At 41.1% G+C, this 552944-nt stretch overlaps 2 protein-coding genes across 23 annotated transcripts; both read left to right on the forward strand.

Annotated features, from left to right (window-relative positions):
• The first annotated feature begins 2611 nt into the window (after window positions 1–2611).
• On the forward strand, window positions 2612–217966 carry PLEKHG1 (pleckstrin homology and RhoGEF domain containing G1). Of its 10 annotated transcripts, none has more exons than XM_073337638.1 (21): window positions 63397–63473; window positions 110557–110617; window positions 113019–113387; window positions 113779–113921; window positions 133114–133649; window positions 160655–160755; window positions 167589–167658; window positions 187820–187866; window positions 188293–188443; window positions 190469–190600; window positions 193611–193793; window positions 193890–193985; window positions 194216–194302; window positions 198444–198477; window positions 199706–199801; window positions 202275–202313; window positions 203504–203526; window positions 204414–204632; window positions 206161–206277; window positions 207534–209220; window positions 211576–217966. In XM_073337638.1, the coding sequence occupies exons 5-21, from the start codon at window positions 133230–133232 to the stop codon at window positions 212676–212678; spliced, it is 4605 nt and encodes a 1534-aa protein (XP_073193739.1). In that variant the 5' UTR covers window positions 63397–63473; window positions 110557–110617; window positions 113019–113387; window positions 113779–113921; window positions 133114–133229; the 3' UTR covers window positions 212679–217966. The 10 variants fall into 10 exon arrangements, with proteins under 10 accessions (XP_073193736.1, XP_073193737.1, XP_073193735.1 ...); XM_073337639.1 differs by lacking the exon at window positions 63397–63473 and adding an exon at window positions 76580–76603; XM_073337635.1 differs by lacking the exons at window positions 110557–110617; window positions 113019–113387; window positions 113779–113921 and adding exons at window positions 2612–2860; window positions 43413–43517 and having other exon boundaries at window positions 63399–63473.
• Window positions 217967–223631: 5665 nt separating this feature from the next.
• Window positions 223632–471541, forward strand: MTHFD1L (methylenetetrahydrofolate dehydrogenase (NADP+ dependent) 1 like). 13 transcript variants are annotated; one of them, XM_073337644.1, is made up of 28 exons: window positions 223638–223942; window positions 225616–225700; window positions 227038–227088; window positions 227173–227226; window positions 233106–233230; window positions 234254–234354; window positions 235702–235841; window positions 248698–248809; window positions 255857–255945; window positions 259110–259207; window positions 267874–268047; window positions 294777–294913; window positions 295654–295700; window positions 298016–298123; window positions 298926–299000; window positions 301760–301862; window positions 310546–310622; window positions 318582–318722; window positions 324180–324248; window positions 341499–341610; window positions 380048–380187; window positions 384231–384272; window positions 388878–388978; window positions 389690–389867; window positions 406836–406943; window positions 409380–409532; window positions 464001–464109; window positions 469785–471541. In XM_073337644.1, exons 1-27 carry the CDS (start codon window positions 223755–223757, stop codon window positions 464088–464090), a joined length of 2898 nt encoding a protein of 965 aa, XP_073193745.1. In that variant the 5' UTR covers window positions 223638–223754; the 3' UTR covers window positions 464091–464109; window positions 469785–471541. The 13 variants fall into 13 exon arrangements, 11 of the variants coding, with proteins under 11 accessions (XP_073193754.1, XP_073193755.1, XP_073193745.1 ...); XM_073337645.1 differs by having other exon boundaries at window positions 235705–235841; XM_073337646.1 differs by lacking the exon at window positions 223638–223942 and having other exon boundaries at window positions 225653–225700; window positions 227038–228535.
• The last annotated feature ends 81403 nt before the right edge of the window (window positions 471542–552944 follow it).

Genomic DNA, 552944 nt, shown 5'->3' on the forward strand with positions numbered 1-552944 from the left:
TGGAGAACCATAGAGAAATACCCCTTCTGATTAATGTACTCAGAAGCTAGGTGGGCTGGTGCCAGAATTGGAATATGTGTGCCATCTATTGTCCCTCCGCAGTTAGGGAAACCCATTTGTGCAAAGCCAGCCACAATGTCATGCACCCTACCCAGAGTCTTGGTTCTTCTGAGCAGGATGCGATTAATGGCCCTGCAAACTTGCATCAACACGATTCCAAAGGTCGACTTCCCCACTCCAAACTGGTTAGCAACCGATCGGTAGCTGTCTGGAGTTACCAGCTTCCAGATTGCAATAGCCACCCACTTCTCCACCATCAGGGCAGCTCTCAATCTTTTGTCTTTGCGCCACAGGATGGGGGCGAGCTCCTCACACAGTCCCATGAAAGTGGCTTTTCTCATCTGAAAGTTCTGCAGCCACTGCTCGTCATCCCAGACTTGCATGACGGTGTGATCCCACCACTCAGTGCTTGTTTCCCAAGCCCAAAAGCGGTGTTCCACGGTGGTGAGCATGTCTATGAATGCCACAAGCAAACTCGTGTGATATGCGTTACTCTAGTCAATATCATCATCGGAGCCCTCACTGTTACTTTGGATCATAAAGAATAACTTGACTGCCAAACGTGACGTGCTGATGAGACTCGTCAGCATACTCCTCAGCATTTTGGGCTCCGTTCCCGCAGACCGAAAGGGAAGACAGAGCGCGCAGTACAAAAAACATTGAAAGATGGCGCCAAATGTGGACGGAAGCACAGGAATTGCTGGGATGCAAACCAATGCATCACGGGGCATTGGGACAGGACCCAGAATGACCCGCATCTCCTGCCCCCTTCCTACAAGCCACATCACCAGAATGGGAAGGGATGCTCTGTGGGATAGCTGCCCATCATGCACCGCTCCCAGTGCTGTTGCAAGTGCTGTAAATGTGGCCGCGCCAGTGCACTTGTTTCTGTCAGTGTGGACAGACTGCAGCACTTTCCCTATTGCGGGTTTAACGCAAAGCACTCTACATCTGCAAGTATAGCCATGCCCTAAGGCTATGGCTACACTACAGAGCTTTCAGCTGCACCGCTGTAGCGCGGCTAGTGCACACGCTCTAAGTAGCTGAGACTCTTGTTGATTTAATTACTCTAGCCCCCCATTAGTGGTAATAGCTATGTTGGTAGGAGAAGCTCTCCCACCAACATAGCGCTGTCCACACTAGCACTTAGGTCACTGTAACTTACTTCAGTGTTTGAAAATATGAATCTTAAAAGCTGAAAAACCAGAAGCAAATACAAATAAGACAAAGTTTATTATTATTTTTAAAAATCTCATGAATTTTAAGTCACTTGGGTTTTTGACCCCTTGATGGTGTCAAGGCTGAGAAATCGGATAGCAAAATTGACTAGCTAAGGGTTACAAAAAGTGAACCAGGCTAGCATTCAAGTAGGCCACATAAGAAGTGAAACTGACTAATTATCCAAGCTGAGAGAGATACAAAGAGTGAACAAATAGCACAGGTGGAAAGTATATCACCCTTCAGCCTGAAAATTATTTACCTGCTATGTTTATAATAGCAAAGATGGTATAAATGGAAAACGATTAGAAGAAAAGAAATATATCTATTTATTTCAGTTTAACAACTTTGTGCATTTGACTGCAATGGTGCATAGTCAGTTTTAATTTTTCTCTGTGTGGTCAGTTAGAATATCCCGATGTAGGATCGGGGCCTGAGAGCTTGATCCCTGGCCTTCAGTGAGGCTGCTTGGCCACAGAGTCTCATCCTGATGCAGGATTGGGGCTTTAGGTTACACTTTTGTTGGCAGTTTCCTCTGTTTGATTGGATCTTTCCTAAAGCAACACAAAACAAAAAAACATGTTTAAAATCAGGAAGATGTGATTGTAAAGCCACAAAACTGCCAAGGAGACTCAGGGGGCAGGTGTAGTATGCAAAGCCACTTTGAACTTTTTTTTTAATTGATTAGATTTCAAGTTGACATTGTCTCTTTCCCTTGTTAATGGCCCAAACTTTAAATCACAAGAGAGGCAATTACTTCATTAATCACCGTCTTATAATGTTTTAAAGGGACACGGTCTGGTCTATCACCTTGCAACATCAAGGGGTGTGTCTCCACTCTCCAGTATGTGAGTTTCCTCTTGGGATGTAGACACTAGTAGCGTGATTTAAAGTGTAAGAAGGTAGTCACTCCCCCCATGGGGGGCGTTTAATAAAAACAAAAAGCCAAAAAAACCCAAAACAAACAAAAACAACAAGGGAAAGGCTGTAAGTTTAGCCCAGGCCAGGAAGGAAGCCCCCGGAAAGTAGTGGAGTGCTTGCTCTTGTGTGTGTGAAAACAGTAGCTGAGGTTTTTTCCAGCGGGCTGTAATTTGACTGTTCTCTTTGGCTTCACTCCAGAGCCAAGTCCAAGTGGTTAATCTCTCCATCCCCCCGCTTCTCCCACCCGTGGGGGGAAGTCAGCTGCAGCCCGAGGCCGAGCCGAGCCGGGCCTCCCTCGGGAGGGGCTGAGCCTGCAGGCAGAGCTGCGACTGGAGGAGGGGAAGGGGGAGTTTTCCAAGCCGCCCCGGCCGCACGGGAGGAGCAGGAAGTTTGGAGACTTTAAGCTGCTGCCCTAGAGCCTGAGCGGAGCGGCAGGAGCCGCCAGAGGACTTGGCGCTGCGGAATGGGCACCTAGCGCCGGCGAGCCTCGACGCGACTGCAGGAGACCAGCGCTCACCGCCCCCCCTCCGGATTTAAACACTCAGGGGGTGTGCGGGGCTGGCTGGGGGACGCCTGTCAGGAGCCGCCGCCGGCATCCCGGGGAGAGCGAGCGCTTTGTCCTGCGGAGCAGGTTTCCTCCTCCGCTGATGCAAACCCTCAGGTAGCGCCTTCTCCTGCCCGTTCCCGGGGCTGCAGCTTCTCCCGCTCTCCCCGGGGAGCCCCGCGCTCTCCCCTCCGGGGCGGTGCGAATAGGTCTCCTCCCCCAGGGGGCGCAGGGGAGAAGAGGGCTGCCGGGAGCCGGCTGGGTCCCCCCCACCCCGTCCCAGAGGCGGCGGCGGCGGCTGCTGGGGGGGAAGAACTATTGTCGGAGCAGGCAGCGGCGGGGCTAGGCTGTGGGGAGAGGCGGCCGGGAAGAAGGGCGGCCTGAGTCCGCTGGAGCGGGAAGGGGCGTGTGTGGGAGCTGCTTCGCACCCGCCGGGGTACGGCAGGGCTAAGCCGCCGCCCGCCCGCCCGCCCGCGGGGCCATTTGCCCTGCTGGTCGCTGCGGGCAGGGACCGAAACGGGCGCCGCTTCAGAAGCGCAGCGCTGGGGCGGAGAGAAAGGTGAGGCCGCGCCGCTCCCCGCCCCTGCGCGAGCCGGGCGGAAAAACGGGGTTCAGGTTCCCGGGGGATTCGCCGCGCGTTTGCTACCTGAAGAGAGAGGCGGGGCAGCCACGCGTTGGCTGGCCTGGCGGGGGGGGGGGGGCGGCTCGCGTCACGGATAGTCTCAAATCCTCTTGTGTCCCGGCACGCCTCTAATGCGGGGTCGGTGTGGCCCGCAGTCCTGTGTCGCTCGTGTGGAAAGGGGGACGCGGTTCCCTTGCACGGCTGCGTGTTTTGCTGGTGAGCACGAGCCTTTAGGTTATAACACGGGGGAAGGCAGCAAGCGTGGCTGGGGCTGGAGGGAAACACCTGGCGTGTTTCAACTTCGTTAAACTCTGGCGTCTGAGGCACCGGACTATTGCTTTAGTACTCACCTTCCTAGGAAGATCTCTCCTGCCTGGGTAGTCACTGAGAAGTGTAAGCCAGTGGAAGAGCCATTGTACCTATAACCTTTCTGAAACTGGGGGGTTTAGACTCCAGCCCATTCCTTCAGTTATGTGTGCTTTGAATGAGGAAAATCCATCCATTTAGAAGTTGTTGGGACTACCCTCCTTCTTTATGTGGCCCCTCTCTTTCTACTCCAGCACTGCAAAAATTGGTAGTGTAAATAATGCACTGCAGGCATATCACATCAGGTAGTAAAGCATCCTGTGTGTAATATATTTATGAAGGGTACAAGCAATATTCAGCTGTTTTTGTCCACAAAAGTACTTTTGTGTTTGGCTACAATTCAGTGTGATCTTAAAATCTGAGCAAGGGAGATATTTTGTACACACAGCACCAGAAGTAGTTTTCATTAATGTTTAACATACTACATTATCAAATCTCTGAAAATTTAATACAGGTTGTATATAATGCCTCTGTTTTGGACCACATGTTGTTAAAGCCAAAACAGATGGTGTTAATTATTTGGAATTAAACTCTACAAATTATAATGTATTTTTATTAAACCTGACTCTTTTAAAATAAATGTAGCTAGTGTAAATTTGGTTCTGGTGTCTGTTCCCTAAAGCATTTAAAAATGTGACCAATCATATTCATATATATTTTCTCTTTTGGGTGAGGTGGTAGTCTTCCTGTTTCCCTTTTGGAGCCCTGACAATTTCCCTGTTCCCTGTCCTTGGTTTCTTTTCCTGACTGTGAAGGCCTTATGTCACAACTGTTGTCCTTCTGGATGGACAGAATGGGAGCCCTCCAGAACCCATCAACTCCAATCCTTAAATCAGCCAAAGGGTCATTGTTGAATAAGATTCACTTCATTTCCCCTTTTCTTTGCAAGCCCACAGCACTCCCAGCATGAGGCACAAGGGGCCTCGAACAAAACACAATTTAAACATTGGGCTGGCTCTTGGTATCTTTTTTTCCTCTTAACTGGTAATTGGGGTACTGATACAGTTGTGATTTAACTTATTTCTTGCCCTTCCAATCCTAATGCTGTTTGTATCAAAAGTGTGAGCAAATAATGACATGAAACTGCCTACATAAATCACAATGAATGGGTGATTTAAAAATAATAATTAATACTATATATTAGTAGTAGTCTTCTTTGCCTCTCTGTTTCCTTCTTGGATGGAACTGCCTAACACTTGTGGTTTAGATTTCCACAAGTGTTTATTGCTCAGGTCTCTAGCTAAATTTATAAAGGAATCCTGTTAGCGTGTACAAAGCTAAATTTGGCTGTAGCAACCACTGGATGTATAACTTATTGTGGTTAGAAAGGTACATATGTAACTGTCTTAAGCTTCTGATTTTTTTGGCATGCAGTTGTCTTAATTCTGAGAACTTCTAAAGATGCACATGGATGCTTTGGCTGACAGTATACACAAAATATGAATAAATAAAGTTAAATCTCATTAACTTCACAGATGCTTCTTTTAGAATAGTAGAGGGGGGAAGCAGAAGTTCTTGCCCCTAGAGGGCATTAAATGGTTCCCTTATACATCCAAATATTCAGTTCTTTAACTTTAGCTCTCCTCTCCCTGACAAAGTTGACAACCTGGAAACTATGCACAATGCTCTGAGAATGTTTCAGTAGTTTCAATATTAAATGTTTGTCATATTACCATGGTGTTAGCATATTATTGGATATTTCTAAATGTTTGAACAGTGTAGAGTGGGCTGTTGGTGGATTTATATATGTTATAATGTTTAGAACTTCTATAACTAAATTTGTTAGTCTCTAAGGTGCCACAAGTACTCCTCGTTGTTATAATTTCTCTGTCATTAATATACTAGTGTTTGTTCTTACTGATACTAGTGTTTGTTCTTACTGGTATTTAATTTACCATAATTCTTTGGTCTTTTTAAAGAGGGAAAGCTCTGTTAAAATTATGGCACAGAGTATACCTTTCAAACTGGCTTAAGTTTGAGGTCAAATATTTCTCCTTTTGAAAATCCTGTGCAACTCTTTGAAAGCTTTTCACAAATTGTCCTTATTTTAATAGATGGTGCAACAAGATTTCTTAACTAGAATGCTTTTTAATTGTTAGAATCACATCTAGAGAGAGAAGTTTAGAAATGTAGCTTCTAAAGGGTTAATCTCTGTCCAGATTGTTAGTGCTTTGTGGAACAGAGGGAGAGGATTTATTTAACTTGCATATTTACGTGCACCTTTGAAGTGAAGCCCAGGTGGAAGATGATTTAATACATGGCTTTTGAGATCTTTTCAGTGGAGGACCTCTGCTTCCATTAAACTTTATTTATAGAAATCACAAAGAAGTAACCTCACTTGCTGTGAGTCATCTTCAGCTTTTTACTTTCCTTGAACAGTATGTAAGGGTGGGATCTGTGAAAGGATTTAGGCCTGGTCTACACTAAAACGTTAGGTGGACCCATCTACATTGCTTGGGGATGCGAAAAATCCATGGGGGCGAGGAAAGAATTCTTCCATCAGCCTAGCTACCGCCTCTTGGGGAGGTGGATTACCTACATTGATGGGAGGACCCCTCCCGTTGGTATAGGTAGTGTTTTACATTGAAGTGGTATAGTGGCGCAGCTGCAGCTTAGTGTTTCGAGTGTAGACAAGGCCTTATGTGTTGCAGTGCTGCGCATCACAGCACCTAGAAAATCACAGGAACAATGCTGCAATTCACAAAGCTGAATTAGGCACCTAGGATCCCTATATGGTGAATGGGGAAAGATAAGTATCTAGAAATGTGATGCACAAAAGCCAGCATGCTAGGCAGAGAGCTAGATAAGCTAGCCAATGGGAGATGCTGATGAGAGGCATGTGTCTTAAGCCCTGCCCCTCTCACAGAGGTAGATGCCTTCCAGGAGCCTAGACTTAGGCCAGCGTTTCTCAAATGCGGCCACCAGGGGGCTTTTCTTGTGGCCACAGCCAACCTGGGTGGTGACTGGGGGTGGGGCAAAGTGGCAGCCCCTCCCTCAGGACTTCCAGCAAATGCTGGTCCATGCCGCCTCCTGGAGCCACAAACACTGTAAGAGCAGGTGACCGGTGTGAATTCCCCACCTTCCCAGGGGCGGTGGTGCTTGGGTGTCAGCCCTGGGGTGGTGGGGGGCAGGCTTTGGCCCCCAGCCATAGGGCTTTGGGCTCTGGCCCTGGATGTCCAGTCACAGGCTCACCCCCCCCACATGTCACTGCTGACCCTTCCAGCCCCCACATCACCCCTGGTCCCCCCCATCTCCTTACCTGCCTCCCCATCCAATTTGTCGCCCAGCTTGCTGGGGCTGAGTAAGTATGCTGTGAAAACTGATATTAACAAATATCATTTTCGCAGTAGCAAACTTACTAACTAGCAAGTCTAAAAAAAAAAAAAATCAACCAAAAAAGCAAAACATGAAAAGCACCTTATTTGTATTTCTATTCTGTTAAGGTCCAGTAAATAATGGAGACAACTGTACATTATTTTTATTATTGAGTCTGCAATGAATAAATTACAATGACTTGGACACATATATGTGCATATTTATTTGTTTTTCCTAAAGTTAATTAAATATTTTAGGAAAAATTGTCAGTGTGGCCACCAGCAAGTGCAGCCACCAAAAATTTTGTTGTGAGAACCCCTGATTTAGGCGCCTATCTCAGTTTAGCAGTCTGTGAACAAGAGCCCATCACCTGGAGTCAGGCTTCTAAGATGTTTCTTGCAGGAATGAGTTAGGCATCTCCTTTGCTCCACACAAATCCGAAGAGGAGGGGGAGGTGGTGTTAGCGTCCACCTTATAACTTTTAGTCCAGTGGTTAGGGTACTTGCTGGTCACAGGGGGAGAAAGGATGTGAACGTGGATCTCCCACCTCTCAGGAGAATGCTCTAACTACTAGGCTGTGGGATGTTCTGATGTCAGGATCCCTTAGTCTATCCTACTGCAGCTGTTCCTTGGTGGATAAATAATCAAAGAGTGATTGGAGCAGGGGGGAGTGGACATGGGGTCTCCCACCATTCTGTCTCTCTCTCTCTCTCTCTCTCTGGCTGTTCCACGGTGGATAAATACTTGCTTAGTCATTGAGGGAGAGAGAGAGAGAGTGACTCTGTATCCCAGTGTTAGGGCACTGCTGGGTGGAAGATACCTATTCAGGAAGGGTGTTTAAGCCCTATTGAAATAAACTGGATATAATATAAGCATGTTTTCCTGATTTTTGGGCTTTAGACTGTAAACACTCCAGTGCAAGGATATTGTCTTTTCTGTATTTGTACAGTACTCAGCACAACAGGGCTCTGATCCTGATTGAGGTCTTCATATACTATCATAATCTATGACTAATGTTCTGAATGGACTCAGATGAGACAGTGGTAACAATGCTGGTACCCTGCCTATAGTAACTCACCCATCATCAGCATTACTGGTGGGTCTGCATCAGTGTAGACACAGCCTCTATCTATCTATTTATATATATAGGCTTAAATAGAGACTGGGAGTGGCTAAGTCATTATGCAAGGTAGCCTATTTCCCCTTTTTTCCCCCCCACCCCCACAGACGTTCTGGTTAAACTTGGATTTATGCTGGAAATGGCCCACCTTGATTATCATACACATTGTAAGGAGAGTGGTCAGTTTGGATGAGCTATTACCAGCAGGAGAGTGAGTTTGTGTGTGTGTGGTGGGGGGGGGGGGGGCTGGTGAGAGAACCTGGATTTGTGCTGGAAATGGCCCACCTTGATTTTCATATACATTGTAAGGAGAGTGGTCAGTTTGGATGAGCTATTACCAGCAGGAGAGTGGGGTGGGAGGAGGTATTGTTTCATGGTCTCTGTGTATATAATGTCTTCTGCAGTTTCCACAGTATGCATCCGATGAAGTGAGCTGTAGCTCAAGAAAGCTTATGCTCAAATAAATTGGTTAGTCTCTAAGGTGCCACAAGTACTCCTTTTCTTTTTGCGAATACAGACTAACATGGCTGTTACTCTGAAATCTCTATCTATATAGTAGCTTCATCTGCAGCCTATGGTTAGGAAAACTGTTGAAGTCTAACTAAAGATATAATAAACTGGGGGAGCGGGACACAAATATAAACTCTTATTAGTGTTTTAAAAGAATACTGTAATAGATTAAACACAGCACTCCAAAAACGACAAATTGAAATTAGTTTGTATATTGATAGACGTCTGATCTGTAAGACTTAAGTGTGCAACACTGGATTTTGTGTTTTTAAAAAACAAACAAAACATTCAGAATGGGTATTATAAAATGTGTAATAAACCCCAACTCATGAACACAACTTTTAAAAAATAGCCTGAAATATGGAATTCATGTTTTCTTTTTTTAAAGACTCAAATCAAAGCATTTGATAAGATAAAGGAAACATTTGCAGAATTCCTCCTAGGAAAGTGTTTCTCAGATTTAATCTATAAATCAACATTTAAAATTCTAAGTTAGTTTAAAGGAATCTGTCCTCTGTATACAAAGCAAAATATAAACAGGAACCTACAAAAGAATAATTTTCTAGGTGAGTATTAGAGAAATACATCTTATCTGAATACAGTAGAAATTAAATTGCCCTAGGCTTCTTGGAAATGCATTAATAAAAATACATTATAAATATGTAAAATAGCAGCAACCATTAGTGTACTGTAAACATGAGACACATCTGAAGTGTGGTATTACTCTAAAAAGTAATGGTAGAATATGGCACTCTGTTATGCAAGAGATCTACTCACTGATTCTTCAGAGTCTTCATACCTGCTCATGTTAATAACAAAAATAACATTTTACAACTTTTTATTCCCACCATATGTTCTGCAATTTTAAGAGACGGTGAGTGGGAGTCACTCCAGCCCTGTACCAAATTTGAAGAAAATAGGACTGTAGGAGTGTCACTGAATTCTTAGTTTGGCATGGAGAACCTATGGTGGTGATGAACGTGGACTGAATTTTCAGGCCAGTTGGAAAAGATACTGTTTTACTTGCAGAGTGAGAACATCTGACATAGAAATCACTGAGAGAAGACCAACAAGGATCCCTATAATACCATTTAACTTATTTTCTTACAAAGATGTTCTTCAGAGAAGAACTAGACTTAAAACTTTTTTTTTAACAGATTCTTTTGTTCTGGGGGGGCCAGAGAAACTAGCCGAGCTCCTTTGTGTAGCTGTAACAGTATTGCCGACTGAAAACATTAAAAACAAAAAAAAATCACAGGTCAGGCGCATAGCTTAAAAATTGTGAGATTTTTTTACTCTCCCCCCCCTTTTTTTTTTTTTGTTTTTTGAGCCCTGGGGATGGTATGTTTTCCAGCTTTTTTCTGCAATTATAATTAATAGGATTTTTTTAAAAAAGAAACCTTAGATTCCCATGTAATAATGACGTGACGCCAGGACTTGGGTTTTGAGTTACATAGAGCTGTGTAGCTTGAAAGCTTGTCTCTTTCACCAACAGAAGTTGGTTCAATGAGAGAGATTATCTCACTTTATCTCTCTCATATCCTGGGAACAACACCATTGAAAAAGTTAATTAAATATATCACTTGAACAGTAACAAAGATATTGAAACAGTGTTTCTTCTGCTGATTTGAGCTTCCCAGGCTCAGGCTCTGGGGCGGCTTCATTGCAATGTAGACTTCTGGGCTGTGCCATCCCACCTCACAGTCCTAGAGTCCCGGCTCCAGCCTTAACCTGAAAGTCTACACAGCAATGAAACAGCCCCACAGCCCAAGCCCTGTGAGCCTGAGTCAGCTGGCATAGGCGTCTAGTTGCTGTGTAGACATACCCTAGAAATCTTCAGAAAAATCTGCTGGTGGCTAATTTCATTAATCAGTTACAAGGTCTTATGCAGATTGCCAGCAGCTTGACCCCATCACAACTGGCAGCTGCTGAAGACTTCTTGGTGTTGGCCGTCAGGGCTAAGTAACCAGAGCACAACCCTTTTTGGCACTTATTTGTGTCACTCAAGAGCGTGAGGTGACTGTATGTTTGGGATTGATAGTCCAGAAAAAAGATGACTTCTGTTTTTAATGGTACTCCAGTATTTGACTCTGTCAGGCTTGTCAGCATCTCTTTATTACCTTATTGATTTGTATAAGGTAGCCTAAACTCTAATGCATTTTTAAAATGTGCTATTAACAGTCACTACATGTGAATTTTTACTTTAGAGCTCAATGCAAATTAATGAGCCTGCATTGTTGCTCTCTGGCTAATGTCCGTTCACACTTATGTAAGTAACATTGGGGTATTTAAAATATCAAGGTGCACATATTGTCTTAGGAAAACTATTAGTATTTTATTAAATTATTTTAAAAAACCCACTGCATTAGATTCTTACCCTCAAGGTTTTTTGTGGAGTGCGCAAATGAACCAAACGTGCTCTGTGTTGTCTGGATATGAGACTTAGTTGGGGATCATATGGGAGTATGGGTTAACAGACTGATTTGATGGACTGGCATTCCATTTGTAGGAGTGTTTTGAAATCTGAATAAATTATTTGTAAGACTGTGGAATACCATTTGTATTGGGTCAAAAGTGAGACAGGTGGTCTCGGTTTGGGTTCCTCTTTTGTTCACCACAGCAGAGTAGAGAGAAATCTCTGCTTTTAAAATATATTTATTGTGTTGAGACAACTTCTATGCTTTGGGAAAATCTTTTGAGAACATCCAATATTTCACTCAGCGCCATAATTCTGGCCCATTTGTGTGCTCCAATGATGAGTTAAGTGCAACTTCAGAATGCTGCCATAGGCAAATTTGGAAATGAGGATGATTTCAAAGACTAGTGTGAGAATAGTATATAGCACCTGTCGTCTTAATACTGGAAATCATTTTGGCTGACTTCCATCCAGAATATGTTCTGGAAAGAAAACTTTGTCCTGACATGTTTTTGAGAATGATGCAGTTTTCAAATTTGTGTGTGGTTGTTTTCTGTGAAGTGCTCCAAGCTGCCAAAGTGTTTTACATAGAAGAACGTTGTCATTACTGGATAAGGTTTAGTTAACTTTATATATAAAGTGTCTACATTTTGCTTTCTTTAGTGGGTTTTGTTTAACTTGGTCCTGTATAAGGCTTCTCTTTAGGTCTGAAATACTCCTAGTTAGATCTATGGGATACTCACACATTCTAGAGATATCTGTTGTTAATGTCTTCTAAATGCGGTATGTTTTCTAAGAGTAAGTTTAGTTTGCAGTGTTTTTATTAGTTGTAGTGAATTTCCAGAATAACTATTTTATAAATCACAGTATCAAATCCTTATGTACTAGATAGCTAACTGGTTTAAGGAGACAACCTGCCTCCTAAATTTTCTGCACAACAGTGAAGAAAGAATGGCTTTTATGTTAGTGTATGAGAAGAACTTTATACCTGTTGACAACCTAGCTATTGCTAGGATGCCTGAATAATCTCATTCCTCTAGAATTTAAAGAGAGTCCCTTGTTTACTGGAAGTCTTTAGAACAAGAGAAACATATGAACTAAATGGAAAAATAGGAGAGAAAGTATACAGGCCATTTCTCATCTTGATTTTACTTTAATTACAGCCATAATGCAACCAGGTACCTGGACACGTGTGCAATTAGAATATAATCAAAGAGTAAACCTTGTGAAGTTACTTTTACATAATTGTTTCCAAATTCTGAGAAACTTTACTGGCAGTTATTCGACATATTTAAGTAGAGTAGAAAGCTGACTCAAAGTCTTCAGGAGTACATTAAAAGAATATATTTTTTTTCTCTTCAGGTAATTTTTTACGGAGAAAAATATGGAAACAAGACTGCTTTCTTGAGTGACATGAACAGTTATCTCTGTTCTGAAGGTCTATTACAGTTTTCAGCATTGTTACCCTGTAAGTTTAGTAATTACGTGGTGAATATTTTTTTATTAGTTCCTCCTAACTAATGTATCTAAGTTGGTGTAGTTTGGTGGCTATTTTTGTGTTTGTGTTTTTTTTTTTTTTTTTGCTTAAACAGAGAATCTGTTTTGATGGGCATCATATCTCTTTGGTAAGAGTGCATATAAAGCAATACTGAATAATACAATTCATTCGGGTAGGGTCATTTTTTTTTTTTTAAGATGTAGAACTTTGCCTGTTTATGGTTTGGTTCCCCCTAAACCAAAGTAGTTTGGAAACTCAGCAGGGATTCTATTTATTCTGGCATAGGAATAAGCATCAGGCCGAGCTTTCTGGTCTCAAGAACTGGTAATGGTAGGAGGCCTCTGTAATATTGCCAGCCAGCTAAATGCCTGCAGTATTTTGCCATACAGGAAATCAATTGCAGCTGAATGTGCACAGTTTCCACTCCAAGTATATAAACATACCTTCCAGTGATTTTTTTTTAAAAATCTGTTTTTTATCTAGAGTCTTAACTTTAATAGTTACTTGAAAGTTCAGAGTCAGAACACTTGATATTTTGTTTCCAAGGCATCTACCCACTCTCTGGTATCTTGGCATTAGATCATGGTGGGATAGAAGTATGAAACAAAAAACACAAATACTTAAGGAGTGATGATATCACTGGATCATGAAATCCTGAAAAGCAGGCAAACTTCAACCAGTGGCTTACTGAGACCTCATTAATAAAAGGAGGTACGTTTACTATACTGGTTCTAGAGTAGCAGCCGTGTTAGTCTGTATCTGCAAAAAGAAAAGGCGTGCTTGTGGCACCTTAGAGACTAACACATTTGTTAGTCTCTAAGGTGCTACAAGTACTCCTTTTCTTTATACTCGTTCTGTTCCTGATTGTATAACTGCATGGAATCTGGAAATGAGCAAAGATGGAGGAGTTGCTGAATATGGATATACTTGAAGAACTGCTATTGGAGAATCTATTTTCTCCATGAAGTCCACAATTCTACATTCTTCGGGGTTTGAGATCAGTTAAGCAAAATTTGTTAGAATAGGCTGCAGCACCATTCTACCAAAATAGACACCTGATCTGGCTTCTGACAACAAACCAGAGTGTGTTGGTATTGATGTGCACCTTACTTTGAGTGGCTCCCTTAAAATATCCAGCTTAGATGTGGTTACCAGTTAAAACAAGTTTTTGAATCCTAATGTGGCTCTAGTGGCTTTGAGGCCTTTTTTAACACACAGCTGCTTATATCAAGAACAGATGTGTGGACTATCCATTTTGGATAGATCCTGATTCCCTTTAGACTTGTCTCCATAGGTGACAAAAATATCTTGAGTCATAGAGAGGAAGCATTAAGCTAAGGTGATAGCCTGGAACTCAGGAGATCAGCTTCAATTTCTTGCTTCACCACAGGCATAGTATGTGACCTAGGGTAAGTTATTTAGGGTCAGTTTTTTTTAAAGGTATTTAGGTACTGAAAGATGCAGCTAGGTGCCTATTGGGATTTCCAGAAGTGTCTATGTGTCTAGTTCCTGTTTACAATGGGAGTTAGGCACCTAAGCATTTTTGAAAATCCCACTAGGTGCCAACTGCATTTTTAGGTGCCTAAATATCTTTTTTTTTTTTTTTTTTTTTTAAGCTGACTCTGGATGGGGCAGAGATACTATCTAGAAATAGAGGTACTTTCCAGCCTCATGGGGTAAATACTTTAAAGATGGTGAAGAGGTAGGGAACTACAGCAATGGCAGGCATGTAGCTACCTAAAGATAATTGCTATGGATACACTAGAGAGCGTATAGTGACACAGCTGCACTTATGCAGCTGTGCCGCTGGAAGCTCTCTAGTGTGGCCAGTGTGAACCGACAGGGGGAGGGCTCTTCCATCGACTTAATTAATTCACCCCCAATGAGCGGTAGCAGCTATTTCAGCAGGAGAAGCTTTCCTGCTAACACGGCACTTTCCACACCGGCACTCTAGGTTGGTGTAACTTACGTCATTCGTGAGTGGCTTATTCACACCCCTGCATGACATACATTATATAAATGGTATATTAATGGTAGTGTAGACATAGCTAATGTAACATCTAAAGGGCTAATGTGTTAGGACAGTATTTGTTAGGCCCTGCCCACTCTAGGACAATAATTAATTGCAACAACACACACTGTTGGCCAACCCTAAACGTTCAAATATCCAAGTAGGACCTCCCATCCTCCTACCACCCCACCCCAAATCATGCGGCAGGTTTAAAAATCTAAAACAAAAAGAACTCAAATGGGGTTTTGTTTTATATGTCTTCTGGGTCTTGAGCCTTTAGGGAGCATTGAAGTAATGTCTTTTAAGTTTTTTTTCTCCAGATCCGTGAGTGTAGCTAGTAGCTTAGTGTAAGAAAAGAGCTAGAATCTTCAGATGAGATCTTAGCTCTTTTTTTGCTTAAGTTTTGACATGGCACCAGAAGTTTTAAGAAATACCAGTATCACAGGAGTTGGCAACACTGCAACCTTTTTTGTGTTAAATTTGGTTGGACAGTGTGAATGAGACCAAACTACATTTTAGCCGGGTTAAAAACCATATGATGATGTATCAATGAGTATTGGCGTGACCAAAATGTGATGTAACCTGGTTGAGTCACAACAGAGTTTAGCCACCATTGTTAAACTAAGCTGTCTTCCTGTGCAGATAGGACCAGGGTGATCATATGTATTCTGAGTGATGAGAGTTGAGCTCAGGGAGATACACCAAGAAAGATTTCAAGCATAGATAGTGTGATTGAATCTGCTCATATGAATATGAGCCTAATTGAATTGAATATTGAATATGTGCCTAATGCAAAGATGTATGTTTACTAATATTCCTCTGTCTTAGAAATATAACGGATAAAAACAGAATGAAAAGGAAGTGCATTTTCTTACCAAGGAATGGTCTTGTGTTCCTAGCTCTGCCTGAGATTTCCTGTGCGAATGTCATACCATTTCAAGAACAAACTGGTAGTTTTCCTCCAGGCTTATGTTGTCATAGACCTAGAGGTTCTATATCCTGTGGTAGAATCCTGATTATCTGAAGATCTTGGGAGACCTCAGCTCCTTTGGATAATAGGAAAAGCTGACTCAACAACGTCTGAATCTGTATGACCAGAACAGACAACTTGTTCCCCCCAACTATCCAAAAGGTTCTGGTGTTCCTGAGGCCTTTAGATTAATAAGGATGGAGATTCTACAGTAGGTTTATTATACATGGCAACTGGGCATAGAAATGATTTCACTCCAACTCACAAATCTGACTGACTGACTTCCAACAAAAAAGGAGCCTTTGGAAGATTGTCTTGGAAGAAAGTGTGTATTCAGTGAACAGCCTTGTGGGTAACTCCAAGGGCACTGAAGAGGCAAAATACTTGGAGAAACCCAGTTACTTGCAAATAACCTGATTTTATTTCTTCCAGATGGAGTTTCTAAAGCTGAAACCAATGCGGTGTGTATGTATGTATAACTTTAATAGCACACCCTGTTTGTAATGCAGAGTTCTGAAAATCAGAGTTGCAAATTAAAAAGAAAAAAAAAAGTTACCTAAGATGGTGGGGTTAGAACATTAATTTTAATAATATCTTTCGTTACTAACTGATGCCAGGGTTTAGAACATATTTCTGTGCTTTGCCTTAGCAATCCAAATGCATTTGAGAGCGTAACCAATTCTTGGTAAGCAGCATTTCCTGGCAGAGCTAGTATATTGAAGAGGAAACGAGGGTCTGCTGTGTTTTTGATTGTATAGTATTTAATTAAAATGAAATTCTTTCCATAACTTGCATCTGATGAGAATGAGAGGCCTTACGCTCTGTTGGATCAGAAGAATAACTATCACTTTAATTATCAAAATATTTCATGGAGGCCCAAGAAGAACTAGCAGAAATTCTTTGTCAGTATTTTACTAAAATAGCGATGCTTAGTATGCATATTTTAATACACAATTAAAAAATGTTATGGTCTAAATTGAATACATTTGTTGCTATGTTATTTGCTAAAAGTCAATTACAAAGAGATTTATTTGACCACAAATGTTGTGTATGTACATTTATAAACTGTACAAAATAAAGCATTTTATTAGTGTTCAGTATGATATACACACATGCAAAAATGCACATTGAGCTTTTGCTCTGGATCTGGAAAGTTATTGATTTTCATAAATTGTTCATCAACTCAAAGTACCCATTCCAATTCAATCTAACTTAAATCTACTTAAATCTAACCTTTTCAAATTTTGATGAGTTTAATATGTTCCGATGATGAACAAGGAATAAAACTGATTAAAATACTAACAAGGGCTCTCAGGTATTCCCATCTTCACTGCCCGCTGAAATAGCAGTGTTCAAAGAAGCAAAAGGATTTCTAGAGTTCTTTGGGAAATATGACAGGGACATTATGCAGGTTGTCAATGAAGCACATCGGCAAGCATTGTATTGAAAAACCTGGAGTGTAGGAATATGCCTTAGAACAGGCTGTAAAGCAGAGAGACTGGGGGAAAACATGAAGTTTAAAGATCTAAAAAAGAATTAATGTCTTGTGAATGTGGGAAGAGAGAGCTGAAATATGATGCATTGATCTTGCTTTTCTGTAAAAGCTCAGTTCAGTGGTTGGGTCTGATATTGGCCCTTTGTGGCTTTACTTTTAATTATATAAAGAGCTACCAAATACTGGCTAGCGAATGTGCCACACCCATAATTCTGATGTTTCCGATGACATTTCCTCTGTAAAAGATTTTGAAGAGGAAAAAAAAAGGTTGGCTGTGTGAAGTTTATATTTGTTCTGATACATCCTAATTCAACAATTACATCAGCACTGTGGTTTCTCTCCCTCCCCCCCCCCCCGCCCTTTTTTTTTTTTCCTGATTGGTTTCTAAGCTTGATTCCTTTAAAAATAACATTAAGACACAGCCGGCCTGATTTTTTTTGAGCAGAATTAATGGGAGCTGCTGGTGCTCAGCACCTCTGAAAATCATGCCCTCTGTGTAATGGAGAAGGAAATATCAGATCTATGCGATTGCTCCAGGAATTCAGAGGCTGTATTTAATATGCAAAGTGTGTTTTCTTAAAAGGCCAATGCACTTTTTAAAAAATGTTCACTGCTCATCTGAGCATCATTGTATTCTTTGTTTAGGCCAGATCTAAGCTTTGTTTTTCATGCCCCAAAATCAAATGCCTAAGAGCTAGAAAGATGCATAGGAAGGGAAGGGCACTGTACAGCTATATGGAAATTGGTTCCTTAAAGATCTTTTCTGTCATTAGTGTGTGAAGAAGGCGCATAGAATGAGCAAAAAGGGTTCCAGCTGTGGTGATGTCATTTTGTGATGTGGAGACTTTATTTATTTATTTATTTTAAACTGGTAAAGTAAGTAGTGAGTTGTTAATACAACGACCCTGCTAAATTTATAACCCACTCCAGTGGATTCTGTCTGACGTTCTCCAGCAGGAGGGCAAGAGAGATCATGCACAAATAAAACCTAATGTTCCCGTGTGATATTTAGACTCAATGTACTAGACCAGGGGTGGGCAAACTTTTTGGCCTGAGGGCCACATCTGGGTATGGAAATTGTATGGTGGGCCATAAATACTCACGAAATTGGGGTTTGGCTGCAGGAGAGGGTGAGGGCTGGGCGTGCAGGCTTTGGGGTGGGGCCAGAAATGAGGAGTTCAGGGTGTGGGAGGGGCTCCAGACTGGGGTAGGGGGTTCTGGTGAGGGCTCTGGCTGAAGGTGCAGGCTCTGGGGTGGGGTTTGGGATGCAGGAGGGTGCTCTGGGCTGGGATCAAGGGGTGCAGGAGGGTGGGAGAGGGATCAGGGCTGGGGTAGGGGGTAGGGGCACAGGTTGGGGTGGGGGGAAGAGCTCCGGCTGGGAGCGCGGGCTCTGGGGTGGGGCTCAGGATGAGAGGTTTGGGGTACAGGAGGGTGCTCCAGGCTGGGACCGAGGGTTTCAGAGGGTGGGAGGGGAATCAGGGCTGGGCAGAGGGTTGGGGCACAGGAGGGGGTCGGGGTGCAGGCTTCGGGTGGTGCTTACCTCAAGCAGTTCCTGGAAGAAGCGGCATGTCCCCACTCTGGCTCCTACACAGAGGCACGGCCAGGTGGGTCTGTGCACTGCCCTGTCCGCAGGTGCTGCCCCTGCAGCTCCCATTGGCCGCAGTTCCCGGCCAATGGGAGCTGCAGGGGTGGCTCTTGGGGCGGTATGTGGAGCACCCTGGCTGTCACTACGCATAGGAGCCGGGTGTGTGTGTGGGGGGGTGCTGCTGCTTCTGGGAGCTGCAAGGAGCCCTGACCACGCCCCAGGTCTGGAGAGCCGGACCTGGAAATCCCCTGAATCATAGAATATCAGGGTTGGAAGGGACCTCAGGAGGTCATCTAGTCCAACCCCGTGCTCAAAGCAGGACCAATCTCCCCAATTAAATCATCCCAGCCAGGGCTTTGTCAAGCCTGACCTTAAAAACTTCTAAGGAAGGAGATTCCACCACCTCCCTAGGCAACGCATTCCAGTGTTTCACCACCCTCCTAGTGAAAAAGTTTTTCCTAATATCCAACCTAAACCTCCCCCACTGCAACTTGAGACCATTACTCCTTGTCCTGTCCTCTTCTACCACTGAGAATAGTCTAGATCCATCCTCTCTGGAACCACCTCTCAGGTAGTTGAAAGCAGCTATCAAATCCCCCCTCATTCTTCTCTTCTGTAGACTAAACAATCCCAGTTCCCTCAGCCTCTCCTCATAAGTCATGTGTTCCAGACCCCTAATCATTTTTGTTGCCCTTCGCTGGACTCTTTCCAATTTATCCACATCCTTCTTGTAGTGTGGGGCCCAAAACTGGACACAGTACTCCAGATGAGGCCTCACCAATGTCGAATAGAGGGGGACGATCACGTCCCTTGATCTGCTCGCTATGCCCCTACTTATACATCCCAAAATGCCATTGGCCTTCTTGGCAACAAGGGCACACTGTTGACTCATATCCAGCTTCTCGTCCACTGTCACCCCTAGGTCCTTTTCCGCAGAACTGCTGCCTAGCCATTCAGTCCCTAGTCTGTAGCGGTGCATTGGATTCTTCCATCCTAAGTGCAGGACTCTGCACTTATCCTTATTGAACCTCATCAGATTTCTTTTGGCCCAATCCTCCAATTTGTCCAGGTCCCTCTGTATCCTATCCCTGCCCTCCAGCGTATCTACCACTCCTCCCAGTTTAGTATCATCCGCAAATTTGCTGAGAGTGCAATCCACACCATCCTCCAGATCATTTATGAAGATATTGAACAAAACTGGCCCCAGGACCGACCCCTGGGGCACTCCACTTGACACCGGCTGCCAACTAGACATGGAGCCATTGATCACTACCCATTGAGCCCGACAATCTAGCCAACTTTCTATCCACCTTATAGTGCATTCATCCAGCCCGTACTTCTTTAACTTGCTGACAAGAATACTATGGGAGACCGTGTCAAAAGCTTTGCTAAAGTCAAGAAACAATACATCCACTGCTTTCCCTTCATCCACAGAACCAGTAATCTCATCATAGAAGGCGATTAGATTAGTCAGGCATGACCTTCCCTTGGTGAATCCATGCTGACTGTTCCTGATCACTTTACTCTCATGTAAGTGCTTCAGGATTGATTCTTTGAGGACCTGCTCCATGATTTTTCTGGGGACTGAAGTGAGGTCCCTGAGCCTGCTCCCTGGCAGGAGCTCAAGGACCGGATTAAGAGGTTGTCTGGGCTGTAGTTTGTCCACTCCTGTACTAGATCCACCTACACCAGAATGGCACTCTTTCATTTTAAAAAGGTGACCATTCAACATGACCCTTTAACCAAAGTGTCCATTTACATGGCTGGAGTTCTAAAGAGACTAATACAATGAGAAATGTAATGATCAGATAAATATTTATGCACACTTGTCTTAGCAGCATCTTCTTATTTTAAGGTTTGGCATGTATACAGTAGCATTTTAAAGACCATGTTTGTTTGTCTACATTACAAAATCTGTTGTAGTTCTGAGGCATCCATATTTATTATATATATTGTCAATTTTAATGAAAACATTTTCTGCCCTTTTTTTCCCCCCCAAGTAAATTCAGCAAAACAGTGTGGACCTAATGCTACCTCCATTGTTGGATTAAGCCTTGTATGTTTTATGGTGAAAAAGATATTTTGCCAAGAAATTCTTGCACATTAAAATGTCAAACAAAATGAATTAAAACAAAATGGCAAGACACATGCTCTACTTCCCGGCATATATACAAGCAAGTAGACAGCACTTTCCCTCTGACATTTTCTATTGTTACAGTCAAATGATCAGGGAAAAGTATACACTTCCTTTTGTGTCCAGCAGATAGGAATTCTTAATTGGTGACATTACTTTTTTTTCTCAAAAGGAAATGAATAGGCTACAGTTGATGATTGCACATCTGTTGTTTTGTGTAAAGCATCCTGTACAGCAGTGAAACTGTCCTGAAGATTTTTTTTTCTTTTTAACAGGAGGGATATTAGTTACATCTGATTACATTGTTTCATAGACACAGGTGTAGCCAGAACATAGGAAAACAAAATGTAAGCTGGAGGGTGACTTTGCTTATACTTTTCCAAACAAATACGTTTTAAAAAAAAAAAAATCTTGCAAAGACTTCAAGGGTATACTGAGTTGTTTGTGTGTCATTGTGGGGTGAGTCATGTCCTTGCAGTGTGATTAGGGTGACCAGATGTCCTGATTTTTATAGGGACAGTCCTGATTTTGGGATCTTTTTCTTACATAGGCTCCTATTACCCCCCCCCCCCCCGTCCCGATTTTTCACATTGTATGTACAATGCTTCAAATCACAAACTGACCAGGGCTTCCACTTTGGAAAGGAGAGACAAATATATTATGTTGTATGTTAATACGGAAGTGTTACATAACTTTTATTACATAAGATTTCAAGAAAGTTATTTTTAAACTTGCCAGACCCTTGATCCCTACATTTTACTGTGAAATTTGTTTTTTTGTTTGACAGTTATAAAATGTTTTAAAGTCTCTCTCTTTAAAAGTTAGTGGCCAAATACTCCTGTGGCTTGTGCATATGTAGTGCCGCTAGCAAATTTCAAAACTCTCTGAAAAGAGCTTAGGCAAAAATCATTAGAGTAAGCCCCATGACACTGTCTTTTGAAAACTGTGCAAATAATAGTGTGGAATCAGTTGCAGTGGTGGAGGCAATGTGAAAAGTGGGAGAACTGTTACAAAACAAGAATAGCTATATTGTACTTTCCACATACATGGAAAAATAGCTTTTTAAAGTCGTCATAAACAACTTGTGCTACAGTTAACACAGAATTGTTTTGTATGTCCTTGCTGTTCCATCAAAACAGGGATCAAATGTAGCTGCAGGTAGGAAAACCAGAGCAGAGCAGGAGAGACTTGTGCAGACAGTGCTCTGGAAAGTCTAGTACAGTGCAGCATAATGCTTCGATTTTATTTATTTATATTATATATATTTTTACAACTATGAAACACGGATCACTGTGTAAAAAATTTCAACATTTGCCAAGAGTTATGGAATAGTGGCATCTGGCGTTACTGCATTCCCCTTCACCGTCTCTCCCCCCCTTGCCCCCCGTAAGTTTATATTCAATATTAATGGTACTGTGTGTTATCAATTTGCAAATATTGACTTTTTGTAGTGGCTTCTCCTGTTAAAAATTCATACTCGTATCTTGGGGAAGGCATAGAAATTGTGTATACATATGCACAAATCTTCGGCCACCTGTGAATTCATGTTATTGCCCACTATTACTTCAAAGGCAGGGCTCAAAAGAATGAAATGTCACTAGCAAACGTGATTCTGTCCATCTTTGTATGAAGTTTATTCCCTTCTGAACACTTCACTTGCTTTTGTGTAGCTCTTGAACTTCAATTTCCTGATTTTGTGGTGGAAGAAAACAAAACAAATAAATAAACAAACAACTGTGGCATCACACCAGAAGTTTACCCATCTCTCTCTTGCTATTCACTTCTAAACAGTGGCCTGACTCTTTCCCCCCCACAATATAAAATTACAGCCAATACAAAATAATTACTAGCATAAATGAAGTCTGTTATCTTGACCTCTTGCTCCTACATATGTGAATTATTATTATTTCAGAAACATTACTGTGTCATTTACAGTCAAATGCATACAAATAACTGGATGAAGTGTGGATGAAATATTAAGATCAAGCTTCATAAAAGGGGTAGTTCTCATATCCCAGGAAAAAAAGAAGCAGCAAAAAATGTGGACGTTTCTATTTTACTAGTAGTAAAGCTGGCCCAATTTTCTGTAAACTAAATTGTCCAAGAGTAGTTTAAACAATTAAGTAGTCCCCTTGCTTTCTGAATGCGAGTTGTAGACTCTCTATTCATGCCTCACAACTGTCATGCCTTTTAAACATTTAGCTTATCCCCACAGGATTTCAGACTTATCTTGCATCTGTTGGCAAGCCTTACATTGTAGCTAAATATTAGTCATGGCACCAGTCAAGTAATACAGGATAAACCCATAGAATTAATTGATATCTATTTGTACAACTTACAAGTGTTTGTAAATTCCATTTCAACAGTCCCTTAAAGAGACACTGTTACACCGTACATTTTTATATTTATATCACATCTTAAAACATATTGGAGTTAGTTTTTAAAACTTGAGAGAGACATTTGTGTCTCAAATATTATACTAGTATAACTTTTACGTATATGTATAGAGTAATGGCCCTAATAATTAAAAAAAATTAATCTTGATGAATTGCATGTTTAATGACACTGTTAAACAATAATAGAACAACATATTTTTGGATATTTTCTACATTTTCATATGTAGTGATTTCAATTAAAACACAGAATATAAAGTGTACAGTGCTCACTTTATATTTTTATTACAAATATTTGCACTGTAAAAAACAAAAGAAATAGTATTTTTCAATTAATCTAATACAAGTACTGTAGTGCAATCTCTTTATCATGGAAGTTGAACTTACAAATGTAGAATTATGTACAAAAAATAACTGCGTTTAAAAAATAAAACAATGTAAAACTTGAGAGCCTACAAGTCCACGCAGTCCTACTTCAGCCAATTGCTCAGACAAACAAGTTTGGTTACAATTTAAAGGAGATACTGCTGCCTGCTTTTTGTTTACAATGTCACCTGAAAGTGAGAACAGGTGTTCACATGGGCACTGTTGTAGCCGACATCACAAGATATTTATGTTCCAGATGCACTAAAGATTCATATGTCCCTTCATGCTTCAACCATCACTCCAGAGAACATGTGTCCATGCTGATGATGCATTCTGCTTGATAATGATTCAAAGCAGAGCGGACTGACACATGTTCATTTTCATCATCTGACTCAGATGCCATCAGCGGAAGGTTGATTTTCTTTTTTGGTGCTTTGGGTGATGTAGTTTCCGCATTGGAGTGTTGCTCTTTTAAGAGTTCTGAAAGCATGTTCCACACCTCGTCCCCCCTCAGATTTTGGATGGCACTTCAGTTTCTTAAAGCTTGGGTCGAGTGCTGTAGCTATTTTTAGAAATCTCACATTGGTACCTTCTTTGTGTTTTGTCAAATCTGCTGTGAAAGTGTTCTTAAAATAAACTTGTGCTGAGTCATCATCCGAGACTGCTATAACATGAAATATATGGCAGAATGTGGGTAAAACAGAACAGGAGACATACTATTCTCCCCCAAGGAGTTCAGTCACAAATTTAATGAACACATTATTAATGAGCATCATCAGCATAGAAGCATGTCCTCCGGAATGGTGGCTGAAGCATGAAGGGGCATACAAATGTTTAGCATATCTGACACGTAAATACCTTGCAATGCCGGCTACAAAGGTGCCAGGCGAACACCTGTTCTCATTTTCAGGTCACATTGTAAACAAAAAGCAGGCAGCAGTATCTCCTGTAAATTGTAACCAAACTTGTTTGTCTGAGCAATTGGCTGAAGTAGGGACTGAGTGGACTTGTAGGCTCTCAAGTTTCACATTGTTTTGTTTTTGAGTGCAGTTATGTAACAAAAAAATCTACATTTGTAAATTACACTTGCATGATAAAGAGATTGCATTATGGTACTTGTATGAGATTAATTGAAAAATACTATTTCTTTTATCATTTTACAGTACAAATATTTATAATAAAAAGCGAGCACTGTACACTTTGTATTCTCTGTTGTAATAGAAATCAATATATTTGAAAATGTAGAAAAAGTCCAAAAATATTTAATTTACGTTAGTATTCTATTGTTTAACAGTGCGATTAATCGTGATTGATTTTTTTAATATCAATTAATTTTTTGAGTTAATCATGTGAGTTAACTGCAATTAATTGACAGCCCTGCTAATAATATTTTACATGTTCAAACTCCAGTACAGACACTAGCTAAAATGCCCTTACTGTTATGGTATCCTGACTTTGGAAGCAAATGTAAACTTTCCTAATATATTTTAAAATAAATAAATTTAAAAATGCATCTTGTAGCAGTAATTTGTATCCTTATACCAAGCGTGATTAAAATAAAGCATTTTAAACTGACCTTGGATGTATGTATTTACTACGTGTGTATATAATAAAACACGTTTGTTTTTTGAAGTAACCTCAACAGAACACTTTTAACAAAATCTTGTGGTATGTATCTCTAGGGTAAAGAAGCTGTAAGGAGCACATCTTAAAAACAGAGGTTAATCTCTTTCTATATCAATAGCAGTTCAGTTTGCAGAAGAAATTAAACAATTTCCTTCTGGGAAACATATTTTCTTCTCTTGAACTTTACTAAAAATAAATATTTTTTTATTCTGTTTTGGAGGACTTTTCAGAAAGTATTTTATACGTGGAAAAATAAGGCCTCTCTGTACATATCTATGTAACTGCATAGCTGCAGTACATCAGAGGTTTGTTATGGTTTTGGTTTTGTTCCTGTTCCTCTGTTGTAATTCAGAATTGTGCCAGCATGGAACGTGACGGGAGCAATAACTAGTGTGTCCCTCAGGAGAGGATAATTTCTCCCTCCATCCCCTTAAACATTATAATGATGAATTTAGCCTTAGGTGCTTTCCCCAAGCTATTGTGATAATCTATAATTCAAGCCAGTGTGTATTGTATATAATTTAGATATGTGAAGTCACTTAGTAAGAGAAACTAATATTCTGTGTTGCTTTGCAATCTAAATGTACAAGAACTTTATGGAAAACTGATCTCTAACCCTGTTTTCAAAGCAGATCTGAGACCATATAAATACTTTAAAAAACAAAAAAACCCTACACATTACCAGGTATATTTTCAAGTTTTCTTCCAGTATAGACAAATTTTAACCCTCAAAAAAAAAAAAAAAAAAAGAGCAAGAGTACTTGTGGCACCTTAGAGACTAACAAATTTGTTAGAGCATAAGCTTTTGTGGGCTGCTCACGAAAGCTTATGCTCAACAAATTTGTTAGTCTCTAAGGTGCCACAAGTACTCCTGTTCTTTCTGCAGATACAGATTAACACGGCTGCTACTCTGAAACCCTCCAAAAGTATTTTCAGGTTTCAAACATGTTGAAGTATAGGGCTGCAGTGAAAAGTCTCTTCTGTACATATGGAGAGTAGATTTTAACATTATGATTGGTTTATAACTTTGGTATGTGTGTATTTAAACTAAGGAAATGTGTTGGTCTTTGAAATGTTACATTTAAAGAATGAATTGAACAGTTTCTTTAAACAAATATCAATGCATAATTAGTCAGAAGAATTTTTGTTTTTCTTTACTGTGAATTCTTCCTATTCCTTTTTGAGTTTAGAAGAGGCTCCCCCCCCCTTTTTTTTTTTGCACAAAGAAAATATTCCTTTATTAAACTTTTTTGTTTAAAATGCACTTTGACGTCCATACATTTTTTTTCAGTGATGATCCATCAAAGAAATTAAGGATCTGGTTTAAATTCCATTAAAGTTAGACTGGACTTTTAAAGGGGGATTTGTTTAAAAAAGTTATGTTGTGTCTAAACTGTATTGTACATCGTTCTCCATTGCCAGCAACAAATAATGGAGAGAAATAAGCTGATGCCTTTCAAAAGGATCTCTGCACTATTTATGATTGTGGAACAGAGAACTTTTTGAACGTTTCGTGTACAGGATCATTGTTGAAATATGATACAATTCTATTTAAAATGTGGAATAAAAACTTAGTCAGATTTTTCTGCGTGTTTGCATGAGAAACAGGTTCACAGTTTAATGTCTGGCTTGTATAACAATATTTATCAGCAGTTACATTATACCTGCTTTTAAACAATGCAATATAATGTTTGATTCTATTGTGTCTTCTAATAGCCTAACAGATGTGCCTCAATTTGGATAAGACAATGACTTCTTTATAAAATGAGGATTAGTCCATTTAATTTAGTTTGCTACTGAATTAATTATGAATAAGGGTGGATTTATTATAGTAGTGACCATCTGTTGTGCCCAGAAATGTCCAGCAGACTTTGAGAAGCAGAGATGACTTCAATCACAAGTCAGTACTGAACATAATATACACACTGTCATCATCATAGGGCAAGGAAATAAAAGATGGATGAATAGATAAATGTAAGATGTAAATAATTGTTTTATGAAAGCATTATCTTCCTCATCCCTTCCACATTTTTCTGGACCAATAACCATTTAGCTGTTCATATATATCAGTGTACATTAGTGAGGTGTGGAGTGCCTCCTGCAAAGGGCAACATTAGATATTGTCCATTGCTGTTTGCAGTGTTGTTGTAGCCGTGTTGGCCCGAGGATATTAGAGAGAGACAAGGTGGGTGAGGTAATATCTTTTATTGGATCAACTTCTGTTGGTGAAAGTGCCAAGCTTTTGAGCTTGCCTGATTTCGAGCTCGGTGTCAGCTCGAAATCAGGCAAGCTCAAAAGCTTTTCACTTTCACGAACAGAAGTTGATCTAATAAAAGAAATTACCTCACCCATCTTTTCTTATGCAAAGGGGTAATTCCTTCTGCTCCCACTGGAGTAAATGGAAATTGAGGGCACTCAGCACCCTGTAAGAGGAGTCCAGAATCCCACAGGATCAGGCTCTCCTGCCCATTCTTTCCATCACTCCACCTCCTTCCTCACAGCATCTGGCTGTGATGCAACCCCACGGGCCTATCTAAGTTATTGCTGTAAAGTCATTTTGTCTATATTCTTCATTATGCAAAATGGAGTTTGTTACTGTATATTGTCAAATCATATTTTGTGTCTCAGTGATCTCATGTCAGGAGATTGTATATAAAAATGATTACTGTGATGTACGTAGTTATATAATGGTAGGAAAGATATGATTACAGTAGAACCTCAGAGTTACAAACACCTTGTATATGGAGGTAGTTCGTAACTCTGAACAAAATGTTATGGTTGTTCTTTCAAAAGTTTACAACTGAACATTGACTTAATACAGCTTTGAAACTTTACTACTCAGAACAAAAATACTGCTTTTAACCATCTTAATTTAAATGAAACAAGCACAGAAACAGTTTCTTTACCTTGTAAAATCTTTTTTAAAAGTTCCCTTTATTTTTTTAGCACTTTACATTTAACACAGTACTGTGCTGTATTTGCCTTTTTTTTTTTTTTTTTTTTTGTCTCTGCTGCTGCCTGATTGTATATTTCCGGTTCCAAATAAGGTGTGTGGTTGACTGGTCAGTCCGTAACTCTAACTTTCTACTGAATATTTTTTGTACTCTAGCTTTAAGTGTATGGAGTTTCCTTTCCCATGTGCTGGGATGGGGGCTGTAGAAGATATCCTCTACAGAGCAATAAACACATTGCTTGCATTGAGACTTTGTGGGTTGTTTCCTTAATGAAATAACCACTCCAGACTGAAGTACATGTTTTAGTCTTTCTATATGAAAAATAGAATGCTTACCTATAATGACATCTTCAATCATTAAAAGTGAAATAATTTTAAAAATCTGATTTTACTTTCTACAATTTGTACTGTTTAACTTTTTGCACTTCCTTCAGCTTGAATGATTAAAATAAGAGAGCCAATTTCACTTGCAAGTTCTCATGCACAACCCCATTGTTGCAATAAATGGATTGCTAAAATGCTATTTAAGCAGATATTTTTAAGGTGTCAATGGTCATCTTATCTGGACTCCATAGTAGGAATAAGAATAGACAAAATTCCCAAAGGAGTGTATTCTGTACTCTGCACAACATGTTGATATTACTCAGTGTGTTTAATTTTTGCTGGTGAAGTATTTGTTTTTCTTAGAAATGACATTCTAGAATGGTAGGCTCAGTCATGCAGCTAGGATATTTTGATAACTGAAGATACTTTTCAGAAATGTTGCATCTTGAGGATGGAGAAAGGAAAATACAGAAGTATTTTAATTGGCTTTGATTTATTTGTTCAGCTTTGCCTGAACTTCAAAGAATTTTAGAGTAGTAATGTCTTGTGTTGTGATTACTTAAACCTGCTGACATTTTGTGGTGAACTTTGGTGGGGTGGGGAGAAGCAGAATTGTCTAACTGGAACATCACATGTTTTATATTTCTCTGCTCTTTAAATTGTTGTGGATGTTTAGCTGAAACCAGAATTGTCCAACTCCCCCCCCCCCCCGTCTCTGCTTTTTTGTTTTTTTGATGAGAAATCTCAACTTAGTGGAGTTTTTCCAATATTTTTGTCAGGTTTTCCGCAGTTTCATTCTTTTGGACTTGTATGCTGCTATGTATGACCATATATAATATGTTTATACTGTGAACAGAATTGCCAATCCCCAAAGTTGAAAAATCATGAAATTGGTCCCAAAATCTTTCCTAGGAAGTAGAGAAATGAGAGTGGCAACCAAACAGAGCTTCTTGGTTTCTGAATAGAGTAGTGCATTACAGGTGACATTGTCACATTTGTCCTGTACTATAGATAAGGTGTGGTTAGAAAAAGCATGTTCACAGAACTTTTAGAATGCACATTCTGCTTTTATATGGCACTTTTGAGACTTTACTAGATGAAAAGTGCTTTACAAACTGCGGTACATATGTACAGATTCTGTAAAATGTTTAACCCCTGTGTGAAGGGGAGCAACCATGTGGATAATTGCTGCATAGTATGTTGAACAATAGTGGGGATGGAAGATAACACAAATCTCTGTTAAGAAAATTGCTATGGATTCATTAGTGTCCATGAAGAAAAGACAGGACATCTTCTCAAGTTCTAATAAAAGAAACCAAACTGTATGTGGCAAGGTACAATAAATTTTGTAGATCTCAGGCATAACCTGCACTTCTGGAAAACTTTGGATCCAAATCTGAACTGTACATGCATGAACTCATGTTCCTTATAATGCCTGGAAGGATAAAGTGATAAGTTATCCCTGCTGGGTTTTAAGCTTCTAGTTGTAGGTTATATAGTTATTTCAAACCTCCTAACCTAAATGAATTGTCACCCTAAATGAATTGTCCATTTGAACATTCCAGGTTTAAATTTGTAGTGCTCTTTCATGTCCTCCATATTTTTTAATTCATACATTCTTTTTTCAGTTGAAACGATAAAAACAATATTTCAATTGGTATGTTTCCAGTAACCTAGCAGCATATGATGTAAATGAGTTTTGTGGGTGCACTAATGGATCAGTTACTCTAAATCAGGGGTGGGCAAACTACGGCCCGGGGGCTGCATCTGGCCCTTCAGACGTTTTTAATCTGGCCCTCAAGCTCCTGCCAGGGAACAGGGTTGGGGGCTTGCTCCACGCGGCTCCTGGAAGCAGAGGCACTTTCCCCCCTCCGGCTCCTACATGTAGGGGTAGCCAGGGGGCTCTGCACGCTGCCCCCCCTCCCCCCCCAAGTGCCGCCCCTGCAGCTCCCATTGGCCAGCAAATGGGGCCAATGGGAGCTGCGGGGATGGCGTCTGCGGATGGGGCAGTGTGCAGAGACAGGCTGTGCCTCTGCGTAGGAGGCAGAGTAGGGACATGCTGCTGCTTCCAGGAGCTGCTTGAAGTAAGCGCCACCCGGAGCCTGCACCCCAGATCCCCTCCTGCGCCCCAACCCCTCGCCCCAGCCCTGATACCTCTCCTGCCCTCCAAATGCCTTGGTCCCATCCTCCTGCACCCCAGAGCGTGCACCCCTACCCCAGACCGGAGACCCCTCCCACACCCTGAATGCCTCATTTCTGGCCCCCACCTCAGAGCCCTCACCCCCCTACCCACCCGAACCCCCAATTTCATGAGCATTCGTGGCCCACCATACAATTTCCATACCCAGATGTGGCCCTCGGGCCAGAAAGTTTGCTCACCCCTGCTCTAGATGTTTGAGAGAATCACTTTGGGGGGAGGAGACTGAAGTGGAAACAACACTTTGTTCTGATGACATTTAAATATTGTTGAGATGTAACAAAACAGGTGGTTTAAAGTAATATAAATCAGCGAACAGCTTCTTATTCATATGACTGTGTAGCCAGGTCTCTGAAATGTGGAGTCACAGTATTGTATTTCCAGAAAAGTCTACTGAATCATTAAACTAGGATACAGATTTATAGAGAATTTGGTTTGGTTTCTGGGGAAGCGATGATTATTATGGGAAAATGTTCTGAGTGGTGCTATTAATTTAAAAACAACTGACTTAGACAAATGGTTTCAGTTATTAGCTAGATTAATCCAGAACAACGTCTGTCTGTCCAGCTTGTCCACAGTTTACTTTTAAAAATACAATAGCTTAAACACATCTTATAGCTAAGCAAACATAAAACTTAATTATCATATGATTAATATAATCTGTAAATCAAATCTGTGTCTTAATTTTTTTCACACCATGCATTCTTCTCAAATAAAGCTAAGTCATAAGAACAATTTAACAGAAGCAATGTATTGTATTGATTTATACATTAGGTCAATTTTTAAACTTTTTTTTACAAAACTTTAAAAGTGACTAGTAATTTTGGGTGTCCAACGTGAGACATCTGAAAGGGGCGATTTTAAGAAAGTGCTGAACGTCCACCCTCAGCAAGGTATCTCAAATCGGGCATTCAAAATTGCTAGTAACTTTTTCAAAAAACTTGGCCTTGATTCCTTGTTAGAATTGTGATGCATTTTAGTATGTACATATGCACCCTTGAGGGAGGGTCTGATCCTTAATGGTTCTGTCAATGGGAATTGAGAAACGCTGAGCATCTCTAAGGATGACTACCATTTTTGCAGCCCAGAGCAGTGTTCTGAATATTCACATGTTGAGAAGATTTCTCTCCCCAGCTCACCATATACAAACTGCCAACTGTTTGAAAATAGGATGTAACTGACATTTCTGAAATTGACATATCTGAACCTATTCGCTGCTGGTGTTTAGCTGAAAAGAAAACTTTTGTGACATTGGCAGTGTGGGTGGCCATTGAAGAGACTGCAAACTAATTCATACCTTCCTCTAGGAATTTATCAGTCAGAACAACTTCATTGTTAAAAAGCTGTGTCACAGGGTTCTGAACTACATCTTAAAGGAATTATTTATGGTGCTGACCTTTGCTACTTTCAAGAGCCTCGCCTACACTTGAGAATTGCACTGTCAAGAATAAATAAAACTGTTTTTTAAATTGTGTTACTGCAGAGGCTCAGGGCTCTAGTTATGGACGAGGACCTCTGTGTGCTAGGTGGTGTACAAATGCAGAACAAAAAGACTGTCTCTGCCTGAAGGCGCTATAATCTTTAACTGAACCTTTAATGGTATCATGTGGCTACAGCAGCCATTTTGGCTAGCATTAAATCTGCCTGACATATCCACAAACAGCATTTTCTCTGATTCTTGCACTCCCAATGGATTGTGGATACCTACAGTTCCCAACCTGGGTCCTCAAAGCAGGGACTTGTGGCTGTGATAATCTAGAGTTGAAGAGATGCTGTAACAAGGTTCTTTTGGTTTTTTTTCCCCAAATAAGACCTCTATAGGGAGGACCAACTGCATATTGCTTTTTCCCTGCAGGAGCCACTGCATTGGTGCAGAGTGACCCAATCTGGTGCAAGTGTAATTACAACAGTTCTGGCAACAGTTGTGCATCATTCAGGCTCCTTTTGTGCAAGAACACAAGTTGTGTTAAGAGCATGGCAGGTGCTCGCAACAAAGCTTGCAATCTTAATGCTCAATCTTAAACTTGGCAATGTGTGACACCAGCATTCTAAATTTGTGACAGATGGCTCAAATATGGAACTCATGTATTTTGCTGCATTTCATACCACGACTGAATGATTAGAATGGTTTTTAATTTTAAACAGTGTTTTGTCACTGTGTGAATTAAAGAAAACATTTAAAAAAAACTGCACAAATTCATTCACATGTAAACATAAAGACCTCTTACATAGATCATCAGAAGGATTATCCCCAACCCAGACCTCTGCTGGAATAATTGTTATCCTTCATGTGCACCAGCTACTGAAGTTAAATTAGACAGGTATTTAGCTGGGGGTTACACAACTATTTACCAAACAGCAGTAGAATGCTGGGGATTAGGAAACCTGACCTCCGATCCGTGGCTCTGGGAGATGAGTGAGGTTCAGGGATTAGAAACAGGATAACCAGTGCCTGTCTCGTTGACACACACCTTCCAGAAGTGTGGTTAATTAGATTGGATTTGTCTGTGGGTTCTATTCCCAGTCCTGCCTGAAATGATCTTGTGCAACCTCTCTCAGCCTCCTTTCCCAAATTTTACAAATAAATCAGTATTTGACTGCCTTCTAGGGTTGGTGCATAGGGTCTTGCTCATTAATGAGGGCTGTGAAATGCATGGAAAGAGTCAGCAGTTAGATTTGAACTTGGGTCCCTGAGGCCAGGGGGTGTTTTTGCAGTGTAGTAGAACAGGCAAACTGATTCAGCCAAAATCTGGTATATTTGAGGAGTCTGTTTGCAATACCAAAATTCTCTAGTGCAGAAAAGACTCTGTGGTGTTGTAGTTTGGACTACATAACCATAAGGCTGGCTGACTCCCCCTCCGGCCCCTTCCAAACCTGATGTTTAATTTATTCTTTCAGATAGAAATATCATGAAGTAAACATAACTTTTAGCAATGTGGGCCAGGATTACCACAGATGTAAATACCAATGGAAGGGTTTATGCTGTCTCAGCAGTCCCAAGTTGGCAGCCTTTGCTTTTGTCCGCAAAAATAGCGGCAAAACCCTATAAAGAGTTCAGTGCATTACTGTGCAGTGAAAAATGGGTGGTATGCACTGAAAAGAGGGGTGTGACTTGGACAGCTGGAGCATGTGCCTCTTCAGTGGCTCTCTTCAGAGCCTCCTGCCAGCAGGATCCTCCCTGTGAAGTCCCGGCAGAAGTTAAATGTGATTGCCTGCATGCAGATAGACGCTCCCCAGCAAAACCTCTGCTTCTAGATTGAAATACTGCCTGCCGTGGACAGGGCTGAGTCCCTCCTCAGCCATGATAGGCTTTGCAGGAGCACAGTGCATCGTGGAATAGACTTTATGCTTTCCTCGGCGGTAGCTTTGCTGAAATTGGCTCAGAGTCCATTAATTTGTCTCCCTCCTTCACTTTCACCTATACTTAATTCTTAAGCATAGATACTGTAACATTTTTAATAGTGCTTCATGATGAGTTTAATAGCTTTTTTTAAAAAATTTAAAACTGTACTGGAATGTATTGGTTTGAGTTAAAATTCTCTTTTATAAATTCCATTGCCTTTGGGAGGCTAAAGGGCCCCTGTTTAAATTTGATACGTTAGGGCTCTCTAGATTATTTGTAAAGGCTTTGGTGGGGGTTGAACTTCAAAATTGTACATCTTGTTGAGGTACCATTTGAGAAATGTCTTGCCATCATTGCACTAAAAAGGAGCTGGGCAGTATTATTTATACTGTGCCTTGTGGCACTTTACAATCTAACACAAGAAAAGGAAACACCAACAAAGCTTTACATAAGAGTTCAAATCTTGGTCAGAAAGTTTTCCAAATGGAGAGTTAGAAAATGTTTCTGTTAACATGAGACGTGACTCATTTCAAAGGCTGTTCTTGAAATACCTTGAGTCCAATAACTGTACGCACAGGGAGAGAGAGCCGTTTAGTGGAATACAGGTAGGCTAGTGCACATAGCCTTCTGCATTTGAGAGACCATGAATATCTTCCTGTTTTTGTTTTTAAAGAAGGTTCCTGAGCTGGTTTAATTTTGTGAAACTGATTAGGCCAAGGGGTAAAAAAGAGTTCATTTTTCTGCAGTTTGCCTCCCCAGTGAGGGAGGGGGGAAGGGCCAGGGTAAGAAAAAGTAAGGAAAATGAGGAGCTTGTGACTGATGTGACACTTGTTAAATTAGCATGCCTTATTGGGTCAGCACTGAACAGGCAAAGAGAACTTCAGTAAGGCAACATATGATACATCAGCCCACTGATACCATGGGAAGTACTACAATGGATGTGGAGATAGTAATGGAGAGAAGGCTGAGATGGGAATATAGAAAAAGTGAAAGGAAACATGCAGTAATCCTGCAGAAACAGCCATGAAGTTGAATCTAATGAAAGCAAATGCTTCTTTCTTTTTCCTTTCCTTTCCTGAGGACCCAGAAAGCTCCCATATTTTAAGAAAGCTGTAACACCTCATATTCAGACTCTGCCTGATGAGACAAGACACCTGAAACTACAGTTAAATAACTGGCTCTCTGTGTGTTTGAAATTTTAAGGGTGTGGTGGTTCTTTGTTTTTTGTTTTTGTTCAGATGAATATACTGATGTGATCTCACAACTGCTAGATGACTCTGTGGTCTCCCTGTGTAGTTCAGCCAGGGTTGTCCTTCGGATTTATGGGGCCCTATGCAGTATTATTAAATTGGTGCCCCTATGGCTGATGGCAGCACGGGCTCACAGGCCGCGGGAGGGGGGAGGGACAAGGCAGCAAAGGATACAGAGATGCCCGGCCCACCTCATGGCAGAAGAGAGTCGCTGTTTCCCACAGCGAACCCCTTTATCCTCTCCCTCATGCAGAATGTGTGGCGCCTTTGGCTCTGTGAATACAGCCCCTGTCTAAGGAGACTGCAGTGCGTGCTGGGTGTGTGGGAGCCGACCCGCTCTTACCTGCTGTCATGGGCGGTGGGTGAAGCTGCTGCTTGGGGAGGCTAGCTCCCTAGCCCACCTCTTCTGCCTGTGGCCCTGCCCATACTCCACTCCTGCTCTGCCCCAGGCCCCACCCCACTCCGCCCATGCCCCGCTGTCGCCCCGCTGTCTCCCTCCTCTGTTCCGTCCCCTACCCCACTCGTCCCCTTCCAGCCAAATCCCTGAACCCAAATGAAGCAAATGACATTTGAAAACACTCTTCTGCAATTTCTTTCTAAAGAAAATGGAGCATGTTTCCCGCTGCAGGCCAGATGGTGACGACTGGACATGCAGAAGATACCTAATTAAAAGCACTAAATTTGGGGAAAAAAAATGCCAGTCACAGGTTTTTTGATATGCCCTGAAGTTTGTCAGATTTATTTGCAAAAACTTTGCAGTAAGGGTGAGTCAGCTAGCTGTCTTGCTGAATACAACATTAAATATTGTGGAATACATGATGCAGCTCTTCTCTGTTTACATTTTCTTAATCAGTATTTTAGAACTGATTTTATAAGATTACTACATATTTAACTCATGAAACAAAGACTTATTTTAAATTAATCAGTCACAGGTTTAGTGCGTTCATAACAATGTTCATTGCCCTTAGAAAAAGGGAACACGATATATCAACACTACGAAGTTAGGTCGAATTTATAGAAGTCAGTTTTTATATAGTCGATTGTGTGTGTCCCCACACAAAATGCTCTAAGTGCATTAACTCGGCGGAGTGCTTCCACAGTATTGAGGCTAGCATCAACTTCTGGAGCGTTGCACTGTGGGTAGCTATCCCGCAGTCTCCGCCGCCCATTGGAATTCTGGGTTGAGATCCCAATGCCTAATGGGGCAAAAACATTGTCATGGGTGGTTCTGGGTACATGTCGTCAGGCCTTCCCTCGCTCCCTCCGTGAAAGCAACGGCAGACAATCGTTTCGCACCTTTTTTCCTGAGTTACCTGTGCAGACATCGTACCATGGCAAGCATGGAGCCCGCTCAGCTCACTGTCACTGTACTTCTCCTAGGTGCTGGCAGACACAGTACTGCATTGCTACCCAGCAGCAACCCATTGCCTTGTGGTAGACGGTGCAATAGGCCTGATAGCCATTGTCATCATGTCTGAGGTGCTCCTCGCCGCCTCAGTAAGGTCGGTCAGGAGCGCCTGAGCAGATATGGGCGCAGGGACTAAAATAGGGGTGACTCGACTGGGTCATTCTCTTTAGTCCTGCTGGCAGTCCTATTGTACTGTCTTATGGCAAGCGGGCAGGAGATAAGGATGGCTAGCAGTCCTACTGCACTGTCTGCTGCCAGCCAAAGATGTAAAAGATAGATGGAGTGGATCAAAACAAGAAATACACCAGATTTGTTTTGTATTAATTTGCTCCCCCCTCCCTCCGTGAAATCAACGGCTGACAATCGTTTCGGTGAGGGCTGTCAGGGGCACCTTGAAAAGTTTAATGGAGATTCAGTTGTGCCTGAAATACCAGGGGGAGGGATAGCTCATTGGGTTGAGCATTGGTCTGCTAAACCCAGGGTTTTGAGTTCAATCCTTGAGGGGGCCATTCTGTGTGTCAGTTGTTCTTGTTTCTCCTTGATGTGAAGTCACCCCCTTTGTTGATTTTAATTCCCTGTAAGCCAACCCTGTAAGCCATGTCGTCAGTCGCCCCTCCCTCCATCAGAGCAACGGCAGACAATCGTTCTGCCCCTTTTTTCTGTGCAGATGCCATACCACGGCAAGCATGGAGCCCGCTCAGATCACTTTGACAATTAGGAGCACATTAAACACCACACATATTATCCAGCAGTATATGCAGCGCCAGAACCTGGCAAAGCGAAACTGGGCGAGTAGGCGACGTCAGCGCGGTGGCAAGAGTGATGAGGACATGGACAAAGACTTCTCTCAAAGCATGGGCCCTGGCAATGTGGGCATCATGGTGCTAATGGGGCAGGTTCATGTGGTGGAACGCCAATTCTGGGCCCAGGAAACAAGCACAGACTGGTGGGACCGCATAGTGTTGCAGGTCTGGGACGATTCCCAGTGGCTGCAAAACTTTCGCACTTTCATGGAACTTTGTGACTAGCTTTTCCCTGCCCTCAGGCACAAGAATACCAAGATGAGAGCAGCCCTCACAGTTGAGAAGCAAGTGGCAATAGCCTTGTGGAATTTGCAACTCCAGACAGCTAGCGGTCAGCCGGGAATCAATTTGGCGTGGGCAAATCTACTGTGGGGGCTGCTGTGATGCAAATAGCCAACGTAATCAAAGATCTGCTGATATCAAGGGTGGTGACCCTGGGAAATGTGCAGGTCATAGTGGATGGCTTTGCTGCAATGGGATTCCCTAACTGTGGTGGGGCCATAGATGGAACCCATATCCCTATCTTGGCACCAGAGCACCAAGCCGGCGAGTACATAAATCGCAAGGGGTACTTTTCAATAGTGCTGCAAGCACTGGTGGATCACAAGGGACATTTCACCAACATCAACGTGGGATGGCCGGGAAAGGTACATGACGCTCGCATCTTCAGGGACTCTGGTCTGTTTCAAAAGCTGCAGGAAGGGACTCCCAGACCAGAAAATAGCCGTTGGGGATGTTGAAATGCTTATAGTTATCCTTGGGGACCCAGCCTACCCCTTAATGCCATGGCTCATGAAGCCGTACACAAGCAGCCTGGACAGTAGTCAGGAGCTGTTCAACTACAGGCTGAGCAAGTGCAGAATGGTGGTAGATTGTGCATTTGGACGTTTAAAAGCGCGCTGGCGCAGTTTACTGACTCGCTTAGACCTCAGCAAAACCAATATTCCCACTGTTATTACTGCTTGCTGTGCGCTCCACAATATCTGTGAGAGTAAGGGGGAGACGTTTACGGTGGGGTGGGACGTTGAGGCACATCACCTGGTTGCTGGTTATGCGCAGCCAGACACCAGGGCGGTTAGAAGAGCACAGGAGGGTGCGGTACGCATCAGAGAAGCTTTGAAAACCAGTTTCATGACTGGCCAGGCTACAGTGTGAAAGTTCTGTTTGTTTCTCCTTGATGAAACCCCTGCCCCCACCCACCCCCTGGTTCACTCTACTTCCCTGTAAGATAACCACCCTCCCCTCTTCCCTTCAATCACCGCTTGCAGAGGCAATAAAGTCATTGTTGCTTCACATTCATGCATTCTTTATTAATTCATCACACAAACAGGGGGATAACTGCCAAGGTAGCCCGGGAGGGGTGGTGGAGGAGGGAAGGACAAGGCCACACAGCACTTTAAAAGTTTAAAACTTTAAAACTTATTGAATGCCAGCCTTCTGTTGCTTGGGCAATCCTCTGGGGTGGAGTGGCTGGGTGGCCTGAGGCTACTGTGTTCTTGGGCATCTGGGTGAGGAGGCTATGGAACTTGGGGAGGAGGGCGGTTGGTTACACACGGGCTGTAGTGGCGATCTGTGCTCCTGCTGCCTTTTCTGCAACTCAACCATATGCTGGAGCATATTAGTTTGATCCTCCAGCAGCCTCAGCATTGAATCCTGCCCCCTCTCATCACGCTGACGCCACCTTTCAGCTTCAGCCCTCTCTTCAGCCTGCCACCTCTCCTCCCTGTCATTTTGTGCTTTCCTGCACTCTAACATTGTCTGCCTCCACGCATTCCTCTGTGCTCTGTCAGCGTGGGAGGACAGCGTGAGCTCAGAGAATACTTCATCACGAGTGCATTTTTTTTCACCTTCTAATCTTTGCTAGCCTCTGGGAAGGAGAAGATCCTGTGATCCTTGAAACACATGCAGCTGATGGAGGAAAAAAAAAGGACTGTGGTATTTAAAAAGACACATTTTGTAGAACAATGGGTACACTCTTTCACGGTAAACCTTGCTGTTAACATTACATACATAGTACATGTGCTTTGGTTCTAAGGTCGCAGTTTGCCTCCCCCCACCACGTGGCTAACCCCACCCCCCTCCTCATGGCTAACAGCGGGGAACATTTCTGTTCAGCCAAAGGCAAACAGCCCAGCAGGAATGGGCACCTCTGAATGTCCCCTTAAGAAAAGCACCCTATTTCAACCAGGTGACCATGAATGATATCATTCTCCTGAGGATAACACAGAGAGATAAAGAACGGATGTTGTTTGAATGCCTGCAAACATACACTGCAATGCTTTGTTCTGCAATGATTCCTGACTACGTGCTACTGGCCTGGCGTGGTAAAGTGTTCTACCATGGTGGATGGAATAAGGCTGCCCTCCCCAGAAACCTTTTGCAAAGGCTTTGGGAGTACATCCAGGAGAGCTTTATGGAGATGTCCCTGGAGGATTTCCACTCCATCCCCAGACGCGTTAACAGACTTTTCCAGTAGCTGTACTGGCCGCAAATGCCAGGGCAAATTAATCATTAAACATGCTTGCTTTTAAACCATGTATACTATTTAAAAAGGTACACTCACCAGAGGTCCCTTCTCCACCTGGCAGGTCCAGGAGGCAGCCTTGGGTGGGTTGGGGGGTACTGGCTCCAGGTCCAGGGTGAGAAACAGTTCCTGGCTGTCGGGAAAACTGTTTTCTCCGCTTGCTTCCTGTGAGCTATCTACAACCTCATCATCATCATCTTCCTTGTCCCCAAAACCTGATTCCGTGTTGCCTCCATCTCCACTGAAGGAGTCAAACAACACGGTTGGGGTAGTGTTGGCTGAACCTCCTAAAATGGCATGCAGCTCATCATGGAAGCGGCATGTTTTGGGCTCTGACCCAGAGCGGCCGTTTGCCTCTCTGGTTTTCTGGTAGGCTTGCCTCAGCTCCTTAAGTTTCACGCGGCACTGCTTCGGGTCACTGTTATGGCCTCTGTCCTTCATGCCCTGGGAGATTTTGACAAATGTTTTGGCAGTTCGAAAACTGGAATGGATAGCATGGATTCCTCTCCCCATACAGAGATCAGATCCCGTACCTCCCGTCTGGTCCATGCTGGAGCTCTTTTGCAATTCTGGGACTCCATTATGGTCATCTTTGCTGATGAGCTCTGCACTCACCTGCAGCTTGCCACACTGGCCAACCAGGAAATGAAATTCAAAAGTTCGCGGGCCTTTTCATGTCTACCTGGCCAGTGCATCTGAGTTGAGAGTGCTGTCCAGAGTGGACACAATGGAGCACTCTGGGATAGCTCCTGGAGGCCAATACTATCTAATTGCATCCACAGTAACCCAAATTCGACCCAGGAAGGCCGATTTCAGCGCTAATCCCCTTGTTGGGGGTGGAGTAAGGAAATAGATTTTAAGAGCCCTTTAAGTCGAAAAAAAGGGCTTTGTCATGTGGATGGGTGCAGGGTTAAATCAATTTAACGCTGCTAAATTCGACCTCAACTCCTAGTGTAGACCAGGGCTAATTTACTTTGTGTGATCTCCATAACAATAGATGTGTGTGAAATTTCACCAACTTTCAAAAATGTTTCCAAAGATTTTAGGCATAACAAAGGATTTTATATCTTACTAGGTACTGATTTTGCTGGAGCGTTCTCTTAAAACTAGTTCATCAGCTAGAGGTAAAGAAAAGGAAACTCTTTGTCCAGCTATCTGGAAGGACAGGGGTGTTGTTCCTTTATGGGCTCTCTTCAACAGGTGTTGGTAGTGGGGAAGAGGGTGAAGGGAGAAAGGACAGGAAGACTTTGGAAGCATGTTTTTTTGTACTATAGTAATTAAAATTAAAATGTGTATTTTAGATAAGGGTGGTCTTTTGAAGGATTTATTTACAACACTATATGTCTGAAGATCCAAGCATTTAAGGCTAAAGATGATTATGCATCTAAAAATCTATGCAAGGATTTTTTAGAGATGTGATTTTTTTTTTTTTTATAATCTTCACCAACTCACTAATGAAATGTTTTTAAAGCACATTTTAAACTAAGGTCCTGTAGACTAACCTGTTCTGAGTAAATATTACAGTAATGCACAACTGTTTTGCTCAGTAAATTCAGAGACTGACAGTATATACTGGGGATTGGCAAATGCCTGTTAAATGGCTTCATTACCACTCAATGGCTCTTTAACAGTTTCAGTGTTGTGCTAATAGGTCTGGCAGGCTTTTTCACTTTTAAGTTATTAGATTCCCTCTGGAGTAAGAGTCGCCAGGCTGCAGCAGCCAGCTGTGAAAGCCTGCAGGAAGGGTCAGAACTGGGCTAGGAAGAGCCAGGAGGGTAGACACTAAGATCCAGTGGTGCCCCAAATTTTCAGGTGGCTTATGCAGCCGCGTATGCCTAAGGACGGCCCTGAATTCAGCTCTGCCTTCCACTGATTAATTTAATTGAAAGTTAGTGTCAGTATTATGTACTGTATGTGCCAAAATTCTTTTATAGTATGAACTGTGGAATAGATCAGAAAAATTAGAAATTATTAGGCTTTCTTATATACCAACAATGGGATTACATAACTGGAAGCATTACTGGAATTCCATTATGGTTTTACTTAATAAATCAGTACTTTGATTAAACTTTAATGTCTTAATAAACCAGACAAATATATAAATACAGTTATGTAAAATTAATATTTAATTACTACCATAGTTAGGTTGTGGTTTGTTTGGGTTTTTTTATTCATTTCTTCATTACTAATTTTGGGTGGCTACTCTGGAAAGGTTTCACTTAAGTTGCTTGTACCCTGAAAAATGGAAGAAGAGATACTTTAATCTGAATTCACTGGGTTTAACTGTGGGATACTAATGCTTCTGTGACTAACTAAGATCAATCCCTTCATAATGAGTTGGGAAACATTGTCTTAAATATTTACTTTTCTCGACTCATAGTTCTGTTTTTTCCACTTCTACTGTATTTCCAGCACTAGATCATATCACTGAGTAAGATCTAAAGCATGTTCTCCTTGGGGAAGGTGCTTCAAGTGTTGTTCAATCTGAACCTTGCAGTCTAATTCTGTATCTACATACATTTAAAAAAAACTTGATAGAATGCGTTTTACATCCAGCCCTGTGGTATGGCATTGTGCTGCCAAGTAGAAAATGTAGAGTTAATTTACTGACTCTAGTTCAGCTTTTTTCAAATGTGGTCACCAGGGGCTTTCCTTCTAGCCACAGCCTTCTCTGGTGCTCCTGCATACACTGCCTTGGGTGTTGGTTGCTAGGAGTGCCAACAAGGGTTGGGCCCTGCCCCCTCTGGAGACACCTGGGGCACAACACTGGAGGAGCAGGCAGCCAGGCTCCCCATCTTCCCAGGGATGGTGGGACTCAGGCTTTGGGCTTCAGCCCTGGGGTGGTAGGGCGGCAGGCTCTGGCTGCAGGGCTTCAGGCTCCGGCCCCAGGCTCCAGCTGTGTGTCTTTGGGCTCTGTCCTCTGGCCACAGGGCCTTGGGCTCCAGCCCCCTTCTGCCTCCCCCGATACCCGATCCAGGGCTTAATTTGTCCCCAAACTTGCCAGGGCTGAGTAAGTCTACTGTGAAAAGTGATACTTGTATGTTTTGTTAATATCTCTTTTCACAACAGATTTACTAGCTAGCAATAAATAAAATACTCTGATTTGGACATGTATATGTGCATATTTATTTGTGCATATTTTTGTTTTTCCTAAAGCTAATTAAGTATTTTAGGAAAAAGTGTGAGAGCGGCCACCAGCAAGAGTTGGTGGCCGCAAATAATTTGGCTGAGAACCCCTGCTCTAGTTGTCTTTGGCACTGGGCCTATGGAAATGTATATGTTATGAAAAATGACCTTTTTGGCCTTTGAAAGACGCATGCCAGATGGTTGCTTGTACATGTCTGGCTCTAGAGCAGGGTTCAACAACCTTTGAGAAGTGGCATGCCAAGTCTTCATTAATTTAAGGTTTCCTGTGCCAGTAATAAATTTTACATTTATAGGGGTCCCCAACGGAACCCCAGACTGGCAACAGACTGAGCGGAGCCAGCAGCCAGGACCCCGGCTGGCATGGACCCGGATGGCTGGAAACCCAGACCAGCAGCGAGGTGAGTGGGGCTGGTGGCTGGTATCCCAGGCCGGCAGCAGGCTGAGTGGGGCTGGGACTCCGGCTGGGACCCCGGATGGCAAGGGGCCAGAAGCCAGGACCCCAGACTGTCAGCGAGCTGAGCGGGGTGGCAGACAGAACCCCAGACTGGCAGCGGCTCACCCGCTGCTGGTCTGGGGTTCCACCAGCTCCTGCCAGCCGGGGTCCTGGCCTCCGGCCCCGCTCAGCCTGCTGCCGGCTAGGGGTTCTGTTCACCCAGGCTGGCAGCAGGCTGAATGGGGCTGGGGCTCCGGCTGGCAAGGGGCTGGTAGACGGAACCCCAGACAGGGAGCAGGCTTAGCAGGTTCGGCGGACAGAACCCCAGACCAGCGGTGGGCTGAGCAGCTCATCCCGTCACCGGTCTGGGGTTCTGTCCACCGGTTCCTGCCAGCCGGAGTCCCAGCCGCTGGACCCGCTCAGCCCGCTGCTGGCCAGAGGGTTTCATTCACCTAATTGTTGTTGCCTAATTGGGAAACAGATTATTTTTCATGATGCTTTGCTTGCCGTTAGCCTTTCTCCTGTATTTTTCAAGACCTAAATTAATGGCCTGTTTTCAAAGTAGAATCATAGAATATCAGGGTTGGAAGGGACCCCAGAAGGTCATCTAGTCCAACCCCCTGCTCAAAGCAGGACCAATTCCCAGTTAAATCATCCCAGCCAGGGCTTTGTCAAGCCTGACCTTAAAAACCTCTAAGGAAGGAGATTCTACCACCTCCCTAGGTAACTCATTCCAGTGTTTCACCACCCTCTTAGTGAAAAAGTTTTTCCTAATATCCAATCTAAACCTCCCCCACTGCAACTTGAGACCATTACTCCTCGTTCTGTCATCTGCTACCATTGAGAACAGTCTAGAGCCATCCTCTTTGGAACCCCCTTTCAGGTAGTTGAAAGCAGCTATCAAATCCCCCCTCATTCTTCTCTTCTGCAGGCTAAACAATCCCAGCTCCCTCAGCCTCTCCTCATAAGTCATGTGTTCCAGTCCCCTAATCATTTTCGTTGCCCTTCGCTGGACTCTCTCTCCAATTTATCCACATCCTTCTTGAAGTGTGGGGCCCAAAACTGGACACAGTACTCCAGATGAGGCCTCACCAATGTCGAATAGAGGGGAACGATCACGTCCCTCGATCTGCTCGCTATGCCCCTACTTATACATCCCAAAATGCCATTGGCCTTCTTGGCAACAAGGGCACACTGCTGACTCATATCCAGCTTCTCGTCCACTGTCACCCCTAGGTCCTTTTCTGCAGAACTGCTGCCTAGCCATTCGGTCCCTAGTCTGTAGCTGTGCATTGGGTTCTTCCGTCCTAAGTGCAGGACCCTGCACTTATCCTTATTGAACCTCATCAGATTCCTTTTGGCCCAATCTTCCAATTGGTCTAGGTCCTTCTGTATCCTATCCCTCCCCTCCAGCGTATCTACCACTCCTCCCAGTTTAGTATCATCCGCAAATTTGCTGAGAGTGCAATCCACACCATCCTCCAGATCATTTATGAAGATATTGAATAAAACCGGCCCCAGGACCGACCCTTGGGGCACTCCACTTGATACCGGCTGCCAACTAGACATGGAGCCATTGATCACTACCCGTTGAGCCCGACAATCTAGCCAGCTTTCTACCCACCTTATAGTGCATTCATCCAGCCCATACTTCCTTGGTGACAAGAATACTATGGGAGACCGTGTCAAAAGCTTTGCTAAAGTCAAGAAACAATACATCCACTGCTTTCCCTTCATCCACAGAACCAGTAATCTCATCATAAAAGGCGATTAGATTAGTCAGGCATGACCTTCCCTTGGTGAATCCATGCTGGCTGTTCCTGATCACTTTCCTCTCATGCAAGTGCTTCAGGATTGATTCTTTGAGTAATTGAATACACACAGCTTAGTTGATGACAATGATTTGTGCATGCTTGGCACTTCTTCAGATTAGTTCCCAACTGCATACACTCTGGAATAAGTGACTGTAATGAGCCATATGGAAAACTTAAGATGTGACATGTTTTGAAAATGGTAGGCAAAGGAAAAGGCAAGGCATCCTTATTCAATGGCCATTCCAATCAAAGCAGCAAAATTCCATTCAATGCCATTCCAATCAAAGCAGCAAAATTTAGTACAAGGGTTGTCTCTGGACTGGTCAGGTAAAAGGAGACTGGGTGCAACTCTCAAGAAGGTGAAAAGGGAATTTGAATAAAACTGACATGCATACAGATTGGTGCAGACAAGAAAAAAATTGTTTTGGGGTTAAAGATAGAACAAGGAAAATTGGTCTTGTTATCCGTGTATGAAGTGAAGAATATCTGTTAGCAAGTAGAAGTCAGAACAGACTGGAGAAACTAAAAGCATTCCAAAATTATAAGGTGAGACAAGTAAAGATGCTTTGTTACTGTCACCCAGCAATACATCCACAAAACCTAGATAATTCTGTAGTGAATTATCAAATCATTGTGCAGAAAGATTTCTTTGGATTGGCTGAATATGGATTTAAATATCATGATTACTAGATTTTTGATGTTCCCTACCCTGTTAAAAGCCACCTAGCATACAGCTCCACCAAAGTATTTTATTTAGCTTTTTAATACAGTTGTTACAAAAGTTAAATTATTAACTATTAGTTTCAAGAACTTGAAGGAAATGATGAAACCCAAAAGATCTCCTAAAATATTTCCAAACTGTGGTTGGTCTTGTATACTGTCCATATCAATTGGAATAAATAAAAGACACTTTTAGTTTGAACTCTGAATTTCCGTGTTTTTGTAGTTTAAGGCACAGCCTTTATGATCTCATTTATTTTAAGCTCCTAAAAAGTTAAATGAAACCTTGTCAATATGCACAGTGCATCTAACTCCATGGTGTGTTTGATAGTTAATTTTAAACAACTAATATATTCAATCATGGTTGTGTTTTTGTTTTTTGTTTTTTTAAACTGATGTGGAGAAGAGAAAAGGGCATTCAGCTAAAGGAAATTACCTTCCCAAATATAACATTTTTAAATGATGTAATCCCTCTTCTCCCCTCCCCCCCATATGTTTTTTTGAATAGAACTAGTGTTCTCATACAGGGCAAGTAATAAGCTGGGTTTTAGCCATACAATGTTGAGCAATAACTCTAGATTTTCTAGGTAAGCATATTGAAATAAGAAACTTCATTTACGGAATGACAGAGATTGTGCTCCCCCCCCTTTGGCTGGAGAACACTATTTTAAACTTAATTCAGTTTTTACTCAATTGCTTTTTCATTAGTCAAATTTATTCTCTGACATCCAGTTTCTGTTGAGATTATTTTTATTCAACTCCCACAAGGTATGTGGTTTTAGTTTTACATACAGTGGTCTTTAAAACTGCTTAACATAGAATCTAGAACGATGGAACCATGTCTCTCATCTTTGTGATCAATATGAAACACTTCCAGGATCACATTCATTGTAATGGCAGCTGAGAAAAGCTCTGATTTAGCAAAGCACTTAAACATGTGCTTATATTCCTCCCCATTTAGCAAAATACTTTAGTATGTGCTGAAGTACTTTGCTAAATTGGGGACTCAAGACCTGGGTTTTTAATTGAGTGTAGATGTCCACTGTATGTGAAACTAACGTGTGGAGGGAGATTTGGCTTCCCCAAGAAAATCAGTCAGTGAGGTCTGTAGATAATTGCAAACTTCAGTTTCAGGAAATATATTATTTACAAACCACACTTCAACAGTTGCACTTTTGTTGGAGTAGTTTGATAAATAACATGTTGCTTTTACAGGAAATGTCTCAGTTTAAATTGAGGCCATTGATTCAGGCAGATTAGAAGTTAGTATGCAGTGTGTTATTAGTCTGTTTTTTATTTCCTCCTCTTTTAATGTATATCCAAAATATCTTGGTGGGGGAGAAGACATGAACTTGTGCACCAGTGAACTGCCCAGATCGAATCTGGGAGGCAAACAGAATCGGCGTTTGGACATATGGAGCTTGTCTGAAGTTTTAACCCATGACTGTTCTATGTTCTCTGCTGTGTACAGTTTCTGATTGCATATGGTCTGTGATCATCAGTGATACAACAAAAGCCCATAAATCATTGAACATGATCAAAAGGATGGATAGTTTTATTTTTTCCTTCAATCTTTTATAGAAACTAATTTGTCTTTGTGCATCTGCCCAAATATCAATATCTGACTCTCTTTTTTTCCTTTAACTTAGTTGGTCTCCACTGTTGTTCTTTGGAGAATAACTCAAACCATTATTTCTGAAAAAGCCTGTTTTGAGTACTACATGAGTTTGTATAAGTGAGGAGCTCTTATATAAGCCTTTTACTGCAGTAGTTTGTAACTGTTCTTAATAATACAAATCCATTGCAATTATATAAAACACACCAGCCAGGCTGGTGTATCAGCAGTTTCCCTGCAGTTTGCTTATTAAGTCAAAACTCTGTGCATTTCCTACCTTGATCATTATGTTGGGAAGAGTGAGTCAGTGGAGTACGTGAGAGTAAAGTGATAGTTATCCATTATTATGGTTTTAAACAGGAGTTTTTTGGGTCATGAATAACCGTCAGCAGTGCCAAACCAAACATTCCTTTGCATCCTTTTTCTCTTGCTTTCCAAAACAATTTACAGTTGTAGAAAGAAAATCTGTCCTGTCTGTTACTCACTCTGCAACTAATTTGTTTAGGAAATTTTTTAATGGAGTAAATGGGCCTTCTAGACAACACTAACTTTTTGGCATTTATTGGCAGGAGTCAACGTCTGCTGGAGGTTCCATAATTTTTCTAATGCAATAGCTGTAAAGTTTAAAGGAGGAGAAGAAAAAGAAAAAACCCTCAAACAACTCTCAAACATTTTAGATAGAAGAGATAATCAAAACCTGTTGAGTGCATAGCTTTAGAATGCTGAATGTAAAATAGATTGCATTTGGGTATTTGATATATAGTATATTTTATATTGGTTTGATGGACAGCATTATTTTTGTTACTAGCCAAACTACTTTAAAATTCTAAACATAGTGCATAGGTACATTCCTTTAAAGTCTCTGTGTATTCACAATTTGCATTTGGTGCCAAGAAGAGTTTATTCTGCAGTTAATTCATTTTATAGATATTTCTTTAAATGGCTGGAATTTAATTCATAATGTTTTATCTTGTAAAAGTAGCATACTCAATCCTGAGGGATTGTTGTTCTATTAAAAGCAATGGGGCTGATTCAGCATAAGTGAGGCTCTGTAAAGGAGTCCTGACTCTTTCTGTCGCGAAGTGGTAATGGCTTTAATACAAGATGTTGATTTATTGAATCAGGTATGTGAACTAGGAAGACTTATAGGGTTGTAAAAGGCTTTCTCCCCTATCTCAGTATTTCTGGCTTGAGGCATTTTAAAACCTTGAGTCAGATACCCAAAATCAAGAGATTGGTTTTAAAATCATGAGCTTTAGTTCCCTCCCTTCTCCCGCTCCTTCAAAATTGAGATTTTATTTGTCTTCTAGATTTTTTTAGGGCCCTTATGGTATGTTTCCAAGCTTAACACAGTTGTTTCGCTGAAACCATGAGGGCTAGAAACTTATTTTAAACAATCCAGATGAAAAGATGGGGGAGGTATTTGGACAAAGAAATTTATCTGGATTAGTGGGCCCTTTTACATGGGAAAAGGGATATACATCTTCAATTTGTGGAGCTCATAAAGGAATTTTTTAAATAAATGTCTGTATAGACAGCATTTGTCTCCAGTTAAGATCATCATATTTTTGCTACTAGGGAAGTGCTCTGTTGGAGGGGTAAGGGAAACATGTGACAGTTATGTCTGGGAATAGATGGTTTGGGGAAGAAATTATTAAAGAGATTAATTTTATGGGGTGCCAGCATCCTCGAGATCTGCTTACTTAATGTTGGGGTAAAGCATCTACCTTTTTAAACAGAATGACAAATGTATTCCTTATTGTTAGCAGCTAGATTTTATATACACTTTACTAGAAAAATGTGACTCTGCCTTTGGAACTGTAATATAGTAAAATATGGACTGTCCTTGTTGTGCAAACTTTTCATTACAAACACCTACACAAGAGAAGTGCAAAAAAGTGGATAGGTGTTTAGAAATTTAGTTAGCCTTTTTAATCTACTCAGAGGAGGAGGGCTGCCCAGGCAGAAAACCAGAATCTTCAGCTAGGATTTTGAATATTAACCTGAATAGGTAATGTACAATGTAGTATTTGATCATTTTATTGTAACTTTGCCTTAATAAAGAATAAAAAACAAAATGTTTCTCATGTAATCCCATGATTTTCTAGAAGAGAAACACTGCAAGACTCACAATAAAATCACAAAAGTTGGTAACACTTCTATCTGCTTCACTACATCAAATAAGTATGTAGCAGTCTTAACACTCTGTAGTTTGCAGGCTAGGAACCTTCAGTGACAGAGTAGAAGTCTGAAGTACAAGTGGCCGATGCAGTGTTAGCAAGTGATTACATTCATGTATAAACATTTTTCACCAATATGGGGAAATCCTTCCTATATATTCTATCTCAGTGTTTTATACTGCCATATATCACTGGAGCATTTGAGAGCCTATATATTGGACTCAAATGCATTTAACATTCATATATATTTCTGTTACCTGTGTTTGTTGCCAGTTTCCAAAGTTCTTTGTGTTTAAACAAAGCCTTTGTTTCTTTGCATCCTATCTTTTTCCTACTACTTAATCCTGTGGTGAAGTCATCTAGCTGAGTTTGTGACACTACAGTCCCTTTCAAAACAATGAGTTGTGATATCCTAAGCACAGGCTGAAACAAAAGGAGAAGCTTCTGTATTAAACACTCCCACACAGCTCCAATAATAGAAAAATAATCAGCAGAAACCTAATATGCCTTAGAAGTAAATCTCAGGGGTTTTCTTCCTCACATTCAACCTCACAGAAGTCTGGGACTTCTCTCTCTTTAGAGCCATTTCCTTTAGATTACTGGGCAACTGCTAGCCATTTGTACAGACAGTGTCTCTAACCCAGGATTTGCCCTTGCTGATGATCCCAACTCCTGACTCTGCTTGTGCCATCAGAGTAGCGGCAGCAGCCGCTTCTGACTAAAATCTGGAATCTGTGGTGCAGGTGCTGGGAATTAGAGAACCAAATTTAAAAAAATTAATTCTAAAAGGGAAATGAGCATGTTTAGGTGTCTTTTAGCCACATCAGAGTTATAGGAACAGTTTTATGTTTTTTGAAAAGTAGTTCTGGTGTTTGACACCAGTGGGACCCATATTTCTTTAAGGTTTCTTTCCTTATGTGAGTGCACAAGAAAGGCATTCATTAGTGCTGAAGGAAATGGCTTCGTACATACTGAAAGACTTTTGTTATAAGCTAGCGTTACTGGTCAAATGGTGGTGTTGTGCTATAATTAGTGGTACATTGTCAGTCAATATGGATTTATATGCACCACACTTATTAGTGTTAAATCTCTTTGCAGTCAAGATTAAATATATCTAATCGTTCTCCTTGTAGTTCTGTCTGTCTTTCATGCAAGAAGATAAGATGCTGAAGATCAATAAATACCCAAACCATGCGTTTCAACTTGAGGAGGGGGGGGGGAGTGTGTGTGTGTGTGAGAGAGAGGAACTATTACTCTGCCATTGTGTGTGTATATCTGATCTTGACTCCCTCTAGTGACTGAGTTCAGTGGCTATACAGCTAATTATGATATTGCAGAGCTCAACAAAAACAGGCTTGTGCTTTTGGTGTTCAAAGTCACAGGTTTGGTTCCAGACAATTGTCGTGTGTGTCCGTGTGTCCAAAGCTCTTTACACAGCAAGAAGAGAATGTCACTGTTAGTTCAAGGAGAAGAAAGCTAGGAACTACAGTGCAGAAAAGATCCAAGTAGTTTTGAATACAATCTATTTAGGCTGAGAATAGATTGAAGTGTGTTACAAAGCCCGTCCAGTCTAAAACTGCTAATGACTCTTGAAAATGTCAGACCATTGTGTGCTAATTCTTGCCAGTACTCTGTCCTTTGAATGGGTTTGTAGATTAGATTTTTAAATCTGATTTTCCTTATGTAGGCCTAGATAGCATCGAGCAGTAAAACTTACTTTTTGTAAAAAGCAAATCCTATAGAACATAATGCTATAGAAATCCGGTTACTGTTTATCTTGAAAACTGTGCCCTAGCAAATGTTTATAATGAAAACCACATTGTTTAGATGTTATTGTGGAAAAGTGAATCTGATGCAATGCATTATACCTGGTGCTATGCCTTAAATCAGGGTGGGCAAACTTTTTGGCCCAAGGGCCACATCTGGGTATGGAAATTGTATGGTGACCCATGAATGCTCATGGAATTGGGGGTTGGGGTGCAGGGAGCATGCAGGGGCTCTGGCTGGGGGTGAGGGCTCTGGGGTGGGTCTGGGGATGAGGGATTGGAGGTGCAGGAGGGTGCTCCGCATTAGGACTGAGGGATTCAGAGAGCAGGAGGGGGATCAGGGCTGGGGCAGGGGTTTGGGGCATGGAAGTGGGTTGGGGTGCAGGCTCCAGGTGGCGCTTACCTTAAGGAGCTCCCGGAAGCAGCGGCATGTCTCCCCTCCAGCTCCTACACAGAGGCACGGCCAGGCAGCTTTGTGTACTGCCCTGTCTGCAGGAGCTGCCCCTTCAGCTCCCATTGGCAATGGTTCCCAGCCAATAGGAGCTGCGGGGGTGGCTCTTGGGCCAGGGGCAGCGTGCGGAGCCCTTGGCTACCTCTATGCATAGGAGCCGGAGGGGGAACATGCCACTGCTTCCTGGAGCCATGAGCAGGGCAAGCCCCCGACCCTGCTCCCTGGCTGGAGCACTGGAGTGGCTCGAGCCCCAGACCTCACTCCCCGGCAGGAGCTTGAGGGCTGGATTAAAATGTCTGAAGCGCTGGATGCAGCCCCCAGGCCGCAGTTTACCCATCCCTACCTTAAATCCACTGAAATCAAGCTAACACAGAACACATTACCTGCTTGCTGACCAGTATATTGCTTTGTGAACACATGTCAGTAGTGTTCTGTGATCTGCACTGGCTGCTGTATGCGTTCCTGATGGAGTTTGTGTTGACTTTTACCTATAAATCATGAAAGAGCTCGGGACCAGATTGCTTCTTTATTAGTATGATACTGCCATAAAGTGTATTCCAGGAAGGGCGTAGGCTAGGCCAGCCACCTTGCCCTGGCTCTTTGAAATAGCCCAAATTTGTTGAACTTCAGGACAAGTTACAAAGTCTCTCAATATTCCTTATGCTTTGAGGGATCAAGGGTGTGTTCAGGACTAGTACGTGTAGATGAGGTGGGGTACCGTTTGGGTTAGTTTTACCTTTTTTCTAGTTATTGTCTGACTTTGGGGGAGTGGGGGATTGAAGAGAGGCTACTGGCTTTATTTGCACCTGTACAGTCGTGCATATATGTATATGTAAGGTGGATATATATATATATATATAACTTTAAAGTCCATAGAGCTTTGCATAGGAGCTTCCACACTTTTTTATATTGGTGTTATAAATCAAAGTAAATGAAATAAGGGTAGTAAATGGTTTGGTTCAGAAACTGCCTAGACACTGAAAGCCAAAAACCATATAGAATTATCCTGCCAGTTTGGGGCTGATCTGTAGCAATTGACTAAAGCTACTAAAGCCTGGGTATCATCCACAAATTACAAAGAAACACAATGTTGCATTCTCAGGAAGTAGCCAGTGCCACCTGCAGGAACTATGTTACTGCATGTTGTGTCTGTAGTTCAGTGTACAGCAACTTTAAAACCCATATGAGATAGAAGTAACACATTCAAATATGATCATATCCGAGGATGTTGTATTCCATTTTTTTACTGTATAGATAGCATCATGATGATACACAGTTTAGGATAAATTGTTTGGTTAAATAATCCCCAAACAGCAACACTAACTAAACCACAGAAGTATGGGATGATATGGACACCACCTTGCTTACACTAGGAAATAACCATTGGAAGTTGTCGACTTGTAGACCCTTTCTTTTTTCCTGGAAATCTCGTGAAAAGTATTACTGTACAAGTACAGATATTACTTAAACTGGGTAAAGGATGAGCAAACCTATGTGTGATGGAGATCAGAGGTAAGTATTATTCCTGGACTACTGTTGAGTTTATAAATCACGCAGTGACTCCTGCATTGGTTTACATCACACGACTACTTCATAAATATATATATAAATACCTGTTTCACTGTTCAAAACCAGTGTTTGTTCATCTATGATATCGATACCCATCACTGACTACTTGAACATCTGCCAGATTAATAGATTGGTGTAACATGGTTCCTAGTATATGTTTGAAGTTTCATTTTTCTTTCTCCTCCTCATCTTCTCTGGTTATGGAAAACTCTGTCTGGGGTAGGTTTTCTTTTTCTTTTTTCCCTTGGAGGATTGGGGGCAGTAGTTGTAAAATGGAAGGTCTTGGAACATGACTGTAAATTGGTCAAATTCTGGATTAGTCTGATGTCCTCAAGATGTTCATTTGGCATCCCTTGGTGGAGAATGCCTTATCTCTGGCTCTTGCACACTTTATCCTGGATTTCATGATCTGCATTGCCCCAGAAAAACATGCTGTCTTGGTTCACAGATGGAGATGCCATCTCTAATGTAGCTGGGACCTGATCCAGTAATGGGTTTGGAGATCATTACCAAGGTCTTGAGCTGGCATTGAAAGTGGATTGGTAGCCTGTTATGAGCACATTGGCTAACTCATGGAGAAAGCAGACTGCCACATTCTGCACAAACTGGAATTTTTGCATTGTTTTCAGATTACATAAATCAGTGACAGTAATTCAGTCCAGAGGTGACAAATGCATGGAACACTGTGACCGGGTCTTCATTTGTGAGGAAGGGCTGAAGTTTCCTAGAAAGCTGGAGAAGGCAGGAGGTGTGTGTTATGTCACTGATGCTACTGGGACTGTTCGGTTCAGTGATTGTTCACATAGGGTCTTGAGGCTTTGCATCATTTTTTTGGAAATGGAGTGGTGTGGTGATGGTGCTGGTGCATGCCTTCATTTGACAGGGAGGACAGCATCTCTGCTAGCTCCTCAAAATGCTCCCCTTCACACCAAAATAATGTAGATCTTGCCTGGACTGAGTTGGAGCCAGCTGCTCTTTACTCAGGAACTGGTCTCTTGTAGGTGTTGTGACATCTTAATAACAGTAATATTGATTGCAACTATGGGGAAAAGAGATAGAACTGAGTGCTGTCAGTGTGGTGTTGACAGTGGAATTCATGGCATCTTGCTTTAACTCTCAAGTGGTCTTTTGTATATTGTGATATGCAAGGAAGATAGCACAGACCTCTGTGAGACTCTGCGGGGCCCTTGGGAAGAAGAGCAGTTACTCATCAACACTCTGGTTTCTGCTGGACAGAAATGAATGGAGCCATTGTGGTGCTGTGCCGTGTACTCTATATGGGAACTTCCAAGGTGAAGATATCGCCAACTTAATATTTATCATAGACAAGAACTTAACTTTCAAGAAAGAGGTCTTAAGCTGCTGGAAACATATTAAAAGAATTAAGGCCTTTGGACATGCTTAACTCTGAATTTTCAGGATTTCTATTCTTTTATCCCCTCTTGTCTTTATTTAGAATTTTTCTGGGTTTTCAATGTATTTGAGTGGACTTGATTTTAAAGAATGTTCTTGTCTATTACCTTTATTATTACCATAATGACAGCATGGTGGAGATGTTTTGTCTGAGGGTGTTCACCCAACCAGTGACAGTGTGGCTTATGTAGAATCCGTGACACCAAGAGGAAAGGTAGAGGGCCAGTGGACCAGCACTCCATGTTAGTGTGGAATATAGATCCAGAAGATTAGATACTATGTTCCCTTCCAAAGTCCTAGGGTGAAATCCCCATTCCCTGGAAGTGAGTGGCAAAACTTTTGGAGACAGGATGTAACCCTTGGCAATGCAAAAGGAAATCTCAGCTTTTCAATAGAAAGTATTTGATCTATACATAATAAATCTATATACATAATAAATATACTATATTGTCCGTGATTCAGAAAAGCACTTAAGCATGTGATTAACTTTAGGCAAGTGCTGAAGTCTGATTTGGGTTAAGCAAATGATTTATGTGTTGTCTTGAATAGGGATGCTTTCCTGAACTGAGGCCAATCCATGCAGTTGTTGCTGCTGGTGTCCTACAGGGAGATGTTTTGCTTGTCTCTCAAGAATTTGGCTGTGTCTACACTACAGACCTTACAGTGTCACAGCTGTACTGCTGCAGCTGCAAGGTCTCCCCTGTAGCCGCTCGGGTGCACGCACGTGCGCTCGCTCTCTCTCTCTCTCTCACTCATATATAATTGGGGATGGTTTAATGAGTGGTGGTAGCTATGTCAGTGGGAGACCATCTCCCACCGACAGCACTGTCCACACAGGTGCTTTTGTCGGTGAAACTTATGAGGGCCGGGGGGGGGGTGTTTCTTTCACTGATTTGTTTAGTTCAAATAAGAATCCAAACACTGGGAGGTGTTTATTTCAAACTGCTGACCCTTTTTGGAATACAATTAGTGATTGCTGCTTCTATTAAGGCTCAATTTAGGAGAGCTATGCTATTTCACTGTGCTATTTCCTTATGTAATACAAACAAATTGCATTTATGTTGTGTTCCTTTTTAAATACCTTTTAATTACTGATATGTTAATCACTATACATTATTTTGAACATTGCAATGAATGGAAATATCTGTCATTTTTGTTCTGTTTTTTGGAGCACTTCATTTTTGTAATATTAAATTTGACTTCTTTTTTGCTTTTTCTGTAACTCCTGAAGTATTTGCAGCAGTTCTGGGTTTTGAGAGGAAAACTGATCTACCATTAGAGAGTTGAAGAAATTTTTGCTCTGAGACCTCCCACTGGGCCCATTTGGGTGGCCCTGGCTGATTATGGCATGTAAAAATGCATGGCCACGGATCTGCATGCTTTTGGTTACTGTTAGAGCCTTGCTTATTTTACTTGAGAAACATAAACAGTATAGTTGTATGTATTCATAATATCACAGATAAATGCATATTGCATTTCAAGCTTCCTAACTGGGTAATAATAATACAGAGCTCTTATGTAGCACTTTTCAATGTTCCTGCAAAAAATAGTGCCCAAACATATACAGTAATTAGAATCACAAATACTGTAACTTTTGTAAATAGTGATGGACCCAGGAATTTTAAGTGTCATGTGGCCTAACAGTTGAAGCCACAAAGGACAGGAATAATACTGGCTTTGTCAATAATTGCAGCTCAGATAAAAACATTCAAAAGTGTCCTGTAAGATTATTTTTCTTGAGGTCCCTTGTATAATTGAACTCACAACTGTTTGTAACCCAGAGGTTCACAGTAGGATTGTTGTATACATTGAGTTATTTGGATTAGAAGGTAAGCGGGGTTGCATTCTTTTATCTCTTATCTATCTATCATCTACAAGAATATGGCCATTGCAAAAGGAAAGGATCCCTCCCTTAATTTGAAAAGATGGCTTTATACCAACTGCTATTGGTATACCCCAAATGATCAGAATTCACGTTAACATCCCCTTTCAAACAACAAAGAAACATGAGAAAGGTTGAAGATGTCGCTGTCAATCCGATATTGGATGCCAATCCCCTGTGGTAGACGATCTTGAATTAGTGTTTTCATAGCTGCTAAGAAAATGGAGAAAAGGGTGGGTGCCAGTACACAACCTTGTTTTATGCCAGTTTGGATGACACAGGGGTCGGAGGTAGAGCTGCTGCACAGGGTGGAGGCAGTCATCCGGTCATGGAGGAGTCTTACAATGGTGATATATTTGCTTGTGCAGCCAAACTTTAACATGATTTTCCACAGATCCTCATGGTTGACCAGAGTTGAAGGCTTTGGTCAGATCGATAAAGGCCATATACAGCTCCTGGTGGTGGTGGTGGTATTTTTTCTGAATCTACCTGGCTGCAAAAGTCATGTTGGTGGTGCCTCATGATGGTCTGAAGCCAAATGGACTCTGGAAATACTTCCTCTGCAAGAGGGAGCAGACGATTCAGTCAGATTCTAGCAAGAATCTTCCCAGCGATAGAGATAAGGGCAATGCCTCGATAGTTACCACAGTTGGCCTTGACTCCTTTTTTGAAAATGGAGATGATGATAGCATTACGTAAGACATCATATATCATAAGACACAAAAAAAAATAGTGTTAGTTGGAGCACTGTGTCTACCTTCCTTGGAAAATGTTTAATTTATGTCAAAGTTCAGAATGTGTATTGATCATGGTTTTACTGTACTTATATTAAAGTCCTATCCTGCAAGTGCTTATGTATGTGAGTAACTATACTCAAAGTCCCATCGAGATCGATCTGTCTGAACAATACAGAATTCGGGGTCAAGGCCTCAGTTTCTAACTTGAAAATAAATCTTGCTGTTGCACGCCTCTCCTTCTTCCCCCAGCCTTGCCGTTCCTCTAATCAAAAACACAAAACTAAAAAACGTTTTTCTGAATTCTGTTTACCTAAATATCCAAAGTGGAAGCTGTTATCTTGACAATTTGGTGATGTGAGTTGGAAAGAAAGAACTGCCTTTCTTCATCATCAAACTGGACTCCTGCATTTTAAGTATAATTTAAAATTGTAGCCTTCACTTAGTCCTGGTCAGTGCTGCTCAGAATAGATCTAGACAACACTGGCTTAGAAAGCTCAGGTGTAAGCTGATGCTGCCACTGTTCCTAAGGCTGGGGGAGCTCTGCTAGTACTAGAGTGATGATGGTAAACTTTAAATTGTCAGTGTAGAAAAATCTAGGATAATCAGTATGATTAGGTTTACTGGTTTTATGAAACTGTGAACGAGTATTTCTAAGCAATGTTTTGAAAATTTCTTTTTCTAGAGCAAATGGGCCTTTTAAACTTATTGCATATTTATTTAGGTGAATAACAATTTGAACATTGTAGTAAATCACAAACTTTAGCAGCACTGTATTATACTTACATATAGTAAACTGGTAAATAGTGAAAATCCATCAATGGAATGATGGTGTTGAAATTCATTTGGATTATCCAAATGAGTTCTTCTCACAGACAGCCATTAAAGCTGTTGAAAGTATGAATCGGTTCAGTAAACACCATGTCTTGTGTGGGGTATTTGAAAATAACTCTTTCAATTTAGAACTCCATTATGAAAAATGTCAAGGTCATTCAAATGCCAGCTTGAATCTTGTTTGTTTTTTGTGCAGCAAACAATAGGGCATGCTCAGTGAAGAGTTGGACACATGCATGTCATTAGAGTCCTAAGATGTGAAAATTGGCAGGTGTCTCATTTTAAATGTAATGTTCTCTGGTAACAGATTGGGGTGTCACAAAGGCAAGGTTATGACTTCTTTTTAAGATCAAGCAGAAGGGAATGATTTATAATGTGAAGGGGAAGTGGTCTGAATTAAAAAAATAAAGTTTACCTAAATAAAGTTTACCTAATAGAAACAGAGGGAAGACAGAAAATGAGTGTCCAAGAAAATAGTTTTATGTGTAAATGTTTTCTTGCTTCTTATTTAGCCCCAGTACAAAGTTCCCCTTAAAAAAACCCATAGATTTGTGAAGGAGATTAGGAATTTCATTAAATTGTCATTGGCATTTTAGTGATTTATTACCACTTAAATGTTTGTTAATTCCATGTTGCTCAAAATGAAGAGACACTGATATCCATGTTTTATTCTTTATTGTTAAAAAACATGGAGAAGTCTGCATTTGTAATATGAAAACTGTTTTTTAAAAAACCTACAGGTTATAGAAACAGTTCTCTGGAATTCTAAATGGGATGATAGAATTAAATACTGCATTTACTTATGTTCTTTCAGTCAAACATATAGAGTAATTGATTAGTACCTATAGGCCTTACTGAATAAGCAGCATTTGACTTTATATATTGGCTAAATATTCACAAACAATATGCATCATTGAATCCAAAGTGATGGCAGTGAGCTTGCCAAGACTGTAGAATTAGTGTCTGTGTATTTATTCCAGCCAACTGTTTCATGATGATAAGCATATGTAATTAATTTCTAGCAATCTGTTTGAAAAGCAGATGGAGATGAAAAATTAAACTCTGCTGGAGAGCGGCTACAACTTGTGTTTCTATTTTATTATAGATTTGATTTTTTTTAAAGGATTTTTAGAGAACTTTTCTTAAATCATGTGTCAAGGCCATGCTTGTTTAAATGGTGTGGGAGGTTGTACAACTGCCCTTTATATAACTACATGGATGGTAATATTCAATTGGATAAATGTTGTATAAACTTATAACCAGTGAATTCATGGTGGTGGGGAATTCAGAAATTATAATCAACTACTTCATAATAAGTAGTAGTCTAATTATTTGTGGGTGAAATTTACCTGCTAGGTACCAAATCTTGCAGATCTTACTCAGGCAAAACTCTTTCTGAAGTCAATGGAAATTTTGCCTGTGTAAAGACTGTGTAGGATTTGGTTTTTATGTGAGATGAACAGAACTCTTCTGTAAAATCTCTTCGTTAACAGAGCTTCTGATGCTTTCTAAATAGGCATCAACAGGTTTCCTATATTCTTATGTTGAATTCCACCCTGAAACTTGTAAGACTATGCCTATCATTTATAAGATTTGTATGTATTTTTAAAATTGTGAATGCCTCCATAACACTGGACAGCTATGTCTGGTATAAATATAAATAAATATGCCTGAGAAATCAGAAATAAATTGTATTGTTGTATTTTATATATACAGATTATTTGATAAAGGTCAGTGCTGAAATGTTTATTTTTGTTCTAGGGATGGCAGTAGGGATTTGAACAAACCATATCTGATACACAGGGGCATAATGGTTTGAAAAAATCTGAAGCCCCTTATTTGATTAACAGACGCTCTATTCCCTAAGTCACCTTATACCAAAGCTAAGATGCAGAAGTCTTCCAAAATGCTGTATTTGGTGACCTTGTAGACCATCCTCTGAATTCCAGGGCATATCCATACATGTAAACCAACTCCCTTGTGTGAGGAAGCTGTTAAGGACAGAAAAGTTGACTGATTTTTTTTTGTATGCCTTTTAAGCTTCTAATGCCATAAACTGGGCTACTATTACTTAATACAAAAATATCTAGTGCCATAAACTGCATTGCACTTAATAAATCATCACCAGACATGTTCCATTCCCCAATGAGTGCTCTCTGTTTCTCTGGTTGGAATGCAAGCTCCTTGGGGCAGAGGACTGTCTTCCTCTGTTTCATAAACTTGCTGTAAGAGCTTAACTAATAGTAAGGAATGTATTTTTAACCAGTAATGGGAAAATGTTAAAATTTGCAGAGGCTTAAAAGTAGGACTTGAAAAATGTTTGATACATACTAGCTATAAGCCAGTACAAAAGATGATCCATTAGCATAAACCAGTGGCAAAATCTTGTTGTGAAGTTCATTCAAGTTGAGAAACAGATTGGGAGTTGAAAAAGCAGCAAGGCTTGTTTTTGTTTTCCAATCTATAAATAAAAGCTAGACATGAGAGAATGACACCTACCAGTTCTAAAATCTTGAAGGATATGGTGATAGTGAATTGAACTGATTGTCTTGTAACTACAGATAATACTTCCTTTGTTTAATAAATCAGTTAGTTTTAAATACAAACATGTTTTGATAAACGTAAGAAATTATGTATCCAGAATATTTTAGGTAGCCTTATTTAACAAATGAAAAAACATTTTTAAAATGCTGTTTTTGTGCATTTTAATTGAATTCCAATATCCATCCAAACACACCTTGCCACAAAGTTTAAAAAAAAACCATAGTGAATAAGAAATGCATCATTTTCCATATTATAACATTGTAAAAATGTAAGAATCTGAATAAATGTATGTTAAGCTATGCAATTGTTTAAATAAATGTAGATTGACAGACATAGTGTATCCTCCTGATTTGCAAAAGAAGTACAAACTATAGTGTAAAGACTGTACTTAATTGTGAAATCAACATGTTTTAAAGGTTACTAACCAATGAGAATCAACCTTTTTGTTTAGGAAAATAACAAACAAACAAAGTACAAATGCAAAACAAGATTAAAATCAATTCTTTTTAAAGCAAGGTTTCCTGCTTGCTGATTTTTAAATCATGATTCAAATAGATATTTTAAATCACTTTGATTCAAAACCATTCCATCATGTTAGACACTCTTGAACAGGATGAAATGACTATTGAAGAAAGGTTGAAAGAATTAAATGTGTGTGGTATTGCTAAGAGATGATATCAAGCATAGGGTGTGACTGGGAAGCGGTGGTGGTGATCTACAAATGTTTGAAGCGTTTAAACTAGAGGAAAGTCAAAGGTATAAGGCTGGTGCAAACCAGCCAGGCTTAGTGGGATGCCACTGAGAGGGAAAAGTCAGGATGAATTTCAGGAAATACCTCCTGACAGTTGGTTCCATTAGGCTGTGGAATATTCTCCCAAGGGAAGTGATTAAAATCCCCGTTGAAGGGAAACACCCCAAAATAGGCTGGACAATACACTAATAAATACTGTGTACTGTTATGAAGGGCCTGTTTCCCAAAGGTGTTAACATAATCCAGAAAATGCCCAGTATTAAACAAGGGCTGGGGCCTGTTTAATACCATGGTGAACACATCATTAAAAATCCTTTTAACCTTCTATTAAAGATAAGGAAAAGAAGGAAAGCCATTAAAGCATTTGAAATATAAAGTATTGAATAAGGCTTTCATTTTAACATCATGCCTTGTTCCCTTTTCATTAGCTAGAGAGAGCTTTTAGAAGGAAAAACTGCCTTGTTTAACAGTCTGTTAGATGGTAATAACTGTCATTTGGGGGAAGAGAGAAGAAGTTAACTGAGATTGGCTGCAGCTGTTGCTGCTGCTGTTAGTCTGATCCTGTTTCATCCCAGGTGGTGGTTTGGGGTTCAGATGGAGCTGGTAAAGGTGGCGATTCAAAAGGAATGGTGGGTGGAGTAGCCTATTCCCTCATCATTTTGTCTACCATCTTTCCAACACACCAATTTTCATTCACTGATTTCTGGTTCTGCATTTTACGTGTTTACTGAGCATGATCTTAACAGCCCTTAAGTTATATCAGTAGGCTTTTTTTGTTTGGACTAATTCAGTTTGTCTCTCTTTTGTACCATTTCTCACTTGTTGCTCTAGGTTACTGTGACATCTTGTGAACTTTTATATACTTTTCATAGTTGAGGGTAAATGTCACAATTGTCACAACAGGCCCTGCAGTGGCAGGGAGAGGAGTGACCTAAAAGATCTTTTCTCTCTCTAAATTCTATGATTCTTTTTTAAGACTGACATCACTAACCACAATACAGTGATATTTTAAATAAGCAAACACTATTTTTCCCAACAGACTTAAGTAAAAACATTATTTTTTTAAAAAGCTTAAGATATCTACTTTGTAGTCTTTCCCAATGATGTTACTCTCAAAGTAAGAATTTTGTTACTGTTTTGTTTTGTTACTGTTTTGTTACTTTTTGTTACATTGGTTAACATGTGGCTATGAATAACCCTTCTACTGAATGGTTGCTGCAGAGGTTTTTGATTGTGAATTCACTTTAAAAAAAATTGCAACACTGAGACAAAAAACAAAACAAAAACATACAAAACCATTTCTACTTTGCCTTGATCCTCTAAAGTTATTGCACATATCTGTCAGGTTCACTGCTACATCCAACTGTGTTTATAAAGCCTTAGCACTACATTTATTAATCTGAGATTCATATTATCGTGTTGAACAACACTTGCTGAAATGAATGGCATTCTTTTTTGGAGTGTGAGAGTGATCTAGGCTGAAATTGTATCCCTAACCTGGGGAAGGAAAGGTGTCCTTCAGCTGGAATGTACTGGCTTTGCTTTAGAATACTTTCCTTTCTTTCTCCCTCAGGTTTCACTAAACTGGTCTCAGCTGAGATGCCAGATAAAACACCAGGGGGTTCAGAAGCCATCCCCAGGAATGAAGGTTAGTATTGTTTTCTTCTTGAGAAATCTCTCATTTTCTCTGACTAAATATTGCAGGCAAGAAACCTTAAAACTTTTTGTGACTTCAGCCTGTGAAAAACTTTAAAATTAATAAAGAGAGAGAGAGAGAATTGGCTTTTTCAAAGATATGACTTATAGGAGAATAGGAAAGCTTTCCTATATTGCCTAATTCAAAACATTTATTCCTCAAGACAGATTTGTTCAATATTGATTATTTTTCACTTATTTGTGAATAGCCTCTTTTCTATAATCTTTATTTCTTGATGGTATTTAAATGCATAATATTTGAAAATATTGAGCTGTTCAATGACCTAATAATTTTTCACCTTTTGGAGAGGGTGACTAGTCTTCTTCAGTAAGAATAATGAGAATACTCTTATTGCCTAAGACTAATACTTTCAAATGTGGGACGCTTAAGTTAGCCACCCAGATCTGTATTTAGTCACTTAAATAAGTGGCTTAAATTTTCACAGGAGCTGAACTTGTCTTGTTCCCATTGAACTTCAAATGCTCAGCTTCTCTGAAAATCAAGCCACTGTTTTTTTTTTAGATGCATTTAAAACCTTTGAATGTGGTTACTAGTGAAAATTTGTCATTGCAAATATATCACATGCTCTTGTATGTTGAATGGTCTCCTCTTAGAATAGTCCCAGGACTAGAAATAGAAGGGTTTTCCAGATCAGCACTGAGGTAATTTGACAGAGCTTTGTGGGGGAAGCTTGCAGAGCTTGTGCCTGTCCCTGTGATCTTTAGCACACTTATCCTCACTTTCATAATTACTGTATTCCCTTAGTCTTTTTAAATATAATTTGTTATGAAGGTAATTTGCAATTCAGGTTGCTTTACCGTACTCTCCATATTGATTTTTTTAAAAGAAGTATACAGCTTAGAATTGGGATTTTTAAAATATCTATAAAGTATCTTTCTTGACACGTAGCCAGTGATATCTAGACCTTACTTGTCACTTTGACATATGAAAGATATTTTGAAACACTTTTTATAAACAATGGCAGACAACTAATTCCTTTTCCTTTGAAAACTTGATGTGTTTGTTTACAAAGAGCCTCTTAAGTTCTTGTTGATTAATTTACTATGTGGTTCAGTAGGCATTGCTAAGGGCATCTAAATGCAAGATTGAGACACATGCAAATTTACACCGAACCTTCAAATGACTGCTCTCAGTACAAACCCTACACACATTTTTATTTGCCTATGAATGATATATCTTGTGCAGTAAAAGCGTTGTGATTAAAGTACACTTAGAACTGATGTTTGTATTCTTCTGTTAGAAATTTTATTTGGAGCAGATTGTTGCATACCTTGTTGGTTGTATTTCTTAAAGCAAATTTCAAAAACATGTTTATGGTTGTCTCTGTAGTAGCATTAATAAAGCATGAGTGAGTTTTTATGATGTAAAATTACCATAAATTCCTTGTGGAAATATTAGATTACAATTTCTGAAATGTGAATTCATTTACAATTTGTGTATGCAGGTGATAAGTCATTCACTAATCCTTTGCTTCCCAGAGAAGAACTGGGATAAACTAGCACTTGGATATAGAAACAATTCAAAACTTTCACTGCAAGTTTGGAAGAAAACTACTTCTGTGAAAGATAATTTTTTTTGTTACTATAATACATTTTAATTCACCACTTCAGTGTGGACCAATATTCTAGTAAATGGGTCTTGTTTGTAAGGTGTTTTTTTCTTTTTACTTTTCGTCAGGAAGGAAACAGGGACAGGGATTTAAAGGGACTCAGAAAGAACAGAGAGAGAGGAGATTTCAGTAAACCTCCTCTCTAAAGCTGGAAAGGTAATAGAGATCTCTTTGATGCCACACCTCCTGGCTGGACAGTAGGTCTATCTTTTATTCCCAGCTTTCTACCAGGTCTTGTTTTCTTTCTTTGTTCTTGCTGCAAAACCAGTTGGCTATTATTGCTCTTTTGGGTTTCTATCAAAGTTTTACACTCCTCAGACATCCCACCACCACCAGCGTTTCCTCCAATTAACCTTAAACACAGTGCTTTAGATTATTCAGAACACAGCTAAACATGCGGATTGTCCAAAATGTTGTCTGTCTAGAAATTTGCATTAGTATTTGTCATAAGGTGGCTCCTGCTTGGGACGCCCTCCTGCATCAGGCCGCAGCACAACAAATGGTGCCTACCCCAGTTTCCACTCAAGTGGTCCCCAGAAATAGTCTCAACAGTCTTTGAGTATAATTAGGGGATAACTTATTACAGAAGAAAACCCTGTGTGTATAAACTATAACAAACCAAGTTCCCAGCTATCCAGCAATGTACAGCCCTGGCGTGTCTCACTGTATGCAGCTCTAAGGTATGACTCGGGCATCTCTCATCATGCATCACCCCAGACTTTACTCCTTTCTGGCTCTCCAGCTTCAGCTTTATGGCTCAGAGAGACAAACAAGCATCTCCCTCTATTGATCTCAGCCTTCAGCCCCCTCTAGCCTTCTCTGGCTGGGGCTCTCTGGTGGTTTCCTAACAATTCCTTTCTCCTTACAGGGATGGACTGTGCTCTCTAGAGTGTTCCTCTAAGCAATTCTGTACTGCTCCTTCTGTCGCTCTCCTGTGCTCAGGAGTTCTCACATGCCCTTCTCCCTCCTCTGTACTCTAGGGAAGCTCTGACTCACCAGGTCTTTCTGCCCTCTGAGGCCCAGATGCCCTCTTTTAAGCTTCAGCTGGAGAGGGTCAGATGACTAAGAAGGAAGAGACCAGTGTACTGTCATAAACGCCAGTGGCACCAGTTGGCAATGCTGGAACTGAATTTATACTAAGTTTAAACACAGGTTGCTAACACAGGAAGAAAAACAAGCAGAGGTGGATCCTGTAGAAGCAGCAGTGCAGGGAAGTGATAGGAGGACACGGGAGAGGTGCAAACTGTGTATATCCCATTAGGGGGAAGTGACAGAAAAGAGAGACAAGGTTTACTCTAATAAACACTCTAAAAAAGGCAGTGTCCAGAGGCAGGGTAGGAGGGGTCTTCAGACAGAGGCCCCAAACCATTTACCCAATAATACCAGCCCTAACTGTAACTTATAATGCTGATACTAGGTAAATGTGTATTTGTAAGAGGGTTTTTTAATGATGAGAATATACCATTTAGTATATGGTTTCAATTGATTTTGTGAAAGAGGATGTAGTTTCCTTTCTCCATAGCTACCCACACGTGAAGAAATTTTCCAGAAACACTTCAATTAAGCCAGGATCTAGGGACTGCCAAGAGGATCCTCATCAGTTTCTAGTGAATTTTGGTTTCAGAGTAACAGCCGTGTTAGTCTGTATTCGCAAAAAGAAAAGGAGTACTTGTGGCACCTTAGAGACTAACCAATTTATTTGAGCATGAGCTTTCGTGAGCTACAGCTCACTTCATCGGATGCATGCCGTGGAAACTGCAGCAGACTTTATTTATACACAGAGAATATGAAAAAATACCTCCTCCCACCCCACTGTCCTGCTGGTAATAGCTTATCTAAAGTGATCATCAGGTGGGCCATTTCCAGCACAAATCCAGGCTTTCTCACCCCCCCCCCCCACAAATTCATTCTCCTGCTGGTGATAGCCCATCCAAAGTGACAACTCTTTACACAATGTGCATGATAATAAAGTTGGGCCTTTATTATAACTGTATTATCATGCACATTGTGTAAAGAGTTGTCACTTTGGATGGGCTATCACCAGCAGGAGAGTGAATTTGTGTGTGGGGGGGTGGAGGGTGAGAGAGCCTGGATTTGTGCTGGAAATGGCCCACCTGATGATCACTTTAGATAAGCTATTACCAGCAGGACAGTGGGGTGGGAGGAGGTATTTTTTCATATTCTCTGTGTATAAATAAAGTCTGCTGCAGTTTCCACGGCATGCATCCGATGAAGTGAGCTGTAGCTCACGAAAGCTCATGCTCAAATAAATTGGTTAGTCTCTAAGGTGCCACAAGTACTCCTTTTCTTTTAGTGAATTTTGGGTTATTGCTTCTTAGAATGGTGAGAGGTGAAGGAAAAATAACCTGAAATTTGAAGAATGCAAACACAATTCTTAAGTGGCCTCTGGACTTCCAGTTTATTTGAAAAATTCTTCTGAATGCATGGTTTCTCAATGTCCCCATGGCTCATAAAGTGACCAACGGACACTGGGAAGGAAAACATTTTACAGGGCATCATGAGTGGTTGTGATTTAAAAAGGAGAAAGTTAGAGAGGAGGAACTGTGATTTCCCTTTCCTCTCAAGGTTATGCATCTTAATTTTAGTGTGCAGGCAAAAGTCAAAATTCTCCCTTATAATGTTGGCATTTTGTGCTACTCACTCATGGTAGCTAAAGTATGCAAAAAACTAATTTTTTTGTTTTGTTCAAAAGTTCTGTGCAAATAGGTTTGCTGCCATGTACATCAGAGCTGAAACTTTAAATCTTTAAAAAAAAAGAATTTCAGAAGCTGATTCTTTTTATATTTATATTTTCCCATAACACTCTATTATCTAAAAGAACTCTTCATAAAGAGATCCATTCAAAGCGCTGTTCATACTGTTGTACTCTTATAAACGGTTGTCTAAACAATTTTGTTTTAAGAAGGATGTTTTGTTTTCTTTCAAGGATGTTACCCCTCCAAATCAGGGAGTTAAGAGTAGTAATTTTGTTGAATTCAGATATCCAACATCCAGCAGGGATATCTGAATATTATCCAGGGGCAAGTGTGTTCTGTTAACCCTAGGAGTTGTTGTGATGCTGTCAGATGAAATCCACTCCCAATACAACAGCACTAGAAATATTAGTCACCACAACAAAAGTCCATTTAGTGTTTAGAGAGCCCAAATTAGGAGGGAGCTGGATTTCTCTTGTTTTCTGTGGTGGCTGATAATTAATAGTCACCAATTTAACTCCTACATACAAATTTATTTCCCTTTCAGCAGTGGATGTTCACATGGATCAGACATATTTTAGCTCCTGAGTCCAACGTGCATTATCAACTTCTTCTTCCCTGGTGTTGCTTCCCTCTGCTTGGGCAATTCAGTCTCAAATGGGCATTGTGACATTGCCTGCAAATGTCCTATGGCCTGGGACCCACTCGTGAAACAGTATCTCTCTCCTGACCCATTTCATGAAGTGTGGCTTCTGGTATAAAGGAGGCTCCCTGAGGCTGAGAATTAACTGCTGATACCTTTAAGGAAACCCCAGTTTCTCCTTCCAGATTTTGAACTTTGCATATAATTTGGTCCATAGGTTTATCCATTATGTTATCTTCCTTCACCAGCAGGTTAAAAAGTTCCCCTGCTAAACCATTTAGAAATTAATTTTTCACATGGGATTCTCTAATGACCACTGTGCATATGCCTCTCTCTGCATGGCTAGTTCCAGATTCAGCACAGTAGATTCTGTTTCACTTGAGCCATCTCCTGGACAGGGTTCATGATAGGGCTTTCCATGTACCTATCTCCTTAATGTACACATATAACTATCTCCTCCTGGCTTCCATTCCTTCATAATATTTCGAAAGGGCCAATTCCCCCCTCATATCAGGTGTACAAATGCTTGCAGAACAGTCTCTAAAATACACAATCAGTCCTGGGGAACTGCTGTTAAAATGCTGGCATCACCATCCAAAACACTGCAGCAGATGGTCACTGCAGTTTTTGTCAATTGTTATGGCACATCGTCATATATTAGAAATAACCCTGCGAATTCCGGAAAACGGAATAATTATGAACAATGTGGGTTTTATCTGGATTGGAGTAGCAGATTCTAAGGTGCTTGCATCTGATTATGGAGTTGCTAGTTACTTTTTATGTGGCAACACTGGAAGATGTGATTAGTTAAACCTGTGAAATACTGCACGACATACCTGAGTATTTTGATAGGATTAACACCTGTGCAGTTCTCTAAAATACTGTAATTTTTGCTAAGCAATCTGTGTTTTAAGTCTATATTTTAATATCACCTATGCAAGATATAGATTAAACTGAATGTCTAATTGTTTTAATTTTTCAAACTTTAAAAAAATTCATTTTAGTAATTTTCATTTTCTTCCATGTATGTTTAAAAAATGAATTCCCATACAAAAACATTGTTAGCATAAGTAAAGGTTGCAACAATGAATAAAAGAAACCCCTACACAATATAAACATCAATAACACTGCAAGTAAAAAACAAACAAACAAAAACCCTAGAATTGTGGAAATGATCACTTAAATTTTCACAAATATTCCACTATCCTTACAGGACTTATGTAACCCTTCTGCCCGTCAGAGTTGGCAGCAACAAGGGCTGGGTTCAATATGTAGGGGATCCATTCCAATAACACAATGCAAACCAGCTCGAGCCCCCACCCAGTGACCTGGGACAAATATATACCACCCCCGCTGGGCGCCTCTAAGAGGCAATACTTTCCCTCTCGCAAGCACATAGTCTGAGTGTAGCAAAAAGCCTTTTAATAACAGAGAGAAACAATGTGGCATTATGTTGGGGAAACACCACCAACAGGATTCATAACACAACCCATGAGCAAAAAACCCACCCCAAGCAAATTGGGGCATGCCTCTTTCCCTTTGGTTCTTGAGTCCAGCAACCCCAAATCACCCAAAGTCCCAAAAGTCCAATGACCCAAAAGTCTCTGTCCCTGGTCATGGCAGCCCCAGAGTTCGAAAGTTTATCTGCGGAGCTTTACCTCCCAACCTGGGTGGAGATGGGACGGGGGTAAGAGGCACCTTACATGATCTGAAGCTGACCGCCCCACAGCTCCATAGGCCTTCGCTTTGCTCCGCCAGCCACCCCACGAACTCCTCCACCAGCCGGTCCACAAACTGCTCCGCGTCCCATCAGCAGCTCCCGCCGTCCTATGAACTGCTCCACCAGCCTGTCCACAAGGCACTCCAGCCGTCCCGCAAACTGCTCCACAATGTATCTTCAGGCTCCCCCACTACTTAACACAACGCTCAGTGATTTCAGCTCTTAGTCAGTTCAGCTCTTTGGTGAATTCAGCTTGTAGTAGGGGAGCCTCAGTGCTGGTGCACCATTAGCCCAAAGTGAGCTCAGCAGCCTGTAACTAGACTCCTAATGGAATCAAAATTAGCTCTGATATTCCACAGTGGAGAGAGGAGGAAGTGCAATTAGCATATAAGGCCCTCACCGAGGGGCCCATGCCACCAAGTATTATTACTTGTCCCCAGCCTCTCTCAATTCAGAGTTTTAAAACCCATGACCCTTGCCTAGCGAGTGCTACTTAGTTGATGGTGAGTCCCTCCATCATAACAAAAGGTCAAGAACAGTTCCAAGCACAGTTCCCATAATCAGGGTAATAACAATTTATTCTTCCTGGCCCAATAACAGAGACACTGGGGATCCCACAGCAGCCAAAGTGACCATTTGGGCAGCTATGGCCTCATTCTAGGCGGAGTGGGTGTGCCTATGCAAATGAGATCGGCCCCTGAAGTTCTTTTCCACAACTTGCCACACCTCAGCACCAGATGTCAGGGTGGAGCTCATCCTGACACTGCTTACACATATATACATCTTACAATATTTAATTATGAAAAAATGTACATATGTCAATAACAGCTTTAATGTTGACTCACCACACCATATATAATCTTTTATCATCTACATCTCTAATTATATTTATTTAGAAAGTATGTGGTTAAAGATGTATCTTATTTATACCTCCAGTGTCTTATTGGTGTAAGAGTAAGGCTTATAAATCAGAATTAAGGTTGTTTGAATGTGTGTTTTTTCATGTTAAAATATTATTAACTGAATGTATGAACTATAAAGGAAAAAGAATGTTTTTGAGAATTTTCTTTACTGATTACTTACAGACTTTTTAATGTTGCATTTTTTCCCAAGTAATATTCTCAGAACAGTCCTTATTTTATAGAGGGTTTACATCTTTTAACCAAGCCTTTTGTGTGAGGGTAAAGGGTAGGAGTTTCAGCAGTGTATCAGTAAGATGCTAACTGAATTTTTAGAACTTTGCTTATCTAAGAATTTTAGTATGACCCCCCCAGTAGTTAAACTGAACAATGTACAGAAGCAGACAAGTGAGAAATGAGTTTCCTGTAATTAGTTTACTGGAACTTGGTCCTTGACTTGAGGGCCTCTGATGTTTGCTTCTCTATTGCCTGCTCTGTCAAGCCCTTTAGAATCAACAAATAAACCTATAAATGCCACTGTTTGCTTTAAACCAGAGAAAAGCTAGAGGTACTGTAGCTGGATATTATGAGTATGTTTACCACGTATATGTGAAATATTTCTCAGGAAGTCTGTGTGTGTAACAATGAGTAGTAGATAGACTCCATATTAAAAAAGAATCTACCATGATCCATTTATATACATTTTTCTACAGGAAAGCTTTTATATTTCAGTTACAATAGATGCATCTCGAACAATGAGCTGTATCAATATAAGGAAGTGGACAGGAAAGATTTCTGTGTTTTAGCTTGCAAAAGGTAATAAGCATTTGTTCTGTGTTATGAAAGCAAATCTTATATTTGCTGAAATGTCACTCTGTAAACCTGTGGCACACATTTCATTTTTAGTATAGACCATGGCAGCAGAATTCACCCACTATGTACATTTTCTCTCAAATATGAAGAGCAGCAGGTCTGGTTCATGAACAGTGCTTTATTGGAGCTAGGGAATTATTTGCAACATTTTTTTCCAGATCCTGTAGCCCTTTTTCAGTTGGTGAATTATACACTAGCAGATGTAGATTAAGAAATGGTTGCACCCAATTTTTGGATGATTGACTTATGCAGCCATACGGTATTTTATACAGTGTGGTGTTGGTGAGTTGTTGGGTGAATAACTGACTCTTTTGGTTTGCCCAAAACAAAACAAAAAAATCAGTTTGGGTCAAACTGAATCTGAAAATTCCAAAAAAATGTTGACAAATTTCATTTGAGATCATTTGTTTCTTGACTTTAGCAAAGCTTTTGACACGGTCTCCCACAGTATTCTTGTCAGCAAGTTAAGGAAGTATGGGCTGGATGAATGCACTATAAGGTGGGTAGAAAGCTGGCTAGATTGTCGGGCTCAACGGGTAGTGATCAATGGCTCCATGTCTAGTTGGCAGCCGGTGTCAAGTGGAGTGCCCCAGGGGTCGGTCCTGGGGCCGGTTTTGTTCAATATCTTCATAAATGATCTGGAGGATGGTGTGGATTGCACTCTCAGCAAATTTGCGGATGATACTAAACTGGGAGGAGTGGTAGATACGCTGGAGGGCAGGGATAGGATACAGAAGGACCTAGATAAATTGGAGGATTGGGCCAAAAGAAATCTGATGAGGTTCAATAAGGATAAGTGCAGGGTCCTGCACTTAGGACGGAAGAACCCAATGCACCGCTACAGACTAGGGGCCAAATGGCTAGGCAGCAGTTCTGCGGAAAAGGACCTAGGGGTGACAGTGGATGAGAAGCTGGATATGAGTCAGCAGTGTGCCCTTGTTGCCAAGAAGGCCAATGGCATTTTGGGATGTATAAGTAGGGGTATAGCGAGCAGATCGAGGGACGTGATCGTCCCCCTCTATTCGACATTGGTAAGGCCTCATCTGGAGTACTGTGTCCAGTTTTGGGCCCCACACTACAAGAAGGATGTGGATAAATTGGAGAGAGTCCAGCGAAGGGCAACAAAAATGATTAGGGGTCTGGAACACATGACTTATGAGGAGAGGCTGAGGGAACTGGGATTGTTTAGTCTGCAGAAGAGAAGAATGAGGGGGGATTTGATAGCTGCTTTCAACTACCTGAGAGGTGGTTCCAGAGAGGATGGTTCTAGACTATTCTCAGTAGTAGAAGAGGACAGGACAAGGAGTAATGGTCTCAAGTTGCAGTGGGGGAGGTTTAGGTTGGATATTAGGAAAAACTTTTTCACTAGGAGGGTGGTGAAACACTGGAATGCGTTACCTAGGGAGGTGGTAGAATCTCCTTCCTTAGAAGTTTTTAAGGTCAGGCTTGACAAAGCCCTGGCTGGGATGATTTAGCTGGGAATTGGCCCTGCTTTGAGCAGGGGGTTGGACTAGATGACCTTCTGGGGTCCCTTCCAACCCTGATATTCTATGATTCTATGAAATGTTTTGGTCAATCTGAAATGAACTGGTTTGTTTAGTTTGTGGGCACGTTTTCACAAATAAGCACAGGAAATGAAGGCTAGATTCAAGTGGCTGGAGGAGGAGGTGTCAGTGCTGTCCTTAGAACTTCAAGCCCAACGCTCATATGAGACTGGGGCTTTCGAGCCCCCTGATGTGGAGAAGGAATGTGAATTTAGGTCTCCCATTCCTCGGGAAAGCGACCTAACTGCTAGGCTATGGGATATTCTGGTGTGGATCTCTGTTGGTCTCTCCTGTTGAAACTGTTCCACTGTGTATAAAATACTGAAATAGTCACTGGACCAGAGAGAGAAAGTGAGAGTAACTCTGTCGTGGTAGTTAGGGCACTTACTGCTGCTGTTTTATGAGTTGTGCCTAAGTCCTGTTCCCCTCCCCCAGCTTCCCCCCCCCCCATTTTTTTTTATGAGAACTGTTTGGCAAATTTGTGTTTAAATTTGCTAATAGTTTCAGATAGACTGAAACTGCAGTTTTTGATGGTTCTAGTTATCATGATTGCTTCAGATGACTTGTTCATAATTAGTTGTTTGGTCACAAAAATCACATAGCATTTGTCTCCGATTCCTAATTGAAAGGTTCCCAGAGTCTCACTGTTTTTGAGATCCCTGCCAAACATGACCTCTGGAAATACCTATGTGCAAAAAAACATTTACCAGTAATCTAATAGCTGCAGCCTTCATTATGTTTCTCCAATCAATTTGCTGACAGACCTTGCAGTTTTCCTCAGTGTCGTGGAAGGAGAATTTCTAAAAAGATGGGTGGAAGGAGTTCAACATAAAAAGGCAACAAAATTAAGAGACCTTTTGGGAAGCATCAGTTTCCCATACTAGGAACCCTCCCCACTGGTTGTTTGTTGTACACTAGTGTACCAAAGTAAACTGCAGTTTCACTGTGCTCTGCAAACAGGCAGTGACAGGACACAGGCAAGAACAGGGGGGATTACAGACTTACAAAATATCCAAAATAGTAATAATATTTTCCCATGTACAGAGCATGCCCGCACTTCCACAATCACATTATAAATTTTGTTATTCATAGTAAGACTCGGAAATTAAAATCTAGAATTCTACAAGTAGCAAACTACCACCTTCTGACAGATAGAGGGTTTGCATCACACATGCATAATCACCCACAAAAATTAAGTGCTATACATTAAAATTTCCCTGATTGACAGTAATGGTGTCATTCTTCTCACCACACACATAGTGTATTGTTTCCCCCAGTTTCTACCAGAGACAATTTCTCCATAGCTGTAGTCCCAATGTAGGCTGGCCTGTTGATTTTTGTACAGCAGCGTGCAGACTTTGAGAATACATAGCAATTTCTTGCTATATAGCATATATGATGCATATATTATATTGATATTGATGCTAGTTTGCATTCAGTCTCTGTTTCTTTCTATGTGTTTCTTCCAGTCCCCGGCTTATTAACTGAAGTAAGATGGTCTCCGCAAAGGCAGCATGTGCTCTGTTTCAAAGAAATGCACTGGCAGGTTTTTTGCATGGAGTATATATTAGTGCTCAAAGACTGCCTCCACGCTATGCTCCTGCTCTGTATAGCTTTTCCCTACTGCTACTAGTAGCCCCATTCTGCGTCAGCCTATACTCCCACAAAAACCGTGATTCAGAGAAATATTGAATGGACATGGATAATAATAAAATCCAGTTATAATAGTTAATGGTAAAAAGAGATTTGAGGGGATATTAAACCTCATATTTCAGGGTTTAAAACAATCTCAAACTATTTGGGATTAGCATAACACATTCATGGGGGAAGATTATCCCATGTCTGCCTACCTGTGGAGTTCTTACATCTACCTCTGAAGCTGGTCACTGTCACAGATGGACCATGGGTCTCATCCTGTATAGCAGTGGTCACCAACCGGTCCACCATGATCGACTAGTTGATCCTAGAGGATCTCCCAGTCAATCCCATGATCTCCAGAGGTGCAGTGTGGCTGCCGCTAAGTGTGGCTGCCTATCCTTGCCCCACGCCACTCCCAGAAGCAGTGAGCGTAGCCCCAGGGACCGGGGGACAGGGGTTTCCCTCCGCATGCTGCTCCTGCCTGCAAGCACCGCCCCCGCAGCTCCCATTGGCTGGTACTTGTAGAGAGGGGCATCAAGCAGAGCAACATGTCACCCACCTCCCACCCAGGGGCTGCAGGGGTGCATTGGCCCTTTCTGGGAGCAGTGTGGGGCCGGGGTAGGCAGGGAGCCTGTCTTAGCCTTGCTGTGCCCACCGCCAACTGGGAGCCGCTGGAGGTAAGTGCTGCCCAGCGGGAGGCCGCACCCTAACCCCCATCCCTGAGTCCCCTCACAGAGCCAGCACCCCATGCCCCCCAGTACCCTGAACCCCCAGCACCCTGAGCCCCCTCCAGCCAGCACACCCCGAGCCCCCTCCTGCATTCCACCCCCCTCCTCCATCCCTGATCCCCCTCCTGCACCCAAACTCCCTTCTAGAGCTTGCACCCCTCACCCCTTCTGCACCCCAACCCACTGCCCCAGGCTCAGCCTAGAGCCCCCTCCCACACTGCTCCAGCCCAGAGCCCACAGCTCAACCCCCCTGCCCCAGCCCAGTGAAAGTGAGTGAGGGTGGGGGAGAGCAAGCGACAGAGAGGTAGATCCTCTGTTGCCCTTAGGTTCAAAAAGTGATCTTGGGCATAAAAAGGTTGGAGACCACTGCTGTATAGCAACTCCTGTGTTTTAGTAAGTTGCATCTCGTCCCATGTCCTCCATCTTTATGTTGTCTGTCTAGACTTTTTTAAAAATTATTTTGTCTATTTAGGCCCTAAACTTGTTGGGCAAGGGCCATGTCCTCTTACTTGCCAATAATAATAATAATAATTAATAATTAACAATAATTATAATTAATAAAGTGTGGAATGATGGCTTCCAAAAGAATTATCCCTTCTCCTTCCTCCTTTGTCCATCCAGAGCAGAGAAGTCATGGGTAATCCTCAGAGAAGGAAGGGGAAGGCCCACCATCCTCATGATGAAAGAAACTTTGTAAGAGTGGTTTTTATTATATTGGGGCATACCGGTGGGGTTCTGCTTTATCTCTTGCAGCTGCATGGGGCTGCTGGCCAGCTAGACTTATGAACTTTCACAGAGGAAGTAAGGCAAAAGATTGAGGAGTAGGAGGTGATAGCTGTTCTGCTTCCGGGACAAAGGAGAGTGAAGAGAGACAGCAGGTTGATCTGGCTATCGTGAAATGCTGCACAAAACTACAGCACATACAAGAGCTGATGCATCTCACGTACTATGACATCATGGTACTAAATCATAGTTTAAGTAAGTTATTTTAAGAGCTGAGGAGAATATTAGCTGCTAGAATATTTTGTTCTTCAAGAGCACAATAGTGTCCATAGAGCTCTATCTGGGTTGTGTCTAATCAGAGTTCAGTATCCCAGTCATCTATGAACTAATACTCCTTTAATCAGACCTGGAAAACTCACATGGCTTGAACTGTTTAAAATTGAGGCTTGGAAAACTGAAGACTTTTTTTTTTCTTTTAGCATTGAACCAGAAGTGTTTTTTTTATTGCTGCTTGCTTCCCCCTCAAATAAGTTAAAGTATTCCTAGCTCTCAAGCAATTAGAGAGAACTAGGTGTGCTTAACCAAGTGTAGTACTTTCATTAAGAAATAATTCCTCTTGTATGCATAAGTGACGCACATAATAATAAATAGTAGACAATTATTAAATAACTGAAAAGACAAATTATAAAATGGGGAAGCCCAGACCAGCTTGCGTAAAACAATCAATTGTGAAGCAGCTAATCATAGTGAAAAATACCTAATGTCTACTGTGTTTTTTTTTTAAGCACTTGTGAATGATGGAAATTTCAAATCAGTCCTAACTTTTTCCAAACTAATGCTTTTCCCCCCAGCTAACTTGAAACTTCCAATGAAAGTCAAACATTTTAGAGAAGTGAAGAATTCTGGTTAGAGCAAAGAACCAGAAGCCAAGACTGACACACTGATTTATTGTGTCTGTCATTGGGCAAATCATGTGACCCCCTTCTCCTTGTACTGCACCCTTCTCAACCTGACTTCAAATGATTAAAGCTGGACATCACTGGAAAAATGGCGAACAGTGACTTTTATTTGCTGACATTCAGCAACAGTCTCCCCTTCTGCTGCTAAACTGCACTGCAAGCCAGGTTTATCTCGCTAGCCTGAAAAAAAAATTGGGGAAAAAAGGAAGGGTTTATGATATGAAGCACACAACATTCATTGTAATCATATTTATTCTTCAAAGAAAAAGGGCCAAACTCTCCTCTAAAACTTACATAGAGTCCAAAACGAGAAGCTTGTAATTCTGTATGTAAGATGCAAGGATACCATAATCGAGTCCCCAGTCACTTGCTCTCAAATCAGAATGCAAGTGTTAATATGGACTGGAATAAATTATTATACAAGGTGCTGCACAACAGTGAATTGGGCTTAAGTGATGTGGTCTGTGTGGTAAAAAAAGGCAGGAACCAATCCTGAATCCTTATCGTCTTTTGTGCTGTACTGGCTGGCAGGCGCTGCCTGCTTATGCGTTGGGACCTCTTCCAACCTGAGAGCTTGAATCTCAAGGATTGTTTTTAATCCTCCTTTGATAGCCAAAAAAACCCCAAAACCCTGCATCATTAGGTAAATACTTTTCTACTCTAGTTTCTGGTTAGGATAGGTGAAGCTTTACCCGACTTTTACACATTCTCAGATGTCACCTGAAATGATTGATGATAGCAGTATTCCTTGTCATTAATCGTAAAAACAATCTATCCTACTAGAACTATTCTTTGGTTTTGTGCTCTAGTATTATGTCAAGTGTAAATGTTAAATATAGAGAGAGCACTTGTTTGTACAGAACACTCAGGATTGCATGCACCAGCATACTTTATGTATGACTTCAGCATAGGCATAGCTACTGGTAAAAGGTGCTTATAAAAATATTTGCTTCAAAGTAATGTTGATAAATGTAAAGTAATGCACATGGGGAAAAAATAACCCCAACTATACATACAATATGATGAGGGCTAATTTAGCGACAAATAATCAGGAGAAAGATCTTGGAGTCATTGTGGATAGTTCTCTGAAGATCTCCACGCAATGTGCAGCGGCAGTCAAAAAAAACAAATGGGATGTTAGGAATCATTAAAAAAGGGATAGAGAATAAGATGGAGAATATCTTATTGCTCTTATATAAATCCATGGTATGCCCACATCTTAAATACTGCATGCAGATGTGGTCCCCTCATCTCAAAAAAGATATACTGGCATTAGAAAAGGTTCAGAAAAGGGCAACTAAAATGATTGGGGGTTTGGAACAGGTCCCATATGAGGAGAGATTAAAGAGGCTAGGACTTTTCATCTTGGAAAAGAGGAGACTAAGGGGGGATATGATAGAGGTATATAAAATCATGAGTGGTGTGGAGAAAGTGAATAAGGAAAAGTTATTTTACTTGTACCCATAATATAAGAAGTGGGGCCACCAAATGAAATTAATGGGAAACGGGTTTAAAACAAATAAAAGGAAGTTCTTCTTCACACAGCACACAGTCAACCTTGCCTGAGGAGGTTGTGAAGGCTAGGACTATAACAGGGTTTAAAAGAGAACTGGGTAAATTCATGGAAGTTAAGTCCATTAATGGCTGTTAGCCAGGATGGGTAAAGAATGGTGTCCCTAGCCTCTGTTTGTCAGAGGGTGGAGATGGATGGCAGGAGAGAGATCACTTTATCATTACCAGTTAGGTTCACTCCCTCTGGGGCACCTGGCATTGGCCACTGTCGGTAGACAGGATGCTGGTCTGGATGGACCTTTGGAATGACCCAGTATGGCCGTTCTTGTGTTCTGAGTATCTTTTAAAATTAGTATAATTTATTTTTCTATGTTTACCCTCCTTAGCAGCTTGAAAATAAGCTTAGATCTGTGTGCTCCTGCTTCTAGACAAGCCAAGGCTCTTATCAGTTCACAGTATTTGGTTCAAAGTTGCTTAGGTACAACGAGTGCCACACAAGATCCTAGATAGAGTGAATTCAAAAACACAGATATTCTAAACCTGCAGTTTAAAACTGTCAAATCTGGGGGTTAAACTACTTGACAGGGTCCCTTTAAACCACTCTAAATGACAATAAATAGCAAGCTTCTTCTTTCTATAGGTCAGGAATGATTTTCAAGTATGTTAGCTGCATCTTTTGAAATTTCTGCTCCAAACCAGTTATTTTCTTGGAGGCAATTACTATCACATAACTATTTTAAGGGACTCAGTCATATTGAAGTCTTGTCAGCTCAAAAAATAAGTATAGGTACACATCTTCCCCCTGCCAATTCCTGTGATTTTGTAATCATGTTTCCCTTTTTATGTTTGTATTTCTCGTGTTGGTTGGTGGCAAATCTCACATAAACAGAAAGAATGGACTGTTTACAAAGTGCTGTCAACTGTATTATAAAAACAAACTAAAAAGTAGGAGAAATTTTTTCTCTGATCTTTGAGTTATATTAATATAAGGTCTTACTTTGTACCAAAAATGTGTAACATAGCTAAAAATAGAACTGATTTTTTTAAAAAGTCAACAGTGATCCCTTTCATGTAGTTCAACTTTTGATCTGCAAAACTTGCTCTGATGGATTTCTTTTTGAAAACTTTCTCAGAATTTTAGCTTGCATCCTTAGTCAAATAATATACTATTTATTCCCTGCTTTATTGATTTTTTTTATTTTTTCTTCTGAGAAATAGCCATATTTCTTACAAAGCAACTTGAAGGGCATGGAAGGATTAAAGAAAAGTATTGATTGAATGCTATCTTTTTAAAGTGTGTTATCTCTTTCAAGGTAAATTAGAGTCCAAAAGTCACTAGTTTAAAAATATCTCTAGTCTTTTGGTGAACATATCCTTTTAAACTAGCAGATTTTTGATGATTTCAAAGTACTGAAAAATAGCTACAGATGCCCAGAAATTGTACTTTTAGCCCTTTAACAAAAGGGAAGGGGACCATGTAGCATGAATTGCTCTCTGTTAGGTAGCAGCTTCCCCTGAAACATCTCACAGCAAGACCAGAATTAGGTTGCAGATTCAATTGTTTTGGGTTTTTTCCTTTCTAATATTATTTTCAGGTAATAGTTCTATTTAACTCACTTCAATCTCCTAGCTATACAACTAGCCATTACCTCAAACTCTACCGATTACATTAGAATGAGACTGCGATAAGTCCTAAACTTAGAAAGATTAATATAGAGGAAATCTTGGTTATTAATCTTCACTTTTTTTAATTGGTTCCCTGTAGTTTAATTTTAAAAAGGGGAAATTACTGCTTGCTGACAGACCAGGAAGATAAGCATCTTTGATGTTTCATGAGTAATAAAATATTTATAGAAACAATTGTATTTTGTACAGAGATGTGTCAAACTACTAAAATATACTTTTGGAGGAGTCAGCAAACCGGAATCCTGGGTAGAATGGTTACAGCACTATCAAAGTACTTTCTAACCACAGGGGGAAGAAGGTAGCAATTTGGTTGGATCAGTCTATATTCAGATACATTAACGTTATTGGCAAAAAGCTGCACACTGGATTTAGCTCCAGCTAGGCTCTCTTTCTTAATTTAAAAGCAACATTACTTCATGATAGCTACTTACAATCCTTTTGTCAGAACATACTGTTGAACTGATTTAGCAATTTAAAACATAAACATATCATTTTCATAGTTACAGTGCCACAAGTACTCCAGTTCTCTTCGTTGCGAACTCTGTGGGGAAATATTTAACATGGATCCCATTATGTTAATTTTGGCAGTAATCCCACAAAATGTATCTCATGATGTAATGCAAACATTGAGACAACCTCTTGGTACAATGCAGAATAAAATGGGCTGTGTCCCTCTTCTCTTCCCTCCCACCCTCCTCCACTGCATGAGCTCATATGCTGGAAGGATTAAGAAATTGTTCAAGGTGGCAAGAATCCATATATAAAAGCATTATATCTCTAGTGCATATATACAGAAGACGGCAAAATGAAGGTGAGGAAGATGCTCCTTTGTTAAAGAGATTAATGTGATAGTGATAACAAATGTTTGTTTAACTCCCGATCCCAAATCTTTGCATATAGTTGAATGCAAGAGCAACAAGCAAGCAAGCCAACCAACCTTACCCCCACTCTGCACAATCCTGCAATTACAGCCCCAGTTCTACAATCGGATCCATTTGTGTAGACTGTTACACCCACATGGGACTGCAGTAGGGTGCAGGTATCCACCCACAGAAATTTCATTGCAGGATTGAGGCTTCTGGGTGCAAGTTAAGATAGGTGTTAGGATATATAACTGTTATAACTTGGCCAGGCTGCATGTCATTCATTTTATGTTATGCGTTTGTTGACAAAATATAATATTTTAAATGACACATTTCATAAGAAAAACGTGGAAAGAAAATAGTACATATGTTGAAATGTCTAAGTCTATTGTTTTGGAATATGTGCTCTTGTGTTTCTTAACCTCTTGTAAGTTTCACTGTGGAACCTTAATAGTTTCACCATTTTTTGTTTGCAGTGTTGTCGTAGCTGTGTTAGTCCTAAATTATTAGAGAGACAAGGTGGGTGAGGTAATATATTTTATTGGACCAACTTCTGTTGGTAAAAGATATGAGCTCTTCTTCGGGTAGATCTGAAGAAGTGCTGTGTGGTTGAAAGCTTGTCTCCTTCACCAGCAGAAGTTGGTTCAGTAAAAGACATAACTTCACCCACTTTGTCTTAAAGGAAAAAAGTGAAAGTTGGCTAGTGAGTGAAGAAAAATCTAGAGCTATAATTTCTAATTTTCATGGCTATAACTATGGTAATGTGGATTTCATAACTTTGACCAGTTCCTCAAATGCTGTTTCTGCCTCATTTCTCTGATGGTGAGGTTTATGTGCTCAATAGCGTTGCGAATTTTTGCATGTTTATTGAGAGTAATGAGTCTTTGGCCTTTGCTATAGGAGTTCCCAATGATGTGAAAAGCTTTAGCCTTAATTTGATTTTTAGAAAAGCAAGAATCTGAGCACAAGATACCCTGTAGACTTGGGGAAAGTGCACTAAACTACTAGCCCAGAGACTGAGTTCTTGCCCCAGTTGTCTCTCTGATAACTATTAACTCTAAATATTTCTGTGCCCTTCTCAACCATTATCATGAATCTCATAGTGTAATGTTGGTGAGGTGGGGGTGGTAATGTTATCCATCTGCTTCACTGATAAGATAACTGAGAGCTTTGTACATCATTTCAAGCAGATGAGATAATGGAACCCAACTGTACAATAAAACAAAGTCAAGTCTAATCCACTTTGCCACACTGTTCTCTAGAGGAATGTGGCAAATTAGATACTTGTGTAACCCACACTAACACAGTGCGACTCTGTGGCATTCTAGCAACTAGGTTATTAATAAAGGTTTAGGACTCTGTTATTATTTACATTCTAGATAATCTGGTTCTTTTGCTCATATGATATAGGATCATACTTTTACATCTAGAGATCCCAGGCTCAGTCCCCACAAATGGGTGTTGTTACTTTTGGCTACGCTGTCTGTAACCACTAGACCACAATCTGATTCCCAACCTGTGCAGTGCTTAATTTGTAATGAAAGAGGTGCCAGGGCTCAAGCTGTTTTTATACATTCATAACTGATGCAGCAAGCCCAGAGGTGCAGGGGTTATGAACTGCCAAGCCTAGAGGTGCGGGGGCTCAGCCCTGGCAGAAATTAGGCACTGGATTTGGGATTAGAAACCAAGAATCCTGATGTCCCCTATTCCGCTGCTCTCTCTCAAATACTTTGTGTAACTCGCTGACAATGTGTGTGTTGTGTCTCCGAGTAGGGACTGATCCACATATTAAATAACATACTGTGTCTTTATTGTATGCTTATAGCTGAAATGAAAGAGATCTGTGCTGTGGATCTGAAGACTGTGGGTTCAAACTGTGCTGATGATCTGTGTGGGGATGGAAATAATAAATATTGTGTAAAAGGACCCTGGAATAATTCTTGGAAATTTGAATGATTTTACATTGCAGAAAATTGTATTGAGAAGTGAATTTGGATATTGTGTTAATAATAGTTTAACTATTATTTTTATGGTTGATATTTTGGTTCATGGGAAATGTCCCTTTTTGAGACCAGGGTATGATGTGCCAGAGGGTGAAAGATCCCTAAGGTCAGCACTTTATTTAATAAAAATTTACCTTTTCAGAAAGCAAGCTTCCTTCTCAAATGTGTAACATGAACACTTATGATGCACTGCATATATCAGGGCCTATAGGTCACCGGCTTGAATCCTGTCCAGCTCAGCAAAGAGTTAAGTTGTTCCCATCTACTGGTTGCTAGGTATCCCCCTTGTGATTTTATCACAAATCTCATTATATTTGTGGAGCTTTTTGTTTAAAGACCCCCAACTTCTGGTGTCATGTGATTGTGAGAATTTCTGCTTGCCTCTTTTTTTTAAATGAAAGCTTCTCGTCTTTTTGCTTGTGGAGGAAAGCTATTACCTGGGCATACCCTAAAGGCTCAAAAACCACAATATAGAAGAAAAAGGAGCCAACATTTATTTTTTAAATTCTCATTAGTTGGGGGAGAGGAGCCTGACTTGTAACTTTTGAACACTTGGGGTTCACAGTACTGAACATGGGGTGAGTATGCATTCCAGTTCCACCTACATCACAAAGTCCTCACTATGCTTTGCATTAGATTTTAAGGTCTTCTGGTCAGGGACTCTCTTATTATGCAGTTGTACAGAATTTAGTACAACTGGGCTGTTATCTTCGTTGTGTCTTGTAACAGGAACTCCTACAGTTTGAGCCAAAATCACCTTATTCACTATAAATTTGCAAGAGTTGGAAACACTATAATTGTCACATACAGATTGGAGGTGCACAGTGGGAATTCAAAAAAAAAAATCTAAAGACAGACCAAAAATGTATAATTTCAACTTTTTAAAATCTCTTTGAGTTCTGACTCATGATATTTTAACTCTGTCAGGAAGTGGCAGTCCTGCCCTCCTGGCAAGTGGCTCCTGATTCAGTTTCCCTCTTCTGGGGTCCCCAATAACTCTGCACAAGGTTTCTGAATATAAATAGCTGTTGCAGTGTTAATTTATTACACAAGTCCCACAATCATGAACCAGAATTGCCCAGCGCAGTCCATATAGTACATTCAATCCTTCAAGTCCCAATAGTCCATCAACACACCAGGTACTGCTCCAGCATCTCTGACTCCGCTTAAACTCTCAGGTAGGCATCTGGTGTGTCACACCACGCTCACCTCTCAGCCATGGCATCTCTCACCACTTCTCGCCCCAGCCCTTCTAGCTGTGCTCTGTTTTATGCTCTGGTTTGACTCTAGCTCTTGCTTTGAGATATCGGTAGGTTCACGACTCCATCATTCCCCAGCCTTCACCACTTTCTGACTTAAGCGTTTTGGCTCAGAGAGGCAGCAGGCATCTCCCTCTGCTGCTTTCAGCCTCTGGCCATGGCTCTCTGCCCTGGGGAAGTTTGCAGGTGAGCTCCTGATTGCCTTCCTACCTGCTGCTTTCACCAGGTGCCTGATCTGGTTCTACTGCTCAATCAGAGAATTCTTGCTGCTTCTCTCCTGCAGGGGCATCCCCCCCTGAAGCACTCAACCCAGCTCTGCTCCTCTTCTGAGCTTTCTGTGCTCTCAGGACTCGGAGTTCTGAACTCTTTTGCCTTGAGCTGTCTCCCATTTAGAGCTCCCAGCAACCTCCCCATCCTCCTCATCCTACCAAACTAGGTCACACTTGGACTGAAACAGGAGAGCTGGGCTCAATTTCATTGAAGAGGCCAGCTGCCCTGTTACAAGCCCATATTTGAACCTCTGCATTCCTGAGAGATCGCATTGCGTACATATTCCTAGTGAGATGGGGAACTCAGGGGCAGTGCTGGAGAATAAAAGATGAGTGTGCAAACTTTAAAGTTGGAGAATTTGAAAAACATGGAATTATTGCTGTGACTGAAGTGTATTATATCCATAACAAGCTTGCATGAAGTAGTTTGCATTTAACCACAGTGGGAAAATGTCACTGTATTGTTGTTTGTTCTAACAACAGACAAATAACCACCCTTTTTGTAATCTAAGTTTATATAGGGTTGCTTGTTTTACAGTTACTTTTAAAGCTATCACACCCTCTCCTTTATGTGGAGGAAAGAATTGGGAAGGGCACACTGATGATGTCATACCAGGGCATTTTTAATGTGGACTAAGAAAAAGGAAATTCTGCAATACAATCATCTTGTAGGTAAAGAGATAGAAGAGGCAGCATGGTCCTAGGTTGCTTCTCTTTAAGTGTCTTATTTCAGTGTTTTGTCTTTTTTAATGAGTTGGGAGTGAAACAATATTATGTAGGTTGCTTTTCACATGACTCCCATAAGGGCAAATGTAAGTAAACTTTCCAGACAGTGCCTCTCCTAAGCCTTCCATCTCTGATGCTTTTAATTCTTGTAGAGATGAGTATAAACAAAAACATTAGCATCTGCTTGTATATGACATGAGTGAAGAGTTCAACATTCTCTGCTATGTATTGACTATACTAGAAGGTGCTTATTTTGCTACTGAATTTGCAAATTCTGCCAAGTTTCATCATTTCTGAATGTATTTAACTATTGTATTTGACAGAATTTGTTTGTTACATTGGATAATTTAGGATCCCAGTTCAAAGATTCAACCCCAATGGGTTTTTCTTGCAGTCTGCAAAGAAGCACAGCTCATTGATGTCACAATGTATAAGCTGAATAACCTATTTCTGATGATATATTATGCATGTGGAGATATGATTGGGAGCCTCATTCCAAAAATGTAAGAGTGTCCAAAAACTGACATCTTGGTTTCGGTTGGACCATATTGTAACAGATTTGACTTCTGCAAAATATGAGACAAGGTAATTCATTCTGAACCTCTTCTATCCTTATTCAAAAGCAACCAATTTTTCTGAGTCTTAGATTAAAGTGTTCTAAAGTTTAACACTTGGACTGTTTATCTTAACTATCTTTTTAATTTAAATCTGAAATTTCAGTGTTGTAACTGTAGGGATCCTAACTCAAAAAAGGAGTTGTGGGGAGGTTGCAAGATTATTTGCGGGGGGGCAGGGGGGTGGGTTTGCGGTTCTGCTACCCTTACTTCTGCACTGCTGCTGGCGGCGGTACTGTTTTCAGAGCTGGGCGGCTGGAGAGCAGTGGCTGCTAGCTGGGAACCTAGCTCTGAAGGCAGAACCACAAGGGTGGCATGGTATAGTATTGCCACCCTTACTTCTGTGCTGCTGCCTGCAGAGCTGGGCCCTCAGTCAGCAGCCCCCACTCTCCAGTGGCCCTAAATACTGCGGCCCCCCCCCAAAATAATCTTGCTACCCCCTTGCAACTCCCTTTTGGGTCAGGACCCCCAATTTGAGAAACACTGATATCCCCTGTGAAATCAGTATAGCATAAGGTAAAAACACACAAAAGACTAGATTTCATGGTGGGAGACCAGATTTCATGGTTCATTACGTGTTTTTCATGTCCGTGAATTTGGTAGGGCTCTAGTAATAATGTACTTAGTCAATTCTTGTTTTTCTGCTTTCAAACTTTCATCCTAGCATCTTGTATCTCCCAGAAAGTCTAGAAGAGCTCCTCTTTCTTTCTCTTCCCTCCTCTTCCAAAAGATAGTCTAAAGATGATTCACACCTTTCCACCTGCTTTTTTTAGAACCTCCTTCAAGTTTTTTGTGATCTAGCTTTAGCTATGGAAGACTGGATGCACTTCTTGTCAGAGACAATAACTGCCAATCCTTCAGTCAGCCAGAGGGGTCACTCATAGATAATAGTGCCAGAACAGATTATTATGATCAACCAGTTTGACCTCTTGCATAACACAGGCCACAGAATTGCACCCAGTAGTTTCTGCATCAATCCCCTAACTTCTGTGTGAGCTACAGCGTATCTTTTAGAAAGATATCCAGACTTCATGTGATAGGTAATCTACCAGATCCTTAGGTAACTTATTCTAATGGTTAATTGTTCTCACTTTCTAAAATATTTGTATCCTAATTCTAGCCTGAACTTGTCTAACTTCAGCTTCCAACCATTGGATCTCATTTTTATTCTGCTAGATTAAAAAGACTTTTACTATCAGAAATTTCTTCCTCAATCAGGTACTTGTGGACTGTGATCAAGTCCCCACTTCGCCATCTCTTGGCTAAGATAAATGGATTGAGCCTTATAAGTGTCTTTCTCTAAGGTACTTTTCCAGACATTGAATCATTCTTGTTGCTCCTTTCTGAATGCTTTCCAATTTTTCAACATCCTTTTTCAACTGTGGACACCAGAAGCGGCCACAGAATTCCAGTAATGGTCTCTCTAGTGCTGTATACAGATGTTACATCACTTCTCAACTCCTGCTTGGTATTTCTCTGCTTTTACATTCAAGGATTGTGTTAGCTCTTTTAGCTTCATCTATCATTATCCCTAAATTCTTTATTACATTACAGAAGAATGTAAAGCATTTTCTGCCAGCCCAGCAATTGAGTGACCCTGGATTTAGAAAATATCCCAGTGGGTGGTGACAATACCATACCAGCATAGACTAATGGACCGTGTGTGTAAATCCAGTATCCTGTTCATTGTTCTCCATGTTGGATGCTTTAAAAAAATGTCCACTATGCTATAATTTGGGTGAAATCCTGGTCTCACTGAAATTAATGGCAAAACTCCCATTGACTTAAATGGAGCCCGGATTTTCCTCCTAATTTTGTAATATTAACCACGTGAAAAATGTCTTTTGGACCCCAGCTGTTATGTCTTATATTTCAAAACATTATATCTGACTAGTCCTTATAATTTTTACTGTCTAAATTCTTCCTTGGCAGAGAGTACATAATTTAAACAACACAATAAGACCCCATACTGTGTTGATAGTAGTTTGTTTGAAGCCAGACAAAGATTAAAGTAAATATATGAGCCAATATATATAACATTTAGATTTTGCTTGTGATCAAGGGGGAAAAAAGCCACTTAACCATCAGAATTATGCAGTGCAGGCAATAAATTCCATGAGGTTAAATATTACTGTGTTCATAAAATAATCCTGAGAGGTTTCTAAACAAAAGGCACTGTCCCTTTAGCAGATTACACAGTGTCAGATACAGATTCCCAAGTAATATAAGTTTTTACATCAGATTCAGTTGGAATGACCTATTCTGTCTCCTTACCTGATTGATGTAAATGATGGGAAATGTTTTATGTAGATGTAGGATAAAGGCTGATCTGGGTGAATCAGTAATTTATTTTATATACATAGAATATATGTATCCACATACTTAAAAAAAAGTTTGGGAGCAATCCATGGTCTAAAGCTCCAAACCAGTCTAATAGCCAGTTTAAAAGTTCAGAATAGAGTTCAGATTACAGGGTAAAATTACTAACAACATAGGCTTTACAGCAGCATATGGTGGTATTCAACTCTTGAACACTGAGTGTTTTTTGTTAGAAAAGTTGTTGTAGCAGTTCCTAGGCAAACTGATTTATTACATTATAAATAGACCTATAACATCCCTAGGGATTTTAAAAGGAAAAAATATGGAAAATTAATAAAATACGTTGTCCAAGCCTTGGGCTCAGACAGTTATCTTGAACTTTAAACATTGCTGCAGTAGCGCAGTAATCTGCAAACGGATATTTTAGCCAAACTGCCACCTGCAGCTATGAATGTCAGAACATGAAGTCATCCAAATATTATTATTATTATTTATTATTATTTATTTATTATACAGGAGATCAGACTGGATGTTCAAAATGGTCCCTTCTGGCTTTGGAATCTATGAATGTCTGAGAAACAACCCACCAAATTAATGGTTTAAAAAAACCTTTAAAATGCCAATCTTACAATATTATTTTGTTCCTTAACTCACCCAGTTGTACCTGTTGGAGGGTATAAATGTTAAACTTCTTTTCTGAGATCTCTGCAATACCTTAGCACAATGGGAGGAGCAAATAATGGTCTCTTTATGCTAATTATATCTGGATTTCTTTGCTTTTGTTGGTTTCATTAAGATTCCCAGTCAGAAATTTTGTACACTGATGTTTCCATCTTCCATCAAGTTATCAATCTTAGTTTCTTTTATACATCTCATTGAGATCTGGTTAGTAAATGAATCTTGAAAAACAATGTAGAAGCTTGAAAGTCAGGAGTGTTTAAATCAGGGTATTTTATACATACAGAGTAGTAGTTTGCTATTGTAACACTAACAGAATGTGGCTTTTTGTACCTTTGTTGAGGTTGGAGGGCTGAGACTGCAGTTTCCTTAAGTTAATGTATCTGACCCTGCCGCTCAAGCAGTAGAGGGTCATGCTTTTAGATCCATAGATTTTAGGTTCAGTCCCTACATATGACCCATGCAGGAATGTCATAATTTTTTCTTGTTGGAGAATATTCAGACAGTGGCCCACTCTAGTTTTAAAGCAACCAAAAATCTTAAGTCATTCCAGAGTTTTTTGGAGAATTAGGTTCCAAAGATCTCAGTTAAGGAGGATGGGGTTTCTGAAGCATAAAGTGAAAGAATTCCCATAAAGGAAATTTAAAAAATTCCATAAGGCTGAATAGCTGCATAATTTTAAGCATATGAGTAATCCTCTCCCTGTTCATCAGCAAAGCACTTGCATACTTGACTTTATCAGGCTTTTCTCAACAAAAATATATCAAAATGTTCTTCAGAGAACTGCAAGATACCTCAGATAAATTATTTGATTACTATTATATGACCAGCTCTAATTATTATAACGTAATCCAAAATGTTTCATATATCAAGTAACAAATAAAAAAAAATAGACCTGCTATTATACTAAAAGTTCTCTTGTAACCTTTTTGATTCTTTCACTATAGAATTGACTCAGTTCATATATCTGTGGTATTTAAATATTTAGCAAACTTCTTTGGTCTCCAAGTAATATGTCAAGTATATTTAGTCTAAGTAGTGGTGGCTAACACACACACCTCTGTCTTCGCCAAGAGTCCAACATTTCTAAGAAAACATGCATTACAACAAAAAGCTTGCAGTTTGATCTTCTTAATGCACTCTGTGCATGTATTTATGTAGGCCCTGATCCTGCAATGTGTATGGGTTGCCCCTTAAACTCATGGAAGACAATTGACTTTAATGGGCCTCTATATAGATGAAGAGGCCTGCTCACGTGTATCAGGTTCAAGATTAGGGCCATAACTAGTCATTTAGTATTTTTAAAATCATATGTGGTTCTTACATTTGCCTTTCTCTTTTCTTCAGTTTATCCCCATTAGCCTTTCATCTATATGTGGTAATGGGCTTCAGTGACACTGGGCCAAATTCTAATTGCCAACACCAAATTTAAGAGAAATACTGAATTTATTTCTAAAGCGCAGGACTGGGACTCAGGAGATTAATGTTTTATTCCTGGCTCTACCACAAACTTCTTGTGACCGTGGCAAGTCACTTAATAGCTCTGTGTCTGTGTTTTTATGCAGAAAACATTGTTCATGGATAACCATTATCTACCTAAGAGGAGTCTTGTGAGGACTATTTAGTGTTTTCACAATGGTTTGAGATCTCAGGCAAAAGGTGCTGTAGAAATACAAAGGATATATATAAGATGCAGGAACAAAACACAGGAAGACCTATGAGCTATAACAAGACTGAAAGGAAAATAAAAGAAAATTGAAAGAGAGAAAAGGTTTGTTAATATCCCCTTTAAGTCCTACCTTGACTTCAAATTTGTTCAAAAGAGGAGAAGTCAGTACTACCACAGATAACACGCACATTTTGAATATACCTATGGAAAGTAAGTAGTATTTCCATTTTATAGACTGAGAACTGAGGTAATGAGAGATTGCTAATAAATACTTAGTTCTGCCTCGGTGAAGGGGACTGGACTAGATGATGTGCTGACATCCATTCCAGTTCTCCATTTCTGTGGTTCTATGACTTGCCTAAAATTGCACAGCAAATCCATGTCATAGCCAAGAATAAATTTCATCTCTCCGAAGTCCCAGGCTAGTACTTAAACCAGAGGACCATCTATCTTCTTGTATAACCTCTTGATCATGTTTAACAAACACTCTCTAGAATAGTTCTCATTCTGTTTACAACAAAAGTTAAATAAAACCTGTAGTTATAACCTGTACTTCCCAAATCCTAATTCTCTGAAAAATCACTTAAAACATAGCAAACAGAAACTCTAATTTAAGATGTATTCCAGGTTTTACTGAGGCAATTTTAATTGTGTTTGCTCAGTAGTCACCATAGTTCCATTAAAAAGTTTTTGCTTTCTTGAGCATGTTCTGTCTTGTTGACAGTGCCTTATCACACTTTTATAACAGAGGAATTTACTTAATCTTACTGAAATCCAACAAGGTTCTGAGTTCCAACCTAGGCTAATTTTATTTTCTTTGTCATTCTGTTACCATTTCACTCTGAGCAAACAGGTAGCACTTTTGACAGCTATTCTATAGCTAACAATCACACTGAAAGCATGTGAAACCAATTTTTATACAGAATAAACATTCTGTGGTTAGCAGGGTTTAATGACTGTCGGTGTATGTCCTTATCTTGAAAGCAGTATCTACTGACTAATCCTTTATTTTTATTGAACTTTGGAATTTCCCTTGCAATGCCTGTTTGTAACCTTTCGAAAGATAAATGAGAAATAAACTGAATGTCAAATAAGTGGGGAGACTTGCAGATAAACAAATTAATAAAATACATAAATATAAGTATGTGTAAATGAGGAGTAGACTGGTAGAGGTTTTGATTCTCCTGAAAGAGATCAGTAGTACAGTATTTTATTCCTAAAATAAGGGCATTACTTCTCTTATTGCTTCATTTAAATAAAATCTTTTTGAGGTGTTAGTGTTAATGCACATGGGGACTGAATTACCATAGTTAACAGAATTTCTAGGCTATGTCTTCAATGCAAGAAGAGGATTTAAAACTGAGATAGCCATCTGAATGTAAAATCCTAGTGGAGATAAGGCACAAGTAGATTTTTATCTTTGCAACTAGTAGAGGTCAACGCTATACTCTCCAACTGGGGTTTACCTTTAGTGTTATATTGAGGTGAAAACTACAGTAGCTTGTCTCCAAGAGGATTTTACACTGAGATAGTGAACTCCAGTAAGCTATCTCAATGTGAGAACATCTTTCTTTTTGCAATGAAAACAGGCTAATTTTGAACAGTCATGCAAACCATCTCAATCCAGATGGTTCAGAACAGATAGGTTGTTTTATACTCACCCCTCCTAAGTGGCTAAGTACATGACTATAGCACATTCTGTTGTGCTCGCTGTGATTTCTTAGATTTCCATTTTCTGTTGCTATATCATTGTCGACAAGAGTGTTGCCTCACAAAGTAAAAGAATCACAAAAGTGGCCAAGCTCATTAAATATTGTGTGTCAAGAGATGTAAATATATTACTATTTCTTTTCTTCAATGTTTTGAATCTTAAAGCATGTGAAATGGGTTGACCTATCAAAAATAAGGCCCCCTCAGGTGAAGGAGGGGCCACAAGACCAGAAATCAAGTGATTTACATGAGGCAAAGAAAGAGAAAAAACCAGAAACGAGTGTGAGTCAAAGGCAGGGGTGAAAGTAAGTTGAGTGACTTACCAGTACGCTGGGTCCAGCCCGGAAGGGGCAGGGCCTAGGGCGGAAGGGGTGGGGCTGAGGGGGTCGGGGAGCCAGCCCCAGCCCACCCTGTAAGGTAAGTGCCCCCTTCTCCCCCTCTTCCCCCCTCCCCCACCAGGGTAGCAGCAGCCCGGGGCTCTGGGAGCTATTTGAAGGGCCCGGGCCCCCCTGCTTCTACTGTCCCGGTCCTTTAATTAGCCACCGGAGCCCTGGGGAAGCGGTGGGGGTCCAGCAGCTATTTAAAGGACCGGGGCGGCAGAGGCAGCTGGAGTCAAATATATCTATATTGTAATATATTTTAAGTATGTTACTTTAACAAATGAAATAATGTTTTATTTACTTGCAATTACCACATTGTACTCTAGAACACAGTAGAACCTCAGAGTTATGAACACCAGAGTTATGAGCTGACCAGTCAATCACACTGCATTTGGAACTGGAAGTACATAGGCAGCAGCAAAGACCAAAAAAGAAAAAAAAAGTAGGTACAGTACAGTACTGTGTTAAACAAAAACTACTAAAAAAAGGGGGAAGCAGCATTTTTCCTCTGCATGGTGAAGTGTCAAAGCTGTATTAAGTCAATGTTCAGTTGTAAACTTTTGAAAGAACCACCATAACATTTTGTTCAACTTCCATTCCCCAGGTGCTCATAACTCTGAGGTTCTACTGCAGGGGTCAGCAACCTTTCAGAAGTGGTGTGCGGAGTCTTCATTTATTCACTCTAATTTAAGGTTTCGCGTGCCAGTAATACATTTTAACATTTTTAGAAGGTCTCTTTCTATAAGTCTTTAATATATAACTAAACTATTGTTGTATGTAAAATAAATAAGGTTTTTAAAATGTTTAAGAAGCTTCATTTAAAATTAAATTAAAATGCAGAGCCCCCCGGACCAGTGGCCAGGACCTGGGCAGTGTGAGTGCCACTGAAAATCAGCTCGCATGCTGCAGGTTGCCTACCTCTCTTCTACTGTATATTGGAATTGAGGGACTTACGTGTATATTAGTCCACTCTAAAGGCCTTAAGTTAGAGCCCAGTGCAATACCCACTGTCTTCAAGGATTTTCACAGATCTGTGGAAAATATATGGCCGTTATTGGATATTGCAATTGCAGCAGTTTGGCTGGAAGTGATCATGTGAGTTCCCAGCTGGCAGATAGTGTATCTAAGTGAAACAGAAATGCCCTTTTAAGCCTGTTTAAAACAAAAGCTCATGAAACCATTATTCTATTGTGTGATTAATCTTAAAAGTAGAAGTGGTATAACTGAGGATTTATGTTAAGATTTCTCTAGAACAGAGAGGGGCCTGAGCCACAGATCACATACACAAATAGGTTGACACAAGGTGGATTACTTTAATGTAACTTTGTAGTGTAATCCAAGACTCATTCAAATTTTGAACATCGCAATGTTTTCTTTTTTAGGGTGGCAGAAGCCAGAGTGTTGAATTTGGGTCCAATTCTTGTTTAAGGCCTCAAAAATTGCGGTGGAGGGGAGGGGGAAGAGAAACTGTATTCAGGGAAAATCCTGGAAGTGTGGTATTTCAATTCCCTTTAGAGTGGAGCCAGTAGTCTTTGGATTTAAACACAAAGCAGGTCATAACCTCCTCCCACAATTTTTTTCCTCGTTTCTGGCACAGGAAACCTGTGGAGAGGAAGAAAGAATTGATAAGCTCCTTTTATTATTTTATTTCACTGCACCTCAGTAATCAGAAGTATTTCTTAATTTAAAAATTTGGGAACATAGAATCAAGCCTGAAGACATCTCTTTGGGGTCTACCTCGAAAGACTTATGTGCATGCTTAATTTTAATTTTAGTCCCATTGGGTCTAGTCCTCTGCTTAAAGATAAGCGTGTGGGTAAATCTGCAGGGTTGGGGCTTCCACTCTATCATTGTCTATTATCACTTAATTACTAAATACTTAGATGACCTCACATGGTACAGTTTATCTGATATAAGTATTTTAATATGTATTTGTAAATTACATTTATAATCTTACTCTGGACAGGAAATCTATGTACCATGTAACTTTGTGTGAAATTTGTGCCTTTAAAGGCAACTTATCCTATAATTTGACAGTAAGTTGGAGGCAGTTTCCATTAAGTATAATAAGTAAAATAAAAACATAAAAAAGCCCTCAGAGCTTTTGATTGCAGCGGCTATAAAAATCACTGTAGCATTTGAAAAAATCATCCAGTCTAAATATTGATATTTGGATATGTTCCATACATGAGACGTTCACATTTGAAACAGTTTATTTGCCTTATATATTTATTTTGGTATATAAAGCACACATATAAGAGCATTGTGTTAGAGCATGAGAATACTTAGAAATAATAAACAATATCATCAATTGGTTCAATGTCAATAGGACTCAGTTCCTCCTCCATTTTATGAAGACCCCCCAGAACTCTTTCAATGTAACTTCCGGTAAAAACAATTATACATAAATAAAGCTATTGGTTCCACAAAAAGAATATAGATGGAAACATTTATGAATGCATGGAGTTTGAAACTGATAAATATATACTTGACTATTACAAGAATAAAATTAAGTAAGAAAAATATCATGACACTAGATGTGTATATAAAGATGTAAGAAAAAATGTGTGGTATTTGAATAACTTACTGTTTCTCAAATACTATATAATGAAATTGTATCATCATGCAATCTCACAAGGCAGTAGAATTATGGTAGGGAGTGCCACATGACCTTAATTTTGGTATTTCCTACTTTTGGGTGCATGCCCGTGCAACCTTAATGATAGATGAACGTCATTTGAGTATGTGTGTGTTGAAAACACTCATTCTCTCTTTTCAGAGCTTATTCTGAGGATCCTTTTTTTTGCTTCTCTTTCCAATTTCAATCTCTAAAAATCCCATGCTCATTTTAAATTTAAAGTAAAAAGGGACCATATTTTTATTCTGTGTTTATATGATACCAAGCACATTGGAGCCCTGATCACTCACTGGGGTCCCTAGACACAACCACAATAAATAAATAAATGTAACTAGTCTTTGGGCTACAGAAACATGGTGGCAGCTTCTAGAATTGGGTGACATTTTTGGCAAATGGACATCCCTGAAAAATGCATTTTGGAGGTCACCGAACTTATTAGTGTATTCAGAGTAAAATACTTTCATCTGGAAAACAGGAGATTTATTTTTGGAAAAAGTTGAAATGGTTCATTTTATTTAGTTTCACTGTGATAATTAAAAAAAAAACCAAAAACCAAACAAACCACACACAGGTTTCAGAGTAACAGCCGTGTTAGTCTGTATTCGCAAAAAGAAAAGGAGTACTTGTGGCACCTTAGGGACTAACCAATTTATTTGAGCATAAGCTTTAAAGCTTATGCTCAAATAAATTGGTTAGTCCCTAAGGTGCCACAAGTACTCCTTTTCTTTTTGCGAAACCACACACACACACACACACACACACACACACACACACACACAAATTACCTTGGGGAGGAGAAATGTTTCAGGTTGAATGAAATATTGTGTTCAACATCAAACAAAAATAAAATAATAATTTGAGTCCAACAAAACTTTTTTTCATCACAAAATATTTTTCCTGTTTTCCTTCCCTCCTCCTCCTCCCCCCCCCCCCCATTTTTGGCAAGAAAACCTGAAAACATATTTTGGTTTAAACCAAACCAGATATTTGGGAGGATTTTCAATTTGGCCCCTGAATCAAAATATCAGTTTGCTGAGCTCTAGTGGTTTCTGTTAGAAATAGCATAATAAAAGTGTCACAAACAAACCAAGAGTACTAAACGAATAGGAAGATAGCTTCTAATCAAATATATGTGATGTATGTGTCGCAGTAAATCACAGGAACTGAGTTTAAAAAAAAGAAAAAAAAATCATGAGTCCCTGATCTGCAAACATTCTCATGCTTTCCCCATGCAAATAAAGTTAAGCACAGGCGCACACATTTGCAGAATTGGGACCATGGTCATTGTCATTGATATTTTAACGCATTAGGCCCAATTCAGGGCTGCAATAAATGGGTACAACTCCATTGACGTAGTGGAATTGTGCCACGGCAGAATGTAATTCATTAAGTGTTGCCTCTTCCTTTTTAATACACGGTAACCTAAATAGATATCTTGTACACATCACATTCATATGCAGGTTTTCAAAAACACTAGAAAATCTTTCAATATGTGGCATATCTAAAATAATTGTGCTCACATTTTTCTTTGAAACACAACTCCTCACCCTTAAATGTAAATAAAAGCAATGAGAATGAATCTGCTAATCGTTACATAGCAAAAAGGCATATTAAAATTCAAACCATGTATTTGCTTCCTAATTCAGGTTCAGGGAAATGTTAGCTCATCTGCTTAGTACTACGTGCAGTACATCTGCTTTCAGCATCAGGAGAATAGCTAAATTATTTTTCTGTTTGTTTGTATTATGGCTTGGAAGTGTATCACTGTCAGCCTTCTTGTCATTTTTGTTCCAAGTAGTATACAGGATTGATGAGAAGGTAATGGTTACCATGTTTGTAGTGGGAAGTAAGCCTGGCCTTCTTTTCTTCACCTCATGCTTTATTCCTTCCTCCCCCACCCCTTCCCTATAATAATAATAATTAATAACTTAAAAAACATCCTTCAATAATTTCTTTGTATGTGAATTTATGGAAATATTGCCAGCAGTCCAAAGCTGCCAATGTTAATTAAACATCAGGATTTGTCATCTCTTTTATTAACTTAAAATGGAGCTTTGTAAAGATTATCTACAGCCGTGACTTCCATTATCTCTCTCGGGGCACTGGCTTATTTAATTTCTTTAATAGTATTTCTGGGGAGTAAATTCATTATATCTTTCGTAATTTACAGCTCCTAAATTTTTGGAACAGTAAACGAAATAGCTACACGAATTAGTCTTTTGCCATTGCCAATTTTTCTTGAAACAATCTGTGATCATAATTTTTAAAGGAGGAATCAATAAGAATCAATTATATGTATAAAGATAAATTTGAGTTTTTTCACCAGATAGTGAATTCTTTTGGATTTCTGCAGGGTTGGTTGGTTTGTTGTTGTTTTTTAAAGGATGATTAGGATAGTACATGGAGGCATGAGATTTAATGTTTCATTTTGCTTGATGATGACTTCCTTTGTTTGGGGGGCATGATGATGCACTTTCTCTGCCTTTGGAGATTTTTGGTGGTACATGTTGATTTTGGATTTTAAAAGTGACATTGCTCGCCAGTTCATTGCATTTTCTAGTAGCTTTCTCTTGAACTTAGCATTAAAGAAACATGAACAGATGATAGGAAAATAGGAATTGCCATACTGAAACAGACCAAAAACAACAAGGAGTCCTTGTGGCACCTTAGAGACTAACAAATTTATTTGGGCATAAGCTTTCATGGGCTAGAACCTGCTTCGTCAGACTGGTAATCTAAAGACCTAGACTAGTGATCTCTTGTAGTAGCTAACACCAGCTATTTTAGAGAAAAGGTACAAACAAAGGCTCTGTTACATTAGGCCACAGTTCACATCTAGCCAGACAGGAACTCCGGTCCACCAAAAGAACTGAACTGGAAATCTGAATCAGAAGCAGGATCCAGTTGTTGAATGTAGATTCCTTTTTCTGTGTCACAGGAATATCAGATGATCTGGCAGAGAGCAGATTTGGGACCGTGAAGTCTAAATAGCTGAACTGATGGTTTGATGTGCTGATTTGCTGGTTTGCTTATTTTCTTTGCACTCTTGTAATGGAGTTCGCTGTAGGGAATCTGGCAGTGTGCTTTTGGATGGTGTCCTACAAACTGGAATGTGTGTTTTGGCAACAGCTGCAGGACATATACAAGTGCTGATAAGACTGATGCAGCTGGTTGTCCGCAGCACAGTTACATTTGTCACTTTTGTCATCTTTGTCCGGCTTGTCCTTGTCCATCCCCCATGAATGCAAGTTGACACCACATCTTTCTATTTTGTTGTGAGCACATTCTTTCCATTTCTGGCCAAAGAATTTTGTCATGGGATCTGCCCAGTGGTCGCTTTTGATCTCTGGGGATCCAGTCACTGATGTGGGTTGCCCACCCATTGTCTTGTCTGCGGACTACATGACCTGCCCATCTTCGCTTTGCATCATACGCTGCCTGCACTACATTGGTCACCTCTGTACAGCTTCTGATCTCCTCCTTCGATATATAGTCACAGAGCGATATCTTGCACATTCGCCTTTCCATTGCTCTCTGGGTGACTGAGTTTTTCTTCATCCGCTTTTGTCGTCAACCAGCTTTTTGCTGTATATATTTGTGACTCCATTTAATTTCTTTGTCTTAAGGGGAGTTTGATTGCTTGAGTCAGAGTGCCTTTTTATGGGTGTCTTTAGAAATGCAGAATTTTTCTTCATTAATCTCTTTTTCCTTGTTAAGTTTGTGCTGTTCCCTCTGATTTGCTATGTGGTCCAGGAACTTCTGACCCATGATCAGAAAGTTACAACCTTGTTCTGTTTCCTAGTTTTCAATGCTCCTTTTCAGTTCTTTTCCCAACTTTAACAGCTTGTGGATCTTTGACCACTTTCTCTCTTCTTTCAATAGAGTGCCACATAGACACACAGATGAACATAATTTGTTGGGGAAGAGTCAACATGGCTTTTGTAAAGGGAAATCATGCCTCACCAATCTTCTAGAATTCTTTGAGGGGGTCAACAAGCACATGGACAAGAGGGATCCAGTGGATATAGTGTACTTAGATTTTCAGAAAGCCTTTGACAAGGTCCCTCACCAAAGGCTCTTAAGCAAGGTAAGCTGTCATTAGATAAGAGGGAAGGTCCTCTCATGGATTGGTAACTGGTTAAAAGATAGGAAACAATGGGTAGGAATAAATGATCAGTTTTCAGAATGGAGAGAGGTAAATAGTGATGTCCCCCAGGGGTCTGTACTGGGCCCAGTCCTATTCAACATATTCATAAGGAATCTGGAAAAATGGTTAAACAGTGAGGTGGCAAAATGTGCAGATGATACAAAACTACTCAAGATAGTTATGTCCCAGGCAGACTGAGAAGAGCTACAAAAGGATCTCTCAAAACTGGGTGACTGGGCAACAAAATGGCAGATGAAATTCAATGTTGATAAATGCAAAGTAATGCACATTGGAAAACATAATCCCAGTTATACATATAAAATGATGAGGTCTAAATTAGCTGTTACCACTCAAGAAAGAGATCTTGGAATCATTGTGGATAGTTCTCTGGAATCCACTCCATGTGCAGCGGCTGTCAAAAAAGTGAACAGAATGTTGGGAATCATTAAGAAAGGGATAGATAAGAAGACAGAAAATATCATATTGCCTCTATGTAAATCCATGGTACACCCACACCTTGAATACTGTGTGCAGATGTGGTCGTCCCATCTCAAAAAAGATGTATTGGAATTGGAAAAGGTTCAGAAAAGGGCAACAAAATGTATAAGGAGTATGGGATGGCTTCTATATGAGGAGAGATTAATAAGACTGGGACTTTTCGTCTTGGAAAAAGAGACGATTAAGGGGGGATATGATAGAGGTCTATAAAATCATGACTGCTGTGGAGAAAGTAAATGTCTATCTTTTAGTCTCAGTGATAAATGGGGGAACTCCATGCTGAAAGATAATTGTATTGTCTAAAAATGTAATTTCTCTTTATCCGTTTATAAATTTATTATTCAGCTTAATTGAAGGTCCTCATGCTCTTATATTGAGAAGATAAATAGGAGTGTCCAATTTTCCTTTTTACACCATTCATTTTTGTGTGATTCTCTGTTATATTCCTTTGTTTTTTTTCATCTCATCTCTAAATTAAACAATAGCAATCTTTTCAATCTCTGTTCATATAGAATATTTCCCCTGCCTTGATCCAGTTTTGTTAATTGTCCCTGAACCCCCTCTATTTGTTACAGCTTTTTGAGATAGTGTGAAGGAGTGTCATCAATGTATACATTTGTATTGCATTTCAGACATCATTTGTATCCCATTCTTTAAACATCCCAACTTTTCCTTTTTATTGCCACTATGCACTGAGCTGTTCCTTATAACACCCATATCTCTTTCCTTGGTATAGTTAATGTAGAACTCCAGTAACGTACGTGTGTGTGTGTGTAGTTCAGATAAATTATTCCAATATGCATCATTCTTTGTCAGCTGTGATTATCATCTGCCATCATGCTCCCATTCACCTAGCTTTGTTAGGTCATTTTTAGTTTTGACTAAGGTAGGCTCTCTTGTCTTGGATAGAACTGGGCAACATTTTTCAGTTGAATAGGAAATTCACGAGGAATGCAGTTTTGGGGTGACTGAAACTATCATGAATTTTTGTAAAATTTTGGTAAATACTTTCAGATGTATTAAAAATTAGGGGAATTTTTTTTAAAAAGGTGAAATAGTTCATTTTGACATTTTGAAGATGTTTTGACATTTCATTTTGAAACAAACCATTTAATTTCAAAATGTCATTTCAAAACAAAACACTCTACAATTTATTAGAGCAGCTGCCAGTAAAATGACTTCATCTGTGTCCCTTACAGCCTATGGTGTTTTTCTGGAATCTGACAGTGGTTTCATATTTGTTTAAGAAAATGGAAGGAAGATGCAGCAGCCTTGGTTAATTGCAGGAACAGATTCCATTTAAGAAAGTTCAGCATGAAATCTGTTAGCAGGGAAGCAGTGCAAAAGTAGATATTAAATAATGTTGAAAAAATATAAGCTGTGTATGTGACAAAGGAGCAATTAATTTAGTTCCAAAATGAGTCCATTTGTAGTCAACTGAAGACTAATGCTGTAGTTTTTGAAATGTTCGAGTATTTACATATTTTTAAAAAACTACATGGATTTTTTTTTCAGGTTTAATGGTGCTTTAAGTGATTTGAGCAAAATTGAATGAAGGATTAAGTAAATGTTGCCATTGCTCTTGTCATATAGCAACATTTAACATATAATGAAATTCAGACAAATATCAAGCAAATTCATCAGAATAAGATTATGCTGAAAAAAATTGTTGCATTGCTGTGAAATTTAAAATTTGTGTTTGTAGCTTGATCATTTGCAAGGCTATGATGACTTCACTTCTGAATGCTAGCTTGTTCCTGCTCACATTGAAACAATGGCCCTTCTTCTGTTAACTGAGAGCAGGAACCAAGACCTCTCTATCGTTAGAACTTGGCACTTCTATAGCATCTTTGAGACAAGGATCAAAAAGTGTTGTACAAATATTTGTTAAATAAGCCTCGCAACATCCCGGTGAGGTAGGAAAATATTACTGAATCCATGTTACACAGGGGGAAACAGAGATACAGATTAAGTAACCTTCATACTGTTATACAGCAAGTCATAGACAAGCCAGGAATAGAGCTCAGGAATAAAATTCCCCAAGCTAGACATATTGTTCCCTGTTTTAACCACTATACCATCATGCCTCGTTATAATGATAGATTCAAAGATTCCAAGGCCAGAAGGGACCATTGTGATCATCTAGTCTGACCTGCTGTATAACACAGGCCCGCGAACTTCCCCAAAATAATTCCTACAACATTCCTTCTTCAAGTGAGGGTCTCTAGATGTATTCCAACCATAGGTGCGCATGGGTGTCTTGTGCCGGAACTGTAAGTTTTTCAGTAACAGTGTCTATTGACCTGCATGGTCGTCTTTTGTCGCCACATGCTCCATGCAAGGTTATAAGCAGCCATGCAGGGCGATGCACCCTCAGTTCTCTCTTACCACATGGTCAGAGTTGGAATTTTCTTTTTACACTCATAACCTCTATGAAAACAACAGTCAGTTGTAGGTAGGTAGATCTGCTTCTTTCTTCTTACCTCTGTAAATAAGTTAGTTGGTGTATATAGCAGCCCCGTATGGGGCCGAGCCCTTCAGGAGATTTGCCCTGCATCCTGGGGTTCATGAATTGTGCCTCATGCCCTGGCTCATTCTCCGTCAGCGACAAGCATATGCATTGTCTCTACTGCTTGGGCGAGATGTACCTTGTTGCATGTTGCGATATCTGCAAGTCCTTCCCATCAAGGACAAGTGACGCTTGAATTCTGCATCTCTGCAAGTTGCCCGTAGTGGAGGCACTCCAGCCTTGTGTGGAGTCTGATCCCAGACCATTGGTGCTGATGGTGCACCGCCCCTCACCGGTGGTGAGCACTCCGCCCTTGGCTTCATGCCCAGATCCACTGGCACCACTGAGATGTGAGAAGGCACACGAGGAGAGCCACAAGCGCTCTCACAAACATTGCAGCAGGTCTCCATCATGCACCACTGCAATGCATTGCATTCCCTGCTTGAGCCAGGTTCGGTCAGGTGAAACATTGCGCAATGACCCACAGGGCCACCCCCTAAGGCAGGGGCAAGGTGAAGCAAAAGCGAGACCCACCGGCACCACTGGCTCCCATGATGACCGAGGGTCACAATAGCCCATTGGTGCATGCTCCTCAGCCATGGCAGGATTCTTTGGACTCTGCTCTGCATACCCCTCCTCGGTCTGGCAGACAATGGTGATGTGCCCTGGACACTATGCCGGACCGATCCCCACATCCCACCTTGAACTGCTGTACCCATCCTCATGACTTCTCTCAGCCCCATGTGTACCTACACCAGCTGATGAGCCGCTCCTCCTCAGTCACGACCTGCCTCCAACAGTTGCAGTACCACCCACACCGATGGCTCTGCCACTTCCAGAGGCTTCTTGAGACTCAGCGGGCTTCTCAGCAGAAGAGTTTGGCTTCTCCCTGGTCTCCCAGCACAGTGGGGACTCCCGGGCATGCCCACCTTTTTCCGATGCACTACACTCCGGGCCTGCCTGGGTGGGTCCCCATCCTTGGGGCTCACAGTACCATTAGGACCCAGCCTTGTGGCACCCACTGTTGGTGGCCTCATACCAGCCCACCCAAACCCCTCTGCCAGCACCGATCGACTTGGACCCAGAGGAAGTTCTGGAGTTTGAACTTGCACTGCTGGTTCCAACAGCAGCCGCATCCTCTCCAGATGAGGCCTTCATCCCACTGACCTTCTCACCTCCTGACATCCATCACAAATTCCAGGAGCTGCTACAGACGGTGGTCCTCAACTTGGGCATTCTCCTGGAGGAGGTCCAGTTGCTGAACGTTCTCCAGCCTCGGGGACTGACGTGTATAACTCTTTTTTGCTCACGACTCCATTCTGCAACTCACACACGTGGTGTGGCACACACTGGCGTCCTGCACCCCTACGCTCAAGAGGGCGGAACGCAGGTACTTCATGCTGGCTGGGGGGCTGACTTTCTGTTCTCCCACCCCACCCCACCCCAGTCGCATGCGGCCAGAGGATGGGCACACCAGCACTCTCCACCTCCACCCTCCAACCCCCCTCACCTCCCTGATAAGGCAGTGAAGCGCCCGGACCTCATGGGCTGCAAAGTCTGTTCCTCACTGGCCCTCCAATTCTGCATCTCCAATTATCAAGCTCTGCTGGCGAAGTATGATTTTAATAATTATGCCAAGTTGTCAGACTTCTTGGAGGATGTCCCACAGGACAAATGCCAGCAGTTCCAGGCCCTGCTGGATGTGGGCTGCCTGACAGCCGAGGTCGGCCTCTAGGCTGCGATAGATGTGGTGGCACGTCCTCCCACTTCCTGACCACGAGGGTGGCAATGAGAAATGTGGCTCCAGTCCGGTTTTCAATGGGAAGTCAATATACCATCCAGGACCTTCTCTTCAATGAGAACAAGCTGTTTTACACAAAAATGGATGAAGCCCTGCATTCACTGAAGGACTCATGAGCAATCCTCCAAACCCTTGGGTTCTACACCCTCGCCCCTCACCACTGGCCACCTAAGCCAGAGTTCTGGCTGGGCCCCTACCTGCTGTACCAACCCACCTACACCATGTACTGAGAGCTGCCCTTTGGCATCCCCGATCCCAGTGCTCATGGCCATCGGCCACAGACACCTCCACCACCACGCCTCGCCACCCGCAGAATGCCCAATTTTGATGTGATGGCTGGGAGCTGTGAAGCCCCACCGCCCCCCGCATCATTGACTGCGGCCCCCAGTGCCACCTTCGGGGGACATCTTGCCCTATTCGCACACCACTGGGGTGAGATCACCATGGATCACTGGGTATTGGTGATCGTACGACACGGCTTCTCAGTAGAATTCCTCACCTTCCCATCTCACCAGGCACCCCCCGGTTCTATCTGGAGAGCCCTGCTCTCAACACCCTCCTACAACTCAGGAAGGGTGCTACGGAACCCGTGCCCATCCCCTTCATCAGCAGGAACTTCTACTCCCTGTATTTTCTCATCCTGAAGGAGGACGTCCCCACAGCCACCCTCACCATAGACTCCTCCCTGGCGGGGTGGGACGCACACTTGGTCAGCTGTGCTGTTCAGGGGAAGTGGAGTCACGGGGAGGCGTGCATGCACATGGACACACTGGAGTTGCACGCGGTCCGCTGGGCCTGCCACGTGTTCCTGCCTCTGCTCTGTGACCAGCATATCCCGATCCTCTTGGACAATATCACTAACATGATGTACATACACAGACAGGGTGGCATCAGATTATGGTCACTCTGCACAAAAACCATCTGCCTCTGGAACTGGTGTCTCTGCCACAACATCGTGCCCCATGTGACATACCTCCTGGGGGTACGGAACTCCCTGATCGACACACTCAGCAGGACCCGGTACCTCAACCACGAGTGGCAACTCCACAACCCCATGCTCCATTTTATCTGCTGGGCCTGGGGCACCTCCCTTTGGGACCTCTTTTGCCACCCATGCAAACTGCAAGTTCCCTCTCTATGACTGCGGGGAGCAAGGGATTAGGACTCCAAGAATAACACCCTCCTTCTTCCATGGTGCGACAACCTTCAGAAACAGAGTGCTGTTTCTTTCCATCCCCACGTCCTCTGCAAGTTACGCTGAGACTGAGCCAGGGTCATCATGCTAGCCCTGACAGTTCTCGTTTCCTGATCTGTTCAGATTGTCAGCCCACCCACTGATCAGCCTCCCCACCCCGCCAGACCTTCTCACCGAGAACAATGGCAGGGTTTGGTACCCCAACACAGGCTAACTCCTAGTGATGGCCTGGTTTTTGGGTGGGGCTCATGCATAGACAACACCCATTCATCACCTGTCCACTGTATTCTTACACACAGTGGGCATGCTACACCACGAAATGAAAGCCCTTCACCTCCTGGACACAACCCTCAATGCTGTCCCCATGCCCTTTGTCCTAGACTACCTCCTGGAGCTCAAGAACTTGGGCCTCACGCTCAGGTTGATCTGTGTCCACCTCGTGGCACTCAGCACCTTCCTCTGTCACATGGATGGTCGGTGTTTACCTACCCTACAACCACCTGGTTTCTGAGGGGCCTGATTAACTCCTTCCCACTGGTCCTTACCGGTATTCCTCCCGCTCCACCCTACCCCCCCAGCTGGGACCTCAGCCTCATGCTGTCTGCCCTTACCTGGTCTCCATTCAAATCACTGGCCACATGCTTCCTTGCCCACCTATCCATGAAGGTCCTCTTTCTGGTGGCCATCACTACTGCCCAGCGGGTCAGAGAATTGGCGGCCATGATGGCTGACCTCTCCATATGCCAGTAGTTCTCAACCAGGGGTCCGGGGCCTCCTGGGGGGGCTGCAAGCAGGTTTTAGGGGCGCTGCCAAGCAGGGCCAACATTAGACTCACTGGGGCCCGGGGCAGAAAGCCAAAGCCCTGCCATGCAGGCTGGAGCCCGAGGCCGCACCACTCGAGGCTGAAGCCAAAATCTGAGCAACTTAGCTTCACTGGGCCCTGTGTGGTGTAGGGCCCCGAGCAATTCCTCTGCTTGCTGCCACCTAATGCCGGCCCTGGCTTTTATATGCAGAAAAACAGTTGTGGCACAGGTGGGCTGTGGAGTTTTTATAGCATGTGGGGGAGGGGGGAATGGTTTTTATAGCATGTGGGCGGCTTCAGAAAGAAAAAGGTTGAGAACCCCTGCCATATACAGTTTTCCGTAAGACAAGGTCTCCTTGCGCCTTCACCCTAAGTTCCTCCCAAAGGTTGTCTCCGAGTTTCATCTCAACCAGCCCGTCCATCTCCCGGTCTTCCATCCTAAACCGTGCGTCATTCTCGGGGACAGGATGCAATGCTCCCTGGAAGTCTGTGAAAATATAAACTCTCTTAAGTGGAACAATCTGATGAATGTCTAGCTTCTTTCTGCCCAACCCTCCCTACCAGCTTCCACCAAAAGTATAATGAACAGTTGTCTCACGTTGTAGCTAGATAAATGACTGCCTCAAACGTTAAACCAGCTCTTCTCTTGGTGCCCACACATGGAGACACTCACCTCTCATCTTTCTTGTCAAAATCCTGAATCATGTTTGCATACACATCTATCACTTCTAGGCTGCTAACCCCTAACCATATCTTCACACTTCCTTTAGTTGTAATGTGTACATTAGCCCCCAGGCACCAGTATATGTTATTATAGCAACAGTTAGGTTTTAGCAACATCTGCTGGCTGTGCTATAATTTAGCTGAGATAGTATGGTCATTTCCATTTAAAACCTCATTTTTTTTTCAGGGGTTTATAACTCTTAGTTCCTGCCTGAGGCTCAGCAGCATAGGCAGCTTCAGTTCAAAAGAGCACCTTTGTACAAACTTTCTTCATTAAAAAACAAAAAGCCAATCTGTCTCGTTGCTTTGGGTCTGTGTAGCTGTACTATAGCAGTGTGTTTTCTTTTTTATGTTTATAAATTTTGGATTTCTTCTCTTCGATTCTGAAAATGGATCACTTACAAAAATGTTATATTAAAATATATATAATTCATTTGCAATGTATGCACATATATGTGTGTGTGTGTGTGTGTATTGGTTATAAAACTTGTGTATTTTGTGTATATTAAGGGCTTGATCCTGCGTGAGGTTCCTAGCACCCTAAACTCCTAGTGACTCTAAACTAGACAGATTCTGATAGCAAGGTATTCTTCAGTATATTTCGATGTGAGCTACTACAGAATCAGTGGGGGCACTTATGTAGTAAGGTGCTACTCAGCAAAAGTAAGGATACCTGTATCTGACCCTGGGGGAATTTCCATAAGTGCTGTAATAACTAGTTAGGGTGGGGAAAACTTATCAGTCTATTTATTTGTAGGTATTTTTTTATTTTAGGTGATTTTATATGGCCCCCAATACTGGGATATCCAAGCATCTGATAATCTTAATGGATTTATCCTCACAACACCCTTGTGAAGTAGGGCAGTGCTATTATTTTGGTGGGCACCGCTGTGGAACTGAGTCATGGAGAGACTAACAGCTTGTCCAGATGGAGACTTGGCAGCAAGCCAGCGTGTAAATCTTCAGTATTCTAGCCTGCCGCCCACCAAGTCACTGTGTGCAGTATTGCCATCCTAATGAGTCTGACTCCGCCCTCCAAATCATAAGATTGGCTCAAATAATCATAACGTTTAAAAAAGATTATATTGGTGTTTTTTGGTCTCCTTTGATTTTTGAACTTCCCCTACCCATCTTGTGTTGTCCACTCTCCCAAATATATTGGAGAAGGTGATTTTGGCCCCTGCTGTGGAAGCTCTCACCCCCCGCATCTGCCTGTCCCTTGATCTTCATTAATCCTGTCTCCCAGGCTCACCTCTGCTCCTCTGGGGGTTCTTCTCTCCCAGGTGGGGGAAACTATCCCTCTCCCTCTTCCTAGGCTTGGGAAGGCAGCTCCAGAGGATCTTAACTCCCCTCGGCCCCTGCTTCCCAGGCTATAGATGCTATGGGAGGGAGGGAGGGAGAGGAGCAGATGTACTATCCTGTCTCTCTTTCTGACAGGAGGGGGATGACAGAGCAGGATTGCACTAAACTGCTGGGCTCTTTGCTCCTCCTCCTCTCAGCAGGGGAGAGATTCTGCTGGCTTCCAGCAGGACTAAACTTTCCGAGAGGTCTGGAGCTTCTCCAGCACCGTCTCCAATCCCATCACTTGTGGAAAAAATCATGAGAGTTGGCAACTCTGGTAAACCCTGCTACTGCCCATTAAAAGTTCTGTAGAGTGCTTGAACAGCAGCATGTAAAAGTGCACTGTGGAACTTTTACTCCATGATAGCAGGGTTTGCACACTCAGATCAGTGCTGTAGCCTGCCATGCACTTATGTTTACACCTCGGCTTGCAGTGCACTAACTGACCGGGTAGACAAGCCCCAAGTTATATGCTCAAGATCCCACAGGAAGCCTGTGGTAGAGCAGGGAGTTGAATCTTGATGTCTCAGGTCCCAGGCTACCTCCTAACCATGGGGCCATCCTTTCCCGCTGTGGCCTAGAGAATGCGATGACGGGCACTTGAGAGAGACCTAAAAATAAGCATTTGGTGGCTTATGTTATATGAATCAATGTCAAAGTCTGACATTATTCTGCTTAATTTTTAATTTTTCTAATCTTAAAAGAAAAGGAAAAAGGAAATGGATACATAAAGGGGATACATGAATACACTCAGAAAGTTTGGCTTTATTGTTTTTAAATCCTCATATGACATATATGGTCATAAAATATTTAATTAGTTCTTTCATTTCCTGAGGGGAGAAAATAAGATTTTGCTTCAGCTTTTCTCTCTCCTCCCTCCCCCCATTTTGCCTTACTTCACTTCTAATTTCAAGATAAACTAGTGATGGCAGTATGCAAAATATCTGAAGAAATGAGATTGTAGTTCATGTCTGTGTCAGTATTTTAAGCAGTCGTCTTCCTCTGTCGTTTCTGCAGTGTATACAGGGAATTCAAGTTAATACCTCAGGCAAATAATTTGACAATTGGCAGTTCCTTGACAGAAAGCTCATGAAAAGAAAGGCATGAGGATTCTTCAATTTTTTTTTTTTTTAATTTAATATGTGTTTTTAGATTTCTAAAGTTTTCTGGCATGGGGGAATGTGAAACAGGCATTGGAATAAACATGCATACCTTGAGAATATTGAGGATGCTGTGGAGCAGCAGACTTGAAAGACATTCTTTTGGGAAAATTCTTCCCTTTTTAAGCTCTTTACCACTTTGAAGCCTGCAGTGGTGGCAAGTTGCCAGGTATGGTATCAAAACTGCAGTTTTAAAATGGGAATCAGAGGATCGCTCTTAGTCACTTGTTAATATTGTGTTAAACACCTCTGAGACAGTAACCAGTTATACTGCTTCTTGGAGAATGAATTAATAATCACAGGAGTGCACTCTCTGATCTGTGCACATTTAGCTCACTTTGCAGATGTATTTCTGGCAACAGCGTGATGCATTTCTATATGTAAAATGCTTGAAAGCAGTCTTAAGCCAATTGCCATTTGGAAAATGAATAATTGATTTATTGGAGTAATTGTAATTTATAGGTTTATGAGTCCAGACTGAAAAATGAATGTGTTTTTTGCAGTAGAAAGGAGCCTTTTTAGGGTAAGCATTTATTTTCTTTCTCTTGTCTTATTTTCGACTGCCTCTCCTACCCACTTACACTTAGAATAAACCATGCTACTAAGTTTCAGTTTTATAAAATCCTGTAATGGAGCATCTTGAAACGTTTTGTTAAAAATGTATAATGTATTGATATGTCAGTTTATTATTAACATAGCCTTAATCTTATTACATTTTAAGTGGTTTTGGTTTCTATATCTTACACCATTAATTGAAATGACATTTAATAAACATAAATATATAAATATAAAAAATAATTAAAAAAACTTCAGAGCCATTAAAAATAAATAGGGAATGTACTATACCTTTTATTTTAATTTCTAAATATTGCAGAACTGAATATTAAGAGAAAACAGCCAAAGCAGTATTCTGTATTTTGCTGCCAAAAGTTTGAAGAGGAGTATTTACTACCCAAAAATCAGCATTGTAGCATTCTAAAATATGGAATTATCATGCTCCAATGAGCTCATTGCACCATGCTTATTTAGATATCAGTTATATGACTATGCTGTACACTGCTAAGATCTCAATCATTTGTCATGATTTCTTCAATTTACAACTTGAGTTGAGAATATTAAATGTGATGTTATGTTGATTATTATGTTAACTAAGTTGTGTACATACTTTACACAAAACAGTTTTGCACCTCAGTGCTTGCACTGAAGGGATGAGCATACTGGTGGGTATTACTCTAGAAATTAGGGGGATTAAGGGAGAGGGGGATGGCTGAGAGGGAGAGTTATACCACTATTTTCAAATACTTCAAGTACTGCTTTAGGCTGAATAGTTCAGTGACTTGCACCTGAAGGTTTTCTCAAAAGATAAGTGTGTTTATAATTTTGACAGAATAAAACAGATGGCATATGAAGCCCTGGAAGTGAAGTACATTTTTTATTATCTTTCTGCATTAGTGTAACAAATGTTTTGTTCTTTGTGTGTGCACGTGAGTGGATAGATACAGATAGGTAGTAGACCAGGGGTTCTCAAACTGGGTGTCAGGACCCCTCAGGGGGTCACAAAGTTATTACATGGGGGGTCGTGAGCTGTTAGTCTCCACCCCAAGCCCTGCTTTGCTTCCAGCATTTATAATGGTATTAAATATGTAAAAAAGTGTTTTTAATTTATAAGGAGGGAGAGGGGGTGTCGCACACAGAGGCTTGCTATGTGATAGAGATCACCAGTACAAAAGTTTGAGAACCACTGTAGTAGGCCCTTCATAGTTAGTCAGAATCAGCATCTGTTATAAAGTATTATTTTAGTCCACCTATAACTTTTGGAAAATACATTTGGCCTGAATGTTGCCAAATTTACTTTGCAGGTGAAGTTTCTGGCAATGTAAAGGGAGAATGTTTCTGCAAAGATTTAAGAAAATGAGTCAACCATTTCTGAATTACAAGTCATTAAACAAGTGTCCTGAAAATGTCTTTTGTCTATCATTTCTTTGTCTCCCTCTAACTTAAAAATAGCTTGTTTGTATACTTTAAACCTTCCATATAGCTCCTAAAATTTTTTTGCATTTGATATATTAAGAGAAAATAGCTTGTAATTAAACAGTTATTCGTGATTTTTTGTTGCGGGTACTTTTAGACACAGTCCTACTATCATTAATTTCAGTGGGAGTTACATCCACTGAAGTCAGTACAAGTTTCCTTGCAATTGACTTATGTACGGATGTGCTTTGGCCCTAAGTCAGCAACCACTAAACACATCCATATCTTTAAGTAAGTCAGTTATTCCAGTGAAATCAATTGGAGTACTCCTGGTTAGTTATGCATGTAATTAAATGCTTTACTGGATTGTGTGTATGTGTATATGTGAGCATGTATCTTTCTAATAGCTGGTAATAGTTTACAAAGAACATAAGCATCCATTGGTGGTGGGTAGCTGTTCCTGTAGTTATAATGTTAGATACCGGAGATTTTGGAGCTATGAGGCCAGGGCTCTAGTCTGAAGTCTGGTTTGTTAGTGTAGTTGATTGATCCTTCTTATAACTCCAGATTTAAAAAAACCCTAATTCTTTTAAGTTTTTATATGCAAGTCTAAGTAAAAAGTAATTTGTTTTTTAAATAAAATGAGTAAACTTGTTTTGAGATTAAACAACTTTAAAATGTCTCCTTTTTAATTTTTTCCCTAAAATGTCATACCTTTATTTCCTCTACCTGTCCAGTGAAATTATGTTATACCACAAAATTAAGATATATAGGTATATTTTGCTCACTATCCAGCACAAGGCTTATACCTGTTTTTTAATCCATATACAACTACTATGGGGAACACTTTATAATTCTAGATAGATAGATGTTGCCATTGGCTTATGTAAAAGGAAGTTTTCAAAGATAGGCATAGTAAAATGTTTAAGGATTTGCTATTTTTTTTTTTAAAGATGTGATGCTGGATCCTTTGAAGCTGACAAAGAACAGAAGCCGATGGAGAATGTATACTATGACCGCCCTTGTTGTTGATTAATTCTGTGAATTACAAAAGCAAAGATACAGGGATGATCTGTTACTTGTACACAGTGTGCTCATTCAGTCAAGTGCTGTCCAAGACCCTTACAAACATACTTGCGTGATGCATTAGCTTCTGATAATGCATTTCACTGTAGACAGGGCATTTGAACAACAATTTTAAGGCTTCTAGAGGAATACAGATGTTGATTCTCCAGTCATTATCTTGGCAAGATCTGCTCGTTCTTTTAATTTTATGACCTGGTGACCCTCCATCTCATCTCTAAAAAGAAGAAAAAGTTAAGGTGCTAACTGACAAATGTAACTGTCACATCATTTCCAAAATACAAGTGCTTGAAACAAATAACTGAACAGTTATGGGCCTCATAAATCTGGCTGCCCACATAATAAATGTTACAAAAACTTTTATAACAGAACAACCTTAACTCTGCCCCATGATTTATTTTTAATGTACTGTATTTATTATTTTGGTGTCAAATAACTACTATTTAAAATGTTCTTTTTATACATAATAGGAGAGAGACACTTTGAGTGGGTATATATTTTTAGATGCTTTTACTTTTCAAATTGAAGGGATATCATCCAGTTTTCTCAAACCCAGACCATTTGTTTAACTATTGCCATGTTTATTTTTAGGCTGATTGTAATTCTCCCTTCCCCTCCCCTCATTTAAAGCAACACAAACCATTTGTTTTCAATGTGTTTATCCCCTTTGGACTGGGGAGCTGAGATGATGTCTTCTGCTCTTGCACAACTGGAGGGAATCTCTCTCTTCTCTTCTTGACCTTGGTGTTCCTGATGGCGGATGTAAGTACACGGTAAGGACTACAGAAAGGAACATCATCTGTGAATGATGGGAGTGTAAATCTAGCATAGCATAACACGATATGGTACACTTACAAAAATCTACTTATGAGACAACCCTTCCCTCCCTCATCCAGTTGAACAGTGATTTGCCACAATAACAAAGGGCATCCTGCACATATTTCTTGAGATGCCTTATAAATTAATCAATCACAATTAAACCATTGACTTTCCCCCCATATTTTACAATGAAGACTCTAAGCTGTCTAAAGATTATTTTCTGGTTTCGTGGGAAGCTTTGAGGGGGATAGTCACCAAGAAAAATCAAAGCAACTGACTTCCATAGGGAGACACTGAAACACCTTGAACGTTTGAATAAGCAGTTTAATTCAAAAGTTCAGACATTCACAAAGGAATCAATTACTGAAACTGTATACTCCCTTGTATTTTAATGGCACGGTATTTTTTGCCCCAAACTCTATACCTTTAAAGCCAAGCTGTTAAACGGATTCCCAGATCACTGGTGCATGTACTTCTCTTTGTTGCTAAAATAAAAAAAATAGCTTCATCAGTCCTCTCTGTCCTAGGGTTTTCTATTCATCAAAGCAATTAGATCTTTTTGTAGGCGTCTGCAATTTAACACCCATCCTACTCTTATCACACCTGGAGCCCTTTAACCTTGAAAGTACAACATTATAGCAACACTACTTAACCTTTTCAACACCTCCCATTATAAATGTCAGTTTTGTAACAGCTGGGCACGATGACAGATTAATTTTTCATCCAGCAGCCTTTAACTACAAAGCAAGATACCATCAGGTTGTAACAACCTGTAGTGTTAGTATTTAGGATCAGCAGGGGTAAACATGTAAAAAGATCTTGGAAGATAGTAACAGTTTACTACTTCCCCCATGCTTGTATTCATGAAAACACGACTGTCTCCTCATATAGAAACTTCTTTCAAAGTATTTACCAATATTATTTTAGCCTTACACTCCCATAGAATTTATAAACTCCTACTGCTGCAGGAAGAGAAGCTGTAGCACCACAGAGATTAAAGATTCTTTCTAGGTGCCCAACTTGAGATACTTAGAGTAAATTGTCATAGTTATGAGGTTATGAAAATTTGTACTAGCTGAAGATCTGCTCCCAGGGCCTAATTTTTCAGAGGTGCTGAGAAAACTCAGCTCCTCTGGACTGCAACTGTAGTTATGAGTGCCCAACACTGTTGACTAGCAGGTATCCCAAGTCTGGCACCCAAAATCAAAATGTGAAAATGTGCGTCTAATATTTTGACCAAGGTCATACAGGAAGTCCGTGTTATAGCAGGGAAAAGAAATCAGGAGGCTGAATTGAAATCTTGAACCTAAACTTTCACCTTCAGTGTCCTGTTTTATTCCTAACATCGTTTATATTAAATGGCTTCCCTTTTAAAGTGGTATTTAACCAGAAAATCCATGTGGCTGCTACTAGTCAATATGTTTCCATGTCTACAGTACACACAGCTACATTTTGATCCTGAATCATCTGTGATCTTGTGTGCCAACTTATGGAGGAAAAAAAATCATGTTTATTTTTTCTTTCAGTCTTTCTTTTACAGTCTCCCAACTAATCCTGCTTATGGGATAAACTCCAAAATATTAGTTGTAATCATCACTCAAATCTCATTTTTAATCAAATTAAATGTTTTACAGTGGAGAAGAAAGAAATAGTAAGGAACAAAGTTTTACTAGTTATACATGGAAAAAAATAATCAAATCAAGTTCATTTTTATGGCAGGGTAGAATATAGTCTCCCTTAGAGGATTTGGTTTTTATTTTATTTTTATTTATCTAGTTTTAAATAATTAAAAAGATGGGTATCCAAGGCCCGGTCACATCATTAGTAATACTGTAGAATCCCAACAGCAAAGCAGAGTTTGCCACTAAGTGAATACAAAAGATACTTTTGAATTTGTAACCATGAGAAACTTTTTTTTAATTATTTCCAGTTCATGGTTAAATATGTTAGAAATACTTCATTAGGCTTAGTCAGGGAAAAGTCTGATAACTAGACATAGTAGAAATATACTAGAGACATTGTCATGTTCTATGGACATTTTTCTAATCTAATTTCTGTGGATATTTTTGGCAAATCTGAAAGCATTTTTAAGCAAAACCTACTCATATGGGAGTGTGAAATTTTCTAGTAAATTGTTTTTATTACTTGCTAGTTTTGAATAAAACTATTATTATTTCACCCATTGTTGTCTTTATAATAAAGGAAGGTGGGGGGATAGGATATGATCATCATCATAATACTGTCAGTGAGTGAAAATTATGAGAATAGAAGATTCTGCTGTCACCTTCTGGGGTCTGAAGGGATGGCTAGTTAAATGGGTAGTTTAGAGGAATATTAGTTTCAAATCAGGCTATCAGTGCTCTCAGACATGAGGTCTAGTGATGCATGATGCACTGTTGCTGAGTCTCATACCTCTTTAAAATATCAATATCTATATATATATGTGGTTAAAGTGGACTGGGGGGAGGGGGGAAATGCTGGCCTCTAATGTAATAGGATTGGGGCATACATCATGATTGTTTGTTTAAGTTTCATATTGAACTTCTTTATTTTTAAAATACATCCTGCCATGGGAAAATAAGGTTCGCACTGGAATATCCAAAGTCCCACAGTGCCCTACTCAAGGCAGAGACCTGATAATAAATAACCAATAGTCACTCCATTAAGAGTTCTAACAAATCAGTTTCTGATTTTGCTTCAATTCCTGGATGGCTATTATGCTAGTAAGTGACTACTAAAAGAATCCTACATATAGAAAAATCAGAACTCAAAATCCTGAAGACTAACATCATAGTAGTGATTTGATAGGCCAGTTTACTTGCTAACCTCCATAATTCTTTCAAGTCCTTTTAACTTGACACACTTCCACCCATGCAGTGTTCTTCCAAAACTGAACTGTTGGCAAATGGAAAAACACTAGCAACAGAATATCCCTCATGTCAAGAACTTCTCTTTAATGTTTTGTTAATGTTGAATACTTTGTTCTCACTAGACACCAGTACTGGTTTTAAAATAAAACAAGATAAGTAAAAAAGTCAATATGCATTTATGGTAGTGATTAAATTTAGAGTAGGGTATATACTTGTTTTTGGTGAGAAAGACAGATATGTCAGGGGCACAGCTTATTTTCTCACTCTTCTTTCACTCCTAAAATGTATTTATGTAGCTCAATGGTTCCCAAACTTGTTCCACCACTTGTGCAGGGAAAGCCCCTGGTGGGCCGGGCAGGTTTGTTTACCTGCCACGTCTGCAAGTTCGGCTGATCGCGGCTCCCAGTGGCCGCGGTTCACTGCTCCAGGCCAATCAGAGCTGCTGGAAGCGGCACGGGCCAAGGGAGCTGCAATCGGCCGAACCTGCGGACGCGGCAGGTAAACAAACCGGCCTGGCCCACCAGGGGCTTTCCCTGCACAAGCAGCGGAACAAGTTTGGGAACCACTGATCTCGCTAATCTGGTGGGGCTGATGCAGTTATTCAGGTAAATATGAGCAATAATGTAGAACATATTCTTTATACTTGTAGGGACAAATCCAGTCCCAGCAGCCAATCTCAGTTTCTCAGTTGAGGAAATTTGGGGATGGGGATCCTCCCACTAATGCAGCAGAACCCTTCAGCAGAGGTTGAAATGACCTCCCTGGCCCTAGTGCAGCCCTCTCCTAGAAGAATCCATAGATCAGTGGCTTGTCCTGCTCGGAGACAGCTCGTGTGCATTGTTGTAAGGCAGCTTCATCAGAGCCAGGTGGTGAAGGGCATAGGGATATCTTGTGCAGCTTCCGAAGCTTTCCATTGCCCTGTTGCACCAGTCCCGCTCCATAGAAGCCCTCCACAATTGTGGAGTTATGGGTGGGATTTGCCCCTCTGGTAATATTTGTAATGTCACTATAATAATGCTGTTAGTCTTACAATAATAACTCTACTATGTCTGGTAGCAGATTTTGTTCTTTAATGTAAAACACAAATGTTACAATTTGTCCATTCAGCACTTAGGCTTTTTCAGAGCAGAGCAACAATTTCCATAGTAATAGCAACAATGTGACCATGGTCAACTTGGCTTTCCTTGTTGTATGTTCAAGCTATTTGTGCTTGTAAGCCTTTGCTGTTGATGATGTTTTAAAATAATTCTGCTGTAGTTACAGGAAATGAAAGCTACCCAAAAACATTTTTAGTCTTGAAAATATCCTGCAATTAATTTATAATTGGCATGTTCAATTCATACTTAAAATGTCTTGAGTCCTGTACTTTGGATTAGTAAATTTGGGGTGGGGGATGGAGAGGGGAGTTAGACAGCTGAAAGAGCTTCGCAGTTGAAACTAGAGGAACTATGAATGCAAGATCAGATTATATTGGCCAAAAACACAAGTAAAATGAAGCAATTATTCTTTCTTAGGAATATTTGTATTTAAGAGAAAATATGGCCATATTGCTATAATTTATTTTATTAGCTGATTAATGGAGTCTGATTGCAAAAATACCATTATTAAATATTGGGCACATCTATTGATTCATGTAAAATGTAATGGAAAGAAAAAAAGGCAACTAGGGGAAAAAACCATTAGACTATTTTTTTTTATTTTAAAAAAACAGGTTCTATCAAATAGGATAACACTTTTAAAAATTGTAATGAGTTTAATTAAGAGATTATTTAGAACTGCTAATTCCAAATCAGTGAATGTATTTAAATATCTGGTAAAAATAGTCATAGTTGATAATCTCTCTCCTTTGTTACTGATTTAAATGTTGGAGCTTTTGCTAAGACTTTTAAAGTATATATATTTCTTAAAATGGATGCATATTCTGTACATTTACTGTAAAAAAGGGACCTTTTTAAGGAGAACTTGAATATATTTTTAAAGCAAAAGAAGAGGAATAGGGGAAACCTTAGCCACTACTTTTAACATGTGGCTCTTTGTAATAAAATAATGGTAGTCAGGGTTTCCAGAGAGATTGGGATTTGAAAAGTGAGCATGCCAGCTAATAGCTGTGGTAACAGGCTGTACTCTGTGAAATAATACCAATATAGTGGCCTCCTAGAGATTCACTGTGCTTCAGAGCTCAATAGTGAATGTGCAGCATTGTTCAGCAATGAAAAGTCCGATAGCTATAAGTATGTCTGGACAGAGCAAGAGAAACTGATTTTAAACTTGTAGCCTCATTATAACTGGGCTTTGAGGAAGTGTGGGGTAGAAAGTAGGAGGGAGGGAGGAGGATTTTTCTGTTCATGCTATACCATCTGAGACAGGTTGCCTTACCAGTCTCTCAGTGGTCGTATCCCCTGGGGAAGTTTTTCAGCTCAGCCCTTAACCTATTGCAGAAGGAAAGAGAATGTGGAAGGATTTCTTTATTTTCTTTCCAGTTCATGAGCTCCATGGTGGGATATTAAGTGGAAGCTTGTCTCAGGATAAGTTAGGAAACTCCATTTGAAATGAAGGAAAGGCATGAAAAAGACAGGAGAAGCTTCATTGAGGATTTGCAGCTTAAAGTTCTTATTTTGATCACAGGATCTCGGAAAAAAAAATGTTGCTTTATTGGCCTTCCTTTTAAGGAACAATGCCTACAGGTAAGTGGCAAGAGTGCTTCTTAAATGGCATGCCAGACATTGAATTTACTAAGAATTCATACTTATGTAGGATGGAGAGTTGGGTGACTTTTAATTAATTATTTAAAAACTTACCTGAAACAAAAGATGTCCTCCAACTTTCAGTTAGTTTAGCAATTCCTAAAATTACTACAGTAAAGGTTTAAAATCTCTGTCATATTTAACAAAGATTAGCCTGTACTATAAGGTTTGCATCCAGAACTGAACTTCCCCAGAGCTTGGCGGAGGAGAATGGGTTGCTGGATCTGGGCTTTTGGTTTGGTTCCCATCTCTAATATTTAAAGATTAGGAGACTTACAAACCCCGTTACCACAGAAAAACAAACAACCCCTCCCTTTCTCCCTCGGCATACCACCCCCTCCCACACCAGAGTTAAACCTCGTTTTTTGAACAGGCAGAGAAAAATGCCCCATGTGAAAGAGGAGATCCCAGAAAATAAATCCACATTAAGGTACTTGTTAACAAGAGGGATTTCAGTAGGAACTTAAACTGAAGTTGCTCAGCACGCTAACAAATTGAATCCTTGTATGCTTTTTGACAGCTTGCTTACTGAATACTCTTAGCTATAAATTCAGTTATTCACACTGTATGGACAAACTTGAATATTGTTCACATACACTTGAATGCTTGGGCTACCTGGACCAGTGTATACCTTCTAATTTAGAATACATGTTTGTATTATGTTTGGGTAACGTGACTGAAAAGTAGCATGATGTAGACTATAATTAGCATTGGAGTAAATGAAGCAGAGAGAAGACAGTTTCATGCACTTGTCACGTGACACATTTCCTCAACATTTTAACTGGCTTTTCCCATATCTGATACTGTCCCGTAACTTGGGGCAGTACATTTTTATGAACAAGATAATTTCAGGGTTTTCTTGTTCCTTTCTAAATTCTGATTTTTTGTTCAGTTGGTTTTTCTGATTGAAAAATATTATTAAAAAAAATCAGATTGCCACTAGAACTTTAAGATACCCCTTTGCTAAGTTTCCATATAGCACAGTGAGGAAAAAATGTGTGGTATGCATCTAATACAAGGTTCTATTAAAATGTGTGCCCTTTTTCATAGGATCATGGAAGTTAGAGAATGAAATCTTTTAAGACCCATAAAATTATTGCATGTAGCTGTCAGCAAAGGAGAAATGCAGTTCCTGCACAGAAGGTGTATTTGATATTGAGTTGAGTTGCTTGATCTTAGCCAGAAAGCTCATTGTTTTTGTAAGAAGAAAGTTCAGAGGAACACTCTTGGCAGAAGGAATCAACTAAGTAGTTCCTGAGTTTTACATCAAATGCTCAATTTAATGAAATCTAGGATTCGAATCTGTTTACTTGCTGCCCTGTAATATTTTACCTTGTAGTGTGAATTCTGGAGTAGTTAATCTTAGATATTGAAAGGAGCATGGGTTTCTGTAAGTATTTGTGTAATCTGCACATAAATGCTGTGGCACTGATCTTCTAAGATCATCTTTCTTGCTCTTGTTTATTAGTTAGAACAGATGAGTGCAAAGTTGTGACGAAATTATTGTTTATGCCCTGAGCATTGTTGTTTTCAATGATTTGCCTGCAAGAAATAATAATAGTGGTAAAAATAATACCAAGCCTGCTGTATTAAACATTATAGAAGTTTTCAAAGCAACTCCCTCAAACTTTCTTACCTCTTTGAACACACCTCTGTGATGCTGATCTATTATTTTTTTTCTCCACGAAACAGATTTAACGGGGACGTGTTAAGCTCAGTAACAACACAGTGGAAGACTACCAAGGTTTTAAGGGGAAGGTCAGGGTGTTAGATGGACTTTCTAGGATCAACAACAAAGTGGAAGTGAGGGTTGGCTTCTGACTGAAAAATACAGATGATTAACAAGCTGCAGCTCTCTTGTGTGTTAGTACTGAGAGCAGATTGACCTTCTGGTATGGCCGACTACTTTGCTGCAGTTCAGTTGTTAGACTTTTGGACAAAGTTTGTAAAAGTACTCACATGCACATTGTGGAAGAGGAGGAATAGAGGGCCACTGTGTTGCTTAGAAACTGTTCCTGCAAAGTTTTCTTTTTTAAAAATGGTTTGCAGAATACTTGCCCAGACATTTCTTCCAGTTAAAATTACACATAACAATTAATTGGGGAAACTCTACTTTTATCTTACTTGCAGTATTTCTTATTGGCAAAACCTGACAATTTTTTATTCTTTGCTATAACAATTCATAATAATACTTTGAAATTTTATATCACCTTCCATTCTAAAAATCTCATGCTCATTTGGAAACATTTACTAAAGGCCTCGCTTATTTATCAGTCATTGGAAAAACTCTATCTGACTTCAGTGGGCTTTGGAACAGGCCCTAATTAAGCCCGGCAAGCTAAGAATACATTATCTCCTTTCAGTAGATTAGGCCTAGAGAAGATAAGTGATTTACCTAAGGTAACAGTCTGTGATTGAGAGGGAAGGAAACGGAGCCCATATTTCCTGACTCCCACTCCTGTGACTTAAGAACAGGGCCATCCTTCCTCCCAAACAAATAAAAGTGCAAGCTGTTTTTGTTTTCTTGTCCAAGTTGCACTAAGGCCTGGTCTACATTGGGGGAGTGGCGGGGGGGGGGGGGGTCGATCTAAGTTGCGCAACTTCAGCTACGTGAATAACTTAGCTGAAGTCAATGTACTTATATCTACTCACTGAAGTGTCTTCACTGTGGTGAGTCGACTGCTGTCGCTCCCCCATCGACTCTGCCTGCGCCTCTTGCGGAGCTGGAGTACAGGAGTCGATGAGAGAGCATTCAGGGGTCGATTTATCGCGTCTAGATTAGACATGATAAATCAACCCCTGCTGGATCGATCGCTGCCCGCTGATCCAGCGGGTAGCATAGTCATAATGCTTAGACAGGAAGTTCAAAGGCAAGAATTTTTACTGTTACTAGTGACTCAGTTTTATTACTTCAGTATTATTTCAATCACCAAGCGTTCTGAGATGCAAAGGCTTCTAGAACAGGGGGGGGCAAACTACAGCCTGGGGGCCACATCCACCCCTTCAGACAATTTAATCCAGCCCTTGAGCTCCTGCTCCGGCTGGGGAGCGGGGTCGGGGGTTTGCCCCACTCCGTGTGTGCTGTGGCTCCATATGGCTCCCGAAAGCAGCAGCATGTCCGCTCTCTGGCTCTTATGCGTAGGGGCAGCCAGGGGGCCCCGCTCCACACACTGCCCCTGTGCCAAGCACGGCCCCTGCAGCTCCCGTTTGCCGGGAACCGCATAGGAGCCAGAGGGCGGACATGCCGCTGCTTCTGGGAGCTGCTTAAGGTAAGCACTGCCTGGAGTTTGCACCCCTGACTCCCTCCCATGCCCCAGCCCTGATCCCCCTCCAAACTCCTCAGTCCCAGCCCAGAACACTGGGAGCCCAGATCCCCCTCCCACAACCCCTCATCCCCAGCTCCACCCCCTTCCCCAGCCCAGAGCCCCCTTCCACACCCTGAACTCCTCATTTCTAGCCCCACACCAGAACCTGCACCCCCAGCGGGAGCCCTCACCCCCTCCCACACTCCAACCCCCAATTTCGTGAGCATTCATGGCCCGCCATAAAATTTCCATACCCAGATGTGGCCCTCAGGCCAAAAAGTTTGCCCACCCCGTTCTAGAAAGTGCTTCCAATTCAAAACAAATTAGTTAAATAATTTAGCTGGAAGTGGAAGGTGAGACCAACTTTAATTCCACTGAAACTCACCCCTGTCCAAATCTAACTTTCAAGAAAGGCAGCTATTCCAAAGAACGGGCTTTTGCAAAATGCATTTGTTTAGGGATTGTTGTGTCTTTTTAGCGGAAGAGCTTAAAGTTGACATTTTTAAAATGCTTTTTAATGGTAGTAATATCTGTTATGTTAAATGTTTTGAGTTGTGAATTCCTTGAAGTTACAACGTAAGAGATGAGTTCTAGAGAGAGGCCATTTTCTTGGTGGCATAATTGAGATTATCTTACTAAATATAACTATACTGCTTAAGAATTATTTGTTGAAGCTGCACAGTGCAGTTATTGAAAAGGTGATGCCTTTTTAGAGTGCATTTGTTATTTGACATCTAAAGTTCTGAAATGCCTGTTTATAGCCAAAAATTAATTTAATCTCAGAAAACAATAGGCAGAATAAAGGAACCAAGTGTGTTGTGTTCATGCGTGGAGAGACAAGTAAGAATTCCTGTGCCCTAATGCTACTATGGTTGAACTTGAAAGGTTGTGAACTTCAGCAACATTTTAGCCTGGTTGAAATGAGGCTGAATATGCAGATAACCCATGCTTTATCAGCATGGTAGGGGATTTGCTTAAAACAGTAGACTGAACAAGGGACGGGCAAATGAAAGAAATAAGTTATGTCCAGTCATGGTTACAAAGATGTAATGTAGACTAGGAAGGTGTGTCTTCTAACATAGCAACTGTGCATTTTCCTCTGTAGTACTGGGCACAGGAAAGAGACTGTGAATAAAGAAGAATTACCATTAATGTAATTGGATAAAAGTTTTGAAATGTACATACTTGTTAAGAATTCAAGCAGCATCCTGTCAGACATTTTACCTTCTGCATTGAATGCCACTTGGGGAAGAAAGGAATATAAAAGCTTGCTAACTGTACTGTAATCTCATTTAGAGAGAATAGTGTATTTACTCCTATGTATGTACCTGTATGACAATGGTTTAGTTTAAACTAGGCTGCATAGGTACTAACAATAATGAGACAGTTTTTATTTTTCCAAAATAAATTCACAATGAGAATGAGCCATATTTTTGAAAGTCCTGTAAATGGACGGTTAGCTGCGTACATTTTACTTGTGTTGCAATGCATCAGCAGCACATGATACGTGTCTTTTGTTAGAAATCTCTGCAGTGCTGTATACAGATTAAATAGCTACTGCATTGCAGAGAGTTATTAATACATTACACTGCACTTTCAGTGAGGGCGTCAGAGTGTCCTACAGAAGAACTGGAGCCTGTGTGCGCACTCTTACTGTTGAATTATGGGTTGTTTTTTTTAATGTTGCTGAAGGGAACCTATTTTTTTCAGTAAGTTCTTAACTAATCACGATGAATGATAGAATGACATCACCCCAGCCTCTCTAAACTCAGTTTGCTGATTAAGTTTAGAAAGATAAGGCTTTGTTTTTAAATGAAAAAATTTAATATTTTTACTACACTTGATGATTTATTAACAGTTTTTATAGCAGTCAAACCCAAAGACCTCTGAATACTTCATAGAAAAAACCCCTGTAACCCTCAGAAAAACAACAGCCAAAAACCAAATGAAATGGAACATGGACTAGTATAAAAATTACTTCCTACCCCATTATCACAGCTACCCTTCTTCTCTACCACTTTTATGAACTTTATTAGTGTCATAAATATTTTAATAACATGGTGTGAACTCTGGGCCAGATTCTGGAGGTCAAGTTTATTTATGAAGTGCAAAGTGAATTTAAAGTGTCCAAAGATTCCTACTGGAGAATCCCCTATGTAGCTGAATCTCCCCTACTTTCCCTTATGCCAGGCAGTGGGTGTTTCAGGAGCACCAAGGTAAATGGATGTGTGCAGGAGGTACAAGAGGGATGACACTGCTGGGATCTGCTGCACCCAGTTCTTTGCTGGTGTTGGGTACCTGATGGACCTTATGCCAGCAGCATAAATTAAAGCTGTAAGGAGGCAGATTTAATTTATGCCTGAGCCAAATGACTGGGAATCAAGGAGCTTCTATTGGCACCTTGTCAACCCCCACTGTGCACAAATCAAGCCATAAGGTTTTTGTAGGTAAAAGTTAAAGAACTTAGCAGCCTTTTCACTTCATGAGTATATTATTTCGTTAATTTGTATGACCATCGCTCCTAATGGCACCAACTGATGGCCTCATTGTGCTAAGCAGCATACAAGCACAGCAAGAGATAATCCATGCCCCAAAGTGTTTACAACCCAAATAGATAAGATGGGGAAAAGGAGTGGGCTCCAAGCATCCAAAAAATCATGAGATTGTCACATAAATAATGAGATTTTTAAAAAGTGGGGTTCTCTTTATATGTCTTCTGATTTTTGAGCATTTGGGTTCACGCATCTTTGTACTGATAGAGCCTGGCTGGTATCCTCATGGCTCAGAAGCAGCTGATCTACCCCATTAGACAAAAGGGACCCTCACCCTGGCAGAGCAGTAGGTGAAGATGAAAATTATCAATGGCCTTAGAGTACAAATTTAAATGGAGACCAAGGTCATTTGATGCTCAAGGAATGGGAGGGAATTCTGAGCATAAGGAATGGCTTCAAAGATGGTGTAAAAGCTACATCCTATGCAGAACAGAGTTGGGCCTGCTACCGTAGATGCATTCTCCGTTGCCTGTTCTGAGAATTAGGTGCCACCAGCTGAAAACCCAGCTGATTTCTGCTGAGCCTCAAGACTGTGGCATCAAATAACATCTCCTCTCATAGGAGATGGGAGAAAAAGTCCCCTTCCTGGCTATTCAGTTTTGCAGCTTTTCTTCACTCTCCCTCCTAGGCCAAGACCAAACTAATCTATTATTACAGCGTTTAAATGCTCTTTCTAGTGCTAGTTATCCAGTACAGGCAGAACTAGAGAGAGTGGCACTGAAGAACTCACAGGCAATTTGAGAACAGGTGAAAGCCTCCAATGACCCTGCAGCGAGAACACTAAATCCCGCAAAGGTGAAGAGCCAGGAATAGGGTACCCAGACTTGCAGTATGGAAAATCTGGGACCCATGTCAGGGTGGAACTAAGGCAGGAGACCATTCTAGCCACAGGAAGTTATGCACTGGAGGAAGAGAAAAGTGGTGCCCACATTCTTCCTCTTCTCCTTCTCAGCCAGGCAACACCAACCCCTTCTTCCCGCTCCCATTTCAGATTAAAATCTAGACATGACACAGTAAAGGGCAACAGCAGGGATAATAGGATGTATCCAGCAGTGCTCCCTCTAATGCTTTCTACTTCTGCCAGCTCACTGTGTTTTGTACCCTCTGTTAATTTGTATGGCCAAAAAATATTCCCATCTTATTTCTTGTTCTGAGTCGCATCTTATTCCTTGTTCTTCTCCACTTGTAACTCTGCTTCTCCTCCTCCTAAGTGTGTTTTTCTTTTGTTTTTATATTTTCTATTCTTTTACCTTTTTTAAAGGTCCTTACTTTCTTTCATCTCTTTCCTCCCCCCCTCCCCCCGCCCCCGCATGCTTTTTTCTTGTCTGTTTCCCGATCCCCTAACCAGGCTCCTTTCTGTCCTGCCCTGCATCATCACAATCCAGTGGTGACTGATCAATGTGTGGGTTTAATATTGTTTTCTAAAAATCTCTTATTTTTTAACTTTAAAAATATAATGATTTTACAAACTCACTTGAAAAGTTTTTCCGGACCTGCTGTAGAGTCAGCATAAGGTCCAAAATGATCCCATTTAACTAGCAGCACAAATTCACATGGAATTTCTAGCATTAAGGGATTTCACAGTACCATTAAGTTGATTTATTTACTTTGCATGCTCATCAATATCTTCTAGTGAATCAAGGGGTGAAGCATAAAATATGCTGTGGAAGTGTGGGTTGTATTTGATATTTTTACAGTCTTGTGCCTGAAAGAATAGAAGTTCCAGGGTGTTGCTCAGTGAAGTGTGCATTTTAAAGTTACCCACAGTGGTGTCTATTGTCCTGTCCCTGAATTGAATGATGTCATGTTTCATTTAAGGCTCTTAGCGATGCTGAAGACTGTGGTGGGTACACTGGGAAAAAGGCAGTGGGAAAGTTGTGAATCAGGTTTCTGTGAAGCCTTTGTGTATAGGGTTTTTATATAAAAAAGCTGACTCATGCAATGTTTCTACCGAAGGAGTTGTACAGACTAGTAAGAGCTTCTCATTTTACCTAAGTGCTCAGTGAGGTAATTCTGGAGCCGCTGAAGGCAGAAGATGCATTTATTCTCTGTTACACAGGTAGGTTGTGAGTTGTTCACAGAGCATTTGAGATACAGAGAGGAACTTGTTCATTCACTGTGTAAGGAGCAAGATACATTCCACAGTGGTGAGATACTGTCGCAGAGGATTTTCCCTCACAACACTGTTCTGGGACATTAGTGTGATCTGATATGACAGAAGGCTATTCTACTTTAAATATAGAACAGTGGGGAGATTAATTTATGGAGGCAAGCTAGTTGATGGATTTTGTTCCTCCCCTTTTCTTGTGATCTCTAATAAATGGGATTTTTGTTGCTCAAAGTTCAGTTAAAGTACTTGGATAGCTGTTGTACATGAGGGTTACGAGTGAATCCACAAAATTATGTGCTCTAATGCTGCAAGTACTGTCTTTCCAATGCAATTTTGTACACAGAGACTGTTCAGTTGCAGATGATGCTATGTTCATGTACATTTATATTAAGGGTTCAGTAATGAAGTAAAAGCTAAAAGTTGAGTTTTCTAAACTTGAATACTTTATAGGAAGGCCAGTTGTTGTGTGGCTTTTTATTTTATTTTTCACAAATGACTGTTCTTCACTTCACTAATATTCATAGTAGAGAATGCCTTCATCAGAGGAATGTATTTATGTAAATAGTAACGTAGCGGCATCATTGCATGCATTTTAATGTAACTTTTATTTTATTTTATTTTTTTTCAAACAGGAAACTTCTCTCTCTCTCATTTAATTTCAGATAAGGCTATCCTTTAATTTCAAATATAATATATTTAGCAGGTTGGTTTAGTAAAACTTCTACGAAATGCATATACAGCATGGACCAATGCCTTTTTATTATTAAAAGCTTTAAACAAAACTATAACTAAGGATTGAAAGACATACTATAGTTATTACTTTTATTCAGCTAAACTTTCAGAGCATCTGAAGTAAAGACTGATTTCTGCAAACAGTGATCATGTAGATTATGACTTAAACTTAATTTTCGTATGTGAAGAAAGGTAATGCAAATTCTGAATAGTAAAATTTAAGTTGCTGGTCATGTGTATGTAATATATCTGTAAAATTACATGCACTAAACATGGAGGAAAAAAATAATACTCTAAGGCTTACTTCTTGTTTCTATCTCAAATTGCATCATACTATTGTATATATTATATAGTGGGAGGTTTTCAGAACAGACGAAAATGTGGCTTATGGTATTTGAAATAATAGACAAAAATCATGGTTATTGTGAATACATCTATTAAAACATGTAGAGGATTATGTATTAAAGAAATGCAGCAGGTGATAGTTGATATATCTGAGCAAGAAATTTTTGATAAATGCACGTTGAAAGCATTAGTCATGCTAAGATGTTTGCTTTATCTGTAGTCTTACTAAGCATTATAATGAGCATCCCAGTTGCATGTTAGTGTGGAATGAATGTATTTTTCACCTTGCACTGCTATAGAATATGCACGTCATTGCTTTTATTAGTTAAAATTCTCCTATTGGGGAGGTGCAAGTGGGTTGCATGTTGTTTCACTGGGAGTCAGACTGACTGATTGGGAAGCCTAACTAAGGGTATGTCTTCACTAGCACCATTAAAGTGCTGCTGGGGCGGCACTTTAACGTGGCTGTGTAGTTGTGGCACCAGCGCTGGGAGAGAGCCCTTCCAGCACTGTGAAAAAACCACCCCCACGAGGGGAATAGCTCCCAGTGCTGGGAGCGCGGCTACTACACTGCCCCTTTACAGCGCTGAAACTTGCAGCGCTCGGGGTGGGAGAGGTTCACACCCCTGAGCGAGAAAGTTGCAGCGCTGTAAAGTGGCAGTGTAGACATGGCCTAGATTAATGGAAAGCCATGAACAAGAAAGATTTTGGTGCGGAAGCACATTTCCTCGTGAGTGTGGACAAACATGTAATTATCCTCATCTCTGTGCTGAACTAACAAGTAATTATTGTTATTCATTAATTAAAGTATGCAAATTTCAGGTTGATAGCTTTTCGGAACACAAGTTAAATACCATTATTCAACCCTTCCAAAAGATCTGTTGTTTTTTACTTGTTGTTGCAAAAGTTTCAGTAAACAACAAAACACGTAACAGGTAATACTGTGGGTCAAATGTAGATCAAAGAATACAGCACTTATGTAAGTATATACTTCTCATTATGTAAGCAAAAGATTAGAGTCTTTTTTGCTCCAGAAGTACGGCACACCCACACAATGGCCAGATTATGTCATTGGCAACTGTGGGTGCTCAGCAACTTTGTAAGACAGCCCCGCAATGTGTTTGAAAAATGAATTTGCTCATTATGAAGAGAAGTTTATGAGGGAAACAGGATTTTGAGGGAAGTTTCAGTGTTCTTTGAGGCGTTCACAGTAAAAGAAGTTAAATCATTGGGATCATAATATTAGACAAATCTTTATTAGGGATGGTGATTTTTTCCATTGTTAACACCTTTGAGATTATTTTGCCAGTCAGGCAGTAGACAATTTGGGCAATCTATTGAAGAGAGATTTACAATGGAGATGGGCTCAAAAACCGAAAGCAGAAATCTGAACTTCACCAAGGGAGGAAGAATGGGCTTGTAGTTATGCTTCTGGAGTGCATTCAGTTCTTGGGCTTTTCCAACAGATTGTTCATGTGCCCTTGGACAAATATGTTAATCTATCTGTTCCTTATTTCCCCATCTGTAAAATGGGGATAATACTTTCCCACCTCACAACGGTTTTGTGGGGATAACTTGCGGAAAAGTCAGATATGATGGTGATGGGGGCTGTTAGAAGAACCTATAGGTAGAACAGAAGTTCAGTGGCATTCAGATCCAGTTTTTATTCGGGCTAGTCTCTAGGCTTATATTAAGCAAAACTTAAAAACAATTGTAGCTGTGCAAAATGTTTGTAATATAAAACAAAAACACTGGAAACAAATCTGCTTTCTGGTTTTGTTTTAAGCTCAGAACTCCAATCAAGCATGTCATACAATTTTGCTGAGATTCACAAATTTTTTGTAGAATCTGAACCCATTTTAAACAACCTGGGGTGACTTGTAGTTCTTGCATTGAGATCATGCAGAACCGTTGAGTTTTTTATGGGTTCAGCATGAAGTTTTGAGAGGTGAATCTGTAGGATCACTTACCTATTGACTTTAAAAAAAAAAAAAAAGTTTCTCATAAGCTGCTGTGAAGCCAAACTGCAGAGTTACACATGACTGTAAAAGTACTAAGAATTTTAATTAAGGAAAAAACTAGTTTCAGGGGAGCAGGAAGAAGGATAAAACAGAACAAGATCTTTAAGGGGGTAAATGGTTTGCCTGGTGTACTTCGTGTACCATTCAGTAGCATACTTTTACATGGTGCTGCATGTTTACCTTTAATGACTTTTATGAAAACAGATGATCCTTCGTCAAATGTGTCCTATATACAGGTGCCCTGAACTCTGTTGTGTTTGCCAAGGTCATGCTTCTGTAGGCTTTTAAGAGGAAGTGCATTTTAACTACTGCAACTAATCCTTGTTGTTTCATAGGCCATTAAACTGTTGTAAAGCAAGCAAGGAGAACATTATGGAAGGTTTAAAAGGCCATGCTAAATTTTACTTATACCTTGTGTCTGTAAATATATTTATTTGAAAAACTTCTATTAACATTTCTTAGAACTTCAATTTTACTGACCCAAATTATTGTTTTTTTTATATTAATGATCACACAAATATTTGTGGAGCAAACATTACTTAGTAATACCTTCATGTTATCTAAAACCAGACAACATATCAGTGAAACAGGAAGATGGAGTATGAAGTAATTGAATGAAACAGGAACCTTTTATGTTCCAACCAAATGCAACTAATTATGTGATCTTTGTCATGTACTTTAGTAATATATTTTATGATAAGTTAGTGTAAGGGTATCCCCGTTACCTTATTTATCCTGTGCAGTTTTCAAGAGCCTCTAACTCTGCACTGCTAGCCTCTAATTTCTAACTTAACTTGTAAGGTGATTTCACACTGATAACAAAAATGCATACTTTTTTTCTTATCAAAATCAATAAGGATGTGAACATTTTTGCTGCCAACTTGGGGAAAAATAAACTTCAGTTTCAATATTTTGCTGCAAAAAATATATTTCCGTTATATTGTTCCTTTTGGAGTTTGCACTTGCTATCCGAGCTTATTCAAGAAAATGTTACATGCAAGAAGAAGAAAGGGAAAGGTAGAAGGTAGCATAGTCTTAAGATCTGGTCCTTCTCTTCCTTACAAGCATAAAACAGGGCATGGTGTTAAGCCAGTGTAAATGAGGACAATCAATTTAAGCCTCTAATGGCCAAATTGTGTCCTCTGATACATACTTGACAGTACCCATCAATGTTGATGTACACATATGCATCAGAGGGCAGAATATATTATAGACAAGACAGAGAAACCCACTTTTATTTATGTATTTTTAAAAGAGTTTGCTGCTTGTTTGCAAAAGTTGTCAGTCTTGCATTCTCTGGAGAATGAGGTTCTGGCTATCCACAGACCAAGTGTAGCATAAGTCATGGCAGTGCGAGTTTCCCATACCACCAATATGCCTCAATTCTGACCTGGAGGGGCCAGTTACAAGAGTAGGAAGTTTCAGTTCACAAGCTCATTCATTTCTTGGCTTCTCTACTGAGACAGACAGCTTGGTTTCTCAACTGTGGACAGCTACCCATTGAATTAAGTCTAGGGCAGAGTGAAATTCAGCATGTCCATCCCATGGGAAATTTGGACATTTCAGCATTTGTTTTCATCCGAAATTGGAATGAAAATGTGAAGTTTCAAAAACTTTACTGAAATGGAAATTCTAAAAAAAATTGATTCAGAAATTAATTGTTTCAATATTTTTGATCAAAACAATTAAACATTCCCCCCCAAAATTAAACATTCCAAAAATTTGTTTTGATTTGTTGAAATGACATGAAACACTTAATTTTGAGCCACTTTTATGTTATACTGCATTTTCTTCTCAGTGCATTTCCTCATGGGAATTCGTAGTTTGAGACCCAATGGGCGAGGCTCCCTCCAATGGGCGAGGCTCCCTGGCCAGTCTGACTCTCTCACATCATGCACCGCACAGAGCTAGGCCGGAGGGAAATTTGTATTGCATTATCAATGATGATGTCCTCCAGAGAACTCAGTCCATAGGAAAGAATGGAGGCCCAATGCACTGATAGGCAAAAACAGCTTAATGTTTTATTGAACTGATTACAAATTAAAAGTTTGGGGTCAGATCAACAAAACTAAATATTCTATTTGAGTCGAACTGACCCAAACTGAAATATTTCATTTAAATTTTCCTAATGGAAAATTCAGTTTTCACCAAAATCAAGATTCTTCCTGTGGGAAATTTTTGATTTTGTGGAAACTGCATTTTCTTGCCTAATTGGACCACCAAATTGTTTTCTCGCAGGCCACCAAACTACTGTTGGATGACTATAATGATTAGCCACATTGACCTAGTGGTGAAAGGCATTAGATTGTATTACAGTGACCACCACTGAGCCTTCCAAAGCCTTCTGTTTCAGCCGTCTGTGGAAAAACAGATTTGCGTTTGTTTTGTGTGTACGTGGTTTTAGATGACTGTTGGCTAATTTGTATTATGAGATATTGTAACTGTGAAACACTTCCTTATTTTTCAGATGATTACCATTTGCCTCTCGATGTCTTACCGGCTGTGACCGAGGGTCCTGGCCCCAGATCAACAAAGGAAGATGTGTGCAGGGGGAACAGACCTCGCTACTGTGGAATAAATACCATGGAACTGTCAGACAGCGACCGCCCTGTCAGCTTTAGTTCCACATCCTCCTCTGTCTCCTCCAGGGATAGCCACTGTTCCTTTGGCAGCAGAATGACCTTAGTTTCAAACAGCCATTTGGGTTTGTTTAACCAGGATAAGGAAGCAGGGGCCATAAAACTAGAGCTGATTCCAGCCCGGCGATTTTCCAGCAACGAGTTACAAAGATATAACCCCACAGAGCAACAGAACACCAAGGAAAGCCCTGAAAAAAGGCCAAATATGCCAAGGAAAGCTGAATCTAAGGGAACAAACAAAAACTGTGCCATGTCCCTGGTCACAGAGCCCACAAGTCCAAAGCTCCTGTATGTTGACAGAGTTGTCCAAGAAATTCTGGAGACCGAGAGGACATACGTGCAGGATTTAAAGAGCATTGTAAAGGTAGGAGGCTTGGTTAGAACTGCCTAATTTGGTAAATTGTATCACATGAGAGTTCTACAAGGGAGATGCACACAGAAAAGGACCCATAAAATATGTAATCTTCTAACCGGGGCACTTAAACTTTGCAGTACTGTAGGCAGCACTGGCAACTTGCCAGGAGCTGCATATAAACTTACTACAATGCTTTTATAAATGGATGCAATGTTGTTGTACCTGTGTTGGTCCCAAGGTATTCAAGAGACAACAGGGAATGAAGGGTGGGGACAAGGTAGTATCTTTTATTGGACCAGCTTCCGTTGGTGAGAGAGACAAGTTTTTGAGCTTGTACAGAGCTCCTCTTCTTTATAAATGAACACATACAACACCATAATTCCTGCTAGCATTCGTAGCTTCTTTGGTAGGTTAACATAAATTGATGCTCATTTTAATTAATTAGTAATAAAAACAACAAAAAACCCTTAGTATTTAATATTTTTACCCCTTGTAACCCAAGTGGTTAGCCAATATATTCAGGGTCTTATGGGTTGTTTCCATTAGGAAGAAAAACTGGTGGTGGAGTCCTGTAGTTCTTTGATGCTATCCTGTTGATTTACAAAGAATGTACATGAAGTCCTGTTTCCCTGAGCACAGTAAGAATCATAGACAACAGGAGGCCGTATCTTTGTTCACAGTTCCAAGCCTCTTTCCAGACAACACTTTACACAAAAGCTCTCAGCTTTTTCTCAGGATCACATTACAAATCTTTCTCTGGCTGTCCTTGCCTTTTTGCTGCCTTTCCTGTCTTTTCTGTGGCATTTCTATTTTGTGCATGCACACACAAATGTGCAGCTACTGTTCAGTCAATCTCCCATCCCCGCATTTTTGTATCAGACCCTTTGGCCCGTATGGCTCAGCTTCTCCTCCAGCCTGTGGCCCATATTTTGGGCAGAAACAATTATTGTTTCAGCTATCTATTCTATAAAGGAGCTTAAAGGTGACTGTTACACCCAACAACTTCAAAAAGATTTCGCCAGGTCCCCAGCCAAAAAAAAATGCTCCGCTGTCACTTTTCAGCTATAGGGAAAGGATCACAGTGGCCTGCCTTTTAGGGCTCTGTATGTAATTCTGTCTAGGTTCTTATACCATGTCCATCACTATTGTACCTGCACACATTACCTACTTATTAAAATGACTCCTACGTTTCTTTGACCTCCTGCCCTGTGTGTATAGGTTTACTACAACAACAGGATGATTTCATAGGAGGTGAATGTCTAGTCTGGTAACTTTATAGTATGTAGCTTTAGGCAGCTATATGTGTTAAATACATTACTAATCTGGAAAAGAAAAGGTGGTCTGTTACTGACAAAAAGCAAAAGGATTTAGAAGAGTGAAGGGGGAAAATGATTACTGTGGCTTTGATAATACCAATGCATGTCTTTAAAAAAAAAAACACACACAAGTCTTTTCCGGCAGAATTACAGTATTTTCTATGACTGATGGGATTACACTAATATCAGTTATTCAGATTTCATTTTTGGAAGGGTTTAAAGCAAGATTGTAATACAATGTTAAAACAAGTCATTCTGTGTACAGTCATTATTCAGTATATACAGGATTGATCCAGTAAACCTGGCCTACTCTTCACTTTTACCCCCCTATTCCTCTCTGCACATGTTTATACAGACACATACAATAAATTATACAACACTAAGTACTGGAATCTAAAATAAAGATAATCTTGAAATAAATTATCCAATTAAATTTAGAATGGCCAATAAATCCCTGCTAGAAACAGCTTAAGTATCATCAAATGCTGAGTAAATGAGACAAATCATCTTGAAATTATGGAAGTGCTGTAACTTGCTCTTCAGGAGAGCATTTGTGAAACTGTTAAAGCATTTAGAACATCTTATTAAAAAAAGTCTTCACAGCCTTGTGGCAGATTAATTGAAAGTCAAAATACTAGGCAAGGGAATTTTTGGTTTAGCTTTAAAGGATAGGGTCCCATCGTAGCAAAGAAATCTCTTTCCAAGTAATAAGGATCATTGGACAAGAGTGGGACCCCATATCCCTCACTGTGTATGTAGTGTTTGGGTTTTTAACCCACTGTACATGACCCTGTCCCTGATCCCCTTTTTTCCCCCATTCACAGGACCTCAGTGATGCCATACGAATTTACCTAATAGCCCAAGCATCACAAAGAGAAAAAAGGGCAGAATCCTTGAAGATTTGCTTATTTGTATGAGCATTCCAAACTCTGAGTTCATTGGCTCCTAGCCACACAGTGAAGCAATGAGCCTCTTAGCCGTGGCCTTCCATAAGTGGCCCATACAAGTTTCGAGCCAGTTGACTTGAGGAGAAACAGCTAATGCATACTACCACATAAATACGTGTCGGGATTTGGTCCTTTGTCGGGAAACAGGGAGAGAAGGAGGAAAGAAAAGCTAAGGAAGAGGCAAAGGACAACAATCAGAGTGTGTGAAGTCTGGGTTATGAAGATATAACTGGAGGGAGGAAGGTGTTAGGAAAGGTGGACAAACTAACCAGTGCAAAGTTGGAGGGAAATAAGAGTAAATCACAGAACAAAAAAACAGAGAAGGAAATGAAAGAAAATACAGAAGGAGCAGAGTAAGAAATAAAGGAGAAACTGGAGCACAGGTTAATGGGGAAGCAAGGGGAGTAAAAAGGAGCAGGAGGGTGGGAGGGGGACCCTATTTGGACAGGTAGAAAGTACACTGAATTGGGTGGCCTAGGAAAAAAAGATACCAGAATATGGACAGATTAAAGGGCTATACAATTGTGGGAGGAGGAGGGGAGAAAACAGAAACATTTTCCAGTTTATCTGTTTGAAAATAGGAGACTGATGGCTCAAAGATAGTGGTGTGAGTACAAATTCAGTCTGTTCTTTCATGTCAATATATGAAATAGTGGGGATTTCATCAAATTCTGAAACTCTGTATTCTCTAATATGAGATGGAAATATGCTTAAAGGAAACTCTTTCCCAAACTTTGTTTCCAAAACTTTTTGAAATATGTGTGCCAGACACAGAGCTGTGAAAGTTTGACTCTCTTGCATGTGACTGCACTGTATGAATCTGTCATGTGAAACTATGTATGCTTTGCCAGTGAAATATGTTTCTGAGGACCTTTCTAATAGGTAACCATCCCTAATGTAGCTGTGATTCTGTTCCTGAAAAGAAATACATAAAAATATTGGTGGGTTACATCTCAAAAGATTGACTCTGGGCTGTAAACTAAAATGAAAAATAAGACCAGCTTAGAGCTATGAAAATGGTTAACACTGGCTGGCTGAAGTTCCACATAAGAACACGGGGATGGCTAGACATGGGATAAGACTGACGAGTGTAATATTTCCGGCAGTATCCCTCTCTGCCCCTGTTGTTTTTTACAGCATTTAAGAAAGTTGCAGTTAGCATTCTCAAGTTGGAGAGATGATAGGTGGGTGAGAAAAGTAAAATTTCACTTTGGGGCGGGGGTGTCAATTATTTAAATATGGAATTTTGGTAGCATTACTTTAGTCTTCAAAAAGCAGGGTGGTCTTGATGCTAACAGCACCAAACTGTTGGACAGAGGCAAAAAGTTCTTTCATAGCAAATGGCTGTTGTGATTTTTAACTGATATTAGAGGCTTGCTGAGGTTCCCCAGCTTTCTTGCAAATTTGTATGCAGAAGTATTTAGACAGTTAATGAATGACCGGAGTTAGCACAGGGTTTTCACTACGTGATCCTCTTTCTGTAGGGCACACTTTTAAAAACAAAGACTACTCAAGGAAACTGTTTTGTATGTTGTCTAGAAATGTAGTTGAATTATTATTGTTTTGAGGAATGACTTTGTGATTCTTAGGCATGGGATATACAGAGGACAGACATAGCAATAGGGTTAGAACAAGCTTTTTTTCTGCTGTTGGGTATGTTTAATCAGGTGACACTTATGGGGTAATTATAATTTTGAGTAGTACAGCTTGAAGCCTACTTTGGGAAACTAGTGATACCAAACCAGATTAGCTGGGCTTTCTGCTTGCCTCACTTTTAGAGCAGGCACACTGGTCCACAGCAAGGCTTCAGTGTCTGCAACATAGGTCTGCAGTGAGTCCTTACAACGCAGGGAAGCAGAAAAGCAAAAATGTAATTTTTAAATGTAATTTCTCAAAACTTGGTTCAGTGAAAAAAAAATACATAAGACAAACAGAAATTCACTCATCATGATTAACTAGTGCTCTGAAAATATTTGGAAAACTGAAAAATGTGATGGTTTTGTTGTTCTACAAGTTGCTACTAATGACTTATTCATAAACATTTATATTGTGATGATAGCTAGAAGACAGAACCCCATTGTGCTAGGTGCAGTGTGACTTTATTATTATGCACACATGCACACAAAACTATGCTTGGACCATTATTAAGGTTGCAAACTCAAGCACTAAAGAGTTAGCAGATGGCAGAATTGAAGTGGCCTGAGCAGCCTAAATTTGACACTCTTATGCATATGCATTATGATACAGTAGTTGCTACACCTCCTCCAGCTTCTGCAACAACTGAAGCAAGGATTCTACATGCAGCTGTCTCCTTCACTACACAATCCTAATTAATCCCCAGCAGATCCATTCTGTGCCCTGAATAAGACAAGGGTCCGGAGGGAAAAATAGTATTATATACTGTATGTAATTAAATACTGTATCGTAACGCATAGGCACAAGAGGGTCAAATTAAGGTTGCACAGACCACCTTAATTCTGGCATTTCCTAGGATTTGATTCTGATTTTGCAATATTAATAACCTTTTAACATCATTTTTTGTGGCCAATTTTCTAGTAAACTGAAAAAACAGAAGTTCTATCATGTGGCATCATGTTGCCATCAGCATGAGTCATCAGTAGGGTTGGAGCTTTAGATCCAGGAGCTAACAGAGTAATTGGTAGCAATAGTAGGTTACCATCCTCTGTGTGGACCAGCTCTAAAGGGGGACATGACACTTTTCCAGTGGGTTTCACAGATAGTGATAATTTCACAGATTAACTCTTTTAATCTTGATAAATTTTTGTGAGTTAATTGCGTGAATTAACTGCGATTAATTGACAGCCCTAGTAACAAGCCTTGTGGATAGGGAGGAAATGGTAGATGTGATACATCTTGACTTCAGTAAGGCTTTTGATATTGTCACATGACCTTCTTATAAATAAACTAGAGAAATATAGCCTACATGAACCTACTATGAGGTGGGGGCACAACTGGTTACAAAAGTGTACTCAAAGTAGTTATCAATGTTTCATGATAAAGCTGTCAGGGTATATCGAGTAGGGTCCCTCAAGGATTTGTTCTGGGTCTGGGTCTGTTCAGTGTCTTCATCAGTGACTTAGATAATGGCATAGAGAGTATACTTGTGAAGTTTGTGGATGATACCATGCTGGGCGGGGTTGCAAACGCTTTGGAGGACAGGATTAGAATTCAAAATTATCTTGACAAAACAGAGAAATGGCCTGAAATAACTAGGATAAAATTGAATAATGACAAATGCAAAGTATTACACTTAGGAAGGAACAATCAATTGCACAAATACAAAATGTACAATGACCACCTAGGAAGAAGTACTGCAGAAAAGTATCTGGGTTATTATGGATCACAAATTAAATATCAGTCAATAATGTAATATTGTTGCAAGAAAAGCAAATGTATTTCTGGAATGTATTAGCAGGAGTTGTAAGACACAAGAAGTAATTCTTCCATTCTACTCAGCACTGATAAATCCTCATCTGGAGTATTGTGTTTAGTTCTGGGTACCACATTTCAGGGAAAGATGTGGACCAACTGGAGAAAGTCCAGAGAAGATCAACAAAAATGATTAAAGGTTTAAAACACATGACCTATGATGGAGAATTGAAAAAACTGGGTTTGTTTAGTCTGGAGAAGACTGAGGAGGGACATGATGATAGTCTTCAAGTATATAAAAGGTTATTACAAAAGAGGAGGATGATAAATTGTTCTCTTTAACCAATGAGGACAGGACAAGAAGGAATGGCCTTTAAATTGCAGCAAGGAAGGTTTAGGCTAGACATTAGGAAAAACTTCCTAAGTGTAAGATAAGCACTGGAACAAATTGCCTAGGGAAGTTGTGGAATCTCCATCACTGGAGGTTTTGAAGAACAGGTTAGACAAACGCCTGTCAGGGATTGTCTAGATAATACCTATTCCTGCCTCAGTGCAGGGGACTGGACTAAATGACCTATTGAGGTCCCTTCCAGTCCTACATTTCTTACCTAGCCAGTCTCCACTCCTCAGGATTCTCATCCAAGTACTACCAAGTCCTAGTCTCACCCTTCTAGACTCTCTGACTCAGTTCCCCTTTTGCTGGTAAAATCTAAGACATTTCTACTGAGTACGTGCAACTGCAATTTTTCAAAGGCTTTTAACTTGGCCAGATCTGGGCAGATTTTCACAGGGATGGGAAAATGCGCATCCCCAACGCATAGGGACCTGCCAAATTTCAAGTCCCTGCTCCAAAGCACAGGAGAACTAGAGCTTTTGAAACAAAAGTTTGCCAGAATTTAATGTGGCCAAAACAATGTATTTTTCACTAGAACTTTTCTCATAGGTGGCTAAACTGCTTTGGCTGAAAACTTCCAGAACAATTCAGCCAGAGACAGATACCTAGGATTTAACATTTCAGCCCAAATTATTAAACTTTGGCAAAATTTTGTGAGCAATTGAAAACGGGGTTTCATAATGGGAAGTTTGAGGTACCCTTAACAATACCTGCGCTACTAGCCTGGGCTATAATAAATGGAATCTCTGCGCGTCTAGAGTATGAAAACTACATTACTCTTAATAGAATATGTGTTGCCACATTTATGCAAATTTAAAGACATAGGCTTCTTCTGTTCCCATTGTCTTTCCCTCTCCAACTATCATTTTCACTACTAAGTTTGGTGCTTGATGTTTCCTGCGTAATTATATGTGGAAATTTGTGTTGAAAATGGGAATAACTGGTAGTTTTTTCCATTTAAGAATACAAACTCTGGTACCCATCAAAAAAGAAATGGGTTGTCTTATAGCAAATGCCCTTCTCTAAAGAATGCTAAGAACATTCCAGAGGCTGCTCAGTGGAAAGTTATTTGAACATAGCTGAGAAGATAGCTGAGATGCTAAACGTCTTTACTGGGCCCCCCGAAGACAGGCATAAATCCATTGCGCTTTGTGACAGTGCTGTAATCAGCAAATAGTAATAATTATACCGATAACATTCTTCTTAGTGTTTTGAGATCACCTGGTATGGGAGGGGCTGCTATTGTGAACCTGACATCCAATCTCACAATCTGTATTTTCTTGAACACATTAAACCCAAAAGACTAGGTATGCACGAGCACAATGATGCCTGTAAAGCTGCAGGGCGATACCACAGCTTCAGGGATAGGCATTACTGTTTGGCAAGGGAATATAATCCTCAGAAAGATTGCTGACAGAGTTTATTTATTTATTTTAAATCTCCTGCACAAAAGAGAGAATGCAGGTGATAGGTGTGTGGCGTTCAAGCAGTTCACTTTAATTTTCTCCTGGAACAGTGTGACACTTTAGAAACAGGCTTTTCCCTCTTCGGGAGGCCAGTTAAAGACTTTTACATTGCCTGCCCCTGACTGAGAGAGAAGCCATTCAGTTTAGATTTAAAGCAGAATAATAAAATTCATACTGAGATATCTTGCTTCTTAGTGACACTTTCCCATTTTAGTAAGATAAATTCCAAGTAAAGGTAAGACTTTTTAAAAAGTAGTTATAAGCAGATTAGTTTTCCATTAGCTCATTCGCCTTTCTTGCTAACCAGAAATAACTCTGTAGGTCTTTAAAAGGTTTGGATGAGCAATTTAAATTACCTTCAAATACAATTTGTTCATGGCTATTAAAAATATTTATACTGATGAGATTTTTCTAACTGTGGATGGTATTAGATACACAGGTCTTTTATTCTGGTGAACTTTCTCACTGCTGGCACACTCAGACATGAAGGAAAAATTGTCAGATTTTGTTTTCATTTATACCTGTGCAGTCTCACTGATTTCCCTGAGGATAAATGGCTGCAAAGGCAGAGAGAATTTTGACTAATTATATTCATATGTGAAAGTTGAAGTTAAATTTGTCTCTGTTACCCCAATGTAAATTCAGAGTAACTTCCTGAAGTCAATGGAGTTTCTTTGGATTTATACCAATATAAATTAGAACAGAATTCTGATATATTAACCTAATTTGTGTTCCTTGCTATGGAAAATGGTTTCTGTAAAATAACCAATAAGGAGCTTGCTGTTTCTTTTAAATGTTTATATAATCAATGTTTTCTGTTTATTTCTATTTTTGGTGTTTTAAAAGTATGTTATTGTAATCCATATTTAAGATTATTGGAGGGTGAGATGTCTAGTTCAGAAACATACCTGGTCTTGTTACATGTGTAAACAGTTGTTCTTGCTTCCTGTAAGAATCAGCTAATGTAACTCAAACCTTTGCCTCCTGAGGCAAAATCTTATTGCTTTAATGGGCCCTTTCAGTTTTGCACATGGTATTTTTGCTTTTTGGACATAGGCCATATTAAATATCCTAAAGCCAGAGTGAGTGAGCTGGTGTGCATATTCTGTTCTTTACTATATGTTTGTCTTACATTGTTTCAGATTAAGATTTTACTATACTCCAATTTACCCTATACAATTAAAATCTTATAAGTATGTATACTTTTATGACTCCTACAGCCTGCACCATGGTCAAAAGGTTCTTTCTTGATATAAGAAAAGGAGTACTCATGGTAAGGTGCCACGAGTACTCCTTTTCTTTTTGCGGATACAGACTAACACGGCTGCTACTCTGAAACCTTTCTTGATATAGTCATTCTGCCCGGTGAAGGGGTTTATTACAGTATGAATAAAGTATATTGTAAACAAAGGATATCTTTCTAAACCAACAGAGCGGAGCTTAAAATGGAGATACTATGTGCAAATTAAGGGACGTATTAGGATCGGTTCTAGGCTAACCTCATACGAAATAGATAAAGCCTTGACTAAATGTGATTGGCTCATACTTTCATTTCTAATAGATATTATAATTGCCTTATCTCATTTCTCACAGTAAAGGCTGTTCCTATCCTTTGCTCGGTATGTCCCTAGTAGCTGGAAAACTCTGATGTAAAAAATAATAATCCCCTTGGGCTTTTCCCTATCTGTTTGTTTTATCCACCTATTGTCTGTCATCTTAGAATGTAAATTTGTTGGGGCAGGGACCATCTCTTTGTCTACCCAAAATGTGACTTGGACCCTATGCACTACCACAACACAAATGAATAATAATAATTAACAACTTAAAGCTGACTTTAAAAACCCACTGTTTTTTGGTCAGTATGAAATGGTAAACTATGCTACAGTAATAAGTAAGGCTTTTACAAATCCACTGTTAATCTTTGTAAAGCTTTCAGTGGAAGATAAGTGGCCAAGATAGCTGCTACTGCTGCTCCAATGAACTATCGAATTGCTGAAAAGACTTATTGCTATTGTGTTCACTTTATTTGCAGCAATGGATAAATCACTTAACCATGCTGTCTGTTTACAGCCCAGTAAATGCTGTTCTAAATGCAAATCAAAGTAGATAAAAGGGTGAGAGTTAATCTATCTCTGCTCTGGAAAGCTTTGATTCTTTTCTTTTGAGGGGATGGGGGGAAAGTGTAGTTATATGTGGAATGCACCATTTAGGAGTGCTTGTCATCCTCAAGAGATTCTGAGGGTGAAATGTTGTCTCTCTAACTAAAGTGAGGTTGGACCGTGGGGTTGTGTTACCATTTAGTGAGATGCATAGAACTTCTTTGTCATTTAGAAAGCCATAGATAATACATCTGCTAACCCCTGCCCTCTGGCTCTGATTTACTCCCTGGTAGCAGATGGGTAACTTTTGGTGTTATGTACATTTCTATGAACCCCAGCAATGCTGGGAAGGTAAGTTTTCAGTGATAATTTTAAGGTTTGCAATAGCTTTTGAACATGACGACAGATCCAAGTAAAATGATTGTAATTTCCGTTCTTTCCCTCTTCCACCCCAACAACAAAAAACCCCAAACCAACAAAATCACGCAAAAGGTAATTTTGGTTATGTAACCAGTTAAAAAGCAAAGCAAAGTGAGTTCCCAATCAGGTCATAGCTTCTCAGAATTTTTTGTTTTTTATAATGAGGAAGCTATCATGACTATGTTCTCTGGAATATATAAATAATTGACTGTTGATCTTTAAACTTGCATTATTATTATATATAAATTCTGTCAGTAACTGTGTTATCTTTGTTAGCCAGAGAATACCTCTGACCTTTACACCTGAATAGGTGATAAAGCAAAGTATGTCTTTGAGTCGAGAGAGTGCTGTCTTGCAGTTTATTTTTTGGGTTTGTTTGGGGGAGGTGGGAAGAGTTGCCATATTTGTGGTTTCACAAGAAAACCCTTTGCAAACAAAAGAAACTTTTTTTTCCTTCAGTAACAAACCATCCACTGGCATGTCCTGCTTCAGCATTGTAACTTATCACTCACCCTGAAATGGTAGTAATTAAATCCCCTGCTAAATTTTTGGCCATGTGGCTAGCGAAGAAAGCATATGTGTTTGTCTTCATTATACTTGGTTTTAAGTTCGTTTTTGTTTTTCCTTGGAAAATAGACTCACCAGACTTCCTATCTGTATTTTAAAATAAATGTAATTTTTCTTCTAGAATGTCTAATGTAAAGTGATTCAGAAGGTGTTTTAGAATGCCTTTAAAGATTTTTAGTGCTCAGTCATGCCATAAATTAGTCATAAAAGGAAGGCTCTTTGAACAGAGTAGGGGTCTAGGATTTGGGACTTTGGGGTTCTCTGACTGGCAATGCCACTTTTTCATTGTGTGACTATATCAAATACCTTAAGTTCTCTGTGCCTTGCTTTATCCATCTATAAAAAGGTTACCTACCAATTCCCATTGTGATGATTAATCTATAAGATGTGTCAACAACTTTGAGACTTTTAGATGAAAGGTGCTTTATAAAAACAAAGTATCTGTGCAATACCTTTATTTGCATGCAGAAAAGTGTAATGGAATATATCATTAAAAACAATGTTCTGTCTGAAGAATCATGCAATGTGTAAGCCAGTTGTTCTACTTCTAAATGCATCTGATAGGTTTTTTTAAAAAAAATTCTAGGCTATGGGACAGAGGTGGGCAAGCTACGGTCCGCGGGCCACATCCGGCCTGCGGGACCCTCCTGCCTGGCCCCTCAGCTCCTGGCCTGGGAGGCTAGCCTCTGGCCCTCCCCTGCTGTTCCTACTCCCCCGTAGCCTCAGCTCACTGTGCTGCTGGCGCAATGCTCTGGGCGGCGGGGCTGCGAGCTCTTGCCGGGCAGCGCAGCTGCAGAGCCACGGCCTGACCCGGTACTCTGTGCTGCGCAGTGGCATGGCTGGCTCCAGGCAGGCGGCACGGCTGCCTGCTCTGGTGCTTTGAGCAGCACGGCTGTAGTGCAACCAGCCACCGGTGCTCCAGGCAGCGCAGTAAGGGGGCAGGGGTTGGATAGAGGGCAGGGGAGTTCAGGGTGGTGGTCAGAGGGTGGGGATGTGGATAGGGGTTGGGGCAGTCAGAGGGCGGGGAACGGGGGGTTGAATGGGGACACGGGTCCTGGGGGAGCAGTCAGGAAGGAGAGGAAAGGAGAGGAACAAGAGGGGGCTTGGATGGGGCAGTGGGGGGCAGTCAGGGGTAGGGGTTCCGGGGGCAGTCAGGGAGAAGGGGTGGTTGGATGGGGCAGGGGTACTGGGGGGGGGCGCAAAAAGTGTGGGGGGGTCGGATACAGGGCGGGGCCAGGCCATGCCTGGCTGTTTGGGGAGGCACAGCCTCCCCGAACTGGTCCTCCGTACAATTTCGGAAACCCGATGTCGCCCTCAGGCCAAAAAGTTTGCCCACCCCGCTATAGGATGATAATGATAGTTTCTATTGATACTACCCAGTGTAGGTTGCAGCTTTAGCTTTAGGAACTTCGGGAGAGATTATTATATCTGTTCAGTGACCAGACACTATTTGACACACTAATTGCTGGGCCTTACTGTTTAATGTTTCCATTTAGTGTCCTAATTACTGAACAAATGGCTTCTTTTGTCTTGTGTACTTTTCTCTTAAGAGTCCCTGGAAAGTTTGATGGATGGTGACCTCACAAAGCCCGTCAGTAGAATGTCAGTAAAAGGCTTAAAGATCTGGGTTTTTTCCCCAAGATTTCCATTCCTAATGTCTAAATTTACCTGCTACCCACGCTCCTGTGAGTAAAGATACCAAACACCAGTCTGTGGCTGCAGCCATGACTTGATAATCTTCTTAGCATATGTACAACATGCTTCAGGCGGCATGTGACCAGAATTAATCACCGAGTTTGGTCTGCTGGCTAGATCGTTAGCTTCCCCAGCTTGTGCCGGTACTGATGAGGAGTGCAACATGAACGCTGATCCATGTAATATCCTGGAACAGGCAGAGAGAAGATCATAGTGATGAACTAGGTGTCCCAAGAATTAGACTGGTTTTTGTCTAGGGTCCATTTGGCTAGTCCTGTCATTGCTAAGATGGCCCATCATTGGCTTGGCACAGCTTTGACGAACAAATGGTATGACCAGTTCAGCACTTCAGTAGTTTAATTTTGTGCTAGGGTGGACAATATTGTCAGAGTTTTGTAAATGTTTCTGTTGCATGATATTCTGTCAGTCCTGAGATACCTTTCATTTACTAATGCAATACTTTAGAATTTTGATGTCCTGATAACATTGCTGTAGATACTACAGCTTGCATCTATAGAGCCATGTATGAGCATCTCTAAATATCACAGGGACTTTCTTAAAGCACTGAAAGAGTTGATTTTAAATGGAGACTACTGCAACTTTTCACATTTAGTATTAGGATATTTGACATTAGGGTGACCAGATGTCCCGATGATACCTAGGGGCTTTGTTTTATATATGTAACTATACCCCTTCCCCTGGAAAAAAAAGTCCTGATTTTTCACACTTGCTATCTGGTGACCCTGTTTGACACTAGTACATTGGTATTCATGCCATTTGAAAAAAATGTCGATATAGAAGTTTGTAGTACAGATTCACCTGTCTGTATGAAGTGATCTAGAGCTTCTTTATGCTGAATAGTCTGGCCTTCAAATTTTAAAGCTATCTTTCTTGGCAGTGTAAACTTCAATTTATGACCAATGACAAGTCTATCTTTGTTTTTTAGTATGTTCTTAAAATCTTTTAAAAAGAGATTTTATTATTTTTGAAAATAATAGTTTTTAGTTGTGCAGTTCCATTAAAGGCAAAAGTAGCACCACCTTTGAATATAGTGGGCTGCAGTGATTGATATATTTAATGTGTAGGTTCAAAGGTTGCTATGAACTTATATCTTTAGTCAGATATTTTGGAGTAAAAGGCATGGATAAAAGGAGAGGGTTAATCCTGATTAATTTCTGGCACCTTTTAAACATATTTGAAAAGTCCAGTCTTTGTTCCTCAGTATTTTTTCCATAGAGCTATATAGACAGGTTTTACCAAAAAAATGATCAAATTTAAACTCTTGGGACAGATTTGACTCTGAAAACTTGATAATGTACAACCAAGTCTCCTGATTAAGCCATGCTGTTGCCGTTGTACGCCATGGAAGATTTCTAAACAATAAGTAACCACAAGCTGCTTACTGCATATAAGTCAGCTTTCAAAGACTGGCACTATTTTGTCCATATATCTAAGATGTGAAGAAAGGCATGTCTTAGCCCCGTCTATACTGGGGGATTGATCTACGTTACACAACTTCAGCTAAGTGAATATCGTAGCTGAAGTCGACGTACTTAAATCGACTTACCGTGGTGTCTCCACTGCGGTAAGTTGACTGCTGCGGCTCCCCCGTCTACTCTGCCCGCACCTCTTGCAGCGCTGGAGTGCAGGAGTCGATGGGAGAGCACTCGGGGGTCGATTTATCTAGTCTAGACTAGACACAATAAATCGATCCCCCCTGGATCGATTGTTGCCTGCCGATCCGACGTGTAGTGAAGACATACCCTGAGTGGTCTAAGCACAGGGCTCGGGGGTAGGAATTCCTGACTGCTAATCTTGGCTAGGATACCAAATTCCTCTATGGCCTTATATAAGTGCAGATGAAGTCAATGGCCGTTTCCAGATCTCCGCACTTCTGGTCCTTAACATCTGTCTATTTCCCTCTCTAAAATGAGGACAGTATTAGTTCTCTCTCAAATGAGTGTTGTGAGGAAGTCACCATGGGTATGGAGGAATTTTTCATTGTTAGATATGGGGATATCTTTCTCAGTTTCGTTGTAAGTGAAAGGTAAGGATAAAAATTCAGCTTGTTCTGCAATTATGGACAGCGTATGGGGAGATCTGTCATGACCTCCTTACTCTGACATGCTGAACTTAAAAAATATCCTTCTCTATATATAGCCTTTCTTCCTATCATATTCTCATCAAATGCCTTCACCATCAATCTTTGCCCTTTCTACATAGAGCAAGTAAATAGAGGATCCTTTTACTGTATCATGATGCCCACTTGTATTGCTCAGCTATCTATGAAGAATTATCTATCTTTAATATGTAAGCTAATCAGTCCAGCACAAACTGTGGAAATTAGCCATAGACCAAGTGAGAATGCCTGTTAACTGGTATTTATTCTTGCCACAAACCCAAGTGATGCAGTAGTAAGTAAAGAAAAAAGGAACCTATGGAACACATCCTTTGCTACATCCTTTGGAATCAGAAAACTGCAGTATTCTGCACCTAAATCACAGGTAAAACTTGCTGATTACAAACGAAGTGAAAAGAAAAGGTTTATATGAGGTATTTGGAAGATTGTTGCCGACCCCACCGAAGGGTATTGCTGAAAGTGTGGTGGTACCGCAGTCCTTCTAGCTGTCTGACAGTGTGATCTGTGTACCATGAGCTTGGAGGCAAGGCCTGTAGGCGTTCCCAAGCACAGAGGCTCTATTGGCTGTCACCTTCAGTAGGTTCCCTTACACACTCATGTTTTGAGTAATGGATTGTTCCTGTACGAGGGCCACTGGAAACTAAAATCCTGGGCACAATTGCTTTGTTATAGTACCAGTGACGATCAGTTCCTAACGCAGACCCCAAGGGCAGTCCAGTACAGGAGTATACGGTTAACAGCATAATTGTAACTTCTCTTCACCATCCTATGTGCATTCAGGCTGCTCTCCTCTAGCCTCCTGCTGCAGCTACTGCTGATGCCCTGCCAATAACAGGATGTGACTCTGCCTGGCTCTCAGCCTTCCTGTCCCAGGGCCCAAATTGCCCAGACTTCTTTCAGCAGCCAGCTCTCATGTCGTTGCCTCTGGCTGGGGCTCCTGCTCTAATGCTGGTTCTGGAGCACTCTCAAGCCTACTGCCTTCTGACCTCAGGATATTGCTTCCTATTCCAATGTACTATGGGATTATGGAACCCTCTTCTGGCTTCATGTCATACTAAGCAGCACAATGCCCTGGCTAGATTCCCATCCTTCCAAATTAGCTGGAGTTGGAGGGAAGGTTCCCAGTGGGTTCCTTACACAGTCACTTTGTGTGCAAAGACTGGGAAAGTTGCACCATCCCCTCTCGATCAGGTTTTATTTGTTTGGGGTATCCTACATGTTCTGCAATTGTCCATAGTCTTGAAGAAAAACAGGATAAACAAGACATGAGTTTATGAACAAGGATAAATACAGGATGAGGAAAAGATTTCACTTCAGTTAAGTGGCTTATAAAAAGTGCATGTTCTGTAGACCAAGAACTTTTCCCTTTTTATAAAATTGTGTGTTTCAGGGGCACATCAAAATCATTTAACCATTCTTTTAGTATAATGATTTAATTACATGATTTTTGAGTTACTGCTTTAAAAATGCATCAGAAAAGGGTGGGGTCATATAAAATCTTTTTTTTTGTGGTTTTATGTGAAATGAGCAACCTAAGGATTTAATTATCTGGCAAATGAGTGACAGGTTTATACTGAGTCTGTTTAGTATTGCCTGGAAAATATGCTTCTAGACTCACTGTTTAATTGTAGAGAAATCATGTGTCACTGAAAATCATTTGCTTTGAATTCCTTTTTTCTCCCCAGTCCTGTGGATACAGATACCATCTTTCTTTTTTGATGGCAAAAAGCACTAAGAATGTTCAGACATTTGGTTTATTAGTATCTTATGTTAAATTAACATACATTGTATGTAATAGAAGAAAACTATGGATCAGACATCTATGGCAATCAGACTATACATATGTAAATATACATACGTTTACATATTGGTAAAACATTTAAATATTTGTTACTTTACTATATACTATCAGAATATATAGTTCACAGTTCATTTGGGTAGGGTAGTGAAATATTCATAAAAACATATGAGATGATTAAATTGCTTAATCAAAATAAATCGTAGCAAACAAAACTGCCAACAAATTTTATGGAAAGCTCTGATTTTTTTTAAAAAAATTTTGGTGGTGGGAGGAGGGGTATCTGAAGTAAAGCTCTTATAAAATTGAAGGAAAAAAGTTAATCACAATATCACAATAGTTCGGCAACTGCATCACTAGCAATGTAAAATGCTAATATAACAGAGAAGCTATCCTAATAAGTATTTATTTGGGTAACTGAATTTAGTAGAAAACAGCCATAAATTGCGTGTCTGGAGAGGTTGTGTATAACTGAGATGGTGTAGTAGTGCCGGTTTTATCCTTGTCATCTTTACTGAATGCTTGGAGTCATCATTACAATGAGAGACTGAGTTGGAAGAACTCAATAGCTTGCGTATGTGACATTGTGCATGTGTGCTTTGTGTGTGCCTATAAGTTGTGCATTGTTTGATTCAGATAACACAAAGATGTATTTAAAGTTTAACAAAATGTATGTTTTGACTCCAGCCCTTCAGTAGAACAAAAATTTCCAGCTTAATTTCATATATTTTATGTGAAGAAACTTACATTACATTAGTCCTTTTTGTCTCAATAAAGAAGCAGTAAAGGATTAGGATGAAATATCTCCTTTGGGATAATTATTGATGTGAAAAATTTGGTCCATAAAGAATATATGAAATTAACTTGGATGTTCTTGTCTATTGAATTGCTGGTCTTAAAAGTAGGACTGTCAATTAATCGCAGTTAACTCACGGGATTAACTAAAAACAAATTAACTTGAATAAAAAAATTAATTGCGATCAATCACAGTTTTAATCACACTGTTAAACAATAATAGAATACCAATTTAAATTTATTATACATATGTTTGGATGTTTTTCTATCTTTTCAAATATATTGATTTCAGTTACAACACAAAATACAAAGTGTACAGTGCTCACTTCATATTATTATTTTTGAAAGCAAATATTTGTACCATAAAAAAGATAAAGAAAATAAATAGTATTTTTCAGTTCACCTCATACAAGTAGTGCAATCTCTTTATCATGAAAGTGCAGGTTACAATGTAGAATTACTTGTTGTATATAACTGCACTCAAAAACAAAACAGTGTAAACCTTCAGAGCAGGGGTGGGCAAACTACGGCTCATGGGCCACATCCAGCCCATCAGACCATTTACCAGGGAGCAGGGTCGAGGATTTGCCCCGCTCCGGTGCTCCAGCCAGAGAGCAGGGTCGGGGGCTTGTCCCACTCCGTGCAGCTCCCAGGAAGCAGCCGGTATGACCCCCCTCCGGCTCCTACGTAGTACGCAGAGGCGTGGCCAGGTGGCTCCGCACGCTGCCCCATCCACAGGTGCCGTCCCCTCAGCTCCCATGGCCTGGCCGCACCTTAGAGCCAGAGCGGGGGACGTGCTTCCGGAGCTGCTTCTGGTAAGCGCTGCCCGGAGCTTGCACCCCAGAACCCCCCACACCCTAATCCCCTGCCACAGCCCTGATCCCCCTCCTGCCCTCTGAACCCCTCAATCCAAGCCCAGAGCCTCCTCCCCTCCCCATGCCCCAACAGCGTGGCCCATCCCCGATACCCCTCCCACCCTCTGAACCCATTGGTCCCAGCCTGGAGCACCCTCCTTCACCCCAAACCCCTCATCCCTGGCCCCACCCCAGAGCCCTGACACACACACCCCCGCTCCCCAACCTGGATCCTCCTCCCACACCCTGAACTCCTTGTTTCTGGCCCCACCCCAGAGCCCGCATCCCCAGCCAGAGCCCTCACCCGCTCCCGCACCTCTACCCCCAATTTCATGAGCATTCATGGCTTGCCATACAATTTCCATATCCAGATGTGGCCCTCAGGCCAAAAAGTTTGCCCACCCCTGCTTTAGAGTGTACATGTCCACTTAGTCCTACTTTTTGTTCAGCCAATCACTCAGACAAATGAGTTTGTTTACATTTATGGGAGATAATGCTGCCTGCTTCTTATTTACAATGTCACTTGAAAGTGAGAACAGGCATTCACATGGCATTGTTGTAGCTGGCATTGCATTCATATGCCCCTTCATGCTTCAACTTTATCTTTTTGATTAATCACAATTAATTTTTTTAATCTTGTTATTCATTGCAATTAATTTTTTATCTACTTAAAACCATACAATGAACCAGCATTTCAAGTCACTTTCTGATTAATTTCAAATTGACTTGCTGCCTTAGTCATGGGTGTTGTACCTGCACTTACAGCATATATATTGTGTGGAGCTAGAAATACTTTCTATTAGATAGCACTCCTTCACCATCTGTCTAATAGTAACATTTTCACGTGGACTGAAAGATGTCCTCTCTCTGCAGAGCATTTAAAAAATTTCCCTGTGAATATGATACCAAAAGAGCCAATTCAAATAATATATTGAAGTACAGCTGTGGCTGCTAACACAGATGACTTTTAGATGTGGCTGTTTAAAGTAGCTAATTGTCTTGACACTTATGGATCGCAGCCTTCCCTGTGAGGACAGGTCAGCGTTTCTGGTGCAGATTTAAAATTGCAGTGGCAGAAAGCTGAGAGATTTGAAATAATTTGAGCAAGTGTGTGCCATTGGAGGAGTGATAGGAATGATCATCTAAGTCAAAGTGAGGCTGTAATGGTATTCATAGTTTTGCTGTCACTAGTGAATGCTTGCACTGGGGAAGGGGTGGAAGCAATCAGAATAATCTGCTAAGTGTGGTCATAGGACATTTTCCAGCAATTTAAATGGATATCCCAAATAAAAAACATAGTAAGAGGACCAGAAAAGTGCCACTGGGGCTAAACAACAGTTAAGAGGCAAAAAGGCATTATTTAAAAAGTGGAAGTTTAAACCTTATTGAGGAAAATAGAAAGGAGCATAAACTCTGGCAAGTGAAGTGTAAAAATAAAATTAGGTAGGCCAAAAAAGAATTTGAAGAACAGCTAGCAAAGGACTCAAAAAGTAACAGCAAAAAAAATTTAAGTACATCAGAAGCAGAAAGCCTGCTAAACAACCAGTAGACGATCAAGATGCTAAAGGAGCACTCAAGGAAGATAAGGCCATTGTGGAGAAACTAAATGAATTCTTTGCATCAGTCTTCGCAGCTGAGGCTGTTCAGGAATTTCCCAAACCTGAGCCATTCTTTTTAGGTGACAGATCTGAGGAACTGTCCCAGATTGAGGTGTCGGTACAGGAGGTTTTGGAACAAATTGATAAATTAAACAGTAATAAACCACCAGGACCAGATGATATTCACCCAAGAGTTCTGAAGGAACACAAATGTAAAATTGTAGAACTACTAACTATAGTCTGTAACCTATCATTTAAATCTGCTTCTGTACCAAATGACTGAAGGATAGCTAATGTGACGCCAATTTTAAAAAAAAGACTCCAGAGGCCATCTCAGCAATTACAGGCCAATAAGCCTGACTTCAGTACCAGGCAAACTGGTTGAAACTATAGTAAAGAACAGAATTATCAGACACCTAGATGAACATGATTTGTTGGGGAAAAGTCAACATGGTTTTTGTAAAGGGAAATCATGCCTCACCAATCTCCTAGAATTCTTTGAGGGGGTTCAACAAGCATGTGGACAAAGGTAATCTAATGGATAAAGTGTACTTAGATTTTCAGAAAGCCTTTGCTTAAGAGCCTTTGGTGAGGGACCTTGTCAAAATAATCTGTCATGGGATAAGAGAGAAGGTCCTCTCATGGATTGGTAACTGGTTAAAAGATAGGAAACAAAGGGTAGGAATAAATGGTCAGTTTTCAGAATGGAGAGAAGTAAATAGTGGTGTCCCCCAGGGATCTGGACTGGGCCCAGTCCTATTCAACATATTCATAAATGATCTGGAAAAATCGGTGAATAGTGAGGTGGCAAAATGTGCAGATGATGCCAAACGATTCAAGACCGTTAAGCCCAAAGCAGACTGCGAAGAGTTACAAAGGGGATCTCACAAAACTGAATGATGGGGCAACAAAATGGCAGATGAAGTTTCATGTTGATAAATGCAAAGTAATGCACATTGGAAAACATAATCCCAATTATACATACAAAATGGTGGGGTCTAAATTAGCTGTTACCACTCAAGAGAGAGATCTTGGAATCATTGTGGATAGTTCTCTGAAAACATCCACTCAATATGCAGCAGCAGTCAAAAAAGCGATCAATGTTGGGAATCATTAGGAAAGGGATAGATAATAGGACAGAAAATATCATATTGCCTCTATATAAATCCACGGTACGTCCACATCTCAAATACTGCATGCAGATCTGGATATATCTAAAAAGATATACTGGAATTGGAAAAGGTATAGACAAGGGCAACAAAAATTATTAGGGATATGGAACAGCTTCCGTATAAGGAGAGACTAATAAGACTTGGATTTTTCAGCTTGGAAAACAGACTTCTAAGATGGGATATGACAGGGGTCTATAAAATCATGACTAGTGTGGAGCAAGTAAATAAGGAAGTTTTATTTACTCCTTCTCATGACACAAGAACTAGGGGTCACCAAATGAAATTAATAGGCAGTGGGTTTAAAACAAACAAAAGGAAGTATTTCGTTACACAATGCAGTCAACCTATGGAACTCTTTGCCAGAGGATGTTGTGAAGGCCAAGACTATAATAGGGTTCAAAAAAGAACTAGATAAGTTCATGGAGAATAGGTCCATCAATGACTATTATTTAGGATGGGCAGGGATGCAAAACCATGCTCTGACATATCCCAGCCTCTATTAGTCAGACGCTGGGAATGGGTGACAGGGGATGGATCCCTTGATGGTTACCTGTGCTTCAGAGGGAATGAACAGAACCTGCACTGGCCACTGTTGGAAGACAGGAACCCTGGGCTAGATGGACCATTGGTCTGACCCAGTATGACTGTTCTTATATAGCAGGTGTATTCATTAACAACTACAGAATAAGCGAGAGCTGTTTTAAAATAGTGACATGTCTTCTGCCAGTGTAAGTGAGTATATTACAGAGAGACTTCCTTTGTTCGAGAAGTCCTAGCTAAATAGTTTTGGTTTTTGAAAGGAGTGGATTGATTTAAACAATTTATAAAATTAACCCTTAGACTGATTCCTGTAGTCAAGCAAATAGGATATATTAACAAGGAGCAAACCTGTGAATTACTTACAACTGCATTTTCACTGTACTTTATATTAATTGTAATGAGCTGCTCTCATATGAATCCAGCATTTAGCTGTCTTATTCTGCCTGCTTGATGTGACCAACATATTTGTCAATATTGTTTTTAATCTTTGTATGGTATCCAGAAGCTGTGGCATTGGATGCCAGATAAATATGTAGATAAAATATACACATAAAAGAAGCAGCTGGTGCAGATGGCAGTTGCCCACTTGCTTGGCAGTATTAGTCACAGGAAGCATGTTATAACAATTCTCCAAAGGCTGCACTGGCTTTCCACTTGCTTTCAGCTAAATTCAAGATATTGACATATGGTTTAAGTCTTGGCTATCTTCCTACATGCTGCTACAACACTTGAAGTCAGCTGAGGCATTCTTGCTAAATCTCTAGATATGAGCATGTTGGGGGCTGGAGGAGAGTGTTTGCAGTGAAGGGTCCTCAATTGTTGAATAAGACACTAAGACATTGAAGGCAAAATGTAGGGTCAGTCTGCTTTTTCCCACCTCAGGCCTTTGTCTGAAGAGGATGACTGTGAATTTGATATCTGGTTTTATTTTGTGGGTAAGAATCGTTTTAATGTTGATATTGATCAACACGTGTCATATTTTATGTGCTTGCCTTTTCGCAAAGGAGAATGTCTACATTGTTAGTTTGTTTTAAGCAGTTTTACCCATTGACCTGTGTCTTTTGTATCCTCTTCTTTAAAGATGTTCAGTCCCATCCTGTAAATGGATAACTGGGAGCTTCTCTAACATTCATATAATGTCTTGCAGAGCTGAATAAATCTTACAAGACAAAGGCATAAGACCTTGTCTTTTCTATGCAGTGTGTTTTGGTAATGTAGTTCCTACCCTCTATGCTAGTGGTTTTCAACCTTTTTTCATTTGCGGAACACTAAATAATTTCAAATGGTGGTGCGGACCCCTATGGAAATCTTTGACATAGTGTCCACAGACCACAGATTGAAAACCACTACTCCTTGCCATAGGTATTCCCATATTTTAGTCTGCAATCTGAGCAATCTATTCTAAGGCTAACTTTTTAAGTGGAATACCTCCACATGCAAAAAATTCATAGGTGATTAGTTTGGTAAAAGTGCTACCAGTGAATTTGCGCTTAGTTCCCTGAGGCTAGGACTTCAAAAACTTGGTTTACTCAACATGTGAATCTGCACAAAACTCTCTTCTTACAAATTGACAGTTTATTCCATTTCCTAATTGCGGATCATTTACTGGATAACCTGAAGTTAGTTTCCATCTCCTTTTCATAGCCCTGTAGGGTCATTCTCACATGATTATGGAGGAGACCAATGGAAGGGTGAGATAAGAGCTTGTAGGAGATTTTTTTCCTCCATAGATTTGAAGGGTGATGAAAGATAAACTGAGAAAATGTCAAACCCAACAAGGGAGGCCAAGCAATCCTTAGAGGGAATCTGGCATGACTCTTCCAGGTGTGGAAAGGTTTGAAGAAATAGGACTAGAAAATTGTGTGATGTCATTAAAGCAATCCTTGCACCGTACATCAATTTGAGGAGGGTTCTTTTTTTCATAAAGTGAGGTTATGTGTTTTGCTGGGCCTTCTGGCAGGCAATAAAACAGCAATAAAGGCAAAGGTTATAAACAAATCCCTCGGCGCAGGCAGTGGGGGCCAGGAGTGCTGACAAGAAACAAATACAATTATTAAGCCTTGTGCTCAGTCCTAATAAAGTTTGTTGGTTTCTGCACTGTATCATTACGTTGGCAGCCTGGCCTGTCATCTGAGAGCTTCAAACCTTTCATTCATGATTACAGTTGTTAATACGCAATATGCGGCAGTAGATTTCAGTAACTGACTTGGGGTTAAAGTATCGTACTCTAAAGAGGTCATTAAAATTAGGGGGAAAATCATGACTGTAAACCTTTGATCTGCTTTCATCATTGACCCACTGAAGGTTTGCATCCTAATACCACGTCTACTTCCTGAATGAGTTTATGAAGCCTTAAAGATAGCACATATGATGTTATAAAGCTGATATAAATTAAGGGGATAATATTTCCTTACGGTGCACTCTGTCTACTAATGCAAGTGCTGTCCTGTACTTTGTGCCCGGCCTTTGTCAAAGCCGCTTTGTGAAGATTGCTCAAAATTAATCTCTTCCATTAGGCATAAAGAAAGCTGCCAGAAAAAGGGCTAGGCAGGTGGTGAGTTGTGACAACTGCTCCTGATTGGCTCAGAACTGCATACATCCTATTTTTGTTGCCCTTTCACCTTTATCCCCCACCCTGACCCCAGCCTGCCTATTTGCTTCATCCACCTGTTGTTATAACTTGTCCTGTTTAGACTGACAGCTCTTTCGGGCAGGGACTACCTACTGCTATATGTTTGTATAGCACTGACTTGGTTGGCCCCAGGGTACTACTGAAATATAAATGCTGCTGTTAATATAGCCCACAAGCTTTCCCCAGATGTCCTGTTCTGACCTATAACATGTGCGTGTCTGGCTTAAAAAAAAAAAAAAGTTTGAGAATTTTCTTTCCTTTCTTCTCTCAAGTTTCTTTCAGACAAATGGAAAAAAAGAAAATAAGTGTTTTTTGTTTTTGTTTTTTTAATTGGGAAAAATAAATGTCATCCCCCTAGTTAAAAAAAAAATCTGAATGATCTAATAAAGACACATTTTGGACAGGATTTCTCTCTCCCCTTCCCTCTTCTGCTTTGTTGAACGTCACTTTAATAGTTGCAGAACTTGTGCCTGTGAGTCAAAAGACTTGTGCCTACCATCAAAAGACATTAGGATTTTGAAAGCAGTCTCAAGTCTCAGCAGTTCCCTGAAAGTGAGGTAGTATACCCTTCATTAACTCCGTCATCTGCTTTAACAGATGCACTGTGTTCACATTAATCTGCAAAAAGCAAAAATAGAACAATGAGTTCCTAACTTCTCTCTAAAGTAATTTGGGGGAAGGGAGAGGATGAAATGTAGCTATAAGGGAAATTTCTCAAAAGAGAATAGCAATCTTGAATCTGTAGTTTCACTGTATCAAAACATAGGCTAGTCAAACAGTGTCAGCAGCTAAAGCACCAACTCATGTGGAGCTGGTTTTTTTCTTCTCTTTTTCTTTTTTGTGTACAAAGTCTTTTTATTCCTTATTAAGAATTAGTGATGGACACAAGAGTGTGTGGGTATGTGAGATATATGTGGAGTATAACTAGATGAGATGTGAAAAAAAGTCACAAAACTGAGGTCATTCTCTGTACACTGGCTACAAGAAAATTTAAAAAGTGAAAGTATTTGTGGAATATTCCTCTTTTGGGAAAATGGAACACCAAGGTAAGATAGCACTAATGTGCAGAAGAAAATTTTCCTTTATTCAGTAAAAAGTGTGTGTAGGTGTTTTTTTAAACATGTTCTGTCATGTAACATCAGAATTCTGTTGCAATCCTCGGTGCTAAAAATAACATTAAACGTTTTTAAAGGATGGGAATTATGCCTGAGATTTCCATATTATTCATTTTTACATGGTTGGTTTTACTGGTAGGGCAGGGAAGGTTAATTTATTACATTCATTCATTCATTCTTTACATTTTGTTGAAAAGAACCACAAGTTAAAACTATAGCTGGAAGTGTCCCTTCTAGCTCTATTTTGCATTTGCGTCTGGCTCTTTGACCTAGAGTGCTGTATCTAAGCTGCCCCACCAAACTTCTAAAATTGTCTATTCTTAGGCAGCTCCTGAGTAAAAACAAAAGGTCAGTTATAGGGTTTAGAAAACCCCAGGGTCTTTGTTCCGAGGACTTATTATGCAAACATACTTCAAGAACAGACTGGGACTATGAGGTCACAGGCTGGTAGAGGTACTGGTGGGGCAGGGCTGTGCCTTGCAGAGCCTTTTTGAAGAATAAAGGCTATGCTGCTTACTTGCTGCCTACCACTTGTGAAACTGTCTTTGAGTAGTACAGTTTTCGAACGGTACCAGTTAGAAATAAGATGCTGTTTTTAGACGGTGCTGGTGAACGATCCTTTTAATTGAGGAGACTATTGGGGTTAGAATTCGTGTGAGGTAAGTGAAGGAGGGAATGCAGGTGACCCAATGGTAGAACACAAAGGAACAGGAATGACTGGTCCTGATTTTTCTTACACCTATGATTGTGCTGAAGCCAATGCAGCTCCACTAGTGGGAAACTGGGATCAGTGAATGGAGACTCAGGTTCTGTAATTCAAAACCCTTCTTGAGAGGGCATCTAAATGCCAAGGGTCAGATTCATGCCTGATGTAAATCATTTGTCTTGGCGGGATTTACACTAAGGCTGAATCTGGTCCTGTATGTGTGGTGTTGTCTTTTTTTTCCCTTTTTTTCCCCCCTTTTGTCTTTGGAATGCCATTATACTGTAAAGATTTTCATGATCTAGCTGACATCTCACAGGGTTCCTTCCTTTTAGTGCTGTGGAATGTTGTGTGGCTTTTGGTACGGTGCCACACCACATTGTCTAACCCCAGGGTAAGGGACCTTTATTTATTTTCATTTCACATTTTCAGCTGTTTTCACTTTTCCTTTATTGTTTTCCTTCCTCCTGCAGAGTTTCTTTATAAATGTTGTAGTGATGTGCTGGGTTCCTTGCTTTATGACTTATGCTCTGCTAAACAGCTCTGTGGATTTGGTTGCCCTTATCTGAGGAGCCCTAATACTGTAACTGCACAATAATGAAAGGTGACACGTTGGGGAGTAGAGCCCTTATCAGAACCAGAGGAAGAGTTTGGCAGCTATTGCCCTGCAAGAATTATACTGTCCTGACTGTTTTAAGTAATCTAGTTTATATGCCATTAAATAAACCATATTTCTAGACATGAAAATAAATCTTTGCTAGAGTGTATGTCAATGTAACATTCAGTTTAGCAGTCCACATGGATGAGTTGTGTGTTTATGGATAAAAATATAGGAGTTCTATCCTGTACAAACTGGTGGTGAGTGCATTTTCTTCCTTTTAGGATTAAAAACAAATCCTCTTTATAGCTTTGAAATGATTGCATTTTCCAAGCCTCTAGTCATGGAATCACTATTAAATCCAGGTGTCTTACCAATATAACTCACTTAAAAAAAATCCTAAAAACCACTGATTTAAAAAGAAAATGAATATGGAAGAACATCATTGACTTTATTGAGTAACTAACTGAGACAATTCAACTATCATGGGTCAAATGTGTACGTCTGTAGCTATAAAAACTGTACTCTGTCCAATGTAAGCAATATAGTGTAGCATTCAGTCTTCAGTAATTTTCTTGGTTTGAGTGAACAGATAAGTATTGTTATCTTTCGTAATAGAATGACTGCTCACAGAAGAGCTACTGAGGGGATTACTGTAATAATAATGTGAAACTGATAGGAAGGGACTAATCTCTTGCACAATTAAAGATAGCTCCATTTACTGATCTAGAAAAGAACAGGAGTGTTTAAGGCCTCCTTCTAATTTATTTCACAGGACTACCTTGATTGTATCACTGACCAATCCAAGCTCTCTCTGGGGACAGAAGAACGATCAGCTCTGTTTGGAAACATACAAGATATCTACCATTTCAACAGGTAAGTTAATATTTGACAAAGTGAAAACAAGGGAGGATACTGTATTAACGGGGGAAAAAAACAAATAAATACTTTTCCTTGGATTGGTACAGCCAATGAATGTAAAATAAGAAATTGATATTTCTTTGATCTCAACAAGATTTGTTTCATGTTTCTGATTAGGTCATCTATGCCCATCCTGATAATTTTAGCTGCTGATTGTATAAGTAAAAATTTCCCTTCATTTTTTGGTGTATTTTCCTTTCTGCCTTTGGAGGGGAGGAAATCTTCTCTAGTCTCGACAGGTGTTGTCAGGTTGTGTAGGTCTTGCAACATCTGCAGGCATAGAACCACAATCTTGCCAGTTCTGACAGACCGTTTAGAAGGAAATGCTGCAAACTGAAACTTGCTTCTGAATTTCCTGTCCCATATGCAGTTTCTTCCCACAAAGGAAAGAAATTTGGCCCTATAAAGATAACATTTTGCAACGTACTAAAGTTTATTTCAAATGGCAAAACAATACATAAAAATAAATTTATATTTTTAAAATATCAATGTTTAAGAATTAGTTCTTTCTTTATTGCTTAGAACTATCTGCAAAGTCCCCCACCCCGAGCTAATTATGGTGTATATAACAAAAAAGTTTTAAAAACCTCTATCTCATGCTCCGGGTATTATTCACGAACATTTGAAAACACTATTGAATCTAGCAGTATAATTTTGCCTACGTACTCAAGGTCAACCGCCCAAAACAAAACGAACAAACTTTATTGATCATATTGGTGTCCTACACTCCCTCAACTCCCTTGCCTATTGCTTATTTCTCCAGAAAGCCCAAAATAGTTGTTTTTCCTCATGCCCTGCAGGTCATCAGATTCAGACTCTCTCAAACCAAAATGTGGGAATGAATTCTAAAGTTGAGAGTCCATCACAAAGAATATCCGTGTCAACAGACCCCATCCCTATGGATTGCCAGACTAAAATGGTTCTGCTGATTATAACTGGAGCAGTATCAGATGGAGAGAGAGGTGGATTCTCACGAAGGTCCATTAGGGCTTTATTGGAAAAAAAACAATGCCTAGAACTCCTCCCAGAAACCCAAAGCAGATAATGCAGATCATGGAAAACTGGTGCAGTGTGCTCACAGTGAGGTACCCTGCACATTAAGTGGGCTGCTGCATCTTGCGCAATCTTCAGTTTCTGAATGGATTTAAGGTGTAACTTTATGGAAAGCATATGGAAGTAGCCTAAACATAAGATGATGGAGCCATAAAATCTCATGGTATTGAGATTATAACTTCTGGGCTAGACATAGGGAAAAATAATCTTGACCATTGCTGTCACCTAATCCTCCAACAGCAAGAACCCCAACTTCCCAATATGAGTAAGAAACAGCAGACAAATACTGTCAATTTAAGAGACCAATATAATCCTCACACTATGTTCAGGTTCCGTCCTGCAATCTACTAACATCAAATTTGACTTATTTGGCGTGACCTCCAGACAGTTAGTGCTTGACTTTCTCACCAGGTTGAGAATTCAGTCATCACCCTGTACTCTGTGTGGGGCAAGGTGTACACTACAAACTTCTGCTGACATAGCTACGTAGGTCAGGGGTAGCATGAGGTGTGATTTGTGACCAACAGAACTGTGCTGGCAATAGCCCCTATTGTAGATGCAGTTTTTCTGGCAAAACTGTAAATACTGTTTAGTATATGTGCTGCTTAGTAGTATGTCGACTGTAGCAGGGGAATAGCAAAATTGCAAACAAAGATCTTAAGAAGTTAATAAAAAAACAAACTTTTCAAATCACTTTTGAGGAGAAATAGTTGTGCTACAATTTTAGAGAATCATCATGTGCTTTATACTTAGTTTTACTAGAACTTTGGAAGAAGTTTATCTTTAATGTCTTCCAAGGCCCCCAATTTAAAGGACTATGTGGACTGTAGCTTTGAAGATTGACCATTTTCATTATAGATCCCAATATAGATTCAGGGATTTAATTCTCCTCTATAAAAATGTACTCGTGTCTGAAACTTGGCATGTAGCAGCTGGGTCTTAAATGCGCTCTAGAGTCTGCTTGCTAACTTTATTTATTTTTACATTTGAAAAAAGTTGCATTTGGCAGTTATGAGTTAGCAGTTTCAAGTGCGTGCGTGTGGTTTTATAGCTTCAAAGTGAGTTTGTTTTTCCAAACTTGTCTTTGGCCATTCATCTGGAATGTGGATTTTGATGCCTATGGGTATTCAGAGAAATAAAGATCGGTCACTTAATTTTAAAACGTGGTTATTGTACACACATGGTAGGATTTATCTATGGTGATTTCATAAGGGTTTGTAATACTGGGATTTTGTGGTCTTTACTAAGACACGGTAGACTGTGATCTAGTTCAAGTTGCTTCTTGTAGCTGAACCACTGTTGAGTTTTAGACTGCACCAATTATCAAAGTTGCTATTGTGATGCTAGTTCCAGTGCTTGCGTCATGGCCCTCTCTACTTTGAAAGCTCCCCTTGCCATTTCTCAGAAGAGAGCACCTGAATATATTCCTTCTGTCTTGCTTCATATCATGGAGGAAGACCCCACTCTCTTTTTCCAATGTGGCTTATGTTGTTTCACTCCTTACATAGGGAAGAAAAATTCTCTCCTAACCAGTTTCTGCTGTCTTGCTTCTCTGCCCCTCCTTCCCAGAGAAGTCCTTACAAATACTTTTCAGTGTAAAAGATAATCTAAGACAAACTCCCCACCCAATCAGGTACTGTATTTAAAACTTGAAATGAAGTTCTGCATTGAAGTGCTGTTGAATACTGCAGCTAACCTTTCCTAAGCATAGTGGAAGGGGGCCAGCATGTGCTGAATCTGTGCTGGAATAAGGGAAAACTGCTGACCTGGATCCTGCATTATCGTGTATCTACCACTCTGCTGGCCTGGACTTGCCATTAACCTCCTATTCAATTATACAGATACTGCGGCAGGAGCAGTATCTCTAAATATATCATGTTAGATGATTCCTGCTCTGTTATCTTCATGCTGACATCATTTGGATTGTTTTCAAGAGAAGCATTTTTTAGAAATAACTCTGGGTGCTACATTTAGGGGGAAAAGTAACTTTATATTAAAACAGAAGAAACATAAGAAAAGTATGTGTCCGCTAAGTAATTTTGGCCAGAGGAACTTTATTGGGCTACATGTAGTTATGCTGGTGTTGTATTTCTCCCTTGATTTTTCTTTTTTACCGGTAGCCTGACGTTTTCATTATAAACCTGTAAAAACACTTAAAAAATGAAAAATCAGTTTTAAAGTACTAATTACTTGCCTGCACTTGCTGTTTTTTCTTTTTTGTTCACCAAATGGTGCACTTTGTCTGTTGAGAAGATGAAGAATTTTTCAATAATGCCACTGCAACTGGATTACCCCTCTCTTTTAGATATGCGCAGTACTCCATGGCCATTTAACTGTTCTGGGCTGGAGACTAAAAATGCTCCCCCACATACACTCATCATTCCCCTCTCTGTTCCACTCTGTCTCAGATCAGGAAGGGGGGGAAAGCCTTGTCTTCAGCTTGCTTCTTTCTTTCTGTAGTATGTTGATTACAGATGATGAACAAAACAAAAGCATGCCTAACTTCATGTACAATCAAAAGATATGCAGCATGCAAGGTATTTTCAAAGACACAAATGGGAGTTTAATCCCATTGACTTTCCAGTAGGAGTTGGGTGTCTTACTACACTTTGTCTTTGAAAATCTTCCCCTAAGCTAGGCCGCTCACAGTATTTTGCCTTGAAACCAACAGTCAGTCCAATTAATCAAAGACTCCTCAAGGGGTTATGGTGAAAAAACTGACCAGCTAAAAGGAAAATATTGTATTGAAAACCTATCTGTGAATTCTGTTCCTCCCTCCCTCTCAATCACTGGATTTTAGTACTTGTTGTTGTTACGATTGCCCATCCAGCCCATAGCAACGCTTGTTGTATTTCCCCGTTTGTCAACCAAACTGGACTATAACTAGTAGCGCACACCATTTTGATTCCTTTCAGTAATTTAGCTAGAACAATATTAGCTGCTTCCAAGTACTCATTCTGTACACTCATGAAGTCTGTGGCCAGTGAGCATCAGAGTGGCACAAATACTGAGGACTGTTGTTTTTCTGTTGTCTGTGAAAACCGTAACATACATGGCAAACAAGGCTAAAAGAGCTGCTGCCTTCTCATGCCATTGGACTCCCACAGGTCACTTCAGCAAATCAAGTGCCCAGCTGTAACTGTGATAGGTAGGACTTGGGAAGTATCCCTTTTTATAGTTTGTGAACCTTCTAGTTCCCTTTCTGGTGCAGTTTGCAAGATGGCATCTCTCTACTGCCACATGGAAACTTGAGTTGCTGATTGGCAACAAGGGAGGCAAGAGGATTATTACAGGGGACTCAGATATTCAGATTAGAACCCCTGGGCAGTACTCCTCTATTTTATGTTACTCCCCCACAAGCAGGCCCTTCTCACCAATACTGATGTTCTAGATGTTCATTTCCTAGAACCTACTGAAGCAGTGTAGAATCTTATAGGTAGTGACACTGGCACCTCTGAGAGAAATAATATAGCATTAGAGAATGCCAATATCCGTAGAACTGACAACATGAGTGTTAGAAACGAGGTGGGTGAGATAATATCTTTTACTGGATCAGCTTCTGTTGGTGGAAGGGAAAAGCTTTTGAGCTGCACAGAGCTCTTCCTCAGATCAGCTAACAATATGTAACAACTCATGAGTGTTTACATATTCTAATAGCTCAAGAGAGCTTCTGCTATTGGACAACAGGAATTTCCTGGGGCTGTTCAGGACAGTTGGCATGATTTCCAAAACTCAATCGCAAAAAAGGAATCAGTCTTTAAAATAATAACTTGGCATTACTACAGCACCTTTCATTTGTGATTTCACAGTGCTTTACAGACAAGTAGTATGAGCAAGTGGTAGCATTATCCCCATATGCAATATGGGGAAGCTGAGGCACAGAGGTTAAATTACTTGCCCAAAATTACATAGTGAGTTGGTGACAAAGCTGGGAAGAAAACCCAACTCTTTTGACTCATAGTCCGACTACGGGACACACTGATCTTTTTGAAAGTTTGAGGGGCAAAATACAAGTCTGAACTCCTAGTTCTGTTACTACTTTTCTTGTTATCGAGTGGGAATTGATGTCCACTGGAAGAAGAAATCTTCCAGGTGCAAGCTTAGAATTCTCAGCACGCAAAACTGCAGTGGAAGAAGCCAACTCTCACCTGGGACAAAAATGGCACCTAAGGAAGGATTTCCTTAAGGGCAGTTGGGTCCTATAAGTAATTTGTTTGACAGGAAATTAGGATTATTGTTCCTGATTTTGTCTAAGTGTGACTATCATTGCAGCTCAACAAAGTTGAAGACTGTAGAAAGCTCAGAGGTTTTCTTCCTCTGCTTGAATTTTCTTGCCTTCATTTTCTGTGTGTTTTACACTACAAAATCAGAATGATCAAACCATGTCTTGACTCGGCCCTCAAGAATGGAATCTTGGGCAACAGTGACCATACTCCCTCAGTGCCTTGCTCACACTATAAAAGAATTCATGCTTGAAGTGTCAGAAGTATTACTTCTAGGGGTTTTATTTTCTTCTGCGTTTTCTTCCAGACATCCAGTGGTCCAATTTTTATCTTTATATCTTTCTTTCAAGGAAAAAGCTTCTTTCCTCCAGTTATTAAAGGTAGATAAGGGTTTTTTTTACTCTGAAGTTATTACAGTTCTTTCTGTATATGCAATCCATTCCTGCTTCTCAACTGTGATTCTCCGAGTAGCTGAGATACCTCTCCTGATAGATTAGGAGAAGTTATTTCTAGCCTCCTAGAACATATGAAGTCAGGAAACAATTGTTACACAATAGGACATTTGCTTCACTGCATTTTACATTTCACTGTACATGAACATCACTATTGGTATTCAAATGTAACTGATGACCAGTTCCTTTGTGTGAATAGAATAGAAGCACTACAGCCAGCATATTTCAAGTTTGTGGGAAGGGGCTCTAGTCACAGAATTTGTTCATCTCTTCTTAGAAGACCACTATCCCGTGATCGTGTTGTGACTTGTGGTTTATAAATAATACATGCTGGACTGTCATTTCCAAGAGCCTATTTCCAAAACAAACTTATCGTAACCAGAGTTCCCATAATTAGGTAAGGGACAAGACCAGAGAATCCCATGAAGTCCACTAACAATTTTGTCTTGCCCGTCTATTTAAAGTGAAAGGCCCTCCAGTGCAATGGTGATGGGGTCTAGTAGAAAATCCTGAGGGAGAGAAATCTGAATTCATTTGGGTAGTAGTAGAAGTGCTGCTCTTTGACCATTTAATATAGTGTCAAAAATGAAACTCCCTGAATCAGGTGCATGTAATTCTAGACATACCTTTGTGTGTGACTATTTTATGCATGTGTTGAAATTGGCCACATGCAATTCTCCAGTCAGATGACTAATTGGCTGACATGTGAGTAGATACCCATTTGTGTGCACACAAATCAGTATTTTCATATGATTGTGTATGACTGTTTGCCTAATGAAGGGGAATAACATGAATAGCACAGAAGAAACTCAAATTACAGTTGTGTTTTTGCAGAAGGAAACAAGAAATGTGTAGCTATGAATGTTGATGTGGTTATAATTAATGCTTAAAAAGTGATGGCTGTTATGATGTGAGAGGAGACAAAGAAGACAAAGACAAAGAAGCAGCATATATATGTGTGTGTGTGTATGTGTGTATATATGTGTGTATGTATGTATATGTATAAAAATACTGTATATATGTTAAATTTTTCTTCCTTTTTATTTATTTGTTTTATTAGTGAACTTTTGCAAGATTTGAAAAACTGTGAAAATGACCCTGTGGCTATTGCAGAATGTTTTGTTTCCAAGGTAAGTGATGAAAGTCTTACTTCTGAAAAGAATCTTCATCAGAACACCTTGCCACTGTATGCAAAATTAAGATGAACCTATTAACTTCTGAATACCTAAACTTGATTTTTGGTGGTGATATCAACAAGATAATCCTTACAGAACAAAATAGGAGGGGAAGAATCACTTTTCTGTCCATTGGGTTCCATGGGCACCATTTTTGGATCACTGTTCATACTTTTTTCCCTTTTTTAAATGCTGGGTGATTGTATAATTTGCCACCAACTGGGTAATGGTCAGATGGGTAAGCAGGCTTGGAAGCTTTTTGGAATGTGAAGTCTTAGCAAGCAAAATCCCAGGAAGTCCTAACTTCATCCAGATAATTGCAGACAATTACAAGCAAAAACAGAACTAAACAAAAACACAAGTAAAGGACAAATGCAAAAGTACTCCACTTAGGAAGGAACAATCAGTTGCACACATACAAAATGGGAAATGACTGCCTAGGAAAGGATCTGGGGGACATAGACTTAAATGAGAGTCAAAAGTGTAACACTGTTGCCAAAAAAAAAGCAAACATCGTTCTGGGATGGATTAGCAAGAGCATTGTAAGACACGACATAAGAAGTAATTCTTTGGCTCTACTTCACGCTCATTAGGCCTCAGCTGGGATATTGTGTCAAGTTCTGGGCACCACATTTCAGGAAAGATGTGGACAAATTGGAGAAAGTCCAGAGAAGAGCAACAAAAATGATTAAAGGCCTAGAAAACATGACCTATGAGGGAAGATTAAACAAACCCAATTTTTTCAGTTTGGAGAAAAAAGAATGAGGGGGGACACAAGTTTTTACCAGGAGGAAAAATTGTTCTCGTTAACCTCTGGGGATAGGATAAGAGGCAATGGATTTAAATTACAGCAAGGGCAGTTTAGGTTGGACATTAGGAGAAACTTTTAACTGTCAGGATAGCTAAGCACTGGAATAAATTGCCTAGGAAGGTTGTGGAATCGCCATCATTTGAGATTTGTGAGGGTAGGTTGGACAGACACCTGTTAGGGATGGCCCAGATAATGCTTGATCCTGCCTTGAGTGCAGAGGACTGGACTAGAAGACCTATCAAGGTCCCTTCCAGTCCTACGATTCTATAGTTCTAAACCAAATTACCCCACCATTCGGTTTTTGTAGGGGTAGAATTCAGTATGGTAATCTCTGGTTATGTCTTAGTAGATTCCAGTAGTCAGTTCTGGGTCTCTAGTATCTTACAAGTCTATATCATGGAGATAAAACTGCCTCATTAAAGAATTGCATGTGCTGGATAGGTTCATTTGGGACTCTGGTGATCAAAATGTGCTACAAAGCAAGAACTTTGATCTGAAATAAACATGGAAAGGGACATTTATCGCATTAAACATCATAGGTTGGATCCTTAGGTGGTATAAATTGGCAAAGTGTCATTGTCTTCAGTAGAGCTATGCTGATTTACACAAGCTCTGGATCTGGCTCCATACATTTTTAAAAAAATTACTTCCCACTGTTTTCATATTTTGTTTACTTTTTGTATTTCATTAAGCTTTAGAAATGAAAGTAGACTATTCAGTTTAGCTGAGTTTTGGTTTTAGGAAGTCAGTTTCACTTTCAGGCTCTCAAACGCAATGTGATGCTACAGCATTTGAGGGCACAGGATGCAGGAGATTATTTGTTGTAAAAATCCTGTGTTTATTGGACTGATAATATTATATTCATGAAAATATGTATGGTGTTAGGGCTGACGTGTGTCTGCATTTAATAAGCTTCATTTTGCAAAATATAATTTTGGTCCAAATTGGACCATACTCAGTCCCTTTGAACTTGAACTCACCATATGACCCTGTGCCAAATAAAATTTGCCACAAAACAATTTTGCTTTCATTGCATAATCATAAATACAAAGGAAAATAGGCTCACAGTCACACAGTACTTGATCATTTGAATTTCACCTAGAAAACATTCAGCCTTTAAAAATAAGTGCAAATGCATGATTTGATACAACTGCTTTGAGAACTGTGAACTTGTTAGCACATTTTCAGCAAAGACTAGTAATTGTGGATTTGAATCTTTATCTTAGTAAACAAAATACAGGCTGCCCATGGTAAATAAATACAGACTAAAACAGCAGTTTAGGTTTGTTGGCCTCAACACACCTTGGATAGTAAACTAGCTGATAATGTAAAAATCACGAACTGACAAAAGAACCGTGCAAAGATATGACACTACATAAATATTTAATAATAACTTACAATATTTAAATAAAAACCTGTTCATACCGCCTTGTATTTTATTGCTAGAAGCTGTCAATGGTTTGGCAAGGGACAAAAGGTTATTTTCTATATATTTTTAGCTATCTCACAGTTTGCCAATGGGTCATTTGTTCACAGGTCATAAATAGAATTTAAAAAATCCTGAAGGATTGAGACTAACAATATTTTATTACACTGTGGGCCAGATCCTCACCTGGTATGAAGTGGTGTAGTTCCATTGAAGCTAGTGGCACAATGCCAGCTTACACCAACTGTGGTTCCTCCTTGTATATCTAGAAGGAGAAGTATGTTAACTTCAGTACATTAGTTTTCTGAAACATTTTGGCTTTTGCTAATAACTGTAATCAGTGGCTGATAAAAGGCTTCCATTGCAAGCTTAACTATGGCTTAATTACAGGTTTCAGAGTAACAGCCGTGTTAGTCTGTATTTGCAAAAAGAAAAGGAGTACTTGTGGCACCTTAGAGACTAACCAATTTATTTGAGCATGAGCTTTCGTGAGCTACAGCTCATGTCATCGGAGTGCGTTTATATATTTTCTTGCCAGCTCCCACTCTCTCATTTTCATTGTAAGGATGCCAATGTAATTAGAAGACTGACTTCAGTATTCCACACATTTAAGTGAGGAGTTGTCAGGGAGTGTTTAATTCTGGCACTCTGCACTTCTCACTCAGCACCCAGAAATTTAGAACGCTTCTGAAACACCACCAGCAACTTAATGGGGATGGGGAGACTTGCTTTTAATTTGCAAGATCATTAAAGTGCTTTTTATGTATATATATAAAACCACACAGCAGCAAGAGTTGAGAGAGGATTGGAGAGGTTGTCTTTTGCCTGATGTCAGGTGTAGGAGACATCCTGTTCCAAATAAAATTTGACAGTATTCGCCTTGTGTGTTACTCTTGGGTGGAGCTAAGTATAAGCAAAGTATAGTTGAGGTGTACAGGTTGTTCTGTTGCATCTGAAATCCTTGCTGAATTGACTGAGGTTTTTCTTACAGGTGGCACTGAGGTAGCCAAGGCTTGTTGATTAAGGAGGCTTCATAGTCCATGTAAGGAGCTTTTTTGGGTTGGTGAGGGAACACACACACTTCCTGGCAACTGTGGGCCCATACAAGGTGATTTCAGACTCCAAGCAGAGATGACTACTGTGACAAAGTTCCTCCTCTACCTTGGTGGGTCCTGCACTTATTGGCGGATAAGCTTGCCTCAGAGATTCATGGCAGCCCTCAGTATGGCCACGTCCATGGCTCAAATCTGCCGTTCACTCAGATAACGTCATCACTGGCCAGCATGGGGGAAAAGAGAAGAACCACCCCCACAGTCTCTGCCAATCCACCATGTAGGTCGGGGAACAGCCCAGAGACCCCCCCCTCTGGTGGAACCCACAGACCAGGTCAACTTCTCCTGTGTCTGACCAGGAGTTGGGAGGTTTTGGGGAACCCGGGCCCGCCCTCTACTCCAGGTTTCAGCCCAGGGCCCTGTGGATTGCAGCTGTCTAGTGCCTCCTGTAACTGCTACAACTTCCTGGGCTACTTCCCCATGGCCTCCTCCCAACACCACCTTTATCCTTACCACAGGATCTTTCTCCTGGTGTCTGATAACGCTTGTATTCCTCAGTCCTCCAGCAGCACGTCCTCTCACTCCCAGCTCCTCACGCACCTCTCCCAAACTGAAGTGAGGTCCTTTTTACACCCAGGTGCCCTGATTAGCCAGCCTGCCCCAATTGATTCTAGCAGCTTCTTCTTAATTGGCTCCAGGTGTCCTAATTAGCCTGCCTGCCTTATCTGGTTCCAGCAAGTTCCTGCTTGTTCTGGAACAGCCCCTGTCACCTTACCCAGGGAAAAGGGATCTCCTTAATCTGGGACTAATATGTCTGCCTTTCTTCACTCTTCTGTAGCCATCTGGCCAGACCCTGTCACATAGCCCTGCACTCTGCTCAACAACACGGGGTTGGGCAACTTGGGACGTCAGGCAGTGTACCCGTGGCAAACCATCTGCATTGCCATGGTGGCTTCCAGCCCGGTGTTGTATGGTGAATTGAAAAGGTTGTAGAGACAAGAACCATCTGGTCACCCTTGCGTTCTTCTCTTTATTTTGCTGCATCCACTGGAGGGTGCATAGTCAGTCACAAGGGTAAATTGTCGTCACAGATGGTAATAACATAGTGTTTCCATGGCCCATTTCACAGCTAGGCACTCTTTCAACCACGGCATACTTCTGCTCTCTCGGGAGGAGTCTCCTGCTGAGGTAGAGGATCTGGTGTTCTTCATCTCCGACCATCTGTGATAGGACAGCTCCCAATCCTACTTCAGATGCATCTGTCTGTAAAATGAATTTTGTTGAAATCTGGGGCTATAAGCACAGGGTTACTGCAGAGGGCTGTGTGTAGATCCACGCATGCTTTCTCTGCGGCATCTGTCCACTTCACTATGTCTGGACCATGGGCTTTTATCAGGTCTGTCAGGGGACTTGCGCTGGTGGCGAAATGGGGAATAAATCATCAGTAGTACCCCACCACACCCAGGAATGCCCGGACTTCCTTTTTCCAATTCGGACGGGGCCAATTTTGGATAGCCTCCAGTTTGTTTAGTTGGGGCTTACCATGCCCCTTCCTACAATGTAGCCAAGGCATTTAGCCTTGGCTAGCCCTATAGCACACTTGGCTGGATTAGCTGTAAGGCCAGCCTGTCTTAGGATGTCCAGGATTCCTTCCACCTTTCCCAGTCAGTGGTATGGATAATTATGTCATCCATGTATGCAGCTGCATAACTGGTATGGGGCCGCAGGAGCTTGTCCATAAGACGCTGGAAGGTGGCAGGTGCCCCATGCAGTCCAAAAGGAAGAACAGTATATTGAAACAGACCCTCTGGTGTAGAGACTGCCATCTTTTCTTTTGCATCTCGGGCAAGGGGAATCTGCCAGTATCCCTTTGTTAAATCAAGGGTGGTCAAAAATTGGGCATTGCCCAGGCAGTCAACTAACTCATCAATGCAGGATATGGGGTATGCATCAAATTTGAATATCTCGTTCAGCCGGCGAAAGTCATTACAAAACCTAGTGGTGCCATCGGGTTTGGGCACCAACACAATCGGGCTCGACCATTGACTGTGGGATTCTTCAGTGACTCCTAGTTCCAACACCCTTTTCACCTCTGCCTTGATCGCCTCCCTTTTTGCCACTGGGACCCGGTAGGGCCTTAAAGTTACCTTTGTCCCAGGGTCTGTGATAATGTGGTGATATGCTTCGGTGGTCCGGCCTGGTTTGGTTGAAAACACATCCTGGTACTGGCTGATCATCTCAGTTACCTGCTTCTTCCTGTTCGATGTCAGATCAGGGGATATCCTGATCTGCTCATGTAGGTTATTTCCTTGGATTGGGGCTTCTTGGGCCACCACACTGGCCTCTCGCTAGTGCCAAGGTTTCAAGAGATTAATGTGATAAATCTGTTCTTGTTTCCAGTACCCTGGCTGCCGCACCTTGTAGGTTACTTCCCCCACGGGTTCAGCCACCTCATGGGTCCCTGCCATTGGGCCAGAAGCTTGCTTTCTGCCATGGGTACCAACACCATCACCCGATCCCCTGGTTGGAACGGTCGGACTTTTGCCTGGCGATTGTAATGAGTTTGCTGAGCCTCCTGCGCCTTTTCCAAATGTTCCCGTACAATAGGGGTGACCTGGGCTATCCAGTCTCGCATCTGCAATACATGTTCAATTATATTTCTCCCCTCATTGGGTTCTTCTTCCCAGATCTCTTTGGTGATATCTAGTATGCCACAGGGATGATGCCCATATAATAACTCAAAGGGAGAAAACCCAGTTGAGGCCTGAGGTACCTCCCGGATGGCGAACGTAAGGTAAGGTAGTAGGGTGTCCCAATCCTTCCCGTCCCGACTTACCACCTTCCTTATCATAGCCTTGAAGTTTCGGTTAAACCTTTCTACCAGCCCATCGGTCTGTGGATGACAGACTGAAGTTCTCAGGGTATATATATGGAGCAGCGTACAGAGGTCCTTCATTAGCTTTGACATAAGTGGGGTTCCTTGGTCTGTTAATATCTCCTTTGGTAGCCCCACTTGGGTAAAGATCCCCACCAGCTCTTTGGCTATCATTTTAGAGGCTGCGTTCCACAGGAGTACGGCTTCTGGGTAGCGAGTAGCATAGTCCAAAACAACCAGTATATATTGGTGGCCCTGAGTCGTCTTCTCCAAGGGTCCCACTAGGTCCATGGCTATTCGCTCTATGATGGGAAGGGGTACTAAGGGTGCCCTCAAGTGGGGACGGAGACTGTGCAGCTGACACTGTGGGCAGGACGCACAGTACCTCTGCACTTGTTCATGTACTCCGGGCCAGAAGAATCATCGTAGGACTCGTGCCAGGGTCTTCTCTACCCCCAAATGCCCCCCAAAAAAGATGACTGTGGGCAAGATTTAATACAGTGTTCTGGTGTTTTTGAGGTACTAGACTCTGTTGTACCTTCTGCCCCTGTACTGGTGCAACCCGGTACAAGAGAGCCTTCTTCATTATGAAGTAGGGTCCTGGTCCCTGGGTTTTCCATTCCACGGGGACCCCATCTATTTTAGTCACCTCCTTCCTAATGTTGTCGTACCTTGGGTCTTCAGCTTGGTCCCATCCAAAATTTCCTCTCCTGGGGCTAATCTGCCCAACATCTAAGGGGCCAGTCTCTGTTGCCTCTGCTGGTTCAGAGGTGTTAGGGTGGGAGTCAGACTTGGGTGCTTCTTCCTCCTGGGCGGCCTCCTTTTCAGCTGCTCGGGTCTGCCTACCTACAAGAACGACCCTCTGGCTTTGGGTCAGTATTCGGATTCTCAAGGCCTTAGCTACCCTTCTTTCCCTTTTCATCTTTCTACCCTGTCTGGGAGTGGAGAACAAATCCGGGGATATTTCAGAGAAGACTGGGGGTTGACAATCTACTGTGGATGCCTCACTAATTTCAGGGTTCCCCTCTTTCTCCAATCCCCCTACTGGGAGTAAGTCTCCAAATCCTGGGAAGTCCCTCCCTATGAGCACTGGGTATGGGAGTTTAGGGACGACACCTGCTGCTACCTCAGTAGTGTTCCCTTGGATCTCGATTTTTACTGGGATGATGGGGTAGTAACTAACTGTCCCATGGACACATGTTATCCCTGTACGTTTAGCCTGCAGCAGCTGACTACAATTCACAGAGCTTCTCAGAGATAAGTGTGATAGCACTTCCCGAATCAATCAGTGCCGTGGTCTCTACCCCATTTAGTTTCACTGGTCTGGGGTACATATGTGGGGTTAGTGAGACTCCACAAGGTGGATCAGGGAGCATGGGTCTACCCAGTTCCCCATGTTGCACTGCATAGGCTCCTCGGCATTGGGACACTGTGCAGCTATGTGTCCCCACTCCCCGCAGGCGTAATATCTGTATGGGGCCCTAGGCATTTCCCAGTCTCTTGGTTTGGGCAGTCTAACGTCACAATCCTCTTCCCCCTCCGTGCTCTGACTCTTTGTGGCCTCTGGTGGGCCTTCAGCCCCTCTCTTTTTCCACCTGGGCCCTCCTGGTGGCCCAGTCTTTCGAGCTCTAGGGCTTGGTGCTGCTAGTTTAATCCGGGGTGCCTCTTCCTTAACTGGTCGGGTCAGCTCCCTCACCGTCCTTCACCTCTCTACCAGTGCGACAACCTTGTCGTAAGTGGAGGGTTCGTTCTGGCTTACCCAGGCGCGAAGGTCTGGCGGTAATCCCCTCATGTATCGATTGGTGACCAGAACCTCTAGCATTTCTTCCAGACTCCGGGACTCAGTTCACAACCACTTTTGTGCAAGATGGATGAGGTCATATAATTGGGACCGTGGGGTTTTGTTTTCCTGATACCTCCACTCGTGATACCGGTGGGCCTGCACTGCAGTCATTACCCCAGATCTGGCCAGGATCTCTGCTTTCAGCTGGGGGTAGTCTGCCGCAGCCTCTTCAAACAGATCATAGTAGGCCTTCTGGGCCTCCCCACACAGGAATGGGGTGAGGATGCCAGACCACTGATCTCGAGGCCAAACCTCCCGTAGGGCTGTCCTCTCAAAGGCTAGGAGGTATGCCTCTATGTCATCCTCCCGTGTCATTTCCTGCAGGCAATTGCTGGCCCGTCTGATCCACGTCCCATCATGGCCACGGTTCATCTCTGTAAGGGCCTTCACTTGGTTTACCAGTTCCCGCTACATAGTACAGTCTTGAGTGGCCTGGTCCATCAACAAGCGATTGGTCTCATGCTACAGCCGTACTGCCTCCTGTTGGGCAGCTGCCTGGACACGGGTAACCTCCTCCTGGGCAGCTGTGGCTTGTATCCGTGCCTGCACTACGTCTTCCATTGTGGATTAAAAAAAAAAACAAAACAACCCTCTCCTTTTTTTTTTTTTTTAAACACCCTCCTTCGTCCACTGCGCTGTGCACACCAAATCCCACCCCTGACACCAGTTGTGACAAAGTTCCTCCTCTACCTTGGTGGGTCCTGCCCTTATTGCAGATTTGCTTGCCTCAGAGATTCACAGCCATAGATAACCTCATCACTGGCCAGCATGGGGAAAAAGAGAAGAACAACCCCCACAGTCTCTGCCGATCCACCATGTAGGCCGGGGAACAGCCCAGAGACCTCCCCTCTGGTGGAACCCACAGACCAGGTCAACTCCTCCTGTGTCTGATCAGGAGTTGGGAGGTTTGGGGGGAACCCGGGCCCACCCTCTACTCCAGGTTCCAGCCCAGGGCCCTGTGGATTGCAGCTGTCTAGAGTGCCTCCTGTAACTGCTACAGCTCCCTGGACTACTTCCCCATGGCCTCCTCCCAACACCACCTTTCTCCCGGTGTCTGATAACACTTGTACTCCTTAGTCCTCCGGTAGCACATCCTCTCACTCCCAGCTCCTCACACACCTCTCCCTAACTGAAGTGAGGTCCTTTTTAAACACAGGTGCCCTGATTAGCCAGCCTGCACTAATTGATTCTAGTAGCTTCTTCTTAATTGGCTCCAGGTGTCCTAATTAGCCTGCCTGCCTTAACTGGTTCCAGCAAGTTCCTGCTTGTTCTGGAACAGTCCCTGTCACTGCGGCTCCCGCTTCTTCTATGCCCTGGAGAAAACGAAGGGGGCCAAGAAACATGTCACCTGCCTTCTAGCGGAAGACGGCACCCCCCTCACGGATCCGGAGGGGATGTGTGGGAGGGCCCGTGACTTCTACACAAGCCTTTTCTCCCCAGATCCGACCGATCCTGGTGCTTGCGGGATGCTCTGGGAGGAACTCCCCACAGTCAGCATGGGCGACCGAGACCGACTAGAACTGCCTCTCACCCTGGCCGAGTTCTCGGGAGCCCTCCGTTGCATGCCCACCAATAAATCTCCGGGCATGGACGGGCTGACCGTGGAGTTTTACCGCGCGTTCTGGGACATTCTCGGCCCAGACCTAGTCACCGTCTGGGCTGAGTCCTTGCAGAGCGGGGTCCTCCCTCTGTCGTGCAGGCGAGCGGTGCTCGCTTTGCTGCTGAAGAAGGGGGACCTCCGCGATCTACGAAACTGGCGTCCCGTCTCACTCCTCAGCACCGATTACAAAATCGTAGCGAAAGCAATCTCCCTGCGGCTAGGGTCCGTGATGGCGGACGTGATTCACCCAGACCAGACCTATACTGTCCCGGGGCGCAGCATTTTTGACAACCTATTTCTAGTCCGAGACCTTTTGGAACTCGGGCGGAGAGATGGTCTGTCGTTCGCCCTCCTGTCTCTTGATCAGGAGAAGGCGTTCGATAGAGTAGACCATGGGTACCTCCTGAGCACTCTGCAGGCGTTTGGATTCAGACCTCAGTTTGTGAGTTTTCTCCAGGTATTGTATGCCTCCGCAGAGTGTTTGGTTAAGCTCAACTGGACCCTGACTGAACCGGTCAGCTTCGGGCGAGGAGTGCGGCAGGGGTGCCCCCTCTCGGGCCAGTTGTACGCTCTGGCGATCGAGCCTTTCCTCTGTCTCCTCCGCAGGATGACAGGGTTGGTGCTGTGGGAGCCGGAGCTAAGGCTGGTCCTGTCGGCGTACGCCAATGACGTACTCCTCGTGGTCCAGGACCCGGGCGACATGGCGCGAGTGGAGGCATGCCAGGCCATCTATTCGGCAGCCTCCTCCGCCCGAGTCAACTGGGTCAAGAGCTCTGGCTTGGCGGTGGGGGGCTGGCGGCAGGTGGGCTCCCTCCCACCCGCACTTCAGACCATCCGGTGGAGTGCGGGTCCACTGCTCTATCTCGGCGTTTACCTTTCCGCCATGCACCCTTCCCCGCCGGAGAACTGGCAAAATTTAGAGGGCGGGGTGATAGAGTGGATACGGAAATGGACGAGGCTACTCCGATGTCTCTCCCTCCGAGGGAGAGCACTGGTGCTTAACCAACTAGTCCTGTCCATGCTCTGGTACCGGCTCAACACCCTGGCCCCGGCCCCGGGTTTCCTGACCCACCTCCGGAGATTGATTCTAGAGTTCTTCTGGTCAGGAATGCACTGGGCCCCTGTTGGAGTTCATCTACCCCTGAAGGAAGGAGGGCAGGGCCTGAAGTGTCTGTACACTCAGGTCCGCGTTTTCCGCCTCCAGGCCCTGCAGAGGCTCTTTTATAGTGCACGTAGTTTGGCTTGGAGCATACTGGCGCACGCCTTCCTGCGCCGCTTCCAAGGGCTTCGATAGGACCGGCAGCTCTTTTATCTTTCTCCGAGGGGTTTTCCGCGAGACCTCTCCAGGCTGCCGGTCTTCTACCAGGACCTCCTCTGGACCTGGAAACTGTTTCTAACAACCAGGTCCGTGGCGGCCACCGTGGGAGCAGACCTCCTCACGGAGCCCCTGCTACACAACCCCCAGCTTCGTGCGCAGTTGGCGGAGTCCCGCTCGGAGCGCCAGAGGTTGGTCCTGGCGGAAGTCACGAGGGTCGGAGACCTCCTGGACTACGACCGGAGAGACTGGCTGGATCCCCTGACGCTCGCTCTGCGCATGGGGCTCTCCAGCCCCCGTACCCCCCGGCGCGTACTTCGGGAGGTGAAGGCCGCCTTGACCCCCGCTGCTCAGGCTTATGTTAGCCGAGCCTTGTGCGAGGGCGCACCCCGCCCATCCTTCACTCCAGGCCCACCAGACCTTTCCATCGGGCCCCTACCCCGTAGATCTCAACAAATCCCTCATCCTTTCACTGCAAGCCGGCTGCACGAACTGCAGCCGGTTAGTTTTCAAATTGCACCACGGAAATATTTATATACACTCACGCTTCACACCCTTCATGCCCACACCCTGGTGTCCCGCCCCGATACAAAGTGGCGGGACCTCCTGCCACCTTTGGAGGGTGAGCAACCTCGGTGGGCCAGCCTGTATTCCACCTTGGTCCCGAGGCCCGTCGGGGACATCAGTTGGCGGCTCCTTCACGGAGCTGTGAGCACGGGCGTGTTTCTGACATGGTTTACCCCCATCCCGGACACTTGCCCTTTTTGTAATGTGAGGGAAACCCTGGCGCACGTATATTTAGAGTGTGCCAGATTGCAGCCCCTTTTCCGGCTCCTCACAAATATTCTATTATGCTTCTGGCTTCATTTCTCCCCTCACCTTTTTATCTATACACTTCCCATCCGTGGCCCCACAAAGTCGCGGGATCTTCTGGTCAACCTCCTCCTAGCCTTGGCTAAAACAGCGATTTATAAAACCAGAGAGAGGAGGTTGGCCCATGAAACGTCCTGCGATTGTGGGGCCTTCTTCCGATCCTCAGTACATTCACGTATCCGGGCGGATTTCCTCTGGGCGGCGTCCACCGACTCCCTTGACGCTTTCGAGGAGCGGTGGGCGCTGTCCGGGGTTCTCTGCTCGGTGACCCTGTCCGGTTCCCTCCGTCTGACCCTTTGATTGAGGGGAAGAGCGAGAGACGCCAGCCCCAGCCGTTGCCGCTGTGGATACCATCATTCCTGTCATCTAGGAGGGGTCCACTAATACATGGGTGTCTACCCCCCCCCAAACCACCCACCCCGCAGCCGTGCCCATCTTACCGGGCATTCTCAGGAGAGGGAGGATCGGTGACACTGGGCGCGGCACTAGGTAACTCGAGGGGGTGGAAGACCACGAGTGTCGATGAAGCCCTCCCGCTCTGGTCCCAGGCTAGCCTGAACACTTCTCCCTCCTGAAAGGTGCTGTGTTATACCTTCTGTTTGCGTTGTTTTGTTGCATAGTTTGTTTTGTTTTCTTGGTAACTCTTTGCAAGTGTTACACAATAAAATTCTTTTCTGTTTCTAAAAAAACAAAACAAAAAAAACAGTCCCTGTCACCTTATCCAGGGAAAAGGGATCTCCTTAATCTGGGACTGATATATCTGCCTTCTCCAGTGGAGGTGCTCAACAGATGTCTGTTAGCCAACTGTTGTTTGAACTGGACACTGTGGCATGGTACTACTGACTTTTATTTCGTACTTGCGTCTTTACTAACAATCCTGAGTGCAGCCAATGAAAAAAATGTAGTTTTGTTGGAATTGAGATCTTTTCAGTAAAATATTATTTTGACTGTTTTTGAGGCATATATATATGTAATATTTGTGTATCCAGAGGAATGTTTCAGTAAGCAAATTGGTTTCTGTTTTTAAAAGAAAAAAAACAATGTTTAAGTTTCTGTATGCTTCTCCCCCTCTCCCCCCCATACCGCATGTATCGGGTGTTCTATACAATACTTAGCAGGAAATGTGTATTTAAAATTAAGACATTCTATGGGCTGTAGCTTTAAACAGTATCTTTAAACTTAGATTATGTAAGCTTGCATATGAGTTCTTATGTCTTGGAAAGTCACTTGCCTTAGTTTGGCAATAAAGCCTCAAACCTGACTTGAAAAAAAATCACTCTTCTGTAGCCATCTGGCCTGTCCCTGTCATGCCACACTTTAAATCCAATTTGGTGATTGCAGAGGTCAATATAACAACTTTGGCTTGGTCAGACCTTTTCCTGCTGTTGCATAGGCCAGTGTTCATCTTAGCTTCCACACAATTGGGTTTCAGAACTCTGTAAGGGATATAGTCCAGTTAGTTAGCCGCTGTGTAGGTTCCCCAGTAGTGGGATTCCTCTGGTTTAAAATATTCAGAGAAACACATTATTTCACCACTTTGCTGGCTTCCTAACTATTTCTGTGTGCAATGCAAAGTGTTAACTTTAGTTTCTGAGGTTTGGGCTCTGGGTTGTGGTGGGGAGGCAGTGTGTGGGGTGGTTATGTCTTCACTGCAAAGTTAGCCTGGGCTGTAGCCCGGGTGCCTCCCTTCCATCCACACAGAAAAACATCTAACCCGACCTTGAGGGTGCTTTAAGCCAAGCTAACAGGCATGGCTCAGGGTACATGATTTAACTTGGGTTTCACTTCAGCCTGGGCTGGCAACCTACTTGTTTTGCAGCAAGAACACAGGCTAATCAAACCTGGGTGCAGTTAGTCCTCCAGTCCTATCCCACAGTTCTATATGGGCTGTATTTTCTTGTCTAACTGCTCCCTTCATTTGTACTGCATTTTAACCCCACGTTTGTCTGCTCCATTTTTGCTTCACTTTCACAACATTTGCACATAGATACTGTCCAAGAAATCCCTCTGCCATGCTGCCACTTGGCCAAAACCTGGCATCCCCTTCTGGTAAAGCTGTGGCGTGACACCAGTAAGATCTGAAGAAGAGCTCCGTGGTAGTTGAAAAGCTTGTCTTTCTCACCAACAGAAGTTAATATAATAAAAGATATCACCTCACTCACCTTGTCTATCAGTAAGACCCATCATTTGGGGAAATGTATCCCAAATGACATTTTTGTTTAGTGGGCAGAAAAGAAACAGAGGCAGAAAAGTCACTCAGGTGCTCTATGAATCGCTGTGGTTTGCAGACTGAATTCCTTAGGGAGATTCTCATTAAAAGTTCTTGCTACCAAATTCTGTTTGCTTTCACCTTCAGAACAGTCTGTTTTAGTAATGAGTAACTTTCCTTGGAAGTTATTTACATAAAGTATTGTTCTCGTGTCACTGGCATGGACAGCAGCTCCCTGCTAGGTTAGAGAGACTGAGCACCTGGCAAATGACTAGAGCAGCCCAGTTTAATGCACTGCTAAGAACCATGGGATACTGCACTAGAAATACATCCCAGTTAGATGGGTCTGGTACGAGTAGCACTTTGCAGTGGGAATGTTCCACCTGAGCTAGGCTAACTCAGACTAACTCTGTCATGAAGACATACCTTGGTAGTACAACCCTCTCCCTAGAATCTGTTATAAAGCAGATGATATCAGCTGAGGCATTTGAGCTAACAGGTCTTTACTGTAAATGTAGAGAGACAGGTACCCAAGCAGTCTTAGTGGAGGAACATTCAACTCTGCGATTTTCATCCCAAGCTGGTCCAGGGAGTTTGATTATTTTGACTTCAGAAGTGCAGTGCAAAGCCGTCTGATCTCTCAGGGACTTCTTGCAAGGGGAAATGGGGGGCGAGAGGGAGGATGAGTACCAGGTCATAATATAGGGGAATTTGATTTGATTATTCATAGGTCATGTTCTCTTTCTTTAGCTCTGAAGTGAGGTAGATTTTATTTTTCACTAAATTTTGTAGTGTGCTATGAGCCTTGTTGAAAGGCACATTCATGTCTAAAAATAGATAAGTAAAATCTAGGAAAGTTTATATAGTATGGTTGCTTTGCTTTTAATACTACAAGATGTTAATGTTTCTAAGAATTTGGGATTGTTGCATACTATAAATTGCAGATTTATGCCCATAGTCTGACCTCCATCCATATGTTTAGCTCTTGCAAACATCAAAGGAATTCTGCAACTGATTTAGGAAAATATATGATGTTGACTGATAGATTTATAGCTTTGAATGAGTCTAAATTATACCATACTGTAGATAAAATGTTCATGGTTCACTATCTACTGGCCTTTCTGCTTACCTAGCTTATTAAAATCTAATGCAGTTATGATACTGCCCTAGTTGTGATGAAATGCATTTGTGAATCCAAAGGTACCTTGAGTATAAAATGTACAGTCTGGCCCAATTCAGAGGGCAACAGTGTACATGCCACTATTTTTAAAAAGACTTTAAAATGTTGAATGTGTAAGAATTTTCTGTGGTATCTCGCTAGATAAGCAGATAATTTTTATTTTGTCATTAATTTATTTAAAATTTATTTTTATTTTAAATATATAGGTTTGTCCTTCCTTATAACGAGACTAAAATTTATTATTATTTAAAAAACAGACAACCCTATCTGCCCAAAGCAGAATTTTAGCCTGAAAAGGGAGATGTGCCAGAGATTCTATGAAGAAGACTTCTCTGTTGCTACTGATTTTACAAGAAAGATCCTCAGATATTACATTGATGGGCAGCAGTGTAAAACTCTAAGCTAGATAGAGTTTTTTTATTTAACAATGAATGTTTTCTATTAAAAGTTTACAACCTATCCTTTTTCATGAAGTTTGAAAAGCAGGGCAGTCAAATGAAGTCATACATAGTTTAAGGTCAGAAGAGTCTGACCACCTGTATTTCACAGGCCACCCAGCACCTGCACAATAAACCCAACAACTGAAATGAGATCAAACTAAATAAGACCCCCGCAAGAGACTAAGCTAGTATGTGCCACAGGCAGAGAATAGGAGAGGTTGAGATGCACCGTTGCTCCAGGCTATGGCAATGGAAGGGAAATGGTTAAATCAGATTTACCCAGATAATCCTGGCAAGTGACCCGGACCCACACACTGCAGAGGAAGGCGAAAAAACTCCAAGGTCACTGCCAATCTGACCTGGGGGAAAATTCCTTCTCAACCCCACACAGGGCGATCAGTTAGACAGTCAGCATGTGAGCAAGCACCAGCCAGCTCGGCTTCTGAGAGAGAGAATTCCACCTCAGAACCCTGACCCACCCCACCCAGTGTCCCATTTTCAGTTATGGCCATATCTGATGCTTCAAAGGAAGGAGATTAAAAACCCACCCTCCCAGAATACACTGGCTGGGGAGAGAGAACGGAATCCCTTCCTGAGCCCTGCTGGTGGCTGGCTGAAACCCTGCAGCATGAGCTTTAGGAAGTTTATAAACTAGAAGCGAGCCTGAGGGCTGTTGAGCTCTGCCCCCCCCCCCCCACCACCTTCAATCTCCCTGTTATTTACCTTCCTAATGTATTTATAGAAAGCAATCATATCCCCTCTCAGCTTTTTTTTCTTTCTGCTAAACTAAACAAGCCAAGCTCTTCCAGCCTCCTCTCATAAGACAGGCCCTCCATTCCCCTGATCATCCTAGTATCCCTTCTCTGCACCTGTTCCAGTTTAAATTCATCTTTCTTGAATATGGGTAACCAGAACTGTACACAGTTTTCCACATGAGGTCCTACCAATTATTTGTATAATAGCATTAACACTTCCTCTGTCTCTGTTGGAAATGCCTCACCTAATACATTCTAGGATTGCATTTGCCTTTTTCACAGCTGCATAACACTGGTTTTCATTATCCTTCCATTTAATTTAAACTGAATCAACTCATGATCACTCGATCCAAGGAGATTTCTTATAACCAGCTCTTCCATAAAGTTCTCACTACTTACTAGTTTAAAATTGCATCCACCTCTTGTTGATTCAGTGATGATTTGATAAAAGAAAACTGTCATCTATCACATCCAGGAACAACTGGGCCATACCAACGTTAGTGGTATTTATTCTCTAATCTATATCTGGGAAGTTAGTCTCTCATTATTGCACACATCCCAAAAGTATTTATCTCTCTAATAATATTAGAGAGATCACTATCCATACCAGTCTGACACTGGGAGTCTATAGCAGACCCCTAACACTATCCCAAAGGACATCTTTTACAGTCCTTCCCCAGAGTGTTTTTGACCCAAACAGATTCTGTTTTGTCCATTCTATCACTTCATATTTCTTTACAATGTATTGCTTCATTGATGTATAAAACTATCCCACCATCTTTACCTTTATTCTCATGTCTAGTAAATAGCACATACTCTTCACTATCTGTGTTGGACGCATGAGTGTGCTATTCCACCATGTTCCTGTAATCCCTATGATAGCTGGTTTGACCTTCTGCACCAATAGTTCCAGTTCCTCCATTTTATTGCCCAGACTCCTTGCATTCGTATACAAGTATTGCAGTCATTTCCTTCAGATTTCACCCAGTTTTCTACCTTGTGGTGTTCCATTATCCCTTACTATATTTTAATTTAGCTGATTTTCCTGCTCCTGTTTATTGAAGGGAGGCATGAAGTTTCCACAAATCTCTCTCAAACGTCTTCCCCTCATGTCCTAGTTTAAAGCCCTTCTTCTCAGTTGAACAGAAGAGAAGCATTATGAATTACTGGTCCCAGAAAATGTTATGTGCTGTACATAAGTCATGTGGTGATGTTTATAAATTGTATGTTATGATTAAGTGGCCATGGGAATATACTGTACTTATAATATTGTAGGATTTCTTGTTATATTTTGCCTTTTCCTACTTGCATTTGATATTTTTTGTATTGTAGTTGTCTGTCTTTAATTGATACTGAATTTCATCATATTTATTATCTTTATAGCACTCCTGACTTAATGAGAGTGATAGCTAGATTGATTATAATTTTCTTAAGCAACTATTCAGTGTAATGTCTGCTACAGGCTGAGGTTGGGTTGATTCCTAGTTTTTAACTGAGATGGTTTTTACCCTTAGCTGTTAATTCCAAGCATGTACGTTAATAGGTTATGACACAAGCTCATTGTCTCTGGGTGTGGATACAGGGCATATGTAAACCACCATGAAAACTAGCAGTAACAGCAAAATTAGTCCAAGCATGAAAGACTAAAATAAATTATTGAACTATATCTCTGTCAAGACCAAACCAAAAATCAGTAACGGAGATGTGGGGTATTTAGAAGGAAATACCAGATCATAGCACATTAGTGAACAAATGAGTCCTGTGAGAACTATATTCCCCTGGAGAAATTTGGCCTGGAATTAGGATTTTTTTAAAAAAGACATTAAAATCAACTGATAAAAGCTGAAATAATTACTGAGCTGTCCCCAAAATTGACTCCACATATAGGACCAAAATGCACCACCCTTCTATCGTGGTGAGTAGTCCCTAAATTTGCAAATAGCTCCAATGGATTCATTGGGGCTACTTGTGAAGTAACATACTACTCAGTGGGAGTAAAGGTGGCACACGCTAGTGAAGAGACTGGAAAAGGTGAGAGGGGAAGAGAGAAGTAACTGAAGGAAGTGTGGCTGGGAAGACAGGCAACTGAGTGTGCTCGTTCTGTCCAATGACCATTCTAAAACCCATTTATCCCCTGAGAGCCTTGTGCTGAAGTGACGCTGTTCTTAGGACTCCAAATATTACAATTGTGACTTTCTTTCAGCACAGATATTTGGTTTTTGCTTTAATAAGCTATAACTGCTCAAAAAGAACCACTCCCGGGGCATGGTGATTGTGTTGCATTGTGTCAGAACAGCTTATGAAGATATCTGCAGTGGAATCTGGGTGTCTTGTTTACTATTCAAGGGTTAAGTCCTGTAATCACAAGGATGGGGAGAGTGATTGCTTCAAAAATATTTTATAGGTACCCAACACTTTTTTTTTCATCCTCAGGATACCAAAACACTGCATAAATTGCACACCAATAACATGGGATAGAGGGTGACAGTCATACATCACATCAAAATGCAAAAAAAATGTTGTTTTTAAGGTCCCATGCAAAATAAAGTGATGATGAGTAGGGGGGAAGTTTTGGAGCAAGCAGGAATGCAAGGGAAACCAGGTTCTGGCACCTAGAACCCAATTGATACAAAAAGCTATTATGAAATTGCATTTTTCAATGGGTGCCAGGTAACCCCACTAAAGTTAGTTAGAAAACAGCTTCAATGGTAACTTCCTGTTTTCATACACACACAATTTTCTGAAACACCCACCTTTGTGGCTAATATTTTCCATGCTTAGTCTCTGCTCAAATGTGAAATTACTTACGACAGTCTGAAAACTGCATACTCAACATGTCCTTAACTCTACAGGTGCACACATGCATGCATTTTTATGTAAAGAAAAATAAATAAATTTAAAAAATATAAAGCCAGCAAAATAATTTTAAGGTAGTGACAAAGATGTCAAGGTCAAGATAAAAGATTCATTAGTCAGGAAATTCAGAAGTTAATTGCTTAAGAACCTAAGAATGACCATTCTGGGTCAGACCAATGGTCCATCTAGTCCAGTATCATGTTCTCTGTATGTATATATATCTTCTTACTATATGTTCCATTCTATGCATCTGATGAAGTAGGCTGTAGCCCACAAAAGCTTATGCTCAAATAAATTTGTTAGTCTCTAAGGTGCCACAAGTACTTCTGTTATTTATATAGCACTGTTATGTGTGTGGTATATTTACATGCCAAACCAATAAGGTTCCCTATACCCAAAGAGTTTGAATCTGATCCTGCAAGGTGCTAGATGCCTTGACTGGGAGTTGAGGACAGTCCACATGCCTACAGAAGGAATTCAGCACTTCATGGGATAGGACCCTTAACATGCAAGTCAGTAAATAAAGAACAGTAAACAGAGAAGAGAGTGTCATTTGTTTCTTTTCACTCCAAGGCTTGTACAATAGCTGAATTTAGAGTTTTTGGAAGACTGGGAAAGGAAGATTGGCAGATGTTTCATGGGAGGTTGTTCCAAGGATGTGGAGTGATGTGAAAACAGGCATCCAGTTAGGATTTGGGCAAAAAGGAGTAGCCAAGGAACAACCTTAAACACTTTGTAAGGCGGGGATAATATTAGTGTAATAAGTGGCAACAATATGGTTGAATTTACATTGTCAAATGAAAAATGTGCATTGATCCTTCTGTTTGTAGATAGTTTTGATAAAATCTGATTATTCAATAATCTTTCCTCCCTACACATAGAGTGAAGATTTTCACATATATACACAGTACTGCACCAATTATCCAAGGTAGGAATATTTTGTTCCCTTTTTTGCCTTTTCTTCCTGTGTTGTCCCTTTTTGGAAGGTGTATAAGTAAAGAATACACTTAAAATACAAGCAAAAATATTTTTTCATATACACAAAGGTGGTTATTTACTTTTTTTTCTTTCAACTCATGATGATACAAAAAGTGAAAAGTACTTATCCTAAGGGATTATTATTATTATTATTTTATAAATCCCCATCAGCCTCTACTACTAATAAAATCAGGACCTTATTCTGCAATGTAAATTCCAAAAAGAGTTCTGCATATGAAAGGAAAGTAGGATTGGGCTCAAAACTAATACAGGAATTTCATGATTGGCAGGAGTTTTATATTCCTAGTAGGGGGAAGGAAGGGTACATAGATACAGAAACAGCATATCTTTAAGGAGATTTATTATATGTTTTCAGATCGGTGGCTGTGCTAACAGAATGCATGAGGAACAAGACACTGGCCAAGTTCTTCAGAGAACGGCAAGAAGCTTTACAACACTCTCTGCCTTTGGGATCATATCTTTTAAAACCTGTCCAACGAATCTTAAAGTACCACCTGCTTTTGCATGTAAGTGCCCACACAAAAACATCTCTACCTAGCACTGCTGTGCCTCCACCTCCCTGCAGTATTACTACACTGGGAGGTTCTAGATTTTTGAAAGATATGTATTCTTTTGTTGATCAACTTTTTACATGTGGAAGCATTTTCTGTCTCTAATCTCTTGACAATACATAAATACATTTTGAGTGAGGAGCGTATGGTAATTGTTTTAGACACACTGAATAGGTTAATGCATCCAAATAATTAGATTTTTTCCGGTCTGTAATTCCAGTCTTGCTTGGGAGTGTCTTGCTGTCAGGAGTAAGCAATTTTGTGCAAAAATTTCTTTCAGATGAAGAAGTTCTTTTTCTCCATGTCTAAATGCTGGGGGCGGTTAGAAGGGAAGATAAATACTTATAAACATGATTTATTTGTATTTTTGTGAGGAGTAATGATTGGGGAAGCAGGAATCATTGCTATAGCCACTGGACTGAATTCAGAACATTCTCAGAAATTCCTGCTTGGTTAACATTTTCCACATATGTTTCTGTTACAAGATCATATTAATTAATTAAAAGTAAAGACAGAGAGATTTTAAAGTATCTGGTGAATCCCTTCTGCCCCACCCCAGACTAATGCTGTATGTAATCAAGTTTCTGTAGGCAGGGTACATACACCCATTTGTTTTCAGAAATCAAATGAGCATTGGCCTAGAAAGGGGCAGTATGGGGATCGGTGGTAAGGTTTTTCAAAATGCAAAAATGGGACACCTGCAGGAGTCCTGCCCCTCCTTGTGGCTTTGCCTCCTGCTGCTCCTCTTCACCCTGAGGCCCTGCCCCTGCGTAGGCCAGGAGATGGAGATGGAGCCAGGCTATGGTAAGAACCGCGTAGGGGAGCCCCAGACCCTCCACCTGCCCTGGGTGGGGGACTGGGGTGTCCAAGAGCAGCCCGTGTCCTCCTTCTTCCCCCTTTCCCCTGGGGCAGGTGGAGGGTCTGGGGCTCCCTGGGCAGATCTTACTACTGCCTGGTTCTGACTTCTGGCCTAGCTAGGGGCAGGGCCTTGGGAGGAAGAGGAGGAGTAGGGGGCAGGGCCCCATGGTGACGGGGGAGGCTCCCTTCTTCCCCTGCCCCCATGCCTCCCCACTGGGAAGAGGTTGGCACCAAGGGTTACCATCTGGCCCAGTATTTGACCACCCTGGGTGGTTGTTTTTTTTTTTATGAATTTGCCAGTTGCCAGAAAAATAATTTAATCTGCCAGGTTTTTTTATGTGAGTCTAAAGATTTGCGTTATTAGCACACTACACTGGAATATCTAATGTTAAATTCCAGCTAAAGACGCTGCAGAGTTCCCACTTCCACAGTTTAAGTGATAGCAGATCAGAACTGCTGAAAATAACAGCAGCTGTCTGCCCGCCCCTATGGAAGCACATCACAATGTTATCAGTCTTATCTATATGTGTTCTCTCTCTAGATACTATAAGTGGATGTTGAAGTGGGTTGCCTTATGGTTGGGGATTGGAGTTGCGGTGAGCTTACCAGGTGGGTGGGTGGGGAGCATTTTTTTTGCATTTCAAAGGTGGTAACACTACTGGTGGCCACCCCCCCCCCCCCACACACACACACTTTCCCACCTTGAGTCTTGGGCAGGCACAGAGCAGTGCTCAGGGAATCTGGGACAAATGCTGTTCCGGAGTCAATCAGCCCAGGACTGGGACTTGAAATGTACATTTTGGGACTGTCCTGCCCAATTAGGGGTGAATGATCACTTGTGTGTGTGTGTACGTATGTATATATTAACACATACTGTGTTGGTGGCTCAAATCTCATTCTGCTCGTGTGTGCATTTGCATCAGCAGTGGTACTACAGGCTGTAAGGCTTTGCCTTGCCAACTGTGCCTAGCCCAAATTGGTGACAATAACACACTAATATCAGAGGAAGCAATACTGGATTCAGGGATTTTGATGCCAAGACAATAAAGGCCTTGTCAACCTTACATCTGATTTGAAAAGTCAGGCTGAAAATAACTGGCTCCTTATTGGCTTCTTCATTAGGAAATAGAAAACCACCTGGATAAGGACACTGAGGGTTATGATGTGGTGCTAGATGCCATAGATACAATGCAGAGAGTGGCATGGCATATTAATGACATGAAGAGGAAACATGAACATGCTATCAGGCTACAGGTGAGTTCACAAAGAGATTTCATGGGCTATTGGCAACTTTTTCTCTTGTCTATGTGACTTGCTTTTGCTGTTGATACATACGCCATCAGCATTTTCTATTACATACCTACTTCTACATACATATTTCTATACATACGCCATCAGCATTTTCTATTACTCTGTTTTAATTTGTTCCAAATTTGTTTAATTTGCTATATCTAGACTCCAGTTGAATATTGTGAGTGTGTCTGTTGGAACTCAGAAATGTTGGTCATAGGTGCTACAGAAGAACCTCAGAATGAACTATCTCTTACATGCAGCATCCTGTGAAATATTTGTTTGCAGAATTACAGATAACTTTTCTGTCGTCCTGACGCTTCCATTGTACACCACTACTATTTAACCACAGGGCATATTTTTGTTGAGAACTCCTGTAGTTCCCTATTTCAGACTTTTGTCCTTTTTAATTTTGTTTGGTTTGAGACATTTCTCATCTTACTGCTTATTTTGTCTCTTCCTCTTAGCTATTGAAGTGTGGCTGTATGTGCCTATGAGTTGCTGTGTAAAATATACAGAGAAGTGGTCAGAGCCAGCAATATGCCTTATAAAAAAAAAAATCCAGCTACTCTGCAATGAAGCATTTATTGAAAAGGGAGTGACCCTAGGTAGTCACCGTAGTTTATAGTAGATTTTCTTGTGCAGACTTTGTTTGAAGAACCATCATTCCCTCTAAAAGTTTCACTAATTCCAGACCTTCTCACAAAGGGTCGCATACACTTTCTATTGTATTAAGGAAACCAGCAGGGGTATGGGGAAGGAGACATCTCCCATTCAAGTGATCTATAAGTTATTCTTTGTTTCTTGTATTTCTGAGCAGAGATGGCGCTCACTAAATCCCATATTTGTATGTTAATTGGGGAATATAAATAAATGAAGAAAAGATCATTCATTTTAAAATGTCTTCCCTGAGTCCATGTAACCTTTCCTAAGTCACTGACATAAATATGGATATTGATATCTGAAATACTTGGCAATAAAGTTGGTTAGATGCTGTGGAAAACTTAGTTTAATAATTTACAGTCTGAGCTGGTAAATGTGTAGTGGAGAAAACCTTTCGTCTCAGTTTGTCATTCTAACCGTAATTTCTGTGTTCTACATGGGTACTGATGTCTCTTCTATGTACTATCATGTAATGAAGTGTCTGTAATTCTGCAGCTACTATGGCTGCATTTCTGCATGAATTCTCTTCCAAAGTGGATAAATTGATCTCTGGGGTACACTTTAACTGATGTACAAGTTACAAAAGAGAAGTGATAAAATTGGAACTTTTCCATTCATTGTGTTTTTTAATCACAGTCTTGTGTATATTCCAGAAATGTTGCTTCAATGTATTGTCAGATGTACAGCAATCACTGTGCTATTTGAAAGAAGCTCATAGATACATAGATATTAAGGTCAGAAGGGACCGTTATGATCATCTAGTCTGACCTCCTGCACAACGCAGGCCACAGAATCGTGCTATCTTAGAAATATAATTCTATAGGGTCATATCTGTAATAGGGACATTTTCCCCCACATTGCTATCACCACCAGAGTTAAAGCAGTGCTAGCTTTGGTTGGAAATTTTTTGAAAATGTCTTAGTGTTGGTGGGGTCTAATCCTGGGTTACTAGCACCTGACATGTTAGATGTCATGCTTATAGAAGTTATGCCAATGGAGTTGGAGAACAAGGAACTAGAAGAAACAAGGAAAGAAGAGCGCAATAGTGTAGAGCTTCATTTTCTTAAGGCTATCACTGTGCTAACCTATGTTTATTTGTATGTATTAATTATTTTTATTTAAATAATAACTATGTTGTCACCCGAACGTACCATTAGCAACACAAATACATCTCGGCCACGTTGAATGATCAATTCAATAGAAACTCAGCCAGTCATCTCCCCTTCTATCATCTAGAAAGCATGCCCTCAGCTTTCTCCCCAAACCCAGTCAAACAGATGTCTTTTGCAGCCTTCCCAGAAGATCACCAAATCTGGACCATTTCAGACTGGGTTGGGGAGCAGCGCAAGCTGGAGTCCATATTTGTAAATTATTTTTTTATTCTCCAGGTTGCCTACATCTAACCCCTGCTAGGCCAATCACCAATAACAAGAATCACATGGAGAAAGAATATTAAGAAACATTGGACCAAAATTGGGCAACTAAAAAGAGTTAGTGATTTTTAGTGCTGGTGAGAAGTGCTAGATTAACAGTCCTAGCAACTGAAGTTTTATAGTTCTTCACAGGACAGGTAATGGTACTGCAAGGTAGCAACATTGCCAAAATTCAATCTCCGTGCACTTCAGTCCTTGTCATCTCTGCTGTGAATGGCAACCAGGGTGCCCATTCAACTAATTGTGATGGTAGTTTTTGTAACGTGGACACCTATCATCCACCATGAAGACCCCTAACTCTTTTCACATAGGCCCTTAAACAGCCGTCACGTGGGGATTTTACATTGTTAAACATAGGTTGTCAATAGAACTGAACTAATAACAGATTTTTCAGTTTGCTGGTAATTCTGAAAAATTGAGGCAAAAATTGTTTTGGATTGAACTGAAAATGAATTTTCATTGAACAGAAAAATAAAATAAAGTAAGTTTTGGATTGAACAAAATGCATTGTTATGTTAAAATTGAACCATTTCATTTCAATTTTGACAATTTAAAATGTTTTTTATTAAAATTAAAGATAATTTTGAAATTAAAAATTGCTTTGAACTGAAAATTCAAACTATTTCATTTTGAAAATAAAAGTTTCAGAATTTTCTTAGGTTTTTTACCAAAATAATAAAGCAAAGTCAACATGAATTTGCTAAATGTTTTAGTGTCAGTACATTTTCATTTTTCACAGAAAAGTGTTTTGTCAAAAAATTTCACTCAGCTATAGTTGAAATAGAACATGTCCTAATGTCCTCAGTAGATCGTACTTTGAATGTAAAACTCATTTAATAAAATACTGTTCAGAAGGTGCATTGTTTTCTCTGTTTCAGGAGATACAAAGTTTACTCACTAACTGGAAAGGGCCAGATCTCACTAGCTATGGGGAGCTGGTTTTAGAAGGAACATTCCGCATTCAACGAGCCAAAAATGAGCGCACTTTGTTCCTCTTTGACAAACTGCTGCTTATTACAAAGAAGAGAGAAGAAATGTTTACATACAAAGCTCATATATTGGTATGTCATGGAGCACATTTTAATGTGCTGATTGAACCAATTTCCAGCTTTCTTTATACTTTCCTCTGTGATTCACTATCTCTTCTCTCTATACAGTGTGGCAATCTCATGCTTGTTGAAGTAATACCAAAGGAACCACTTAGCTTTAGTGTCTTCCACTACAAAAACCCCAAGATGCAGCACACAGTGCAGGTATGACAGAAACCTCCCTGCTCTGAACATAACCTTACATGTTGTTATACATGATGTCAAATAAAACATTCACCCAATTTGCTGTATTTAAAGCCCATCTCCCCTAATATTTGTGGTAACGGGGCCAACTTCTGCCCTTAAGTACTCATGTACACCCCTGTATTTATAGTCTCCAATCCCTGAGTGGCTACAGTAATGAGTAATTTGACTGTCTCATGATTTTACAACAGGCTAAATCACAACAAGATAAACGCCTTTGGATTCTTCACTTGAAGAGATTAATTCTAGAAAATCACCCTGCTAAAATTCCTGCTAAGGTAAATAAACTAACTCTCTAATCTTTGTATTAATAATAATATTTGTATTATTTAAGGCACTTTTATTAGCAGACAGTCACAAGACAATTTGGAAGCAGCTTTTGATATCGAAAGTCCTCTCTATGTGAATGAAATGGAATTCAGTTAATATGTTTTTTGGTTTTTTTTATTTTATTTTTTTACATCTTCAGACGATTCATAAAGCTGAAAGGGAAAAGCTCCAGCAAAAACATCTACGGGAGTTGGCACACGAAACCTAGAATCTCATCGGTTTGTCATACTCTTTGTCTACCCTGGGATTTGTCCTTTTGCACCTGTAGTTATACCAGGGTAGCTGCACCAGAGTAAACCTGTAGTGTAGATACATAGCACCAGTGTAAAAAGTGACTTGCATCAGTGTAATTTAGCTTGGTTTAAAACTGGGGTAAACTGGACTGATGTAAGTCACTTTTTATGCTAGTGTAGTACTTCTGCTCTGGGGGTTTGCATTGGTGCAGTGACCTTGGTATAGCTCAAGCAATGTATTTCTGGAATTGCCTACACCCAGCTGATGACAAGGCTTTAGAAAAAAGCTATGGGCTTGAACTTGTCATTGTATGTAGAACACCCACTGGAGTCAATATCAGTTTTGCATAAAAACTGATGGAAGGATATGGTCCCATATTTGTAATATAATTAACATTATAATAGAAAACTGAACACACACTATAAGATACATTTATACCAAGCTACTTATTAATCTTAGACTCTATTTAGTCCTTAATAGAATTTTTAAAAACATTTTCTACCCAAGTCTCCTGCCCAAATACAACATGTTGCTTGTATCACAAAGAGTAATCTTAAAGTTATCCCTTTGAAGCCCTGAGAAATAATTTACACTTATGGATTGTCTGGCTATGTAGACTCCCTCCTCAGGCCCTATGCTACCAGCACTCCTAGCTATCTTCGGGACACCACTGACTTCCTGAGGAAACTACAATCCATCGGTGATCTTCCTGAAAACACCATCCTGGCCACTATGGATGTAGAAGCCCTCTACACCAACATTCCACACAAAGATAGACTACAAGCCATCAGGAACAGTATCCCCGACAATGTCACGGCAAACCTGGTGGCTGAACTTTGTGACTTTGTCCTCACCCATAACTGTTTCACATTTGGGGACAATGTATACCTTTAAATCAGCGGCACTGCTATGGGTACCTGCATGGCCCCACAGTATGCCAACGTTTTTATGGCCGAGTTAGAACAACGCTTCCTCAGCTCTCGTCCCCTAATGCCCCTACTCGCGCTATATTGATGACATCTTCATCATCTGGACCCATGGAAAAGAAGGCCTTGAGGAATTCTACCATGATTTCAACAATTTCCATTCCACCATCAACCTCAGCCTGGACCAGTCCACACAAGAGATCCACTTCCTGGACACTACGGTGCTAATAAGCGATGGTCACATAAACACCACTCTATACCAGAAACCTACTGACTGCTATGCCTACCTACATGCCTCCAGCTTTCATCCAGATCACACGATCCATTGTCTACAGCCAAGCTCTACGATACAACCGCATTTGCTCCAACCCCTCAGACAGAGACAAACACCTACAAGATCTCTATCAAGCATTCTTACAACTACAGTACCCACCTGCTGAAGTGAAGAAACAGATGGACAGAGCCAGAAGAGTACCCAGAAGTCACCTACTACAGGACAGGCCCAACAAAGAAAATAGCAGAACGCCACTAGCCATCACCTTCAGCCCCCAACTAAAACCTCTCCAACGCATCATCAAGGATCTAAAACCTATCTTGAAGGACAACCCATCACTCTCACAGATCTTGGGAGACAGGCCAGTCCTTGCTTACAGACAGCCCCCCAACCTGAAGCAAATACTCACCAGCAACCGCACAACAGAACCACTAACCCAGGAACCTATCCTTGCAACAAAGCCCGTTGCCAACTGTGTCCACATATCTATTCAGGGGACACCATCATAGGGCCTAATCGCATCAGCCACACTATCAGAGGCTCGTTCACCTGCACATCTACCAATGTGCTATATGCCATCATGTGCCAGCAATGCCCCTCTGCCATGTACATTGGCCAAACTGGACAGTCTCTACGTAAAAGAATAAATGGACACAAATCAGATGTCAAGAATTATAACATTCAAAAACCAGTTGGAGAACACTTCAGTCTCTTTGGTCACTTGATTACAGACCTAAAAGTGGCAATTCTTCAACAAAAAAACTTCAAAAACAGACTCCAATGAGAGACTGCTGAATTGGAATTAATTTGCAAACTGGATACAATTAACTTAGTTTTACTTTGTATAAGGACCCATCCACTCCCAGTCTCTATTCAAGCCTATTTCCCCATGTTTATTCCCCCCCCTTCCCGCTACCCTCCCTCCCCCCACTGTTCCTCAGATGTTCTTGTCAACTGCTGGAAATGGCCCACCTTGATTATCACTACAAAAGGTTCCCCCGCCCCCGGCTCTCCTGCTGGTAATAGCTCACCTTACCTGATTACTCTCCCTACAGTGTGTATGGTAACACCCATTGTTTCATGTTCTCTGTGTATATAAATCTCCCCACTGTATTTTCCACTGAATGCATCTGATGAAGTGAGCTGTAGCTCACAAAAGCTTATGCTCAAATAAATTTGTTAGTCTCTAAGGTGCCACAAGTACTCCTTTTCTTTTTTCAAATAAAATAAATATCTAGTGTCTACTCACACCTGCTGATTCCCCTCCACCTTCCCTCCCCCGCATCTTTTCACATATTAGTGGTAGTCAATTCATGACACCTAGTGGAAAATAACTGGACTGCATCCTTATCAATGCAAACACTCTAAGCTATTTATTTATGTATTTTTATTTTTTTGGCTTATATGTCCAATGATATTTTTTTCTTTAGAAACATGTTAACACAGGAAAAGTCTTGGGATATTGACTTTGCTATTTAAACAGTAATAAAATATTAATTTTTGGTGGTGGTACTTGTCTCTAGGGCAGATGACATCCAAAAAATAATTTAAAAAATAAATCTGGTTAGAAATTGCTTAGCGGGAGCAATGTTGATACTTGTTTTTCATGGCACACAATAAATTTTCTCCTCTTAACAAATGAGTAGTTTTCCAATTTAATTTTTTTGGATTTTTTTTTTGTTATAACTCTCAAGATTCCAGAAAGCATTCACATTCAAATGGACATATATTTAGAATCCCCAAATTATGTTTTAGATTCTGAACACAGCAGATGCGGTAGGTAGTGGGAGGAGCTGTTAGAGAATTAGTACAGCTCCCTGATTCTGATATCAGTTGTGTGCTGGTCCCAGCAGAGGTTGGAGCAGCCTTTGGGCTGCTCTAAATTCCACCAGCTGACAACAATCCCATAAGGGTCTGTCTGCCAAGCCAAATCTAGCCAAAGGGCTACGTGTTCTCAAAATACTCACTAGAGGGGCTAATGTAATCAGGTATGCCAGCTTCACACCTGCTGGTATTTCCTCACACTAGAAAGATACCCAGCTAATACAGTGTAGCCATTCACTGCTCCCTTGGCAGTGCTGGAGTGGTGGGTGGTAAGGGAAATTGTGGTGGAACCTGTACAGTGAACAGCAGCAGTTGTTACTTGCTACCTGGAAAATTTATTTTACTAAACTTGGAAGAGTAAAATGCTAGTCCAGTATAATGTGTAGTGTGTGGAACCATCCACACCAGAGGTTCTCAAACTTTTGTATTGGTGACCCCTTTCACACAGCAAACCTCTGAGTGTGACACCCCCCCACCACCCTTATAAATTAAAAACACATTTGTTTATATGTAACAAATATGTTACATATAAACAAACGTTATATGTTTATATTATAAATTCTGGAGGCAAAGTGGGGTTTGGGGGGTGAAGGCTGACCGTTTGCAACCCCCCCACACACACACATAATACTTGCAACTCCCTGAGGGGTCATGACCCCTAGTTTGAGAATCCCTGATCTAAACTGTATATAAAGTGACCAAAGAAAAATTGCTTATAATGTTTATTGAGTAGAAATACATTTTAATTGTTGAGCTCCTGTATGTGTCATGTGACATTACTTAGCATATTTGTATTGTGTGACCTGGTTTTGCACAATTTATATCTTTCAGGCCAAGCAGGCAATTCTAGAAATGGATGCCATACGTAAGTTTTTTTCTTTCACTATAATTTTTTCAACCATTCATCTTTAGCTACATATTCTTTAGATTTCATCTAAAATACAAGAAACCTGTGTGTATGTTCCTTAAAATAAGGCTTGATTCTGTGCAGATTAGTGGGAGTTGAGGCCACTCAGCAACCAACAGGATGTGGCTGATAGTAAACGGGAAGGTTAGATCAGCCTCCGATGGACCACTCCATCTGGCTCTTTCTTATTCTGAACAGAGACAGGGTGTGGTTGGTCAGCTGCTTTAGCAATGTTATCTCCTCCTGGCCAGGACCCATGGAAAAGCTGAGAATAAGTTAAATGCCATTTGAGGCTTTCATACTTCTGTCTCTTCTGCACGCTGGCAAACCTATGAAAGCAGGCATCATGGGGGAGCTGCTACTAGGGATTCTCTGGTAATATAGCAGTCTGGAATCCAGACAGAGCCACCAGGGAGGTATGAGGCTTCCTCATGGATGGCCTTGCTCTCTTGCAGACTAGAAAGATATGAGGGTAGAATTGTAGGGTATTCAACAGGAGGCAATTGCACCCAAAGAACCACCTCAAGAAAACCCCATAATGGGACCCTGACAGAGTTTCCCTTTCCTCCAGAGTTCTCTTCCATGAATATTTTTGAGGGATGTGTGCGCATGTGTGTCCATCCCATGCCAGAGTTAGGTAATGTTAGCCTAAGATGTTGCTAATGTTCGAAGATGAACCCAATCCCCTCTGTACCCTGTCTTTTTTTATCTCTCTTGCTTTCTGCTTTTACTAATGATATGGTCTGACCAGCTCTTCCTGTCCCCTATGTTATTAGAAATCTCTGGTAAGTTAGTAAAATTCACTCCAATTATAGATTTAAACACAATATAGCTAAATGCCCAGGAAACCTTGGAGCAGATCAGACTCATATTTTTTTTGTGGGAAATGGGACAGGAGGGCACTGTCTGTGACTGCAGTACACACATCCAGATTAAGTTAGACATGGTAATTGTGCAACAATATTGTTGTGTTAGCAATCCATTGGTAAAGTAGTATTAAATATGTAATGTTTTTTCAGTAGCTAATTGGTAACACTACAACTACCATTATCAGTTATTTGTGCAGCTCTGACAAAGTATGTTCCACAATGTAAGACACAAAATGAAGGTAAACCCTTCCCAGAAGTGCTGATGTGACACGTCAAATAATACTTAACGTTTATTGATGCCTCTGATTATTTTATAGATCATCCAGGATTCCACTATACTCCAGAGGGAGAAATGAAAGCATCACATAATTCTAAAGAAGGTCTTACCCCACGGAGGGTGAGAAGGAAGTCAGGTGATTAAAATGTGTACTGTCAAAGAAAGCTAAAGGAAAATGTATTTAAATGTTTTCAAATTATACATAGCATGGAAGGGGGCAAAGATTGAGTTACTGTAAGAGGCATTATGTGAAAAGAAAATGCCCTCCACTGATTGCTGTTTTAAAACTGAAATGTATTGCCTCCAACAGATTGTCATGTTTGTTTGCAATCAGTAGGTAACTCCTAATCTATAATTATCCCTATTGAAATAAAATTATCAGTAGAGCCGGCCAGAAAGCACCATCCATCCCATCAGAAATTCTGAGTGTTGGAGATTTTGTTTGATTCTGAATCAGAACAAAACCTCAAATCTCAGAATTTCTGGCAAAAGGGAATATTCCGTGATGGAAAAATACTGTTCCAGGTCCCTGTCCAGCAGCGCTGTTCCTGGGCTAACAACAGCAGAGAGCAGGCTACTGAGGAGGAACCAGGAGGCTGGCTGGCTGGCTGTTGAGGAGCTGGGAACCCAGGTTCCTGTGGAGCTGGGCAGGCAAGCTGGCAGGTTTCAAAATCTGGTTGGCAGGCAGGTTTTCATGGGAAAACCTGCCTTGTTTCTGTAGTAATTGGACATTCCCACTGGTACAAATGGGATTTTCTGGCAGAAAAATGGTCCACTGAAAAATTTCCAGTTTGTTCTATTTATCAGTTTTGCTCCTTCAAACTCAAAACACATACACTCAAACACATAATAAAGTGTGTGTGGATTTTTGGTTTTTTTCGTCTTTCCTCACAAGCTACTAGCCTAGTTTAAGAGGTTTTTGGAGAATGATGAGGAGAAAGCTCTGTGGTTTATAAGACACAAGACTGGGAACCAGAAGACCTGGGTTCCATTCCTGACTGTACCATAGTAACCTTAAGCTTGTCACTTAATCTCATACAGTTTATACAGTGGGATTTAATACTGCTCACTTCACACAGGTATTGTAAAAGTTAGTTAATGTTTGAGGGGTAACTTGAGATTCTTAGAAGGTACTATAGAAAGACAAAATATTATTTCTATCTACTGAACATAGAAGAAAAGTAGGAATGTGCCAAAAATTAAACTAAACTAAAATTTCAAAAAAACAACTGAACTTGAGTCTTTTCAGTGCCAAGTATATTTGAAAGTGATAGATGCCTCTCTTGAGGGGGGTGTGTGTATGTGTGTGAGAGAGAGAGAGACACACACACACACATACATTACTTACAGCTAAATTTTTTTGTGAGGTGACGGTGGGTTTCAAATGAAGCTGCATATTTCCACATCTAGGATGTATATTGCCAAGTGTCATGGCAAAGTGAGATTTTAAAGCCATAGTAAAACACTCATGGATTGGGTAGAGAAAAAATATGGGTATCTTTTAACAGGTTGTTTTGATAGTCTTATGGTATATGTGCCATTTGATTTTATTACGTTACCATAAAATCCAAACTGCACACTTTAAAAAACAATGGATGTTTGTGGGTGTGTATTTATTTATTTATGCATATATCAGAAAGCCAAGTACTTTATGTAATGCTGACATGCTTATTTTTTAAAAAGGTGAATAATAAATACCTTGGAACCTGTTTTTACCTTAATTACATTTAGCCTGTTGTTTTAAAATCAGAATCCTATCAGCCTTCTGAAGGCTAGAGATTTGATAAATGGTACTGTTGGTCTTTTTTCATCTTTAATAACCTTTCCTGGTTATTTATTGTTTTTCTTGCTGCAGTTAAAATGTTTACATAGTTTGACCAGTTTTGCATCCTAACTTTTTATTATGTCTATCTTCAACTACTTAATTAAATATTAAGAGACAGTGATCAAGTAGATCTGAGAAATGTAATATTCAGTTTATACCAAGTCATTTAAGTATAGTTTGCAGGAATATTGATATAGTGACTTAACATAAAGCAACAATTACCACTGAGAAACAATCAAGTCAATAAAGATTTTCAGTTGTTTTTCAAGCAGAATCTTCTATATAATGTTTCCAAGGTATAAGATTACATTGACAATGTGAAATAGTAACTGAATGGTCCTGTTTGGAACACTCAATACTTATACTTTCAACCTATACTAAACTACAAATCTCACCAAATGTTTCTAATAGAGCAATAAATCTCCAGCAATTTAGACCAAGATTTTCAAAAGTGGAGGCCTCAAATTAGGCTCCTAAGTACAAATTTAGGCACCTAAACAAGTGGCTTCATTTTCAGAAATGCTAAGCAACTCCCACAGATTTCAAACTCATACATTGACTTCAGTTGTGTGCTCAGTACTGATGCAAACCATGCTAGTTCCTAAGGGACAGGATTTTCAAAATCACCTGCGTGATTTAGGAGCACAAGTCCCATTATCCAACCCAAGGTCCCTATGTATGGACTCAGGAGCTTAAATTTTGGCATGCATTTTTTAAAATGTTGGCCAAGATACCAGTAACTTTATTTGGAACACTGTAGGGTTAACTATGTGTATCCTTTCAGAACCTTCATCCAGAGTCCATAAAGTTATGAAGCCAAGTGGTAAGTTATATTGTATCCAATAGCATATGCTATTAACAGTAAAAAATCAACACACTAAGCAGTATATACCATAAATTAGGTAAACTAACATAATGGAATTCAAAGATGTACAATCATCTTCTTCATGACTCTTCCCATTGTGCTTAGTTTACAGCACTTGTAGAGCTGGACCCTCAGCTTTTGTAGACAGATGTAGTTAAAGGTAATGGAGTTGCACTGATTTACATCAGCTGTCTATCTTGTCCATAGTATGCAACCTCAGCCTTGAGAAAACTGCAATGCAGAGAAAGCAAAATGAGTTAGTGTATTATCCTTATCTTTGAATTTCCATGTTTAGGCCTGATCCTGCAAACACTGAAGCAAGTAAATAGTCCCACATACATACAGTTATTCATGTGTTTACAGGATCAGGAACTTAATTGGGATTCATCATAATGTTATGCCGAGAGAGACTGGTAACACAAACCTCTTGGAGACAGGGTGTGAACACACCTTTCAATAAACATCATTGTCAGGATAAATTAATCACAAGCGCTGCCCCCTCTCCTCCCCCTCACCCCCACCCCCAGCCTAAGACAAAATGGTTTGTGAACATGCCCAGGAGTTTCTGGACTGCATGGGCAGAGGAATTTTGTTGAGTGTTGATTTGTGTTAGAGGTGGGGGGGTTGGAGGCAGAACACAGATAATGAGAATACTCTCTCTGTTCTGTGAGGCCACAGCAAAAAGCAAGAAGGCCAAGCAGTAGCCTCTGAGCATGGTGTATGACGGGGGGGGGGGAAGCTAGAGCGCTTTGGGTTCGCTGTTGGCTGAAGATACTTGGGGGTCTAGCTGCTGTTGGTTCCTCCTGCATTTGGAGAATTAGGACTTTGTACATTCCTTGCAAATAAAGATAGCATCAAAGGACATACCAGACTCCATCAGTTTCTGTTTCCAGCTGGAAGACCCCAGGCTTGGACAGCCATTCAGGTCAAAAAGGGGCAACAATAAAATTAATATTTTTAACTGTATTTATTATTTATTTAATTCTATTTGTGGGGAAAGTAAGGCTTTAGCACTAAAAAAATTTAATTCTAAATCTTAGAAAACAGGATTCAGAGTTGAAATATTAATGTAACATTAATAAAGTGGCACAAACTGACACCTCTGTGATTATTTATCATGCTGTACATATTTTTGTATATATTTTCAGAAATAAGTCCAGAGATGCACAAGGTAAGTCCTTTTTGTATTCCATATCTCAGTAGATTGAAATAGTACATGGGGTTGTTTGAATCCAGAATACTTAATAACTATAAAACTTTCAGAATGTATTGTGCTTTATTGGTTTTAAATAGGATACAAGAAAAATACATTTCAGAGACTCTCCAATTACATTATAAAGAAGTACAAATTTTATTTCAGCGATACCTAATGAATAGAACTTGATTGATACATGTCTGCGTGCCTAGATTTTATGATACAGTGCAATAAATCTATAATGTAAATATACTTTTAAAAATGCAGTTAGGATAACTAAAGTGCTATGCAAAGATGGCATCTTTTTTTGGCAGTTCTGCTACTTGTATACATTTCAAGTCACATGTTACATTTCTGCCAAAAATAAGCTTGTAATACACATTACTCCTGTTAGCCATGCTGAGTCAATATGGAGGAGTACGCTCAATAAGCCATTGTCCATTTGCAATAAGAATTGTTAATGGCATTCTAATTGAAGCAGGAAAGACTTGTCGTGAGTTTCAGATCTTAGGCTAAGTTAGCAGGTCTGACACTTAGGGGAAAAAATGTTTTTACATGCAAATGGAGCACATTTTATCTGGCATCATTGAGACACAGTAGCATCAAACACCATTATGCCATTTTTCACAGTCCTTTTACAGAGTATATCATATGATCCCTATATATCACAGGTGGAAAGCTTAGTGATCAATTCAAGTCCTTTTCTTTTATGTTTCCCTTAGGTACAGATGAATGCAGCAAAAACTTATGTTGTATTTTGGGGCTTTGTTTGTGATTTTTATTGTGAAGCATAAATAAATGTTGATCATGGCATGTTAAAATATAAACATAAAGGGGATACTTACTTTTTTTTTTTTTTTTAGCGGAGCAGTATTGAAGGAGCCCTACTTTCTCAGGCTGCCAAACTGGGATCAAGTGAAGCCCTGCTCAGTTCTAGGAAAAAAGGTTCATTGAATCTCAGTGGGCTTGTCAATGAATTTCAAGGGTCCATTGAACCAGCCTACAGCAGTGATCAAGATGAAAATCTCCACCCATGTGCTACAGAACAGATAGATGCTGATGATGAGGAAGAGTGTGAACAGGTAATCTCTTTGCTTTGTGTGTGTGGGGTGGGGGGGCATAAATTTATTCACAAAACTATCATGTGGCAGAGTAAATGTTGTACTAATGCCCATTTAAAGGTGTAGATATATTGCTTACTACTGCTGCTGCTTCTAAGTATTGTTGCTTAAGCCATGGGATGTATCCCAAATATTCATTGAGCTTTGGCAGTAGAGTTTTAGGAGTTTCAAATGTGGAACATGGTAGCCATAATGACAGCAACATCCAAAATGAGCATTTGCATTTAGACATCATCAATCCTTTGTTGCAATCCAAGAGAGAAAGAAACTGAGTTCTTTCTGGACTACATTCTGGGGGTGAAATTCACCCCTATGCAGAGGACCTGGGCACTTATGCCGACAAAGTTTGTTTTTACTCAGTCTTTTCTACTCCTCCAGATTGCCTTTGATGTAAATGCTGCTATTTTTACTCATTGTACAGAACTATCTTCTTATTGCTCTGGTGCTTGTCACTGTATGCACTTAATTTATACTGTTAAAGAAGGTGATTGGCTACCATTACGTTCATTGTACAGATGGTATCCTTTCCACTCTACGGGATATCTTCATGCATGTGCAGCTGTTCTGAATGACTGTAGGCCCCAGTTTTTAAACGTGGACATGTTAATAAGGTGTCCAAATCCCACACTTGATTGCTATAATCTATGCTAGGGAACATAAATACCCATCCAGTAGTCTTAAATACCAATTTGAGTGGCCAGATATGTTATTTGGAGATATGTCTAGGCACTCATGGTTTTAAATTGAGCTACTCATCATTACATAAAGAAGTTTACAATGGGGCACACAAGCCTCCAGGCATGGAAGGAAGGGGTTAATGGGCTGCTGAAGGCCCAGTTAGCCTAAAGTGAACCACCTGGAGCTGGAGGCAGGTTTCCAGGGAGAGGCTTGGAAGGAGCAGGCAGAGAGAGAGAGCTGACGTAGGGCTCTCACTGTCAGAGAGAAGGCTGGCTCGGGCCAGGGGCTAGGGAGGACTTGTGGATCTTCCGGAAGAAAGGGAAGAGTTTATTTTGTACTTGTTTTGGACTTTGAGTGCCCAGCAGGTATAGATCTATAAGCGACCTAGCTGGAGGGCTAAGTTCTGCAACCCAGAAAGGTGTTGGAGGTGGGTGGAGCAATGGAAGAGCAGCTGGGAAACTAAGGCTGAGAGGTGGTTGTGCTGCAGAGGGTGCTCTGGTAAGAACGTGCTATAACAGAGCCCACTCTGAAAACTCTTCCCTGAGCCTGCTGCCTGCCAGGCCATGGTAAACTGCATTGCTCTGAGAATTTTATTGTGAATTCTGGAGGCAAGTAACATTCTGTAATGAATGCGGTCTCTGATATCTAGCAACACAAAAGGGATAGCACAAGAAAATGTCTCTTCCACTGCAAATTCTGATTTAGTTGCTTCATGTTGAACTCTGGCATTTCCCACATTTGGCTGTGACTAAATACACTGCTTTTCAAAGAACCATAGATCGTAATATACCCTTTATTTTTTTAATCACAGGGCACACAACAAAATTCACAGCAAAAACCAAAAGGAGGTAGAAAAAGACTTAATAGCCAAGCTGCTGAAAATGTTGAAAAGCGAAGAAGTGTTAATCTCAACAAATGTGAAATGCAGGTATTTAAAACTAAATGCGTCAGGCCTGATTCTCTCTTATTTTGTTACATCTCTGTGTATCATAGCTATGTCATAGGCATCTATATGTATCTTTCTAAATGGACAGATGTAGATAAAACTAAAATTGTCATATCTAAGTAATGTCTTCTGCTCAGAAATGCTTTCCCTAAAGCTTAAATACACTTTAAAAGAGTAAGAAGTAAAATCTGTAAAAATAATGACTCCAACAAACTGCAGGTATTTCACAATATGTGATCTTAAAAGAAAATGAACATTTACTTAGTTTTAATGTAAAGGAATACTAATAAAATTATCACTCCAAAGTGCTATTTTGTATGCACTACAGTTTTACGTTATTTAATTTAAATTTTAATCCTATTGTCTAAAAATAAATACTAAACATTTTAGTGCAGAATCTTCCGTCTGAAGATGATGATTACTAGATACACCCACTAATCTGATGCTATTACAAAACAGCTTGATGTAATATTGGGAGGCTGAACACCTGGTAGATAATACTGTACTTTCTTTTAAAGGACTCAGTCCTGCAAGGTAATGAGTATCAAACTCCCATGAAAGGCCTGATTCAGCAAAGCACTAAAGTATATTCTTAATTCTTCAAGCATAAAGTCAGTGGGAGCTTAGGGTGTGCAGCATCTCTCAGGGTATTAAGTAACATGCAGGATCAAGCCCATGCAGCTTTAGAACATCCTTGACATACTTTGCAAAGTTTTAGCCACCTCTTAAAAATGAAGTCATTGATATTTTGGAAAGAATCCAGTGAAGAGTCATAAAATGATGAAACTATCACGGAAAAAAAGTTTACCTTCTGTAGTGACCTGTGATTAATTTATATTGTATTAATTATATTATATTTTAATTCCAAGGCCATGCCCTGTGATGTGAACTTAGGAACCCCGATACATATTGTTTAGGGGAAGAGATGACTAAGGGGATCAGTCTTCCCTGCTTATTGCCGCCCCATTAAAGTCCTCCTATATGTAGGGGGGAGAATCATACTTATATATTCCACTGCTAGATAGTGGAAAGGATTGTGGGGGGTGGCAAAGTTTTACACATCCACCTCAGTTTGCAAGGGGTGACAATAGGACTGCAACAATAGAGCCAGATTGTTCTATATTCCTCTGCTAGGCTCCACACTGCACAGCATTAGGGTCAAGGTTATAGTCCTCAGTACCAAGGATATTACTGCAGAGAGAGAGACTAACAAAACTGCGTATTTCAAATCTCCACAGAGCTCCAAAGATCCTTCAGATGAAGAATCTACGCAGCTGAATACAGACCTTTCCTTTTCCTGTTCTGCTAGGCAGCCATCTCGACAGTTTAGCACACCGCAGAACAACTCACTAATCATGGATATCCTGGGGGGAACTACCACTGAGAGAAACATCTGGACTGACCATCAGATCAGACAAGCCTTGTTTCCTAGTAGACGGCCGCCTCAGGAGAATGAAGATGATGATGATGATTATCAGATGTTTGTACCATCGGTATCCACATCCAATTCAAGTTCAATTGTGTGTGAAGAGAGGGGCGCTTCAGGTCGTCCATGCAGTTGGCATGTGGGATTAATTAATCAAAATGAGATCTCTGGCTCCAGTCGTCATAGAATTGTTAGACGGGCAAGTAGTGCTGGTGAAAGTAACTCTTGCCCAAATAATGCAAGACGTAGAGTCAATGACTTTGTCCAGCACGGTTCCCAAAGGGAAGTGAAAAGTAGTTCTGGAACTGATGTGGGCAATATCAATCCTTACCCAGAATCTTCAGAAGAGCTGACCATTGATGATATAGAGCATGTCTATGATAATATAAGTTATGAAGATTTAAAACTGATGGGTCTGACTAGAAGGGAAGAGTCTGGTCACAGTTCCCAAAGATCTACTAGAGACACTCTCTACAAAAGCCAAAACAAAAGCAGCTTGGTGGAAGCAGCCTCTGAAAAAAGGCAGGCAAATCAAAATAGGACCTCCATTCTTGCTAGTAAAGATGAAATCCTACTCAGAAGAGAGGCACCAACTTTAAGTTCACATGAGCTCAGGATTGTTGAGGAGAACATCTATGACACCATAGTGCTTCCAGAACCACCACTGTTGAATTTCAAATGTAACCGCCTTAAATGCTCTAAAAGGAGGAGTTTTTTGGGCCTGGAAACAGACTTTGCATGTTGTGATAATCTAAGGCAGTTTGTTTCTGAAGAGAGTCTCCAGTTCAGTGAAGATGAAAGTCCATATCATCATGTTCCTTTAGATAATGACTATTTGAGCTTAGTAGATAGCTCCTCCAACTCTGATTCCCTCTCCCACAAGTCTGCAGCTGATAAATTATCTGAAGAAGTAGATGAGATCTGGAATGACCTGGAGAATTACATCAAGAAGAATGAAGAAAAGACAAGAGACCATGTCCTGGCAGCCTTTCCTGTTTGTAAAGATGACATGCAGGAAAGACTCCATGTTGGAAGTACTCCTGAACTGAGTAAAGATGTGGAATATTCACTTTCCACACTCTCACTGCCAGAAACGCCTGTTTTCCGTAAAACTTTGAAACACAGGGTAGCCAGATTAAGTGAGGCCAGTCTCAGATTTGATGAAGCAACATCATCGAAAGATAATTCATTTCTGAGTCTTAACAGATCTTCCTTCTCCAGTGAGTTGCCTTTTATAGATAGCCCTTATGAATCTGCCAATAGTATTTTATCCAATGCACATACAGAGAGCGCTGACAATGAAATGGATATTGTAGATAAAACAAAAAACAGAGTATTTATGATGGCAAGGCAATACAGTCAAAAAATTAAGAAGGCCAATCAGCTTTTGAAGGTAAAAAGTCCAGAGCAGGAACAGCCATCCAGCCAGCAACAGAAACTGAGGCACAAAGATCTTGCAGCCATTTTGGAGGAGAAGAAACAAGGTGGTCCTGCCATTGGTATGTTAAAAATATTGTCCTCCTTAATCTCTCTCCCCACCCCCTCTTCCCCCAATAGATTTCTTTAATAATGTTCTGGTGAAATTTACATATTGATTTAAAATGCTATAACCCTGATCACCTCTTGATCTACCAGTTGGATGATGATGACCGTATTACCTTTAATGTGTTACCACTGAGATTAAATTGAGTTCTTTATGTAACTTTAGTGCAAAAAGGATATAAATGCAATTCTATATTAAGAACAAAATTTTGTCATTCATTCATAGAAGAGAAGAGGAAAGAATGGACCAATGTCCGCCATCTTGCTTTCACAGGACAGGTCGGTTCAGGATAGCCTGGGAGTAGAAGTGTGATCCTGGACATTCAATTTTTTTTATTTCTTTTTAAATAAAAATTTTCTTGCTTAGGGGGGTCTGCAGATTTCAGCTGAGAAGGGGGCATAGTCACTCCTTCTCTGTGCTTCCTTGAGCAGTAGAATACCATCCATCACAGAAGCCAGGTTCAGCTCCTTTATAGAAACTTCCTGTTTGTTGCTTGCAAGCATGGGGTTGGGGTCAAGGAAGAAAAAGTCTCAGTCTTTACCCCTTTCTAGAGCACCTGCACTGTGGATGGAACAACAGAAGCTTCCTGTGAGAAATTTTTCCATGGACAATTTTAAAATAAGTTGGGGACTTGGATTCAGCAAACTCCCAGTCACCAGCGTGTGTGCATTCTCATTGTATCTATAGAATTTTTAAAAATACAGATATCTTATTTATCACATCTGATGCAGTTTTCAGGATGCTCTTAAAGATCAGATTTTTACCAGCAAAAAATATCCACCAAATACAATATAGTACATTCTGTGCTCCATTATGGTGCATTGTGTGACATGGCATCATCAGTCAGTGGTGGTGATTCATCAGAACGATACGATGTTGAAAAACGTGAGAACAGCAGACCTTGCAGCCACTATAGCAATATGACTCTCGCAGTGGGAGAGCCTCAGAGTTGGGATAAACATCCCAAGATGCAGATGTTTAATCAAATCTCCGAGGTTCCCGGCACACTGCATGACCCTATTCCCCCATAGCTATCCCTTCCCTTGGTAACTTCTGGGAGGAGCCCCAGTGGCCTGCTACCCTGGCTGGTGTGAACTGAAGGCAACCTATAGGCCTGCGCCCTCTGGCATCTTTCTGAAGCATGTTCCTCTCTCCTCTATTTCCAGCCCTTCCATGGGGGCATCTCCCATCTCTTTCTCTCTCTGCCACCTTTGATGGATTCCATTTCCTCCTCTTCTTCCCTCTTCCACAAATGCAGGAGTCTTCCCCCCTCATCCCCCTCCACACCTGGCACCTGTTCTCTCTTTGTTGGAGGGGTTGCAGGCTGCCTCCATTCCTATGACAGCCAGCACAGGAGCAATGAACAATTGTAGAAGAAGACTCAGCCTCTTGTTGCCCAGATACAATAGGAGGAGGAGACTTTAGTGACCAAAGGTGAAAGCACTGTAGTGAAATATTCTTCCCAATCAGCCACTTAAGACAGGGCAAAAAACTGGGAGTGTTCCACCCCCAAATGGGGATGTTACCAGTATGCCTTAGTGTTATAGTCATTTAATCTATTTCTTAGAGGTTCTAAACTGTGGTCCATGGAGCACTTGCTGGTGATCTGCGGAGGGCTGACTAGGCACGTGGTACTGGCTCTTCCTCTCCTTTCCCCAGCTGCTCAGTCACTGTTGAAATACAGCTAAAAATATATCACTTGCCTAATGTTACTTTTCCATGTATGGACTTGCTGCCAGAGGTCTGGGATGAAAGGTGATCTATATGACTGCAAATGAAAGGAGAGGTATCCCTGCCACACTGTGTGTTTTTTAAGACTGAGAATGTCTGAAGTATCAAAATCAGTGGATAGAAGAAAATATATATGTGAAATAGTTTTCTTTTAAGAAGAAATAAATACTCCAGCAACTTTGAAATGGTGAACTAAAAAAGAGAACCGAACTACTTGATATTTAGCAGTAGCAATGTTTTTAACAGTTACATAAGTTATCTCTTCATAACTACAGATCAAATTGATGCTGACATCTTATTCCCAGAATGTCTGGTACATAGTTGTTCACGGTTTTGTCACAAAACATTTCATGCTTGTCAGTTCCATGTTTTAGTATAATGAATGACTGTGTACATGTCACTGATCTGAAATGTTGGAGTCTAGAATTGCATTGTTTTGTCAACTGTAAGGATGAAAAATGTTGATTATAATGGTCAAGGACAAAGATTTAAAAGGGTTAGTTTGAAACTTTAATTTTCATATAACTTGTGTTTTACACCGTTGTTAATTTTGACTAGTTTATATATTTCTCTTCTCCAGGTGCCAGAATTGCTGAATATTCCCAGCTTTATGACCAGATAGTTTTTAGAGAGACTTCACCCAAAATGCAAAAGGATACATGGGCCACTCCTCAGAAACCATCAGCCTTAAGGTATTCATCCCCAGTGTCAATATCTCATTCTCAGTTAGCTAGTGAACGCTTAAGGGCAGAGGACTGGCTTTTGCATTCTACGTATAGCAATGGAGAACTAGCTGATTTCTCTCCCTGGCCCGAAGTCCAAGATCTGAAGTCAAAGAGCTCCCCTGTTGAGAGCGGTACAAAAAGCAATCCAAGACCATTGCCATCAGCTTGCTCAGTTCCTTCCCTTCAGATTTCTACACATCTGCATGTCCCAGCACAGAGGTGGAGTGCTATTATTAGTCAGCCTAACAAAGAGAATTTACACCAAGATCACATTTATAACTCACTAGGAAGGAAAGCAAATCATACAAAATCACAAGCATATAGCAGGTCACAGTCTTCTTCCTCAATTGTGGTCAACAGGTCTGAGGAACCAATAACTTACCTAAATGAAATGGACAAGAAACAGCTGTACTCAAATAGAAACTATATATCTGACAGTCAGGAGTCTGTGCCAAGTGCTGCTTCAGGATTCACAGTATGTGATGTGAAGAAGCAGTTCCCTGAAAACTGTTCAGAGATGATTCTTCAAGACTCTCAAAAAGTTCTGAGAGTGAACAAGAACTCGCCACTAAATGCACAAATAGCTACGCAGAACTATTTTTCTAATTTCAAAGATACTGAAGGAGGAGAAGAGGATGATGATGATGACTATGTTGAAATAAAGTCTGAAGATGAGGGGTCTGACTTAGAGACTTCTCAGAACCAAACAAAGAAATCAGACCCAAAGATAAACAATGTAGACTCTGCTTCTTCTGAGACTCTCTGTAGCAAAAGCATGTCTTGTACTCCTACAAAACCAGTGAATAGCAAACTTGCCCTTACCCCGTACCTGACTGCATACAATGATTCAGATAAACTGAATGACTACCTGTGGAGAGTTCCATCTCCTAATCAGCAGAATATTGTCCAGTCTTTAAGGGAAAAGTTTCAGTGTCTTAGCTCAAGTAGCTTTGCTTGACACTTGACATTTCAATAATTTCTAATTGTACTGCCTTAACATGTCAGAGTATAGATTAGTACAACCAATACTGGCATCCTGTACTTTAATAATGTGTAGACATCGAGCACTGTATCACAGTAATAATAGGAAACTTAGATGTGCAATGTACCTTTTTTACAGTACAGAAAGTTAAAGTGGCCAGGTGTGCACTGTCTGGGATTAAGATCTACTTGTATCTTTATAATGCAGACTGATTTCTCCTAATCTGTCTCATTTAACTTTGCATATACTTTACATCTCCCTTCTTTCTCCTGTCTCTCCATGTGGAAATCTTAGTATTCAGACTGTTGGAAGGTAGCCAATGCTGAGTCCAAAAATGCATGTACAATTACTGTAATTGCACATGAGTGCTCAGTTGAGCATCTAGCCATCTGAGTATGCAAATACCAGATTTCTGAGCACACTTGAGGGAATGCACCAACAAACTCAGTGTACAGTTGCACGTACATATTTTTTTCATGATCTTTTGAAAATCAGACTCCAGGTCTGTGGGACCGATGCATAAAACACGATATGTACTACTACTATAGAAAATAGAATTATTACATTTTAAATAAACTAGCTTGTGAATGGTGCCAGATTGATAACCCTGATGTCTGAAGACATTACCTTTACTATAGCTTGATAATAACAGCTAAAGCACAGGCAACGGCAGAGTGCCTCAGTCCTGTTCTGGAGGTTATTAGCTTTAGGAAATGAGAGGGTAATTCTATTTCTAGGCCAGTTCAATGTTTGGGCTTGTGGAGACTAATGCCCAATAGGCTAATGCCTATTGTGATTGTGGTGTTTGTAACATGGACACCTTTCTTTTAAGAATAAGACCATCAGTAGCAGATAAATGTAAGTTGTAGGTGAAAGCTCTTGTTTTTTCTAGTATTTGTAAGATGGTGGGTTCCTTTGGCTACATTTATAGGTAATACAGTCTTGTTATTCAATAACAAATGCTCATGATTGGGCTTCTTGCAATCTGATCCTCTCTTAGTTCTGAACATACTGTAGTTCTCAAAATGTCCATTGTCAACCTAATTTAATGTAAAAGATTTTAAAAAAGGGTCGTGCTATCTGTATTAGAAATGAAGTGGTATCTTCATACACTTTCATTATTACCAATAGTGTCTGGCTATTAAGAAGACTTCATTTAAAGACCCTCTGAAGTAGAGTATTTTTCTTTGTAAGAGTAGTAACATTTCTGTCTTGAATATCAGAAAAGTAAAAGGAAGCAAAATACAATAGCAAATGTGTTTGTCAAAAGTTGTTAGCTCATATCATCTTAAGGCAAGAAATACCTTAAGGTTGGGTTGACATTGACTTTGAGGGCTAATTCAACTCTCATTAAAGTCATAATCCTCTATTTTAGACAATGTTACTGTTTGGTTAGCAGCCATTTGTGAACAAACAGGAGAATAAGTCATGTAAGACCAAAGTTCCTGTTACATACATATAAATAAAAGGAGTTGGAAGGGAAACTGAGAGAGCATGATGCATTGTCAATTTTTTTTCCTAAAGAGAGAGTTTTTCAAACTTTTCACTAACGTATCAGTTTCTCTGTCACGGAAGAATATGTGGAAAGCGCGCTCTTGCTCTCTCTCTCTCTCTCTCTCTTAAATTAGTAAGAGAGACCTGACTTAAAAATATTCTCCAACAACCTTTTGTTGGTCCAGGTTTTCCACTACCTTGAGAAATAAAATGACTTATACAGTGATGGGGATGAAAATGTTCATTTGTTATACAGACCAAAATGGAATATCTGGGATTAAATAGGGGATGAGGATGGCATCTTTACCTCTTATAAACATCATTCTCAATGTTTGATCTAATTCCAAAATGGCTGTGTGTGTGTGTGATTTTCCCAAATCTCATTATTCATTCCTAGCTGTTCTTCCATGCCAGCAGGACAGATAATGAATGTCACCTTGTACAATTTCAGAGAACAATCACTCCTCCCTTCACACAAAACAGGTTTTTCCCTCTCTTAATCTCCTCTCTTCTGTTCCTGGCAAGATTTATCCCATTTCCCTCTCTTTCTGACCACATAAATCATGCAATGCCTTTATTTTTAAAGAGGCTAAAAATGCTAATGAACCATTCCTTTTCAGTTGGCGTACCTGAAAACCCTGGAGATGGGACTTTTAAAAGTATTAGTCCTCACTAGCTGGAAAAGGAGACCAGCCTGGCTTTAGCCATTAGGAATCAAATTGAGCTTCCCAGAGGGGAAAAAAATACCAGTGGAAGTTCAAACACTTAAAAATCTGCCCACAGTTTTGAGGTCCTCCTGATGGGAAAGCACAAACTACTTTTAAGTTACTTCATCAGATTCTCTCCAGGGCCTTCGCAGGGAAAAGTTAGTATAGCCATTAGCTCAGAGCTCCCAGCAGTGACAAGGCTTCCATGGAGGTGTGGTAGTGTGCAAAACATCTACAACTTCTAGGGTTGCCACTTCAATATTCAGAAAAACTGGCCACTGCCCCCAACAGCCTGATCTCTCACCCCTTCACCTTTCAGGTGCCTTCCCTGCACTGCACCAGCAGCCTGCCCCCGTCCTGTCCGACTGGGAAGGAAGGTGGCTCTGGGTCCTGGTCAAATCCATATGCAGCTGGTGGGGAAGGTGGCCCCACAACAACAAACCCACTTGTCCCCTTTCTCCTATCTAGATGGAGGCTAGAGAGTCTGATTGACCCAGAGCATGCCAGGAAGAAGGGGAAGGGAGCTGAGTCCTCCAAGGCAGACCCAGCTCTTAAAGGGAGAGGTCCCTGGGAAGTCTCTGCTGAGTCTTTTCTCCTCCTTTATCCTCAGGGTCGGGGAGCAGCCCATTAAATCATTTCACTGGCAAGGCTTGTTAAAAACTGGCCAGGTGGCAACCCTAACAACCCTCCATGTGCTGGGGCCTGCAGGAAATTTGCTCAGCCCCAAAATAGGTGATGCTGGCAGTGTAAAGGGGTTTGACTAGAGCAACTGGGGGATGTGTTAACTAACACATCCTTACTGCAGGTCTGGCTAGTAGGGTGCTCCTTTAATGCCTCTGACTGACTGAAGCTGCCCTTCCTGATGGGGTGAATCTCCTATATAAGAAGTGTGATCCTTGCTGGCGCACTTCCTGAACCAGCAAGAGGTGAATCTTGATCATTATGTTTAGAAACAATGGTTCAAAAACAACACAGCTTTCTTTTAGATTCAGAAAACATTCCATTCTTTTGCAAACGATACATATTATACTGGCTTCTGTTTAGTTCCCTTTATTTTCTTTGTTGGACAGCTTTGGATTCTACTACTTGAAAACATTGTACTTAAAAGAAAGCCTAAATGTGTGTACTGTACAGCCATGGATATATCTTCTAAATCTGTTTTTGTGGTGCTTTAAATTTTTCAGAAGAAGTAGATGAACTGATACAAAGTTAAATGTATTGTAGTAAGCATGGTCTTATTAATGTTCTGTTTCCACTAATAATGCATTACTTCCCTCAATTACAAAACACAGTAGCCCACCTAATTATTTTAGAACTGTCAACAGTTACTGTATAGGTTATTCTGAAATACATGTGAAGTTGCCAGGGTATATATTCAATGGCTTCTGTTTTGTGGAGATGCAGATTTCAGGAGTTGTGCTTGTTGATTACGTTGAACTGTCTACTACACAAGTCTTTGCCTGGCTAAGGAATGTGTACTTTGGGGTTTATTTGATCATTGTAGCACAAGTTCCAGTTTTGTTGTACACAAAGTCATTTTTGTTATAGTGGATGTTCAAACAGTTTTGGAACCTGCATCTACTGAAACACAGTTGAGGAATAAAGTTGTACATATTTAAGATACTGAAATTTAGTAATGCCGATATTTATTTAATATAGCTTGTAAAGTAATGTAAATATGAATAGAAATTAACATTTGTGTGTTAACTTGAGCATATCTAGATTTGTGTAAACTACTAGGAATTCTGTTTAAACTTTAGAAGTTAATGAAATCTCATGTAGTCAATGGAACAAAATGGAAGGGAGTTATAACAATGTGTAACTGTTTCCAGGGATCAATTTCATATGATTTTTAATTTTGGGTACTTTAAATTATTTTAGCTTGCTCTTGGCAGATAGGCAGCTGAAACTGACAAAAGTTGCTAAGCACTGGAACCATTTTTGTCGGTAAAACAAGATTAACAGCTTTCAGCTCTTCCATGAGTAAATGAGATCTGAAAAGATACAAAAATATTTCCTAGGCTCTACTGGTAGGAAGTTTGAGTTGTGTTGGCAGCTCCTGTTACAGTTTACAAATAAATAAAATAAAATGACCAGTAACAGGAATAAGGAAAGTCAATACCAACTGAAAAATGTTGATCCATTAGGATTAAGTGCAGTATAATTGTTGTTATGGTGATTCCCACCCAAAATACATGTTACGAAGACATGGAAATAATGCCAGTAAAAATCCATATTGATTTAACTCAATACTTGTTTGATAATACTTGTTTGCATGGAGTTGGAGATACTGTACATATCTCTGCAGAAAAACATTTTTCTGCATATTTTCTCAGACTGTATTAGACCTCACTCCACCAGACTCAATTAGCTTGGTGCGAGCTTACTTTGATGGGGGGAGAAAAAGGGGCGAGGAATGAAGAAGAACAAGTTGTCCCACAGGAAAGGTTAAAAAGTTAATTTTCTAAACAGAACAAAGTTGATGTGAGATTGTCAGAATGTGAATTATCTGCAGCCTCAGGGCAACAAAAATGTGAATAGAATAAACATTGCAACAATTCTGTAATACAGGTGGTAAAAACTGATGTTTTTGTAGCATGTGTCTCTTTCTGTTGTTGCTGTCCCATAGATGGTTTCCTCCTCCCTTTGGCAATAAACCCATCTTTTTTTTAAAGCAAATTTGTTTGAAAGAGAATTTATTTTAATCCTGTAATATTGCTGGTAAAACTCTCATGTTACTGTATTGTTTAAGCCTGTATTTGTTTGTAGTTCCTGCACTATGCTACCAGACAGGGTTAAAAAATGAAGTTACTTGTTCCAAGTTTAACTGTATATTTCTTAATTTCTGCATATATATGTAATATCTTGTTCTGTGGATAAGAGATGGAACTTATATTGCACTTTTTAATGACTTGTTTTGTAAAGAATATGTAAAAATATATGTACATGTAGGAAACTTCTTAAAACAAGCTTTTCACCATTTTTTTCCTTAAAAGCTGAGTTTAAAGCATGCGAAAACTAAGAAAAACATGGAAGTATGTACTGCTTAGAGAGAAAAAAGCAATAAATGCAAAATTTGTTTGTAAAAATCAAGGTGTCTGCAAAACAGCCGTGTTTAAATGAAATGTTTATAGGACAATACTATCTTGTAACAGGACTCCATTTTTTAGTATATGTACAGCCACTGACTCCTCTGCCTGTATATAACCTCCATCACTAAATCTGTGGCAATTGGCCAGAACTAGAACCTTAAATATAACACCATCAGCTGTTGGGAGTATGGGTGAATTTTAATCCCTGGATCTAAAATCTCCCTTTCAGTTCTAATTCCAGTTTGGATGCAAAACCAGAAAGGGCCTATTTTTCTACTTTAAATCCAGCCAAATACTTGCAAGAACAGTTCATCAGACTTTACCAATTGAATAAAAAACCAAAATGTACTGCATGTAGTGTTCTGTCACACAGAGGTTGATGAACTTGCTACAGCTTTGGCAAAGAGAGATGGGTCCTTTACCTCATGGTATATCTATACTTAGAACACCGTGTAGAGTACATACACAGCCCACAGCCCTACCATGGGTATAAACAGCATTGTAGATGGTGAGGCACTGCTTAGGCAAGTAGAGTAATGACATGCCAGAATATTCGGGTATATACTGTAGACATTTCTCTACATGCCCAAGCAGTGCCTCTCATGTGGACGCTGCTATTTTTAACAGTGTAGTTTCCCACTGCAGAGAGAGGTTCTGGCAGGGGAAAGCAGCAAGGAGAGGCTTCAGTAGCTCCTCACTGCTGGAGCTTTTCCTTGACACAGGAAGCTGTTGGAGTCTTTCCCTGCCACAGGGAAAGACTCCAGCAGCTCCCCCCTACTAGAGCCTTTCCCCACTGCTTCACCTGTTCTGGAGCCTTCCACGGAAAGATAGACACAGCCTGCTTTTCACTGCAGTGTGCCACTGCAGCTATGCATGCCACCGCCAGTGTAGGCAAGGCCTCAGGCAGTAGTGTCTCATGCTTTTAGATCCAGAGGTCCAGGGCTCTATCTCTGCTGCTGACAACCTTGTATTACACTGGTCTGGCTTTAGACTAGAACCCAAACCCTGTTTTAAACCTAATTGTGTTCTGAACATCTTCTCCTTGGCCCATCTGATTTGTGAAGGTTTGCTCATCCCAGCAATTGGAGAACTCAGGTAAATGTTGTGTAGAGCAGTGGTTTTCAAACTTTTTTCTGGCGACACAGTTGAAGAAAATTGTTGATGGCCATGACCGGAGCTGGGGATGAGGAGTTTGGGGTGTGGGAGGGGCTCTGGGTGGGGGGGAGGGGGTTCAGGGCTGGGGCAGGGGATTGGGGCATGCTTAACCTTGGGCAGCTCCCGGTCAGCGGCGCAGCGAGGGTGCTAAGGCAGGCTTCCTGCCTCTCCTGGCACTGCAGACTGTGCTACGCCCCTGAAGCGGCCAGCAGCAGGTCCAGCTCCTAGACGGAGGCGTGCAAGTGGCTCTGTGGGCCTCTCACCTGCGGGCACCACCCCCCAGCTCCCATTGGCCAGTTCCTCCCCATATATTGGCATAAATCAGCAAGGTGCGTGCCTCCTGCTGGAAAGTCCAACACCAGTGCTGGGCCCTAGTTGGGAGATTAGGAAGCACTCACATAAGCATGGAATTAAGTCTTTCTCTAAATCCGTTCTGAAGATATCGAACATACCTATGAGCAAACCCACTGGCTCGGCCCATGAGGACGTTCTATGTCCTAAATCCCATAAGCAAAACAAGAAGGTACAGAAACCTAGGGTTCCATCAGCTCCACACCAGGGACCTTTGATACCGTCATCCACCGCTCCTTATAAAACCTGAGACTCTCCAGACTGACCACCACAGGATAGCATCATCATCACTGGCACCGATGGCCTGGGCAAAAAGAGACCCTCTTATACTAGGGAGGTCCAGAACCATGGCTGCACCATAGGGCATTTTTGCTCTTTCGAATTCAGAATCCCCTCCACCCCCATCAGAGCCCTCCATTTCCAGAGTTTATATTGCCTCTGAGAGATCTGCTGGTGGGATGGAGTTTATCACCTCTCCCCCAAACCCCCCAATACACAATCTACATCTCTCCATTGGTACTGCCAGTACTGCCATTGGAACCAGAGTTAACTCTTTCCTCCTCAGGAGATTTGGAACCATCAGAGGAACCACTCCTCCTGTACCACCATTCCCCAGGAGACCCACACGACCCTGGGACCAACCACTACCTCACCTGGCTTGGAGTGATTGGTACCCCATGCCATGGGGACCACTACCACCACCTTTAGACCCCACGTAGTGGCCATAGGCACAAATATCCCACTTTAGAATCTATCTGATATGCTAGGGAGTTACCACCTGCGGTCCTTTCGAGGGAACGATCAATTTACCTTCGAATCCGATAGAAGAGGAGTAGGAGTACTACCACGCTGTCATCATCATCACCAGATGAAACTGGCTTCAGCATCTCTTCCCTCCCTCCACCCCTTTGAAAACATTGGGTCTATCCCTCAGTTCCCTGTCAGTCCATTTGATGGCTATCAGTGCATTCCATCCCTCTATGGAGGGCTACTCTATTTTTGCACACCCACTAACCACGCAATTATGGAAAGGCCTGATAAGAACTTTCCCACCTCCTTGAAAGATAACACTCCAATAAGACTTCATTCTCATTCTTTCGGTTCTGACATGCCCACCCCTCTTTGGACCCTTAGGGGACTTGCTCCATGTGCCTCTTCTCCATGAAGGTCGCCTTTCTTGCAGCCATCCCATTGTCGAGGAGAGTTGGTGAACTTGGTGCAATGATGGCAGACCTTCCATATGCTATTTCACAAATATATAGTTTCTTTACACCTACACCCCAAATTTATGCCTAATATGGTTTCAGAATTTCACCTGTATCAATCCATTCTTACCTGTATTCTTCCTGAAACTGCACGCATCTATTGAAGAACATAGGTTTCGCTCCCTAGATGTTTGATGAGCCTTGGCCTTTTACCTGCAGAGAACAAAACCATTCAGAAAGTTCCCAAGGCTGTTTGCTCTATAGCGGAGAGAGTAAAAGGATACACCATCTCCACCCAGAGAATTTCCAAACATATCTGGTTGCATTCTACTCTATCCACTCTCGAACCTCTCCTCCTCCCCCTCCAGGGGTATGAGCTCACTCCATGAGAGCCCAAGCTGCAACTGTACTGTCTCTTCAGGACATACCCCTTCTAGACATCTGTAAAGTGGCCACTTTTCTGTCCACACATTTGCAAAACATTACACCCTGGTGCAAGACTCAGCTACTGATGCCTTCTTTGGGAAGGCAGTTCTCTTCTCAACCCTACCATTCTCATCCTCACACCCTCCACCTATGTAGGTACTACTTGTCAAACACCCCCAATGGAATACAATAGAGACCATCACTTGAAGAAGAGGAGGAGGAGGTTAATTACCTGAAACTGGAGGTTCTTCAAGATGAGTGGTCCCTATCTTTATTCCACAACCTACCCTCCTTCCCCTCTGCTTCAGATATTCTCTGATTCGTGGTGGAGAATGAACTAGAGAGGCAGTTAGCCCGCCCACCCTTTATCACCTCAGAAGCACAAGATGAGCCAGAGCACATGAGCAACAGACACTACTTTCAAATTCTTCACCTTAGGGCGCATGGTGCGCATACGTAACCCACAGTTGCACACAGATAGGGACCACACATCTCGAAGAACCTCCAGTTACAGGTAAGTAACCTCCTCTTTCTATTCCTAGATTTACATAGTGAAGTTTTAGAGTCACTCACATTACCTGTTCTTGGAAGAAAGAAGGATACAAAGCATTCATATGTTCAGACAAAGGGCTCAAATTACTCCTGCTGGCTTCAGAATGGGACTACAGTAGCTGTGCAGGATTACTGTGCTGATCCTCCTCTGGAGTCTTCCAGAGGGTATGGGAGGCAAAGCTACCATGATAGTAACTATGTGGGTGAACCATCAGGGAAAAGCAGCATTAAATTTCAGCTAGGGTTCTTCGGAAACACTGATTCAGGGCATCTCTCAGTCAGCCCAAGCCTGAATGCTGTCTCAGCTGCACCAGCTGGCTTTAGGCTCTCCAGCAGCACATGGTTTGCGGATGGTTTGTGCTATCATGCCCCACTCTCTGTACATTTAGGCCACCTTGGTTTTACAGGCTGAGTTCTGCCCACAAAAGACAGAATTAATTATTCACCATTTTCTTGCCTAAAAGATACTGTTACATTCATAAAAGGTATGGTCATAGTATCAAACCACTTTATAGAGACAAAATTATTGCAATCTAGAAGTAATGAATGTTATACAGCACCCTGTGAGAACAGTGAGGCGTGAATGTGAAAGTGTTGTTAGCCTGTGAAAACACTAAAAGGGTCTGGTGTCTGAGAGTATTTCAGCAAGGTTTTCAAAGACCTGTTCTACAGGTAGTAAATGACTTTCCATTGCTCTCCCTGCCTATCTTAAGTCCCTGCTCGTCCCTTAAAATCCTATTCTTTCATTACATCCCGTGCTCAATGGTCACATTGTTATCTCTGCTGAAATCCTGCTGCTCTACTCTAAAGGGAGTGTTGGGTCACCATTGCCAAACCTCACCTAAGATCCCTAGAGACACTTCATTCCCTCTAAAATATTCCTGCTGTCTGACAGAGTGAGCAAGTTCCTCTTAATTATCCTGCTTGGTTATGGGAAAATAGAACAACCCATTACAATATGAAAGGCCTGGCACATCTCTGCTCAGCCTAAAGTTGATTCTGCATTCAGGTCTCTTGTGCCCCATAGTTTTCATATCAGTGTCATTCGCTATACTGCAAGACATCTCTGACTGACAAGTCCTAGGTTGTGTACCATTTAAACTAAAGTGGATCAGCAGACCGCAGGATAGTTCATGGCCTCTTGGCTGTTCTGAAGAATGAGACCATAGGACAAAGTGTCAGCCTGATCTTTATCAAACTGTGGCCTTTTGACTAGATAGTGGTGGGGTAATACCATGACAGCCAGACATCATGATGCAGGGGTGGGTGGGTGGACAAACATAAAATATTTCTAGTTTTGTCTGAATGCACCTGAGCATTGGAGGTTGTTTGTTTACATTATACATTTATTTATAGCCGGTAGCAACGTTTAGTTTTCATTACAAATGTGACCTTTGGTGAACGTAGGTTATTAATATTATATTACACAGAGGTAAATGTGACTTTGACTAGTCTGAGTAAGGTTGTTGTTCCATTGAGACAGGCCCTAAACTGCTTTATGAAACTTTTAATCTTAAAGGAACAATGTCAACTTAAACTGTAGTCATGTGTATTGGGGGGGGGGGGAGGGCTTGCAGTGTGCCACCCATTGTAAAGATGGGAAAACTGAGGCATATGGCACTTAAAGCTATGGGGTAAACCTATAGGGAAGAAGCTGGGCTGATACGAGTCCAGGTTTCTAAGCCTGTCCTGGAACATCTGCACTGCATTGTAAACCTGAGTTGAGGGTTGCTGAGCCCCAGGGTATTGCTCTGCTGTCCATACTGCACTATACAGCCCCTCTCTGACTCACGGCTGGGGCTGGGGCTTGAGCTGTGCCGTGCTGCACAACACCGGGCTTGGGGCCAAGACTTAGCCGCCCTCTGGGTCCGAGGCCCTGGCTGCCGGCGGCGCACTGCTGACTCCTGTGAGGCTGGAAGGGGCGGGACTAACGGCCGAGTCGGAGCGCCCCTAGCGGCTCCGGCTTCACCCTCCGCCCGAGCCCGGAGCTGCTGCTGCGCTGTGTCCCCCCCCTTGGCTCTCAGCCGGCTCGGCCCCCTCACGCCGCCCCGCTCCAGCCGCCGCCGCAGCATGAGGCTCTCCGCGCTCTGCCGACTAAGCCGGGGAGCCGCCGCCCCGCTAGCGGGCAGGAAGGGGACCGCGCCGCTGCAAGCCGGCTCGCCCGCGACCCGCCGGGGCACGGCCAGCACTTGGGGCCGCTGGGAGAAGCAACAGGCTGGCGGCGGCGGGAGCTGCAGCGCGCGGGGCTCGGCGGCCGGGTAAGCGGAGCCAGCGCAGCCACGTGCCCCGGGGGCCGCGGCTGGGCGGGGAGGTGCCGCGGGGTCTTTTCTGCCCCCCGCTGACAGCCTCGCGGCGAGGGCGCAGCTCTTCCCGCTTGTCGCTGGGCTCCGGGCCTGCCTGCGCCCCGCTGCGTCTGATGCAAGAGCTTGGCGGAGTTGGGACAGAGGCTCCCTCTGGACCCCCAGGCCAAGGCGGGTGCTGCCATCCCCCGGCTCCGGGAGGTTCAGCTTTCCTCTCCCTGCCCGCGCCACCTCTTCTGGGGGAGTCACTTCGCAGCATCCCCTGGGCATGACACGCTCCGTGGGCTCCCGTTGCTCCCCTCGCCTCAAGCACAACACTCGTGGGCGCGTAACTTTCTTCTGACAAACCAACGTGCCCTGATATCAGGAAAGGGAAAACTAAGTGAGGGCTCCGCGAGTACAGCTAACTCTGCCACGTTGCACGTACTCCATGGGTTCTGTGTAATAACATAAAGAGTAAAACCAAGTGTTGCTCTCAGTGAAGTCAGTTGTGTATTAAATTACAGTATGTATAAAATTATGTATTAAAAATCCACCGTGCATTAACATTATACACCAGAGGCTGTGAATTGATTCCTTTACTATGTTTTAGTAATGCTGTAGGTTAGTAAACGTGAAAGAATTTAAAAGGTACTTCTCTACTTCTGCCCTTTACTACTGTTTACTACTCATATTTCCTTCAGCTTGGAGAATAAGAATCATTGAAGCTTTTGTTTATAGTCAGTTTCACTTTCAGATTCTTGGTGTTGCATTGCTTGTGTTTCAAACCCTGCAAAGAGGTGGGAAATTTCTGCTGCTCTCTGGGGGTTTTAGAGCTTGTTTTTCCCAGCTCAATTTTAAGTTGTATTCCTTAAATGTACCTGTAAAGACTGTAATTTTTGTACCCCTGGACTTCAAAGTTTGTAATGTTTATGTATTTTATTTTCTTCATTACAAGCTTATATATTTTATTTCCTTAATTTTTGAGTGAGTGATTGATTTATTTCCCCATTAATACAGCAGTAAACTGGACAAGGCTCCATTTGTTTCAGTGCTGCTCACAGGCAGCGAATAGCAGCACTGAAACTTAGTCTGATCTTAGCAAGTTCACTTTGTTGCCCCTTGAGGAAGCTAGATAGCCCTAGAGCTACTGGAGCTATCTGCAGTCTCAGGAAGAGATTACTTGTTTGGATCACATTTGAAAATCGTTCCCACCCCCTAGATTTTAGGGATACTAGAAATGAAACAAACTCTGCAGAAAATGCATATGTCAGTGTTACCCCTCCCCTCTAGCTAATAAAGTATCCAGTTCACTGATGAGTGGATTTTCCAAGCCTTGTGGAATAATTATAGGTGCAGAATCTAAAGGACTGGGCATGTCAGAGCAATGGTAAATGCAAGTTAAATAATGAAGTTATTGTGGCTGGATTTGTTACTTCAGTTTTGCTGTACTCAGCTGTCAAATGTTACTGTACTTATTAATATATACATATTGCTTTGAAAATGAAAACCATTGAACATGTTTAAATATTCAGTAGTTCTGAATTCTGTCACTAAAATAGTATGGAAAATTAATGTCAACAGCTTTCTGGTCATGGTGTAACAGGGAAATGTGTAACAAACATTGATACTATGTTACTGTTGTGTTGCAGAGAAATCATTCAGAGTTCAAAGAAAGTCCTGGCATCTTTGCAGAAAGGACACCCTACATTTATGCCAACGCTTGCCATTGTACAGGTAAAGTATTTGTTTGTTTATTTAACTAAAGGATTGTTTCTTATTATTTTCATTTTGAAACATTTAAAAAAATTATTTATGTACTATCAGTAGAGTAGCAGAAAAAACTTTAATAGAAGGGCACTTGTACTGATTGGTGTTTCCTAGTTAGCTTCTCATAAGCTGTGGAATGAAATCTAATAATAGATTGGGTTGGGGATTGGTCCTGCTTTGAGCAGGGGGTTGGACTAGATGACTACTTGAGGTCCCTTCCAACCCTGATATTCTATGATTCTACGAATAAATGCTATATACGTACAAAGTATTATTGACAACTTTTAAAAGAAGCAACAAGTTCTACTATTTGAGAATTTAATGAGTGATCAACAGCTGGCTTTATTGCCAAGTCTTAAAGAACTGCTGTCTTAGAAATATACATTCTTAGTGCTGTATAGTTGGTTTCCACAGAAAGTCATAGGATAACTCTCTTTAGGTTCTGTATGAAACCAATTTCCATTGTCAGAATTGGTGTCTAAGGCATCCAGACTGGGAAGATGTGTAATAATCCATTCTACTGAGTTGTTAAAATGAAAAATTACTAGACAGCTAGAAGGATAGTGATGGGATGCAGGTCCTTTTACTTCTAAGTCATTGGTTCAAAACTGTCCCAGATCAATAGTCGCTAAAAACAATTGCCATAAGATAAATTTCTGTTGGGGTCTGTGAAAAGAGTTGGTGACTTTAGTCCAGTTCCCAGTAGATAGTGGCTCACATCACATACAATAGAGGTGGAAAAGACTTGAGTTGGGGCATATTTGGGGGGCAGTGTAGAGAATGTTTTTATTGCCCATTGACTGTACTTTACCTGTTATAGGGATTCAAAAATGACTTCACTTTCAAGTATTGTTGGACTGGTGCCTTTTCTAAAAACTAAACAAATTTGCTTAAAGTAGGGAAAACATCCAGCTCTTATCTTTAAGATATGTATTTCAACATACCAAGCCAAGATAAATATTCCAAGCTGGCCTTCTGTCAGATTCCTATAGACTGGGCAGCTTTAACCTCCTTTCACTACTGGGGTTTTTATAGTGGGGTTGCTGAGAGCCATTGAACCAAACTGTGAACCCTGTATATGATGGAAACTGCTTCAAGCCAGGGGGTGCAGCAATATACCTAGTTCCAGCATCTTGAAAAGAGAGAAATGTTTGCGCTGCACCTTCTTTCTGTAGATCTGTGGATCAGAGTGCACACAATTTTTCTTAAAATATAATCCTATATAATCATAAAATTCTCTTTGGTTTCAAATTCTGTCCTTAGATTACTTACATTCTGCCTTTTTTTTTTTTGGTCCCCTTAAGGCAAGTGATGAAGATTTGGTGCAAGAAATAAACCAGAACTTTGCCAAAGAGGTGAGGATTAGGAGATGTGGTTGATTTTAATTGTGAGCCCTCTGACTGTTGTTGTAACTTAAAATATTTGTTTTCTCTTGGCAGATTGGTCTGCACGTTATTCACATTTGCCTCCCTCAGGGTAGCAGTGAAGATGAGGTAACTGTAGCACTTCGTTGGAATCTTTTTCTTTACACTTGAATCATAACACCAAATGGAAACGTTTAAAATTTATATTTATGGCATTCATCACCATTGAATCCTCTGAGCACTTTCCAGACATTACATAAACGTATACTCTTAGCACTCCTGTGTAGGTAGGCAAATATTATACCCATTTTTACCTATATATAGGAAGGGTCAGAGCAGAAAACAGAACTTGGATCTCCTTGTTCTCAGTTTAGTGCCTTAACCATAAGAACAGAGTGCATCATGGGTATAATCTTGCAAATACTCCACGTGTGGAACTTCTGTTGAAGTCAGTGGAAATTCTACATAAAGAGAGTTTTCACAGTTGGGACCCTAACTTGATATCTTGTCTAATGCAGTTTCTTTTCCCTCCATGCTCTCCAGAATACACATACTCCTTCACTGTATTAGATCAGGTTTTAGCCAGAGAAACTTCTAAACTGAATATATTATTTCTAGAATTATTTTAAATATGTTTGTAACTGGCTGTTTACATCACTGCCAGAGGTAATGTTAAAAATAGTAGTAATAAATTCCTTCATTTGGTAATAGTAACATAGAGGTGACCAAATTCTCACTTTGGTTGCACAGTTATGTCAGAGGCACTGAACTAATGTAACCGAGGTCAGGATTTGGGCCTGTATGTATTAAATACAGAAACCTCTTATTAACATTGTAAAAGGGCCAAATGAATTTAAAAATAAAAAGGGATTTCAGAGTTAAGGCTATCACCCTTTCCTCTCCTCATCTCATCTCATCGTGCTTGGGAAGTTTAGGGTATACAGTCGATAATACATTCATCCAGACCCTTCATACTTTCTAAATAATGACCGGGTTGCAAAGCACAACAGAAACGTAGATTTCATATACTGTGTTTCATGGATTTTATTAATAGAATTTTACTATATTTTACTTTAGTAAAGTCTCAAAAATAATTTCTAAATGTGCTTTCTATAACAACTAGCTCTTACATACACGGATCCTTCCTGATACAGATTTTTCTGTCTCGACCTTGTGGTTGTTATGGATCCTTACTTTAATATTTCTGGTAAGCCGCTTTTACAAATAATGCATTGAATCTGTTACCCATTTAAGAAAACCAGACCTTTCAAACAACAATCAAGATACGGTTTGCTGTGTTCATAATGAATGGGAACCTCATCTGTTGAGTAACACAACCCAGAAGCAGGTAGAAGTTTGTGGATATGAAATCATAGCCTCTGCCATTGTGAACCATGGAGGTAAACAGCTTTGAGTAGGAATTCTGTGAACCATGGAGGTAAATAGCAGTAGCCGCTGTCTCTCTTTCAGCTGTTAATTTGCACAGAATCAGGTTATTTTAAAACTCTAGATGTGGATTTGTCTTATTCCGGGCAGGTGTATTTTTAAAGATGGTACTTTAGCGCTTGTGTATTCTCTTTCTGTTTGCTTCTCTATTATGTTTTTGTTTTGCTTGTATATGGCCTGATATTTTAGCAATAGCCCCAAATGAAAAAAAAAATGCTTAACTTCATTTATCTTCTGAATTATGTATTTTAATAGAAAATAGGGTGTGTGTTCTGTTTTTCAGGTGGGCTTGTTATTACAACTCACTGAAGAGAATTCTGTTATACGTTGTGAAAGGTTTTTTTAAAACACTATAGGGACCCCATAACCATAATACAGGCTGTCATGATTACAGGGATAACTGTACCTCTGTCCCCTTTTCTGATCTCTCTGAGAGCCCCCTCAGGTAATAGGCCTCCTGCCGTCACCTGCCCAGGGGTGGAATCCTACATTTCTCCCACTCTAGGACTGAGTCCTAAGTACAGCCCCCCATGTACTAACCATGATTACTCAGCAGGCCCAACTAAGTTTAGCACCTACAAGTCTTCCTTTTGAGAACTGTGACCAAACAGCTTCCTCACACCAAAATACTGTTTAATCATATCAGGAGCAGAGCATAACATAAAAGGAAAAAAAGATTTTACACAACAGAAGGCCTACAACGTGTCTGTCTTACCCTAGGGCTCTACCTCTGGGGTAGAAGATCAGGCAGGTTTTGCTTTTTCAGATCCTCCAGCAGACTCTGCATCAGTCTGTCATGGGTGTTGTAACTATGGCTGGAGCCTGGAAATAGCATCTTCCCAGCTAAAAGCTCAGGCATTGTCTCCCAATGATTCCTGTCACATTTACTGGGAAGTTGCTGATTGGGAGCCATTGTGTTGTCTTCTGGCTAGTTTCTTAACAGCTCTACTAATCCAACATGTGCAAACAGTAAACATTCCAGTAACCCAGTGTAGCCATACTATCCCACTAACTGTCTCACTAGCCCCATCACATACAGGATTTGTAAATTATTACAGATCAGCCCCACATCCTTCACACAAGTTTATCTAGTACCACAGCACTTTCATGCTCCACTTCATATTGTCTTCTGACTGAACCATCAAACTAGAAATAGGAAAATGTGTGTTTCTCTTCCTGGGTCAGCTGTAGATGTCCTGGATAACCTTGAGAAAGTCACTTCGTCTCTCTGCCTCATTTTCCCATCTGTGAAATGGGGATAATATAGCCTTGACTCACAGAAATGCTGAGAGGCTTATCGGATTATGGACTTTGAGAGTTTGAAGTATACTTAAAAAGTACAAAGTACAAGTAAAAAGATTAGAAGTATAGGATAGTCATATGGAATGGTATTAAGCATGTCAAAATGATCAAGTGTTAATAATTATTAATAAAAGTTTAGCACTTGTATAATGCTTTTCTTCATTAGAACTTGCAACTGCTTTAGAAAGACCAGCCAGTATCATTATCTCCATTTCACAGATGGAGAAACTGACTCTGAGAGGTTAAATGACTTGCCTAGTATCACACAGCAGGTTCATTGCAGAGTCTGGAAGCAAATGTGGATCTCCTGATTGAGTGAGGGTGAGGTCTGTGAGGACTCTGTGCACTCAAGAGTTTCTTTTACATGTACATACAATTTACATAATTTTTTAAAAGCCAGGTTTTTTTTAAAGCTATTTAAAATTTATTTTCAAGGTAGTCTTCACAAGCTCTTACTTAGTGCTAGCCTCACTTTCCATTATAAATATGAGCTAAAATAAATGTAAAATTACATGACTTTATAGTAAATTTTCTTTGATTCTGTGATGCACAAACATACAGCTTAGCCAGGTAATGAAGAAGTGTGTGCTAGTTAACTTTTTTCAAAAGGAAATTTTGAAATACTGTAATTTGTTTACAGTATAAGTTTTAATTTTTGAAGCCACAGGAAAATGGAATATATCACAATGGATCAGGTTTGATATAGATGTTTTTATTAGAGATGGATTCAGACACAAAATTCAAATCTGGATTGGGAGTGTTTTTGTCTAAAATATTGTTTCAACCAGATTTAGGTCAGTATCGAAGTTTTATAAACACTTAAAAGGTCTGGAAGTAGTTGGGCCTCTAGTTTTGGTTTGAGGCCCAACTTTGTGCTTCTTGTGCTGTTTAAGGATATGTGGCTGTATCACTTGTCTGTTATTTGGCCAGTTTAGATTATCAAGTTAAACACTTCGTAATAAGGGAAGATAAAACCTTTTTTCTGAGTGTCATTTTGTTACATCAAAATCACCTCCTGCACTAGATATCATTGTACGTATTCCTATATACAGAGGTTATCTTTTGTTTGGTGAAGAACAACATTTGCACCAGCTGAGCACAAAAACGTTCAATTGGTTGTTAAATCAAACTTTACATTCAGTCATTTTAATTCTTCTGGAAATGTGTTTCCCTTTTAAAATACGTATTTTTTCTTTTGTTCCTAGTTTATCATGTCTTCACCCTACCCATATTTAAAAAACAAACACAGAGTTCCAAAAACAAGTGTTTAAATTTATTTTGGTGGTCTTACCAAAAACTAATTTGTTTTTTAAAAATAGTTTTGAAGGCTATACTTCATTAAAGTATATTAGGATCTTGATATTTTGAAAAACATGAGTTTAAAAACAAAACCCTCTTGTGATCATTTAAGTGCTCTTTTATTGTAACAAATTTCATATTCTTCTTTAGATGGTTTCTGTCCAAAACCACGTTTGTTTAAACTTTGACTTCTGAATATGTTCTTTGGAACCGTTATAGTGTCTAGCTTTTGCTAAGATTCTACACAGTAAGAGACCAAATCCTCTCAATATTCAGGATTTCAGTACATGGAAGAATGTTGCACCACAATGAGTGTTATGTGAAATGTAAATAAAATGCTGACATTATAAAATGCTACAAAGGAAACCTAGTGGTTTAATTCATAATATATTAGGTTAAAAGGAAAAACAGAAGATTTAAGCAAGAGCAAACAAGCTTTCCCCTTTTTATAATTTAAAATAGAAAATAAATTGCATGGGGAGGTGGGGAAGGAGGTTAAAGATGGCCACCAACCAATCATAGAAGTGTATTGGATTCCCCCTTAATTCTGATAGTATGGGCCTGCATCATGCAGATAGATATCAATATAAAAACTAATTTCTTACCCTCTGTTATTTCTAGGTCCTACAGACTTCTCTGACCGGTTTGATATAGTCATTCAAGAATGCAAAAGCCTAGGTTATTATTATGAAAACTCTTGTTTCATTGACAGGGCCTAGGGGTGTGTGTGTCTTGGTCTTTTGTCCGTGACATAGTTTTCAAAACTTATAATATTTTTTTAAACATGCCATAGACAAGAATATCATGATTTACTGGGGCTATCTGAATAAAAATGTAACATCCCACAATGATAAATTCTAGGACATCTGCAGCAAAGCCCAAAACAATCAGTGGGCCTACGAAGAAGACTGTTGTAGGGGAAGAGTTAGTTAACATGAAATGGTACACAGAATATTTTCCCTGCTCCATTTTGACCTAAGTGTAGAAGGGAGCAAGATGGGAGATTGCAGGTGGGTTGTGACAGCTAGGAAGATTGCAGGATAAAGATTTTGGTGATAGAGAGTAATGAATGGATTTTAGAGGTGTCAGAGAGCAAGAACTGACAGGATTTGATGGTTGTGTGGATGCAAGAGGATGAGAGCAATGAGTTAGAGGACATGGGGTTGTGGCTTTTCAGACTTACGAGGCTAGTGGTACCTTGATTTGAGCTGAATGTCTCCTTTGAGGTTCTTAGAATTCCTGACAAGTGGTCATGATCCTGTGAATTTTTGTTGCATCAGGTAATGGTTTCACAACTGCTATTTTTTATTTTTACTACCTCCAAAAGTTTAGTAGGTGCTATTTAGAACAAATAAGAGTGTTCCCTGTCACAGAGTTTACAATCTCTATTTTGGATGTGTTATAGGAAATGAGAGTGATAAACAAATGGGGAGGTAGAGTTATGGGGAAACGGAAGGTAGGACAAGGGTCACAACAAAATCACACAGTTAAACAGTTTTAGCCATGTAAACATCTTGATGGTTCTGAATTGTAGTTAGTTTTGTTTTTGGTTTTAATATGGCTAATGGAAATTGTTTTTGCAGGGTCTTATTCTGTGTCCTTGCCCTTTAAATATCATAATTAAGCTCTCTTCCCTTTTCCTTCATAATGGAACAGGTCTCTTTACATACACTTATCTGTTGACCATCATTTCAGCAATGTTGGGGACAAATTCCCTCAGTTATACCCCTGCAACTCCATATGTGGGGATAACTGTTAATGTACTTAGTACTCACTAAGCCTTGTGTGTATACTCCACAGATTCGCTGCATGCTTCTCTTTCTGCTAAAGCATGAGAGAAATAGCCAGATGACAAATGCCATGTGTTATAAGCATTATTTAAAGCTACAACCCATTTTTATTTCATAATGTTCTACTTTTGACTTTATCCTATCTTCTAAAGCATTTTATTAATTTCCTAGATTGTTGGTGAAATCTTGAGACTCAATGAAGATCCTACGGTTCACGGCATTGCCCTTCACCTCTCTGAAAATGCATACAGCACCAAAATATTAAATGCAGTAAAACCAGAGAAGGATGTGGATGGGTAAGCTAAGTAGTAAGAGGTAGCCAGAGCAGATACAAGTTTTATGGCTCTAAAAATCTGTTTTCCCCATTGCTTTTCACTAATGGACGACTCAGTCACTGCGTTTAACTGTGTCATTAAATGTGGACAAAAGATTATAAAATCAAGCACACGGTGTCTGCTTAAGTCATTTTGATGGCATTGTGCTTTAATCTTTGCTAACTGTAAGCCTGAGAAGTAGTGTACTTAAAGGCAACAAAAACCATGTCTCAGTTTTATTCTCTTCATTCAGTGTTAAGGTAGTCCAGTCCTGCGTGGTTATCATTTTTATTAATTTAATTGACAGCATTTTTAAAGAAAGCTCCAAGGTGAGAGTTTTTGCTGAACCTCTAAAGGGGGCATGGGTCTAAGGTAGTTTTAAGACAGGTTTTCACCCTCTCAGTCTATCCTGAACCGCTCCAAGGGCTGGAAAGGCCCTGGCATAACTTAAACAGTCCTAGGGTCCTGTCTAAATTACAGCAACTACCCTGGGCGGCCCTACCATTTTGTTCCTTTTGTCTCCTCCTCTCACTCTTGCCTTTTCTCACACGCTCCAGTCTTCTGGAATAACATTCCTTCCTATGCATCAGATATCCTGAGTACTTCCAAACATCTTTAAACCCTCCACTGCTTTTATGTAACTTTCCATCCACCCCTGACAGATGCTCCTGTATCCGTTTTTCCTCCCCTCTTTGTTTCCCTCTTATTCTACTTGAACATGTAACAAATTGTCTTGCGCTCATTTTATTTCTGATAGCCCTTGTTCCCCTTCTTTTATCTATCTTGATGGTTCTATGTTTGTTTGAAATCTAAACTCTTGGGAGTAGTGCTAGATATAGCAGTTTAGAGATTAAAAAAATCTAGTAACCATATACTATTGCTAGTTCTATGAGCCTTGCAGTCTGAATTTTAACACATAGGATGTAACCCATAGGGCAAGCTCTAATTAAAATACATCTCTCACACACATTCTGTTCTATATGTTTCCATGTTTTTCCTTGATAGAGTATCAGATGTAAACCTGGGACGGTTGGTGCGTGGAGATACTTACAACTGTTCAGTTTCTCCCACTGCCAGCGCTGTGATGGAGCTTCTTGAAAAAATAGGTAAGACAGTCTTGCGCAATTCTATTTCTAATATTGCCAAGTACAAGATTTTGTTTTCTGGTTGACTTGTGAGATTCCTGTATAAGATCCTTGGTAGTGAAATATTCCCCTAATTTTTTTTTTTTTTCCAGTTTTTGTCATACAGTAGTCTTGTTCTGTATTTCTTCATCCTTTTTTCTGATATGCACAAACTAAACATGTAAACTCAATGTAAATCCACTGTAGTGGTTTTGCCAACTGAAAAACCATGGTAACAAGTTAAAATAAATAAAGCCTACAAACACCCATTTGATTTGGTTTTTGTTTTCTTTTATAAAATATATGAAAGTAAAATGAAGACTGTGGTCCCAGTGACCCTCACAGCTCTATGGGAACACATACATTTTATAGACATAGAGATAAACTGTAAAGCAAAACTTTATTCGTTTTGTTTTGCTTTTTATTGCTTTTTTACTATGTACAGACACAGCCTCAGTTTTTCTTGCTTAATTTTACATTTGAAATAACAGCTCATTGCTTCCTTCTTTTGATGGAGAATCTCAGCAAGATCTGAATTCAGAACTGCAGATCTGTTTCTAGGAGTAGTACCATGGCCTTTGTCTATCGACTCACGTTTTATTGGCTTGGATGCTTCTATAGGCAAACCTATTTTATAAGGTCTCCAGAAATACCTGAAACTTTTATAAAAACAGAATTAACACAGATTTTACCTAGGAGATCAGAGATGAATTTTGGATAACACAAAAATTTGGATAAATCAAAAATTTCCTGTAGATTATTAATGAATGGCTCTTTTGTTTTGGGTGACGTATATTTGGTAACATTGAAATTGCAGATGACTTTACCTGTAAACCCCCAATTTTTTTTTTTTTAACATCTTTTATCAAGGCTTAAATCAATCATTCAAAAGCAGTCTCTTATCCCATTGCGCTTCTGAATTTTGGAAGCAACTGTCCTTTAAAAGTAGGTGAATTTTAAATAAAATGGTGAAGTACCTGGTTACAACTGGATAAATTAAAGGATTATATGCAGACAAACCCAGACAAGTGACAATCTTACCCTTATTAGTGTGAATGTTCAGTACATATTGCTGAATTAAATGGAATCTGGGTTTGTGTTAGTTCTTCCAGAGACAAGCGTATGGCATTTTCAGCATCGCAATGATCAGAAATTTACTAGCATATGGAGCCCTTTTATAGCGCTTCTTGTAATTAAAAACCTTGTCTCTTAGTAAGGCAAATGGCAGAAAGTCCACTTACATGGACATCTGTGCTCCAATTAAGTTTAGTAGTGAATGTCTTTTACTACAATAGACAGCTTAACTGACTGATGGCTTTTCTTGTCAAGCAGTTAAAACCATAGATGGAAAGAAGGTGTTACTAGTGGGAACTTGTGGGCCTCTGGAAGCCTCTTTGCAGTGCCTGCTTCAGAGAAAAGGTGCCATGACTATGAGCTGCCAGTGGAAAACACAGCAACTTCAGAGCAAGGTAAATATTTACTTATGTCAAATCATAAGCCACTGAGCAACTCTCCAGTCTTTTTAACATTTTCTAACATTGTAGGATGATTCTGACAATTTACAAAAGGAAGTAAATAATTTAAGAAGGCTTGAGTTCATTCAAAACTTTGAGAGACCCTCTACCACTAGTAGTGGCAGGGAATATTTTAACTAGTGCAAATTGTTACAATTTATGAGATTTTTATGCTTCAGCATAGGTTTGGGGAGGGAGGATATTTAATGGCATAATTTCACTGATACAGTGATAGCAACCTATCAGAAAACACTTTAGTGAACTAACAACTCAAGAATAACTTCAGAACTGTGTGACTGACTTTTGCCCCTTTTTAACTGACAGTGGTGAAGCTCTTTTAAAAAGCAATCTTGTAATTGGATGAGATGAAGAAAAATGTGTTGTAAGCATATGTATACTGTTTTATGTGGTATCTAAAGGGTTGCTCTTACATTTCATTCTCATCCTCCCACAAATTTTTAAATCTCCAGTTCCTTTTGATAATTAATAATGAGGAAAAAATCAGTTTGCGTATCCTTTGACCTCAGATTTCTCTCAGAATTTGACTTTACTTCCTGATTGAAGGAAGGGTTGGAGGAGGGGCCTGATGATGATGATTGGGGGTGGAAGCAGAGGAGATAGTAGCTGAAGGAAGCTGGTTGTACAATAAACTTCTAGAGGAGATACCTTAAAACTGTCCCAAGCAGAGCTATTTATAACCCAAAAAGAGAGAAGAGCCAGATGTTCCATGAAGTTCAGTAGGGACCTCTCTGTCAATCTGTTTTTTGTGGAAGGTGCTTCAGTACTACAGTATTGGGTGGCAGTACAAATCTCAAGCTATATAACTCATGAGAAGGCTCGCTGTTCCATTGCCCGGACCATTTCAGCACTCAGATAATTTTCCTTCCCCTGCTCGCTCAAAAGCTGTAGCTCAGTGAGACATTAAGATCCCTGCTTCAGAATATTATGTATAGAACCACTTGTGAACTTTTTTAGATTGCAAGCTGTACACTGGTGTTCACACAAGTGTATGTTCTCTCACACAATTTAAAGCAAGTTTTATACACTTGTGTTCTTCAATCAACCCTTTTCCTCAGTGCTAGAAAGAGACACCTGCTTCTCGCTGCCATAGCAATAGGACCTCTTGCATGAGGGTACTGTTACATAATTTATGACCTAAAGAAATTCACAAGTGCTTCCCTTGTTAGGACAGAGAGGAGCAGAACTCTTTCCAGCACTAAGGGACAATGGAAAAAGGTTGGTTGAAGTCTGAGCATGCAGGATTTGTTATGAAACGTTCCTTTGAAGTTTGTACGTGTTTTTAATTTTTTTACACAAGGGTTAGCAAAGGGACAGTCCTAGGGTCTCCAGGTTCTACTGTATTACAAATAATAATAAGCGCTAGAGAAAAGTGTATGTTATTCCACTCCCTTGTATCTAGTTCTTACATGTACTGGGCAATTTACAGTGAATAAATCTAATCTGATGTTCCATAGAGAATACCACAAGGTGGCAGCCAATTCAAAATTTTAATGTAGAATGTTTGTTTTGGATTCAAGGCTAGAATGAAAGAAGGGAAATATACTTTGAATTGAAGTTGAACAGGTGTGGTATTTAAAAAATTTTTTCTTTGGCAAATCAGTGTTTTTGCAGCTGATTATATCATTATTTGGGCCATCTTAATTTTATGGTTTTAAATGATAGACAACATTTTAAAAAGCATACACTTCTTTCATCTGTGAAAAGACGTTTCCATAGTTTTAATTTAAATCTAGTTTTTTAATTTCATTCTTTAATCATGTCTGTCTGTCTCTGTGTTTTATGACCATGTACTGCAAGGGTAACTAGAAGAGAAGGATGTGTTTTACTCATGTGGAGGGGTCCTTGCTAATTATAGTAAGGGCTTGTCTACATACAAAATTAGCTCGACTTACAGCCACCGGAGTAATTACATCTGTTGGTGTCCATAATACTTCCTTGTGCCAGTTGTGTGTGTCCTTACAATGAGTGCTTGCACCAGTTGAAGTGGGGCATTGTGAGGCACTGACAGCTGGAGTAAGGGGTACTGACAGCCACTTGGGGCTCACAGCTGAAGCTCCTCCGCCCTGGGGCTGCCAGTTGGAGTGGGTTGGGGCTCAGTTTCACAACAGGGAGCCTATTAGTTGTGAAATTGACAAGAATGTCAATTTCACAGCTGCTATTATTTAATATTTGGTCTGGGGCTCTGGCTGTCAGCCCATAACCATGCTCAGCTTTCTGGCATTTCCTGTGACTTACCTGTCCTAGCAGATCACTGTTAGGAAGCAGAATTCAAGGCCCAGGCAGGATGAGGTTTGAGGTTTTACATGCCAGTCTTCTCCTGTACATTTTAACTTTTGTCTCCAAAGGAGTTTCCAGTTTGTCTGGAGGTCTAATCAGTGGAGCTCTGAGTAAACTTGCCTTTGCCTACCTCAATTGCAAGCCTGGACTACCATAGCACCTGAGCAGTAACCCTCCCAGTTCTAATAAACTTAGTCATGTTGTTGTGTAAGCTTGTGGCTTATAGATTGTTACTCTAACCTATTGCGTATCCAGAGGTCTTCACCTTTGTCATGTCCCAAGAGAGCCCAGGGATCAGGAGCTAAACAGAAGGTTTCTTGCTTGCCATCATCGAGCATTGATGGTCCCATATTTATAGTGTAACATTACAAGAACTATGGTTATATTTGAGGATGTGGACTTGTTAGTTCCTGTTTTCCCTTGCATGTTGAAAGGCCTGACATATGTTTTGTGAAAATTTGGTAAAATGCATTTTGCTTATTGATGAGGGTTCTACCCCTGCCCCTCCAGTTAATATTCATTAAAGTTAACAGAGAGAAAAGCAAAACATTAAATAATGCAATCATACTTGGAATTTTCTGACTTCTGTACATATATATCTATATTTGAATATATTATTGTGGGCATTTAACAGAGGTTTGCAGGGGTAGACCAAACAGGTTTGCTTTGTGGTATGTATCATGGCAAGGCAAATTAATTTAAACTATTTTAGTGACAATTGTGATAAGTGTTTATTTTATACATCAGTTTTTCAGACCAAGTTAATATGTCCATTTTCACTGAAGCATGAATCTCAGGTTTACCATTTTTGACATTAATTTTAGCATTAGCTAGGAATTAATCAGACATGTAACTCAAGATGGAGCTCTGCTAGTTTATTATTTAAAAAGGAAGGGGTTCTAATAACTGTTTTCCTCATTCATGTTAATTTGCTAATAGATATTTTAGTCATTGGGGCCTGATCCAAAGCTCAATATTGTGGATTGAAAAATTCCCTTGGATTTTAATGGGCTTTGGATCAGGCCCTGTACCTCCATTGCTTTTGTACTGCCTCTTTATTTCAGACAGTTTCTTTTGCAGGAACATTTTGAAGGAAATTGGGGAGTTGGTGTGTACTTTAAGCTGGTTAATTAATTTGAGTGAACATTTGTCATTCACTGGGACATTACAGAAATTACATTACACAAATACCTAAATGTTGCCTTCATTACCTTAAACATTACCCCGGAGATGTCTAAAGGAACAAATGGAAGTTAGCTGATTAATTCCCAGTTGCATTGTCTGCCTCTACATACTAACTTTCATATTGTCCTTCTGATCTTTAGAATTGTTTCCTGCATCCCTGCAAAATAAGCACTCTGGTAAAGTTTACTTTCTAATTGTACAGTGAAAGCAGAATGCTCATAAATGACAATAAAGTGCTTGGTTACAAGAATTAACCAGGATACAAAAAGTGCTTGAAACATGCCAACAATTGTGTGTCACATGAAAACTGGTGTTCTAGATACCATGATGATCAGTGCCTTTTAAATAGGCTTCTTAAAATAGAATACATTAGAGGCTGGCGTGGCCCTAAGCTTGGCTTACCAGCTGCATTTGAGATTTATTTATTTTAATTTTTTTGTAAATTAAATCTTTTCCTGCCCCCCTCAGCATACCAGAAGTAAAAGGACAGCTTTAACATTCCCAATTCTTATATTTTAATTTAAAGGTTGTGTAAACCATTCAGCCTTTTATTTTCCTCCTCTTTATTTCCTTTGATTTTGGTGCAGTGAACAGGCAACTACATTTCTGCCTCAGAATTTGTTAGCTTGACTTTGGCCATTGTAAAAATAATTGTCTTGTCACAGCTGCATTATGACCTGACTCTTAAATACCCCTGGATTTTCAAAGAGTTATAAATGGACAATTCCAATGTTTCAGAAAAATCTAGTACAATCATGTGCAACTGCTGTGAAGAGATACTATTCTATTTCCATTTACATTGTATGTAAAATGGGATTATTATGAACTAAGAAATATTCAAGCCTTTAGATAAATTAAGATAATCTATTATCCTTCTGTTAATACTTACATAGAAAGCTCTTGCAGATACTGACCCTTCAGAGCGGATTTGGCACACGGGGAAGTTTTAATGACATAATTTTAAGAAACAACTAATTTTGTTACTTTAAAAGCCAATAATCTGTTCCACTGTTCACAAATGATAAAAGGGAAAATGTAATGTACTTAATTGCTGTATGATATATTAATTTTCTACCAAGATTAGGTAATCCAGATGGTGGAAAACTATTGTACCTTCTAATGAAAAACACAGATAATTATTTTGCCAAAACATGAATAATACTTAGCACTCATGAGAAAATTTACTAAGACCATTTCTTCAATTATTTTTTGAATATGACCCATGTTGTGTCTATTTTAAAAGACCTTGCCTTGTGTTCATATTTATTGTAAAGAAGCCTACACACACACACACACACACTCTTATGTAAAAAGAAAAGGAGTACTTGTGGCACCTTAGAGACTAACCAATTTATTTAAGCATAAGCTTTCGTGAGCTACAGCTCACTTCATCGGATGCATACCAATTTATTTGAGCATAAGCTTTCGTGAGCTACAGCTCACTTCATCGGATGCATACTGTGGAATATGCATCCGATGAAGTGAGCTGTAGCTCACGAAAGCTTATGCTCATATAAATTGGTTAGTCTCTAAGGTGCCACTAGTACTCCTTTTCTTTTTGCGAATACAGACTAACATGGCTGTTACTCTGCAACACTCTTATGTGTCAACATAATAAAAGATGGATAAAAGCCATCTGAACTCTAGTTCACATTTTCAACCAAATCTAGGTTTTATTTAAGTTTTGATTTGGGTGCCTCCTTCCCTCTCTTTGGCTCAAAGCAGGCCTGTTATCTTTGCTGAAACTCATCCTGGAGTTTCAGCCTATTTAGCTGTCTTTGTTGTGGACTGTCCTTTCAAATCTCAGAAGAACCAGGATTTGTGGGCTGGGTGGGACTCTATGGTGTTTGACCCAGGCAAGCATAAAAGAGCATAGACATAAATGGAACAGCTGTCTAGAGTATAGCAGAAAAAAAAGATTATATGGGAATTTCTACTGATAATACTTTGTTAGATTACTGTTCTACTGTGTATGTGTTTTCAAGACATTGCAATTCTTACAGGGTCATTGCTGTTTCTTGCATCTTAAATTTAATCAGGCATTCTAAAAGCCAAAGAGTAAGGATAGCAGAAGCTAGAAGGGATAAATGTAATGATCTGAGTTCTAGTCCCTTGCTCCACACGCTGATAGAACCTGGAAATACAACATGTAAGCATCTGTGGGATAGGGAGCACCTCCCATTAGTCTTCCCCCTGCCCTTTTTTTCTCCCTCTCCCCCCATCCATTGAGCAACACTGACGTGCTCCAGAATGAGCTGAGATCAGGCCATCTGAGCTAGGGCTTGTCAGTGGTGGGAGTTGAGGTTGGAAATTACTGGAAAAATGGTCTCTGCCTGCTTTCTTTTCCAGTGCCACTATCCTGTTCCCCCCCCCCCAGTTAGAGGCTGTATGTTGCCATTATGGATGGAACCAGAATAATAGAAACTGATGCTTGTTTCAGATGAGATGAAGAATATTATGATGACTTTCTTAGGGTCACTGACAAAAAATATCTTAAAAGCTGGGGAGGGGGCCATCGCTGCTGCTAACTAATGCTTAGAACATACTGAGCTGAAGCACTGTATCTGCAGTAAGTGTATTTTGAAGAACTAAACACTTCGTGATAACAGCATTGTCCCCTATCATGACTTGTTTTTATCCCTTTCTTTTGGTGAAAAATAATGATTTTGTTGTTGTGTTTGAACACTTAATTAGTCAGTTCAGCTGTTACACATATGCTACAAATCCTAGTGGTGTTAAAGTGGGGACCACTGGTTTTTAATGTTCTCTGAAAACAGTGAAAACTCCTTTCCTCCCTCCAGCAAGCATGTGTTTGTATATCTTTTGTCCCGTCCCCCCCATCAGAACAATGCCATTTGTCAAAAATAACTTGTATTCATTGTGTAGGTGCAACTGGAAGAAGGTAAGGAGAGTATGCCTGGGTGAAAAAAATGAAAATTTACTACCTCAGTGAAGTCCAGATACAATTTAAAACATTAGACCTGCAATGGCCACAGGGTTTTAAATGATTACTCTTTTTTTTCTGTTTAAATCAGTTTTTGTATATTTATTTCCACTGAATGTGGCTGCAAGGAATTCCATATCTGCTTCTCCTTCCCCTCTGCACTTATTAAAACTGAAATAGTCCTAAATCAGGCCTAGAAAACCCATGTCTTCATTATGCCCATTTACATTTCAGTTTAAAAAAAAAAATATTTTTTGTCTTTGATCATCTGGTTTAAAAATGGCTTTTGTAGAAATCAAGGAAATGAAATATTTATGCAACCCTTGCGGCAAAATAGGTTTTCAATTATCTGGAATATACAATTACTCCATATCATTACCATTAAATGTTTGGCTTGCCCTATTTGTATTGTTACTGTTATTTTAGTCTTTTGTCTTGGGAATGGGTGGTGGTACTTTAATCTGCTTCTACTTAAATCTCATTGGAGAGAGTCGTGTTTTGTTATGAGGTAGGGTTTCAAATTATTTATTTGAACATGTCTTCCCAGTTGAAAAGATTTGCCAGTGAGAATGCAAGATTCTTCTTGAGAATCTTTGCCCGTCCTTAAAATATTGCTTATTGTGGTATGGATTATTTCATGTGACATTTGTCATTCTTTCCAATGTGATCTGATAACAGAATGTTATTTTACCCATTTTACAATGTATACTTGGTTATTCCATGACTGCATTTTACCGTTTGTCCATATCTTCTCGTTCTTTTGGCTAAAATGAAGTGTAGCATCTGTTTTGCATCTGATGCATCCTCTGTCTGGGGACTATATAATGCACTTGCAGGGGGATAGACTTGATGATTTAATAGATCTTTTCCATCTCGAAAGTCTGATTTATTTCTGATTTAGAAGATTAGCCCTCTGTATGCCTCTCTGAGCTTTTTTTGAGTGATTTATAAGCAGTGGAAAAAAATAGGTGAAGGCAAAAAAAAAAAAATCATCCTGTGTGAAATGAAACTGAAATGGCCTGATGGGGTTTGTGCAAACCTCTGTAACTCTCCTTGGTCAATCCATCAGCCAAGTTTATAGGAAACGAGTTTTTAAAAAAAACAAACAAAAAAACCCTGTTGTTGTAGCGCTGACAAAGACTATGGCTATAGAATATTTTTTACGCTTCAGCTGTTGGTTTTCTTTTATGAATTTGTTTTAAAACCCTTGCAAGGAAAAAAAGTATTTGTTGTCCTTTCTCTTAGTGTAATTGAACTTATAATATGTAGTTTTTCTTTCATTTTCTTTCTTTTAAAAGTGGGGGAAAGGAAATTAGCAGGGGAGGCTTATGCAGAGGTTATAAATCACCTGCTTGAAAGTTGTTGGTTACATATGAGGTAACCTTTTTAAAAAAAAAAAAAAAAAAAAGGCCAGCTGTTTTTGTGATATATTTACAGATATATACAATTTTGGCCATCCAACCTGCTGTTTGCATTGGCTATAGAAATATTATGTTACTCTTGTTAAGGTAGTTATGCGGTGTTACGATCTGTAGTCACGGAGATGAGAACAGTTGGTTAGGTCAATTGTTTTTCAACCTTATAATTGCATATATCAGAATTGATCAAATGTATTGGATAAAGGCTCTTTGGAATTATCATTTGTTGAGAGGTCTCAACCATATAGAGGTCTCAACCAATTCAGGCCACAGTGCTAGGCACTATACAAATGTACAGTCTTTGTCCCTGCTATATGGCATATACTAGTTGACACTACATATCTGAATTATACCTGTATTTGAATTATGCTTGAATTATAACAGTATTAATCTTTATTTTGATGTGGAAAAGATTGGGTTCCTGTAACTCACAGGACACACTATTTTCTACACCAAAACATAAATTATTTCTTAGAGTGTAAGCACTCACTATCATAGTCTAAAGTACTTCTAATATTTCTACTTAGTAAACTGCTTGTGAAATGAAAAGTCTTTGTAAGTGAAGCTGTAAGTCTTTACAAGCCTCTTGATGGGTATGTGTCCAAAGAGCCGATCTGCATATAGTGATATGTATAGATCAGTTTGTAGGGATTAAAAAAGTACCAGTATCCAGGAAAAAGCAGATAGTAATACAAGGGCCTGTATGGTACCTCAGTTTTCTTGAACCATTGAGTCCCTAATTTGGTAAACCTGTACCATTCCTTAACTGATCCATGATTACAGGTGCATGATCCAAGATTTAATATGGGAATACAATATTACACAATGCAAACTGAAACTTCTCATTGAAATTCTTATCAACCAAAATGTATCTAAATAACCTCAACAGTTGCTAAGATTATGAAACCAAGCCAAGTAGATATTTAACTTATTGCTAACACTCACATTTTAGCAGCAGGAAGACATTAAATAGCCCAAAAGTATATACTTATTGTCTTTCACTTGCAACGTAGAGCACATATGTCTGTTGTCTGTTCCAATAAGGGAGGGATCACGAGGAGTCTTAGAAGAAGAAGGTGTTTTTCTCAGAATTTTACTGCATATATTATTGAGAAGCAGTTTGAAATACTAAGAAAATGAAATCAAACAATATAAACAAAGCAAAAACCCAGCTCCATTGCACAAGAAATAAGATCAGATTAAATCAACATTGAATTTGACCAATATCTATTTTAGCAGTAGCCAGGTATGAGCCAAGGGTCTCTAATTAGATGAATCTTAATATCCTAGAATGAAGGTCAGGTATGCTGTTGATTAGTGTTTGAGACGAGCACAAGATTCAAATTCATGAAAGCAACTTGCTCTCTCGTCCAAAGCAAGCAGTCATGTTCTAAAGCGTGCATGAAATTTAACTCGCAAGATTGACTTCCAGTGTTGAACAATATCGCACAAAGATTGGGGACCAGATATTAATTTCCTTTCCTTCACAAGAGAGTTCCGTACAAGAATGAATAATTAAAACCAAAACGCAAGAGAGCCTAATAACGTTGTGTTGGTGCCCTTAATAATTTTTAATTTCTGGTTTTCTTTTATGTCTTGAATAAATAGGCTTATACAAAAAAGTTCTGCAAAACAAACATTAGTTAAGTTTTTTTTAACATGCTTAAGAAAATACATCAAAACTATTTTTTAAAAAAAAATAGAAGTGCATTCTAAATTCAGCTAAGGTAACTATAAAAGCCAAATCTAAATACAGAGTTCAAAGTTAAGAATAAGGTATTTTCTGCATGTATAACTCTTTGGACTATGATTTTAGCAGCAGTCAAAAAAGCAAACCAAATGTTAGGATGAATAGAATAGAAGATAATACAGAAAATATCGTCATGGCTTTGTATAATACAGTGGTTCATCATCATCTGGAATACTGACTACAATACTGATCAACCCATTTCCAAAAAGATATTGCAGAATTAGTGGGGGTTCTGAGGAGAGCAACGAGAATGATTAAAGGGACAGAAAAACTCTCACATGAATAGATAGCAATTGTTCACCCTAGAAAATAGGTGAGTAAGAAGAGACAAGATAAAAATATATAAAATAGTGAATGATACAGGGAAAGTAGGTTGAGTGTTTCTATTATCCCTGTTTCACAGTACAAGAACAAGGGGACAGCCAATGAGACTGAAAGGCAGCAAATTCAAACCGAATGAAACAAAATAACTTTTCATACAGTCAGTGATCAGACTGTGGAACTAATTGCCACAGGATGTTGTCGAAGCCAATTAATTTAGGAGGATTCAAAGGATTTGGGCATTTGTATGAATAACAAGACTATCCAGTGTTACAGTAGTTAATGTTAAAAGATTTTAGAAGGGATGTAAAACATTGTACTTCTGGGTTTAAGGCAATAGCTATCTCTCAAGGGCTAGGGTGAGACCATCATTGGGGCAGATTATTCCTCATCTACTGTGAGGTTTTTCATATCTTCCTGTGGAGCTTCTGTTTCTGGCCACTGTCGGAGACAGGATACTGGACTGGAAGAACCACACGTCTGATGCCCTATGGCTGTCTCAATGTTCATCAGGTCTCAATCAAAAAGAAATTATGCTAGGTCAGTAGGTAGATGGGAGACCTCCATGGGAAAATGCAGGGAGGTGAAGGAAATAGTGTTTATCCGTTTGATGGAACCCTTAACTGTGTATACCAGTCTTAAATTTAGTAGCTGTGTGTTAACCAAGGCATGATGCAGGATGAGACATAAAAACTACCTGTACTTATCAAAGAAGATATTTCTCAAAAGTGTGGATGTTAACTGGTTCTGTTGACCTGGCCACATTCTGTTTTGAATAAATGTATTTTGCATACTTAAATTCCGTGCTCTTTTAATTAGAGAAATGTATTATTCTTCACTTACTGCCTTTACCGTTTGGTTAGCGGTGTTTTGTGTTTAGAAAATGGGGTGTAGTTAGTGGTAGGTGAAGTGATTCACATGAATTTAAGTTGCTGAGAGTTTTAGGATTTTACAGGGTGAGAGACAATATATAAATGTAAGAGATTTCCTAATGCCATTTAAAATAATTGTAATATTAGTAATACCAAAAAAAAATTATGGCTGGAATACAATTTACAGTGACACTGGTACATGTGATTTTAACTATGATAGAACAAAACTGAGCTGGAAGCCTTGGGGACACTGATCACTCTAGAAAGGAGGCTGCCTATTGAACGAGTAATGTTCCGTCATAAGGTTGTTTGGCTTGTCTCGCTCTGCCTGCCTGCCTGCCACTCCTGCTGGGGAACGGGGTCTGGGGGCTTGCCTCATTCTGCCTGCCTGGCATTCCAGCTGAGGAGTGGGCAAGCCCCCGCACCCCAAGCCCTCTCTCCGGTGGGAGTGCTGGGCAGGTGGAGTGGGGCAAGCCTCCGACCTTGCTATGCCCCTGCCTCAACCAAGCTTCACAATCATCATTGGTGAGTACAATATTAAATTGTTTGTTTATAATTATTTAAAACTCATACTGTATATAATGCCTTTTGTCTGGCAAAAAAAAAATTCCCTGGAACCTAACACAACCCCCGCCCACCCCCCACCCCCACCGAATTTATTCTTATAGGGAAATTGGATTCGCTTAACATCGTTTCGCTTAAAGTAGTGTTTTTCATGAACATAACTATAATGTTAAGCAAGGAGTTACTATATCTGATTTCAGTCTGAATCAACTTGGTATATCCTCCAGTTGTCCTGTTAGTAACTCTCTCACATCTCCCTTGCCTTGCAGCCTTATTCCAGTTCCTGAGGAAAAAAAAGTTCAATCCTTTTTTCCCCCCGCCCCCGTTCTTTGTGCAGATGATAGAGCTGTTAGATTTCTTCCCATTTCCACCAGATCCACCTTCCCCCTTCCTTGCCATTGGACAGTGCCAAAACTGATGGAATTTTTAATTGTTATTTCTTGGCAGGAATTTCTTTAATATTGCATCACACCTGATTTGGCAAGGATACTAGGCAGTCTTAAGTCAGTTTGTAGTGAGGCTTGCAGAGTTTGTGACGCTTAGCATCTATTGACACATCTTTAGTTATTTCCAAAACCTCTACTGTCTAGAAACTATTTCTGCATTCAATCTTGATGCAATGCAAGGCCTGTCTTTCCATTTTGTGTACCTTTGTATATGTCTGTGTGTCTGCTTATAATTTAGGATACATATTATTACTTACCTTGTGTAGATTCTTGTATCGTTTACAGTGCCCTATTGGAGGTAGGGAGGAAACAACAGTTTATGCCTTTGTTTGTTACTAGAAGGGCAATGTCATGCTCTGTATTGTCCTTGACTCCACAGAGCCTGATAAAATCAGGGGCTTCTTTTGGTAAACGTGAGTTAACAGGGAAAAAGGTTTTAATTGGAATTTTTTGAAGGCGCTGATGAATGTAGGACAGCTGATCAGCTCTTATGTTGCCTTCCGACTAATGTGACTTGAGTATGTGGGTTTTTTTTGTTTTCACCACTTTCACAAATCCAGCTTTGAGCAGTGCCTTGTTTTGCCCACAATTGAGATGTTCAGATAGTTCAACAAATTGTAGTAATTTTGAATGTTTAGTTTCTTGACCTCATTTCTAATCAAATGTTATCACATTCTTTCAACCCACATCTTCCACAAAAGAGAAGTCCCTCCAAAATGTCCAGTTGCACAGCACTTTCAAGCACAATGGGTTTTTCAAGATATGATTTTCATGTAATATTATGGGCCCTGATTGTGATCTCACTTTCCTGACTTTACACTAGAATGTACATATTGATTTCAATGGAGTTATTCCTGATCCTCAGTAATGTAAGAATCAGGCCTGTAGTCTGGATCTTTTGCATTCACTTGTGGATACTGTGAGAAGTTAAGTATAAGTTGGGCTTGAATGTTAAGTCTACACTGCATGATATATTCCTGATTTTAGAATATTTTTGTTTGTCTGGTTTTTAGCTTCATCAGGCAGATGTGGTGGTGGTTGGCAGTACCAAACCTAAGGAGATTCCAGTCAGTTGGATAAGGCCTGGAACAACCATTGTCAGTTGTTATCCTGACTTTTTATCAGGTAAGATCAGTTTAAAATTGTATACCACTCGAAAGAAGTGTAAGGGATACAAGGATAAGTACAAGATATGGTAGCAAAGACCTGCAATGTTTAGAATAGCTCATTTAAAAATAAATGTATATGTATTGTGTGTATGTATGCATGTATATGAGTTCATCCATTCCTGTACCTGATATTTATGAGCTTGGGGTTATGCAGGCAACAGTTGATGATCTTACTAGCTTAATTATCAGTATTATAGAATGTACATTATTCCTGGGGGAATTCTGTGCCACTGAGCATGTGCAGAATTTGTCCCCTGCAGATTTCTTTGCTTCCCCGCAGAAAAATCACTTTCTGATTGGGAAGCAAAGGGAAGCCACAAGAGTGGTCATGAGACCCTCCCAGCAGTATGTTTTGGATACCCAGGGCAGTTGGCAGAGAAGTAAATCACTCTGGGGCAGAGGGCGGGACTGGGGAAGACCTGGCTGGTGGCTCCTACCCTGCACCGAGCTCAGCGGCTAGTCCTGGCTGGGCTGGGGAGGACGGGACTTTCTATTCCCTGGCATGGGATTTGGGGTCGTGTCAGATTTCTCCCCTGGCAATAGGAAGTTCTGCAAACTCTCCCCCAACTCCCTCACGCTTCCTGCACCCATCGCTTTTCAGCTTCACATGGAGGGATCACTGTACAGGGAGCTGCTTCTCCATCCACCCAACCCCCATGCATCCAGACCTCCTCATACCCAGACCTTCCTGCCAAGCCTCACCCTCCCTCTGCACCCAGAACCCCCCTGATGAGCCCCCTGCACCTGAACTGCCCTGACAAGCCACCCGCACCTGGATCCCCACCCTACCACGCCCCAACCAGCTGCACCTGGATCCCTGCCCCACTGAGCCCCACTCCCCCAGCATCTGGACTCCCCCACACACTGAGCTCCCCACACCAAGACTCCCTGCCAACTTTATTCCCACCAAACCAAACCCTCTCCCCACTGAGCCCCAACCACCTTCACCTGGACCCCCCTGCAGAATCCTATTACTGTTGCACCCAGAACACCCCCTCCCACCTGGATCCCCCAGTGAGCCACCTGCACCCAGATTGCCCGACACCAAACCCTCTTAACCCACACCTGGATCTACCCACACTAAGCCCCTCCACACTTGGATCCTGCCTTATTGAGCCTGCCTGCCCATACCTTGTACACCTGGCATGGAGAAGCAGGGCTCTGAGGTGTTTCTGGGGCAGGCCCGGTCCTTGCACTGTGTCAGAGTTGGATGCAGCCTCATTGCTGAGTCAATGTCCCGGGGAGGAGCTGCACAGTGATCTCCCACCTCTGTGAAGCTAGTTCCCTGTACTCCCCTATGCCGTGCTGGAGCTTCGACATTTATTTGACATATAAAATTTGCAGAATTTTACAATACTGTGTGCAGAATTTTCAATTTTTTGGCCTAGAATTTTTAATCTTTTGGCACAGAATGCCCTCAGGAGTAGAACATATTCCTACAAATTAGAATGGTAAAAAACAATTCGGTCATCCTGTAGATCTGCTCCCACTGCAGGATTGTTCCCTACTTATTTTCTAATGCTTTATCCAGTTTAGTTTTGTACAGAAGTACAAGGAAGAAAAAGCCTTTTCAGTGGGAAGGGACTTCTAAACTCAGCTAGTGTGTGAGCCAGAAGAGTACACCTCCATAAAAAAGTCTACAAGAACAGACGGAAATTTGTTCCACATTGTACTTTCATTTACAAAGGAGAAAGTAGATGCCAAGTAATTTTTTTTATTTAGGATAGTTTACACGAGAGTAGATACTTGGCCTGTATTGCCACTCTATTACACCTACTGCCAATGTAATCCATTGAAATCAGTGGCTCATTAAACTGATCGAACTCATTGAACCCAGCTGTAAACTAAATTATCTAATTACTTAGTTAATTCTTCTAAAAGGTCATATTTCTTAGTAGTAACTTCACCATGTAATCGTCTATGACGTGGTAGAATTTGATTATGATCTAGATGTGCTTTTTTTTTTAAAGATGCCAGCGAGTGTTGGCCATTCTTCTTCTTCAATGATTTATGGAAGAAAGCCATAGAGATTATTTGTTTGATTATACAAACTCTTTAATATGTATCATTAGTCATCTAAGACTCTATCCTGCTAACACTTATGTGAATAACAGTGCAAATGTGAGTAGTCCTATTAAATTCAATGGGACTACTCAGATGCGTAAAATCATTCACATGCATAAATGTTTCCAAGATCAGAATTCAAAGCATTACAATGAAAATAAATTTGTTTATGCCATGCAGCTCATCTTATTTTTAGTATAGGAGCTTGGATTGAACAAGCCTAAGTTTCAAGACATTAAAATAAAAAAATTTAGTGCAAAGGTATGCTACAAAAATATTTGACATTTTACTGGACAGCTAGCTGTTATAGGAGTAAAAGTGCATGATTTTTAGACTTTGAGTCAGGATTATAGTTGAACCTATTTGAATAACATCCCCAGAAAGTTCTAATTGTCACATAATAATACTTAGAACTTGTATGTCGGGATAAATGGATCTCACTTTCTGATGTCAAAGCAATTGACTTTTTAAAGTAATCTCTGTAGTTCACAGTAATGTAATAATTTCTATTATAAAATATGTCGTCTCGCACTCTCCCCAAGAACAAATTACTTGGCTTTTTAGTTTTATCCACGTACCTTCTGTGTTATTTCATATAATTCTAACGATTTGTGGTCACTACCCAATGTGTACAAAACCAACCATTGCTCCCAGGTCACTCTTTGATTTGTTTTTTAATTTAAAAAAGCTAAATTATATGCATGAAATCTATATTTGATTCAGCTTTTTAAACAGAAAGTGAAAGCTGGAAGACCTCCCTAAATCCTATTGAAAGCCATAGCAAAGCTAGTAAGCTATTTTTGGTAAGCAAATCCTGTTTTAAAATATTATATAATAACCCAATACTATTTTAAAAAACAGAATTTTAAATAAACAGATCCTGTTCAAAGCGTACTAGGGAACATTTAGTGTGCAGCTGCAGGGTCCACATGGACAGTTAGTGTACGGCACGCCAGAGCACTATAGATTTACACCTTAACTTGCCATGCTCTAACTTGCTATATAGACTTGCCCTTAGTTAGGGTTCCCAACTTTCTAATCGCACAAAACTGAACACCCCTTTCCTACCCCTTCCCTGACGCCCTGCCTGCCTGCTCGCTCTCCCTCACCCTCACTTTCACTGGGCAGGGGGTTGGGGTACAGGCTCCAGGATGGGTCCAGAAATGGGTTCAGAGTGTGGGAGGAGGCTCCGGATTGGGGTAGGGGGTGAGGGCTCCGTCTGGTGGGGTGGAACTGGGGATGAGGGGCTTGTGGTGTAGGAGGAGGCTCTGGGCTGGGGCTGAGGGGTTTGGAATACAGGAGGGGAATCAGGGCTGGGGCCGAGGGGTTTGGAGGTATGGGAGGGGGTGCAGACTCCAGCTGGAGGTTTGGGGTGCAGTAGGGGGCTCCGGGCTGGGGCAGGGGGTTGTGGTGTGGGCTATGGCAGGGAGTATGGGTGCGGGAGGAGGCTCAGGCTGGGGCAGGGGTTTGGGGTTCGGGAGGGAGTGTGGGGTGCAGGCTCCAGGAGGGGGTGTTGGAAGGGGCTTAGGGCTGGGGCAGGGGGTTGGGGGGCGGGAGGGAATGTGAAGTGCGTGCTTCGCCTGGGCAGTGCTTACCTCAGGTGGCTCCCAGAAGCATCCGGAATGTCTGACTTGTAGGTGGAGGGCTCAGGGGGCTCTGTGCGCTGTCTGTGCCTGCAGGCACTGCCTCTGCACAGCCAATGGGAGCTGCGGAGCTGGTGCTTGGAGTGGAGGCAGCGTGCAGAGCCCCCATGACTACAGCCACCAATGACCTTTTTCGACCGGGCGTTCCGGAGAAAAAACGGATGCCTGGCAACCCTACCCTTAGTTTTATACTTCAATTCCACAGTGGTACCTAATAGGATAATAGTTCTTTCCTATCCCACAGGAACATTGTGAGGATAAATACATTAAAAGATTGTGAGGTGCAATGTAGCCCTTATATGGCAATGTAGTCCTTATAGGTACCTAAAATAGATATGTAGAACGCATTGATTTCAGTCAGACTCTGCATGAGCGTATATGTGTCTCTGCATGTATCCGGCTCCAATACTGGGACCCTAGATACATGCATCCCAATGACATTTTTTGAGAGACAACACAGGATTTTAAGAAGAAAATGTGTTTTATTTAAACCATCTACAAATATCCATCTGTCTTCCTGCGTATGTTTTGCAGGAGAAACACTGGAAGAATAGCAGAAACACATTTTACCAATTTTTTTATTCCGTGCTTGTTGAAATTTATAGAGAAGGTATACAAAAAATACATTTGTTTGTGTTGGACAGGAAGAATTCACTTAGCTGAACTGCAAATTATTTAAAGCCTGTTGTTAGGTGATTGTGACATCAGTGAAGTCACAATCTTATATTTGATTTTTTACTTTAAACGCATATTGGAATTTTATTAATAGATGTGCTCAAAAAGTAGTTTTGGTTTTTTTCACACTTTAAAAAGAGGATATTTTTAACATTTGAGATGTCACAACAGTGAAATGCGGCCTGAAGGCAACAACAGCCATGAATTGACTATTATTTCTGCCTGGTGGTGGCTACATTTTTATCTCACATATGTAAATAGAGTACCCACCCTCACACACGTGCATGTTTTATTTTTAAAGATATTATTAAAGATAAGTACCAAGAAATTGTGAGGACATAATTTTCTTGTGTAGTTCTGATGACATAAACTAGATGGATCTGAAGCATTCACTTTCGGTGATGGAATTTTCTTGGATGCAGCTTTTATTTTATATAATCTGATGTTTGGCATGTTCTTCATTTAGAATGTTTTTAAAAAGCAATTTCCATTAATATGGCATCCTGCTTATCTGTACTAATAACTAGGGTATTACTTCAATAATAATAATAATAGCCTCTTCTATGGGATCTTGCTAATCTTTGAAAATCCCAGCCTATACATAAGTATGTAGTTGTGAAACTCACCCATATGGAAAGGAACTAGCAAATCCCTCTGCACCACTTAAACCCTGCAGTGGGACTGCCTGGGGATACAGGCAGAGTCTCTGAATGAGGCAGCAGCTCTATCACTCTACACCCTGGGGTAAAAATAGGTAGGCCTGGAGGAGACCTTGGGGCAGGATGGAAGAGGGGCTGCAGGATGTACACTTATACTGATCATAGGGGGCGTGGAGAGACTAGGGCAGCTATTCCAGCCCATCAGTTGGAATATCTGCCATAAATGAGACGTTGCAACACCACAGGTTTCCCCCTTGGTTAGAGTGTGTGCATGCATTCTACCTCTCTAACTTCATCTAGTTCCCTGCAAAAGCCAGATTAGTCTGACTTTGTGTTGTAAGTACATGCAGGCTGAGAGAACGCTGTTGAAGGGAAATCTCTGAGTCTAATGTGTATTTATACACATGCTAATCTCTGCATTGATAAAGAAGGCATATTAAGCCAATTCAAATAAAAACTTGAAATGTTTCTGTAAAGCACAGATGCCTGAAAGAGAGGGGAATTTAACTTTGTCCCTCTTACTTCATTTGTTGTTCTGGCAAAAATCCCAGAATGGTCTCAATGCAACTGTAGTCAGTTTATGACTGACAGACTGTTATAACTTCCAGTAAGTTGCACAGGATTCTAGTCTAAAATTGTAGAACACCATAAGATCTGGTTTAAAACAAGAAGTGTTAACACAAGCGGACGATCTTTTAAACATTTTTTATTGTGTGTGTAGTGTTAGGAATAGAATCTCTATTATTTAGTTAGCTTTGTCACTGAGGTAAAGGTGCTTGATGAGGTAGCATTTGAGAAAGTGTTAGAAGATTAATTGAATTAGACTAAATGTGTATGTAAACAAGGTCTTTTGGTCTCTCAGTGACTTCAGTGTTCTAAGTAGGCAGGACATGATGACTAACAGCACTGGCTAGAGTCAAGCATTGTGTGGGCAGTTGGTGTTCAAATTTCTCTACACACTTATGTCAGCATGCCTTTAATTCTGACCCACAATGTCCCTGATGTTCTAGTTCTGAGACTCTTTAAGAGTAAGAATTGTGCCAAATTGTGTAGTTGTTTTTATGATGTGCACAGATGGGAATTAGAAAGAGACAACCTGACTGGGTCAGGATTTGAGCTCTGGTTCCCTGAGGTATAAGACTAATGCAGCAAATGCACTTTTATTATTGTAATGCCTAGAGTCTGCATTCAAGATCAGGGTCCCATTGTGCTAGCTAAAGTTTAGACTGAAAGATGGATCTTTGCCTGAAGAAATCACTGGCTAGATATAAGGCAAGAAGCAACAAGTGGGTTGAAAAAACAAACAAACAAGGATAATGGGAACAGTGACAAAATAATACATTGACATCTAATCTAATTCATGACCACTGAAAGACCTTGTCCTACTGGAAGCCAGTTGTAACCATTGCGTTGACTGTGCAGAAAGTCTGCATTAAAAGTAATATTGGTGAAGGAAACTTGCTACTCATTAATGCCAGAAAACTTTGTCTATTCTGAGTCTAGATTATAAATCTGATTGGCTAATGGTAGTATTTTTTTTTATGATCTTGTGCATATATTTCTTAATTTCATTACCCTCTCAAAGTGATATGCACAGGGAAAGGCAGACTAAAAATCTTTTCCCTATTTGTCCAATGGATTGTTTCAAATATATGTAATTTTCCAAATCCTAACACATTCTGTAGCTTTTTGCACAAATGGCACATTTTTGTGAACTGGAACTGGTTTCCTTTGGATATCTAATATGTGTACACTCCCACACCAATCTTCCAGCTGCTGTCTGCTTAAAATTAAGGAGGCAGTGGTAGTTCAGCAGTGAGGTTGTTAAATTTGGAATAAACATTCAGACAATTTTTTTTTATTTTTATTTTTTTTTGGATGAAGATATCTCTCCAACATGTTTCTGCCCATTCCTGCTGTCAAAGGTCTCATGACTCATTGGTGCAATGTTTTCTTTTACAGGGGAACATGGTTATGGTCAAGATTTAAAGTACAGTAACCAGTCTGCTGTAGAGGCTGTAGGTCCTCTGGCAATAGCAGTGCGGATGCAGGTTAGTATGACCCAAAAGTGTGTAAAACTCACTGTGTTTACTGGGCTCTAGAGTTCACAGTCTATGCACTTACAGCTGCAATTGGACAAGTCTGGCAAATTTAAAAGAGGGAAAATTATGACCTGCAACTCCCTTAATAATATAATCAAGGAAATTCATTGTGTGATTCATTCCTGTTTTATTTATCAAAATTAAGGTAAATGAGGAATTAAAATCAAAATACAATAACAATGATAACTGTAACAAAGCTTGATAAAAAGATTTGTAGCTTGGTCTATAAAAATAAGTTAGGCACAAAGTGATGGTGAGGGAATTATACTTATGGCTGCCTGCAACCCAATAGTTTTATGAAGAGTTACTAATGTTTGTGAAGTGCTATGTAAATATAAAGCCAGGAAAACGAATCTATCTGAATATCAAGTATTTTTGCCTCGTTTTATTTCACAGTCAAGCGAGTTTAAAGACTGAGCACACACTTTAGCTTAGACATTTTGGGATTTTGTTTGTGTCATCACAGTCATGTTAAAATAATTTGGTGTTGGTTAAAGCTTGCTTTGATTAATTTGTCAATGTCTCTGAAATGTGTTGATGATTTAAATGCTTTTCTTTGGATTTCTTCTTATCTTGAAGTAGTAATATGTATGTGTTTTGTATTTACTTGAAAGAAGGGCTGTTGGGTTACATTGGCACTACATAATGTTAGCACACAGCTGTTTCAGAAATTAAATGAATGTTTATTATGTGTAGCAGAATAATTGGAGTACCCTAGTTACCTGCAGTTATAATACAGAGTTATGCTTATGTACTTATGGTCCTACTATGCTTACTAACCAGCCTGCTGCATATAGGTTCCCTGCCATGCTCACAACTTTGGCCTTGGTTACATTTGCAAGTTAGAGCGCATTAAATTAGCCCCAGGCACCCTAACTCCGTCCACAGTGGCAAGGCATGTAGAGCGCCTGGACTCTGCAGCTGGAGCGCTCCTGGTAATCCATCTCCACGAGAAGCATAAATCTTGCTGCGCCCCGGCTGAAACGCCTGGGTGTCAGTGTGGATGATGTGTTGCGTTACTGTGCAATGATTGGCCTCCAGAAACGTCCCATAATCCCTTGAAGACAAGCGGCAACTCTTGTCATTGTTTTGAACTCGGCTGCAGGCATGCGGATATGCCCTTTCAAAGCTCTATTTCTGACAGCCCGCATGCTTATCTGCTCCTGGACAAAGCAAACCATTACTGTGGAATGCTCCTGCTGCAGTGGCAGGCATTTGTGCATGTGTGTGTGTGAGAACGAGAGAGAGAGAGAGAGGCAGGGGTGGGGGCTGATGTCAGGGTTTCCCCCTTCGCTCTGCTGCTGTCTGAACTTACAAGACAGCATGCTGACACAATCTCTGCCCCCCATAACGCAGTCTCTCCCCCCAAATACACACAACACACTCCCTGTCACATTCCACATACACACACCCCTTCCCCCCGATTTGAAAAGCACACTGCAGCCGCTTGCATACTGGGATAGCTATCCCGATGCCCTGCTCTCCGTGGCATTGCAAGCGCTGCTAATGTGGCCATGCCACTGTGCTTGCAGCTGACTGTGTGAACGCATGGTAGTGCTTTCCCTGGTGCTGTCTCTGAGGGCTGGTTTAACTCCCATCACCCTACATCTGCAAGTGTAGCCATCCCCTAACATGATAAGTAAAGCGGAGGTCCGGAAAAGTTCTTTCCCTGCTTTATTACCACCACATCCACGTTGGTGGTGGTGAAAACAGAGTAGGGAGCATTACTACATTCAAATGCACAGATGCTTTGTTCTCACACAAGGCTGCAATATAAAAGCAGTTTTGAGTATGGAATCCAAGGGCATGTCTTCACTAGCAGTGTTGAAGCGCTGCCGTGGCAGCACTTTAATGTGGCTGTGTACTCACGGCACCAGCCCTGGGAGAGAGCTCTTCCAGCGCTGTAAAAAACCCACCTCCATGAGGGGAATAGCTCCCAGTGCTGGGAGTGGAGATGTACACTGTCTACACTGGCATTTTACAGCGCCGAAACTTGCAGTGCTCAGGGGAGTGTTTTTTGACACCCCTGAGCGAGAAACTTCCAGCACTGTAAAGTGCCAGTGTAGACAAGCCCCAAGTCCCTTTCATGTAGTTGTGCTATTTAAAGCCTCTCTGTGCTTGAATGCAGTGCCTCTCTTTGCTGCTGCTAAGAGTTGAATAAATAAAGCAGAACAGACAGGTTTCAGAGTAGCAGCCATGTTAGTCTGTATCCGCAAAAAGAAAAGGAGTACTTGTGGCACCTTAGAGACTAACCGATTTATTTGAGCATGAGCTTTCGTGAGCTACAGCTCACTTCATCGGATGCATGCAGTGGAAAATACAGTGGGGAGATTTATATACACAGAGAGCATGAAACAATGGGTGTTATCATACACACTGTCTCTACGTAAAAAAATAAATGGACACAAATCAGACGTCAAGAATTATAACATTCAAAAACCAGTCGGAGAACACTTCAATCTCTTTGGTCACTCGATTACAGACCTAAAGTGGCAATCCTTCAACAAAAAAATCTTCAAAAATAGACTCCAACGAGAGACTGCTGAATTGGAATTAATTTGCAAACTGAATACAATTAACTTAGGCTTGAATAAAGACTGGAAGTGGATGGGTCATTACACAAAGTAAAACTAAAGTATATAAATCTCCCTACTGTATTTTCCACTGCATGCATCGATGAAGTGAGCTGTAGCTCACGAAAGCTTATGCTCAAATAAATTTGTTAGTCTCTAAGGTGCCACAAGTACTCCTTTTGTTTAAACAGTTGACAACTTGGGAGAATTCCTTTATTTTGGAGAGAGAGAATAGTAAAATGCTGGCCTGGAGGAAGAATACCTCCAAGTGCATAGCCAGAGATTTTAGTGCCATTTGTGCTGAATGACACTGCCCTTCCCTGAAATCTTGGTTAAACAATGCAGTAATAGTTTTTCTTTATTCCTAAAGACACAGAATTGGAAGATCCTTATGTTGTAGGTATGCCTATTACAATCCTTTGCGTTGAGATTATTTTAGCAGTTATGAAATCATATGTTTAGGCTCTATCTAATTGAAATAAAACTGTTGAACATTTATAATGCAACTGTCATACAGTGTTTTTCTTTTCTCTGTGAAAGAACATGGTAAAAACCAGCGAGAGATGGATCCGGTCTCAGCAATACAGGGAATGGAACCTCCATTGCTTGAAACTTCAGCCCCTCTCCCCAGTGCCCAGGTAATAAGCATAATAAGCTTTGGGCAAGTGGTTTAAACATTAAACTGAATCTAATTATGTCTTTTTAAATATGTTTGTCTAGTATACAAAAGCAGCTATTCTGCTTATTTGCTGCTTCTGTTGTTGTGTCACTAAATATCCTGGTATTTAGTATTAGTTATTTTTTATAAGTGGAAACCAGTTTATGAATTCTAAAACTGAAAGGTGAACTGAAATAGTTCCCAAATCAGTGGGATCCCAATTCCGGAAAGTACATGAGGACATGCTTAACTTTAAGCATGCATGTAATTCCCAGTGACTTCAAAGGCACCTGAGCTCATGCATAAGTGCTTTTCTGTTTAGCCATGTTTTCCTGAATCGGGGCCCAACAATAGGTTTGCAGACTTGAAGAGTTACAAATACATTCTTTTGTATAAACAAATTATTTTCGGTCAGTTCCTCTTTCATTTACTTGCCTATGTTCAGGCCTTCAGGGATCCATGTTTACATTGCAACAACTGCTGACAGGAGGAATGTGGCTCTCCGCTTTGCTATTAGTATGAAGTTGCGTGTGTGTGGTGTGGGTGGGTGGGCACTCGCGTGTGAGAGAAACTCGAGGGCTTGAACCCAAGTTATGGCCAGTAGACTCTTTGAAAATATATTCATTTATAATTTATATAAGTCTGCTGCTGAATGTAGTGCATTTTTAACGTTTAAGGTTAAAATTAGTACATGCTTTTAAAGAATGCATTTCACTTCACCTTTAAATGTCTCTTGTTTTAACAATTTAATTGAAACAGATTCAGTCTGTAACTTAAAACAGATGCCAAAAGAACAAGCATTTTATAGAGTGCAGATAGAAAGAAAAAAGTTGATATCCTGAGGCTTTTAATGGGCAAATATATACAATTTCAACCTTTTCATCCTTGAAAACTGCCCATTAAAAATATAGCTAAAGAAACAATAGATCAAACTATACTTCATGCCATGGGGTTGATGATGATAAAACTTCTACTCAACAAAAAAACTCAGCTTCCCTCCACCTCTCCCCCCACCATATATAAAATATGTTACCAGTGATAGGTTTTCCATTTGTTTAATTACTGGAACTTTGTGGTTGTATTTTTTTTCCTTTTAAATATACAGTTGCTTGCTAGGGTGAAGGTATAAAATATTCTTTTACAACAATACACAATTTTATATGGGAACAGATGGATTTTTCATTGAAAACAAGTAAGAAAGAAGCATAGGAACTAAAACAGGGAACGTCTGCTTTTTGCTCTCAAGGAGCTCTGGGGCGTTAATTAGATTCATTTCCAAAGACGTAATAAATTCTCAGTGTGCATACTGACTAGATGTAGAGATTTTTTTAATCTGTGTTTTGTAAATTCCCAGTGTAATTTACAGTGTAACACTGTTGCCAGCAGATATTTAACTTGTCTTGTTCTGACAGAAAACCTAATTTTCTAATCTTTTTGTTTAGTATCAAATATGTAAATTTATATATATTGAAAATATTTAAATTAACTATTTAAAAACTGGCCATCCATGTCAGATGTTGGAATAAGTTGGTACATATGAATATATTTTAGTCCAACTAACATTACCAAAAATTTCTTCAGGCTTAACATGTTGATTAAAAGTTATCCTTTATTTCCCATGTTTGTTTCATCCAGAAATCAAAACAATACATTCAGCAACAACAACAAAAATTGACCCTCAAACATTTTTTAGGTAACAAAATAAATCTGTTTAAAATAAAGCTAACATCTGTAGATAGGATAAATATGTTAAACTATTCTGAATGTAATAAATGCAATGGAAAATAAAAATATATAACTTATTAATAAATGTAATACTTAGCAAAGGAACGTGCAGACATACACGAATGCAACTAATTTTTAATGCATGTAGGAAAGTACAATTGGAGACCTTTCTAATGTTTTAAAATAAAGTAAAATCTTTAAAGAGCTATGTTTTATATGGTGTTGTATGATATATACTTGGAAGTTATTGAAACATGGAAGGGGAAATTGTTTTTGCTTTTATCTCCTTCACCACAAAACACATACACAAATTCCAAGAAGAACAGTAGCTGGTCAGACCAAACTGCTGATGGAGCTATTTAATTGGGAATTGTACACGTTGGAGCCATTAGGGTAACCTTTTGCCAGGTAGACACATTGTAAGGGAATCAGAGACAGTGAGTTCAGTGAGGCTGTAAGGGCCAGATCCAAAGCCCATCAAAGTCTATGGAAGAGTTCCCAATGACTTCATTGTGCTTTGGATCAGTGTCTCGATTCCTCACCCTTCCTCTGTGCTGAATGCTGCAGCTCTCTGTGTGACTGTTTCTAATTGGATTGAAGTTGTTCTGCCCCTTTGGTATATATTCCCTTTAACTGAGGAATCCTGCCTCAGGCACTCAGCCTGTCCCTTATTGCTGTTTCTAATGCTGAATTTCAAGTATGTGAAAAACCAAGAACAATTAGTACTGAAAACTGAAGTATGAGGCTTAAGCCGTCTGGAAAAACCTGCAAGTAGCCCTGAACGCAAAAGTCAAAGATTCTCTCTATTAATAAAAAATAAAAAAGGAAGTTGTCTGTTTCATAAACTACAGTTAAAACATATGGCTTCTGTATGAGGAGAGGTTAATAAGACTGGGACTTTTCAGCTTGGAAAAGTGATGGCTAAAGGGAGATATGATTGAGGTCTATAAAATCATGACTGGTGTAGAGAAAGTAGATAAGGAAGTGTTGGTTACTAGGGGTTACCAAATGAAATTAATAGGCAGCAGGTTTAAAACAAATAAAAGGAAGTATTTCTTCACAGAACGCATAGTCAACCAGTGGAACTCTTTGCCAGAGAATGTTGTGAGGGCCAAGACCATAACCGGGTTCAAAAAAGAACTAGATAAATTCATGGAGGATAGGTCCATCAGTGGCTGTTAGCCAGGATGGGTAGGGATGGTGTCCATAGCCTCTGTTTGCCAGAAGCTGGGAATGAGCGACGGGGTGGATTGCTTGATGATTACCTGTTCTGTTCATTCCCTCTGGCACTGGCCGCTGTTGGAAGACAGGATGCTGGGCTAGATGGACATTTGGTCTGACCCAGTAGGGCCATTCTTATGAAGAAATAAAACATTTTCCTGTTTAGGTATAAGGGTGATGCATTTCTGCTCAGGTAGTTGCTTCCAGAACTGAACAACAGAGCACAGAGGGTGTAGGAGACTTTGATTTTGATCTCAGCAGCAACTTTTTTCTATAATTGCGTAATATACCTAGGTCCATTAGGAAAGCATGTGTTAGTTTCTGGATGCTGATTATAATCATCTGTGTGCTAGAAATATTATAAACTGTAATATTATAAACAGTCTCCCTCAGCCATTAAAAAAAAGTTGTAGTAGTAGTACTTGTCTTCGCTGCACCATAGACACAGATGGATGTCTAGTAATATTTGCTTTCAGAAACATTCTGGAGAATATTTGTTGACAGAAATAATTAAGTGGCGAGACATAAACACTTAAAAAGCCTTATTTTCACCAGTTATAGTTAAGATATAAATGCCAAATCATTGAAAAGTCTTTTCTTGCACCATCTTGTGTGACGGGACAAGGCCAGATGGCTGTAGGAAAGTAGTGAGAAACAGATATGTGAGCCCCAGCCTAAAGAAATCCCTGTTATCATGGTAACCAAATGGCAGTTGCTTCAGGTTAATCAAGACACCTGGGGCCAATTAAGATCCTTCCAGAAAATAGTGGAGACAGCTAGGTTGATTGGGACACCTGAAGCCAATCAGGGGCTGGCTGAAACTAGTTAAAAGCCTCCCAGTTAGTCGGGGAGGTGTCAGGAGCTGTAGGAGGAAGCCATGCTGCTGGAGAAACAGAGCAGTACAAACCCTATCAGGCACAAGAAAGGAGGCCCTGAGGTAAGGGTGATGTAGATATTGAGGAAGTGGGGGCTGCTGTGGGAAAGTGGCCCAGGGAATCGTACTCGTCCTGTTTCCAAAAAGTCAGCTACCAAGAGCTGCTACTATCAGGGTCCCTGGGCTGGGTCCCAGAGTGGAGGGCAGGCCCGGGCTCTCCCCTGTCCTCCCCGACTAATCACTGAGGTTGAGAGACAACAGAGACACTGCGAGGGAGGATAGCTTCTCCTCACCTCCCTTGCTGGGTTATGATGAAAATGGCTCAGTAGGCTGTGACCCTTGCCTCTAGAGAGAGAAGGGCTACATGGAGGGTCACAGTGAGCCTCTGAGGCTAGTGTAGTTCGCCAGGAAGTGCGGGACCCACTGAGACAAGGTCAGAGCGTTGTCACACTTGTTAATAGAGGAGTGATCCTGTTGTATTAAAAAATAACTGCATTCTGTTGGATGTCTCCATTTATATGTAACCTCCTTGGTAAAAGGCTTTCTGTTTGTATTAAAAAGCTGTTTCCCCTAAAGGTTCTTAAGAGCTTTTCAGCGAAGGAATGACAATAGCAGTTATTTTGCTTAGGTAGATCATAGAATCATAGAATATCAGGGTTGGAAGGGACCCCAGAAGGTCATCTAGTCCAACCCCCTGCTCAAAGCAGGACCAATTCCCAGTTAAATCATCCCAGCCAGGGCTTTGTCAAGCCTGACCTTAAAAACCTCTAAGGAAGGAGATTCTACCACCTCCCTAGGTAACGCATTCCAGTGTTTCACCACCCTCTTAGTGAAAAAGTTTTTCCTAATATCCAATCTAAACCTCCCCCACTGCAACTTGAGACCATTACTCCTCGTTCTGTCATCTGCTACCATTGAGAACAGTCTAGAGCCATCCTCTTTGGAACCCCCTTTCAGGTAGTTGAAAGCAGCTATCAAATCCCCCCTCATTCTTCTCTTCTGCAGGCTAAACAATCCCAGCTCCCTCAGCCTCTCCTCATAACTCATGTGTTCCAGTCCCCTAATCATTTTTGTTGCCCTTCGCTGGACTCTCTCCAATTTATCCACATCCTTCTTGAAGTGCGGGGCCCAAAACTGGACACAGTACTCCAGATGAGGCCTCACCAATGTCGAATAGAGGGGAACAATCACGTCCCTCGATCTGCTCGCTGTGCCCCTACTTATACATCCCAAAATGCCATTGGCCTTCTTGGCAACAAGGGGACACTGCTGACTCATATCCAGCTTCTCGTCCACTGTCACCCCTAGGTCCTTTTCCGCAGAACTGCTGCCTAGCCATTCGGTCCCTAGTCTGTAGCTGTGCATTGGGTTCTTCCGTCCTAAGTGCAGGACCCTGCACTTATCCTTATTGAACCTCATCAGATTCCTTTTGGCCCAATCTTCCAATTGGTCTAGGTCCTTCTGTATCCTATCCCTCCCCTCCAGCGTATCTACCACTCCTCCCAGTTTAGTATCATCCGCAAATTTGCTGAGAGTGCAATCCACACCATCCTCCAGATCATTTATGAAGATATTGAATAAAACCGGCCCCAGGACCGACCCTTGGGGCACTCCACTTGATACCGGCTGCCAACTAGACATGGAGCCATTGATCACTACCCGTTGAGCCCGACAATCTAGCCAGCTTTCTACCCACCTTATAGTGCATTCATCCAGCCCATACTTCCTTAACTTGCTGACAAGAATACTATGGGAGACCATGTCAAAAGCTTTGCTAAAGTCAAGAAACAATACATCCACTGCTTTCCCTTCATCCACAGAACCAGTAATCTCATCATAAAAGGCAATTAGATTAGTCAGGCATGACCTTCCCTTGGTGAATCCATGCTGGCTGTTCCTGATCACTTTCCTCTCATGCAAGTGCTTCAGGATTGATTCTTTGAGGACCTGCTCCATGATTTTTCCAGGGACTGAGGCGAGGCTGACTGGCCTGTAGTTCCCAGGATCTTCCTTCTTCCCTTTTTTAAAGATTGGCACTACATTAGCCTTTTTCCAGTCATCCGGGACTTCCCCGGTTCGCCACGAGTTTTCAAAGATAATGGCCAGTGGCTCTGCAATCACAGCCGTCAATTCCTTCAGCACTCTCGGATGCAACTCGTCCGGCCCCATGGACTTGTGCACGTCCAGCTTTTCTAAATAGTCCCTAACCGCCTCTATCTCCACAGAGGGCTGGCCATCTCTTCCGCATTTTGTGATGCCCAGCGCAGCAGTCTGGGAGCTGACCTTGTTAGTGAAAACAGAGGCAAAAAAAGCATTGAGTACATTAGCTTTTTCCACATCCTCTGTCACTAGGTTGCCTCCCTCATTCAGTAAGGGGCCCACACTTTCCTTGGCTTTCTTCTTGTTGCCAACATACCTGAAGAAACCCTTCTTGTTACTCTTGACATCTCTGGCTAGCTGCAGCTCCAGGTGCGATTTGGCCCTCCTGATAACATTCCTACATGCCCGAGCAATATTTTTATACTCTTCCCTGGTCATATGTCCAACCTTCCACTTCTTGTAAGCTTCTTTTTTATGTTTAAGATCCGCTAGGATTTCACCATTAAGCCAAGCTGGTCGCCTGCCATATTTACTATTCTTTTGACTCATCGGGATGGTTTGTCCCTGTAACCTCAACAGGGATTCCTTGAAATACAGCCAGCTCTCCTGGACTCCTTTCCCCTTCAAGTTAGTCCCCCAGGGGATCCTGGCCATCCGTTCCCTGAGGGAGTCGAAGTCTGCTTTCCTGAAGTCCAGGGTCCATATCCTGCTGCTTACCTTTCTTCCCTGCGTCAGGATCCTGAACTCAACCAACTCATGGTCACTGCCTCTCAGATTCCCATCCACTTTTGCTTCCCCCACTAATTCTACCCGGTTTGTGAGCAGCAGGTCAAGAAAAGCGCCCCCCCTAGTTGGCTCCTCTAGCACTTGCGCCAGGAAATTGTCCCCTACGCTTTCCAAAAACTTCCTGGATTGTCTATGCACCACTGTATTGCTCTCCCATCATCTGATGGAGGAAGGAGATTCTACAGAATTTTGTGTGGGAGTCACCTCTGTAAGGAGAGGTGAAGGAAGTAGAGAGAGCTTAGAGCGCTACAAGCAATTCAGGAAGTCCATTTTTAGGCTGTTATCTCTCAAGTTACAAAAAGACACTAATGATGATTTAATACACAATTCTGTATAGGAATTTCAATATCTTAAAAATGAAGTAGAGTTGAAAGAAAAAATTTTGCCAGCCACGCTTCTGTTTCTCTTTGCTGCTCAACAGTGTTGTCTTGCACATCCATATGGTGTCCCAGCTGCTGAAATTTGCATGTCTCACTCCCTTAAATAAACCAGATTCAAAGCTTATGCTCAAATAAATTTCTTAGTCTCTAAGGTGCCACAAGTACTCCTTAGCTTTTTTTAAGTATATATTTATAGAGTTTGATGCAGAAAAGCATAGAAATACTGAAACTATCCTTTATGCAAGAGGTCTCTTTGGTATGCACTTTTGTTTAGAGAGAAGAATTGATGCAAGGGAGGAGAATGCATTTAATGCGGGGGGAATGAGTAGAAATGGTCTGCAGCCAAATCGTCATGTTTTGTGATCCTGTAATATCTCACTAGGTAGGGTCAGGTTTCAGAGTAGCAGCCATGTTAGTCTGTATTCGCAAAAAGAAAAGGAGTACTTGTGGCACCTTAGAGACTAATCATTTTATTTGAGCATAGGCTTTCGTGAGCTACAGCTCACTTCCTCAGATGAAGTGAGCTGTAGCTCACGAAAGCCTATGCTCAAATAAAATGGTTAGTCTCTAAGGTGCCACAAGTACTCCTTTTCCTTTTAGGTAGGGTCAGTATGTGGATCGGAGACCTCTGGAAAGACACCTCCCTACTACAGGAAATTTTGTTGATTGATTAAGTGGTATATTTGTCTCTGAATGAGAATTGAATAATAAATGACCTAATTTAGTGTTAATGAGTGCTAAGAGGTGACATCTGCAGTTGTTTTAACACTAGTCCTTATTAATGTGCAGATATTAAAGATCCCCTGGCATTTCTTTTTCAAGGCTAGGGCTGTTAAATCCCCATTTGGTTTATGATGTTCACCTAACCCACAGTAAATTCCCTGCAGTTTTAGTGTGTTGCCTTGTTCTTCTTTCCATCTTATCTTTACCTGTTGTGTAGTGTTATGTGTAGTTAAACAGCCACTGTGTGCTATCCCACATATATTGTATTTCAGTGGTAGGTGAACTGATCCCTGTATGTTATCTGCCTCCTTACATTACCTCATGGGGGAGCAGTGAGGCTTAAAGTTTGTTTTCACATTCTTTGACGCGTAAGTATGTTTGTCTGTGTTGATATGAGTGCTAACTATAAGGAATGTATATTCGTTGCAGTAATGTGTACATGTAAATGCTGAAATGTACTGTTATAGAGGAAGAAAAGAAACTGACAGAAAATTTCATTCCAAAGTGACATTCTTGAATATCCAGCAGACACTGACTAGTCTGATATGAAGTCATTGTGTAATATTTGGACCCCAATTAAAGAAAATAATACAATGAAATAAATGTTAGTAAACATTCCGGGGGCGGGGGGCAGGAGAGGGGAGATAACACAAACATGTTTTCCAATATTACATTAGGCATTGGCTAGTATTTAGGTTCAGATAACAAAATCTGGGAGAAGAGATCATAAAGCGGTTACAATAACTTCATTGTTGCAGCGTTTGCTGTTATTTTGTGTTGTCATCGACCACCTAAGCTGAGAGAAGTCTCTTGGCTCCTATTTGTTTTCTTTTCAAGTGATATTGAGATTTCCCGAGGACAGAGTCCAAAAGCTGTTGATGTACTTGCCAAGGAGATAGGATTGCTTGCAGATGAAATTGAAATCTATGGCCAAACCAAAGCCAAAGTACGTTTGTCCCTGCTGGAAAGGTTAAAGGATCATCCAGATGGAAAATACGTTCTAGTTGCTGGGTAAGAATATACACTAAGCTTCCCCCTTCCCTGCTCTCTCTCTGCGAACACAAACATGTGACTCGTTTCTTTTAATTTACTGAATAAATTACCCATTATAAACTTGCAGCACTTGGTGCATTATGAAAGCAAGTATTTATTTTTCCCCCTTTTTAAAAAAAAAAAACCTTTTTTTTTTTTTTCTTCTTCAAGCTGTGATTACAGAAATTAAGTATGTTTTTTTGGAAGGTAGATCGAGTTAAGCTTCTTAAAATGTCTTCTATAACTATTTGATTTTTCTTGATTCATCAGCTCTTAAAGTATTTGACTCAGAAGTGCAGTCTCTTTGTCTGCACTGTGGGTGTGTATAAACAATTTTTAATGGAAACGACATGGTAATCTATTGGTATTAATGGTAAATACTTTTTTATTGAATAGCAAAGTGCATAGTTATTTAAAATCCATGTTTTTCCCCTAAAATGTAGACACGTCTCCAGGCAGGCTTATCCTACTCTCTGTTTCCATGATTATTTTAAAATGTTATGCTTCATCTAGAAATGCCTGTCTCCTTTTCTCACCCACTTTCCTTTGCCTCCTTTTCTCACCCACTTAGAAAGTAAATATTTTCTCTCTCACCTGCTTTGTGAAAAGGAAAGTTCTTCACACTTGCACTTCTGTGCAACCATTTTCATGAAACATTAGATTGCAGCATGTCCTTTGCTTTCTTTTTACAACAAAAGCCTGTAGTAATGCACTGGTGTTGTTTTTATTTTATGAATTGATAAGTTTTAGGTTGTTTTCATAAAATTCTCTGAAGGCGATTTAGCACCTTTTTTTCTGGCAACTGAGCATAGTATATATAAAGGATGGGGGGAAGAATGGAAGATACAGCAAATTTTTTTCATTGCCAAATGTAATCCAGCTCTAGTGACATTCTCTTTTTGTTGTTTTTGGCAGTAGTGCAACAAAATTGGGAAGTTAAGATTTCCAGATGGTCCAGAGTAGAGAGCCATTCTTAGTTGCCTTTGTCTTGCCAATCCCTTGATCAACTAGTATCTTCCATGCTAGCACAAACACAGTTAGCTTTTGCATATGCTTAGTGGGAAATCTGGATGCCTGGCATCAGTTCAGTGAATTTCTGTCACATCAATCTGTCACCCAGAAACTTGTGAAGTTGTCATCAAGGCCATCTTGTGGAATTACAATTTACAGAAATAGTCCTTATTTTGAAGGTTCACTGAGAGAAGAATACAAGAGCCTTTCTTTGAAACACAAAAGCAATTGTGTATGTCTATTGAGCTACATTTTTAATTTTAACTGAAAAAAATAAAATAGAAGCCGGTTCGGCCATGAGGTTGATGATGAGCAAAATTGTTCTGCTTTTTCAGGTTCTAAGTTGCTGCATGATTTAGGCACTATGCAGCAGGGGAAGGCTGTTCCTAAAGCCCCGGAGAAGTGGAGCTTCACACAAGCACAGATTTAGAAGTAGCTTAGGAGGGAACATGGATGTGATGCCGAACTCTATTCAGATAGAGTTTAGGATGTGAGGAACTGCCTCCTGTACGCTTCCTCTTTTTACGTCCCAATCTGCCCTTTTAAGGGCAGCAACCTAGGAGAAAGTGCAATGCATACTCTGAATGCTGGTTTGTGGGAGTGAGAGAGAAATTATAGAATTGTAGGACTGGAAGGGACCTTGAGAGGTCTTCTAATCGAGCCCCATGCACTCAAGGCAGGACTAAGTATTATCTAGATCACCCCTGACAAGTGTTTGTCTAATCCGCTCTTAAAAATCTCCAATGACAGAGATTCCACAACTTCCCTAGACAATTTATTCCAGTGCTTAACTACCCTGACAGAATTTTTTCTAATGTCCAACCTAAACTGCCCTTGCTGCAATTTAAATCCATTTCTTCTTGTCCTATCCTAACAGTTTTTCTCCCATGTCCTTGTAACACCCTTTTATGTACTTGAAAACTGTTATCACGTCCCTCCTCAGTGTTCTGTTCTCCAGCCTAAACAAACCCAATTTTTTAATCTTCCCTCATAGGTCATGTTTTCTAGACCTTTAATCATTTTTGTTGCTCTTCTCCGGACTTTCTCCAAATTGTCCACATCTTTCCTGAAATGTGGCACCCAGAACTGGACACAATACTCCAGTTGAGGCCTGAGTAGGTCGGAAGAATTACTTCTCGTGACTTGCTTACAACACTCCTAATACTTACCAGAATGATGTTTGCTTTTTTTGCAACAGTGTTACATTTTTGACTTATATTGAGTTTGTAATCCACTATGAACCCCAGATCCCTTTCTGCAGTACTCCTTCCTAGGCAGTCATTTCCCGTTCTGTATATGTGCAGCTGACTGTTCCTTCCTAAGTGGAGTACTTTGCTTTGTTCTTATTGAATTTCATCCTAGTTACTTCAGACCATTTCTCCAGTTTCTCTAGATCATTTTGAATTTTAATCCTATCCTCTAGAATCATAGAATATCAGGGTTGGAAGGGATCTCAGGAGGTCATCTAGTCCAACCCCCTGCTCAAAGCAGGACCAATCCCCAACTAAATCTAAATCCCCCCTCTCTAAAGAACTTGCAACTCCTCCCAGCTTGGTATTGTACACAGACTTTATAAGTGTACTCTCTACGCCATTATCTATATCAGTGATGAAGATACTGAACAGAACCGGATCCAGAAATGATCCCTGTGGAACCCCTCTCAGTATGCCCTTCCAGCTTGATTGTGCACCACTGATAACTACCCTTTGAGAACAGTTTTCCAGTCAGTTATGCAACCACCTTATAGTAGCTCCATCTAGGTTTTATTTTCCTAGTCTGTTTATGAGACAGTCATGCGAGACAATATCAAAAGCCTTATTAAAATTAAGATATACCACATCTGCCACTTCCCCTCTATGCACAAGGCTTGTTACCCTGTTGAAGAAAGCTATTAGGTTGCTTTGGCAAGATTAGTTCTTGATAAATCCATGCTGTTTCTTACCACCTTATTATCTTCTAGGTGATTGGAAATTAATTGCTTAATTACTTGCTCCATTATCTTTCCAGGTACTGAAATTAAAAACTGACTGGTCTGTAATTCTCTGGGTTGCCTTTATTTCCCTTTTTATAGATTGGTACTATATTTGCCCTTTTCCAGTCCTCTGGAATCTCACCCATCTTCCATGTCTTTTCAAAGATAATCTCTAATGGCTCAGGTATCTCCTCAGTTAGCTCCTTGAGTACTCTAGGATGTATTTCATCAGGCCCTGGTGACTTGAAGACATCTAACTTGTCTAAGTAATTTTTAACCTGTTCTTTCCTTATTTTAGCCTCTGATCCTACCTCATTTTCACTTATATTCTTTGTTGTCCAATAGCTACTAAAGATTTTGGTGAAAACTGAATCAAAAAAGATATTTAGCACTTTTGGTATTTCCACATTTTCTGTTTTTGTCTCTCTCTCTCTCTCTCTCCGCCCCTTCTTCCCACCCCCCCAGTGATGGGGCATTGGCCCCACACTAGGGTAAAAACAGGTAACCTCAGCAGGGAGCAGTGGAGGTGAGTCCTCTGAGAGGCCTAGAGTGGCTGTGCCCCACGCAGCCTATCTGGGCCCAGTAGGCTCAGATAAGAGGAACGGCAGGGCAGGGTCAGTTGCTACTGGGAGCCCAGGGAATAAGGACTGCATCCCTGGAGTGCTGAGAGAACTAAGTACTTTGGACAAAGCAGTGGCTGATTGCTGAGAATGAGCAACTGAGTGCCCTGAGGTGAGGGCAAAGAAGTGCTGGGGCCATGGGGAAGTGTCCAGGGAAAAATAGCAGCACTGACAGAGGTTAAAGAGGTGCAGCAGGATGCTGCTATTTACAGGGTCCCTGGGATGGGACCTGGAGTAGTAGGTGGGTCTCTTCCCACCCCCTCCCCCACCCCCCATATTTGTAGAATGATTTCTTGTTACCTTTTATATCTCTAGCTAGTTTAATCTATCCAGACGTGAAGGAAGGATGGCAAAATAGTGAACAGACCAGGGATGAAACTGAGAGCTTTCAGGAAAATGGTGCAAAGAGGTGTATATAATATTTTAGCAATAAATAAATTGTCCCTATGTATAGCTGCATAATTGAATTATGCAGTGGATCCCTACTTAGAGTAATTTGTATGAGGCTATTGTAACTCGACCAATAGCTATACATTATAGTAACAACCATTGTTACATTACTCCTGAGGGTATTCTGTGCCACCCCCCCCCCCAAAAAAATTCTGTGCACCATATTTTAAAATTCTGCAAAATTCTGAAAATGTTATTTGTCAAATGTGGTGGCTCCACCATTGCATTGGGGAGTACAGGCTCTCCTACAGCTGCGGAGCGATGGATACAGGAAGCAGGAATGTGGAGTTTGCAGAGCTTCCTGCAGCTGAGGAGGCTAGGTAGGAAATCCGGGGGTGGGTTTGACCGGGCCCCATGTGCCTTGCAGGGGAAGAGGAAGTCCCGTCCTCCCAGCTCAGCCAGAACTAGCAGCTGAGCCTGGCGCAGGGTAGGAACCACCAGCTGGGTCTTCGTCAGTCCCGCCTCCTGCCCCACAGTGATTTACCTCTTTGCTAGCTGTCTGTGCACCAGAACACACTGCTAGGGAGGGTTGCATGACCGCTCTTGTGACTTCCCTTTGCTTCAAGTCATTTTTCTGTGGGGAGGCAAAGACATCTGTGCGGGATATAAATAAACAGGAGTTCTCAAACTTCACTGCACCGCAACCCACTGCTGACAACAAAAAATTATTACAGGACCCCAGGACGGGGGGAATCAAAACCTGAGCCCACCTACACCCCACTGCCCAGGGTGGGGCGGGTGGGGGGCAAAGCCCAAGGACTTCAGTCCCAGGCTCAACATTGGGGTCGGGCTTCAGTCCCAGATCCCAGCAAGTTTAACTCCAGCCCTGGTGACCCCATTAAAATGGGGTCCCAGCCCACAGTTTGAGAACTGCTGCTGTATGATATTGACTCCTTTTTCTGTCCAGTGCCAGTAAGGTTCTGAAATGTGATTTATTTTATTTCCATATTTAAAATGTACTACTTCCTTGTGTGTGGTCTTACCGATATTGAGAGTGGGAATAGAGTTCAAGTTCCCCACAGTTCTTATTTGTTCAGTTGACTGTGGCTGATAATAATGTGAGGAAAATGGGCAACAATGCCTGTTGGGGGAAAACGCCTTTCAGGGTGGTGAAAGAACAGTACAGAATTGGAGAAACTGGAGATGGAAATGATCTTGTCAGCCATCTGGTTTGTCCCCCTGCCAGAACAAGATTAACAATAAAATTTTTATATTGGATTTTTATGTTTACTTCGAAACCAAAGAAAAATACAAACAGCTTTAAAAGGCTGTAGTTTTGGCCACTGGAGCAAGTGTGCTAAAATGGCATAGTAAGGCATGTGGCTTCACAGGGAACTGTTGAGATTTTTGTGTTTCTGCATTTACGGGTTATTCCAGTTTATGGGGCGGAGTTAATTATGCATAATGTTCAGCATTTGATAACCAAAGTAGATTTTCTGTATAATCTGTTCTTCGAGTGCTTGTTCACATCCATTCCAATCAGGTGTGTGCGCGCTGCGTGCACGGACATTGGAAATTTTTTCTCTTAGCCGCTCCCATCGGGACGGCAGGGGAGTCCCCTAGAGTGGCACCCTTATGGCGCTGTATATAGTATGCTGCTGGCCCAACCCCCCTTCAGTTCCTTCTTAACGTCCATGGCAGTATTGGAACGTGCTCCCTCACTTGCGAGTGATCTCTTAGCAATCTAGTTTTTACCTGTTAGACAGTTTGTTGTTAAATAGTTAGTAGGTTAATTAAGTACAGTTTAGTTAGAGGTGACTGGGATTTCGTTCCCGCCACCAACCTTGGGCTGCAGGGCATGCCACAAGCCTAGGGGTTTAAAGCTTCAGCAAATCTATGCCCACCAGTGACCCCCACGACTCCTGCCTTAGGTGTCTGGGGGAGGCACACCAGACTGAGCGCTGCAAAATTTGCAAGGCCTTTAAGCCCCGTACTAAGAAAGAGAGGGACTTTCGTCTTAAGCAGCTGCTCATGGAGGCTGCTTTACAACCAGCGGCCCCAGATCACTTGGTACCGGGCCCAAGCTCCTCAGTGAGAAGTGCCCCGGTGTTGGTACGCAATTTGGCACAGGGCTCTAGAGATCCCCAGCACTGTAAATCCCCAGCACCGAGATGAGCCGGCCAGCCCCAGCACCGCTCAAGCTCCCTGGCACTGGCCAAGTGACATAAGAAAGGGGAAAAAGGACGATCCCCTCAAAGAGCGATCAAGACACCCAGAGAGGCTCCTACAACTCAGAGGCAGGGCTCTGTTTCTCATCAGGACCCGACACCATTGAGTCTGGCACCCAGCGAATTCAGCGCGGACCAGTGTTTAGAGAAGGTCTTGGAACCCCCCTCCAAGCCTGACACATTTGAGGCAGCAAAGGACCTCATTGAATTGTCGGCGCCCAATCCCTTTCCATGCAAGGAGAAACCTCTGGCACCGCCTAGACGGGTGCTGTCCAGAGGGAAACGGGCAATGGTGCGCCGCTCAAAATCACAGATCTGGCACCGCTCACAGCACCATTCTCATTCGAGCTCTCCACAGCGTCACTCCCCAGCACCGACAACCCTACATAAGCTTACGACACCAGATGATGAAGCGCCCTCACACCCCCTCCGAGGACCCGGCACTGCTCCACAACATCCTCAGTTACTTGGCACCAAAGCAAGGTACCAACCACTTCCCCAGCACCGTATTTGCTAGGATGGTCCAGGTCTTGGAATAGCCAGTACCGCTCACCATCAAGATCCTCTTGGCACCAGTCCCTGGCCTGCACATCTCGGCGCCCCACGGTGGTGCAACGTTCATCGGTACCGCCATGGTCCTCCCCTTCAGGCTCTGAAGCCGACTCAGGCCTCTCGAGTTATAGCAGGCACTGGACCAAGAGCAGTAGAGAATTCCACACAGCCTGGCAGCCGCAGTGGCTGGCTCCAGGGCAGTGGCCCTTTTGGACCCCCTGGGCCTATCACCAACAACAGAGTGCTTTTTCTAGAGCCTCCAGGTCAGTGCACTCAACAGGACGCCACTCAAGTCACCAAATAAACACACCTTGAGGTCAAGAGAGGCCACACTTTCTAGACCGACCTCAGATCCTCCAGAGCAGTCGACAGAGGCAGATCCATTGCCCACACTGCTACCGAGAGGTACATCCCCAAGACCTCAGGAGGCACAGTCTGCTTCTCGAGCAGTGACAGCCATAATGGGCCCTGGTACGGGAGGATCAGGACGATGACACTCAGTCTCAGCACACGTCCTCATCCTCACCAGATGACGTGGCGGCGGGAACATCAATATTGGAACCCTCATCTGTTGACCACAGGGCACATCAAGAACTTCTCCACCAGATTGCCCTTAATATGGACCTTCAGGCAGAAGAGGCCATTGAGCCAGAGGATCTGATGGTTGATATCCTGGCCCTGGAAGCACAAGCGCCAACTTATCTCAGTGCTGGTGGGTGCCCGGGCTCTGCCCCCTCCATGCCCCTATTGAACCCCTCCCCAAATCCCCGCCCCCTGAGCGCACCGCGTTTCCCCCTCCTTCCCAGCACTTGCCGCCATGAGACAGCTGTTTCATGGCGCAAGTGCTGGGAGCCAGGGGGAGAAGCTGGATGTGGCAGCAATCTCAGGGGAGGAGGCGGAGCAGCAGTGGAGGTGAACTGGGGCAGGGCAGGGAGCTGCAGGTGGGTGCAGAGCACCCACCAATTTTTCCCCATGGGTGCTCCAGCCCTGGAGCACCCATGGAGTCGGCGCATATGCCTGGTAACATTGACACTGATCAAGACTGTCTTATAATCACTCTGGATAGTCTGGCAAACCCCAGCTTCTAATATCCTGACCGCCAGGGGAGTAGAGAGAAAATACTTGGTCCCCTCTAAGGACTATGAATTCTTCTTCTCCCACCCTCCCCCCTAGTTCCTGGTCGTATCAGCTGTTAACAAAAAAAAAAACGCTAGGATCAGCAGGCCTCGGCACCAAAGTCCAAAGAGGCCAAACAATTGCAGCTTAGGATAGTCAACCAACAGGCCATCCTTAACAGGCACAACTTTAACTCTTGGAATGCTATGTCCAAGTTCAAGGAACGCCTGCCGCAGGATTCACATGCAGAGTTTTCTGTGCTGATTGAGGAAGGAAAAGCAGAAACCAGGACATCCCAGCAAGCCTCTCTCAATTGGACTGACTCTGCGGCCAGAACCATCTCATCAGGAGTGGTTTTGAGGTGTTCAGCATAGCTACAGGCATCAAGCCGCCCTCCCGAGGTCCAAAACACATTGCAAGACCTCCCTTTTGAAGGTACTGGCCTCTTTTCAGAGCAAACAGACTCAAGGCTGCATAACCTCAAGGATTCCAGGGCTGCAGTGAAATCCCTGTGAATGCATACACCAGCAACCCAGAGGAAGCCCTTCAGGCCTCAGCCTCAACAGCAGGAGCATACCATCCTCACCCCAGACCAAGACCCCTGCCGCAGACGAGACAGGAATAATAGACGCAGACCGTCGAACAACGTGTCTAACCAAGGCCCAAACAAGCCCCAGCCCGGAACCAAGCAAGAGTTTTGAAGGCATGTGTGAGGTCAGCCTACCAATCCAACCCCAGGATCCCTCCCCACAGTTTTTGAATAGTCTATCCCACTTCTACCATGTGTGGTCCTGTATAACATTGGAATGCTGGATCCTACGCACGGTACAGGTGGGATACTCTCTCCAGTTCTCTTCCTTCCCTTCCTCCCACCCCCCTTCCCCTTCCCTCTTCAGGTACACCTCTCGCGAGCAGCTCCTTATGTAGGAGGTGCAATCGCTCATCGATATAGGGGCAGTGGAGGAGGTTCCTCAGGAGCTAAGGAGGAAGGGATTCTAATCCTGCTATTTCTTAATCCCCAAGGCAAAAGGGGGGGGTCTAAGACCCATTCTAGACTTTCGTGGACTCAACAAATTTATGTTCAAGCTCAGGTTCCGCATGGTCTCCCTAAGCACTATCATCCCATCACTGGATCTGGGAGATTCATACGCTGCCCTCGACATGAAGGACACCTATTTCCACATTGCCATCCATCTGGCATACAGACGCTTCCTATGGTTTGTGATAAACTGAGGGCATTACCAGTTCACTGTGCTCCCATTCAGCCTTTCCACAGCCCCCCCGCATGTTCACCAAGTGCATGGCGGTGATAGCAGCTTTTTTGCGCAAAAGACACGTTCGAGTGTACCTGTACCTCAATGATTGGCTGCTGACTGGGCGCTCCAGAGAGCAGGTACCATCCCATGTTACACTAGTCAGGGACACCTTTCACAGACTGTGTCTTCTCAACATAAACAAGTCGTCACTCATACCAACCCAAAGGATAGAATTCATAGGGGCAGTCCTAGACTCAGTACGGGCAAAAGCGAGCTTCCCAGTACCCAGGTTTCAGGCCCTAGAATGATGTTACAGTACCCAACCACGACTGTGAGGGGTTGCCTGAAGTTAATAGGGCATATGGCAGCCTTCACTTACATAGTCAAGCATGCCAGACTGGGGCTCAGACCCCTACAAGTGTGGCTCACATCATGTTACCGCTAGCACAAGATAGCCTGGACATGATAGTAACTGTATCTGGGCAAGTCTGAGGGTCCCTGTGCTGGTGGCTGGACCAACCGGTAGTCTGTGCGGATGTCCCCTTCGTCATAACCCAACCTTCACTGACGTTAGTAACAGATGTGTCAGATTTGGGTTGGGGTGCACACCTAGGGGATCTGAGAACTCAAGGTCTGTGGACGCAGGACAAGATACCACTCCATATCAACCTGAAGGAGCTCAGAGTGGTTCGTCTGGCCTGTCAAACCTTTCATGCCACTCTACAAGGTCACAGCATGACAGTCCTGACAGACAACAACACTACCATGTTCTACATAAACAGGGCAGAGCTCACTCCTCACCCCTCTGCCGTGAGGCTATTCTCCTCGGGGACTTCTATGTAGCCCAGTCCATACAGCTGGAAGCATCCTACCTCCCTGGGCTGAGAAACGAGTTAGCAGATCCCCTCAGCAGGTCCTACCAAGCTCATGAGTGATCAGTCTGACCAGCTGTCCTGCAGTCAATTTTCCAAAAGTGGGGTTATACCCAAGTCGACCTATTTGCCAAGGATAACAAGCAATGCCATCAGTTCTGTTCATTTCAAAATCACAGCCTGGGCTCCATCTCCAACGTGTTCTTAATACAGTGGGGAGAATGCCTGAAGTATGCCTTCCCTCCAATCCTGCTAATCCACCAGGTCTTGCTCAAGATACGCAGAGACAGAGCAATCGTGGTCCTGCTTGCCCCGTCCTGGCCACGTCAGTGTTGGTACACAATGCTCCTCAAACTATCAGTAGACGCTCCAGTAGCCCTACCCCGGTATCCGGACTTGATCACTCAGTTCCACAGCCGCCTTCTCCACCCGAAACTACAGTCCCTGCATCTCATAGCTTGGACGTTCCATGGCTAAATGTGATAGAGCGCCAGTGCTCTCAGCCAGTGAGACAGATACTGGTTGGCAGCAGGAAGCCTTCCACTAGGTCAACTCACTTGACCAAGTGGAAAAGGTTCTCTTGCTGGTGTGAACCCAGACACTTGTTACCGCTCCAGGTATCTATCCTGGTCATACTGGCCTACCTGCTTGATGTGAAGCAACAAGGCCTATCACTTTCATCCATCAGAGTACACCTGGCGGCTGTCTCAGCTTTCCATCCAGGGGATTCTGGATGCTCAGTGTTCACAAATCCTATGGTGGTGCATTTCCTCAAGGGATTGGAGAAGGTATACCCTTACTCTTGACCACCAGTACCAACCTGGAATCTGAACATGGAAGGTAACATTCTTGGTGGCCATTACATCGGCAAGGAGAGTGTCTGAGTTAAAGGCTCTCACCTCTGAACCCTTTACACAGTGTTCCATAAGGACAAGGTGCAACATAGACTGCACCCTAGATTCCTCCCTAAGGTGGTCTCCCAGTTCCGCATCGGACAGGATATTTGCCTGCCTGTGTTTTTTCCAAAGTCTCACATGAGCCCGCAGCACCAAAGCTTGCACATGCTAGATGTTCGAAGAGCCCTAGTTTTCTACATAAAGCGCATGAGGCCTTTTCGCAAATCAACCCAACTGTTCATGGCCATAGCCGATAGAATGAAGGGCCTTCCAGGATCTTCTCAGCACATCTTGTCCTGGATCACAGACTGCATTCGCACGTGCTATGAGTTGGCCAAGGTCCCAGCCTTAGCAATCACAGTCCATTCGATGAGAGTGCAAGCGTCTTCGACTACCTTTCTGGCGCAGGTTCCCATCCACAAAATCTGCAAAGCAGCTACCTGGTCCTCAGTGCATACATTTACAGCCCACTATGCCATCAACCAACAGGCCAGAGATGATGTGGCGGTTGGCAGAGCTGTCCTCCAATCAATCATTCCTTGACTCCTATCCACCTCTGATGGTCAGATTGGAAGTCACTTAATTGGAATGGACATGAACAAGCACTCAAAGAAGAAAAGACGGTTACTTACCTCTCATAACTTGTTCTTCGAGATGTGTTGTTCACGTCCATTACAATACCTGCCCTCCTTCCCCTCTGTCGGAGTCAATGGCAAGAAGGAACCGAAGGGGGGTCAGGCTGACAGGGTACTATATACAGCGCCATAAGGGCGCCACTCTAAGGGGCTCCCCTGCCTTCCAGACAGGCGCTGCTAATGGGAAAAGTTTCCAACGTCCATGCATGCCACGCGCATACCTAATTGGAATGGACATGAACAACACATCTTGAAGAACAGTTTCGAGAGGTCTTTTCTTCAATCTACTGTACATTATACATTTCTTGGTTATGATTCTGAACTTCTTTGTACCCAAAATGCCAGAACATAATTGTTTCACTTCCTGTGGAAATGACAAAGATTCTGATGTAAATTCTCACGTTTCAGAGACCTACTCAGAAAAGTCCACTGGTGTGTCTTCTGGAGTTGTTGGGTGCTGGAGATACTGAACATTCTCCCGAATTACAGAAAAGTTCTCCAAATGTCAGATGTATAGAAATATTAAGTGCCAGACCTAGTTTGGATAGCTGCATGCAGGATTTAATCAGTTGCCACAAGCTGGCAAATCTTTCTTACTTGCACTTTCTGAATACAGCCAAACAATGGTACCTTATATGTTTCCCATATGTTGAAAATTACAAGCTGAGCAGCCACCAGGATCATTTCAAAGTATTTATCAAAATGAGATGTGTTTCCTTACTACTCTTGCAGTTGATTGCATATTCAGACATCTTAAACTTCTATTACTTTGTTTGCCGTCCAGTATAGAAAGCTCCTGTCAAGACAGATACCACAGTAATGGGCATGGTATGAAACCTGTATAAATTTTCTTACGCTTGCTTGTGCTACCATAAGTCTGTTTTTAAGTGTCCCAAATTATGTGGCTTCCGCCACTTTCACTAGATTTGTCCACTATTTAATTGATTTCACTGACAAGAAAGCAGAATAATATAAGGAGTAAAGTGTGGGAATATGGAAAGCTGTGATAAAATATTGTGCCACTGAAAATACTGCTTTCTAGGTTTACTAGCATGAGAAGTTTTAATAGTTTTCTAACATAGATGTTATTTGAGATGAACTAGGATGTATGTTATGTAATTTGCCAAAAGTATGTTTCAATAAGCATCACATATAAAATACTTCTGCAGCCATGTAAAAGATGTGTTGCTGGTTAATGTCTTAGCTCCAGGAGGGTCAGGGTTTACAGATGCTGAGTTCAGATTGAGAATTCATTTTTACTTACAGTGGGGACAGATATGTGACAAGTGATTGTGTTAACCAGGCTGAACAGCCCAGGGAATACTTTAAAAAAAAGAAAAGAAAAAAAAGAGAGAGAAGAAAGTAAAGATTAAGTAGAAACAACTAGCAAAAATGCAGTCTTATGATGAGGCACTTCAACCGTTAGGGATTGGAATAAGAGATTTATGAATCTGCCATTGAGTTGAAGGCTTGGCCTATACTTAAAAGTTAGCTCCACATAGCAACTTCAGTCAGGGGTATAGTTTTCACTAATGTAGTTGACCAACTTAACCCCCAGTGTAGATGAAGCAATGTTGACAGAAGAGTGCTGCTTTCAGTATAGCTACTGTCACTCAGGAAGGTGGTGTTCCTACACTGATGGAAAAATCCTTTCTGTCAATGTAGGCTACACTATGAGGTTATGCCAGCATAGCTGTGTAGCCATAGGTATGCTGATATAGTCTCTCTAGTGTGGACAGTCCTCTAAGCTCAAGCAGTAGAGGCTCATGCTTTTAGATCTGTTGGCATCCGGTTCAGTCCTTGCTGATGACCCCTGCAGGACATTGTGACAGGGTGATGCCATTTTATAAAACCAGTAATGCAATAAAACCAATGTTTGGGCTTAAAAGGAAGTCTCCTACAGCTGTTGAAGTGACATTAAAAGGGTGGCCAGAAGTATCACTGTAACCATTTAAGTGAGGCTAAGTCATTCATTTAAGAGAGTCCCACATCCCATCCATTCAGAATGGAAACAGTGCAAGACCATGTAGCTCAGGGTTGTGTGAACAAGAGCACTGTAGAACAACAGCAACTGTACATCAGTATCACCAGAACCACCAGTACTGAGGAGTTAATACCAAGAAAGCTAAGCGAAAAGTATGCATTGTAGTATCATCTTAAAATGTGTGTAGTATGTTTCTTGCTGGGTTCTTAACAATACCCTTAACTATATGGAGGTTACTGCTGGTGCAGCATATCATCTCACTGTATGGGTTTGTTTTGTTTTTTTCAGTCAGACCTCATGTGGCTTTCCCACAGAAATATTTCCACTATAAGTTGAATGTAGTGCATAAAGACAAAAGATAAATACGTGCAAACTACTTCTTTATGATCATATTTTGAAAAAACAAACTTTCCAAAGTTATGGAAAATTTCATATCTTGCCAGGAAATTGGTGACCCGATGGCACAAGGGGAAATGAGTATTATAAGGAGAATAATGATTATGGGCTTTTTATGTTTTCATTCAAAATCTATTAAAGGAAAATTCAAAGAAGAATGTAAACATGAGCATGAGTCGGCTCTATCTGAGTAAAAATGAGAGTGGTTAAAATTAATTCCTTCCAGTATTGCTTAAGATCAAAGCACAGGCTTACATTCCAAATGTGACCTTTCTAAAAATGTGCAACAGAGCTATAGCTAGTCATTGGCAGCCAACTTAGATTATTTTAAACATAAAACTAACCAAATAATCTAGGTGCATAATGCGGAGGTGTTATGGAAACAGGGCTAGCTACACCATTGACTCCCCTCTCATCTCTGAATGCACCCCTCAAGAGTTAGGCCTCTTGCCTTCATCTGTGCTGGGGTGTAACCGTGCAGTTCTCCCACACTTAGGGTCGGCCCTGGATTACAGTACCCTCAGTGTCAACTGAGACTTCTCTGCAAGACAGATGGGCACGACACCTATAAATCTTCCATTTCAGACCTGGTGACGAGTGGTTAATACAGTGACCAGAAAGCATACAAGAAAAGGACTTTAAAGCAATAGAACAGTCTATATGCATGTCTGTCTCCCTAAGATTTACCATCCCCTGGTGTCTTTGGAAGACCCAACTGCTTCAGACCCCTCCACTGGGCCTGCCTCTGTGTTCTTCATGGGCAGCCCCTGACAGCTGCCTAACATTCTTTGTTCCTAGATGCATACATTTACATCCATATCTTGTTGTTTGTACAGCTGAGATGCTTTTGTTGAAGATTCTTTACTATAATCCTCATTGAACAGTTAGAAAGTAGTTTTCTTAGTTTTTATAACAAACAGTTTGATGTTGTCATCTTGTTAAATCTTTGCAGAAGTGTGTAATCCTTATTAAACACCAAAAGCCATTCACATCTTGCAGGGATCTTTAATGTATGCAGTGTCAGCACTTGCAGTAGAAACGTGGAGATAATGAAATTGGAGATGCGTACTGTCTAAATTAATGAAACTTTCTGTCACTCCCACTTGCACAACATTTTTAAATTCAGCAATTTGCATTTGGCTGGATATTCATATAGTTCTACACTTTATCTTCCCTTTTAGGATGAGTTTAAAACAGACTTGAAATTTTGTTTTCCTATCAAAGATGTTCAGTAACCCGAGTTAAATACATGACACCTATAGGATATTTTGTCTTTACCCTTTTTTTTGTAAGAATTCTAGGAATTTTTCTTAAACTGTCAATTTCTTATCAATCACAATTATGATATCATTTTAGTATATCCTGAACTGATTTAGGGTCATGTTCATACACCCCAAGAAAATATTTAAACTCAAGTAAATTTAAAGATGTGGGCTGATATCTTGGCCCCACTGAAATTAATGGCAAAACTCCCTTTGGTTTCAGTGACACAGGATTTCATCCTTGAAAAGGGCTGGTGCACGTCATAGTAAAATAGAATAAGATAGTGTTTTTTAAAGTAACAGTCTAAAAAGCAGCAGATAAATTGATTTTTCTACTTTTCTCAATAATAAATATTGTTTCTGTCTTTGGATGTGTGTTTCTGTTAATATTTACATACCCAGGGCCTGAACCTGCAATCTTTACTTTTGCAGAACTCCCTGTGGGCATACATGAAGTTCTTGCTGGAGTTATAACCTGAGTATTTTGCTATTGGTATGTGACAGGATGGGTTTTTTATGATAAGTTAGAAAGAAATTACATTTTTAAGACAGGGAAGTAGAACCCTAGGAGATAAGGAGTGGAGTGAGGAGAGAACATTTACTTCAGAAATTGTCATATCCTGTGGTCTGGAGGAGAAAGTTCTTGTCTGTCATTCAGAATTTTCAGTCTTGGAAAACATGAGACTTTTATAGGGGGGATATATAAAGGTCTAAAAATGAGTCTACCATCTCTACCTAAATTAAATCATAAAAGTTTTAAGTGGTCACTTCTGAGTTCAAAGGGTTAACTAATAATAGATGGGATAGTTCTTCTTTTGAGCTTCAATTCAGGGGAGCACTTTATTAAATCCTTAAGCCCCAATGAAGTCAATAAAGTTTAAAGTTAAATTTCTCTGAACAGGAGAATTGCATGTGTTTTAAATGTTTTTCTGAATTGGGGCCAAAGAGATGTTCCTATTGATTTACCTTGCATACGTCATGAGATGTAAATCCACATTATCCTGATATTTTTATTTCCATTTAGAGATTAAAAAGTAAATATGTGACAAACTGAGTGGGTTTTATGTTTCTTTATTAAGCTATAAACTATTGGGTTAAGAGTCATCATCTTTATTATGGTCAAGAAATAGCTTAAGAATTTCTCTCTAAGCCAGACAATTTCATAACTGTCTGCAAAAAGAGGATTTCAGTTTGTTTTGTGCCTCATGGTTATGAATTGAGCTTATACCGGACAACAATACCTTGCAAAGTTTCTAGAGGAGGAAAATGGGATGTTTCTAATTAGAATTGTATATTTAGCTTGAATCTTGAAGAGGTCATAATATAGGAGGTTGCCCCTTTTGGCTAGCATATGCATGAATGCTTGTATTTCTGTGGGAATGAAAATGAAATCCTTAATGTCACATACGTTAAATAAACTATTCGTGTCACTGCAAGCAGTAAAGATACCACAAATTTAAACAGTGAAGTGTTACTTTTTTTGCAAAGCTTTTCCTTGAGAGTTCAGCAGGAACAAAAATGGACCCTTGGTTTTTATTCATTTTTCTCTTGCATCTGAAAGAAAGAAACACCTCAAGTGAATCATTTTGAGTGTGTCTGAAAATTTTCTGAGCCATATGTTGTTCATACTAAATTTTAGATAAGGGAGTATTCTTCTTCCAGTCGTGTCCTTGTGAGTGTTCCATTTCAGGTGTGCATATGCCTCTTGAGCCCTTGATTGGAGATTTTTCCATTAGCAGTGTCCATTTGGCTTGCACATGCATTCTGTACAACCTCATGCCATGCTCCAAGGGTACATAGGGCTGCTCAGACAAACCACCCTCAGTTCCTTCTCTACTGCCTGGGCCTGAGATAGAGCTCTAGTGTATCTGCCTATTTTGCACTCGTTTAGTGAGTTCAATGTTCTAGTTAGTGCTGTGAGAGGTTTCAGTTTTTCCTCTCCCTGTTTTTCCTCCCCCATTTTTTTCTGGAGAGCTTATTTGGCCTGGTTTGGCATGCCTGACTCGTCAAGTTTCAAATGCCGCCAGTCTTTTGTCAGGAGATTATACCAATCAGTGACAGCCATTTTAAATGTACCTGTTGCTTGGGAGAGTCCTATGTGTCCCCAAAGTGTAACTTTTGCCTGGTTCTGAAATCTAGAGCTTGGAAGAATCGGGAGACCAAACTAAAGCTGCTGCTGAGATGCTTCCTGCCGAATCAGACCAGACCTCCCATACCTGTACATCTGTGTCCGGACAGGTCCAGTGCGCCTTCGACTTCAGCTAAGGTCTCACAGAAGAAGGGGAAGATCTTGGAGGACTCAGGAAAGGCTCTGAAGAAGAGGAGGAGGAGCATGGTCTCCCATCACAAGGAACCAGCTCCCAAGAAATGCCGATCTCCTGCTAGGTCTATGGTGTTGGAGGCCTTGACCTCTCAACTCAGTATCATGCCGATGAAAGACTGTATTGGTGGAGAAAGGAGATCCCAGAGCACTTCAGAGAAATATGGCACCAGCAGGGCCCTGGTACCATCCACCTCCAGATTGGCAACGTCTATTTCAGATTTACCTGTGGCGTCCTCCCTCTTGGCTCTGTCTGTACCGACAAAAGCTCACCCCTTTGGGCCCAGTACCTGTGTGCTCCAAACCAACGGTACTGCCTAAGTCAACTCCTGCGTTGATAGTGACCCACTCGGAACTGCAAGAATTCAGTTACTTCAGGGACTTGTCGGTGTCAGACAAGCTGGAGTCCCCTCTGCTTGTGACCTGAGTGAGTCTCGCTACCAAGACCCCAGTCTCCAGCTTACCAGTGCTTCCAGGCACCACAGGATTCTCCATCCATTTCTTCTCTCCCCCCACCCTCCCATTGGAAGATATTGAGGAGAATGAAGGCAACGTTGTTTCCTCCTCATCAGTGCAGGGTACCCCTCCACAACATTATGGGAACCCTTATGTTGATAAAGACCCTCGTCCATGTCAGGGATGCTGGGAAGATCAGTCCTGGGTACCACTCCCACTCCCATGTGAGCCTCCCCAATGGCCACACTGGGTCCTTGGGTGGTGTCTCGGCAGCAAATTGCTAGACTTCCTGCTCCACTGCACCAGGAAACTAGGATCTCACCATCTCCTCCACCAAACCCCCAACATGAGGAGACCTTTGAGGAATAGGAGACTAGGACAGACAATGGGGCAACTGCCCTCACCTCTGTTTTTTGTCTTTATCTCTGAATGAGGTAGTCATGCGTCCACCACCATCAATGGCTGATAGTTTTTGTCAATTCCAGGACCTTGCAAAGAAGGCGGTGGATATACCTCTTGAGGAGGAGATTCGCATCACAAGCTCCAGGATATTTTGCACTTGGCAATACCTGTCTAGGTTCTGCTACCCATTAATGATGTGCTCCTGGATCCAGCAAATACTGTGGCAAACTCCTGCCACCATACCACCAATTTGTAAATGGGCAGATAAGAAATATTACATTACCCCCAGGGACTCAGAATTTTTGTCTCCCTACAAACGAGAAGATTTAGCAGGTCTCAAACTGCACAGAGATTGTACCTGGCTCAATTCTTTGGTTTTCACAGAACCACTGAACCCACTAGAAAAAGACAGAGATTCCAGAGGAAAAGAGCTTCCCACCCTCCTTCAGCTAGTGCTCAGTCATAATCAAAACAGCAATTTTGATAGATAGGTGTAGGGCTCAACTCCTCTCCCACCTCTTGTGAGCTGCAAACCTTTGCCTACCACCCCACTTGAGGAGACCGTCTTTCCCATTTCCAATAGGCCCGGCAGTGTATTACAACAAGTGGGTCATGGAGGTTATAACATTGGGCAACACCATCCACTTCCTGTCTCTCCCAACCTCCCCATTCCTTCCCTCTTTAGGGATCCATCTCATGAGACTATATAGAATCAAGAACTACACTCCTTCCTTTGTTTAAGAGCACTAGAACCTGTCCCATCCCCTGACAGGGGGAAAGGGTTTTACTCAAAGTATTTTCTCTTGCCAAAAAGATCTAAGATGATTGAATAAAGTCTAAAAAGTTTTGTATGGTGACTGTGGTGGCCATAAACCCCTCTTTGGAGACAGAAGACTGGCTTTCTGTCTTCAACCTACAGGACATCATATAGCAATACATCCCACACACAGGAGATACCTGCACTTCACCATGGGTCAGGATCATTTTCAGTGGCCCCAGGGGTGTTCTGGAAGGTTTTAGTGGTAGCAGGTGTTTACCTTTGGCAAGAAGCAATTTTAGTCTTCCAGTATATTGATGACTGGCTATTGAAGGGCCGATCTTATGAAGCAGTACTAATCAGACAGCACTCTTAGTTTTCCAGGAGTTGGGTCTCCAGCTAAGCATAAAGTCCAAATTAGCCCCCTGTACAGAGAATACAGTTCATAGGGGCATATTTGGATTTGCTAGCAGCCAGCTCCTTCCTTCACACAGACAGTCTCATAACTTTATCTAGTCTGGTTGGGACAATTCACAGAAGCCCCCGTACTACAGTAAGAAACTGTTTGCATCTTCTGGGTCATAGGGTAATGTGCACCTTCATGACTGAGCATGCAAGATTATGCCTCCGCTGCTTTCAGGTCTGGTTCAGGATGTCCTCTTCATCAACCAGAGACAGTATGGACAACAGGTTATGGTTCCTCTCCTGTAAAGATGTCCCTGGATTGGTGGAAAGATCAGTGGAATGTCTGGATGGGCTTCCCTTTCATCTGCCCAACTCCAACAATAACTGTGACAATAGACGCATCACTGTTAGGGTGGGGAGCATGCCTCAGTGCACACACAGCTCAGGGCAGATGGTCTCCTCAGGTCTCCACATCAACTTGTTGGAACTCAAGGCAGTCAGGAATGCCTGCCTTCAGCTCCAAACCCTCATTATGTGCAACTCAATCAGAATCATGATATATAAAGTAGCTCACGTGATCTATGTCAACAAACAGGGAGGAACACGATCTCCCTTCTCTGTGCACCGAAGCTATAAAGTTATGGAACTGTTATATAGCCCATCAGATTGAGATCTCAGCCTTTTACCTTCCTGGAGTCTAGAACATCACAGCTGATATGCTCAGCAGTTGCTTCTCCCAGGACTATGAATGGGAGTTGGACTCGCAAATCCTTCATGGTATATTACAGAGGTGGGACTTCCACAGGGGAACCTATTTGCAACATCCAGTAACAGGAAATACTACTACTTCTGCTCAAGAGGAGGCCTAGGTTATCTCTCCTTCACAGACTCCTCTCTCCTTCCTTGAACAAAGGGTCTGTTCTATACAGTCCCTTCACCACCACTAATTCTGAGAATGATGAACAAGATAGGGCAGGATGAGGCCAGGATTATCCTTGTAGTACCGACTTGGCCATGGCAAACTTGGTATCCTTACCTGCTTCACCTTTTTCCACCCGATGCTCAAGCTTCTTACCATTTTCCATCTCCACTCCCAAGATGCGGGTCCTGTGCATTACTCCAAGATAGGGGGTCCTCCATCTCCAAGCATTGCTCTCGGATGATTCGCAGGATTAGAATCCATCTGCTCGACAGGAGTACAAGTTTTACTAAACAGTAGGAGGGAGTCAACTCAAATTACTTACCTTCAGAAATGGAAGAGGTTCCACCACTGGTGCCACTATCATCACCTTGTTTCTGAATCTTCTCCATTCTCAGCCATCTTGCATTATCTATTAGACTTTAAAAAATGGGGTTCATCAATTAGCTGTTAAGTTTTTCATCTTGCCACGATATCTGCTTTTTCTAATTTTTGAGCACCCTATATCTTGAAGTTTTATTAAGGACCTGGGGAATTTTATCCCCCAGGTTAAGAATGCTAATCCCACTTGGGATCTAATCCTGGTACTTAGATACCTTATGGGACTTCCTTTTGAACCTATGGCAATCGGCTTGCTGCTTCACTTATTTATGTAGACGAGCTTTCTGGTAGCTATCATGTCAGCCCGCAGACCCACTATTTACAGTATTTTTCCAGGGCAAGGTCTTGCTACAACCACACCTCAAGTTCTTATCTAAGGTACAGTCAGATTTCCAATTTAACCAGTCTGTTCCTTTACCAGTCCTGAACCACATACATCTCAGTGGGAGACTTCCCTTGATACATTAGATGCAGGACCAGCATTAGCCTTTTATCTGGATAGGACCGAGCAATTTCAGAAGTCACCTAGACTCTTTGTCTCCATCGCAGAAAAATCAAAGGGGTCCACAGATCTCTTCACAGAGTCTGTCAAGATTGATCCCTGGGTGTATTACTGTTTGCTATGATGCAGCTGGTGCTTTGCTCCAAAGCATTGTAGCACACTCTACCAGATCACAAGCAACTTCTACAGCATTGCTCAAAAATGTTCTGTTTTTTGAGGTATGCAGAGCTGCTACGTGGCCATTCAGTGCATATCACTTCTAAACACTATGCCTTGCTCCATACCGTCAGATCTGATGCAGCACTTGTTGTACTATCTTCAGTCTTGTAATTGATTCCAAAGCTCCCCCTCCCTGTGAGGAGGATGCTGGGGAGTCTCCTGAAGTGGAGCACCCATAGGGACATTACTCGAAGAAAAGGTTATTCATCCTGTGCAGTAACTGGGGTTCTTTGAGAAGTGTCCTAAAGAGTACTCCACTACCCAGCCTCCTTCCCTTCTGCTTCAGACTGATCTTGATGGACGTTCAGATAGAGAAGGAACTGAGAGGGGTGATTCATCAGAGCACCCCTAAATACCCTCGGGGCATGGCATGAGGTTATATAGAGGACATGCGCAGCCTGAACAGGCACTGCTTGTGGAAAATCTCCAGTCAAGGACTCGAAAGGCGCATGCACACCTGAAGTGGAGGACCCATAGTGGGGGACATCTCAAAGAACCACAGTTACCGCACAAGATGAGTAACCTTTTCTTTTCTTTTTTAAAGTAAGATGGAAATAGCCAAAGGTTTTGAACTGACGGTAGGAGGGACATCTATAAACTGGGCATCTTTCATTTCACTTAATCTTTTATCGCTAAAAAGTGTAGTATTCTCAGAAAATGTTCACAGAACTTCCACTGTTGCTAATGGAAGCCATCTGCTTGCATCAAGAGAAGAGTACACCCCAAAGCCACATTTATCGGAAACAATTAGCTTTGACAGGTTTCAGAGTAACAGCCATGTTAGTCTGTATTCGCAAAAAGAAAAGGAGTACTTGTGGCACCTTAGAGACTAACCAATTTATTTGAGCATAAGCTTTCATGAGCTACAGCTCACTTGCTTATGCTCAAATAAATTGGTTAGTCTCTAAGGTGCCACAAGTACTCCTTTTCAGTTAGCTTTGAGTGTCTTTGGATTTGTGCAGAAATTTAGGGACAACACTATAGGGATTGGTTAAGAAAGATTTTCACTATGTGAGGCACAGTGTTGTAGTATTCCTTTTGATCCCTTCCTTTTGTAATGAGAGTGATCAGGTGAGGTGAGCTATTACCAGCAGGAGAGCGGGGGGAAGGGGAAACTTTTTGTAGTGATAATCAAGGTGGGCCGTTTCCAGTAGTTGACAAGAACATCTGAGGAACAGTGGGGGGGGGGGAGCGGGAAGGGGGGGAAATAGTTTTACTTTGTGTAATGACACATCCACTCCCAGTCTTTATTCAAGCCTAAGTTAACGGTATCCAGTTTGCAAATTAATTCCAATTCAGCAGTCTCTCATTGGAGTTTGATTTTGAAGTTTTTTTTGTTGAAGAATTGCCACTTTTAGGTCTGTAATTGAGTGACCAAAGAGATTGAAGTGTTCTCCAACTAGTTTTTGAATGTTGTAATTCTTGACATCTGATTTGTGTCCATTTATTCTTTTACGTAGAGACTGTCCAGTTTGGCCAATGTACATGGCAGAGGGGCATTGCTGGCACATGATGGCATATAGCACATTGGTAGATGTGCAGGTGAACGAGCCTCTGATAGTGTGGCTGATGCGATTAGGCCCTATGATGGTGTCTCCTGAATAGATACGTGGACACAGTTGGCAACAGGCTTTGTTGCAAGGATAGGTTCCTGGGTTAGTGGTTCTGTTGTGTGGTGTGTGGTTGCTGGTGAGTCTTTGCTTCAGGTTGGGGGGCTGTCTGTAAGCAAGGACTGGCCTGTCTCCCAAGATCTGTGAGAGTGATGGGTTGTCCTTCAAGATAGGTTGTAGATCCTTGATGATGCGTTGGAGAAGTTTTAGTTGGGGGCTGAAGGTGATGGCTAGTGGCGTTCCGCTGTTTTCTTCGTTGGGCCTGTCCTGTAGTAGGTGACTTCTGGGTACTCTTCTGGCTCTGTCCATCTGTTTCTTCACTTCAGCAGGTGGGCACTGTAGTTGTAAGAACGCTTGATAGAGATCTTGTAGGTGTTTGTCTCTGTCTGAGGGGTTGGAGCAAATGCTGTTGTATCGTAGAGCTTGGCTGTAGACAATGGATCATGTGATCTGGATGAAAGCTGGAGGGATGTAGGTAGGCATAGCAGTCAGTAAGTTTCCGTTATAGGGTGGTGTTTATATGACCATCGCTTATTAGCACCATAGTGTCCAGGAAGTGGATCTCTTGTGTGGACTGGCTGAGGTTGATGGTGGGATGGAAATTGTTGAAATCATGGTGGAATTCCTCAAGGGCTTCTTTTCCATAGATTCATAGATACTAAGGTCAGAAGGGACCATTATCATCATCTAGTCCGACCTCCTGCACAACGCAGGCCACAGAATTTCACCCACCCACTCCTGCGAAAAACCTCTCACCTATGTCTGAGCTATTGAAGTCCTCAAATCGTGGTTTAAAGACTTCAAGGAGCAGAGAATCCTCCAGCAAGTGACCTGTGCCCCCTGCTACAGAGGAAGGCGAAAAACCTCCAGGGCCTCTTCCAATCTGCACTGGAGGAAAATTCCTTCCCGACCCCAAATATGGTGATCAGCTAAACCCTGAGCATATGAGCAAGATTCACCAGCCAGATACTACAGAAAATTCTTTCCTGGGTTGCTCAGATCCCACCCCATCTAACATCCCATCACAGGCCATTTGGCCTATTTACCATGAATATTTAATTACCAAAACCATATTATCCCATCATACCATCTCTTCCATAAACTTATCGAGTTTAATCTTAAAGCCAGATAGATCCATGGGTCCAGATGATGATGTCATCAATGTAGCGCAAGTAGAGTAGGGGCATTAGGGGATGAGAGCTGAGGAAGCATTGTTCTAATTCAGCCATAAAAATGTTGGCATACCTTGGGTCCATGAGGGCACCCATGGCAGTGCTGCTGATTTGAAGGTATACATTGTCCCCAAATGTGAAATAGTTATGGGTGAGGACAAAGTCACAAAGTTCAGCCACCAGGTTTGCCATGACATTATCGGGGTTAGTGTTCCTGACGGCTTGTAGTCCATCTTTGTGTGGAAGGTTGGTGTAGAGGGCTTCTACATCCATAGTGGCCAGGATGGTGTTTTCAGGAAGATCACCGATGGATTGTAGTTTCCTCAGGAAGTCAGTGGTGTCTCGAAGATAGCTGGAAGTGCTGGTAGCGTAGGGCCTGAGGGGGGAGTCTACATAGCCAGACAATCCTGCTGTCAGGGTGCCAATGCCTGAGATGATGGGGCGTCCAGGATTTCTAGGTTATGGATCTTGGGTAGAAGATAAAATACCCCTGGTCAGGGTTCCAGGGGTGTGTCTGTGCGGATTTGTTCTTGTGCTTTTTCAGAGAGTTTCTTGAGCAAATGGTGTTTCTTTTGGTAACCCTCAGTGGGATCAGAGGGTAATGGCTTGTAGAAAATGGTGTTGGAGAGCTGCCTAGCAGCCTGTTGTTCATGATGACCTATTCATGATGATGACAGCACCTCCTTTGTCAGCCTTTTTGATTATGATGTCAGAGTTGTTTCTGAGGCTGTGGATGGCATTGTGTTCTGCATGGCTGAGGTTATGGGGCAAGTGATGCTGCTTTTCCACAATTTCAGCCTGTGCACGTCGGCGGAAGCACTCTATGTAGAAGTCCAGTCTGTTGTTTCGACCTTCAGGAGGAGTCCACCCAGAATCCTTCTTTTTGTAGTCTTGGTAGGAAGGTCTCTGTGGGTTAGTATGTTGTTTAGAGGTGTGTTCGTGGGGGTGGAGGGGCAGAAGGAGAGGCTCCGAGATAGGACAGATTCTTCTGCTGAGCTAAGAGTATAGTTGGATAGATTAACAATATTGCTGGGTGGGTTAAGGGAACCACTGTTGTGGCCCCTTGTGGCATGTAGTAGTTTAGATAGTTTAGTGTCCTTTTCCTTTTGTAGAGAAGCAAAGTGTGTGTTGTAAATGGCTTGTCTAGTTTTTGTAAAGTCTCTATGTAAAAGAATACATGGACACAAATCAGATGTCAAGAATTAGAACATTCAAAAACCAGTTGGAGAACACTTCAATCTCTTTGGTCACTCGATTACAGACCTAAAAGTGGCAATTCTTCAACAAAAAAACTTCAAAAACAGACTCCAACAAGAGAGTGCTGAACTGGAATTAATTTGCAAACTGGATACAATTAACTTAGGCTTGAATAAAGACTGGGAGTGGATGGGTCATTACACAAAGTAAAACTATTTCCCGATGTTTATTCCCTCCCCCTCCACCTTGCTCTCCTGCTGGTAATAGCTCACCTTACCTGATCACTTTCGTTACAGTGTATATGATAACACCCATTTGTTTCATGTTCTCTGTGTATATAATTTTCCACTGTATTTTCCACTGAATGCATCCGATGAAGTGAGCTGTAGCTCACAAAAGCTTATGCTCAAATAAATTTGTTAGTGTCTAAGGTGCCACAAGTCCTCCTTTTCTTTCTAAAATATAAATGCTGTAGTAGTGCACGGACAAGTTTTTGGGCTAGATGCAAGAATCTAAGCATGAAATCTTTGACCTATGTTATGTAGGAGGTCAGACTACATGATCATAATGGTCCCTTCTGGGCTCTAAATCTGCAAAACTGTGAGAGAACATCATGTTTAACTGAACATAGTGACTATAGTTGGTTCCAGTTTTTTGTTGTTGTTTTAAATAATTCTCCCTGTCTTACATTGTTGCTGAGAGAGGACATGGAAGTTAAAGAACAAGTAAAGACTTTCAAACAAAATCTGTGCTGTTTTAATGAAAAATTAAATAGTATTTTATTTATGCATTGAGCAATAGGAAATAAAAAAATTCCATGATTTACAACACAATAGGTTCAATTGCATGCTTAGTTGTTTGATGCATGACTTGTTCATGAGACTGAGACTTTTGTGTCTAAATGAAATGTATAGAAAATTCAATAGTCTTCAGAACTTCTGCCAAAATACCCTATTTTTCTGCTGTCCTAGTAAATAACTCACATGGACGACACATGTAAGTCACCATTCCAACTTTAGCTAGGGATAACAGGTATTGTGGCAATAATGCAATCTTGTTGAAAGTCATTGTACAAATACTCTTACTTCAAATAAAAAGACATAAGTTTTGATATCCTTGTTTCAGTTGACATAAGTAGAGATCCTGATAAATCTTTTCTCTTTGTTTTGTTTTGTTAGGATAACACCTACACCTCTTGGAGAGGGGAAAAGCACTGTCACGATTGGTCTTGTTCAAGCTCTAACTGCACATCTTAATGTGAATTCCTTTGCATGTCTGAGACAACCTTCCCAGGGACCTACTTTTGGAGTTAAAGGTACTTAGTGTTTGCAAAACTTACTTCCGTTTTCATATCAGAAGGAAATACTGCATTTGGGTTTAGTTTGTTTGTTTTCAACTTCTTAGTTGTTTTATTGAAGTGTAGTTTGGCTGGAAGGTGTCGGTTTTCCTGACAAGCATGACTGATACTTGCAGGCCTCTTGTAAGAGCCTTGAATGGGAAGAAGCGATACATACAAAACGCTAGAAAACATAATGCAGGAGACAATATTGAACTAGCAAGGAGATGGATTGAATGTTCTAATGAGTTTTTACCATCTCTAACTTATAGGGCTCTAAGTTTGTTTAAATTACTGTGTAAACAAGTGCAACAATGCTGCAAAACGTAGATGGTAGTCTGAGATGTTTGTCAAGTAAAGTGATGAAAATAGGCATTCAAGGTCAGGATTTAATTCCTTCTTTGGTGCATCCTGTGTCGTCTTCAGGTTTAGTAATTAAATTAATTAACCTTGAGGGAGAATCTTAAACGTACCCAAATTCATTGCCAGATTTTGCTTTACAAGGTAGGTAGCATTCATCACTGAGATCACTGTCTAACTGCTGATGGCTTTTATTATTAATACACTTTTTTTGTTCCAGTGGTTGAGTGATTTCTGTAATAGAAATTAAAATATTGATTATATTTAAATATCAAAGCTGTGTACTTTATTTTTTGTGTGTTTAAGGGTTATTTCGGAATTGGTATGAATCTGACATGACCATGTGCTTAATTGCTCAGGTGGGGCTGCTGGAGGTGGATATGCTCAAGTCATTCCAATGGAAGAGGTAAGACAAAAGATGGAAAAAAGACCATTACCAGCTGCTCCCCTGTGCTCTCAGGGTAAGGCATGTGTGCAGGCAGCCAACTATGGACATGATCCAGAAAAGCACTTAAAGCATATGTTCATGTCAGAGGGTAAAGTGGGATAGAGGGATTGCCTTCCTCGTCCAATCACTGAGAGTTCAGGCTCTCCATCACTGTTATGGAGAAGGCTGGCTTTCATGGTCTTCTACTAGGGAGTGAATAGAATTTTCCAATTGTAACAATTGGCAGCTGCTTCAATTCTAGAGCTGTGGTTATAGACCCAGTCAAAAATAAACTCTGAATTACGTGAACAATAAATATGAAGCCTAGAAAAAATGCCAATAGACTGTGGGTGTTAAAGCATGTTGCATGAAGTCCCAGCTGCTATTCAAACACTACCCGATTTCCGGTGTACTGAAGAAAGTCTGCTAGCTGTGAATAAGGTACAAGGAGAAACAATCGTATCTGGCCTGCTGTTGCTAAGTGTTTCTTGTCTATATATCTCTGTTACAAAAGGTGTGAATATCTATTTCTTTTCTGCGGATGAGGGCAGGAACAGAGAGGCACAGTAGTTTCAAGAAATGATTTAATTTTAAATACAGATTTCTTATTTATTTGGAGCAAAAGTCCTTCCACTAACGGTAGCCAAATTACATTATGTTCAACTAGGATGGCCACTCTCTAATGATACCTTACTGTAACTGTTTTGAGAAAACATCCCAAAAGTTAGGAGCTTTTGATGAACATCAGGAAAATAAAAGGGAAATTAATTTGATTCCAAAATAATCGTGCATGAGTGTCTCATATTAAAGTGTCCCCCTCACAAAATGAAAGGATTTTTTTTTTCTGCCTCTGGTTGAGTTCATCTAGCTAGCAACTGCAAATTAATCTTTGCCAAAGATGACTTTATCCCTGGGCCTCAAATACTTCTGAAGAACATATGCTAGCCTTTTAAATAGACCAGATTGCTCCATGTGTGGAGTACTTTCAAAATATTTTCACTGGGGAAGATACAACCAGTCTCACTAAGGTATTTACTCTTCCTCAAATAATGCACCTTGGGCAGTGTGGTGTATTATTAATACACTTAGTGTATTTTTTAAGGAGCAAAATATAAATGTTTTATAAGCAGAGTGGCTAGATTGAGGGGGTGGATGAGGATCGTCTCATACATATACATGTCCCTCTATTGCTACCCATCCCATGTCACTATTAAACTGTTAAGGTCTCTGCACTAAAGATCTGTCTTTATATGGGTTTGTACCGCATCAAGCACAGTACACGCCAGTTTCTGATTGGGACCTCTGGGCACTACTTTAATATAAATATTAAATTTATGTTTCCAGCAAAGTCCATCTCTCTCCCTTTTATCCAACAAGTGCACTTGTTCACCAAGTATTTTTCCATCTTCCTTGTTCATTGTTATGAACAAGGTATTGTTCAAATGACAAAAGCAGTGAAACAGATTCTTTGGTCACTTCCATTCTTACTGAATGTGTGCAACCCCTTTTATGTGAGTTTATCATTAATTAAGAGAGAACAGTTTATAGGAGCGTCTTGTTAAAATATTTGCAGCACATCATTGTACTAAAAACTCTGAATCCTTTAGGGTGAAGATGGGTGATGACTTAATCATTCTGTAAAACACCAGAGATTTTACTCTATGATTTTGGATACATCTTTGAAGTGTAAGACTGACAATTCAAAGAAAAGGTTCCATTAGCTCATTTCATATCAGTAAATCATAATTTTTATAATTTCCTTTGAACATCTTTCTTTCTCCATGGTAAATAAATAAAATCAGCATACCTTCCCTTTCCTCCACCACATGCTTTCAACTTTCCTATATAATTGGAGTGAACAATGATTTTGAGAGAAACAAAGTGTGGAAGGAAATGAAACTTTAAAATTTTCAGCTAGTCAAAGGCTGATGATGATCTGATTCCAAGTTTTGATACTCCATTACATTTGACTTTGAACTTAAAAGTGCATGTGTCAGAGTTGTGGTCAGCACATTAGATTCCATTCTCGCGTCATTTGGGTGAAGGCAAATTGTATCTGTGTTTTGTTTTTGTCTTGTTGACTGTAGCCTCTCAGACACTGAGCTGAGACCAAGTAAATTCATTTGGCTTGTTACATTTTCAGTCTGTCTAATCATAATATTTTAGCAACACTGCTAAATGGCTGATCTGATCTGTAGTCCCAAAACGGAACAAGCAGTGATTGTTTTCATTAATCTGTACTAAATTAGTGAAGTGTGTAAAATAAATTCTTGTATTTCATCTTCAATCTGTAGTTCAACCTTCATTTGACTGGAGATATCCATGCTATTACTGCTGCTAATAATTTGCTGGCTGCCGCTATTGATGCGAGGATCTTGCATGAAAGCACTCAGTCTGATAAGGTGAGGTTTACCTGTACGATTTCCATCCGTGGCTTTCTTTTGAAGTTTCCTGTAAACATCTACATAAATATTTTTTGTTGATTATATCATTTTATAATTCTCTTTGGAACCCACCCCATCATGTTTTTGAGACAAGAAATTGTAGATAAATGACACTGTTAGGTATTGATCCTAAGGTGTGCACTGGAGGGCTTTAACTGGGAAATAAGCTACCATAGACCTTTTCTCTAGCCCCTACTGAACTTATTGTGAACTTAGCTTAATTGTTACCCTGTTGCTCTGAAAACCCATGTTATGGGAAAGAGAGCCTTCTTCGTTTGTGGATCTTCTGTTGTAACCGGGGAGCACAGCCTTATCCCCTTAATATGCTGATAGTTATTGCTTTGTTGACATGACAGACTTCTGAATCCAGAAAAGTGCACTTAAATCTCTTTACAGATACTGATTACAAAATGGGTTATTTCAGACCTTGATTAAAATTTTCAAAAGCACCTAAGTTCCATTTCCAAAAGTTATGCTGGCATTTAGGAACCTAAGTCTCTTTGAAAGTTAATGTGACTTGGGTGCTGAAGGACCTAAATCACCTTTGAAAATGTAACTTAGGCACTTAAGTTCTTTTGAAAATTTGCTCACTAGTCAGGATTTCTTTTTAATTGATTAAATGTAAGTATACACTAACAGTTTACATTGTTTCAAAAAATTTTATGAGATTATAATCTACATGATTTGAATCAAGTTAGACTTTTATTGTATTTGTCTATTTTAGTTGTAACATTTTTCTCTCGTGTGTGTGTTTTTTTAGGCTTTGTATAATAGGCTGGTTCCAGTAGTTAATAGTGTGAGAGAATTTTCTTCTATTCAGCTTGCCCGCTTAAAAGTAAGTTGCTAATGTATTTTCCCTGTTTTTTTCCCGCAAGTATAATATATCTTATAAAATATGCTATTTAAAATTATTTTTAACAAGTTACAAGGAGATTTGTAGCTGAAAGTGCCTTAATGTGGTACAGTCTTTCCTCAAGGATTTGGCTTTCCTTAAGTATTTAGCAGGCTTTCTAGAAGCTTCCTGTTTTGCAGTTACAGAGTCTAGTTCCAATATTTTTTTATAAACTAGTATCTCTCTTCCCACAAAGTGAGACCATAATGTTTTATAAACTGACTCTTCCGTGAATAAATGTCAAGATTAGGTTTTTTGATACTTTCCATTACGGCACAGTTAAATGGGAAAGCTGAATTACTCTAGTATTTTTCCATTTTTATTTTATTTTCTCATTTTTAAGAGGAAGTTACTGGAGATTTGTTGAGAACTACTGGCTGTCCTCACGTTTCTCTGCATGGAGTGATAAAAATGCATTTCTCCACAAATTTTGTTTGCATATAAACTTTCATCCTAAATGTTCCCTGAGCTTCTCTGTCTATTATATACACAGTATGAGGTGGCAACTGGTAGACAAATAAACAACTGGCTTATAGCACAATCTGCCAATGTTGGAAGAGGGGAAATTTTGGCTACAAACACCCAGGATATGTGCTATTTTGCTGTGTCCAGCTTTGGCACAGGAAAGTTCCATATCACTGTTCTAGTCTTTTGAGGAAGCAGTTCATAGTCCTAACTAGTGTATTTGACAGCTACTGGGTGGCAGTGAATGTTTGCAAAGTGCTTATGGAGCCATGTTACACATTTTTTAGGTTAATATCACATTGTTAAAAATGGTTCTTTTAATTATGTATTTAGTTTTTGTGCTACTCAATTGTCTTGTTGAAAGTAAAACAGGATATGTGTGGTGTCTGTTTACCTCTGTTGCAAAGTGGCTCTCACAGAAGTTTGTCTGAGAGACTCTAGTGGAGAATATTTTCGGTTTGTCTTCGTTTACATTAGGGTGCCTGGAGAAAAAAAGAGGTGCTGACATTGCAGTTATTCATGAAATATCAAATAGCTCTGCAGTGTGGGGTGGGTTTCTCTGTTCTACTAGAGCTGCAAATGATTTCTGCTTATTAACTTAAAAGCTTCTGAATATGTGCAGCAGAATCTCTATTGCAACTCAATTATTTTGGTGTAAATTGTTTTTAAAGTTACTAAAAACTATGTTAAAAGAATATTATCAAGGCCACAAAGTCAAGCACTCACAAGTTAGGAAATGCCAGAAGTGAGGGTACCTGTGCAACCTTTATTAGGCCCTCCTCTGCATATGCATTATGATACAATCTTTAACTACATGATCACATAGCAGGTGCTTAACACCCCCGGCAGCCAAGCTTCCCCCAGTGCTTCCTGCCTGCCTACAGCCCCACTGATTAATTCCTCCCCCTCCCTTCCAGTTCCTCCTGCATGCTGCTGAACAGTATTGATCTGAGTATTCAGTATTTGTGTTTGGTCACTTTAGTAATATATAAATATGTGTTTCTGCTTCCTGATTCAATGAACAAAGATTTTATAAGAAGGCAGAGGGTTTGAATAAGTTACTGATAGTGCAAAAACATCCATGTGAGTATTCATGACACTTTTGCTCTCTGCAAATATTATTGGGTAATATGTTTGCAGAAAGTGAATAAAGGAGTGGTGAATATCGTCAGAACAAATTTGTGGTTTTATTCAAATGTTTGTGAACACTTTTTTCACAATAGTCCCCCTTTTTCACAATAGTTCTAGACCTACTGTTTGGAAGAATGCTACACAAATGCTGGGAGAGAGTGCTATTTAAAAAGAAATACAGTGGGGCTCTATTTTTAATGACAGTCTCAAAGGGACATCCACAACCTTTATGAAATAGGGGCTGGTAAAACTGGGGACATATGAGCAAAGGTGTTTTTGTTTGGTATAGTACTTCATATTAATTTTAAATGTTTCGTGAAACTGACATTCAAATATGTGAGTGTATTTGTGTGACTGAAACAAACATTACATCTAAAATTTATAAATGTTAACATTAAAAACTGAGTGTGCTTGGTAATTTACTGAAGAATGCTTTCTAGGGCCAGGGGGACACATTCATTTTGTATAAAATTGGGATTTTATTGTACAATTTTCTCTTGGTTCGTCTCTGTGCAGATTCATTTTTAAAATTTTGTTTGACATTGCTGAATTAGGAGCAAATAATATATTGTGCTGCTCTTTCTAAATGACAGGGTTTGGGGTGGTTTTCATGTTGTGTAGGAGCTGTTGAAATACCACATCAATTAGGCAGACAGAAGTTTATTACTCACTGCACAGAGTAGTCATGTAAAGCCACACATGGATATTTGCAAGGACGTGTCCTCTGGCAAGACAAAGAGTTATCAGGCATAAATTATTTATTAATTATCTTTTTCATACTGTCTCCTTTGTTGCCTCTTCTCTTTGGTTTATCTTAAAGGGGTGGTGGTGTGTTTATATAGAGACCTTTTGGGTAACTGCCTTCGAGTATTTCTCCTTTTTCCTCTCCACGTTTTTCTCCATTGTTATAGGAGCTTTTCTGTATAATTTATCATTTGAGCCTGAGCGTTGTGATTTATTGAAGTGTTTCAGCCTGCTGCTTTTTAAAAAAATGTAAAAGTTTGTAAAAATATAAGAGGGGGGAAGAAACAGGGTGGGTACATGTGTTTGTATAGCTTTCTAAGCAGGAAGTCTGCTTTATTGCTTTTCTTCTCATTTTTGTCTAGAGGTTGGGGATAAACAAGACAGATCCAGGCACTTTAACAGCAGATGAGATTAGTAAATTTGTACGCCTTGATATTGACCCATCTACCATAACATGGCAAAGAGGTAAGTATTAACGGTCAATAAGGCCTCACTTCAGCACAGTACTTAATCACAAGCCTGTCTTTAAGTTTGAGGTGTTTAATGCCTGTTTTTCTTCTGTCTTCTCTGAAAAAAGCTACTTGTGGCCAGATGCTTAACATATTTAAATATATTAGACTATTTAGATAGATGTATTCAAATCAACGGGGCCTGACAAAATTTATACAGGGGTACTTAAGGAACTAACTGAAACAATGTTGGAAACATTTGCAATTATATCCAAGAAGTCATGGAGGATGGGTGAAGTCCCAGAGGACTGGAGAATGGCAAACATAATACATATCTTTTTACAAAGAGGACCCAGGGAATTACAGACCAAGCAGCCTGACTTTGATACCTGGAAAGATACTGGAATAAGTTATTAAACAATCAATTTGTAAGTACCTAAAGGATAATAGGATGATAAATAATAACCAACATAGATTGGTCAAGAGTAAATCATGCTAAACCAACCTAATTTCATTCTTTGACAAGGTTGCTGGCCTAGTGGATGGGGGGAAGAAGTAGATGTGCTATATCTTGATTTTAGTAAGGTTTTGTGCCTCATATGACATTCTAATAAACAAGAAAGGGATATGTAGTCTAGATGAAATTACTATAAAATGTGTGCACAACTGGTTGAAAGACTGTACTCAGAGTAGATATCAGTGGTTCACTGTCGAACTGGGAGGGTGGGTATCTGCATGGATCCGTTCTGGGTCCAGTGCTGTTTTATTCGTTAACGATTTGGGAAATGGGGTGGAGAGTGTTCTTATCAAATTGTGGATGGCACCAAGCTGCGGGGAAAAGAAAGCGGGAGGTTGTTAGCACTTTGGAGGACAGGATTGGAATTCAAAATGACCTTGATAAATTGGAGACCTAGTATGAAATCAACTAGATAAAATTCAATAAAGGCAAGTGCAAAGTACTACATTTAGAAAGGAAAAATCAAATGCACAGGAATAACTGAAACTGAACGGAAAATGAGGAATAACTGACTAGGCAGTAATAATGCTGAAAAGTATGTGGAGGCGTTATAGTGGATCACAAATTGAATCTGAGTCAACGATATGATGCAGTTGCAAAAAATGAAAATATAATTCTGGGGTGTCTTATTGTGTCAAATGTGAGACAGGTAATTTTCTCACTCTACTCGGCACTCGTGAGGCATCAGCTGGTGTATTGTATCCAGTTCTGGCTGCCATATTGTAAGAAAGATGTGGAGAGAGTCAAGAGGAGAATAATAAAAATGATAAAAACTTGACCTATGTGGAAAAATGTAAAAAAAACTGGGTGTGTTTAGTCTTGAAAAAGGAAGACTCTGGGAGACCTGATGATGGTTTTCAAATATGTTCAGGGCTGTTATGAAGAAGAACAGTAATCAGTTATTCGTCATATCCATTGACGGTAGGACAAGAAGTAATCAGCTTCATCGTCCGCAAGAGACATTTGGCTTACATATTAGGAAAAAGTCTCTAACTGTAAGGATAGATAAGTCCTGGCATAGGTTACCGAGGGAGGTGGTGAAATCCCCATCATTGGAGGTTTTAAAGAAAAGACTAGACAAACACCTGTAAACTTTTGATTAACATGGGGGGCAAAATGCACTTGTCACTAGTAACAGGTTCTTTACTGAGGTGGCTATGTAAGAAGTTGTATTAAAAATAAAATTGGTGGGCACCAGACTTTTTGAGTTTTATTTTATATAGACAAGTATAATTAAAATTATAGAAAAATAAAATCAAAATAAATACAACAAAATGATCCCCTACATTGTGCATACTCACAACCTTATGGAAACTAAGTGGAGAGCACCATAGGAAGGCTTGATGGTACTAAGGCTTCTGCCATTCTTTCATCTCTGATGTCCCAATTAAGGATTGGTCTGACCATCGTCTTATACTTTTTCTTCCTTCCATCCCCCCACACATCCAGGACCATCTTTGATTTGGGTCTCACCCTTTTGCCTGTGTTGGTCATTCCAGGGACCATAATTAGGGTTTTGACTGCTTATTCAAGTTGTATGCATCAATGTACCTGCCCCGATTTCAATTTCAGAAATGCGCTTTCACTTCCTGGTTATATGTATCGAAAAATCCCTAGAAATCTATTATTTTAAGCTCACTTCTGCTGCTTTGCGGTTTCGGTATTTATCACAAAAAACTATTGCTAAATCTTGCTAACTATCCAGGCCTATTAATCCTTAAACTTATTACAAAGCCTATTTCAAATACTTTTACATTTTGTTTTCTTCTACTTGTGTTACAGCATTAATTATTTAACAACACTTCCTTAAGAAGCTTAATTTATTCTAAAATATAGATTACTGTTTATTCTCAGGTATGGACCTCCTAAGATCAGGTCAGGGGCCAAAGCTCCTGGATGGTCTAGATATACATGATCCTGCCTAAGCATGGTCTTTCTAAGCGAAGTCCTTTCCAGCCTTACATTTCTATGATTCTGTGTGAATTAAGACCTAAATTAACTAGCCTAAAGAGTTGAGTCTACTGATTTATATGAACAATCCATTTTCAAACCACTAATATGAGTACATAACAGAAATTTTGAAGTAGCATGCTGAACAATTAACTAGGTTTAAATTACAAACAGAATCATGTGTTGCTCTTTTAAAGCTGTGGAAATGTTCTCTTAACAGTCTACATTTTCATTAAAAGTTAGTGTGTATTTTTAAAGAACAGATTTTTCTGTGTAAGTTGCCATACCATACCTTGTCACCCAGATGAAATATTTCTTAGAAATCCATGTAAAATGGAGAGCCCCTTAAATTTTTCTAAATTTTCCTCCTGTCCTTGTTCCTTATTGTTCCTTACAGCTGTTTAGATTATTTGTTACACTCTATTTCATATTTCATGTGCCTGCCGTGGAAGTTTAGACTATGAACTATTCCATTGCTTTTGTCTGACTAAAGAAGCAATAAGAGATGATGATTTTAAGAGAGTGTTTGAACGATTGTACTTTTCACAGTAGTTTCCTCTGATCATAATGAAAGTGAGGGGAAAGTTACGGTACTGTTTAATCCAAGCATGTTAACCAACAAACAGGTATAAGTAGTCATCCTTCTAGTCTGGCAGCTCTCTACGTTCAGTCACAATGCTCTTAGTTTAGTGCTAGGATTCAGAAATACAGCAATGAGCACAGGTTCTGGATCTTGTCAGTATAAGAAAAGGCTGTGGAAGGCTTAGTGCCAAATGACAATCTTCATATTTAATTGGTGGGTTAAAGTACTATGTATCCTTGCATCAGTTGTAGAGAATATGACAGGTACGCATTAATTTTAAAAAAAAGGAGTACTTGTGGCACCTTAAAGTACCTTAGAGTACTCCTTTTCTTTTTGCGAATACAGACTAAGATGGCTGAAACCTGTCATTAATTTTAAAGTTTTTCAAACAAATATTATTCAACGAAAAATGCCTATTAATGGAACATGGGGTTCTGACTACCACCTATAAAAGACAGGAAATTGAGCAATTAAGTTTCCTTACCACCCTTTTACTCTGTCTCCTTGTGTGCATACTTTATAAGATACAGGTTATTTCATTAATATAGTATTGGGCTATGCAATATGCTATGTTTATTATTATGCATGCAAGTGTGTGTGTGTGTGTGTGTGAGAGAGAGAGAATATGGCACTGTGATGTGGCATAACATTTTCATCAGCATTGTTTGGCAGAGTTGCATTACTCAGAAGTCAGTTATTCAGTTTGTCCAAAACAAATGCCAGTGAAGCCTTTATACCACTCTGCATAGAATGCATATGCCACATATGTTACAGCAAAACTGTTTTGGCAGTGTTTGAGATTTGAAATGTTTTATTGGGATTATTTCTGGAATCCTTCTACCTGTAAGCCAAGTGCCTAGGTTATCAAAGATTCTTGTGGATGGAGCTGAAGAGGGAGACCGGGAACTATCTAAAAATGACTTAAAAACAACATTTATGTTTAAATTTAAAGTCAATTACATTGCTGTGCTAGACTAAGCACATGCTGCACATCATTGGAAAGTGGGAAATCTCCTTTTTTCCAGTAGTATAGTGGTATAAAGCTCCCAGTTTTACTCTTGGAGGATCAGGAGATAATAGATCTTAAATCCATCACTGACTCAGGATTAAACCTGGTCATCCTGGCAAGTATAAATTTAGGGTAAGAAGGAAGAAACATTTGTTTGGCAGATTGATTTTTTAGAAGTGGCAACTCTTTGAAATGGCAACTCATGGAATTGAAATATTGAAATAAACCTGGAGGAGCTGGATTAGTGGGCAGAGAGCAGATGAACTGGTCAAAAGACATAAGTTTAGCATATGACCCTGTAACTTATCACGTGGTCCTACAATTTAGCACATGGATATTATCTCCACTTATTATGTTCTGTTTTTAGATTTTTATACTATGCCAGTCACCATGGCACCTAAGTATGTATAGTGTATGTTTTATATAAAATATAACTTATAAAACAAAGATGGATTTACTATGGAGAGATAGAGAAGTAAATTTGTTCATTTATTGTAGTGAGCTATCAAGATTTATAAACTGGTTATTTTTGCTGGACTTAATGCTAAAAGGTGACCAGTGGGAGTTGGGGGCTTTTGACACCGTGCAGGATTCATCCTATAATAAATACATTCAAGGAGTTGAGGGCGGTTTGGCAACCAACTATCCTAATTCTTTTAGTCATGACAATAGCTATACATTGGATATTTTTTTTAAATATGCAGTCTTTCTTTTTAGAGGAAGTTCCCACTGCCACCAGCCAATCCTTGCTTTCCTCCCTCTTGCTCTCTGGTGCTGGTAGTAATCATTCTGTCTCTATATCCTCTCCTCTCCTTGTCCTCATCCATTTAGAAAAATACTTAAAAGGTGCTGTTCACCCCACAGAGAGATCTCCCTTGCTATCACTCTGAATCATGTTGGTAATGCTTGTGCTCTTCAGCGGCTTTTGGCTCTTTAAGGTCACCAGTGAGCTGCTGGGTTCCCATTTGGGTTTTTACTTTTATTTAGCACCAAACCAGCAGGATTAACCTTTGTTTACAGATTTAGTAAAAGATGGCCCTGGTTGAGACCAAATATGCCGATTTGAACACTAAGGCTCCATTCATGCAGTGAGCTGTGAGTGGGTGGGCCCATTCACCTGTGTAGACATGGATCTCCAGTAGAAATGCAGATGAACCCTTAAATGTAGTGCTACTGTAATCAAACCAGAAACCTTGGTTTGGTTTATGTGGTTTACCATTTTTTCCAAAGAAAATGCTAGACCAGGGGTCTCAAACTCAATTTACCTGAGGGCCACTGCCAGTCCTCAGATCCTCACAGCAGGCCAATAATGTCACTGAAGATGGTGTTCAGAAAATAAAATGTTTATATTGTATTTTTTATTTTGGATTTCTTAGAAATAATAAAACTGTCATACAACTTTATACAATTCTTCCCCTGCCAGAGAGTTTTCAGTGTTTGTCAGACACCTGGCAACGCTTCAGTTCTGTCAGTTTGTTGATGTTTGGCCTCAGAGACTGAGTAGCTGAAACCTTTAGGATTGCAGCAAGGTGGGCATCAGATAGTTGTGTTTGGTATTTTGACTTGTTTATATTCATTGAGGAAAAAAGTGATGCCTCCATGGCTGACGCTGCCCGGCAACTAATGATGCTGCCTATATGGCTGACTGTGCCCGGCAACTAGTGATGGTATCTCTGTCCCTCTCCCCCAGCCAATGAGAGCTACGGGTGCAGCGCCTGCAGCAGACATTGGTGGCTGCATGCGTCTCTCCTCTGTGAGCCGCAGTGGGGAGGTTGTTGGGCTGCAGATGGCCCGTGGGCCAGGACTTTGAGACCCCTGTGCTAGACTTTCTCTTTATCCAGTATCTTTTAAAATGCAAGTTTTATCCACTAATCGCTTTAGTTTCATTAGAATTGTCTTAATCTATGTGAAAATTGCTTTTAATATTAATAAGGCATTGTGGAATCATGGAAGTGTGGGGGTGGAAGGGACCTTGAGAAGTCATTGCATTCTAGCATTTTGGCAATGTGCTGATTCTCAGGATACTAAGAGCAAAGGCTTTGCTTTTAAGCTCACGAAAATGAGTTACCATTGCTTTGACCATTGCAATCCTCTCTTTGCATCCCTTTTGCTGGCTCCCTCTTTTCTGTATCAGACATAAGCTATTTCATTTTCAAGACCCTTTATGACCTATCCCCACCCTACCTGACTTGACATAAGGAATTTAAAATGGGAAAGGCTTCATTTCTTGGAAGACAAGATTAGGGTGGTAACTAGATCAGCAGACTGAAAATGGAATGTTTTATTTACTAAGATAGTAAATGGGTCAGTAAGGTAAAAGACAATGTCTGAGCTAGCTAAGATGAGAGGGAGAAAACCCAGGGAACCATTTACTACAACAAAAAAGATAATGGACAAGAGAAATCAGGAGCGTAAAGCCTGAGGTAAAGAGGAAAGTTGAACATGGACAGAGCATGCATGCTGTGGTGGGATTGATTCCTAGAAAATGATCAAGCCAATCCCAAAAGGTCATCTTTCACCTCCAATCAGTCCGTGATGTCAGCTTCCTTCCCCCACTTGTTGAATTTTCAAGCAAGCACTTTCATACTTTCTCCCATGTTGCCCTTCACGCTTGGGAGAAGCTCCCCATAAGCATCTGCAGAACTCTCCTTAAAACTTTTTTGCCAGAAACTTTATTACCTCATTGTTTCCATGTGCTCCCCCATCTGTCTGTCTCTGCCTCTGCCTCTTGTCTTATATATAACACGTGCACTCTTTGGGGAAAGCACTGCCTTTTTGTTCTGTTTGTACAGCACCTAGCACAGTGGGGGCTTTGCTTATGAGCAGGACTCACAGGCAGTAGTTGAGTATAAATAACAAATCGTACGCAAAGAATATTTTCCCCAACGAATCTTTAACGTAAGTGTACTGATGGACTTCTGGGAATTTCTAGCAAAGACTAAAAATAAAACTGAGATTTTGAGTGATATTAGATTTTATATCAAAGTTCTTGTGAATATTCAGTCTATGAGACCTGATGCAGTGTATATGGTAATTAGCCATCATGAGTGTGGTTTGTTATAGAATATGTAACTGATGCTGAGTCTGAATCTCTTAACAGGTAAAAAGGATACAAGGTTCATATAGTTATAATATCTGTTTTGGGCATGGTTGGCTTTTTAGTGGGTAAGGAATTAGAAAAATAGTTGGGTGGTTCTTCATTTTTGACTTCAAATCAGAAACAAGAAAGATTAATTTTATGTCTCTTTTTTGTTAACGAGACAGCCAGAAAGGATAGTATAAATATAATGATATACTCAAGAGCCAGCTGTATTTTATGCCATTTGCCAGTTCAGATACTGCTACATTAGTTGTATGTAATGTAATTATTTTGTTCTCAGAATGTAAGGATTCTGATAGGCAGAAACCAAACTGAATAAAAATCAACCCTATCTGTTGTATTCCATGTGCTTAAAAAGAAGCAGCTAAGTTGGAATCAGTGTAGACTAGCACAGAGGATATTATAAATTTAAAAGAAAAGTGGTATGCCTCAAAAAGAGGATGCTGAGTAGAGGTCCCAGTTTAATTCCCAGGGATACCCAAATGGTAACAGTAAATTCAGAGGCACTTTTAGTGGAACTCTGCATTCATACCTGGCTAAATACCAAAGGCATTACTCCACCACAGTGAACACCTACCTTCACACTAACTTGCCGGTCTCTTCACAGCAGGAGCTCTTTCAGATTAGTGGGCCCTTCTTTTTGGTGCTCAAAAACGCACGCTTTAAGTTAAATGCTGCCAAAAATGCACCCTTTTCTGTAGTTGGAAGAACTAAGTTTGCTTCAGCATAAATTTAAATAAAGATGAGGGAGGGGATCCATGAAATGGATTTGGCTGCACTTTGAGTATTGTGAAGATATTTCTCAGTTAAGAGCTCAGTGGATATTCAAATAAGGGTTAAGTATGTTAGATAGATGTTGCTTGCTTGTCAATTGGAAAAGACTTCCTGCCAAATGGCGTTAGATAGACATGGAAGTAAAATAGGAGATGGTAACTGCATATTGAGATGCAGAAAAATGACATGGTGTGGAATTTCTTGGGACCTAATTTGCTAATGTAATGCTGTTTTTGAAGGGGAAGGGCTTAAGCTAAAGGTACATTTACAACATGGGAATACTTATTTGGCCATCTGGTAGTCTAAAAATGTATTTTCAAAACCTTGTCATGAAGAGGTGTGCAGTGGGTGGGTCTGGAATGGTGCTGATCCACTAAAACAGGCTTTTGTTACACCTGTTACACCAGGAGATGGAGATTAAGATTTTGCTGTAGTAGCTAAACAGAGGGATTCCAGTAAGATCTTATTGCTCCCAACAGAAGATTATTCTATCAAAGAAGTTACAGTTGAGACATTTCAGACTGGACATTTAAGAGTGTAAAAGCTAGTACATCTCAGCTAGGAAAGAGGAGCCTATGTGCACTACTGCAAAGTTAATCTAGATGTAGAAGTATGCTCAACTGAGTGCAAAAGCATATACAGTACTGCAAAAAATAATGTATTCTTATATCAGGCGTATGTGGAGAGTAACTAGGTGGCTGATTCTCTGTCAATGTAAATGTTTCATTTTTCTTCTTTCCTCTCTTTCCTCCCACCCTCTTTCCAGTATTGGATACAAATGACCGATTCCTAAGAAAAATAACAGTTGGGCAGGCAAATACAGAGAAGGGATTTTTCCGACAGGTATGTACTATTATATCCTAGATGTTGTTGTTTTTCTGGGCAGAATTTGTTTTCAAGCATGAGAAATAGTTGCTGTTCTACAATCCTTTCAATAAATTGTTTAGGACTAAATTGCCAACGTCTAATTGTTATATGTATTTGTAGTACCCTAGCCATGAAATTGGATGCACTAATGACAGTGTCATGTCATAGAAACTGAAACCAATGTGTACGGCATGGTGTTTCACAAGTAGTTTAAGAAATCTGTAACTTTTAGAGTCTCAACTTTATACATTTAATGCAATTAACTAATTTATGTAACATCTTTTCTTTTTGTATTTTGTAAATTTACAAAATTTTCTGCCCTACTTAAATTTTATCATCTTCTGCTTAGGTCCTCAGTTTAGTTTTGTTTAATTAATATTTATTTATGTCTTTGATTTAATTTAAATGTGAAAAAGGGTGATTCTTCATGTACTTTAGATGGCCCTTGTTATAACTTACAGCGCAACATCATTTTTTTTACTTTCTCATACATTACAGACTTGGGCCCTGAAACAGTTAAGACTTAAGCATGAGCTTAATTTTAATGGAAGTAAATGGAACTGCTCAGTGTGTAAAATGTAAGCACAGTGAGAGTCTTTGAAATTTCAGCACCTTGCAGTGATAACTATACCATTTCTCGAAATCCAGTTGGAAACAGTTAATGCAGAACTTTCTGATGAACTTAGAACTACCATCCATTGGCTTTAAATGCACCAGTTTTCTTGAGCTCAGATTTATATAAATGTATTTTTTTGGTCCAATGTGTCATAAGTCACTAAACATTTCTAGAGGGTTTAGTGGTGGTAATAATCTTCCCACCCACAATAGGAAGTTAATGACTTAAAAATTAGCTTCATTTGAGAGTACTAAGTGTATACACAATAATGAATCAAATTGGAAATTGATGAAAATGTTCCTTGCAAATATTCCATAGGCAGCAGTTAATTCTTTAGTTTCAAGCATCCTTCATGTGTAGAGCTTGTCCCACTATTATTCCAAGAAAGTTAGTGTTAAGTATTTTTTTCGGTACGATCCCAACAATTTATTAACAGCATGACATTGTTAACATTAGCAAAGCATGTCAGATATGACATACTGTGCTTAGTGCAGTTTAATGCACACCTTGGTTGAACAGAGTGGCATGAGGATTAGAACAAGGAAGTGAATAAATCAGCAAATAGTGGGAGGAGAACACAGGATCAAATCGAGGATTAAAATAATTTTTAAAAATAACTAAAATCCGTACACCTCAGAACAAGGCTTTTGGGGGCCAGGAAGTATCAATCAGGAGGGCTTATCCAAATGAATCCATCAGATTATATTTGATGTTTATAGGTTAGGGCACCAGCACAAACGAAAACAGGAGGAAGGGGAAAGCAGGAATAGTCAAATGAATACCTACAAATTGATTGGACCATGACATCATCTTAATTACTTTTAGCACATTTGCATTCCTTCCGACAAAACATCTCTCATTTGTTTTCTCTGTTAGTATTGTAAACTGTTCAGGGCTGGAAACCTGGCTAACTTTCTGTTCTGTGAAATGCTTAGCATGCTTTATGCAGCAGAGAGTTGTGCCTTCATTGCATCTGAAGTATCCATTAGTGAGCACTAATACGCAGTGTGAAATAAATGCCCATTTCATTGTGATTATTTATATTAAGGTCTCAGCTAGAATCAGGGCACAGTTGTGCCAGGTTCTGTACAAACATAGAATTCGTAAAATTTAAAAGTTTGTGTAAGTGTAAGACTTCAGTTGGATCTGAGTTTTGCCAACACTTTGTGCTTTTGAAAATCCCATCCTTAAGTTTCTTTCCCATTCCACAGCTGCTCTGGTTTATGAGACAGGAGGATGCAAAAGGTGAAGTGCTATAAAGAAGACTTCAGCACCCATATTCAGACTGATTTTTTTTTCACCTATTGAATTATTCAGATGATTAGGGATACAGATAAATGTTCACTTTGGATTAATACATATGTGGAAGAGAATTTCTTTTCAACACCTACCTTCTATGACAAAAATAGAAAATTAAAAATTAACTGATGCTCATCTATGATGATTGGCTCTGACTGAAACAGATCCTTTCAGCTCTTGGAAGGGAACATTTTTGTGTACTTAGATTTGGTTCAGTCATTCATTGTAATTATTAGTTCAGAGCCAGAGTCTATACTGCAGGGGAGGAAGGGGAGTATGTTTTAAGTTGGGTTAGCTAACTCAGGTTAAAATAGCAGTGATGACTTGTTGACTGAGCTTTAACTTGGTTAGCAGCTGGAGTTCAAGCCTATGAGGCTATTGCAGCCAAGCATTGACAGGTTGATAGTGAATGAAAGACGATAGGTAGGGTGGAGACTGACTCTGAAGGGCTTTGAAAGTGAATATAAACAGCTTATGTCCGATATGATAGAGAAGGGGAAGCTAGTGGAGGGATTAAAAGAGAGAGGGGTGATCTGGTCAAAGCAACAGGCAAGAAAAATAGTCCAGTCCTTTTGGTGCAGTGCTCACAGAACCTTATTAAGTTCACTGCTTCTTTAGAGAGACAGACACCGCACCGACCTGCTACTTTAGGTGAGGACTTAGGCATCTTGTTAGTATGTAGCACTGAGGTGGATTATAGTCAAACTAAAAATAAGTTTGTGATGGGTTCCCCCCAGAGATGCCACCTGAAACTGGGGTACCACTGAGCCCGCCTGACCTACCAGCCTTGGCTCCCTTTACACCAGAGGTGAGCAAACTATCTGGCCCACAGGACCATCCTTCCCTGCCCCTGAGCTCCTGGCCCGAGAGGCTAGTCCCCGGCCCCTCCTCCGCTGTTTCCCCTCCCTCACAGTTTCGCTGCCACTTTGAGTGGCATGGTAAGGGGGCGGCAGCGGCGTGCGCGTGGCGGTGACTAGGTTTGGTAGGGGGTCCCGGGGGACAGTCAGGGGACAGGGAGCAAAGGGCAGTTGGATGGGGTGGAAGTTCTGGGGCGGGGAACAGGGGAGGTTGGATAGGTTGTGGGAGTGCAGGGGGGGTTTGTCAGGGGGTGGAGGTGTGGTTAGGGGTCAGGGCAATCAGGACAGGGAGCAGGGGGGTTTGGATAGAGGGTAGGATCCCTTTGGAGGGGAGGGGGCAGTCAGGGGACAAGGAGCAGGGGGGGTTGGATGGGGCAGGGGTTCTGATGGGGACAGTTGGGATGGGAAGTGGGAGGGAGCGAATGGGGGCGGGGGCCAGGCTGTTTAGGGGGCACAGCCTTCTCTACCCGGCCCTCCATACAGTTTCTCATCCTGATATGGCCCTCAGGCCAAAAAGTTTGCCCATCCCTGCTTTACACTATATTGCTTTGACAGGCCGTCAAGCCCCCTCCAGCACACATGCAGGTAGGGACACACAGATGCTGAGATCAGCTCTCCATGGGAAGTCTCAGCTAAGGAATTGCCCAGTTACTGAAGTGCACACCTCCCTTTGTAGGGTAAATCCAAAATTATACCATCTTGCACTACACAGGGAAGTGTACAGTGTAAGCTCATGAAATTCGCCCCCTCCGTCAATGTGGAGAGGAATATACACAGCTTTCTGCCCCGAGTTATGACTCCCACACACACTGGTTTTAGACAAAGCAAAAATAAGTTTAACTACGAAAGATCGTTTTTAAGTGATTATAAGGGGTAGCAAACAGATCAAAGCAGATTACCTAACAAATAAACGAAAATGAAATCTAAGCTTAATATACAAAAGAGATAGGATATGAGTAGCAAATTCTCACCATAATTGTTGATTTAGGCAGTTTGCAGAGATTCTTGAGGGCAGGCTGCACTTGCTTGCAGCTTAAAACCCCAGGTATTCCTTTCAAAGGCTAGAAATTCCTCTAGCCTGGGTTCAGTCCTTCTCCCCCAGTCCAGTCTGTTACGGTTCAAATACAAGACAGCACAAAGCTTTAAGCAAGCAAACAGGCTGGTCTGCCAATGGACTGGTCCTGTCAGCTTTCCACCCTCTCCTTTATTCTTTCTCTCCCCCCGCGCATTACGTTCTCCAACAGATAAAAGGAATACACTGGCTTTGTTTAACATTCTTATTTACCAATTTCTATCTACCGCATTCCTAGCTCTCGGGCCTTGAGCCCAGTCCTGGGAGGCTTCCCACGGTTCATGTCATCTGGGCGAGATTCCAAGGTTCATGCCCTTGAGAGGAGCTGTGTGTGCACTGCTCCTACACAACACTCCGGGTGTGCCCTGAATGTTGCCAAGTGCATGAACCTTGAATGAATCCTACACCAGTCCTTGTTCTTCAGGTGTTTCCAGCAGTCTTTTTGGGCGGGGAGTCAGTGAAGAACCACGATGATGTCACTCTCCTGCCTTAAATAGCTTTTGCATAGGGTGGGAACCCTTTGTCTCCAAGCTTGGTTCCCATGCCCAGTCAGTGGAAAAACACTGGTATTCCAAGATGGAGTCCAGTACCAGGTGACTTGGTAGGGTCACAGCAGCTGTAACTTGGAGGCTGTTTGTAGCATCCTCAGGAAGGCTCCCTTAGCATTATCTAAGACCTATTGTTCTCCCTAATGGCCCTTTCCAGACTGCCATCTAGACTGATTGTATTCTGCCTAGTGGGCATTCCCCAGGTGTAAACATACTTGTAATACAGATTCACAGTCAATATTCCTAACTTCAAGTGCAAAAATAATCCATCCATACAAATAGGATAATTAGATTCAGTAAATCATAACCTTTTCAATATCTCACATGACCCATCTTGCATAAAATATCATAGTTATGCCATAATCATATCGTATCATATCATATATATATCAATATATATATATATAATAGCTCTATGAAGAATATGGGCTGCAGTGTCACAAAGTTTATTAACAAAGAACATAGGGTGAAGTGATTTCTAGTAATAGTGAAAGGTATGAAGGGTTATAGACAAAACAAACAAAACACACTTTCTATTGATTAAATTTAACTTCAGCAAGTTATATTCATGGTTTAAGCAGGTTTCTCACCTATATTCATTTTCCATAGACTTCAACCTCCTTGGCTGAAGGACCCACTGTTCTGTGATTTCGAGAGCTCTGGCCTCTTCAGTCACTCAAGTGATGGATAGCTCAAATGTCTTTTTGCCCCTCCTTATATTATCCCCAAAGTTCATTGTCTTTGTTTCAAGAGCTAGGAAGGCTTTCTGTTGTTCTCTTCCTGTGAACTTCTCATCCTTCTGCTGATTCATATGTAAATAGAGCTTCCATTGTTTTTTGGTCTCACAGTCAGTTGATTTAATTGCTTTATTCTTTGGGGTTCCGATTCCCTGGGGTGTCTGGACCCTGACTGTATCACAGAAAGTAACATTGACTGATAGTATAAAATAGTATGTATTATTGTAATAGTTAGGGTTGTGGCTGGTTTTTTAATAAAATGTTATATCATTCCTCAAACATTTCCCGGTGGTGGGTTCTTTCCCCTTTCTTTTTAATTTATATAAAAAAAGGAAAAACCCTCATATACACAAGGAGAAATAGGCATTTTAATTTTAATGATGGTGATGAAAACTCTGGAATTCACAATAAAAGCATAAACTCTGTTCTTAAAACCATCCTGATAAAATTAGATGGTGTTGCAATTTATGTGGTGTGTGAAATCTCTCTTTGATCTCAGATTCATTCACTGTCTCTCAGTGCTGCAAGGATAAGTTAGAGTATCATCATCCTTAACCCTGGATTTTCTTATTTTCGTTAGTTCAAGGAAGGCTTGGCCATAACACTGTTTTAACATAGCTGGGGACGTCTAACTATGTACCCCCAGCTGTTTTGTTGGATACACGGCTTTTTTCTCTGTTAATAAAGAGCTAGCCCAAATTAAAGTTTGAAAATATCTGTTTTATAACTTTACTGTTGTCATTTTGGATCCAAATGCTGTAAATCTTTACTCACGTACAGATAGTCTTTATTGACTTGTGTGTGTATGTATGTTTACCTATTTATATCTCTGATCCAGAAAAACATTCAAGCATTTGTTCAACTTTACATGAACAAGTTGCCACGTTGACCTCAGTACAATTATTCACATGCTTACATTTAATCAAGTGCTAAGAGATTTTCTCTAGCAAAACTGTAGCAACTTGCATGAAAGCTGAAGGGAGGCGCATGGATTACAAGAGAAAAGAGTTGGGAGGAACACCAGGCAGTCATTCTTTGTGGCTTATGCAGATGCATAAAATATTAAGTTGCGGCTGGAGCAGCTGTGTATACAGATGCTTTAATAAAGAGCCAATTTATTTTAATAAATCTAGAATCCTCTCATGTTAGTACCCAGCATGAGGTACATGAAATAAGGGCCTGTTGTGGGTCCTGATCCTGCAGTCTTTGCAGAACTTGGGCCTAATGTATTTACAAAGTGCCTGTCACTTTGGTGTCTAAGTCAGCGTTTCTCAAATGCGGCTGGGCTTTTCTTGCAGCCACAGCCTCCTTGGCAGTGATGGGGAGGGTGGGGGGGCACAAAGCAACAGCCCCTTCTCTGTGGCTGCCAGTAGTGATTGAGCCCTGCCCCCCTCTGGGGAGACAAAAGCTGGAGGAATAGGTGAGTTCCTCACCTTGCTGGGGGGGGGGGGGGAGGAGAGGTCGAGCTTCAGCCCTGGGGTGGTGGGTGGCAGGCTCCAGCCGAGGGGCTTCAGGATCCATTCCTTGGCTGCCCGGCAGCAGGCTCTGGCCCTGAGCTCATCTCTTCTCTTCCTCCTCGCCCCCCGTCACCCCTGGCCCTTGCTGCCTCTCCCAGTGCCCCATTGCCACTGGCCCCCGCTGTCTCCATACCCACCTCCCCATCCAAGGCTTAATTTGTCCCCAGGCTTGCCGGGGCTGAGTTAGTCTTCTATGAAAAGTGATATTTATATGTTTCTTAATATCACTTTTCTTAGTAGCTAGCAAGTCTTTAAAAAAGCAACCAAAGAAACAACAAGAAAAAAAGACCAGGAACACAAATAAGGTGCTTTGCACGTTCTTTCTGTGTAGGTCCGGTAAAGAATAGAGACAACTGTACATTATTTTTATTATTGTCTGAAAAAAAAATCCTACATAAATAAATTACAACGATTTGGACTTGCATATGTATTTGTTTTTCCTAAAGTTAATCAAATATTTTAGGAAAACTGTCAGAGTGGCCACCAGCAAGAGTTGGTGGCCGCACTCTGAGGCCACCAAACAAATTGTTGTGAGAATCCCTGGTCTAAGTATCGTCAATGAGATACTTCACTTGTCAGGGGTTTAGTTTGAATCCTTCTAAAGAAGTATTGCAGTTTATAGATCTATTTCTACAAGAGCAACAGGACTGGTGTTGCACAAAGTTCCTGTGTTTTTAAAGTTACTTACATGTTAATCCAGGAGGAGAAAAAAGCACAAGTTTTATATGCTAAATCCAAGAAAATACTATTTTAAAGGAACATTGTCCAGTAGTTTAACCCCCCAAATTCAGAGTTTTGTAAATTAAAAATTACAAAATGTAATATGAATATATCTTCATGAAATAGAGGATTTTTTAAATATTCAAATCCCTGACCAATATTCTAAACCCAAATATAAAGGCACTTGTGCATGTGATGTGGAAAGTGAAACTGACCAGTGTTGTTTCACTGACCACACAAGGGCCTGCTGGTTCAGCAACTTGAACTCCCATTAAAGGAAGTAGCAGTTGAGGGGTTCAGTCCAGCAAGGTGCTGAGTCCCCAAATGAGTGAAATGCCAAAACCAAAACACAAAACTCTCCAAAATCTTATCATTTTAAACATCTAATTTCCTATTCACTGTTAGTTATTTCAGTTTGAATAATCTTAGGTGTTGTTAATAACAGTTAAGAACTTTTTAAATTTCACTCTCAAGGTAATAATCATATTGTATTTCTTTTAGTTTTGCTCTGAAAGTATTCTCTTGCCTGCTTCTGGTGTGGTTTACTGCTCTTACTTTTATCTTTGTAGGCTCAGTTTGACATTGCTGTTGCAAGTGAAATCATGGCAATCTTAGCACTGACCACCAGCCTGGCAGATATGAAAGAGAGACTGGGAAAAATGGTGGTGGCTAATGACAAAAATGGACAACCAGTGACAGCTGAGGATTTGGTATGTACGGTAGAAAAGCCCTGTGAATAACTCCTGACTCTTTTGCTTTGGCTGCTGAATCAGTAAAATGGCAGATGTACACTATCTTTTAGTTTGTTTTTAACAATGCTTGTAGGGCTTTAAGGGTTAGGCCCATTTGATCCATAATCTGGCCACAGTTGGAACAGGATGTAAACTTACCTTTGTCCAAGCCTTCTGGTAACTCTGCTTTGAAACCACTTGTCACATAAGCTACTTGGGTAGATTTCCACATCTCTAAGGCAAGCTAATTAGATGCTACAGAGAATGAAGGAGCTCCTTTTCAGGTGGTAATGTTTGCTATTGTACTTCTATAGTATTCTCAAATATTACAGTGGTGGCTGCCTGATGAATACTTGTAGCAGTAATCTTTTTTAAAAAAAATGTTCTTAACTGAGGTTAGTGATAATGTTTGTGAAGAATTAACTTTACACATCTGCAAGATCTGTTTTTTAAGGACACACATTGGTTATTCTTATTCAAGCATCCATCCAGCAATCCAGGTTGTCTGCTAAATTGCCCCTTCCCACTTTCAGCTGTGAAAGAAGTATATAAACATTTTTCTTGGCACCAAATCCTAACGCCATAAATAGCCAGAATGTTGTCAGCAGCCAGCATTCTACACTGTATGTACATTTATGATGTCTGCCTTGTATCCCTTCATCTATACAAATCCTCCTTCTTTTCTCTTCTTTGGCCTGTGGGATCCTAAGTGGATAATAGCAGTTAGCAGGTTTTTCATGAGTAGACAGTACATCCTGGCCTCAGGAGCAGTGGAAGTTTCCTAAAAAGGGGGGGGGAGGGGGCAGGCAATCAGCGCACAAGCCGTGGCCCTTCCTCCCAAGGCACTGCCCCGCACCGCTCCTTCCCCCTCCCAGGGCCCCGCTCCCCCCTTGCTCCTCTCCACCCCTTCTCCCCATTGCTCAGTTTAGCATTTAGCTGCTAAAATCCTCAGTCTCTGCAGAGCATGTTTAAACTGATTTTTTGAAAGCTTGTAACTTAGCCAGATGTGGACAGTTTTTCACAGAGTGCAAAAGGCACATCCCTGACACACAGGTCTATCCCCTTGCCAGATTTCAAGTGCCTGCCCCAAAGCCTTGGAACGTTAGAGCTTTTCAAAGAGACGGTCACCAGAATTTTTTAACATCAAAAAGCATCATATTTTTCAATAATCTCATTCTCAAAAATGGCTGAACTGTTCTGGCTTAAATTTGACTAAATAAAATAAAATACATTTCAGCCTGAGGCAGATACCCAGGATGGAAAATTTCTGCCTGAACAGGTAAAGTTTTCCAAAGCTATAAGCAACTGAAAGCAGGGTTTTTATAATGGGCAACCTTAATAATAGGCAACACTACCAGCCACGCCTAGAATTTGTATAGATAAACCAAATTCCACGAATTTCTGTTGCCCAAAATTTATTTTTATACATTAAAATGATATTTTGACAAATAGTTTCTAGTTCATTATTTAATTTACATTAATCTAAACCATTAATCCTCTGTCTCTTTCATTTGTTTCTGGATGTGAATAATGTTTAATACTCTGTACAAAAATGCAGTTGCTCTTAATTTCATCCTTCTATGCCACATATTTATGATAACACAATAATAAAACCTAAAATATACATTGGCAGATGGAAACCAGATACAGAGCAGGTTGGGGAGCAGGAGAAGAAGTAGAGAGAAATTAAATATTTCATGAATTGAGAAGACGGCTTCCACAAGTGTAATGAATTAAATATCTAGCATCTGTAATGGAACGTAAAGAATTATTTGCTAAAATGTGAGATCCATTGTACAATATTCAGAAGGCTAAATTTCTTTTTTGGCTGCTATAATATAGTAGAAGCTTGATGGACAGGTATCATATCTCCATGTCAAATTAAATGGGTATGCCCTAGTTTAGTATTTCAGCAGCTGTGAATAATATTAAACAAATATGTAGCTATTTGTTTAGTAAAAGAAGCTTCTCAGGTTATTATGCAAGTTTTTTTTAACAATTATTAAAATATATTAGATTTACAGTGTCATTTTTATTTTATAAGTACTTTATAGCCCAAATATTTTTTTTCTGCAAACTTAGGCCCCAGTCCGTCAAAAACACATATGCTTAACTTTAAGCACAAACAGGTCTTGTTGAAGTCAGTGGGACTACTCAGATACAGCTATTGACAGTCAACGTTTTTGTGTTTAATAAACAGTTTACTGTACTAAAACTTCAGAAAAATGTATCCCACACTTGGTATTCTTATGACTGGAACAAAGAAAAGTCACAGTTACTCAATTTCCTCCTAGGGAACCCTCTGTTGTTCTCCTCTGCCCTATGGTCAGTGTTCTTGAAATGTCTTTAAAATCTGTAAATCAGCTTTCTCATTTCCTAATGCGCTTCATGCAGTCCAACCTCCTCTCTAAAGCCAGATCTTCTCAACTGAGGGTGCTTTGGATAAAGCTCTCATGCACTTTGTAGTAGGCATTGTCTCGGAGGAGCACAACTGCCTCAGTGTCTCACAAATGGAAATGTGGGGTAAATTTTTCAAAAGCACCTAATTCCTGTTTTCAAAAGAGACACAGGCACTTGAAGACTTAAGCTCCTAGATGTCTAAGTCATTTTTGAAACTGGGACTTAAGATTCTAAGTCACTGAAGTGCTTTAGTAAAATTTTCTCCATGGCCTCTAATGTAGCTGGAACCTGATCCATGAATGGTATTGAAGATTAGGCCCAAGACTTTGAATTGGCTTTGGAAGTGGACTGGAAGCTGGTGGAGAAGTAACCGTTCAGATCTGAGGTACTCATGGTGGTCTAATCCATGGAGAATGTGGGCAGACACATTATGTACCAGCTAGAGGCTTTACATTATCATCACATTGAGCTTCAGACACAGAAATAGAGTCCAGAGTTGACAAATGTATGGATCACTGTGGCCAGGTTTTTGTCTGGGAGGAAGAGAAGAAATTTACAAGCAAATTGGGAGGTGTAAACTAGTTTTGGTTTTTTTTTAATTCAGTAGCATTGTTAAGTCATCTAAACTCAGTCAAGAGTCAAACAAACTCTCGGCTTTGAACCACCCTGAAACATATTGCCAGTGGGAATGTGGGGAGGGGTGCTTCTTGGTTAGTTCTACAAAGCATTGCAATACGAATATTTTTCCATTCGTTCTCTGAAAATATCAGTGTGTGCTTGTTTCTTTTGGCGTGGGGTAATGATTCAGGTTAAATAAATGTGGTTCCATTACCTATGAAAGTGGCAAACAATGTGTGATAGCATAAAGAATTGCATCATAGGAACAAAATTTTGTCTTTTTGTTAATTAAAGTCCTTACCTTCATTTTTTGGCAGTGTTTTTACTATTGGAATGTACTTTCTAGCATGTATGTATTGCACTGCTTTTCACGAGGTGGAATCTGAAATGCTCCGCTGTGTGTCATAGTCCCTATGCGGCTAACAACCAACATTAGTTCAAATGGTAGGGGACTGCGCTTTTGGAATAGGAGAATGAGAATTCTACCCCAACTTACTACTGTAGTGTTCTGAGTGGCCATAGTGTGCAGCATTGGCAAAACAACAGGCTTTTATGTTCATGACTTTAAAATGTCCGCTTGTTTAACTAGGAAGAGCAATGTTTGACATGTTCTGTATTTGATTTCTAATCTCACAATTCAGTAACCTGAGATTTAATGGAGAAATTGCTAAAAATGAGAAATGTTTAGTTTAATTTTAAATTGTTAGGCTTTGGGGTGGGGAATTCAGTGCTTCAAGTTTTGTTTGGTAAATGCTTCAGGTTTTGGAAATGAGTCAAGTTGTTTCCTTGTACAGCAAGTAAAGTCATGTTGAACAGATGAAAAATCTAATATCCTTTAAAATCTACGCTTTACAATTTTTTTTAAATGTCCAGAATATAGGGAATCAAAAGCAATGGCATCATCAGTCATTTTTACTGAATAGCTTGGGGGCAATAAAGAGGAAAAATATATAAATAAAGTATAGAAGTGAAAATGAAGGTTTATAAACTTTCAGAATATAGCATATGGTACACTAGTTGATTGAGTACTTAACTTGATGCTGACTTTTCAATGGCATTTCATCTCAATTTTTTTCTTTTTGTCTAAAATAAATGACCTGTTCTTAGCTACAATATGTTATTTTGGTGGGTTTGTGGCTGTATGAAAAGGAACAGTGAGACGTGGTGACAATCTGATTTTTTTTTAATATGTCTATTTCATGTGTCTCTGTGTTTATCATTAGACTGTTAGTCAGAGATGGAATAGCACCTTCTCTCTCTATGCAAGAAGTGATAGACCCATATCCATTTTGGTAACCATCGGAATTTTGCGCTTCTTTGTTTCTGATCCCCAATATGTAAACAAGATTTTTTTTTAAGAAAGTAATGTGCAACTGAAAATCTATTCAGTATTAATCCATAGACAAAGGACAAATATATTATCTCATTACCATTGTCTCATCCCATTTCAGTGTAGTTCATTTTGTGATGACTGGATATTTAAACTCTTGTAAAAGAGAGACTTACAACATGGCAATATTTAACAAAGAAATCATAAAGTGTGGCCTCAGTTTCCTTAATTCATTATTACCAGAGGAAAAGTATCATACATTATTTCTTTCTCTTCTGGAGACCTGGGTTCAAATCTGATGTTACAAGTGAAAAATTAATTTGATGCAAATTAGTAGTAATAGGAATTATTGCAAAATTGCCTCATAATGTATTATTTTCAGGGTTTACATTGCTGGGCCTGTTGGTTCAAATGTAGATTAATTGGCAGAGCTGTTTGAGGAGTTCTGTACAGTTAGTACAGGGGAATAAAAATGAGAGGCAATCTCATGGTATCTATTTACATTCTCTTCTCAACCATATGATTATATAGATCTTGCAGAGACTACCAGTTCATTTCTCCACCTTTGTACCTAGAAACCCATGCTACTGATGTCCATTCTCTCATGAACGAAGTACGTCTTTCATTTCTTTGTGTAGTATTGGCAAGCTTGTTGTCCTTTCCTTTCTTAATGTTCTTGATGGGCCTACACTTTGGTTCTCTTTCCTCTCCATTTTTGTTCTTTCTCTCCTGTGAGTGACCTTGGGCTAATCACTGTTTCTCTCTCTGTCTCAGTTCTCTCTCTGTGAAATGGAAAAAATATTTCTCTACCATATTTCTCGCGGATGTTTTGAGGGTAAATCCATTGATATTTGTGAGGCATTCTGATACTATTGTAATAAAGGCCATAAAGTAACTAAATCTAAATAGATTTCTCTTATAATGATGATTGCACAGTATTACAATGTGTACAGTGAAAAACATTTCCCTTTTTTTGTGAACCAGTTTTCCCTTTAGAACTAAAGTTTTATATTTCAAACTCATTAAACTTAAACTGTTTGAATGGGTATAAAATAGGGATTCTTATAATGTGCACTCTTGTTTTTTAGGGAGTAACAGGTGCTTTGGCAGTTTTGATGAAGGATGCAATTAAGCCAACACTAATGCAGACTTTAGAGGTGAGTTCAACTTGTGAACCTTTTTTAGATGTCTCGTTAGTCCTTGTTTTAAGATTCCATATTACTCCAGCCATTCTTCCTTCACTTAACTTTTTAGGGCTCAAAGCAAATTTATATGCTTTAACTAATTAACTTGAGCTGTGTTAGTTCCTCCCTTGTATTTGCTTTCCGTGAACCTTTTGGCCTCACTTATGGCTTTGACGTGAGTTCCAGACAAGGAGTAGTGAATTGTCCCAATCACAGTCTGCCTTCCATTTCCACCTTAATGTGATAGGAAGGAAGTACCCTGCACTAGGTTAGGTTTCTACCTGATGCATACATCAGGTAGTTATGCTGTTGGCTCGTTGAGTGGGTGGAACCAAGGCTCTCACTAAATCCTTCCTCCTTGGGTGGGGAATAGTGGAGAGGAAATAACAGCCTCACAGAGGTTGCTCTCCCCTACGCTGCTGTCTGATTCTGAATTATGGAACATGGGAGACCTGAAACATGGGTGCCTTACACCCACTTATTGCCTTGCATGACTGGGCTTGCGCCTGCAGTCTGACCCTTTATTGACGTAATGTTTGTAGAGAAGAAATTGAGCTTTGTTGCTTTTGGAAAGAGAATTTAAAATTTTCTTCGGGTCAGTATTTTTACCAGAAATCTGACAAGGATTATGCTTCTCCAGCCAGAAACAATACAGGGTGACTTCTGACCAATCACAACAAGTGAACAATATTCTTAAAAAATAGTTTTGAATAGTTCATATATTTTAGGGAAATTGGAATAGCAACAAAATTCTTTGAAATAAATTATTAGTTGTGGATTATTCGTTTGGTTCTATTACAGGAATTTATATTGAGCAAAATAAATAATGGAGTGTTAGAAGCTTAGTTTGTGTCATCCTAGAAAACTTTGTGCCAAATGCAAGTAGCTCTCTGGCTTTTTGTACATAGATTTTTATTGTTGAGAAATTCAACTGTAATAATATTTAGTCCATGCCGTGATACATACAACTCCCTATCCACTCAACATATTGAAATTAATTCCCCAGTTTTTAAGAATTTCAGCACACAAGAATTCAAAACATCATCAATTTTTTCGTTTTGAGTTTTTTTAATGGATTATTGGTTACAGAAGGAATTTGATACAACATGTTTTTGATTTCATCCAAGGAATGTTGTTATATTAAAATAGTTTGTCATGCTGTGCATTTCACTGTAGTTTTCCTTTTTTGAGCAGAATAGGTTTCTCTTGCAAAGGTTTTTCTTTCATGCAGCTGTATAAAGAAATGTATCCGCAAAAAGAAAAGGAGTACTTGAGGCACCTCAGAGACTAACAAATTTATTAGAGCATAAGCTTTCATGAGCTACAGCTCACTTCATCAGATGCCTACAGTGGAAGATATAGTGGGGAGATCTTATATACACAGGAACATGAAACAATGGGTGTTATCATACAGACTGTAACAAGAGTAATCAGGAAAGGTGAGCTATTACCAAGTAAAACTATTTCCCCTTGTTTATTTTCCTCCCCTCCCCCCATTGTTCTTGTCAACTGCTGGAAATGGCCCACCTTGATTATCACTACAAAAGGTCGTCCCCCTCTTCCTGTTGGCAATAGCTCACCTTTCCTGATCACTCTTGTTACAATCTGTATGGTAACACCCACTGTTTCATGTTCTCTGTGTATATAAGATCTCCCCACTATATTTTCCACTGTATGCATCCGATGAAGTGAGCTGTAGCTCACGAAAGCTTATGCTCTAATAAATTTGTTAGTCTCTGAGGTGCCACGGGTACTCCTTTTCTTTTTGCGGATACAGACTAACACGGCTGCTACTCTGAAAGAAATGTATGTGTGTTTTGGTGACATTCAATAACAGAAACCAGAGATCACCCAGAACCAAGAAAAATGCTTCCATAAATTTGGGTACTAAATTGGTATCCAGACTACCTTTTGGGGTACATCAGTCATGAAGTAGCTTTGATTCTGCTGTCTGGTTTGTATCACTCTATTAGCACTAAAAGAAAAGGAGTACTTGTGGCACCTTAGAGACTAACCAATTTATTAGAGCATAAGCTTTCGTGAGCTACAGCTCACTTCCTCAGATGCATATCGTGGAAACTGCAGCAGGCTTTATATATACACAGAGAATATGAAACAATACCTATTCCCACCCCACTGTCCTGCTGGTAATAGCTTATCTAAAGTGATCATCAGGTGGGCCATTTCCAGCACAAATCCAGGTTTTCTCACCCTCCACCCCCCCACACAAATTCACTCTCCTGCTGGTGATAGCCCATCCAAAGTGACAACTCTTTACACAATGTGCATGACAATCAAGTTGGGCTATTTCCTGCACAAATCCAGGTTTTCTCACATCCCCCCCACCCCCATACACACACAAACTCACTCTCCTGCTGGTAATAGCTCATCCAAACTGACCACTCTTCAAGTTAAAATCCAAGTTAAACCAGAACATCTGGGGGGGGAGGGGGGTAGGAAAAAACAAGAGGAAACAGGCTACCTTGCATAATGACTTAGCCACTCCAAGTCTCTATTTAAGCCTAAATTAATAGTATCCAATTTGCAAATGAATTCCAATTCAGCAGTTTCTCGCTGGAGTCTGGATTTGAAGTTTTTTTGTTTTAAGATAGCGACCTTCATGTCTGTGATCGCGTGACCAGAGAGATTGAAGTGTTCTCCGACTGGTTTATGAATGTTATAATTCTTGACATCTGATTTGTGTCCATTTATTCTTTTACGTAGAGACTGTCCAGTTTGACCAATGTACATGGCAGAGGGGCATTGCTGGCACATGATGGCATATATCACATTGGTGGATGTGCAGGTGAACGAGCCTCTGATAGTGTGGCTGATGTTATTAGGCCCTGTGATGGTGTCCCCTGAATAGATATGTGGGCACAATTGGCAACGGGCTTTGTTGCAAGGATAAGTTCCTGGGTTAGTGGTTCTGTTGTGTGGTATGTGGTTGTTGGTGAGTATTTGCTTCAGGTTGCGAGGCTGTCTGTAGGCAAGGACTGGCCTGTCTCCCAAGATTTGTGAGAGTGTTGGGTCATCCTTCAGGATAGGTTGTAGATCCTTAATAATGCGTTGGAGGGGTTTTAGTTGGGGGCTGAAGGTGACGGCTAGTGGCGTTCTGTTATTTTCTTTGTTATATGTTATTTTATATATAATATTTTATATTATAATTATATAATATATATATATAATAATGCGTTGGAGGGGTTTTAGTTGGGGCTGAAGGTGACGGCTAGTGGCGTTCTGTTATTTTCTTTGTTATATGTTATTTTATATATAATATTTTATATTATAATATATTATATATAATATATATAATATATATATAATATATATAATATATATATAATATATATATATAATATTTTATTTTATATATATATATTTTATATATATATATATATATTTTCTTTGTTATTTTCTTTGTTATAGCTCACGAAAGCTTATGCTCTAATAAATTGGTTAGTCTCTAAGGTGCCACAAGTACTCCTTTTCTTTTTGCGAATACAGACTAACACGGCTGTTACTCTGAAATCTATTAGCACTGTGTGTATCTGTTCGGAAATGGTATCATGTAAAGAGCTGTTGTTTTGCTGTGTTATTTTAAAAGAAAATTATAAATGTTAGAATAGTTTTATTTGATTCATGGGCATTTAGTCATGAGAGCCACACTTTTATTTTTCAGTTATTTTTCATTGTGTATTTGTTTATTCACCCTTCTACACAGTACTGATTTCTGCCTTTTATGTGGCACTAGTCTGTTCTGGTTCATTCCATGCTATGGCTGAAACATCCTGTGATGGTTTTCAGGGTACCCAGGACTGTGAGTCACCTTCTCACTGCGTGCCATCCAGTGAGAGAAACTTGTTTGTGCTTAACAGAGTATCAGCTCCCTGATACCACTAGCCTGTTGGCCACCCAGTCACTCCTTTGGGCAATGCCAGCCCTGACTTCGCCTTGCAGGTTAACAAACAATGCACTTGAGTCCCTTTGAAGCATTCCTCTTTAATGTCCGGGCTCCAGCCCCTTCTCCACTGAACACTCACAGAAATAGCAGGTCTGCTGTCCTCAAGGGACAATATACACATCAGATGGTATGATTCAGTTCAGGATCAGCACCTTGCTTATTGCCACAACATTGAGATATGCTTATCGTGAAATCAAGGATAAGTTTTTACCCGAGGTTTCCCCACTCTCTCGCCCTTGTTGACTTCATATCCCTTTGTTGACTTTGCATGTAAATGTGTCTCCACTGTGTTAGTTTGCAGTGCTTAATATACGTCCCGACAGAGAGACAGGCGAATAAGCGTTTTTATCTGACAGGAAACCTGTTTCTCCATATGAGAACATATTTTCAGGATACATATATAACTCCTTACCCTGTATCTGTATGTACGTTTCACCAGCAATATTAATGACCAGTGTGACTCTGGCTTTCATTCAAGACCTCCTGTGAGCAAATTTCAAGACCCTCCTCCAAAGCTTAATGGAGGCACTAGAGCTTCAATGAGAGGAAGAATTTTTTTTTAATATGAGCAAAATACCTTACTCCTAATTTCATTCTCGGAGATGACTGAACCATTTTTGCTGAAACTTTTAAAATAAAATAAAATCAGCCTAAGGCAGACACCTGGCATGGAAATTTCAACCTGAAGAGTTGTTAATGTTTGGCAAAACTGTAAGCAACTGAAAACAGGAGCTAATAATAGGAAGTATTGGGCACCCTTAACAATAGGTAATGGTACCAGCTCTGCATATAATAAATGTCGCACTTCAGGAACTTTTACATCTGATGTGGCTATTATGCTAGTTTTAACTGTACATAATGTTTTCATAGTGTTTTATCCATGTCTGTCATGAATGATACTCTTGTGAACTGCTCCTATAACATTTGACATTTATTTATACAATGTGTAGCAGAGAAACAACAGTATCTAACAACTCTGTGGAGTGGTAATATGGTTGCCCTGTAACTCATGTTGTAGTTAAAGTACAAATCATAGCAAGGGGTGATAAATACCATAAACACCTTGTCAGCTATTGATAATCTTGCATATTTTGCTTTATGCATGATTTGCTTCCTGCAATTTTTTGATAACCAAGAATTTCCCTTATTAAATGTATACACTATGCTGTTGATAGTTTGTATATATAGTTTTTTAGGAATGGGTCGCAAAATAAGTGGCAGCTGTACATTTCGAGGCATTGTGAAATTCTCCATAAATTTTTAAGGGGCCTTTGGAGATGTCTGATGTGGGTCTTTGGGGGGGCATTGCTTTTATAGCTACAAACGTCATTCTGAGAAGATTTTTAATCCATTTGTTCAAGAGTGTGCCTGAGGTGCCAAAGGTCTGTTCGGGGTTCATTCTCATGGGTAACCAGCCCGTGCTTTTTTGCTCCGGGAGTTTTGTTGCCTACAAGAGCTAATGAGAGAATGAAACTTTTAACTAACTCCCTTCTATTTTCTGGATTTTCGAACTCCATTGAGCTATTTTTGAAGTCTTCGTTTGTCTAGTGAAACGAAGATTAAAAGCTCTTTAAAAAGATTAAAAGCTCAGGCCCTATATGTATCTAAAAGTGTGTCAGATTAAGGTGCCTCAGATGCAGTTGTCTCTGATTAAACGTACCTTTGGGGTTTTTGCGGCTGAAGGTCACTTGAACCAGACAATTCAGGACACATAACTTTAAAAAACATGCTTTAAGAGCAGACACTGTGGAACTCTTTTTCAGCTAGCTTTAGTTGTCATGTTTTAAAACAGATCGCTCGCAGTGCTGTATGAAAACTTACTGAACAATAAAGTCCAAGGTAAAAATAAATTCAGTGGACTAGAATCCACAGTAGATTTTGATATGTTAATTTTACAGCTGTGATAGTTATACAGGTAGTTCATTTAATGTGAGATAAATTGTGGATTATAGAAACAAACAGGCTAGATTTGTAGAAACTATTAAAAGCCTTATTAAAAACAGCATAGGAGGAAATGGTTTGTTGTTTGTTTTACTTAGATTTTAAGCTGTTTGGAGCGGGGGCCATCTTTTTGCTATGTGTTTTGTAACTTGCCTAGTGCATGATTAGGGCCCCTAGGATCTGCTGCTAACAATAATAAGCTTTGAATAGAGGGGAGGATCATATGTTTAGAAGCTCACTTGCAATTTGAAGGTTTCCCTAGTTCAAGCTGAGTTTTTGCATAAAACTCTACTGGCATTTCACTTCTATAGTCCCTAGAGGACATAAAGGAACACTGACTCAAAAGAGTGGGAGTATAGTGATGTTGATAAGCTATATCATTCTTTTTGTTCTAAGACATGATGTTTGTTGCTCTTTCTTTCTGGTTTTGTTCCACTGTTTCATCTTTAAAACATGTACAGCAGAGTAGCCATCAGATGGTTCATGGGAATTGTCTATCTTTTCAATAACATCCCCATCACACACATGTGCACTCACACAGATGTGTACACGCATTCTCCCACAAAGACAAATTGTGTTCTCACAGAAGGATCCTGAAATTTTATACGTAGGAGTCTAAAGTACTCTTTTGTCTGCTTGAAGGAAAGTGCTTGTGTATGTGCAAATCACACACAGATAAAATATAAGATTAGATGATTGTAGTTGGCATTCTGTAATGGTGAGGACTAAAAATAGTGTCATTAAAACAGAAAAATCATTTTAAGGGTTAAAAGTAGGTTTGTCAAGCGATTAAAAAAATTAATCATGATTAATTGCCATTTTAATCTCCCTGTTAATAGAATATCAATTGAAATTAAATATTTTTGGATTTTTTCTACATTTTCAAATACATTGATTTCAATTACAACACAGAATGCAAAGTGTGCAGTGCTCACTTTATATTTATTTTTCATTACAAACATTTGCACTGTACAAAACAAGATTTAGTATTTTTCAATTTACCTAATACAAGTACTGTAGTGCAACCTCTTTATCATGAAAGTTGAACTTACAAATATAGAATTATGTATAAAAAATTACTGCATTCAAAAATAAAACAATGTAAAAATTTAGAGCCTTCAAGTCCACTGAGTCCTACTTTTTGTTCAGCCAATTGCTCAGACAAATTTTGTGTACATTTGCAGAAGATAATGCTGCCTGCTTCTTGTTTTCAGTGTCACCTGAAAGTGAGAACAGGTGTTCGCATGGCACCATTGTAGCCGGCATCGCAAGATTTTACATGTCCGATGCGCTAAAGATTCATGTCTACCTTTATGCTTCAGCCACCATTCCAGAGGACATACTACCATGCTGATAATGCTCATTTTAAAAAAAAAATGTGTTAATTAAATTTGTGGCTGAACTCCTTGGAGGAGAGTTGTATGTCTCCTGCTCTGTTTTACCTGTATTCTGCTATATATTTCATGTTATAACAGTCTCGGATGTTGTTGTTTTAAGAACACTTTCACTGCAGAGTTGACAAAATGCAAAGAAGGTACCAATGTGAGATTTCTAAAGATAGCTACAGCACTTGACCTAAGGTTTAAGAATCTGAAGTGCCTTCCAAAATCTGAGAGGGACGAGTTGTGGAGCATGTTTTCAGAAGTCTTAAAAGAGCAACACTCCAATGCAGAAACTATAGAATCCAAACCACCAAAAAAGAAAATCAGCCTTCTGTTGGTGGCATCTGACTCAGATGATGAAAATGACCATGCCTTGATCCGTACTGCTTTGGATAGTTATTGAGCAGAACCCATCATCAGCATGGACACATGTCCTCTGGAATGGTTGTTGAAGCATGAAGGGATGTACGAATCTTTAGCACAGGAGTCTCAAACATGCGGGTTATTTTCTGCAACACCCTCCCTCCCAGCGTTTACCTAGAGCGGCTCTGGCCCAGCGCACACCGGGGGCAGGGCAGGCTCCCTGCCTGTCTGCCCTGCCCCCGTGCCACTCCAGGAAGCGGCCAGGACCTGGGGGTGGGGGTGCACAGGGATCTATGTGTTGCCCTGGCCACGCCTCCAGGTACCTCACCCGAAGCTCCCATTGGCCGCCGTTCCCAGCCAATGGGAGTTGCGGGGGGGCGGTGTCTGGAGGCACAGCCAGGGCAACACAAAGACCCCCCCCCAGGTTCCAGTCGCTTCCTGCCCCCCCCCCCCGGTGCGCTCTGGGCCAGAGCCCAGCCCCCAAACCCCTCCTACAGCCGAACCCCCTGCCGCACTCTGCACCCCTCCTGCACTCCGACCCCCTGCCATGAGCCCCCTGCTTCACCCTGCACCCTGACCCCCTGCCCTGAGCCCCCTGCCTCACCCCGCACCCCTCCTGCACCCTGACCCCCTGCCCTGAGCCCCCTGCCTCACTCCACACTGCTCCTGCACCCCCTGGGGTCAGGGGGAGGGCAGAGTTGGGGTGGGGATTTTGGGGAAGGGGTTGGAATGGGGGCAGGGAAGGGGTGGGAAGAGGTGGGGCAGGGGAGGGACCTCATGGAAGGGGTTGAGTGGGGGTCGGGCCAGGGCAGCTGAGGGGCGGTCAGTGATGAGGCCCTCGGGCCAATGTATTTGTCCTCATGTGGCCCTCGTGGTCATTTGAGTTTGAGACCCCTGGTTAAGATGATAGGAAGGAGGCCAGCTACAGCGGTACTATGTGAATGCCAAGTGACACTGTAAACAAGAACTGGTCAGCATTATCTCCTGCAAATGTAAACAAACTTGTTTGTTTGAGTGATTGGCTGAACAAGAAGTAGGACTCAGTGGACTTGTCAATTCTAAAATTTTACATTGTTTTATTTTTGAATGCAATTATTTTTTATACATAATTTTACATTTGTAAGTTCAACTTTCATGATAAAGAGATTGCGCTACAGTATTGTTAAACTGATTAATCGCCATTCATTTTTTTGAGTTAATTGTGTGAGTTAACTGCGATTAATTGACCACCCTCGTTAAGAGTAATCTGGGTTTGTTAATTCTCTGAACTATTTTCTCTTATCAGGACTGAAGCATTTTAAATAATGTAAAGCAGATTTTAATAACTTCATTACTTCACTACCTGAACTCAATTACGATGATATTCTTTGCAGAATATAGACATTTGAGGTTAATTCTCACCTATAACAAATAAATTATTTTAAATATATTTTAGTGAAAATTTAAAAAGGAAGCAACTAGCTTTATTATCTAGATAATCTCAGGCTGTTTGCTTCCTGTCTCCAGTAAAGCATTAAAATATTTAATATAAAATAGGACTACTTGTGGCACCTTAGAGACTAACAAATTTATCAGAGCATGAGCTTTTGTGGGCTACAGCCCACTTCATCGGATGCATAGAATGGAACGTATAGTAAGATGAGATATATATGTGTGTGTGTGTATATATATATATATATATACACACACACAAACACACACACACACATACATATATATATATATATATATATATATATATATATATACACACACACACACATACATATATATATACAGAGAACATGAAAAGGTGGAGTAAGAGGCTAATTAATTAAGATGAGCTATTATCAGGTGCCACAAATACTGTTTTTTGCGAATACAGACTAACATGGCTGCTACTCTGAAACCTGTCATAATACAAAACAGTATTTCACTTTACAGCATTGGTGCTAAAGTCCATGTCTATTCAAAGAGTTCAATACACATAAAATTAAAAATATTCCCAGGCAATGAGTTGTCTCACATGTTCTGATTCATGCAAAAGATTTTTGTCAGTATCAGTTAGATAATATGCTTTGTTTAATTCTAATCCTATTTTGTGGATGCTCCTTTTCTGTGATGCTTACAAAAATCTTGACAATGCTTAGACTGCTGGTGTATGGAGACCACATCCTATTATACTGACCAATATTCTCTCATTGGTTCACTGTACTCCCTCGGGATCTGTATACATCTGTTCTCTCATCTTATACTGAGGGCTTGTCTACACTACAAAATTTAGTCAACTTGATCTAGTTCGACCTTGAGCCTCCGAATTAAGTCGATTGTGCGTTGCCACGCCATGCTCGTTGTCTCGTGGGGTGCGTCCTCACTAGCAGTCCTGCATCGGCACACAAAGCAGTGCATCTTGAGTAGCTGTCCCAAAGTGCAACTTGCCGTAGTATGTCTTGGGAACTTTGTGCAATGCCTCACGGGACCAAAACACTGTCATAGGGGAGAATGGGAACATTGCGTCGGCATACCATGATGCACTGTGCTCTCTCCCTCATATCAACAGCAAACAACCCAGTGGTTTTCGCGCCTTAAAATTGCCATGCGTACACCATAACCCCAGAAGCATGGCGCCTGCTCAGTTATGCACTCTCGCTATGAGCGTCTCAAACACCTCGCACCTTCTTCTTCAGTATTTCCAGACCCGAAGTAGGGCCCGCCACACAGAACATAGCGATGTCCTGCAAGCAGCCCTACTGTAAGCTATTGAAAAAAAAAAAACAATTCACATTTGCTGCTGGCAGTCACAGAGCAGCTGCACTCTATTGAGCACCGTTTCTGGTCCCATGAAACAGGCACTGACTGGGTGACCGCATCGTTTTGCAGGTATGGGATGACGAGCAGTGGCAGCGGAACTTTCAAATGCGGAAGGCCACCTTCCAGGAACTTTGTGCAGAGCTTTCCCCTGCCCTGCAGTTCAGCAACACAAAAAATGAGAGCTGTTCCTACAGTGAAGAAGCGAGTGGCAATCGCTGTTTGGAGACTTGCAACACCAGACAGTTACCAGTCAGTGGTGAATCAATTTGGAGTAGGTAAATCAACGATGGGAGCTGCTATGCTCCATATGTGCAGGGCCATTAACAGACTTAAACTGTTCAGGAAGGACAGGCAGAGCAGAAAAGGTGGGGGAGTAGTACTGTATGTAAGGGAGCAGTATGACTGCTCAGAGCTACGGTACGAAACTGCAGAAAAACCTGAGTGTCTCTGGATTAAGTTTAGAAGTGTGAGCAACAAGAGTGATGTAGTGGTGGGAGTCTGCTATAGACCACCGGACCAGGGGGATGAGGTGGATGAGGCTTTCTTCCGGCAACTCGCAGAAGCTACTAGATCGCACGCCCTGGTTCTCATGGGTGACTTTAATCTTCCTGATATCTGCTGGGAGAGCAATACAGCGGTGCATAGACAATCCAGGAAGTTTTTGGAAAGCGTAGGGGACAATTTCCTGGTGCAAGTGCTAGAGGAGCCAACTAGGGGGGGAGCTTTTCTTGACCTGCTGCTCACAAACCGGGAAGAATTAGTGGGGGAAGTAAAAGTGGACGGGAATCTAGGAGGCAGTGACCATGAGTTGGTTGAGTTCAGGATCCTGACACAGGGAAGAAAGGTAAGCAGCAGGATACGGACCCTGGACTTCAGGAAAGCAGACTTCGACTCCCTCAGGGAACGGATGGGTAGGATCCCCTGGGGGACTAACATGAAGGGGAAAGGAGTCCAGGAGAGCTGGCTGTATTTCAAGGAATCCCTGTTGAGGTTACAGGGACAAACCATCCCGATGAGTCGAAAGAATAGTAAATATGGCAGGCGACCAGCTTGGCTTAATGGTGAAATCTTAGCGGATCTTAAACATAAAAAAGAAGCTTACAAGAAGTGGAAGGTTGGGCATATGACCAGGGAAGAGTATAAAAATACTGCTCGGGCATGTAGGAATGAAATCAGGAGGGCCAAATCGCACCTGGAGCTGCAGCTAGCAAGAGATGTTAAGAGTAACAAGAAGGGTTTCTTCAGGTATGTTGGCAACAAGAAGAAAGCCAAGGAAAGTGTGGGCCCCTTACTGAATGAGGGAGGCAACCTAGTGACAGAGGATGTGGAAAAAGCTAATGTGCTCAATGCTTTTTTTGCCTCTGTCTTCACTAACAAGGACAGCTCCCAGACTGCTGCGCTGGGCATCACAACATGGGGAGTAGATGGCCAGCCCTCTGTGGAGAAAGAGGTGGTTAGGGACTATTTAGAAAAGCTGGACGTGCACAAATCCATGGAGCCGGACGAGTTGCATCCGAGAGTACTAAAGGAATTGGCGGCTGTGATTGCAGAGCCACTGGCCATTATCTTTGAAAACTCGTGGCGAATGGGGGAAGTCCTAGATGACTGGAAAAAGGCTAATGTAGTGCCAATCTTTTAAAAAGGGAAGAAGGAGGATCCTGGGAACTACAGGCCAGTCAGCCTCACCTCAGTCCCCGGAAAAATCATGGAGTAGGTCCTCAAGGAATCAATCCTGAAGCACTTACATGAGAGGAAAGTGATCAGGAACAGTCAGCATGGATTCACCAAGGGAAGGTCATGCCTGACTAATCTAATCGCCTTCTATGATGAGATTACTGGTTCTGTGGATGAAGGGAAAGCAGTGGATGTATTGTTTCTTGACTTTAGCAAAGCTTTTGACATAGTCTCCCACAGTATTCTTGTCAGCAAGTTAAAGAAGTATGGGCTGGATGAATGCACTATAAGGTGGATAGAAGGCTGGCTAGATTGTCAGGCTCAATGGGTAGTGATCAATGGCTCCATGTCTAGTTGGCAGCCGGTGTCAAGTGGAGTGCCCCAGGGGTCGGTCCTGGGGCCGGTTTTGTTCAATATCTTCATAAATGATCTGGAGGATGGTGTGGATTGCACTCTCAGCAAATGTGCGGATGATACTAAACTGGGAGGAGTGGTTGATACGCTGGAGGGCAGGGATAGGATACAGAGGGACCTAGACAAATTGGAGGATTGGGCCAAAAGAAATCTGATGAGATTCAATAAGGATAAATGCAGGGTCCTGCACTTAGGACGGAAGAACCCCTATGCACAGCTACAGACTAGGGACCGAATGGCTAGGCAGCAGTTCTGCGGAAAAGGACCTAGGGGTGACAGTGGACGAGAAGCTGGATATGAGTCAGCAGTGTGCCCTTGTTGCCAAAAAGGCCAATTGCATTTTGGGATGTATAAGTAGGGGCATTGCCAGCAGATCAAGGGACCTGATCGTTCCCCTCTATTCGACATTGGTGAGGCCTCATCTGGAGTACTGTGTCCAGTTTTGGGCCCCACACTACAGGAAGGATGTGGATAAATTGGAGAGAGTCCAGCGAAGGGCAACAAAAATGATTAGGGGTCTGGAACACATGACTTGTGAGGAGAGGCTGAGGGAACTGGGATTGTTTAGTCTGCAGAAGAGAAGAATGAGAGGGGATTTGATGGCTGCTTTCAACTACCTGAGAGGTGGTTCCAGAGAGGATGGTTCTAGACTATTCTCAGTGCTAGAAGAGGACAGGACAAGGAGTAATGGTCTCAAGTTGCAGTGGGGGAGGTTTAGGTTGGATATTAGGAAAAATTCTTCACTAGGAGGGTGGTGAAACACTGGAATGCATTACCTAGGGAGGTGGTAGAATCTCCTTCCTTAGAAGTTTTTAAGGTCAGGCTTGACAAAGCCCTGGCTGGGATGATTTAATTGGGGATTGGTCCTGCTTTGAGCAGGGGGTTGGACTAGATGACCTCCTGAGGTCCCTTCCAACCCTGATATTCTATGATTCTATGACTTCTGCTACGAAGGGTAGTGAGTCTGAGAAATGTGCAGGAGATAGTGGATGGTTTTGCTGCAAGGGGGTTCCCTAACTGCGGTGGGGCAGTAGATGGCACACATATCCCCATCTTGGCACCAGACCACCTTGCCAAAGAGTATATAAACCAAAAGGGATACTTTCCAATGGTGTTGCAAGTGCTGATGGATCACAGAGGGTGTTTCACTGTCATCAGTGTAGGCTAGTCAGGAAAGATTCATGACGTGCGCATCTTTAGGAACTCAGGTCTGTTCAAAAAGCTGCAATCTGGGTCTTTCGTTCCAGACCACAAAATGAACAATGACGACATTGAGATGCCTATAGTTATCCTGCCTATAGTTATCCTACCCCAGACTACCCCTTGCTCCCAGGGCTCATGAAGCCATGCACCGGCTGCCCGGACAGCAGTAAGGAACAGTTCAATTATAGGCTCAGCAAGTGCAGAATGGTGGTTGAATGTACCTTTGGTCGTTTAAAAGGGCACTGGAGAAGTTTACTAACAAGGTTGGACCTTAGTGAGGAGAACATCCCCATGATTATAGCTGCCTGTTGTGTGCTCCATAATATCCGTGGGGAAAAAAGGGGGAAAAATTTTCTGCCGGGGTGGGCAGTTGAGACAGATTGCATGGCAGCTGTTTTTGAGCAGCCAGACACCAGGGGAATAAGAAGAGCACAGCAAGGGGCGCTGCATATCCGCAAGGCTTTGAAAAGCTGTTTCAGTAATGAGTTGCAGTAATGTGAGCTGCTTGTCTGCATTGAGCTTTCCCAAACCTTCACCTGGCTTGTGTCATGTTCCTGTAAAGCCAACCCCCTGCCCAAACCCACTGCTTCTACGCAATAAAGAACATTTATTTCTTGAATCCATTTACTTTATTTAACAAATATAAGTAAAGAAGGAGAGCAGAAAGAAAAGGTAACCTTGGGGAAAAGGGCTTGTAAAGTTGGAACAGGAGAAACATTTTTAGCTGTGTAACATAACACTGCATTCCAGACCATCAAAGGTCTGTGAATGGGCACCTTCTGTTCCTTGTACCCTCCCCCTCGAGTTAACTGAAAGGGATAATGGACTTTTTGCTCATGCCTCATGAAACGCTTGGGGGAGGGTGATTCTGCACCAGGTGATGCTGGCTGGCTGTCCACCAGGGTCTGCAGTGGGACTCTTCCTGCTTCTGTTCCTGCAGTTCAACCAGGCACCTCAACATATCTGCTTAGTCCCTCATAATCCGAAGCATCTCATCCTGCGACGCATGCTCTCACTCACTGGAAGCTTTCCTGCTCTCCATGTCTAACTTCTCGGACAGTGAAGTCCTCCATGTTCTCAGCTCTGTGTCAGCTGCCCCGAAGGCGTTCATTGTCTCAGTGAACATGTCCTCCCATGTTCTCTTTCTCCTTCTAATCAGCAAAAGTCTGTTTTCAGGTGTTGATATGTCAAAGGACGCATTTCCAGCTGTCAGTCATGGGGAAAAAATAAAGGAACTATTGTACATGAACAAAATGTTGCCATAGCAAGGCCATTTTCATTTGAAAAACCAAAACTCTTATTACACTAGATGCAAGCCATAACATAATCAGAATCCGTAACCATGCACTGTGCCATTTTGCTGCTCCAGCCATGGTGTAGGACCCCCTGGGGGTAGGACCGCACTTTTCATGAAGTTTATGGCAGGCTCATGTTGGGAGCGGAGGTAGCTAGTCGAACAATGGCCCTTCCCCATAGCACCATGGGAAGTTGTTTACGAACGGGGCTGCGGGGGAGGGAGGGGAATGTTTTCAGTCCCAAATTGCAGAATCTCTCATGTGGGGCCCCAATCCCCTATCAGCCACTTTATACTACTTGCCAACCAATGTTGAGCACACTAAAGCACATTAGTGGCCCCATGGTTTGGCCATCTGGAATGTGGGAGGTCTACGTGCCCTTTTTTTCTCTTGTAAGAGCACTTTTAATGAGAACTTCCCCCATTTCCCCTCGGCGACCCTATGTTATATCAGTCTCCTGAGGGTAACAGAGGCGGAAAGGAAGGAGATGCTGCAAGCGTCTGGGTGTAGACCCGGTCCTTATGCTGCTGTGCTGTGTACCGCAATGATGCCAGCAGAATTAATTCAGGAGTTGCGTGGGAAAGTATCCTACCATGGTGGAAGAAATAAGACTGCCCTGCCCAGAAACCTTCTGCGAAGGATTGCAGAGTACCTCATTGAAAGTTTCCTAGAGATATCCCTGGAGGATTCCCGGGCTATCGCAGTCCACATAAACAGTCTTTTCCAGGGGCCACCCTCTGCGTAGCTGGAACGGCCTCTTTTAAGCAGAGAACCAGAGCACCTTGCTGCTTCTTAACAGTAAACATGCAATACCACCGAATGTGTGTGCCCACTAAAGTTTAACTGAACTTTGATTGTAACTGTATACTCATCAGAGGTGCCTTTCCTGGCATCACAGTCGGCCACAGTGATGTCCTGCGACCCACAGGGCTCCAGGGTTAAAAATATTTCCTGGCTCATGGGGAGAATGGATCCACCGCTCGCCTGTCTCCCATTATCCTCCTCTTCTTCATCCACCATAGAATCCTCCTTGTTGTCCCTAGATTCACACACCTGTGAGATGTCCACGTTGCTTCTGGGGGTGCTGGTAGGGTCACCCCTGAGAATAACATGCAGCTCGTTGTAGAACTGGCATGTGTGGGGTTCCGCACGAGAACGACTGTTTGCATCTGTTGCCTTCTGTTATGCTTGGCGAAGTTTTTATTTTCACGCAGCACTGATGTGCGTCCCGCTTGTCACCCTTCTCCCCCATTCCACGAGTAATCTTTGCATAGATGTCAGCGTTTCTTCTTCTGGATTGGAGCTCTGCCTGCACAGACTCTTCTCCCCACACAGCGATGAGATCCACCACCTCCTGTGCAGAACAGGCTGGAGCGTGTTTGGAGCATGTAGTCTCTGTGATCAACTGTGCTCAAGCTGGCATGCTCCCAATGCTTAGGAAATGGGAAATCAAACATTCCCGGGGCTTTAGCAGGGGAAGGGCTGTTTCCTGTGTACCTGGCTGCAGTGCAGCAGAGTTGAGAATGATCACCAGAGTGGTCACAGACACCACCTGGAGGCCAATTAAGTCAAATTACACAATGCTGCATCTGCACTACCTCACAGTCGACCTATGAAAATCAAATTAAGCACTATGCCTCTCGGAGAGATGGAGTACAGAAGACGACATTAGAGGCGACTTAGGTTGGCATAACGGACCCGGTAGTATAGACACCTACTTTAACAGGTCGACTTAAGGCAGCTTCCTTCGACCTAACTTTTTAGCGTAGACCAGGCCTTAGACTGGGTCTGGGACCATCTTTTATTCTGTGTTTTGTACAGTACTGTGGGCTCCTAGGCACTACGGTAATGCTAATATAATATGTTGTGTGTGTAGTTCTGCTGTTTTAACCGCTGTCATTTAGTGTTCTGTTATGAATGAAGATCCTAAAAAAAAAGGCGATGGTTTGTTGCTTCTTAGCATCTAGACTTTCACATGAATGGCACTATATGCCCCTGAGATTTCACTAAACCCCCCAAAAATTATCTGTTAACAATGTGAGTGTTATCTCTTACTATCATATGGCTTCCAGTCCCTGTGCCCCCAGGCAGTTTTCTCAAAACTATATACCTCAAAAAAGTATACACCTGTGGAGCCAGTTCCCTTCTCCCACTGTTTTATTACCTGGAATATAAATTCTCTCTTTGTATCTTCCAGGGAACTCCAGTATTTGTGCATGCTGGACCCTTTGCTAATATTGCACATGGGAACTCTTCAGTTTTGGCAGACAAGATTGCCCTGAAGCTGGTTGGAGAAGGAGGATTTGTGGGTAAGGTTTTTTGGGGGTTTTTTTTGTTTTTTTCCATTTTATTATTATTATTACTCTCTCATGACCAGTTCCTGTCAGTTGTTGGGTTTAGTGTGAGGGTGGTGGTGGTGGCTTGTGATAGACTACATGATCGGATGGTTCCTTCTGGTCTTAAACTCTGACTGTACAACAAGGCGCCAAACAATAGCTGCATAGCTGCCGCAATCCATAAGTTAATATTGAGGGATAAAATTGTAGTGACGAACTATGTTGCTAGTGTGTTCCAGACTGAAGTTGAGAATATTGTTTAATACGTCTTCAAAAGTCATAGTGTAAAAATGGCAGCTTCTTACCCTGTCTCTGGTCTGTTCACATTCCTAACTACATCCCTAGCCTGCACTGAGAGTCACGTGAACGGACAGAGCCCTATTAACACCAAAGAGGTTCTGTGGATTTCCACCTGCACAGTTCTTATTGCAGGACCAGGGCCTAAAATACATTTTTACTACTTATTAGCAGTTCAGGACCAATACAGATGTGGGAGAGGACTGGATCCTATTATAGCTCAAATCTCTCAGCAGAATGATTAGTTAAATTACAAAAAATTTTAGTAGTGGAGATATCAGAATCAGAAAGAATTCAGCTTGAGTTTTAGATTCCAGGTTGAGGTTGTACTGCTGACATTTAGAAATAGAAAATTGTTTACATGTAAACGGACTAAATTTTATATGAAAGTCAAACATGGAATCTGATGGAACAGTTTCAAGTAACTTTTTAATAGTATAATTGCTATTTAAATACTCCTCCACTGTGTTGTGAATCCAAACAAAAACAGCACAGTTGGAGAGCAGGAGAACCAGAAAGTCTCTTTCTAACTATTTAAACTGAGTAAAACGCAAAATAAATGCAGACCTTACATAATGAAACGTAAATTAGTTTTTCAATAGTCTTGTTTATTAATAATCTCAAAATTAAAAGTAAAGATTCTTTTTATCATTCCCAGAGTTATGCGGATATAAATTGATGATTCTGGTTAAGCAAATGTAAAGATGTTTTTGTAAAATAAGGTGCTATGTAATGGTAAGTTGTTAAACAGACACAGCTATATTTTTACTTCATTCCAAACATATTCTAATCAATATTAGACATTTTCTCTTTAGAACCATTTTGTCCTTTTCTATTCAGCGTTTTCATAAGATGGCATTACGATAAACATGCTCATTTGGTCTGTTTTCAATCCATAAGTTTTCTGTTTTGTAGGTTATACAATGTATAACCTACAAAAGAAGGGTGGGCTATGCAGTGCAAGCTTGGTAAGTAAGAATTTGTATTTCTGGATGTCAAGGTCAGCAATAGATTAAACATTCCTAAAACAAGTTCATATGCCTTGTCCTTTTAGCATGCACATGTACATTGTACAGAGAGGTGAGGCTTTTATTTTGTGAAAACATTTCAGTTACTGCTGCCTATTTCTCTGGTTCCTGCTGAGTTCTAAAATATAAACATCTTGTGTAAGGGAAGATTTTTTTTTTTTAATCCTCACTGTAGATATCAAAGGTAACACTGAATTTCTTACAATTTAGTTATTTTTACAAATATGCTTGTGATGACTGAAAACAAACTGCCCTGCTTTTCTAACTTTTCACATCTTGGAATCCCTAGCAATCTTAGATGCAGTTTATTTTTACTATGACTACGTTGGGAAACTGAATGACTTACTATCTAACCTATTTTGTCACCACATAACACCATGGCTAACAGATCTCAAGTGTACGGATAAATGTCAGTGGTATGTGTCTGCACCCTTTGAGGAGTTGTGCTCACCCTTAGGCAGTGATTTGTGGGTATTTGAATTTAAATTTTGTTTGCAAGAACAACGTTCTGCTCAATGTTTGAGTGGGACCTCTGACCTGATGTATTGTGGCTGTCAAATGAATAGCAATAATTAAGAAAATGGTGAATTATTAATGAAAATGTAGAGTTGTAGTCATCATAGAAAATGAGATTTTCCAAGTAGACTGTATGCATTTAAAAATGTTCAATGCAATGGTGGTAATCCATTTAAAGTGCACTGATATTGTAAGAGATGGATTTTCTTTATCACTAGTTTTACTGATGTACATCTGGACAGGATCTGTTCGTTCCCACGTGATAGTTTGAAAGCCCATACTAGGTGGGAACACTTTGTACTCTTGATACATTAGTTATTCTCTGATAATGGAATCTATATTGCATTAAGCTGTATAGCAGATATAAGCCCTGTTCACTGTTATGTGCTTTCTTCGAATAAATCAAAAGCTTTTTAAGGGTTTAACATTTTTAATGTGTTCATTTTAGTGACTTCTATTGCTATATCCAGTAACCTTTCCACATGGCAGGTCTGATTCATATTGTCACAATGGAAGGAGGATGTGGCAAACACATTTGAATCTGTATGCAAGATGTAGAAGGTGAAAGAACTACCTTTGTTGCTGACTATTATTTCTGCGTTCAGTTCAGCTTAGTGTTGCTCTCAGGCATTCACAGTCTGTATTTGTACTTCATATCATTTGCTATACAGTTGTCTGTTTAAAATTCTTTTCTCTTTTGTTTGTTTTTGTTTGTTGGATCCACTTCCTCTGCCAGAGTGTTAGGCAGTGTAGTTAGGATAGTTTCGTCAATTCTCGATTTTCTTCTTTAGCTACTCCACAGGAGTGCACCTGAAATGTAGAAAATAAATCTCTATAAAACTGGGCTCTTTTTAGCTTTAAGTTAATGCAGTCTTTGGTCCACTAAGAGAAGGCTTTCCTGTAAACTCTGAATTAATAGACTCTTATGCCTCGATTTAGCAAGCACTTCAGCACATGCTTAACTTTATGCACATTTATACCCATCTCTGTTCAGCAAAGCACTTAGGCATATACTTTAAATTAAATTAATAATGTATTTAAGTGATTTGCTAAGGTGGGGCTTTATATAATGGAGAGATTTTTGGGGGAAATTTCTCACTGTTGCTAGTAAATACCAGTAGCAACAGCGAGAGCTTTTTAAGTATCAGGTTATCTGACTCTGTGCAGAATAGATCTAAAACAAATGGTGTAAAAACTGCCCCAGCCCCCACGGGGGCCCTGTCTATTAGCGCTACCACCAGGAGCTACACTAAGCTGCATTGTGAAATGTTCACTAAAAACCCCTGCTTTGTGTCATTGAGTCTTCAGATCTGTGACATGGAGATTGTTCAGTTGCAGACCCATGGCATCAATACTTCTGTCCTCAGAGAGAGGAGGAGGATGGTCTTGACTTAGTGCATAGGACTATGACTGAGGAAAACTGAATTCAGGTTCGGGTTCTGCCACATACTTTTGGTGTGACCTTGGGTAAATCACCTACTCTCTCGGTGCTTCCACTCAGTATCTGTAAAATGGGGATAAAAATACTTTGTCTATCTTGTCTAATTAAATTTGGCTTTTCAAGGCAGGAGCTGTCTCCTACCTAGTGGCACAATGGAGACTTGCTCTCAGCTGGATCCTCTAGGTGCTACGATCATATAAATAAACAAATAATGAAAGTAGAGAGAGCGCTATCGTGAATAGCTAATTGTTCTAGAGACTCAGTCAGACTGTTTATTCCCCTTATTTGGAGCTGAATGTTGTTCAATTCATGGGGAAAGTATTTTATCCTTTTGTATCGACCAAGAGTATTTGTGTCTGCAAGCACAATAAACCACCTTACCTTAGTGTTCATTTCTGTGCATGAGCTCGTGTTGTCTTTTCTTTGTCAGATCAAGTTATATAAAGAGTTGTCACGTTGAAAAACTGCAAAAATCTGCATGAAAAAGGCTCCATCTTGAGTTTGTAATAGTTTATATAAAACAGGCACATATTATAATACAGTGTACTTAGTGTTAAAGGTGGTGTGTGCTGTCCTGTAACTTGAGTCTAGAGAAGTCTGGATCCATTTTGTTTTATTATCCCCTTTGCCAAATATCACAAAATTCTGTCATTTCTGTTGTTGTAAAAAGATAAACAAAAGTGTCCTCAGCACCCCCATTTATTATTACTCTTCATCCGCAGGAGTTGATATTTACTGTATTTTACCTCTAAAATCGATTAATATATTTTGATGGAACTTCCATTTTTTAAATCAAAGATAAAGGTTTTGCAAATGAAGCTTTTTCAGAAGTTCAGGGTAAATTCTGTCTTCCATTTCTATAACCAGTTATTTATTCTACAGATGAGTTGGAAATGCATGGTGCTATGCTTTTGGAATTTTTTTTTAAATGTTGATTTAAAGTTAAGTCCATATGTATTATTTTAACTTTGACTTTTTGATCAAAGTACAACCAGAGCTGAAGTCAGGTCTCTTTATTGTGAAGTCTTGTATTTGTCGAACTATCTCTGCTTGGGAGTTTAATATGTGAGTCATTCAAGTGAACTGAAGTCTTATGGGCAATCATAGAGACATATAGAGTAGGCGTTTTAAGTCACTTCCCCAGGGCAGGATTGTTCTGTATAGTGTAACCTTATGTGCTTTCTAAATGTCTATTTCTAAAATGTCTCTCTTTTAGAGCTTTTCTTTTGCATCTATATCTCTGATACCACAATCTGCATCTAGTTCTTCATTTGTTTGCGTTGTCAAAGCTTCTCACTGCTTCATCCCTGGATCTGTGCACCATTTATCTACACATTCCTCTTGTTGTTGCTGTCAACAGGAGTTTATAATTTAGTGTTGTTCTAATGAAGACAACTCTGGAGAGACACACCCAACCACTTGTCAGTTTGTTTCCAATTTCTGTACTGCACTGGTGTGTATCTTGCACTTTATAGACAAAATAAGCTTAACTGTAGAAGGAAACCTAACCAAACTAACGATTCCCATAACTTCATGCTTCCTGCCAGGTCTTCAGTACTGATCTTTACACATTATGTTTTAGACCTTTGCAGCCTGTCATATGCCTCTTTATCCTGTGTGCCAGCAATGTGCAGTCCCTTCCTTGGTCTTCATTTTGCTTTTATATGAAAGCTTGCTTGAATTGGTTTCTTAACTCAATTCTAAATCATTTCCTTGTGGTTTAAATTTATAGTTAAACAAAGCTGACAGCTGGTGTGGCAGGGAAAGAAATTATGAGCCTAGTTTGTATGTCACATGCTGTGGTTCAGGAAATATAATGTCTTTATTTATATTCGGTTACGGTGTTTTTCAGATTTCCCTTTTCCCCAGTTCTCTCAGGCATGTGTTCTAGGAGTAGTTCCATACTTGGGCCTGATCCACAAAAGCTAGTCTATAATGGGGGCCAGTCCTCAGCTGGGGTAAACTGGCATAGATCCATAGACCAACTGAGGCTCTGACCTCCTTGAGGATAAGCTTCCTTGTTCTAGAGAATCTTTTGTACTTATTTATTGTATCCATATTTATAATTTTTCTTCATAATTGTGCTTCCGCGCAAGTTTAGAAAACTGGCAATTAATAAAGCTGTATCTTGAATCTGCTGTCAAACTTTTGTGCGGAGAGTACAAAATACCTTTCTCTTCCTCATGATTTCTCACTGGCACTTGGAAGATTATCTTTTAGTATTTTTTTTCAAATATGTAAAGGAGAATATTTGCAAACATAAGTATTTTAACAGGCTTCTGTCTATATCATTTGCTACCTACAGTAGCCATTAAAGTTACATTAACCATTACAGTAAAGAAACACTATTATTTATATAAAATCTTAGATGCTATATCTGACCTGGAGCAGTGCAGTAGACAAACTTACAACTCAGTGGCACTTTGACATGGTCAAAGTGACAAGCTAAGAAAACTGTCTTTTGCAGCAGTGTTTTGATTGGCTAGAAGAGGGACAGGATTGCATTTGTGAAGGCCAGAGAATAGGATGTTATAATAATCCAAGACATAAGATGAACGCCTAGCCTGGAGTTTTCACTGTGTGGATGGAATTGAAAAGCCATACCTTAGAGATGTTATTCAGTAAGAGTCTGCAAGATTTAGATACAGCCTGGATAAGAGGATTTAGAAAGAGGGCTAATTTGAAGGTGTCCCCCAGGTTATGGGACTGAGTGAAGGAGAGGATGTTGGTTTCGTCTTGGTGACTGAGAAGGAAGGGAGCGGAGAAATTGAGCTCAGTTTTAGCCACACTGACATTAAGCTGATAGTGGACATCCACAATTTGATGCCAGAGACCAAGGCCAAGATTTTAGTTTGGATGGTCAGATAGGTCTGGAGCAAAGAGGCGGGTCTGAGAGTCATCCGTATAGTATGATAGTTTAGTTAAATTAGTGTTTGCAGATGAGCATACACGGAGATAAAGGTATAGAGGGAGAAAATAAGGGGACCGAGGACAGAGCTCTGTGGGAGGATCATCTGAATGACACACTGAAGAAGCAATTGGAGAACTAGGAGAATCCTGAGAGAACAAGATCAGAACAATATATCAGGAAGAGAACTAACAGCATCAAAGGCAGCCAGTAGTCAAGAAAGATGGAGAGCGCGCACTGGTTCTGAACTTTGGCCAGGAATAAGTCATTAGAGAGTCATTTTAATTGGGGGGTGGGGCAAGCCAAATTGGAGAAGAGGAACTTCAAACAGCAGTTGTAGAAAGCCCATTCAATGAATTCTTGATGGTTCAACTATATGTTTTTAAATTTAAAAAATTGTTTAGATAAGTGAATCTAGAAACTACATAGTTATATTATTTGTTTAATATTTCTTTGCTCAAGTTGAATACCAAAGCTTTTCTCTTCAGATGATAGTAGGTTGGTATTGAGCAGAACTCAAATGTCTGTTATTAAAGCTTTATGGCTTGCTTTATAAAATATTTTTAGAATCTGTAGTTTCATGTGTATAGATATAAATAAAAAATAAAATAATAAATTAACATCCTAAATTGCCTCAGTGTTAACTATAGGGCTCAAAGTATTTCCTCCCTAAAAAAATCCTTGAAGCCCCATAAACCATCACTTCATGTAAATGTGTGTGTACACATAGTCTATACATCATGTGTGTGTACACATAGTCTGAATTCTCAAATTTCAGGACTTCTCAGATCAATGGAGAGAGTAGGTTTCAAAGTCAACAGAGACTCACTGAGAAAACTCTCCCTTCAACCCACATAAGCTGAAATCTCATTTTGGCTAGCTTGAGTATATGAACGGATCTCAAATGTCTCAATAGAATACAAGACAAGTTAAGATTTTTCTTGAATTGAATTATTTCAAGAAATGAATTGAAAGATTCCGCCTAATAAATGCTACTGAAGGACTAGATTTTGCAACCCTTGCATACACTTATGAGTGTTTACACCAGTAATCCCATTGAGGACAAGAAAGGAGACATCAAAAAGAAAAGACCTTGAGAACCTCAGCAATGTAGAATGCAGCTGGCCACTCACTCACAGCTAGATTGGTGCTCACGTTGGCAGGTCCCTTGTGAGATTAGTTATGTAAGTGCTCACTAATGTGAGCAAATGTTACACAACCTAACCATAAGCAAGCAGTCAGTTGCATTCTGCACTGATAAAGTTCTCATGGTCTCCCTTTTCTGTTTTGTTGGTCTACCGTCCCATTACTGCCCTCTGTTGTCCTAAACCAGTCAAATCCTTCTCTTTTCCTGACTTTCCACTGCTTTTCTGCATCAGTTGTATTACCTGTGGTCCACTGGGGGAATAGAAAGTTAGAGAGTAAGTGGCCTAACAGATTGCCACATCTCTTGAAACTCTTGGATGAGTTTCAGCTAAGGATGAGGTCTTTTGTAAATCAGGGAGTTGAGAGTCAAGTGAATGTTTGTTTTTTAAAAGGTAAAATAAATTGATCCTGAACTCTTTGGGCTACGGTTTCGATAATTACTTGCTCGTCCAAGCAGTTTGTCCTGAACTGGTTCCTTCATACAGAATGACGCCAGCATTAGAATGAATAGAATACAATTTTGTCATTCCCAGTGTAATTTGAGAGGTGCTTTGGGCAGGGGAAGAGAGGCTTTATTGTGATCCATTATGGTTTTTTCCCCTTCAAAAAAGGTTCTTTTTTTTTTTTTGTTATTGCTCTTAGCTGACACACTTAGCATAATTGGAAAGACTTTGGCAGACATTTTTACTGGTGTAAATCTAAGTAGCAGCAGTAAAGTTTTATAAGCTGTCTAAATAATTGACTTTCTTTATATTGCACTCGAATTCTTGTTAGAATAAACAAACTAGTGATGCTAGCTTCTTAGTGATCTATTCAGTACATATGCAGTTGTATTTCAAAAGTGTATCCTTTTTATATACACTCAAAGCAGACACTGTGTAACAAAAGTTTACAAACCACCTTATAAAAATAGTTTGTATGTGATTAATGTACTAAATTAATAATCTCCAGTAGATTTTTTTTACATTGTAAAATACTTTGAAGTATTGTTTTAGTAGTAATATTTTTCTAAAAAAGGAAATAAAGCCTAAATGCTTTGGCTGAACTTCTTTTGACTCTGGTAGGACATGTGATGTATTAACTTTGCATGTTGAGTTAACGGATCTTATTTTTATTTGTTTTTGTTGCTTGATGTCACTGAAAAGGTTCCATGCAGTGGCCCTCCGGAGAATTTTAACTTTTAAGGTTTTTCCCAGCTTCTGGTTACCTTGATTTATAGCATTCCATCTCTAACTTCTTCAATCCTACTTGTTTTCACAGTGGAGAAAATGTAGTATTTGACAGCATTCTACTGTGCTAACAAAATTCCTTCTTTTGTGGGGGGGTGTGGTAGATTTCTTAATCTAATAATGTGGCACAGTGATACCGTATGTGCAGTAAGTTATCACTGTAGTTAGAACACCCTTTACAGGTCCTTGAATGTCCTTCAGATGTGATTAAAAACATGGTTTACATCACCTGTGCACATCTTTCCTTAATTCTGCAGCCCAGTGTCTCCAACAGTTGTGGACATCTGAGCTGCTCCCCGCTCTCTGCAGTTCACAGAGGCAGATCAAAGTCTCAGTGCTACATACTCTAGCCATGCCCCCTCTGCTCCTGCTTGCTGACAAATTCTCTGCCTACAGGGCAGTGTGTGTATAGTAGTTCTGTTGCTGTTGCCCAATTTCTCCATTTCCATGAGTTCTTGGCTATTTTGGGGGCCGTGGTGAGGATCGTTCTCCCTCTCTAATCCTTTCCTCCTCCCTGGGTCGGTTTACTTAACCCACCTCGAGCCTCCATTCCATTGTCTCCATGCTGGCTCCTCTGCACCTCCCAGGGCATGTCTACACTTACAGCATAGCGATGGATCCACCGGGGGTCTATTTATCGCATCTAGTGAAGACAGGCTAAATCAACCGCCAAGCGCTCTCCCATCGACTCCGATACTCCACCAGAGCGAGAAGCATAGGTAAAGTTGACGGGGGAGCGGCAGCAGTTGACCTACCACAATGAAGACACCGCGGTAAGTAGCTGTAAGTGCATCAACTTCAGCAACGCTATTTTCGTAGCTGAAGTTGAGTAACTTAGACTGACTTAGCTCGCCCCTCCCCCAGTGTATACCAGGCCTCAGGCATGGCAGAACAATTTTAAAAGCACAGAACAAAATTTAAATGGTGTTCCATCTGTGAGACAGACTTCCTGGGCTTGGCAGATAGTGAGTTGTGCCAAGCCTTCTGTCCCTAACTCCGTTAGGTCCCAGGGCTATGAATTGGACAGACATTTACGGTCCGCTACCCACCAGAGTGACACTGACTCCCAACATGGGGAAAATGCAACAGGAGTCTCTGAGGGGAGCAGAGGGGGCCTCTAAAGATGAAGCAGGGAAAAAGAAGCAGGGCTCATAAACTGTCCCCTCCTTCACAATTCAACCAGGAGGGCAGTGACATCATATCCCCTCTCCACTCCCTGGGGGAATGGGACCCAGCAGGAGAGGACTCAGAGAGATCCCTCGAGAAGGCTTCAAGCCTTAAAGAAGATTAGCTGCAAAAGGCCTCAAGAAAGCAACAACACAACTCATACGCTTACAAAGCATGCAAAAAAGTTAAGAAATCAAAGAAAGGAAAGAGAAAGAAAAAGCACAAAAGGAATTGATTGGGGATGAGTGGGACAAGCTCGATAAGGGCAAGCACATTAACAAAACAAAAAGACCTTAAGTTCTGTAAGATTCAGGAGCATGGGACCCTACTGCAGGAGGTACTGAAGGTTGATGCCACTGTAGTGCCCCTAGCAAGAGATATGATTATCCATTCAGAAGGGAAGTTCTACCCGAAGGACCTCATGGATAGAAAGATGGTGACCACTCTCAAAAAAGACTTTGAGGCCTACTCAACCACCCTCAGGCCATCTCTAGCAGCTACCTGCTTTGCAAGGGCATCTCTCTACTGGCTAGAAGATCTCAGGGCCCTAAGGGTAGAGATCACCCTGACTTCGACTCTATTTTAAATAAAGTTTTCCTAGCCACAGCATTTGAAGCTCAGTAACAATATGGATGCAATAACATTCTCAACTAGAGCCAGGGCTTCCAGCTCAGTAACCAGGAGCCACCTATGGTTCCAATCCTGCAAGGTGGATACCCACTCAAAGCAGGTTCTGTGCTCCCCTTTTCGGGGAGAAGCTAGACAAAGAAGTGGCGGACAGTGAGGCAATATCCAGTCAGTCTCTCTTGATGCCACTGAGTGCCTTTAGGAGAGAGGACAGACCAGACTTCAGACAGAGGTGCTCTTTTCAGCCTCATCCTCACAGAGATACAGCAGATTCTCCAAAGAAAAGCAATGGAACTGAGGTTCGAGGGGAGGAAGGGGAACTAGAGGGAACCCCACCCCTCCCAAAGACTCTTTATGACAAAGACCGCATGGGCCTCACTCAGAGGTGAAGCTAGGGGGCCGAATTTTCCACTTCCTGGAGGAATGGGTTGCATTGTCCATGGACAAGTGGTTCAGGAAGATAATTAGGGATAGCCCAGTTATGGGCTTCACCCCAATCCATTCTTTATCAAGTCCCCTATCTCCAAAAACCCTATAAGGCACAATCTGATCCAGACCGAGATAGCTCATCTTTTAGATGTGGGAGTAATAGCATTCCCTCAGAAGAAATATTCTCAGGGTTCTACTCCATCTTCTTCATTGTACAGAAGCACACAGGGGTATTCCAAGGTATCGTATATCTCAAAAGGCTCAACGAGTGGGTGAAGAAAATGAGGTTTTGGATGGAGACCTAGGCCTCTATGGTGTTGTCCCTGTCCCAGATGGATTTTTCTGACTTTAGTGGATGCATATCTCCATATTGCTGTCTGAATATGCCACTGCAGATTTCTAAGGTTTGCTTACGGCAGAAATTATTATTGGTACTGGATGCTTTGTTTGGGCCTCTTCTCAGCCCCCATGGTCTTCACAAAGACGATGGTGGTCACCATAGCCAGATTCACATTGCAGTGTATCCGCCTGTATTATGCTTTCTTGGAAAATATCTTCATCAGAGGTCCATCTCCAGCAACAGCACACACAGCCATGTCCTTGATGCTGAATCTCAATGCACAGCTTTGTTATCAATGTCAAGAAAAGTTCCCTGACTCAGTCCACCTTAATAATTTACCTAGGAGTGGACATAGACACCTCAATAGCAAAGAGCTACCCATCTCTAAAAAGGTCTGGAAGATTCAGGACCATCTCATGTTCTGTAGCTGCAAGAGGCCTGCCACAGCATTGGACCTTCAGCTGCTAGTCCATCTAGTGTCATGCATAGGGATCTCTTCACGGGTACAGTAACGCCCCAGTCGCCTTCAAGACTTCATCTTAAAGGTGTGGGCCCACTTCCTGGAACACGTGAAGGATCAGGTAAAGGTCCCGATGCAGGTGCTCAGCTCATTAAAATGGTGGTCAGCCTAAGGCAATATCTGCACAGGTATGCCTGTATGTTTTCCAGATCTTCTGGTTCTCACAACTGACACCAAGCTAGAGGGCTGAGGAGCACACTTGGGGACTGTGACAAATGAAAGGGGGAGTAGCTTCCTTTTAAGGACCCAGCCAGCCAGTTAGCTATAAAATTTCTTTTAGTAGCTGTTGTTTATTTACTTGCCTTACCTGTAAAGGATTAAAAGAAGTGAGTGGGCACCTGGCCAGGAGAACCAATGGGAAGGCTAGAACTTTTTAAAATTGAAACAAGACTTCCCCTGTGGCTGTTTGTGGTTGTTCTCCTGGAGTGAGGAGACAGGGCAGAACTATGCTGTAAGAAGCTTGGGGCCAGGTATGAAAAAATCATCAGGATCATACCGAGAAGCTACTCATTTAAAACCCCAGATATGTAAGTAGATAGGAAAGATGCAATTAGGTTTATCCCTTTTATTTCTTTATGGTTTGTGGACTCCTCTCTCCTAACCCCAAATGTTTTTGTTTTGTTTGTAACCTTTAAGCTGAACCTCAAAAATGTTAATCTTGATGCTTAATCCTTGTACGTGTTTTTTTCCCTTAAAGCTAGCAATTGCCTGAGTTTCCAGATGTATTTTCTTTTTTTGTTTTTAATAAAATTTACCTTTTTTAAGAACAGGATTAGATGTTTGTGTCCTAAAAGGTTTGTGCACATATTGTTTAATTAGCTGGTGGCAACAGCTGATTTCCTTTGTTTTTCTTTCTCAGCTCTTCCTCAGAGAGTGGGGTGAAAAGGGTACCCCACAGGAAGGAATTCCCAAGCGTTCCATTCCATTCTCAGAGGGGTTTTGCACTTGGGTGGTGGCAGCGTTTACCAATCCAAGGTTTTAAAAAAAAAAAGACTGTAACCTTGGGAGTTTAATATAAGCCTGGAGTGGCCAGTATTAATTTTTAAAATCTTTGTGTCACCTTCTGCATTCAAATTCTTCTGCATTCAAAGTGCCAAAGTGGGAAATCAGCCTTGACAGGGACCCAAACAGCTCAAGGCATCTGGAGCCCAGAAGAAAGAGTTCATGGTATAAACCTTTTAGAGCTAAGAGTGGTCAAGCTGGTGCTGTGACACTGTCGTCATCCTCAGTTATCGGTTGGTGTCTGAGCACTTGTTCTTTTGTCGGGGGAAGGTGTAGTGAGACACTTTTAGCAATATCTAGTCTTCTCAGGGTCCTAGTCTGTTAGCCCTACTATCTAAAGTGTAATTAAAGGAGGGCAGGGAGGAGAGACAGTTTGGATTGCAGTGTTGGTCTGCTGATGGTACTCAGCTCTATCTCTGTTTCATCAGACCCAAATGGTGCAAGCTATTAGCATTCCCACTGTATTCCCAAGACGGTGGCTGGGATTTGAGTGAGTGCTGTCTGAAGCTCAGCATGGAGAATTGTAGAAGCAAATGCAGGAAATGGCAGAGAGTACTGTCTGTCTCTTCCACTGAGGGAATGTGTCTGCCTTTTGTTACTCAAGTTTGCAATTTGGGAGATTTTGGGCTCTTCATCTATTTCTGACTGAGCCTGTACCTGCAACAGCAGTAATCAAAAAATGTTGTTTTTTTCATCTGCTTTTGGCAAGAAGGCTAGAACTTTCCTCTTCAGATTAGATTACTACAATCCACTCTACTTGGTACTATAATCGAAGACCACCTGGAATATTCTGCTGGTAAGCGCACTTGAGCTAATAATTATTATGTATGTTTGGTTGAAAACTACTGTTTTTAATGTCCTGGCAAAGGTCCTTATCTCTGAACATTCTTTCCCCCTCCCGTCCCCCCTGAAATGTATTGATCTTCAGAAAACTTTGCAAAACTTCTATGTCTGACCAGATATTTTCTGAGGTGGTGGCTTGACTAATTTTGTGGGTTGGGAAGTGTTTTAGTATTGACATGGAGTCAGCACGCATTATTTTGTGATGTGTTTCAAAGTTGGAGGAGTTCAGACACTTAGTTTTGGATAGTTGAATTATGTCCGCTGGCTAATAGAGCAAGGTTAGTGATATCCTGTATTTAGAATTCATGAAAGAAATGCTCAGCACAAAGAAGGAATTTGGCCTTTTTTTTTTAAAGCAAAGCTGCTCCTATCTGAAAGTCCTCAGTGATTTTGTTGCTGAATTCTGACCTGTGGAGAGGAGGTAAATCCACATAGGTGTTAGAACTCCAAATGGCTTTTTAGTAATACTCTTGAATAGGTTCTCATAGATGTGCTATCCCAGCTCTGTTCCTGACCTGCTGTGACTTCACTGACCAGGCACTTGATTTCATTGTGCCTCTCTTTCCCCTCCTACCTTTTTTCTGCCATGTCTATTTAGCCTTTAAGTTCTTTGGGGCAAAGATTGTCTCTTACTATTTGCTCGTACAGTGCCTCACACAAGCAAGTCTCAATTATGGTTGGGTCCTATAGGGACTATAGAATAAATAATATAATAATAAATTATGTCAAAAGAACCACAACCAGTAAATAAGAGAGTAAAATAACACAGGATTTATCCATACAAGTGTTGGTTTTATTCCTTTTCTTCCACCCCCTCACCTCCCCCCAAAAAAATTAATAAAAAGATATTGAAATTTATCTCTGGGAATAATTGTCCCATGTGGGAGAAATATTTCAAATATAAAGGTATAGCATTTGGAATGACATGATACTGTAAATGAAGACTTGCGTAGTGGACTTGTTTCTTGCGCTCAGATACTGTGGTGACAAACTTGGTATAAAAACCAACCGTATTTAGAATAGAATTCTTATCCAGCTGTATCTGTTTTCTAGCCAAATAATCAGCAAAGTTGGATTGTTGATTGATGGGATGTAAGTAACCAGGATTAACACTGTGATGATGCATAGAAGCAAAGGAGAAAAAATGCAGCCACTACAGAATTGGAGGGTTTTTTTGTTAAATCTAAAAATATATATTCATATGGTTTTGGTAGCTTCCATTGTGAAGCCAGTCATATGACAGTTGTCATCAGAGTACTCTCACTGAAGCTAATGGACAGCATCCCAATGTAATAAATGGGCTTACCCTAAATTCTCCTTCACTCATTGATATATTTGATTTTCACAATTAACTCTCTGTATAACTTTTCAAGAGTGATGTACCCAAATACTTGGATGCTAATATCTAAACTAAAAAGAAAAGGGAGTACTTGTGGCACCTTAGTCTCTAAGGTGCCACAAGTACTCCTTTTCTTTTTGCGGATACAGACTAACACGGGTGCTACTCTGAAAAATATCTAAACTGTATTGTTAAATTTATTCACCTTAATTTGGATTATTGCTGATTATGCACTGTATGTATCTTATGACTTATAAAACAAACTTTGTATTTGTGGATAATCTAAGCACTATACCCAGATGTACAGACACTCTTTTCTCAACCTATATGTTATAACATTTTTTAACATTCGCTTTAATAAAATTTTTAAATCCGTGGGGTAGAAAGGCCTGGAGTCCCATTAGGTTGCATTATTCAAACCAGAAAATTACCAGTTGCAAAACTGCAGTTTATAGTTTATTTAGATGGTAGGAAACCTTTAAAATAATTCTATATTTTTAGTGAACTTAGTACTGACTGTGAAATATTACATGCCCAAATTTGCCATCCTTCTGGGTATTAGAACATAGCTGTTCAAATTACTTTTCCTCTCCGTGATCTGAAGGTATCATTATGTGCAGTTCTTAGGCCAGTATGATGTAGTGCAGGACTGTAGTAGTGAAAATCACCTCATCTGATATTTTAAGTTAGGCAGCACATCTGGAGGAGCATGAATTCATCTGCTGCTAATATTTCATGCAATCTGGAAGTTTTCGATATGACGAGGGAGCATTTTTGAAAATTAAGGGTAAGATGTAGCAAATTGGTGAGGAGGTAGCATAGCCTACTGGCTAAGGCACTGGACTGGGAATTGGATGAGCTGGGTTCCCTTCCTAGCACAGCCAGTTACATCAATCTCTAAAAAAGAGCTGCTGTGGCTTGGCTTAACCATGTAAAAGAAGCAGTGAGAGATAAAAAGCCATCTTTTAAAAATTGGAAGTCAAATCCTAGTCAGGTATATAGAAAGGAGCATAAACACTGCCAAATTAAGTGTAAAAATGTAATAAGAAAAGCCAAAAAGGAGTTTGAAGAACAGCTAGCCAAAAACTCAAAAGGTAATAAAATGTTTTTTAAGTACATCAGAAGCAGAAAGCCTGCTAAACACACCAGTGGGGTCACTGGACGATCGAGATACCAAAGGAGCACTTAAAGATGATAAAGTCATTGCGGAGAAACTAAATGAATTCTTCGCTTCAGTCTTCACGGCTGAGGATGTTAGGGAGATTCCCAAACCTGAGCCGTCCTTTGTAGGTGACATATCTGAGGAATGGTCACAGATTGAAGTGTTGTTAGAGGAGGTTTTGGAGTTAATTGAGAAACTTAACAGTAACAAGTCACTGGGACCAGATGGCATTCACCCAAGAGTTCTGAAAGAACTCAAATGTGAAATTGCGGAACTATTAACTATGGTTTGTAACCTGCCCTTTAAATCAGCTTCTGTACCCAATGACTGGAAGATAGCTAATGTAACACCGATATTTAAAAAGGGTTCTAGAGGTGATCCCGGCAATTACAGACCAGTAAGTCTAACGTCAGTACCGGACAAATTAGTTGAAACAATAGTAAAGAATAAAATTGTCAGACACATAGAAGAACATAAATTGTTGGGGAAAAAGTCAACATGGTTTCTGTAAAGGGAAATCATGTCTTACTAATCTATTAGAGTTCTTTGAAGGGGTCAACAAACATGTGGACAAGGGGGATGCAGTGGACATCGTATATTTAGCTTTCCAGAAAGCCTTTGACAAGGTCCCTAACCAAAGGCTCTTATGTAAATTAAATTGTCATGGGATAAGAGAGAAGATCCTTTCATGGATTAAGGACTGGTTAAAAGACAGGGCACAAAGGGTAGGAATAAATGGTAAATTTTCAGAATGGAGAGGGGTAACTAGTGGTGTTCCCCAAGGGGGTCAGTCCTAGAACCAATCCTATTCAACTTATTCATAAATGATCTGGAGAAAGAGGTAAACAGTGAGGTGGCAAAGTTTGCAGATGATATTAAACTGCTCAAGATAGTTAAGACCAAAGCAGACTGTGAAGAAATTGAAAAAGATCTCACAAAACTAAGTGATTGGGCAACAAAATGGCAAATGAAATTTAATGTGGATGAATGTAAAATAATGCACACTAAAAAAATAACCCCAACTATACATACAATATGATGGGGGCTAATTTAGCTACAACTAATCAGGAAAGAGAACTTGGAGTCATCGTGGATAGTTCTCTGAAGATGTCCATGCAGTGCACAGCAGCAGTCAAAAAAGTGAACAGGATGTTAGGAATCATTGAAAAAGGGATAGATAATACGATGGAGAATATCTTATTGCCCTTATATAAATCCATGGTATGCTCACATCTTGAATGCTGCATACAGATGTGGTCTCCTCATCTCAAAAAAGATATACTGGCATTAGAGCAGGTTCAGAGAAGGGCAACTAAAATGATTAGGGGTTTGGAATGGGTCCCATATGATTAAAGAGAGATTAAAGAGGCTAGGACTTTTCAGCTTGGAAAAGAGGAGACTAAGGGGGGATATGATAGAGGTATATAAAATCATGAGTGGTGTGGAGAAAGTGAATAAGGAAAAGTTATTTTACTTGTACCCATAATATAAGAAGTGGGGCCACCAAATGAAATTAATGGGAAACGGGTTTAAAACAAATAAAAGGAAGTTCTTCTTCACACAGCACACAGTCAACCTGTGGAACTCCTTGCCTGAGGAGGTTGTGAAGGCTAGGACTATAACAAGGTTTAAAAGAGAACTGGGTAAATTCATGGAAGTTAAGTCCATTAATGGCTGTTAGCCAGGATGGGTAAAGAATGGTGTCCCTAGCCTCTGTTTGTCAGAGGGTGGAGATGGATGGCAGGAAAGAGATCACTTGATCATTACCTGTTAGGTTCACTCCCTCTGGGGCACCTGGCATTGGCCACTGTCGGCAGACAGGATACTGGGCTGGATGGACCTTTGGTCTGACCCAGCATGGCCATTCTTATGTTCTTACGTTCTCTTTGTGCCTGTCTGCCCTCCCACTCTGTCTGTCTTGTCTCTTTAGGTTATAAACTCTCTGGAGTAGGGACTCTGTGTGTGTGTGTGTGTGTGTGTGTGTGTGTGTAGCATCTTAACACAATGAGGTCCTGATTTCATGGGACATTCTAAGCATTATTGTAATATAAGTAATAGGGCCATATTACTTTTAATGCCAGCCATCTCTTGTCATTTGAAAATGCATCAAGAAGCTGACAAGCTGATATGGTATTTTAATATAGTTTTGTATATTTGCTCTTGACATCTCCCTTTAAGTGCTGGAATTCATCACTCAGGACATAACCCTTTCTTTTAACAGTGATGTAAAGTCAGAGCACAGCTCATGTAATATCCATTATTCTGGATCACAGGTCCATTCTCTTGAGTTAAACCAAATAAATAAAGCCTGTCACTCATTCAGAAGGCAGACTTGCTGTCTGAATCCTACTGAAAAAGATGCCACTCTAGTAAGTTGAATTTGAGACATTGCAATGTCCTCTCTGTTCCCTTCCCATTTTAGTAATCCAACCTAGTTGAAAAACCCCAATCCTCCATGAAAAGCCAATAAAGACCTTTCATTACCTTCTAGCTCCATTGTTTTTGTTTTTAGAAAAACAGTTGATTCCAGAATAAAGATATTACTCAAACACAACTAATAAAACATCATGTGTGCTAGGAAATACTGCACTTAATGCAATACTTGGCATGGAAAAAAGAGCAAGCTCCCGAGCTAAAAGCATTTCTTGTGTTTAGGATTATTTGGCAGGAAATCCTTCATTCTGTCTGCTTCTGAGTATTTTAAATTGATCTATGTCCACCCACCAGATTTACAGAGTATTGTATGTGTTACGTTGAGTCCCATCTCTAATGCTGACTTTTTATTTTAGTAGCTAGTTTATTTTTAATATCATTCAAGAATTAAACACCTTCAGTAGACTTGTTTGATTTAATAACAAATTTTTTACAGTTAGAACTGGAATGCCCTTAATTATGGGCTACTTGCTTGTCAGTTAAGGTTGCCTAAATATTTCCATTGTAAAGGGCTGGTTTTAGTTGCTTTGCACTTTCTCAATCATTTGCCTTTTCAGTTGAAATTCATGGGTGATAGGTATATGCTCAGGTAGGGAGTGATTTCCCCCCTTCCCCACCCATAAAGTTGCATCAAAAATGACTGAGTGGTTTTCAAGCATGGAAGAAGTGAAAAAATGCAGTTTGCAAAGGGAAAAAATGCTGACTTTTTAAAAACAAATGTTCCAGCAACTCAGCAAATGTCAGTGGAAACTTGAAATTTGGAAAGGACAGAGGTGTGCCTTTCACTGGTCTTGGTAGAAACTGGAATTGATTGGCAGAGCTATAGATGTTTGGGAAACATACTTTGTGCCTGGGCACTGTATTATGTCAAACAAGGCTAACTATCTCCCAGTTTTCTATTGACACTGAATACGCATGCATACATACATAAACAGAATGGGACTTTCAATTGAATAGATGTCACTTCAGGATTCCATTAGATGTGCACAATTTGAGGCACACTGATTGGGAATTGTCTAAATTCATAGATGGAATTGGTGTTTGCTGTGGGATTAAAACTCAAATATTCCAGGCCCATCAGTCCTGTGCTACACCCAGCTATACGTGTCTTGGTGAAACAGTATCAAGACTTGACAGCAATTCTCTGGGGATACTTTTATGAGTCTCAAAAGCAAACAAGAATTAGAAGAATTCCCTGTGTATTGGTATCTTCAGCTACTATGTTTTGCTCTACACATCTCAGTGGTCTGAGATTGGATGTGATTGAGAGAAAAGACAAAACACTGACCAGCCAATAAATATACAGACTTCAAACTGGAGATTTGGTTGCATATGCTGAAAGTTGCCAACAATTGGTCATTGGCACTGTGTTATACTGCAAAACACACACTGTACATGAATATAACTGTAGAATGTATCTCATGCCTACGAAACTGGACTCTACTAACAAAACATAGTTGCTGTTCTGTTGATTTAGTGAGCTAGGCTCAGTAGTACATCTGTCCTAGCAATGCTGCTGCTCAGTCCAGGTAGACTGATAGAAAGTACTTTTCTGTAGAAACATTGGGGGCTCACTGAAGCCATACTGGGTAACATTTCTAGCATATTCCAAATCAACACTTGATAAATTCTAGATAGAATGTGGCTCTTATAGACCTAAAATGGAAGAGACCATGGAACCTCTGCTAATATGGCTGAACCACTCCTGGAGAATAGCAGAATTGAGCAAATTGGTATATGGTTTTGAAGACTGGGTGTTTACATTTGAAAGTGACTAGCAAAGGACTGTTCTTTCATTATACAGCGGACCCTCGCTAGAGCATGCATCGCTATAGCGTGGATTTGCATAAAGTGTGGTAGCGGTGATGGATCCCAAATTTAAATATTTAAATTGGGATCCATGGTAACGCGGCCCCTGCTATAACGCTGTCCCCGCGGTACTGCACACGGATCCCAAACCTCACGTTCTAGCAAGGGTCCGGTGTATAAAATTATATTGAACTGAGGCCTGGCCTACACTGGGAGGGATCGAGCTAAGTTACGCAACTTCAGCTACATGAATAGCGTAGCTGAAGTCGACATACTTAGATCTACTTACCGTATTGTCTTCACTGTGGTAGGTTGACTGCTGATGCTCCCCCGTCGACTCCACCTACACTTCTCGCTCCGGGAGAGTACTGGAGTCGATGGGAGAGCACTCGGCGGTCGATTTATCGCCTCTTCACTTGACGCGATAAATCGACACCCCTCCCCCCGCTGGATCGATCGCTCCGGAGGTAGGTGTAGACATGCCCTGAGTTGTCCATCCTACAGGATGGTTAAAATAGTGAATTGTGGTGAGATTGCTACTCTAATGGCCTTATTTTTCATTCTTTGTATATATTTTTCATTTTATACTTTTTTATAACTTTTGCATTGATTTAACTTGGTGGTGATCGAAAAGATGGATTAGATTCAAACACATTAAGAGTACATGTGTGCTACAACTTTTAAACGTTGGGCGAACTTATCTGTCGTCTTTCATTGGATTGTATGTCTTACTTTTTGGCTCTATTTAATACATGATTTGCTATGTTGATAACTTGATTGAAATTGACAAACAAAACTTTTAGAATATCTACACTGCCTCGCTTTCAGACTCCAAGGGTGTGAATAGCAGTGCAAACCAAAGTGCTGTGCTGTAACTCGCCTGTTTTGGATGCTACACGTGTGAACTTAAAGGTTCCTACTTTAAATTAATGCAGTCCTCTTCAAACAGGTCTACATTGATGCGAAATAGGAGCCTTTTACTTCATGACTGCTGCATCCGCATGGGAGAGTTACAGTGCAGCACGTTGGTGTGTACTGCTATTCACGCTCCCATAGTACAAACTGTGAGGCAGTGTAGTCATGCCCTTTGTTCCCCTGCAGATGCATGATAAGCTGATGCTTCTAAAGTACCTTCAATTTAAGCTCTGATTATAAATTCAGAGTGGGACTGTAGCTCAGGAACAGTGCAGATGCTTTTTATGCATGAGGACCCTGCATCAAACCCCATATCACAAGAAGAACTCCCGAGGGTTGAGTAAGTAGTCTCATAAATCAGGGGTTGCAGGTTCAGTTTTTACTGCAGCCAATTTGGAATCCAGCATGCAATTTGGGACCCTTCGTTACAGTATGAGTGAAAGGACACAAAAATTTGAAGTTCAGAGAAGGGCTCCTAAAATGATAAAGGATATAAAATTATGAAGAGTGTGTGAAAGAAATGTATATGATATAACTGTAACCTTAGGCAAAGGTGAATAAGGGAGGATGTGAATACTGTATAGATATTTGAGTGATTATTAATAGAATGTTGCAAAGGGACTTTTCTTGCTGAGTTGGCTAAATGAAGTGTGATGGTCTTAAATGGAAAATGGAGAAATTCACATTAGTTATTAGACAAATGGCTTAACCAGGAGGAGAGTGAGATAAATTGGCTTGTAATCTAGCTGAGTTAGCTAAAAATCTTAGTGGGAAATGTTACAGTCCTGCTCTCTGTAGGAATAGGGGACTGCATGACCCAAGTGGTTTCATTTCACCCATCAGTTGTGATTCTATTCGATGATCATTTGCAGAATTGCACTGGAGTTACTTTCTCACAGTGATTTTCAGCAGCTGAATCCTTCTTCCTTTCCCGAGCATACAAAGCAAAAAAATAAAAGTATGTTAGTGTCATTTCAGTAATTTTATGATGCAGGCTGTAGACCTAGTAGTTTTGTGTCAGAATCCTGAATGCTAGGATTTGAAAAATTTACCAAACAACTTCTAATCAGAGGACTAACCCCACTAGCCAGACATAGACATAAAAGACGTAGGTGGGATTCCCATTAGTAAAGTTCATGGGCAGTCTTGGAAGCTTCTAGAATCAGCCATCAAGGCTCCTCTGCATTTTTCATGCCTCTAGGTACCCCACCCACTCTGATTTTTGCAGTGTCATGGGTGTAAGTTACCAATTATTGTTCTTTGACTTATGTTGCATATTCCTGCCTCATGAGAAGATTCCTTTTTTCTTTAACTACTACTGCTATGAACTGGTACTTTTTCTTCTTGAACAGTTTATGGAAGGACATGCTATTTGTTAATATTATCTTCTCCATGAATTTGAAACATTTATTATCCTCTTTGTAGACTCTCACCAGCAAAACAAACTCTTTCTAGGCTCCCTGCATAATCTTGAAAAGTAATTTATAGACTTAGTGTCATGCATGTCAACATTTTTTTTCCCACTGATACAAGTCGCTAACACAGTGAAATATGGTTCCTCCTGCAGGTAATAACTAGGAGATGTCCCTTTTCACAAATTCATAAAACACGGCTCAGCAACTTTGTCAAAAATACCATTCCTGGTAACTTCCCTGTAATCAGTTCACAAAGAGAAGATACCCTCCAGCTAAAATGAAATATGAATGAAAATAACTAGAAGCTACTTTCCATTTAGTAGTTTCACCAGACAGGTACAGTAAAAAGGTTGTTTAAATCATGGTGAAGAGCACTGTCCCTGCCCATAATGAATTGGCACTAACTGCATTATGGGGCAGAGTGGGGTTGAGGGAACTATCGCTTTCAACGTTTTTGTCTTAGTGAAGAATGTGGGGGATTGAAGCAGGCTTCACAGTGGGCAGGCTGTGACTGAACAGTCCCCAAAGTCCTAGGATCGCCAGTTTGTGGGCCCGTAGCCACACTGGAGTCTGTCGTTCCCTGGTGCTCCCAGATGGCAGGGGGTGGGGGCGAGGAGGAAGGTACGGGGACCCCAGCCCTTCCTCTCCACTGGATCACTGCTCAGGGATCAAGGGGGAAGTGAGCAGTGTCTCAGAGTTGCCTCTTCCTGATACATCAGACCAGCCTCCCCTAGACACTTTCTACCTCCTGGCTCTCTCTTCAGTTTGGTAGCTGCACTCTCCCCACTCCCAGCAGAGGGTTCCCAATCACTCTCAGCAGTCAGATGGGTATTCCCCAGTCCATTTCTCAGTTTCTGGTTATTCTCCCTTGGCAGGGAGCAGGGGACAGAAAAGGGTCAGGTCCTTGACTTCCCAAGTTGGGTCTTATCCACTATCCAGACCCTTCTTCCTGGCTTCCTCCCTTCAGACACTCTCTCCTTCACTCTCCCCTGCTTGACTGTCAGAGTCCCCTTCTAAGCAGATCCTCCATTTGGAGCATGCTCTGCAGCTGCTGAGGTGTGGGGACCCTCTTGGGCTATTACTGCTCCTTCACTCCCTTAGCCTTTGTTTGGGGTCTGTAAACCACATCACAGGGAGGGAGATTCTAGCTGAACAGCAACCAGATCCAGAATGGTACATACATTATGATGTAGCCTTACATAGGAGTGATTGATGACTCGGTACTTGGCATGCCCTGAGTGATTAGACCAAAAGATAGAAACATTGATCATTCTGATTCAACACTGCTCTCTGCAGTGACATCTGTTATATTCTCTGTGGGCACCAACCTTCGCTGTCTGTGTGCAAACACTTTTTGTTTTGGGACCAAAGCAGGTTAAGGGGAAGTGGCAAGATATTCTGTCTGCCTCCCACTTCTGATAATTGTGCCCATTTGAAAACCCCTCTCCTCCCCCCCCCCACACCCCGCCTAACTCTTGATGTATGTTGATTTAATACTTTAAGTATTAAGTGTTCTTGCTCTGTGATTTGTGGCAGTCTCCAAGGTTACTACTTGATATTGCAGAAAACATGCTTACTCAGCACACTCTACATTTCCCTTCACTACCATTTCCTTGTATTTCCACTGCTACTAAAAATACATTCTATTCAAAGATGCACGTTCAAGTTTTATTCTGCTTTCACCCAGAATGCCACCCCACTCAGCCACCCCAACATTTTCATGAGATGGACAAAACTGCAAAAGCCATTGCTAGAAGAGGTGCTCAAGCTAACAGTCCACAGGCTGAATTGGGAGAGGACAGGGTTTCAGTGCAGCGGTCCTAACTCTCTTCCTCCTTTTTCCTTGATTTTTCAGAACCAATATTGATTGACTTTTCAAAGCATGTTGCAAAGCCTCTCTCTTTTCCTAGGTTTCTTTCTTAGGTATTTACAGGGGCGAGATGTGAAGGTTGAAGGAAGAAGGAGTTTAGTCACATGAATTTGTACTTGTGTCCAGAGCTTTAGAGAGGTGTGGGTTTACAAATGGAAGTAAATATCTACATATTTCTGGTATCGAGGTGTCCAGAATTAAACACTATTTAGTTGTAAGAAAACCCTTTTCAGCTTAAAGCATCCAATACATTACCACAATAGTTAAAAGGGAAAAAGATACCGTTCTAAAATTACAGACTGCATCCCAGCAGAGTTCTTTTAAAGGCTATGAACAGCACTGGCCAATGATCTTGCCACAAAAATTGCTCAGTCAGATCTACTGATGCTGCTATTGTGTTAATTGTTGTTCCATGCAACTACGCATACAAAGTAGAGATTTTAGTTTTTTAAACACTACAATAGTTCTTTGCTAAAGACTGTTATGATTTATTATGCATGAGAAAATATGTAGTTATCTTGGTAACATCATTAAGTACACTCTTTTTGAAGACCGGGTCATCTGTCCTAGCAAAAGGAAGATTAGAGGAAAATGTAAGTGTGTGTTTTTTCTGTTAGCAAAGGTATTAAAAGGACCGTTGACTTGAAAAAAATTACACTTCTGTCTGAATTCTTCTATCTACTATTGCTATAAATAACACCTAAGATGATTACAACTGAAATTCTAAGAGAGAGAACTTTTTTCTATTTTTCAATAGTGCATTAATTCAACAACACTTCGTAAATAGTCACTTTTACTGTTTGCCCTTATTAGCAAGATTCCCCTTGTTATTTTTGTGGGTCTGTTACACCACACCAGGGAAGAGAAAATAAGAAAATGTGATTGTAAAACCGCAAAACTTGGAAAAGAGGTTCAGGGGCATGTGTGGTACATGAAATTTGTGTATTTGACTAGATTTCAAGGTGGTGATGATGGATCTTTTTAATATTTCTGTTGTGTAAGCTTTAGTAATTTTATAGTGATATAAATAGGGGACCCTCTCATTGGTAGTGGACAGCACAAGCATCAGAGACCTATATCTGAGATCTCGTGCCTGCTCCAACGGGAACTTAAGCACGTAGTAAGCTGGTACTGTGCACAACCTCTGGAAGTGGGAGCAGCAACAGTGACTCCACGTATTTTCAAGAGGGAAAAAATATCAGAACCGTCAAGGTGTAGAAAGGAAGCTTTTTGCACAAATGTGGCCAAAGCATCTGTAATGTCCTGCTTTTTATTTTACTAATTTCAAATCCAGTATCTATACAGCAATATGAAATGCTCTCGAATGAGGAGTACCTAATACAGAATTCATATTACACATGAATATTTCTACTTGTACATCCTCACACTTTACAAAACAAAGGAATTAGATTAAACTGATACTTTGATTATATGTGTCTTTCTGGAAAATGGCTCATAAATCAAATGAAGAGGAAGCATAGTCTCAGTGGTATGGAAATCAGGAGATCAGAGTTCTAAATCCTGCTATCTGGCCTGAATAAATAAGTCAAGTTTTCTTTATCTCAGTTTCTCCATTTGTAAAATGGGGATAATAATACTGACCTACTTACACCAGAGTCATTGTGACAATTAATTTATTAATTGTACATGAAGCATATGAAAGCATTAGATGGAAAGAGAGAGAAACACTTAAATCAACTAGCTAGAGGTGGTTGGAAAATGAACTGACACTCTTCCCCCCACCCTCTGAAAATTTCAACAAAAACTTTTCTAAACGTTGTTGCTGGTGAAATTTTCAATGGAAAAAGTTCTGCTTTCTGGTAAAAATCAGAAAACAAAATATTTCAGCTGAAAATGTAAATACTTTGATTCAGAAATGCTGCTGTGGTGCCTTGTGTTAATTGTAGTGTAGGTGCATTACATTCCCATTCTATTCTGGATGTCCTGCCTCCCTGTTGAGACTACATCTCCCGTGATGCACCACAGTCTCATCTCACAGTGAGGAGAAGCAGTTGAACCATTGGGATTTCTGGCCATGGGGCATGGGCTGGAGCACCCATGGAAAGAGATAGTGAGTGCTCATCTGGAGGCGCTGCCAAACAGCTGTTTGGTGGCTGGGGGAGGGCGGAGACTAGCGAGTGGGCAGGGGCCTCGAGGAGGGTGTAGAGTAGAAGCGGAGCGAGGGTGGGGACTTGGGGCAGAACAGGGGGGAGCACCCCCAGGAAAAAGAAAAAATTAGTGCCTATGCCATGGGGCATTATGGGAGACCAGTTTGGCTGAACAGTGAAATCCTTGCTGATCTTGAACACAGAAAAGAAGCTTACAAGAAGTGGAAGATTGAACAAATGACCAGGGAAGAGTATAAAAATATTTCTCGGGCATGCAGGAGTGAAATCAGGAAGGCCAAATCACGCCTGGAGTTGCAACTAGGAAGAGATGTTAAGAGTAACAAGAAGGGTTTCTTCAGGTATGTTGGCAACAAGAAGAAAGTCAAGGAAAGTGGGGGCCCCTTAATGAATGAGGGAGCCAAGCTAGTGACAGAGGATGTGGAAAAAAGCTAATGTACTCAATGCTTTTTTTGCCTCTGTTTTCACGAACAAGGTCAGCTCCCAGACTACTGCACTGGGCAGCACAGCATGGGGAGGAGGTGACCAGCCCTCTGTGGAGAAAGAAGTGGTTCGGGACTATTTAGAAAAGCTGGACGAGCACAAGTCCATGGGGCCGGATGCGCTGCATCTGAGAGTGATAAAGTTGTTGGTGGATGTGATTGCAGAGCCATTGGCCATTATCTTTGAAAACTCATGGCGATCCGGGGAAGTCCCGGACAACTGGAAAAAGGCTAATGTAGTGCCCATCTTTAAAAAAGGGAAGGAGGAGGATCCTGGGAACTACAGGCCAGTCAGCCTCACCTCGGTCCCTGGAAAAATCATGGAGCAGGTCCTCAAGGAATCAATTCTGAAGCACTTAGAGGAGAGGAAAGTGATCAGGAACAGTCAGCATGGATTCACAAAGGGCAAGTCATGCCTGACGAATCTAATTGCCTACTATGACAAGATAACTGGCTCTGTGGATGAGGGGAAAGCGGTGGATGTGTTGTTCCTTGACTTTAGCAAAGCTTTTGACACCGTCTCCCACAGTATTCTTGCCAGCAAGTTAAAGAAGTATGGGCTGGATGAATGCACTATAAGGTGGGCTAGATTGTCGGGCTCAACGGGTAGTGCTCAATGGCTCCATATCTCGTTGGCAGCCGGTGTCAAGTGGAGTGCCTCAAGGGTTGGTCCTCAGGCTGGTTTTGTTCAATATCTTCATAAATGATCTGGAGGATGGTGTGGATTGCACCCTCAGCAAGTTTGCAGATGACACTAAACCGGGAGGAGAGGTAGATACGCTGGAGGGTAGGGATAGAATACAGAGGGCCCTAGACAAATTGGAGGATTGTGCCAAAAGAAATCTGATGAGGTTCAACAAGGGCAAGTGCAGAGTCCTGCACGTAGGACAGAAGAATCCCATGCACCGCTGCAGACTAGGGACCGAATGGCTAGGAAGCAGTTCTGCAGAAAAGGACCTAGGGTTTACAGTAGATGAGAAGCTGGATATGAGTCAACAGTGTGCCCTTGTTGCCAAGAAGACCAATGGCATTTTGGGATGTATAAGTAGGGGCATTGCCAGCAGATCAAGGGACGTGATCGCTCCCCTCTATTCGACATTGGTGAGGCCTCACCTGGAGTACTGTGTCCAGTTTTGGGCCCCACACTACAAGAAGGATGTGGAAAAATTGGAAAGTGTACAGCGGAGAGCAACAAAAATGATTAGGGGACTGGAACACTTGAATTATGAGGAGAGGCTGAGGGAACTGGGATTGTTTAGTCTGCGGAAGAGAAGAATGAGGGGGGATTTGATAGCTGCTTTCAGCTACCTGAAAGGGAGTTCCAAAGAGGATGGATCTAGACTGTTCTCAGTGGTAGCTGATGACAGAACAAGGAGTAATGGTCTCAAGTTGCAGTGGGGGGGGTTTCGGTTGGATATTAGGAAAAACTTTTTCACTAGGAGGGTGGTGAAACACTGGAATGTGTTACCTAGGGAGGTGGTGGAATCTCCTTCCTTAGATATTTTTAAGGTCTGGCTTGACAAAGCCCTGGCTGGGATGATTTAATTGGGGATTGGTCCTGCTTTGAGCAGGGGGTTGGACTAGATGACCTCCTGAGGTCCCTTCCAACCCTGATATTCTATGATTCTATGAGATGTAGTCTGGCTGGGGAACCCAGCCCACAGACGACAATGGGGACATGAGTAAACTGCAGCTGCCTGAGATACCACCGCAATATCTGAATCACAATATTTTGGCCTTCAGCTTAAATATTTTGGTTTATGTAAAAAAAAAAAAAAATCAAAATGTTCCTTAAAAAGCAGACATTTTGTGCTAAAAAAAATTGTTCAAAAACCTACATTTCCATCAAAAAATCGCATTGATAGAAAATTTTTGACCAGCCGTATAAGTAACATATCTGCTGTTTGGTTTAAAAGGCATCTTTCTAGATTTCATATTTTCTTCAGACTTTTATGTCATTTCCCTATTAAAGGACAACTTTTTAAAGACAAAAAGAATGAGCAGTACTTAGAGACTAACAAATTTATTTGGGCATAAGCTTTCGTGGGCTAAAGCCCACTTCATCAGATGCATGCAGTGGAAAATACAGTAGGATGATCTATATATACAGAGAACATGAAAAAATGGGTGTTGCCATACCGACTCTAACGAGACTAATAAAGTAAGGTGGGCTATTATCAGCAGGAGAAAAAAAACTTTTGTATTGATAATCAGGATGGCTTATTCCAAACAGTTGACAAGAAGGTGTGAGTAACAGTAGGGGAAAAATTAGCATGGGGAAATAGTTTTTACTTTGTGTAATGACCCATCCACTCCCAGTTTTTATTCAAGCCTAATTTGATGGTGTCCAGTTTGCAAATTAATTCCAGTTCTGCAGTTTCTCGTTGGGGACTGTTTTTGAAGTTTTTTTGTTGAAGAATTGTGACTTTTAGGTCTGTAATTGAGTGACCAGGGAGGTTAAAGTGTTCTCCGGCTGGTTTTTGAATCCTATAATTCTTGACATCTGATTTGTGTCCATTTATTCTTTTGCTTAGAGACTGTCTGGTTTGGCCAGTGCACATGTCAAAGGGGCATGGCTGGCACATGATGACATATATCACATTGGTAGATGTTCAGGTGAATGAGCCTCTGATGGTGTGGCTGATGTGATTAGGTCCAATAATGGTGTCCCTTGAATAGATAAGTGGACAGAGTTGGCAATGGGCTTTGTTGCAAAAACACCTGGGTAAGTGTTTTTGTTATGTGGTGTGTAGTTGCTGGTGAGTATTTGCTTCAGGTTGGGGGGCCTGTCGGTAAGCGAGGACTGGCCTGTCTCCCAAGATCTGTGAGAGTGATGGGTTGTCCTTCAGGATAGGTTGTAGATCCTCGATGATGCGCTGGAGAGGTTTTAGTTGGGGGCTGAAGATGACGGCTAGTGGAGTTCTGTTACTTTCTTTGTTCGGCCTGTCCTGTAGTAGGTGAGTTCTGGGTATTCTTCTGGCTCTGTCAATCTGTTTCTTCACTTCAGCAGGTGTTTCTATATCGATGTGATGCTATAATATCATGCTATAGATTTACCTTTGGAGGTGAACTATTTGGAATAAGAAATTCAGTTTTTGGTAGCATGTTGTTGTTCTGTATTACCGTAGCATGTAGGAGTCTGTCATGGACTAGCACCCCATTGTGCTAGGTACTGTACAAACACAGAACAAAAAAACAGTCCCTGCTGATAGAATATTGTAAAATAATTTCATTTTCATATAATCTAGCTTTCATATAATCTAGTTTCCCAGAATGAAATTTAACTTCAGACAAAAACATTTTGCAAGACAAAACAATGAATAACGGATACTGCTGCTAATTCAGTAATACCAGCAGTCTGGATTAGCAGTCAATGCTGAGGAAATCCCTGCTTTCAGCTCTGTAGGGACCATCCTGCCATAGCATAGGGCATCTTTCAATTGATATCATTGCAGTTAAGGATGAGCCATCCTCATGGTTTGGAGTCTGAGCTGAATGACCATGTGTTCGGTCAAACTGAGTGGGAAAATACTATATACTCAGTTTGGTGTGCACCTCTGCCTCTCTCAGCCATGCAGTGAAACTGGAGCTTAAATCTTTTAAAGCAAATTCAACTACCTACTTTACAGAATGAAAAATGTTTCTCATGTCCATTAGAGTATCCCCCAATGTATGTCCCTCAACTTGCTGGTAGCTGCAACATCTGCTATATGTGCTCTTCTAGCTTCACAAACTTTTGTTGCAGCGTCGTGCATTAGACACGTATGGACAATGAAAATAGGAATATGTGTGTCAGAGTATTTTAGACAATGGGTGTACTGGCTGAGTTGACTGGAATCTGAGGACAAATCAGAAGTAAAGGGAACAGAGAAGCCTCATTCTTTTAAAATTTTGAATAAGTTTGAGCTTACTAAATTCCAAAATCAGTTATGAGGGTAGAGGGTCAGGTCAGATAAATTGCAAGAGTCAAAATGGACAAACATCTGGTTTATTCATCCCTCGCTGCACTAACAAAAATGTGGTATCCTGTTAGATAAATCACTGATCCAACCTCGTTTATTTTGGCGTCTCTGCACCTTGGTACTTTTGACTTAAACAAGAATCTATCAGTATATTACAGCTAACATGCCTTGAGCTCCAGGTTCAAAGTTCGTGTGCTCCTGTGACTTTGAACTCTTCTGTTCCTGAGTTTACCAGCAGACAGCTGCACCAGAACAGATCTGTTTACATCAGAGGAATAAAAGGCAGCTCGCAGTTCATAGTTTCCATTTCCTTTTGCATTGTTCAGGAATTCAGGCTCTCAGTTCTGTGTCCTGAAACTTAGCCTCATGTGTATGTCTCTGACTTGGTACTTGCAATACAAATGTTTTGTTTTGATTTGTTGATAGAAAGTGCTGATGGGAGGGAAGTTAGTTTCATCTAAAATCAGCCTCAGTTTACAAGAAATTCTTTTGTGGAATAAATGAGCTTTCATGTCACAATTTCACTGTAGCCTGGCTGATTAAAAATGTTGGTCTTTTTGTAAGGTCTCCTGCAGTCCATAAATCTAAACTAGTGTGAAACACTTAACATGGAACTGTTTTACATATTTAGATACAGCATGATAAATATATTTTTAGGTGAAGAAACTTTACTGTTTTTCTAAAGTGGTCATGACTATGAAATCTGATCAGGTGCAGGAACCACAACTCTGTTTGTTTGTTCTGGTTTTTCTGACATCCTTCATACTGTACAAGAAATAAAATATCCCCAACTGTGCACAGCCAGGGAATAATTCCATTAAGATATTCTGGTGATGACATAACTGTGATAGGGAACCATTAGAGAGGTTTGCTCATACCCATCCTCACCCTAAAGTGGAATTATAGACTTCAGTGACAAGTACCTACTTTGTAGAAAGTTGGAAAAGAATCTTTTCCCTTGTTTTTTCTTTTATACCTCTCCCACAAATATCTATCTTGTTGTTATCCTTTTTCCTGTCTCCACATGTTTCTGAGCTTTCTCTGATTTTCTCCCTCCCCTTGGCCAAACCGTCTGGGGTGTTTGGTTTACATACTGCATCTCTTTCCTAAGTAAGTATGTTTTACTTTTTAATTGTTCTGGTAGCTGAATTGACCAAGGTATAAGGAAATTAAGTGACTTGTCTAAGGTCCCATACTAATTCACTATTTTGGGCTTGGCCCAATTTAGAGTGGAATCCTCTTCCAAGTTACTTGCACTATATTAAAATGTACTTGCTTTTTAGATTATTATTACATGAATCTTAAGCAAAATAGAAAAAGCATTGCTATTTGATTTAGAGTGAATGTATATATTATCCCTGTAGGATCTGAGTGCCCTTTATATTACTAAATTGTGTGTATATATATTTTTTTTTCTAATAACAGGCCTCAAATACTACTGGTGGTGCAATACAAAATTTAGAGTAGAATTTAAGCAACAATATATTCACAGAAAAAGTTTGCATTCCAGTAATAGATTGATTCTCATTTACAATAGGGCTCCTTTACACATTTCTGCAGGTGTAAAGAGGCCTTAATATGGGAGTAAATTGCTTTTATACCCAAGTTATGGTTGAGGTCCATTTACGCTGACAAAGCAATTTAAAGATATCTTAATGCAAACAAGAATCCAGCCTTATATCTTCTCAAAGAAGTTGAGCTGCAGTTAAGATGGTTACAGACCATTTCAACTAATGTTCTTTTAAAGTTAACCTTATTATAGCAAGTCTAAATGAAAAGTGTAGCTTTTAGAACATCTGTTGAGTTCTGTCAAGGTTCCTCCCCCACTCTGAACTCTAGGGTACAGATGTGGGGACCTGCATGAAAAACCTCCTAAACTTATCTTTACCAGCTTAGGTCAAAACTTCCCCAAGGTACAAAATATTCCACCCTTTGTCCTTGGACTGGCCGCTACCACCACCAAACTAATACTGGTTACTGGGGAAGAGCTGTTTGGACACGTCTTTCCCCCCCAAAAATACTTCCCAAAAACCTTGCACCCCACTTCCTGGACAAGGTTTGGTAAAAAGCCTCACCAATTTGCCTAGGTGACTACAGACCCAGACCCTTGGATCTTAAGAACAATGAACAATCCTCCCAACACTTGCACCCCCCCTTTCCTGGGCAATGTTGGATAAAAAGCCTCACCAATTTGCATAGGTGACCACAGACCCAAACCCTTGGATCTGAGAACAATGAAAAAGCATTCAGTTTTCTTACAAGAAGACTTTTAATAAAAATAGAAGTAAATAGAAATAAAGAAATCCCCCCTGTAAAATCAGGATGGTAGATACCTTACAGGGTAATTAGATTCAAAACATAGAGAACCCCTCTGGGCAAAACCTTAAGTTACAAAAAAGATACACAGACAGAAATAGTCATTCTATTCAGCACAGTTCCTTTCTCAGCCATTTAAAGAAATCATAATCTAACATGTACCTAGCTAGATTACTTACTAAAAGTTCTAAGACTCCATTCCTGGTCTATCCCCGGCGAAGACAGAATATAGACAGACACACAGACCCTTTGTTTCTCTCCCTCCTCCCAGCTTTTGAAAGTATCTTGTCTCCTCATTGGTCATTTTGGTCAGGTGCCAGCGAGGTTACCTTTAGCTTCTTAACCCTTTACAGGTGAGAGGAGCTTTCCCCTGGCCAGGAGGGATTTCAAAGGGGTTTACCCTTCCCTTTATATTTATGACAAGTTCTGTCCTCTTGAAAAAGGAATCCAAAATTCTATATACTATTGTATTCTGTATGCACTGTAATATCTGATTGCCTTCCAGTAGTGCATTAAGCCACATGACTAACTTCTGTCATGTGGTGGTGGTTCTCTCATTCTCTCCCCAGAGGAAGAAGTATGTGCAGTGGAGCATCTTGGTTGGTTTGTTTTTGTTTTTAATTATTTATTAAATAAAAGTAATCTTTACACATGAGCAGTCAGAAGTGTGAGGAAAAATGTATGTAGATGCTTCATTGTTTATGGGGTCAAAGGTATAGATATTAAAAAATAGAGTAATAGACATTCTAAATGTTTTTTTATCGAACCAGCTTTTTTTAATCAAAGGTCAAAGCTGCTTCAGACAGTTCTGTTACACACATTTATAATGTGCATTTTCCTAAAAGCTGTTTTCAAATATTTGTTATAAATCCCACTGTAGGAGCTTTACAATAAATCAATAACAACAAAGAACAGGGGCTTTTTTAAATGAAAGAAATGAAAAGTGAAAAATCTGGGATTATTCTAATTTAGCTTCCTTTACTAAAACCATAATTCTGTTCTGTTCTATATAGGTTCTTATAGTGCACTCATCACCATAGTAGCTGAACACCTTCCAGTAGTGCATTAAGCAACATGACTACCAATCAGTCATGTGTTGTTTTTCTCTCATCATCTTCCCAGAAGGAGAAGCAGGGGAGTGGAATGTCTTATTTTGATAGGTTGGTTTATTAAATAAATATGCCTGTTGCTACTTGCTTATATTAGACAAGGCAAGGTCAAAGAAATGTGCCTTGCACTTGGAGTGGAAAGTGGTGAGGATTCTGATGGTCCTTAGTTACCGGAGTTCATTCCACAGCATCGAACCATCCCCAGAGAAAGTTCTGTCTCCCACATAGACAAGCTTTACTCTGTGCCAGAGGAGCTAAGTTGTCGACCACATTCTTCATCCTGGAGCTTTAGATGGTCATTTAGGTATCCTGGGCCCAGGCCATGGAGAGCTTTGAAGATAGGGATCGAGACTTTGAATTGTTTCAGTATTCTGTGGGAAGCCAAGTGTAGAGAACAAACAGGTGTAATGTGTGCATGGTAGCCTGTGTTGTTGAGGAGCTGCATGGCACCATTTTGTACTAGTGGCCCCAGTAATCTATTGTGGTGATTTTTAGAGATTGTCTATGCTTTTTTTTAGTTTAAAACCACCGTCCTGAGTATTTTTATTTGAAAAATAAAACTTGTGAAACCGGCCACCTAGACTGTTTCCTCTGAGAGAATGAAAAGTGACAACCATACTACTGTGCTGCATCTCACCTCCTTTGGAGGACTGGAACTAGTTCAAAAAGAAGTACATTCATAAAGAGTACCATTTCCTGTTTTTTTACTGGATATCCTAATGCAAGATTCACTGAGATTTTAAAAATAAGCTCTTTATGATTTTTTTAATTTCTACTTGTAAAAAAGTCAGGCAGTAAGTAAGTCACCTTTCCAGAAACAGATTTGGACTGACCATTTGACATTGTACTTCGTACTGTATAATTGCCTTTCTGGTATTTTTCTGTTTGTTAATCATAGTTTTGTCCATTACTTCTCATGACCATGGCTTAGCAAGGGGTTATTTATTATATATTTATTTCTTGCTGAAAACCCTTAACATTTCATGTGTAACAGCTGATTGCACTTTTGTTTTTGAGACAAAACACACAATATAAATTATAACCCTGAAATCAATAACTGCGTTCTTTTAAGTTAATAGTTTTTCATAATAGCTGGTTAAATTGTTTCCTTAAACTTGTAATCATTAAACTAAAACCAGTTTGAACCCTCCTAAGTCCCTATGGCCTTTATTTGTTTATGTTTTAATTGGCACACTGATTTGAAAGCAGGAAATAATATAAAAGTGATTGCACTGATTATTTGAGCACAAACAGGATTCAGAGTACAAGAGTTTGGCACATTACTTAATCTTCTCATTATTCTGCATTTTATTTCCTTTGCAGTTGGTAGCCTTCATCCCAGCAGCTTTTCTACTGCATCCTGTTTCCTTCCTCACACAGAAGTCAAGCTCTGACGTACCTGACTTTGTGTTTCTCCCTCTTTGGCCTTTATAATAAGAAAATCCATTCTGTCTGTAGTTATATTGTTCACACCTAACTTTTCTCGCATTGTACAGGGTTCAATTCACTTGTAAAATGCTGAGTTTAGGTATTTAAGCATTTGAAGGGAAAGAGGACTTAGGAGGATGAAGAGTTGTAGATGCATAGCTGAACAAATAAGGGTGTCCCCCTCTACTGAATTCTGGGGATTCCCATCCAGTTTTTAATGCAACAGGACACAACTAACTGGGAAGCCATGGAAAATCATGCATGTTGCTTTGATGTCTCGCTGGGAGACTGCATAGGGACTGTTGTGTCCCTATTAAGGATAAGAGACAATCCCGAAGAATGGAGTCTGTTGGATGATGAAGAAGTTCAGGGGGAGGGCAGACAGGGAGCAGAATCATTACTGATTTGTAGCGAAACAGGAGGGAATGGAACAGAACTTCTTAACTTGCTCCCAGGCAGCTTGGCTGTCTCTATGGACTGCTGGGGATATGGGTATCCCAGGGAGCCTAGTACCCCACCAGTTTTGAAGCAATTGAATATATGGCAAGTGGGGAAGAAACTAGTACAAATGGCTCAAGAGACACAACAATATTGTTATAGTAACTCCTCACTTAACTTTGTAGTTCTGTTCCTGAAAAATGCTCCTTTAAGCAAAATTATGTTAAGCTAATCCAATTTCCCCATAAGAATTAATGTAAATAGAGTGGAGTTATGTTCCAGGGAAATTTTTTTGGACAGACAAAAGACTATACGTGTGTCTGTATATATGTATACACACATTTTATATATATATATATATATATATATATATATATATATATATATATATATATATATATAACTGTTTGTTTAAAACGTGTGCTCTGTGTGTGTGTGTGTATAAAATACACACACACACATATACACTGTATAAGTTTTAAACAAACAGTTTAATACTCCACACAGCAATGATGATTTTGAAGCTTGGTTGAGGTGGTGAAGTCAGAGGGTGGAAGAGGGTGGGATTTTCCCAGGGAATGCCTTACTTCTAAATGATGAACTAGCACTTGGCTGAGCCCTCAAGGGTTAATACATTGTTGTTAATATAGCCTCATACTCTACAAGGCAGCAGGAATGGAGGGAGGGGAGACAGCATGGCAGAGAGAGACAGAGACATACACCGAGTGAGAGACATGCATTGCCCCTTTAAGTACGTTGACTCCACTCTAAGTACACTGCCCTTTTAAGTAGATCAGCAAGTTGAGACAGCAGCTGCTGCCAGCAAGCTCCCTCCGTTCTGATCCCTGTCATGTCCCCCCCCCCGGCTCTATGGAGGTGGGGTAAGTGGAGGGGCAGGAACAAGGGAAAGGGGGGCACCCTCACATTAGCACCCTTCTTCCCACCACACAGCAAGCAGGAGGCTCCCGGGAGCAGCTCCAAGGCAGAGGGCAGAAGCAGCACATGGCAGTAGGGGGAGGGACAGCTGAACTGCTGGGCTATTGGTAGCCTGCTGGGCAACTGCCGCACAGGGAACTTAGGGGAGTAGGGAGCTGATAGCAGGGCTGCCGGTCTACCCTGGCTCCAAGCCCCCACCAGCTAACTACAACAGACTGCTCTTCCTGCAAGCAGTGGACAAAGCAGGCAGCTGCCAAACAACGTTATAAGGGAGCATTGCGCAACTTTAAACAAGCATGTTCCCTAATTGATCAGCAACGTAACAACAAAAGTTAACCCGGACGACTTTAAGTGAGGAATAGTTGTATTTCATTTAATATGGACATTTTCCCTTTGATATTTTTAACTCATGGATTAATGGTTTCATAGATTCCAGGGCCAGAAGGGACCATTGTCATCATCTAATGTGACCTTCTGTATAGCACAGGCCATAGAACTTCCCCAAAATAATTCTTAGGCCATATCTTTTAGAAGAAACATCCAATCTTGATTTAAGAATTGTCAGTGATGGAGAATCCACCAGGACCCTTGGTAAATTGTTCCAATGATTAATTACTCTCATTGTTCAATTGAACAGTATCAATATGATTGTATAGGTATTTAGTATTGTATTTGTTTAAATATTGTCTGAGAACAGATGATTGTGAATAACCCTGTCTTTCAATTTTGAAACTGCATGTCTGTTCTGTAAAAGCTAGAGATGAGCCACACATTTCAGATTTGGATTAAACATTCCCAAAATTCAAGGGGTTTCAGATCCAGGTCCACCCCTATCTAGTAAAAGTATGTGAGAGGGAATAATAGAGGGAAGGTTTGTTTGGGTTTTTTAAAGTATTTTAATGTACATAACTACGCTAAAATAGTTGTAACACAGGACTGGACGCTACTAAAAGATCTCAGTTAACTTTTTTATGCAGTCTGCTTGGGTGACATATTGTAGTTATCAGGGAAAAGAAAACTTGTTGTGAGCAGTAAATGGTTGAAGATAATCAAAATCATGTAAATAGAACTCTGGAGGTCTGGCAAAACGAATGCAGTTGGATTTTCAAAAGTATGTGGCATACTAGAATAAAGTGAAGCATCCCTTGCCTTTAACTGAGTTCTTTATCCTTAACAGTAACTGAAGCTGGTTTTGGTGCTGACATTGGGATGGAGAAATTCTTCAACATCAAATGCAGAGCATCTGGCTTAGTTCCCAGCGTGGTTGTGCTTGTTGCTACAGTGAGGGCTTTGAAAATGCATGGAGGAGGGCCAAATGTAAGTATCTGCACCTTTCTTGGAACACAAATGATAAACCTTAAAAACTGTCATTAACATTTGAAATATGTATAAAATTCTGAATTTTAAAAGTGGCTGGAAAAGCTCTTAATGTAAACCATTGTTTAGAAATTCTCATTCCTAAACTCCCTCATCACACTGATGTCCATTCCTGAATTTCCCTAGGAGATTATTGGACTCAAACCAAATGAGTAAGGATTAGATAGCTATGAAGAATTACTAATTATTAGAAAAGGGAGTGAAGTTTCTTTATATTTTTTTTAAAATCCTTTATATACATTCTCTCCCTTGCCTCTTAAAATAGTGATTTGTAAATCTCAGTGGTGTTAATACCTAAGTGCATGGTTGTTACGAGCCAGAGAGCTTGGCAGCTCAGGGGGAGAGAGGAATTCAGATTGCAGTGTGCTTAGTGGAATCAGGGAGTTTTGAGTCTCTTGTCTTGTGACTGGAAGGCCTAAGGCTTTTGCCACTGAGGTGGAGGGAACTTCCTCCCTCTCTCCGCTGTAGGGGTTACTCCTTTTCTTCTCCAAGCCACGTGATACCAACAAATGTGTGGTGTTCCCCCACCCCCATTATATCACTCCCTCTGCTAGGGCCAAGCAGGGTCTTGTAGATTGCTAATCACAGAGGCACTCTTCACTCAATCAGGCAGAATCAGGAGTATTCCTGTGAGTGATTGGCACTCTACTAACCAGGCAAAGAGACTGAAAGCCTAGCAACATGCTTCAGCTCCTCTCCCCAGCATTCTGAAAGGATCTGATACTGCCAGGGAAACAGCTTTCTGTGGAGCCTCATATTGGGGGAAAATTCCAGAGCTGTTTCTACAACCACAGAATTGTGGAATGCACAGAGCCTTCCTTATATCTAATCATCTCAGAGAGAATCAGTGCTGAGATTTTCCCTTATTCATACCTTTTGGTGCCAAATTTTCTAAGATTAAAAACCCAAAATATTGTTGTCATAGTGGTACCTGTGTATCATTCTCACCCAACACATACAGCTCTTTTGTCTTTTAACATGTTGTTCCTCCATAAATTTCACGATGGTACGTTGTGGTGAAAATTTTCATTCAGTCTAGCAAAAGGGGAATTTAAACCTGCCCTTTCTAACTATGTATTGATTTTATCTAACCCTGGTCTTTCACAAATGGATGTTGTAGGTTGCCCCACACAATATACTGTACAAGGACGATATAGGCCAAATTGTAGATCTGGAAGGTTAGCTATAAAAGTGGCTCTATAAACCAAACCTTTGTGACTCCTTGATATTTGTGCTGCCAGTCTGATCCCAAGGAGTCATGTAGAGCAGCCTAAGTGTTGCTCTAATTTGCAGCTGCCCACAAGGCATGGTTCCATCAGCCACAAGAATGCTGTGTCCATTCCTGCTGTCAACTGCTTATGCCCTCTGTGCTGGATTGCTATCCCCTCAGTCACTTGGTTAATACAGAGTTCCACCTTCTTTATGGTGCTGGGGAGTGCAATATGTATATATATGAAAGATGACCATGTCTGTGTCACCTGTGATCAACTATTTAGTAACTTTATACCTAAATCTGTACACTAATCATGTGGCTGGAGGAAAGGCAGTGTTTCCAATTCCTGTAAACAGTATATATTTTCTTTCTTTTATGGTTGGGTAACAGTCCCTGATCTAATTTAGACATCCCCTGAGAGCTGTATAAGTAATAGCAGCATCCCTGGGCTGCCTGTGTACTGCAGCCCTGCTCTCAGTGTGCTCCTTACACCAGAACTTTCCAGGGGTCCTTGGAAGGCAGCATTATGGCAGTCTTCCACAATTTCAGCAATGGGAGAATCCTCCTTCAGCAATGCAGGGGGGCCTCTTTATGCTATTCCAGCACTTTTGCCCAGTGTAAAGTGACTGCAGTCGGGGTGAGCATCTCATTCTTTGATCTTTTTAAAAAAATTTCACTCTCTTCCCCAATGTGGGGGTGCACTTGGAGCCAATAGCGTGACTTTTCCTAAACCTTTTACTAAAATGTATACAGAAGCCAGTTTTCTATTTCAAGAAATAGGTATATTCTTAACATTGGTTTGTTACCTGAAAACGCACGGCAAGACTTTCACTATAAATAGGATTTTAATTGTATCCTGATATATTTACCACCTTTGTTGTAGATGGATTATACTGTAGGATACTGCAAAGGTGTGTTTTACCTTCTCAAGTGAGTTATGACCAAAAATAATCACTTAGAATACCTACTCGTTATCTGATGTACTGAGTTTCTAAGAAGTGGGTATTTTAATATGTGGATTTCAATTGCCATTTTTTATGTGCTCATATTTCCATTCTGAAGAAATCCTAAATGAAATTGTAGGAGTTCTATACATGTTAATAGTGATTTTTTTTAAGCAGTAGAGCCACCTCAAATTTGGTGAGGAACCAGCTTTTAAACTCTGATTATACACTGAAAAGTGATTCTAAAATGGCACCACGGTTTTTCATGTTTGCATCTCACTGACTCCATATCCATTTTGCTCCTTTTACATGTCCCACGAACTCGGCCTTGAATTTGAAAGCCGAGCAGGATTCTTGCTGTCTCTCATATCATCACTGATAAAAATAGGATTCTACAGTCAGAACCTAGTTAAAGTTCTATAGATGCCCAAGCCAGGAGCAAAGCCAGCTCACTCTCCTAAAGTTGTCACAGTTCAGTGCAATTGCACCTGTATTCCCCCTCCATGGTCCCTCAGGGGCACCCACTCTAGGCACCTGGCTTCTCAGGTGTCACATCTCTTAGGCTGAAACCCATGTCTCTCTCCCTCCTGACCAGGGTTTTTCCAGGCTTCACGGTTCCCTGCCTACAATGTGATATTCCCAACAAGCCAGACTACCTAAACAAGCCAACATCTGTGGTTTGCTTTCTCTTTAAAGGCTGTGAACAACATAATTGACCGAGTTATATGTTACCACACAACATAAGCAAGCTCATTTATTCTTAAGGTGAAAGCATTCCAGAGAATTTATTCAAAACAATAAAAGAATCTACACACGTGCTAAAATGTTTACCAGAGGTCCTCCCAACTCCAGCCTCAGACTCTGTCCTTCTGTCCTTTGAGTCCTTCAAAACCCACAACTGGGTTTTTCCCATGGTTACAAGTTCATAACTGTCTCAGATTCAGAACTGGAACCCCCAGGAACAGATCAGTCTTTCCTTTATACTGATAAGGCTTGGGCCTTTGATCTTGACTGCATATAATAGTGATCAGTAGACAGTGGCTCACTTCTCAGGGCAGAGCTTCAAAAGGCTGGATTTTTGCATAATGGGAGGTGAGGAATTTGCATTCACCTCCTCCTAGATATTCCCCAGGAAAACAACTTCACACATTTTGATCCAAAAGTCCATTCTTGTCTGGCACGTTGTTCAGCATAGTCCTTTGAATCCCCAGTCTCACATCTGTCACGTCTCCCCTGTTGAAAGGTTACATACAATCCCAGCCCACAAATATACGTAAACCATTCAATATAATGGATCCCAAAGATACTTAATTCAAGAAGGTATACCAAGGAAATTGCCATATCTGTCTCAATAGCTATATTTGCCTTAGAGTACAAACATTGTATAAAGTTGTAAAAATTCATTGTGTCACCAAAATCAGCAGATAGGATTTAAAATGCACACCGAGAACTGATTTCTTGAGTAACCAGTTGCCATTTTTTCATAGTAATTTTCTGACCATTACTGCTTTTTGGGGAGGGGAAAAGAAAACCCTGACACTGAGTCACTGCTGTAATAAACTGAGAAGACATAAATTCTTATCTTTGGGTCGGGGGAAAGTGATTCATTTTGCCATTTGCTTTGTACAGCTGTAACTTTCTCTAGGGCCATGGTCTGTGGTTGTACTGAACTTTTGTTGCTGGAAAGGAAGGTCTTATTGTTTCGTATTGGCAATGGGCGTGATGTTTTGGAGTACAAACGTTTTTAAAAAGTTGTACTCCTGACCAGGCAGGTAGTTGACTAACGTTGTTAGATGATTGTTAATTTTACTTGCTTACGATTACAGGTAACTGCTGGTGCCCCTCTTAAGAAAGAATATACAGAAGAGGTAAGAGCAATTACTGTAAAACTTAATCCTGTCCTTTTTAAAAAGTTTTGATTTGAAAAGATCTAAAACAACAGAGTTGCCAGTTACTTTGCAAACGATAAAACAAGAGGAGAGTGGCGAGTTTAGATGCCGGCAGTAGATGCAGCAAGCGCTTCTTGATTGAGGTTTTATGATACAATTTAAAAATAAAGATGAAAAATACCTACAAAGGGAAGAAAATCTCTCTATTTGCTGCATTGTGTGGATTGAGTGCAATATCATAGTAAGATAGCAATGGTAGTGTTCAGACTTAAGAAGCCATTTCCTAGTGTTAGATATCTTTGATCTTGGAAGTTACTTCAACTGAGTATACTTCCTATAAAGGAACTCTATTTCACTTCAGTACTCTGATGAGAGAGATCCACTGTAAAGTGTAGCCTCCTTTTTTCCCTGATCAAAAGATGTTGTTTCATGTTAAAAATTGAGTTTTTCTATTTACCTCAAAACAAATACACTTGAATTCAGATTATCAAACAAATATGGTAACTGTAGTAAAAAAGTTGTGGAAACTTCTTTAACGTTCCAAGTTTCGGGAGATGAAAATTGTTCTTGGTATATTATCTGAATTCATGGACTAACCAAATGCCCATTAAGGAATCTACTTGTGTCATTATCATATGAAGGAACCTGATTATTCATTGCGTGTGTACAGTTACCTTTTTTTCACAAGTCTTTTATTTACCCTTTACAAAGGCCCTTTTGTAAAGGCCCTTTACAACTTAGGAGCTGAAATGTTGGCATTTCTTTCCCTTTTTCTGTCCTTCCTTCCCTTGACATTTGTAAGTAAAATTAAAGTATATATGAAAATCTATAGAAAGTAATAGTTATATTATCTCTGTTCGTGCTAACGACAGGGAGCCACTATTTCCAAGCCTCACCTTATACAAAAAACCCCATAAACAAATGGCCCTAGGAAATGAAACAGGAAGAGATTCTCTAACACATTCAAAATAAAGAGTCATATCCAGTCTCAGCTGTTAGGATAATGTGCTGACTCTAAGGCTTAGTATTAATCCTGCTCTTCATGCCTGGTGTTAGACAGCAAGATGGCACAGCTCAAACATAGGCTATATATGTTTAAAGAATAAATATGTGGGCTATGTTTCATCTTTGTGGATAAAGCCTTTGTGTAGCCTATTACTTGTGCTTTAGCTGCTGTCTACTTTTTTTTAATTACAGTTTTGCAACCTGGTTATTACTAGGTTTAGTATGTGTTTCTGATATAGATATAAATCTATAAGATACCATACCATAGATATAAATATGGTATCATATATATCATACCATAGATATAAATATCTATATTTATATAGATATAAATCTGTAAGGCATTACCATGGTATGTTTGGCTTATAAAAATAATACCTAGTTCTCCTATAGTAGTTCTAAACAGTGGATTCAGGAATAGAGGGATTAATGAAGATAAAATATTTTTTATATCAGTCCTTACGTTACATGATGGGCAAATTCCTATTCCAATGTACTTTTCCATGGAAAATCAGTATACAGTCTTGGCAAAGCCTAAAACCTCTAAGGGTATGTCTACACTACAAAATTAGGTTGATTTTATAGAAGTCGATTTTTAGAATTAGATTTTATACAGTCGATTGCGTATGTCCACACAAAGCGCATTAAGTCGGCAGAGTGTGTCCTTACTATCATGGCTAGCATCGACTTACAGAGCGGTGCACTGTGGGTAGCTATCCCACAGTTCCTGCAGTCTCCGCTGCCCATTGGAATTCTGAGTTAAGCTCCCAATGCCTGATGGGACAAAAACTTTGTCACAAGTGGTTTTGGGTACCTGTCGTTGGGCCCCCCCTCCCTCCGTGAAAGCAACGGCAGACCATCGTTTTGCGCCTTTTTTCCGGGGTCCCGTCTGCCAGCCCCGCTCAGCCCGCTGCCTGCCTGGATGATCGGAACCCCAGGCAGGCAGGAGGCTGAGCGGGGCTGGCAGACGGAGCCCCAGACCGGCAGCGGGCTGAGCAGCTCAGCCCGCTGCCATTCTTGGGCTCCATCCACTTGCTCCTGCCAGGCAGGGTCCCAGCCGCCAGCCCCGCTCAGCTCGCTGCCATGCTTGCCATACCACTGCAAGCACGGAGCCCGCTCAGCTCACCGTCACCGTACGTCTCCTGGGTGCTGCTGGCAGTTCTGCATTGCTACACAGCAGCAGCTCCTTGCCTTTGCAGCAGATGGTGCAGTAGGACAGATAGCCGTTGTACGTCTCCTGGGTGCTCCTGGCAGACCTTGGTGAGGTTGATCAGGGGTGCCTTGACGGACATGGCTATCCTCCTTTTAAAGCACCGAATGGGAGTGACTCCAGGTCATTCTCGTTTTTAAGTTTCGTCTCATGGAGATTCAGTCCTGCCTGGAATATCATGCGAGCTGGAGGCTTCTGCCTCAGGCTGCTCTCCCAGCCAGCAGCACAGCGTGGTCACACCTACCCCAGCCTGCCCCTTGTTCCCATGGCTCATGAAGCCTGGACAATAGTAAGGAGCAGTTCAATTTGTGGAATGACAAATCCAGAATGAAGGATTGCACTCCATGGGCCACATTAAGATTATTTCAGAGTCCTAGATAGCATTTCTTCCCTATAAAAGGCTTCATGAAAATTTTCCCCCGCCACTTACAAAAATGTTAATTTATCAGAGCAGCTGAAAGGGTAAGGAACCTGGGACTATAACTTAGAGAGAGCTGCCATATTATTTAACTCATAATTGATATAATTCAAAGTAAAATTTCACAGCACGGTCTGTTCTAAGACTAAAAATGCAGGAGGGGAGTCTGAGAAAGAAACAGTGACCTGTTTCCACCCGGTTTCAAACCGGGGACCTTTCGTGATAACCACTACACTACAGAAACCCATCTTGAATGGGGCTTCTCTTTTTTTGCCACAGATTTTGTTGAATGCACAGGAATGTTTTCTCTAGCTACAGAAGCTACCTAATGCAATGTCTATACCTATGGCCTTCCCGCTCACAAAGCGGTAATGCCCCCTCCCAAGGCTGACACAGCGTGGAGTGTATGTGAAACACCGACCTGGCTTGGGCAAGATCTCTAGTGAGGCATGATACTTTTGCTGTTAAGCAAACACAGCAATTCTTTCCTGGCCTCTGCCACTGAATGCCCCCATGCATTAAGCTGTGCCCTGTGAGTGCGGGAGGACTGCATGAGCTCGGAAAACATGTCATCGCGAGTGCGTTTTTTCCCGCCTTCTAATCTGCAATAACATCAGGGACGGAGATGATAGGGGGATTCTGGAGGGACTGCATGGTCACCTGTGCTGCTGAGTGCTGCTGAGTTCGCCACCCTGACCAAACAGGAAATGAAATTCAAAAGTTCCCAGGGCTTTTCCTGTGTACCTAGCTAGTCCATCGGAGTTCAAAGTGCTGTCCAGAGTGGTCACAATGATGCACTCTGGGACAGCTCCCAGAGGCGACCCCAAATTCGAGCCGGCGATGTAGATTTTAGCGCTAATCCCTTCATCGGGGAGGAGTACAGAAATCGATTTTAAGAGCCCTTTAAGTCGAAACAAATGGCTTCATTCTGTGGATGGGTTTAGGGTTAAATCGATCTAACGCTGCTAAATTCGACTTAAACTCATAGTGTAGACCAGGGCTAAGTCAGGAACAGGATGGAACAACCTAAGAAAATCAACAGTAGTAAATCACCTGGACTGTATGCTTGTATGTTCACGTGTGTGGGAAAGAGAGAGCTGTCTGAGTGGGCTTGTCTTGTCTTGTATTTTAAATGTCCCAAGTTTGAGAGGCTTATGATCTGAACCGCCTCCCACTGAAGTCAGTGGGTTTTTCCATTCACTTCAGTGGGAGTTGGATGGGGCCTCATGTCAGGTAGCATCCCTGTCAACCATTCTCTCTGGGAAGCTTTTGGTATTTGGGCCTTTAATAGAATGCCCGCATTAGTGTTATCTCACAAATTAAGTGGCATCACACAAAGGATTTTGATTTGAGTGAACTCTCCCTGCATTTGAGCTTGGAAGGAGAATGAGAAAGCTAGTCCATCTCCTCCTTCCATTTGTCTTCCCTGGGCCTGGATATGTGGTGAAAAAGGATCCTAGGAGGAACCAGATGAGATAGCGTCAGTCCTGTGATGGAAAGCTTCAGCAGCAAATGTCTTAATGAATTGTATTACTGTGTAACTCCTTTAGATGGAGCCATGAATTAGAGTGGGGGGAACTGGCAGCAGTCCATACCACTGCCAATGTCAACTGGCCCACAGATGTTTTCTGACATCTTGTTTATTGATTGGCAGCCAATTGGCAGCAACTCTGTCTTGCTTGTGTCCCAGAAGGGAGCAATCTGGCAACATGCTCAAATGTAAAAGATCTAGACCCTGCTCAGTTATGTAAATGCGGCTCCTGCTACTGAAGTCAGAATTAATAGGATACATAAAAGTATTTTGTCTGAAGCCTATTATGAAGGTTACCCATAAATATAAAAATAATTACAACTAACCATGTTTGTTGTAATTTCAGGAAATTTCTTTGGCTAGAAAAGATGTGACACCTTGCCATTTCTTTCCGTTTGTTTTTTTGTTTGTTTAATGTAGAATCTCCAGCTGGTAGCTGATGGCTGTTGTAATCTACAGAAGCAAATTCAGATTGCTCAACTCTTTGGAGTTCCTGTTGTAGTTGCTCTAAATGTCTTCAAGTAAGTCAATCCATCCTTTACTCATGCTAGTGGACCCAAAGCTCAAGCTCATTGTTGTTGCATGAGGTGTAATCACTTACTTCCTCACCTCATATAGTATATTAAATATATTACCACTCACAGCTGGGTGAAAATCCAGGAAGTAAAATTAGTATTAACTTCATATACCACTCAAAAGAGTTACAAAGATTCTGCTGGTGTTGTGACCTAATTAAATATGCTGGTTCAGTCCTGAAAATATTTTAAAATTCAGAAAACTGTAATGCAATTTTCAGCGTTTTATTTAGAGCACCTTCCTATTTACGTTTGTTTTTTCAATCCACCAATCATGGCATGAAGAGAGAAGCTTTTAAAGGAAAGAGAGAGAAGTTTATATTTGACTTGTAGAAAGGATTTCTTTTAAAAAAAGAGTAAATTTTTTATACATCCTGAAGCATATAAAGATTTAAAAAAAACCTCTAGCTGCCTCTTTTAGAGGTTTTCAAATCACATAAATATAGAATGGTATTGTATGTGATTTGTAATACTTATTTAAATGAAACATTCCTACTTCAATGTACCTAAGACAGTTGGGGTTTTTATAAACATTTAATAGTTGTATGATTTCCATAACTAACTTGTTTCACAACTGCAACTACAGAGCATTGCTTCACAAATAAGGCTGTACAAGAGTAAATAAACAAAATAATGACAGAACTGTTTGGTTGGCAGAACTGACTCCCATGCTGAAGTTGATTTAGTCTGTGAGATTGCAAAACAGTCTGGAGCATTTGATGCAGTGCCCTGCAATCACTGGTCAGCTGGTGGTAGAGGAGCTGTGGAATTGGCTCAGGCTGTGAGAAAAGCTGCCAGTCAGGAAAACAGCTTCAAATATCTGTACAACTTGGAGGTAAGATGATTAAAAAGAATGTTGCAATAGTTTCAGATGGAGAACAAAGAGGATGTTGCAACAAATCTATTTAGCGTTCCTTTCAGATGTCAGCTATAAGAAGGTGCTTGCTTGGCTTAATAATATCCCAGGCGTTGCAGATTAAAAAATAAAACTATTACTGAAGATGAAATAGTGAGTACTTCTGGCAGTACAGGACTGCTCGCTGCATGATAGCATACTTACTAGCGCTTTGTCTTGTTTAGCTTTAAATATCCCCAGTGATGAGGCCTCTGCTGGTCCTAGGAGGCTTTTCATGGCATTCAGCTGAAATTTCATTTTCTTGATGTCATCCTGTTTGAAATGCATACACCTGTGACTCCCTAAAGTGTTCCTTTCCTTCTTTAGGCAAAGGATAGTTTCTCAAGACTTAGGTTGTATGCACATCTCTACCATTGATGTGCTCTCTGACATTGAAAAAGTCACTTACACTCACTGTTCTTCAGTTTACTTGTCTGCAAAGTGCCCAGTGTTACAGCATCCCCAGGTTGCCAGGAGGAGCAATTGCAGACAAAGTCCTTCTTGGCCCCTACAGCCGCAGGGTGGAACGCACTCAGTGCAGACAGAATGTTTGGAGAATTATATTGCCAAGAATTTTGCTAACAAGCCTCTACTGAGCTTGTGCAAATAATGGTTTTCAGAAGCTTACAACTTGGCCAAGTCTGGGTGGATTTTCACAGGAACAGCAAAATGCAACTGTCTAACTCCTTGGTGGCACCCTCCCCCACAACACTGCCAAGTTTCAATCTCTGTTTCAATAGATGAAGGTGCTAGAGCTTATCAAGAAAAATACTTGTAAGACTTTTTTTTTAACATAAGCAAAACCAGTTTATTTTCCCTAATTTAATTCTTGCAAATAACAGAATTGTTTCTGCTGAAACTTTCTTAAAATTTCAGCCTGTGGCAGACATCCAGCATGGAAAAATTTCATCTGGAATTGTTGAAGTTTGGTAGTTATAAGCAACTAAAAACAAGGTCTCATAATGGAAAGTGTCAAGCAGTCTTAACTCTAAGTGTTGCTATCAGTCTTGTCTGTAATGACTTGGTCTGTTCATACTTAGAGCTGAATAATTGATTTCTTCGGTTCAGTGGCTGATCTGAAAAAGAAGAAAGTAGGTTTGTTTCAAACCAGAACTGATTTTTTTCAGTTTTCCTCACTGAAATAAAAAAATAAAAAATTGTTTGGCTCTAGGGCAGGGGTGGGCAAAGTTTTTGGCCGAGGACCACATCGGGGTACGAAACTGTATGGAGGGTAGGGAAGGCTGTGCCTCCCCAAACAGCCTGGCCCCAGCCCTCTATCCGACCCATCCCACTTCCCGCCCCCTGACTGCCCCCCTCAGAACTCCTGACCCATCCAAACCCCCTGCTCCTTGTCCCCTGACCGACCCCACCCCCTATCCAATGCCCCTGCTCCCCGTCCCCTGACTGCCCCCCGCCACCCCATCCACATCCCCGCCCCTGACAGGCCCCCGGGACTCCCTTGCCTATCCATCCGCCCCCTGTCCCCTGACTGCACCCCCGTCCAACCACCCCTTGCATCCTGTCCCCTAACTGCCCCCCCCCCGGTACCCCTTGCTCCTTATCCAACCGCCTGCTCCCCGCCCCCTTACCAGGCCGCTCAGAGCCCCAGGAGCTCGCAGCCTCGCTGCGCAGCGGCGCAACTGCGGAGGAGGGGGGACAGCACGGGGTGGTCCAGGAGTTCAAGGGCCAGGCAGGATGGTCCTATAGGCTGGATGTGTCCTGCAGGCCATAGTTTGCCCACCTCTGCTCTAGGGGAATGTTTGAATGTCTGTCTGGAATGAAATTTTCTAAATAAAAGGTTGATTTGAAACGACATGTTTGAAATGAGAAAAGGAGCACTTGTGGCACCTTAGAGACTAACCAATTTATTTGAGCATAAGCTTTCGTGAGCTACAGCTCACTTCATCGGATGCATACTGTGGAAAGTGTAGAAGATCTTTTTATATACACACAAAGCATGAAAAAATACCTCCTTCCACCCCACTCTCCTGCTGCTAATAGCTTATCTAAAGTGATCACTCTCCTTACAATGTGTATGATAATCAACGTGGGCCATTTCCAGCACAAATCCAGAGTTTAACAAGAACGTCTGGGGGTGGGGGGTAGGAAAAAACAAGGGGAAATAGGTTACCTTGCATAATGACTTAGCCACTCCCAGTCTCTATTCAAGCCTAAGTTAATTGTATCAAATTTGCAAATGAATTCCAATTCAACAGTTTCTTGCTGGAGTCTGGATTTGAAGTTTTTTTGTTGTAATATCACAACGTTCATGTCTGTAATCGCGTGATCAGAGAGATTGAAGTGTTCTCCGACTGGTTTATGAATGTTATAATTCTTGACATCTGACTTGTGCCCATTTATTCTTTTACGTAGAGACTGTCCAGTTTGACCAATGTACATGGCAGAGGGGCATTGCTGGCACATGATGGCATATATCACATTGGTGGATGTGCAGGTGAACGAGCCTCTGATAGTGTGGCTGATGTTATTAGGCCTTGTGATGGTGTCCCCTAAATAGATATGTTGGCACAGTTGGCAACGGGCTTTGTTGCAAGGATAGGTTCCTGGGTTAGTGGTTCTGTTGTGTGATATGTGGTTGCTGGTGAGTATTTGCTTCAGGCTGGGGGGCTGTCTGTAGGCAAGGACTGGCCTGTCTCCCAAGGTTTGTGAGAGTGTTGAGTCATCCTTCAGGATAGGTTGTAGATCCTTAATAATGCGTTGGAGGGGTTTTAGTGGGGGCTGAAGGTGATGGCTAGTGGCGTTCTGTTATTTTCTTTGTTAGGCCTGTCCTGTAGTAGGTGACTTCTGGGTACTCTTCTGGCTCTGTCAATCTGTTTCTTCACTTCCGCAGGTGGGTATTGTAGTTGTAAGAAAGCTTGATAGAGCTCTTGTAGGTGTTTGTCTTTGTCTGAGGGGTTGGGGCAAATGCGGTTGTATCGCAGAGCTTGGCTGTAGACGATGGATCGTGTGGTGTGGTCAGGGTGAAAGCTGGAGGCATGTAGGTAGGAATAGCGGTCAGTAGGTTCATTTCCAAAGTGTCAAAATATTTTGTTTGGACATTTAAAAAAAAAATCCGGATGAAAGTATTTGGTGAATTGATCCAAATTTGCAAGTTTCAGTGCCCTCAAAGATGTATTTTTCAGCAAATTTACTATATGTCAAAAAAAGGTCCCCATTTCTATTTATCTTGCTTGAAGAAGCCTTAGTGCTTCATTTCTCATCTATTTCTGACAAGTGGGCACTATTTCTGATGGGGAAGATGGGGGAGGACTTTTTTGTGACTCCTTTCTCTTGAATCTCTGCCTCTACTGTTTCAGTTTGTTTTCCTCACCCCCAGGCCCTTATCACTCCCCCTCTGTCTCCTCCTTTCCTTTGGCACCCTCATCTCGCTACTTTTCTCTCCACCGCCTCTTGTCCACAGAGATCTCAGAGAGGGCAAGCACCTGTAAATGGGCCAATCAGCAGCTTTATAATTACCTTAGTGGAATGAAAAAAGGGTATTTGAACATAGGGCATAGTGGGTAATTTTAGCCTGACAATACTGGGCACTGAATTCTTCTGCTCAACAAAAGACCAGGTACCTCATGGTGACAGTCCCAAGGAGATGAATGTGGTATAAAAATCAAGAGAATTAGATATACAGGAAGTAGGTATGCAGGATGATATAGGGGTATTTTCAGTGTCTTTCTGCCTCAACCTTGTCCTAAAGGGACACGGATGAGAGGATAGTTGAGTCTTCATTCCTGTTCCAGTCCTATCCAGAGACTGCCAAATTCAATGAGTCTTCTTTGGTTTGGTTTGGTTTTTATGGGGATTTTTTGCTGAGGGTCAACAGACAAGGGGCAGTGGTGTGGGGAAATGCTTCAGAGACACCCTTATAGCCAACATGAAGGAGTGGAATATTGACAAACTCATGGGAAACCCAAGCTCTCAACAGACCAAAATGGAAAAGGACCTGGTGGCAAGGATCCCAGTATTTCGAGATCCAACAGAGAAACTGGAAAGGAGGAAACAACGTGCCGCACTCTGACTCAGCAGTCCAGATCTGCCCCTTCCATTGGGAAATGTCTACCCGAGTTGTGACAAGATCTGTGGATCCCAGATCAGTCTCATTAGCTATCTGCGGATCCACCAGTGATAACTGGCTTTCATTTTATGAAAGCCAATCATCCGTGAACTCCAAGAGATCACCAATGGGGTTGCCAAGGGATCAGGGTGGTAAGGGAGGAGTGAGAATATTGCAGAAAGCCCTTTATTCATCTCTTACTCCTTCAGATTCACTCTTCATCCATTTAGTCCATTGATGTTCATTGATTTCCCCTGGTGTGGATTAATTTCAGATATGCATGAAGTCCTAACCACTTCCAACAAGTCAAGTTACTTTGGGAGAACTTTTTCATTCAGTATCTTAACATTGTGTTCCAAATGTTTCCCAGAGTCGGGTGAAAAAAACTTTAAATCTGATTCTTGGATCCTTTTTATTTTTCTCACTTACGTAGTAAAACAAAAGGTTGTAGTATATTGTTTTTGTGTTTCAAATTAGGAGAATACTTCAAATCAGCTGAACTTTATTTCTCTGAATTTTTTCTAAGCAGCATGTCTAACTTTGTATTGCTTCACATCATGTTTCCAACTTCGTCTTCTAAGAAAATTCTGTTTTCACATGTTTTGAAATCTGCATAGTATATGAAAAACAAAGAAATATTTTCAAGATGAACTGGTGTGATATAGTGTCACATACAGTCAAATAGTGGTAGGAATTGAGAATCAGTTACTCTGTTGTATTTCAGTCTAAATGTAGTCACGTGCACATGTAAAATAACTTTCTTTTCAGACTCCACCAAGTTATTCTTGCTTATAAAACAAGCTACATTAAATTTGATTTTTCCCCTCAACGGTTATTTTTTTAAACATTAGGTTTAGCTGGCATTTAGCACCATATTAACAAATACTTTTCAAGAGCTAGTATGAACAAGTAAATAAGTACTATGAGAGCAAAATAAATTTCAAGCATATTTGGAGGGTGGTGTGAAGAATAACTGTATATTGATTCTGAACATGCAAGAAAGAGATGTGAAAATCAGCGTGTCTGGTGTCCGGGACAAGGAACAGCCTACAACAAGTTTCCCAAAGGGCCTGTCATATTAAAAGTGTAGGGAGGAGCATACATAAAGGGCTTGTAATATCAGAAATTACACATGGGAAACTTTAAAAAAAGGAAAAAATAGTCAGAAGTAAGGCGGAGATTTTATGATAGGCTTTGAAGAGCCATAACTTTGTTTAAAATATTATTAGCAATGGTAAGAAATATTTTATTAGCATGTGGTTTAAAAAAGACAAAGTTTGGTCCCGGTGCATACACTAACCCATCTTATTTTGTCATTTGAATGTTTTTTCTTGTTAAGTATTTCTTTTTTGGTGGTTGGAGAATGAAGTTGGCTACAAAGACCTTCTGAACTCTTTACAAAGTAATCTGTACTTCATTGTGTTTTTTTTGGAGAAAATATATTTGGCACATATGGAAAATATCAGAATTTCAATTCTTATCAGTGTAGACTTCCTTTCTGGGTTCACTTTTCTTGAAGTACGAGTCTTTAAATTACAGCAGAAAGCTATTACTCAGAATAAACTGACTGATCTATTAACATAAGCTTAGATAACCAGGGTTAAGGGGGGGAGAAGAGCAGGGGATAGAAGCATGTGCATCCCATTCGAAAAATTTCCTGGCTTCAATGGTTAAAGTACTCTTTCTTAAACAAAAAAAAACAGAAGTAGAGGTAACTTGCTGCAGTAGTGCATGCCCAGTAAAGTATCTGGGTTCTCATATCCCATTGTTTTGGCAAATGAAAAGATTCAGGGTTTAGTCTCCCTGCGGGTGCACTGAACTCTCTCTGTTAGCATCAACATACCTGAGACAAAGAGATAAGGAAGCACTGGTTTGAATCAAGGCACTTCGCTAACTCCTCTGCTGGAAGTGGTGTTCTGTCCAGCAAAGCAGCTTGAGCACAGTGAGCCAGTGCATGAGCAGGAAAACAAGACTGACACAGCTGGAATTAGAGAGAAGAGAGAGATGAGACTCGGGGAGAGGTAACTGGTGCAGAGAATCAGCACATTCTGTCAGTCACAGAGACTTACCAGTGTCTCTTAAATAGATTCGGACATAGTGAACTGACAGCTGTGATAGGGAAGCCAAAAATCACCTAACTTCTGCTAAAAACGAAAACTAAATTGGGAGAGGGGAGAAATCACAGGAGAAGGAAGAGGAAGGGTTTCTTTGGCATTTCAGCATTTCCAGATTACTTCTATTTTTCTAATATATTTGTCAACTTCCTGTGTTGGCATGGAGTACTTGTGGCACCTTAGCGACTAACCAATTTATTTGAGCATAAGCTTCGCGAGCTGTAGCTCACGAAAGCTTATGCTCAAATAAATTGGTTAATCTCTAAGGTGCCACAAGTCCTCCTTTTCTTTTTGCGAATACAGACTAACACGGCTGTTACTCTGAAACCTGTGTTGGCATGACATCATGATGTCACCAGTGTTGCCACATTATGGTGTAGAGTCAGTCTCGAAGATATTTTGGAACATTTCCAGTGTCCTGCATAGCCAGTTTTCAGGGCACAGGACAGCATCATCACAATCAGGGCCATTTTGTGGAAAATCAAACTAGAGGGGCAACCATTTTTAGTGAGTATTCAAAGCCATTAGCAACTTCAGCAATGGTGTTTTTCTTTCTTCTCTCTAAGGGTGACAGTGCCATATAGAAAATGTTCTAGCTCTTTTATGCTCCTGTGGTCGTTCAGCGCACACGTTGGCACCAGTTCTGCTGATCTCAATTTCAAGTGGAAGAGATCTGGTGCTGCCACAAAGCAGGAGCTCAGTAAAGCATCAGACAGTGCAAAAACTGCAGGCAGGAGCAGCTCTGCATTGTTTGGCTCATCTTCTGTCTACATCTCATAGTCAGAAAAGGGGTAGAGAATAAGAATGAGTTGGAGCAACAGAGGAGGGGGGAGAAAAGAGCCTGTAAATTGAAAGTGGGTAGGAGAGGGAATGGAAGGGAGGGCAAAAGCCTAGAACAGTGGTTTTCAGACTGTGGTCCATGGTCCCCTGGGGGTCTGCAGACTGTCTAAGGGGTTCCACAAAAGGTTATCATTACCAGAGAACAGTGATTTTCCACCTGGGGTCCACAAACTCCTGAGGGTCTGCATAGTATGTCTAAGATTTACAAAGGAGTCTGCACTGCCATTTGAAATTTTTTAAAGGTCCACAAATGAAAAAAGATTAAAAACCACTGACCTGGAAAAATAAGAACAGCATAAAGAGGAAGGCAGGAAAAGCAGTAAGATTTCAGCAGGGGAGAAAATACAATTGTTATTAAAAGGAGCTAGGTTTATGGGCTCCTGGTTTGAAAGTATATTAAAGGAGCTGGAACTAGGGATAAACAGTAAAGGGGGCACAGAATTAAATACTCCTTATGCTTTCCTTTAGTGTAAGATAGTTCTGTTTTTTTATTCCGAAAAGATAAGGGAAGAGGATGGCTGAGGCAAGTTGGGAGAGGAATGAGCACTTATCTTCAGTGACAGCCCCGCTACCAAAACCATCACATTCTAAGGTCACCGTGTCATCCCATTTGTCTGTCTGTTCTCTTGTTGCCTTTTGTCTAAATCCTAGACTATGAGCTCTATGGAGCAGGGAATATCCTTAGGGTGGTGTTTTATACCATCAAGTGAGGTACCAAATCCTGCATGGGGTCTTCAGATGCTACTACAATAGAAATAAATAATAATACTCAATTTGTCCCTTTGCTGGAACACCTCCCAACCCATGACTTGTGACCATTTTTCACTCACTTTGAAACTCAGGCCACCCTGCTTTCTCTTCCACCCATTTGATCAAAGAACCATCTATCAGCATAGCCACAGTGTGTGTGTGTGTATATATATATATATATATATAAAAAAAGCCAATTTCCACACTGCTGTATAAACCCCTTTCTCCCCCAAGAGAGCTTGCTTCAAGCAGAATCTGGATGTGTTTTGCACTGAATCAAAAGTTCTGAGGTTGGAAATTCTTTGTTCCCATCCCTCTCTCGCTTTTTTGGGGGTAGGCTCTTGACAGCATGGCAGTTTTATGTTTGTTTTTATTAAATATTTTTCCCATTCTTTTCGTCAAGCAATTTTTAGACACAGCTGGGGTTTGAATGTTGGGGAGATGAAAATAAATCTCTAAGGCCACAGGCTTAGGTGTTGTTTCATGAACTGTTTAACTCAACTAGATATGAGCTTTTCCACAAATTAAAAAACAAAAATCTATCCTATGCCTGCAGAGACAGGGTGTGCTATGGGCTTGGGAATCATCTGGTCAACCACAGAACTTCTGGAACCAGAATATACAGATGAAATAAAAAACATATTTATTAAAGTGTAGAGGAAAACTCAAAGAAATGAAAGCTTAGCTATGCAGTCAGCTATTATTTTAGCATGGCACTCTATCACCCCACAACACCTTCAGCAATACTGTTGTCATGTGTTTTTGCTTGGCAGTGTTCCTGATGCAAAATGAGAGAGATGTATAAAGACGGTTTCATTTAGTCGAGAGATTATTATTTATTATCTTTTCAGTGTGTATATACAAGTTAAAAAACATCAATCCCAAGCTCTATGCTATTTTAAGAATTTTTTTAAAATGCAAGCCATATAATAAAATAAGAAACCCAGGGGTTTCTTCTCATCAAAGAACAATAAACCAGCCAACATATTGCTAATGGACAACTGGACTAAGACAAATGTTTAAAGTATGTAAATTGTAAAACTTTTAAAGAAGAAATGATGGCACAGCAGCATGGACATACATAACACAGGTGTTTAGAAAGCTTCCATGGGTAAACGCCATCAGTTTCTGCAAAATATAAACTTTCTTAAAGATAAAATAACCTGAAATCTCTATCCCTTATAATTGTGAAGAGAGCCTTTCAAACGTAATGCAAGCAGGAATCCATGCAGTGCTGTTTTCTTAAATCTCATTCCAGTGACTCCTGTGCTTCTGCTGCTGCTCATAGCTTTGCCAGGCTCCACCAAAGTGAAGAATAGAGTCTTGTAATTTTTCACTCCAGCCATTCGGAACAATGTTAGATTTGACTCTGCTGCCATTTGGGAAAGGCACGGGGAAGGAGGATTTAAAAACTAAAGTAACAGACCACATCCACTCATGCAGCATTCTCTGGGGTTGGATGGGGAAAGTGAGAGAATGCTCCTTCTGCTAGCAGCCAGAGAAGGTTGAAGGGGCCTCAAATCTATTAGCCAGTATCTGATACAAAAGTGGGAATTCTGAGCAGAGTCAACACCCTAGCTTACCATCTTTACCTTTCCCATCTGGTAAGGTAGGGAATTGGAGTCTCACCTTGGAGTTGTCCCGGAACGCATTCCCCGCTCCCACCTCCTTCACATTGGTCTTTGGATAGTAGGTTTAATCTCTGGCTCATTGGTGTCTGGTAAAATGACAAGGCATTACATGTGAGAGGATGGGAGTGATTGGGTGAGCAGGTGGGTTAGTGAGACTGATGTGATAAATTATACAAGTACTTTATTGAGAGGTGTGAGAGAGGGGGATTTTGGTGAGAAGAATAAAGAAGAGAGAAAATCAGAAAAAATGTATGTAAAGAGAGAACAGAAGGGGAGGGGGGTAGATGGAGAGAGAAAGAAAAGAGGAAACACACTGAAGACAACTCAGGAAAATATAGCCCGTGATCTACTATTGTAAGAAAGCAAATGGGGAAGGGGAAAGTCAGTGAGTAAGGCTGGGATATGAGAGTCTATTATAAATGAGTCTTTGTAAATTACATTTTTAAATAGAAAGTGTGTTGACAATGTTGGAATTAAGTACATTAAGTAATAAGTAGGGCCCTACCAAATTCATGGTCAGTTTTGGTGATCTTTATGGTCATAGGATTTTAAAAATCATAAATTTCATTATTTCAGCTATTTAAATCTGAAATTTCATGGTATTGTAATTGTAGGGAGCCTGACCCAAAAAGGAGTTGTGGGGGATGGGGGCCACAAGGTTATTGTGGGGGGGTGTTGGGGTACTGCTACCCTTCTGTGCTGCTGCTGGCAGTGGGTCTGCCTTCAGAGCTGGGCAGCTGGAGAGTGGTGGCTACAGGCCTGAACCCAGCTCTGAAGGCAGACCCACCGCCAGCAGCAGGAGAGAAGAGTGGCATGGTATGGTATTGCTACCCTTCTGCACTGCTGCCTGCAGAGCTGGGTCCTCAGTCAGCAGCCGCCACTGTCTGGCCACCCAGCTCCGAAGGCAGCAGCACAGGGGTACAGCACAGGGGCATGGGATGGTATTACCACCCTTACTTCTGCGCTGCTGCTGGTGGGGTACTGTCTTAGGAGCTGGATGCCCAGCCAACAGCCACTGCTCTCCAGCTGCCCAGCTCTGAAATCAGTGCAGAAGTACTGCTACCCCCCTAAAATAACCTTGTGACCCCCCTGCAACTCCCTTTCGAGTCAGGCCCTCCAATTTGAGAAACACTGGTCTCCCTGTGAAATCTGTCTTAGAAATATCTACCAGTGCAGGAATTAGCTGTCATAAGTATGCATATTGGCATATAAATGTCCAATTTATAAAACAGTTTAAGCAAATCCATTAAAGTAAAAAAAATTAAATTCCAAAACTTCAGAATCAGACAACATATTCTTATATGAATCTTTCAGGTCAGAGCTCCAGGTGGTTTTAGACAACAGCATCATCATACCTAAACAAAATGTACTTTATCTTACTAATAATCACCCACAGTTCAGCAGTGAATTCTATGGAGGAAGCATTGGAACAGTGTGTGAACTCAGATCTTTATGGATGAGATTTTCAGCAGCGCTCAGCATTGATCTATCTCTGATCACATTGAAGTCCACAGGAATTTTACCACGGAGTTCAATGGGAACAGAGTTAGGCCTATTCTGAGAGCTTCTGAAAATCTCTCCCTTAAAGATTTTATCAGGAAATAGGTGAATTTTGCCCCTAGATATTTTATTACCATTACTGTACATCTCAAATAGACTCTCTCCATGTCTGGGATAGATTCAAAGTCATAATTAAAGTTGGACTAAGTATTGAGGAGTCAGAATAGTCAGAAATCTAGTTTAGAGCTAATCTTTATTAATTAGATTATTGTTGTTGTTATTGCCACTGTCTTTGCATGTATAGTTTGCAGTATTGTATCGTCCGGTTAGTCCCAGGATATTAGATATACATGGTGGGTGAGGTAATATATTTTATTGGACCAACTCCTGTTGGTGACAGAGACAAGCTTTTGAGCTTATAAAGAGCTCGTCTTCAGATGTTGTTATGTAACACATTATGTTCTATATTATTATATATTATCTACAGTAGAACCTCAGAGTTATGAACACCTTGGGAATGGAAGTTTATAACTCTGGACAAAACGTTATGGTGGTTCTTTCAAAAGTTTACAACTGAACATTGATTTAATACAGCTTTGCAACTTTACTGTGCAGAAGAAAAATGTTGCATTTAACCGTCTTAATTTAAATTAAACAAGTACAGAAACAGTTTCCTTACCTTGTCAAATCTTTTTTTAAACTTTCCATGTATTTTTTTTAGTAGTTTACATTTAACACTGTACTATGGTGTATTTGCTTTTTTTGTCTTTGCTGCTGCTTGATTGCATACTTAGATTCCAAATGGTTGACTGGTCAGTTTTTAATTCTGGTGTTCGTAACTCTGCAGTTCTACTGTATATCTTGCATATATAGTTTTATTCAGGTGGATTCCTCGGTGTAATTATTTTGTATTAAAATAATGAAGTTAATATTTTTATGACTGTCACTATCGCACTTGTTGCATTTTGCTGTACTGTATTAAGTGCTGCAGGATGGAGGTAATATCCAGCTCTTGGAGCTAAGGAGTTAATCATATTCATGGTGTTTGTGACTTCCTGTTTGAATTAATTTGTTTCCACATTCTGCATTCTTATGGGTTGAAGCATGTACCGCAGGTGTCTCTAAATGTGTCACTTTCCGGCAATATATATGCTTTCTAACAAAGCTGTGAGGGTCTGTTGTTTCCCCAGAATGGCACCAGCAGGTATGCATGTAATGTGACCCTACTGCATTTCATGTCATGTTCAGTATAAATATACATTGACTGTTTCATGCTATATTTTGCAGAAGGAGCTTATCTGAAATTAGTTCTCCAATATCTTTAATTTATACTGCATTTAAAGACGCACCAAAACTACCAAAATTAATGAGGTGGTTGCTGGAAATGTCTTTTTATCAGCTGTTTAAATTTATTCAGTTTATGTAAAAACATCCACAACCTTATATAAAGCGGGGGGAGGGAGGAGGGATGTTTTTGTTTTTTAATTTTCATTTTTAATTGTTTGTAAAATGGAGTTAATACAGTACTTACCTAGATAGCAGGAGCATTGTGAAGCTGTTTGTGAGATGTGTTGCCAACATCCGATGTAAGATACTACGGATAACATTATTTTAAAAAAAAAAAAGAGTAAGTGACTTAGCAGTCGAATTCTAATTGTGATTAAGTCTTTTAGGCTCCTAATTGTCAAATTTCTAGAGGTCTAAAGATGCAGATAGGCACCTAGTGAGATTCTTACTAATTTCAATGGGGTAAAGCACCTCGGTGCTTTTGGAATCCCAATAGGCACCTATCTTAAGCACCTAAATATGTTTAAAAATCTGGTCTAAATCCCTTTTGCAAATGGGGCTCAGAAGCCTACGTTATTTAGGCACTTCTCAAAATTTTACCCTGTGGCCCTGAGTCAGCAAATGCTTAAGTCTCATTGACTTAAAGTTAAGCGTGCTTTGCTAAATTGGGAACCATAGAAGTGCAAAGTATGGGCCAGATCCTGCAACTGGATCTGCAAATGTGGATCCCTGTGCCAATCAGTTACAGGATCTAGCCCTAAGAATGTTGTTGTTGTTGTTAACATCATTGAAGTTATTGGTTCCTATACTGCAATATGCTTAATGCTCTCAACTTCTATTGAATTGCCATGGCATCTCTATTATTGCACATTATTGCTGTTTAAGATACTGTTTGTCTCTTAGAATTCTCTTAACAATGCACATTCAATATCCTTTCTCTGATGTGGTGGCCACTTTTTCAACATTACTAGAATATTTGTGTTCTTGCAACTTGGGATTTGTATGAATACAGATTCTTCTGACTTGTCCTCTCCACTTAGAAATTTCTATCTCATTGGATTTGTGGAATCATTTCAGTATGGAATAGAAACAAGACACTTTAACATTTTTGTTTGAGGAGTTTTAGTTAATTCTAACTGGTAAAATTCATAACATAAAACCTTTGTTATGAAAAAGATGTTTATGCTGTTCTTGTTTCTTTGAGTGACCTGGTAGTTGGAGATGTTACTCAATGACCGTATTAGGATTTTGGTAGCAAAGCGTTTGATAACTTTATTGAGAAAGTAGGGACAATAAGCTTTCTTAAAAGGCAAACACAAGAAGAATCATGAATTGTTCATAAATGTTATGTAGACATCCTGCTCACTGCTGTGGTAAATAGGTAAAAACTGACTTCAATTAGTAGAGCCTCGATCTTGATAAATCCTTTTTTTGTTCTTTTTAATTGAATTGAGGGTATGCATCACATACTGTACCTTGTGGTTTCTATTTAGAAGATAGTTCATGAAATTACATTGAATTGTTTAGATGTTTTACTTAGTCTGAGTCATGGAGAAAAACTTTTAGTACCAAACTCTGAACTGATATTAAATAGGGATAGCCATGGACTCTAAAAAATATAATACCTTTTGAAAAGGTTAGTTTCAGATAAACAGGGGAATCCCGCACACAGTACAGTGCCCCTCAAACTCAAGCGAAGTGTGTGTGAGAGCAAGCTCAGGGCTGATTAGAGCAGTGATTCTCAACCAGGGGTCCAAGGCCCCCTGAAGGGTCGTGAGCAGGTGTCTGGAGGGCCACCAAGCAGGGCTACCATTAGACTCGCTGAGGCCCAGCGCAGAAAGCCGAAGCCCAGCTGCATAGAGTTGAAGCCCAAGCCCAGGCCCAGAGCCCTGCCACCTGCAACTGAAGCCAAACCCTGAGCAATGTAGCTTCATGGGAGCCCCGGTGGCCTGAGACCCCAGGCAATTGCCCTGCTTGCTACCCCTTAACACTGGCCCTAGCGTTTATAAGCAGAAAGACAGTTATTGTGGCACAGGTGGGCTGTGGAGTTTTTATAGCATGTTGTGGGGGCCTCAGAAAGAGAGAAGTTGAGAACCCTTGGATTAGAGAGCTCCTGGCTTGCTCCTGCCAAGACAATACTTAGCTGGTGCACATCCAGTTTGACCTAAGTTCCATGCAATTCTGAAAATAGGCTCAGGCATATATGCAAGGCTTTAGCCACTAGCCTCCCCATTGGTGCGTACGCGTCCTACTCTTGTGACTGCCTCCTCCACCTTTGAAAACTGCATTCGCACATACTCTTACAAAGTCATGTTTCTGCCTGGCCAAACATTCAAAAATTTTGGGGCATTATCATTACCCAAATGTAGTTTAAATAGGAGTTTGAGAAGTATTCTAAATTCTTGTAAAGCAGTACCATATACTGGTACTCTCATACAACTCCATTGATAGGCTTGAACTCAATCCTGCAAGTTTTTGAGCAACTTCTGGGAGCAGCAGGACACCCTCTATCCTGATTCAAGTAATCAGAGCTGGTGGTAGCCAGCACCTGGCAGGAATGGGCCCTTGGTTTGGAAATTATAAATACGGCCACCGGAGGAATAAGTACAAGAATTGTCTTGGAGTGGCCTGTTTCTGGAAAAATAGTCTGCAGTATTGTGAAGCAAATACAGTTTGACTCTAAATGAACAGCTCTGCCTTTTGAACACTTCATTGCGACTTTAACACATTCTGCTTCTTAAAAAAAAAAAAAGAAGTTAAAAACCAGACAAAGAGGCAACAGGAGGCTTTCTGTTCTCTGCCAGTCAGCTTATTGACAGTAGACAGTGGAATGTTTTCTTGTGCTGTGGCTTTGAGTACTTGGCTGCATTCAGGCAGCACCCAAAAGACAAGTTAACAGAGATGTTTTGCATTTTTTCCTCTGTATTTACAACTGCAGCTGACATGAAAGTATCATAATAATGGTCATGGGAGAGGTTTAGTCTCATGATGGCTATCTATGCCAGCTGAAGTATTCCACTCAGTTTAGTGTTGCCAGGAATTGCATCCAGGATATTTATGATCCATTATCTCCGACCTTCATTAGATTTTATTGCATGGGTTGGAATCTGTTAGAAAGCCTAGAGTCAAGAATGTTACATAATCCCATGCAGTTAAATGGCAGTAGCCATGCAGTCCTCATGTTCAAAAGATAGCCAGGGGCATAGTTTTCATTAGACCCCATTTTACCAGACTTTTGTGGAGGAAGGGTTTGGGACAAGACTTAGAAGCCTTATTTGTATTGTGATTTAGTTTATTCTAATGGGTGGCAAGCCAGCTTTTTGTTCTTGCTATGCCTCTAGTACTGGAGATCTCATTAATGTGCAGTCGGTCTGCTTTGGAATTTTCTCTTTCAAAAATAAATCATAAAATCAGAAGTAATAGGGGCAACAAAAAGAGTCTGGCTGACACAAACACTTGTGTTCAGTTGATATAGCTCTGTGTAATAAGGATATCTTTAAAGGGATACTGTGGAACTCTTATAAACAAAAGTTGGTGCACACATGCTCTGTGTGTAATATTCACGAACCAGTTTCTTGACTCTGAGTGTCAAAATAAATATTTCTGCTTTAAAAGCTCAGGGGAAATGAGAGATTATCAGGTCTTTCTTTACAGTTTTTTGAAGTACTGTTTTCATCTCCTAATGTACTTACTTTAAAAGAGGTCTGGAATCCTAATGGTAAAACTTTTAAAATTGGACAACTTATCAAGTTATACATGATTTTAAAATATAACTCTAGAATGCTTTGTACTTCTATAACATCTTTCCTCCAAAGATCTCAAAGTGCTTTACAATATAGGTGCTTACAGAGTCGGGGGGGAGAGCAGGGAAGGAGAGAATGAGGAAGAATTTTGGTCAATGCAATATTGACCCATATATGGTACCCTGCTATAAAGTTTCTTTTACTCCTGAGGAGCAGGCATTCACTACCACTCGATACCCTGTCACATTAACTGTAGTTTTTGTTAATCATCATAGCAAACACAACTGTGTAGTGATCAGGTCTGTTGAGAGAAATTTGAGGGCCTCAGTACATTGTTTTCTGGGGCCCTGACCTCTACAATTTAACTTTTACACAGACATTTTGGAGGCCCCCTGAGCTTGGGGCCCTGGTGCAATTGTTTCCTCTCCCACTCCTTCCCCCCACACACACACACAGAGTCAACCCTGGTAGTGATCACTGTTACCCACTGCAGCTTTTTGGCTCATGTCCTATGTCAATTGCTGCTGCTTAAAACTAAGCCAAGAATGTCCTCCTTTCTTGTAGGCCTGCAAATGAAAAGTAAATTTATACTTTTTTGTTTATGAAAATCCCTTGCACCCCAAGATGCCTTCTGAGGAAGGGCAGATGATGTTGCAATCCCCACTATTTTTGGATTTCTGCCAGAGGGAAGGGGAATCAGTGCATCCCCCCAGCCATTCTGGCTGTGCCCTGTGCCTGGCTATTACTGCCTGGTTTGGGGGCTGCACAAACCATCTATAGCTTCCATCCCCACAAAACCATTTTCCACCCCATGTACTCCTCCAATATAATGCTTTTTCTATAACAAAGGCCCAGAGGAAACCTGCCTACCTCTGGACTGAATCTGACTGAGAGACTTGGACAAACCCTCAGTACAGAGTATCTTAGTCCCTCAATGACCTCTATTAATATTTTTGTGCTCTTCTTTGTTTCTACAGCTTCCTATTATTGAAAAAATAAGAATCATTGCTCAGAAGGTTTATGGAGCTGAGGATATAGAATTGTCTCCTGAAGCTCAATCTCAAATCAGTCGTTACAGCAAACAGGTAAAAGTGACATCAAAGCATACAATCAGGAACACACTGGACTTGATTCTCCACAGCCTTGCAGCTTATACTTGTGCAAATGGAGTACAAAATGATTGTAAAATATTATCACATCAGTATGGACCATTTTAGGGCTTGTCTACATGGCAAAGTGCATTAAAGGGTTGTGATTTGTAAAGTCCACTAATGTAATTGACGTTAATTGTTTCAAAGAGGACTGTGTGTTAACATGAACTAAGTACCTGCGAACCATCAGGGTCTACAAGGGGAAGATAGAGCACAACATAGAATCATAGAAATGTGGGGCTGGAAGGGACCTCCAAAAGTCATCAAGTCCAGACCTGCGCTGCGGCAGGATCAAGTAAACCTAGACCATCCTCAAGAGGTGTTTGTCAACTCGTTTTTAAATGCTTCCTATGATAGGAACTCCATGACCTCCCTTGGAAGCATGTTCCAGATCTTAACTACCCTGAAAGTTAGAATTTTTTTCCCTAATATCTAACCTATATCTCCCATACTGCAGATTAAGCGCATTACTTCTTGTCCTATCTGTAGTGGACATGGAGAACAATTGATCACCATCCTCTTTAGAACAGCCCTTACATTATTGGAACAATGTTATCAGGTTTCCCCTTGGTCGTCTTTTCTCAAGACTAAGTATTTTCCTGTTTTTCCTAATAGGTCAGGTTTTTTAAACCTTTTACCATTTTTGTTGCTGCCCTCCTGGACTCTTCACAATTTGTCCACATCCTTCCTAAATTGTGATGCCCAGAATGGACACAGTACTCCAGCTGGGGCCTCACCAGTGCCGAGTAGAGTGGGACAGTTACCTCCTGCATCTTACATACAACATTCCTGTTAATACATCTTGGAATCATACTAGCCTTTTTTGCAGCTGTATCATATTGATGACTCTCATTCAGTTTGTGGTCCACTATCTCCCCCAGATCCTTTTCAACAGTACTACCGCCTAAACAGTTATTCCCCATTTTGTAGTTGTACGTTAGATTTTCCCTTCCCTAAATGAAGTATTTTGCATTTGTCTTTATTGAAGTTTATCTCTTGAATTCATACCAATTCTGCAATTTGTCACAGTCATTTTGAATTTTAAACCTGTCTTCCAAAGTGCTTGCAATCCCTCCCAACTTGGTGTCATCTGAAAATTTTATAAGCATACTCTCTATTCCGTTATCCAAGTCATTAATGAAAATAGTACTGAATAGTTCAATAGTACTGGATCTAGGACTGACCCCCATAGGACCCAACTAGATATGTCCTCCCAGTTTGATAGAAAACCTTTGATTAACTACTCTTTTAGTACAGTCTTTAAACCAGTTGTACACCCATCTTATAGTAATTTCATCTAGAGCACATTTCCCTAGTTTACTTATGAGAATGTCTTGCGGAACTGTGTGAAAATCCTTACTAAAATCAAGGTCTAGTCTTTCCCCTTATTCGCTAGGTCGGTAATCTTTTCAAAGAAGGAGATGAAGTTGGTTTGGGATGATTTGTTCTTGACAAATCCATGCTAACTTTTCCTTATAACCGTATTATCCTCCAGATGCTTACAAATTGATTCTTTAATAATTTGCTCCAGTATCTTTTCACGTATTGAAATTAGAGTACTGGTCTGTAATTCCCCAGGTCTTCCTTGTTTCCCATTTTAAAGATAGGTACTATATGTCAGAATACTTTACAAATCACAGCCCTCTGTTATGCTTTGCCGTCACCATGTAGACATTTCCTTAAGACTCACTTTGCACAAGTGTAAATATCTACACAAAGTGCAAAATTGGGCCAAAAATTGGACAGGTTTGATTTTATATTTGACAGAATATAACAAATTCAACTTTTTTCTTATCTGATACACTCAACATTTGTTTGTTGATTTTTCAAGCTGGTGTATAAGCCACAGCACATGTATCAATAATGTTTTTTTCAAGATAAATTTCATTTGTACAAACTTTCTTCCGTGTGGTTAATCGCAATCGCTTTCCTGCTAAGGGATCAGTTACTCCTAGATTGCATATCATAGGTGCTATTTGTACCACGGCTTTTTAGTCATTCTGGTGAAAGGAAGCCTTTTCTCTATCAAGCATCTCTTTTAAATATCGTGAGTGTGTCTACATGTTTGAAAACTGTGTGCCTTTATTTAATCTTAAAACAGATGATTAAGAAGATGTGTAACAGGTAAGATGTTGCAGGTTAGGGACTTCATTTGCAACTTTAAAAATCAGAATTAGATGTTTTCCTAAAAGATAGGAAAGATAGATCTGGTTCAAACAGGAATTATTTTGGGGAAGTTCTGTGGCCTGAGTTAGACAGGAGGGCAGACTAGATGATCACAGTGGTCCCTTCTTGCCTTGCAATCTGTGACTCTTTTAATCTGTGAATAACCTTACAAATAATATTTCTTCCTTCTTTGTCTTCTGTCAGGGTTTTGGAAATCTTCCAATTTGTATGGCAAAAACTCACCTGTCCCTCTCCCACCAGCCTGAGAGGAAAGGTGTTCCAACTGGCTTCATTCTGCCTATTAGTGATGTGCGGGCCAGCATCGGAGCTGGGTTCATCTACCCATTAGTAGGAACGGTGAGTGACAAATATTAGACTTGAAATGTATCTTTTCTCTCTCTTCATAACACAATTTGTCATGAAAGCACATTCTCTTTTGCTATTCAGAGCAACAGACTATATGTAGTTAGGTGAGTTTTCATTTGTTATATAAGTGATCCCAGAGAGTTCATGTTTTAAAAATCATTTTATTCTCCTGTGTCTTTTGGCTCCAGGCCAGTAGGACAAGATGGGCTAATGTAATTCCTCAACTGGAGTTTCACATTTAATTTGAAAAAGTAGCTCTTGTGTTGGTGTTTTGGACATTTTAAGTGAGTTTAAGGGAATTAGGCACCCAAATTACACAGAAAATGAGATTTACAAGCCTGACTTCCTTAGTTTCTTGAAAATTTCAGCCTGTATCCACAGCCTGCTGGATTTGGATGGATGTACTGAAGGCTTTGCATGTGTATTTTTAAATATATCTGCCAGTATCAGCTATTCTACTATGTTTGCATAAAGTATAAGATACTAATAAGAACCCATCATTGCATTTTTAGGAATAACTTTGTAACTCTGTTCATTATAGAAACATTTTCTTCCTACCCATCCCTTAAAAGTAACAGCTTAGAGTACAAGGCGTATAATATGTAATGTTCCACTTCTTCATTTGGTGTACTGTTGTGATTCGTAGAAGCTGCTGCCTTTATCGCCAGCCCCATAAATTCTGTTGTGAACAGCTTCTGACATCACATGGCATGAGCTATTACTAGTCATGTAGCTGAATCATGGAATGGTGCTAGAGAAGGGACACAGGCACTACTGCGTTTCCGGAGAACACTCGCCTGGCGTTATCTCATCTTCCCAGAACGCAGCATGATTTCCTTACATGGCAGCACACTGGGGAATGGCTGAGAGCATCTAACTTATTTTTTTAAATTCCCTCTGAAACATTCAAATGTTGGAAGCAAGGAAGGAAGTCGTTCCTGAGAAGGAGAGGTCCTGGAGTTCAGGGAACTGGGTCATTAGGACTCATTGGCCGTGGGGATATGCTTTCTATGTACATGACCAGGGTAAGTGCATTCACCACAAGTGCGGCACAGTGGCTACTAGGATTTTCTAAAAGTGCTGTCAATCGTATGGTTGGACCCTTCCATGTACAGTTAGTAAATGACACTCATAACGTCTGATACTTTGATGAAGAAGACTAAACTCTAATTACTGACAGTAGAATGAAATAATTAAAAGTTATTTTCTTACTGCCAAATTTCAGCTTGGATTGCACACATACATAGGGCCAGGCAGGGAAATGAAAGTCAGATACTGTCTGGTGCTCCTTCAAATTCATGGAAATGTTACTCTTTAGGTTGCCAGAGAAGGAAGTGCTGGGGTTGGGCTTAGTAGTGAGGCCTGGTATGCATGTTTTAGTGCATACTAGCCATGACTTGGCATAAATCTATGTTTTGTGCAGATTACTGTTAGGCCTAATTGGAGTAATGTGCATGGGGAGGGTTGTCCAGGGGTCAGTGGTGGCCAGAATAAGGGCTCAAGTGTGCCTTTTATAGTGTTTGCCCATCTGGGGCAGTTATGGCAGTTTCAAGGCTGGAACCAAAATTTGGGTGGTCATGGAGCAGGTTTTGCATATGTAATTTCCGACTGGACAGACTTTGAAAGGCACATGTGAGCCAGGCACTCTGTCTTTAATGAGAGATGTAGTGCTCTCATGCAGATCTTTTTCATATCAAGAACTGAATGGACAATTTAATGTGTAACCTACAGTGTGTCTGTATGTACTTTTAATTATTATGTATTTTTATTCTAACAGGGCCTAAAGACCCCTATTGTACACACATAGAGTAAGTGTCCAAAGAGTTACAATCTAAATAGACAGACACTGGATGTAACATATAAGCAGAATGATCATATGATTATATGCAAGAGTCATATTAATTCTTCAATTTTCTCTTTTCTTGTTGTTGTTTGATTGTTTTGAGATAGACTATACTTTTAACTAGTTTTTCTAATATTGCTTACATAAGGTAATCATAACAGCCCCTCTTTAAAGATTTGTTGACACTTGTGAACTTGTTAAGCAAGACATTATAATCCACTGACCACTAAGGAGTCCAAATAAGATTTCTTCTGTGGCTCTTAATTTATTTATTTCTACTTTATATAAAAAGTAAAGGAAACCTATTAAATAAGCTCCTTAAAACTTTTGTAGTCATATGCAAACTAAATGTAATTAAATGAAAATAAATGTATATTTCAAAATACAGATCCTGTTATGAAGTTCCTGGTTTTAGTAGCATTTTGGAGCTCTGTAATCAGATTTCTAGAAGGATCACTCATATAGAGTTATCATTCACATTACAGAATTAAAGGTTATGATTGTCATTAAACAAACTGTAGTGATAGTTCTGTGCATTTTTCTTTTTCACCCCTGTCCAGATGTTCCATGCTCTGGAAGTGCTATGCTGTCAGCAAATTTGCATGTTTCATTGAGCCCTAGGATTTGCAGGCATTACTCTTTCTTGCACAGCTCAATATTCCATAGCCACTTAGTCTAAATATGTAAGGAAGCCACCTGAAAATATTTGGTTAGCCAAAAAAAAATTAGAAGGGGATGAATGCTGGAGGTTTTTACCTTGATCATCAAAGTAACAAGTGATCCGATACTATGGTACTATCCTTAAAATAGATAGCATGTGGGTAAACATCCCATTTTAAGATCAGGTTGGATTAGATTATGAAGAAGAAACGCAGTGTTTTAAAAATTATTTTGTTGGTTGTTGGTTCAGTTAGGGAAAGGACAAGAATCCTAATATTTAATTTGCAGAGACCCTTAAGGTGTTCAGAAGTCTCTTAATTCCACAGTACATGATATAGCACAGCACATTCATTGAAACTGCAATGATAATTCTGAATACTAATTAAGTGTCGGACATCACACTGTAGTTTTAAAGTATGGTTTTCACCTGTAGGTATTCCCTTCACTTCAACATGGAAGAGCTGTTCAGTTGTTTTTGTTAATTGCTTTAGTACAGAAAACAGCTTATTATAACTCTGCTTTAATTGGCATGGCTCAGAGCTCTCTTTTATAAGAACAAACTTAACCTGAAAGAGTATTTTCAAGAAAATAGGTAATAAATTCTCTTTCAGCAATAATTATTTGCAATAACAAACATGTGATTTAATCTTGTATTACTAGAATGTGTAAATTAATGCAATTCATATTTAACCTAGCATTGAAATGGGACATATAGCTTCTTGTGTAACACAAACATGGTATGTTGTCTTCACATTCTGTAAGCAGTGTTAGCTTTGTGTTATGGTTGGCTCGGTTTCCCTTTCAGCATGGAAGTCTTTCCAGGAAAAATGAACTGAGCCTTATCAGAGGAAATCAGCAGTAAAACAAGAGGTGTATGTAATTAACATTGCATGGCTTTTATCACAGTTCCCTGTGACCCTGACCTAGGGGCTGCATCACTCTCACAGGTGGACTGTTGACATCATTGCTTGGCTTTACAAAGTGGAGGCAGGAAGGCTGTTGGAGTATGTTTAGGAAACCAGTGAAGTCCTTCACTAGTAGTGCTTGGGTGGAGAATTACTCGATTTTGTAATGTGATTCTACCCACCCTCAGATAGCCACTGCAGTTTTGTACTTTCTCACTTTTCAGTTAAGCCACTTTTGTTGTTGTTGCTCTGTTCCATATACTGCACAAGTATGCAAGCTTCTTTTATTGCAGTCTGGTTCAGTTAAGAAACAGTATTTTCAATCATGCAAAAAAGTGTCTTCTTTAAGGGATGAGAGAGAAAACTTATTTGACTTTGAATTACCTCACAATTAATGGCATAGTACAACTCCAACTTTTGCCGTGATTCATCTCTGATAACATCACTGTGAACTTGAAATATTTATACCCCAAGTCACATTTTAAATAAAGATTTTTAAATACAGGTTAATGTTATTTTTAAGGCAAGATCCAACTAAAAATATGCACAGCCTTCTGCACCAGACAAGCCCTACAGTGTCACAGATGCTGCATACTGACCTATCTGGAGGAAAGGTCAGCCTGTCACAGAATGTTATTCCTCCCCCTCACACAAAAAACACCTCCAGATCCTGTGTGATGAATTGTGAAATGATACACTCTCACTCTGCTAGCAGTGATTCTTGGGACAGCCCATCTCCTTGTCTGATTTGACACTAGCTATAAGAATTACAAAGCCCTCTTTAATTTTCAGGTGTGGCCCACAATGTCTGCCATGCTAAAATAATTCCTTAGATGGTATTAAGAGTAGGCCTCTTAATGGTCTAAACTGTTTGAGTGCTCTGTGAGAAGAGGAATTTTTCACACCACTAGTGCATTTACAATTTATTGGCATCTTATTTTTGTGGCAAATAACATAAATATGTTTAGTGTGGCTGACCCTTTAAGGGGAGTTGGGCCCAGCCCCACCTATGACTAATCAGCTGCCTACCAGCTGAAGCTGTGAGGCCAGGGATCAGGTGATAGTTTGACGATCACCCACTCCAGCTGGGAGGCAGCTGATTAGTCACAAGTGGGTCAGGGCCCAATTTCCTCCTAAACGGCCAGCCATCCTGTGGTGTGGAGGAGTTATCCTTTTAAAATGTGTATGGTGGTGAGATTTATAGCTAGCTTGCAAACTATCTAAGTTAAGAGCTTTTAAGTACAATCTTTAGCATGCTCACAAAGAAACAGTGCCCAGGAAGACTGTAGGCTAAAGTATAACGGGCTGAAGAGTGCACCACTTGATCTGCCAGTTGTGCATCTTGTCCTGTAAGTATTATGCTGCTGTCTGTATTGTGGTAGCACTAAAAAGCCTCACTGTGCTGCGCAAACACGGATGCAGAAATGATCCCTGCTTATACAGCTTTCAATCTAGTTTGAAATGAGATGTGATAAATAAATAGAAGTGAGAGTTGGGGAAGAGGACAAGATCATCTGGTTACACAGGTTAGCTATTGCATAACATAATGGTTTCACATTGAAAAGTTTTAATGAAATGAGCTGTCTCCAACCACCACACCAGCTAGCCTCATTGGTTTGGCTGCTTCCCGGTAGACATCACAGTAGAAATAGGTCTTGGGGAGGAATTTGAAGGTGGAGAGGGAACTGGCCATATGGATTAATTCAGGGAGGATATTCCATGTATAAGGGACAGCATATAGATGTGTACAGGAGAAGGTTGAAAACGCTGATCAAATTATGGCAGTTAATGTGATAAAAGATGAGCAGATTAGTGTAGATCGAGTGGTGAAGAGTCTTAAAGGTGAGGACAAGAAGTTTGAAATGCAACTTTGAAATGAAAGTTTGATGCAGAGGAAAATAAGGATTGAAAGAGGGGCTTTTATGTGGTCATAACTATCTCAGCAGCTGCATTTTGAATCAATTGAAGGAGTGATGTGTGTATTTAGGGTAGGACAGAGAGGAGAAGACAGGAGATGATAGGATCTGAATGAAAGTTTTAGCTGACTGGAAAGAAAGAAAAGGTCAGACTCTAGATATGTTACAGAGAGAGAAATGGCAGCATTTGGACTCAGCCTAAATGTGTGGGGCAAGGGAGAGGTAAGAGTCAAGAATGAACACCAGGTTATGAGTCTGGAGAGAGGATGGGGTATTGTCAACAACGACAGAGAATGGGAGCGGGGATGGTTTGGAAGGAAAGATAAGCTCAGTGTAAATCATGTTAAGTTTGACAAGAATTATAACCAACAATGCCGTAGAAACAATGTGGGTGAGGTAAAACAGAAGTTGCTCTTGTAAAAGATATTACCTCGCCCACCTTGTCTCTCTAATATCCTGGGACCAACACGAGTTCAACAGTGTCATAGGCAACAGAGAGAGAAAGAATAATGAGAATGGAGTACAGGCCCTGAGACTTGGCCATGAAGAGGTCATGAGACCAGTTGATTAGAGTACTTTCAGTGAAGTGGAGATGGCACTGCTGATTATTAGGGAATTCTTTGAATGAGCATATGAAATAGATGGGAAAAAACAAAAGGTAAAGTTGGTTTGAGAGAAAGCTGCTCGGAAACTTCACAAGAATCTAAGACATTTAACAATTAAATAAAAGAGAGAGGGCCATGTATTTAATAGGACAGCCAACTCAGACTTCTTCATGAAGTCTAACATTAACTGCTGTTTGCCTGAAGCATTGGAAGAGTAGAGCAAAGGCACAAGATAATCATGTCTCTCTGTCACACACATTTATATCTGGTTATGTCGTTGCACAAATGCTTATTTAAATCAGTGAGATAGTACGATAGAAAATACATCTTCCTGGAAAACAGGGAGAAGAAAAATCACCTGGCACATACCATTTCTTGACACGTACTTAAGGTATTTTCATTCTCCATAAATAGTACATATTTAGTTTTCTGTTGACAGTCATGTTTAGAAGATATTAATGCTAGACGTACTGCTAACCCACCACCTTATGCTGACAAATTGGGAACTTTATTCTAAATCAAGCCTAAACCCAGCTGCAGGACACCAATAAAACAAATTACAACATACTGAATTTCCTCTGCACCATTCTGAATTGCTTTTAGATTGATCAAGGTCCAACATCTGAGAGTTTAGCAGAGTGCATTATAACCTGAAACGGCTAAGAAATTTCTTGTTGAGAAATAACATTTGCATAGACCAGGGCATCACTTCTGCAGATCGATTAGTCACCTGCGTCACTGCTTTGCAGAACTGTTTCTGGGCAGGAGGTGGAAATAGTTCAATTTGTAAAATTAGACAATAGATCCTAGCATAGCAAAAAAACAAAAAGCCTTTATCTTGATGGATTATTTAATCCTTTGGAGCAAAGAGCCTGGATTTGCCCAGTTCAGTGTGCCCAAGAGCTGTCACACTCAAAGTGCTTCTACCAAGGAATTACTCTTGCTTTGTATATGCAGAACTATCCTTAGCCATATATATTCCATGGGCACGACCCCCATTAAAGAGAATTATTGTAATATGACAGTATTTATACATATCTCTAAACACTTCAAAGGATACCTTGCGTTGAAAAATCACAAGTGTACTCTGTGAGGTTTCATAAGTCTTTTTTTTTCAAGGATTTTCAATATGCAGCTCTAACATGAAGTTAAAAGATGATATGCAGGTTCTTAAATCTACATAATATTTTAATAAATAAAACAATTTATTGCATACAATGAAGTGAGCTGCAGCTCACGAAAGCTTATGTTCAAATAAATTGGTTAGTCTCTAAGGTGCCACTAGTACTCCTTTTCTTTTTAATAAATAAACGTGTCTACAATTGTCACTTTAAAAAAAATCATTTAAATGGATTTTTTTTAAATTAGGTACATGTTTATAGGAAAGGGTCTTATATTTCACCTTCGTCAATAACTAGGACGCTTAACTTAATCCACCTCTGACACTGAATTTTAAAATCTCCCTTTCTCCACCCCAGATTAAACATGTATTATATGAAATTACATAGTTATAAGCAATTGTGTTGTTAATCTAAGTCACCATTATTTATACTGAAAGAATTTTAACTATCTAGTTTATTTTTCACCATGTATGCAGGAGGCTTTTTTGGATTTCTAGCACTTTGCTCAAGTTGTACAATGAAGTTAGTCTGATTTTATTAATAGTCATTTTCACTTTGTTCCTGTGTATCCAGAGTTCTCAGCTGAGGTGAACTGTGCTGAAATGTGGTTAAAATTGTATTGCGGACAACCTGAATTCTAGTGTGATTTGTCTGGGCAATGTGGCCGGGTCAAGTGCTGTTATATTAAACAGTAATGTAGTTATGTTCATGAAAAATGCTACTTTAAGCAAAACACTGTTAAGCGAATCCAATTTCTCCATAAGAATTAATGTAAATAGTGGGATTAGGTTCCAAGGAAATTTTTTTTCCAGACAAAAGTCATTATATACATATACAGTACAAGTTTTAAATAATTTTAAACAATTTAATACTGTATTCACCAATGATGATTGTGAAGCTTGGTTGAGGCAGGGGCTGAGCAGGGTTGGGGCACAGAGGCTTGGCCCACTCCACCTGCCGGACGTTCCAGTCAGGGAGCGGGATCAGGATGTGGGGGCTTGCCCCATTGTGCACAAATTTCCAGCCGAGGAGTGGGGTCGAGGTGTGGGGGCTTGCCCCATTCCACCAGCCCGGTGCTCCTGCCAGGGAGCGGGGATGGGGGCTTTCCCACTCCCCAGCGGGAATGCTGAGTAGGTGGAGTGGGACAAGCCCCTGACACCGCTCCCCAGCAGGATCGCTGGGTGGAAGGGCGGAGCAGGGCGAGCCAAGTAACCTTATAATGGAACATTGCACAACTTTAAAGGAGTATGTTCTCTAATAGATCACCAACCTAATAATGAAACAATGTTAACCGGGACAACTTTAAGTGAGGAGTTACTGTACTACAAATAAAGCTGTAGTAGAGGAACTCATTATACCATCATTACAGCCATGGTTTTGGTACAGTATGGGGACAGTTAAAGTCCGTGCTTCAAAATCTTGGCTACAAAATCAGTTATACTTTAACCATAATGTGTGACAATCATGTTGTAATGAGGTCCACCATCTTGGCTGCTTTTTCTGAACATTTAATTTATCTGTCTGATGAAGTATTGATGATAACGTCGGTGCAGGAGAGAAGGTTGTCTTTTCAGCAGTTATAAAAGGAGAAAAGAGATGAGGATCTTCTGTGGATGTAGGAACTCTTTAGATCATGCTTAGTAGCTTGTTTTCAGATATCTTAAAAGACTTGCAAGAAAATAACACAGCTGCACATGGGGGGTGCCATTTGGGACAGAAACAAACAGTAGATTTTGGCTTCAGCTTTATTTGCAACTAACATAACATGAAGGGGGAAACTCTGCATGTACTGAATTGCAACCCAGCAATGGGAAGTTAGGGTTTTGAGCAGTTTACCCACAGTGTATGTATGGCATGTGTTCACTGGTGCTGAAGGCAGAGCAGGAAGAGGCTGCTCTGCCACTGCATTTTTATAGCTGGCAATCTGCTGACTGATCCAATACTGCTCAACATTATAAGAAGACTGCCATTGGTCAACAGCCACTGTGGCACTGCGTACCCTTTCTGTGTGTTTGAGTTCATATATGGTTTGGGGGAAAACAAAGGCCTGATTCGATACCCATTCAGATCTCTAGAAAGACTCCCATTGACTCCAGTGCACTTCAGATTAGGCCCTATATTTTCAAACAATTAATTTACAAATTCTCTTGAAATTGTAATATTAAAAGCTGTGTGATTATGTATGTCGAATGTGCTACCTTTGTAGAAGGCAGATAGAATTGAATGTACAAATAGTGTGTCAAGTTTATTGGAAGAGCATCTCTTGGGATTTTTATTTTGCTGATCATTCTTTGTTTTCTATAAACCATTTATCAGATGGTTGTTAGTTATATGATTTGGAGAGAGAAATATCTGATATGTCCCTTGTGGGCAGCCAGAAATTAAGAGTGGAGTTTGTGTCAAATTATTCAAATTCATCCTATCTATATATGAATATGGAAAATATGTAGTGTATATATGTATGAGTTTGGAAATATGTCATTTCAAGTTTGAGTGATTTAAGGGCCTCTAGCAGGAATCTAGGTGGAGGCTGCTAGTCTGTAACTGAACTGTTTTATTGAGTCCAGATAAATAAGGTGAAAGGCATTTTGAACTTAATAATGTTCCCAGCAACTTGCTTTCCTTCATTAAACTCTGTAATATATGATGAATAATGCACTAATTGACAATAAAGAGGACTGAATATTTGTGCCTATTGGTCAAGGGATTATCCTTGTTAAAACAGGAAATGAACTCTCATTTCCTGTTGTAAAACTATTTTGTGCTTAATCTTTGAAAGAAGATGTGAGGTTAAAAACAGGTTACGCTGTACATAGTAAACATATGCCTCTATTAGAGGTTTTATGGGAAAGGAATGTGCATTTGGCAAATTATTTTAATCTTTTTAATTGAAAAATGAAGCATGTTGTCTTATTAAGTGTGCAAAGCATATAGAGACACCAGAAACTGATCTCCTGTAATTTTCGTGCTACTCTGGTTTTATAACTATAATACCTTTATAGTTACATCCTGTGCACTTCAGTTTAGGATCTTAGTATTTCACAAATGAGGCAAAGTGTTGTCCCCATTTTATAAATTAGGAAAGTGAGACAGAGCTTAAGGAAGGCCTTTTACAAGTCAGTGACAGAGCCAGGAACAAAACTCCAGTCTCTTGACCTACAAAATCATTCTTTAATCACTTGATAGACTACCTGTATGAGACTTTTAGTTGTAAGAATTTGAAATACCAAACTTGTGAATCCTCTCCATTGAAGTGCCCTGTCTTTCATTTCGTGAGGATAAAATGGAATTTAGAACACTAGAAAAATTTGCCCTCCCAGAAATTTGCCCCCCACCCCCATTCATTTAATCTTTACTCAAAATCATAGGACAAATTCTGGCCCACTATATCCTAGTTATCTGATATGTACAAAAGAATTGCTTTGAAATGACCAAACATTTAAGGATATCAGCCTCATACCTAAATTTCAAACCTACTTCAAGGGAGAGAAGTTCCATAAAGATAGATCAGAAACTGCATCAGAGGCATATAAATCCAGAAGAACAACAATATATGGCACCAGATTAACTTCACAAAGCACTCTAAAATTGATCCAAAGGCATCTGCAGACACATTTGAGGTACTCACTTCCTTAACATGTCATAGAGTATAGAATGTCCTTTTCTGTCTTATCTCCAATTTGTCTTTCCTGTCTACTCTTGCTGATGATCCCTTCCCCAAAACAGGAAAAACCTTAGTGGCAAAACCTCTTTAAAAATAGTTTCAAGAAATTATAAAACATTATATTCTTATTCTTGAGGCATAAGCCAACTGCTTACTGCCCAGGATGAGAGAGAAATTTTCCCAATGGGAGGACTGTTCCATAAATTATCACCACAGGGTTTCTTATATCTTGCACTGAAGCCTCTGGTATGGGCCACCAACGGAGGCAGAATAATGGATTAGATGGACCAGTCGTCTGACCCAAATTGGCAATTCTTGTGCTCCCAAATACTCTTCTCCAAGACAAACCTATCTGCCAATCTGACACATTCCCTCTCCTGACCCTCTTCTTTTCTTGGGACAGAGATATGTTAATCTACATGCCAACATTAACCCTTTCGTCCAGTTTAAATGCCTGTTCTGCATTACTACATTAAAATGTGGTTAAATGCTTCTTTAATGTTGTTATGGTTAGCCTTAGAAGTCTGGAAAAAAAATCTTTCTGATAAAAGCTAGTGCTGGGCTCCTAAGAAGCAGGGCCCTCCCTGCAATTAATAGCACTAGCTGCCTCTGTGGTCCCAGGAGAGAGGAATCTAACCCAGCTGTAAAAAACAGTGAATGTTCCTGAGAAGAGGAATTGGTAGATAAGGCAAAAAATTGTCTTTATCTCTCCTTACCTTTGCCCTCCAACACTAACATATGGTGCATGGCTAGTAGTATCGCCAAAGAAAATAAACTTGTACAGTGATATTTGTGGTGGAGAAGCATGTATTATAGCATCTTGTTATCACCCATATAGTTAAAGAACTATATGCATTATTTTCCTTCAGGAACATTGGGTTTTATTTTCTTTATTATTTCATCATTAAATTTTGCTTCCAGATAAAACTTGACACACAAGCTATGGGCCCAGACTTGATATTTTTAAAAATTGAATTCAATTTAAACAATTTAAATATAAGTTTTTTATATTTTATGAATTGGGATGTAAAATTAAAATACACACCGAATAAAGGATTTGCATTGTCATGAAAGCTTTTTGTCCAAGTTGTGTTGGATACCTTCTTCCTTTCTGTGCTTCGCTTTGCCAGCTATGCTCAGAGGGAATGTTTGTTAGAAACCCTAGGGCAAAATCTTGAGGGGATGGAGAAATAAGGTATTAATAGTACTGACCCCTTACCTCTGGAATTCAGTACCCAGCAAAAATATGTTTGAACCCTAGCCTTGCCATGGCTAGTGGTGGTAAGGTCCATCTCTTTATTTAGGCATTCTAGTAATGGCAGTTTCTTGATTGAAATTTAATCCACTGCACTGTGATACCATCTTAGGTCACTTAAAGGAAACCGATCTAGTTAATGCAGAGTATGTGCTTCCCAGCCTATAAGGATATTTGGTAACTTTAACAAATGTGATGGGCACCTTACAATACTTAATAACTATTGTCTCTGTATGCATCCAGTGCCATGTAGGGTATATCATAAGAATGGCCATACTGGGTCAGACCAAAGGTCCATCAAGCCAAGTATCCTGTCCTGTGACAGTGGCCAATGGCACGTGTCCCAAAGGGAAAGAACAGACAGGTTATCGTCAAGTGATCCATGCCTTGTCATCCAATCCCAACTTCTGACAAACAGAGATGAGGGACATTATTCCTGCCCATCCTGGTTAATAGACATTGATGAATCTTTCATGAATCTATCTAGCTCCCTTTTGAACCTCATTATAGTATTGGCCTTCACAATACCCTCTGGCAAGGAGTTCCAGAGGTTGACAGTGCATTGCATGAACAAAAATACTTCCTTGTGTTTGTTTTAAACCTGCTACCTATTAATTTCATTTGGTGGTCCCTTGTTCTTGTATGACGACTTCCTTATTTTTTTTCTCTATACCACTCATGATTTTATAGACCTCTATCATATTCCCCCATTAGTCGCCTCTTTTCCAAGCTGAAAAGTCCCAGTCTTATTAATCTCTTCTCATACGGAAGCCATTCTATACCCCTAATCATTTTTGTTGCCCTTTTCTGAATCTTTTCCAATTCCAATATAAAAGAACCATGCTGTGATATTTTATTGACTAACCGCTAGCAATCAGCAAAGAGTCAGGACTCTGGGAGCTGTTTAAGAAGCAATTCAGTTCTCTTGAAATTACTTAAACACTTAAGTGTCCTCTTAAACCTTTCAGATTACTAAAAGAATTTAGCATTCTTCACTAAGTCTTTTTTTTTAAATGTGTTACAGTTCAGAATTAGCTGTACCTTTTACCTCTCTCTGTCTCTCAGTGGGCACCCCTGCAAGTGACAGACCGAGAGCTTGCACTTCTCTCAAAATAGAGTTCTGCAATTCACCCCACTTTTAGACTGGGTCTCCAGGCCACAGCATCCTTGTTCACCAGCTGTGTTTCTTTAGCAGGCCCAACTAAGTTTGGTACCTGCAAAAGACTTCCCATTGGGAGCTGTAAACAGTAGGAAAATGCAGCGACACCAGACTGCTTCTTCAAAACATAAAATACGACTATTTATGTATAGGAACATAACAGTTGGAGAGAAAAGGGTTAAAACAACAAATGACTTACATGCATATTGCCTTACCAAAAGTTTAGCGTTTCCCTCAGGATTTAGGAAGGCCCATCTTATCTCAGGTACCCAACTTCTTCTGGGGACTGAGTTTCAACCTGCTGCTCTGCAGATCCTGTCTTTCCTACTCTATTTATAAGGGATACCCCTTTAGCGATTCTAAAGTTTTTAGTTTTAAATTTAGTACCTGAAAGGCTTCTCACAGAATAAGAGATATGGTGCCCAGCTTGGACAGAGAGACAAAATCTCAAAGACCTTGAATCTATATTCTCAATTTAACACTGGTGATTCAGCTATCTAAAGCCATTGACTTTGGTACCTACAGATGTGCAAAGCCACCTAAGAGTGACTTAACCCTTGGGGTATGTCTACACTACGTGAAGGTGTGATTGTAGCCTGGGTAAGTATACCTGTGCTAACTTTCATCTAGCTAGCATCAGTAACAATAGTAGTCTTGTCATATTGGCACGGGCTAGCAGTGTTTACATATGCAGGGTCCCTGGTGTGCTTGTATTCTGGTGGCTAGCTGGTACCGAAGCCCATGCCAGCACCTCTACACTATTAATGTTATGCACGCTAGCTAGATTAAAACTAGCCTAGATATGCCTACCTGGGCTACAATCACACCTTCACTTGCAGTGTAGACATACTCTTAGTAATCCTTTAGCAAGCAACACAGTAACTATCAAACATGCAGGGGATCATGTAATAGTAATTAAAAAATTATGGTCGTCTCGCAGAAAAGCATTCACAAAATGCTTTTCTGATCACCTTTAAAGTTTGGTTCTGCTCTGAAAAGTAATTCTGAAAAAATGACGTGGAGCCGTGACTATTGGAAAGTTTTAGTGATGCACAAGAAGAAACTTAATCTACCTATCAGAGCTGCATCAGCTCTATATTGCTAACTGGAATAAAAACAATACAACGTTTTTGTGAAGATACCAAACTATTCAGACCCCATTTTTGTTCTTTAAAATCAGCAGGTATGAATACACTTGGAACAGGTCTGTTGAGCAGGGCAACGAATGAGACCTATTATTATTATCATGTAGTAGTGCACAATTATAAATTCACTAATTAAAGGTCCTGAAGAAAGTTAATTTTAAATGTGCTTTGAGATTCTTTTGCTTTCAGTGTTGAACATAATAAAAAAAAGACAAAATACTGGGGAATAGCAGTAGAATGCAGGTAACGTCATTTTACTTGCTGCAAGGTGTAATTAGTCACAAACAATTTCCATGTAATTCTATTTTGAGCTGATATTTGTTTAATTTTAAAAAAGATTAAAAAAAGGTCTAGGTGAGACAGGTCAATGGACTAGACTAGCCTGTCACCTTTAAAAACCTGGGTTTTTAAAATCATAGAATCATAGAATATCAGGGTTGGAAGGGACCCCTGAAGGTCATCTAGTCCAACCCCCCGCTCGAAGCAGGACCAATTCCCAGTTAAATCATCCCAGCCAGGGCTTTGTCAAGCCTGACCTTAAAAACCTCTAAGGAAGGAGATTCTACCACCTCCCTAAGTAACGCATTCCAGTGTTTCACCACCCTCTTAGTGAAAAAGTTTTTCCTAATATCCAACCTAAATCTCCCCCACTGCAACTTGAGACCATTACTCCTCGTTCTGTCATCTGCTACCATTGAGAACAGTCTAGAGCCATCCTCTTTGGAACCCCCTTTCAGGTAGTTGAAAGCAGCTATCAAATCCCCCCTCATTCTTCTCTTCTGCAGGCTAAACAATCCCAGCTCCCTCAGCCTCTCCTCATAAGTCATGTGTTCTAGACCCCTAATCATTTTTGTTGCCCTTCGCTGGACTCTCTCCAATTTATCCACATCCTTCCTGTAGTGTGGGGCCCAAAACTGGACACAGTACTCCAGATGAGGCCTCACCAATGTTGAATAGAGGGGAACGATCACGTCCCTCGATCTGCTCGCTATGCCCCTACTTATACATCCCAAAATGCCATTGGCCTTCTTGGCAACAAGGGCACACTGCTGACTCATATCCAGCTTCTCGTCCACTGTCACCCCTAGGTCCTTTTCCGCAGAACTGCTGCCTAGCCCTTCGGTCCCTAGTCTGTAGCGGTGCATTGGATTCTTCCATCCTAAGTGCAGGACCCTACACTTATCCTTATTGAACCTCATCAGATTTCTTTTGGCCCAATCCTCCAATTTGTCTAGGTCCTTCTGTATCCTATCCCTCCCCTCCAGCGTATCTACCACTCCTCCCAGTTTAGTATCATCCGCAAATTTGCTGAGAGTGCAATCCACACCATCCTCCAGATCATTTATGAAGATATTGAACAAAACCGGCCCCAGGACCGACCCTTGGGGCACTCCACTTGATACCAGCTGCCAACTAGACATGGAGCCATTGATCACTACCCGTTGAGCCCGACAATCTAGCCAGCTTTCTACCCACCTTATAGTGCATTCATCCAGCCCATACTTCCTTAACTTGCTGACAAGAATACTGTGGGAGACCGTGTCAAAAGCTTTGCTAAAGTCAAGAAACAATACATCCACTGCTTTCCCTTCATCCACAGAACCAGTAATCTCATCATAAAAGGCGATTAGATTAGTCAGGCATGACCTTCCCTTGGTGAATCCATGCTGGCTGTTCCTGATCACTTTCCTCTCATGCAAGTGCATCAGGATTGATTCTTTGAGGACCTGCTCCATGATTTTTCCAGGGACTGAGGTGAGGCTGACTGGCCCGTAGTTCCCAGAATCCTCCTCCTTCCCTTTTTTAAAGATTGGCACTACATTAGCCTTTTTCCAGTCATACGGGACTTCCCCGGTTCGCCACGAGTTTTCAAAGATAATGGCCAATGGCTCTGCAATCACAGCCGCCAATTCCTTCAGCACTCTCGGATGCAACTCGTCCGGCCCCATGGACTTGTGCACGTCCAGCTTTTCTAAATAGTCCCTAACCACCTCTATCTCCACAGAGGGCTGGCCATCTCTTCCCCATTTTGTGATGCCCAGCGCAGCAGTCTGGGAGCTGACCTTGTTAGAGAAGATAGAGGCAAAAAAAGCATTGAGTACATTAGCTTTTTCCACATCCTCTGTCACTAGGTTGCCTCCCTCATTCAGTAAGGGGCCCACACTTTCCTTGGCTTTCTTCTTGTTGCCAACATACCTGAAGAAACCCTTCTTGTTACTCTTGACATCTCTTGCTAGCTGCAGCTCCAGGTGCGATTTGGCCCTCCTGATATCATTCCTACATGCCCGAGCAATATTTTTATACTCTTCCCTGGTCATATGTCCGACCTTCCACTTGTTGTAAGCTTCTTTTTTATGTTTAAGATCCGCTAGGATTTCACCATTAAGCCAAGCTGGTCGCCTGCCATATTTACTATTCTTTCGACTCATTGGGATGGTTTGTCCCTGTAACCTCAACAGGGATTCCTTGAAATACAGCCAGCTCTCCTGGACTCCTTTCCCCTTCAAGTTAGTCCCCCAGGGGATCCTGGCCATCTGTTCCCTGAGGGAGTCGAAGTCTGCTTTCCTAAAGTCCAGGGTCCGTATCCTGCTGCTTACCTTTCTTCCCTGCGTCAGGATCCTGAACTCAACCAACTCATGGTCACTGCCTCCCAGATTCCCATCCACTTTTGCTTCCCCCACTAATTCTACCCGGTTTGTGAGCAGCAGGTCAAGAAAAGCGCCCCCCCCCCCAGTTGGCTCCTCTAGCACTTGCGCCAGGAAATTGTCCCCTATGCTTTCCAAAAACTTCCTGGATTGTCTATGCACCGCTGTATTGCTCTCCCAGCAGATATCAGGAAAATTAAAGTCACCCATGAGAATCAGGGCATGCGATCTAGTAGCTTCCGTGAGCTGCCGGAAGAAAGCCTCATCTACCTCATCCCCCTGGTCCGGTGGTCTATAGCAGACTCCCACCACTACATCACTCTTGTTGCACACACTTCTAAACTTAATCCAGAGACACTCAGGTTTTTCTACAGTTTCGTACCGGTGCTCTGAGCAGTCATACTGCTCCCTTACATACAGTGCTACTCCCCCACCTTTTCTGCCCTGCCTGTCCTTCCTGAACAGTTTATAACCATCCATGACAGTACTCCAGTCGTGAGTTATCCCACCAAGTCTCTGTTATTCCAATCACGTCATAGTTCCTTGACATCACCAGGACCTCCAGTTCTCCCTGCTTGTTTCCAAGGCTTTGTGCATTTGTATATAAGCACTTGAGATAACCTGTTGATCGCCCCTCATTCCCAGTATGAGGCAGAATCTTCACTTCTGGGTGGTGATCACATCTTACCTGTCATTTGTCTACACCACATAGTCAACACCAAATTAAACATGGTTTGAAGATCACCCTTGACTCTTTACTTCATGCACATCATTACCAGTCATAAAGATTCTGCGGAATGAATTGTGCACTCGGTGTCATTTGTGCAACCCCCTTGTAGTCAAGTTATACCCTTAAAAGTGTTCAATAGAAGTACAGGCCTGAAATAGCAACAGAGTTCATAGGTCAGGATTGAGATGCATTGGCAAAGCTTTGTAAGGAAGCTTACATTATGCTGTTTGCATTATGCCTGGTTTAAGCCAATGGTATTCATCCCTTGATTTAGCAAATTAACCCACAAAATTACAAAGCAAAAAGGTTTAACCAAAGGTTAAAAATAACTACCTTGACAGTTTATATCACTAAATTATTGTTTCCCCTTGGCACAAGTGGCCCCAAGTTCTTGCCACTCAATAATGATTTATTTTTGCATTAGCACTTACTGCTGAAAACTTCTGACCCTCAGAGGCAAAGAGTTAACCTCTGCACTTGTCAACAGAGCAGTACAAACCATGAACATAAAATGGTTGTAATTGGAGATTAGATATAATGAATATATCAGTCATCATTTGGTGTGTGAAGAATTCCCTTGTAATAACCTTAAATACAGAGGGATGTAAATCATGAGCATGAATCTGTTGCTAAAAGAATGTGTATAGTTTGGGTGACATGCTGGTGTACATGCCATATTTCAACGTAATTGAATTATAACGGGTCAGTTTTGGAGTTGTGACAGGTCAGCAGTATTCCCAGTTCCATTTTGTCATTCCATTGTCTATCCTCAGTTGATTCTGATTATAGAATGTGATGACAGCATATATTTATTATTTAATCACTGTATACTATACTAAACAGTGCACCATTTGTTTCATTTTATTGTGCTTTGTTTCAATGAATGAGAATAATTCCACAGTGACCTTAGGTCTTTTTTGTGTAATGAAAACAATAGTTTTTAACAATGATTTTTTTTTCTTGAAGCTGTTATGGCAGCTGGAAATAGTTATTATAATTTTAATAAGTTTGACATAAGGAATGGAATGTGTTCAGTTTTGGAAACAGAAAAATATAGAGGAGGGCAGGAAAAGGGATGCATCACCTTCATATGAAAATGGGAATATGCTCTCCTTTCAGTTGCCTCAAAGCAGTTTTAATTTTCATTTAAGGATATAAATAACCTTTTTGGTGTTAGATGCTTCATGTGAAGCAAAAAAGAATTGGCTGATACTGTTGGCATTGCAAAAATTTCTTTGCAATTAATTTGGTGGAAACAAGATGGAAACAAAAATAGAGATCATGGGGTATGCTGAATGTGTTGTGTAAAAGTTAGAACTGCAGGTTTCTAGCCAGGAGAAAGTTAAATGTGTAAAAAAGCACACACAAGCTCTTATGGGGAACCCTTTTAGATTTATAGACATGTGCATACAAAACCTGACCAAGTGTTTCTTCTCTGTGGTCAAAAATTCAAACTGTGTATGCTGAGGGATTGCACAGAGTTCAGTTACAGTACTTGCTCATTTTAATGGACACATACACATAGGATGGAACTAGTGGTGCGGGGGGTGCTGTAGCACCCCCAGGTTTCACCTGGGGCTCAGCTCCTGACCCCGTATGCAGGGTCCTGGCTGCCAGCCCTGCACCCGGGATTCCACTCCTGGCCCTGTGCCCGCCTCCAGCTGTGGTCCCAGCCTCAGCCCCCTTACCCCTGTCCGGGTACCCCCCTTCTGGAGACACAGCCCTGTTCCCGGCCCCAGCCCTGGTAGGGGAGTGGACGGAGATAAGGGGGCTGACTTTCCGCACCCCCACTATTAACAGCTTTCCAGTGCACATACATGCACTTAACAGTTTTTGCATGCAGAGGTGGTGGAGCATGTACACAAGAAAAGTGTGTCTCTCTCTCTCTCTTTCTCTGATTGGGCCAGTGACCCCTTTCTAGATTTATTTATCACTCTAGCCCTTGTAACCATGTTTTAGTCCATGACTGTTAAATGTTATATCCTCTTGCATTAGGGCCTCAAAGAGGATTCTTTCTGTGCTCTGCCAAGCATTGTAAGACTTGCCAGACAGAGCAAAAGAGAAGTATGCTGACTGGAGTGCTTCTGGCTATGCCTGTGAAGGACAGAGCCATTGGAGTACTGATCAGAAGATTACTCCTGTCTCTGCTTTCCTGAGCAGTAATCACCTGTGACATCAGGATTCCATTCCCTGAAGTCACTGAACTCCTTTTCCCTCCCTCTCCTCCCCCAGTTTCCAACCCCAATTCTTCTATCCTCTTATTGAAAATTTTTGAGTTACTACCGAAGAGTCTGATCCTGCTGTCTACTCTGTATGCAACTCCCATTGACTTCAAAGAGAAATACATATGTAGCTTATAGTTTATAGCATTAGGCTCTAACAGGCTGGGCCTAAGGATACTATTTGCAAATATTATTTGACCCTCACCCATATGATGAGTCAGAACCCATGGTTCAGTTTCTAAATATTTTCCTTCCCAATAAGCCTGTTTTGTACTAAGGAGTGAGGAATCTGTTCTTTCATTAGCATGAGGACAGGCTAACGTAAGTGGCAGCATTTGTTTTAAAAAAAAACAAAAAAACCACACACACAACCATGGTGGTTTCATAGTGGGTGAACAGGATTGGGGCAATAGTTGGGTGTTAAAACATCCAGAAGGAAATTAGGACATTATAGACTTTCCATGCTACAGTGAGATGAGTCCAGAAATTAAGGGTTTTGTTTACAATATTATGTATAGTTTATTAGGTGGCTATAGAGGTTTAGTTGGTGGTTGTGGGGGTTTTTTAAAACATGATTGATAAGCAGGATGAAAGGTGCTGTATGCAGTAGATGGAAGATATTCTGGACAAACACGGTGAAGAACAGGGGGTCTCCCTCAAGCTAATTTCCCTACCTGTCAGAAGCACAATAGGGTTATAACAATTGTGTGAATTCCCAATTTAGGAGTTTTCTAGAGAATGGACACCCACTCAGAAAGGCTTCTTACACACTATACCTAGAGAAGTACTTCTGGTAACTCCATTTTGGCTCTGTCCCTCTTGAAACTGCATGTATCATGCATGATGATATGATTATTATTCATATTAGAGCAATCTGGGTCCCATTGTTCTAGATAATGTACAGACTCCCTGCCCCCAAAGAGCTTACAACCAAAATAGACAAGACCAAGAAAATCTGCGAGGGAAAACAGAGGCCAAGAGAGGTGAACGCCTTTCCCAAGATCACGCAGCAGGTCAGTGGTAGAACCTGGAATAGAACCCCAGTTTGCTGAATCCGGTGCTCTGTCCACTGACCTCACTGCTTTCACAGAGTTCTGAGCATGCATAAACCTGGGTGGGTTCTTACTGATTGCTAATAGTCATTCAAAGAACTTGGGTAGTGTACATTTTAGAGCTGGACTGCAGGAGGCCTGCTTTGGTATTGCTACCTTGTCACTTACATCTGTTGTCGCTCTAGGTAATAATACTTAGGAGTCTGTGAAGGATAAAATAAACTGACAAGTATGTAAAATATGTTTCATCCATTCTCTGAGTGATCTAAAAGGAGGGTGGTGGTGATGACAGCTGCTGTTGTTTTTGTGTTTCAGTAGCATCTAGAAGCCCCAATTATGGACCAGGAACCCATTGTGCTAGGCACTGTACAAACACAGAACAAAAGATCCAGAGGTCGGGGAGAAACAATTACCACAGAGTAAAGTTGAAATGCTTCACAAAATAACATCATTATAAAATGAACCATCAAACATTTACAGAAAAATAATTAAAGCTGTTTTCATTTCACTTTTGTGCGGAGGTTTTCCATTCTAAACAGATGGGGTTATGTGTTAACCAACAACAACAAAAGCTACAAAGGAAGCCCTGCCACATAGTTTATTTTAGTTTTGTTGCTTGCCTGTAAAAAAAAGTCCTAATGCGGCTCAGCAAGACAAAAATTTCAGAACATAAATTTTGCACTAAGCAAATAAAAGCAGCTGCACTCAGAGGTTATGTTATATGAGAAATCACAGATACACTGTGACAGGAGCTATTGTAGTTATACAGAAGAAATCACAGAAATGCAGGGGGGCTGTTGTAATTTTATAGAAAAGGATCCGAGATCTAAATTGGTGCTCTCTGTAATAAAATTACAAAACCCTAATTTTAAATGAAAAAACACTGGGCCTAATTTTCAGAAATTATTTCATTTATTTGGTTTGTGGTAGCCCTTAACAGCCCCACTCATGGACCCAGAGCCCAGTGTGCTAAGCACTGTACAAACATAGAACAGGAAATAGCAGATGGATACAGATGGGAAAGCACAAAGGAATAATGAAATAATATTAATCAGCATGATAGGTTGTAGTCTCAGCACACTAGCTGCCTAACCATTAAGAAATGTCGAGCACCCACAATTCCAGCTGAAGTCAAATGGGAGCTGCGGGTGGCTAGCACTTCTGAAAAATGAGGCCTACTAGTCTTTATTACATTAATGTATTGTATTATGTTTTAACCAGACATTAGGTCTTTTTAAATCTGAAACTAATTTTACTAAAGATTTTTCAGCAGCTATGAGCTAGCTCTTTGCAAATGTCCGTTTTTTATGCAATCTGTTTCCATTTGAGTTCGGTTGTGTTCAGCAGCATTAAGACATTGCTAATATTCTTCATGTAATTATATTGCTTGTTAATTAGACTTCCAGATAAAACCATAACAGTTAATAGGAAGATTGGGAGTGAGAGAGGAACTAGTTGTTGAAATGTCTTTTAACAATCTGGAAAAATGGTACAAGAAAATTATCCTTTAAAAAGAAAAATAGAATGTTAAATGTTTCTGCCTCCACACCATCTTGAAAGGTGATATTTTCATTCCACAATTTCCATTGCTACATGCTATCTCCATGCATTAAAAGACTAATTTAATGCAATCCTGTGCCAAAACAGGCAAGTGGAATTTACATTCCATGAAACTGTCTGTTCTTGGGTGTGGTAATATCTTGATTCCCAGCTCCATTCAAATTTGGTTAAGAATTAACTACGCGCATGTTGGTAAGAGATGGTTCCTTAAGTACTTCAGGATAGTACTGTCCATAGAGAATCCAGCACAATGATGCCCGGTCTGAAGGCCTCTATGCCTTTGCATATTACAAATACATATAATACTTAAAATTATTTACTTTCTCAGCTTTCGGAAGCTAAGATGTGATAAGTTTTGTGTAATATTGTTACCACCATATTATTTCCATGCTTTGCTCTTCTTTTGGATGACTCTCCTTTTGAGGTCTTGTCCCTCCCTAATCCTTTTGTTCTGCACTGCAGCATTCTACCTCTCACCTTCTAACCTAGTCAGTCCTTCCCCTGGTCCCCTCCTTTCCTTTCTTCCTAATTCTCTGTGAACCAGTCACTGCCTTTCCACAGAGTGCAGTTATCTCAAGTCAATCTTCCTAACTTGCTTCATACTCTCACATGTGCTGTTTGCTACTCCCTCCGTTTTTCTGTTTCTCCTGTCACCCCTTCCTTTCCAGTGTCAGTCCTGCCTCAGATAGGCCAATCAATTTACATTTAGTGATACAGTCCCATGGTGGAACTCTAGCAGATTTGTATGGTCTTAGCTGGCTGCTTCCACAGGTTTTGTATGCACTGGGGTTTTCCTATATCGGAGGTGTCCCAGATGCACCGTGCAACTGCTACCCTGTGAAAGCAGTACTGTGTTTGAGATTTGAAGATGCTAATTTGCCTAGGTTTTGAGGGAGAGAAAGCAAACATTATTTTACTTCTGGGTAAGGAGAGTAATGTATCCAAACACTCTTAATCTTCAAATGTTTGTTTGGAGCTGAAGCTCACCTGGTTCTTATTTTGTTAATTTTGTTGCTGTGGATTTTAATTGAATAGTCCTTGTTTCTCAGAAGCTCTTGTTGCTTAACTCACTCCAGGATTGCATTTACTACAAATCAGAATCTTTCCTGTTCTGCCTTTTGAAACACCCTTCTTCCTGACACCTTTGTGCACTTTTAATTACTCGATTTAATTATTATATCATCTTTTTGTTTCTTATATTTGCTTACTCTATTATTAAATACTCTTTTCTCAGTGTCCAGTAATCAAATACTGATAATTTTGTGGCACTTCAAATAGTAACATACATACACATATATACACACACACATGCTTTGCTCAGAAATTTTTTTCCATTTTTAGTTGAATGATGAAGAAATATATAAACATTCCAATCTTCCTCATGCATTCACTTATTAGATATGATTCTTTTCTGGATAATACTTTAGCTTATTGTTAAAAACTGTGGCTGTTTATGGAGAATTTACAATTGTTCTTTCAAACATATTTGATTACTTAATTACCAGAGTCCTTGTTGATTCTCAGCATGCCTATCTAGTGCCTCAAGGTATTCTTGAAATCTCATAAACAGCTTAGAGCAATGGAGTGGATTGTGACTCCCTATATTTTAAATAGTCTATTTTTATAGCTGATATGAAGAGTTACTTCCAATACCAATACTTCTAATTTATGGACCGTAAGAATACATTAATTTTCTGCCTCAGGTGGACAGAAAATGACAAAATATTGAGCATTAGATGTTTTTCATATATCTTTAGCATTATCCAGAGTTATCTGATGATTAATTTCAATTTTTGTAGTCTCCTTTTTCAAAATCAGATTATGCCACAGATATACAACCTGTCCATTGAGGTCTGTTTTGCTACTTCCCAAGGTGCCGGTGTAGTATAATTCCTAGCTCTATATAGTGTTTTTCATCATACATCTCACAGCTTCACAAAGGAGGTAAGAAGTGCGGTGTTATCCCTTTTTTACAGATGGGGAAAGTAAAGCGGAGGTGAAATAAATTGCTCAAAGTCACCCAGCAAGCCAGTGGTAAAGCTGGGAATAGCAGTCGAGCCTCCTGAGTTCTAGTGTAGTGCTGTATCCACTAGGTAACACTGCCCATTGGTGCCATTGTGAACAGCAGTCAGGCTTCTGTTGGCCTGGCTTGAGCAGCAGTATGTTCTAAGACTTTAACTGCAGTATGGTTTCCACTCAAATTTGAAGAAGTGTAACTATTCAAAGACATACCCTAAAACAGTGCAGTATTAGAACACCACCCCATGTACTTCACAGTCTCATTCAAATCTGCACTTTAAAAAGCAGCTATTTTGAATGCTTAGGTAATGGAAATTACTGATTTAAAGACGCATGCAATTTGAGAGTTGTTTTACTTGAAGCTTGTAGATTCTAAGAGAATTTCTCCTACCCCTGGCTGGCTCCCCTCAGCTGCTCCTATCCCTTGCAAGCAGCAGTGCCCCTCCCCTCGCAACCCTGCCAGCCACTGAACAGTGGAAAGTGAAAACCAGGTAATCTCCCCAATGTGCAGCTCAAACCTGGATTAAGCAAAGCAGAGGATCAAAGTGTAATTTGACTTCCTTGTTGCCTCTCTTTTCAGGCTATGATCAACTTGGCCTTTGAGAGGAGGCACTGTTCTTAAACCAAGCATGGTTCAGGAGTAGAGAAATGAGAGAGAGAGATGGAGGAGGTAGTGTTTTATCGGGACAGTCCCGATTTTTGGGTCTTTTTCTTATATAGGCTCCAATTACATCCCACCCCTGTCCTGATTTTTCACATTTGCTGTCTGGTCACCCTAGGAGGAGGTGAGAGAATGCTGAGAAACGTTGAAGAATGGAACGAAAGATGGGGAGAGAGGGCAAAGAATAAAATGGTGAGGATAGAATAGAAAGAGAGGGAAACATTTTGAAAGGGAAAGAAAAAAGAAACAAGTGGCAGGTGGAAGTGGAGAATAGGGAAAAGGGTAAAACATAATCAAGAGAAGACTCAGTGCTTTAAGGTTAGAATATCTTTCATTTATACACTTCTTTTATTCTAAATACAGTGTTGGTGGGAATCTGTTTCAAGCACGTGGAAATGTGCTAGGCATTCAGGCACCCAATTCATGTGAACATGCAAATAAATTGTAGCTGTTGGGTTGCCGGTTAGCTGCCAGTGCAATCTTTGTTACTTCAAAAGTTGTGTTCTACTGGTCTTTACCACTGTCTTGTTGGCCTCAACACACACTATACTGACCAGGAGAGAGGCTGATCCTCCTATTGGGAATGACAGTCATGTTAATTTCTGCATTGAGGTTCTGGCCCTGTATGTACTGTACCTGTAGTATTTTTTCCTAATTTCAAAATTGGAAATATATAAATGTTGCGTTTTTCAGAATTGTTTTTATGAGATGAGAGAGACTAATTGGTGATAGAACCAAGCAGTTCTTTCACAAAGAAATGTAAATGACATGACACTGGTTCAAACCTAGAAATGAAACAAGCCGAGTTTCAGGCAACCTAGAAATGAAACAAGCCGAGTTTCAGGCAACGTTTTGGTGAGAGCTGCCAGATTCTGTTTTGAGTTTTGTTGAAAACCTTTCTGCTGCCTCTGGAATGGAGTTTCTGTGGTTTGCTTTGTTTTCCTTATGAATCCTGGTCTTCTGGGTTGAGTAAAATGCACACAGCCCTAACCTTATAAAATCCTGCAAATGCTTACAAAATGCGTAATGGCTTCATGAATCTTACCAGTTTCTTTCTGAACTTCATCTTTGCCCTATTGTTGAAAATAAATAAAAAATATATGAGATGGTCTTTGCCAGACATTCCTCTCACTGGCCCCACTCTTTAAGTGTGCGTGGGTAAGCTACCAACAGCTGCTGCTCAAGGCTAGTTTCACTGCCTGCGGTTGGCCCCAACTGAGTTTTCCTTTGGGATATTCCTCCTACCCATATGAATATTCTCTTTGCTGGTCAACTTTCCTCTAGTTAGGGAGATCAGGGGGAGGGATGGTTTATCCCTCGTACACAAGGTACCAAATGTTTTGGGGAATAGAAGTTCTCTTCCCACAGTCCACGTAAATCTTCCTGGGATTGCCTCTGCTTTAGGAAACTGCAGCCAGTGACTTGTCTGCAGGTTATCTTGGTCATATGGTAATGACACAGCAGGCAACTCACAGAAGAATACTGCAAAGACTATGAGGAACAGCTGAATTATTTTAAAATAACTGAGCCAGATCAGTGGTATCGCTGCTTTTAAAGTGAAACTAGAGGGATACATAATGGCAAAACCAAACCCAACTCAAAACAACCGGATTTGCAGAAACCTAGGTACACTAAAAAGCGTTTCACACATCAGTAGTGGAAAATGTGCTCTTTTGTTTTCAGGGCTAGTTAGACCAGCCTTAAAGCTCCTGGTAATAGGTGGAGCATGCCATTTAGGTTAGAAATAGGCTGAACAAGTTCATGTGCCATCAAACCTTAGAGTTTTATTATCCTGTCCGTATTTTATTACTCATTATCAATTTTCTCACTGCCAAGCACCCTGCCAATTCATGCTCCTAATCCAATCCAGCACTGGGAAAGTTTGGCAAGCTTCTGTGTTTATGCAAAGGACTCCCCTTCCTTTGAAAAATCACCCATCTAGTTACTTGGACTCTTCATGCTTATCCATGTATGCTTGCTCATGTTCAGTTCATCTCAGTCTTCGGGGAGGGGCCAGGAGTTGCATGACAAGAAAGAATCACTTCCCTTGCTGTCTGGAGAGAAACACTTGATGGAAGAAAAAATGTAAAAAGAAAACGTTAAGATTTCCAGTTATGCTTTTCTTCAGTGAGTGAAAGGGGGAGGGGTGCTCAGTATTGCTGAGGTAGTTAGACTGTATTGGGCAGTTTTATTTCAACTTTATATCATACCCCACTCACAAATTGGTGCTATAATTCTGTAAAGGCAGCATTCTTCCTTAGCAGCAAGAAGAGAAGAAAGAGAAAAAAACACATGTACTTTTATGTTGTTAGGCACATTGAGTTTCACTGCAGTGCTGCTTTGCAAGCTGGACAGATAACAGTTAACACATTGTAAATCAGGAAATACATTCTTTTGGGGTTTTTTTTGTTTAAGAGCATGCTTTTATGTAGTGAGTATGATAGCACTGATGGTGAGTTTCTGGGGAAAGCCTGTAGCCTCTGACAGCACTGCATTCTCTGTCTTAGGCCTCAGTTCAGCCAACCATTTCCTTTTAACCACATCAGTTTAAATCCATTCCTGAGCAGCAAAACATTTAAGCAAATGCTTACAAGTGCTGAAGTGCTTTGCTGAATAGGAATGGATGTAAATACAGGCTTAAAGATAAGCACATGTTTAAGAGATTTGCTGAACGAGGTCTTAGGCCTGGATTTAATGTACTGTTGATTTTTCTCTGGTTGAAAGGAATACTCGGCATCCAGTGCCTTGTGTAAATGTTCTGTCTGCCTTTAAATGAGATCTTCAAATTTGTGCATGTCCTACATCTTGTGAAATGGTTTGTTTAGTCTGTCTTCTGTGCTATATTTAGGGTTAGGGCCAGTAATATTGCTGGTACTAAGTTACAAATTTGTTGGTAAATGAAAATATTTGCTCCTGTTCCATTTTATACTGTATTGGAGTACTTATTTAATGTGATGTGTATTTAATGAAATACTATGCCACCCCATTTGTATCAAACCAAAGAACCAGGCTTAGTTCAGAGACAGTTCCATAGTAGCACTCTTTCTTAAAAAATGAATATACATATACCTTTCTACGTTACCCTCCTGAGATTAATGCATTGAAGATAAATGTAATTTTGAACAGTGGACAAAGTGCTGCTATCTATCTTTCCGCGGACGGACTGTTTGTTATCCTTCAAAAAAAGTGCAGAGACTGGCCAGACGGCAAGCAAATGCAATCTCATACACCTGTATTCCAGATGTTATACAGCTGTGTGCATACTTCTACCGATCTTTCTCTAGTAAGTGCCACGAGATAGTCTATTCAGGATGGATATGGGGGGGTTGTTTTAGGGGACACTTTGTGGGGGGAAATTGTCAAAGAAATTACATGGCACAGTTAAGAAACAGTTCTGGAACGGTTATAGCATATCTCTAGGGACATACCGATTTTGTGAGTTCCATAATGGGTTTAATACTAATGCAATTTCCTTTACGTTTTAAATAGTTAACCAAATATCCTTTAGAATCTCTTATTTTATCATGGTTTGAAGCAGGTTTTTCTGAGTTTTGTTTCAATTAGACACAGGTGAAATGGTCCTAATATTATAAGAAACGTAGACTGAGCTTTTCAAAGCCACATGGAGGATTTGGGCACAAAATTCATATTAGTTTTAATGGTAACTGGGCATCCAGATCCCATAAGCATCTTTGAATCCTTATTGAATTTCTCTCTCTCTGAAACAGAGCTTTTATTTACTTTTTTTAAAAATTGGGGATCAATTTGATTAAAGGAAAAATTTCTAAACCACTTTATTTCATGGTGATCATGTTTGTCATGTCCAACCTCAGCTGCTCTCCTTTCCCTGTCCTCCAAAAAAAAATTAAATCCAAGCAACCCTTTTTAAAAATTGCATTGCAGGATCTGTTTGGAGTTTTTGGTGATCAGAGGGAAGTGGGTTGTTTTTGCTAGGCGACAGCATTTCCACATTTAATCTTTTATTTCTTCAGCAATAATCACACATTAAAATGCAAGTTCTAGGTATTGATATACTCCAGCTGGTATTTGCAAGCCAACTCTCATGAGCTGGGCTCTGTGTCACATCTTTAAAGAGGTGAAGGGGATATCATACTGGTCTTGGAAGGAGGCCAAACGATTGCAAATGCGGGTGGGTTGTCAAATGGACCTTTATTGGGAGGAATGAGGAAAAGGAATAGTCACGGAGGCCTGGATGAGGAGAGATGTGCTTTCTGTCACTTCAGAAGTTAGAATTAAATTTTGGATTAGCCATCCACATTGCTGGACAGTTAAATCTTTTTTTATGTCCTCATTATGGTACTAGTTTCAATAACGCATTTACTACTGATTTCATGATTTGAAGTTGAAATAATATTTGTCCCAATCCATTAGGGAATAAAAAGTTTAATCACAACTACTGTTTGGCTGTTACTAATGAAAGCTTGACTTGAAGAAAGGCGGTGTCACAGCTTTCGGAAACTATGAAGGCAATCTATGTTAAGCGCAGTTCGTAGTGGGATTCGTAGTAGAGGGTGACAGTGTTCAGAGGAGACAAGTAATATCCAACTTCCAAAACGTGTACTCTTATGCAGCTAAAGGTTTCTAGTTGGTAAATTAACCCCTTTCATAAGTGATTTTTTTCAGCGCTTTACAAAAATGCCAGATTGACCCTTCTGCAGTCTTGAAGACTCTCCACAGAACACATCCAGCATAGGTAGCAGCAGCACAAGTTTTCACATCCTGCCCTCCAAAGTGCCTTAGCTTTGAACTTGGGGAAACTAGCTCTGACAGTGAGAATGTGGCTCAGGCTCCATGGCTGCTTGATACTTCTGTTTCCACACCATGATGTGTAGTTAACATTTTTTTTCCTTTTGTGTGTGGCAGTGCTTTACAGTAGCTTTCTATACAGTGCCCTGAGTTGACAGACTGTAGGCAGCTTGTGTGCCAGACATGTCAATGCTCTTACGGTGGTCTTTCTTAACAAGCAGCAGTGTTGTGGGTTATTAGTTTCATATGACTATTGAGTGAAATATAGAGGATTACTGAAGGCTGCAGAAAAATGTATCAGCAATGTTGCTCTATATCATTAACTTGCTGTTCTTATCAGCCCCTTGGTGGGTCAAGTCTTGCGGAGCATCCACTGATGTTTAGTCACAGTGAACAAAAAAGTGAAAATACATAAGTCTCCTCTTCCAACTTTTAGTCGTATCTACATATCTTGTCAGAGAAACAAATGCAAAGAGAAACAAGTAAATTACTGCTAAAAAGAAATTATACTTTTTCTGTCATCTTCTTAAGTTTAAAATAGCCAAATATCCATAACCAGCATTCTCTTACCTGTTGAGAAGTGATAGGAGAGGGGAGAACTATTCTGAGAAAACAGAACACACTGCTGACAGTGTTTTTATTATATCAAGTGCTATATTTCGTAATATAAATTGTTTTCACATGTACTTGGATCATAAGGTTCTTGAAAGAGAATTATCTGGATGTTTACAACATATCTGTAATGTATCCCATTCAGATTTGTCAGCTGACTCTCATTGCCTTGAAATGTGTCACGGTATCCTGCACAAGCATGCTTTTTCCATTGGTTTGCAAGAAAGCTAAAATTCTACTATTTCCATTACAGTGCCAAAGATATGGAGACATGAATCCAAAGCTGGTGGCACCCTAAATAATTAATCATTTCCATTATAACAGATCTATTCTTTCATCAGTGAGCACACGTAATTCCTGTTGTTAATAGCTCTCAAGAACAGTAGGTCAGAGGTCAAAGTTCAACACCGCAACCTGAGTTTATATTCTATGTAGAACAGTACTAAGGGGATACTGCACTGTTAGAGGTTCTATCCTTTGGATGAAACTGAAACAAATGTGCCTCATGCCAATCTCTGTTGATTATTCAAGTGGCTAACAAAGATCAAATGGCATTTGTTTTGAAAAGAAATGAGGATAATCTAATTGGGTTGACCAACATTCCATATCTATTTATCTACCATATTTCTTTTTCCTCCATGTATGTAGACTATGTGACGAGCTCGCTTGAAGGAAAACTAAGTTGAAGAAATTAGTTTTGCATTTAGTTCTAAAAGTGGTGAGGTCATTCTTATTTCTTGCAGGAGTGCATTCCAGAGCATAGACCCAGCTCCCATTAAAGTCCTGCCTTCTGCGTATCTTCTCTCTGTTGGCAACAGTTTCATTGTTCCAACAGAGTGTAATTTTTTTGGGAGGCCATGATCACTGAGGGAAAGATGATTGGTCAGCTAGTTAGGGCCAATCCCATGCAGAACTTTCGGTATGAGCACAGAAACCTTGGACTGGATTTTGTATTCAGAGGAGAGCCAGTGCAGAGAACAGAGCACCTGAATGATTTGTTCATACCAATCTGTATTTCTCACCAGGTAGGATGCTGCGTTTGGTATCAGATGAAGCTTTCTTGGGCTGTTTGGCTGCATTCCGAGATACAAATTGAAATAAATGAGCCTGGAGGTCATGAATGCATGGATCAGTATGACAGATACTGTGTGTGATGAACTGGGAGCACAAGTGGAAGGGGACCTGAAGTGTTTTTAACAGCCCAGTGGCTGCTGTTTGCTTATGCAGTCAATACCCTACCTTCTCAGTCTCTAACTCATTATTTTGTGGAGTGTTTTGGAATAGTTGGAATAAGGAAAAGCACAATATAAACCTAAATTGTAACCTGAGTTTTTAAATTTACAGCAGGAAATAAACAGGCAGGCAATTCAAAATAAAATGGTCATAGCATTTGTAAATCAGTGCATTTTGTCAAAGCGGAACAGAGAGGAATGCTGTGTTCTATCCACAGGTGCTCAGATCAGTGGGGGAATATTATACCTACTCACAACAGGATGAGTTAAAGAAATTTCCAGCCAAGACAATGTATTTTCTGGCTTGTGCTGGCTTAATCTAGTCTTGTGGGTCAAATTTTCACACATTGGCCCCTAAATTGTGGCTGGAAGATACGCATGTTGTGTCAGTAAGTAACTGTGTTCACAGAGGGATAATTTCATGCACAAGTAGCCATTTGCAAATGTAGTTACAAATCCAGTTTGTATGCACAAATACATCTTCATATTTTGTGGGCATAACAGATACTAGTGGTATTTTTAGTCCTTGATGTATTTAACATGGTGGAATAGGGTTACATATTTATAAAGTTTCACTACTTCTCAGGGTAAAGTATTTAAAGATTTTTGCCACTTTCTTGACAAAAACAAAAAAATCACCGGTTTGGTTAGTTTCAAAATAATATCTTTGTTATGTAGTGAACTCAGATATTTTTAACCCACTTATAAGTCTTTATCCTGACAAACTCAATCTCTTTTGAGCCTGTGTCACTCATTCCTGGATTGCAAAGAGAGAATTTCATTCCTCCATTCCTCGCTTTGGCCCTCTGTTCCTTGGCTAGGTGCTGGGATGCTATTTTACATTTGAGATGGTTGAAAAATGTTTCTGGGATCTTCATAATCAGCACCTACCTATTCTCTCTCTTTTTTGTGTGTTAGTTTCACTCTGGTCTCTTTAAATCAGTATTTGTGTTACATCTTGCCTTCTGCTGACTGAGTGGTAACAATGGGGAGATTTCTCTGAAGCACTTTGTGTGCAGCTTTCTCTAATGGTCTTGATGAACTGGGGGAGAAATCCAGAAGACTCACTCAGCATTTTGCTTCTACTGTCTCATTACCCTGTTGTAGACCTATGGTATGTCTTCCATGTGACACTGCACTGTGCTGTCAAAGAGCTAACTTAATTTTCATTAACTTTCCCTTAATTGAATTTTTGCAAGACAGATACAATTACAAATGCAGCACAGGAAGAGAATAAGAGGAATGCATGGCACAGCTATCCAAATAGATTTATTAGTTTCCCCTGCTAGTGTATGGGACATGTAATCTGTCTATAAGTCAAAGAGAGATAAAGATACTTAGGGCAATATTAAAGTTTACCCAAGTGGTCTGAAGCCAGGGGGAAAAAAGCTTTCTGATATGCTACAGAGACATCAGATTACACGAGTGCATCCAAAGGGTGCTGGTTAGCTCCAGTCTCCCAGAAATGTGATCAAAAAAGGAAATAAAAAGTAATTCTAATGCCTTTGTTTGGTCATCATTTCAGGAAAAAGATTCAACATAACATAACTTACCATTCCAACATACCAACTGGTTTCTCATGGGGCAATTACAGGTTAGCATTCCAGTGGTGAGACTGAACAAGGGCAAGCACAGGGGACACAATTCTATGTTTTATTAGTTAAACTTAAGTCATTCAAGAGTAAAAGGAGAAACTCTTATTAAAAGCAGTAAATAGGTAACTCATTTGTGGTACAGTATTTATTTCCCTTTTCTGTATGCCACAACATTGAGAAATGAAGTCTAAGAGTACACACAGGCTCACAAACTGTTTTGTTTTGATAGGGATGCAAAATGGACACAACTTTATAAAACCCAACTAGTCTATTACTACTGCTAAGCTGTATGAGATACTTGGTCTCATAACTTTGTCCATAATTGTATACCTCCTCATGCTCAGAAAGTTACAGAAGCTTGATTCCCAGCCCTCAGATGCCAGTATTATAAATGAAATAACTGTGAAATTGAAGGAAATTCTTGGGTACTGACCTGCAGGTGGGTATGCCAGCCATTTTAAAAGGAAATAACAGTTTCAAATAATTTAAGTGCCTTTTAATTTAAGTACCATGCAGCTTTAGGGATCCCTGAAGAACATTTGATATGCTTCAACCTCATTTTTGAAAATGGTGGTGATTCTATTTTCCTCAGACCGTTAGTGTCAAATAGACCATTTAATTACATCCTTATTCCAAATTCTCTCTACAGATATGACCGCCATGGCTATCTAAAATGTGTTTATTCTATAGGGCTTTCAACATTATTCCCATATAAAGTAGAAAAGAGGCACAAAGCAGAAAGTATTTTATAAGGTATGTACAAGACTGATACTAGGTACCCACACGCTTACCTGTAGGACACCAGTTTCCAGGGATTCATTGACAGACTCAAGGCTTAAAGTGGATAAAATCTTTGATCTTTTGAAGGATTTAATGGCCCCTGATTTGATGCCAACATGGGTCTTCTCTTGGCCTTGAGCCAGACCTAAATACTGTAGAAGAAAATTCAGCTTCATATTTTATCCCTTGAATAAGTTGTGACCAGTAACATTACTGCTTCCAGATGGAAAAGAGATTTACTGTGAAAGTTTTTATAGGATTGTCTTACGGCTAAATATTCTTCCTACTCATCACAGTAGGCAGAAATAATGTTGATAGTTTCTTGTGTCTTTCCTCTTGAGAAATTGCAGTCTTATGCCACTATTTTTTGACATTCAAGTGAGTGGAATTCTTAAATTCCCAAACTTTAAGGGAGGGTAGGAAGAATAAAGAGCTGTCAGCTGGGTACACTTCCAGTATCGTACATGATGAGAGTTTAGTGAGAGACTTAATGCTTGTTTTTATCTTAACGTGCAAGAATGTGGGGTATTCAGTTTTCTTTTTTGTACTATAATTTGATTGTAGGTTTCACAATAATTTGTCATTTGTATCTCCAATTTTTATATTAACTGAATTCAGCAAGAATTAAATATAAATACAAATGAACTCTTTGAAGGAACTGTAGGTTAGAAGTTAGGACAAGGGACAAGAAGTCAGGACTCCGGGTTTCGGTTTCCAGCCAGTGGGACTTTAAGTGCTTTTGAAAATATACCCACAGGGTATGTCTACACTGCAAGTAGACAGCTATGTCTGGCCCATCTCAGCTGCTTCAGGCTCATGGGACTCAGGCTATGGGGCTGTTTAATTGCAGTGAAGACATTCAGGGTCGGACTGGAGCCTGAGCCCTTGGACTTAGTGTGGTCCCAGAATCTGTGCTCCAGCCTGAGCCTGAATGTCTACACTGCAATTAAATAGCCCTGTAGCCTGAGCCCCACAAGCCCAAGTCAGCTGACATGGGCCAGCCTCAGGTGTTTAATTGCAGTGTAGACATACCCTGAGTGACTTGGTCATGGTTGTACAGTGAGTTAGTGGTAGAGGTGGAAATAGAATCCAAAAGTCTTAAGTCCCATGGCACTTGGGAGCTTTTGAAAAATGTACCCCACCCATCATCCACTAGCCCTGATGCACTCCCTTCTCTGTAGGAAGATCTCCAAAGGTGGTTGGCTATAGCTGCACCCACTTCACGCCAGCGCAGGATTCTCCCTCGCTGGGGAATCCTACTTAGTAGCATCTTTAAGCCTCACAATATCTGTATGAGGTGGGTAAGTATTAACAATTCTTTTTTTATAGAGAGGAAGAGTGAGGTACAGAGATGTCACACAGCAGAGCCCATATCCCTTGATTCCCAGTGCCATATTTGTGAGAGTTCCCTAGTCTAAAAGTCCTTTTTAAAATAGTAGCTTTAATGACAATGAATGGATCTAAGTACATGCTAGCTTCCGCATGCCACCTTCCCTTTGCTCTGTGTCCATCTGCAGATTCAATTATAAAACCATCTGCTTTCCAAACTGACTTCCTGACTCTGTCCTGTTTTTCAAAACTGTGGCAGGCTCCTAATCTCCCTTCTCCACTAATCCCAGAAGATACACACACAAAACCAAAGATCTTTAAATACATAATATCAGAGTCACTTCAGCTATATTATTGGAATCCAAAAGCTATTTAATAACTAAAGCAGCAAAGCACTATTATCCAAAAGAAAAAATGTTAAAGGTACAGTATTCTTTAGACTTATACAATGTGCCTTTTAAACATATACAGCCACATTATATCTTGGAGTTTATAAAATGATAACTCAATGAACTGAGTTTTTTAGAAAATGCTCTCTCCTGGGAAAATTGAATCAATAGTTAGGTGACCAGATACTATGTTTTTAAAAAGTAAAAGTGTTTCTGTGACAATGGTTGGGAATAATTTATTAACTTTTGGGTTCCCTCTTTACTATTATGATCAACTTTAGTAACAGTTATTTATTAACACCAATGTAAATACAGTATTGTACATACTCCTGTACATAGCTTCACTGGTTAGATAAATTCTGCGCTTTGAGTTAATTTGTGGTAGCTAGATTCTACTCTGTTGTGACCCTCAACAAATCAGTTTGGCAATGTGTTCATATTGTTGAGTGATTCAACCATTTTGTCTTTAATCATTCATTTATTAATATTTGTTGCTGAGTTATCAGGTTACCCCAGCAGCCCGATGTCCCTTTCTTGTTTTCTTTCCTCCAGACACGGTCATCTCCCTCTCTGGGACCATACGTACACTGGAGGCATCTCCTGTTGCTAGCTGAAAAATGTCATGATCACTGCTGCTACTGCACAGTTATCAATTGGCCAAGTAGTTGAACTAATAACTCAGAACAGGCTGGCACATTGCAATCCATAGTGCAGCAGCAATCTTAGGGCTCCTGATGTATTAGTCTTTATGTAATATTTGAAAATATTAAGCGGACCAAGGATTTGTAAACATCACTGTATTTGTGTGGAGATAAGCTTCTGTCCTGTGGACTTCACGGCCTTTATTATATGTGAAATTGCATTTGGGAGCCACCTTAGGCCTCCTACTTCTTACTTTGAGGAAACTAGTGTTTTGTTTTGTTAAAATATTTCTTTAGTCTGTGAAGGGAGGTTAGCAGGTGCCCATGTTCCTCCACCAAACACTGCCTTCCCCCCTAAATAAAGGAAATACTACTTCTCACAACGTGTGATTAAACTATGGAACTTGTTAGCACAGGAAGTCATTCAGGCCAAGATTTTAAAAGAGATTGGACATTTATATGGATATCAAGAATATCCAGAGTTATAATTAATAACCACAAATTGTGGAAGAAATATTAAACCTCATGCTGTAAGGCTTCAGCCAATTTGCTAAGTATTGAAGACCAGGATGAAACCTATATGTGGGGCTGATTATCACACATCTACCCTCCTGCTGGGGTTCTTAGAGCTCCCTCCCTCTGCAGCCTCTGGATACTGGTCTATTATCTGGCAATAATCCTATTATCTTGTGTTTTAGCTGATCTAAAATTGACAGTTCTTTTTAGCTAACCCGTATTGTTCTAGTTTTCTACCCATATGCAATGCCCTTATGTTACATACATCTAGAAAGCAAGGAAGGGGAGCAAAAAGCATTTACAATTATATCATTGATTGGATCGCTGCCAGTGATTGACTGAATGTTATAATTCATAGTCTGCCTAGTGACCCTGTGTGAACTCAGATGATTATATCTCAGTCTAGTTTCCAGTCAATAGCCATCTTTGTTACCAAAAACACCACCAAAATTGTCACCCTTATTAGCAGTCTTAACAAAGAAGCAGAGGCCTGAGTAGGTGTGGAGATTAGCTACCCTACCACTGGACAGCTATTCTCTTCAGATAAAGGATTGAGATGCATTTGTAGAACAGCGTAGAGAACCTCTCTATATTTGTGAAGTGATATTTTTATTCACTTTTTCTGTAAATATAAAATCTCAGTCTCCAGGACTCTTAGTTCAGTAACTTTTGCAAAAATTGTGCTTGTTTTACATTTAAATAATGTGCAGTGAAAGAGAAGTAGATAGAGTGAGAATAAAGTGTAAAAAAAAAACAAAAACCCCACCCCCCCCCAGTTAAAAATACATATATAAGGTGAGTAATACACAAGAATCCTGATTGTTTGGAATGATGTCTAGCTATGAACATGGATACTCGCTAATACATACAGAGAGTATGTATTTGGAAATGCCGTAGACTTTCTTGGCTGGCTTCTGTGGGAAAATACATAGTAAGTTGATGGCATCACTCTGCTTAAACATGCTGCAAAATTACTTAAACCCTTGAGTAATGTATTATTTGAGAATGTGCCATTATGGGAAGCTTTCATTCACCAAGGTCACAAAAAGGGGAGTAAGGAGAGGCAAGTTGAACTTTAGATGGTTTCTGGCTTGTTGTGTTTCTGTTATGCCTGTGGCTAAGCAGTGAAGTTGTAAACGATTTGTTTGCCAAAACTGAAAGTTTATTAGAAACTTGCTTGTTTTGATTAAGTGGAGCCAGAGGCTGTGACATAAGAATAAATAACAGCTTATGGTTTTATTTACTAGTTTGTTTAGCTTAGCATTGTAGATATTTTATTTTAACCCTATTTTAATTCCCATATTATCAGATTAATTGCAAGCTAATAACATTTTATGATTTATGCTGGATGTACTTTAAGCCATGTCAAGGCTTAAAACATGAAGAGAGTATGCAAAATATGTCATCATCAAAGAGAGGATGGAGAAGTTCCTACTGCATTATTGTTCTGTTACATATGAATGTAACATAAGAATGCCTGTCCTCACAAGATGGAGACTTGGAGCTTGCAGAAGTGGTCATAAATATCAAGAAAACACTAGTTTTCCTCCTTTTAACATTAAACCCTTACATACCAGTGTTGAATGTAACTGTGTTGTCTTATCATTCTTCTGTAGTTTGGATTAAAACACTTGACACCCCTTACAGAGCATCTGTTCATTTTTGACACCATGACAAATACAAAAATTAGGGTTTCCAAATGTTGATTTTACAATACTGTTTAAACAACATTCCTTGGTTATTTACAGGAAAATATAGTCCCCTTATTTTATATAATATGAACAATGGTTTAAAAAGTAATTTATAGTAGAGGTTCAAGCACTGTACTTCATTTCATGGTGCAAGGATTCTGAGAGGGTTTCTTTATTGATGAACTGTGATGTGAAGACTTCATAGGTTGAATCCTGTTTGTTTTCATCATATAATAGAAGGCATGGGGAAGGGGACTTTTCTGACATAATAGATAGCAAATTTTAATGGTATGAACCCAGGACAGGAAGCCTTCTAAATTCTAATCTCGGCCATGAAACTGACTCCTCTTGTCGCCTTTAACAAGTCAGTTAATCCTTCTGTCTCATTTTCCCCCTTGGTAAAATGGGGATTCTATTTACGTGTGCTTCAGGTGTATTGAGGATTAATTATTTCATGTTTATAAAGTACTTTAAAAATAAACAACTGTAGGCTTGGAAGGGTTTGATTTTTATCAGTAAATGTTGATGAACATTGATATCACTGTACACACACAAACCAACACAAAAAATTTCCATCAATAATAATCAGAATTGACAGATACACAAAGTAAGAAAAATCCACTTGAGAACTTATTACAGTTTGATTTAAGGATATTTACTTTTGTATATTTTGAAATCTGCTGTTGACAATTTCTTTTAATGGTTATAAAGCTTAAACTTCTTTTAATCGAATTCTGCCAAGCCTATATATAAATGCCTGGTGTTATTTATTTATGGTTGTAGTATTAAGAATACTGTAAAAAAAAACTGTTTTCCAAAAATTAAATATATCTAATGGCATTTTGTTTTTCCCACAGTAGTCATGGCATGTGTGCATGTGTTCAGAAAATAAGAGTATTTATTTTAGTCTCTCTCTCTTTTTAAAGTAAGTTTTGATATGAATATTGTAGTGATGAGGGAATTCAATCACACTTAGAATTTCTAAAATGTTTTTTCTTTTCTTCTTGAATCCATTTTTTCCATTCAGGAAATATTCAGAGAGTGTGATTCCGTTAATGCGTTAGCTGTCTGCCCTTTGGGCCATTAACTTGATTCCTATCTGGCAGTTCAAACTCCCAGTAAGGCTATGTAGAAACTCTAGATTTCAGCCATATGTTGAAAAGGAAGATTGTCGTTCCTTAATTGGGTAAGGAAGGGGCAGATTTGTGTTGTACTAAGTAGATAAATAGGCACCAGCTACAAGACAGCCTGCAGTTTTTCTGCAATCTTACCACATTTATAAGGTGCAGTGGGGACATTATTAATACTTTGCCAGTGTCAGGATGTAGATTCATCGCAGCTGTTTTAAAAATGGCTGTAAAAGCAAGCTGGTCATCCACTAATAGAAATTGCAAAGGTCTTTTTGTTTGAAAACCTTTAAAATAGTAGTATGAATAATTTTCTACCTTAAACACTACTCATTTTCATAGTTTCATTTTCACCTCCAGGCTCAAGTATCAGAAATCAGACAAGACTCATCATTCAATGTAGCAGGCACATAGATATGCCTACTCAACAGACTGCAGTCATTAAACATCTTGATATCTCACTCTTAATTAGAATGCAGGAACAAAGCCAAAAACATGAGTCAGAGTTTATCCAGAGTTTAAAAAGAAAAAAGCTTTAATTCTGAATCTTATATTCGTGCTCTCTCTTTCTCTTCTATTCCTTCAACTTCTCCGTTACAGGTCTCTCCACTTAGTACCCACAGTGGTGTAAGCATAAGACTCTCCAAAAGAAGGGGATCCATTTTTTTAATACACTATACATCTGTCCTTGGCCCCCTCCTCCTAGGACAACTTTCTCCAAAACTTTCCATATTCTCTATTGTTAACACCACCATTCTCCTTGTCACCCAGGCCCAGTTTTGACTTCTCTCTCCCACCCCCACCCCCCTTGCCCCCTTCATCTAGGCCATGTCCAATTCCTTCTGCTTTTATCCATTATAACTTTTCTAAACAGTGACCTTTCCTCTATTCACTCAACTAAACCTCTTGTCTAGGGCCTCCTCATCTTGTGTCTTTATTTCTGTAACACCCTCACCGGTCTCCTTGATTTAACTCCCAGTCATCCGTCTCCAGCTGCTAAGATCTTCCTCTTTTCTTGTCATGCTGACTATATCACATGCAAGCCCACAAATATCTTCACTGGCCCCCCATTTTCCACTGCAATTTCAAACTTCTTGTCCTCAACTTCAGGACCCTTCATGACTTTGCCCACACACACTCTCAACATATTTGTCCTTGTTGCTTTCTCCTTTCCACCAGTTGCCAGTCTCTAGCATTGCTTCCTTCGTTGTCCCACAACCAGTTGTCCTTTACTCATGGAACTACCCCCTCCTCTCCTTCTGGTCCCACTTTTGCCATGGGTTCTACAGGAAGTCAGCCAACTAATATCTGATCTTTTTGTTAAAATGATAATAAAATATTGTACCTGATTTGGAACCATTAAGTCCTCTTTCTCCCCTATTTTGTCACAGTCACTTGTGCCTTGTTTTTAATTAGATTCTAAGTGCTTCATGACAGGGACCATGCCTTCATGCAGCACTCAGCATAATAGAACCCCATCCCGAGTAGGGCCTTTCAGTGCTATTACAATATAAATAATGTGTCTGACTACTTTGAAAAAAATAATATAGATTTTAAAACGCTCATTTTATTTTTAGGGAGAGCAGAAAGAAAACACCGAGAGCATATGGTATCAGGGATGATATCCCATGGAAACAAAACACTGAAAAAGTTACTATGCAAAGTTGACATTCAGCAGAGCTATAGTTTGTTTCTGTATTTCTACCTACTTGTCAATGGGAATTGCTGTACGATCTGGACTGGTATAAGGGATATGGCAGAACTTGACATTCAACAGAGTTATCAGTTCTGTGATATACTTAGGAGAATACCCATTAGGGAATCCAGTTCACTGAGTCTGAGAAGTCAACAGTTTACTGTTCATATGTCCAGACAAATTGGTTCCTTTCTGGATTGTCTCAGTTAAAAATGAGTTGATGTAAAGCTTACAAGTCATGGAAAAAATGGAGGAAATTAGTCTTTAGAAAAGGCACTTAGCTTGGGGCATGATACGTAGCACAGACACAGAATGCAATGTGCTACCACACTGGATGGCGAAGAGTATTATACCTTTATTACTGATCCAGGACTAAAAATAAAATAAAGTTGAAATATGTTGTAGCTATGGAAAAGTTTCAGTTTTTTAGTGGGGGTGAGAAGACAGTATTTCCACTTCTTTAGATATGGGATCCATTGTTTATTTGATAAGAAAACTGATTTTTTTCCCAACAAAGGAAATGTGGTAGATTTAGTCTGTCCGGGACTTCAATAAAGCATTTGGCATGGTACCACATAGGAAATTAAGCTGCAGAAGATGCAGATTAGGACGAGAATTGTAAAGTGGGTAAGGAAGTGGCTAAGAAAGAGTTGACAACGGCTTATGATGAAAGGAGAACTTTATGCTGGAAGGAGATTACTGTTGGAGTTCCTCGGTGATCACTGTGGGTACTGATCTTATTTAATATTTTCATCAATAGCCTTGGCATGAAAAGTAGGAGTGTGGTAATGAAATTTGCTGGTGACGCAAGTTGGAAGGCATCATCAATACAGAGGATCATAGGAATATTACCCAGGAAGAATGGGATGACCATGGGGACTGGAATAATAGAAGTGGGATGAAATTTAATAGTAGAAAGCAAACAGTCATGCACTTAGGGACTAATAACAAAAAAAATTCTACTATAAAGTAGAAGGCTCATCAGTTGGAGATGACAGAAGAGAAGAAAGACCTGGGTGTATTTGTTTGTTGATCACAGGATGAGTATGAGCCAGCAGCGTGGTATGGTACATTGGCACCAAAAAGGGCAAATGCAATTCTAGGATGTATCAGGTGACACATCTCCAGTTGAGAGAAAGAAGTATGAATGCCATTTTACATGACACTGGTAAGAGACTTCATATGGAATACTGTGTACAATTCAGGTCACCGATGTTCAAGAAAAGTGAATTTGGACTGGAACAGGTGCAAAGAAGAGCTATTAGGATGATCAGGGGAATGACAGGCCTGTCTAATGAGAAGAGACTGGAAGAGTTTGACTTGTTTAGTCTAGCAGAATGAAGGCTGAGGGAGAAAATTATTCCCTTCTATAAATACACTGAATGGTAGTATATGTCAGGGTTGTCTGCACTAGCAGAGAACCGGACTCTAAGACCAAGCAGTTCCCTTCAGTCCTGTGTTTCTGATCAGTGATGCAATAACCCACAGTTTGGATGGGCGACAAAGATGAGGCAAACAAAACTGTTGTTTTTCAATAAGCAATCTCCCTGTCCACATTTAAAATCAGTGGCTGTTTGTATGAGTGTGTATTTTCCATTAATTTCACTTATAGAGTCACAAGGGTCTTATTTCAGTTCCTTTACTATTTTAAGAGGAAAGGAAGAGGAAAAACACCTCTAAACTGTTAGTCTAGGCAACTGGTGACTTAAATTGTTACCATCTGGTGGCTGTTCATGGCTTATGTAAAATAAATTGGTGGTGTCAATGCAGTTCCTAATGGATAGGTGTTCACATCACTAAACCACATGGATGTGGAGACTTAACTAGTCTCTGATGTCTAGAGCTGATCCCCTGGTCAAGGCTGAGGCACACTGATGTTGCAGTGGTGGTGAAGTTTGTGCTGTTGCTGTCTGCAGTGCACCTGTTCTTAAAAAAACATTTCAGTCTCTGGAGCTTTCAATTAGGCACCATTCATAAGAACTAAATAATGACAAAGACAGAGAAATTGAGCTGTTCTGTGAAATCTGCATCCTGAATTTTATTATTCCATTGTCCTGAAAGCTTAGTAATGTCTGCTGAAATGAGATTAACATGATGAACACAACTCTATCTCCCCCTCCTCATGAAGACCTCTCACTTCAGATATTTTCCAAAAGACTACAACCCTTTTGGTAATTAATAGATGGCCATTAGCTCTTTTTAAGTACTTTTAGAAGTTAAAGTATGAGACCATGTAATCAACCCGTTGTCAGGATTAAAAATGAAACACGACTGTGTTTAAAAAAAAAATAGCAAGCTGGTCCTCTGCCATATTCCCTCTCTCGGTAACCTAGAAGTTGACATTGTACAGAACTAGTTCATTTTTTTATAGTATACCCTCAGAATTCTGAAACCTGTGCATCAGTTCAGAGACTGGTGGATCTAGTTAACTATGCCTGAGGGAGTCACTTTATCAACAGTTACATATTTTTCTACTCAGTAAAATTTTGCATTATTCTTGGGTTTTTCAATGCTGAAATTTGATGTCCGTTAGGGGCAGGTGAACCTGGCCATTTTCCCAAGGCATCAGTAATTGGAAGGAGTGAAATTTACTGAGTACTGAGCACACATTGCGTCTGCTTTATGCAAGTACCTGCTACCATTTTCCTTCATCTACTAAGATTTATAGAGGCTTCACATTTTCAGCAGAGGTGTCAATCTGTCAGCAGCAATCAGCTGAGATTCCATGTGAAAATAAGAGGCTTTTAACCAAAATGCCATAGTAGGGCAGCAGAATGCCGACTTGGACTTTCCTCCATGATACCTGATTTATAGATAGGTGTGGGAAAATAGTGGGTGTCAAATATACAGGTTTCGATAAATGCAGAGAAAATTAGTTTGGAGATGCTACACTAGCAGGGCTCAGGGTATAGTCCCGCCCCAGAACACTTCTTCTATGGAACCTGGATACCAGCAGGGAAGAGGGGAGTTGCACTGAACTGGAAGGGACCTCGAGAGGTCATCTAATCCAGTCCCCTACACTCATGGCAGGACTAAGTATTATCTGACCATCCCTGACAAGTGTTTGTCCAGCCTGTTCTTAAAAATACCCAATGATGGAGATTCCACAACCTCCCTAGGCAATTTGTTCCAGTTCTTAACCACCCTAACAGGAAGTTTTTCCCAATGTCCAACCTAAATCGCCCTTGCTGCAATTTAAGCCCATTGCTTTTTGTCCTATCCTCAGAGGTTAAGAACATTTTTTCTCCTTCCTCCTTGTAACAACCTTTTATGTACTAGAAAACTGTTATCCAATTCTCTCTTGTCAGCCTCTGGATTCCTGTGATGTCAATGAACCTGTAACTTGACGTTTGGTCCTCGTCATCAGATGATTCAGATAATTGAGGGACAATACCCCAAGGCCACCAAGCATCAGTGATACCCATGCTCCCTGAAGCCGTGTGGGATAGGACCCTCTTTCCTGCCACCTCTGATGGACTAGTTCTTCCTGAGAGAATTTATCTGCATTTTCTGATCAACCTGTCAGGAATGGAAACAGCCCATGGAGGCTCTGCTCTTAGAAGTGAAGTTGAGGGAAGAGGATGATCATTCACGGGAGGTGTAGATGCTCTCTACCCAGAGTTGCTGTGTGGAGACAGGGTAGTTGAATGGTGAGGGAGGATGTGGAGGTTGGGTAATGGAGTATGTTGTTCTGAAAGGGGATTTTAGTGGGTTGTGATGGAGAAATTTTGTGAAACACTTCAGAGCAAGTCACCTCATATGTGTAACCCTAGTTTTCTCATCCTCGTATTTCTCTGCCTACTGTTTGTAGCTCTCACTTGTTGCATTATGTTTGTCCTTAACTGTTAGCTCTTCAGGACAGGCGACATTTCTGTATTATCTGTAAAGCATCCAAGAATATTGTGGCTGCTGTGGATAAATAATAATATTAGGACAAGTGACTTTGAGAATTGTGTGTCCCCAAAGTAGACATGCAAATTTGGAAGCTGCATCTGAACACTTGACCCACACAATCGTGGAGTAGGTGATTATTTTTCCAGTAAAGCCTAAAAGGTTGGTATTGTATTGTGATTAGGGGGAGAATTTTCCCCAGCTTCAGATGTACTTTTGTATCTTCAAAGATGAAAATGCAAGAGTTATTCAACTTAGAGAAATTGCTGCCTTGTATGTGATGCATAAATATATTTTACTTATTGAGGGAGATTCGCCCAACTCACCTCTGAGTTCTATCCATACACTTCGCTTAGTTATTTATTTATTTTTCTTGAAATAACTAAAGAGATGCCCATCCAAGCCTTCAGGTTCCCTAATATGCTCACTGACAATAACATTTAAATCTCAACTGTGTTAAAATTCAACAGGAACTCAGCCAGCCATATACCTACAAAAACTTCTTTCTGCCCTTCCATCATCTTCTAGCCTGAGCCTTCTCCAAAAGCCTGGTGAAGATGTCTTTTGCGGTGTTCCCAAAAGGTCACCAAAATCTGGACTAATTTGGACCAAAGGGGAAGCAAATTCCAGAGTCCTAAAGCCCTGCTAGTCATCCCCTCTTTTTTATAAGGGCAATCCAGCTCAAGCAACCTACTGACTGGAACTGTGACAATACGACATTGAGAGAAACGGGTGATCACTCAAGTAGGCTGGTCCCAGGCCATTTAGGGCTTTCTGAAATGTAACCAATATCTTAAACTCCAGATGGATGGCGAAAGCAGATGAAGAATGTGTGTCTCTTTTATTGCCAGCGATTATCAATCCTTCCTCGAGGCAGAGCAACTCCAGCACACCTCAAACGTGGGGGCCCATCCCCCTTGCTTAAGAAGCTGTCAGAGAAAAAAATCAATGGAAAAACTGATACCAGGCGGTAGTGAGCACCTAAAATCAGGCAACATGCCAGTGAAGCAGAGCTCTTCTTTGCAGACAATAGTGTGAGATTAAAGTTGTGGGTCTTCTTTCTAAGCATTATTTTGTTCTTTGGGGAGGAATTAACATTTTAAGTGTCTTGTTCTGAGGCTTATGAGTGCAACAAGCCTCTTTTACATTAAGCTTTCCCCAAAAAAGAAATGTGAACTTCATTTTATTGTCTGAATATTACCAGGTTTGGACAAATCTTCATAAAACCTTATAAATAAACTTTTATTTTAAGCACTGACCAAAAATTGTTGCTGAGCAACTTTCATAAACTATGTATTTGTTTTGAGGCACTGAAACATATGCTGAAATTATATTTTTAAAATATTTAGTTAGTACAATAGCTTTTTTGAGAAATAATATCATTTCTAAGTCTACATTTATTAGGGTTTTTTTAAACCCTTGGTTCTGTTCCAAGAAAGATCCAACTTGCCTGCATTATGCGTGTGTTTTTCCAATCTGAGGGGGGTTTTTTTGTTTTTTTTTTTTTAAGAGGCAGGTTGAAGGTCACTTAAGAGAACTAATTCTGTCTTGGGGATAACTCTACACCATTCCCTTAGCAGGTATATATTTCCTCTATTGCTTCAAGCCAGCCATATCAGCTGTATTTCTTTTAATTAAATATTGCTTTTCTTCTTTTAATTACTTGCATTCTGCTTTCACTTTTATGCTATTTTACTTTCTTATTGGAAAAGTGAGCTATTATTGAAGTTTTCTAGGGCCTCAATTCTGTAAATTGACCTGCGTTGATGTACAAGTCTGATGGATGTCAATGAGATTACTCCCATGCTTAAGGTTAAAAATTTGTGTAAGTGTTTGCAGTATCAAGGACCTACACGATTGCTTCTGGTCAATGAGGTCTCTTTATCTTCACAGACATTAAGATTGTGAGTAATTCAAGCTAAGAAAATTGTTGGCCAGATCCTCAGCAGGTGTAAATAACCATAGATCCTTTACATCAGTTTAGGACAGTGGTCTCCAGTGGTCTAGGAGGCACGGAGGAACATTCAGGGGCATGCAGCAGGGCTTGGGCTAGCCCCCATGGGAGGCAGGGAGGTAGCACCACCCAGCCGCACTCTGACCCCAGCTCAGTTCCGGCCCCAGCCGCAGCTCTGCTCTACCCTCTGCGCCACCTGCAGCCCAGCTCTGCCCTCATTTCCTCTCCACCCCCAGGCCAGCTCTGCCTCTAGCCTCTAGCCCAGCTCCTCCCCCATCCCAAGTTTAGCCTCCAGCTCTGCTTGCAGCCCAAGCTCCTCTGATGAGCCAACTATGCAGTAATGGAGGAGGGTAGGGGGCATGGACAGATTCCATAGGGTGGGGGGGGCATGACAGGAAAAGTTTGAGTACCACTGGTTTAGGAGCTGCCCGTGTCTTTATGTGTAATAATATAACCACGTTAAACATAATGCATGCACGCAGTGATCTTCATAAATTGGGTTTTTCTCTTGTATTGATTTTAGTTGAGAGGGTAGAGAATATACAATCCTCCCTTTTAGGATTTTATTGATAAACTATCCCAAGTTATAAGTCTACTGTGTTCCCTTGAGAAACATCATCTGCTCTCTGTACAATTTCAAAGTTTCAAAGGGTTCAGAATTGTCTTACATTGTTTAATTAGCAAAAGGACACAATTAGATAATGTGAATAACTCAGATTCCACAGTGGGAGCAACATAACTCCATAAACTGCAACAAGGAGAAATTTCCTGACTGAGTTCTTCAAAGATTTTTCATATCCTGTATTCTTTTAGTTTCTACTCTTTGTCTGAGATTCATAATCTTCTGGTTTTTTCCTCTAATTTACAGATCTTAGCAGGTTTGTAAAGCAGACAGATGTTGAACTGTATCTGAAAGACACTAAACATGAATTGCTTGTTGTCAAACCATCTGTTTTTAAAATCATACCATTGTGCTAATATGGTATGGCATTGTCGTGTCCTCTAAGGATTTTTAATATTATTTGTTTATATATTGGAAATAAGAGACAGATTATGTCCAGCACTGATAGGCAGCTGTGTAATAAAAAAAGGAAGCTAAGCAAAATAGTTCCTGTTGGGAAACCTTGACAAATCTGGTTAACAGAACCTCAGAGCCTGATTGTGCGACAGTTACTCACGTTGGGGTGAAATTCAATGCTGTGCCTAGGCCTTATGTATCACCTAAAGCTTCAGATTAGCTTTTAGGTGAGACTTAAATGGTGCGCAGGCCTTCTGTCTGGCCCTTTGCACTGGGGTCAAGCTGGTAAGGGGGTAAGTGGTGAACATTTACTCACCCACATAGTCACATTAACTCCAATACATTTCTCTGTGATTTCAGAAGATTAGTTTGCCTGTAGGTGAGTACCTATGTCTTTTATTTGTCAAAGAGTGCCTACCTCTTGTAGCAATAAGCACTTTAGAAATGCCTAAAATGCAGGTAGATTGAGATTTTAATTTGTATTACTTAGCACATAGTATAGCACATGTTGACAGCAATGCTGGGCAAAAGTGAAGTACCAGTAATATGGAGGAAAACAGAATCAGAAATGGCTCATCCTTTTTTTCTATATTGTCATTGACTGTCTTTGAGCTTCACAGCCAAGTCCTGTATATACAATAGATATTTAGATCAATTCTGTTGATTGAATAATATGTACCGAAGGAAGTCGGTAAATAAGCTCCTCTTATGGAATAAGTCCTTTTTAAAAACTGACAAAAAACCTCCAGCCAGTTCTTGGCAAGGAACTAGTGTATCCTCTATAGAGATCTGTATGTAAACAATAATTTAATGTGTTGATTAAATTTTATGAGACATTATTGCAAGAATAAAATCTGTTACACAAATAACAAATTATCTGTAGTGGACATATCCAACAAACACACGTACTTAACTAGTCTGAAAAATTAAATAGCTTAAAATGTTATTTTTGCTAGCGGTCAGTGGGATTCAATTCTAGAAGTGTCACAATTAATTGTCCAAAGTTTCTCTCTGAGACCTCTCATGAAGAAAGGAACAGAGGCCATGGAGCATGAGTTAATCCAACTCTTCTAGGGATTATAGACATCTCAGCAATACCTCGCAGTTAATGATATCAAAGGCTGCTGTCACATCCATAATGATCAGCAAAAGACACTCTGGGACTCAATGGTAAAACTCCCCTTGATTTCAGTGATAGCAGAGTTAGGCTAATGCTGAGGGCTTTGAAAATCCTACCTTTTATCTTCTGTGATCACTAAGAATTAATCATTAAACTCAACCAGAGCATTTTTTGTCCAATACGAAGGCCTAAAATATGGTTGACTGGGATTGAGGAGACTGGAGATTTGCAGAAACTACCAGAGTGCTACTACCCCAACTTTCTAAATGAACTTTCACCACCCTTCCCCAAAAAGGAAAATTACATGTAGCTCAATATTAGCAACATTTCTGAGAACAGCCTTAATGAAGCTTCCTTCAGAATAATTGACACCCTGCTCTTGTAAGGAATCATAAATATCCTTCTACCTTTTTGTCTAGGTATGTGTATGAAACTCCAACATCATAAATACGTAAGACAGATAGTGGTTGTATTAGACCTTTTTCAACTAAAATCATGCTTTCCTTTTGCCAGTGTTGGTCTCTGAGAAGTATAATTATTAACATAATCCCCACAATAACTTATATTTAAAGCATATTGCTTTTTCCTCCGAATCTTACTGTTTATGTAGTACTGTAACTACATGCACATAATAGTGTAGCCATCAACACAAGTGTTGCACCTATCACAAAATGTTTCAAAAGGATTATTTGCTGTAGTGCAGAGTAACAAGAAAGGTTTCAGGGGTTTGTAGAGAATTGCAAATATCTTATTGGAAATGCAGTGGTCCAAGTGAGTTCCTACAAATTTGCCCCAATTTCCGTGTTGCATTTCTTAGCAGATGTTTAAAAGCTGTGTGAATTCTTGGTAGATGAAATTTCCTGGATGGAGAAAACATTCAGATATACTGAATGAAAAGTTTAAACTGGAAGTCCACACCACCCGTGGTTACTGAAGTTCCACTGCAGTTTTGGCAAGAGAAGATACGATAAGCGTAGTCTTGCTCAGATTCCAGTTTTGGTAGTTTTATTCTGCCTACCTAAATTCCACCTGTAATTTCATTTGGATAACATTCTTATTCATGGCTACTTACCCCAACCTGTTTTTGTAGCCTTGCTGTGTAGTGTTACTTAGCAGACACATTACATTTTAGAGGTGACTGAATATCAGGGGTGGGTGAAGTGATCCCTGTCTAGTATATATGATGTGTAAACTATGAGACACATTGGGATCTGGTGTGCATGAAAGGCACTGTAGGAGTGTGAAGTTCTTATTTGCTGTTTCAGTGCATTTTTCCTGCTGAAGATTGGCTAATTACCAAAGTGACTTGTTTTCACAGGAGAATTTGCTCTTTCAAAGCCCATTATCTGCTTCTATTTTTTACTTTTAAAATACTAGTGTCAATTTAGTGCTTATTTAAGATGAAAACGCCTTGGAGACTTAAGTCTTTTATTTATCCACTGAGCAGGTACAGCATGTGTAGCAACCAGTGGTAGATTAACAAGACCCTCTGTACATGAGGTTTCAGGCTCCTGAGTTACCTGCTGGGTTTGGGATCAGCCTATAAACTCTCAAACATTAATCCCGCGCTGTACTCTTTTGGGAGAAAGTAGAAGGCAGGAGAGGGGAGGGAGCTTTGCTTCTGAATATGCAGCCATGCAGAAAGTATTTGTGCATCCAACTGGCAACAACAGCAGAGAATCTACTGTTTCACTATTGCTATTCAGAACTGTGGGCAATGGTGAAACTGACAAGGCATATCAGTTTTACTCTGTGATCCACTGAGGCAAAAGATGTTTTCTGTACTGTGATTTAGATAAAATATACTTTTTTATGCCTCAGGGATTTTAATACAGTTGATATCACTTCCTTGTGTTGACTTCATTCCTCAGTGTCAGAAGAGTTACAGCTCCTCCATTAATATTAAAGTGTTTGGAATTCACACTTCAGAAAACTCAAATGTTTGTCATCCATTAATGAAAGTTATGTTGGGTGTCACTCTGCAAGGAATTAGAAGCACACACACTGATCCTCAACTGGTGTAAATCAGCATCACTCCATTGACTTTAGTGGCCTCTGAGTGATTTATACGAGCAGAGAATCTGGCCCACTGTATTAACTAATTAAAGAAATGTTTGACTTTAATTTAGAATCGGTGATTTTAAGAATGTTATTTCTGTTAGGATGTGGTGCTTATATAGAGTGAGTGAAGACTGTCCATGCGTTTGGGTGTACATATCTGTAGATCTACTTTACAAATTATAGGGAACTTGGGAGCTCACTTTCGCTGGGTTATAGCAAGGCCATCTCCAATACAGCCAGAAACCAAAGTCTCAGAGGAGGTGTTATGCATGTAATGTTGTAAATTTTATTAAGGCAGTTTCATATCAAGGTAAGTCCTTAAATTTGAGAAGTCACAAATAGAAGAAACCTGCTATCCCAATTAGTGCACCCTCTGCAATTGCATCCCTGCAGGATACGATCCCCAGAGAAAAGACCATATTAAATTAATCCCAGATTTTAGCCCGGGGTATGTCTGCACTGCAGGCTGAGGTGTGATTGCAGCCTGGGTAGACATACCCCTTCTAGCATGGCTTAACATAGCAGTGTTAATGTGGCAGCTAGGGCTGTACCAGCGCCCCACAGATTCTAGATACATGCTTGCATTGCTAGCCCGCACAGAAGCCGGTCCTGCTATGTCTACACTGTTCTTTTTAGCTGTACTGGCACAGGTAAAGCTAGCGTCAGGACATCTGCCAGCGCTGCAGTCAGACCTGAGACTGCAGTGTCGACGTTCCCCAAGCAGCCAAGGCAACACAATACGTATGTAATTACCCAGTGCTGCGTTTCGAGTAAGAACCTCTCTTTAATGCAAACTAGCGGAGTTTCATACCCCTGTAATGTCATAAAAGACCACAAACGACTACATTGGAACTACTTTTTTTTTTTATTATTAGGAAATGTTATGAGTCTGAATTTTCTTTTCCCGTCAGCAGTTGGTCTAGAAAAAGACAGAACACATCACTAATCCATGTTAACTGAACTCCATTCTCCAGGAGATTAACGCAAGGAGGGAAAGTAGAGTTACTTCATATAATATACATGGGCATTTAAGTTTCTGTGAGGACATCTTAAGTGATATTGTTATTTCGTTTCCACTATTGTAATAGCAACACTAAACTCAATTTCAGAGCAAAGGTGCAGTGCAAAGCACTGAGTAATACTAACTAGATCATTGTACATGCATTAAAACCGGTTGACTTTTACAGAGAAATAGAAACAACTCTAGTCAGAGAGGGGCCATTAAATTTGGCTCTCCGGGGCTAAAATAGCAGGCGTATGTTTTCCTTTTCTGAGACCCATCAGCCCGGTGCTGCTCTCACTGTGGCCAGAGAAAATGTCAGTTCCTTAGCAGATACATAAAAGTATTTTAAGGAGAGACCCTCAGGGCCAGATTGAACATTGGCTTTAGTGGAACTATGCTGATTTATCCTAGCTGAGATCCTGGTCCTCAAAAGTCTATAGATCTTCTTTTTTTGTTTTTAATAAAATTTTGATGCCAATAGGCTCAACACTTGAGCACATGCTTAACTTTAAGCACATATAGGCTCTGTCTCCACTACAAGCCAAGTGTGTGATTCCCAGCTACCACAGATATACTCGTGCTAGCTCTGGTCTGAGCTAGCACACTAAAAATAACAGGGTAGCACAGCCAGCAGCATGTTCTAGCCACACTGAGCATGTACCCTCAGGGTGTGGGCGGGTTTGTACTCAGGGCAGATAGCCTGGGCTACCTTGGCTACACTGCAGTTTTTAGTGCGCTAGCTTAGAGTGAGTATGTCTGCACAAGCTGGGAATCACACCCCAAGCTTGTAGCATAGATGTAGCCTTAGTTAGATTGTAAGCTCCTTGGGGCAAGGGCCATTCCTTTGTTGCATGTTTGTCCAGAGCCTTGGTCCATAACAGGGATTAAAATTCTCAAAAGTGTTTAAGTGATTTAGGAGCTTAAGTCCTATTTTCAAAAGCGATTGAGGAGCATAATGAGACGTAGGCAATTAGGAACCCTACCTCTCATGTGGGGCTCCTAAGTCACTTAGTGATTTTTGAAAGGTGCTACTGCAATACAGATAATAAATAGTAGTAGCATAAGTAATCCAGTTGAAGCTAGAAGTAGGCAGTATTTGAGACTACTCACATTATTTAAAGTTAAGTGCATGCTGAAGAGCTATCCTGGAGCAGGGCCTTAATTACCAGTAATTAGAAATAAGCAGGCTTTTGTGGCTTTATATTTCAGCCAACATATAGGGATTGGCTCTTCTGCTGTAACTGTTACTGCTTTAGTGCATTGTAGTGCTCACTACAAGCTCTATAACTTCATGGTGCTGGGAACTCTCAGGAAAAATGCACGGAGCCCAAGAGCTGGGAACTCCTAAATGATGAATTAGGAATCACCCATAATTATTTTAATCATCTCAGTTCACGCTTGGTGTTAATTAAGTATTCATAGTCATGAAGATGTTAAGGCTAATTCCTTTGCCATGTGCCGCTTTCATTCCCAAAGACCCACAGTTTAACATGTGTAGTACCAGTGGAATTCGCGTAGTATTGCCCTTTGATCTACAGAATTCCTGGTATCATAACTTTAAATGGATAAATACTCAGAGGCACAAAGAAATCCAGTGTGTCTGCATTTTGTGAAGAAGGTTACTCTTGCATCTTCCCAGTTTACAACCTTAAACTGTGTGACAATTTTTATTTTCCCCCTTTCCTGTCTCTCATAGGCTCAGATTTAAAAAATAAATTGAAGTAGCAGATGGTTTGACATTTAAAAAAAAAATTGCAGCTGTAGTTGAGTGCATGAAGAACAATCTAGCCTTTCACTTCGTCAAAGGTATATATGCACAGTGTGATTATGCGCTTACAGTTGCAGGAATGTAACTTTATTTTATTCTCCCCACAGATGAGCACCATGCCAGGACTTCCTACAAGGCCTTGTTTCTATGACATTGACCTTGACCCAGACACAGAGCAAGTAAAAGGGTTGTTTTGAGAGAGGTGTCCAAGTTCAGGTGGGTAATGTATAACAGTGTTTAATGGGCTGTTTTCTTTCTCACTTTACAAAACTACTAATTATTTCCAAGAGTAAGAAATTGGTAGAGGTTTTGTCATTGATGCATCAAGGAACCAGTATTGAGGTTTGGGAAATATTTGTTTCATTATTGCATCATATTGTATGGATATATGGTAATAGCTGGTACTAAGTCCTCAATTGGTATAAATTGGCTTGGCCATTGGCTTTAATGGAGCTATGTCAAACTATACCAGGTGAGCATCTGGCCTTCCACGGGGCCAATCAACAGAGCTTTTATTTTCTGAAATCATCCCTAATAGACATGTCTAATCTAACCTTGCATATTGCCTCTGATGGTGATTCCCTTTCACCGCCTGTTTTTGTTGTTATATAGATTTTCCCAATAGTTTTTCCAGAAAAAATTCTGCCACATCATAAACCCATTATTACTCTTTGTTCTGTCCTCTTAAACAGAGACTAACTGATCCCTATCCTCTCTATCATATGACAATATGTTTGAGAGAGACAAGGTGGGTGACATAATCTCTTTTATTGGACCAACTTCTGTTGGTGAAAGAGGGGACAAGTTTTCAGGCTTCACAGAGCTCTTCCTCTGGTATGGGAAAGATCATTAGCATGTCACAGCTACCTGATTGCATTTCACAGACCTGAAGAAGAGCTCTGAGGAGCTCCAAAGCTTGTCTCTCACCAACAGATGTTGGACCACTAAAAGAGATTACCTCACCCACCTTGTCTGTCTCATAGCCTGGGACCAGCATGGCTACAACACAGCAAACAATATGTTTATTGTATGTATTTGAAGACTTTTTTTCTTCCATTTGTTTTTCTGCACACTTTTCAAATCCAGGGCTCTTCATCTTTCCTGAGAAGGTGCATTTTCCAAGCCCCTCATCCTTTTTACTCTAAATTTCCTCTAGCTTGTCCATCTTTTAAAATCAAAGTGGTTACCAAAACTGAATTCAGAACTCCAGTTGAGGCTTAGAACATGCCAAGTGGTGTAGAATATTGCCTCTCTTTACACATAATAACCCTGTATAAAATCAACTAATGAGGCTTTTTTGTTACTGTTACTCATTCAGTATATCATAGATGGTAACTCTCAGATTCTTCTCAGTGACGCTACATTCTAGCTATTCTTTGTCTGCCCTATATTTAGGATAAATAGGTTTACTTCATTTTAGTATGCCCCAAGTACCCCAAAAAAGCAAAATTAACTGTTCATATGTCTATGCTGTAAGATAGTATCCTTCAATCTGGTCAGGGCAGACTCTTACATTTTCCTGTATTCTTTCTATTACAGCAAAAACTGGTTAGACTGAAAGTTAAATGATAGGTTTAGACAATTATCTTATGTACTAAGTGCCGTTGGCTATTTACTGCTGTGTAACTCTATGCATAGCAGTTCTTGGTACATACCCTGTTGTTTTGGGAGGAATTAACAACACTATAAACTAAATGGATATTTGCTTAGAAAGTGGTATGTGATCCTCTTTGAACAATCTAAAATGACAGCAGAATCCTAAGGTAAGACCTATACACAGACACGTGTGCTTTCTTCAGTGAAGTGGTTCAACCACTATGTTTGCTACTTTTAGTCTTGTTAAAGGCCATCATACCCAAAGGGCAAGAAAGAGTTTTCCTTTTTGCTAAATACATCTTCAAGAACAATAGTTGGAAAACAAATAAGAAACTCTCCTCCCACTATAAGGGACTTTGCTTCGGAGTAATATACAAAGTGAAAATGTTGAACTTGGTTTTTTTAATCAGCTTGGGTATCTTTTGGGGTTGAAGAGGAAATGCCTTAAAAATTAAAAATTAAAAATCCAGTAAATTAAACTCTAATCAGGTTCTTGAGAGTTGTGTGCATCCCAGCCTATAACAGTAAGGCTATGAATCTATTGGGGATGTGCTGATAATATCAACCACATGAGGAGAGAACCCTGTGAGTTTGAGTTCTGAAGACATTTTGACGATAATATGTTGAAAAATATGGGCCTAGCTTTTCCAACGTAGGTACCTACAGTTAGGCACCTAATAAGTGTTCTGATTTTCTGAAGTGCTGTGGATATGCAGGGCCCATTAACTCCAATGACAGTAATGAGCATTCAGCACCCCTGGGGTCAGATCCTATGTGGTTTTTGTGCATCTTCCCTTCACTCCCAAAATGCTGAGGTCTGAATAAGAAGTTCATTAGGCTTTCTAGGGACCTGGAAAAAAAAGTAGTAGAGCTAAAGACAGGGAAATAAGAGAAATGGCAGAATTAAAAAAACCAAAAACCTTCCCCCAATTTTGATTTCTCATTTTTTTCCCACCACAAATTATATGTGCTATCGTAAACTGACTTATATTAGCCTAGTCGAGAATCATTCTCTGAGTTCATTTTTCACCCATGAGAAAGGTCTCGGCACTGAAGCAGCCTGCCCCAAGGGCAGATGGACTGCACGGAGGTATGCGTGGGTGTGTTCATATGATGACAGCTACAGTAATTTTCTGTCTGCTTGATTGAAACTCTTTTGTTGTGGTCATAGTGTATAATGTAAATTACAGGCATATTGTATTTTGCCAGCTAAGATGTGGCAATTGTAAAGTATTCAGAGATTAGTCCAAGAACTACAGCTGTTTCATTATAAACACACATGCCTAGCTGAGAACAGTTGTGCTAATGTGCATTCTGTATCCCATTCTGCACATTGCTTAACCTCATGAGGCTTTATAAGGATATTCAAACAGGCAAAGTTTGTGCTACTAGAACAATTCTCTGGTATGCCTTGCTAATCCTGAGCTAAGCTTTGGACTCCCATCAGTCTGCCTGACTTGTCAATACTGTTAATAAAGCTGGTGATAGTTCTCACAAGATTCTGCAGAATAGTACAAGTCATGGTGTGTACTGTAGTGTAGCTTGGGGTTTGTATGAATTTTTAGAGTATATGCTAACCAAAAAATTAATTGAAAAAAAGTCAAGGTTGAAAATACTTTTCATTCAAATGCAGCCAGTGCTCAAAGGACAACTTCACACTTTCTTTGCAAAAAGTACCATGAACCATTAAAAAACACCCAAGCCTTCTGAACCTAGATAATGTAGGTGTCTCCTGTATCTACCCTCCTCTTACCAGTTACCAGACTTCCATTCTTTCATTGTCCTTGAGTTCTTGTGACAGGCAAAATGTTCTTGCATTTTACCCTTCCTTCCAGGCCTGAGGTGAAGCAGGATGATTTGCAGCATAAAAAACTGATACTGTGACACTCCTGCAGCTTTTCTAAAGAGCTGTTAACGTAGGTCATCTTATGCAAGGCATTATGAGGTGCATCAAACCCAGAAGGAAGTACAAAACAGGAGACTACAACTGCCTGATGACAGAGAATATAAAACCGTTTGAGAGGAGTTTTAGCCTGTATTCATTCAGACTTAGTCACCTGGAAAAGAGGTTCTTGAAATCTTTTTTCTCCTTTTGTCATTCTTCCCCCTCCCCTTTCTTTCCAACTTTACCTTTATTCCCCTTCCAGTCTATACCTATCCTGCATTTTAGGCAGCAGGAGTTTGGAGGTCTGTAGAAGAAACTATCTTTTTGCCACAGGGAGAGAAGAGGCAAGTACATCATGTCACTACCTAGCAACATCATACATACACAATGTGTCTGGCAGCTTGTCTACATTACCCACTGGATCGACGGGCAGCGTTCGATCCAGTGGGGGTCGATTTATCGCGTCTAGTCTAGACGTGATAAATCGACCGCCGAGTGCTCTCCTGTCGACTCCAGTACTCCACCAGGGCAAGAGGCGCAGCCCGAGTCGACAGAAGAGTGTCAGCCGTCTACTTACCGCAGTGAAGACACCATGGTAAGTAGATCTAAGTATGTTGACTTCAGCTATGTTATTCACGTAGCTGAAGTTGCGTAACTTAGATCGATCCCCGCCCACCTACCCCCACACCCGCAGTGTAGACCAGGCCTGGATCTTGAGGGAACTTATCCAGTTTACCTTTGCCCACAATGGGCCTTTGTATATGGGTGGGGACAGAGCGTTTTCCTATACTTTAAGCCCCCTTAAGAAAACAGAAGAATCTAAAATCTCCATGTATACAAATCCACATTTTTAGAATTGTCCCTTGATTTTACATCCAAATATTACTGTACTGCTAACCTTTGTTGATTGTACACTCTTCTTATATTGCTACCTTGGGGAGAGATGGAGAATTAGGGACAAGAACATGTGAGGAAGAAAGATTGTTAAAGCAGGATATGTGTGAGAGAGAGAGAGAGAGAGAGACTAACTAAACTGTACTTAGTCTATTATGGTCTTTCTCCCTTTCCAGCTTCTGCATGTACTTGTCATGTTTGTGTCTTTTAATTGCCTACATAACTCCTTGAGAATACATTGTAGAGTCGTCTGCTGCCTTTGTTAGTGCATTGTATGCATTAATTACAGCCTGTGTAGCAAAATTTCCCAACACATTGTCTCACTTCCATTCCCAGTTCCCTTCTTTTGTATCTGTTACCCTCTAGAAATTTCACTCCTCAGAAGTTCAGTCATGTCCTATTCAGATTTTTAATGACTCTGGAAGAAATCGTAGCCCCACTGCATGGCAGACCTACCATTGACTTCAATGGGCCAGAGCTTCATCCTCTAAGCCCATTTTAATAACCTTTCCACATAATGATAACCACGGTGACTCTTGATTATGCCCCTTCTGAATCTTTCCTAATTCTTCACTAGAATCCCTGTAATATGACTCCACAAATATATTTATTTGAATTTCTAAAAAGCCTACCTATCCTTTCACCATGGGCTCACATATATTTAAATAGAGAAACAGGTGACACAAAGCAAGTCAACAGCAGTGCACACCCCTTCAACCTGTTAGATTTAACAAAAACCCTTCGTCTTTATCCCCATATACAGTACCTATCACAATGGGATCCAGTTACAAATTGGGGGTGGTAGACACTACCTCATCAAAAATTATAACACAATACTTCACTTGTGATCCTGCCAGCCCCTTTGTTACATTGCCATAATTATCTCCTGTGAGTTGTGCTTTATTCTGCTGTTGATACACTCCATATTTCTGTTTGCTTTCTTAATTGTTGTTAGATAGTGGGGTTGGGATTGTATTTTTCTATGCAGTATTTCCCCCAGATCTGTCTGCTGACAACTTTCTCTCCATATAAATGGGTTGAGGTTATTCTTAATTAGCCTTCACTACCAGTGAATCATTTGTGTTTTCCTCCTGGAAAGGTGATTAGTGTTTATATTGTTTTAGTTTCTTGATCAGTTCTTGTTGAAAATGCATCTTGTTGGGTTTTTTTTTTTTATCACTTTAACAAAAACTTTCCTAAATTCTATGCACCAAGTTTTAAGTCAATGGAACTCTCTATTGCAAAATGTCAACTCTTCAGAAGCCCATAATAGTGCTAGCGTGTGTGTGTTTTGTGTTTTCCTTCCATTGGATATACAGAAAGGGTTTGTATTAACTGGAAATATGTTATTTGTAGCACATGGTATAGTTAAATGTTTGATCTAATTATGCTCAGGGCAAAAACTTCTACCATTGAAACATTACAGAGCCTCTTGTCATACCTTAGCTTTTGTTTCTTTATTCCTGTTTCTTCACCCAATGAAAATTATTTCTGCAATACTTTTCTTCTTTTCCAGAATTCTGAAAATACAAACTGCTACTTCACTATTTCCTGCAATAGGAGACGAGTGAATTTGAAATATGCCTGTTATGTGTCTCTGGAGAGATATCAAGATAGACCAAAGAGAGAAAATCTACACTTCTTTCTACCCATTTTTATGACACACACAAAAAAAGTTTGTTACAAACTAATTTATTCTTGGTTTAGTGCAGAGAAATCTTTTGCCATACTTACTCTTGCTTGCATTTCAGAATGTTTGTTTTATCGATAATATGGTGTGAACAGAAAGGTGAAATTTTCCACTCCAGGATTTTGTATTCTTTATTTGAGCTACTAACAAAAGTATTTCCTTCATCAGTGGCCATCTAAAAAATTAACATAAACAGGATTACACTGCGTGATAAAGCCTGTTGCTCTTGAAAAGTACAGTTCAGCTGCTGGCATTCAGGAGCTGAAACCACACACAAATTAGCTGCACATTTCTGAGTTATCAGCAAGTGTTGCTATGGGCACTGCTGGGGAAGAGCCAAATTTCAAATGAGGGGACTGTTGAAGAATAACAAGCAAGAGTTTTTTAATACAGAATTTGTTTCCTCTGAGGCCAATCGGCTCTGAAAAACTTAAAACATAGTATGTCCAATAGTCATAGGTACTTTCATCTGTCAAAGGCGCTTGTTACCAGATTTACAGTGTTTTTGGTCTATTTTGTTCAGTATCTTGACCATAAATCCCAAATGTCAACAAGCTTTGTTTCTTTTTAAAATCAGCTGTCTAAGGAGACAGAAGGAATGTCTGTCTTGTCAGTTTTTTGAAAAATATCAACCTCTAACCTTGTTTCCCAGTGGAGTGGGTTATTGTCATTATTCTGGAGGGTTTTTCTTAACAGTGCAAAATTGAGGGTCTGGTGTTGCTTTACAGTCAGCAGGTGGTACTGCCAGTGAAAACTAACCATTCTTTATTTGGGGGTTGTGGTATGCTGTTCCCATGCTCCAGCCACCCTCTGTAGGGACAGTTGGGTGTTGTAGCATGTTAAAAATCCAAATTGAGCAGTTCTTTTGACTTTCTTTGAGTGCCCATTGAATGAATCACTGCTACAGTAAGGCAAACTTTCACACAGTACATATTTAACAGGTTACTTTTGAATATTTCTTTTCTTGTTTTTGCTGTTTATTTTCCAAATATGTGCCTGAAAGAAAGGTCTTCCTCCTAGTGCACATGCTCCTTTGACCTGATTCATTCAGTGAACTCCTTTGCACAGTATTTTGGACATAGAAAACACATTATTACAACACCACCTAGTAAAGTGGAGAACAGCCCAAAATGTCATGCTACTCAGATAATACATTGTACACCATCAACCAAGTCCACATAATTATCAACCTAGATATAAGGGCCAGCTGCTAAAAATGTCTGGTATTTTATGCAGAAATAATGCTCATATTTAATACTTTAATATGGCCTCATTTAGGTTTCCAGTAGCAAAATGTTGACTCCATCCAGTTATTTCTGGGCACAGACAAAAGTCCTGAACCTCCGAAAGTCACATTAGTAAGCTCCAGCTGCTCTCTGTCACCCAAGAATGCATTGCACTAGGACTCCATTTCTGCCATGGAGGATCTGGCTGATAGGAAGCCTAATAAACCAATTTTTTTTAATGATTTGGTTCATTTTCTCAGCACTTCTCTATTTTGATTATTATATGCAATTTATAATTTAAAAAAGAGATGACGCCAGTTTTCTAAGCTCGTTTTCAAGAACTACAAGCTGGTACGGCTTGGTTTTCGAAAAGAAAGGCACACAATGAAAAAAACAAGCTGTCTATGTGATGAGGTGGTTACAATGATGGGGTTGGGTGCTAAACTAGGGTGTTGCACTTTTGGGGGTCCTTGAGTAATTTCAGGCATACGGTTGGTTATGGCTTTCTCCTACTAGGCTGTTTTTTCTATATAGTGTGTATCCTGTATGTGGTGAACAGGATACATATGTGTAGTCTCAAAAACAGAGCATTTTTGAAACCATGGCGCTTTCATATGACACAGAATTTTGGGCCTCTCAAGATCATGTTTTCCATTTTTAACCATCATACTTAACATATAAAACTGAGTGTGCCTCATAGCTGAATTGGATATTCATTTAAACAAGTATTCAGCAGATTGCTGAGTAGAATCTCACGCAGTATGCTTTTAGACCACCACAGTAACTGACTCTTCTTTCTTTGGACTTTTTTCTGACAGCAATCCAGAATAAAATAGAGGCTTCTGAAAATACACAGAATATTGTATTTTCAAGCTTTTGAAGTGCTCCTTCTCAGGAAATGCTCATGGACTGGTTCCTTCAATAAAAGAGCAACAAAACAATGGGGTCTGGAGAGACAATATATCATTGTCCTTTTAAGTGAAAACAGTGAAATAATGACCTGAAATAGTTTATTTCCCAAGTGACATCCTCCAGTGGTGCTCCACCCAGCTTACTCATGTCTATATATGTTATAGGCTTGAACAATGTCTCTTTGGTCCTGTTTACATCGCTACTCCCACCATGTTTGGGGACTCCATTACATCACGTGGTTCTCTAACCAGTTTTTTTAAAGAGTTTAGTCTTGCAGGGATTTAACCTTGTTTCAACTGTGTACCTTAACTGTGCCAGAGCCTTGGACGCTAGTGAGACAGCAGCACGGACTGGGGGCACAGTAGAAATAATGCTCCTTCCAGAAACATATTTTAACTATGAGGACTACTGTGTTGTAACTCGGACATCTAGCATGGAGTTACAGTAAAGATGGGACTCTAATGGTTCCAAAGCATTTGACATGTTCTGTTAACAAGGTTCACTTCACAAATTTAGCTTATGCCAGGCTAGACTCTGGGCCGTCTGTGATTATACCATACCAGCTACAATGATGTATAAACAAGCCTGTTACTAGCAAGATTTGAGCCCAGTTTTCCAGACAATTGTGGGCAGAGATTTTTGGTCTAAGAGATTTTATTAAACTGTGCCTTAGGCTCAATCTACGCTATGTTTATACCTATATTGTAGTCTAATCCCACAACTCATTTGTATTTGTCATGTAGATAGGCTCAAACACCACCTGGGAGAAAAATATAAATCTACACTTGGGGGGTTTCCTCGAATGGTTGTCAGAAAAAGTGTCTGTTCCACACTGCCTAAAGAAACTTCTAGCAACAGCCATGTTCTACCACAGGGCTTCTACTACAACTAACTCAGTTCTGACCTCAGTGCAGTGCGGATTCTAAGCACTCCTGGTTTTGAAGCATCCACTGCTATTGACCAGTGAACGCTGCATGAGGAATGTGAGGCTCTCAGAGTGATAGGATTTAACAAACCATTCCAAACTCCCATTTTATATACACATGGGTCCCCATAGCATATGTTCCAGGTAAATATTTTTAATTTAGACTATACTGTCTTTCCTCCCTGAACAATATTTCTGGTACTTATTTCTCTTACTGCCGCACAAGAGTCAGTGAAGATAGTCAGGAGTTAATGAGGTGCGTGTGATTTCTTGACAGTCATCTGGGTAGAGGATTTTTTTTTTTAATGCTACAATGTTCTGATGTATTCATCACCAAGAAATCTTTGAGCCATTTCAATCTCTTTCATTATTTCCCAGGTTTGCTTTTCCCTACTCAAATATCTGCAGAAATCTTTTGAACTAACCAATTTCAGCTTCTTCACCTATTTATCCTTTCAAGTTTTAGGGTGAGATGTTCTAAAGCACTCAGCACTGCCATCGTTCTGGTCCCATTGACATCAATGGCAGTTTTACCATTGAGTGGGAGCAGATTTAAGCCATCACTGAGCTCTTCTGAAAATCCTGCCCTCAGTGTGTTATTTTTTCCTTTCATTTGCTTTATTTAGAATGCCTTCTAGGTTATTTATTCTTTAAAGTGGAAAAAAGTATTGTGAGTATCATTATTTATATAGTGCTGTTAGGTGTTACTGGTGCTTTGTGGACTTATAGGAAGATAAGGTCCCTTACCTGAGGACTTTTCATACCACATGAGGATAGCACAGATGCTAACAGATCGTGGTTGGGGAGGAAATGTAAGAGAAAGGATTGAAGTTACAGAAGAGAAGGCAGTGAATATTGCTTATTTTAGAGAATCTAATTGTTACGAAATATTACAAGTGACCTGTATACTATGCCTGCAAATTGCAAAGTATTGTGGAATGTCAGAAGCTTTTAAAACCCACTTCATGCTGAGGTATGAGTGGTCATGAACATATTGCTATAAAAGGTTTGGAATCCTTTCACATTGCGTAGTATATAGCAATATTTGTGAAGGCTGCAGCTCTTCATAAAAACTGCAGCAGTCTCAAGAGATAAATCCTGAAAAATATCCTGGGTGAAGAGAGGAAATCAAGCAATGATATACTTTTATAGAGCCTTTTTTGGAAGATTTCGAAGGAGTTTGCAAAAGTGGGTAGCCAGTAGTATTCCTAGGAAGAAAGGGAGTACTAGTGGCACCTTAGAGACTAACCAATTTATGTGAGCATAAGCTTTTGTGAGCTACAGCTCACTTCATCGGATGCAGTGAGCTGTAGCTCACGAAAGCTTACGCTCACATAAATTGGTTAGTCTCTAAGGTGCCACTAGTACTCCTTTTCTTTTTGCGAATACAGAATAACACGGCTGCTACTCTGAAACCTAGTATTCCTAGGTTACTGGTTTGCAATATGCGGCACAGAGAAGCAACATTATGTGCTTGGTCACAGTGAGTCAGTTGCAGAGCTAGGAATAGAATCCAGGTGACCTGACTCCCTGCTCTGGGCTGTAACGCCAGACCAGTTTTAGGACATGTTCCATAATCACAATTATGGGAAAAGACGTGAACTATTTTTCTTTGCTTCTTATTTTTTATGTTAGGAGCCACATGGCAATTTCTGTATTATCATTTATATCCATAGATCTGCTTTTTTTGTACTCAGTTAATACTTAGTTGCTACCACTGGAGTAAAAACCTGACTGCACAGAAATATGTTCAAGCTACTTAAAAGTTTTTTTTTTTTTTTTTGTATTTCAAAATCCAAAACTCAGTGGTGTGTACATTAAAAAAAAATAAAGTATATACCTTCTTATGGATACCGATGAACAATTTGCAGAAGTGTTTTTTATCCCCTGACAGCCTGTGGAACTCATTGCCAGAGGGGATGCTGGGAACACCAAAAGTATAATTGGGTTCCAAAAAGAATTAGATACCCTCCAGGAGCTTAAGTTCCTCAGTGGCTATTCGCTAAGGGGTCAGGGATGCAATCAAGTTGCAAAACCAGCTTTTCCTTTCCTTACCCCCCTTCTTGATGATGGTGTAAGCAGAGACTGAATGAGCTCTTCCCTGACGTCTAGTGACAAGCTGTGGAAGAAGACTTCATTAGCTGATCTCGTTTACATGGGCACACCCACCCTGCCTAGGTGCTCAGCATGATGGGATTGCTTGCCTAAACGGTCACTTTTGGCTGGTGTGGGATCCCCAGTCTCCTTGGTTTGGGGGCAGGAGTAATAAAGGGAATCAAGGACAACATAACTGTACTTGACGTTTCCCGAATGAGGGACTCACCCTCAACTAAATGGCACTCACTAGGCAGGTGACATGGGTTCCAAAGCCCAGTGAGTGGAGAAAGGGTGGGGACAGGTTCTCTTGTACCTGGTGGTGTGGGCCCTGCCTAAGGGTCCCAAACACCGTTTGACCCTTTCTCTCTCTCTCCACTGTGTAATAACAGAGCTAATTTAGACTCAATTGCAAGTCTTGTTACATGCTGCAGAGTTGAAATCGCTGACACCTAGGTCTAAGCAGTGATGAGCTGCCAAAATCTTAACCGGTTCCCTATAAAAAGTTCTGATTTAAGGGATGTGCCCCAGTATGTATTTTTTGTACCAACAGGGTTACTATATGTCCGTATTTTCCCGGACAGCAATTTAAGAACCAAAAAGCCTGACCTGTCCGGGAAAATACAGATGTATGTTAACCCTGCCTAAAGTTCTTTTTTAAAAAGATGGGCCTGATCTAGAAATGAGCTCCGTTTCACAAGTGTGGGTCCCCGCCACTCCCTGGGGGTGTGCTAGGGTGACCAGATGTCCCGATTTTATAGGGACAGTCCCAATTTTGGGGTCTTTTTCTTATATAGGCTCCTATTACCCCCCACCCCCTGTCCTGATTTTTCACACTTGCTGTCTGGTCACCCTAGGGTGTGCACATGTGTGGGTCCCAGCTGCTTGCTGACCCCCTCATTGAAGCAGGTGTGCAGGGTTATTGCCCTGGGAACTGCAGGGCACCAGTGGACGTGGGGCCAGCTGCAGACAGGCGTGGGGCAGGGCTAGCTGGAGGAAAGGGGGTGCGGGGCTGGCTGCGGGTAGGGCAGGGGATGCGGAGCTGGCTGGAGACAGGAGGATGCGGGGTTGGCTGGAGGCAAGGGGGAGCAGGGCTGGCTGTGGGCAGGGCAGGGGGTACTGTACGGGCTGGCTGTAGGCAGCGGGTGCGGGGGTGGCGGGAGACAGGGCCTGGCTGAGGGCAGGGGGCGCTGGGGGGGGCTGGAGGCAGGGACTGGCTGCGGGCAGGGCAGGGGGTGTGAAAGGGGCTGGCTGCAGGCAGGGGGTGCAGGGGTGGCTGGAGGCAGGGCAGGGGGTGCGGCAGGGGTGGCTGGAGACGGAGGCTGGCTGCGGGTAGGGGGCGTGGGGGGGCTGGAGGCAGGGGCTGGCTGCGGGCAGGGGGTGCGGCAGGGGCTGGCTGCGGGCAGGGGGTGCGGGGGTGGCTGGAGATGGGCTGGTGCGGGCAGGGCAGGGGGAGCAGCAGGGTCTGGCTGTGGGCAGGGAGTGCAGGGGTGGCTGGAGGCAGGGCAGGGGGTGGCTGGAGATGGGGGCCGGCTGCGGGCACGGGGCGTGGGGGGGGCTGGAGGCAGGGGCTGGCTACGGGTGGAGGGGTGTGGGGGTGGCTGGAGACAGGGGCTGGCTGCAGGCAGGGCATGGGGGGTGTGTGGCAGGGGCTGGTGCATGCCGGGGGTGCGGCAGGGGCTGGCTGCAGGCAGGGGGCGCGGGGGTGGGTGGAGACGGGGGCTGGCTGCAGGTAGGGGGTGCGGGGGTGCAGCAGGGGCTGGAGGCAGGGCAGGGGGTGGCTGGAGACAGGGGCTGGCTGCGGGCAGGGGGTGAGGGGGGGCTGGAGGCAGGGGCTGGCTGCAGGCAGGGGGTGCGGGGCTGCCTGCGGCAGGGTGGTGGGTGTTCACGGGGAGAGCGGCTCGGAGCAGACCCAGCAGGGCAGCCGGGGACCCACCAGGCAGCAGCGGGAGCCCCAGGGCCAGGGGAGCAGCAGCAGCAGCAACAGGGCTCGTGCCCAGGGCCAGGCAGCAGCCCACATGGCTCCCGCAGTGCCCCTGGCAGCCGGAGGAGGAATTACATCATTTCCCGGCTGGAGCCCATCAAAGCCTCAGCACCCCCTGCAGGGAAGCGGGTTAACAACCGGTTCTAAAACTGCTTCAAAATTTAACAACCGGTTTGCGCAAACTGGTGCGAACCAGCTCCAGCTCACCACTGGGTCTAAGTATGACCTGCTTTGGGATAGTGTCTCCGAAGCAAGAGACTGCCCAGTGTGCCCCAGCAGTGAGGCTCCCCACTAAGAGCTGACATCACTAAGAGCTGAAATCACTGAGAGCTGTGTTAAATGGTGGGCCCTGAAGACATTTTGGTGAGAGGCCAGCAGGGTTGTTGGCGGAGAGGTGTGGTGAGCGGCAGAAGGAGGGCTGGCGGAGAGGTGTGGCGTGCGCCCAGCAGGGCAGTGAGTGAGTGCCCGCCCAAGCAGCCCTGGAGCACCCACGGAGTCGGTGTCTATGACTAGTACGTCAGTCAAGTTGGAAGGCTATATCACAGGTGAGAAGTCAGTTCCTGGAATAAGTTTCGTCCTCCCTTCTGGTAGTTGCATCCACATGAGGCAGCATCAGTTGTGTAAACAAAATTCAAATCCAGGATTATTTACGCTATGGTGTTTAAGCCTAAGAAATGCCAGGCACTGTAGGCATTGCACTCCCTTAACTGGAGCAAAAAACAAAGAGAAGCCAAGAAATGGGAAGAGACAAAACAAATAGAGAAAATGAAGTCTCCTTCCTGCATTTCTGTCCCCGGAAAAGTACCCAATCTGTCCAGAGCAATCCTTACCAGAGTTTAATAGTCTTTTTAATTCAAACAATATTAATTCATAAACAAAGTGCCTTGAACACAATCTCAGAACATCTATACAAAGTTCTCATAGCAAAGTTCCCAGCATGCACCGGGTTTTCCTTAGCATAACTTAATTTAAGTGAATAGTTAGTCTTTGCTCGACATTCAGGGATAATAGTCCGTAGGCCATAAATCCAGTAAGCATTCCATTGTCACAACACTCCCTTCGATACTGCATATTCAGAGCAGTAACTAATCCCCTCTCAATCTACACTCTAATAGAAAAGTTGTATTGGAGAGAGTGGTGCACACAAGTATTTACTTTGATTCAGGTCACCTCAGATTTAAATTTAAATCCTAATGAAATAATGACGGTAACTGGATACAGAGTTGGCAGAAACACAGGCTGCTTTCCACATTATGTTGGGGGTAAAAATTGGGTGCTCAGCTTCACTGCCAATCAGCTCCTCCACCTCCCCCCAAGTGCCTCCTGCCTGCTGACAGAGCCCTTCAAACAGCTCTTCCCCAGCGCTGCCCACCAACCAGTGATCAGCTGTTTGGTGACATGCAGGAGGTGCTCAGGGGGGAGGGAAGGGAGGAGCAGGGGTGGGGCATGCTCAGAGGGTGGGGCAGAAGGGGCTGGGAAGGAGCAGGGGTGGAGTGGGGGTTTGGTGCAAGGGATGGGGGCGGGGCCTGGGGCAGAGCAGGGATCAAGCACCCCCTCGGAAATCACAAAGTTGGTGCCTCTGAATATTAGTATGTAAATACTTCCCCACCTAAATCCACTTGCATATGAAATGTTATATAAGAGAGGTTTTCCATGTCAGATCCATATCATGGCTCTGGCAGGGGCAATATCTGACACTTTATGGAAAAAATATTTTAAATGTTTTAAATGTGTAACTGAGCACTGCTCTTAGAGGGAACAAGTCTGTCCTGATTTTTGCAAGACCTCACTGGGGAAATCCCATAGAAAAAAAAGAATTAGCATCAAAATTCCCTTCTCAGACATAGATTTTGCTGTACATGGTGAGAGTGCATCACATGTGTGACTGTCCATGTTATTTCATGCTGCCTGCTCCCGCTCTCTCTCTCTCAGGAATCTCTGGCCAGGTGAGTTTTACAGTCTTTTGTAATGGGTGATCTCCAATAGCCTGTTCAAATAGTAAATGTTTCTTCACCTTCTGCAGCATTTTCAGTTTGGAAGGGAGAAGGAGGAGGGAAAACAGCCAAGTCTTTGTCTACTTGCTAAGGCGGCTCAGTTAATTCTTTGCGTCTGGCTGATTTATGTCTCTTGTAGCTGATCAGGATTGTTGGGGTCAGCTGTAGGATTCTGTTTTGTAATGGTCTCTGCAAAGCGCCTGAACTTACCTCCCTTCCCGTACATCGAAGTTCCCCAACCCCATCCTCACAGTGAAATTTTCCCACAGTTTTTGCTGCCTCTCCCAAAAACTTCAATGAGCAGATGCATCCAAACTTTCTCGCACCTGCCAAATCCTCTAGTTCTTACCCTACCTCACATTTGATCCTGACCCATCAGCTGCTAAAACACCACCAACCTCTTGACACACACCCCACTGCTCCTTCCAATGCCCCACAGCCTTCCATAGTCAGTGCCCGATGCAGAGCAGCTGAGAGCTCCACCAGTGGCATAAAGCTCTACGATATTTTGTCCAGCAGCAAGAGTATGCCAGGAGCATAGCTGAGGAGGAGGTGAAGCTGGAACACTGCTGCACTTCAGCGCTCCTTGGAGGGCATAATGTCCCCTTGGGGGCTATTACCAGATTACATAAGTTAGAGATGCCCGGAAATTCCTCTTACTTGCCAGAGAGCACAGGTAATGGACAGCTCAGGTCCTGCATCATGCACAGCTCTGCAGAGGGCTCAAAGATTGACCCCTAAAATCAAGGAGAGCAAGTGGATTTGAAATTGGAGGCTGGATTTCTTTCTTTTCCTCACTACCCCAGCACCAACACTTCACTGAACTCTAAGGATTTTAAGTCCAACCTTGTGTGGCCCTTTAACTTCTTAGGTCTGGAGGCAATTTGTCTCTCTTTTTAGTTTTTCACAAAGGAAGACAGTCCTTAAACCAAAGAAATTTCAACTGGGTTTAAATTTTAGGGGCTGAACTAGAATCCCCAGTTGAGGGGATCTTAGAAACACTGAAAACGCCTTTGGCTTTAGGGCTGAGACTGGGACTGCTATAATGGAGCAGTGTGATTACACAATGCTTGAGGCCTCAGTGTTTATGTAACAAATCAGTCAAACTAAAATATTTCTACAAGTGTGGTCATAATAGTGTTCCTCTGCCCAATACACTTGAGTGTAATGTATTATACACACACAGCCGTGTGTGAGTAGATACATATTTGTGCGTGTGTGTGGTTTTCATGTAAAAACTCAAATATTTATTCACCCAGTAAACTTTTTAATTCTCAAGCTTTGAGAAATGTTTGGACAGAGTTCCACTTTGGTCAGCACCAATACAGTCGGGACCTGCCAGAAAAATAAAAGGAATTAACAACACGAGAGTGCAAAACCTTATGGGGCAAACCTTATGGACTTTAAAAGAAATGTAGAAATTGTATATTTTTGTTCCTAAAACAAAGTGTTCGTGAAGAAAGAACATTTGAAAAATCATCCAAAGCCCATGTAAAACCCATTCCTTATGCGCCACTCACAAGAAGTGAGTGTATAATTATAGGAGGGGAAGGATGGGCTAAGTATACTTACTTGTTCCTGCCTCGGCACAGGTCTAAGTACAAAATGGCCTCTTGAGGTCCCTTCATCCCTGCATACCTATGAGTCTATAATAATGAAATATTAATTTAAGATGCCAAATTGTCACCATCTGTTTTTCCATAGCGCAGCACCGACCACATTGTTAACACTAAATGATAATTTATTAGTAATTGCCATGGGAGGTAGATTGCCAGTGCAACAACAGAATGTAAGCCCTTTAGGGAAGGGACTATTTGTTCATTGCATGTTTGTACGACACCTAATATACAAAGAACAAGGAGTCTGGTGGCACCTTAAAGACTAACAGTCTTTTTTTAAGGTGCCACTGGACTCCTTGTTGTTTTTTGGATACAGACTAATACGGCTACCCCCTGATACTTGACACTTAGTACAAAGGAGCCCGGCTCCAGAGTGGGACCTCTGGAAATTACCATAATACACGGTTTTTCTCCAGACCAATAGGATTTATTGAAACAGTTCAGTTATATCATAGATTTTTTTTAATGTACTTTAAACCAAAATGTTGGAATTTCTCAAGGTATGATGACAAAACAGCCCATTTCCAAGCAGGGACTTAAACCTCGTTGACACTATGCGGTTACATCAACGTAAGCTGCCTTGTGTCAACCTAGCTGTGGAAGTGTCTTCACTTAAATTTGGCTCCCATTGACTAAGTGCCTCTTTATGCTGCTCTAATAACACCACCTGTGGGAGCACCACAGAGTCCTGGTTGATGTAGTTAGGTCGACACAGTGTCAGTGTAGACAGTGTTGCTTATATTGACTGTTACTGGCTTTCAGGAGCCATTCCACAATGCCCCACGCTTACAGTACAAGATTTGACCTGGTAAGGAAACTCTTTCTGTGCTTGTTTCATTTAAATTAAGATGGTTAAAAGCAGCATTTTTCTGATGCCTAGTAAAGTATCTAAGCTGTATTAAGTCAATTTTCAGATAACTTTTGAAAGAACAACCATAGTGTTTTGTTCAGAGTTACAAACATTTCAGAATTACGAACAACGTCCATTCCCATAGTGTTCTTACGTATGCAGTGGCATGTGTATATGGCAATAGTTCCCAAATTTTTCATGCCACACCTCCCCCCTTACTCCAGTCTCTCCCGCTCCTCTCCCCCTGAGGTGCTATCAGGAGCTAGGGCTGGGCACTGTGCCGGGGCTCCCACCGGTAGAAGGGTGCAGACAGGGTTAGGGGGCCAAGGTTGGGACAAGAGCTGGGGCTGGGCCGGGAGCCATGGGCTGAGGCCAGGGCTGCAGCTGAAGGAGGCTCTGGAGCCCAGGCCAAGGATGGAGCTGTGGTTGGGGGCCAAGGCTTGGGAGGGGGGCTAGAGTGGGGCTGTGGTCGGGGCCAGCAGCTGGGGCTGGGAGTGGCACCATGGCCAAGCCAGGAGCTAGGGTCCAAGGCTGGGGCTGTAGCTGGGAGCGGGACTGGGGCCGGAGCAGAGCAGGGCTGGGTGGCACTCCCTCACCGCCTTCTGTGGGGGCAGGCCCAGGCCCCACCACACACCCCCAAATGTTCCTCCGAAACCCCCTACGGGGCATGCCCCACAGTTTGGGGACCACAGGTATATGGCATGCAGTTAGTTGATACTCATTATTTATGGAACAGTAATTAAAATTTTATAAAAACCATGACAACATGCAGCCACCAGAAGTGGTGAACTCTCCTTCCCACATTGATCCACTTTAAACTTTGGTTCAAACAACCACAGTTCCTAAGTCTAATAGCAGCTTGTCACCTACATTTCTGGTTAATGAAAACTAAACAAATTGAAAACAGGAAACTATTCAATCCCTGTAAAACAATGGAAGATACTCTAAACAAATTTCAGAATAACAGCCGTGTTAGTCTGTATTCGCAAAAAGAAAAGGAGTACTTGTGGCACCTTAGAGACTAACCAATTTATTTGAGCATGAGCTTTTGTGAACTACAGCTCACTTCATCGTCCGATGAAGTGAGCTGTAGCTCACGAAAGCTCATGCTCAAATAAATTGGTTAGTCTCTAAGGTGCCACAAGTACTCCTTTTCTTTTTTCTAAACAAATTTGTTAACATAATTTAAAGTTCTTAGAGAAAAATAAAACTGAATAAAAAATATAGGATGGCTTTATAAGAACAAGTTTTTCTAGACAAATCTGAGCCGTATGGGGACTGAATTATAACTCCAGTGGATGAAAAGAATGCAGTAGATACATCTTTATTTCAGAAAAGCATTTGACTTAGTGCCTCACCAAGTCTTATTAGAAAAACTTCAAGTGGATATGAGCACCTACTGAATCAATGACTTTTAATTAAAGTGCATTGATCAATGACCATATGTTGAACTGAGGAATTATAAATCTTGAAGGGAGCTTCAGAGATTGGTGTTAGGCTTGCTTTTATTAATGGGTGAGGTAGAAGGAGTAAGCATCATGCTAATAAAATTCACAGATGATGCTAAATTGGGAGGTGATGAAGACTGTCAGAAGGAAAGAAGTATAAAAATACATTAAGAGGTTAGAAATATGGACAGGGATTGATAAAATGAGATTTAAATCCCACAATTCAACAGGATAAATATCTTTGGAAAGTTCTATCTGACAGTGAACAACAAATTAGATATGAGCTTGCAATGGGATTTCACCACAGTACAATTTTTGACAATTTATAGAGAAGTGTCTCAGATTTCTCTGTGTTGTCCTAGCAAGATTACACCTGGATACAGCAGACAGTTTGGAATGGGTCAGTGCCGGAAAGTTACTGACAAACTGAAAGGAATTAACAAAAGTACAACAAATTATTAGTGGGCAGGAGAGAGTGACACATCTTATATTCAGGCAATTCTCTCTCATCACCACAGTTCCCAAAATGTATTATTCAGGTTACTTCCTCTACTGAAATTCAGCCACCTGCATACTGAAATACAGCAACTGTTTAACCGTACTTAGCAATGCTACAGACCAGCATGGAAGAGGAAATGAAAAACAATCTTGTGTGTGATTTTAAACTGCAGTGGGAATTTCAGTAAGTAGACTGTAATTACCTGAACTGGAATTAGGTGAGAATACCCAGCTCACCATCCCCTAATCTCTTGGAAAGTGCCATGAGCTCTTTAAAACAACAGGTAACCTGGGTTTTACATTTCATTCAAAAGACGGTACTCCCAGCAGCAGCATGCAGCCTATCACCAGTCTGGAGTAATAGTGCAGTACTGATCTGGCACTCCTACTGAATTGTCATCACCGTTTCCTGTAGCACTTCTGCTTTTTTCCTTGCTTTCTTTACGCAAGAAAGGATTTTCTTAAATCAGATAAGAGACTCACGGGTTCCTTCCAAGAATGCCAGGATTAATGCAAAGAACATGCCAGGATCATACCTAATTAAGGGCACTTGCATATTTCATGTATGTTCCTTGCATTATCCATCTGATCCTTGAGTTTTTACCAATATCAGAAGACAAGCATTAGGAAGCCAATTACTTGTCTTTTAAATAAGAGGCAAGTAAATACAGTAAGAGAATATTCCTGTGCTGGGGGGTGGACAAATGAACCTGTGGGATCAGATCTGAGCATTTACATTAGGGGCATAAAAAGGTATGTGTGTGATTACACATGCCCAACTTTGAAAATATGGCCCATGAGGGCTTTCTCAACTCTTAATTTCTGTGAAAATTACCACAGTACCAGACGGAAAGAAAAACTTGCCATTGTAACAGCCATACCTTATTTAGTGTGCTTAAAATGGAACCATTCCAAATAGCATTTGTTCATACACATAAACACTAAGCTCAAGTTTTGCAGTGTGTTCGCCTTTTGACCTTGCATTTCTCATTACTACAACCAGCTTGACTTGAGCTTGAACAGTTACAAAAATGTTTACAGCCATTCCCTGTAGCAAAATTGAATGAAGTTTGCTCATATCTTGAAGCTATGGTAACTTACTCAAAACACTGGTACGTGTTTTGTCATTTTTTGTTCACCTAAATATTAGCTATTGTAGCATCAATATTAGTGATCAATACCAATAACATCAATATTAGTGATCATAAACTGTGGGATGGGATGTGCCACAGAATTCAGCAACCATCTGGAGGCTTCTGTCACCCACTCAACTGCCTAAATAGTCTTCTGATGGCTTCCAGCATGAGGCAGTATGGTCCAGTGAATAGCGCATCAGACTGGGAGTGAAGAGAACGGATTTTTTTTTCCACTGGAAAAAATGGTAATTTGTCAAAACTGAAACTGTTTGCAGGATCTCCAGACTCAAAAAAGTTGGGAAAAAAAAGTTTGTGAAATAGTCAAACACTTTGTTTTGACATAAAGTTCTGATTAAAAACAACTTCTTTCATTTAGAAATTTAAGCTAATTACACAAAAAAATTAAAAGCTAATAAGGTCAAAATCAAAACAGTTCAAATTTTTTTGAAACAAAACATTTTGATTAACCTGAACCAACAAAATGTTGGTGTTTCGGTTTCAGAAAAATTTTGAAATTTCACATTTTTGTCCCAAGTCAAGATGGGGGAAAAAAATCTCTAACACTTGAAAATATTTGAGGTAGGAAAACTGCTTTCCACCAAGTGCTAGTCAGGATTGGAATGAGGATGGGATGTCCATGTTAATACCATGTGATGAAACCTTTCCTAAGCAAGCATCAAAGAAGCACTACTCCACACTATCACACATTTTGTTTATGATGCTTGTCTTATTTTGTTAATTTTTTTCCTTTTTTTGTTTAGTCTTCCTCTTAACTCAAACTTCACTATGAAAACACTTGCACTGTTAGCATGGGAGAAGTTTAGCAGCCTCAATAAGTGCAGAATGAAGACCCATGCCTCTCTGCCCCCCTCCCCTGAGGGCTCCCATGTCACCTGTGCCTCTCTGCCCCCTCCCCTGTGGGTCCCCCATCTCTGTCCTCTCCCCCGAGGGGTCGCTCTGGCCTCCCCCCTCTGCTCACACCTCTCTCTGCCCCCTCCCCCAAGCGGCCCCACCATCCATGCCTCTCTCTGCCCCCTCTCCTGAGAGGCCCCCCGTCCGCCGCCTGCACCTCTCTGCCTCTGAGGGGGCGAAGAGGCACAAGTGGCAGGGGAAGTGGTGGAGAAGTGTGAGCGGCAGTGGGGGAAAAGGGCGGAGCGGGGATGGGAAGAAGAGCAGCGTAGGCAGAGCCATGGGGGAAGAGCGGGATGCAGGAGCGGTGCCTTGGGGCGGAGCATGGGTGGGGCCACAGCCCTGGAGCCCTTTCAGCAGCGGTGCTCCAAAGATGGCAGGCCCGCAGTGCACGGCCAAAGGGAGGTGCGCTGCATTCTGTCTGGGGATGCTTAGCCTCCCCTGGCCTGTTATACCTGTTCCCATGTCTTAGTGCTTCTGCTTTTGGAGGAAATGGAGTTCAGTTCCTATAAATTTTGTAGTGCCTCTGGTATGCAAGATAGTGACATTTGCATCATAGATGGCCACACATACAATACCTATAACAATGTTACAATCTAACAACTGTGATTCAAATTCTTGGGGCACGTCTATGCTCTCATTAAGGACCTGCAGGCAGCCCTTGCCAGCTGCCTCAGGCTCACGGGGCTCGTGCTGTGGGTCTGTTTAATTGAAGTGTAGACTTCTGGCTTCAGGCTGGAGGTCAAGCATTAGCACCCTTTGAGGTGGGAGGGTCCCAGAGCTCGGGCTGCAGCCAGAGCGCAGAAGTCTACACTTCAGTTAAACAGCCCCTTAGCCAAAGCCCTGCAAGCCTGAGTCAGTTGGCACAGGCTGGCCTCAGGTTTTGAATTCCAATATAGACATACCCGTAGTGGGTCGTTTTCAAAAGTGCTCAGCACTGACCTAAATGTACTCCTACTGACGTCAGTAATGACCATTAATAACAATTAAACTCATCTTCTAGTCCAATGTCTAACTCTTTAGCCTTAGTTCAAAAAGAGTGAGGCCATGGTGCAAATCACTGAACAACTCCCAAGAGTTTTTCAAAGGCTTCAAAGAAAAGCTGCTTTTACTGCTAAGGCCTGGTCTACACTAGAAAATTTGGTCGGCTTCCCTATGTCACTCCTCTGAAAAATCCACACCTCTGAGCAACAGAGATAAGCCAATCTAAGTCCCCATATAGACACTGGTAGGTTGACGGAAGAATTCTGCCACTGAACTAGCTACTACCTCTCAGGGAGGTGGATCATCTGGAGTACTATGTCCAGTTTTGGGCCCCACACTACAACAAGGATGTGGATAAATTGGAGAGAGTCCAGCGAAGGGCAACAAAAATGATTAGGGGTCTGGAACACATGACTTGTGAGGAGAGGCTGAGGGAACTGGGATTGTTTAGTCTGCAGAAGAGAAGAATGAGGGGGGATTTGATAGCTGCTTTCAACTACCTGAGAGGTGGTTCCAGAGAGGATGGTTCTAGACTATTCTCAGTGGTAGCAGAGGACAGGACAAGGAGTAATGGTCTCAAGTTGCAGTGGGGGAGGTTTAGGTTGAATATTAGGAAAAACTTTTTCACTAGGAGGGTGGTGAAACACTGGAATGTGTTACCTAGGGAGGTAGTAGAATCTCCATCCTTAGAAGTTTTTAAGGTCAGGCTTGACAAAGCCCTGGCTGGGATGATTTAATTGGGGATTGGTCCTGCTTTGAGCAGGGGGTTGGACTAGATGACCTCCTGAGGTCCCTCCCAACCCTGATATTCTATGATTCTATGATTACTTATGCCGACAGGAGAACCCCTTCCATTGGCATAGGTGGTGTCTACACTGAAGCACTACTGCAGTGCAGCTGTAGCATTTCAAATGTAGTCAAGCCCTAAGAAATGTGACCAAAAAGTATCAAAGTACAGCATATACTATATTGCTCCTGTATGAGCCATAAGTAATTTGGTAAGTTTTTCAACGTTGAACAGTCATCTGAAAAAGAGACAAAGATTTCATAAAAACATGGTCTGTGTTAATGAACCAAAATAAGTCAAAGGGGGGAAAAATAGGCCTATCTCTGCTGTGTTCTCAAATGTACTACAGATGAGTCAGCTAAATTTATCTCACTATTTATTTATTTATTTATTTATTTGTACTGTGGTGGAATGTAGGGGACTCAGGGCCCCATTGTACTAGGTGCTGTACAAACACAGAACAAAAAGACAGTCCCTGCCCCAAAAGAATCTCTGGTCTTTCCAGTCACTTGCAGGATCAAGGCATGGGCATGGTAACATGAATGGATTTGTTGCATGTATGCATTTATGTACATCTGATTTCATAACGACTCTGAGGTTTATAAAGCTACACTCTAAATTCCAACATTCAAACACACTCATTTAATTTCTCATTACTTTGTTTAAACTCCAGTCCAGTTATGTAAATGTATATGAGCCATGATTTACAAAAGTATGGTTGCTGATATGTATCAAATAAACGTTTCTTTTTCTTCTTGAACCAGACGCTAGATTTTGTCAGATTTACACTTGGGCTTTTCTACATGTCTATGTACAAACCTTGAAGTGGTGCCAGAAACCTGCAGCTGTCATTAATCAGAAATAAACAAAGATGATAAATTGTTTGTTCACAAATAGACACCAGGGAGCAGTTGAGTGTCTTCTTGGTTGGTAGCTATTACGAACAAAGTCAAGTTCTGTGTATATGCTGTAGACTTGTGTATTAAAAAGGTGACAATGAAAAACCATCATTAGCTAGCCAAATGCAACTCCTTTAAAACACACACGCACATATAAAGTCTGCTACAGTTTCCGCGGCATGCATCCGATGAAGTGAGCTGTAGCTCACGAAAGCTCATGCTCAAATAAATTGGTTAGTCTCTAAGGTGCCACAGGTACTCCTTTTCTTTTTGCGAATACAGACTAACACGGCTGTTACTCTGAAACACGCACAGGAGTTGCTCTCCTCATATATCTTTGGGTTAAACAAAGGAAAGTAGCAAGTGTGTGTTCAACTATAAAACACATTGTCCTCTCACAGTTATGTAACGTATTATATAACAGTTAATAAAAAATTGGACACCAATTCAAGCTATCAGAGGAGACCAAGACTACTTTGAAATCTATGTAAAATTGAGTGTAGCATTTTTCTGGTCTGTTTGTGCCAAATAGGAGTCCTATTCAAGTACATTGGATTTGTGATAAAGAAAACCACAGCTGCCCATTGCAACTCTTAGCTATGCATTCAGTCCTCTCTTTCAGAGACTTTATGCCATGTTTAAAATCTATTTTCTAATACTTTGAGGATGCAGTTTGTTTTAAAATGTTCCATTTTTTAAAAAAAGTTCTATATATGTAATAATTTTAAAACAAAAAAGTTAGCAGTTGAGAGAGTTTGTATTTGCTATGCTAATGAATTAATACAATATTTACTTAAAAAATAAAAGAATAAAAAAATAGCACACATTTTTCACTAGGCATCTAGTACAGACACTGCTATTAGTAATTGTATTTAATTACTAGTAAACAAAAAGTTAGTCTAGTGAGCTAGTCATTGATCCAGTGAACAGTCTGCTACCCCCACCCCCAAATAAAAAGGTATGTTATATTGTTCTGGGTCCAGTTACCAGTGTAAAGCAACTAAGTTGTGCAGTCTGTAATATCATTAATATTTTAGCACTTATTCATAAATATGAAGAATCACTGTTTGCAAGAAAAACGTGGGAAGAGATTTGATCACTGAGGTCTAGAATCGTTAGCAGTCAGACAATCTTCACCACCACCACCACAGATAAAGTCTGCATATCTTATCATCACTTCATCAAGGGACTACAGTCTCTATCTTCTAGGATCCTCAGCTGGTGTAAAGCAGTATAGCTTCACTGACTTCTGAGGATCTAGCTTATGGGTGCAGAGTGCCAAGCACACTCAAGCCTTCATCCCTAACTGTGGCCTCTGTGTGCTTCCACAATGCAAATAATATATAAATGCAGGGGGTCTCAATAAGTCACAAAGGATTGGCTTATTTGAATACAGACACTGTCATGATAATCAAACATTCTACAAGACAGACCATTTTAATATTAGCATGCCATGGCTCTAAGTGACATGATCATCATATAATATGTATGAAATTATTCAAAATTCACTCTTATACATATATCACTCGTCAATTAATTCAACTAAGCTTGCCTGGATTTATAGCTGAATCGAATACCAAATGATGCTGTATCACATTGCCAGTGAAAACTTTTCTTTACCGAGATTTGTTTGTTTAACGAACGATGGCCCAGATCAAATCCTAAGACTTCCCAGCTTCTACATCTAAACTCCATGGGCCAAATTTAGAAGTGATATGTAAGGTTGTAGAGTAACAGCCGTGTTAGTCTGTATTTGCAAAAAGAAAAGGAGTACTTGTGGCACCTTAGAGACTAACCAATTTATTTGAGCATAAGCTTTCGTGAGCTACAGCTCACTTCATCGGATGCATACTGTGGAATGAAGTGAGCTGTAGCTCACGAAAGCTTATGCTCAAATAAATTGGTTAGTCTCTAAGGTGCCACAAGTACTCCTTTTCTTTTTATGTAAGGTTGTGTAACTCAGGCTCCCTAAAACTAACTCAGGCTCCCTTATAATTACATTCATTTTGGACAATTGTGTCCAAAGAGTCCATCTCTTACACCGCTATAAATAAGGAGTAGCTCTATGGAAATCAATGAAATGTAAAAACAGTTCATGTGAAAGGAGAATCAGTGCCTTTTAATCACACTTACAACCATTTAGGGTTCAATAACAGAGTCTAAAATTATAAATCCAGGTGCCGGGTGGCACACTGCTTTAACTAGTGCATTCTTATACCTTATTTTTCTTGCTATCCTCCTCTCTTTTGGCACTTTACACTCAGGCCTCATCTACACTAGAAAGCATATGCCGATACAATTATGCTGGCATACCCTCTTAGGGCTTGGCTAAACTTGCAAGTTAGAGTGCATTAAAGCAGCCCCAGGCACCCTAACTCATGACCAATCCACACTGGCAAGGCATGTAGAGTGCCTGGACTCTGCAGCTGGAGTGCTCCTGGTAATCCACCTCCACGAGAAGCATAATGCTTGGTGCACCTCGGCTGAAACACCCCAGCGTCAGTGTGAATGAGGTGCTGCATTTACTGCACTGCGATCAGCCTCCAGAAACATCCTATAATCCCCTTAACTTAAGTGGCCACTCTTGTCATTGTTTTGAACTTGGCTGTAGGAATGCGGAAATGCCCTTTGAAAGCTCCGTTTCTGACAGCCGACTGCTTATCTGCTCTGGGACAAAGCAACCATTAGTGTGGAATGTTGCTGCTATGAGTGTGTGAGAGAGAGGCGGGGGGGAGGGGGAGGGGGTCTGCTGCTATCTGAACTTACAACAGAGCATGCTGACATGCTCTCAGCCCCCTACCCACTCTCTCTCCCCACACATACACACAACACACTCCCTGTCACAATCCACCCCACCCCACCCCCATTTGAAAAGGTATTTCCAGTAGGGATAAGGAGGTTTTAGTACCGTTATATAAGGCACTGGTGAGACCTCACCTGGAATACTGTGTGCAGTTCTGGTCTCCCATGTTTAAGAAGGATGAATTCAAACTGGAACAGGTACAGAGAAGGGCTACTAGGATGATCCGAGGAATGGAAAACTTGTCTTATGAAAGGAGACTCAGGGAGCTTGGCTTGTTTAGCCTAACTAAAAGAAGGTTGAGGGGAGATATGATTGCTCTCTATAAATATATCAGAGGGATAAATACCAGAGAGGGAGAGGAATTATTTAAACTCAATACCAATGTGGACACAAGAACAAATGGATATAAACTGGCCACTAGGAAATTTAGATTAGAAATTAGACGAAGGTTTCTAACCATCAGAGGAGTGAAGTTTTGGAATAGCCTTCCGAGGGAAGTAGTGGGGGCAAAAGATCTATCTTGCTTTAAGATTAAACTCGATAAGTTTATGGAGGAGATGGTATGATGGGATAACATGGTTTTGGTAATTAAATATTCATGGTAAATAGGCCCAATGGCCTGTGATGGGTTTTTAGATGGGGTAAGATCCAAGTTACCCGGGAAAGAATTTTCTGTAGTATCTGGCTGATGAATCTTGCCCATATGCTCAGGGTTTAGCTGATCGCCATATTTGGGGTCGGGAAGGAATTTTCCTCCAGGGCAGATTGGAAGGCCCTGGAGGTTTTTCGCCTTCCTCTGTAGCATGGGGCATGGGGCACGGGTCACTTGCTGGAGGATTCTCTGCTCCTTGAGGTCTTCAAACTACAATTTGAGGACTTCAATAGCACAGATATAGGTGTGAGGTCTTTTTTAGGAGTGGTGGGTGAAATTCTGTGGCCTGCATTGTGCAGGAGGTCAGACTAGATGATCATAATGGTCCCTTCTGACCTAAATATCTATGAATCTATGAATCTACATTGCAGCCACTTGCATGCTGGGATAGCTACCACAATGCACTGCTCTCTGTGGTGTTGCAAGCGCTGCTAATGTGGCCACACCAGTGAGCTTGAATCTGACAGTGTGAACACACTGCAGCACTTTCCCTACTGTGCTCTCCAAGGGCTGGGTTAACTCCCAGCGCTCTACATCTGCAAGTGTAGCCATGCCCTTAGTAAAGATGTAGCTTATACTGGTCCAAGAGTTCTTTAGCTGGTAGAACTTAAGCCAGTTCCCTGAATGAAATAAGCTATACTAAAACATGAGTATTTTACTGGTAAGAACCATACATATGCCTATAATAGCCCTTGTCTAGATGTGTTTTTTACAGATGTTATTTTTTTAGAGTAAGCCTCAGCATAGACAAAGTGTAAAGGGGAGAGAACATTACACATTGGAAAGGGGTGTGTGAATATAAGCAAGGGTAAATAAGTCTAGGGCCACGTCTACACTATGGGTGCTACAGCAGCACAACTATAGCGCGATAGCAAAGTGCTCGCTGTACGGCCAGAGTGTAGATGCGTCCTACAGAATGGGTTTTTCTGTCGCTGTAGGTAACCCCTCACAGGTGGCAGTAGCTAGGACAACTGATGGAAGCATTGTTAAGTTGTTGTGACATATGTATTATTTAGGGCACAGAAAAAAATGTCAGGTTTCAGAGGAGCAGCCGTGTTAGTCTGTATCCGCAAAAAGAAAAGGAGTACTTGTGGCACCTTAGAGACTAACCCATTTATTTGAGCAAAAGCTTTCGTCAGCTACAGCTCACTTCATCGGATGCATACTGTGGAAAGTGTAGAAGATCTTTTTATATACACACAAAGCATGAAAAAATACCTCCTTCCACCCCACTCTCCTGCTGGTAATAGCTTATCTAAAGTGATCACTCTCCTTACAATGTGTATGATAATCAAGGTGGGCCATTTCCAGCACAAATCCAGGTTTTCTAACCCCCCCCACACACACACACACAAACTCACTCTCCTGCTGGTAATAGCTTATCTGAAGTGACCACTCTCCTTACAATGTGTATGATAATCAAGGTGGGCCATTTCCAGCACAAATCCAGGTTTTCTCACACACCCCCCCCCACACACACACAAACTCACTCTCCTGCTGGTAATAGCCCATCTGAAGTGACCACTCTGTCACTTTGGATAAGCTATTGGTGTAACACCACCCTGGCCACTGTGGACGGAGAAACCCCCTACACCAACATTCCACACAACGATGGACTACAAGCCGCCAAGATAATGTCACGGCTAATCCCCGATAGTGTCACGGCAAACCGGGTGGCTGAACTTTGTGACTTTGTCCTCACCCATAACTATTTCACATTTGGGGACAATGTATACCTTCAGATCAGCGGCACTGCTATGGGTACCCGCATGGCCCCACAGTATGCCAACATTTTTATGGCTGATTTAGAACAACGCTTCCTCAGCTCTCGTCCCCTAAAGCTCCTACTCTATTTGCACTATATTGATGACATCTTCATCATCTGGACCCATGGAAAAGAAGCCCTTGAGGAATTCCACCATGATTTCAACAATTTCCATCCCACCACCAACCTCAGCCTGGTCCAGTCCACACAAGAGATCCACTTCCTGGACACTACAGTGCTAATAAACGATGGTCACATAAACACCACCCTATACCGGAAACCTACTGACCGCTATTCCTACCTGCATGCCTCCAGCTTTCACCCTGACCACACCACACGATCCATCGTCTACAGCCAAGCTCTGTGATACAACCGCATTTGCTCCAACCCCTCAGACAGAGACAAACACCTACAAGATCTCTATCAAGCATTCTTACAACTACAATATCCACCTGCGGAAGTGAAGAAACAGATTGATAGAGCCAGAAGAGTTCCCAGAAGTCACCTACTACAGGACAGGCCTAACAAAGAAAATAACAGAACGCCACTAGCCGTCACCTTCAGCCCCCAACTAAAACCCCTCCAACGCATTATTAAGGATCTACAACCTATCCTGAAGGATGACCCAACACTCACAAATCTTGAGAGACAGGCCAGTCCTTGCCTACAGACAGCCCCCCAACCTGAAGCAAATACTCACCAGCAACCACATACCACACAACAGAACCACTAACCCAGGAACCTCTCCTTGCAACAAAGCCCGTTGCCAACTGTGCCCACATATCTATTCAGGGGACACCATCACAGGGCCTAATAACATCAGCCACACTATCAGAGGCTCGTTCACCTGCACATCCACCAATGTGATATATGCCATCATGTGCCAGCAATGCCCCTCTGCCATGTACATTGGTCAAACTGGACAGTCTCTATGTAAAAGAGTAAATGGACACAAATCAGATGTCAAGAATTATAACATTCATAAACCAGTCGGAGAACACTTCAATCTCTCTGGTTACGCCATTACAGACATGAAAGTCGCTAATTTACAACAAAAAAATTTCAACTCCAGACTCCAGCAAGAAACTGCTGAATTGGAATTCATTTGCAAATTGGATACAATTAACTTAGGCTTGAATAGAGACTGGGAGTGGCTTAGTCATTATGCAAGGTAGCCTATTTCCCCTTGTTTTTTCCTCCCCCCCCCCCCCCCTGACGTTCTTGTTAAACCCTGGATTTGTGCTGGAAATGGCCCACCTTGATTATCATACACAATGTAAGGAGAGTGGTCACTTTGGATAAGCTATTACCAGCAGGAGAGTGAGTTGGCGGGGGGGGGTGAGAAAACCTGGATTTGTGCTGGAAATGGCCCACCTTGATTATCATACACATTGTAAGGAGAGTGGTCACTTCAGATAAGCTGTTACCAGCAGGAGAGTGAGTTTGTGTGTGTGTGTGGCGGGGGGTTAGAAAACCTGGATTTGTGTTGGAAATGGCCCACCTTGATTATCATACACATTGTAAGGAGAGGTCACTTTAGATAAGCTATTACCAGCAGGAGAGTGGGGTGGGAGGAGGTATTTTTTTCATGTTTTGTGTGTATATAATAAGATCTTCTACACTTTCCACAGTATGCATCCGATGCAGTGAGCTGTAGCTCACGAAAGCTTATGCTCAAATAAATTGGTTAGTCTAAAAAAATGTCAGTTACACCAATTCAGTATCCCATTTGCCTCACTCATATTGGCCCCATAACTCTGGACCATCTCCATTTTTAACATTCAGCCATGTCTTCATGACTTATTATAAGTAGGAGTTGAGCAGTGTGACTTTACCTTATTGATGTAGAAGAGGAAGGCAATCTGTAGAACTGGGTGATGTGTGTGGCATCTCACGCCTTTGTCCATGATAGACTGTCTGAATTAGACCAGATGCATTTCTCCTAGAACAAGAAGTCTGCATGATTTTTGAGGAGACAAGGTTTTCCAACATTAAGATTTAAAATAAACTGGAATAGCATATTGATATGAAATGTCTCTTTTGCCATCGGGGTAAGGAGGTGTGTGGGGTTAGAGTATGAAAATGTTCACATAAGAGGACCTAAATGCGGGGTTGTTTACAATAAAGAATGTCTGAAAAACTGTGTTGTGTGCAAACAGACCAAGTACTGGTATTCAGACATCATTTGCATCCAATTAGATAAATCAGCTGTGAGGAATCACAGGCATGTGACATGCATTCATAATTCTAGAGAGTGCATGAAGGGAGGAAAGGGGATGGAAGGAATGCTCAGTTTACTTGGGATTGTATGCTTTGCATCTGGAGTCATTACAGTGCTGGCTGGTCTCTTGGTATTTGGAAAATCTGTTTAATCCCTATATTTCTTCAGAGATGCAAAACATTACTCCCTAACAGTCTGTTACTTTAATCGGCTATGGATAATTACTACTGACTAGACAATTAGGTGTCAAAGGTCATGGAATAGATTATTCAAAATGTAATTTTTCCTAGATTTAAAATAAACCTTGAATTTGATTTGACCTTTGACTTTTGGGTAATTATAATTAGATGATTTTCAATAGACAATTTATATCAAGAAATTGTGTGTGTGTGTGTAACAACATGAGTTGGGGGATGGCCACATTACACATGAGCGGTATAGCCACCAGTAAGTTATGCAGCTCATCTCTAAACAAGTACTAATTAAGCTTTTATACCACCCTACACTATAATATTTTCTGTACATATCATACACTTTACAGAAAAACTATTGTAGAATGTTTCAGAGAGGGGGTTTTGGTTGGTTGATTTTGTTTTGCTTTCAAATTATTTGGAATATTTTTATGGCTTTCTGCTTGTAAACCAGAGTTGATATGTTAGTACCATGAACATTACTGCACAGGTTTCATACATTGGTTAGAAGCCAGTGCTGTGTCTCTCAGCCAGAAGCTGGGAATTTTGCTATTTCATAGAATCGTAGGACTGGAAGGGACCTCAAGAGGTCTTCTAGTCCAGTCCCTGCACTCATGGCAGGACTAAGTATTTTCTAGACCATCCCTGACAGGTGTCTAACTTGCTCTTAAAAATCTCCAATGACAGAGCGGAGATTCCACAACCTCCCTAGGCAATTTATTCCAGTTCGTAGTCACCCTGACAGTTAGGGAGTTTTTCCTAATGTCCAACCTAAACCGCCCTTGCTGCAATTTAAGCCCATTGCTTCTTGTCCTATCCTCAGAGGATAACGAGAACAATTTTTCTCCCTCCTTCTTGCAACAATCTTTTATGTATTTGAAAACTGTTATCACGTCCCCTCTCAGTCTTCTCTTCTCCAGACTAAACAAACCCAATTTTTTCAATCTCCCCTCATAGGTCATGTTTTCTAGACCTTTATTCGTTTGTGTTGCTCTTCTCCAGACTTTCTCCAGTTTGTCCACATCTTTCCTGAAATCTGGCACCCAGAACTGGACACAATTCTTCAGTTGAGGCCTAATCAGCACAGAGTAGAGCAGAAGAATTATTTCTCTCTGCTCCAAGTTCAGGGACTGAAGCCTTAGCCTCCATTTTGTCAGAGCTTCACTGCTAATTAAAGGCCCGTCTCCTGTGACTGCAAATATGTCCTTCATGCTAAGACTACAGCTCAGGGCATCCACAGGAAGCCACCAACTCAGAATAACACTTTGAGCTGTTACAGTCTTGACTCAATCTATCAGAAGCATGTGGCTATTCACAGCTTTGTTATTAATCACTTCAAAATGAAGAAGCATGTTGAGTCTTCACCCTAGCTATTCACTACCTTTTGTCTTAGAAGATAAAGACAGGTTTAGGGGCAGCCCAGCAGTGCGATACAGCTACAATACGGAGGGGAGACATCAAGGTTGTAAACCATATGCTCAACATGTTATCTGAGCAAAAATGCTAAATAAATTTTGTCCTCTCCATGGGAACAAGATTAATAATTGCCTGGAGTTTTCTTTGGAGTAGGCATGAAATCTATGTGGGAGAGGATTTGTCCCTGTTTATTCAAGATGAGGTGAGGTCTGGGAAAGTAACTGAGGTATTTTTATTCTCTGACCTCTGTTGCCTCAGCGAGTTTCAAATACATACCGCCCCCAAGTAACCAAATGTTCTTTAGAGAGGTACCATTCTTTGTCAGAAGCATGGACAGCTTCTCCTTGCAAATAATTATGCGTGGGTGAGGAAAGTAATAGGATGGGCACTACAGGAAAGGGCTGCCAATGTGTGAGAGAGTTGTTTATAGTACCTTTCATCCGGATGGATCCCAAGCCACTGAAACTTATAGTACTAGGAGTCACTTTGACCACCACCACTGTGTAACCATTTCTAGGGTACAATGCAACAACACCACAGATAAATACTATACAACAGTTCAGGAGAGGAAGTGAAGAGACATGCCATGTCAAGTTGAATCGGGAATTATTCCAACTGGAATTTGGCCAACACATCAGAATTAGTGCCAAGGGACATTTTGGAATGGGAGGCTAAATGTCTGTATGCAAAATATTCAAGTGATCTGGGGAGTCTCTCGGCTTTCATTTCTTAAAAAAAGGAAGCTTTTAGACTTAATGTTTGCAGGGAAAAGCTTAGAAATATGACCTGAGTACATCCTAAAGGCTCAGGGTTCAGAAGGCAAATAAGAATCCATAATTTAATATTTTCTTTAAAATCTCACAATTTTTTGGAGTCCTGGTGCAAGATCTTTAAACATTTGGGATTGGTAATACTTAGGGTGACCAGAGAGCAAGTGTGAAAAATTGGGAAAGGGGATAAGGGGTAATAGGAGCCTATATAAGAAAAAGACCCAAAAATGGGGACTGTCCCTATAAAATCAGGACATCTGGTCACCCTAGTAACACTGCACCCCAGAAGAAAAAAGTGTGACAAATAGCATAGGCTGCCATAAATTCAGGGGATGGAGTCATAGATTCCAAGGCCAGATGGGGCCATTGTGATCATCTAGTTTGACCTCCTGTAAAACACAGGCTATAGAACTTCCCCAAAATAATTTCTAAAGCAGATCTTTAGAAAAACATCCAATCTTGATTTAAAAATTATCAGTGATGGAGAATCCACCAAAACCATTAGTAAATTGTTCCAATGGTTAATTGCCCAAACTGTCAAAACTTTATGCCTTATTTCCAGTCTGAATTTGTTTAGCTTCAACTTCCAGCTCCTGGATCAAGTTATACTTTTCTCTGCCAGATTGAATAGCCCATTATTAAATATTTGTTCCTCATATAAGGTACTTATAAACTCATCAAATGACTTCTTAGCCTGCTCTTTATTAAGCTATATCGATTGAGTTTTTAGAGTTTATCACTGTAAAACATGTTTTCTAATCCTTTAATTCGTCTCATGGCTCTTCTCTGAACCCTCTCCAATTTATCAACATCCTTCTTGAATTGTGGGCACCAGAACTGGACACAGTGTTCCACAAGCATTTGTAGGAGTGCCAAATACAGAGGAAAAATAGCCTGTCTATTCCTACTCAAGATGCCCCTGTTTATTCATCCAATGATCACATTAGCTCTTTTGGCCACAACATCACATTAGAAGTTCATGTTCAACACAACCCCCCCCCCCAGATCTTTTTTCAGAGTCACTGCTTCCCAGGTTAGAGTCCCCCAGTCTGCAAGTATGGCCTATATTCTTTGTTCCTAGATGCATACATTTACATTTAGCCATATTAAAACACATATTGTTTGCTTGCACCCAGTTTACCAAGCAATCCAGATTGTTCTGTATCGGTGACCTGAGCTCTTCATTATTGCCCACTCCCACAATTTTTGTGTCATCTGCAAACTTTATCAACGATAATTTTATATTTCCTTCCAGGTCGTTAATAAAAAAAAATGTTAAATAGCATCAGGCCAAGAACTGTTCCATGCAGGACTCCACTGGAACTGCACCCACTCAATGACAATTCCCCATTTACATTTACATTTTGAGACCAATCAGAACATGAGAATGGCCATTCTGGCAGTAAGTTGAGTTGCTCTATCAATTCTTTCCCAGTGACTTGGGGAAGAACTTGCCTGTTCTTTCTGGGCACATGGCAGTAAATTGTGGAAAGGCATTATAGGACCAGTGGCACCTGCGTGGAGCTAGCCCGTGTCCACACTACAGAGTGGTTGTGTTGCAGCTGATTAATTGTGCTAACTCAAACTGTATCCTGTACCCCTTGACAGGCCCAGCTAAACTGAATTAAAAACACCACCACCACACTTGAGTGAAGGGGTTTTCTGTGTGAACACAACTCAAGTTAGGGGCAACACTTGAGACATATCTTGAACTGTCTTTGTAGTGAAGACAAGCCCAATGTAATGCTATTTTAAAATTTCTCTGAAGACTAGAACAATTCTATCCCTATAGGGGTTTTCATTTTGCAGTGGTCTCCAATGGTAGGAGATGCTGAGGGTTGGGGAAGCTGTGCTTGGTCCAGAAATGGTAAAAAACCTCTACAAATGTTTCAGTTCACATGTTTAAGATAGGTTTCAGAGTAACAGCCGTGTTAGTCTGTATTCACAAAAAGAAAAGGAGGACTTGTGGCACCTTAGAGACTAACCAATTTATTTGAGCATGAGCTTTCGTGAGCTACAGCTCACTTCATCAGATGCATGCAGCTCACGAAAGCTCATGCTCAAATAAATTGGTTAGTCTCTAAGGTGCCACAAGTACTCCTTTTCTTTTTATGTTTAAGATGGGGCACTTAGAGGAAGTCAAGGATTACTTCTCATGGTTCGATATGTATTTAATGGGTTATAATTTAAGAAGAGAACAGAAAAACTTGAAAGCATCACTTAACCTACAAAAAGTATTCAGTGTAGTTTTGCCCTTGTGTACGGTCCAATCCAGCTCACGGTACAATCAATAGGAAGAAGTTAGCCCCAAGTCTGTGAAGAGCTGATTGAATTCAGGGGATGCTGAGGCACTCAGCATTTCATAGGATCAAGGCAACTGAAAATAGAAGTTAACTAATAAGGGTTTCAATGCAATAAACAGTGTTAATGGAATCAATTGAAGAATTACTTTCAAACTGTGCAGCTAATACTGCTACATTTCATGAGAGAAAAGAAGAGTCTCTCCTTTTTCTGCAAATAACCTTTGTAAATCCTGTGGCTCCTTCCCTGGTCCATCTCTATGACCGCCCTTTGCCCCTACTAGAGAGTCACCCTCCAAGGGGTTCAGAGGGTCCAGAGGTCCATTTAGATGGCTGGTTTGTTGGTGGCCCACAGTGGCAGACCAGTGCTCACTCTCGTCCCAGATGGCTGGGGAAAAGAATCATCCTCCCTCTGCCACAGACAAATGAAACAGTGAATTCACACTACTGTGGCTCTTTTGGGTATTACTGATCACTAATTTGGCTCCTGAACCACTGAGGTCTGAGTATCCCTGCCCTAAATCAACAAGATCAAACAAAGGGTGGGAGGGGAAACAGTGGCAAAATGACTTCTTCAAGGGCACACAGAAGGTCAGAGACAGAATCACATCACTAGAACTCTGGTCTTCTGAGTGCTCTCTATCCATGGGACTTTCTGGGCCCGCCCCAGACAGGAGATGCACCCCGCTGGGTGGAAGGGACTCCTGTCTGGGAACATGCAAACTGTTTGCACACACCAGCACAAGCAGGTTCAGCTGTTGCCATGTAGGAGGAGCTGCCTGGGCTGGGCGTTGGTTCCTGCGAGCAGCAGACCGACATGCTGCTGCTTTTGCCACTGCAGTTCCTGGTAGAGCCCTGCAGCTCCGCGGATGTCCACTTCGTATCCATGGATATCCGCATCTGGCTATAAATTTTGTATCCATCCAGGGCTCTAGTGATGTTACAAATCACAGAGGATGAAATCATGGTCCCACTGAAGTTGATGAGAATTTTGCCATTGGCCCTGGTACAAAGCCCATTGAAATCAATGGGATTCTTTTAACTGATGCTGATGAACTTTGGGTCGACAAGTCCTACAGGATCCAGGCAGTGCTTAATTTGTAATGAAAGTGTTGCTGGGGCTCAAGCCATTAGGTCCTGGGGCTCAAGCAATTTTTTTACTTTCATAACTGATGCAACAAGCCCAGAGGTGTTGTGCTTATGAAATGCCAAGCTAGAGGTGCCTGGGCTCAGCCCTGGCAAGCCCTGACAGAGGCAACATGTAGGTGAGGCATGCGGGGGTCAAGTGTCCCCCTAGATTGGCCTGCTGGGGCAGGGAGGGAGAGCGGCTCTGTCCTTCTCTCCCTCTGCCTCTTCCCCAGCATGCTCGGGCTGCTCTCGCGGGGGGAAGGAGAAGTAAACAACAGGGTCCTGTAGTGTTTGGTTTTGAAAATATGGAAAGTTGGCACCCCATTTCTGCCTGAGAGAATATCCGGGGGAAGGGAGGCGCAGGGAGAGCAGGAAAGAGAGCCTCTCCCTCTCCTGCAGGTAATATTGGACCAGGAGAGCACTGCAGCCCTGGACTGGGCACAGGGCAGGAAGGGTCACTGGGCAGGGGAGACATGTGGGGCAGTCACATGTCCTCCCCTTTCGGCCCCTGTATGGGGAGGCACCAGATGTCTATGACAGTGGTTCTCAACCAGGGGTATGTGTACCTAGGGTTGCCAAGTGTCCAGTTTTCGACCGGAAAGTCCAATCGAAAGGGGACCTGTGCAGTGTCATGTCAGCACAGCTGACTGGACATCAAAAGTCCAGTTACCACAGTAACTGCCATCAGCCTCTGCCACCAGGAGGACATGAAGAGCAGCTGCTACTGGAGGAGGAGGGATCCTGACAGTGCAAGGTGCTTGAGGAGCAGGGCGGCAGCTGGGCTTGCCGCCCATGACAGCCCATCCTGCTTTTCAGCCTCCCAGGGTGCCAGCTCTCTCCAGCTCTAACTCCTTCCGGGGCAGACATTCCCTCTGCCCTCCTGTGCCCTGATTGGGCAGGCAGGCAGCCTCTGCATCAGCTCCTCCCATCCCAGCTCTGCAAGCGGCAGTTGAGTCCCAAGGGAGGGGGAAGTAAACAACAGGGACCTGTAGTGGTCAGTTTTGAAAACATGGAAAATTGGCAACCCTATGTGTACCCCTGGGGGTACACAGAGGTCTTCCAGGAGGTACTCAAATCATCTAAATCAGTGTTTCCTAACCTAGGGGTTGCAGCCCCCAGGAAGGTTCATGGGACAGGTTTAGGGGGACCACAAATGCAGGGCCGGTATGAGGGGGTGCAAGCAAAACAATTGCCCAGGACTCCATGCCACGGGGGTTCCACGCAAAGATAAGTTACATACTTCAGCCCCGCTGCCTGGAGCACAGGCTTCAGTGATAGTGTGGTGTGACACTTGTATTTTTATGTCTCATTTTGTAACCAAGTAGTTTTTTCAAGTGAGGTGAAACATGGGATAGGCAAGACAAATCAACCTCCTCAAAGGGGTACAGTAGTCTGGAAAGGTTGAGAACAACTGGTCTTTGAGCCCTGGCACAAATTAAGGACTGGAACCAGGAGAAAAGGGAGGGTGGGGCTGCAAAGGAGAGGTTCTAAAACAAATTCCAAGGAAAGCTTTGTAGTAATGAGACCTTTTGTAAACTTTTGTCAGAGAGGGCTGCAATGATGTGAGGAACACTTCTCCTCTCATCTTTCTAAACCCTTTTGTTTTCTTGGTTAGTGATTAAGGTTTGAAAAAATGTATATACTGACCAAAGCTATGTGTGGATGTTATCCTATTTAGCTAAGGGTTTAGGATAGGATAAAACACAAGGTATGTTTGTTGACAGATGGTGGGGAGGGGCTATTCTTTCATTCCACCTATCTCTGCCATTATTAGTACTAAGGTCTTGACTACTTGGAGAATGGGTGACTCATTCACTCTTACAAAGGCAAGCAGAGTACTTGAAATTTTTGTGTCAGAAAAGGGGGCTGGTCAAAAACCAATGTTTTTTGTGGAAAATTGTCATTTTCAATTAATTTTTTGTTTTTTGAAAATACAATATTTCAAATTAAACGTTTTGAAAAAATAATCACTTTTAAAATATTTTTGGGTTTCAGAATAGTGAGGGAAATCCCACTTTCTGTGTTTCTTAACTCTCCCCTCCCCACCCTTCTCAAAAAAAAAATAAATCAAAAGTGAGAAAAAGTTAAGGGAAAACCTCCTCATCTCACTTTTTCACTCAAAAAGCTTGTTTAGAAAACGTTACTTGCTCACACTTTTCAAACTCTTTATTTTCAAACTCATTCCTAGGAATCAATTTTTTTTTTAAGGGAGAGAAAATAAGTGTAAAAGAGAGAGTGGTGGGACAAGAGCTCAAAATGAAAGTTTTCAAATGAAAAGTAAATGTTGGATTTGGTTAAAAAAATTAGTTGTTTTTTTTCCATCAAAGATGGGGTCAAAAGTTAAAATATTTAAATGGTTTGAAATCTGATTCATTTTCTTTTGAATTTTGTTGGGAAAAAAATAAGGAGGAAGAAATATGAGTGGCTCTAGAGTAGACGCTGCATAAGGGAATGGATGTTCCTTGGTTGGAAAGAGGATCAGGACATATGGAAGGATTGGGAACTTCTCAGACAAAAGAAGACAGGTCACAACCTTATTTTGAGGAGAGCGAGGAATGATGCCCAAAGTCATCTCAGACTCAGCTGCACTTCAGCTCTGGATCCAACCCTGGCTACCTTCAACGCCCATTTCCTGGGAACACAAGCACACCCACATCTACACCCACACCTACACCTTTATTCGCATGAATAATCCCATGGATTTCAGTGGCAGCCAAGTGCTCAAGCGGTTGTAGGATTGGGGCCTATGAGGGTCAATACAATAATATAGCACTTCCTTGCTGGCAAATTAAATTAATTTTACCTTGGTAGCCACACTGTTCTGTTTGCTAACATTTTGCTCTGAACTAATAAGATTCTGTCATCAACCAGTGATACAGACCTGGCACTTTCTTTAGATGCCTTTTAGCTCTTATCCGACATCTGTCTGTATCACAGCCTCCAGGAACCCACAGAGCCTCCAGTGTAGGAACTCACACTGTTCTCTTTTCTTATCAGTGCTCATTTTATAGTCTGCTTAGATGTAAATGAAGTATTTTGTGCTAAATTTTATGGAGAAGGTCTCCTGAACCATTCTCCCTTTTTTAAAACTAAAAATTGGGTGAAATCTTGTCCCCATTTAAATCAATAATAAAACTCCCATTGATTATGGTGGAGCCAGGATTCCACCCTGTTTTCTAATAGCAAAAAATTAATTCCCAGAAATGAAATTAGAATTGTAACTTATGAACATTTTTAGTAACACTAAAACAATTTCAATTTGCAGATAAGCCTGAGAAATTTGAAAACATTTCCACTGAAAAATTTTGATGAACTCAATTCAATTTTCATTCATAATCTAAAATAAAACCTGCAGAAGACAGAGTAAGGATTTCCACTGGCTTCTGTTAATAATTTCTAGCTGTAGCCATTATACTTTGTATCAGTGGAAGTTCTGCACTTTGAGTCTGCAGAATTCTCATTTTTATTTGCTACAGTTCATTCCTTAGGGAAAACCTTGGTATTGATATTAAAGGCCACTATTTTAACAGATTTTAAAACCTCACAAATTTTCATATGAAGTCAACAGGACAAATTCTCAGCTAATTTAAATTGGCATAGCTCCTTTATGGCCCAACATTTTTAAAGCTTCCTTATGAAGTTGTCCAAAACCTTGGAAAAAAGCTTGAAAGATTTCTAAACAAATGGATAGAATGGGGAGTGTGTTTGTACAGTGAAGCTACTGGTTTGCATTCCATTCATTGAGTAAGAAAGGAAAATAATTCTAGTGATTATTCTTGTTTGCAGTAAGTATCGTAAATTAATCCTCATGACAAAGAGTTGGATTTATGTTTTTATTCAGTTACATACCACAAAAAAGCTGTTCAGACCAATCTAAAGAAGCAGATAGCTATAATCCAGGGCCTTTACTTGCAGGCTTGTTTAAATGGACTCAAGAGCCATGTTTGAGTATTGCTTGCATCCACCTCAGGAAGTTTGACATGACAGCTTTTCTTGACAGATGCATACTTGACTATCTATGGAGCTTTATATATCAGACTTTGTATCATTACTTTTTTAATAACAAGGAGGGAGAAGATTGCTATCATCATTTTGTTTTTCCACCAGTTCTGGGAATGGGTTTTTTTAACCGGTTGCCTTTAACTGCTGAGCTGAAAGTATTTTTTTTAAGTCTGAAAGCCTGCTTTTAAATGAGAAAGAAAATGATAAAAGGTTTCTGTAGGCCAGGCTTGTTGTCATACATAAAGTTCTGTACTGTCATGTGGGAGACCTGAATATGACTTGCCGTCCTTGGGTCTCACTTCCCAGGGTAATAGAGGGAAAAGTGACCCCCAGGACAGCATGCGTAGTCTCTGAAAGGCGGAGGAAGGGAATGAGGGGAACAAACTCTGGTGGCATCTACATCCAGAACTACTCCCTGGCTGGCTGCAGCTCAACCACCTGGCTGTTCCAAATGTGATGCTATTGCTGCCTCTAGACAGCAGGGAGCCAGGTAGCTAGGCAGAGTAGGAGCACAGCAAACAATTCACACTTGGGTCCAGCAGAGGCAACATGTGCTGGGATTAACTCAGCCTGCCCTTGAGTCTTCCCACCTCCATTCCCACAGAAAATGGGAGGCAAAAGCAGGACACTAAAGGAGGCAGGACAGAAATAATTGGGGTGGTTTCCAGAGGTGGAGGGGGTGGGAAAGGGAAGTGATTTGGGGGTGAGGGAGTTAGGGAGGTAGGTGGAGTGATACAGGGATTCAGCTAAAAATGGAGAGAGTGTTTAGGAGATTGCAAGAGGAAGGCAGAGATGGGGGACAACGGGAAGAGGGCCAGGAGGGAGGAGAGATTGAGAAAGGTGGAGGCAGAAGGGTGGTTCATGGGATATGTGGCAGAGACTGGAAGGAGTTTCTGTGAGAGGAGTTCAGAGATCTGGTTCCTGAGATGTGGCCAGGAGTAGAGAGAAGGGTGTGGGTAGCAGAGAGACTGATGAGGCCTGAGCAAGAATGGAGCAAACAAACTGGAAACAGGGAGGTGAAATAGTGGGGGAAAGGATAGGGTGGAGGAAAGGACAGGAGAATGAGGGAGGGCTAGAAAGGTTATGTTGGGGGTGGGGGACACATGGAAATGAATGGGGAGGAAAAGGGGCTTGAGGAAGAGAACTAACATGGAAGAATAAGAAAATCTATTTTCCTTCAACCTGCTCTAAATACTATGGTAATCATAGGTGCCAGGTTTGTAAAATTTCTAATGGGGGTCAGGGGGCAAATCCCCCAGCAGGATGTAAGGGACAGAATCCACTGTATTTGGGGCTGGGGTTGTGTGTGAAGCCCCCTAAGTAGGAGAAATATTTGAAAATAATTTCCAGACTGGGCTCCCTGCTCTAGAAGGAGAGATGGCATTTTGGTAACCTGGCAGACCTCAGGGGCCCTCCAAACCTAGCTCTGGAAGCAGAGATGGTGACATGATAACCTGAGTGAACTCTAAGGGAGCTGGCTCCCTTCTCCAGAAGTAGAGATGGTGGCTCAGGAACCTGGGCAGGTTACCAAGCTGCCATAACTCCTTCTGGAGTGCGGGGCCAGCTCAGAAGTATCAGAAAACTGTTCCAGCTCCCAATAAAAGTGCTGGAACACAATTCTGGAGCATTCCAGCACAACACAAGCACTGGTGTTGGGCATTTCCCCTCTAGGGGGCACCAACTCCAATCCAGTTTCTGGATATTGCTTGGGCCCAGGCCCCACAGGCCCATATAACCCAGGGCCCATGATGGTAACAGGAGCTATACAAAAAGCGCCTGAGCAATAAGTAGCAAGGAGTGAGATGTATGGAGGTGGGTGACTTGATATAAAACCTACAAATTATGAGTATTTTGGAAATGGAAAGTAAATGTCCCACTAACCGGACTATGGAGTTAGACTGTGTGATCCAGTGGGCAGGACACCATACTGGGGCTCCGAAGACCTGTTTTCTGTTCTCAGCTCTTCTAATGTCTTGCTAGGAAATCTTGAACATGTCAGTCACCTTCCCATGACCTAGTTTCCACATCTGTAAAATGGGGATAAGGTTATTGATGTCCTCTGTAAAGTGCTTTGAGATCAATGATTAAAAAGTGCTATATAAGAGCTAGGTATTATCATTATTGATGTATCACGGATGGCAGTTAGATACTGCAGTGATGGGCAGCAGTATAAAACCCTAAAATAGATGGATTACTATTACATAATTTTAAAAGAATTTCTGTTCCAAAAAATCACCTTCCTATCTCCAGGTTCATCAGAAACACCCCTGAGAGCAGCTCTGACAGACAGACTCCTTTCCAGCTGCCGTTTCAAAGGTAAAAAGGGGATAAAGCAGGGGAAATGGGAGGTGTTTCCAGTGCTCCATCAGAGTTGCTCCTGAGACCAGTGTTTCCCCAGGAATTGAAATTGGGGGCAAGAGGGTGTGTGTTCAAATTTACAGGGGGGTGAGGACTGATGAGAGGTGAGACTGTTAGGGTGAAGGTGGGCTGTATGGCACCATAGTAAAAACTGAAAAATGTTTCACAATCATTTTACTAGATTTAACTCACATTTTAAAATCATCACACAAATTAAAGTTGGCTACTCAAGCCTACTATGAAGCACTATATCTACATCCTTCTTGGTTTCTTGTTGTAATTTTGAACAACTCTCTTAATGAACTTCTCGAATGCAGTGCATTCGTATTTGGTGGTTTCTTGTATGTCCTTTACTTCCAGTTCTTCATGATATGCTGATGATCAGATAGAAGGCGACTTCTTTCAGAACCAAAATTCTTTTCAATAAGGGGAAAAAATGCTCAACTATAGCTGTTGTGACTAGGGGTAGCAAGAGATGAATTCCCACTTCTTTCATCCCAGGAAACATAGCACAAAGATTGTGTTGAACCACTAGTGATGATAAAGAAGAAGTTGAAGTCAATTTTCTTCATTCGTTCATCGTATGACCTTCCACTCTGTATTCAAATTTTCTGTTCTGTCCTGATCACATGGCAGCCCCATTGCTGGTAGTGCCTCACTTCACTCAACTGTCGGTGTTTTATAATACAGTACAGACATTATACAGTATGTATACAGACAGTATAATACAGTACAGACATTAGGCTGGAGTCCCTTTGTGTAGAAAGAGTGTAGCATAGAGTTTAGTCAGGATATGATGAAATCTACCAAGGACCTAAATTACGGTTCATATAGGAATAGCTTTGATTTAAAGATAATCTTTCATTATACTTCATTTAACAGACAACCAGGCAAGCTGTAACTACCTAGAGGCTTCTGAGGCTGTGCCAGAGATATAAGAGAACCTGACAAATTACATGCAAAACTGTTTGGCAAAAATGAATGTGCTGTGCTGTTTCTTATATAATATATTGGAACAGAACTCATGCTATAGATAGAGAAAAAGCATTTTGGATACTTACTATTAGTACAGGTAATGACATGATATCATGTGTTTGCACAGGAACTCCCAAACTCTGGGAAGTGAACAAATAATAGATGTGGGTACAGGTAGTACTCTCCTGTCAATCACTGGCTACATTGGCCCAGCTGTCTCTCCACTCAATAGTGTTAGCCTTTCCCTCATCTCCAATAAATGACCTTTAATACAATACATCTATCATTGAGTCAGATGTATCCTAAAACGATTTAACACCAGAGCACCGCAGCGTTACAGAGTGCGGACATGCATGAATTCCTAACTAAATAAATTACTAATGCCACTGCTTCCCAGAATTATATTCCCAAAGTGAGAGAGGCTCATCTACTATTTTTATTTTGAAAATAACTGATATTTTGAGTCATAATTTAATTCCCTTTGGAAGAATAATGACCCAAAATCTAGAGGTAGACAAATGTCTAATGGTTTGAAAAGTCAGATAAGCGTGCAAAAGTTTGGACACTTATGCAAACCTGTCCTGAGAAAAGAGCTTCCTATGAGATTTCCAGTACTTTTTGCTTCTGGTTACATGAAAAAATCATATGAACACTCTTTCTCATTGTATTTTGTTAATTCTACTTCTTGTCTAGGTCAAAAATTGGAAGGGCAAAGACACACAAACATGTAAGAGAGAGAACCAGTATTGTTTTGAGTCTCAAAAAACAAAAAATTGTTTGAGTATTAGGTAAAAGCTTCCCTAATTATAGTGGAATTGATTTATTTCTGCTTGAAATCCACTCACAAAACACTGCTCATAGTACTGAAGGGACGGGACAGGACAAGTGCAAAGCAAAATGAAGGGGTGTTAGTCTATTCCCTACTACAGAAAGGAATTTGTATTATAAACCCCCCTAACTCCTTATTTGTCACTGTTACCGATGTGATACTTGAATGAATCTCTAAGATTACAGTTTTATAAAACTGAAATAACTCACTAACTCAGCAGAAAGTTCCCCACAGATTCTACCTCAGCTGCACCATGAAAGGAGAAATGATTTGTTTAAGAGAGGTTTTCATCATACTTCTGTACTGCTTGACCTCCAAATATGTTGGTGTATTGTACTAAAGTATTATTTAAACTGGAAAGAAATCCCCCAATTTTATTTACCCAATAGTAGGGTGACCAGACAGCAAGTGTGAAAAATCGGGACAAGGGGTGGGGGGAAATAGGAGTCTATGTAAGAAAAAGCCCCAAAGATCGGGACTGTCCCTATAAAATCGGGATATCTGGTCACCTTACCCAATAGACTCACAGGGTACGTCTCCACTGCAAAGCTCAGGGTTAGTAGAACTTGAGTTAGCAGACCATGGGTTTGTTAACTTAGGGCTTGCAGCTATGCTCATTGGTAACCCCATTTTAGGAATTGTTGACTCCTAGGTTCCAACCTGAGCTCCAGCATCTACACTGCATTATGTGGGCCTGAGTCCAACCACCCATATCCCAGGCTTCCTAATGCCTTCCCGAAATATGGGGCCCTTTTTTCGTGGTGCAGCATGGGAAAACTCAACTGTCTACCAAACTTGACTGTCCAGAGGGCAAAGAAAGTTGGCCTGTAAAATTGTGGGATACTTTTGGCCGATTCCCAGAGCACAAGCCCAGTGGGGCTACATCTATATTGCAGAGCAATAGAGCTTGAACCCTGTGTCCCAGCTTGACTCACGCTCAGACCCTCTACCCCTACAGGGTCTTGGGACCCTGGGCCCAAGGCCTGAATTAGCACAGTCTGTGAGTACATGGAAGTGGGGGTTAGGCTTGAGCCTGCGTTCGAACCCTCAACTTACACTGCAGTGTAGACATACCCACAATGGTTCAATGATACCCATTAGCATATATATAATGTTAAACACAAATATTTAAAATACATTCTAACTTCAGGTATCATTAACCCCAATCAAATAAATACCATTTTTTAGAAACAATACTTAATAAAAGTCCATATGGAAAATAATTACAGCACATAGGCAAGGATTCTGTTTTATAAAGTAAAATATTTTGGGGACAGATTGTAGCTGATGATTATAACTATAAGAATGCCAGAAAAGCTGTATGCAGAAAAGACACAGTCTGTCCTAATGCTAGCTCACCACTAATTCCCGCATCAAAACAAACAAAACATCACTGGGGATGCCGATCCTCAGGCTTCTTGTGACCAGTGATACAGTGGACTGTTACAAGGCAGCACCTAAAGCTCAGGACATGCAGGGGGAGATTTAGAAGACACAAAAGGGAGTTAGGTGCCCAATTTCCATTGAAAGTCAATGGGACCCATCACCTATCTTTTCTTTGTGCCTTTGAAAATGTCCCTCCTGGTCTGCATCGTTCTGTACATAGGCCCATAACCTCAGCATTAGAAATTGTTCCTCATTTGTACAGATTATTGTTAGCAGGACACCTGAGTGTAGTGGGAGAGGGTGCTGGGCTCCATTTTGGAACCGGTTCCACAATTGGCTAAAAATGTGTTGTGTACTTATTGTTTTCTTTCCCCACTCTCCACCAAAATGTCAAAACCTATTAGACTACATAAACCCAGACAGACATCTGAAACCTTCTGTATTAATTTGCATTCTAGTGACCACTGCATGGGGTTTCCACAGTATATTTTAGGGGCCAGTTTGGGATTGTATGGGGGGCGGGGGAAATGCTTCTGGGCTTTGAAATTCTGCATCCCAAGTTCCATCCTCAAGTGAAATTCAATACCTAATGCTATGGGGTACTGACTCCCCCCGCCCTCCCCCGGCCCAACAATTGACTAAACAAGAAAAAAGACGACTAAATATGTTTTTGGTGGGACACAATGTCACTTTTCAATCTTGCAACCTCTTAATAGTAATTATCTGTTGTCATGCTGATGGCTTGATGTGATGTCATTTAATAGAGACCAGTCTTAGTGTCATCCACACCTTTTGCAAAAACAATTGGAAAGGTTCTAATTATGGAACCTTCAGAAAAAGGCCTTTTTTAAACATGGGACTAACTAGGTTCAGAGTATGTCTTATCATGTCAGAATTCCGACAGTTCTTGTTCAGATCAAAGCTTTTGTTTCCAGGGTTGTCCAGTGTGACCAGGATGGTGACCAACTTTTTCACACAGTCAACTTGTGCAACTGCACACTGAACAGACTCCCATCCTACTTGAGTCAAATCTTATTCCTGGGCTCTCTATCTGTACATTTTAAGTGATTAAGGACTCTCTAAATAAAATGCCACCTAATGACACTCAGCTATAACTAAGACACTATAGTCTATAAGGTGCCACAGGACTCTTTGCCACTATATACCCGAATGCATCCAATGAAGTGAGCTGTAGCTCACGAAAGCTTATGCTCAAATAAATTGGTTAGTCTCTAAGGTGCCACAAGTACTCCTTTTCTTTTTGTATATACCCTATGTTATCTAGTGATCAATTTAGGCTTCATGGGCTGTTAAGTACTTGATGCTTGTTGAACTATAGGGTGTGACAGAGGGTATTTGCTACCATCACATGTTCTCCTTGATCTTTTTTCAGAGTAACAGCCCTGTTAGTCTGTATTCACAAAAAGAAAAGGAGTACTTGTGGCACCTTAGAGACTAACCAATTTATTTGCTCAAATAAATTGGTTAGTCTCTAAGGTGCCACAAGTACTCCTTTTCTCCTTGATCTTTATCTATCAAGGAACAGATAAAGAGAGAATTCTTGATCATGTAAAAAGCTGTACCTTATTTATTTCTAAAGAGGTTTGACCAACACTGATCATAGTGTATGTCTGTGTGCACCAGTCTGAGTAGTTAAAGGAAAGAGAAGCCTTTTATAAGGGTCCCAGGAAGGTTCTAGATGGGTCGCAGGGCCCAGAGCAAATCTACACTTAAATCTGAGTGAATGGCATTGCAAACTGGCACACAGGCTCACAGCACCACTCAGGTTAGTCCTGACCATCCCTACATCATGAAGGAGGGGCAGCTAGGAAAATCTGAGTGGTGCTGTGACCCTATGCACCAGGTTGCAGTACCCAGAGCAGAGACCCAAGCCCACGCCCAAGCCCAGGCCCAGCCCCATGGGACAGGAGCCATCATTGCAGGGTGAGTGCAGGACGGGTTCCCTCTCTAACTGCAGCCTCCCCTCTACACAAGGTCAGGATTAGGGTTGTGGTGCTGGGGCAGAGGATGCATATATGTAACAATGGGTTACCAAAAAAGACAAAATGCAGTTGGTGGGTTGCTGCGATGGGGTGTCCACCCAATGATGAGCTGCCAAAATCTTAACAATGGGTTCCCTCCTCACCCCACGAGAGGGTTGTTGCCTACCCCCGCCCTTCAGGACTCTTGCCCCGCGTTCCTTGACGCCCCCCCCAGGACCTCTTCCCCATCCACCCCCCTCACCTGTCCCCTAAGATCCAGAGGCACCTGCTGGGGGGGCGAGGTGGGGAGTCCCGGAGGTGCTTACCTGGGGCAGCTTCCAGGAAGCATCCGGCAGGTCCCTCTGGCTCCTAGGGATGGGGGAGCATAGCTAGGTGGGGAGCAGGGGGAGCAGCTGCTCCCCCACTGATGATATTAAAAGTGGCACCTTAGGTGCCAACTCCCTGGGTGCTCCGGGGCTGGAGCATCCACGGGGAAAATTTGGTGGGTGCAGAGCTCCCACTGGCAGCTCCCCAGCCCACCTCCACTCCGCCTCCTCCCCTGAACGCGCCACCCCGTTCTGCTTCTCCGCCCCCCCAGGCTTCCTGTGAATCAGCTGTTCGTCGGGAAGCCTGGGAGGGCGGAGAAGCAGGCGGCGGCTTCACACTCAGGCTGAGGGTGGTGGAGGTGAGCTTGGGTGGGGAGCGGTTCCCCTGCGGCCCCCCCGCCCGGTTACCTGCTGCAGCGAGGGCAGCCCTCCTCGCGCCCCCCCTCCCCAGCTCGCCTCTGCCTCCCTGGTCCTGAACGGGAAGCTGCGGCCCGCTTCTCAGCCTGCCCCAGCTTCCCGCGCGAACAGTTGATTCACGGGAAGCCTGGGGGGCGGAGAAGCAGGCTGTGGCTTCACACTCAGGCCGAGGGCGGTGGAGGTGAGCTGAGGCGAGGAGCGGTTCCCCTGTGCCCCCCCCCCCCGGGTTACTTGCTGCGGCGCGGGCAGCCCTCCTCGCACCCTTCTGCCCCAGCTCACCTCCACCTCACTGGGCCTGAGCGGGAAACCGCAGCCTGCTTCTCAGCCCTCCCCAGCTTCCCGGCAGAACAGCTTATTCGTGGGAAACCTGGGGGGGCGGAGAAGCAGAGCGGGGCGGTGCATTCAGGGGAGGAGGCGGAGCGGAGGTGAGCTGGCGCCAGGGATGGGGCGGGGAGCTGCTGGTGGGTGCTCTGCACCCACCAAATTTTCCCCTTGGGTGGTCGAGGGCTGGAGCACCCGTGGAGTCGGGGCCTAAGGTGCCACTTTGGGCTCGTTAAATTTAGAAGCCCTTTTAGAACCAGTTGTCCCTCGCAGAACAACCGGTTCTAAAAGGGCTTCTAAATTTAACAACCGATTCTAGCGAACCAGTGTGAACCGGCTCCAGCTCACCACTGTGTCCACCCCACACAAGATTTGAAAGAGTTAAGGTGGCTACGTAGGCTAATTAACTGCCCAGCCTGCACTTAGAGGAGAAGACAGGGAGCAGGGATTAATTAGATGAGGCTCAACTGGCCAGGAACCGGAGAGGCCTGTATAAAGCCCAGTAGCTGAGACCAGCCAGGGGGCTATAGGGAAGTAGTCTACAGCCAGGGCCAGCTCCAGCTCCAGGCACCAGCGTTCCAAGCAGGTGCTTGGGGTGGCAGTTAGAAAGGGACAGCAGTTACTCCGGCCGCGGTGGCAATCCAGTGGCAGCTTCTCTCTTCCGCCCGCTGCTGTGGCAAATGGCCGGCAGCTTCTCCCCTACCTTTTGCCGTCCAAGGCGGCAGTTTTTTTCACTGCTTGGGGCGGCAAAAACTGTAGAGCCAGCCCTGTCTGTAGCTACTCCCTAGGAGAAGGGAGTTGTGAGGCTGGCAAACACAGAGAAGTGGGGAGAGCCATAAGGAATAGAAGAAGCTCAGGGAAAGGCAGGGGGAACAGCAGGGAACAGACCTTGGCTGCTGACTAGAGGGTCTCTGAGCTGACCCCAGAGTAGAGGTCAGGCCTGGGTTCCCCAACTAGCAACTGGGGAAGTGCCACAATGGGGCAGGGAAGGGGAAGACAGCTAGTGAGGAAAGACTTTGATACCCCAGAAGGAGTGACCTGGAAGGGGAGCCAAGTCATGAAGATGAAGCCGCAGCTCCTGAAGTGAGAGGGGCCTCAGAGTAAGAGAAAACAATGTGTGAAGAGTCTGCCAGAAGAGGTCATGGGACTTGAGTGTTGCTAATTCCCAGAGTGGCCAAGAGGAGGCGCCCATGATGGGTGAGTGCACCTCGTGACGGTTGCCTTAGTAGAAGGTTATTGAACCTCTGGTATTGGGTGTCTGGCAGGGGACAAAAGAATGTGGCTGGAGCTCTTTGCTACCCAGTAATCTCTAGGTGCTGTAATAGCTTTATGGGGCTGTTGACCTAGTGCAGGTTAAGACAGAGGCAATGCATGTGGAGAGGTATGGAGGGTCCTCAATTGGCCGATTGGCCTGACGGGGGAGGGAGAAGGGTTGTCTCCTTCTCTCCCTGTGCCTCCCCCTGGCATGTTCACTGGTTTCCCTGGCAGTCAGGCGGGGAGCATGTCAGAGCCGCTTCTGCCTGAGAGAGCTTTGCTGGGAGGTAGTGGTGGCCCACTCCCTGTCCGGCCTCAGCTGCTGGGAACAGGGGCTGAGTGAGCCGGAGCCCCTCTCCCACCTGGCACACTCGGCTCCTGTCCCCAGCAGCTGAGCCAGGGCTAGGGGCAGGCTGCCACTGCCTCCCAGCCAGGCGTTCTCAGGCAGAAGTGGTTCCATCCTGCTCCCTGCCTGGCTGCCAGGAAGAGCAGCTGAACCTGTCCGGGGGGAGGCTCAGGGAGAGAAGGACAGAGTGTGCCCTGCCCCTGCAGGTAATGTGGGCGGAGAAGGAGAATGTGGCAGCTTTGGGCGGGGTGGAGGGGTGGTGTCATTGGGCAGGGGAGACATGGGACGGTCACATGTCCTCCCCTTTAGATTGTGTGCCCCTCCCCAACATGAGAAGGCACGGGAGTCATCTACGGGTTAAGACAACAGAGTCTCCCCAAGGTTGGGAGAATGCAGCGGTCACTTTTGACCCCTCCACTCATCTGCTTTGCTGAGTGCTCCTTGACTACAGCTGAAGATATGGCCCTTTATGTGGTTATTCCATCTGTAGATTGTTTAAAATGAATATTCCTTTAAAAAAAATCAAATAACTGAGAATTTTATTATACCTTTGTCAGATTTTGATAATTTTCCATGTTGCCCTAGCAATATAACAAATTACAAAAGCTGTTTAGTGTTTTCTTGACTCAGGATTGTATTTTATTTAACTTGGAAATCTCAAACCTCAACTGTGTGTTAGAAACAATACAGACCACAGAGTCTGACTTTGATAAAAATCCATCTTTTAACATTACCACAGGGTCACAACAGGGGACCAGTATCTGGATCACACATGCTGACTGTTAACCGGTGGTTTATGTATTATTATTATCTTAAAAACCACACACTGCAAACTTTGGACCTGATTCTCCAAGATGAGGAATGCTCTTAATGCAGGCATTGGGGGCTCTCTGTTCGACACAAAAGACCTGTACAGAATATCTCACAGGATCAGGCCCTTTGAAAGTAAACATACTTTAGGTTTCCTATTGACAAGGAGCCACTTTGGGCCAGATCCAGGGCCTACTGAAGTCAAAATGTCACTTGAAAAGCTTGAGACGATTGCACAGCTCTGCTTTCATCTTACTATTTATTTTTCCATTTTCTTTTGCATGGAAACATTGATATTATTTCAGTATGAAATGATGGGCAGGGAGGAGACCAATTCCAATATGCTAGAAATTCCCTGTTACCATAGAATAGGGCTCTGGCCTGATCTTCCACCCATATAAACTAGGAATAACTTCCCTGAAGTCTTATTACATTATGTAACACTGGTATAAGATCACAATCAGCCCATATGTTTCTTGTTACTCACTGGCCTTCCCCTGAAAATTACTGAGCATTTGCAGCTCCCCTTGGCCAGTCTTACCCAGTCCTCTCTGCATCTAGAGAGTTGGCTGTGATACAGGATCTCAACAATGGGGGAATCAAAGAAAGGAAAACAGGGGGAATCCTCTGGTCTGCAATGCAGATGCTGAGGAATGTATTTTAAAAACCAAATCCAGATGGTTTAAAAGCTATGAGTGCAAACAAACTTTAACCCCATCTCTCCTCAGCCTCAGATTTTTCACCATTATGCTTAAGTGCACCCCTATCTTTACACTCTCTAATGATTGTTTTCCTTAGAAAGATTCAGGCATGATTCAAAAATGTTGTATACAGGTGAACTGAAGGGCTGACTCCCGTACAGAGGACATAGTCATCCTCATACATACAGACACAAAAGTAAACCTTTTAGTTCCAAGCTGTTAAGTAGCTTTCACATTAAGCTATCACTAACCCTGACTCCAGAATCCTGTCTGCAGGCTATCCTTAAATGCAATAGAAATGCAGAAGCCAACATCTATTGCACAGATTTACACAACAGATCTCTCTTCACTAGGAAAAAAAGGTGTTAGTTCCTAGACACACCCAAGGGCCAGATGCTCAGCTCCTGGGGCTACACCAACCATTAGTGAGCAGTTAGTATGCTGGTATGTGTCAATGACCTTAATTGCTCAGAAACTGCTGCCAAAAACAAAGAAGGACTTGGAGCATTGCTATGAATGGTTACACCTTGAATTTAAACTGTATTCCTTCTGAGCCAGACCTCCACGAAATATGCCTTTCTACACATTTGATATTCTTCTTCAATACATGTAAAAGCAAGTACAAAGTAATGTCAAATCTGAAAGCATGAGTCAGTGCCCATTGAAAATGCTCAGTCCCAACCATTTCATGTGCATTTAGATTCCTTATTAAAGGCAGAAAAAAAGAGCTTTTAGAAGGCGTGTCTGATCTAGTCTGTTAGAACCACAATTACTTAGGAAGTGGGGAAGAGAAAAGGAATGTTTATCTTCAACATATTTATAATCATCTCCTCTCCAGAATAAACAGAAACTGAGAAAAATTAGAGCAGCTACATATGTTTCAGCAGTTCCAGCTTAGTTGGTATTCGTAAAGCTGTTTGAAGATGCAAATCTCTTTACAAAGTGCTAATTAGATTTATTAATGCTATTCCCCAAGGATATAATAATTTATCTATTTAAATGCCTTCTGACTCATGTCTGGTATTGTTCAGATGGTGATCTTTGATAATATTGTCATTCAAATGCTGTTTCAGTAACCCTGATGCTCTGCTGCCAAACAGACACATTCTTTCACTGGTAGCTGATTAGAAACTGATGCAAATGACTGAGATCTGGGGAAAGGGCGAGGCCTTCATTTGAAGAATTCCAGCTCGATCTGGGAGGATATCTCCCTAAACATGCCTAGCCTCCTGCCTCTTAGATTTGTTGTTAAAAATCTGCCCTCCCCTAGGCCAGGACCCTGTGAACATGGCCTGCTCCTCCCCTGAGAGAGGGAGTTGTCTCATCTTCTGATCTGTAATAACCTCACCAGATAAGGGGAGTATACAAATCATGCCTCCTATTCCTCTCCAAGAAGGCCAGCAGCCAAAATGTTATGCTTCGAGGGATAAGATGAAGGGGGAAATACAGCTCCCTCCTCCAACTACTCACTATACACCAATATGTAAATACAGAGCCAGATTGAGCCATTAATTCACAGCCCTGTGCTGGAGGCAGAATGAAGTTCCTCATGCACCAAGGACAGAGATGCACAATACCTCCCTGAGCACATGAAGAGAGTGTGCTGTTCATGCCACCCCTTAGAAGCATACAGCATGCGTGCCTGCCTGCCTGCTGTGGTATGGGAGGAAGAGCGCCTTCCCCTCCCTGCCCCTTTTGTGGGTGGCTTGTATCAAGGTGGCACTAACAGGGTACTCCAAGTATAGTGGTGATGTTATGGGTTCAGAATGTATGGCATGTGGATTTAGAGCTGTTTGTAGCTGTTTCAGAGATTAGATAAAATAAAGGGCCCTTAAAAATATACTCAAAAAGAAAAGGAGTACTTGTGGCACATTAGAGACTAACCGATTTATTTGAGCATGAGCTTTCGTGAGTTACAGCTCACTTCATCGGATGCATAAAAGTGGAAAATGCAGTGAGGATATTTTTATACACACAGACCATGAAAAAATGGGTGTTTATCACTTACATTTTAAGGAGAGTGATCACTTTAGATAAGCTATTACAAGCAGGAGAGTGGGGTGGGGGGAGAGAAAACCTTTTGAAGTGATAAACACCCATTTTTTCATGGTCTGTGTGTATAAAAATATCCTCACTGCATTTTCCACTTTTATGCATCCGATGAAGTGAGCTGTAGCTCACGAAAGCTCATGCTCAAATAAATCGGTTAGTCTCTAAGGTGCCACAAGTCCTCCTTTTCTTTTTGCGAATACAGACTAACACGGCTGCTACTCTGAAACCTAAAAATATACTGTATAATAGCATCAGTGCTATGTGTGTGTAAAGTTACCATCCCCTCCACACGCTTTTGAATTAAAACAGAAGTTGTGTCCCATGGCTGTGTGTAGAGCCCTGCGCAGATACATATTTATATCCATGGATGCAGATATCCGTGGAACCGCTTGGCTCTCCTGGGAAAGGAGCAGAACATGGGGCTGCTGCTCCCAGGAGCCAGCGCCCCATGCCGGCAGCTCCTCCAGCGCAGCTGTCCCACCTCCAGTCCTGCCCACTGGGGCGGGCACCAGGCTCACCGGCAGCTGTCCTTGGTCAAGCTCTTGTGTTCATTCAGCGCGCACGCCCCCAGACAGGAGACACAGACAGCTGCGTGGAAGGGATGGGGGCAGGGCTGCAGGCGGTACAGCTGCGCCAGAGGAGCTGCCGGTGCGGGGCGCTGGCTCCTGGGAGCGGCAGCCCCACGTTCTGCTCCTTTCGCCGCTGTGGTTCCCGGGAGAGCCCTGCATTTCTACAGACACCAATTTACATCCTCATCCACGGATACGCGCCGGGCTCTAGCTGTGTGTGCCTCATTCCAAATGTATTTAACATACAGGTATATTAATGTTTAGCCAGGGTTGTTGTACACTGCTGTTTGCATCTCTCTCAGGCATTGCGCTGTATACAAGCCAACTGCTGTGCTCTGGTAAAACAGCTGCCAACCTCAGAGGATTATTACCAATCCTGTCAGCTGCTTTTCTAGGAACTGAGCATTGAAGGAAATAAATTCAGACCCGTATGTCAAACATTTGAGTATGAAGATTAAATCTCTAAAATAAGGAAGAACTTGAAACTCCAATGCCTGCCTCACCATAAACACATACACATACACCTCCACAACAAAAAGAAGGGAGATAGATGCTAATCCATTCACTCATGGTTCTCTGCAGCAGCTGCAAGGGCTGCAGACAGGATTTTTGCAGCCCCACAGCATCTCCCAGGCCCACTGCCTCCCTGACAGGCAGTGTTTAATTTGTAATGAAAGAGGTGCTGAGGCTCAAGCAATTTTTTTACTTTCATAACTGATCCAGCAAGCCCAGAGGTGCCGGGACTCAGCCCTGGCAAGTCCTGCTGGCACAAATTAAGAACTGCTTACAGTACTTACCTCCTCACTTTGTCTCTGACCTGGCCTCCCTGGTGTTATTTCATCCAATCGTTTTCACCATTTGTTTCTCTTCCTCCGCTTTTCTTCTCTCTCCCTGTTTTTGTTGCAATCTCATTGCCTCTCTCCAGTTTTTGGTCTTCTCCTCTTTTTCCCCTTTTCTCTGCACACTCTTTCCCTTTGTTTGTGCCCCTGATTTCAGCCCTGGTCAGGACATCAGCTTTCCCAGCTTGCGATGATGGGCCTGGTAACTGTCATTCTATCCAGATTCCATCCAAACCAACGGAATGGTAGGGTGACTGGGCTGCATTTGGCACATACTGTTAGAGTTGGTCTATACTAAAAAAGGTTTGACATAAGTCAACTTTTGTCAGCCTAGCATGTGTCTACACAGAAATTTGTCTCTTGGGGACATAAGTGTGCCAAAGTAGAGTGATGCCCTAACACCACCTCCCCTAATGACACAGATCCACTCTCAACCTGCTTAAGTTAGGGCAATGGAATCTGAGTGTAGACACCACATTAGTTGTGCTAGCCCTAACAGTCTGCCAGCAGCTGTCCCACCATTCCCCTGTCCCCGCGACAGTGACTACTCTGGTCATTACCCAGGGGTCACAGAGACCAGAAGCCGCCCTCTCTCCCTTTAGAACTCCTGCATGTTTTTGAAATGCCTTTTCTTGATTGCTTACCCTGGTGAGCACATCTAGCTTCTCACCTTTGTTTGCATCCAACTGCCCAACCAACCATGCCTGCTCCATGCACACAAAGGTAATAGATGTGTTCCTGCCTGGAGCAGGGAAGAAATATTGGATCTCCTCAGTCTGTGGGGAGAAGAGGCTGTGCAAGCATAGCTCTGGATGAGCCATAGTAACATCAACATCTATGAGCAGATTGCAGGGGGGATGCAGATAAAAGGGCACAGCAGGGATCAGCAGTAGTGCCTCATCAAAGTGAAGGAACTACGCCAGGCGAACCACAAAGCAAGGGAGGACAAGAAGAAATCTTGCACTGCCCTGTGGACCGGCTGCTTTTATAACTAACTGTATACCATACTGGGCAGTGACCCCACCAGGACCCCGCAGATGACTGTGGATATCTTGGAGGAGCTCAGGATGGAGCTAACATGGAAGAGGGGACTCAAACCATGCTGTGAGCCAGGAATGCTGCAGGAGTTTAGCCAGTTCCACCAGGCAAGTGCAGATCAGCCCGCCAATGAAAGAGAAGGGGACTCAGTAAGTGTGTACATACGTTATTCCTTGCCTTTTTCTGCTTTTCCTTTCCCTCAAACCTCATCTTCCTCCCCACACCTTCCCCTCCCACCTGTCTTGGTTACCCATGTAAAAATGGCATCTGGCCCATCCACAAGTTAAGACAAAAGTATTGACTTTTCATTCCTTTGCTGGTATAATGTTAGAAAATAACAAGTTAGGGAACAAGTTCTAAAAAGGATTATAGGGCAGGCCAGTTACACAGTCCACATCAGATCAGTGTCCTGTGGAGCAAACAGAGGTGGAGTCAGCATCCACTCTCTGGCTTGTTGGGGGAAGCTGGGGTTGGGGACGCAGTAGAGTACTCTGCTTATCTGGGCCCTGGTCGACACTGGGGGGGAGATCGATCTAAGTTACGCAACTTCAGCTACGTGAATAACGTAGCTGAAGTCGACATACTTAGATCAACTTACCGTGGTGTCTTCACTGTGGTGAGTCGACTGCTGCCACTCCCCCGTCAACTCCGCCTGCGTGTCTCACCGCAGTGGAGTTCAGGAGTCGATGGGAGAGCGCTCGGGGATAGATTTATTGTGTCTAGACTAGACACAATAAATCGATCCCCACTGGATCGATCACTGCGTGCTGATCCCGCGGGTAGTGAAGACATACCCTGAATAGGGCTGCCCCTTTTATCCTCCTGAGAGATCTTAATGAATTCAAGGAGATACTTTGCAATCCTCTCCAAAGATTTATAGGGATGGGAGCCTTGTAATTCTTTCACCATGATAGGACACTTTTTCCAACACCACTCTGCCATGAGTTCGGCTGGCACCATTGCTAGTGGCGTACAGGCCTGGGCAGCTTCGGGATGCCAGCAACTGGATTCTCTGTTCCTTCGTCACCCTCAGGAGTGAGATATTAGCTAAAATCACCACTGCCTGTGAAAACAGCCAGTAATATTCACTACTGTTGCCTGATCACCCTGACGAGGATGCACTGGAGAGGGTAATTTGCAGGATTTCCTCACCAGCAGACCCTCCACCAGGGTTTAATTTGTGAAGGGATTGTCCTCAAAAGTCATATGCATTTTCATTGCCTTGGGAATCTATTTTGGGTAACCCTATCTGTCACTTGTTGCTGTTTGCTGCAGTTTGAACTGTATTTATGCTAAGCAGGGATCTACAGGAGGCCAGAGCTGTCCATACCAAAGGCCTCTCTACCTGCTTTGGTCCCTGTGGGTCTCTGTCTCCTTGGCAGCACTACTCTATCGGAGCCATGCTAAGAGAGACTCCCCCTGGAAAACTCCCAAAGAGGGGCTTCATGGAAAGACCATACAGCCCAATTTCCAATGGGCCATTTCCCCCTCCCCACCACCTGTCCTTGACTCAGCCTGTTTACTTCTTCCCAATGACTCTCAACTCCCTCCGCCAGCATTGACCTTAGACCCACAGATATAGGGTCTGGTAGGGGTAGGGAGAGTATTGCAGAGGAAGCTGATCCTCTCTTCCACAGAGGGATGGGGAGATCTGTAAGCAGAGTATCCTTCCAATCAGCCAAGATGTCTCAGTGTTTTACAATGAAATTAGGGGTAAAACTAGATTAAAAAGAAAAATATTAAAATGAGATTTAGAAACCGGTGTGACGGGGCAAGGCCAGATGGGTATAGTAAAGTAGTGAGGAACAGGTATGTTAGCTCCAGGCTAAACAAATCCCTGGTACCATGGTAACCAAATGTCAGTTGCTCCAGGTTAATCAAGACACCACAATGGAGGAGATGGTAAGAGCTCTAGTACAAGCCACCGCAGCCCAGCAGGAGGCCACCTGAGTTCAGGCAATGGCACAACAGGAGTCTATGCGGCTACAGTAGGAAACCAATCCATTATTAATGGGCCAGGCGACCCAAGATCGTGCCCTTTTGAGAGAGGTGGTGGACCAGCTGAAGATCCTCACCCAGGCCCAGGGGTCCGATGGGACACGAACCCTGAAGGCCACTGGTTGTCTGTCAAAGATGACATCAGGAGATGATTTAGAGGCATATCTCCTCTCATTTGAAAGGACTGCTCAGCATGAGGCATGGCCCCAGGAGCAGTGGACCAGCATTCTCACCCCTTTTTTGTGCAGAGGGGCCCAGAAGGCCTACTGTCAAGGTTCCTTCCCCACTCTGAACTCTAGGGTACAGATGTGGGGACCTGCATGAAAACCTCCTAAGATTACTTTTACCAGTTTAGGTTAAAACTTCCCCAAGGTACAAAATTATTTTACCCTTGGATTTCCACTGCCACCACCAAACTTTATCTGGTTTTACTGGGAAACGTAGTTTGGACACGTCTTTCCCCCCAAAATTCTCCCAACCCTTGCACCCCACTTCCTGGGGAAGGCTTGGTAAAAATCCTCACCAATTTGCATAGGTGACCACAGACCCAAACCCTTGGATTTTAGAACAATGAAAAAGCATTCAGTTTTCTTACAAGAAGACTTTTAATAGAAGTAAAGGAATCACCTCTGTAAAATCAGGATGGTAGATACTTTACAGGGTAATTAGATTCAAAACATAGAGAATCCCTCTAGGCAAAACCTTAAGTTATAAAAAAGACACACAGACAGGAATATTCATTCTATTCAGCACAGCTATTTTCTCAGCCATTTAAAGAAATCATAATCTAACACATACTTAGCTAGATTTCTTACTAAGTTCTAAGACTCCATTCCTGTTCTGTCCCTGGCCAAAGCATCATAGAGACAGACACAGACCCTTTGTTTTTCTCTCTCCTCCCAGCTTTTGAAAGTATCTTGTCTCTTCATTGGTCATTTTGGTCAGGTGCCACTGAGGTTACCTTTAGCTTCTTAACCCTTTACAGGGAAGAGGATTTTTCCTCTGGCCAGGAGGGATTTTAAAGGGGTTTACCCTTCCCTTTATATTTATGACACCTACTTTGACTTGCCTGCCACTGACACCATTAACTATACCCAGCTGAAGGCAGAGATCCTAGCACGATTAGGGGTGACGGCAGTGGTACGGGCCCAGAGGTTCCATGAGTGGAAACATCTGGAGAACAACCCCCCTAGGTCCCAACTATTCAACCTCATACACCTCGCACGAAAGGGGTTACAGCCTGAGGTGTGCAGCTTGGAGGAGACCCTGATCATGGACCATTACATGACGGGACTGCCACCAGATCTCCATAAATGGGTAGGCCAGAATGATCCACCCACCTACAACGAGATGATCTCACTGGTAGAAAGACGGATGACAGTCAGGGAATTGATCCAGCTCCCCAAGGAAGGACCCTTACGAAGCAAGCATCCGACCCCAACCCTGGAAGGCTGGGCAGCCAAACCCCCAGGGAGTCCTAGGTGGAAGAAGGAGAGGGATGAAAACCAGCAGGGACCCCAGAAGGAAGGGATTGGCCTGAGTGGGGGGAACCCTGGGACTAAACCCCCTAACCTCTGAGATAGGGGAGTGATTAGAAGCAATTATATATGTTATGCATGTGGGGAGAAGGGAAACATAGCAGCACAGTGTCCCAGCACTGAGGAGCCTATGCAGTGTAACTTGAGGGATTGGGAGGTGCCGTGCTCCCTTATCCACCTCACGGGGGTCGCATTAGCCCCACATAATTACACCAGGCCAATGAGGATAAATGGAGCAGAGACTACAACACCTGTGGACTCTGGGAGTGCTATCACCCTTATATCGGGTAAGCTGGTAAAAAGTAGTCAGCTGGTACAAGCCAAATGCGTAGCAGTGATGTGCATGCATGGGGCTGTGAGCCATTACCCCACCATCCAGGTGGAGATAGAGGTTCAGGGGAACCCCATTGAAGTGACTGTGGGCGTAGTTCCTAAACTCCCATATCCTGTAGTCATTGGGAGGGACTATCCAGGGTTTGATAACTTACTCCTCCCGGAGAGGCTGGAGGGAGGTGGGGACCCTGAGGACAGTGACTCGTCACCGGGGGAATGTCAACCCCTGATGTTTGCTGAGATTTCTCAGGATCTGTTCTCAGACCCCTGAAAGACTCAGAAGACAAAAAAAGAGAGGAAGGCTGCGAAGGTCTTGGGAACCCGGATCCTGACCCAGGACCACAAGACTGCTCTAGTAGGCAGATGGACACGAGCAGCCAACAGAGAAACTTCCACCCCAGAAGGTGAGCCAGAGGCCGCCTCCAGCCGTGACGGCAGCGAGCTGTTGGAAGAAGCAGAAACCGGCCCCTGAGAGTTCGGACAGGTTAGTCCTGGGAGAGAGACTTTCAGGCGGGAACAGGTGGAGGACCCCAGATATGATAACACCAGGAAAGAGGTGGCTGAGATCGATGGGATACCTGTGGATGGGAAGGTCCGGGGTCCCGGACCTTACTTTATAGTGAAGAAAGATCTCCTGTACCACATGGTGCAAATGCAGGAGCAAGAGATACAACTTCTGGTGCCACGAAAATATCAAAAAGCCATAGTGAGTCTTGTCCACAGTCACCTGTTTGGAGGACACCTGGGGTAGAGAAAACTCAGGCACGGATCCTGCGGAGGTTCTTCTGGCCAGGAGTACACAAAGATGTCCAACAATTCTGCACCTCTTGTCTGGAGTGTTAGTTACATAGCCCTCGCCCGCACTTGAGGGCTCCTTTGATACCTCTTCCAATAACAGAGGTTCCTTTTGAATGCATAGCCATGGATCTGGTAGGGCCACTAGAGAAGACAGCTCAGGGCCACCAACATGTGCATGTTGTACTGGACTATGCAACCTGGTACCCGGAAGCCATTCCCTTATGCAACACGGCTTCCAAGACAATAGCTAAGGAGCTAATACAGATCTTTGCCCGGGTTAGGCTACCCAAGGAGATATTGACTGATCAAGGGACACCTTTCCTGTCCAAATGGATGAAAGATCTTTGTTCATTGCTCCATGTACAAGCCCTACGGACTTCTGTATACCACCCACAAACAGATGACCTTGTGGAAAGATTCAATAGGACCCTCAAGGCCATGATCAGGAAAGTGGTGAACCGGGATGGGAAAGATTGGGATACCCTATGGCCTTACCTCATGTTCGCCATCCAGGAGGTTCCGCAAGCCTCCACAGGTTTCTCTCCATTCGAACTACTATACGGGTGCCACCTCTGGGGCATATTGGATATAGCCAGAGAAGCCTGGGAAGAGGAGCCAAATCTCGGAAAGAACATAGTCGAGCATGTACTGCAGATGAGGGATCGGATAGCCCAAGTTATGCCCATTGTACGGGAACACTTGGAGAAAACACAGGAGACCCAACAAACCCATTATAACCACCAAGCAAAGCTTTGATGGTTCCAACCAGGGGATCGAGTGATGGTCCTGGTGCCCACAGCAGAAAGTAAACTGTTGGCCCAGTGGCAGGGACATGATCAAAGCCATGGGAGAGGTGAACTATAAGGTGCGTCAGCCAGGCTGCAGGAAACCGGAGCAGATTTACCACATTAATCTTCTAAAACCTTGGCACAATCGAGAGGCATGCTTAGTCACCCAGGAGACCCTTCCCCAGGAGGATAACTTACACAAGCATCTAAGGATATCACCCTTGATTGATGCCAATCCAAAAAATCAAGAGAGCCAACATGATTAATTGCAACCAAGATGTGTTCTCTACAAAACTGAGGCAGACAACTGAGACCTATCACCATATCCGCACGATCCCTGTTGCCAAGGTAACATTGAGACCCTATCGAGTCCCAGTAGCCAAAAGAGAAGAAATCAAGGCTGAGGTAAAGAAAATGTTAGAATTAGGGGCTGAAGAATCTTACAGTCAGTGTTCAAGTCCAATCGTTCTAGTGCCTAAACCTGACGGTTCCACGAGATTCTGTAATGACTTTCACCGACTGAATGAAGTATCCCAATTTGATGCATACCCCATACCACGCATCGACGAACTGGTTGACCGACTGGGTAGTGCCTGATTCTTGACTATACTGGATCTGACAAAAGGGTATTGGCAGATTCCCCTGACCAAAGAAGCTAAAGAAAAGACTGCGTTTTCCACCCTGGACAGGTTATTCCAATACACCGTCCTCCCTTTTGGGCTACATGGGGCCCCAGCCACATTCCAGCGCCTCATGGATAAACCGCTGTGCCCCAATACTAGTTATGCAGCTGCGTACCTAGATGATGTCATCATCCATATGCCAGACAGGGGAACCCACTTGTAGAAAGTTGAGGCAGTACTACGCACCTTAAGGTGGGCTGGCCTCACCGCTAATCCAGCTAAATGTGCCATAGGGCTAGCAGAGGCTATGTACCTGGGATATATTGTAGGAAGGGGCATAGTGAAGCCCCAAACGAATAAGCTAGAGGCGATTCAAAATTGGCCCCAGCTGACCCAAAAGAAGCAGGTCCATGCGTTCCTAGGCGTGGTAGGCTATTACCGACGTTTTATTCCCCACTTCGCCACTACGGCAAGTCCCCGATGGACCTGGTGAAGGTCCCAGGTCCAGACATGGTGAAGTGGACCGACACAGCAGAGGGGGTGTTTACAGACCTTCGGACAGCCCTCTGTAATGACTCCATACTTTTAGCTCTAGACTTAAACAAGGAATTTATTTTACAAACAGATGCTTACGAGGTGGGGTTGGGGGCGGTTCTGTTGCAAATGGTTGGAGAAGAAGAACACCCAATCCTCTACCTAAGCAGAAACTTGCTCCCAAGAGAACAGAAGTACGCAGTAGTCCAGAGAGAATGCCTTGCTGTCAAATGGGCCATGGAGACACTGCGTTATTACCTCTTAGGCCGGTGATTTACTCTTGTGACAGACCATGCACCCCTTCAGTGGATGCAGTGGAATAAGGAAAAGAATGCAAAGATCACCAGGTGGTTCTTATCCCTCCAACCATTCCAGTTCTGCATACGGCACAGGGCTGGATGCCACCACAGCAACGCTGATGGTCTGTCACGAGCACACTGCCTGGCGTCCCAAGTTGCCCAACTCTACGGTGTTGAGCAGGGGGGCGGGATATGTGACTGGGCAAGGCCAGATGGCTATAGGAAAGTGAGCTGTAGCTCACGAAAGCTCATGGTCAAATAAATTGGTTAGTCTCTAAGGTGCCACAAGTACTCCTTTTCTTTTTATAGGAAAGTAGTGAGAAATAGGTATGTTAGCCCCAGGCTAAACAAATCCCTGGTACCATGGTAACCAAATGGCAGTTGCTCCAGGTTAATCAAGACACCTGGGACCAATTAAGATCCTTCTAGAAAGCAGGAGCGATAGCTCGGTTGATTGGGACACCTGAAGCCAATCAAGGGCTGGCTGGAACTGGTTAAAAGCCTCCCAGTTAGTCAGTGAGGTGTGTGTGTCACAAGCTGTAGGAAGAAGCCATGCTGTTGGAAGAACTAAGCAGTACCGAGCCTTATCCAGCGCAAGGAAGGAGGCCCTGAGGTAATGGTGAGGGAGATATTGAGTGAGGGCTGCTGTGGGGAAGTGGCACAGAGAATTGTACACATCCTATTTCCAAAAAGTCAGCTACCAAAGCTGCTACTATCAGGGTCCCTGGGCTACAGCCCAGAGTAGAGGGTGGGCCCAGGCTCCCCTCACCGATGAATCACTGAGACTGGGAAACAACAGACACTGTGGGAGGGAAGGTTGCTTCTCCTCACCTCCCTTGCTGGCTTATGATGAAAATGGTTTAGTAAGCTGTGACCCTTGCCTCTAGAGAGAGAAGGGCTACATGGAGGGTCACAGTGAGCCTCTGAGGCTAGCGAAATCCACCAGGAAGCGTGGGACCCACTGAGACAAGGACAGAGTTTGTCACACCAGTGAGTTTCTAAATTCCTGACATCAGAAGATAACTGCCATAAATAAGGCTCACAAAGGCCAAACTCTTGGCACCATAAGAATTTAACCCTTAGAATGCTGTCTTTTTCCATATTTCAGACAAACTTGCTTGGAGGGATTGTAACAACATGCACTATTGTTTTGCATTAATTGTATTAGCTTGTTTACATTGTTCCTAGCTGGAACGACTGGGTTTGTGTGTTAATTTTAGTCATACCTTCTTCAAAATGAACAGCTGGGAAGTGGGGTGTTCCAGTATGTTAGCCAAGGACAAAAGATTACAAGAACATACCTATATTCAGTCTGCAAAGGGTCAAATTCAAAGATGGAACAGTTCAGAGCACTTATTTAGAGGACTGCTGTGAGCACTGGTTGAGAGCTCGAAAGAGAATAGGGAGCAGGCAAATCAAAAATAAATGAAGGACCAGACCGGGACATTTCTTAGAAGTCATAAGTAAGATGTTTAAGTCCACATAACATCTTGCTCGAAGCCAATGTAATTACTCTAATGGGGCGATATGCTGAGTTTATGCAGTCCTAGTTTAAAATCTAGTGGCTGAATTCTGAATAAACTCAAATCTGCGCATCAATGTGGCAGAATCCAACAAACAAAATTACAGTGATCAAGTGGTCTAAAATCACGAATTAAAACCAGCCAGTTAACTCTGATGAGAAGGATAAGTTTCCTGACAATATTCTTGAGATGAGGATCTGTCAGGCAGGCCTGATTATAAGGCTTTGTCTATAGAGATAGTTGCACTAGTTTAACTAAAATCAGTTTTTAAATCAAGTTAGTTAAACAGCTACAAATGCCTGTGTGGATACCCTTATTTCAGTTTAGGGGCTTGTCTCCACACACAAGTTTGTACACTCTTAACTACACTTCCTTACAAGAAGGGGAATAAGCAATACCAGTATAAGCCACTTTGATACTGGTATAATTGCATCCATGCACTAGGATTATCCTGGTATAATTATTTTGGTAAAAACCATTTATAAAAAAATAATTATACTAGCACAAAAAGTGTGTGTAGACTAGGCCTAAGATTGGCTTATTTCAGTGTAGCTTAAGCCAGTTGCTAACTGACTGAAGCTAAGTCAAAATAAACCTAGTTTAAATAGAAATAAGTGCCTGCACCGATTTTGCACCATCTTAAATAAAATGGTTTAAAATCACACCTTTATTTAAATCAGTGCAACATCCTCATGTAGACAAGGCCTAATATTAGTCCGATTTAACAGAAAAAAACTAAAACAATTACAGCCATCAAGTGACAAGGGCATGAAACTATTTCTGGGGATGAAAAAGAAAGCATCTAACTTCTAACGACACTTTATTTTTAAAAGTTATTCAGCATCCATACATTTATAGTGATTAATATTCCTTTGATTCAGTAAGTAAAGTTTAATGGATTTCTTGATATCTGTGATCTGGAAAAACATACAATGTACAAAATATTCTCCTTGTTCCTCTCAACAGGCCCTGTGAAACTTGCTACAAAAGTCTCCTCACCTAGTATACGCCCCCTCCCACCACAAGCAATCTTTCTTCTGTAAGAGTATGGCACAATGGCCTGTTACCTCCCTACAGTACCAGAATTTCCTTTTAAGGTAGCAACCCTGTGCCTGATCACCTTAAAGAGGCTATACTGGGAGAGGGAACCCTGCAGGATTTCTTCACAAGAAGACCATCCATCAGGATTTAATTTATATACATTTTAATTGCCTTGGGAATCTATTTTACATTTGAATAACACTATCCTTGGAAAACTGTCATTTGCTTCTGATGGTTTGAATTATATATGTTCTAGCTAGTACAGGTATAAGGAGGTAGCCGTGTTAGTCTGTATCCACAAAAACAACAAGGAATCCGGTGGCACCTTAAAGACTAACAGATTTATTTGGGCATAAACTGAAGAAGGGTTTCTTACCCACAAAAGCTTATGCCCAAATAAATCTGTTAGTCTTTAAGGTGCCGCCGGACTCCTAGCTAGTACAGAACCACTCGCCAGTTTCCTCTAGATGGGACTTCTATCCCTTCCCCATTACACTGCTTGGCATGATGCAGGGAATCTAAAAGAATATCTTTCCCAGGCCTCTATTTCTGTTTCAAGTATTCTCTGTTAATCTCTTGTGCAGGGATTTTTTTTTTTTAAGCCAATTAAATAAGATTACATTGAAGTTCATACAGAAAAGTAAATTTCCCAGGTCAAGCATGCAAAAGCTAACATTCCCAACTCCACAAGGTGGTCTTGCTTTGCCTAGGAGGTCAAACTTAACACACATAATTCATATTTCAGCTATCTTCAAACACTTCCCATGTTTTGATTAAGTAGTTGACAGAATGTAATGCTTCTCTGCTCCCCTGAATTGCTAGGGAAGGCTCCTTTGAAAGAGGAATGGTGTCAGGTTAAACAGCTTGTCTTTTTTAAAAAAAACAACCACCTGTGTTGTTAGATTATTAATAGTGAATGACTCTTGAAAGTCCAATTTATTTCTTTATTAATGCTTGGTGTTTATTTTTTGCATTTCACTTAGCTTGGGCTGTATAAATAGACACCAGTTTTATTTTTGTTTGTAGTTGAGTTTGTTTCTAGTCTCTTACGCTTCTGGCGGGCAGGCACTTACACAGTGTTGCAATGTTTTGCCTTAGCAAGCACAGCAAGGAAATGTTTAAATCCAACCAAAATGTCTGTTTTCACTGGTCTATAAATAAATAAATAAATAAATCATGGAGACACTTCCACTGGCCATGGATTTTACAAAACCTACATATGACCCTAAATCAACTGGACAGCTTCCTTTTAAGCATACTTGATTGCTGAAGGTTATTACTTTGTTACTATGAAACACCCTCAGAAACTGGCCTTCACAGAAGGAAAATTATGCGGTCAGTGTGTGTTTTGTGCATTAGAAGCTTCATCCTGCACCATTGAATTAACAGGAGTTTTAATCCTGACATCAGCAACAATAGGATCAGACCCTAGGAAAGGATTTCCCTGAAGAACAGGTGCTATTATAAAATCAATGAAAGCTCTTCTAAACGCCAAGTCTGTGCTCACATTAAAGACTAACTGCACCTTTAATAATATTATCTCATGTTTGATCAGTTTCATAGCCATCTACAGAGAGATCTCCTCCCCCCACTCCGCCCCCTCCCAAAAGACTTGGAGAATAATGTTGTGGATTAATGTGACCACTTACAATTCAGGAAATTAAAGTATGAGTATATGAAAATTTAAGGGGAAAGATAGTTTTTAGGTGCTATCATAGTTTATTCATAGTGTAAAATTATACATTTGTATCACAGACTATGATCATATGCTGGAATTTTGCTTGAAGGCATATTTTTATCTGAGTGAATTCATTTTTGGATACACTGTATGGGACATTAGGCAACAACTCAGTGGTGCTCCTTAAAAAACAGTATGTATGGTCATTCAGGCTTTCTTCAGTCTGATTCTGCCTTATATCAGATTTCAATAACCACTGTTGAATTATTTATTGGTTTCATTTTTTCAAGTGCAGCGCTGTCGATTCTCATATTCAGTCTAGACATAACCAGGAGAGCTGGCACAAACTGAGTAAATATTTACCAAATCCACCCTGCCCTGAGAATTATTCTTGTAACAATGACAGGATATTAAAAGACAAGCATTCCCAGACACCTACCCTTTAGCTTCTGTCACCTGAGTAAATTTTTTTGCAGTACAAAAATTAACCAACTTAATAGGATTATATTTAGTGGTAAGGTTCTTTGTTAATTTTGGTCACACAAGTTATGCGGTATGTAAAGATGAAGAGGGACATTTTCAAAGTCACAAAATGGAAATTAGGTGCCCAATTCCCATTAGCTTTCAGTGAGAACTGGATATCAAAGTGACCTGCATGCCTTTGAAAGTCTCCCCTACACCAATTTATTTCTGGGTATGAATGATCAAATAACTCTGGTTCAGAATACACTGAATACTAGAAATGGAGACATTGTAGAACAATTCTGGACCCAGAACATGGTGGCATTGAAACGAAAATGATCAAAAATGAAAATAAAATATATTTGCAATGTAAAATATCCCTATGTACTGCATTAGCAACAGAATGTTCTCTCAGTTTGGATAAGAAATTAGTGTGTGATTCAAAAAGAAACGTTGAACATAGTTGCACTCACTAGAGACTCTGTATTTATGGGCCTGTCAACATTTCCAGTATAAACACTAATTCCAAGAATTTAAAGCTCAGCCCTGAAAACAGGCTGCAGAGTGGAATGCAATATCACATTCAAAATCATAGGGTTTGGGGATATCTTTTATTTTACTTTGACTTTTTTCCCTCTCCTTGCCCCCCAAACATGGTTTAAATCAGCCTGGCCATTTTTAAAGTTCTGAGAGTGTTTCAAATAAATAAATAAATAAGTTGCAGTTTTGGACACTTAGAGTTTTTATAAATCAAAGTTAGTTCAATTTGGATTTAGGTTATGCAAATAATACAGGCTGCTGCTCCAGGAAGTAGACTCATGGGCCCCTCCCCTTTTTTAATTTTAAGACGTAACCGTTTTGTTAAGAGTAAGTCCTAGATTGTCTTTCCTTTGCACAGGTGCTTGGGAGAAGAGGGCATAAGGGGCCTTTCCTCTCTGTATATCCCCCACATAAGAATCAGGGACAATAACTTTAGTTTTTTATATACACTCTCTCTCTTTCTCTCTCTCGGCCACCTTACTTGTTCATTCTTCATTCTCTGCCAGTTTTATCGACCTTGATCCTGCAGTGAGATCTAGGTGGGCAGACTGTTTATAACCATGCAGAGTCCCACTGAAGTCAATGGAGATCTGCACTCCCACAGGGGTCCACTCAAGCAGATCTGAGTGCAGGATCGGGATCATGTCCAAATTAGGAAAACAGGTTTTGTTTAAAAATATGTCAGCTAATGTATTTTAACTAACATGTTTTTAAGCACTAGGGTAGACAGGGTTTAACACCTTTAAAACATGTTCAGGAGTTGAGGTCAATGCTAGAGGGGAATGGAAGCTGGGCCTAGCAGAAAATCTGCCCTACTGTCTCCCGAATTGCTTGGGCAATTTTACCCCTCCTCTTAAGCTGCAAATCACCCTCCTGAGCTTTCTTGTTTCCATATTTAGCTGTTCACAATATGAGTAGAGGTGCTTATACAAGTTTTGTTTTCAATAAAGGTTTGGATAAGCCTCCATTCACGCAGGAATCTGAAGTGCTGAAATACGATCTCTAGATTTCTAAGGAATCTTTTACACTACAGATTTTTACCACAATGTTAACTGGCTCAGAGCATTGTTGATTCTGCACAAAGTTTGAGTATTATTGTTAGCACCTTCCTAAGTGCTGACAATGTACTCCATTCTGTACCAGACACAAGATACACACAGGGCCTGCTCCAATAAGCTTTCAGTCCAAACAGGACAGAAATAGAGTGGCCTAGATGCAGTAGAAAATCTATTGGAGGGAATGATTAGGATTTTTTAATTATTAGGCATCAAATGTTGTATTATTTCAATTATTAAGTATTTAGGAATAATTATTAATATTTATATGATTACTAGGGCTGTCGATTAATCAGTTAACTCATGTGATTAGCTCAAAAAATTAACTGCAAATAAAAAAATTAATCATGATTAATCGCACTGTTAAACAATAGAATACCAATTGAAATTTATTAAATATCTTTGGATGTTTTTCTACATTTTCAAATATGTTGATTTCTATTACAACACAGAATAGAAAGTGTACAGTGCTCACTTTATATTATTTTTATTACAAATATTTGCACTGTAAAAATAAAGAAATAGTCTTTTTCAATTCACCTCATACAAGTACTGTCGTGCAATCTCTTTCTCATGAAAGTTGAACTTAAAAATGTAGATTTTTTTGTTACATAACTGCATTCAAAAACAAAACAAAATGTAAAACTTTAGAGCCTACAAGTCTACTCAGTCCTACTTCTTGTTCAGCCAATTGCTAACACAAACAAGTTTGTTTACATTAACAGGAGACACTGTTGACTGTTTGTTTACAATGTCACCTGACAGTGTGAACAGGCATTTGCATGGAACTTTTGTAGTCGGCGTTGCAAGGTATTTACATGTCAGATATGCTAAACGTTCATATGCCCCTTCATGCTTCAACCACCATTCCAGAGGACATGCTGATAATGCTCGTTAAAAAAATAATGCATTCATTAAATTTGTGACTGAACTCCTTGGGGGAGAATTGTGTGTCCGCTGCTCTGTTTTACCCACATTCTGCCATATATTTCATGTTAGAGCAGTCTCAGATGATGACCCAGCACATGTTGTTCATTTTAAGAACACTTTCACTGCATATTTGGCAAAACGCAAAGGAGGTACCAATGTGAGATTTCTAAGGATAGATACAGCATTCGACTCAAGGTTTAAGAATCTGAAGTGCCTTCCAAAATCTGAGAGGGACGAGGTGTGGAGAATACTTTCAGATGTCTTTAAAAGAGCAACACGCTGATGCAGAACCTGCAGAACCTACAGAACCCAAACCACCAAAAAAGAAAATCAACCTTCTGCTGGTGGCATCTGATTCAGATGATTAAAATGGACATGCATCAATCCACTCTGCTTTGGACTGTTGTCGAATAGAACCCGTCATCAGCATGGATGCATGTATTCTAGAATGGTGGTTGAAGCATGAAGGGACACATGAATCTTTAACACGTCTGGCACGTAAATATCTTGCCAGGGCCATTCCTAGCTATTTTGGTGCCCTATGCAGCCCCCCGCAGATGGGCTGTGTGGGGCCCCAGGTCTCCACAGAGAGGAGTGGGGGGGGAGGGGCTGGCCTCAGGCCTCCACGGGGAGGCTGTGTGGGCCTCTGTGGGGGTGGGGGTTGGCCCCAGGCCTCCATGCGGGACAGGGGGACCCAGCCCCAGCCTGCTCACCTGGGAGCCAGGGGACCGGAGCAGGCTGGGGCCAGGTCACTCCACTTACTATGCAGTAAGTGCAGGGTCAGGCCTGGCTGCAATCTTCAGGGGGGTGGGGGAAGGGAAGGGGCTGGGGGAAGAGCCGGAGCATAGTCTGGAACAGCATGCTGGTGCCCTACGCCGCTGCATGCTTTGCGTATGGGTAAGGACGGCCCTGTATCTTGCAATGCTAGCTTCAACAGTGCCATGCAAATGCCTGTTCTCACTTTCAGGTGACATTGTAAACAAGACTGGGCAGCATTATCTCCTGCAAATTGTAACCAGACTTGTTTGTCTGAGCGATTGGCTGAAGTAGGACTGAGTGTACTTGTGGGTTCTAAAGTTTTACATTGTTTTATTTTTGAATGCAGTTATTTTTTGTACATAATTCTACATTTGTAAGTTCAGCTTTCATGATAGAGATTGCACTACAATACTTATATTAGGTGAATTGAAAAATACTATTTCTTTTGTTTTTTACAGTACAAATATTTGTAATAAAAATAATATAAAGTGAGCACTGTATACTTTGTATTCTGTGTTGTAATTGACATCAATATATTTGAAAATGTAGAAACATCCAAAAATATTTAAATAAATGGTAGTCTATTATTGTTTTAACAGTGAGATTAATCGTGATAAATTTTTTTAATATTGCAATTAATCACAATTAATTTTTTAATTGCTTGACAGCCCTAATGATTACCACTTGGTCCCTAAATTTGTAGATGGCCAATGTTTCAACCCAGCTTGTGACAAGAGCTTTATCATAATTATCAGACTGTAGCTGAGTTATAGTATGATACTTCTGCTGTGTGGAAAGGACAGCCCAACTCTGTGTATCCAGGATAGCTACTTTCTGAGCTCAAAGATCTCTCTGTGTGAGGTTATCCTGAAGTCTGTTGTCCATGGAGAAAATGCCCTTTTTTCTCCCTTACCATCAGTATGGTAGCTGATACAAACACAGTTGTGTAGGATAGCATTCAGCCTAGCCCATGTAGCCCTGACATGTAGCTGTGCTAAGAAAAAGCCTACTATGTTACTGCAATGTTAGTTGTAACCATGGAGCCTGCTTGTACTTAACAGGTCTCTGTAATGAAGATTTTTAACCAGTGCTTTAATTACAGTGGGTTTTGGGGTGGGGAGAGGGCCCCATTACTACTTTTAGGGGTATATCACTTCTGCCTTCTCAGTTGTGAGAAATAAGTGAGTCCTCTGATGTTCAGGGCCCTCCTACCTTTTCACCTTAATTTAAGCACTGCTTTTCATTACGTTTGATAGCATGTTCACTTTGGCATCATGCACAATTTATATAGTTACAAATAGTTTTACAATCACATTAAGGACTTGTCTCCAAGGGGAAATGGAAAAAAGGGCTCTTATTCCAGAATCAGTGTATCCAGATGGGCACTGCTACCAGCTCCACCAGTAATAATCTGTACAACGTATGGATGACACTTGTATGTTTTGTTCAGAGTTTACCATCTAGCTGCTCCAGATGTCCATTAACTCTAAATTTTGGGACCACATTCACTGGGATTCTTTTTCACTAGTAGAGGCTCAGCATAATTTGTTTCCTATGTTTGTTTGTTGTAGTAAGGAGGAAAATCAATTATGACATTTGCCCCATAATACATATCCTTGTCTTTTAAAATCACTTTTCAGTCAATCCTAAAAGAAACACTGAAGTACTGGTTCATTAAATCACCACCAAATGTAAACTGTTCTCTTATTTTTAGTACAATTACCTATTTTCTTAAGGTAAGGGCTTGTCTGCATAAACTAAATTAGGTAGTATTTTGTAATGTCTAAGACTGACTAGCCAGATTGAAACAGTGATTGGGATCTTTGACTACCTGACAAATGGGCTTGTATAACATATATAGTGGTAAGGCTGAATGTCTAGTTACTTTCCTTTTTTGGGATGGAAATGCAAATGTTATATTCCTGTCACTTCTCAGCCCCCATGAAACAGAGCCATAATTTTTACATGAGATGCACTGTGCTGACAAAAGCAGTAGCTGTATCCAGTACTAAAAGGCAACTTTTGCAAGTGACAAGACAAGCTCTTTGTATAGGCTGTCTTCTCTCACTTTTAATGTTTTGTGAATGTATTGTCTCCATATTGTTTATGCTCAGATGAAGATTGTTTGGGGCTGATCTCTATCAAGGTCCTCAAGGTTGCAGAGAAAAGCTTGAAAGAGTAAACCCAGAAGGCAAATACAAAGAACCCCAATCTTACTCTTTTTGAAAATCTCATGATTTTTAAGGCCAACACCACGATTTTTTAGAGTTTGACCCATAGTTTTTGAATTAGGGCTAATAATACTGAAGGATAAGCATCCCCTGTTTATACCAAAGTAAATGCAACATACGCTTTACAAGTGTGAAGACAGGGTAATTGCAATATTATCTCATTAATGCAACACCCTGCATCATATGAATACCATTCACTAGCAAAAAGCAGAATACAAAAAAGATTCTTACAGGACTACGCTACCCAGAAAGTTTTGAGTTACGGTTAAAGTTCACACATTAAAAGCAACAGGTCCTGTTTCACCTTCCTGCTATGCAGGGCTCTCCAAGTGCAAAGAGGACCCCCCCCCCCCAAGTAACAGGCTTTCAAGCAGTCGTTGCCCATATTGTTACATAAGCAAACAAAAAAGACAGAAAATAAAATTACCTTCTGAAACAGCACAAACATCTTATACATTTTAATTATCAAACCTCACAGGGTACATACAGGCTCCAGTACTCCTCTTAAACAAATGTGAGCTTTTTATGATATTTTTTTCCAATATGCCTGCTCGTATAGCATTCAGGTTTGTGTGCCAGTGCAACTCAAGGATGCAAACAGAAACAAAGAAAATCTTCTAAACAGCAAACGAGTAAACTACATTCATACTCACTCATCCTCGTGCATCCTACATTCAGTGTCTCATGTTAACTCTTTCATGCAGCATTAGCCTATATCTAGGGAAGATATCAGATAATTGAAATTCTCTTATCTCCTAAAAATACCTTGTTGTTCTTGTAACGGTCATAGGCCCCTATAAAGATTCCCAAAGAAAATCTACAAACAAATAACACAGCTGGAAGCCTCTAGCTGGGTAGAAGTTTCAAAGCCTCATAAGGAATTGCCAACATAAGAAGGTGCCTTATTTAAGATCCCATCTACACTGTAATTAATGATGTGTTGGGGGATCTGATTATAACTCAGTAGACCCCTGAGGTGGTTAAAACTCAGGCCATAGGAGGGGACTTTTGGGGGGTGGTAATTGATTCCCCTGCGTTATCCTGATAGGGTGGCAGAATTTCTGCCTCTCATCCAGCACCCATCCATGGAAAAGCTACTCGCAAACCTGACTGATCCTCTGGGATCCACAGGAGGCCAGGGTTAGCCATGTGGAAAATCTGAACCCCTGTAGCCCCCCTGTAGCTGTATGGGGCACCATTTCATACAGGATCTTGGGGCAAGGGGAGCATGCTGGGTGTCTGCTTGCTTTTATAGTGTAGATGTCTAGACAGGAATCACTTATTTCACTATCTTCCAGCCTTGGCATTTTTGCAGAGCTATTGTATAATTTAGGAATATGGTTACAACATGGCTCATGTTATTATTATTATAGCACGGCAGGTAGTCACAATACTGTAGGGTCCACAGCAAATGGCAGGCAGACTGGGACTTAAAAGTTATTTGCAAAGAAGCTTAATACAATTTAGCAGCCAAGGAAATAAAAATTAAAATGATAAAACCATCAACTTTAATACAGGGTGAATAAAACCTGGAAGATTTAACCACCTTTTCTCCATCAGACTTATTTCTGGCATTGCAAAAATAAAGTTAGGCTATTCTTCACATATATTTGTACTGGCCTAAAATGAGGTTTAAAATAAACATTATATAGGATAAAAAATAAATAAATGAGCAATATAAACTAGGGCTGTCAAGCGATTAAAAAAATTAATTGTGATTGATTGCGCTATTTAAAAAATTAATCACGAGATTTATCGCACTGTTAAATAATAAAAGAATACCATTTATTTAAATATTTTTGGATGTTTTCTACATTTTCAAATATATTGATTTCAATTACAACACAGAATACAGTGTACAGTGCTCACTTTATATTTATTTTTATTACAAATATTTGCACTGTAAAAAACAAAAAAATTAGTATTTTTCAATTCACCTAATACAAGTACTGTAGTGCAGTCTCTTTATCATGAAAGTTGAACTTACAAATGTAGCATTCATACAAGGTTCATGCACTTGGCAACATTCAGGGCACACCCAGAGTGTTGTGTAGGAGCAGTGCACACACGGCTCCTCTCAAGGGCATGAACCTTGGAATCTCGCCCAGATGACATGAACCGTGGGAAGCCTCCCAGGACTGGGCTCAAGGCCTGAGAGCAAGGAATGCGGTAGATAGAAATTGGTAAATAAGAATGTTAAACAAAGCCAGGGTATTCCTTTTATCTGTTGGAGAATGTAATGCGCGGGGGGAGAGAAAGAATAAAGAAGAGGGTGGAAAGCTGACAGGAGCAGCCCGTTGGCAGACCAGCCTGCTTGCTTGCTTAAAGCTTTGTGCTGTCTTGTATTTGAACCACAACATACAAATGTCGAATTATGTTTAAAAACAACAACCACCTGCACTCAAAAATAAAACAATATAAAACTTTAGTATCTACAAGTCCAATCAGTCCTACTCCTTGTTCAGCCAATTGCTCAGACAAACAAGTTTGTTTACATTTGCAGAAGATAATGCTGCCTGCTTCTTGTTTACAATGTCACCTGAAAGTGAGAACAGTCATTTGCATGGCACTGTTGTAGCCAGTGTCGCAAGATATTTATGTTACAGATGCGCTAAAGATTCATATGTCCCTTGATACTTCAACCACAATTCCGGAGGACATGCATCCGTGCTGATGACAGGTTCTGCTCAATAACATTCCAAAGCAGTGCGGACCAACACATGTTCATTTTCATCATCTGAATCAGATGCCACTAGCAGAAAGTTGATTTTCTTTTTTGGTGGTTTGGGTTCTGTAGTTTCCGCATCAGAGTGTTGCTCTTTTAAGACTTCTGAAAGCATGCTCCACACCGTGTTCCTCTCAGAATTTGGAAGGCACTTGAGATTCTTAAATCTTGGGTTGAGTGCTGTATCTATCTTTACAAATCTCACATTAGTACACCTTCTTTGCATTTTGTCAAATTTGCAGTGAAAGTGTTCTTAAAATGAACAACATGTGGTGCGTCCTCATCTGAGACTGCTATAACATGAAATATATGGCAGAATGTGGGTAAAACAGAGCAGCGGGGACACAATTCTCCCCCAAGGAGTTCAGTCACAAATTTAATGAATGCATTATTTTTTTAACGAGCATTATCAGCATGTCCTCTGGAATGGTGGTTGAAGCATGAAGGGACATATGAATCTTTAGCGCATCCGGCACATAAATATCTTGCGATGCCAGCTACAACAGTGCCATGCGAACGCCTGTTCTCACTTTCAGATGGCATTGTAATTAAGAAGTGGGCAGCATTATCTCCCGTAAATGTAAACCAACTTGTTTCTCTTGACAATTGGCTGAACAAGAAGTAGGACTGAGTGGACTTGTAGGCTCTAAAGTTTGACATTGTTTTGTTTTTGAGAGCAGTTATGTAACAAAATAAACTACATTTGTCAGTTGCACTTTCACGACAAGGAGATTGCACTACAGTACTTGTATGAGGTTAATTGAAAATACTATTTCTTTTATCATTTTGATACTGCAAATATTTGTAATAAAAAATAAATATAAAGTGAGCACTGTATACTTTGTATTCGTTGTTGTAATTGATATCAATATATTTGAAAATGTAGAAAAACATCCAAAAATATTTAATAAATTTCAATTGGTATTTTATTGTTCAACAGTGAGATTAATTTTTTTGAGTTAATCGCGTGAGTTAATTGTGATTAATCTTCAGCCCTAATATAAACCCTTATTCTTCAAGGCATAAACCAACCACTAACTGACAAGGTTTAGGAAGAAATTTATTCTATGGGAAAGTTATTCCATAATCTTCCACTATTGATTTATTCTTCTGAAATGTCGGGTACTGAATGCTGTCAGAGACAAGACTAAATGGACTTTGGGTCTGATCCAGTATGACAGATCCTCCATTCCCATAATTTCTGACCTATGATTCATCAATTGACGGAGAGTTTATCAATTTAGGCCCCAAACTATAATTTCCTCCACACAGACTGGCCTTTGTACCACACAGTGACCTATGTAAGTCAGTTGGGCTGTGTGTGAGTGTAGGCGTTAGCCCACACAGTCACTTGGGGGTTCAGGGCCTTAGTTTTATTGGTATTTTTAAGATCTCAACAAAACAGACAAATTCATAGTATTTTTTTCTTTGTGGTGTGCCTAACAAGCTAGAACTGAAAAATATAACTTGATTTTTAAAAAGGCCTTCCTCAGAAAATAAATAACCTCCAACATACACAAGCTAAAATTACCACTCACAAGAAACCGCAAACTAAAAAGGAAACCACAAAGTCATGAACTCCCAATGGAAGGATATCTCAAGATTTACACTTGAGCATGCTGAAGGAGAGAGCATTCCAGAGTTAGATGGCTGTCCTTCCAAGAGTACATCAAGAGAGAGAGTCAGCAGTTTTAACCCTCCCAATTTCAGTAGAAGTAGGAGATAAGGCAATAGATGGTACCTCAAGTAGACTGTCCAATATCATATGAGACCTTATCTACTAATATTAACATATTAAGAACTGCATGCTAGGCATTAGGCAATCACTGCAGGTTGCAGACACAGACAGCTCTTATGAATGAAAACTAGGTGATTAAACAATAGGGAAAGTGCATGGAAGGCATATATTAGAGCTTAGCTAGCTAGCTAAGATATTCTTAAGACACCTATCAGCTAGCTGTCTGTCATAGACAGAGCAAGCTGCTAAGAAAGGCCTCAGAAGAAAAGAACAATGACTAGAGAGAACTTGAGGGTCTTTACATAATCCTTGCCGCTCTTCAACATGGCTTCCACCCAAGTGAATATTATAAGAAAAACAGGGATTCCAACAAAACAGGCACAGGGACTGCCTCAAAATAATTTGTGGGGTGGAGAGTGACCCCTATGGAAAGGTTAATTTGAGAAACTGGTAAGTGCATGTCATGCTCTCAGAGTGTGAGCTGCAAATGAGTCTGGTCATCTGATGTAATGACTCTAATAATGTGTCATTGGCTTCCACTTTAAATCCTGCATTGGAAAGCCTTACATAGGCACTTCCCGATTGTACAACTCAAGTAAACTCTTAGGATGTGATTTTCAAAATCACTCAGCATTGGCCTACCTCTATCCACACTGAAATCAATGGGAGGTTTACCATTGACTTCACTGTGAATAGAGTTAGGCCAGTGAAAATGTTTGAAAATCAAACACTTACAAAAGCCCAGTTTTTATTTTTCTTACTATCTTGTGGACTTTGTATTGCCATTACTCCCAACTCAACCATTTGTAAATTATCAAACTGGCCAAAGTGATTTATTGTGCTTCTGAATTATGTATTTGATTTATGAAGAGTTGGCTGATGCTCAGCAGAACAGTTCCGGATAATGACTGATAATAGCTTTATCACTGCTGTGACATTGTGCTGGACAGACTTTTTTTTTTTAACTTCACAATGACAGGATGGCTCTCTAATTTCTTCCAAGCACTGACAAATGCAACAGTGACTTGTAGACAAGCAAAGCCACTGTTTCTCTGGAGGTAAATTATAGAGTAAAAAGAACAGGAGTACTTGTGGCACCTTAGAGACTAACAAATTTATTAGAGCATAAGCTTTCGTGGGCTACAGTCCACTTCATCAGATGCATAGAATGGAACATATATATATACACATACAGATAAGTTGGAAGTTACCATACAAACTGTGAAACGCTAATTAGTTAAGATGAGCTATTATCAGCAGGAGAAAAAAACTTTTGTAGTGATAATCAAGATGGCCCATTTAGACAGTTGACAAGAAGGTATAAGGATACTTGACATAAGGAAATAGATTCAATATGTGTAATGACCCAGCCACTGCCAGTCTCTATTCAAACCCAAGTTAATGGTATCTAATTTGCATATTAATTCAAGCTCAGCAGTTTCTCCTTGGAGTCTGTTTTTGAAGATTTTCTGTTGCAAAATTATAGAGTGACATCCACACCCCAGAGAGAAATTGTTTATCTTTCCTTAGATGGCTACTTGTGTACTTTGAACACACATTTCTCTGCAGAAGTTTATTGCTTTGTCATAACCTCTAATCCTGCTAGTAGTGTAGCTTTGCATAATGTGAATGTTAGCTATAAGGACACACTTCCCAAAGGTGGGAGTACAGTAGGGTGACCAGTTGTCCCGATTTTATAGGGATAGTCCCGATATTTGGGGCTTTTTCTTATATAGGCTGCTATTACCCACCACCCCATGGCTGAGATGTGTCTGTACGTAGCTGATTTCTGGTTATGTAACAGCCTGTATGGGGGCTCTACTGTATGCTGCGCACTGATATGGACAGCCACAGGATCATGGGAGGAGGATGGATCATAGAATCATAGAATTATAGAATATCAGGGTTGGAAGGGACCTCAGGAGGTCATCTAGTCCAACTCCCTACTCCAAAGCAGGACCAATCCCCAATTAAATCATCCCAGCCAGGGCTTTGTCAAGCCTGACCGTAAAAACTTCTAAGGAAGGAGATTCTACCACCTTCCTAGGTAACGCATTCCAGTGTTTCACCACCCTCCTAGTGAAAAAGTTTTTCCTAATATCCAACCTAAACCTCCCCCACTGCAACTTGAGACCATGACTCCTTGTCCTGTCCTCTTCTACCACTGAGAATAGTTTAGAACCATCCTCTCTGGAACCACCTCTCAGGTAGTTGAAAGCAGCTATCAAATCCCCCCTCATTCTTCTCTTCTGCAGACTAAACAGTCCCAGTTCCCTCAGCCTCTCCTCATAAGTCATGTGTTCCAGACCCCTAATCATTTTTGTTGCCCTTCGCTGGACTCTCTCCAATTTATCCACATCCTTGTTGTAGTGTGGGGCCCAAAACTGGACAGAGTACTCCAGATGAGGCCTCACCAATGTCGAATAGAGGGGAACGATCAGGTCCCTTGATCTGCTCGCTATGCCCCTACTTATACATCCCAAAATGCCATTGGCCTTCTTGGCAACAAGGGCACACTGCTGACTCATATCCAGCTTCTCGTCCGCTGTCACCCCTAGGTCCTATTCCGTAGAACTGCTGCCTAGCCATTCGGTCCCTAGTCTGTAGCGGTGCATTGGGTTCTTCCGTCCTAAGTGCAGGACCCTGCACTTATCCTTATTGAACCTCATCAGATTTCTTTTGGCCCAATCCTCCAATTTGTCTAGGTCCCTCTGTATCCTATCCCTGCCCTCCAGTGTATCTACCACTCCTCCTATTTTAGTATCATCCACAAATTTGCTGAGAGTGCAATCCACACCATCCTCCAGATCATGTATGAAGATAGTGAACAAAACCGGCCCCAGGACCGACCCCTGGGGCACTCCACTTGACACCGGCTGTCAACTAGACATGGAGCCATTGATCACTACCCGTTGAGCCCGACAATCTAGCCAACTTTCTACCCACCTTATAGTACATTCATCCAGCCCATACTTCTTTAACTTGCTGACAAGAATACTGTGGGAGACTGTGTCAAAAGCTTTGCTAAAGTCAAGAAACAATACATCCACTGCTTTCCCTTCATCCACAGAACCAGTAATCTCATCATAGAAGGCATGACCTTCCCTTGGTGAATCCATGCTGACTGTTCCTGATCACTTTCCTCTCGTTTAAGTGCTTCAGGATAGATTCCTTGAGGACCTGCTCCATGATTTTTCCGGGGACTGAGGTGAGGCTGACTGGCCTGTATTTCCCAGGATCCTTCTGCTTCCCTTTTTTAAAGATTGGCACTACATTAGCCTTTTTCCAGTCATCTGGGACTTCCCCCGTTCGCCACGAGTTTTCAAAGATAATGGCCAATGGCTCTGCAATCACAGCCGCCAATTCCTTTAGCACTCTCGGATGCAACTCGTCTGGCCCCATGGACTTGTGCACGTCCAGCTTTTCTAAATAGTCCCTAACCAACTCTTTCTCCACAGAGGGCTGGCCATCTACTCCCCATGCTGTGATGCCCAGCGCAGCAGTCTGGGAGCTGTCCTTGTTAGTGAAGACAGAGGCAAAAAAAGCATTGAGTACATTAGCTTTTTCCACATCCTCTGTCACTAGGTTGCCTCCCTCATTCAGTAAGGGGCCCACACTTTCCTTGGCTTTCTTCTTGTTGCCAACATACCTGAAGAAACCCTTCTTGTTACTCTTGACATCTCTTGCTAGCTGCAGCTCCAGGTGCGATTTGGCCCTCCTGATTTCATTCCTACATGCCCAAGCAGGATTTTTATACTCTTCCCTGGTCATATGTCCAACCTGCCACTTCTTTTAAGCTTCTTTTTTATGTTTAAGATCCGCTAGGATTTCACCGTTAAGCCAAGCTGGTCGTCTGCCATATTTACTATTCTTTCGACTCATCGGGATGGTTTGTCCCTGTAACCTCAACAGGGATTCCTTGAACTACAGCCAGCTCTCCTTTCCCCTTCATGTTAGTCCCCAAGGGGATCCTACCCATCCGTTCCCTGAGGAGTCGAAGTCTGCTTTCCTGAAGTCCAGGGTCCGTATCCTGCTGCTTACTTTTCTTCCCTGTGTCAGGATCCTGAACTCAACCAACTCATGGTCACTGCCTCCCAGATTCCCATCCACTTTTGCTTCCCCTACTAATTCTTCCTGGCTTGTGAGCAGCAGGTCAAGAAAAGCTCCCCCCCTAGTTGGCTCCTCTAGCACTTGCACCAGGAAATTGTCCCCTACGCTTTCCAAAAACTTCCTGGATTGTCTATGCACCGCTGTATTGCTCTCCCAGCAGATATCAGGAAAATTAAAGTCACCCATGAGAACCAGGGTGTGCGATCTAGTAGCTTCTGCGAGTTGCCGGAAGAAAGCCTCATCCACCTCATCCCCCTGGTCCGGTGGTCTATAGCAGACTCCCATCATGATCATGATGATGGCTTAAAGCCACTTTTGCCCCTCTCACCCTGGACTTTTGCCAAGCAGTCCTTTGGTCAGACTGGAAAACTAGAGTCATTGCCCCTAAAGTAGCCTTCCAGAAATATACATACATTTGAATCTAAGTGTGCATGTTTTGAATGACTGTGACAGTGCCCAGGATAAACCTGTGTATTTGGATTTGCCTCACCAATCATTGCAATGGCAGCTTTGAATTGCTAATTGCACCTTTAGTGGCCCTAGCATCTTTAATATTAATAAAATTGATACACCTAGGCTTGTAGCCAGCCAGATAAAACAGAATCGATTTCTGTCAGCAATGCTTCCTCTCCTCTCCCTGCCTTGACACACACTCACACACAATGAGAATTCGGTCTACTAATCGTATTACAAATTGCAGGGACAGAGGCAGACCAATGATTAGCAATTCAACCTGAAAGTGAACACTGGCACAGCAGCAAAAGAGATAATCAGCAAGACTGGTTAAACCTCTTCAGTTTACTTTGCATTAATTTTACAAAGCAAATTATGGTGTATTTGCAAAACCCTATGAAAATGACCCCCCCCTCCTCTTTATCCTCCGTTTCCTCTCTCTCACTTTTCTGTTTCTCTCTGCTTCCATTTCCTGCCTCCCCCACTGCTGCCATATGTCTCTCCTCCTACCCCCCCATCCTTCCTCATATTTCCCTCTCTGCCAATTTCTTCCCTTCCTCATACTTCTCTGCCTCTCTTTGTACCTCACCCCCTCTTCTCTTCCCTCTCTCCTCAGTAATTCTCCGTCTCCACTGGAGACATATAAAATATTGACTTCCAGCTGAGTGAGGCTTCACACAACTGCTGCCAGTTAAAGCAGGGAAAGCTTCCTGTTGGTTTACCTGCTACAAGGATGCCAGGTTGTGTCTTTACGTTCATAACAAAGGTCAGCTGCACTCATAAGTCCAATAACCAAATAGGAATCTCTGTTTAATGTTAATCTGCTGTAGCATGTGATGTTCGCACCAGTTGGTAAATAAAATTGTTGTCTTCCCTTCTGTGCTATTGCACATCTTTCCCCAACCGCCTCTGATGCTCGTCTCTCTCGGCCTTGTCTACATTAGAGGTTTTTTGTTCAAAATATCCCACCACTACTACCAGCACTTCAGTTCCACTGCTGTTAGTAACATCGGGAGCCCCAAAATATATGGACTGCTTACTGCCCAACAATGTTTTAAGCATTGTGTTGGTAAGATCGGTGCTTAAAACATAGGTCTCCCAACACTAGGGCTCCCAACACTGGTGGAGTTGGAATTGGTCTTAGCAAAAAGGGGAAATTTTTATAAATATTTTAAAATGCAAATAAAGCCAGAGTCAGGATATTTGGCTCTATTCCCAGGCTCTACCACAGATTTCCTTTGTGACCTTTGGCATGCCTCTTAACCACAGTGTCTCAGTTTCATCAAGTCAGTGTTCCCAGGCTTTGTTTATAAACCACCTCAAGAGCCTCTTGATTTAAGATGCTGTAGAAGAGCAAATTGTTGTTATTTTTATTCTTTCCCTGCTTCTCTGCTCTATTCCCTGCACCGCTTCTTTGCAGCTATTGGACATTTAAAGAAAACATGCTTCCCAGTGAGCAGGCTCCCTACAAACATGGATTAGATTAAGAGGTAAGAATCCTGAGATCACTCTCAAAGCCAAGTACCCACCTGGCTTCGTGTAATGCTGTTGCTGCTGAGTTTCAAGGCTGATTTAGAAAGAAAAAAAATACATTTTTTTCTAATTAACATAAAAACCAGTGAATTCTGACGATCGTGAGAAAATCATATGGTTTTCCAAATCCTGCCTTTAATTAATAGTGTTTTCAGTTGTGCTTTTAGACTCTGCAGTTTGAATCAAAGCAAGAAAGGGTGGTGAGGATAAAAAAAAAAGATTATAGAAAGAAGATGACCTGCCGGGGCGAATCTTAGTTAATACAGAGAGGCCTTGATGTCTCCCATTCCATAGCTGGTTGAGAGAGACAGAAACTTTTTTTCCACTTGGAGTTCAGGGAACACCCCCAGTTTACAAGGGAGTAATATTTCTGCCAGATATGAAAGCAGCTTCTAATCTGCTTTGACCTTGCCCAGAAATTCAAGTCCAAATGTAGTAACATAGAAGCTGACAGGTCAACCAAAAGAATTTTCAGGGGGAGGAGGATCTTACCCCATCTTTCTTTTTTCTCCCCCCACCCACCCACTCCTGCTTAAACTCTTATCAGGGATTGCTTGAAATGCAATGGTGGCTCAACTGGCAGTCGAAATAACACCAGCTATGTTAATTTTTTTTTAAAGCAAGAATAAATAATGTGGAGGGCATTTATTGGATTGATCCAGAATGTACTTCTGCTCTTAAAAGCCATGTACATTTTTACAAACATGTAAAAAAATTACCTTTTTACATGTTAAAAATTGAGAACTTGAATTGCACATTATTATTGTTACGATGAGTTAGCATTTACACTGAGCCATAGCTGTGCAGGATGCTTTAACAGTGAATGGACATTGCCCCTGCCCTAAGGAGTCTATAATCAAAGTGCCTGATGCTGCAAACATTTATGACTGGTTGTAGTGGTTAATAATGTGAATAGTTCAGTGGGATTTACTGCCTGTCATGGTGAAGTCAATCAGGCTACTTACGATAGTAAGCACTATGTCTAGTGTTTGTAATGCTTGAAGCCTTTAGCTGGATGAAACATAACATGACAGAGAAATGGCATCAGGCAAGGGAGGGGGAGTGAGGTTTATACAGTATTCAGTTAGTACTTCCTCCAACCTTGTATGCAGTGTTTGTTCCATTTTCTTTTATTAAGTGGACATGGGAGTTTGAGCCAGTGCTAGAGTCTTGCCATCAACTTTGTGTTCTGTTAACAGAACTAGGTTTTTTGTTTCTCTAGTTAAAGACCAGTTTAGGAAACAATGAGACAGTAGGAGATCATTCTCATCATTCCAGTAGTTTTATAATAATAAATAAAATGGTGCCTTCTTATTGGAATGTCTTGGACAAATAATTTGGGGCTGTAGAAATAATCCACGTATGCCCCCTCTTCTGTTTAATTCCTGTATCATCTACACATATGCACATGCATATTAATACATACATTACATTGGCTCTAGAAATCTATTTTTAATTTACTTAATTGTCACCTTGACTCACTGAATTACAGACTTGCTTCAGTAATAATAATTTTAAATGTCTGGAGGTTGCATCTTCTCTTTAAAAATGATAATAAGGCAGCCCTTTTCACTTCTGCTGATAAACATTTTGACAAGTGATCAAAGGCTGTAAGAGCACAGGGGAAGACTGGGTGCCTGTTAATGCTTTACCAGTCAGTAATGGTGGGACTGTGCTTTTTGCTAGTCTGGCAAAAACTAATGTGAACTACTTCCTCTTCATTTTTTTTCCTCACTCCCTCTGTCTTTTCCCCACTCCAGAAAATGTTTTGCTGTTCTCCACTAACCCACATACAGCTCGCTGTATCCACTTCCCAGATTATTCCATTTAAGGTACTGGAAATTCAGCAAGTCTGATTCTCAGTTTCCACTAGAATCATAGAATCATAGAATATCAGGGCTGGAAGGGACCCCAGAAGGTCATCTAGTCCAACCCCCTGCTCAAAGCAGGACCAATTCCCAGTTAAATCATCCCAGCCAGGGCTTTGTCAAGCCTGACCTTAAAAACCTCTAAGGAAGGAGATTCTACCACCTCCCTAGGTAATGCATTCCAGTGTTTCACCACCCTCTTAGTGAAAAAGTTTTTCCTAATATCCAATCTAAACCTCCCCCACTGCAACTTGAGACCATTACTCCTCGTTCTGTCATCTGCTACCATTGAGAACAGTCTAGAGCCATCCTCTTTGGAACCCCCTTTCAGGTAGTTGAAAGCAGCTATCAGATCCCCCCTCATTCTTCTCTTCTGCAGGCTAAACAATCCCAGCTCCCTCAGCCTCTCCTCATAACTCATGTGTTCCAGTCCCCTAATCATTTTTGTTGCCCTTTGCTGGACTCTCTCCAATTTATCCACATCCTTCTTGAAGTGTGGGGCCCAAAACTGGACACAGTACTCCAGATGAGGCCTCACCAATGTCGAATAGAGGGGAACGATCACGTCCCTCGATCTGCTCGCTATGCCCCTACTTATACATCCCAAAATGCCATTGGCCTTCTTGGCAACAAGGGCACACTGCTGACTCATATCCAGCTTCTCGTCCACTGTCACCCCTAGGTCCTTTTCCGCAGAACTGCTGCCTAGCCATTCGGTCCCTAGTCTGTAGCTGTGCATTGGGTTCTTCCGTCCTAAGTGCAGGACCCTGCACTTATCCTTATTGAACCTCATCAGACTTCTTTTGGCCCAATCCTCCAATTTGTCTAGGTCTTTCTGTATCCTATCCCTCCCCTCCAGCGTATCTACCACTCCTCCCAGTTTAGTACCATCTGCAAATTTGCTGAGAGTGCAATCCACACCATCCTCCAGATCATTTATGAAGATATTGAACAAAACCGGCCCCAGGACCGACCCTTGGGGTACTCCACTTGATACCGGCTGCCAACTAGATATGGAGCCATTGATCACTACCCGTTGAGCCCGACAATCTAGCCAGCTTTCTACCCACCTTGTAGTGCATTCATCCAGCCCATACTTCCTTAACTTGCTGACAAGAATACTGTGGGAGACCGTGTCAAAAGCTTTGCTAAAGTCAAGAAACAATACATCCACTGCTTTCCCTTCATCCACAGAACCAGTAATCTCATCATAAAAGAACATCAAGAACAGAAAGGAAGTTTGGACCCTTAAACCTGAAGATACCAACTGCTTCTGCATGGACTGTAGAGCTCCCCAATGCTCTCAGCCCCCAGGACAGCACAGTTCCAAACAGTCTGCATTGCCAAAGGCTTTCTCCATAGCCACAGTCCTCAGAACCCCACCTCAATGGGATTCCACATTTTCAGACAGGGACAGTATTAATTTACCTGCTAAAGTCCTGTGGGCCTGGTGGGGTGATGACATTGTTGAGAGCATTTCCCTGCTGGATGCCCTCGTTTACCGCTGAACCTGAATCCCACAGAGCACCTAGTGAAGGGCTTATATGGGGGAAACAACACAATAGAGAACTCCTCCCAACTAGATTCACTGTTTCCCTGGAACAATGTACTAGTGGATCATTTGTCTTTCCCTCAGGAACAATAAGAAATTATCTTATAGATTAGGTCCAGGACCATCCAGCCTTTCTAAGTGGAGTTCCAAGATGCCAAATG

This window comes from Lepidochelys kempii, chromosome 3, assembly GCF_965140265.1.
Source record: "Lepidochelys kempii isolate rLepKem1 chromosome 3, rLepKem1.hap2, whole genome shotgun sequence".
NCBI lineage: Eukaryota > Metazoa > Chordata > Testudines > Cheloniidae > Lepidochelys > Lepidochelys kempii.

Coding starts and splice junctions, on each gene's coding strand:
- MTHFD1L (XM_073337644.1), top strand. CDS start 223,755: ATGAGGCTCTCCGCGCTCTGCCGACTAAGCCGGGGAGCCGCCGCCCCG. Junction 235,842..248,697: donor CACAGCAACTTCAGAGCAAG/GTAAATATTTAC, acceptor TCTGGTTTTTAG/CTTCATCAGGCAGATGTGGT. Junction 388,979..389,689: donor GTTGCTCTAAATGTCTTCAA/GTAAGTCAATCC, acceptor TTTGGTTGGCAG/AACTGACTCCCATGCTGAAG.
- PLEKHG1 (XM_073337633.1), top strand. CDS start 12,506: ATGAACAGTTATCTCTGTTCTGAAGGTCTATTACAGTTTTCAGCATTG. Junction 12,561..63,398: donor GTTTTCAGCATTGTTACCCT/GTAAGTTTAGTA, acceptor TTTCTCCCTCAG/GTTTCACTAAACTGGTCTCA. Junction 187,867..188,292: donor TACTGCACCAATTATCCAAG/GTAGGAATATTT, acceptor ATATGTTTTCAG/ATCGGTGGCTGTGCTAACAG.